Source organism: Nyctibius grandis, chromosome 4 (genome assembly GCF_013368605.1).
Source record: "Nyctibius grandis isolate bNycGra1 chromosome 4, bNycGra1.pri, whole genome shotgun sequence".
Lineage (NCBI taxonomy): Eukaryota > Metazoa > Chordata > Aves > Nyctibiiformes > Nyctibiidae > Nyctibius > Nyctibius grandis.
In genome coordinates, this window is record NC_090661.1 from 2558367 (window position 1) to 3092744 (window position 534378).

At 39.3% G+C, this 534378-nt stretch overlaps 4 protein-coding genes across 9 annotated transcripts; 1 reads left to right on the forward strand and 3 right to left on the reverse strand.

Moving 5' to 3' along the window:
* Positions 1-77076: 77076 nt before the first annotated feature.
* Positions 77077-386103, forward strand: SHANK2 (SH3 and multiple ankyrin repeat domains 2). 2 transcript variants are annotated; one of them, XM_068399004.1, is made up of 23 exons: positions 77077-77280; positions 84138-84341; positions 86083-86154; positions 86750-86858; positions 87126-87277; positions 88072-88239; positions 91593-91709; positions 96760-96837; positions 117447-117513; positions 165020-165329; positions 169824-169993; positions 182191-182304; positions 227795-227870; positions 247068-247150; positions 248761-248885; positions 345797-345932; positions 348597-348677; positions 349031-349039; positions 351806-351826; positions 369088-369218; positions 370496-370628; positions 371718-374130; positions 385530-386103. In XM_068399004.1, the coding sequence occupies exons 1-23, from the start codon at positions 77077-77079 to the stop codon at positions 386101-386103; spliced, it is 5547 nt and encodes a 1848-aa protein (XP_068255105.1). The 2 variants fall into 2 exon arrangements, with proteins under 2 accessions (XP_068255105.1, XP_068255106.1); XM_068399005.1 differs by lacking the exons at positions 77077-77280; positions 84138-84341; positions 86083-86154; ... (4 more) ...; positions 96760-96837; positions 117447-117513 and adding an exon at positions 161493-161529.
* A 20160-nt stretch (positions 386104-406263) lies between these two features.
* CTTN (cortactin) lies at positions 406264-431236 on the reverse strand. 2 transcript variants are annotated; one of them, XM_068398997.1, is made up of 17 exons: positions 431127-431236; positions 427806-427889; positions 427297-427370; positions 425809-425938; positions 423518-423628; positions 422764-422818; positions 422136-422246; positions 421170-421280; positions 420458-420568; positions 419100-419210; positions 417304-417359; positions 416125-416194; positions 415435-415583; positions 408308-408397; positions 408026-408215; positions 407039-407110; positions 406264-406465 (listed from the first exon to the last, which is right to left on the reverse strand). In XM_068398997.1, exons 2-17 carry the CDS (start codon positions 427887-427889, stop codon positions 406329-406331), a joined length of 1662 nt encoding a protein of 553 aa, XP_068255098.1. In that variant the 5' UTR covers positions 431127-431236; the 3' UTR covers positions 406264-406328. The 2 variants fall into 2 exon arrangements, with proteins under 2 accessions (XP_068255098.1, XP_068255099.1); XM_068398998.1 differs by lacking the exon at positions 419100-419210.
* A 1937-nt stretch (positions 431237-433173) lies between these two features.
* On the reverse strand, positions 433174-495184 carry PPFIA1 (PTPRF interacting protein alpha 1). 4 transcript variants are annotated; one of them, XM_068397659.1, is made up of 29 exons: positions 494251-495184; positions 492874-493137; positions 471578-471679; positions 470774-470938; positions 469802-469876; positions 469178-469279; positions 468702-468923; positions 467832-467978; positions 466721-466855; positions 465510-465593; positions 464796-464927; positions 462370-462432; positions 461045-461124; positions 460650-460782; positions 459674-459897; positions 459036-459270; positions 455084-455235; positions 454220-454392; positions 453360-453453; positions 446891-446972; positions 446564-446764; positions 445663-445725; positions 443223-443398; positions 443027-443124; positions 441147-441322; positions 440492-440560; positions 438303-438468; positions 436978-437048; positions 433174-435607 (listed from the first exon to the last, which is right to left on the reverse strand). In XM_068397659.1, exons 2-28 carry the CDS (start codon positions 493135-493137, stop codon positions 436990-436992), a joined length of 3672 nt encoding a protein of 1223 aa, XP_068253760.1. In that variant the 5' UTR covers positions 494251-495184; the 3' UTR covers positions 433174-435607; positions 436978-436989. The 4 variants fall into 4 exon arrangements, with proteins under 4 accessions (XP_068253760.1, XP_068253762.1, XP_068253761.1 ...); XM_068397661.1 differs by lacking the exon at positions 445663-445725; XM_068397660.1 differs by lacking the exon at positions 436978-437048.
* A 17994-nt stretch (positions 495185-513178) lies between these two features.
* FADD (Fas associated via death domain) lies at positions 513179-517028 on the reverse strand. Its single transcript, XM_068399082.1, has 2 exons — positions 516515-517028; positions 513179-516018 (listed from the first exon to the last, which is right to left on the reverse strand). Exons 1-2 carry the CDS (start codon positions 516813-516815, stop codon positions 515732-515734), a joined length of 588 nt encoding a protein of 195 aa, XP_068255183.1. The 5' UTR covers positions 516816-517028; the 3' UTR covers positions 513179-515731.
* Positions 517029-534378: the final 17350 nt, after the last annotated feature.

Here is a 534378-nt window from a genome sequence, read left to right on the forward strand (position 1 = left end):
CTTCCCTGCCTTCCCCAGGTCTCCTTCTCTCATTCTCCACAACAAAATTCTCTTCAGTCCTCGGTTGGCATCTCTAGCTCCTGGCACAGCTGGGGCTGAGACGTGAGCTCTCAATGGCTGGAATATGAATCCTCATCCCACAGCTGACTCCTTTTTCAGTGTGGAAGAGCATGATTATGCTCTGAATACCTCCCTAACAATCTGCATGTGGAATCTTATTCAAAATTAACATGCATTTTGAAAACAGAGTTAATTATGTGCTAAGAGCAAATCCAGATAAAAATAAGTAAAACTGTTAAGCTGTTTTGTGTGATTTGGCAAACCTCTGCTTCTCTGAGAGGAAATTGCCTTAGCCACCGTGCAAGTCCTGCTTTTCTACATGTGGTTGTAGAGAACACTGTAGTGGTTGGAACCGAGAGTAGGGAATACCCATAGCTAAGAAAATAGTTCAGAGTTTTCTCCAAAGACTCACCTGGTGTTCCCAACTACTCCTTGGTTACCATTTTACTTTAAGATCATCTTTAAACCCTTGGAGGTGTTACGTTTATATTCAGTCATACCTGTGCATGCCTTACTCTGTAATCTGATGTGGAAAACTAGTATGGCTGATGATAAGTGTCCTAAATTTGAAAGACCTTCTACAGATCATGTCTGTGTAATATCAACAGTGCCACCAGTGCCAAACATTCAGAAGTCGTCTGGTTCTGGAGAATGGCTTTGCGTTTCAATTTGCTAATTTAGTAGATTTTGTGTGCTTAATATTCACTCAGGTTTTCTTCCCTACAGCCATACAGACTATAAATAACTTCTTTAAAAAACAAACAAAGCGCATTTCTCTCAACTTTAGAAGTTAGGACTCAGAAGATGCCTCCCCACTGAACTAATGAATCTTGAGGTTCGTGATAAATCATGGCTTCACCATATGATACCAAGTAGACTTCATGGGCAGAGATAGTCCAGAAATTTTTTATATTACGAGCAGATGAATTGATAGAGAAAGAAGAAAGATCATCTTCTACAATGAGACTTTTAGGTAAGAGCTATATGTATTTTTAATAGATTCTGTTGTTTCTGTAAATAACATCAGCTTGTGGATGAGATACTCCAAAGGTAGAACACTTATCTTCTCAGAAATGTGAGACAGCAAGTCAAAGGCTACAAATAACTCTTTGTATGTCTGTGGGTGGTCTACTTTATTCAGTCCATGATGGTGATTTAATCACATTTTTCTGAAGAGCAGGTAGACTATTACCAAGCAAATTTGCATCACTATTTTACTTCAAGGTAAGTGTATCAAGATAGTCTTCCTAGATGTTATCTTAAATCATTAAAATATTTGTGTCTTCGGAGCAGAAAGTAAGAGTTACTATGATAAACTAAAGTGAAAGGAAACCAACAGCTTGCTCCATAGGGACCAGGAGTGTGTCGTATCCTCACTACACACAAACTGATACGATGCAAAGGAAGCGTGTTGCATTGGTCAGGGTTTGTGGGTGTCTTGGAAATAGCATCTTGCAAGAGAAATACTGAGGGTAGTGACGGTTCTTTGCCACTTTTTTCTAGTTAGGAAGATGTAAGCTGTTCTGTATCAAGAGTGTGCCTTTTCCTGCTGGCCAGAGCTTTTGGCAGGGGGCTAGAGTGAGCACTCCCCATCTTCAGCCTTTACACAATCCATGGGTGTCTCTTCCCTTCTGAGTTCCCACAGAGCATCCTTTCTAATGGCCAGCTTGTGCTTCCCTTTCTCCTCGATGTGGTATCCCATATCCCATCCTACAATAAGGGATCACGAGGCATTTGTGCTCACAACTCATTGCTACCAAGACTACACAGCAAGCTGAGTGGTCTTGATACAGCCACATGGTTTTTTTAATTAAAAAAAAAGCAATTTGCATTTTTGTTTGCTTGTGACAATAATAAAAATTTAACAAGGAGACCTCCATACTGTCCTGTCTTACCCATTCTTGAAGTTTTTATATCATCTTTATATCAACAGAGTCTCAATTCTCGCAGTTTCGTAAGTACTGTAACAGCTGGGAGTACTTCTGGGGCTGTCCACCTGTATTTTAGGGAATGCCTTAACTCAGGTGGGCATCGGTCCACTTTTCTTACAGATAATTTTTTTTTATAGCAGTCTTTTCCATCTAGGCTGTTAGCAAATAACCTTTCTTAGCCATGAAGTAATATATCGTTTCACTGAAGCTGATGCTGATACTGAGCAGTTTTCTGTAGAACTGTTTGTGATCCGGGTGTGAATTTTGCAGGTTTACTCTCTTAATTGATTTCCCATCTGGCCCAGAGAAAATTATATTCTTACAGGACTTCAAAGCCTCTGATTAAACCAGAGAAGATTTTCAGCCAGTCATAGCCTCCACTGGTCTGTAAAATACCCAAGCTGAAAGATCAACTTGACCAACTGCACCCCATGATTTGACAGTACTACTCAGAGAGCTGGTGGTGACCTTATGCCTTAAGAACTGTCTTTCCCTGGCGGTTTAACCTTGAAAGCATCACTTCTATTTAATTTAAAAAAAAAAAAAAGTGAAGATGGGCTCCAGTCTGCCTAGACTTGCCTCGTTGGTGTTACTCAAGTTCCAGATGACAATCCTGTTTTCCCACTTTCTGCTGTTGCTTTTCTTACCTGTGTTATTGGATAAATCTACCTACTCCTCTGCTCAAAGGTGGAGAAGATGGATGAATTGGGTAGAGCTTTGCTGTATTTTCAAGGTGAAAAAGCATTAAATAAGTGCTGAGGTCTGAGCTTGGATATTTTTTTTGGTAAGATTTTTCTTGTACAACAAAATGTCAAAAATCCTGTTCTGGTTTCTTATATAGACTTATTGTACATAGCAGTCCGAAGGGGATGTATGAAGTTTGTCTTGAGAAAATATCACTACTCTGGGCCTTTTCCTACTCCCATTCCAGTTGCTGAATACTTTGCTGTTGTCCTTGGTAAGTACGAGAGGATGTGGTTCTCGGAATGTGTGTGATTCTCTGAATATGTGCAATTCCCTGCGTAGCTCACCGCTGTCAGGGCTTGTGAGGAAGGTTTCCTTGTGGTAGCTCTTTCACTCTGGTAGTCTTGTAAAGAGCATTTTGCATTGCAGGTTGCACACTAAATCAGTTGCTTGGCGCTCTCACACAGAGTTGCTGAATTAACATGATGTGACCCAGAGATGCAAAGGGATTTCTTTCATTAACGGTGCCGGGATGCTCGGGAGAGCACAAGATGCGTTTCCTAGACGACAGCTGATGTTACTGTGTAACTGGAAGAAAGTACAAAGGCTGAAAAGGGAGTTTATGAAGAGTAGGGATCCATTTAGGAAAAAGCACTGAATAGCAAAATTAAAGTTCTTTTACAAAATTTAACACACATCAAATGTAGAGACCTGCTTATAGAGTCTGTGAAACAGCTGTGATGGTCTCAGAAATAAAAAGCCCCACAAAAAAAAAAGAAAAAAAGCAAAGAAATGCAGTTTAAAACACAAGTACATCATCTCCTTACGTCTGTACGTGCTGCAACCTTAAAGTCACAATCCTTATCTGACTTTTTCCCCAAAATAAAACAATCAAGAACGATAATCCTGATGGAATAAACACAGATGGCAGCTTGCACATGTGGGCTGAAGTTTTACTTCAAATTCTGTGCAGGATAAATGAACGTCAGCTGAAGTACCATCTCTCCTCTGTTCTGGATGCTCACTGCAGGAAAACTGATGCAGATTTTTGGTTAATATTTAAGTGACATTCCTGACAGCGGAATACTGTGCATCAGCCTGAGAAACCAGCTTGTATCTAGCCCTGTGGTTAATTTTTCAAAAATGGGTTAGAAGCTTGGATGCATCATTCATCTGCTTCAGTAGTTAGAAAAGTATGACTTAAATTTCCTTCATCTGACCATTTCTGAATGATTAAAAAGAAGATTATTTTCCTGTGTTTAGACCTATAGCTACTTGGGCTAACCATTGCTCTAGAGAACTGTTTCAGGACCCTAAAGGTGTATGTTTTTTAGGTTGCAGTTTCACAGACATCCAAGCTGATCTGTTGGCTTGCTGCCATCAGAAAGGCATGATCTTTTTCTTCCCCCTCATCTCTTATCCTCTCTTTCCTTTTGTCTGGTTTGCGGTGATTTTTTCATGACCTGATTCACTAACCTGACCAAAAAAAAAACCCAACGGCCTCTCTTGTTTTGTTTTGCCTGGTTAGCTTTCAGATGGGTTAGTGAGTTGAATTGTCTTTTGGATAGTCCTGGCAACCGTCAAGGCTGACACAAAGCTAAGCGACGCAGTGGGAGATGAAGGGGGAGTTGGCTGCCCCTTACATTGGCAGGATGCTATGGCGTTGCCCTCTTGTTTCATGAAACTGCAGCATCAGGGGAGAGAATTTAGTGTTTGCTGAGAAAAGGGAGTTCTCGTCCATGTCCAAAATTCAGTCACACCTCTTTCTATAGGCTTGGACCAGGACCCTTGCATCCTATCATTCATCTGAGGGTTTTATAACCTTTTACAATTAATTCTCGTGAATTAACTAATATGACAGGCAAAAGGCAATGCTACAGCATCTTCAGGGTAGGGAAGGAGGAAGGGAACTAGAGGCCAGTCAGCCTCGCCTCAGTCCTTAGGAAGATTATGGAGCAGTTCCTCATGAAAACTGTTTACTGGCACGTGAAGAACAAAAATTTGAACAGCCAGCATGGATCTACCAAGAGTAAACCATGCTTGACCATCCTGATTGACTTTTATGATGAAAGGACAGGTTTTGTGGATGAAGGGGAAGGAATGAGTCATGTTCACTTTGACTTGAGAAAGGCTTTTTGGTACAGTCTCGCATATTATCTTAGTAGCCACATTAAGGAGATGTGAATTGGATGGGTGGACTAGAAAGTGAGAGAAAAACTGGTTGAAGGGCACTGGTCCATGATTCAAAGTCTGACTGGCATCTGCTTACTGGTGATGTTTCTTAAGGATCAGAGCATCTGCTTACTGGTGATGTTTCTTAAGGATCAGAACTGAAGCTGATCTTTAACGTTTTCTATAATGACCTGGTTCATAGAATCATAGAATGGTTTGGGTTGGAGGGAACCTTTAAAGGCCATCTAGTCCAACCCTTTTGCTAGATCAGGTTGCTCAAAGCCCCATCCAACCTCATCTTGAATGTTTCCAGGGACTGGGGCATCTACAACCTCTCTGGGCAACCCGTGCCAGTGTTTCACTACCCTTAGCTGGATGATGGGCAATAATACACCTCTCTGCAAATTTCCAAATGATGCCAAATTAGGAGGGTGAGTTGATGTGCTGGAAGGCATGTAACATTCAGAAGGGATGATAGATGGGGAGAGGCTGAGGGAACTGGGTTTGTTTAACATGAAGAGGAGGGAGGGAATCCCATTGTCCTTTTCCACTGCCAAAAAGGTGGGGATGGATGGGTAATAGAGAAGGAAACCCTTCTCAGAAGTGCACAGCCGAAGGACAAGCAGCAATGGTCACAGGCTGAAAAAAGGAACTTCCAGTTGGACTTAAGGAGAAAATTGTTAATCCTGAGTGTGGTTAAGCACTGGCATAGGCTGCCTGGAGCAGTGGGGGGATCCTCATCCTTCGAGGTTTTTAAAACTTGACTGGACAATGCCATAAGCAATCTGATTTAATTTACAAGTTAGCTGTGCTTCAAGAAGGGGGTTGGACCAGGTGAACTTCAAAGGTCTCTTCCAATCTAACTTCTTCATCTGTGATTACTTTGTCTCTTTTACAAATGCAGGGTAATTTGTTCACTTGCCCAAGCTCTCAGAAAAAAACCCCAGCAAATCTGAAAACAGACATCAAAACAAACCATGAGAGTTCTGTGTTTTAACCATGACACTGTTTGTGTGTGTGTATGTCTCTTTTTTTTCACACCAGCATCTGGTAGACAATTGTTAAGCCACTACTATTGCTGCAAAACTTTATCTAACCAGTTATGCTTTCAGTTCTCTTTATTAAAAAAGGAGAACTATTGGAGCAATGGTAGTAAACACCTTTGACTTTATTGCTTGCTTTTAATTAATATCTTTTTCTCTCTCAAAAGTATTTACTAGGCAAATATCACTCTATGAGGCTCACATTGGGCAAATAAAGTTGGTATTTGTTGGTAAAATTTGTTGGAATAAGAGGTTACATAAACGTAGAGCTCTGGGACACTGCAGTTTCTTGAGCTGCTTGCTTGATAGGTTTTACTCTCCACTACCTGCCAGTGGATGTTACACAAAAATGGTGTAACTAATGATCCAAATTTCTACTTCTTGCATTAAAAAAAAATGTTCTTGCACTAAATCTTTACAATCTCTTTAGAGAAAGCTTTGGCTTCAGCAGGACTGCAGCCTGAGAAAGAGAACAACACTCAACATAGACTACATATTCAACGAGGATTTATTTTCTGTTTTGTGAATCTAGACTGACGACTTCCTAACAGATGCAAGCAATTTTACTGTGAAGATTTATCAAATTTCTCTGTGAGAAAAGCTTTCTCCCCTGTTTTATCGGTGAACTGTATCTATGCAAGGGAATTCTGTTAGAGCTAAATACATATAGTTCAACCACAGTAACATTTTCATCATTATTTCATTAGCAGAGCAATGCGGTCCCGGCATTTTCTTCTAATTCTTTCCCTTGTGACTTTACGTATTCTATCTTAGTAAAATATCATGGCACAGGTATTGCAAGGCAGTAAAGTACTGCTGCTTCAGGCTTCTGTGCCGTGAAAAAAGCAGTGTCAAGATTATCATGTGAGGTTGTATTTAAATTGCGAAGCATTTAAAAATGAGCACTAGTTCAAATGGTACTCGACTCAGAAATTGAAGTGTACAAAAGTATCTTTTGAAGACCATTCTGGGTACTGGAGAGGTTATTCCCATTCCCAGAGGCACAGGAAACTTAAGAGGCTTTACCAAAAAAATGTGCAGGAGTTCATTGTCAGAATCCTGGTTTCCTGGGCTAGTACCAGAAATGCAAAGCCATTTTTCTTTTTATATTTCATTGCTGAAATCTCAGGGATTAAAAAAAAAAACAACAAAACAACAACAACAAAAAAAAAACAAACAAACAAACAAACAAAAACAAAAACCCCCAAAACCCACAAGACCTCTACAGAATTAGTGGCTAAATATTTTCTATTGACTTCACTGTCCCAAGACATTCACTTTGAAACTGGCTCTTAGAAACTAAAATTAGACTGTTGTCATACTTAGAGCCCTTGGATTTGTCTTGGTTAGTAGAACTGAAACCAGTAAACGGTTGGCAGCAACCTTTGTTTCCTACAGGTGTCCTGTTAAAGTCTACTTAATTATAGACCATCTATCAATCATAATGGCATCATGATTATATTAATTACTATGTTTAGTCAGACTAAACTTTTTAGCTTGCAATAGTTTAGATTATTTAACATGTTTAAAAATATTTTTACAAAGGTTGAATGTGTATAAAAAAGTCTTACAACTGAATCTTATTTGATGGTGAAACTGCTGTCTTTTGCTTTGTAGCTGTGTCTGGGAATCACCCAGAGAGAAAAGCAGTACTGAAAAGAGAGTCATAATTCAGAGATGTCATAACTTGTTTATGCCTAACCCCCGAAGTCACAGGTTGCTTTTGAAACACCACAAAGCATTTCAGGAGGTGCTGTCAGCATGGGTGCAACTTTTACTGTATTCCTTCCTGTTTAAAAAAAAGGGCCCTTTACCTTTGTACATTCCTTACATTTATACTGCAAAACTTCGGCTTTGACTTTCTCCTTTGAGGAGAATATGATGGAGACAAATGTGGTTCCTGCTCTCTGATCTTTTATCTTGCCAAAGATAGACCAGATGGGACACAATTTCTATCTAATGCCTGTATATCAGTGTAATAATTTCAACTGTGGTTCTGTCATTGGTGCCATATTGGTAAGAAAAAGATCCCAGATACAAAATCAGCGGGCTATAGGCAGAAGGTGCAGACAGTTGAGATGCATTGCAACTCAGTTTGCTGTGCATAACTTACAAGTTGAGCTCTTGCTCAGTCTTTTCCCTGTGGCAAGGATCCTTGCATGACAGAGCAGAAGGCTGGATCCAGTCCCCTTGAGCTGAGGGGTGCTACGTGTCCACACGTCCTTCATGTTACTACTGCATGAAACCATGCCGTAGTGTTTATCAGCTGCCTATACATACCAACATTACTGTCCCTGTGATGGAAAGGGGTGGCCTTGGGTGCAACCTGAAGGGAACCTTTTCAGTTAGGCGAGAGGGGAGACCAAGAAATACCTTTGCGTCCCGTGCCGTCTGCTGTCACTGTTAAATATTTCTTCCTGGCCAGAATGATGTCGCCAAAGAAGGACTTCTTCTACGCACCACAATGGCAGAGGTAGAAGGGAGTGTGGACTGTGTTTCTGGAGCCTTCTGCTTTGGAAAGTCAGATATAGCTTCAAAATTGGGAGTGCCATAATACTAAGACTTCTGTTGTTTAGCAGGAGAAAGGATGCTAATTTGTATAGTGGTGCACAGCCGAACTGTGCTGCTTTCTGAGGAGAGCATCAGGTCTCCTACTGACATGATCCTTTGTCAGAAGATGCCAGAAAATCTGTGTTATCAGCTGTTACAAGAATGGTAGCTGAGGTGAAAAAGCCTTTTCTGTCTTGATAATTAGGTGGGGACTTGCCTAGCAGTACAGCCCTACAAAGAGGGGAGTTTGGGAAGCTGAGTTTCACTGCAGGAGGGAGAGAGGAGGACTGTCAGCAACCTGAGTTCAATACCAATTGAAATAAAACAGTTCAAGCCACACTGGCAGTGACGAAGAAAGAGACATTTCCTAGTGCTGGAAACTGCATTGTAACATAAATGACTTTTCTGTTTGCTTCCTTTTTTTTTCAGGGACTTGAAGATGCTTACATTGGTGATCCTGGAGGCAGAAGCTTTGTATTTAGATCAGACTCTGTTCAGACCAGGTACAGGTGGTTGAACAACCACGGGTTAGTTGGGGAGGGAGGGATGGGTAGAGACTGAGCTGTTATATTTTTGTTAGACATATATGTAATATAATAATTCCACTCTAAATGTAAGTGGGTAGCAGTTTGAATTTGTATCGAAAGAGGATACATGCAGCAAGTTGTAGGTACTGTGACATTATAAAGCATCTAATGTAATATAAATATTTTAAATAATATATTTGCACTATAAAGCAATATATAAATTTACAATATAAAGTATCTAGTGAATTCTAGCCATTAATCATGAAAATTGGTTGGCAAAAATATTTTTTATAAGCAATATGCTGAATTTCAGTGACGGAAGGGAAACCACCTGTTTCCAGTTGTTTATTTCACAATCAAAGGAGAAAGAAAAGCAAGTTCCAAATATTTCTTTTAAACTGAGATTCATTTAAAAACAGTCTTCACCCCTCCAGATCAAACAAGCAGACTTTAAGGAGATTATAGCTTCTGTTTGATATAAATCAGCCTCTTGCTTGAAAAATACATCTGCTTCAATAAGCTTTATGATAGTTATCAAGACCCACTAAAACACCTCAGAGACCGCAATGTGTGAGATTGCTCCAGGCGAAAATATCCTAAATTATTTGTTGCATGGTTTTGGGTATTTAAATATATAATATTTTCATAAATTATGTTAATATTTTCCTTATCAATATATCAGGAATTATAGGCAATCTGTTCCAATACGTAATTATCCTCAGAGGGTTTTTTCTGTTATAGAGCTAGAATATGGAATATTTCCTTAGGACCGGTGAGAAGGTAACTCCCTTCTGTAATGAGAGTCTCAAGCCTGAGTTAACTGGAAGATTGTTGCACTTATTTTGAAGGCAGAGATGCAAAAGAACTCTCCAAACAAAAGAACTCTTGCATTATATCAAAAATTTACCCTGGCCCCTTTCCCTCCTCCACTGCCATGCCTGTGTTGTGCCAACCCAGATGCTTCCACAGCCTAGTGATACCTCCCTAGTAATTTTGTTAAACTTCTGCGTTAAAAAGTATAAAGTTGTCTGCTGCTTTTATTTTTCTCATAATACAGCTCAGGAATAATATGCAGTTTTTCATTGTCATTAACTAATACAGGTGTTAATTATTTAATCATGCTTGCATATTCCTCTGTTAAATTGCTAGTCTACTAAAATTTGTCCTTTCTATTCCCTAAAGGGATTTTATATATTGGCGAGGTCTTCTGTTAATCTTCTCTTTTCCACAGCATGTTTAACCTTCTTTCACTTATCATTTAGGGTTATTAAGGCTGATTATCTCAGTTATCCTCTCTTGAACCTTCTGTGTTGTCCTTTTTTTTTTTTTTTCCTTCCTCTAACCAGAACTGTGTAGTTGTCCCAGATTCTCTTCTGATAGAGTTAACCCTGATTCAGCTTTTCCTGACTTTTTACATTTAATTAGAAGCCAGACGGTAGAGTCATTCTCAGGAATTCAGACCTGACTTTTCGGTCCATACCAAGATACAGTGCTATCTGCAATTGCTTTGATTTTTATTTTTTAAAATAAGATTTATCACTGTGTGCTGATTAGGCATTTACTGGTAAATTGTGTCCAGTTTATGTGGACACATGGTGTACATGCTTCAAAGGGAAAATCAGAAATCTGGAAAGAATGGAAAAAAGATTCCCAGAATGATCTGAAGTCTCAAAATCATGATCAATAATGAGAAACTAAAGAAGTTCAAACTATTCCAAGATAAGGTAACTTAGAGTAAAACTGTAGAATCTCCAGGGAGAGGATTACAACGCTGAAATCGAGCAAAGGTCCAACAGAACCTGGAGTTTGAAAACTGGAGACAGACTAATTCAAAGTATATTTAAGATTCACTGAGAGTAATTAACCATCAGAACAATTAACCTATGGACATAGTGAATTTGTTGAAGTATTTAAATTAAGACTTAACTATTTTTCCTAGATACATGCTTGTCCAGCCAGAAATCACCGGGTGAGATTCTTTGGCATTGCATTCTCTATGAAGTCAGAATAATTCATCACAGTCTCTTTCAGCCTTAAAATGTAAGACTCTAAACTACACATGCTGAAAACTTCATTTTTTTTTTTTTTTTTTCTTTCTAAGTGTTTGTGGAAGAGGGTATGGCTTATTCCTGGTTAAACACCAAACATCACCTCTCTTGGGATTCTTGCCCCCACACATTCCCAAGTGTTTTCCTGGTGATAGTGCTTGTCATTCAAGACCCTTTACTCCCTTGGTGTCCTGTAACGTAAGATCTCTTTTAATTTATTCCTGTTCTTTACTATTTCTCTTCTACCACAACATTGCATTGACTGAAGTTTGATTGTTGTGCTTGCTCCCCTATTTGTGTTTAACTTCCAGCTGGTTATTCTGTCAGAAGTGCTTCCTGCAGGCCATGTAATTATACCCACAGATTCTCTCCCTGTAAAATCTTTTCTGTTATTGCTGCTTCTTCAATGAGGCAGGATGAGATTTGTTAGGCAAGCTCTCTGTGGGTAAATGCGTGCTGACTGTCTGCAATTTAGGTATAATTTGCTAAATGTTCCATGCCAACTATTTTCTGCTATTCTTATTGTTCAAATCATGCTTGTAGAGCCTTCTAGTTCTGGGTTTTTTTCCTTTTTTTTTCGTGGTATCTGTAATAAATGTAACATGAATTTCATCCTACTGCTTCTGCCTATTCTGTCTATCCCAAGGAACCTGTTATTGCTGTTAAAGTTATACAGTAGCATTTGGCTGATTTCTGCCGAGTCAGAGATTTGAATTGTCATTTATTTGCCTCTCTTCCCCCTTTGTTTTGTGTATAGTCCCTCCTCACTCTCTTTGTGAAAACCAAGTGAAGGACATGAGGCTTTATACCTCTCACAACGACTTTCTTCCATTTCTGCATCTTTTTCTTATTACCCATTTTTCCAGCTATTTTGTTTCTCCATAAACATGCTTCTCCTGTCTACCTGTTGCTCCTAGGCTGTCAGCACATCCTGTGTCACAGGCATTTGGCCCCCAGCTTTATTGCCAAAACCCCCTTATTTCTCGTGGCTCCTACTGACAGTGGGCATCTGTGGTGAGCAGTGAGTTAATCTCTTCCTCAGCGTTATGTGTTCCAGCTCTTTCGTTTCTCCAAGGATTTACGGAGTTGGAAGCTATCAATATCCTTGCTATAAAAACGTATTTTAGTGCTGCCTGTGAAAACAAACAATACCTACCCACCCACCCATGATATGCTTTTGCATTGAGTAGACGATGGCTTTTCTCTGGATCTCATGTCTATGCTGCAAGTATAACGTGTCTTCAAGGATAGGATATCATAGCCTCTTGCTAATGCATTGATGACCCATTTTTATTTTGTATTGTGCTATTCAAAGACAAAAGAAGGTGAGACAATCTGAGGGAGCTTTCGTGATTAATTGGTCTGTGCTACCTGTCCCAGAATGCAGACTGAAACTGGAACACTCCGGCTCCCAAAGCTAAATTCACAGAAAGCAGCTGGGGTTTTTCTAATCAGCAGCAGAAATGCACACCTGCCACTTAATGTGTGAATGATCTTTAATGTACCGGGTTGTTTCAACCAGATCAACGGCTTTCGATACAGTCATTTAAACCCATCTCCATCCTCTTCCCTGTTGTCTAGCACAGCCGTAGAGAGGCACTTTTAAGAATGATGCATTCCCGCGTGTTATGTTCATGCTTCAGCTTAAAGGCACCGGCAGCAGCTAATTTCCATTCTTTTGACTGTATGAGATCGTCTCTGATAAACTGTTCATTTGGCACATTAATAATAATGGAGAGTCAAGCTAGCTATAGCACTCGTACCATCATTGTGGTACTTAAGAATCTCGCTGTCATGTGGGAATTTGTTTTCCAATACTTCTGCAGTGAGAAAAGTGACATCCCCTTTAGATAAATAGGGAACAGAAGCATACAGATATGCAAACGCTTCGATGTCCACGTAATTAGTAACACTGAAATCAGCAAGCCTCCTCACAGGAGTCAAGTTAAGCGTTCAGATGAATATTTGAAGAAATCAGAGTAGAACAACTACCCTTTCAGCCCAGGAGCATAAAAATGCTTTGAACAGATGGGAAAGGGATCTCCAGAGTCACATGCCAGCACTTATAAAGCTCTGCAGCCAAACGGAAGGACATCTCACTTAGTGATACTTCACGGGAGAAGGGACAATAGGAGGTACAGCCACAGCTAGGGAATAATTAACTGGGCCCTTTAAAATCTTTAAAACCGTGGTTAGTAATTTGGTTGCAAAAGACTTTGGAATCACTTAATCTGCTCTAAAAAAGAGATTGTTTATTGGTCCTTGTTTATTGTGTTTGTTTTTGGGAAGGGTGGGTAATGTAGGGATCTTGCTGGCACTCAAGATTTATAAGACACGTCTTTACTTTATAAGCCTTAAAGCATGTAACTTGTGGTCATGCTCCGCGGGCATCACAAACGTAGCAGAGGTCGGCATTTGCAGCAGATTGATTCAAGGCGCTGGAGGAAATAACTGCATTATGCTTTCTCCCAAAGCCCGTGACTTTATCCTACTTGTGTTGCTCTTATGCCTGGGAGAAACCTCCACCTGAAGTCTCAGTCATCTTTGGCTGTCAAAAATGCTGGGTCACCAGGCTTCATGTTCTTATGAAGTCATGATTTGTATAAGGGAGTTGTGCCTAGCTGAGCGGGCTTTTGTTTCGGGTCAGATTGCCTAACTTTGCTCCATTCTTGCCTGGCGACGGGTACCTGTCTCAACCCTGCTTCAGAGCTACGCGGTTTCCACTATTCAAGTTTCATGGTGCAATGAAGTAACCGATACCCCTATACAACTGCTCTCGCAGCGGACGTGAAAGTGAAGAACCTTAATTATTTAACGTCATAAAGTGTTCCAGGGATCTAACCTGGCAGTACAAAACCTCTTCTTGTTTGTTTTCAAATGGATGTGATATATAGGAGAGCGTAAGGGCTTTCCTAATTATTAACACCTCCAGATAATTCTATTCACAGGCAAATATACCATTTCCATGCACTGCCCAGGCACCCAATATCAATGGCAATATCGTTATGAATAGGCTGTCTGCTTCTGTAAGGATCTTAGGAGGAGGCACAGGCAAAGAGCAGCCAGGTGACGGCTTGTTTCTATTTAGCAGCTGTCACAGGTAGACTCGAGTATCTGTATTAGCTGTCACCCGTTGGACAGGCAGCAAATTTGTTTTCTAAGAAGCACAGAGGTTTTGTTACTCTCTGAGATCTGGTAATTGTTGTGAATGTGAAATGTGGCATATTACATTTCATGTTAATACCCAGGCAGCTTTCTGAGGGGATGACTCCCACAGCTGCCTGCTCGGCTCATGGCAGGTTGTATGTGTGATATGATAAAGGTTGTATGTATGATATGATATATATATATATATATATATATATATATAAAATATATATATATGGTGTTTAAGTAACTGCAGCTAGTTGGAAACTGTGCTGTCGTGTACAGAAGATAGACACTTGAAATAGTGAAAAGGCTATAGCCTAATTTAAAATTATAACATTAAGACAGAAGTGGTAACTACAGAGAACACTGTCATGAACACAGATAATATATAATGATGTACTTGTACATGGGCTCTGGCTGTTGTCAGACCCTGAGGAAATCCAATCTGTTACAGCCGTTGTAGAGACTTCTGTGCCAGTGCACATAAATTCACTTTATCTTTAGTGCTGATGGTTGATATATTTAGCACTCTTGGGGCACTACGAATATCAAAGGTGCAGCAAATATTTTACATACTTTCTTATAGAGCTAACCCAACCCAAACTCTATGTTCTGCCACAGTACTACGACCCAGCTGATACCAGTAGCATGGGTATTACAATCAAGCATAGCGTGTAGCTCCTTATTTCTGGGTTACCATAAAATGATCTGTTATGCCCTGCAATCTACCGACAGACAATCTGGGACAAGGCACATAACATCATTTTGATATTTTGAGAAATGGGGACAAAAGAATTAGAACATTCTGGTTGGCTGCCTTAAAAATTTCTTCATGACAGCAAGTAAAAATTTTACAGTAGGGAAAAACTCCTAACCTTTTCAACTGCAATTTTTTTTTAAAGAACAAAGGCACTTTATTGACATCTCTAACAGTAAATGCAGCTATTTAGAAAAACAAATTGAAAAAAGGTATGATTGCATTTCCCTCACAGTATAACTTACTGCTAAGACAATTTGAGGAAATTTAGGTAAGATTTTAAATTGTCTAGAGCGATAACAGGAATTTAGTGTCTGTTTTAATGGTAATACATATCCCAGCTTTCTAACACAAATTTAACTATAGAATTTGAAATCACTGTTGCTGCATCTAACACATTTGTAAAACTTTGTAAACAAATACAATTCTGCTTGACTTGGTAAATCACTTGGTGTCCTGTGCATCAAATTTTGAACTATAGAAACAAAAAATACTCTTTGGGAAATATTTTTGTTCTGCCGCTTTTGCATTTCGTCCACTTTTCTGTTATTAACTTTTACCAAATGTAAAACCTTATAAGCAGCATGCAAACAAAATATTCCATGCAGACCTAAGTTGTCTTCAAAGTACCATTTAAAAAATAAACCGTTGCTTAAAAATATCCAGAAAACTGGATTAAAAGAACTGAAAACACGTTAAGATAACAATTGTACTGTAATTACTTCAGAGGAGTGCACGGAGCATCCTCTGCCTGGGAAAGTTTATGGAACAGTGTCCCTAAATTCAGGCTTACACTGGGGTGCAAGTTCAAGTGGTGTTTACCTTATTGAGATAGAAGTAAATGGTTGCTTTGTGCTGTCTGGTTGATTAAGATAAGTCCCACATGGAAACCAAACCTCCTTTGTTTGTTCCTAGGCTGTAGTATGAGTTTGTGTTCAATTTATTATATAAATGCTCAGTAAATGAATGGCATGGACGCTGCCTATGGTGAAATGTGGAGTATTCTGTGATGATGATGAAGGAAAACTCTGAGACAGAGATTATAACTAAGATGAGGCTTTCGAACTGAAAGTTAAGTAACCTCGGTGGTGGTATGTGTATGAGGATAGATGTGTCCCCCATTCCTATCAGGCTAGTAACGCTGACTCTCAAAACCACAGCTGGTGTGAACCAGACTCTTTCAGACCCTTGAAGGACCTGTCACCTGTACAAAATGCATGCCATAGCAAATAAAAATGCAATTATACTGCATTTACCTTTCTTGCCACGAACAACTTCACCCTTTCCCCTGTGATATTGTGTAAAGACCTCCACAGAAAAAATCAACTCATCTGCCTTTTGCTATGGGGTTAAGATAAAAACGACCTCCTTTACTGCTGGACCATGGAGGTACAACAGTTGATTCTGAAGGAAGCATACTGGCAAGACAGTCATAAAGGAAAGCCATGAAAATATAAATTCAGTATTTTTAAGTGCTTGTTTATAATTTCGTAATGATAAATGGAATCCCTGTGAAACTGCACTCAGTTGTAGGCAATCCCTAAAGAGTGGAAAGCTTTTAAAAGCTGTGTATGGAGTACTTATAGTATAAATGTATACTTTTATATACTTACATAGTAAGTATCGTTATACTATAAAGATACTGTATGTTATTTTTAGTTAAGGTAGTGATCCCTAGGGCAGGGGACAGGGAAAGAGGGAAACTTCACTTGCTTGGAAACCTGAAGTAAGAAAAAGGGCAATTAGTAGTTAAATTATATTGCAAATACCAAATCAGACTAATGGTACAGTATAGAAAACTGTAACTCTGGAAGTTCTGACAGTGTGATGATTACAGCAGGGCATATGATTTCTTGCTGGTTAATTTTCTTGCTCTTATAATTTACAGAACTACTCTGAAGTATATTCTCTCATTTTTTTCAGCATGAGGATTATTTATGTTACGACTAGCCATGAGTATTCAAAATTTGAGCTATTATTTGAATGCATTTGGCCAGATATACATTGTATGTAATTCTTGCTTCTTGACTGAAGAAAAACAGAGGAATTCTTTGTTCAAATATTTGTATCAACGTGTTTTCCATTTCACAGAATCACAGAATGGTGGGGGTTGGAAGGGACCTCTGGAAATCATCTAGTCCAACCCCCCACCAAAGCAGGCTCACCTAGAGCATGTTGCACAGGGTTGCGTCCAGGCGGGTTTTGGATATCTCCAGAGAAGGAGACTCCCCACCCTCCCTGGGCAGCCTGTTCCAGTGCTCTGTCACCCTCAAAGTAAAGAAGTTCCTCCTCATATTCAGATGGAACTTCCCATGTTTCAGCTTGTGCCCATTGCCCCTTGTCCTGTCACTGGGCACCACTGAGAAGAGTCTGACTCCCTCCTCATGACACCCACCCCTAAGGTATTTGTAAGTGTTGATAAGATCCCCCCTCAGTCTGCTCTTCTCCAGGCTGAACAGACCCAGCTCTCTCAGCCTCTCCTCATAAGAGAGATGCTCCAGTCCTCTGATCATCTTTGTAGCCCTTCGCTGGACTTTCTCCAGTAATTTCTTATCTTTCTTGAACTGGGGAGCCCAGAACTGGACACAGTACTCCAGATGTGGCCTCACCAGGGCCATGTAGAGGGCGATGATAACCTCTCTTGACCTGTTGGCCACACTCTTCCTAATGCACCCCAGGACACCATTGGCCTTCCTGGCCACGAGGGCACATTGCTGGCTCATGGCGAACTTGTCCACCAGAACACCCAGGTCCTTCTCTGCAGAGCTGCTCTCTAGTTGGCAGCAGTGACTAGATTGTTTTTAATCAATATTTATTCATTTGATTTTTAAATGATTTTTTCATGAACATTGGTTTATGAAAAGTTAATCGCTCAGATCTTTCCGCAAAACACCCTCAATAATGACATGACTGTGGCCAGCCTGTCTTAATTTGAAAACGAGTAAGAATATTCAGGATGGATTTTTCTATACTTCATGCCTAACTTTTATGAAATGTATTGCTTTATGCACACATGGCTGTGAACCACTTGACTGTAAAAGCTTCTCAGCAAAATGGTTGTGCTGGTATCTCGATCCTGTTGCTTCTGAAGGCAGCTTGTTGCAGTGTTTACTGGTAATAGCATGACTCATTATTAAATATTCAAGAAATTCTTACTCAAGCACTGCTTTTCAGCTGTGATCATGACATAGTTTGATACCCAGATAGAAATAAAATTCCCGTGAAAGATAACTGAGTGTTGAACTTAGAAAGCAGATTTGCAAATCACACAAATATGGTTGAGAAGTTTGCAGTATCTCGTTTGACTTTAAGCTCATGATTCATGGAATTATTTAGGTTGGAAAAGACCCTTAAGAACATGAAGTCCAACTGTAAACCTAACACTGCCAAGTCCACCACTAAACCACGTCCCTCAGTGCCATGTCTACACGTCTTTTAAATATCTCCAGGGATGGTGACTCCACCACTTCCCTGGGCAGCCTGTTCCAATGCCTGACAACCCTTTTGGTGAAGAAATTCATAACGTCATGCAAGAAGGTAACTGATGCATGCCTAGGTGAAAGGGAAAAACAGAAGTAAGAAGATCAGTGCCCTACAGAGAATCTCGCAGAGAATTTCTGCCCACTTTAGGACTCCCAAAGCAAGGTAAGAAAAACCCTAAAAATGAAGCTTGGGCTCCATGTGTCTATGTATGCGTGTCTAGTGCTGGCTTTGCAGAGGTGGGAGCTGCTACTCTTTTTTTTTTTCTCTTTAATATTGAGGATTCACGGCCACTTTTTATTTCAGTAGCTGTTTTGGGGCTTCATTTTGTTTTTCCCAGCTATTGGGCTGCTCCTTGTAATACGTGTCTTACTGCCACTATGTCAGGTTTCATGCTGAGGTAGGGAAAATCCGATGAGGGTGACAGCCTATTTGTTGCTCCCCAGTTAGGGACAAGGCTGCAGTTTCAGCTTGGATGAGCTGATAAAGAGAAATGTGTGGACTCAAAAGGTGAAATGGCACTGGAAATCACCTGTCTTTTCGTTAGTCATGCTTGGATTAATTCATATCTGTGCCATCTGAATTTCCCATCCTCCCTACAGGGGGGATTTTCCTTGTTTTCCTTCCCTTAATGGCCATTGCCTTCAGGTGGAGGGGAAGCCTTGTAGGTTTTGTGCTATCCCCCAAAATCTCTTTGTGAGCTGATTTACTTCTGCATTTCCTGACATTGGCAGAGAAGAACTTACCCATCAGCACAATTTGCTAGTGACTGCCTATCTCTCTGCTTCCTGCATTCGTACCAGTGAGTGCTGGGAAAATAGAGTCCCATTTTCCCTGTCGCATCAGCAAATAATAAGGCACCCAAATATTACACAGACAGAATGACCTCAGAGCACCAGCAATTTAAATGAAGAGTGCACAGCAGAGGGCAGTTCATAAAATGCATATGTTTTTAGGTACCGTAGCTTGCTCTGTGTTGCACAGAGGAATGCACTGGTCCACCTGTGTCTCCTTGGTCCCTGGAGAGCAGAGTAGGGGTGGTGTACAGCCACTCCAGCTGGTGTTCATCCAGTCCTGTGCTACCCACACACCAGGGAGATCCAGATGTGGGGCTCACGGTCTCCTCTGCACTCAAGGGAAGCTGTCTCCACAGCTCTCCCCTTGGCTGTCTTGCTACAACAGGTCTAGCAGGGGGCTGAGGCACCCCAAAATTTAACTGAGCTATTGGAGTTACAGAGGAAAAAAGACAGACTATTACTATAAGTAGCACATGATCACTGGTGAAATTCAAAGGGCCAAGAGGATAGCAAAGCTGTTAAAAGCTGAAGAACACCGGACGCTGACATGACTTATACGATTTGTTACAAGCCAAGTAAAGACATTGATCTCAAGCAATACGATGGAAAATGATCCCATGCACAAGTCAGGACCATTTTCTTCCCTAGCTGGGGTTTCTTAGGTGACCAAGTGCATTCCTAAAGGGAAAGAAACCAGTCTGCTCCATCCATTGTCAGTTTTGGTATAGCAAATATGTATAATGGGATTATCTTTTTTTTTTTGAGAGCAATAAAAACTGTATGAGATTGCAAAAGGTTTATGTATGTTTTATAGCAGGAGCAACCATTAGAGTAAAACTACATTGGTTTCCTCTTTCATGCTTCCTTTCTGCTTTCAGACCACATTCCCTGTGAAGTCAAGCAGGAGGTTCTTTAATTTCAGCAAATGTCTCAGTGGAAAAAAATTAGCAGTACAATTATGTATTTATGCAATGGCATTAAGCAGTTCGTAAATGTTATAAATCGAACAATATTACCAAACAAGAGGTTATGTATGTTAATGCAGTACGTTTCCCATTTATATCCCCTAATCAAACAGGAAGGTCAGAGTACAATAGTTTTTATGTAATTCACTGAAGTCAAAGGCTGGAGTTTCCCCAAATCTACCTCCACTGGGTGTGTTCCACCACTGATTCCCTCCATCTTAGTTCCAGGACAACTGGATTTTCAGCAATGTAAAATTATGTTCTGAAAATGCTCAATGACAAGCCCATAGATGGTATAAAATGATTTAAATGAAGTTATGCTAGTTACATGTCACGGCCATTGTTTATGAGTGGTAAAAAAGCAAAACGTTTAATCCCTGTGAACATGTTGGTTGTGTGTGTATTTGGTTTTTTTTTTTTTTTTGGAAACATTGCTAGGGAGAATGGGCTTTTTTTTTTTAAAGAAATGGTAAAATGATTTGCAAAATGTTGGGGCCTGCCTATCCTTTGTGCATGGTTTTTCTGTAAGTAGATGTTGGACCAAAATGAACCTTTTTGATAAAATTCAGTGTGTTGCTATTAAGTGTAGACATACTTTGGCAGCAGGTAATTTTCCAGTTCCCAATACTTCTGGAAGACTGGTAGGCTTTTGGTGCCTGGAAATCTTCTTCCAGCTGACATTGCTCTGTTTCCTGAAGCACAGGTTGACTCCTGTCCTCCCTGAAGTTAGGGTCAGTTTATTGCCTTTGAAAGTAATAGGAAAAGAGAACCATTTTGAATTAAGGAAGAGTCAGAAGTGGAGGAATGTGCAATCATGGAAAACATACACTAGTTAAGAGCAAACTGCCTTCTGACTCAAAAAAAAAAAAAGATGGGAATTTGGTAAAACAGGCAAACGAAAAACCACGAAGAATTGGCTGCACCATTGACTCAAAGGATTTATATTATGTAAATCAACTCCCAGAGGAGGCTATAAATGTTACGTTGCTCTAAATTAGCTGAGGTTGACGACGTCCTCTAAATTAGGTGAGGATCAGTTTGTCCTCAGACAGCCTTCTGACTGAAGGAATGTATTTCCTATCATTACAGTAATCTGCCACAGAAAATTAAAAATTAAACTAAACTTGAGGCTTTTCCCTATCCCTGAAACAGTGCAATCGTTTACCTTGCCTCTAACATCCTAGTAGTTACAATTCAGTTTAAATACTAATTAGCATTTAAGTACTAATTAATATTAGCATTTGCTATCAAAGATTTAAAATGAAAAATCTGGAACTAAAAATATCGTAATGGAAAAATGTTTTGATGAAGGAAGGGTGTTTTGCATCAAATGAAGAATACAATTTCCACCACTTTTAACTAAGGAAAAGACATCTTTTCCAGCTCAGAAGTACTGTTTTCACCAGAGTCTTGTTAGAAAAATGCACACTGAAAAAAATTCTTAATGTGCTTGTTATAATGTCACTTTCAAAATCTGAAAATACTTTAAAAGCATGATCCCAGTCCAGCTGGTTATTTTAGACACAGCTTAGATTTCTTCTCTGTTGAGTAAAGCATTTAAAGACATGTCTATCTTCAAGAATTTGCTTAAATGCAGTTGTTATTAGGTATATGCATAAACGCTTTGCTGAATAGGATAGATTGCAGCAGGCTCTAAATGAACTAAGAATCAAGCTGATAAAGGGATGCTTTGGGAAAACTGTGCTGAATTTTAGAGAGGTTGAGATCCCCACTACAGTGAGCACCGTGTGTCCATCTTAATCATGGGAGCTGAAAGTATGATCTTCAGTTTTCTTATCTGGAAATTATAATGCAGGAGGAGGCAGCAATTTGCTCGTGGCTTATATCGTGAGTGCGATGTGATTTTCAGACTACAGCCAAGCGTGGGTAAGCTGGGCTTTTCAGTAGCAATGTCTATTCCAGTCTCATAAAGGGAATATTTTCTTTTTGATTTGAGATTTCCATCTGCTATTAATGAGCGCTGTGAATGGGCCTTGACGAAACAGCACTAGCCAAGGCAGTCTGGTTCTGCAAAGTGGTTACTCCGTAACGAAACTTCCTATATTTCTGAATTAATGGGTCAAACGCCCTCCCACTGACGTCCGTGATGAGCCTGGCCCATTATTCCTAAGTGGTACTGACTGCACATGTTCTTACTTGACTGTTATATGGCTGAAATAGGCTGGTGAGCACGATTATATGGAGTGTGTGCACAGAGGACCATGACAGAGACCAGTGTGGCTCATTATGACTGACTGAGGGTGAAAATGAAAAAGCCTTGCTGTGTAATGGGCTGTTCTAATTGAGATCTTGTTTAAAATGTGTGTGAAAAAAGGACAAATTCTTCAAATTAGCTTTCCAAAGCCATGTTTTGTTTTATTTGGGCTTTTTTTTTTTATTTAACTTCTGCTGAGATGTAGAATGAATCATTTTCTATAATTGACGAGTAGTCCTGAGAAGGCAGGGAAATACTCTATTAACGTGTTCCAAAAACATTTCTAGCTTTTATATTTCCATCATATTAAACTGAAGAGTTGCAAAGGGAAACTGCTAAAACATAATGTTTTTCTGCAAGTCAGTGCTGAATTCTATGAAAGACTCAGACTTTGCAGTGGTTGATCATGATCATCTTCTATGACAAAAGTGAGTAAAAAATAAATCCATCAAATACTAGGATGCCCATTTTTCTTATACTAAGTCCAAGGAGTTGAATGATACTTTGAATATGTGTAGTACTGAATTGGTGTTCTGATGTTTTGGTAATTTCGGGTTCATCTTATGCTGGCTAATTCATAGGTGGAAAATACTTATTATTTTTTCCTCAATAACTTCTCACTCTTCAAAACATTCTCTCCTTTTATGGGCATTTTCTGATAGCTCTAACAGAGTTCAGGACTCAAGGAACTACCCCTAACTCATTCTTATCAAGCAACAGTGAAGTGGGGTACAGAAAATGCAGTCACTGACAGCCTGCCTTGTTATTGTCTATCAGACAGGATCCAAGGAAAAGATGCTGCTCAAGGCAGATCTACTAAAACGGGTTGCAAGCCATGATTTTGCATTTTTTGGTTATTTATTTTTATAAGCTTTATGACTATCAGCAATATTATTAAAACATCCTGGAAGAGTATATACCCAAGAAATATCTAATATATCCAAATATCTGTCATAATTTAAAAAGTTTAGAGAAAGGTAGGACCAAACAGCTGTTTATTGATTTTTTTTTTTTAATAAGGTTATTATAGTAGTAAATCACTCTTTAGAAGTGTAACATAAACATTAAGAGGTCAGTTCATTTATATTTTGCCTTTCTGTAAATATTCTTATACAGCTCCATTGCTTCACTGAATTACAGAGTAAAAGCTATAGCAGTCCCCATCGTAACCTTAGTTTTAGCATCATTTGTCCTTCCAGCCTCCTCTATGACTTTTTTTCCTATGAAAACAAGTACCTAGTGTTAGCATTTTGCATACCATAATTTATCTTAGTAAAATTTCATTTTTTAAATGCCTTTTCTGAAGGCATTTTTATTTATGAGCTTGGTTTTAATTTTAATTTTAATTTTTGAAGAGATGAACAATCGTATAATTTTACTGAAAACTGGCAAAACTTTCATGGACTTCACAGTACCAATATACTATCCAATGCATGTGTGTAGAGAAATATAGACTGCCTGAATTGATCACCTGCTGGGCTGTCTTTCAGATAACAGCTCGGACTTGGAAATATGGATAGGGGAAGAGGAAAGAGCTGTAAGAGCTGAGAAATCTAGTGTTGAATAATCCATTCCCTGTTTTGGAAATGTCACTTTTAATGAGTCCTATGGCAACTATGACTTCTTTCAGGTTTCTGCCTTCTCTTTACCAAAATCCAGCTTTTTCTATAAACAGTGAAATGGATTTAGGACCTAGTGTTGCATTCAAAACTGTTGCTGTGAATCATTATACTCAAAACCACTAAAACTTTGTGCTGTCTCCAAGGGTTCATTCACATATAACACACTGCAGAATAAATTGCAGCCAAAGGTATCCTAGGAAGAGCCTTGGGAGGATGCCTCAGTAAATATTGTGATCAGTTTTTAAAACATATTTGGTTAGCATCCTTGTTATTGCTTTACAGTCCAGGGACTTGTACTTTGAAGTGAAAAACGATAAAATACTCTACACAGAGAACTAAACAAAACCATCGGGTCCATGGAGGAGTCACTGAACTTGATACAAAACCTCACTACAGCCAATCACAGCATCAAACTTTTGCTCGCTATGACTGATGCCTTCAACTTCTGTTAAACTTGGAGAGTTATTTGTCACATTCACAGACAGATGCCAGAGCCTGTGATGTCTGGGTTTCTGTTTCATGGCTCTGAAACCCAGCTGATATTACCAGAAGCAGCAGAAGCAGCACACTGTATGGGGCCTGAAAATTTGTATTTGAATTTTGCTTGTTTGGGGTGAAACTCACTTATAAATAATAAATAAAAGAATTCATTCCACTTTAGTATTTTTACTGTTGAATCTACACAAATAATCAACAAAGTTGGCCTTGCATGTATTTCAGATTTCTCATTTTAATCCATTTAGGATGGTCATAGGAGTCTGAGTGTCATGGAAAAAAAAGTTATTAGCAGTTTCTTGTTTTGGCTTCTCGAATTCCTAAATATTTTAGTTTCTTGCTGTCTACAATTTGGTTTTTGTTTTTCCACTGCGTTCTGGGGCGTTTTCCTGGAAGCATGAATCAAGCTGAAATTTTGTAGCTGTCACACACACTCATGGAGTTCTGCAGTGTAGACCTCTGGTTCTCTTCTGACACCTCCGTATTATCTGCCAGTATTTATATGACTGTTCATGTTATGTACAAGTAACTGTATTTGCAGGAAATGCATAAAATGCCAGTGAAATAGTAATCTTTTTGTTTTCAGTTGTTTCATACACAGAGATTTATTTTGACAGCAAGTGATTTTTCTCTTTCTTTACATTACCTTGGGAATCAAGACCTTCATTGTCTTAAATTGTTGCTGGAGTCAAGAGCTGGAAGAGGTTGTCAAGGTGTCTCCTGGAGATGGTTAGTGACATTTTGAAGTTGGCACTTGTGGGAGCTGAATTTCAGAGAGTAGCGAGCTTTGTGAACAGCTGCAACTTTGCTCTTTTTAACTGCCTTTTACTTGCTTGAATAACTGTACTTTCTATGAAACTAAGTAAAGCAGTGGTGAAGGAAATTAGATGTAATGACTATAAAAATAAGTGAAGGAGAAAGAGGACATACATAACTTTAGTGTAACTTACCTTTGACATGCTAATCTGTTATTTTTCACTGATGCAAAGGTTAAATCCATTAACTGGTGGTCTTCCAGTGAGGACAGAGAGCTGACAAGGCATGAAGGGCTTGGGCCAGCAAAACCACAAAGTACTTGATCTTTGAATGTGTGACTTTTATTGTCAGCAGCAAAAATGACTTGACTTTCATATGTTCCCTCTACGTGTGAGGAAATGAACATAAATTAATAGCTACAGTAATTTCCTCTGGGTAAATCTATCTAAACGATCTTAAGTATTAGAATGCTGAAAGGCTAATGGCTTGAATATCTGACATGATGAACATCTACAGCTGTTTGTGAAGCCAAAGGGAGGTCTGGGTGCTCACTGTCTTTGAAAATCAGGTCACACCACCAACGATGTCTTTATACAGAGAATCTCCTTGATTTCACTAAAATTTACATAACTTGCAGCAGGATAACAGCCTGATGTGCCAATGCTGTATCTGAGTTTCTGAAAATTACCAGGCTTGGAAATGATTGCCTTGTTTACCTTCCAAGAGATGTTAGACTATGGGTGGAGTGTTTTTATCCCCAACTGTGGAATGCATCAGTGTTTTGCATTTATTCTGAAGAGTGAAACATTATGTAGACCTGAAGAGTAAATTGTAGGAAATGAATAGCCAATTTGGGTTTTGCAGTTCACATGTATGAACTCCCCTTGCTAGAATTACCATTCAGTGATAAAACAAACGCAAATGTTCATGTCAAAGTGATTATAATTTTTCTGTGTCACAAGGTATTTGTAAATCTGTTACACAGGATGGCTGTGTTTTTATTTTGTATTTATTGTATTCTTTTGCCTGCAAGGAAAATGATTTCTTTTCAATATTGTCATGTTATTGGATAGTCTTGCCAGAATTGTGGATGCCCCCTCCCTGGAAGTGTTCAAGGCCAGGCTGGATGGGGCTCTGAGCACCCTGGTCTAGTGGAAAGGTGTCCCTGCCCATGGCAGGGGGGTTGGAACTAGATGATCTTTAAGGTCCCTTCCAACCCAAACCATTCTAGGATTCTATGAATATGCATTTAAGGGAAATAATTTTTTTTTAAGGACTTTAAGATTTGCCTACACTGTATTCCTCCATTAGGACTCTGTGCTCGTGTGTTGTAATGGTCCAGACCTGACTCAAAATACAGCTCTTGCATATTTTCCCAGCTTCTCATAGGTTAACTGCACCAATGATTCACTCAAGATACAGTCAGACAAGCAAAGTGACCAAGTTAGCAAATTTTAGGACACTGCTGCCCAGTAATGGTTATGTACATGCATCCAGTCTTTCCGAACAACAAATAAAATAGATTAGCCATGAAGATTCAATTAGCTTATTTTAATACATGGCGATTCACATTTGAGTTTACCTGCCCCCTCAGCTGAGATGTGTAACCGTGTGCAAATTCCTCCACCACTGCAACTAGAAGTAAAACAGGTTCATTTGAACTACTAACTCTTGTACTCAGCAGACAGCACTCTTGCTCAGTGACTTGCTACCATCTACTGTGGTCTGTGTTGACCATTCAAAGGGAGAAGTGATTGTGCCTAGCCAGCAAAGCAACAACAACAACAAAAAAAACGAGAGAAAAAAAATATATATGTTTTCTCTACTTTCTATTTGCCCTGAGTCTCTAATGTGGCAGCCATCAGATATATTCACATATATTCCAGTTTTTAAAACTGAGTTACGTTTGCAAGAGGCTGAGAAGCAGTAAAGTCTAAGCTTACCTAACACCTGGTAGCATTAACTACAGTTCAGAAACTTCAGACTAATATAAGAGGGAACGTAATTTGGATTTAGCAAGAAGCAGGATTAATGACTTCTCCATCCACTGTGACTAACTCATGCCTTTGGGAAAGTTTCTTAATCTCTATTTTACCTTAACAGATCCACAATGAAAATGAACTTTCACAGGAATGCATTGAAGGTATTTATGAACTTTGAAAATTCTATGTAAATAAAAATGAGTAGTCAATGATTGGTAAAAACATTTAAATATTAACCCTAAAGAAAATAATTTATCTGCTTTTCTTTACAAAAGGTTGCTTAGTTTTCCCTGAGGTTCTGGTTGGTGAATGCTGAATAAAAGAGAGTAGTGCTTTGCTTTGTTTCCAAATTGGAGTTTATATACCTGCATAATAAAAGACTGCTTTACCAGCGGGCATCTCTTCCCCTTGTTGAGCAACCACCTCATTTGGCTGAGACAAGCTGGATAAAGATAGAGTGAACGTTTAGCTTGGCAGCAGAAAGCCTTCCTGGTTTTGATGAACTCCATCTTTTACTAACAAACTTCAACACACTCCTGTTTTTAAAGACATGGGGGTCTATGTAGTCCCTAGTTTGAATGACTAAACTCTGTAAAGATCTTCCTGTGTAACTTTCAAGCAAGCACAAACCTTACTAAATGGATATTTATGGCTCTAAGTTGTTAAATGTGGCACATTCCTGATCATGAGGAATAAGTTTTGAGACAGAAAACCATAAGATGAAAAAATGTTAGTAAATATTCCTATGGGCATGAAAAGGAGAACATCTGCTAAAGTCACGAGTGGTTTGTTGCCCGAGTTAGCAGCAGGAAAGCCTACAGCTGATTAGCTGTGGCTTGATAAGAGAACAGGAGTGCAGTGGATAGAAATGTTTGTTATGTGAAGTTGCCTGAAATCGCTCTAAAAGCATTAAAAACATGGTAGTTCACTTTTCTTTTTAATTCTTTCCTTGATATCTTCAGAAACTGCTGTAGTGACTGTTTAACTATTAGTGCATATCCAAACTGAAATATATGTGCATGAAATGTCCTAATTTGATCTTGTCTTCACTAAAGTATTTAAGTAAGAATTTGTCCGTTCCTACCCAGAAAAGCACATAAGCACATGCAAAACAACAAGCACGTCTTCCAAAATAAAGTTTAAACATATATTTAGGGTTTCCCACATATGCTGAGGCAACACCAAGATTAGCCAGAATATAGAATTTGCATTCTTTTAAGTCCATGTTGTGGGTCTGCAAGTGAGCTGCAATGCCAGTCTGAACTTTGGACCACAGGCTCCGAACAGTTCTTGCCTGCTTTTTTCCCTAAATTTACTGTGTGCACCGATATCTCTGATTTAAAACGGATCCAACAATTCAAACACCTTTGAATCTCAAAATATCCTACAGTTAGGTTTGGTGTAAGGGTGAGGTATTATGGATGCCAACATAATTAACCTTGGATGTCTGTTATGTTAACTCTTAAAGACAACTGTGCTAACATGTGGAAATAGGAATAACCTCCAGTATGTGTTTCCCTGTTTTACTTGATTCCCTGCAGTCTAATCCAGAGGAGGAGTTTTGCCTGTGAGAGCTAATGTGATAAATTGACCATTGAGTTAAGGAAGAGATTTTTTGCAATGAAGGTGGTGAAACACTGGCACAGGTTGCCCAGAGAGGTGGTAGATGTCCCATCCCTGGAAACATTCAAGGTCAGGTTGGATGGGCTCTGAGCAACCTGATCTAGTTGAAGATGTCTCTGCTCATTGCAGGGGGGTTGGACTAGATGACCTCTAAAGGTCCCTTCCAACGCAAACCATTCTGTGACCAGTTGTTGTTCCTGTGAGGTCTGTATGAGAGATTTCTCTCCCCTCTGTAAAGAAATCAAGTTTGGGCAATGTCCTGGTTTGGCCTAAACCAGGCCGATTTTCCTTTCAGTGATTTTTACTTTCAGCTAAGTCTCCTCTAAGTAACTGCACTTTCTGAAATGTCTATATACAGGTATATTTAGTAAATACTCATACAGCAGTTTAAGCATTTGGCCGCTGATATAGCATGTTGTTTTAAGGTGACATATGCTATCATCCCAAACGGCATGTCCCCTGACACTGCCTGTCTGAACATTTCTCGGATGGGGAAAGGAGAGGACCTTCTGTTACTACAGGGTGACGTGACGAGCGTCACATTGTGCGGGCTGGGATGACGACTCAAGCCACAACTGAAGGGACCCTTTCTGGCTTTGCTGAAATTGTGTGGGGAGAGGATCTACCTGGATCTATCTAGCTGGAGAACAGGAGCTTTCTCAGCCCGAAGCCCCTTTCCTTCTCTGCCTCCAGGATCCTGGCCTTAACAGGCTATGAAGATTCAGTTGCCTGATATTCTGCAAATGAGCCTATCAAAGGTAATTTTATGCTGGCTAGATAGTAAGAAGAAAGCTTGTTATCCCTGCCTTATGCAGTTTTGGGGTGAATAAGGGTGGGCTTTTTTACTCCGCTACTGTAATTTATATTTTGTGTAAGATGCTTCATTTTGGCATGGTTCTTGTGAGAGTTAAATGCTAAATGCCTCTGAGAGGTATACTTTATTTCTTAAAATTGTACTTATTTTTATATATAGAGAAAATCTATGTAAATAGCATTTAAACAAGGTAAGTAACACTTCCGTTTCCGTAGTATTTGTGACTGACACACAGCTCTGAATCTTCTTAGGTTGTCTGCACTTACCAGAAACTGTGGTAAATTATCTACTTTTCTGATTATTTCTGAAAGTGTATGGATGACTTTCAGTTTTATTAGTACCAAGATACTGTAAAGAACAATGCTAAGTCTTACCTTATCTGCACTACATTTGATAGTGGATAAGGGATCTGTTGTCCAAAAAGCCAAACAGGAATGGAAGAACAGATGCAGAAGAGGACACTGATCCATCCAGTCTGTAAGAAAAAGCACTGTTATGTATATTGACTGAACACAATATTTGTTTCTTTATTCTGCACTAAGATCTGATGGCTCCAACTTAAAAAAAACAAATATATATATATAAGTAGCAAGAATCCAGATATAGATGGCAATTACAGAAAGCATGGAGAGACTTCAAACAAGAAAAAGGTTAAGAGACTGGAATTACTTAGTTTAAAAAGTAGATGTGTGTACAAAATAACAAATTCTATAAAACAGCATAGTTGGTCACAAGAGTTGGGGAAAGTTCAGTGAAAGCAAGAGGTACTATATTTAAATTCCAGTTTTTCTTTGTTGTGTTCTATTTCATTATTCTTATTTATTTCAATTAGTTCAGACAGTAATTCTGATTGATTAAAGACTTTCAGTGAATGAGGGCTCACTGTGAAGCAAAGGCACACAAGTACAATGTCTGCTCACGCCCAACAATAAAAAAGAGGAGATTCTTCATTTAAAAATCACATTTGTAGCTGGAAGAAGCTGTGGGGATGTGGAGGGATGGCTGTGCGGTGGTGCAGCTGCTCTGACGTGTGCTTGGGAGTGAGGAGGAGGAGGGTGACCACCTGTACCTCAGCTCTCGACTAAAACACAGCCTTCCTTCGTGATCAGGAGTCGCCTTTTGCTGGCTCAAGGAACAGAATTGCAGTAGCCCAAAGTGCTGCTGCAGCTTTATGGGCTCCCAGAAGTTTTATGGACAACCATAAGGTTATAGACTGGTTTAGGAAATCAATAGTCAAACATACTCGTGAAAGAAAGTTCCCCAAAGCTGCGAAGTTGTGTAACTTCATATAGAGATTTGCTCTTGCTGTACTTTCTCTCATATGCTTTTGGAAGGATAAAATGTTACAGACAAAAATTCCTAATATCACATCCCAACTTAGCACATTTTTCAGGCAACTGGTTATAGTTGGGAGTAGCTTCTTTGTCACAGTTTTCTTAGCTTTTACTCAGCTAAAGCTCCTGAAGGTCATTGTAATTTTTTTAAAGGAAGAAACCTAAAGATCTAGAAACTAAAAATATATTTAGTTATAGATAAAGGTTTGGCAGGACTTAACTCACCAAGGCGAAGTTTTAGACATCACAGTTAAAAAACTGGGGGACATAAATTTGTGCTCTCTTGTTGTCTCCATCAATATTTATAAAATACTTGAAGGATGCCAAATTTCTCTTGCATCTTAGGCTTGACAAAGAAATACATACGATTCAATTTGATCATACTTCCAGACTTTTCATTTGAAGTTTCATGAAGATAGTATGTGTTAATTACATGCCAGTAAAAACATGGATGCATAATTATGCACTTCATGCAGAGCAACTGTCAGCTATTGCCACTGATGTAAGTAATTTTCGTTTGCACTTTTTGTACGCTGGTCATTGGATGCAATATTGAGTTTTGAATTACAGCATAAAGAGGAATGAAATATTTTGCACCGTTTTTTTTGGTGTTTTTTTTTGTTTTTTTTTTGTTTTTTTTTTTGCTGCTGTTGTTCACTGTTTGCAAGTTCTTAATTGTAAAAGATGCTGTAGATGGAGTTTTTCTTCTTAGCACTGCTGTCCTATTTTCCCATGATATCCCCCGGGGATCTAACATGAGTTTAAGTAAGTCCATTTTTTCTCGACTGACAGAACAAATGTTCAGATGCTTTAAAATTTAAAGAGCAAAATGTAGGAATGGGTACATCAGTTTAGAAGAGGTAGGAAATTCTCATTCAAATCAAATAACTTTCTTTTTGTTTGTTTGCTTGCTTGCTTCTGGGTTGTTTTTGTTTGCTTTTAATTTCCTATAATGATGTTACATTCTGAGAGCGAGGCATTCCCAACATCCTTCCTTGTATCTAAAAGGAACGACCTCCATGTATCACCAAGGACTTGCAACCAGTAGTGAGAATTACGTGTGAACTTTGCCAGCGAATGCACCTACGTGCATAAGACCTTTTGCATGAAAATTATTTTCATTGCACGCAGTTTAATGTTCATTAATATTTATGAGGTAACACAGTTGCTCTGTGTATATTAAAGAATATTCTCCTTTTCAAGGACGTTTCTTGGTTAAAAAGAGCCATTTGAGAGCTACCATAGTAAAAAGTTTTGTAACTATACGAAGCAGTTCAGAAAGTCCAAAAGTGAGTTGCTAAAGACATTTACATGTGTTTTCTGTTCTATTTACTTTGAAATGGCTTATATAGAAAAAATATAGCAAGAGTCGTCATTAAAGTCCAGCGTGGCATTGTGCCTTAAGGGTTGAGTCCTTCAAGTGGTCTAAAGTCCATGTTCTTGTGTGGAGTAACTTGAAATTTGCACTAAGTGGCATTATTGATTCGAAATTGGTGTTGTTTGAGTTTGAGGATAAAAAGAGTCAAAGATACGGCCTTTTTAGGATGACATTTTACTGAGTACTGGTCCTAACTTTGTTGCATCCATCAAGGACTCAAACTATGGTTCTCATGTCTCCAAATCCTTTCAGGGGCTTGGCAGTGATCCTAGTTGGAAATGAGTGTTTACTACAGTGAGCTGTTTAAATGAGTGTTTAGTAAAGTGTTGGAGATTCAGCCCATGCCATGACAAACTGCGGAGCATTTGGGATTACCTGTTGAGCCGTAGCTGCCCCTTGGATGCAGGTGCGTGATGTCTGGGAAGGTGGGGTGAAACAGCTGGAGTGCATGAGATCAGCAAGTCCCATGCATCGCCTGTGTGCTCCCCACTGTGTCCGTATCTCCATCCAAGATTTCCCCTCAGCTTGAGATTTGGGGTCCCTGTGCCCACCCCATGCTTGGGTCTCCTCATGGGTTGAGCCTGACACCTTCCGTTCCTCTAGGAAATCAATGTGGCGGTAAAAGTTTATGACTTCTCACGTCGGCTGTGATATTCATCCCTGCTATCTGCCGAGTTAGCTGTTGTGTGGTTCTGCGACCCGGGTTGCCAGGCAGAGCCCCGCAGCAGGCAGCTGCCCTGTGCCTGGCCCTGCGAGGCGGGCGGCCCCTCGTTGCTCCAAGGAGGACGGTGCTCTGGATGCACCGATCGAGGTGACAGTGTTTGGACCCGTCGCTGCATCCCCTCAGCGCGTGCTGTGCGCTGTCAGGGTCAGACGCGGGGGAGAAGCGGGGGGAGCAAGATTAAAAAAGAAAAGAAAAACCCAAGAAAATGGAGTACGCAGGGACCTGCGGTGGCTGAGCTGCCGGACGGCGCTCCGGGCCACGGGGACTGACCCAGCCCCGCCGAAAATGCAAGTATCCCCTTCCGCCGCCCCCCTCGCCCTGTTGCTTCCGCGGGGCCATAGCGGCAACCGGGGGCGGGCAAGGGGCAGCGCCGGTGCCGCGGGGCCGCCTCTCTCTCGGCCGCGGCACGGCGCGACCCGCCCGGCGGTAGCGGCCCCTCGGCGGGAGCAGCCGGTAAGCGCGGCGGCGGCGGGCACCGACGGCGGATCGGAGCGGAACGGGGGGGGATCGGTCCGGGCAGCGAGGCGGGCGCTGCCTGTGTGAGCGCGGGGGGCGGCTCCCCGGCCCGGCACCCCCCCGCCCGCCCCGGGAAACGCGGCCCCGGCGAGCCCGGGCGGAGGCGGTGGCCAGGAGCGAGGGGAGCGCTGCCCGCGCGCCCCCTCACAGCTTCCCGCCCGCCCCCTCACAGCTTCCCGCCCCGTCGCGCGCCCCGCGACAGGTAGGCACGGCCCGGGGTGGGGGGTGCTGAGGCGGGGGCCGCGGCCGCCGGTCTCGCCCCGCGGAGTGGGGGGGGTATCGCTCTGCCGGCGGCGTTTCGAGGGGACCGGCTCTGCCCCGCACGGGGGGCCGGTGGCTGGTCGCTGGTTGGCCCCCCTTGCACGGAGGCAGGTGAAATGGGGAGTTGGGGCGGGGGCTTCGGCAAGGGAACCCCCTGGGAACCCGCGGAGCTGAGCTGCCTGCGGGCGGGCTCCCCGTCAGGCCCTTGACTTTGGCGGCGGAGTTTCGTTAGCTCGGCGGGGCAGGCGGCGCGGTCCCGCAGCCGGGGATGGCGGTGGGCAGGGGCAGGAGATGCCGCTTGGCTGGCAGGCGCCTTCCTGCCCTCGCTGCCGGCTGGGGATGGGAGCGGTGGAGCGGCGCGTTCGGGGCTGGTGAGGGGGGTGCGTGGCTGTGAGGAGGTGGCGAAGGGGAGGGCGTGGTGTGGGCTGGACAGGCCAGGTACGGGCAGGTGCCCGGGTGGACCCGGCTCAGATAGCGGGGGGGGGGGCTGGTAGACGGTGGGGGGGTACAAGCGCATCCTGACTTTGCACAGAAGAGGGCAGGAAGGCAGAAGTAAGCGAAGAACTAGGGGGTGCTAAATCCTCGCTCGAAGCAGAGCGACCTTCCCGCGCGCTGTCTGTATGACTCTGCGAGCAGCAGGATGAGGCGGGAGAGAGGAAAGGGATCGGAATATGAAGAGCAGGAAAGTGCTTCCTGAGGGCCCCGGGAGTAGTAAAAGCAGTGGGAAGTTCAGTGAGCTGCTGGTGAGCTGTTGGCACGCTTAGTCCAAAACACCTGTGTAAGTGGGCCTCGCTCTTTAACACAGGAGAAGTCACAAACCCTCTCTGCAAGTAACTGACCGCACCAGTGAATTTATCCTTCTCCTGGAAGTTTTTACATCCTTTCCTTTTTTAGGTCTTCCTTTTCTCTCTTCCTGGGGTCTTGGCTCTGTTTAACTCCTCTCAGAATAACCTACCTTGTTGAAGGGAGTCTCTGTCAGGGGGAAAAAAAAAGTCCTCAAAAACAAACGCTATCTTTGTTTGAAGCTATTTGTGGATCAGGGTTGTGACTTAACTGTGAAATAGCATGGCTTTTCTTTACTTGTATTAAAAATGCAAGAACACGTTATAATAATCAAAGTCTTGGGAGGTAACTATGCTGAAATGTAATTCAGCACTGTGAGACTTTGATGTAGGTTTTACAGTACCTCATCTCTCTTGTGAATAAATATATAATTAGTGGTAGGCCTTTTTGCAGCTTTTTGTGTTTTATTTGAAGAAGTACTTCAGAGTAGAGATTATAATTGATAATACTTTTAATCTTTCCCACTTTCTTCCTGAGGTCTGTAGCTGTGTCTTTAGGTGTTTTATGTTTGTTATGATATGCTATGTTACTTTATTGGTACAGAATGTTATTTTAAAACCTGTTGTGTGTTGGTGAGTGAATTAGATTTCCTGTGGACCTGTCTGAATTAGACTTGTGATCGCCTAATTGCCCATGATTGTGAAGAATGAGAATCAATAAACAACATCGTCCTTCTAGTCTCATGTTCCTCTTGTAGTACATTTGTATCACCTAGCACAGCATGGCCTTAATCTGCTTGTCATTGTGGAACAAATGATAGAGAACAGCACATAGCATTGTTGTACCTGAGGGAGTACGTAGACAAAGTGGCAGTGGCTGTTGCCTGGTCTGCCTGGAGTGTGGTCTTCAGGCTCAGTAAGGGGCTGATGAACACCCCACCTCCTGTCTGCAGTGGGAAACGGGGAGCACTTCCATATCCACCAGCTTAGATGTAATAGGAGACAGCAAGAAAATGGGTTAAAGTATGGATCCACCCTTTCCAGATTTCTGTTCTGTTCAAAAGTTGCTGTTACAATTAGTGAACTAGAGTGTCTGCTGTTACATTTTTGCATCCATTGCTGGATATCACCACAAGAGTTTTCAGGCTTGGGTATGGGTGTGAGTGGAAGCTAGCAGGTCCTCAGCATCTCTGAAATGTAGTGAGTTTTAAACAAACACCGATATGCATTTCATAGCTCCAAGACACTGAAGTCATAGCTGTCCTCCTGGGTGTCACAGGATATTAGCTTTGCCCATATCTTCTATATTAAAAATCCAAGTTAGGCCAAATATATTAATCCCCCAGAAATCAAATGAGCGCACAAACCACGAACAGAACATAGGGAGACAGAGATGTCATCAGTGCTCAGTTCCTTGCAGTGGCAGGAGGGGTGAGCAGGTTAGCCGGATCCCAGTTAGGAGAAGCACTCCTGGTCTTGTAGAAAGAGGCAAAATGGCCTCAAAAGGCCCTTGCTGAATAGGGGCAACACTTTTCCCAGTCCCAAATTTGATGGCCCATATGCTCTCACATATATTAGGTACAAGCACCACCTAGATATTTGCAATGATTTTCTGCAGCACCTCCAAACTACAGTGCAGCTTTGGTATTTCTTCTCTAACCATAGTTCGTCTGATGGTTTAGAAGAGTTAAGTTGAAAAAAGTAACAGCAGAATTTAGGTAGCCAGGCTGGAAGACTGGCCAAATGCAGCATTATTCCTGCACACCTTTTCCAGGTGTTTTGCTGTAAACTAGAATTAAAAGCCCATGAAGATACAGCTGAGAGTCAGGGCCATCTGACAAATTCTTTGCATTGATTCTGACTAGGTCTTTTGATAGCCCTTATTTTGTCCCACAGCACTTATGCTTTCCCCTGCTATTAGGTCCAGAAAAAATAATTTTTAATTTCTTCAAGTTGATTATCCCCTGCCTCCGTCCCAACTTTTCTGTTTTTCCCACACTTGTGCTTCTGTGTCTCTCAGCTGAGGTTATTCAAGCTTTCAGTTCTCCTTTTGCTTACAAATTTCACAGATGCTGTAACCCCTGGGTTACTTCTTAGATCCCTCGCTCAGAAATAGCTCTGGCTCTTTCTCACCATGAGCTGCTTGTAGCTGGCAGCCACAACACTTTCTGAGTAGTTTGTGTCTTGGAAATAGTACTTCTCCTTGCACTGTGTTCCTGGAGCAGATGATTCTGCAGCTTTAGCCCTTTAGGATGTGCCTCAGGTAAGGTGTCTGTAGGGTATTTGGGATGCAAGGAAGGTGGAAGGCTGGGAGGCATCGTGCTCCTTCTCCAGATCAGCCAAGAGCAGTCCAAAGAAAAGAAAGTGAATTATGCAAGAGACTCCAATGGCTTGATCAAATTTCTTTCTCAAGTTTCACTGGCAGACGTCAGTTTCAGTGCTTCTGAGGTCAGACTGTTATGTTGGGGAGTTTGGTGAGCGTTCGCCATGTAACGGAACTGTGAGTTTTTAGAGAAGCCCCTTAGAGCCCCAGTGTGACGTAGGTCTTCCCGTCAAACTAGTTTTCCATTAATTAAAAAAGTATGCACCCTAGATAGTGTGAACTCTAAGGATAGCAGAGACAAGTTATTTATCTTCAGCCTTTTAATACTTTTTTTGGACCTTTGCTTATTTCTTCTGTGTTATTCATTCATGTCTTGCATATCTGAAACATCTTTGTGAAACCTACAGGAGGATCATTGCTCTATTTTCTAACTTCTCAATCTTGTCCTAATCAAAAATGTAAATACATGCATAATGATTTGCATGTCATTAACTTCAGAAAAACACTGTCATGCTAAAATCAGTGTTTTTTGGAATCTAATTTTCCTGCCTGCCTGAGAAGTAGCACCTGGAATTCACAAACCTAGAATTCTGAAAATATAAACTACTTTCAACACTGCTGTTTACTTTCTGTGTTTTTCAATTCAGCCAGGGAAGAACAATAATTTAAAAATATGGTGATGGTGATTTTTCTAACCAGTTCCTCTCTTCAGTCTTCATCCTTCAATAAAAAGCTTCATTGCTTTTTTAATTTAAAAATGAACAAGCTTAGCATGGTATATTCTTACACTCAACTTGTCAGTGCTGATCCCATTGGGATCATTTGTGAACGCAGCATCTAACATATCCCAGAGATTTCAGGAAAAGTACCTGCACCTGTGGACGGGCACTTGTAGGTTTTGAGGAATACAGGGAAACCAGGAGAAAATAATGTCTTTGGAGCTAGGGGTAGCAGTGTAGCTGACCCTGGGCTTCAGTTTCCCCAGCACAGATCTTTGTGTATGAACTGAAAGATCAGGCTGTGAGTCCCTGTATGGAGCAATCAGTAGACAAGGATATGACACAGGCGCTTTGCCAGCAGTTTACACAAGCGTTTTTCGTTGATGTCAGAGATGCTGAGAATAAAAATTCTTGGGTTCTTGCTTGGTTGTGGAGATGATCGTCACTGACATCTCAGAGATGCTGAGTATGTGTATTTGACACAGTCGTTCTATCTTTAAGAATAAGCAGATGAGATTTAACTAATGTTAAAGACCTAGGGTCTGAAATGAGCCCTTGATATGCATCGTTTGCCCAGAATTCAGGTCTTGTTTTAATAGTCTGCCTTCAAACCAGTGAGTTTGTAAGCCAGCGTAGGGTTACTTTGGATCAGATGCCATAGTGTGTAAGGGCTATCCCTATCTGAAAGCACTCGCAGTCTTTGAGAACAGGATTATCAGCAGTACTGCAAATACTGCCTGCTGCTGGAGTGAGTAACTGTCGGTTAGAAACACATATTCTGGACCCCTTAGGAGCAAACAGAAAGTGCCACTGTTAGTGATGATGCAATGTAGCAGCTTTAACATGTCTGTCCTTTTGGGAAGGAGGGGAAATCAGTGTACAACATATCTGATGATATAAATAAAGACCTACTTATAAATGGTGAGATAAAACATAAGGCAAACTGTGGATCAGATTGAAGTTCAAATTATATTTGAAAAAGCATTTTGATTTTCTTTGCTATGGTGCATTTAGCATATGGTTCTGTCTGATGTCTAAGATAAGGTAGCTGTGTTTCATGCTCAACATTGTTTCAAATAAATTTCTGTATTAGAAGTAAACAGTATATGATCTCTCGCTTAAAAAAACCCAAGCAAACCCTTTCTTTTTTTTTTTTTAAACCAGCTAAGTTTTTAGAAACCAGCTAGGCTACTGTGTCTTTTTGATGGAAAGAAGCGTGGGAGAGCAGTGCACCCATGTTCACTCTTGAGCATTTATTCTTCCTGTCTGTGGGGGTCTGTTGTAGCATATGGGGAAATGTGCATTGTGCTCAGCAGCGTGAGCGTGCTGCGAGGATCTCGATAGCTATGCATGACTGAGCAATAGGGTGCCTAACGAGGGGATGCTGAACGATGCAGTAAGTATTGTGCCAACACCTTCTTAGAGGCACCAGAGACGATGCCTTTACAATTAAATAAAATCGGCCAGTGGCTGTTCTGCGTCCCCAAGGCCAAATGGCACGGCAGGGCTCCCTCCCGCACACCTGAGCTCGCTTCCTTTCCAGAACAGCGTGGCAGTGACCAGGCTGTCTGTCGGGAATGGGGCCTGGGGTCTCTGAGCGCCCGAGTTGTGCCTGTGCACTCGCTCTCTGGGATCCCAGGGTGAGCGGGCAAAAACCATGCTAGCGAGAGCGCAGGCAATTAAGCAGCATAAACAATCTCTGGCCTGTTTTGGTTACTAGTAAAGCTGTAGCTGTAACGTTCAGGACTTATGGCATCATTCTTCTGAAATTGTTACTGCACTTTCACGTAGAAGGGGTTGTCGTATATAATTGACTTTACTTCATTCCTGCGTTTGGATTCTAAATGTCTCTGATTTAGGTTCTGGTAACACCGTTGTACGTAGCCATGTGCACCAGTTCATTGTTGCAATTTCAGATTCATAGTGCACGTGTGCTTTTTGTTTAATTCAACTTTGCTGACAAAATGTCAGCAGAGCGAGTACTTGACAAAATTTGAGAATTGTAATGAGGGTGCAGTCGTTATGGAAATACAGTTCTGGGACTAACCTCCTTTCAATTACAAACAGGATATTTACTCTGAGTAAATTTTGAAAGTGAACCTCAGAAAAACAGTTAAACGGTATTTTTATGTCCAACACTGAGACTGTGAAGCTATGAAACCAGCAGTTTAAGCTTTAAATTTATTCACCAGAGTATAACAGAGAATATGTTCAACAGTCCTTAATCTGATTATCAAGATACTCCTCCTTTAATTTGTGTTAACACTGCAATTCAAATATTTTTAATCATCCAACCATTCCACCGTCATGATTTTTACTTGGGGATGTGAGAAGAGGCAGCGTATCTTTAATAGTTTGTGACTTCTGCAGATCAGCCTTTCTCGTTTTAAGTCTCGGGTAGGGAGATCTGTTTCTGAGTCATTTATAATAGCCGATGGTCACTGATGGATTATACCAGCTGGAATGAAGCCCAACTAGAGTACTGAGGGGAAAAAAGGGTAGGTGAGAAAAAGGAGCAAAGATGAGAGATATTAAAGGAGGAGAGAAGTGGAGATGGAGAGAAACAACGAGGAGTGAAGCCTATCACAGTTAAGATGTTGCATTAAGTTAATCATAACTGGGGAGAAAGTGTTTGCTGACCTTAATGTGAGATGTGTAGGTAAAAATAATCAGTGGAAAAGGCAACAAGTGTTAGAAAAAGTGCTTAAAATGCCACGTATTTAATCCTGCTGGTAAAAGAATCTCTGTTGCTGGTGAAAACTAATGTTTCTGTTTCCCACCCTGTAAGAAATGTAAAATTCTTTCCCAAATTTAGCTTTACTTCTTACACACCCTTTGGCTTTCTGCATTTCTGATTGAACTGATGTTGTTTCTTCATAAAGCTGTAAAAGTTGCTATTAGTCAGTTTTGCAGCTGAAAGTCTATGATGTTGACTGAGGTGTAAAAGATTCAAAAGTTACTTACCCCTTCTTGGGAAATACTTTAAGTGTCTACTCTCAGAATATTTTTAGTAAGAAATCTGGACCAGTCGTCTTGGTAGCTTAAGGTGTCACTGACAGTGCGTTATACACCGGCTTCAATCTGATTTTTAACCAAAATGTAGGCTATAATTAAACCAGGCATATAATTAAAGCATTTGAAATAAGACTTTTCTGGGTACAAAAAGATGCTTTTGTAATGAGAAAAGCCTGTGCTCAGATCCCATCAACCTATTTTGAAAGGAGGGCTGATTGCAGGAACTCTGATGTGCAGTAGGCTGTTGGTGAATTACGTTGACATTCCTCATACGTATGTTTTGAAAGCAGCTTTTCCAGTGAAAGAGAGTGATGTGAATAGGGTGTGTCACTGGAAACCGTATTGCATTTCGGTTAACAGTCACATTTTGGTTAAAATTGTTGTGTGTTAACGTTTTCCCATTTCCCCACTATTTTCAAATATTTTACTGACCACTGTAACATATGGAGATTTTTTTCAGTTAATCAAAAAGAGTGCACTGAGTTCCTTCACCATATAATGCCCCTTATGAAGTTATGAAACAGGAGGGATTCCCACCCGAGTCATGCCCCGCTGCCACACTGCAGATGGGGAGGAGGAATCAGACCCCTTTCCAGAGAGGGACTTTCGAAAGACCTGATCTGATGAGAAGTGGAGTGCAATAAAACTTGTGCCACTTGCCAGCTCCCAGGACGTGTCCTTACAGCTTTGATGTTAGCAGTAAGAGTAAATTTTAAACTGTCAGGTAACTGACCTGGGGAAATCTTCCACCAGCTCTTTTAGACCAGCTGCTTTCCAATTAGGTTCCCCTTACAGCATGCCATCACTGTAGCAAGCTCAGTAATTTGGCCCATTAATTTAATCTGGCGTGCATACATATCTGTAGCCGTTATTTCTGAAAATAGATTTTTAAGTACACTATAAATGATTATAGCTGTATGAAACATTATGTCGCTCTTAAATGATATCTATCCAATTAGACAATATTCTCATAGGACATGAGTTTGGTGTAGTATATTGTTATTAGTTTTGTTATTATACATTAGTTTAATAAGACTGCAGAATGATCCTGCCATCGGTGCAGTGGACTGTACAATTTCTGTCTTCTCCAGGAAGTATTAAGATAGGATTTTCTGAAGTAAATTATAGCCTGAAAAACATAAGCGAGAAGATGATACCCTTTCCTACTACTGATAGTCACATATCCTTCGTTACCCATTGTCTCTTCCTAGGAATAATAAAAAGAAATGGCCAATTTTGTTTCAACTTTATCCTTGGTTGTTTTATATATTTTTCAATACGGATGTCTTGTATTAACTCCCAGAAGCTGGAGTTGCTGTGTGAGCAACAAAAGTTGATGTGTACCCAAAGACCTAGTTCAGCTTAGTCACTGCCCCTCTCCTATCATGTATTGATACGCTGTTCAGATTAGACCTGAAAAAGTTGGAAAGTTTAAAATGAAATGGCAATGTTTTTTGGTAGACAAGGCTTGTCTACCTGCCTACTGCAGGCATTGCAGTTTATAAGCATGTAATTTGTATTGGGATCAGCAAGATGTGTCAGCTGTGGGCTCCTGAGAGGAGGGATCTAGATGAGGACTCAAGCAGAGAGACACCTTTTTGTTTTTTTCACTGTCTGCTATCATGATGAAGCAGGGCCAGGAACCAAGGCAAAATTGTGGCCTGCTCTGAATGGCTTACAGGGCTTTACTGCTTTAAAATACCTTTAATTAAGGATTGGTTTCATTTTACCTAACTTAAGCGGTTTAAGTGCCTTCAGTGGTGAGTGGAGAATGGTCCTTCTGGAGAGCCCTTCTTTCCTTGTGGCTCAGCCATCTCTGCAAAGGCGAGTTTCTCTCTCCTGCCTGAGCTCTCAGTGGTGGCTGCTTGGCAGGGCTGGCAGACCTGGCTGCTGCATCCCATAAAAGTCTGCATTTGTGGTCCAGTGACTCTCTGGCTTGAGAGGGGAGGATCTGAGGAGCTTCCAGGTAGAAGGCTGGCTGTTCTGCTCGCCCTTGTCTTCTCTCTAAAATGGACGGGAAGCCTGCTTGGGAAGTCAACAGCCCACAGAAATTTAATGCTTTTCCCGTTTCTCACTTTCAGCCCTGTTACATCCACTTTGATCCATCTGCTCCCCGTGGGAAAGCACAAGCCCAGCAGGAGGGAGGAGCGGTCTGTAGGCTCGCCGTCGTGGGCTCCAGCAGCCATATGAACAACTCTGCTCTTGGACTCAAGGTAAGGTCATACAGGGGGGACAGGCTTCTCACGTGAGGGAAGAGCGATCTTGGGGTCAGCATTAAATATCCCTCCTGGCCTTTCACCCCACAGAAGCTGTCTCGCACCTGTTAACACTGTTTTTTTCCCTCTGTTTTCTTTCCCTCTCCTGTAAGTCTGAGATCCCCCCAGTGCTGTCCTCTGTGTAGTTACAACTGTGTGAGGGATAAGAGCTAGTGACAGAGGGGCAGCCATCCCTCTTCTCCTGCAGTCTGACCTTGTTTTTGAGGTTTCCTACAACAACCACTGCTGCTGATAGTCGCTGCATACCATCACTATAGTTTGTCCTCTTATGTCTGCCAGCTTACCAGCCTGTAGTTGAGGTGTTACCTATGCTTTGCAAATACTACTACACCTGCAAAACTGAACTGAACCAACCATTTTTCCATCTGATGAAAAAGCATTACAGAAGAAAAACATGTTTTTTTTTTTCTAAATGCTTCTGCTGTGTGAACCAGAAAAGTGTGCTTCACTTTGCCATCAGCATAGTGTTTACCTGATAGCAAAGATTACCCCTGAACAAATATATGAAAATGCTATCATGAAAGAGCTTAGCTTTTGATGAATTCTGCTTTTTACTCTGGCCTTTGCACTTTTACAGGCAGGTTTGAAAAGTTACGTTTTTGTATCACTGTGAATGCCACTTAGCTTGTCAGTCATCTGTAAAATGAATGTGCAGAATAAAGCAATGTGAAATTTTTAGACTTCAAAACCCGTGAAAAACGTTTGAGGAACAAAGTGTTTATTTCACATACTTTGAGATCCTCAGCTGGTGTTAGCAGCTCTGCTGAAGTCAGTTATTTATGCCACCTCAGAGCCGACTGCTGAATCACAAGCATTAATGCAAAGAGCAGGCACTGTGAAGCAGCCTTTAAATGCCACGTGGAAGAAAACATGTCAAGGTCCCTAAAAGATCCATACTACAAAAAATAGTCCAAGGTAGTATTTCACTTTTTCACACTTCTCCTTTCTCCTGTTCTTCTTCCTACAATATCCCAATAACACAATATTCTTTGGTTTTTCTCCTGAGGAGAGTGATACCTCCCATACAGCTGTTCAGCGGCTTATACCCCACAGAGCTGGATCACAGTGTGTCACTGTTTCTTTGGTTTCCAGTGGATTATATTTCTAATCCCAAACGTCTATATACAACAGCGTTCTTCTGTCTGATGGCTTTTCCGCTTTCCTTACTGTTGAGGACACGATCTTAATTTTTAATGAGTTCCTGAAATAAAAACCTTCCATATGTTTCGAAGACAGAAAAGAGAAAGAGGAGCCTTTTTTAAAGTTAAACTGAAAAGTTGAAATTTCCTTGAAATTTTCTCACCTGTGGTAATCCACCTATTTGGTACGACTTTCTCTTCTGACATCAAAGCTGGACTAAAACTTTGAGGATTACTGTGATACTTTCCTCACATGAGACTTCGGATTGACAAAGGAGGTGTAAAACTCTGTGAAATGAAACTCATCATACTACTTTTTACTTGATAGTACACTTTTAGCAGAAAATGAGTACTGACTTTTTTTGGGCAGTTTGTTCATGCTTGCTATTTTAATTCCAAGTGACAGAATTTTGCATAGTACAACATGACATGTGTAGTAGCATATTCGTTATATTCATATTTATTTATACCTAAGATTCTATAATTTTTAACCTAAACTGAAAATAATATCGTACTGAGGTCCGCAGATATCCGTACTGGTAAGTGTAAAATGGTCCCCTGAAGCATAGTCTAATTAAAGGCCTTTTGTAATTTATATTGCATGTCAGTGTAATTATTAACCCAAGCCTTGCTCCACATTTTTGTTGCAATTGTTGTTCTTATTTTTTTCCCCTTTTAGCATTTGGCTACAGCTGTGTTGTTTATGAAATTACTGTTCAGTATTTCAGCTTCTCTCCAGTTCTGTCAATTCTCACCTTGACTACTTTTAGAATATCTCTCTCTCTCTATGTTTCTTTTTTTTTTTTAAAAAAACCCTGCTTGAACTAGATGGTAGCTTTAGCTTTTCAGTTTGGCAATTTGGCATTTTTTTTTTCTTGTGTGTTTTTTTTTTTTTTTTGTAACCAGTTTATTCTATTGTAATCTCTCAGTAAGTAACTATAAATTATAATATTTTGAAAAGTTTCTAAAGTGAGAAACATCACATATACAAACTTTTAAATATGTCATCTCTGAAAGGCAGGTCACCATTCAACTGGTGACCAGAAGAATGAACAAAATTACTTGTTTTCTAGACCTTTATTTATATGCCACTTGGTTAAGAGATAAGGACTTCAGATTTCCATGTAAATATTACATCTTTCCTTGAGTAATAAAGAAATTCTGTGACTGTAGAATCAGCTTCACAGATGAAAAACAACTAGAAAATAAAGCTCAATATGAAAATGAACAAAAATGAATTTAATTCCTGCTTTAGACTTGCTTTTCACTGAGTGTGTGGAATCACATCAGTGGAAGAACTTGGGTCCCCTTGGTCGCTTCTGGATGATGTGCAAATTCGTGATTTCCTAAACGCCTTACGTTTCAGTGTGCCCTGTGCCTCACCCACAGATTAGTTTTATCAGTTTCTCATGCCATAGCGGGATTGATTGCATACCAATACCTGCTGTGTTATGATATACAAGTTCTAATTTTCAAGAATGCTGTTTTTAATTTTCAGAGGTCTACATTGGGTCCAGAGAAGAGGACTGAGGGCATCGTTTTTCTGCTATGTTAACACTTAGTGTGATGTAATTCTTTAATAATGTATATCTCTGCATCTCATGAAGGATGTAGTGGAGTTGGATGAGATAAAAAGGGAGAATAAAGAAGCTGTGACTTCAGTTTGGAGACGAGAAGGCTGAGTGCGAAAGAACTGAGGTTTTCAAAATCATGAAGGCGGTGGATTAAGTGTACATGGAAGTGTTGTTCATTGAATTCTGCAACATGAGAGCTAAAAATTGAAATTTCTAGTTGAAATTGGTAGATTGATTTAAAACAGATAAAGTACATTTTTACACAGTGGATATTGTACTGTATGGGCTTTGTAGCATGTGACTACCAAGAAGAAGCTTCTAGTAAGGGTAAGAGTCTTCTTGGAACAACGCAAAAAGATTCCACTAATGCTCTCTGAGTAGGACTGGGTTAAACCCAGACCACTATATCTGAATACTCTTGAGCTGGGGAGTGTATCGACCTCAGCCGTGCAGTTCTCTGCTCAGTGTGGTGAGGAAACCTGGTCAGTGCTGGCAACAAAGCATTGCCAGCATGACGGTTGTTGGAAGACGCTTAGGAATTTCACTTTATTTGGGGAGAAGAGAATCTGTTTTTTTTTCCTTCTCTCTCTATGAAACAAAGTCTTAATGGATAGCAGGTTTTCAAAGCATCTAGGAGCTCCAGAAGTAAACCTTAGTGCATTATGGGGCAACTCAGTAACCTCTTAATTGAAAACGTTACATTTCAGGTGGGACTTTTACTGGTAATGTTGTGTTTTAAGCTATTAGAAATATTGCTTGCAAATTGAACAATAAATAATGAGCATAAATATCCAATTTGCTAATTATGATGCTAATAGGCAATTAAAAACTGATTCTGTTAGCACTTAGTGATGATACTTAATTTGGTTTGCTTACTATTGTGTTTGCATTTATTGGTACTAATGAGGCACGCAAGATACTCATGTGATTTGTCCTCTGAAGATTTATCTGAAAAATACTGCTATAAACACAGTCCTTATTGTTTTCCCCTCAATACCTTTTATTCACTTTTCTGTTTCCTACTAATAATCATGTAATTATAATTCCCATGCCTGTGATTTCCATGCAAGTGCCCTGTGAAATTTATGTTCAGAGAATGTTCTCTGTACTCCTTTTCAGTGCCATATGAATTTATTCTGATTTGTCTGTGATTGATAATGTTATAATGTACATAATACCAATAAGAAAGTATAATGATATGACTTGTTGGAGTTGAGATGCTGTGTAGATAGCATCCACTTACATCACACAGCTGGCGAGGAAGGTGAAGTGGAGGTGGGAGGTGGGTAGAGAGACACAGAGAAGACTTGCAGTGCAAGGCATGGCCCAACTGGACCACGGCAGGTGGGCTTGTTGATATGGTACCAAAACAGATTTTGACTAGATAACATTGGATGAGTTAGAGACATAGTTTTGCCATAATGCTCGTGGTATCTCTCCCAGCTGAAGCTGTGGCCCATAATCTCACTGAGACAGTGATGTGGTATCTTTAGAGCCCTTGATGGGTTTTCTCCAGGAACGTGTTTAGCTGCACTTTGAACATAAGCTGAGCTTCAGTGACCGATGGCATCCTGTGGCAATGAGTTCCTCAGGCTTCATGGTGTGTTTTGAGCTTGTGAGATTCACTTGCTGTTTCTTACTCCTTTTATTAGAGGAGGTAGTAAGTACTGTGTTCACTTTCTCCAGGCACTTATAATGGCATATATCTCCCAGTAAACTTTCCCCAGGCTTAAAAAGTTGTAATACATTTTTTTCTTACGTGCATGCTAGCTGTTTTATATATTTCTTTTCTTGGCCAACTTTCTGTATCGTTTCTAGTTTTACCCCAGCCCTTTCAAGACTGGGAGGAAGCCCAGGAAGACAGGGAAAAAATAGGGCCAGGACCTGCATGTCACGTATTTATAATGTATCTTAATATCTTTTATTTTGTTCTTTATTTCTTTCCTAATATTCTAGTTATTCTTGTGAATGCAGCACATAAAACTGACATTGCAAAATACCGTCTGTCTTGAATGGCAGTAATTAGCCCAGTTTCCATTGCTGTATGTGTAGAGCTGTTTTTGCCCATGTCACTTTGTATTTATCAACTTCATATTCAATCTGCCATTTTCTTACCCCGTCATCACTTTCTCCTGCTGCTCCCTGCAGCCCACTTCTTTCCTCCCTTCAGATTTCTCCTCGACCTTGTTGAATATTAAGCTGGAAACACTCTGAGTGTGTTATAAGTTTTGCTATTTGATGTAGCTCCATGGACAGCTAGTGATTCCTTCCCTGTAGGCAAGAGGACCCAGAGCTGTTCTTCAGAGGAAGAGCTCTCTTGGGAATCCCCCAGGATAGCTCAGATCTTACTCTGTGGATTATTGCCAATAGTGGCTTTTACAGCTATTTTGTGCTCCCTGCTTTTATTTATTTATTTTATGTAGCCAGAAAAGCGTACTCGGTCACCTAGAGATTAAAGAATTGCTTAATGGAAGCCATATACATCTTTCAGCAAATGAGTATTTTTGTATTTCACAGGCACAAATGTGCTCTTTGCAGTTACAGATACTTTTTTTTTTTTTACTTTCTTTTTAAGTCTGTGGTGCACCTTGGAATGGTATCTTAGGTCAGGGTGACACCGTGCAGCATTAGCTTTGCTTAATTCCTCACAGACACACACCTTGTATTTTCAGGGTAAGGAAGGGAAGGGTTGTTTCTATCTGAGACTGCATTTGAATCAAAATACTCTGTTTCTCAGGGTAAAGATTCCTCAGATGTTACAACTACCCTGTGTATATGAATATTTGAATTCACTTAACAGGCTACGTGGCCATATACTGCTTTGGGGCATATTAACATTTATTTTTTCTGCATGGAAGGTCAGTTCCCCATATAGCAATTGACATATTTGTAGAGCTGGTTTAGTGATGTGTAGTAGCTGAGTGTCTTTTTATAGGTATATACGACTTTTTCAATACCTTATTTTTCGGGGATACATTTTCTTAGTATTATATTATTTCACAGTATTTATGGGGTTAAACAAACAAATTTGTGGGTAACAAAACTAGGTCACATGGGCAAGACTAATTAACCTGTATATAGGCAGATAAAACCAGGGAGGGAACCAGCTGTGAATAGAAGGAACACTTGACAAAAGGCAGCATGACCCATATTTGAAAGTTAGGGAAAAAAGTGTGTGCTTTCTTTAATTGTATTTACATTTTCTATATTCTAGACAGATCCAAGCTTGTAAAAATTGAAGACTTTAAGCCTTACTGCAGAGAGTAAAACCAGTGCATGGCTGATACACCAGTCTGAAGCTAATGTCTTAGAGCTGGTATCTATAAAGCTGGAACTGTCTCTGCAATGTCCTGTAGGGATATTGATTTTTAACAACATGGTATTGCAGTTTGCTAGCAGAGGTTTTGATCACTTTTCAGCTGTACCATCTGAGATTGGCTCGTATGTAGTTAACGCTACATATAAATAGTAGAAAATGTTTTTTTCAATACTAGTAATTCTGAAGTAGTTTTTTCAGTATGGGTCATAACTAGTTTGTGTGTCCTTCCTCCTCATTGATAACTTTTCTAGGTTTTGGAAATGAGAGGCTGCACTATGTAGTATCAGTAATGACATCCAAACACAGGTAACACTATCACAGAGATGTTGGCAGAGGTGCTGTGTTTTACGAGGGGGGGTCAGCACAGCGCACAACTGGAGACAGCTGGAGTCAAGTGTCCTTTGCGTAAAATGTCCGAGGCTGCCTTCTTAGGGGTTTCCTTTCCTGCTGTAATTCTTTTGTCATGAAAATTTCAGTGTATTTTCAGCAAAAGTAAATAAGCGTTGCATAATTTGGTTGATTGGCGTGGGTTTTATTTGTCTAACTTGAGATCTCCACTGAGATTTGTGTACATCTGTCAATTTTATTCTCCTTTCTCCCATCCCTTTATCAGAGAAGATGTGTTTGCCTGGGAGCCGTGACTTTCCTGGGGATGGTGGGTTGTTAATGAGACTCAAAATTGATACCTGGTTGTTTTGAACTGGGATTGTGATCTTAATACATTGCTTGCATGTGGCTATCCAAAATGTGCAAAGACTTATGAATTCATAAGTTGTGGAAAGCTTTTGAATTCTTCCATTTGTTGTGCTTCCAGTTTCATTGAACCTTGTTTGTTTGCTGTCTGTATTCATAAGGGAAAGAAGAGAATCCTATCCTAGAGTAAAACTATTCATTTAAGACACGATGTATTGTTGGTACAGATGCCTGAGATCTGCTTCTGCTCTACATATCTGCTGTTTTAAAGCACATGAAGATGCGTTGTAATGTAAATGAGTCTAATCTTGTTGAATAATCTCAACATATATGGAGATAATCCCGTTTAGGCAGCTCAGAAAATTCACGGGAATGTTTTGTTACTTGCTATACCTACTTACGCTGTTAAGTCTCATTCATTGCAAACTCTGCTCGTAGCACATTACAAGGCTCGTGTTTTCTTGTGTTTTTATTTCGTCATGTGGTTCCCTTCCAGCTCACCACATTTCACAAGTAAATCCAAGGCTGGGTGAGGAAGCTACGTCCCAGATCCTTTTGAATCGAGCAATTGCATTTAGGGAGGCAGGCTCTCTCCAGGAGTCTGCCTGAAATCTGCTACAAGGAAAGGCTCACACGCTGCTCATTTAAAGGGCATCTTTCCCTGTACCGTGTTAATGCAATGAGAAAAACATATCCATGGTGATCTGGGATAAGATGAATAACTTGTATTTTGACAAACAACATACATAATGTTTAAGTTGTATGTGGTTTTCACTTTTTCTTGTTTGTTTTGCTTGTTATTTTCTCCGCGAAGAGACTGTGCACCCTCAGATTAATTAGGCCTGATGAATTTCTTGAGATCATGCGGCAGCAGCTCTTAACCTTTGTAGCTTGTTATGTGCATGGTGATTTACTTGCTAAACCTTCAAAAAATTTAAATTAGCACAAATGCTTGCTTCATTATTGACATGGCTGTCATAGTATTTTTAATAAGAACACTTTAATTTTCCATGACAGGTTGATCAAATTATTTGAAATATATTGCTGCATTTTATCTTGCATTTCTATTTCCTTTAAATACTGCTAGCATGATATAAAGTAGTTTATTTCTTCTGATAAAGACAAATGTTTTTCTTAACCAAATTTTTAACCCCCTCCCTGCCAAAACTAGCAATCCTGTCTTCTCTTACACCAACCTAAATGTGTTGTCAATAAACTGAACCAAATGGGAATGGATTGACCCCTGTGTTCACACCACTGGAGCTGCAGGCAAGACTTGGCAGTTGAATAATTTACTTCCGAGTAGGTCAGGTCAGCCACAACTCCAGTTTCTCTCCCTTTTATTACTCCATCTTTCATCTGTCTTCACTTACCATAGCCCAGCCAGGCAAGTTAATAAATTCCTGCCTTTCACTAAAATTCCTGTCTTTAAGAGAATGGTAAAGAAACAGAGGCTGCAGCTGCCCTCAGTGATTTGTGATTTATGACTGGGGGGAGTAATCTCCCTCCTGTTGTCAAAACGGTAACAAGTGTTTCCACAACGCAGCAATGATTGTTTAGATGGTAATGTAAATAAAACGGAGCCATCTGGGCTGCTGAAAGCCTGGCAAATACAGTACTCTGCTAGTTTGAGTAGATTAAGACTGTTTCTTCCTTTTAGGTAATCATAATCTGTTTCACTCACTTCTTGAAAATATTTTTTTCTTTTTGGTCAACAGCTGGTATTATTCACAACCCTTTCAGTATGCTGACATCTAAAAAACAAGCAGCCCGCTTCTGTTTGGTAAATACAATTTATAGGTTTTCCTTTGAGTTTAGGCTCAAAACAGGTATAGGTAAAAAATGGGTCTTTGTGAACCTAAGTTTCAAAGTTGTCCACCTTCTCATAGAACAAAAGACTTCGCTGAGTTGGGCAGATCTGATGAGATACATGAAAAATTACATCCAAGGTGAGCACCTTCTGGCTTTTTGAAAAGCCTTTATTATTTATTAGTTATCGTGGATTTTGCAGTATTCGGGAAATGAAATAATCATGAGCCATGAACTGAGGATGACACATTTTTCTTTAATCACTGATTGCTTATAATTTGCAGTAATACTTATTGCTCTAATTATATTGCCATTTTATGTTTAGATAAGCATAGGAAGGAGGTATTTTTTTTCCCATAACTGAACATTTTTTTTAACCTGCTACAAGCAGGCAACAAAAATGCAAGATCTGGTTCCAGTCTTTGTTTCATTATCATAAACTCAGAATTTAAGCTGTTTGGAATTATATTATTCTTTATATGTCATGGCTTTCCTAGTAATATGAGTCTCCTTAAGCTTACATTTTGGAGTGAAAATGTTTCATTTTTAAAATATTGTACATAGGCATCAAATAGGTTTCACATAAACTATTAGCAAGTTATCCAGATATTTTTCTGGGATGGAAAAGGATTTTTGGCAGTGTGCATTTTATTCTTGAGCTTAACTTTAATGTTCAGCCAGAGTATTGGATATACTGCAGTTGTTTTAGTGGCTACAAACTGTCCCTTAATGAAGTGAGAGTCAAAAAAAATTGCTTCATGTGGTCTCCTCTTATTTGAATTCTCCTTATTTCATGACACGCTCAGAGGTCTCAAGAATCCTCATCATATAAGTTAAAACATGTTCTGCTTCAGGTGATTGTCAGGCCAACTGTTTGGAATACAAGCTATTTAAATATCTTGCAAGCTCTTCTGATCCTGACTCTTCAGTGTTTTCCCTAAAGGGACCTTTTTAATGAAGGTTATATTACACAAGTAATCTGTTAGAGAAGCCAGCAGCCATGAGTAGTATGCTCTGAATTTGTGGCTGTCCCACTTTATGAGAGGAGGAGGGAAATCTAGAAAGCTCTTGCCCTAAGGGTTCCTGCTGTAGCTCCTGTACTTGGGAAATCTCTGGTGTAAAGCAGCACAGTGACATGTTGGATTAGCCAAGTTCTGCAAGACTGTTTGGGCAGCAGTACTGCCCAGTAGCATTTGAGTTTGGGAAGGATTTTTGCCTGTTACTGTGCTTGTCCTATTTAAAGCCCCTGACTATTTGTTTTCTACTTAAAAGTGGGGAATGTTTGTACAACAGATGTGAATTCTGCCTAAATCGGATCAGCTGGTTACATTCAGCTTATTTTGAGAGTGTGAAGTTTGAAACTTCTCAGATCCTGATAGATTTTTATTTATATCAGCTCATTTACTTATGAGTTTGCTAACGGGTTACTATACTCCACATTTATTCAGGCTGATCAAGCTTCATACATCAAATATGCAGATTCCTGGGTCTTGCTGTCACAAGAAGGTTTTGCTTCATATGCTCATGCTATAGCATCACACACCCCTTTTGGCTTCCAAATGCAAGCGGTCATGATCTTCTGGCCAGTGGTGCTCAGCTTGTGTGGCCATGGAGCAGAGACAACATGTGTCACTGAGTTTCAGCAAGGGATTTGCATATACTCTTAACTTCACCCATGCACGATTCCTTCTGCATTATGCATGGCCAAGGTGTTAAAGAGGTCTGCAGTGTGCATGTAGATCAAAACTACTAAGTGAGGTCTAACAACTATTTAATTTGCTAAGAACTTTGGAAACAGGCTTAACAGGGGCTCATAACAAGTCAGCTGTAACACACATCCAAGTGGGGTCATGAACATTGCACAAAACTCTAGGAAAAGTAAAAATAGCCCTTGTTTAGTCGTCTGCTGTTGCATGATCCAGAGTCTGTCGTGGAAAAGATCTGGGTCTGCTGAACTGGCCAGTGAGGTGACTCTGAGCACAGCTCAGACTGGTGGGATAATGTCCTGCTCATGACTTTGCACTTTGTCTTCTCTCCTCTTCCAAGTGGAAGAAGAAATGGAAGAAGCCCTCTAGTGCCTGAGTAGGAAGGAGTGGCTGGGGGATCTCTTCTGTACGTCTGCTTTGCACTTACATGGAACATCCCTGGTTTTGTGCTAACTTGTCTTATTTTAACATATTCTTTTGCCCAAATTCTTGATGCTGTCTTTTTCCTGTGTCTGTTAAGTGTCTCTGAAGAGGCAATGTGTGGGACTGTGGAGGTTCTCTGTGTCTTTAGTGTATATGAAATTAACAGTATGTATTTATATTGTCTCTATTTGATCAGGGATTAAATTCTGTTCTTTTGCTGGTAGCATGAACTTGCTGCCATAAGTAGTGAATAATCTGAAGCTGCAAAGCATCTGGCATTTTTGCAGACCATTCTCTGCTACCACACAATATACAAACATTTAAGCCATTATGTTTAGACTGCTGAGGAAAAAAAAGATTGGAGTAGTTGAGCATAGCAAAAACCAAGAGAGTCACAAATATGTGAATTCATTTCAGTAAGTGTTCAAGCAGCTCTAGACTTCATATTTAGTTCTAAAAAGGTCCATGTGGAGTTCTTTCTGTTCTGAATTTTAAATATATGCCCAAATATGGTCTCTCCTGATGAATAAAGTAACTATTTTCCCACTTCCTCCAACTGTTTTCGTGATTCTGTTCACATTTCAACCTTGTGAACAGACTTTCTTTGTTTGCTCTGGCTTTATATAATGGCAGAATTAGATGATAGTAGTGTCTCAAAATCTCAGATAGCTTTTGCCTTGCTAAATTAGTTTTTCAGCTTGTTGCTTTATTCTTTGCTGAGCTAGAATCAAATCAGGTTGTGTATTAAGTATCTCTCAAGCAGCATTTGAATCCATCATGTACATATGTGCCAGGGATGTGACCCTTGGTCCTAGTACTTACCTCAGTATTTGAGCTCTCAATTTAACACGGAGGAAAAAAGGTGCAGAATTCAGTGTGCGTGTTTGGGGTCTATTAGTATTAAAGACGCCTGGGAGTCTCTGAGTATTACTAAATTAATGCACTGCCTGGAGCCTTACAGTGCAAAGTGCCTTTAGCTCTCTATAAATTATATCAGTGTACTCATATAGTACTCATGTAGTACTCATATAGCTCATAAGCAGCAGTGTGTACTTTCATGTAGTGTAACTGGACTGCTTTAGCAGTTTTTTACTAAAGTGGGTTGCGTAAAGTATTCTATAATCTCATGAACTCTTCTGGTCTGCATGTTCTGTAGACATCACATATAAATTATCTTTGATTTCGGAAGCTGCTGGTAATGTAAGCTTACCTGCAAATCAGAGGGTCTTCCAGGTTGATGGCATATTTTTGTACACGTGAAAATAGAGAAGGAACATTTAGGATCCTATGATAGTATTAAGATTGTAAGGGCTGATTGTGTTCAGAAAAGTTAGGGATAAATGAAGGAAATGTGTCGTTTTGAATTGTATTAATTAAAACATGCAAATCCTGTAGTTGAATGCTTCCAAATGCTTCATTTTTGAGTGTTTCAGTATATCCATTTTCTGTGCCATCCTCATAAAATTCCAGAGATGGATATTTCTCTATGGCTGTGCAGACATCTGTGCAGATAAGCTGGCTGGTCTGCTGGGAGCCAGTTCAGAACCAGAAACTGGGGCAACTCTGGCACTGAAATAGTGTTTAGAAGTTATGCAGAAATATTCACTCAAGTTTGCCAATATGGTTCTATGATTTTTGTTGACTTGTGTTTGTGTGAGTCAGAATACAGGCAGAATAAATCCATATTTGTCTGCTGAGGAGCTTGTAGACATGCCTTATCTACTCAGTAGCTGAATTTACTTGAGCTTTGCTCTTATTTGTTAATAACTTTTACTTTCCTAGGTGTGCACCTAAGCATAGAGAAATGCCCACAAACAAGGTTATCTTCTTGTATAAGAAGATTCATTTAACGTATGTATTACCAGGAAAAAAACAAACGTGAAATTTTTGACATTTTCATTCTACTCGTTAAAATTCATACAAATATTGGAACTTTTCTGATTTTTAAACTTGCCGAATCTGGGGGAAGATTTCACCCGTGTCCTTTTTGAGACTGTTTGTTCTGCAGCACGCTGGTGCAGCGGAGCCTTTCCTCCAGCAGCGGAAGCAGCTGTAGCGCGCTGTGTTTGGGAGGCAACGTCCCGGCTAATTCGCCGTGGGGAAAGGAGCAGCACTGAGAAGCTGAGGAGAGAGGACTATAAATACTGCATGGCTGCAGCTATACTGCTCCCCGAACCAAGTTACTGTTGCTACATTGCACACTGCAGAAGTGTCAGATCTCTTCACTGTACAGCACTGAATCACGTGAAAATAACTAACTGTACCGTTCGCCTCTGTTCTGGCTTGGAGTTACGGTTTGGCATTTTTTAGATTGATTTGATAAGGCAAATGGCTTATGTGACCGTGCTGTCAGTCTTTTCTTCCTTCCTTATCCCTCTCCTTCTGCTTTCCAATGGCTTTTGAATTTGCTGCTCAACTTGAGCTAAATTTTTTAAAGGAACAGAAGTCTCTGAAGGTTTATGTTCCTACAAACATGTTAAACGCAGGTGATTAGGTTCAAGAGAGACCCACACTAGAGCTCATGGAGGGAAAGGCATGTTGCTTGTCGTCTTTGGTGTGTCGCCTGAGGGATGAGCCCATGCATGGCCGTGCTGTCTTGCCCAGCCACGCATGAAAGCAACGTCCAGAAGAGAAACTTGTTGCGGTAGCAAGTGCTAGGGATGTGCGAGTAACTTGGGATTTCATGGCACAGCGATTTATTTAGGGGTGTGTTGGAGGCTCTGAGGTGAAGAGGAGCTTCTGCTCTACTGGTCCTGTGCTTGAAGAGAGATAAAAATGGGATCTGGAGGGGACTCAGTAATTTTTGGCTGCATATGGGTGTTAAGAGGATCCTTTTGCAGAAACAGAAGAGAGGACAGTTGCTCACTTTTCTAACGATGGTGCCTTTCTCCGCCGTGTAACCTCACCCAGCCTCAGTAAGAAGCCAGTATTGGCACCATTTAATTTGTTTTCTATGCATTTGCAATATGCAAATACTCTCATTTAAAGAGCTTTTCCGAACTCTTGGCAAACCACTGTTTTTCACATTGATTCTCTTATCCTTAGGGTTAGCACTGGAAAGTACTGTGAAAAATAAGTTAACGTCCAAAATACAAAATGGAGTCACGCCGCTGGATGAATATTGTAAATGGAAGAATTTGGCCTCCAAGCAGAACAAACCGCTGCCATTCTCTTTTCTTCCACAATGAAGTGCAAAAATTCCCTGCAGTGAATTTCTGTAGCTTTTATTGTTGTGGAGTATTTAGTAGCTGAATGCTTAACATGTTGCTTTTGTTATTTATGTTGTTTACCAACAAAGTCCTAAAATATTTGCTTAAGATTCAGGCTTTTGCGGATATACCTTTAGTAAATCTTAGCAATATCTATCCAAAACTGACCAAGTTATAAAACTTTCCTAAAACCAACAAAGCTTGTTTTTGGAATATGTTGAGCAGATGTGTCAGCATTTGAGAGCAATTTTGGAAAGTTTAATCTGTGATGGCGATTTCCAGTCCCAGGTAATTCTTCCTCTGTCTCTGGATCCATTTAGAAACTGAAAGCTGGTGTGTGTAAAAGAGAGTTCAAAAGTGGAAGCAGTTTATTCCGTCTCTCAGGGATTAAGAAACCTGTTAGGTTAGTTAGTTGGTTTTGCTTTGCTTTTAATCTGCTGACTTCTTTCCTTGTATGGATTCTGGTTTTTGCCTTGTGAGAAACAGGTGATGATCTTTCCTTATCTGCCTTTCCTGTGACATTCACGATTGTGGAGATCACATGGATATCTCCTGCTCTAAAAATGCAAAACCTACTAAGTTTAATCTCAAAAGCAGCTTACTTCTACATGGTACAAAATACAGTAGTTCAGTGTGGGAAATGTCCTTACATAGCTATTTTTGTTGTTGCTGTAAGATAGTCATGCAGAATTATGCAGGTGCTGGAGACAGATTTGTGACTATTTTTTTCCTACTCAAAACTTTTTGGACAGGTTTATTTTTAGTAAAATATGTCAAAGTCTATATTTAAAATAAAGAATGGACTTATATACACTGAAAATATACTTAAATATTTGAGTATACGTGTACATATTAGCATTAGCTATTACTTGAATGTGCACAGCAGGAAAGGTCTAATAAAGCATAGAATAAAGAGGGGTGAATTTGAGGTGAATTCAGTTTTTATTTATATTGGAGTAAATGGTGCGGTGCCAATGATGTTCACAGAATTATCCTTGAGCAATTCCAATTTCACTTATGGTCATGTTCTGTATTTTTTCTGGAGGTGCATGACTGGTTTACACTTCTCTTGTGTCTAATAGAGAGTGCCTGTGGTTAGAAGTAACAGATGTGACGTTATCTAGTATTATTTCTTGATGGAGTACTGTACACCAGAGTACACCAAAAAGTAAAAAAGTTTGTCAAACTTGCTTCCTCAGTGGAAATCTCTGGATTTTCCCTTCCGTTTATACCTGGAAAAGGAAGAAATACATGATCACAGAATCACAGAATCAATCAGGTTGGAAGAGACCTCAGGGATCATCGAGTCCAACCGTTGCCCTTACACCACCCTGTCAACTAGACCAGGGCACTAAGTGCCATGCCCAGTCTTTTCTTAAACACATCCAGAGATGGTAACTCCACCACCTCCCTGGGCAGCCCCTTCCAATGTCTAATAACCCTTTCTGAAAAGAAATTCTTCCTAATGTCCAACCTGAACCTCCCCTGGCGAAGCTTGAGGCTGTGTCCTCTTGTCCTATCACTAGTTGCCCGGGAGAAGAGGCCAACTCCCACTTCACTACAACCTCCCTTCAGGTAGTTGTAGACTGCAATAAGGTCACCTCTGAGCCTCCTCTTCTCCAGGCTAAACAACCCCAGCTCCCTCGGCCGTTCCTCGTAGGTCAGACCTTCTTCAGCATGAACTTCTACCCATCAATGAAGGCAATAAAACTTGAACCTAGTCATACGCACTTCAGAGCTTACAGTTAGCTAGCTATAGGCTATCCCTTCCTGTGCCGAGAGCTGGACTGTGGTGCTCAGCACACATCTGCTGATTTGGGGAATCTCTTTGGGGCACTGGGAACAGCAGACCCTAATTTCTGCATCTCAGGTGGACTTGGGGGAAAAACAAGCATCTTGCTGCTCAAGTTTGGGGTGTTCAGCAAATGCACGTGCCCGGGACGCTCAGTGCTTAAATCAAGGAGGATGTCCGTGGGAAACAGCAGAGCAGCTCTTTCACCTTCTGTCAGATGTGGCCTGAAATTATGTCTGTCTTGATAACCAAAAAAGCCTATTTTTGCATTAGTACTGACTTCATGCTGGCAGAAGCACTCTGAAGTGAGTGAAGTTAAATCAGGTTCTGCCTTGCAAAGCTATGCATACTACTGATGTTACAGCATGATGGATATGTTGGAAATTTGCAATGTGATAAACTTCCTCTCTCCCTTGCAGACTAACATATCAAAATCCCCTTTGTGCTGTGAGTGTTTCTGCTTTGTAGAGTTTAAATAGGGTGGCCATTAGGTTACTGGATTTCTTCCTCCACGTGTCAATCTTCTTTATGACTTTCTGTATTTTTTACAGGAATCTGAGATGAGAGCGAGCTAGATTCTGATCATCATCTTGACACCGTTGCTCTCTTCTGTATATTGACAGGTAAGCGTGTCAAACTAATTTTGTAGAGAAATGATTTAAGTTACTCATGTCAGGTGGGAAAACCTACAGTTAACAGCCCAGAACTTCAACCCTGTGTCTTGCTGGATTCTGCTGAGGTGTATTTCAGTAAACAGGTGATCAAAAATTCTTGAAAAACCTGCTTGATCCCCAACAAAGAAAATGTTCCTTGTCCTGCTTTACAGTGTTGGGTGGATTACAAGAATGATCTCAGAGCAGAGGAATTTGCAGCTTAACTGTAGCCTGTAGTGAGGATGGTTGGCAGACCTTCTTAACTTTTACCTTCATGCATAACAGCTCTCTTCCTCCTCCTACCGAATATACTTTAGATATGAACTAGCAGGTGGATGAATGTTATAATACTCCTTGTATTAGACATGTTAAAAACCTTGTTTTTTTTTCTGGGAGCAATTTATTGATCAGTTCATTATAAATTTGCAACTGATATTAGATTTGGATAAAGAATTTCGGGGCTTTTGTACTGTCATGCCCTTGTCATACAGTTAGGTGAGAACTGACGGACTAGTGCATCAGTGTAGAGCCTCTTATGATACAGCACAAACATGTTCCTTCTATCTTTTTTTTACCTTATCTGTATGCTGCATTTTCAGCGTTTTCTATTCAAAAAGGCTTCTAGTCTCTACATATTTCTTTTTGTTTGTTTGTTTTTGAAATCTTATCTTTTCTGTGATTCTTTTAAAACAAAATTTTAAAAGTTTTGGTAGTACTCTGGAGACAGCTTATAACTTTTTATGCATTGCAGTTTCTTAAACTAGAATTATTTTATTAGCTTCCAGTCCAATCATTGCAAAAAAAATAGAAACTTTAAATTCAGAAATCAGAAAACAAACAGAAAAGGATAGTGATTTAAAGTTAGGTTTCCTTTGGTAAAGCTCAGTACTTCTACGTGATCTGAAAAGTAAAAAACTCATTTTCTGTGTGATAAGAGAAACTGAAGGTGCCTTTTCTTGCATTGGCTGCTGCAGGTGTCTGTGTTAATGCACATGATGAACACAGATCAAAGATTGGATGGTGAGTCCTAACGGTGTCTTTGGATGAGCACTGGAAGGAGAGTGAAAATACAAGAATTATGTAAAGTGTGTGGAAGGGATTGCTGTAAATTGTATGGTGACACGAAGTAGTATAATTTGGAGCAGTAGTCTGTAGAAGTGGAAAAAGGAGAGAAAGATTAAAAAAAGATGTGTACCTGAAAGGCCAGTACAACAAAAATTTCTAGCTCATCAGGCATTTAATAACTGACTGTTTGCTTCTGTGGTAGTGTCACTATCAAAGATAAATACTTATGCCAATCAGAAGAGAAAGGTAATAGTATAGAAATGTGCACAAATTTGGATTTTAAGTATTGTATTTGACAGTTTGTTGAGTTGATGTGAATAATTATGTTTTATTGGCTGAAATGCGTGAGTTTGCAGTTGTGGTTAGGAGCTTTTCGAGAGTCAAGCTGGTCTTTAGTCTATGGCATGACCAAAATAATCTATCAGAGCCCACGCTGTCACTCCCTGCTAAGGGATGTATATATTTGAATTGGATACAGAAGTGAGAAAGTATTGTTTGTGAAAGGAAATATGTGAAATAATTCTAAGAACAGGAAAATAAACTTAAGTGGCTCAATTTTTAAATTATTTGCTCAGTGCTGTTTGTGGGAAACAGAAAGACCTCATCGTTGTATGGCTGAACTACCTTTCAAATAAGTCTGAAGCATAAGGAAGAACAGTTACTCATAACTAGCTTTGATGTATAAACACTGAAATATAGTTTAAAATATAGATGTGATGGTGTAAGGCATTTGCTTACCTTTTCAGTCTTGTTTTTTTTTTAATGTCGTTCTTTCCCATTTACATTCATAGCAGTCACAGTCACTGCAGCTGTGAAAAGCAGACATTCATGACTGAGCACGCTGGGCTGTTTCATAGTGAGAGCCAGAAGTGACAGTGATGTTCGATATAGGCTATAAACACTCCTCTGTGCTTTGAGTAGTTACTGAAATGGAACTTTCATCCCAGTTCTGTGATTTTCTTAAAAATATTATTATAGGTCTTTGTTGCACATCAGCCTGGTTTTGAGTCTTAATTTTTTTTTTTTAACATACCTATATATATTTAACAGCCTTTATTACAATATACAAAATATTGTAATTATATATACATATATTTTGTTCTTTTTAATATAGCACAACATTGTTTTGTATGTAGTCTTTCTGACTTGCTATGATCTAATGAGTCTTCCTCAGGCTAGAAGATAGGGGATCCAGCCCTGCACCCTGGGTACCTACATGGATCTGGGCAGCCAAGCCAGCAGCCTGGGTGCTGCTGCACGAAGAAATGGTCTGAGGTCCATCCCACCTTGCCTGGTCCTCCTGCCAAGGCAGTGACAGTGCAGCTCTGGTGCCTAACGTGCCTCCTGTAGATGCAGGGGGAGCCCTGCATGGCAAGAAAAGGCAAGTTATAATGGTAGGAAATGCAGCTGTCAAGTGTATTGATAGCTGCAGGTTTGCGATGGGAGAGGGCAGCCCCTGGTGACATATCTGTTGGGTGGAAAGTTAGGAGACAACCCTAAATCTCATACAAAAACTTGGGGAGGAGCTGGTGGCTCCCTGTGACCTAAGGAAGTGACAGGAGTGGTGTCAAAATTATGAAGTAAAAATGAAGGCATATAAGAAAATCAAACTCTGATATGTTTGCAGTACCACGAAAGGGGCAGAAATGGTCACTCTCCATGTGTAGCTGAAAAACCATGTGGAGAAGAGGAGTTTAGATTTATTAATGCCTGGGGAAAACTTTTGAGGTGAGGCAGCTAAGTGATGGCAAGTGTAAAAAAAACCTGTGAGGCAGACTAAATAAAATCCATGGGAGTACATAAAGCAGACATAAAACCTAATGGCAAATCTCCTTTTAATGCTTCTTTCCTTGAAAAGCGTGAATTGAACAAAATACATTTCTGGTTTTATATTAATGCTGAAAAGAAGGGCTTTTCTTGCGCTGTCTCTGCCTCCTTCGTTCCTGCAAGCAGCAAAGCAGAGGGAGGGTTCAGTAAATCTTGTTAATGGGAATGTCCTGAAGGATTTGGTTCGCATGATGGGCTTAATTATTTCCTTCCCCGCACAGCTGCATTACATGGTAAGCAGAGCTGCCTAGACGTTGTTCTCTTATAATGAGATGCAGGGGTAGGTAGTGCTGACGGCATCAACAGCACTGTTAGGAAATGAGCTTTGCACAGAAATTGTTCAGATTAGCAATACACGTGGAAGTATTTGAGCAGGAAAATAGAAAGAAGTTAAGCAAAGCGAAGGGTGCGTCTCACAGGGTTGCCCCAGCCCCCAGTTTTATAGAAAACTAGGAGTCCTTTCAAGCATGGTATTCCTGGGCATCGCTGCTCTTCATTCCCAGGGAAACGCGGTCCCATGTGGGTGGCCATCACAAAGGTTTCTGACTGTGAAGTCCTGTATCATCAGCTGCTCCATACCTATGGAGCATTTAGTAAAAATTTTTACTAAATACTTTCTTAATGGCAGAAACTGATAGTAGTATGTCTGGAGTTCAAGAGATGCAGGGTTTTTTTTTAGGAGTGTTTTATATCGTGATTCAATCAAGATTTTTTTTCAGTGCTTTTATATTCAGCTTGCATATCTTGATTAGACTGTGATAATTTCCATGGCTGGAATCTCCAAAGTACGCTGTCATAAAATTATAAATGGTAATGAATTCACTTAATCAGGTCTTACAGGAGTACAATCAACAAGAAATCTAGTCAATTAGAAATAAATCAGTTTGAAGTATTTCTGGTTCTCCAGCCTCATTTTAGGACTTACATTACCTGTGACTGAATTGGAGACCTACATGAACAGGTAGAAATTGTAAAGAAATCACTGGAAGTGATATAAACAAATCCAGAACTTTTGGTGATGCTGAAATTTACCTGAATATCGTAAACAATAGATTGGACTGTTCAGAGATAAAACTATAGATGCACTCAATGATAATTTAAAATGTGATGTCCCCTTGAAAAGCACAAGAAAGGAATATATTATCGATGGTAGGTTTAACAGCCAGCATGTATTTGTATGGTTGAAAAAACTTTATACATCATGGAATCATAGAATGGTTTGGGTTGGAAGGGACCTTAAAGATCATCTAGTTCCAACCCCCCTGCCACAGGCAGGGACACCTTCCACTAGACCAGGTTGCTCAAAGCCCCATCCAACCTGGCCTTGAACACTGCCAGGGAGGGGGCAGCCACAGTTTCTCTGGGCAACCTGGGCCAGTGTCTCACCACCCTCACAGGAAAGAATTTCTTCCTAATATCTAATCTAAATCTCCCCTCTTTCAGTTTAAAACCATTCCCCCTTGTCCTGTCACTACTTGCCCTTGTAAAAAGCCCCTCTCCAGCTTTCCTGTAGGCCCCCTTCAGGCACTGGAAGGCTGCTATAAGGTCTCCCCGGAGCTTTCTCTTCTCCAGGCTGAAAAGCCCCAACTCTCTCAGCCTGTCTTCATAGGAGAGGTGCTGCAGCCCTCTGATCATCTTCGTGGCCCTCTTCTGGACTCGTTCCAACAGCTCCATGTCCTGCTTATGTTGGGGGCCCCAGAGCTGAACGCAGCACTGCAGGGGGGGTCTCATGAGAGCTGAGTAAAGGGGCAGAATCCCCTCCCTCGACCTGCTGGCCACGCTGCTGGTGATGCAGCCCAGGATGCGGTTGGCCTTCTGGGCTGCAAGCACACACTGCCAGCTTATGTTGAGCTTCTCGTCAGCCATCACCCCCAAGTCCTTCTCCTCAGGGCTGCTCTCAATCCATTCTCCACCCAGCCTGTATTTGTGCTTGGGATTGCCCCAACCCACATGCAGGACCTTGCACTTGGCCTTGTTGAACCTTAACCCTTACAGCTCTATTTAAAGACAAAATACAGATACAAGTGCTGCATTTTGCGATTGGCCTCAGTAAGACCAAGCTGTCCATACATCCAGCGTGGTTACCTGTGTTGTTTCTGAGCTTAGTCCTCGCCTTGCCCGTTTTCGTAGGGTCAAGTTATTGTAAATGGTTTGGTCCTGGCTTTGTTACATGCATCAGTAGGAGGGCAAAATGACCTTGTCTCTATCTCTGACCTGGAGGAGGCGATGGAGCGTTCTTTCGTCAAGTTTGAGGATGGCACCAAACATGGGGTAGCAGGGGTGCCATCCCGAGGGACCCAGGCAAGCTGGAGAAAAGGGCTGACGTGGAGTTCAACAAGGACAGATACAAAGTCCTGCACCTGCGAAGGCAGAGCCCCTGCAGCAGTGCAGGTGGAGGCTGGCTGGCAGGAGAGCAGCTCTGAGGAGGAGGACTGGAGTGTCCAGGCGGGCAATGAGCTGGGCATGGGCCAGCAGTGTGCCTGGCAGCAAGAGCAGCTAACAGCAGCCTGGGCTGTCCTGCAAGCTGCACAGGCACTGGATCGAGAAAAATGATTATATCACTTGACTTGGCGCTTGGTAGACTGCATCTTGAGTACTGTGTCCAGTTTTGGAACCCCCCAACACAATAGAGGAAAGATGTTGACAAACTGGAGCAGGTTCTGTGGAGGGCCACCGAGAAGGTGGAGGCTGGAGTACTTGTCCTGCAAGGAGAGGCCGAGGGACAGGGGCTTGTTCAGCCTGGAGGAGAGGCGGAATCAGGGAGCATCATCTGGCACAGACAGGGAGGATAGTGAGACGACAGCCAGGCTCTGTGCAGCAGTGCGTGGCAGAAGGGTGAGAGACAGCAGCCAGAAGTTGAAACAAGAGGAGTTCAGACTGGAGGTTGGACTGAAGATCCCTGGAGAACCTTCTGACCCAAATGACTTGATCATTCTGTGACTCTAAGGCACAACAAAGAATCCATGTCACTGTGTTCATGGAAGCTGATATTTGTGTTGATTCTGCACTGAGAGATGGTTACTTCAGAAAAACAGTACTGTTGGCACTCTGAACTCTGTCTCTAAATCAAAAGCACTGTAAGCAGTTATCCCAGGGTGATTTAGCATGCTATTTATTTTTAATATTAAAATCCAAACTACCCCTGGCATTTAAGTAACGAAAGCTCAAAGAGTTTGTTATTAATCTTTCTGTATTTTTAAACATTATTATTCTTTGTATTTTTTGTTTCCCTACTTCTGAATAATAGTCATAAACATGTCTCTCATTCTGTTTTCTTCTTGCCTAAGAAGTGATCTTTTATTTCTTGAGCTGTTCACTGAATGCAACAATCAAGTGTTGGTGGTCAGTGAGGAAAACCGGTTATTTTCATCTGTTTTATTGTGTCTTGATTGCCTAAATTTTGGCTAGATATAATTTGGTAAAAAAAGAGTTTCTCGTCTTTACAATGAGTTGAATCAAAATCTCAAAGGTCAAGAGAATAATTTATTTCTCAGTTCTTCTGCAGAATCACTGTGCTACCTGGGTTTTCTTGGCAGATCACTTAACCTTTCGGAGCCTGCAGATATTTTTCCCCAGTCTACCGTCACCATCATTGTTCACGTACACAATCCTAAAGAATGTCCTTAATTGTGCCATGAGCTCAGACTTGCTTGCACAGGCTGGAGTATAAATTAAAGCCCAAGATATGCTTACCTTGGGTTGGAAACTAAGCAGGCAAGATGCAGATAAGATCAGCCGAGTTCCTTTTTCAAAATTTCCTCTGAAAAAAATCAGGTAAGTTTTTCTGCAATTAGGATAAGAGAAGCCCGGAGACCATCTGTCACTGGGAAGCAGAGATATTTGCTGCAGACATACACAGATGGGCAGAAAGATAGTGAGGGCTCAGCACACAGCTTTGCTTACACTGGAGTTTGGCTAAACCAAGGGCTGCTCACCTGCCCTAGTTCTTCTACAGTGTGTGTGTCCTTTCTGGGTCACCATTTGTTTGTTACTTCCCTCTTGATGAAGAAAATAAATTCAGTATATAAAGGCCAGGTAGTTCCTTCTGCCTTTCTTCCCTCCTCTCTATGCAAGTTGGTGCAGCAGTCCTGAGGCCAGGGCTCTTTCTTGCTCAGCTATTCAGAAATCAAGGCAGGAACTGAACTGTATGTTTCTTCTCCTGCTATATTGCCTTGTGTATTGCCAATATATTTAGTGATGCTGGTGAAAAATAATGGTCACAACTTGACCTATGTTTGTATAACTGTTCCTGATTTGAGGTTTCTGGACCTTCATATTAGTAATTCAAATGAAACCTAACTACAGATGGAGCTGATCAGTGAAACTGGCCTCTGCATTTGACAGCTTGCAAACTGCTCTAGTTAAGCAGATCTACGTGGAGAAAAAAATTCTATTTTGTGGAGGATTTCTGTATTTCAAAACTTGGTTTCTCTGGGCTTTGGAACAGAACTCATGTATTTTGGTGTCCTCCCTAGAGCACTGCTCCGGAGTGGTGTAACTCCAGTGTTGGAAATCTCCAACTACGGGGCACTGATTTGCAGACGTGGACAGTCTGAGATCTGTGCTCCCAAATCCCACCTAGCAGCCTGCTGAACACATTGGGTATGTGGTGTCCTCTGCAAGCATCAAGGTGTGTTTCCTGCTGAGTTGAAATAAAAATGAATTTGTTGAAACTAAACAAGAAAAAAACCCAATGCCCACAACAAGAAAGGGTAAATGATATTTTTTCAACCAGCTCTTGGACAAAGATAAGTCATCATTTTAGAAGAAAAATAGAGCATCAATTTGAAGGTTTACTTTTTTACTGGCATATTATTTCTTTGACTAAAATAATGCAAACAATGAGACTATTTTTGGCAACACAGCAAATAAAATAACAGTAGCCCCCATCAGGATCATATCTGAAGAAAATTCGGGTCAAACTTTATAGCAAACTCTAAATGCTAACCCATATGTAAGGAGAAGAGGGAATCTGCTTCATCTGCTCTCAGGACCTGATCTAATCTACATAACAAGACAGCAACTATGCTTATCTGTTAACATATAATGATTTTATTTGAATTATCACTAAAGTGCTTTCCTTATGGATAAAGGGGGAAAAGGTTGATAAGCATAAAATGCAAATTAACAAGCAGCTAAGCTGCTTTGTCCGCCTGGGAGATGAAGCTGAGGTAAATATGTCCAACAAGCTTTGAAATTTTTTCAAATTCCTGTTGTAAATCTTTGTAAATTCTCATATGTCCTTTCCCTTCCAATATATTATAATCTTTTTGATATTTGCATAGTCAAATGAAAGCAGAGTCTGGGAACAGAAAGGCTGGAAGATAAAATTGCTTTCCCTACATGCTTCTGTTTTGTAAGGAAAATTTCTGGGGAAACCAAAACAAGCATTTTATCCATCTTTTATAAATAGATAATGACTTCTTAAAAATGAAGTGGTGTAATACTGCTACATTATTAAAGAGAACAATTCATAGCTTGTTACTCACGTTGTGTCATTCTCATTTTAGATAACTGAAGGGGAAATTAAAAAAAATTTTTTTTGAGTTGCTGAAGTTTGCAACTTTGAAATCTCCAGTTACTATATGCAAGTATGCTTCATGGCAGGAAATATTTGGAATCATAGAATCGTTTGGGTTGGAAGAGACCTTTAAAGGTCATTGAGTCCAACCCACCTGCAATGAGCAGGGACATATTAAACTAGATCAGGTCACTCAGAACCCCATCCAGCCTGACCTTGAAGGTTTCCAGGGAACCACCAGTAAGTGGTACTTTGGAGTGGGGACAGAGTCAGTGTAACAGCTGAATCTGTAGGATATTTCTTGGTTTGGTAACTGAAAAGCTGTCATATTATGAAGAAATGCCTTATTGGATCCAGAACTGGATGAACTTTTCAGTGTTTCATGTTGGTTTTTCATAGCTTGCCCTGCTTGTTGTTTCGCTCATGAATACAACATGCAGGGGTCAAGTCTTGTTGGAGCTATTCCTGGAGTAATTCTGTTGGCTGCAGTGGGATTACATACACGATTGATACTCCATGCAAGATATGAAATTGCTTAAAAAGGATCTCAGAAGGTTACTCTCTATATTTTTGCTCCTAGCAAGATCAGAAATGTAAAGATCATATGACAGATCCAACCCTTCTTGCTTAGGAAGGGGTATTTATTTGAATTTATGAGTCCAAGAAGACACATCTTGGATTTGGGATGCTGATGGACTTTGGTATCTGGGATAATATGCTTGGTGCATTTTCTTAAAAAGTTTTGTTGTTTTTCATTGTATTTGAATTCGTTATTTAGTTGCTACTTATTTAACTTCTTTTGCTTAACATCTGTTTACAGTATTTTAGAATTCTGGATTAATACATCCTGAACAGATGAATTTTCAAATTGAAAGTTGTTTTTACAAGTAAGTGTATATGATTGTTTTGGGATCCAGTCTCTTATTTAATACTTCAAAGTGCTGTCACTGTTTAAGGCTGGCTGTTAAGTGGACAACAAACTCTCTCTGTTAACTCTTTCCTTCCCCAGAGAGGAAAAGGAAAAGAGAAAAGGGAGAGAGACTTAGCGGGTTGGAAAGTAAAAACAGTTTTAATAATGTGTAAATAATGAACTACAAAGAAAACCAATATTGAGCTCGCCCTGATGATGATCATGTCAGTACAGTAGGAAGTACAGTCACTTAGAAAAAACTTAACTGAAAGGTCTGTCCTAGTCCAAACCAGGACAAGTGCATTATGATTTTGTCCTATAGTATCCATTGCAAGCAGTACGTAAAAAATGATTTATGAGTGCTGCTGTTTGTTAGTCTGTCTGTTGGAAAATGGAAGTTCTAATAAATGTACAAAACTAGAGGCCATATTAAACACAGCTATAGAAATGAACAGAGCCTAGAAGCTACCTGCCTTGGGGCTCATGGGGCTGGCTGTAATGCCTTGTGTGGAAGAATGGCCTTTAAATAAAGGTCAGACAGAATTGCACTGGAAACCTGCGGGTGCTTAAGAGAAGGCACTTAAGATACTATATTGCCAGTGGGAGTTGGCCTTTACTGTAAACTTCACTGTGGTTAACATTTATAAATACTTGCTATGTTTCCCCTAGTAATAGTTTGAATATTTTTTTTTTTTAAAGATTTTTAACCATTTTAACCAACCTGTGTGTCTCTGTGCTAAATCTTTATACCTGGTCCCTCTTTCTTCTAGCATGTTCTGTTTTCTCTTGTCAAACTTCAAATATTTTTCAGGTTTTCTTATGTTGGACTTATATGTCAAATACTTTTAAGCTTTTTCTACATCTGCTTCTCTGCCTGTCTTCCAGCCTTGCTCATTCAGTGCAATAAGTTGTTCGTCTCCTGTATTCTTTGTATCTATCCTTCCCCAAAATCTCTCTTTGCATCTGCCTGATTGAACTTCAGTCTTGCCGTGAATATACCGTGACCAGCTGAATAGTTTACAAGGAAAATAAATACTAAGTAGAACAGACAGAGGACAAAGGAGAATTTTAGCATCCAAAGCTACTTAGAAACTGCAGAAACTTCTAGAAAACTACACTGTATTTGCAGAAATAGGTTGCATGTGTAGATTTTTTTATGTGCACAGGAGTGCTAATGGTGAAGTACATCTGTTTAAAAAAAAATTACATTCTCACAGTCTAATCTTAAGACCCACTTTAATCATATGATGTTGGTATTTAAGACTCTAAATACCAGAAGTTAATGGGGCTTAGCCTCTTCTTGGCAAGTCTGTGCTGTGCAAATATACATGAACAAGGGATAACAAACTGCCTCAGAAATAAGAAGCAGGTTCAACAAGTACTTCACTCAATTTTCTTTTTTTTTTTTTGTTTTTTCTTTTTTCTTTTTTTTTTTGTTTTTTAAAAAAAGGGAAAAAAGTGTCACTTTGAGCCCTTTTGCAAAACAGTTTGTCAGCTGTGCAGGTCACCTAGCAAAGAAATCAAGGACTGCACAAATCTGCCCTTAAACAGGGCAGTAAGAAGAATCTTCTGGTGGTGCTGGTGAGAACAAATGGATATGACCATTGATTTTCAATGCCAATTTCAAATCAATATTTAAGTTTTGAAGTCAGAGATACCACTCTGAGAAACAACAGCTTCGGAGAAAAGTAAAGGAGGAATTTTGCTTGGCATTCTGGTATGTTAATACTTATACCTCAGCACACATCTTCTCAAATATTTATTTGGGTGTTTAAGTTATTTAATAGAGACATCAAAAATGTATTAGCAGACAGTGTAACCAAAGTGAATTTAAGTAAAGGACTGGTGTAGAGGGAATAAAACCATAATTATGGGGGTTGTGAATAGCAAAATATTGTATGATTAAATTTGCTTAGGTAATTACCATAGAGGGGGATTTTTTTGAATAATGCGCAAGTGATTTGGCTTTCTAGCACTTTCTTCCACAAAGTCCAACTGCTTTAGAGAAGACTCAAGAATCACTTGTCCTATTTTACAGAGGCAGATCAAGGGAACTGCAGGATAACAGATTAACTTCTTAGAGCCTTCATATATGTCATTGTTCGTTATTGTTCAGTCTCTGAAACTACATCTGTCCTTCTAAATAAAATCAGACCAGGAGGTGTTCCCTGGCCCTGAGGCCATGTGGCATGAAGTGGACCTTGCCGACCCTTGGATCTTCTGAGCTCCTGAGCCCCAAGAAAGTATTTTTTGTGATTTAGCCTTTCTAAGTCCATGTCTGCAATAGCACAAGGGCTGCGTTGCAGTGCAGCAGGGAGACATTTCAGTAGTGTGAAAGCTTTCAGAGACTGGAGAGCAGCCAGCCTGGTAGCACCTCATCTGTGTGTCCTGTACGCGAGGGGCACTGCCCGGCGCTGACCAAGGGAGCACACCTCGGGGCATGCCAAGGGAACAGTGCTTCATTTTGCTGCCTGGCCACTCTTTTTCCTACCAGGATAAAGATAGCTTTGGAGACTGTGCTGGCCCTTTTGCAGAAGGCCCTCAGGACTGGAGCTTGATCAGCACAGCTTCATATGGTGCATCAATGCCACAGCTACCTCCTCATCTGGCGGGCCTGGGAGAACAGGGGGAGCTCCAAGTGCCTCGTTTCGTCTGAGATTTTGCTATGGGCTGGGTTAGCACTCCTTGTGCACGTTCTGTTTTTCTTCTTGTAGATGCATTCTTTTAGGTTTTGCATTTGCCTGGGTGAATTTTGTATCAGTGGGTTTCAGCAAGCTGTCCTGTTTGGAGTTACGGTATTTCAGTGCTAATAATCAAGAGATTTTCATCGGAGTTAATCAGATGGACATATTTATGTAGATTTCTTTCCTGTCACTTAGGCAGTGGTGTCGCAGATTCACTTTACGCTGGCAAGCATTAATAGTGCCTTTGGGAAAAGTGGTTCTGCCCTTTTCATGCCCTAGCTGTTTGCTTCTGGCCCTCTGCCATCTTCCTCCTGCTGCTTATGCAAACATTTGCATAGTGATCCAGTTCAGAGACGTGATGGATGCTGAAACTAACCTCCCAAAATGAAAAAAAGCTGGTGTTTAACCTGGATCGATGCTTTGTTCTACCTCACTGTTTGTGTTAGTGCAGAGATTAAAGCAGTCTAGGGGCAAGAGTGGAGTGGTCCAGGGAGCGAGGGAAGTGGGATTGCTTCTTCGGGAGGCAACGCCGGTTATTGCCAGCTTTAAAGTAAGAGTGCAAAGTGCAGATTGAACTCATCAAATTGCAAATTGCCCATTGGAGTCAGTTTTTAATTCAGGTTTTCTTTTATGTGACCTTTTCTGCAGAACTGTGGAGAGCTGTGAAATGTGTGGTGCGTTGGGATTGTACCCCCCATCTCCAGTTCTGTCTGAAATGCATTTTTGTTTTAATATTAATATAATTAGAAAAGGCAATGCTTGATCTTCTCCAGCATTTTAATTTAGTAACTTGGCGAGCTGGTTCTTGAGCTGATATATATAATCCTGAATAAAGCCACAGAATCCAAGTGTTAGGAGCTCTGGCAGGTTTTACACAGATGGAAATCCCTTTGCTGAATACTTTTTCTTCAGAGTTAATTATTAAATACCTCTTACTAGCAGTCGTTGTTATTCTAACAGCAAACTTTTCTCACAGTCTGTTTAATGGCATTACTCACCCCGTAACAATGCTGACTCTGTATCTGAGGTATTCCCACAGGTACATTTTTAACTCATCTGACAATAGCAGTCTAGAGGACGTCTCCCTGCAGGCAACAGGACTGTTATTGTGCAAATGAATGTTTATATGAAAATAGATTGTTCTTATCATGACTAGGAGCCAGCGACCCTTGAATTTGAAACCTTGCTCTGAGATCTGGCCTTGTTGGCCTTGGACAAGACATTTGATGCGTGCGCCTCAGCTGTATTTTAGAGAGGGGAGAGCTAATAGCTATTGTGATTAGTCCGAAATGGCCACTTGTGTGAGACCCCAGTCTACGTTCACATGGTACCAAAACCAGAATCTCACAGATGGGGGAAGAAAGGGTTGCATCCTTTAATGTGATTTCCCTACCAAAAGTTAGTCTCGGTGTTAGGGGTGCATTTCCTTCTGTCTCGCCATATGTTAGTCTTGCCCACTGCAGAAACCCGGGGGAGTCTTCGCCGTAGCGGCCGTGTTGTTCTGCAGGCTCTCTGTGCACGTAGCTGTTCGCTTTTGGTGGTTGTCAGATGTATATTGACTGTTGGGTTTGCTCCAGGCAAACTGGACAAACACACCTGCACTCGCCGTATTTGCTGGTGCTGGCATAGGATACAGTAGGGAGGGGACTTTATATGGGACAGGTCTTTTAAAAATAAGTTTGTGTGTGTATATAATCATTACGTTCCATATTTACCAATATGAAACTAGATAAGAGGGTTTGTTACTTTGCAGGATCAAAAAAATTGCATATAGCCATAATTAAGTTAAAGATTTTAAAACACGAGTTTCGTAGCGGGCAAGCGTGTTGTATATCTTATAATACATCTATGTTTAATGAAGATACCCTGTCCAGTGTGTGTCTGTCTCAATGATATTTTAAACCCTTTAGTAAATATCAAGTTTATAATATTTAAGATAGTTAAAAATAAATTTAAACATATATATATTTAATAAATTATTTTCATATGATGTTTAACAACCGTAAGGCTCCAAAAAATCAGTCTGTCGCCACTCTTGCTTTTTTCCCCTGCCTTGTCAGTTTGCCCTCACTGGAGCACACCGTTCAGAGAGCAAGCGAGCTCTGGGAGTTGAATTTCTTGCCTTTGAGAACCTGTGCACTGTTTTAATTCCAGTCTTTTATAATGAGCTCTTAGTCTTTTTTTTTCTTTTTTTTTTTTTTTTAAAGAAAAAGGCAGTTAGATGGTCATGCTACTTGCCCATGGTTTTTTTTTTAATTTATTCATAGGCTGTTTTAAACTTTCCTTAATGGTGGGATGGTAACAAATAGCAGGATAAGAAATTTCTGCAGATTTTGTGGAAGTTGCTGGCTGGATAGAGAAAAAAAAAATCTAAAAATAGCATCTGTGAGGGGAAGGCAGCAATCTGAGCTCAATTTATTTCATCTGGCCTGTTGGCCTGAGAAACATAACCCGGCAATAGTCATAGAGGCAGAGTAAACAGCCCCGTGCTCCCACAGAGCTGAAGGGCAAGGTGCTGAGGGAAAAGTACAATAATAGGGGTAAGCATATAGCCATCCTTTTATTCTTTCATCTTCCAGCTGTTTTACAGCCTTCCTGTGTCAGAAGTGGTGTTTAACCAGGGGGAGCTCGTGCTTGCTTTGTTCAGCCAGCGGTTAGGGGATGCGCAGGGGCCAGGGAAGGAGAGCGCCCGGGGCTGGGACACGCGGGGAGCTCGAGGTACAGGAGTTGGAAATGCGGACAGAGGACGTGAGGTGGAGCAAAGACTGTCGTGGTGGTAGTTTGGATTGTGAGTTTACTTCCAAGATCTTTGGAAATCTGTTTTCATTCATTTACAGAGAAACTTTTCACTCAGCACTTGTCTATACTGAAAGCAGCCACTGATGTATCACACTGCTATCAAATACAATAAGGTTAACTATAGGAAGCAAAGATACGTTGTGTTTTTATGAAAATGAAAGAAGACATCCCAGACAATCATATCAGCAAAAACTCATCTATATTTTAGCTATATAACATCCTTTTGAACCAATGAATTGCCAACTGGGAATTAGGCACCTGGGATGCTATGTTTTCTTCTGCTGTACAAGCCTAGGTAAGCCAGGCAACCTGCCTTTTCCTGAGGCAGTAGTTTTGGTTGTGGAAAAGTCTTTGGAATATCACTGGGACAGAACTGAAACAGTTCCTAAAAAATAACAACTTCTCTGTGGGAGCTGTGGTAGTGAGCATCTCTGGGTAACAAAGGGTGGTATCTTCCATTTCCACTGTTAACAGCCAAACAACTTAACAGCCAAACAACCAAATTGCCCTAAGGTGTCTGTAGATTTGGGGAGACATGCTTGACCTCTGCTCCCTGGCAGGATCTGCCCTACACTGGGACCTGTACTGATTTAGTTTCTCCAGTGGTTAGAGTGTCTTGTCATTTAAATGATCTGCTTCTCCATAGCGCTGGTGAGGCATAGGTTCTGTTCGCTGTAGATACTGTCTTTCATTATCCTTTCCATGCTTACTTATGCTTTTTTTTTAAATCTGTATTCCAGAAAATTAGGTGACTTGTGCCGTGTTGATGCATCTCCAAGGAGTTCTTTGTCCCACTATTTATTAAACTTAAGTCCTTGATACATGGGACTTGGTTCTTCAGCTAGTAATTTCCCTTTGCTGTTCCATAATGAGGTATTTCTGGGTAGTTTTTGCATGAAAATCCACTTGCCAAAACCCTGGGGAGTTTTTTTTCCTAATTCAACTCTTTATTTGTATGCTGTATAATTGCACTTTACTGCTCTCTGTCAGAGGAGTTGAATCCATTGCCCTGGAATATATTGCGCTCTCAAATGGCTTTAGGGAGACGCAAACCATGTGATGGCCTTAACGTGTTTTTCCTCGCACTGACTGGCCTATACCTTTTATGCTTTTAAATACTGTGTATCGACCTACTATATTTTGGCTTCGTGTGATTTAGCATTGGTCGATAAATAAGGAGGCCATTGAAATGTTTATGCTTTTTATTGACTTAAGGTGCTTTGGAGAGCAGCATTAATCTACAGTTCAGTGAAGCAGTAAGAAAATGAAATACTCCCTCAAGAGTTTTCTTTTGTAACTAGAGCCTTGCATTAAGCTGCTGTGAACTGGCATGTTTCAGATTTTTCAATGCACTGTTTTTGTCTTCATTAGTAGTTATAGCTGAGGGTAATAACACTGGAATTGTCCTTCGTCAGAAATAACAATAAGACTTGATGATGGGGGTATGTGATGTGCTTTGGAAATGCTTGCCCTTGACCTCAAGCTTTAGGCCTGCCTTGTCACTGCCTCTCCTCTGGTGTAAGCGCTGGCTCCAACATATGGTCACCTTAAAATGCTAAATTAGAGCCGTAGCCTTTTATGCCTGCTTTGTAATCACTGCAGTATAAATGACCGGACGGCGGAGAGGAATGAGTAATCTGGTTGGCTCAAACTAAATCACGAAACACAGTGGTAAAAAAAGTTCTCTTAGTCCCTGCTGTTGTTTAACTGTTGTTTACTTTGGGGGATCTGACTGTGAGACCCGTATAGAAAAATGTGTGTTTGGTTATCTCAGTCCGGTCACCTGGTGTATGAGTGACCTTGTCACAGTCAGTTGACCCTTCTGTGCTTTACTTTTGCTTTAATGTCTTTTTTTTTAATGTGACTGACGGTGGAATTAGTTGTGTTTTGTTTTTTTTTTCTTTTAACTGAGAAATTTTTTTTATTAAAAATCAGAGAAGTTGTCTTGGAAGGTTTCTCATGGAAAGTGTGAAAAATAATGTTTATGTTTTCCTGGCCTCTGAAAACTGGAAGAGTACGTGGTTACCAAGCACTGCAAAGTTTATGGTGGTGTTTTTAATTTTTTCCAGTATAAATTTTTTCCCTATTTTTCCATAGAATAATAATTTTCATTTTCTGGAGAAGCTTTTAGTTTATGGGACCAAAAGTCTTTTGCTGCTGCTGTTGGAAAAACCCAGAGGAAAATGTTCTGCTGTTCTTACTGTGAGACCTCTGAATACAAATGTCCTTACTTTGGAATAAACATTACTTTCATTTTAGCCTCAATTTTACCACAGATTAAAAATGTTTCTGAAATCTGTGTTGTATGTATACATATTGTATGTATACATTGTATGTATAACAGACAGATTTTGGTAGCGTTGATAGTAAAGGATGTTGTATGAGCCACAAACCACAAAGGAGCATCTGCATCTTTCTGGCTCCCTGTAGTATTTAATTTTTTTGTTGATTCTGCTATTTGAAAATGCTGTATTTAATGAAGTATTATCTGTACAGTTTCTCGATGTACAGGATGATGTTAGTTTAGCACCTATATTAATTTCCTGAAGTGTCTTTTTGCACTGGGAGAAGTAGGCTTCAAAGCCAGATCTAGGTCTAAGTACAGTTTACTACAGTGCTATTTAGCAGAGAACCTGGTAGTTATGCTGTGTTTTTCTGGATCCTTTGGGAGGTTGGGTGTGCCTGGAAAAAAGATCATCTGCCCTTTTATTACTCTTTTTCCTTCTCCTGTCCTTCCTTTTCTGTTGTAAATTGGTAGCCAGATTTATTTCCATTACACTCTGCCTACCCACATAAATTAGAGGAGGAAATAAAAGGATAAAACATATAACTTTGTTGTTAAATGCATGTTACTTCCAAGAAAACAAAACTCGTAGCGGATTCATTTTTAAGACTTTAACTATAACTTATCTTTTTCTCTTTCTCCTTTGTATTGGCAGGATAAAAACTTGAACATGCCTCGTAGCCCAACATCAAGTGAGGATGAAATGGCACAAAGCTTTTCCGACTATTCTGTTGAATCTGAATCAGACAGCTCCAAAGAAGAAACTATTTATGACACAATTAGAGCAACTGCAGAAAAGCCAAGCAGCAGAATGGAAGACAGTCAGAGCAACACATTAGTGATTCGAATTATAATACCTGATCTGCAGCAAACAGTAAGGGATATTGCATTCCAATTTAAAAAAAACAGATTAAAGTTAAATGATTAGCTTTGCTGGCTTCAGTCTGCAGTAGGTCTGTTCTATTTTCTTACAATCTTTTAAAAAATTACAGGCAAAATTTATGTCCTGTTTTCTTTTAACGTCTACATTTTATACCCCAGTGGTATTTCTGACAGATTGCCTAAGCTAAAGGCATCATCTTGTCCAAGAGGGTGTATTTAGTATGTTAACTTGATGAAGGCTGTGATCATGAAGCAAAACACCTGTCTGATCTGCATTCAGAGGCATTTGGGTAGAAGAAAGAGAATTAGGGATCTAAAATCTCATCAGAAGACGAGGGATGAACCCCCAAATCACACGTTATCTCTATGAAAGCCTCCTACATATATAACGCCATTGTCTTCTCTAGTTTCTCTTTTCATGAGATAGTTTGTGATTGACACTAGACTGGGGTCTAGCAGGAAGTCATCAAATTCTCTCTCTTTACCATATTAGTTGCCTTTCTCTGTCATCCTCCCATGAAAAGATATCCTTGTTAGGTAGCTGGTGGCTTTTAGAGAATAAAGATGAGGAAAGAGAAGCACAAATAAATCTTTCCTTCCTCCTTTGTTGCTATGTCTTTACTACACAGTGTTGTTTCTCAGACTTCACCCAGAGAAATCAACCCACTTGGTTTGGAGGAAGAATAAAGCATGTCATCATACTGTTCCACAGTTTTTACAATGACATGAAATCGTTATTTTATTCTCTCCCACCTCCTCACCACTTATACTGCAAACATATCAGAGAGGATAAAATGAACCTTTTCTGATTTTCCTAGAGAAGTCATTTGCAAGCTAACTTGTGGACCTATGGCTATATCTCACATCCCTAAATCTATTGGATGAAAATAGAGACACTTCAACAAAAGATTTAATCTCTCACATCTTACAGAAATAATTGAACAAACGTTTCATTTGTTAAAAAATGTCTGATTAATTGAGTAAATGAGAATAAAAGTTCGTGTATTTTTTTTTAATCTAAAAACAATATCTTGGCTGTTCCTTATTTATTAGAAATCTACAGTCCAAATTGCTCGCTCTTTCTCACAAGGAACTACTAAGTTGTGTTTCTTTTATGGTTGAATGTGTAAAATTCAGTGTCTAGAAAGTAAGGAGCATAAAGTTGGAAAAGTTTGCTGTTGTAAATTTGTAAGTAAAAGAATCATTGTCCTCCACAAGTGCTATAATAGGAATAACAATCTCATCCCAGAGAAGGTCTTGGGAGTTACTTACTGATTCTGTCTAGAACCACAACCTGTCCAAGCTTGTGATTAATTATCTAAATTACCCTGGGCCTCCTTGAATACTGTTATAGGGTTTTTCAAGTGATGGTAGGCATCAGACTTTTTTCATTTCAAAGATGATTAGAAAAACACATTCTTTTTATGAATGTGTGCTACATACATCACTCTGCACTGACATTTAAGATCTACATCATACTGTGCTGTCATTGAAGATCTATCTCAGATGAAATTATTCCTTTCTTTTTAATTAAGTTCATTTTTAGAATGATAGAGATGGCCTGTCTACAGGCTGACAGGGAAGAGCTGTTTTGACAGTGTGGCCTCAGGTGTGGTTGTAAAGCTCTTTTTTTAAAGAGCTGCAGAAACTCAGAGAAATCTGTGTTGGAGTTGGGAGCATTATCTCTTAAATTCTTGTACTTAAAAAATTCTTTTAGATGAGGATTGCTGCTGAAATTACAGTGCCACTCCATTAGTTTATATGGTGTGAGATTGACCTCTATGAAGAAGAAGTGGTGTGGACCGGAGCTGGACAGGAAGGCTTCAGAGGGCAGAGCAGGACTGAGGCTGCTGTGAGCCACACACGGGATTTTTGTTAAATCGTGGCTGAAGCAGTCATCACCTTGGGTCTTTCACTTCAGTATTGATTGAAATACTGAAATCCAGTGTTGAAGATCTTAAATTTAAAAGGATTTTGCCTGTAGTGAAGTCCTCTGTCAAGACAAGCTCTGACTGGACATGGTTAGGATTTTATAGATGATCCTACCAGCTTGCTGTATCTTTGACTGTGTTCAGGGCTCAATTAATAGATCCAGTAAAATCGAAAGATTAACTTGAATTGCTAGGGTTACTCTGCTGTTAAAAACAGAGAGAATGTAGCCTCCTGAAGCCCTCTTATTTCATTACTCTATTTTTTAGACCAATAAGAAGTTATTTATTGACACTATTGAAACAATTATTTTTTTAAGAATTCATTTTGTGCAGGAAATGAAATAAACCAGAAAGTATTTTTGGTTTTGTGTTTCATTTGTTCATTTTTATTGCTTTACTTCTTGCATTTTTTTTCTTTTCAATAAACTCTTATTGAAAACTAACTCAATCGTTTTAAACAGTTCTATAGCAGATGATGTATTTCCGATTCAATTTATCAGCCTACAAGCTCTTGTACAGAAAAGTGAAATCTGGATTCAGGTTTGCAAACCAGAAGACTGTTAGCTTAAATGTAGTGTAGCAAAGTTTGGAGAAGATTGTAGTTCATGAGCTGTGTTATAGCTACAAACCAAATCCAACACACACCCCATTTGCTGTATGATTATAATTAATTTACCATAAGAGGTATTTAAAATTAGTCTGTTTAATCAAAGGAGCATGAAATGACATAATTTAGTTTAATGTTTTTATTCTTTATTGTGTTTTAGAAAGTGTGATCAAGAATATATTTGTTTAAAAGAAGGCAAGTTTAGGGTTTTAGATAGAACTCAACCCACTGAGAAGCTTTAAACCCCTAGCAAAACTCACTAGGAATAAAAGGTTGCTCATCTGCATTGACTGTGGTGTAAATCACCTTTATTTCATTGCATGTATGTGGTAAGCGCCAAGCATCATAAGTAGGATGTGCTGCTATAGGAAAATTTATAAATTATCACCCATTCTAAGAAATCTGTCTTTTTTCCCTTTTGTTCTAATTTGAAACTTTAAAGATAATGTGAACTTTGACAAGTTCATGCGAAGCTCTAATGAAGATTTACTTTTCAGTTCTTATATCAATTCTTTTTTGTCTCCTTTTCAATTCAGATGATAATCCAATGTACTGAAACAATATTTTGTAGAAAGAGTGATTTCTTATTGCTTTTGTGCATCATCTGTATTCAAGTAAGTGTCATCCTTAGCACAGGAGGGTGGAGAATATTTAAATGAGTGAGTGAAAGATTTCCTGAGCTCAGTAAAATTACTGGGGGAATGGAGAGCATAGGAAGACCTCCACATTCACAGACGTGTGCGTAGGGGAGTGAGTAAAAAAGCTGTATTATCTGGCATTTAATTTCCTGATTTAATAAGCTGGGAGGCTCAGCTTTAATAGATCCTTTATGGAGGCAGGACACAGGTGTAATTAGTCTCTTTTGACCAGAAGCTTATTTGCAGTACATCCAGCCCAGAGGGCTCTGGCTTGACGAAGACTACTTGCTGTTGAGGTGGAAATGACAGCAACGGACCAATTCCTCCTCTCTTTGCAATAGTGGTGCAGGGTTTCTTGACGGCTTAGGCAAGATTCATCCCCAGGGTAGTGAAGTTCAGTGTCACGCTGTCAGCAGCACTGATTGGTGACAGATCAGCACCTTTCCTCCTTGGTAAGCAAAGCTGGCAGTCAGCAGCCCCCAGCAGTTTGCTGCCCAAGGCGACTGTCTACCTTGTGCCTAAAGGCAACTGTGTCTGTGCATGGCATTGAATGACTTTTGGATATGGAAAACTGGGTGAACTAACATGTCTGTGCTTTCCTCTGGGTTGCCTGGCATATCTAGCTTTTCCCTGGGCTTTTCTGGTCTGAATCCAGGGTAAGTCTTCTTGTATCCATTTCCTTTGTCAGCCCACGCAGGAACATATCGCAAGTGATTCTGCCTATAACCAGGAGGAGTCTGAGCATTTACTGACTCCTCCCTCCCCTGTTCTTTTTTTTTAAATTGGACTTGCCATGCAAAGTGTTGTTTGGTAAGTGGCAGTTTAGTAAAGCAACAGCTTAAGTTGTAGCTACTTTTTGGTTTTCCGCTTCTGCATTGTTTTTTATACTTTTGTATCCTTTCTTTACTTTTTCCAGTATTCATTGGCCTTTAGGATGAAGAATATTTTCCTTAGTGCTTTTCTTTCTCAGATAAAAAACTTGTTTAGTTTGTGCAAGTTTTATCTTATGAAGGTAGGAACCCAGTTGTCACAGCTGCAGCTCGAGTCACATTTTTTTCCTTAAGATGCCTCAATTTTTACTTGTTTCCAGTCTGTACTGCCATCCGCTGCCTCGGAGCTATTCCAGGTTTTCCTTTTGCAACTTTTCACAAGTATTCTTCTGCATCCCGTTTTGTGGCTGATTGTTCAATGCTGCTTGCATTTAATAGGTTTATAGATGACCTTCCTTATTTTTATCTTGAGTTTGATGATGGAAACATTGTGGGTGCTGCTGACATCTGTTCTTACGCCCTTGATGTGGACAGGTGATCTGACTTGCCAGCTGATGACAGTGTGGCCAAACTGGTGGTTTTGACCTTTCATCTCATGAATTCTGTGTTTTCTGAATGCGTTTTGATGAAGCAGTGCCTCCAAGAATTAAGTTGAACACTGAGCACAAACCAAAATGAGCGACTCTCTCCATTTTCTTTCATGATACCCAACTGTCATTTGCATTTTCTACTTTTTGGTTGTCACATCTTTAATATCAGCATCTCCTATTGAAAGGAATGACTTGTATTTTGAGATTCTGACAATCACATTTTGGAGGCAGCTGTACAAACCGTTTGCCATGGTTCCTCTGTCGCAGCTCAGTTCTTTGTGATTGACATCTTCGTGAGTCTGATGAAAAAGATGTGTTGGTTGGTAGATTTTGAACGGATAAATGTTATTCCTCAGAGATTCTGTATCATGAACGTAATTCCCATTGAATTAATATCTTCCCTTTAGTTGGAGCGGGTGAGCTGTATTTTTCCCTTTCTTCCAGTCTTTCTGTTGTGCTTAGTGACTTTCATCAGTGTGCAGGAGTGCAAGTTTATAATTGACCATGTCTGTCATAATCCAAAGAGCTTTAATATCAAAAGCGCAGTTCTCACATTTCAGCAACTGATGTTGGTGTGCTGTCTTCCTGCTAGACTTGGATTTTGAGTGGCCTAGTGTGGTTTTGACAGTGTTTTTGAGCCACTCAGGGCTTCTTTTCTGGGTCTTATTTGAAAAAATTGTTGCAATTTTTATAGTGTATGTAGCTAGCCTTCAAACTATCACAGTTTATCTGATCTTGGGATGCAACAAAAAGGGTGGAAAGAATAGATCCCACATCTGTCAGTATAAAATGTCTTTATGTTTCACGTGTTTCTGTAGTTCTTTGCCACTAAACTATCCCTATTTTTTTTTTTTTTTTTTTGATAGTAAGTCGTTGAAGATTCAAAAATCTGGACAACTTTTTCTAATCATCTACTGTTCCATTTCCTTGTGGTCACCACACCACGTGCATCATAACTAAAGCAATCTGTGTGTAGGTTCTGCTGTGATTCAGCTGATGTTTTCTCAGGGTAGAAAGTGTGGCAGTAGGTAACAACTCATCTACACGATAGAGATGACGAATGTGCTGGTCTCTGTCCTGGGAGGGCTGCCAGACGGACACAGGGGAGGTGTTCCAGGGGTGGGCTGGATAAATATAGTTCTCAAAGACAAACTGTAGCCATTTTGTTATGGATGGCCTCCGGGCTTAAAAAGATGCCAACAGATACTGCAGAGGTGAGCACTGCAGAAGCAGCTGTGGGTAAAGTTAAAGGAAACACTTCACTCCCTTCATAAAACATCAATCTTATTTTTACTTGTACTTCTGTTCTCTCATCTTTATGTACAATTATAATATGAAGAGTAGCAGAGGTGTTCAGAAAAGGCCTGAAGAACGGTTACTGACATTACTGTAGCCAGAATTAAAGCTACATCCATGGAAGTGTACTGATAAAAAAAGATATATCTGTTAACATTTTCCTTTGGCCCATGTGCAATCCCTGCATCCTGTGTTGAAGCGTGAGGGGACAGGGGTGTCCTCTGAGTGGGCAAAGAGGGGACTTCTGTGCTGTAGTTCTGCCATGACAGCTTGGTACGAGACCTTCTCACGGCCTAGTATGCGGTGAGTCAGCAGCACCGTACGTTCATAATGCACATCAGAGGCAACAAATTGGTTTCTAGGCATTGCCAGCTGCTGGTAGCTCGTAGACGATGACTGTAACGTAAGCTACAATTGCAAAATTTCTAATTTTAAAAAAAATTTTAAATTTAAATTTTAAAATCTAAACTTAAATCTAAATTTTTATTTTTTTAAACTTGGTAAGAAGCAGAGAACTGGAAAGGATTTTCAAGGTTTCCAAGTCCTCTGCTGCTTCACATTGTATAGTTCCTCCCATAAACTTACCCTAAGATAAATATAGGTTAAAATGAATTAGAATTCTTGCCTGAATACTGTTTTTTTGGTGAAATTGTTGCGGATCAGACTGATTCTCAGAACAGCCTAGAATCAAATGGATGGTTAAACATCTTGTAACATCCCTTTCACTTGGCTTTTCAAACAGGTTTAACATGCAGGTGTTCTTTCTCTGAAGGGGGACATGGTCTCTGATGTTTGTGGAAGCACTTGAAATGTCCTGTGCTTCCACGGTGCTTGTGCATTAGTTACTACAGAGGAGTGTACATCTGAAATATAATTCTGTTGATGTATGTTTTGTCATGGAACTTGTAGGTTTGTTGTGTATGTTTGTATATATTCGACATTTGTAAATTTTAGAATGTAAGATACTATTTAAATGTCTTTTCATTAATTAGATTTTAAAATAATTTCTCTTTGCAGAAATGCATTAGATTTAACCCAGAAGCTTCAGTGTGGGTTGCAAAGCAACGAATTTTGTGTACTTTGAATCAGAGTTTGAAAGATGTCCTGAATTATGGACTGTTCCAGCCCGCAAGCAATGGTAGAGATGGGAAGTTTTTGGATGAGGAACGACTTCTTAGGGAATACCCACAGCCGGTGAATAAAGGAGTTCCTTCACTTGAGGTATTTTTAGATCTAATATCTGAAACATTTGTATTCTGATGCAAACTATACAGTAAGCTGTATTTGAGATTTTGACATGCACCTGAATTGCATTTGGGAAATAGTGATCAGCAAGTCTGGACTTGAACCCTTGCTCACAGAAGCGCTGGCATTCAGTTTCTCAGTGGAGCTGTTCCATGTGTTATCCCCAAAAGCCTGCAAAGAACCAGCCCCTCTGGGAGATTTGATTTTGGAGTTTTCCTCTGCTGAGGACATGGGAAATGTATCTTATTCTGTGATTTAGTAAAGAAATGCAAGGTTCTAGATTAAGCTTTTGGGTCTCTGATTAGGTTTGCAATAGCAGGGTAGCAGTTGCTGAATAACCAGCCTTTGCTTTCTCCTAAAGAGAGGGTCTTTCTGTCTCAGTGAAGTCTTTTTCTTTTTTGCCCCATTTAATTCCCTCTGTGCCCTCCTTCAGAGTGCACAAGTTTCCTCTGGCTGTCTCCTGGGAGAGCAGTAAGGGAAGAGAGGGTGTATATGTATGAAGCAGACACATAGACACTGGAATTTCCCCCCTCTCCGTTACTCATGCAGGGGGTGTGCAGGGGGGGGTTAAATTGGGTAGAACTATTATGGCACTGGGCAAACACGGGGCAGAGCCAGATCACACAGAAACACAGTATAGCAGGAAACTGGGGCATGAAACTAGTATTTAATTAATTTTGGTATTGCTTGTATAGTGGTACATCAACCACGAATAATCTGTAGTTCATAGACTTACTCCACTACAACACAAATCCAAGAAAAAAGAACGAGGGTCCAGAGAAGGTTTCAAGTCCTAGCTTTTCTAGCAGTTTATTTCAGAGATTCGCTCACTGATGTTCATATTATAGCCATAAGCAGATTAAATAACCATAGATTAAATAACCACTTTATTTTTTTCCTGTCATATTCTGTTTCATGAGTGTTTATTGTTTGCAAAATTCTTCTCACTGCAGCTAAAAGATTGCAATTCAGGGGTTAAAAGCGGTCTTGTGAAAAGCTGGTATTAAAGCCTCATTCAGTACAGTCTCCTTGTCCAACAGACATGCTGCGTTCTTTGAATGCTGCATGGTGTGATTAGATAATAGTAAATTCTAACTATATAAACGCCATGATTTTTGCTATAGATCTTGCTACTGTAGCCATAAGGTAGCAAACTATTCAGGGTAAAATGTGAGTAGGTTTCAGCCAGAAAGAGAGTCCTGTTAAACATCAGGTGATTATTCCAATGTATAAGTCCTGCCTGTGTTGATTAAGGGATTTTTCAGGAATATTTTTTTTTTTAAATTTCAGAAATGCGAAGCTCATATATTGAAATATCTATTTTTTATTTAACGTGCTTTCTCAGTTCTTCTTTCTGCCTGAGACTGTAAATGAAAGTACACAGATCTCCTTAGGGAAAAGCTCTTTTCACTGTAATTCTTGCTTATTTATGTAGATTCTAGAGGCCGATCTAATTTCCCATACACCTCCACTGATTTCAGTATATTTATACAAGATATGAATTTTGCTTACATTAACTGTAAAACTGTGATGCCACTATGTTAAGCAGAGTGCTGATTATTGGTGAATATTCAAAATGAAATACTAAGCCTTTTTATTAATTTTGCCTAAATCTATATCAACATGGATGATACTTTCTGATAAGGTCAGAAAATTATATTATGAGTTTTTAAGCAAAATAGGACATTTAAAATTTATTTTTTTTTTCCTCCCTCAGTTTCGGTACAAGAAAAGAGTGTACAAACAGTTCAACCTTGATGAAAAACAGCTGGCCAAGCTTCATACGAAGGTATGCCCAATGTACTGGACAAGTTAGGAATTGCCTACTTAGCAAAGTAATGTGTCTGAGAAACTGGAAATAAGTAGGAGTTTGTTACCACCTGGACCAATTGCTGAACAACAAACAGTATGTGTTTCCAGCGACAACACAGATGTGTGAATTTTGTTATCTGGGAATTTATCTCGTAGGAAAATTCCCATGTTTGACTCTTCCATGTGTATACGAGCAATTTTAAATGAACCTTACTTTGTAAATACAACATGCTTTCAGCATGCTGCAAAAATGTCTTTAGACTCATTTGCAGGTCAGAATAATAATAATATTAATGATCACTGTACACCATCCTAATTTCTTACTGAATTAATCTTTCACATTTTTTTCTTAAAACTAAAAAAACCAGAATCTTCTTACTGTGCTTGACTTTTGAACATTATAAACTGTAGGGTTTGTGTTCTCAGTATAAAGTCAGATTCTCCAGGAATTCTCTCAGCTACTGTTCAATGATGTCAGTGGATTTTGACATAAATTGACAGAATATTTAACTTTTAGTCAAAGTTTTCTTTTTAAAATGAGGGGATGATTCATTTGTCACTCTTTGTTTCAGGCTAATTTGAGAAAATTTATGGATCATGTCCACCATCTCTCAGTGGAAAAAATCACAAAGATGTTGGACCGAGGACTGGACCCAAACTATCACGACCTTGAAAGCGGAGGTCAGAACAATAAAACTAGCACCATAAAGTAGTACCTTGGGTTTGTTCAACCTAAATTGATTAGCAGGCTGAATCCCACACATTGTTTCTGTTGCCTTCATAACTCTAGGCTAATGGAACCTGTATGGTTTTGCTGTCCAAAGGAGAAAATTGATAATTTATGATTTTCTTTGAGCAGCATTTTTAACTTAAAATTTTTAAAGCAAATGTTCTTTATTTTATAAATTTGCTCATCTTTTTTCAAGGACATGCTATTCTCTTCTTTAGAAACACCCCTAACTTTGGCAGTTCAGCTTGACAATACAGTAGAAGTGATAAAAGCTCTGAAAAATGGAGGAGCACATTTAGACTTCAGAGCCAAAGATGGAATGACGGCTCTGCACAAAGCAGCCAGAGCCAAGAACCAAGTAACCCTCAAGGTAAATGCTTTCAGTAGCAAATTATACATGATTTTATAGAAAAAAATATATAAAGGAGAATGCTTTCAGTTAGTTACTGTATTGTCCTCAATGGATCTTCAATATGTGCTTGTTCTAGTGCTTTCTTGTGGCTTTGTATTTGCTTTCAATAAAGGGCCTTTTTATTTCTAATATTTTTTGGTAGGAAGAAAAAGTGGTGAAATTTAACCTTATTCATTGATAGATTGGGAAAGATCTGTCTCAGGAAATAGGAATAGAGTTATTGTTGCTTATCTCTTTGAAAGCAAATGCCAGTGGCATGGATTACACATTATATCTTAACACAGTCTCTTCTGTTTTCTTTTGTATTTTAACAGGTATTCTTAAATCACCTTGATATTCTAGATTAAGTCTTATGTTTATGGCTTTTGCTTATTTCCTTTGGACAGATATTCAAATTGCATGACATTTTTGATAAAGCATCTTGTAACTGAAGAGGTGAATATGTTGCAAAGGCGATGCGGCATTTTCAGAACTGAGATATTTGAGCTTAATGAGAGGATGGAAATTGGATGTTGCCACTCATCCTTTCCTTGCTGTCCTCATAGATTCCTTTAGATCCTAATTCTTCCAAGGTCATTCCTTGCTTAACTTACTCTGTGCTGTGGCCCATTCTATCAGCTTATAAAGAAGTAAGCAAAAAATGTATGTTATGGCAAATATCAACCTTGTAAATACTTCTTCAGGTAGGAAAGTCCCTTTAGAGTTAGAATTCCCTCCAAAATATATTTTTCACAGTTTGTGATTGCTTTCAGACCCTTTTAGAGCTTGGAGCATCTCCTAACTACAAAGACAGCTGTGGCCTGACAGCACTGTACCACACTGCTATTGTGGGAGGGGATCCGTACTGCTGTGAACTGTTACTTCACGAACACGCTACAGTCAGTTGCAAAGATGAAAATGGGTGGCAAGAAATTCATCAGGTAGGACAGGTTACTTTTTGTTTGGAGTTGAAGTTGCATGAGGGAATGTGCCATGTATGTTCTATGATCAAAAGGCTCTTTGGATATGTTTAGTCCATGCATGTACAAGTATGGAATTACTTCCTTTTCCTATATGCTTATTACTTTGCATCCTGCTGTGGTGAATTAGAAGTGGAAACTGTTCCAGTGGAGTTCTGCAACTTTGAAGTCCTATTGTTACTGTGGATTTTGCTGCAGAAATTGCACTAGTCATATTTACATAATGGACTCTTGAAAAATTAGCATCCTATTAGTGGCACTTCAGTAAAAAAGTGTAACTCGATCTTTTTGTTAGATGCCAATATTAGTATCCTTGGTAATCCTTCTTGCGCGTTTGTCAGAGGTACTTTCTACTTTCTATCTGGTGAACTTTACTGGAAGATTTAGATTCAGGATCCTGCTGCTAGTGTCCTTCACTATTGCACTGAAGGATGCTAAACTCTTACAAACTCACTGTTTGAGTCAGTTTTCATTCCCTGCATGTGTGGAAACTGGATTCTGGTGATTTTTCTTTTGCTGTTTGTACATGGGTTTTCCTTTCCTCTCTTACATATTAAGTGTGTGTATAAAGGTGGTAGCATGCTTTGTAAAGAAAAATTATTTTTAAAAATTAATCTTTTGAGGTTCATAGCACTCATGATACCTTGAGTCAGCTACGGCACCAGAATTCATCAGGTACTGGCACATCTTGGTCAGCTTCACCATAGCTATTGGGGAAGGCACACCTCCTTCCTCACCAAAGACCTAAATTGTATCTCTTAAAAACACCTATAATGTTTGGTAAGGCATTTTCTGAAAAAATGTTTTCTTTGAACTGTTTTATCTTGTCTTCTCCGGAAATGTCTGAATGTTATGCAGCAGTTGTGTAAGAATGCTGTACTAATTTCTCTTTGCATAGTGATAAACTCGGTAATCTACAAAGTTTAAAGATTCTAGCAGTCCTAATGTCGTTGCAGCTATTTTTTGCCTTTTCTCTGTATGGATGAGTTTGAGCAATCATAAAAAATGGAACTGATATAGTATGATCAGATAAATAAAGATACGAGTAATCAACCTTACAGGCCTGCTTAGGTTATCTAGGCTCACTTTCTTTTCTCTGCGCTAAGCTTTTTAGTACACAACTTCTTTTCTTCTTTGCTTTGAAAGAAATGGGAGATAGCTTTGGTACCCAGATTTGGGCAGGGATCTGAGCTTTTTCACTGTGTAAGTGTGTTGAGGGTGAGATTGTTTGGATCCATCTCTAGTAGGGAAAAAAAGGGATTAATTTACTACCATAGTTTCTGAGGATGTGAAGGAAATGGATTATCTAGATCAAAGTATTACCCCATCTGGACTCCCTGAAAAAACAGAGAAAAATTCCCTATTTTGAAAACCAGCCTTATACACATATGGTTATTATTTCTCATAATGAAACAGAGCTTTCCAAACCCATTGTATCAGATGTAATCCTAAATAAATCAGTGTTTATATCTGGATTATGGGCAATCTGTTTTCAGTAATCAATAATACAAGCATTCCTCAGTGAATTAAGAAAGATGGTGATATGATACAATCCCATATGTTGTCATCTGTGTGAAGGTAGCAAAGTTACTTTGCATGGCAAGGAAATAATTGGTAGCAAGTATATTTTTCATTTTGCTAACACAATCTTAAACTGTAGAAGTTAAACCTCTGGGTAAAGGGGCAAAGGTAAGGCGTCTGGTGGTGGTTCATGCTGTGCTAGGACAGTAATAAAAAGGATATCCTCTGGAGATCCCTGTCTCTCTCCGTTGACCATACTGGGGAGCCCCGATGAATGGTTTGGACAGCTCACCTACCACGCAGACCCCTGTAACGAGGGGAAATGCATCTCCCCTGCGCTGGTTGTCTTCCAGTGTCTCTCCATAAGCTGAGTAAGTTATTGTCAGATTGGCAAAGAGGAGGCAGATTGTGCTCTAGCAAAGGAAGCAAAGCGGAGAAAGGGCCTGGTTTTAGTCCAGTTTATCATAGTAAGGATAGAAAGTTGGGATTAGTTCTTGTCTTTTAGGAGTTATTTTAATAATTACACCTGCACATTCATACCTAGCTGTTGAGTGACTTTTAGAGACTAGGCAGAATGAGTAATTTATAGCTAATTGTGCATTTGCTCTAATCTCCCGCACAGTCAGAAACACAGTTAATGTTTGGTACTTTCTCCCTTTGTTTGTTGTTGGAGACTTGTGTTCTGTTGCCTAGCATTGAAATGTTCCTGTTCTAATAGCAGCTAGCATAATGTCTCCACTATTTTGGCAAATAATTTGTAAATGAATAAACTATTTAATAAACACTGTTTTTTTCCCTTTCTGTGTGTTGAAAATTGAAAATGGAGGATGTAATGGTGAGGATATTAGACTGGGATTTGGGATGTGTCACAGATTTAATTTGTGCATTGAGCAGTGCACTGAATTTTTGTGTATATTGCAAGATGTGTAGGTTTCTAACTCCCCCTGAAGTCAGTAGTAATAAGGTACCTAAGACAGAGTGAATGGCTTTGTATACCTGTGTATCTCAGCTTAAATTCCATGTTATTATGTAGGAGTGATACTGATCTGAGATGATACGAAGTTAAAAACATTACAGATTGGGAGGTGCTCGGTCGGTGTGCTGTAGAGAAGGTAGCCAAGTAAATGAGGCTGATGGATGGAAATACTGTGATCTTTCTCAAACTTATGTGCTGATCAGGAAAGTTTCTAATTTCAGTGGAGTCTTGTTCATGGAGGTTTATTTCCAAATATTCAGAGTCTTAACACTTTGTGTGACTGATAAAGTAACTCTTGAAGATTTTTCCCTCTTTGGATCAGTGCCATGTGTATACTGTGCATCTACCTGACACCACAGAATCAAGAAGATTTTCACTTGAATTTTGGCCAGATATCCCCAAACTTTTCACAGCTGAAAAGCAAGTTTAGAAATCTGATCATCTTCAGTGCCATCTAGTGGGCAACTGCCCGAAGGTTGGCAGAACAAAACTTCTTGTCAGCCTGCTTGTCACATGTGATGGTTATGAATATTAGTGGATAAAAAGTGCCAAACTTTGTATTTTCTCGATCCCTTAAACTGCCATTCCTTAAATAAGCCATGTTTAAACTTATGCACAAACTTGCTTTGCACTGAAGTGCACACATTGGCATTTACGGACAGGTGTGCACATCTGGGTGTTAGTCCTCCCATTCAGTCCAGGGGTGGTCCTAAAAATTAGACCCTCAGTAAAATAGCATCATCTCTGCTAAAAATCTTTACCTGGAGTGCTTGCCTAGGTTGTATACTAACCAAAATATGAATGTATCTCCTTACAGGCTTGCCGATACGGACATGTCCAACATCTGGAGCACCTTCTCTTCTACGGCGCGGATATGTGTGCTCAGAACGCCTCGGGAAACACAGCGCTGCACATCTGTGCCCTGTACAACCAGGTGAGCTGACACACGCCTCCTCTGCCAGCAGACCCAGTCCTGCAGAGTCCTGCCGTCCTCCTTCAGTGACATAAAGGTCCCCGGTGGGAGCTGAGGGGTGCCTGGGGTCCCCTCTGCATGGCTAAGCGGGGAGGGATGTCTTGCTTCAGGAGAAGGTGGGTCCGGGGAGTCCAGTCCCATGGAGACTGGAAACCAGTGCTGTAAGGCAGTGACATGTAGCCAGGAAAAAAAGGCATAATTGAGGTACAAATGCTAAATCTTTCGTGCCCATCCACAGAAACAGAGGCTTGTTGAGTTTTCTGTTGAAGTTTACTGGTTTGGTGTTAGGTTTTCCTGAGATGCAGTTTCCTCTCTTTTAATAAATGCATTTTGGGATAAATTTCCCATTATTATTGATCTATAAAGGCAAGTTACACTGCAGAAGAATGTAGCTCATTATTTTTCATTTGTTTTATTTAATATGCAATGAAGTTTTACAGGCTTTAAACAGTGGTCTTAGAAACTAGAAAGAACCTAATTAAAAACTATATTATTAGTATCTTATTCACTGATTATAAATAGGGCTGTTCATTGTAGGTAGCAAGAGTATACATATTAATTAGAAAATAAAACAACACCGTGTTGTACCAGCTTATATTTTTTTTATATCGTATCTAAACATATTTCCTACTCAGAATTTATTGCTGTTTTGCTAGAATTTAAATCTAAATTAGAATGAAATAAGAAATACTTGGAAAATAGTTGGAAATGTGTCTGTAGATTATACAGAAGATCCTGGATTCTCTTCTGTTTACAACTTCTATAATAATTTACAAATAATAGAACCATTTGATTTGATAACATTTTGTACTCTCTTTGCATGGATGGGATGGGGAGGGAGTGAGTTTTACAACTATGATACAACACAGCACGTATAACGTTACATTCAATTAGGAAAACAGGAATCATGAGATGTGACTGTAACTAGTGAAACATCTGTTTAAGCATCTGCTTCTTAATTAATTACCATCTTAGTTTTTTTCAAAAGTCTTGTCAAGACAGATTTCTCAATTAGATCAAAAATACCCTCAACTTCTTAAAAATAGAATTTTGGGAATAATTTGACATTTTTAAAGACTGTTGACTCATTATGCCTGTCATAATTGATATAAATTCATAAAGAGTTTAGCCATACAAATCTTCCCTGTTAATGCTGATTATTTGAAGTACGGAGCACATGAGTGGGAGCAGTACCTCTATGGACTGCTTCTTGCTCGCTGTCTAGCAAGTGTCTTCAACAGGCTGTCAAGTACCTACATCAACTAGTTTAAGGTTAGCAATAGTTTCTGTGCTGAGCTTGGATGGCTTCTGTGACTGCAGGCACACAAAGCTTTTGCAAGTTGGCACTTGTTAAAATTCCTAGAAAATTTTGCAGAGAAATGAAGTTAACCTTCATCTCAACAAAAATTTTGCATTTAGGCTTCACATCAAGAGCTTAACAGGTGTAACTATAAACACTTCTGTTGAGAAAATGGTTTAAAATATTCACTTTAACCTCATTTACTTCACTTTTCCTGAGTGAGAATTTTGAAGCCTGGACCATAACGCATATATAAACTTAAAAATGTGAACTCATCTCTGTTTTTTTGTAACCATTTTATTGCAGTGCTTTCATGGCTATAGTCATTTACAGGATCATATACTTTTAGCAAAGGTTATGCAGTATGGTGCTGAAATTAGAAGAATCCTGTAGAATGACAGTATTTTTCATGTAGAGATGTGTTTTCCTCCTGACATCAGTGGAAAAAATTATTCTGTAGAAGACTTAGAGACTCTAAATGAAATTGCATCTACAAATTTGCAAATATTTTCATAATCATTAAGCCTGGCTTTGTGAATGGAAGTTTAACATCTTCTGACTACACTGTCATGCTTCTGTTTTTCTTAATGAGGTGTATGTGAAAATAAAAAGTTTTTCTCAGGGTGCTGTGAACCATAACCTATGCGGATGATTTTCAGTGACCCTTTTATTGAAAGTTGTTATTAGCTAATGTGGAAGGAGCAGCGTTGGCCTTTTCTGGATGGAGAGGGTGGGAAGGACAGCAGTATCCTTTTTACCTCCTGATTCCTGTAGATGGAGTAATTACCCATTTGATTTTCCCTTTCAGTCTTCCCTGGGGGATTTTCTTGGAATACTTTCTGAAGTTGGTAGTTCTGTTTTCCTCAGTGTCAGCTACGTGCTGATCTGAATAAATTATTGTTTTTTTAAAGTTATTTTGTGGCCATCCAGTAACTCAGTGAAATCTAGACAGATCTTATGCCTCTGTATTTTGCAAATAACAATGCTGGGATGAAGTGTGCCTTCTTTCAGTCAGTGGATTGGATTCTACCTGAAAACAGTGTAGTATTAAATCAGGTAATTAGCGCTCAGACAACAAATTCAATCTAATCTGCTGACAAGCCCACACTTCTCTGTGAGATTCTTTTTAATCTTATGAAGTCTAAAAAAGCTACTGCATATTCAGTTTATGTATGATATAATGGATGAACAATACTAGCTCTCAATATCAGAAGCTACTAGGTTGTCAGAGCTAAAATATGTGCAAACATGAGTTATGGCATTCATAGGCAGCACCTTAACAACAGAGAGCTCTAAAATGTGGAATTTCCATTGGATTAAGTAATCAAAATCATTGCTGGTGGTGACTTTTTTTGCTTGTTCTTTCTCGTTTGTTCCCCTTAACACTAGAAGGACGAGGAGGAGACAAAAGGGAGAGAGGATGAAGCTAAGAATGCTTCTGTTTGTTTTAAATGATTAAGTAAATAAACAAACAAACACAACACTTCATCCAAAAAGAGTTTTATTGAAAATTTTTATTGTGAACAACTCTGACCACTTTTGGCAAAACTTTTCTCATTAAAACCATTTAATAAATAAAACACTTTGCATGTTTTTTGTTGCACTGCAGACAGCTTGGTTAAATTTGTAAATCATGTAGGTAGTTTTTAAATGTGTAATTCTTTTGATTTTGAAGTGTTGAATTATTCATTCGGATAACTAAATGAATAATCAGGCAATAAATACAGTATATTTCTTAATATTGTTAACTATATACTCAAGTTCTTGATCAAAATTGGGCATTTTAACACTAAAGGGTTCTACTAGCATTTCCAGTATTTTTACTGAGCAGTACCTGGTGGAATAGTTGTTATTATGGGAATATAATATAGTGTGCAAACCTAGAATCATTAAGGAGTCAATCAAAAAGGAATTCTTGGAAAAGTAACCCTGAAAAGGACGACTTTTTTTTTTTTTTTAACCTGGAGGTCTTCATCTAGATTGGAGCACATTTACTTCTTTTGGATGATTTCTAATACAGAACACAGAAAAATGAGAAAAACATTTTGACATTTTACACATTGCTCTTTGTTTTCCTATATTTAGGAAACAGAACACACCTAATGTGCAGATTTCAGTGCAAGCAAATGAGACTATCTCAATTAATTATATATCATTAAAAATGACCATCTATGAGAAGATTGTTAATATACCATCTTGAGATATGATCCATTCTGTTGGTTCAGTCTGTTATGCAGAATGGGAAGTGTGGGAACAAAAAGATCCCTTCTTGGAGTGTTGAATCTTGGGGAAAGGGTAGGATAGCCTCCTCCTCAGATATAGTTAAGACAACCCTGTGATGGTGATGGAGGAGACTTAATGGGATCAAGAATCTGGTGTGATAAATTAGAAAACACAATGATGAAAATTATTTTCAATCATAATTTCTGCACATTCACTTGTGACTCAGAATCTAGTATGTAATAGTAGAGTATATATATATGTGTAATAGTATAATTTATATATATTTTATATATTACTATATATTTATATTTTTATTTTATACTATTTATATTTTATATATTACTATATATGTAATAGTAGAATAATAGTCTAGTAATAAGCTTCATTTCTGTCATTAAAATAGCTAAATTATATGATTGTTTTCTCTGACTGCAAATTTACTGTTAAAAGTGAAAGGTAGCACGTTGAAATGCCTCATTAGGTGGCACTCCATAACACAACATGACCAGAAATCTGGAAAGCTCAACAAAATTAATAGAAATATTTATGATGAGGAAACATAAAAACATTTTGCAATGTGAACTTGTTTGCGTAAGGTCCTGAGATGAACATTAAACATGTCAGGTAGGAAATATAGTCTATAGATGGATCATCAAAAAGTCTAGTATTCTGAGAGCCATGCCAGGACCGCAGAGGATTTCTAGCAGGTTATGGTCAGTCATATTTTACAGCAGTGTAGAAGAGCCACTTAAGCAATACACTGTATTGGTCCAAAAAAATTGGTTTTAAGGGATTTCATTTGCAGATTTCCTCAGTTCAGAGGGTCTGAAGCTATACTTTTCTCTTGTTAGAAGGCCTGTATTGGGTTTGTGCTGTAACTGTTAGTATTTTTTAACGGAAAAAAGAGAAGGTAAGACTGGTCAGTGCAGTGTGTATAGCCACACCAAATAATTCCAGGTATATAAAAAACCATATATTAAATGTTTAAAATTGAAGATAGGTTGAAAAAAAAATGAAGTGCATGCAAGTGGTAAAACTTCGTTGTTTCGTTTTTAGCAGTAGGGGAGGATATCATTCATCCCAGGTACTGTTTGCTGTACTGTGAACAGTACTATTTTCCCTACAAAATAGGCAAAACCCAGATGAGAGTCAAATTTCATTTTGAACTAACATGTTTTCTGCAAAATCTGATTTGTCAAGTATGGAATTGCCACAGTACAGTTTTTAAAAAATGTAATAAGATGTTTACCTCTTGCATTCCTCTACATTTTTTTACATTTGCGTATTGTTTCTACTCTAGCACACTGCAAAAGCACCTAGAGCCTTGTTATATTTAAAGTACTATTTTAATAACTTAATTTCTCAGATTGTTTATTTATTTTGTTTGCGTCTTATCTAAGGAAATATATACCAAACATCTCATAGCCACAGTGTCTCTTTAGTAACTAAGGACCCTTATTAACAAGTTTACTCTTCTACCATTTTCAGGAGAGCTGTGCAAGAGTGCTGCTGTTCCGGGGAGCCAACAAGGAGATTAAGAATTACAACAGCCAGTCTCCATTTCAGGTAAAAGAGAAATACACCTGCCGCCAAAAATATTTGGAATAAAGTCTCACGTGAACTTGATTTCGTGGAGAAGTTACACTGCACAAGGCTGAAAACAGCTGTAGAGTAAGAGAAATATCATTTTGGAAATTGTGGCTTTTGTGTAATGCAATAAGTGAAGATGTCCTGAAATAGTCAGGAATGAGAGAAAAACACACTCACTCTTAGCTGGTCTGGTGGCACTGTCAATGAGTTTGAGAATTATAAGAGCTGTTGATGACAAAACATGAAGTCATTGGTGCCCTGCAGTTGGATGTGTCTTGCTTTGTGATCATCTCCAGTCCCAGGTGAGAGAGATCCCAGAGTCCATCTAAGAGAGATCCAAGGAGTGACTGGGCAGCTAAGCTTTGCTTGGCCCCTATTGACTTAGCCAGACGGAAGCTCTTCCTTGGGTGTGAGGTCAAAGAGCTGGGCTAAATTTCAGGGTTGGGGCTGATTTAATGCACTGTCAGTGATAAAAGGTGAAGCCATCATCTGTGTCTCCGAAAGAAAATGAAGTCTTTCTTTGGATTAGTCAAAATTGACTAGATACTTTTTTGCCTGATTCTTATATTAATGTACTTTCAGAAAGCTTAAATAAAAATCCAAATGGAAGGAAATTGTTTGTCCAAAGGGTTGTCAGGTATGCCTGACAACCTTAAGCCCTTATTTCTGAAGCAGTCTTGATTAGCTCGGATTTCAGAGAAACATCCATAATGCAAACTGACGTGGGAGAAATAGGGATGAAAGCTGTAATGTTTTAAGAAAAAGGAACAGAAATAATTTTTTTCAAGTTACAGAAAATAGAGCTTCTGGAGGAACGATGGCACAGTGCCATTAAAAGGAACTGTCCTGTTGTGAAACGTGAGGGGGCTATTTCCCAAAACCAAGTAGTCTTTCAGCCAAAAGAAATCCTGATTTACCTTTGTGTGTTGTATCTTTCCCATTACATCCTTGACCCACTTTGGATACTGCTGGCATAGAATTCAAGGAAGTCTGCCTTTTCTCTCATGCTTTGAAATAGTTGGAGTATTAACTAGGTCCATGTGGGTCTCTGAGTTGGCTCCTCAAAGTTTATATGTAGATAACACCTTTGAGTTTGAGGCTTTTTAAAAAAACTCAGCAAAGTATTTCTATAGTAGTTTAATTGTCTCTGTATTTTGAAGGTTTTCTGGACATAAGTTGTGTACCTCAAGAGCTTAAGAGTTCTGCCTGCAAATCCCAGCCAGATCATTGCTTACTTTTGGGGGAGGGTAAATGGCAAGTAGAATAGTTTCCATTTGTGTTCCTCTCTGTGCTGACTGCTGCAACATTCTTGTTCTTCCTCTTAGAACAGAAAAATACAGGGGAAAAAGAAAAGAAAATCTTTGTAAAAGCTAGTGCTGATGGTTGTAGGGCTTCAAGAAGAGAAGGATGACTAACCAAAATTAAATAAAATCAAGTGAGCACAGGAGACAGAAGAAATATTTTTAAGAGAAGGGTATAGCTGTGGAAGTGCACTTACTGACCAGTGAACTATCTCCCATCCCTATGGAATAAAATCTGATTTGTTATGATTTATTGTATGTTACACTTCTGACACTTGGACTTTTGACTGGTCGCTCTTCCCCTAGCACAGACAGAAGGGCTGACAATTAGGTTGCCTTTGTTTTATCCTTTCTAAATCCACATACTTAAAAAAAGGGAATTACTTTCCATCTTTTTACTCTATAGTGTCTTACTTTTACGTGTAGGGAATGTAGGAAAAGTTCCAGTTTTTCCAAACGGAGTGAGCAGAGAAAACCCTGACGGCAGCACTGCAATAAAGCAGCATTGGAATGAATTCTGTGCCTGGTCGATGAGACACCACAAGTGGAGCTGTTATAAAATTATGCAGAATCCCCTTGAGTTAATAGGATTTTTGCATACTAAAAATGTTTATTCGTGTAATCAGTAGCAAGGAACATCGAAGCATCTCATGTACATAATGAGAACGGTTGTAGCTGCAGCATCTATTCCTTTGAGTAACCTCCATTAGGTTCTTTTCTCAGAAATCTAAAAGGATGATTCTTTTGAATTGCTGCTTAGAAAATTGATGATACGAAAACTGTGCTGTTCTGTAAAACAGAAGTATCCGGACATGGAGAAATTTGTGTGTTGCTTTCAAGACCTGCCAAAGCTTTATTTATTTTGATGAAAAGAGCAGCAGAGTTTGCATCTAGCGTCAGTGTCCAATGAATGTAGTGTAATTTTACCACCAAAAAGCCCCAGATGTGCATGTGTTCACTTACCAAATCACAGAGCTTATTGAAACAAGCATGGGTTTACCAGATCATACGGAAGGAAAACTAATCTGGGCTGAACTCTATGCGCCTTAATTTAGGTATCCTACACTGTGTACACATCTCTGCCTGGCATCTGGCGATCCTTTTTGCCTTCTCAGTGTCCAGCAGATTTAGTGTTGGAATGGCAGTCAGGTGTTGAGAAAATGAAAAAGCTTGTCTGTATTTCCTAATCAAGCACCTAAGCTTTTATTAGCTGCCTTTGAAGAAACGTGTTTCTTCCTGACTGATCACTGGAGTCCATTAAATTAGTAATCAGTGATGATAGAGTTGATGTCACCCATGGCCAAAAGTCTGTCTGTGACTGGTCAGCCTGAATAGGTTGTGCTGCTGATCGGATGCACTCTGCAATAACACAATATGGGTCAGCAGACATGTCTCTGTATGTTTTTTGTAGGGTCCCCCCCGCTAATAAGTATTAACACTTGTATGGGTGTGGGTGAATCTCCTCCCTCTGTCCTCCCTGTGTATGTTCCAAGAAGATTAGGGGAATTCCTGCATCACCGTCCTCGATCTAAGCGTGAGAATTTTTAGGGTACTCTGCATTTCAGTTAAAGGCTGACTAGCAATTAGATAAGATGAAACCTGTGCCACATCATTACTGTATTGCTAGTTCAGTTTATTAATCACTTATCCATCCTGTCTTGACTGGGTGATCTAAGTTCCTTACACACCAATTATTCTGTGCTAACAGATGGAAAAAAAACATTGGCATTACAGAGCTGGAAGCGCTAGTTAATAATACACTGTTATATATGTTGTGCTCGGCTACTTTTCTTTTGAACTAACTATAATCAGAGAGGGTCTGTGCTTTCATTCGTACTGCTGAACTTGGACGTGCCCTCAGCCATGCCTGCTCTAAGTACTGCTGATGCCTCCACAACCATTCATACCTTATGATAGAGCTTGCCAAAACATGATGTTTGCCACCAACATCCAGTACATCAATTTGGAGCTCTCATATACTGGCTTATGAAATGCTGAACTGTAACTTCTGTTCCAGTTATAGGTTAGCTTTAAAGTTTCCAGTGGTTTTAGGGTTTTTTTGACGTTACAGTTTCTATTATATTAGTAAAACCTCCCAAAATATCCTTTCAGAAAAGCCATGATGTCCTATCAATGTCAATAGCTACTTGGTCTTCCACACATTTTATGTGCTCCTAGATTGATGTAAAATAATTTCTTACCTATCTGGCAAATATTAATCCAGTAACTCAGAAATATGAATTTTGCAGTGTTTACAAGCTGTTGAAATTTGGTTGTGTAAGTTAAAATGAACATGCACCTTGTTTATCATTTTTTTCCTTTTAGTGAGCAGAAGCTTTATATGAATAATTCATATGTTTTCATATGGGCTATAAAGCACTTTCAGGCTTAGAGCTAATAATTAGTGTTTTTGAAGCATATGTGTTCAGATGTAGAGAAGAATAATTCTGGGATGGCATTTAGTGACACTTTTTAATGGCAGAGTTGTACTTGAGAATGATTTCTCTCTCAGGCGTGCCTTATTATTGACCACTGCTGTCCCAAATCAGTGTGGGCTATTAATGCGCTTATGTTACGTAGACGGCAGGAGGAGCAGCAATCTTCCAGGTCCACTGCAGGTAGAATTGTTCCTTTCAGTGTGTTGGCTGTACATCTATTTTCAATTGCTCATATTTTTGCCAGATTTGAATCATTTGAAAGGAAATTTTCCATGCCTGCTATCTCAGGCGGCATTATTCGGACAAACAAAATGATTCAGCTGTTTCCGTGTACGAGTGAGGGAAAACATGTGTTGTTTTGCTCATACTGAAAAACTCTGTTGACCCACCTCTCCTTGCCCCATCTCCCCTGTTGTGTTACGTTGTGTTGTTTTGTTTTGTTTACTTCAATTGCCCTGCGTGCTGTTGGTGATCTCTGTGTTAATAACGTGGCAGTGTAAAGCAGTTTGCAGTCTGACTCAAATACAGGGGCTGCAAAACCAGACCACACATTTGGAAGCTAAGCTGGCTGGGGGGAATATAGACAGGCGTGACTGGAGATGGGTGAGTGAAGTTTGAGCTTGGAGATGGGTGAGAAAGTACGAGACCAGCTGAGACTCGGGCTGAGAGCCCGGACCCGAAAGAGTAGAGTGAATGGAGCAAGACCAAGATTGATAAGGGTCTTGGGGATGCTTTTAATCATCAAGGGCAGAAGAGAAAGAAATCCAGATTAGAGAGAAATTGGGACTGACTGTATAAAAAGGGAGTCTTGCGTGGGTGGTGATGCTGGGGAGGAAGCTCTCTGTCCGGTGCCTCAAAAAGGCATCGTTACAAATATAAAGTAATGTTTTCTCTCTTGATGTTAAAATATGTAACTGTTGTGTTAATGGAGCATATGAATTACACAAGGACTTTGTTTTTGCCAAGTATTTATTTTCGTCCTAATTCCTTTCCTGAAGCACCTGTGTGAAGAATGCATCATTGAATATTGTGTATTATTGGCAAAAAATATAGCTCTTTTCTCATGATGCCTTCTGCCTTTAGTCAGACTTTCAGCTTCTTCAAGCTTTTGTCATGATTTGAGTCAAATAATGGAATTTATTCATACTTACTGTGGTGGTTTATTCTATTTTATGTTAGGCTACTGCTTGCGTTGATCAGTTACATTGTGTTTTGCAGTACAGAAATAATAGGTAAAGGACAATCTGTCATGGAAGAGTGTACAGTCTAATTTGCACTTACTTGTTATTTGTGATATTTAGATATTGATAGGAAAAGATTTAAGGTTTTAATCATGTAAAAACCCCAAAAGTACTAGAAGAAGTATAATAAATTCTACAGAATGGCTTGTTAAGACTGAGAGGTATTAGTAAGAGTTGCATTTAGCATTTTTAAATCTACACAAGTGACTGTACCAGAACAAACTATGGATTTTTCCTTTAAAAATAAAAAAGTGTGTTAGTACATATATTTGTAAGCAAGACAGAATTAAAGTTAAAAAAAAGGATCACTCGTGGTGATATATCCAGATGCAAACAGTGATTAGTTATGATATATTTTCTCATCACTTACCTTGAAGTGCTATTTATACAGAGGAACGCACGTTCTCATTTGAGAAAAAGGCTTTTTGGGTATTTTACACATCGCCTTGGCATATTTATGCCTTTGTGGTGCTGATATGTTATCTGTTAGGGTATTAGGGGAAACGTTGCCAAATGAAAATGTTTCTGAGAATAGTAGAGATACCAGATATTGTTCCAAGGAAAGCGCTTGATGGCAAGGTAGAGGTGACCTCAAGTGACAGCAGATTTCCTGCTATTGTGGATTTTGGAGTATTGACAAACTGTTAGGCAGATACTTCTCCTTACTGGCACATGAAGTACAATTACCAAAGGTCAATATTTGGTTCGTGATACAGCTGGTGACAAGAACGAAGCAGAATGTAGTACTCTTGCTGAAAACACGAGACAACGAAGATGCTTCTGCCTCAACTGCTTCTGAAGATATTGCAGCTGCTTTTGAAAAGCTGGACCTCAGCCTAAGGGGCTTTCATTAATACTCTCACTTGGCTTGACAAGGGCTGGATATAGTAAGAGATACAGGAGCAGAAAAAATACATATGAATCCAGAATGGGGTTAAAATTCATTCACCTTGACCCAGTGATGGTTTGCATAGTGCTGGCTGATCACTCTCAGCATTGTCTTAACCCTTGTCATTTTTCAGAAAAGCAGACAAATGGAAGTAATATAGTAAAGCATAAAGAAATTAAATGATATGATTATCTTTTATTGAGAAGGGCAAAATATTGCCACACTTGGAGATGCTAAAAATACTGACTGCAGAATGTGTCTTTTTTAAAAAAAAAAGCTGTTGTTGCTGCACAGTTGTTACGTGACTGTAAACTTCTGGAGGAGTGTCCATGAGACCATCTTTTGTATTGTGCTCCATGTAAATGATCCGAGACCCTTATTTTTCCCCTTTGCGCCTTCTCTCCCCACTCAGACAGGGGTGTCCAGCTGAAATACCTCAGGTGTTCTCACACGCAGCAGAACTTCCCTGGGAAAAACAGAGTGTCTCTGAGGTAGCTAGGAGGCAATCTGTTTGTTTTTCCACCAAATGGGTAAACTTCCAAAAGCTCAGATGCAACTGAAACTAGGTTATTAAAGGCAACAAATTAAGCAAACTGAATTGTAAGGGTCACTTTGAGTTCTTGCCTCAAAGTAAGAAAGGCTCGTGTGCAATTCGGTCACAATTAGTTGTCACGGGTGAAGTTGCAAGCGGCAATGGAGATGTGTATAATCTTAATTTAATTATTGGATTTTGATAGCAAGATTGAATATTGCTCCTGTGATTTTGTTTGTACTAACTGTACCCTAGCAGAGAAGGCAGCAAGGGTAAGTTCTTCAATATCCTGATCCTAACTGAGCAGTCCCACATGGCATGTCTTACCCTTGTAAAAGGGTCAGCTGTGACAACTGTGTGTGGTTTTTTCCTGTAGCTATAAAGAGCATGGTAAATCTTGGCATTGGAAATGCTTTATTTCATTGTGGTGTCTATTAGAAGTGTTTGTATTTTTATTGGTTTAGAGCAAATTTGGGCTGAATGAATGTTGTTTCTCTAAGACATCAAGAAACTGCATTAGTCCTAAGACAGGAGCTATATGAACAAGATGAACATAAGATGTCCATTTATGTGTATTGCGTTGTTGCCAGGGTTTTACATGTATTGAAATGGAAACGATAGGCACCGTATAAACATCTTGGGAGTGACAGATACCCAATATGTTTTTTCTCTGTGTTCTTGCAGAAAAGTATATTATATCAGGCTCTGCTCCAGATTTAACTGTGGGAGAGATGAGAGATGTTGTTCTTTTATGAATTCTTGATTCCTCTGCCTGTATGTGTGGTATAAGAAGGTTAAACCTTATGGGAAATTTGTTTCACAAACCATAGATAAGCATGCTTGCGGTAGTCTGCTACATTTAATTTGTTCTTATTGTTAAACCGTGTTATTTTGAGATACTGATACAATTCAGTTTCTCATACCTTATTACATTTTGTATGCCACTATTATGTGTGTGTAATAGCTTTAGTTGCACTGATTGAATTAGTCAATAATAAAGAACCATAAATACCAGAGAAACTGAAATCCACCCTTTGTGCTGAGGCTGAGGCTGCTTCTGCACATGATGAGCAGGATGCCTGATGGTGTCCTGCTGTTCTCCTGTGTTCTGTCTGCTTGTATGCAAACGGATTGTCACAACTTCAGACTAGATTTAAGGAAGAAATTTTTTACCATGATGGCGGTGAAACGCTGGCACGGGTTGCCCAGAGAGGTGATAGATGCCCCATCCCTGGAAACATTCAAGGTCAGGTTGGACGAGGCTCTGAGCAACCTGATCTAGTTGAAGATGTCCCTGCTCATTGCAGGGGGGCTGGACTAGATGACTTCTAAAGGTCCCTTCCAACCCAAACCATTCTATAATTCTATGAACTTACACTTGCATTTCTGGGCAACGATGGTATTTTTATTTTGTCTCCATGCAGCGCTGAGCACAACCTGTAAGTGGGACTCATGGGCACATCAGGCCTGCAAGTACAGGTTAACGATCAGTTAGGATGGACGGGTGATGTGGTGGCATGATCTCTTGCTTTTGCATGACTATAAGGCTATTCAGTTGTAATTTCTGGCAATACCTGAGTGAGTTCTTGTTGCTTATAAAAATGGAGGATCTATGCCTCCAGGACAGGCTTAGCATCTTCTCGCATTGCCATTTGGAGAGAACATTTGTGACAAGCAGTTGGCATGTGCTGCTGACCCGTGTCCGTCTTCATCGGAGTATGTTATTGGCATTGACTTTTACTAGACTCCCGTTTCCAAAGGTTTTATTATAGTTAACCCACAGAGTTTGGAACGAACCCGCCAAAGGTATTAGGTAAAAGAATCATAGTATTTTATTAACCCGATGCATTTTATCTTAGGGGCTTTCAAAAAGCATTTCAGCTCTTCAGTTTAGCAGTTTAAGCAACACTGTATTATTAAGTGTTTGCAGAACTGAATCCCATGAACAGTTTTTCCTGTGAAATAGTGGGCAGTATCTACTGCCTGCTGTGAGTAGGAAGACATTTTTCTGAAAGCGTTTGGGGAAGAAGCTGCTAATATAGCACATTTCGGCTTTTCCATGAGGTAGGACTGCCTTCAGAGGTGAAAGCTTTTACCTTACAGCAGCAGAGACCTGTACACACTTGAGCTGAATTTTCTGTGTAACCTGACATTTACTGTAATTTCAAGGGAAGCAAAATCTAGCAAATAGCACTTTCTCAGTCTGTTTCTAAAAGAGTTCAGCTGAAGAAGATTGCATTTCATGGCTTTTTGATTTAGCATATTATTGGGGGGAGGAAGAAAATTAAGTCAATTTTATTACTGGCTGTGTCTTATCTGATTCATCTGATGCTGCAACCTGGCTTTATCTGCTTTTCATAAATACTCCTTTGAAATTGCTGCTCGCCCATGGAGCAGTAATAAGGATTATGTAATAACTGGCTTTTGATGGCTCTTTCCAGCTTCTAGCTTGAGCTAAATTTTCCCATGGAATGTGTCTGTAATTGTAAATGTGTGTGTATCACACTGTTTACTTTTTCTTTTCCATATTAATTATTAAAACACAAGCGTAGAAGAACGCATCTTACTTGAGAACGACTTGCTAGGTGGCATTTTAGCAGAGAAGCAGAAAGAAGATGTATTTTTTTTTCTCTACTTTTAAAATAGATATAAATATTAAATTTCCCAAGACATGCAGTGACCATGGAGGAGGCTTAATACAATCTGCACGGAGTAGGGTAACCTAAAAATCTTACTTTTTCTCATCTAAAGAAACAGGAGGAAATAAAACACCACGAAGCAGCGAAGTTCTGCCTGGGATGAATTTGCCTGCATGTTCCTTTTTTGCTTTCTGACATGTTTCGTGGTAACTTTAATCGACTTGTTGGTGTATTCAGTTCAACACTTTCGGGCAAGCTGGTTCTTGCATAACAGCGGACCCTTTTGTCACAGGAGTTAAGTTTGCATTTCAAAGCCGAGAGAGTGAGATGATCTAGAAGTTATTTGCTGGCATGTTGTGAGGAAAGGACTTAGATTTTTGTATCTTGGTGTCCATGGAGGCTTAGTTTAATCTGAAGGTATTCAGTCATGGCTTATTCATGAGTAAGAGCAGGTGAGTTTCAAGAACACAGTTGTGTATGTTCATGAAAGGACAGTGTAAAATAAAATACAGGTTCTACTTTTTAAATCATAATCAGGTTACTGGAGAATGAACAAGGCTGCCTACAGGCATTTCAAGTGTCTGTCCAGAATAGAGTCCTGCTAAGACAGCGCTGCAGGGCATAGACACTAAAAGGAGGACATTCCCTGGGACAGCCTTCTCTTAATTTTGGCTTGAATTCACTAAGCTGCTCCGCTTTGGCACTGTTTCATGGCTGCCGAGTGCATTTCAGACGACCCGTAGGGGCTGTAAAATCTCTTGTGAGCAAAACCAGCATTTTAGCAGTGAAAATGTGCCAGCGCTGTTATGCTGGCAGTGTTCTTTTCTTGATAATACTGGGCTAAATACATATCATGTATTTGGATGCATGTTGTTATATGTTTGCATATTTTTAAAATATTAATTGCTAAAAATATTTAGGGTAAAATCCTAGTTCCTCTGAAGTGGATAAAATTCTGTTTGATTTCACTGGGGTGGAATTGTGTTCCTCACACTGAAGATTGTTTCAAAGCCATGCTACTAAATCTTTCTGTATAATGTATTCTGCTGAATATGATTATTTTTAATAAACATTTCCTGATTTTAGTACTGTGCTGTTCTTTTAAGTTATACAAAATCGCACAGTGCATTGCAACAAAAAACTTGCGTTACGCAAAGTCTTTAGCTACTAATAGATAATTTGCTGTAGCTGAAAACAAGATGCTTTCTCTTCTGAGTGAAAACTTCGGAAGAGTTTTGGGAGGCAAAAGCAGTGCTTGGGAGGCTAAGGTGGTAATTTTTTTTCCATTCCCTGAACAGAACACGGGACATTGTTACCTTCCCTACAGTAGCTGCTGCTGCAAAAGTCTCTTTGTCGTTGCCCAGCTGAAACATTGACCTTGTCCCAGCCATTGTAGGGCACTTCCCATGAGGTTTAGGCTCCAAGGGTGTGAAAAATGCTTAGATCTTAGTGCTGCACGTAGCAATACTTGAAGTTTAAAAACCTAGTCTTCAATTACTATTAAAAAATAACCAAGGTACCAGCGTGAGGTGGTCCTCACCAGGGAAGCCGTTGAGATTACTTGGAGGGCTTACGTAAGGGACTGCACCCAGCACAGCGGAGCTGCCTACTTGCTCCGCTCTGGAAAGCATGAATCCTTTGACCTTAATACTAAGGCGAAGCGATCGTGGCAAGCCTTTGTTTAAACAGTGCTAAAATGATCAAGGGAATGATGAAGAGCCTCAAAGAAATATTGGCCCTTTCCCATAATTTATATTTTCAGATGCTAAAACTAGTTGTTGAGCAAATGTAAGGTATCTATTTTAAGATGCTGCATGTCAATATCTGACTACAGATGGCTCCGTGAATCATAGTTGGAAGAAGGAAATGTTAGACACTAAGATATTGTTGCTAAGAGATTTTTGTACACAGTATGCTAACATGTGCTGGCAAATTTGGGAACAGTAGCAGCAGCATGCTTTTGGAGAAAAAAAAATCAGTGGTGAAGAAACTGTCTTCAAAGGACTATTTAAAGGATAGTAACATTATTGTGCTTTGTTGTGTCGAGAACTGATGAAGATGAAATTGTCTTTCAAGCAGATAACATACAGAAAACATCCAACAGGTAAAGCTACTCCTGCTATCCAATGGCATAGAAAGTAGAGACTGGGAAGAAAAAGAAAAAAAAATGTACTTTGGGGTTTAAATTAAGCAAGTTTCAAGAAGATTAAAGGTGCTGGTTGCTGATATTTTGCCATCTACTGGACATCAGATATATTAATATACAAAGTTAGTTCCTTTCAAAATGCATAATATTAAGCTTGTATTACACTGTATAATTAAAATTGTTAAGATTTATTTTCTGTCCAGGAAAGAAACGTATGAAAATGCTGAGTATGATTTTTTTACTTATATTCTTTCATAACATTATTATAGAGTAATTTTGGAAAATCACCAGCATTTTATTGTCCTGATAGAGAATGTGGGTTATTTCTGCACTTAGTACAAATCTTTACTGCCTGTTATTTAAAGGAAAAACCTAAATTTTACTGCTTTTCTTTATTCTATGTATATCTTATTCATCTTATTTCAGTGAGTTTTACTGAAACTTGAAAATCTTATACCTGAAATAAAGCTTCAAATTGGTAAAATTAATTTTATCAATTAATTTTATTTTATCAAATAGAATCTTTCAGTTCTGATATCTTTTCAACAAAAACATTCTCTTATTATATGTACAAAATATTACGCAACTATAAACTTCTCAAAATAGTAATTTGCTTCTGACATCTTTCTAATTAGATATTATACATCTCAACTTCAAAACTGATTCCTTTTTTATAAAGTTTTGGAGTGTAAATGTAAATGTGTGTTTCCGTAATGTAAACATATGTATCTTCTTGAGGTCGTGTTTCATGTCATCCATATTATATGTATTCAGGAGCACAGCTAGAAAAAGAGAGTGAATTAGTGATATTAATAGGATATTAATGAAACATTTGGTTTTATATTTTAATGAGGTGAACTAAGAAGCTTCCGCTAGTTTTATTTTACGATGTTGTAACCTCAAAGTCAAAAATCAACTGTAATCAATACAACTACAAAATGTGGGATGATACTTTGCCCTTTGATTTTTGGAAAGTAAAATACAGAATTCATGATTATTCAGCATTTCTCTTGTAGATTATATAGTTATTGTAACTGTATAGCATTTTCCAACTGGTCCAGGAAAAAAAAACCATTTTGTTGAATTTATTGAATTCTTAATATCTTCTCTAATTGAAGATATATACCTAAATAAATACCTAAAGTCTGCGTTGGGATTTGAGCTCAGAACAGTGCTTGCCAAATTGTCACTTTTTGCTAAGGTATTACGAAAGAATGTATTTCCAAAGGAAACTGAGTTCTAGATATGTTCTTGTATTTATTGGCTAAATAAACACACCTTCATGTACAAGCTCTCTGAAATTGCATAAGAAACCAATAGTGTTTGATCAGTACATTTTTCTCCCACACCTATGGAAAAGAAATTTGGAACACAGATTGCTTCTTGCTTTTCCAAACTGAACTCCATCTGTACCACTGAAGAGAGTTTTAAAATCTACGTGCTGCTCATATATGAGAGCAAGGAAGGCATATCAATTTAAGATTTTTTTTCGGAGTCTGCAGAGTGTGCTGCATGATTTTGTGTCAATATTTATCAGGGATGGAACCTCATGGTGCTGTGTGCTGAATGGGCATGCACAGGCATACAGGAGAGTAGGGTCTTTGCACTTAACAACCTAAACTTAACTTTCTGATGTCCTCATGCTGCATACTTGATGGTACACTGTGACAAACTTCAAAGTGGCTTTAGACTCCAAAAAGCCTTTACCTCTTTGTTTTATTTGGGAGAGCTTTTCTTTTGACAGGACACGATAGAAACAGGTTGACCTACGTTGCCTTTTCATTGCCCCACAGTAAGTACCAATTTTCGTATCAAATTAAAGAGGTGCCTGGCTCCAAAGGTTGTCATTATAATTAAATGGTTTAGAGATTGCCTTGCTGTTGGATTATCACCTCTTGATATTGCAGCTATTGGGTGGATTGTTGATATGATTTTTGTCTGGAAACTTATTAAAAATGATAACATTTCTTATATTTTTTAATATTAAGAAAACACATCCTAATTATGACACGTGGAAGCCTTTTCATTAAGGAAGTGATCCCAGCCGTTCCTTCTGAAGTCACTTGGGTTAACTTCTCCCGAGTCTGCTGATTGTGAATCCTATTGCGTAATGGCTGTGACTGCTTGAATGGTGTTCCTTCATTGTTAAAATGATGTAATCCTCAGTAGTACAATAAATGATTTATGATTTTATAAGTCTGTGATTTAAGTGGAAAGCAATTTCTGGAGAGTCTTAGTGGTTACAGTCTCATTCGTAGGGTTGGATCACCTCTTCCTTCCAGCTCCACCTGAAGAAGGGAACACGTAGGGTGGATGTACTTCAGAGTATCCTGTGTGTCCATCTGCATTTCTGCCAATTGGCTGAGACTGAGCAAAGTCAAAGCATTTTGTCCTGGGATAGAGCTATCTCCTTTAATGTATAGTGCCATACCTGAACTCATTGCAATTTCAAGCTTTCTTGAAAGACCATCATTTAGTGAGCACTGCTGGGTAGCAGAGACCATGGAAGGGTGAAACATCAGCCCTGAAGGAAAGAATAATGAAATGTACTTTCATCAGGAAAGTGAAATTGTCTGGAAGAGAAGGGGGAGAAAAAGCAGGTGGGGAGTGCTGACTGCTTTATCGTGAACTGCTTGTTGTGAATTGCAGCTACAACTGTGCAGCCCAAACAGCTTCCTCCGCTCTCCATTTAGGCAGAGCATTTCAAAGCTTTATGTCTCGCCTGGTCTAAAATTTAAGCATGTGCAGAAGGAAGTGCAGCAGCCTTGACTGAGAGTGAAACATGAATGAACTGAGAGATGCTCTCCTTACTTCCATGTGGAAAGTTTGTCAAAGTTCATTGGCTGGGTTTAAGAGGGGTCAACTTCAATTCCTGTCTTTTTTTTTTTGTATTGTGTCTTATTGGGTGGAGCAGTTTTTTCCAAAGAGCGATAATGTAATTTAGTTTTGGTGCCTGCCTTTCAGGGACTAACCTATAAAGCTCTAAAATTGTATTTGCTAACAGGCTACAAAGATCTTGCTCTAATTTAATATAACCTCTACCTGTGATACATTTCAAGAGCAGAAAAAATCAATTGTGAAAGGTTAGTGACAGGTGAAGTGTATATATAATTTCCAATTTCCCGAAAGGAACAAAACACTGCATTAATCACAATCAAAAAAATCTAAATGCTTGAATGTAAGTCATTGATATATTGAGAGCTGCATTTATGAGGCTGAACAGAGAGAGGCTGGTGAGTCAGTGCTGCTACTTATATCTGATCCAGAGTCTGAAGACATTATGAAACTCTGTCACACTGAAACCTGTAACTGGACATCTGGCAGGTTTCACTGTTTACACAAAGTAGTCTTATTTGCCATTATTTAAACTAAATTTCTTTGGGGAGCAAGATTCAGGAAAGCAGAACTAACCAGATGCATCAAATGTTTAATTTCTGAATTGACTTCTGAGAGCCAACTTCAAAACTGCTTGTATCCACAGGGAACATTTCTGACTGTAAATATCAGAAAACCAGAGGATGAGAAAAATGCTGTGCCAGGAGAAAGAAATACCCTTCTAAAGGTGCCTCACCAGTTATGAGGGTTTCATTCCTCATCCAGTGCCCTGTGCTGGACTAGCAATCATGGGGTACCCCCGTCTCCTGCCTGCCCCCCCCGCCCCCAGTCTCTGTGTCACAGCTACTTCATTCATTCAAGTTTCTACTTGACTGAGCTGTCACTTAGTTACCATCCATAGCAACTACCCAAGTGTCAATTAAACTCCTTCCCGTCTTCACTAAATTGGTGGCAGAGCATCTGGTGTTGCCTGGCATGGCAAATAGTAAGGCACTGCAACCAGTTGCATCATTTGAAAGAAACAGCTGTCTGTGAGACAGTGAGATGATGGGGTGACTGTACCAAGCTTTGCTTCTACCAAGGCAGAGCAAATATCCGTATAAACACACAGCTCCTGGTCACGCTCTGCGTTACGTACCCTGACAGTGACAACCAGCTCTCGTCTCCGCTCCGCTGCCCTGCCCAGCGAGTCACTAACCCCGTGGCTTGGTGCTTCGCAGCCCTCTGAGTGTGTCTCAGCTGTGACCTGTTTCAGTGACTCCATTAACTTTTTGTTACGATGACATTATGAAGACAGAGTGTCGTGGAAATAGGAGGTGATGCCGCCAGTCTAGCTGCATGGGTTTATCCTGCTTTCTTTTTATTTTGTGCGAGTTACCTCCTACTAAGATATGTCTTCCCGCTTAGCTTTACTTTCTGCTCACTTCCCTGTTGTAAGCATATGTACTTATTCAGGCCAGTCATGTATGTTATCAAATGTAATTTGAAAATAATTAGTGCCTGTGTCAACAGCCTTAGTGGGGTCAGTGAAACTTGGAGGGGAGGGAGCTGATAAATGATTCACTTTGGTTACTATCATTCATATAAAATTGCCTCTAATGATGATTAAAAAAAACACAGGAGAGTTTCTGTTCTCTGTATTGTACAGTAGAATATATGGCAGAGTTCCCAACCAAATGCCAGCGCAGCAGATAAAGATCCTGGTTTGGGTCTGAAAGCAGTGTACTCAAACTACTTAGTCATGCTTTTCAGCTGGACTTGGATTGACACCGTGCTGTGACACCGCAGGTGCAGCCATGCTGATTCTGGAGCTGATGCAAAGTAAATACACCCTTTAAAATAGGGCAAAATAAATGCAGGTTTTAGTGGAAATTGTAGATGAGTGATTTTTTTTTTTTACAAGATGCATAAACAGGTTTTATCAGGTTTACAGAATAATGTGATTAAGGACATGCAGATTTTTTATATAAGATAAGTGTCTTGTCTGCAGCAAAAGGATGAAATGAGAGGACATTTGCTGCAGGAATGAAAGAACCTGCGTTGTAGTCAGGCTGCTGTATATGCAGTTTTTAAAAAGCTGCAATTTTTGAAGCTTCAGCGTAACAGAGTCTGTAGATAGCCTCTAGTTGTAAAGTGCTACCTCCAGCCTTTCATGGTAATATTTCATGTCTGTAAACATGCATGTGATGCATTTTGATGACTGGAATCCAGTTCCTAACTGGAACAGGAAAAAAGCTTTCCCTGTGGTTTTGCTGGCTGTACTACTTTTTCACTGCCAGGAAGAGATGTCTTGTGATCAAAAAAAACCCAAACAAAACCTTCTTTCCTGCCATAACCTCTCAGTTAGAAATCTAGCACTTCGATACAGAAAACCCTGAAAAGCAAAACATGGATATTTAAAAACATATAAACTATGAAGTGTATTTTCTGCCAAGATACTACATTAGGGGTTTTTTTTTTCTAAAGTACAAAGCAATTTAGTGCAATTATCAAACTTCAGTAAGGTTTTGACGTAGTTTTCATCTTAATCAAGGGGAGACTTTATACCACCTTGATTTGGTTCAAGCCCTGGATCTGGCGAAGACCATTCACTTGCCCTAATGCATTCATGCTTATAGTTTTATTTGAACACACTATAACTTTGGTTCAAGATATGTTTTGATGGAAAAGGGGCTGTGGTTGCTGTGCGTTGTAGTTTGCAACTGTAAAAATTTGAATGAGTATAATTTTATATCTTTCAGATTTTTCTCTGATTTCACTTCTCCCACACTCTTTACCCATCAAATTCAAATGAATTACATTGATGTTATGCCAAGAAATATTTGTACTTTTTAACTTTTCCTTGCTTTCTTTAGATCGTAGCATATTTTTCCTTCATTTTTGCTGTTAGAATTTTATATGCTGTTTTTAGCGAATTGAAGTAAAGAATTGAGAGGAATGATACCTTGAGCTTGCTGAATGTAGTGCTTGATTCAGAAGCTAGAACAGGAACAATTCTCTGTCAAGCTGTCTCTCAGCTATTTGGCAATATCTTTTTTTCAAGTAATAAAATATGTTTATCACTTGAACAGCATGTTTATACTCAAGTTTTAAAATCTACTCTATTAAAATTCCTTTCATTTGAGTGACATGGCTGCTGTCTAACAAGCTGCCTGTCACTGGTGAATTCCCTGTTTGAATTTTACATGCCAATTAGGGGTAATGGTGAAGTGAGGTATTGTTGCTTGCTTATAATGTAGAGAAAACCCCTGATCTACACATGAATGTTGCTTTTATGAACCTGAACCAAGTGAAGGTAAAGAAATAGCATTTGTACAGCTCTGCTGTTACTTCCACAGTGCTATTTGCTGGGGAGAAGCATGAGTTACACTTTAGAAGCTGTACAGAGGAGGCTGGGGCCAGATTCTGATACGTTATCCATGCTGAGAAGCAGTCTATTTCAGGAGTAGTTCCTGCAATAAAGGTGGTCTCCCTAACCTTTAAAATAGTAATTTTCAGATGGATAATTGCCTTTATTGATGATGAGGTGGCAGGGCACCAATCTGCCTCAGTCTCTGACCTCCCTGATCTTTGCAGATATTATGGCACACAGAAGCCTTCTGACGTATCTGAGAAGGAACGCTACTTCTTCAGCTGGGGTCTAAAAGCAGAAGTGGGATTGAGTTGAACCAGTATTATTGTTTCATAGTAATGCATTTTGCTCCCAAGAATCCCTCAACGTTTGACATAATAAAACTGAGAAGTGCCCAAAGCATTTCCTTACTGTTAATGTTGTAATGAGAAAATAATTACATGGTTATCACTGTAAGTATGGTGTTATTAGATGCGTGTTAATTATTTCAAGGACAAAAATGATTATACTGCATGTGCCGTGTTTATGGCTGCCTACTGAAGATCATTTTAAAACACAAGTATGCACGTATTGAGTATAACTGCTAGGTGCTGTACAAATGTGGAATAGAATTTCTGCCGTGAAATAGATACATCTGAAAAGAAAACATAATTACTGTATTTAGCCTTTATGTTGGATAGAAATTTGTGATGAAACAATTTGCCAAGGAAAAGAGACAGAACCTGAAAAGAATTAAAAAACAAAATAATTGGGGCAAAACCTAGATTCAGGGCATAGACGTGATAAATGGTATGTTCAGTTGTTTGTTTTAAACTTTGCTTGATAATCTAAAAAAGTTATTCTGATACTGTATTATACTTAAAATATAGTAATTTCTTTGAAGTCTTGCTTGTACTTTACTATCGAGTAGACTTTACAGAATCACAGAATCAATCAGGTTGGAAGAGACCTCTGGGATCATCGAGTCCAACCATTACACTGACACCACCATGTCAACTAGACCATGGCACTAAGTGCCATGTCCAGTCTTGTCTTAAACCCCTCCAGAGATGGTGACTCCACCACCTCCCTGGGCAGCCCCTTCCAATGTCTAATGACCCTTGCTGAGAAGAAATTCTTCCTGATGTCCAACCTGAACCTCCCCTGGCAAAGCTTGAGGCTGTGTCCTCTTGTCCTATCGCTGGTTGCCTGGGAGAAGAGGCCGACTCCCACTTCACTACAACCTCCCTTCAGGTAGTTGTAGACTGTAGACTTACAACCTAAGCTAAATCAGACTCTCTCTCTTTAGACCAACTTTTGCTTGCTTTGGACCGAAAGATAAATTGGACATTACTTTGCTGTGTTTGAAACCATTTGTTTAAATCTGGGTCCTTCCGCAAGCATTTCCAGGGCTGCATACAGAAAGAATTCATGAGTAATAGCTTGAAGCGTAAGGACTAATTCAATGGCAGTCTCAGGTCTAAAGAAAGGCCTTAAAGTGAAGTCACCAGGAGGACTGTGGAGGGAAGAAGAGAGTGTGATAATCTGACTTTCAACAATCCCATCTGGTTTTATTCAGGAGTATTGCAGTGATTTTTTTTTTCTAAGACAATGCACCCATGCCTGTAGGAAACAGTCATCATAATACTGCATTTCAGTGAGACTTCTTCGAGCGTTGTGGTAGGATATATGGTGACTCCACTCTGAGCCCTATATGAGATGTGCTGGTGGCAGAAGGAGGCATCGTGTAAATAACCGGTGCTGAGTGAAAGTGCAGAAAATATGTATAATTGTTTTATTTTTAGGTGAAATAAATGTAATCGTCATGACTCGTGATTTAAGCCTGCTCTGGGTCTACCATTTGAAGCAGATTTGGAATCTCTTAAATACATCATGTCAAGATTTTCTGTCTGTGGTTTGTTGCTTGTGTGTAAAGTCTGAATTTTTGAGGATTTCCATGTTAGTTTGTTTTAGTTGCTAGTAAATAAAATTGTCTGTTCAATTTCCTGTGGCGAGTGCAGCAAGAAGGTCTTGTGCTTGTTACATGGAGAGATATTACTCACATTAACTGTACTTCATACACCTCCTTAAGACCATTTCAGCACTTCAGTCTTCCTTTGCATTATTCTTCATACCTGAGATTTGTGGAGTGGTACAAAGCAGCAGATAATCTTTCTTGGTCATCAGCTCAGAAGTTTCCCTGAGTTTTCAATAATTTCTCGTGACAGTAGCCCTATATCTAGGGGAGTCCTTAAATAAGATTTTTTTAATACTTTTTTTTGGCCTGCACCCGGTTTATGCTGAAGCTTCTATGAGAAAGATGATCCCAGCTTATCCTTTTTACCTACACCAGGAAAGCCACAGTGCCATTAAGGGAACAGCATCTGTCAGAAAATAAAGCTGCAAAACAGAGCCAGAAAAGGCAATTGCTGAATGTTCAGGGCAAAAATAGGAGAAGAAAAAGGGAGGAGACAGCAATGGCAAATCGCTTTCCTCATACCCAGTGGAGATGTCTCTCTTTTTAAGTGCATTTAGATGAGAATTCGGATTAGGTAGTTACACATCTGTGTTCGACAACCAGGAAATAAACGAAAAAGAGAATTATTATTTTAGAACTATATTTATTAAAACACTTTAAATTCTATGCACATAAACTTTTCCAGTTCCTCTTTTTTAGTCTTTTTTGGTGTCTCAGTGGTACCTGAATACTTGTAGTTCTTGATACTTCTTCCCTGGTTATCCCATGTACATTGAATTGTAGCTCCTGTTTTCATTGTTCAGGTAAGTAGTGAGGCAGGAGCAATTAAAAGGAAAGAATATCTTCAATGTGGCTCTCCGAGCCTGCTCCTGTAGCATTCTCCGCACATCCGTGTAGCTCCCAGAGCTTTGGGGATGGGGTGTTTAAAGTTCACTGCTGGTTTTGACTGCCACAACATGAAAAGCTACAGCTCTTCCAGCGGTCTCCTGGGGCAGCCACGATCACGGCGTTCTTAGTAAACGGGGAACCAGGGGACTGGCAGTGCTGCTTACAAAGAGATTGAGATATCCTTTCTCCACATAGGTTCAGAAATGTATTGCGTGTAGTAGTTGCAAAATAGAAGTAATAAACACTTACTCCACTTTGTGAAATGAGAGTATATTTATATGATGTTTGTCAGTAATGCAACATGCATATTTTTGTACTTAAGAAGTGATGGCAATGTATTAACTGTAATTATTTTACAATTCCTTAGGTGGCTATAATAGCAGGAAATTTTGAACTCGCTGAATATATCAAGAATCACAGGGAAGCTGATATTGGTAAGCAAAATATTTACAGACACTGAAAATAAGTTATACATGTTTAAACCAATATTTTGCAAAGGTGCTAAATCTGATTCTATGTGAGATATGACTGCAGGGCTGATGACAGAATGGCTTCAGGGAGATTTTAAAAGTAACTTTTCTTTAAAAAAATGGAGAAAAAGCTGGAATGTTTTCAAATAAAATTGATAAGTAATGCAAAAGAGTGGTAGGTGCTTTTATAAGTGTAAATTAGTTTGTAACAGATGAAATACACATCCCCATACCTGGAAGAGCCAACTTGGCTCTTGCAGGCTTTTTTGGCATCAACCTAAAGCAGTTCTCAAGTCGGAATAATTGGTCAGAAGATAAAGATGCTTCTCTGCAATTAAATGAATATATGGCAGAAACTGTCTATCCATATCCATAAAACTATTTCCTCTCACTGAGTTTGGTGTGTAGCACTGGATGAAGGCTAGTGACAGGCGTTAAGGGCCCTCGACAAAAAACCTTAAAGCTTTTTAAAGATCTTTTTACATAGAGAGTTTTGCCATTAAAATAAAAAACAGTTTGATAAAAGTCATTTCTAATACAGTTTAATTAAAATGAATTAAAATGCTTTAATTCAAATTAATTAAAGTTCCGCAGGGACATCCTGAAGTTGAACGAAAAAAAGCATTCCTTTTGAAGCAGGAGGGTCTGTCTAGTCGTCTGCACTGATTTAACTCAGTGATGCAAATCTATGACTTGATAGTATCTAATCTATGTGGAAAACTAGGACAGCTCACATGAAACTTAGGCCTCTGAAAGAATTGCTCTGGATTAAGGCCTCCTTTCTGTTTCCCTTCCTGGTTGCATACAATCTGCAGGGATACAGTTAAAAATTCTGCGTGGCAATGTGGATTCTCTGCACTGTGAGAATTCAACTCTTTGCAGTATGCATTGAGAAAACTGAGGACACATTGCATGAAGTTTTGCACAGAAGTCATAACTTTTGCATAAAAGTTTGTAGTGAGTTTGGGAGGTTTTTACCTGAGAGGGTGGAACAGTTCCTTTCCACGTAAGAAGTCTTCATCCTTATGTATTTATAAACAATCTGATGTAAAAAATTAACTAAAAATGAATCAGTTATTCCTAATAGGGTGAGCATCTTATTGTTGGTTATATTTAAATATGGCTAATGGTTTTAGAACTTTGTGAAGATGTTGAAATGAAATGAAGGGAAATGGTCGTTTAGATTCAAATGTTCCCTTTATTTCTGCCATGTTAGTTCTTGATATTTTGGCTTTTGTGTAGAGTCAGTGCAGAACAAGTACCGCACGTAGACGATACACGGTATTACGTTTTATGTTTCTCTAAATGGGTTTTGTTCTCTTAAAAATAGTTGTGTACAATAAAAGAAAAAAAAACCTAGTAAAGGAATGACTTGCTAGTATTAATTATGCATGCACTTACAGTATGAGTAACTGTAAAGTAAAACTAACACAGTACACTTACAAACAATAGCATCTAAGCTGGTTTGCATGAAACCACACTGATGTTAATGTCATCATTTTTTAGACTGACCAATTCTGCACTACTCTTCCTTTCCCCTGACCAGTGCAGGTTCCAAGTTATGTCAATGTGTGGGAGAAATTGGAATGTAGTTATGAAGTAGATGGAGGAGACTCAGTCCAGGCAACAAGTGATAGCCATGTGGCTGAGGCTTTAGGCAGAGCTTATTATTGCTGACTGTAAAAACTTTATGTAGGATTTGGTGATTTCTAGAAAAATGCTTAGAAAATATCTTCTATGGGAAGATTCTCCAAATTTTACTGGTGCCTTCACTTTTCCACTGAAAAATAGAAATATTGATGCTTCCGTGATTCACTTGCATTTTTTTGCAAGATGGTGGTGGATTGCATGTAGCTATTTAAATGAGTAGATTTGTTTTAAAGAATAAGCATTATGTTACGTTGTTTCCTCCCAGCTAATTTAATTTAGCTGGACATTTGTCCCTTAAGATTTATCACTTAAAATAAAAACAGTGAAGTCATCGAAATGTCTATTTCTGGAATGTCTCCCAGTTTTAAAAAAAAATAAAAAATCAAAGAACAATGTCCTGAGCAGGAAACCTGAGAGCTAGTATGATGATGAACATGCAGAATAATGTCAGCATTTAAACTTCAACAAGCTGGCTTTTATTTATCTTACTTGTTTGGTTATCTGCTATATTTACGTAGTTTTGGATGTATTCCAACATATATCATTTGAATAATGTACCTTCTTGGAGCCCAGAGGTAACAGTGTGGGAAGGAACAGCAAAGAGCTTGAGAAGTATCCTCATGAAGATAAGAAGGACAGCTCATACTATGAAGTCTCTTGAAAAACATTTCATCTTTCATCCCTCAGAAAGTGTATTTTTGGGTAGATATTGAAATTTGATATTGAACCAGTTCATTAAACCTTGTTATTATTTTAGGCTCATTTAATAATTGTGATTACTTTGTATTTTGTAATTATTTTAGACTCACTTAATAATTAATAAGTTACAACTGTGGGGAATTCTTTGGCATATGTGCAGCTTCGGGTGGGTCTCTTTTTTTTATGGAGGTTTAAGCTGGTAGATGATGAGCTGTTCGATCATTTAAAAGTAAGCTTGTCAATGATATTCATGATTATTCACAATAGCATTCATTGGAAGGAAGGGTTGGTGATGCATTGGGAAAAACTCCACGTTGCTCTAGATTAGTTAGAAAAAATCCACATTGCTCTTGGAAGATTTCTGACAATCTTTTAACTTTTAGTGATCTTCATGCACAGTATCTTTAGCTATAGATACTTCTAACTGCAGGCCTAATATGCAGCTGAGTAATTAAGTGGCAATACTATTTTTTTCCAAGAAGAATCTACCTACTTTCCTGGGTATGTCGACTTAAGGATGGGAAAGTTTTAATTGGTGGTAGTGATTGGAGGCCGGACCTAACTTAGTAGTTTCAAGAGCAGTTTTTTGTCTGGTGACAGGAACAAGTTTTTATGTTTTTCAAACTGAAGTATCTGAAAAATAAAAAATAATATTTGTTTGAAATCTCTAATCTTACATAGTGAGGAACTACACTATCCATGTCCATCTGTTTTGACATGTGCTAATTAACATTATTCGTAGATAATTTTGTTGTCCCAATCTATTGCAGTAGGAAGTCACTTGTACTTTCAATGCAGAAGGTATTGTGTGGGTGTCTTCCAGTTTGTCAGTAGTCACAAAGCTGTTTCAAGTAACGTTGCCAAAACTGCAATTAGAAGGATCTGAGAGCAGCGATGTAACGCTTGTGATTCCCGGTCCTGTACCATGCAGTGCGGTGGGTGAGCTGCTGTGTTCAGTGGCAGAGATCACAGCTCAGCCTTTCTGCAGGAGGGGGTATCCCTGCCTGAGGAGTGGAGGGATGCGTCTGCAGGGATTGTTCAGTTTAGAAGAGGCTGAATTACAGGTCTTAAAGGGAGGGTTTTCTTTTTCCTTTTCTTTTTTTTTTCCTTGGCCTGGATCTGTGCCAGCTGGTAATGGTAAGCCTGTCCCTATTGTTGAAGATGATGGAGAAGCAGCTCGGGTGGAAAATGACCAGGGTATCCTCTAGCAGCAGAAAATTCCAATTTACAGCAGAACTACTAAGTCTTTGTTCTACAAATCAAATCCCACAGAGATTGTTCTTCCTTTTTATTTAATTGTAAAGCACTTATATTGGACCAATGTGTTGAAATGCTGAAAAACTAGGCATATATAAAATAAGCTTCTTTGCAATAATCATAAGACTTCACACAGTTCTGTAAAAAGAAGAAAACAAAAATATCTTTTAGAGCCAAAAAAGGCAAAAATAATGACCTGTGTTACTGGAGTAATGTGACATCTGACTGTAAGAGAGGGATGTTCGTCTCAGGTGTGTAGTGTCTGGGTATCTCACTCAGATCTTGCCAGATAAAGGCATCTACATAGAGCCAATGTGAGCACACACGTTTAGTCCGAGAGACAAAGTCTGTCTGTTTCCCTTTTATAGAAGCCAAATGGATTAAAGTTTTTACCCAAGACAGAAGATGTAGGTGCCAATGGCAACCTGATTAATCTGAGGAGTCCCTATCTACTTATCTGAAAAAAAAAAAGAGGAGATTTTGCCAGGAAGGTTTCTCAGCTACATAAAACTGTGCTATAGAGGCCATTCAGTTGGCTAAGCTGAGTGTGTTTCAAGATAGATAAGGTCATTTAGGGTTTCAAAACCATCAGGAGGGGTCAGAGCTGGTAAATGTACTCTGAGACAGCTCTGAGCAGCAGCTCTTTGGTTGAAGAGCGTGTACCACAACGGTCCATCCTACCTACCTCCACGTTGTTTCTTCAGCCTGGAGAAAGCCTTATTTCTCTCACATCCTCATTCTGATGGGTCCAGCTCTCTGTCTCTTGGATAATTTCACGGAGGAAGGTGATGATGAAATGAGGGGTGATCCATGGAAGGGGGAGACCTGGAATCCAAACCTCATGACTCTGATCTACAGCGTGTAAACGTTGAGGCAAGGTTGTGCTTAAAGCAGTTATGTTGCTTTTTGGCTGTAAGCCCTTGTGTCTGCCAGCAAACTGGAGTTTTGTAGAACCTGCTTCTGCTTAACCACGATACCAGCATAAAAATCTGTTAGTTTTCCCGTCCTATTAAAAAAATTTGACCTTTTCCTCTGAAAGTTCAGAACTCACACATGCTCTCCCTTCTTCTATCAACTAGTAGCTTCTCCCTTACCTTGCTCCTTTTCCCACCATCAATTTCCAACTGATCTTTCCATCTCAGGTGGTACATTAAGTGTCTGGGTGACCAGTTTGTTGAAACCATGACATGAAAAGTATTTACCACAGATAACTCTTTTTTTTTTTGATCTGGTGCTGCTGTTTTCACAAACAAACTGAGGCAGAGCCTTGCAAATGATCCCTGTGGCTTAGTACAATAAAAGGCACCTTGCTATCATTAAGAGAGGAAGTTCTCGTTAGTCTTATTTCAGACAGGGATCATGCAGTTTTGCAAGAATAAATCATACATGAATGATAAAGGACTCAGAGGAGAGGAAAAAAGGATATCAGTAAAGGATTAAAAACGAGATCCAGTTTTCATTGTATTTATTTATCCCATTTGTTTTCTTGACAGATGTTTGAAAGGTGAATGAAAATCGCTGTATCATTTAAAAAGTAATCCTATTTGAAACAAATTGAAATAATATTTTTCATAAAGCAAGAAAACCTATTACCATAAGGTACTTAGAAACTTGTTTCACAAGCAATATGAAATACTTAGTATAGCTTCTCAGATTATTTCAATTCATCATGCCCCCAAATTATTTTTTTGAGGAATAATAACCACATTAAAGCAGCTTATTTTAATTATCACTTATTTTGAAAGTCTTTGGAACCCAGAAGTATCTTGCAGCTCAGTGATATTCTTCCATCCTTTCTGCTTTGAGGAAGACATTATATATACTCCTGATGTATAGCACAGCAGTTACACATCATTAAAATAATAATAATTATAATAATAATGTCCCTTTTTAAACTTTTTTTAACTAGCTGTAGCACATTTATAATGTATTTAACTTTACGCATTTATTTATTGCAAACTAAGAGAAAGTAATGGATTAAAAGATGTGATGAATAGAAAAGTTAATCCCTGATTGTTTTCATCCTGCCTGCAGCTGTCTGTGAGTAAATGAGCACAGCAGATTTAGGAAGCATTTGCTGTACAGCATTTACTATGGCTTCTATAGGATGGAGGTACAAAACCCAATAATATATGTAAGAATATTGAAGCTTTCTTTTGATACAGATATGCAGATATTAAGTGTTGCAAGCTGATAATCCTGTGACTTGGATAACCTATTTTTAAATCTCTCTTTTGCCTTGGTTCTTTGTGATGAGATGAATTTTCAGATGGATTAAATGACATGGGTTGTTCTTCTTCAAGTGAACAAGGTTTGTTTTATATTGTACATCTTGTCCTTCAGCAGCTCTGAAGCTAGGAGCAATAGGATTCCTTTGTTTTATTTTTGTTTGCTTTTTGCTTTAGAAAAATGAAACACATTGAGCTGGTGTGTGAGTTTTTGGTAGTTGATTAGCAGACTAACTAATACTTGGATACTGTTGCTAGGCTTCAAGTCAGAGTTCCTGTATTCCTCTATAATTATGCAGAGATATGTGTATGTGATGGTTTGTCTGTGCTTTCACATGGATGGTTGTTTTTTTTTTAAATATTGAAAATCTGCTAATATGGTAGGCTTATCCTTTAAAATATACACATTCCACAGTGGGCAATTGCTTTTAAATAAAACAAGCATGAGTAAAAGTAATTATTTTTATTGGAATTGTGACTGTAAACATCTTAAGAAACATGCATTTTATTGTAGAATAAGCAGAACAGGTCTTTCAAAACACAAGGATATTAGTTGGTTTGTGATAAAATTGCTTTTCTAACCCATTTTCTTCAATTAGATCAGAGTGATTGAGGTCAGCAATCTTGGTTTTTCAGCTGCAAGTGTTTCCATCAAATGCTACCCAGCCCAATGAATATTCTGTTTGTTTACTTATTTATTTTGGTTTGGGGAACCGTTTAGTAATTTTGATTTTCATCAATCAAATGCCTGCAGAATACTTCTCAAGTCAGGGGAAATCACATTTAGAGAGATAAAAGCAGAAACAAGAAAAGGCAGCAAATCAAAAGAGTTAAAAAATCTACAAAACTGTCAGCAGCATGTGATGACATGTTCTATTTTTATCACATATTACTTAATAGAAGCAAAAGGGACACAAGCATGTATTATAGCCCTATGTATTTGTCATTTGAATATGGATAATGTTAACCTGTTTCATATGCTAGCGGGCATTTTAACGTGGAAAAAGGATGATATTTGTGTAATCAGGATGGCAAAGACATCGAGATCTTCTTTACCCACATTTTAAATACATATTGTTTGATAGATTGTCGTAATCCTGTGTTGCAATTTCTTTCAAATACCTCTGCTAAATTAATAATTATTTCTCATGTCCGTAGAAAAAAAAACCCTTTACATTAATGACTTTTAAGCTGAGCTATACTCGGGGTCTGTTGTTAAATGACTTTTAACAACTATTGATTGGCGTGAAATAAATTTGTTGCTATTATTTATCTGTTTTTCTCCAAAAGCTTGCGAGGAATAGAATGTCATATGCTCAGTCTTGCTATGTGGTAGCAAACAAGTTGGAAAACTGGGAATTGTGATCTGTTAATGTAATTACATACCGAAATGTAGGACAGAGCTTGAAAAAACTACAGTAATTTTCTTTTTCCCTTTGATCACAAGTAATTTTTTTCTGTGTGTGTATTAGTACAAAATGGTACAGTAACTAGTTTTATTTCAAAGTTTAAACTTTATTTTCAGAATTCAATTATTCTTGTTGGCCTTTGAAGTTCAGTATATTCTGTGTATATAATGTGGAGCTGCATGCAGAGTAGCGCAAATTATGTAGTGCATGGTCATTGCCTGTGATTTCTTAGGCTTACTCTAAATTTTTGAGCAGGAAAGTAAGGAGAGAACTGAGGACATACGTAACTGCTGCTATAAGTACAGTAGATTGCAGAATGATTTAGCCTGGTTTTGTAATCAGTCTGTAGTGTCCTTGCCACCTGCCAGGTAGGTAATGATTGCCACAGCTACTCCTGTTAGAGTTTATTTCCTAGACTGAACAAGAAGAACCTTGTAATTGAGCCGAAAATAAACTACTGGAGGAATCCCAGGCCATCTTCAGTGCCCTTGAGCTAGTTTTGGTCTCAGGCAAGAACTCTGTGGTCTGAGCAGGGGGTGCAGGTCATGCAGGGCTCGCTGGCTTATCCACATCTTCTTCCTAGAGATGTTTGGGAGGATGGCAGAGGAAGGGGGAGAATTGGTAGGTATTTGGGTCTTGCCCTGATCTTCATGCTCAGCCCCAAATGTTTGGAAGTGTTTCCAGGGCCCAAATCTGGCTTCTAGCTAGCTCCTCATCAGGAGAAAAGCTTCTCACCTTCTCTGCTCCTTCTAGGCTGGGATCATTATATCCAGTGGTTGGGAACTGTGCTTTTTTTTGGTAATGCCCCTATCATCAGTGTGCTGTTTCATCAAGGGGTGGGTTCAAGTTACCTTTCCCAAGTCCTTAAAGGATATGCATGCCATAAGGCATGGTCCTTTCACTGGTATTGGCTTTTTTTTGCTTTTGTTTTTTTTAATAGCTTTCACTGGCTTGACACCACTGAGGTAGTGTACAGGGGAGTAAAATCAAAGGCCATGTACAGAACTAGTGCGAGTTGCTGAATTAAAAAAAGAAAGCAAGCCGTAAAGCATAATCAGTGGGAAAAGTGATCTGAGTATACCAGGGATAGTTGCTCTGGCTGGGGACAAAAATGGAATGTATTTTTGTGTATCAAACAGGTTATCAAATGAATAAGATTAATTTAATGCTTTACAAAAAATAAAGTAATCGAGTGGATTGTACTATCCTCAAAAATTCTGGTGAAATACATAAAAGGATAATGCCATTGGGCTAAATAGGCAGATCAAGGGTCATGTTATGAGCAGACAGCAATGCAAGTACCCCGGAACTCTCAAATGCTGAAATTTTGAACGAGTATTTCAGCCAAACTGGAACTTACGATAAAGATTTTCGATTACTCCCCGTGAGTGAAATTCAAGGTGGTGGCCGGATCCTTCTAAGCCCCATAGCTCCCCTTGGAGTCGCTGGAAGTGGTCAACAGATGACCCGTCCCTCGGGAGCCTGCTTTCCAATTCAGTCTTCCAGACAAGGTGCCTGATTCTGCACCAGGGTGTCTTTGGGGGACAAGGGCAGGTACTAGAATAAGTTAAGGAGTTGAATTAGGCTGAGGGGATGTAAAAAGTAAGTAGTACTTTTGAGTTTATATGGGACCTGAAATTGGTTCAGTGATCTGCAATTCAATTTTATAGGTCATAGATCATAAACCTGGAAGAGGTTTATGTGCTCGTGCTGTCTGACCTTCTCCATAGTGCAGATTACGGAATTTATATTAACTAATTCCTGCTTGAACTGGATTATACCTAGAAAAAACATTTTGTCTTTGTTAAAGACCTGCAATAACATAAATGGGATTTAGAAAATTGTATCCCAGTCTTGCAATCTGATCTTTTTGGATCCATTTGTTACTTGTTCTAGAGTTGATTACCCCTTCTCTAAACAGACGTATCTTGTTTCTAATATCAGCTTGTCTGGCTGTAGCGACTGGACCCCGAATATAGCTCAGTCTTCTCGACTCTACTGCATCTGTGCCCACATTATTTCTCTTCTGAAGTCACTCCTTTCTTAGCGACGAGGAGCTGATCTCAGCTATTAGAGAGGAAAAGCTCTGAATAGGAGATGTAAAACTGGAATGGAGGTCTAAATTGGATATAAGAAACTACCATGGACTTCATGGGTTTTATTTCTATTGGTGTTCGATCAGTATTATCTTATATGCCTGTCTGCTAACGTTTTCTCACTATAATCTGTATCCCTAGACTTTTGATAATTGTGCTTTTTTTAGAAGGGTACACCCTTTGGAAGTATGTGATCAGTGCATTTCAATCATGATATATAGAGGTCTCTATGTAACAAAACAGGAGGGTTGGGATGGCAATACCAAATTTAGGATCTTAGAGGGCCCATGCGTAGTATGATAAGCCAGGGAGCCTTCAGTGCAGGTGTGAGGTATAAGGCAACCCAACAAGGGATAGCACTGAAGAAAAATTGTTTGAAGTGTCTCACAGAGAATTCCAGTATGCCTGAAAACTTGATATATTTTCTTCAAATTGTTTTTCAACATGAGCCTCGAGAGCTCTTTAAGATTGTGTCAAACGCTACGTGGGATTTCAAACAGTGAAGCCAGGTCAAAAATAGATGTAGGACAAATGGAGAAATGGATATGTGCAGAATCCCATGGCTTTCTGTTTCTCCCATTTACAATGGTGAGAACACAGGAAAAAGAGATGAAAGAATAGAAAATAAATGCTAGGAGTTTAAAAAAAAAAAAAGGCAAAATAGAGATTGATACGAATAGTCAGGAATGCTTCCTGAAGAAAATTCCTGTGTTTCCCAAAGTAAATAGAGAGATGGAGTAAAAAAACAAAAACAAAAAAAAAGAGGGAAGAAAACAAAAGAAACTCTCAATGTAATGTAGGTCCTTATGCTGAGCACTTCGTCACAAGCCTTTTTATTCACACAATAATTTCCTTCATATAATTAGGCTACCAGTAGACTACAAAGTTAAGATTGATGGCACAAGGGTGGATTTGGAACTTCTGAATATGTGGATTTTTATGTGCTAGTTTATATCTTAATCGTTGCGTTATTGAAAATAATTAGGTTCAATATAACTCCTGTTTTGGGAGAGGAACATCTTCCATGGACTGATGGGATTTGGATGGGAATAACCTTCCAAATACAGAAGTAACTTGGTTACATTGCCAATCATATAAAACAAGTATTTGTATGAATAAAAAACATTGTATGAATATAAAATTAAGTATTTGTATGGGTTAGTGATTACAAGGATAATATTTTTTTTTTAGATCCGTTCAAATAACCTTTTTAAGTTGTGCTTTTCAGTAATAGCTAATTTCCTCCATGTTGAACAGATTTATTACACTTCAGTGACTCCCTTCCATGGAACTCCTTTTTCTATTATGCTAGATTTATGTTTATATCATTTTTAACAGCTAAACATACTGGTTTTCTTCCAAAGTAGTTTATTTATCAAAATGAAGCTATGTGTTCCACTCAATATACAATGGTTTGGCAATTTACCCTAAGAACCGAGGCTTCACTCAAAAAAATTGTTTTAATATCTTATGAATAATCTGATTTTCATAACAAGGTATTAATGTCAGAATTTTCGTGAAAATTGGTCTTATAATATGCAGTCTCTTTAAAAGGAAATAGTATCCTCGTGGAAGAGCATTAGTTGTCAAATTATAGATGAGGCTTGATAAAGGGATAGGCTTGGAAGCATACTGCTTTGTAATGAGTGTAATATTTCACACTGTATTTCACACTGTTCACAATATTTCATGCTGTTGCTGTTACTCCATTTATATCTCAGTCTCCTGGGCTGTGTCTGAGTTGACAGCCTTTCCCCTGGAGTTCAGCAGAAGCTGTATCTTACAGTCAAGGTTTTGTCAAGCTGTGAAAGGTATCTTCAGAGTAAACACTTTCCGAGTGTTTAAATCAGATCTCCGTAGGATATTGGACAGAGTTCCCGGGAAGTCCAAGGCCATTGAAACTACTTGACCCTTTTCTGTCATTCCCTCTCTATTTTAATGAGCTGGTGTTTGGAGATTTTTTTAATATTTTTTACCTCCTTTGTTTCATTGCCAGATGTCCACTTCATTGGCAAAAAAAATGGTTTAGATGATTTTTCTGTACTTTGCAGTTCTAAGGGCAGCTGAATCAGAAGGGTGTCTTGTTTGCTGGTTTCCACGGTTCTCTCCAGTCGCAAGTGGCAGTGCTAAAGGGTGTAAATGTTGGTTGTTGAATGAGCCTATTGTTTTGCACCTCCTTCTCTGGAGCATCTCTCCCTTCTCGTTCCCTCATACACGACGGACATCTTCCACCTGGACAGTTGCAAGTACCAGACTGGGCTGTGCACTCCAGCACTCCAGTCTCCTACAGTCTCCCCAGGGCAGTGTAGTTTACGTGCCCTGCATAGCCTGGGAATCCTCCTGGTGTGCCACAAGATTGTTTTCTCAGTGAACCTCCATTCTGTTTTGAATTTTTTTTTTCCTTATCCTTTCTATGTGTGTCTTGATAATTTCAGCTGCAGGTTTTGAAGTCAAAAGACTATTTTCTGCTCCATTTTCTGTGTAATATTGCTGGAATAATTGCTCAGAATTTTTCATAAAAACTGAATTATGATACCATCTTGATTCAGAAGAGGCTGCAGAGTAAATATTATCTAGCAGGGTGGCTATAATTGGGTGAAATCCATGCTGAATGAAAACAACAAAAGATTTCTTGAATTGAAGAGGCAGGAAGATTTACAGCATTAAGATTGTATTATTTGTATGTGTGTGGGAGTATCTCTGGTTTTCTGTTAATTATATATTTCTACTAACTCCAGTAGACTACGACTTCAGTACCCTAGTAAAGATACCATCTTAAAACTGTCATCCTAGCTGTTTGGCTTTCAGAAATAAGGAAACCATGAGAATAAAATTCCTCCTCCTAAAGTATTCTCTTACAAAACAAAAAAAACAACGTTATTTGATAAATTTCCATTCTCTATATATAATCTTTTGTATTATAGCATTTCCTAGTTAGGGAACTGCCTCTGACATCTCTTTGGAACATCTGAAATAGCAAAATCTAACATAAATTCTGTGATGTGTTTTCAGTTTTAAATGTGCCTTATCAAATATATAATTTAACACAAATCATTTATTTATCCTGAATACATTATTTGTTGCTCCTGAAAAATGCCTTCCAAGTGCAGACTGTCAGCTTGCTGCTTTGTCCCTTGAGTCTCTCCATTTTTTTTTGTTTTTGAACTAACACCCAGCCGCTAGTACTTCTAGTATTTCTGGGACTGCAGGAACCAAGGTGCATGTGTATCTTGACCTCAGGGATTTTAGCAGACTAAAATGAATGTTTTCATGTGTGTTACTTGTCCTCTTCCTGCATGTCCCACCTGTGTGGGTGGTCGTGCAGAGACGAGAGCCGCCCATCCCACAGAGCCACGCTGTATCTCGTGCCGTACAGCCTGATCCCGGCTCACTGTCTTTGCCTTCAAAAGGAAACCCAGTCCCTCCTGCTTGTCCACGTAGCCCTTGTCCATGTGTCTGAGGTCACACCTTACAAGAAACCAAAAGAGGCCGTGAGTCCATTTTTGTGTTAGTTCAAATTTATCTTTACCCTTCTTTTGAGGGCTAAGCTTTTTATTTTGGGTCAAAGCATGGCTTATCTTGCCGGCTTCATTAACACTCTTGAGCATGCCAGGTGCTAAAGAGCTCTATTTTTGCTGCACAGATCAAATGTGTCTAGTCTCTTGTGCCCTATTTTTATATATTTCTTCATTCTATGACTAGGAAAAGCTGTGAAGGGAACAAAGAGATAGTGAATAGCCAGAGAAAACTGCTATGATATTATTACAGGAAAATAAAGGGGAGGATATATCTGTGAGATTCCATTTCTGAGAGGGCAAGGGATTAAAATTAAAGGCAGGAAATGATGCATATAAAACCAAATAAAATAAAAAATGGAATGCTACATTTTGTTCACTATATTTCATCAGTCAATTGACTATTTCCAGATAATTCTATGAAAAATGCTTTTAGGTTTTTGAATAACAGATTCTCAAGTACCAGTGGCTCAGAAATTTTCTCTTTTATCCATGGGTAATCCAGAGCATTCTTATTTACCATTCAGTGTAAGCAGTTATCTGTGGAAAGTGAGGAGATGCTGAGGAACCTGATGACTCTTTCTCCCCAGAGGAGAAGGCATATGATCTGCTGTGTGCTTGAACCCAGTGGTCCCATGTCTTAAAAATGGACAACTGACTGGGCTGTAGGGAGCTTGGAGGGAGGAAGGGAGATGCTCTGTTCCTTTGTGCAGAAGCACCAGCCAACACAGGGACTTTGACACTGGCCTGGCTGCAGAGGACAAGGACTGGGATCTTGCTCTGCAATAGTTGATGTACAGTTGATATTCATGGGATGAAACCCAAAAAAATAACAGAGAATCACTTGTGATGACTTGAAGTGTAGCAGGAAGGCAAGAAAAAGTTCCTGAGACTAAGCTAACCAAATAATTTCAGTCCTCCCCATAAATCCTTTGGACTTTCAGACACTCTTGTCCCCTAAACCCTATATATGCAATACTGTGGTTGAGTACCAGGACCTGAGTGCCTAGACTGTGCTCTCTATGCATCTTAGTGTTGCATTTGCTTTTTTCTATAGCACTGTGACTCCAGGTATATCTATGTCTTTTGAAGGCAATCCCAGAAGTTTTCTGCATGTGCTCAGAGCCAGCACCTGGGAAACCACTTAAACTGAAAGGCGGAGAGCTAAGCGTTGTGTTGAACCGTGTTTAACATCAGAAAGCCTCCGAGCAAGCGGGTTGTTAGCGTAGCTTGGTGCTGTACTAACGTGTTGATACAGCGTCAGTCTGGCTTGAGGAATGGTCAGAATGAGCTCGTTTGTCTGCCCCAGCGATACACAGTCAGTTTGTGATCTACTGTAACATTCAGAGCCTTTTCTTCAGCATCGGATTTGTCTAACTACTAATTCTACCCAAAATAAGGATTTTATAGTGGTTTTTTTTCAGCTGATTGCATCTTGCCTGTTTCAGATCACTTTTCCATTTAATCACGACTGCTTTCCTGTTTCTTTCCTCCATTGTCACCTGTCCTCTTTTTTTCCTTTTGCTTTTGTCAGTGCCAGCTTTTCTGTTCTGTGTTGTAACTCTGTGCTCTCCCACTTCTTTTCCTTGGTTGTTCAACTTCTATTCCTTTACAAGATACAACTTCTATTCCCTTTCCTGTGTCTGAGGAAGTTGCTAAGATTTCTGCATGTTGACTTGTCCTTTCCCTCAGCAATATTGTATGAAAGTGTAAGATTATTGGGATAAAGAAAATACCTTATTTGCCTCATCCTAAATGAGGGCAAGGCTGAATTTCAGCCCTGTGCAGGATAATCTTCTGCACCTTTTCGGAGCCTGACTGATACAAAGCTAAAACTCTCTTTGTTTATTGTGTCACTGTATGTGCAACAGTTGGCGTTGAACAGCAGTAAATTCTGGAAGTGATCTATGAGATAAGTGAGCTTCAAGTATAGTGAGTCCCGTGATATCTTCCATACTGCTGTGTCGCAGCTACTGGCAGATCTGGCCTTGGTTTGTGAGAGCGTTGGGCTGCTAGCAATGGATTAATAGCTTAACCTACCTCCAAGAAAAGATTACATTAGGACAAATAAGAAATTACGAGCACTTGGAAAATATGTTCTTTGTCTTAGCTTGGATCCTTGAACTTCCATGTTTTACAAGTTCTGCAAGATTTGGTTTGGAGTTTAGGAATTAAAAACAGCCAAAAGCGACCCCAAGAGTTGCTGCCGTTCTTCCTTTCTAATCTGGATTTAGGACAGAGGATTTTTTTTTCTTTTGACCCATTAGCATAACAGTGTTTATTCAGACATCTTCATCAGCAACAGATGCACATTCTTACATGTGAAATTAACCAAAAGAAACAAAAAATATAAGAACTAATCTGACATTGTTTATTTCAACTAAATGAGAGCAAACTTACCTAGATTGCTAATCAAGCAAATGCTTTGGATTTTTAACACAGGACTGTGTTTTCCTCCTTGCGGTAAATAATGCAGTAATCATTTTGGTTTTGTTGTTTCATTGCTAGCTTGGTTGTGCATAGTGGGAGAACAAACATTTTCTTACGTTGGGTGGATGGAGAAGGGTTTCCCTGTCCTCATCTTTATTGACAAAAGCTAAAGCTTGGAGCCAGTCTGCCTCCAGGGCTGGTGGAAGTTTCTTTCCATATGCCTGCGCTAAAGGATTTTTTGTTTGTTTGTTTGTTTAAATAAGAGAAGATCTAGCTTTGTTTTGAGCACTGTGGCACAGCATCCTGCAGGCTGGAAGTGACCCCCGCGCCTGCTGTAGGTACCCAGGAATTACTACGCCCTGCGTACGTTCCTCTGTGCAAAACAGTTGGTGTTTCTGTTTTCCACCCGTGGCTGCATCTAAATAATTCGTTGCAGTTTATTCTGTGCCAGCTGATGAGGGAAATAGTTCAATTGATGGGGGAAGTTTTTCTGGTGTCTAAACTCCGTTATGCAAGTGACAAATCGTGTTCTGCATTAAAGAAGTGTAAATCTGGGTAAAATCCACATAAATTATTACGGATTTAGGCTAGTGCCTTAGCTTAGGGTGTGTTCGGGCTTCCTCTTGGAGAAGAAAAAAGACAAAATCTATTAAGTGTTTCTGGCAGCTGGTGGACTGTGCCCTATGCAATCTGAAAAATATCTATGCAGATTAAAAAAAAATCTGCATCTCTTCTGATTTGCATCTTCTCGCTAAGTGAAAAAATGGAGTAAGTTGGGAGTAAAGAGGAGTTTAAAACCAAAGATTCCCCGTTTAGTTATATTATTTGGTAACTGCATGTTCTTGACATGCAAAGATAAAACTGTAGTGTACTTCTGATATCCAAATGTTTGTACTGATCCAGTGCTATATGCAAATTAAAATCTAAAATTATTTGATTAATACTGGGTTCATGTACAATAGCAGTTATGCTGGTTTCTGAAACAGTTACAATGACATAAGCTTTGTATCTAGCTTTTATAGATTACACCACCATATGGCTTAGACACTTTGTTACCATCCCTACCACAACAGGCTCTAATTTTAGAATGTCCTTTACTGGTTACAGTTAAATTGGTTTTGCATATACTTCTTTATTTTGAGAAAAGTAAAGGGTTTTTTTTTGTTTGCAGTGTTTTAATAATCATGCTCAAGTCCATTAAGCTTTGTGGAAACTAGAAAGGAATAGGAAAACAGTTAGTCATTAAAATACATGTTGTGGAGGATTAAATTCTCTATCCTGGTTGAATTGCTGTCAGGCAATAAGGAAAAGTCAGCCAAGTATCATATCATGTTAAAGAAGTCTCAGGATTTTGGCAAATTTTTCTGTGGGGTTTTTTTTTTTTCCTTGGTAAATACTCCTAAAATTGGACTTTGGGAATACCAAAGTCATCTCTGCTCCATGAAAGGTGCCTGTAAGGGATGGGGTGAGCAGGGTGTGATGATATTGGGTGGCACTGGTGTAGTATCAAGTCATTTGACCACCACTGAGCATCAGTGGTGGAATAAGGTATGTTTCTTAACTCATATGTGAGTCCTTGTCATGCAAGATCAGCGTTTTACCGAGTTGTTACAGTGCACAGAGCTATTGAAAGAGATGAAATGTTCAGGTCCAGAATTCGTTCCATGGGATGTCAGGCTGCTACACAGACAGACTCATTAGAGATCATTATCAAATAAAGAGCAGCCTATAACTTAACTTCCTTATACAGATCTCTGGATGTAGAATTACAAGAAATGAGTTTTAGTCATGACACTTCACCTATATGCTCTGACCATTTTTGTTTCATGATAGAGCCATTACATTTATATTAATTTCATGAAAGCTTTTCAAATAGCTTTCATATTTCCGTGTTAAATAACATTTTATAGGTTGCTTACTTCTGAGGTGGCATGACGTGAATAGATGTGCTTAAAACAATAAAATCCAGATCAGTAGTTGAACTTGTTATCATCAGATAAAGAATATTTTGTGCAAAGCTGAACACCTTTTAATTGCATAAAACTGAACACAGACAGTCAAGATTTACACATGTATAAAATAAAGCCATTAGGGCTTACCTTTTTTTTTTTCCCTGCAGACATGTAGAAAAATCGGTGCAATTAGCACTGACCCAAAAGAACCTTGAAATCAAAATCATATCTTTATGTTTAATGATACTTAAGATTTTCTCTTTTAACACATATGGATTTGGGATAAGGTCAGTATAGTTTATATGTAAAGAGATGCCAGTTCTGAAGTTTTTGGCAAAATATTTGTGTACATATTTCATCTCCTTTTTCTAAAATGCTACTGCTTTGTATCTCGAATCAGCAATATGAGCATAGGAGATCTCAATTATTCAACCTAAATGAATAATCGGTTTAATTAAGGACCTTGAGTATGTGTTTATGATGTGTAGTGATATAAATATAACTTATTGTAAAGGATGTTTTAAAATTTCAGTTGATCTTAAATTTAGGGGTTATTTTTGGCAAAGAAAAGTTTCCAAACAGTCTGTGGAAAATTTAATATAGATTTATAGTGAAAGCATCGTGTTTGAAGTACCTAGGATCCTGAGAATCAGAGGTTAACATCCTCTGAGGATGTGTTTGTGCTTGGTCTTTGTAGGGAAAAGTATAGATCTCTCTAGAAATCTTCAAGAAGGCACCATGAAAATAGAGTTTTGGTCTGAATTAAGTGAATATTAAAACTGTCTTGGTAATTTCCGTGAAGTGAGAGCCTAACCCTGTTCTTCCTGACTTGGGGTCCTGTTGCCCTTGACTAAGTGGTGTGTTGTCACTACAGAGTCACTATGATACGGTGTAGTGTCACACTCCAGATGTTACTCCAGCAGATCTAAAAGAGTCAATTTAACTGAAAATCCATGAAGAGAAATAAAATTGAACTAGAGGAAAATGAGCTGCTAGTATAGTGGTTTATGTCAGTAGTGTTTCCAACCATGTAAAAATTATGTGAATATCCTAAGACACTAGACAAATTCTTACTGAAACAATATTTCATCTTGAATTTTAGGTGGAAGTGGTTATTGGTCTGATTTTCTTCTTTGTCAACAACATGTTTTTCTCATTGTACCTGGAATATCTGACATTTCAGATATTTGTTTTTGTCTTAGGCTTTCTGACAGTCAAATATATATCTGAAAGGACCACAAAAATATATGACGTTAACGGAAGTTTTTTGCCACCTAGAGTGAGGCATATTTGATTTTTTTTTTTCATTATTTTACACTTTCTAATTTTAAAATGCTTTCCATTGTAATGCGTCATTCTGCAATTTTATGAGATCAGGTCTAGGGTTGCCCACAGAATTTTTGAGTTTCAACCAATTGTTGAAATAAATAACTAGTTGATTAAATCTAGCTTTTTTTTTACCTTGAAAATGTCCTGTCTGAAAAATAAACATCAGTTTCTATTGGATTGAAAACTATTTTGCTGTGTATAGTCTGTGGGGAAAAACTCCGCTGCCTAAATATAAACAGTGTAATGATTGTCCTTAAAACCAGAAGGGTTAAAGCTATTAAATTCTGATAAAGAACATTAATGCATGGAGGTTACACCCGCCTGAGTATGCATTGATGGTAATAAATTCAGACACATAGAAATGCTTCATAATATAAGGTTTATGTAGATTTCATGGAAAATTTGTCCAGGGTAATTTGTATAAACGTACAAAAATTCTGCATGCTGCTACTGTTCACGTTAGCTTGTAAGTAATGGTGTGTAACTTCTTAACGGCTAACTGGGCTTTTCATTTCTCAGTGTGATTTAAAAATTCATTTATTGGTTCTGATCTTAATGTTTCCTGTTGTATACTCCGAAAGATAATAAAATAATTGTTATAAATCATGGTGTAAGGTAATTGCCATTGAATCTTACCATTCAAAGTGAAGATGGTGACAGCAATAATTTCTTCTTTCATTGGAAATTTTTTAACGTAACTTTAAATTTGCTTCTGTGCTTGACTATTGTATGTCTGAAGTTTCATAGTCAGACAAAGAATGAATATAATTGTAGTCAGTGCTGCAGTAAACACAGGCTTCTAATAAGTTTTTAAAAAGTCAGATTTTCTCAGGTGTGTGCCAAAGAACCCACCTTTATTGACAGGGAGTGAGAATCTACTTGAATACAAATAAAGCAAATTCCTTTTCAAAACATGGGCACAGGGCAGTGCTTTTGCCATCGCTGCAGAACCAGATTTGCAGGCTAAGTTGTACCAAGGACCTGTAGAGATTGTGGCTCCTGCGGGAGGTCTCCAGGCTTGAGGTGTGGAGGAGTGTGAGGAGTGTCAGGAGTTCGGAGCAGGTTGTGAGTGATCCTCGTTTTTAACTGCTTTCCCTTGATTTGCATTTGCTTCTGAGCTGCTTAACCACCGGTAGCTTATTTCGATTTTCCTGGTGAATAATGCATGAAGGTGTATAAGTGGATGTTCCTTGGCTGAGTGGGCTGCAGATGAAATGTGTCAGCTCCTTTGCAGCGTTAACGTGCATTTTTTACCCAGGTTAAAGCTGTGGAGAACATAGATATGCTTTTTTTTTTTTTGATAACTCCTACAAATGCCAAAATATTGGCAATGTTTGCTTTTTTCTCTTCTTTTCTGTTTGAATACGTGTTATTACAATGAAAAAGTCAGTTGCCAGTTTTCCATTACGAGCTTATTTTCCTTGGGACTCCCCTTCAAGATTTCAGTTGTACATTGTTGTACCTGCTGCTTCAGCTTCCTGAAAACTATCAGGAACAAGGTTTTTTTGTGTTTTTTTTTTTATTTTCTGCCACTGAAGTTAATTTATTTTACTGACTCAGAACACTGATTCGTTCTTGCACCTCCTTCTTACTCTTTAGTACATCCCAAAGGGATGATTGGAGTATCCTTTCTTGCACAAGCAACCTTGAGGCACTGATAACATGCAATTCTTGTGGATAATATGTGCAATGTTTCATATAGGTAGATCTAAACACAATGAATGCTGTAATAATTGCAGCAACACTTAAACCCACCCATGATCCACTTAGTAGGAAAACATCTTCAAATTTTTCCCTTATTAATTTACTAAGGAGAATTTGAGTATCTTAATCACAGAATCACAGAATCAACCAGGTTGGAAGAGACCTCAGGGATCATCGAGTCCAATGTTGCCCTGACACCACCATGGCAACTAGACCATGGCACTAAGTGCCATGTCCAGGCTTTTCTTAAACACCTCCAGAGATGGTGACTCCACCACCTCCCTGGGCAGCCCATTCCAGTGTCTAATAACCCCTTCTGAAAAGCAATTCTTCCTAATGTCCAACCTGAACCTCCCCTGGCGAAGCTTGAGGCTGTGTCCTCTTGTCCTATCACTAATTGCCCGGGAGAAGAGGCCAACTCCCACTTCACTACAACCTCCCTTAATGTACACTTGTTTCAGTCCCTGGGGTAGGCAGATCTTTCCCCCTTTTTCAGCTTATTAGAAAATATCCTTTTCTATTCCAGAATGCCAGAAAATTAAAGCACAACCATTGTTCTTGTTTGCTTGTGGTTAGGCTTATAATTATGGGGCATCTCTTCAAGATCATAATTTGATCCCTAAAATATCAAAACTCTGGAACTTACGTCATAGGCCGTTCTAAACAAAACATTTAACTGGAGTGGTTGAATGTGAAAACTTCCAGGGATGTATCTGACATATCAAATACTTTGGCAAATGGTGTTTGATATGAGTCCTGTGGGAGTGTGGTTAGAAAGAACTTCCTAAAATATGGAATCATGCTACTGAACAAAAGTGTCTCATAAAATACAACTCTCCCAGACTCCCTGAATGTAACAGTATCTCTTGAATTTACAGACATCTAGACGTGAACTGTAGACAAGTGTATTGTAAAATAAGCTTTTAAACTCACCTTAGTCTGACATTTCGTAAGATAAAAGTTAGAAAGCGTGTGAAATTGTAGGGGTTGTATAGTAAAAAAGGCATAAAGTTGTGCAAATGTGCAAAAGCAGATATAGTTTAATAGCTATGATAACAGAACTCTGTAAGTATTCAAAAACAATCCTATGAGTATTTTGTGGACTTTTTATAGTATTTGATGTAGAGATGCTCAAAATTGCAGAGAAAATATTTGGCAGAAATACACAATCTTAGTAGCAGTTATTTACTACTCTCAGGTTGTACAGTATGCATTCTCAAACTATAACTAAAGAGTAATAGAGAGGAAGAAAAAGAGAAAATTATTTTGAGAAGATGTGATTTCAGTTTGAAATAATTACAAAACATGCTCTGAAAGCCATTTTCCAGAAAGAGAAGTGATGTTTTTGTGACAGTGATTCTGCAATTCCAGTGCTACCGGGGCAGGGAGGGGGGTGTTGGTGTCTTGTCCACCACTACAGAAGGTGATCCCTGACTTTCCCACGTGTAATTCCAAACACTGCAGTTAAAGCAGTCTTCCTCATTGTTCCAGGTGTATCGCTGAGATATTCCAGTCTTCCAAACCTTCCTCTGCCATCCTTAATCATGTTTAACATTCTTCATTACCTTCCATTACCTCCTTTTCATTTCCTCATTTCACATGCAAAGTGGCAGGGACAGCAGAGTAGGAGAAACTGAGAGAAACTACAGTTTGCTTCCTCATCTCCTCTGAATGTTTATTTTGCTCGCTTTTCCATTTTCAATCATGCCATCAGAAGAGCTTTGCTTAGATAAACTTCTGCTTTCAATTTTTCTCCTTAAAATCTAATTCTGACGCCTAACTTCTTTTTGATGTTGCCTTCATTCCTTGCACTTCTTAAAGGTTCCTGCTTCCCATATCCAAGTGGAAGTCCCTGGAATCTGTTGGTGGCAGGTAAGGGTTAATCCATGGTCATTTTTCTGTTTGGGGGCAATAGTAGAAAGGTCTGATTTTGGTGCTTTTATTCCTGGTGGAGGAAAATTCGTGAAACACAGAGCTATTTTAGGAGCATAGCTTTCCCATAAGGAAAGGCTTCACAGACCCATATTGTGCTGCCTTGAGCTTGTTTAAGTTGGCGGTAGATAAAGAGGGTCTCTGTGAAAGATTTTCGGCTCCGGATGACTCTCAACTCCACACGTGGACCTCAGAACATTGAAAAGATGGATGGAATAGAGAAAGTGTTTTTAGAGTAAGATGTTATTCATTGTGACTAATAGAATAATCGTTTCTTAATATGTTTTATACTATGTCCATATATGTGAAATCATACATCTAAGTAGTGAGTAAGCGCTATATTATCCCAGTCAGTGTGTCAAACAGAATGCTGGGGGGCTGTATTTTTTTGAGGTGTTTAAGAGTAGCACTCTCAAAATGAGAGCGGTGTTACTGTAAGGAGTAATGGGCATTTATTTGTCAAGGAAGAATAATGCAGTTCTGCACCTCATCTCACAGCCTTCTTGCGGATGACATTTCAGCAAGGATTCTGTATACAGGTAGCCTACTCTACCTTTGTGCAGCAGAAAAAGGGCAGCTTTCGTTAGAAAACTTCTGCATAAAAAAGAAATGTTTTATGGTATGGACCAAATTAGCAATTTCACAATGTAAGCTGTCAGAACAATAGATTGAAAGAGAGACTAATATGCGTTAAGATTTCCTTTTTAAGCTATGTAACTACAGATTAAGATGTTCATTGCCATAAACGGGGTAGTCCCCATGAATACTTCTCAGCATACCTGTCTTCCATCCACTATAAAGTGTCTTTCATTTAATTTTGATGCACTGTTTTTTGTGCAAACCTTAAAGCACATTTATTGTAATATTTTTCATGTGTGATAAATGGGATACTCATTATGTATAAATATTTCTATGAATACAGATAGGGCTTTTTTTTTCAGGTTCTTTTAAGAGAATGATTATTGCTTAATGTATACTGATGTGTTACTTTGTGTTACTATATTGGTATTTTAATGTGGTTTACAATTCAGTTGTTAATAGGAAGACTCCAAATTTCATCGAATAATGTAGACTGGAATTTTTTTAAGTATTAAAAAAAATCTGCCTAATTTTTATTCAAAGCCAACAGAATTTGGGCATAAAGGTCCTTTTCAACATCCCAACTTTGGAGTTTAATTGAGACAACGGCCTTGATGCTGCCCTGAGATTTGCAAGGTGTCTGCACGAGCCATGCAGAATTCCAGGGACTCTGCAAAGTAGGAGAATGGTTGTAGAATATACGAGCTAAAATTTACCATATTTATTAATGGAAAACGTTTATCAAGAACAGTTTAGTCAACGAAAGCTTGCATAAAGAGTTCTTGTAGTATACCTCGAGCAAGCCCACTTGCCTGTGGATGTGTGTACGTACATCTGGATATATGCATATCCCTTTTTTTATAGTGCAGTGAGTGATGGAAGCTGTTTTAGAGTAATTAAGTTCTCAAAACTTGAAGTAAGATGCTTCAAATACTTTACCAAAAGAACAACAAATCTTAGATTTTTCAGTGTCCTTAGTATTATCGGAAGTATAAAGGAAATGTTAAACATACTTCATTGTTATTTTAGGTGTATTTGCCTGTACTCTTCTGTCACTTTAACGGCACTTTATCTCTTTGTGGATCTGAGTTTCAGAAATGAGTGTGACTGATAGTTTCATGCTGGATCACAAGAAGTATTTTCGGAACTTAAATACATGTTGGAGCAACAAAAGCCACGTTCACAGTTTGCTAAAAATCAAATAAATTTCTTTTAAAATCAGTAGGGATGGATTAACCAATACTTTTTCCATCATGAATGTAAAACGTAATTTAGATTGCTTATTTTCTTAAATGGTTGCACGGTACATTTTGAAGAAATAAATCACATGGGATAGCCTTTGTGTTATAGTAGAATTTGCCTCCATATTGTGGAGAAAGTTTGAGGATAAGTCAGTTAAAGTGGTGAGAGACATTCAGTTAGAATAAATTTCATTACTATCAGTTATCACTGTTATGTCTCAAAGGAAAAAAAAAATACTAAGTGTGTAGTTACAAATTACTGTCAGAAATTGTCCGGATGTTAGATTGGTATTTACGAAGACAGTGCCTGGTAACTGCAATATTGATAGACTTGACAGCTTTTCAGTTTGCCTACACAGCATTGACCCACTTAGAGCTGTTTAGAAATTTCCAGTAACACCTTTTTGGTTTTGGAGGAGACTTCAATATCAGTGAAGTCAAATTTTTAATGAAAATGTCTCATTTTGGTGAACGTCTGAAATATTGTGCGGTGGCTACCCTACTCTTTGTCCAATGTAGGAAGTTGTTATCTGTGCCTGGAGACTTGACAGTGAATCTCCAGTCTCCTACAATCATTTGCTCATAGCTCCCCTTAGTACTCTCTTCTCCAGTCAGAGCTCTTTTCAAGTGCATTTTGTCTTAGTTCAACCAGAGTGGTGGTGTGCTGTGCTGTAATGCGAATGTTTTAAGCCTTTCCCCCCGAGCCTTAGCTAAAGTATAGGAAGTTTTCAATGCAATTTTGTTTTTCTTCGTTTAAAGTTATAACGTAGTGGCTTTGGAGACTCTTTAAAAATTTTTATTTTTATTCAAACTGTGGTACAACTAGGATTACAGGTTGTCAGAATGAAATCGTGCTGCGTTTTCTACCATGGTTACAGCCTTTGTCATGAAATGTATAGGTGTACCGTGTTCTGTTTTTATTAGAAGTTGGAAATTATCTTGAGGACTGCTTAGTTCTGCTTAGTTTTGTGACATTTTCTGTTCTTGTCAGAATCTGCCATGACAATTGCTTAACAAGGAATTAAAATCTCATGGGTTCCTAATTCTGCTCCATCTTTACTTGATAAAATGTTCATAAACACACAGTATGGGGCATAATCTTATGTCTATAAAAAAAAGGCACTGAGAGCTGATCTAATTATTAAAACTATGAACGTGCAACTGAAGAGGAATTTGTATGAAGTATTTTTGGACTTTGTACAACGTATTGAAAACCAAAATGCCCAAAGGGCTTATAAAACCAATAAGCAAAACTACTAGTCCTGCTTCTGCTGCTTTATACCTCTTTAGCAGCTTTGAGCTGATCCAGACTCGACTTAACTGATGGTTTAGCAGTTCCCTAAGCCCAGCAAGCTCTTACGTCAGTCCTCCCTGTTTCAGGAGGCACAGTGAGAGCGAAAGTGTGACTGATCTGTCCCCATCATCCAGGCATCCCTGGCTGATGGAATGAGAAGGCCCTTTGGGGAGCTCTGGTTTAATTAATGCAGCTTTGAGTCAGCCCCCAAATGCAGGAGCACAAAACTTGCCTTAAGTCAATTTTGTGTAGTTCTTTTCAGTGCTCATATGACAAAAATCTTAATAAATTAAAGAAGAAAGATGAGCCTTTCAGAAGCTGATGAATAGCTTCGTAACTAAGCATTTGGGCAACTTGGACCACTAAGGCCAGATAATCACAAAACAAGTGACAACTTCCCAGTGATGGCTTCAAAGCTGTTAGCTGCCTTCTGGATCTGCAGAAGCTTCTCACTATGTCTAAGGAAGGTTACACCAGGACACGTCTTTTGATATCATATGACATTATGCAGTGCACCCATCACATTGCATCATCATTGAAATAGATCCTGCTCTGATCGTGTCTTTTCCTTACATCAAAGCTTAATGACACAACATTGGAATTGTACAATGAGAACAAATGGATTCCCACGAGTTTTCGTTCTGTGTTTGGTTTCAAAAGCTGGGGTAAATAGAGGTGGAAACATTTCGTCTTTGCTGAAATCAGCAACCCTAACGAACAGTTAGGAAAACTCAAAGCTTCACCCTTTGTAACCTCCTCGCTGTTTTATTTTTCAAAATTTAGCTGGAGAAATTGGATTTGCTCAAGATCTGATGTAGTACAACAGCTAGTCGAATCTTATTTTTCCAGCTTACTATCTTCCCGCAGCATTTTGTGTGGGTGTTTGCAACCTGCTTAGCCTTCCATATCACAAGTATTTCCAGTTTCCCCTGGGAGAGTTTTTCACATTCCAGTGCCCCTTGTTGTCAAAATTTAAATCAGGAACATTTTGATGTCATGAAGAGACATGATAGGATTACCAAAGTAAAAAAAAAAATAAAATTGCATTCTCTTTCATGATAGTCCTTTTGTGCTTGAATGGAGACGACATTCAGGTCAGCACCCGAGCTCTCAGATGATTACAGTAAGTCACAGCGTAGTACGAGGTCTGCTTCTATGGCTTTATTTTTTTGCCATTATTTTGATGGCGTAGTACTACACTGTGTACTTCACTCTTCACATTTGCTTCTGTGTAATGCGTGTAGGGAGCTTTAGCAGTGACTTGCACAGTAAAATAGCATCAGTAAATTATTTAAAATAGGTATAGTCACTTTAGTGTGATTTAATAATTAAAAAACCCTTTTAAGAAAAAGCCAGCTCCACAGAGACCTTTGGTGAAGTACTGAGAACCCTCGTTTGAGAACTGGTGGCTCTGGCCAACACCCCTGAAGTTTCTGGATTACGATGAAATTGTCAGCTGTGACAGTTACAGGAAGATCCTCTCCAGCTGCCTATAGTCTTATTTACTTTGTTATCACTTAACAATTTCAGATCTAAATTATCATTGCACATTCAGCCGTTAAAACATTACCTTTCTCTTCCCCTCTTTTAGATAATTGTTTAATATTGTAAATGAATCTAATAACTTGAATTTCTTACTTTAAATAAGAATATTTTATTAACAAATCCAGACTTTTTAGATAAAATGTGAAATGCTCCCTCTTGCTGTGTGCATGCACATGCACACATATATGCAGTTAGAAAAGCCTATGGCTAGCAGTTTATTTTCTACATAAATAGCTATAAATCTCCGTGAAGCCCAGTGTAAATTGTGATGTTACCTTTAGATTGCAAACAGCTTCATTTAGGAAACCACGCAGAGAAAGGTATTGCCTAAGGATGTTAAAATATTTTATTTCCCTGAGAAAACAAAGTGGTTGCTATGGGACAGAAAATGATCTAATGATGGCTTTTCGCAGATACATGCTACTGGACAGAATTAGAATATTCAAACCACAGTGGGAAAAAATGTTGATTTTTCTAGGATATATTTTTGAAAGATTTTTCTTAGTAGAGATCTAGATACTGTCAAGAAAAACAAAGCAGCAGGTATTTTTCCGTAAGGTACCATTTAATTGTTTTTTCTTTCCAGTCTTCCTAGAACACTGTGCAAATGAAACATATTTGTTTAGTCGAGCTAGCTTTTAAGTACCTATGAAGAGAAGTGCAGTCCTTTTGAACACTGAATGATGATTTCTTAAGTTATCACCTGGTACAAATAATGTTTGTTTGTGTAGCAGTATAATTAAAAATCTAAGCAATAAGTGAAAGTTACTCCGTAAGTTTAATAATAACCCTCTTCAATGGTATTTTTGGTATCTACCCGGTGGATAGATGATGGTAAAGCTGTGGATGTGGTCTATCTCGATTTCAGTAAAGCGTTTGACACGGTCTCCCACAGCATCCTCGCAGCTAAACTGGGGAAGTGTGGTCTGGATGATCGGGTAGTGAGGTGGATTGTGAACTGGCTGAAGGAAAGAAGCCAGAGAGTAGTGGTCAGTGGGACAGAGTCCAGTTGGAGGTCTGTGTCTAGCGGAGTCCCGCAAGGGTCGGTTCTGGGACCAGTTCTATTCGATATATTCATTAATGACTTGGATGAGGGATTAGAGTGCGCTGTCAGCAAGTTCGCTGATGACACAAAACTGGGAGGAGTGGCTGATGTGCCGGAAGGCTGCGCAGCCATTCAGAGAGACCTGGACAGGCTGGAGAGTTGGGCGGGGAGAAATTTAATGAAATATAACAAGGGCAAGTGTAGAGTCCTGCATCTGGGCAAGAACAACCCCATGTACCAGTACAAGTTGGGGACAGAGCTGTTGGAGAGCAGCGTAGGGGAAAGGGACCTGGGGGTCCTAGTGGACAGCAGGATGACCATGAGCCAGCAGTGTGCCCTTGTGGCCAAGAAGGCCAATGGCATCCTGGGGTGTATTAGAAGGGGTGTGGTCAGCAGGTCGAGAGAGGTTCTCCTCCCCCTCTACTCTGCCCTGGTGAGGCCGCATCTGGAGTATTGTGTCCAGTTCTGGGCCCCTCAGTTCAAGAAGGACAGGGAACTGCTAGAGAGAGTCCAGCGCAGAGCCACGAAGATGATTAAGGGAGTGGAACATCTCCCTTATGAGGAGAGGCTGAGGGAGCTGGGTCTCTTTAGCTTAGAGAAGAGGAGACTGAGGGGTGACCTCATTAATGTTTATAAATATGTAAAGGGCAAGTGTCAAGAGGATGGAGCCAGGCTCTTCTCAGTGACATCCCTTGACAGGACAAGGGGCAATGGGTGCAAGCTGGAGCACAGGAGGTTCCACTTAAATTTGAGGAAAAACTTCTTTACTGTAAGGGTGACTGAACACTGGAACAGGCTGCCCAGAGAGGTTGTGGAGTCTCCTTCTCTGGAGACATTCAAAACCCTCCTGGACGCGTTCCTGTGTGATATGGTCTAGGCAATCCTGCCCCGGCAGGAGATTGGACTAGATGATCTTTCGAGGTCCCTTCCAATCCCTAACATTCTGTGATTCTGTGATTCTGTATTTTTAAATGAGGAAAACATTTAAATACCATGTTTGAAATGCTACCGCACCAGTTCTAGAAGCGCCCTCAGCATCATCCTTTAACTAACCAAACAGAATCATTGACTCAGATGCAGTTGGGCTGTCTGGGGGTTGTCTGGCTGCGTGAAACGCGTTATGATCCATCGCAAAACTTCTAATTAATTATCTTACCCCATCCTGCACGTATAAAAGCTGTGGTTCTGTCTTTTCTCTTTTCCCATGAGATGTCCTATGAGACGGCAGTTTTTAACAGCTTCTGATCCTCCCCATATGGAGGGGCCACAGTGCCACTCCAATTGTACCTACGTGGAGGCTGGTAAAACTAATTAACTACAATTAAACGCCATGTGACTAGGGGCATAAAACGCTAGATCTTTACAGGTATTTGATGCCTAATGGTGTAGAAAGGTACATTTTAGGATGCTTTTATTAAATTGGTTGTATGCTTGTGCCCCATTGAAGTATATCTTTCAGAATTCAATTAAATGGACCTAGAAAAGATGCTTAGTTGTAAATCCACCATCCCTTAGCACCATTTGTGGTAACCTTTGGCTAGCCAGAGCAATGACAACCTGGCATACCCAGCAATTGTGTAGAGCTTCTCAGGTGGATCTGCATGGAGTAGTTTGAGTAAAGGATGGCTTGTTAGCTCTAGCGTCATGCTTGCCTTGCCAGACCCTCCTTACTCTTCAAAAATCACACGTGAACCATGTTCCCTTTTGCTCTTTGGGCTGGAATATGCTGCAGAAATGCCCAAGTCCAACCGTGCCAGCTGGATTTTGCTCTGTGCTTGCTGCACTCAAGTGCTTCTGTTAGTTACATGAATTACTTAATGCTTGTACTCTTTTTAAAAAATTATTGTGATGTCCTTCCTAGCTCATTATGAACACTAATTTTTAATGCCCGTAGATTAGTAATCAGTAAGTTCCTTCCTAAGCTTGAGAAAAATTGGTCTGTTCTTGAATGAGACAAAAATTAAAGTTGTTTTATAATATTTGTTTTCACTCCTCTCATAACTGTATTCCCCTAACAAGCTTGAGGACCTTAGAGGTCTTGGTTCTCCAAAGAAGCTTCTGCTGTGATCATGCTTGAAATTCCCACTAGCTGTGTGTGGCTTGCATGAATGCATGCAAAAATTGCTGCTTTAGATCATCCTGCTTTTGGCATGAATAGCTAAGAATATGATCTTGCAATATGATTAGCATTCACTTGTACTATTTAAAAACTTTTTTCTGAATGTAAAGTATTTTGAGAAGTTACTAAATCAACAGACCATTGGGAGAGACCATTTGCCATTGGGAGCAGTCATGATTTCTGCCCTTAGTGTGTGCTTGTACTGTCTGTGATTATGGCCATTAATATTAAATTTCTGCTTTGTTTCGGTTTCCTATCTCCTTTTCCATATTTTTTTCATGCTGCTTAAAACTATTCCCTAAATTTTCTCTCATAGTAATCCTTATATTCCTGTTTAACAACTTCAGCCATCTTTCCCAGTCTCCTTACTCCAGTTCATTCATTGCAGGCATTTCTGGAGCTGCAATGTTGTTTTCTGCCAGCCAGTTTCCTGAACTGCCCATTCTTACTCTACCTTTACATGCTGTTATGTGCTTATGGGGTCTGTTCATCACTGCTAATCCAGTCTCTAGACCTTGTTTTTTTTCTCTCCTCTTTTTTCTTTATGTGTTTGCATGTCTTTTCTTTACAGTGCTCCCTATTAGTGAAGATGTGTTCCCTATCTGGCGTTAGCAGTTGTGTACTGGGGGGTTTTCTATCACTGACTCTAGGCACCACCTGCCCTAGGTAGGTATTGAAAATGCAGAATATTGATAGATGTAAAGTAGTAATGTAAAAGCCAAGAAAATGATCATCAGCCACAGAACTTTAGTTAGGAAACAGCTGCTTTCCCCTCACCCCCTCTTCCTGTAAGGGAGAGTGACAGAATAGATAAGAAAGATCAATTGAATTTACGGACAAAGGTTTTCCCAGCCGTAATGGTGCATAGCAACAATAGCCCTCTCAGTTCAGCCCTTTAAGGAACACAGATGAAGGTTAAAATCGGTTAGTAAGGCTTAATTAGTGAGATTCTAAAATAAAATGCACATTGAGAGAGATTAAGGTGATGCTAAGGATTCGTTTATGATGTTATTTACCCCTAGCAATACATTTTCGGAAGAGGCTATCCATTCCTGTCAGTTCATGATCAGAAATTCGCATATAGTCTCTTCTAAAAAAAAGGTAACAAACTTCAAATGCCGAAGTGTCTTGATCATGTAAGCTGAAACAAGTACTAAGAAAACCCTGCCCATTTTAGCTAATGGACCAGTGGAGCACTAGTTAAAAATGAGTTTCCTAGTTAATGTTTTGAACCTCGTCTGTTGAAATATTGACGGTGTTTGACTAACGAAACGGAAGGCTTACTGGGTTGTTCTCCTGTTGGAGTTGTGCTCTGGGGAGTACAATTCACAGAGATTTCTGTCTACAGTTGTGAAATTTTTCACTTTTCCTCTGCAGATTATTCCACTCCTTTGATGGGTCAAAGAAGCAAGCTGGTTTTCTCCATGTATTTTGCAAAGTCTAGGCTGCGCTAGAATACAGGGCAACAGCAGAGGTAGGGATAAACTGCACTGCTCTGTACATCTTTCAGATTGGAATGTGGCCTGTGATCGCGCTGGACTGTGGAGAGCTACCTTCCAGCTTATCGGACTGGTGTGACCCAAACTCTGCTCTTCCCAGTTATGTGCTTAGAAAAATCCATGAGCTATGATTGCTCAAAGGAATGGCCTGGGGAGAGGAGAAATACTTTTGAATACCTTCTATGCTTTTATACTGTGCTGTTCTTCTAGTTATCCCACACAGATCCATTTCTATTGCTCTGTTAGAGTCCACTATCTTGCATCATTCAAATGTTCCCTTGACTGAAATTCTGGTCCCAGTAGAGTCCATAGCAAAGGATATATCACCTTTTCTGGGACTAGGGTTTAAACGGGTGTGTCTTGCCGTTCATTCATTACTTAACCTGTAGAATAAGAGGTGCATCTCTTCCAAGTTTAGGCAATGTCAAAACTCTGTGAATGGTATAGGAGCTTGCTCAGAGCATTTACTTTTTGTAATCTTTCATACATAAATTTAAATCACTAATTAGTCACTCCTGCATCTTAATTATTTACTGTGTTGCTTTTGGTTGCTATGTGGTTTGATAAATCTTTATGTTAAACTGGTGTCTGGTATTCAGAATGAATAGAATGAACTCAGAAGATCTGAGAAGAGGCTGTAGGAACTGTACCTTACTCCTTCGTGCAATGTGCAGCATCCAAATGTACACTGCTTTCTTGTTTGTGTACTACATGACATACACTTTCTTGACTCATTGAGTGCTGTGATTCCTAAGCATCTCAAAGCAGTAATCCACTTTCATTTTCTCCATTGAAAATCTCTTTCAGATTTTTTCTCCCAGCTTCACTGGGAATCACTGGAATTTCACTGTATTTTCTTCCTATCTTCAGTCCTTCCACTTCCATTTATACTTTATTTCTTGACCTCAGATGTGTCCTGTGAGTCTTATTTATTTCTCCTCCTTCTTTCCTGCTGATAATGCCTTTGATGTTCCTTGCAGCTTCCCAACATAAAGGAAAGCATGGTCCTAGCCAGGGGGACTTAGGGTGAGTCATTTCTGAATTTCTTACCAAATTCTAGACCAGGAAAAAGATATTAAGACTTTATGGAAGATTTACTTTTGCAGTGATTCTTTAAAAGTTGTCTCCAACTGCATAAATTTCCATTTATTCTTGTTCTGTTCCACCACCCTTCCACCAGTCATCAGCCAGCTGAGGGAATGGTCCTAGGCTTTCCTGACCTCCACTGGGAACATGGCAGGGGGGGCCTGAATAATCTTTGACTGTGTTTCTGTCCCCCATTGCAACAGAGGTGTCCTGGGGACTGTGGTGACCTGTATGTTGACTAGAAGCGGTGGTTCCTCAGAAACCAAAGCTGCTGGGGCTTGCAGGATTGCTACACCACGAGTTCCCGGTGACACTGGGTCTGGCGTCCACTGGTAGAGCTGAGGGCTGGATCCTTCCTTCATTTTAAGTCTCTATTACAAATGTTAGTAAACAAAAAAACATTGCAAGTAATTTGAATTCACTTCTCAACTGAAGCTTCCTAATGTAATATCTGAAATACATATTTTATGTTACCCTGTTTTATCTGTTCTGTCTTATGTACTTTTTTCTTTTGATACATAATGTGTTCTTCATGCACTTTTTTTTTGCTTATAAAGACCTACTATTTATTGCTTAAAATTCTCATACCTGAAGTTGTGCCTTTGAATATATCAGTACAATTTTCATTAACTTAGTTTAGATCTGTTTCTGTAGATGACGACAGGCTAGATCCTAGGTGGTTAGTGCCAAACAATCTTCCCTCTAATGAAGGTGCTGGTGGACACATATAGTAATATATAGGTAATACTAACATGAGAATGATTTCTCTCTTAAACACACGGTCTGCAATTATTCTGAAACATCAATAATCTGCACCTGAAATGCCATGACTTAGTAGAGAACAACATATGTAATTTCCTTATTTATACAATTACTGTCTTTTCTCTAATCCCATTCTTTTTTAGGGATGTACATTGCCATTTTCTGCTAGCTTTATTTGCATCACTTCTTGTCCAGAAAAAAACAGAGTTATTTTGAAACTTGAACAGAGGAGTCAAATTTTATTGTAGTACTCATGATGTCTGGGGGTGTGACTGCCAAATAATATCCAGAACACTTCTGTTTTCATAGTAATGTCCTGAATTAATGAATATCATGTAGTTATATCTACCACTGCTGCCAGAAACATAAGAATAAATGGTATTATTTCTGAAAAAGTATGTACATAAGATTACTTTTTGATAATGGGTTTTAAGTTTGCACCTTCTTTATTCTTTCAGTTGATCTTATTTACCTGCTCTGATTTACTAATCTACATAAACAAGAGAGTCCTTTTTTGTATTCTTGTTACATAAAATCTAAACTCAGCTGTCAGTGCACCATCTCAAAACTTATTCTATAGGCAACATCAAGAAACGGGCTACACTGGGGGGGAAAAAAAGTCTTCCCTCAACATTTTCAAACATTGTAAAATGCAAGTGATAGTGTCTTGAAGCAGAAGTAGGCATAGTACTGCTAATGTTACTTTAATTCTTAATCCACCTCAAAAACTCTTCATTGAGCAAGCCTTCCTTTCTCAATGGGATTAACCACTGAGAACATTACGAATGCTGCGAACACCTACATATTTGTACAAAGATAACCCCCTGTTACAGCGGATACGTTCTTTTTTTATCCTTTCTTATTTATACCAGCATGATTCATTAAGAGTTATTTTTAAGATGAAGAAATGTAGGCTACTAATATAATTTAAAATGCTGTTATTTTACTGAATAAGTCAGCAGTGGTTTAGCTTCCTTTTAACACCAAATGTCTAAATGGAACTAAGGATAGTGAGACAATTATCAGCTTAAATTATTGTGTTTTATCTTTTAAAGATCCTGCTTGATAACATGACTTTAGAGAGAGCTTGCTTTCCTCTATTTAGAAGGGAAGATATTTTGAGGGTTGAATGGTTGCATTGATTTCTACTATCTGTAGCATAAGAGACGAGTGGAAATTCGCAGAGAGAGATTCTCTACTCAGGTAACCCAAATGTGCATCGTCTCAAAAGTGTAAGTATAACTTACTTGGTGCTCACAGTACTAGGTCCACTTTGGAATTGAGATGATGAGAATAAGAGCAAATGAGGAATTCTTGAAGATCACTTATGCCAGATAAGAGGAAAAAAACAACGTGCAGAGGATAACGTGGGGTGCAATAATGATGGTTCTCACTAACTCCACATTTGAGAAGCTACATCTACAATTATGTAAATGCTCTTTGCTTTCCAGGTGGCTGTGGAAGTCTATGGGATAGTCTTACTGGCTTCTTCTACACTTACAACCCCCAACAGCATTCTCTCCTTAAATTCTCCTCTCACTAAGTGCACATTCATGGGCTTCAGGGAGGCTGCAGAGTCCACGATTTAGTTCTCTTGGCACTTAGTTTATAGTTTTGTTGATAATACCTCTGCCAGACTAAAAGTGGGCTCCTTTTGCTGCTCTACTGTAAAATAAGAATGAAAGTGGTAATGCGCATTTTTGTCATTAAATACATCATAAAGTAGTGTGCACCTGTGGGAAGCCAACCAGTAGAGTGAAAAGCTTTCACAGTTCTGTAGTTCCTTTACTGACAGTTCAAGCCCAGCTATGCCTCCTCAGTAAAATAACATATTCTTCTGTCAATGCAAATATTACTCTTAAAGTGCAACAAGGTATTAAAAAGATATAGCAATCACAGAATCACAGAACGTTAGGGATTGGAAGGGACCTCGCAAGATCATCTAGTCCAATCCCCCTGCCGGAGCAGGATTACCTAGACCATATCACACAGGAACGCGTCCAGGCGGGTTTTGAATGTCTCCAGAGAAGGAGACTCCACAACCTCTCTGGGCAGCCTGTTCCAGTGTTCGGTCACCCTCACCGTAAAGAAGTTTTTCCTCATATTTATGTGGAACCTCCTGTGTTCCAGCTTGCACCCATTGCCCCTTGTCCTGTTAATGTCATATTGCCTACTTGATTGTTCGCTCCTCTCTTCACAATTAACTTCGGCATATGAAGACTGGGTGATTTTTTTCCACTGTTGTTAGACATTTATGTGATGTGACCTCCTATAAATCTTCCTCTTCTAGATGAGCTACCTCATATACGGTTTTCTTGCTCCCTCACTACTATTCTATCCCTATCTGTTTGTCTTCATCGCTAATTTTATGTAACTTTGCCATGATGGGATGTGTTCTAGAAATTCTCTCTCCTGATGCACTCTTACGTGCATTTATTTGCCGTTGGCTCTGGGTGGCAGGCAGATTATCCTTAGACAACTGGTGATGGAAGCAGTGAAAGAAAACTGGAGCCATGAGAAGAAGGGAAAACAAGGTTGAAAAATGGCAGTGAAGGACACCAAGTTTTGAGTTGAAGAAGAGGGAGGAGCTGGAGCTAAAAGAAGATATTGTGGATTAGTTTCTTTGCTCTTCTCTTATAATTCCTGCCTTGGGCTAACTCACAGTCATGCATGAACTTTAACACATGACTTGGTTTGCCCTGCAGTAAATCAGAAGTAGCTGTATGTTTGAGAGATACTTGAGCTGGAGATGGGCGGTAAAGCTGACATTCATAGTAGGTGTACTTCTCCGTCCTTGAGCACCTTGAGTTATCATTTAGACTTCTGTACAGGTACTGTAAAATGTTGTCAGAGCAGAGTGGATGCATTTCATATCTGATGTGCTGGGGGAATTGTGCCGAAACATAAGAAGCCTGGAGAATTGGATCCAACTGGCTGACACCTAAAATAGTACAAATAAATTTACCCAACACCCCCCACCTTCCCAGTAATTAGTTGTCTATATAAATTGTACTAGCATAATGCACGTGGCTGTGGCCCACCATTTGACCACTTTGGCTAGTTATATATTTTGTAACTTATATGAGAGACAAATTTTTTTTTTCCCCCCATTGAGAGCAATATACGCTTTTCAGTTATGAAAATGGTGTTCTAAATAAAACTGACATGATCCACCAACACTTTTGGAAGCACAGATGCTTTGTCCCACTATTTACTAAAGAGGTTCACGCTTAGATTAAAGCAGTGAAATCAAATCACTGAATAAAGCCTGGAACAACATAATGATTTAAGGAATTTGTTGAGAGCTTTTGGTAGGAGGAAAGTTAGGCAAAAATAGAGTGTTGTCTGTACAACACCAGAACACAGAAACAGCATGAAATCCAATATTGGTACATTTGTTTTTCTAAGCATTTTGTGTAGTTTCATTTGTCTTTGTTCTCCTCTGCGACATCAGACTGCAACCCACAAGTCTGTGTACTGCATCCAAGGCCCATCAGCGTCAGCCATTAAAAGAAGAATCAGGCATCTCTGTTTGCAGGAACTCCCAGCCGTGAAATTCTCCTCTCTCTGACTGACACTACTTTTTCATTATTCTTTTTTTCAGCATAAACTATGTGGGTTGGGATATGCACAGCCCCCTGATCTTAAACGATATTTTTCCCAACTCAATGTATACATAATGCAAAGAATGAAATTAATTTGTTGTGTAATTCAGTGCTTCTGAGTGGTGCTGCACCAGGACTAGATTTCGCGGTGTATTATTAGTGGAGAAAATTGCACTATGCTTCCACCAGCTTGTTTAAAGAGGATAAGAATTTGTAGTGGGATATAATTATATTTGATTTGTATTTTCTATGTTAGTCTTGGAGGTAAAAGAATGCAGCTTCAGGGGTTCACACTTGAATGTTTTGAGTTCAAGCTGATAGTCTGGGCTAAACAGATCTTTCTGTCCAGATACTGTAAAAGTTTTTAATCTCTTGCTTCAATGACACTTCTACGTAGCTGGTTACCGATGGTCTGCTGCTGTATAAAGCTGAACAATTCTGGATGAGTTCTGCTTGCTGATCAAAGCACACCTTGAAATCAGCCCAGTCCACATTTAAAGAAATCAATTAAAACAAGTAGTTTCATGTTTTATCTACTGCAAATCACCCATTGCCTTTTTTGAAAGGGTTCACAATAACTATTTACTTTTTGAAAGATTTTCTTTCTCCTTGTCTTCACCACGAGCAAAGGGGGAGCAACATCTCCCTTATGAGGAGAGTCTGAGGGAGCTGGGTCTCTTTAGCTTAGAGAAGTGGAGACTGAGGGGTGACCTCATTAATGTTTATAAATATGTAAAGGGCAAGTGTCATGAGGATGGAGCCAGGCTCTTCTCAGTGACATCCCTTGACAGGACAAGGGGCAATGGGTGCAAGCTGGAACACAGGAGGTTCCACATAAATATGAGGAAAAACTTCTTTACAGTGAGGGTGACCGAACACTGGAACAGGCTGCCCAGAGAGGTTGTGGAGTCTCCTTCTCTGGAGACATTCAAAACCCTCCTGGACGCGTTCCTGTGTGATATGGTCTAGGTAATCCTGCTCCGGCAGGGGGATTGGACTAGGTGATCTTTCAAGGTCCCTTCCAATCCCTAACATTCTGTGATTCTGTGTTATCTGGGTGCACAAATGTGTAGAAGAGAGATGCAAATATTTATTGTAGTTATTTGTATTATTCAGAGGAAGGTTTGTTGTTACTCTCAAACCAAACACACATAATAGAAATGAGGGGCTATGGGTGCTCCGGGAGTAGAAAAATTTGAGAAACCCTTGTCAGAGCTGGCCTTCCCGTCCCCCACCTCTGGCTGGGGAGAATACTCCGCAGAAACAGAACTACATGGAATACAGGTTCTTATTTGGATAAGTCACTTTTTCTTTATAGCAGTATACCTGTTAGAATGAAAGCGAGCCGTACATATTTTATTCAAATCGGCTGCTTTCTTCGGCGTTGCTGATAGATTTCAATCATGTTTTAAAATTCTGCTTCAGCTATTGTAGCTTTCCCTCATTGCATTTGCTTTTCTCTCTCTTCAAGCTGCTCCTTACAAGACGTCTCCCTCATTATTGGCCATTGTTTCCTCCCCACTTCCAGGCTTTCACACGAAATCGGAGGGTTTCATTTTCCCACCTTTTAACCTTCCATTGTTCTGCCTCTATCTGCACCCCTGACCCAGATTCCTCACACAATTGCAGGCTACAAAGCAGCCTCTCATTCTTGGGGATGGAGGTTTTATTTCAGTTCTCAGGTAAATTCTGATCTGTGTATCTGTATCACCGCAGTCAGAGCTTCAGATATTTGCCAGTATTGCCATATTGAGCCTGGTAATTTATATTATTTATTTTTAAAAAGGGAAACCCCATGATATTCAAGCTCTTTTGGATCATAATTTCTAAACCTATTATCTTCTAATCTATCAAAGAGATTTCAGACATTTGTTCTGACATGTAACAAGTTTTAAGCGATTCTTAGAGATTTTTAAATGTAATCTAAAGAGGAGATTCTCTGTATCTTCTTGATGTTGTGTAAGCACCTGAAAGTGAAGCCTTAAGGTGAACACGTCTCCCTTCTGCAGAAGCATGCAGCTCTTTGAAGGTTATTCTGGCATTACTGCTGTAATCCTCATGAAGGCTCATTTATAATCACGTGGGTATGGTAAGAAAGAGGGATTGATTTTCATTTCCCATGATTTTAAGCTCATTTATGCGGCAACTGTATATTCATCAACTTTTAAATTCTTTTGAAATGTACCCAGAAACACATACACCTCACATGCTTAGTTATTAAAATACAGGAATTGGGTAAAATGTTTTCTGTAGGATTGGAGAGCCCAGCAGTGGCCGTTCACCCCACCACACAAAGAATTGCCTCTGATCAAGCCCTTCCACACAGCCATGGCTGAGAGCCTTTCCAACTACATGTTGTTGTTTTTAAAGCAAATTCTGTGAACGTGGTAGGTTCCTCGTGAGAGCAGAGGGAGACTGGCCCTTGTCACATAGAGCAAAGTTTGGGGACGGCGATGTAACAGAAATGCCAGGTGACGGAAGGGCTGTCTGGCACGCGGCTGTGGGACTTGCACTGCTAATTTTTGTTTTTCTTTCTAATTGGTAACTCTTGCCATCTGTTCCTGAGCCATCCCTCTGCTGTCCTTTCCTATACGCAGTCTCCTGCCCCCATTCTACCCTTCAAACTTGGACTGACTGCCTGCAGGCTACTAACAGGAGCTGATTGATACCAGTAGTAGCTGGGTGGTAAGAAGATGCTAACGGTGACATGGCAAGAGAGATACTAATGGTAGGTCAGGTAAGGCTGGGCTCTTCAAGCAGCATTTGAGTGGGCTCAGATGCTTCTCTCTCAGTGCTGGTTTAACCGCAGTTTCCTGAGCAAATTCCCCAAATTTTTTTTCAGAAAAATTTAAAAAAACTCCTTTGCTTTATAAAACAGATTTAGTTGTTCCTCTGAGGTGGATTCCTTCTGAATCGATCACCGCTGCCTGTGTTCCTGACCACCTTGTGCCTTTGTGCAATAAGTGAGTAATCTAGAAGCACTGTACCAACCTAGGAGGTTTGGTTTTTTTTAGGAGTCTTTTTGTACTTTACAGTCTATATTTGAATCTGTCTTTTCTTGTCTAACTCTCCATTTGGCGGCTTAGCATACAGGAAGCCTATTTTATAGTGGAGAGAAATGCATTTATACATGCCAAGAGCTGTATTTTTAACAAAGCCCTAGATGTGTGTACAAGTTAAAGAGATTTCTCTTACAAGAACTCCAAAATGGACAAAAATAAAAAAAGAATAAAGCGTGGCAATCGTTTACTGTGTTCTACCATTATCTGAGAAGCCCTTGCTCTTAGAGGTCTATTGGTGGGGCGATTAAGCAAGAGTGTAGATTTGGTCAGACAGATAATTTTTTGCTTTTTCTAAAGGCATTTAAGTGCCTAAAAATAGATCCTCAAGGATATGTAAGTCACTGATTTCCACAGATTTCTAATGGGAGCTATGGACTGAAATACGTATAAAAATTTGGGAACCTGATGTTGCAAACACACAGAAAAATGGTAATGAAAATTAACTCTAGAGCCCACGTTTTGATTTCTGTTTAAGGTGGCCTTTTCTTCTCAGAGACATCCCCATGCAGAGCTCACAGATATTATCCTGAGCACCTACAGGAGAAGCAGGGAAATTAGGGCTTATTCACCTGTATTTGGAAGGTTCTTCATGATTTTTAGATTATGGATGCTAATGGCTTGTGGGTTATATTATTGTTGTGTGTTCGCATAGTCAAATTATTACGTTTTTGTCCTGAGCTAATAATACCAGACTACCATTGTGAGGCAGAAAATCTTTCAGGAAAAGGTGGAAGCTGCTGGAATCTTTTCTTTTTTAACTTCCCAACACCACAGATTTTAGGACTTCAGTCAAAATAAACAAATTTTAATAAGCTATTAGTGAAAATTAGAAAAAAATCAAAAACTGCAGCTGCAGATAGTTCACTGACTTCCTTGCTTGTCATATTTTCCAAGTGTACAGTAGCGTTTATCGCAGTGGGCTCTGCCATGTGGGAAGAAGTTGTATTTCCTGCGTTGGGGAAAAGATAGTTAAATGGAGTAAAATGATCACTCATCAGGTGATATATCTGATGGTGTAGATCGGAAAGAGTTCCCACAATTTCCATGAAACTCAATAATTTCAAGTGACTTTAATATTTTTTTTTTTGTTTTTATAACACTGATTAGAAACCTCTAGATGATGAAATGCTACAGCTCTGGCAAGAATCTAATAAAAATACCCCCTGGGATTGATTTTGATTGACTCAGTTACCTGTTTTTATTTTACTGTATATGAACAGACATGAATGAGCACAATTGACTTAACCCTTTCCTCACCTAACTGCTGTGATTAGGTACTTGGGCTATCATTACTTTGAAGCACTGACACCCACGCAAAGGAAAAGGCAGTTTGAGGATTCAACTCCCAGGTTTCTACAACTCCCAGGTTTCTGCACCACTGTCACCTTCTCAGTAAAATGCCCGGGATGTCCTACTTAGAGGAACATGAGGGACGCTGAGATCCCATCCCTTTGGAGATAGTTAACGCTTAGCCTGTAGGTGATTTTCTGTGCCTGGTGTTCTGGTTATTAAAGCACAGAACTGAGCATAGGGAGGCAGTGATTGTCTTCTTTTCCTGTGGGCACAACAGGTAATTCTCCTCTCGAAGTATATGGGGATCAATCCATGCTCTGTATCGTCAATGAAGGCGATTGCCCTACGCTGTGTAGAATTAAGATGTGCTCCCTAGGAAACCTGTGCCCACGGGCATTACAGCAACGCCTGGAGCTAAGGACACTGTGCAGCGGCACAGCCCTTACCATGTGGTTACTACAAGTGAGGATCACCAGCAAGCGCTTGCCTAACTTTTACAAAGGACTATCTGAGCCCTGTCAGTAGACAACAATTAAATTTCGGTCTCTTTTCTGAGCATTTCAGGAACTACCACCGTAAAAATTGCTTCCGTTGGTCTCCATTTGGCTTTTGAAACAGGAGTACTACCAGATATCGGAGGTTTTGAATTTTAAATTTTAAAATTCATGAGCCCTCACATGCTATTGGCTAAGCGTGGTTAGAAAGCACTATGTACATGTAAATGTTATTAATAATTATAGCTCCTTTGTCATTTGTAGCTCCAAATATAATCAGGGGGATTGAATGAAGATATTAGAAAAAGTAAAGCACAGAAGCTTTTAATTCAAATTAGTGACACGGTTGTTCTGGTGTAGCAGTTCTTGTTCTGGAAATGAGATTGATTCTTCTGGGGAGCTAATTAATGCACATGTACGTTAGCAAATAACAGTTGAAAGTTATTCTTTAGAAAGCTTTGCATCTTATCAAAGTTAAGAAGAAAATTCTTCCTGTCAAATAAAGACATTTAGTGGTGTATATATGCTGTGTCCAACATTTCCTCTGGTAAGATTTCCACCTATTAAGAGTAATTGCTTTTAAAGATAAATTGAACCAAAGCAGAGAATGGTATTAATTTAGAGAAATATTCCTTTCTTTATAAACTAATAACTATGTAAGCACTGGAATGTTAAATTAAGTTTAAACTATTCAATTTATTTATGCTTACTAATTATACTCAGTGTTATGTTAAATATGAGATCATTATGCATACAGAGGTTAAGTCCATTTAAGTCATTTATTTTCTATCTTTCTTGAAGCAGTTTTCTCAGCAAGAAAAAGACCTAATTTTCAAAATAGATGCATTAGCGATCCGCAGAGATGTCTGAAATTGAATAAATATTTATTAACTGTTGTATAGTTTATACTATTTGAAGACAATTTTTTAATGTAGGTTACTCTTTTTTTTTAAAAAAAACCAACAGTGAATTTCCTATTCTTTGGAATCTTTATATCTTACATTTAACTAGTTATGCTTATAATTTTATGATTGTTCTGCTTCCTATCTGCCCATTTCCCTCAGTTGCTCTTCTTCTGGGAGCATGTTTGCACTGGCTCACGTAGATATCTATAGATTTTTTTTTCAGAGTTACTACTTTAAAAACTGCATTTAGTTTCTGGCATTTAGCGAAATGGCTTGGTCAAATTTTCATATTTTTACCCTGTGCAAAAAGAAATTCTGTTTCATTCCAGTGCAACGGAAGGGGAGTGGAAGGTAATTGTGCTTGTATCTCGGAGTGGAATATAGGCCATGCTGAGCTGTTCTGTTTAGAGGCAGTTTTGTCTCCGTTCTTAACGTAGTCGTTGTGTGAAGCTTGGTGTGACTCCTGCTTTTCCTCACATTGGCTCTTTGGGGCATTGCAGTAAGCAAGCAAAGAAACAGCAAAAAGCAAATAAACAGCAAAAAGCAAATAAATAACAAAAAGGAAATACATAGAAAAAAGGCAATAAATAGAAAAAAAGGAAGTAAATAGCAAAAAAGCAAATAAACAGCAAAAAGCCTCCGAGCACCGAGCGTGAGCTGTGCAAGTTTCAGAGCTCCGTGCACTCTCTCCTCTCTGGCGAGGTTTCCCTGCCCCGGTCGCAGCCCGCGGAGCGCCGCTGCCAAGCGCCTTCTCACGCCTCGCTCCCGCTGCCCTTCGCAAATCGGAATTTTTGGCCCCTCGGAGCTGGGGCCGCCTGCACCTCCCTCAGCCCAGCACAAATGCAAGGAGGAAGAGTATCTCCTGCAAGGCTGTGGCGGTGGTGTTCACATGACTAATGCTGTGAAAGATAGCAAGGTTTTTTTTTTTTGAGCAGCTCCAGTCTATGCACAGTTGGCTCCCAGCTGACAGACAGAATGTGGGGTGGGCTTTGTCACCAGAGCGCCGGGTACTGCATGCCCGGTGATGCTCGCAATTACACAGTGCCCAGAAACCTGCTGCTTATGTCAGGGTACAGGCAGCCTGAACACGTAGAAATTGGGTAGCTTGAATTTTTTTTTTTATTATTATTATTTTTTTTGTTGTTGTTGCTGCCTCTTTCTTCCCAGCAAAGGTTATATAATGAGGGGATTGCTGCAAAAGTAAAAAGGGAAAATGAAGTCTTTGTTAAATGCCTTCACAAAGAAAGAAGGTAAGCAATGAAAGCAGAACACTTTGCTGTTTCAGACTGGTGTTTTCTTGTGTACATTTAATATAATCGGCTTAGTGACTCTATAATTAATAAATTCCTGCATTTTCTTTTTCAAAATTATTTTGTGTTAGACAGTCCATTTAGGCGACTGAGTATTAAGGCTGGATGTGACTTTATTCATTTTAGGTTTTTCTCTGAAGAGTCAAGTAGTTATAAAGATGTTTTTGTTCCCTAAGAAATGCATTTGAAGACACGGAAGGAATTTCCTTGGTGAATTTTGTCAGTGAATGGTGCTGAATTGCCCCTTCAGATGTATGAAATGCCAGGAATAGAATTCTGAGAGCAGGAGGAAGGATTAACTGGTACTTTCAGGGGTGCTTTTAGGGATGATAATTTTAAACTTTAGGGGCGTGAAATTAGTTCAGACATTTTCATGTCATTTTGTATCAAGTGTTTTTCCCAAACAAGTTTTGCAACAGTTATTCTTACAGTTCTGAACATAGTGAAATATTAGGGGAGAACAGTGTCCAGCAGGGGTTAAAGCATGGACATTTGCATTTCCTCATGTTGTGTTGTTATTTTGTTATTGTGAAAATAATATAAATAATGTCTATAAGAAGGAGCTAAAAAAATATCCACCCACTTACAGTTTGCAGATTGCTGGGGAAAAGGAACAGTTGGGTGGAATATTAATCACTTTAGGCACGGAAATGCTTATTTTTAACTCTTTCTATAAAAGACTTGTGTTAGACACACGTCAATTGGTGTAATTAGTTGTCCCCTTTCCTGTTTATTTTCTGTAGTAAAGGTTAATTTTGCTTGTTGTTCTCTCTTTAAGAACAGAGCATTAATAGCAAAGCAAAAGCTAACTCCTCAATGGTCGTGTAAAATCCTTCTAAGGTATGTAAGGGAAAAAAGAATTCATTGATTCTGGTACCTGGAGACTCTGTATACATACAAAACATACCCTATTTTTCAATAGGAATGAGCGCTCCAGTTTTGTGTTTTCTAAAATCTGTCGGTATAAACGTGCCCAGCAATTCGCTGTCCATCCTGTTGCTGTACCTGAGCACCGTGCCCCTCGTGCTCCCTCCCACTCCCGCCAGGAGATATCCCACCAACCTCTCCAAAGTCACAGGAAACATCCCCAAAATGTTGGCAATATTTGGTTTTATCAGGCTATGGCTGGCAGGCTCAGCAGTCTGCTCGGAGTGTTACCTGTTTAAGTTCATGAAAAATTAAAACCTAAGGGTCAGATCGAATTTTGACCGAAGTCCAAGACAAACTTTGGTGACCCTAAGGGAACAGGGTTAGACCTTCGGGTAGCAAACCTGAACGTGCAAAACATCCCCTGTATTCAGTTTTGTGTGCTTTCTCCTTGACTGGAATTATTACAGGAGCTATTCTGCTTTATTGCACCTGGGGAAGATCCCTGTCTTCAGTGAAATAATTTCTAGAGCTGTATTCTGAATGTCAAAAATACAGGAGTGCGCAAATGGCACGTCTAGGTCATGTACACCGACCTAGAGGATCTGTATGTGTCAATTATGGAAATAAGTGCTGTGAGTTTTCTCGAAGTTAGTACTAACTGGGGCTTTCACCGTGACATTTGAAGCACCAAGGTGCTTTCAGTGACACACTCTGCAGCTTTGGAAGCTTAAAAAAAAAAAGAAATATGAAAAACTTGGAATATTCTGAAAATTAGACAGAGTTACTGCCAGTTTCTAGCATAAATATTGGACTTCTGTGCTTTATCCCCTTTAACAGCTTTTAAAGACTACTTCCCTTATTTCAGCCTTGTTTCAAATGAAATATTATGGAAATGAATTTAAAGCCCTTTCTCTCTCTGCCCACTGTTCTCTTGTTTGGTTGTTCTGATGTTGTTGAGCTATTTACCAGAAAAAGTTTCAGCTCATTAGAAATACGAAGGATGTTATTTTAAAAGATTCAGGATCACTGTTAATCATAAACCAATTCTGGTGGAAATTATATAAACCACTCTTCTACTTGCAGTTCCATCTTTATTTTATGTTATAAATATGCTTTCAATTCTGCTCTGAAACCTTAAATTTCGCTGTGTTCTCTCAATTAAAGGCTGTATTTCAAGGCAGGACAGATTGATTCCTATGTATATTCATATTTATGTGAATTTATTTACTTGCACAGTATGACAGACATTCTTATTCTGGTTTTTGTGTGGTTTTGAAGGGTATTGAACGCATAGACATTTCTGGCACTTTATAAATGGCACTTCAGACATGTAGGATGGTATTTTATGGGGCTTCTTTCCCGACTAAAATACAAGTTTTTGAAAATTACAACAGCTCAATAAAGCCCTCAGAATAATGCCTGGCTGCCTTCTGTTAGTTATACTACTGCGACTTTTCAGATGTAAATATATGCACTTTGGATCAAATCCTGCGACCTCATGAGTTCCACCGAAATAGATTAATGGGAGTAGTTGCATGAATAGGGACAGAGGCAAGCAGGAGTTTTGAGGGTCAGATCCCTTATTACCATATAATATGAGTGGGAAATGCCATCGCATCTGGTGATAGCTGGGTGCCTTTTATTAGGAAATTTGCCCTTTTAAGTTGAGCTTGGAACTAACCGACCCACTACAGTGAGAAAAGGTGATCTGGAAAATGTGGTGTCTGCTTCTACAGATTTTCCTATGACTGCAGCACTGTACCAATAACACTGATGAAAGGATGGACCCTCTAGTATGTGTTAAGTTTTTATTGCCCTTGCTTTTGTTTTCCATTGTGACTATTTCATTAAGTAGTATATCACAGCCTTTGGATGCAGTCGTGTTCTCTTTGGGACGCAGCACGTGACAAAGTGAGTGTATTACCCTCGGGTAATACGTTCTATATACAATAGTAATAGATGCAGGAGAAATGCCTAGATTAGAAAGAGAGGAATACCTGGGGATTACAGCACTGTAATAGAGTTCTGCCAGGAGAAAAAGCTCTGTCCTCAATTTTTAACCTGGAAGATGGGGATAAGGTGACTGTTAACACTACAGACTTCAGGTTAGGCCTGAACTTGTGTTGGAACAAAGTCTTCCAGTTTAGGTGCCCATGGGAGAAGGAAGTTAGAAGATCACACATCAAAAATTCTGCTGATCAGCCCTGTTCTGTGGCTTTCTGATGGAATATGACAACATAGCACAAATGTGAACCTTTTGAGACTCAAACTTGGCAATAACGAGGTGTTTCCCATTTCCTAGGCCATAGTTCAGACTGTCCAGCAGACTCATGCTGCTGTTGTTGCCTAACTATTTATTAAAGCCAGTAAACAGGTTAACGTTGCCCGGTTTTAATGATGTTTTAAAGATAATGAATTCGATTAGTTATACAGGCAAGGTAGAGTTTCTGTCTCCGCAGAAGAAACAATGCCATATGTTGCTAAATCTTTTTATGAGATGGTAAATCCATATAAATGGTGAAATCATCTGAGATTACCCTGGATGTCTTTCTTTACACAGTGCCCTTTAGAGAGGCTCCCACCTATTCAAACAGAAGGCGGAGACCCCCAAGCACCTTGGCAGCACCTCGGATCTTGCTTCGTTCCAACAGCGACAACAATCTGAACATCAACAACCTCCCAGAGTGGTCAGCCGCCTCCTCCGCTTCTTCACACCGCAGCCTTTCACCTCATCTACTTCAACAGATGCAGAATAATCCTAATGGAACTGTAAAAACTGTGGGGAGTTACACTTCGTCCTCCCGGAGCCGGTCGCCGTCCCTGAACAGGCTGGGAGAGGATGTCAAACGGCAGCAGCACAGGCACATCAGGTGACTTTTTGACTGTTTGCACAGCATGAGATATCCCTAATGTCATCATGCTGGACTGCCATGTTCCTTTATGTTATTTATATGCCCATTTTGCACTTTATATAATATATAGGTAATAAAATCTCAGCACAGTGGAACATGTCCAAGTGTGAATATTTCAACTGGAAGCTCCAGTCAAAGCCAGCTGTTTCCTCACAGAGCTCCAGCAGCCAGGCAGACTTTAAAGTTCAGCAAAACTCAGCAGTGACTTATCACTGAGTTTGCACCTCCAAAGCAAGGTGCTAGTTCTCAAGATCTTTTAATAGTTGAAATAATGATTGTATTTAATAGCAAAGTAAAATGTTTCTGAGATATGTGGTCGCTTCATGAAACTATTGGTCATGCCTGAAACCTATGTTGGAGCTGCTCATGGGTGATGAAGCAGAGAATGTTTAAGTTCTCCCTTCTGTAGACGTGTGCTGAACCAAAGAGTAAAATAGGGGGAATAACTAGGGGGGAATAAATGGGGCTGTGTAGGAGGCTGGCCGAGAGCAAAGGGGACTTCTTGACATGGTGGTGATAGATGTCATGGGCTTCCTTCATGATTATCCTTGCTGCAGGGTTTTGTATTCCCTATGACTTTGCTGCTTTTTCTTCCTCTTGAATTATAAATGTGATTTAGCAGGCACTCTCTGCAAATATCCTGCAGCTATGTCCCACTGGAGAGTAAATCCTGACTAATTAGAGTGATGTAGGGATTGTAAGTAATGTAATAAACCAGAGGTTTGTGTCTAAGTTTTGATCACAAATGGGGGCTTCAGCTTTACAAAGCCACTGCCCTGTGAATGGGCAATTACAGCTTCACTTTGAGGAGGACTCAGGAACTGCATCTGTCAAGTGTGCGAGCGATGGGGCTGCACCAGGACGAGGGGTTAAAGCGCAGGGCTGCAAAACTGAAGGGAGGAAGAGCTGAGTACTGACGGAGAGAATTACAGCTTAAATGTTTTGACCAAACACATTTAATTCAAGGGTCATTTCAGATATCAGGCTTTGTCTGTCCTGTTTCCTAATATCAAAAAAGATCCACTGTTCAGAGTAGAAAAGGACGTGAGTGTTCTTAAGAAATGCAGCTGTTGGTTTCTCTTTGGCGTTTGTAGGTGCAATGGATCTTTACTTGAGTTTTCAAGTCAGTAAAACAAAACGTAGTGTAGTTGAAGCTGTCACCCGTTACCTTGCACATTCTTCTTCTCTCCTTGGCTGTAGGCACCCAAACTGACAAGCACTATTTGTGACAGTAACAAATAGTTACTGCTAGAGAGTGGAAATACGGTTCATTGTAAAAAAAAAAAAGTTGTCTGAAATGTAAGAATCACTTACATTTGAAGGAACAGGATGCAAATTTCTTATGCCGGTGGTTTCGCGCAGTAGAGCAAACTCATCTTACCTTGTTTTACGTTACAATAATGGCAAAAACTCATTTGATTATAATTTGGGTCACACTTCCTCACAGAGACCCATATAACTTAAAAACAGGTTGTCTGTAATGAGGCTTCGCTTAGGTGGGGAGGTGGCTGCGAGGTGCTTTTCAGAGAGAGTGCCCTCGTGTTCCGCTGGATACTGCTCATGCCACCTCAGTGGGAGGTTTTATCTTAGAGTCAATGGTGATTTTAACTGGAAGGGATAAAAAGTGCCTTTTCATCAGTATTCCTGGGATAATGCACTTCCAAATTCTTGAAATATAAACAATCCTCTGAGGCAGGGGGAACAATTAAAATTTTTTTTCAATAAGCAGACTTAATAAGCTTTGACTTTATTCAGCCACTTTCCTCTTCCCTTTCTGAAAGCAAGTGATTTTGGAAGCTAGCACAAGTGGTAGTGGAAACCAGTTTCATTCCTAAAATTTTGTGGAAATAAAATTTTGGTCTTTCTCTTAGTGCATCAGTATCGCAGCTACTTAAACTGTTACCCAGCTGCAGAGTTTCACATGTACCATCCAGACTTGTTTCAGAGATGTCCAGAGTATGTGCAAGTACTGAGAAGAGAGCTGGAGGCTCTCCAACTTTAAAGACAACTAAAAGGATTTTATATAAAATTTTTCCTGCAAGCAATGCCTTTTCTTGCCACAGGCCCATTTTGCAGTCATGAATGGCACCTTACATGACACTTGCCTCACAGATTTTGTTTAACTGTATGGCCACCTACTTACTGTGTGGGAATTGTTGCTGTCTCTGCTTATTATTTGCAAATAATACATTCACCACGAAGCTGTTGTTCCCCTTAGATGAAAAAGCCCTTTTTGACATAGCAGTAGATTGAGTTCTGAGCAGAAGCAGCCAGAAGGGGTAGGTTAATTAATGGAGAAGGTTAGAGAATGACGAAGGGTTAATGAGGTTTGTGGGGTTTGCATTGTGGAAAGGAGAGGGCTGGAAATTGATGCTGGAAGGGGTTCATGTGATCGTTACAGCCTACGTGGCTCAGGTGTTCATCTTTTCATGAGGCTGCTGCTTTGCTGCTTTTCCTACCAAACTGGTTTTGGGGGAGGGAGCTGGGGGAGCCAGGGGAACTGGCACCCTTCCTGTGGAATTTGTCCCACAGTGCTTAGTGAAAGGAGGTGCCAGCACATCCTCAGTCAGGGCTGAGCCATCAAGGATGGCCACCTTCTTCTGGGTGAGAGAGAAGCACCTCCACACATCTGAAATCTCCGCATGCTCCTCCTGGTCTTTCATGGCATGAGACTTTCTGGGCTGGGAGCCCAAGCTGGGGACAAGCGGGGAGACTTCTTTTTTTAAGAAGTCATCTATCTCATGTTGCAGCCCTGGTTTCCATTAGTAAGCCTGTCTCATGAGAAATGATACAGTCAGTGTGAAGGTTAAATGTGCCATTTCCCCCTCCTCTTTCGGTAAGAGAAAATGAATTAATCTTCTGGGCTAGGAGTTAAAGGTGGTGGCACATAACGTTGTGAATAGCTGCTACCTGGCTGCTACCAGACTAGGCAGAAGATACAGCTTGGTACAAGTGAAAATTGGAGCATCCAGTGTGTAGATCTGGATTTTTTTTTATGCTGACGACTCTTTCTTTGCTTATAAGGAAAAAGAAATGGAGCAAAAGAACTGAAACCGGAATGTCATCTTTTCCTGTCTTCCTTTCAACAACTGCGAGAGTTGGCTGAGGTTTCTGTTGCAAACTCCATCACAGACATGCAACCAGAGCTCACTTTTAAACCCTTAAGTACGGCTTATCTTTAGTAGTGCCTTTTCACAGTAATAGGAGAAGAGAACAACGAGGTGAAAGGGTATTCCAAGTGGTAGAGAAGTTCCTGCAGGAAATGGAAGTGTTCCCAATATGAAAGATCCACTATGTATGTGTTTTTTTTTAACCAGACAACTTCTTCTTTACCTGTATGGAGAGCCTTACTGACTCCTGCTTTGGTCGGAGATTGGTTAAAAAAAAAAGGGGTGAAGAAACAGTAAACTCCAGCCCTTGTATTTAATTCTGCTTATAGCAGTTTGAGATCTTTTCTTTCTCCTTACAAGAAAGCAAGCGGAGTGTTGCAATGCTAGACCACCATTAAATTCTCTTCTTCCTTTGGTACTCTCTCTTTTCCCTATAAATCTTTATGAATATTCTTTCTCATTAATGTTTTCTGTTACTAGACTTTGTGTGTAAGACCTCAAGTTTTTATGTTTTGTTTTTTTTTTTATAGTGTATTGCAAGTTTGTTACGATATCTCCTATAGCTTTTCCACCCTCTTCAATATTTGCCTCTTTCTCTTTTCATATAGTTTTGACAGTTTACTTGACTTTCCAGAGGTTTAGTAATGATCTTATGTGTTGTTCACTGGCTTTCTATAATTTCTTCTTTATAGACCCTAAGTAGATTGTGTGTTGTTTGATGACCTGTGGCTTATCTGGGCACACCGTTCTGAAGTCATTGGGAGAGCTGTTGATTGCCATCAATAAAAAGTGATCTTTTGGAGAATGTTAGCCTTAAGAACCATGCTTTGTGCAGATCTAAAATTTAGCACCAGGCCTTGGAGTGGTGAAGTCACTTGAATATTCAGTCCATTCAGTTAATAATTCAGTTGTCTTGATTGTTCAGTTAACATTACAAAGATATCCATTCCCAACAATAATTGTAAACACCGATGGTTTAAAGTCTTTCTGACAAATTGTGATGCTTGTAATGTATGATTTGCATATAAATTTTAAAATTCATCAGGGTCTGTGAATGTGCAAGTTTAATTTGCAGAAAAACTAAAAACTTTAGTGTTATGTGTTTTCTTTTCTAGGCCTTTGTGGTCAGATGAATATTGATCATGTTTCACATGGAAAGATTTCAACCGTTAGAAGCATGTGTTTAGGATGAAAAATGTGTCTCTTTTCTGCAGGGTTAGCTATCTTACTGGAAGACAATTATGTTATTCACTGCTTAATTTAATCCTGCTAATGTGATGGTAAATGATTAACTTTGCCCATTTTAAATAACCAGTTAATGTTTTTTGATTTCAATTTCCAGTGCCGTTTACAATCCTAGTGCCAACAAGGATACTCTGTCTGCCTTGGATTATCAGGGTCCAAAACGCAAGCTTTACAGTGCTGTACCTGGAAGACTTTTTATTGTCGTAAAGCCATATCAACCTCAAGGAGAAGGGGAAATTCATCTGCACAAAGGAGACAGAGTCAAAGGTGAGTACGTAATTAATTTTGAACAAACATTTTCTTCTGCTAGATGAAAATTTTATTTTAAAATTCTCTTCTATTTTAGGGAAAAAAAAAATCTGTTCAGTAGAAGTGCTTTTATGCCTTTGTTTCTTTACGAGGTATTTTACTCCTAGTTCTATTTTGTAACCAATGCGTATTCAGCTTTAACTGCAAGTTACTCTTCCATTTTAACTGCAAGTGACTTCAAAGTACTACTAAAATTCAGAAATATGTGCAGTAGTAGCAGCATTGGCTTTTACACAGAGCACGTAATTTGCTTCTGTAGTCATTATAGAAAGACAACTCCAGGGCTTTAAAAGGTTGTAAACATGTCAGCTATCGAAGCAGCTCAGGAAGGAAACAGGGATAAGGTCAAGTCTGTTTCAAGCCTTTTCCTCAAGGAACAATTTGTTGGTTAAGTAGCAGAAGTCCCCCTCGTGAGACCTACGGTAAGTAAGCAGGTAGAGCCTACTGTAAATATTTTGGGGAGGAACTGTGGTGGTGCATGTATAATTTGTGTCCACTGGTGCGCTTCCCAACTAAGAATACGTTAAAATCAAGGCCAAACTTTGTGTTACTATTTTGAAGACAATAAGTACATCCAGGTACGGCTGAGAAAGTGGGCACTGTGGCTTGCAGGATTGACCTTCCTCAGGGTGCATTGTTACGGAGTTTCAGCTGTGGTTTTGCACATCCAGGTAAAACTGGTCATGGAGTAAATGCAAACCAAATACCAGTTATGCAAATCAAATAAAAGGGAATACATTCAGTGTCCTAAATACAAGTGTTAAGCAGATGAAAATTTCCTTGCAACTGAAACTACTTATCTCACAAAGGAAAACTTCAAATAGCTCCTCCCTTGAGCCTGCAAACAGTAGTTGGAAAAAAATGGGGAGCCGTTAGAAGGTCTTTTTGTAGTTTTTTTTTTTGATGTGGCTGATTCTGAAGCGTTTGTGGGTTTAATAATTTTTGTTAACTCAAGCCTTCAGAGGTGTAGGACAGAAATCTGAAGAGTGCTGCACTTAAAGATAAAAAATATGCAAGATTCATTTTAAATGCAAGGATGAAGGAGGAAGGTTAAACTTAGGAGAGCTGGTGATGTCTGTAGGGCTGAAAAGATAATTTTGCAGTTCTGGGAGATTGTGCCCCAGTCAGGTAGGAAGCAATAAGGTTGTGATCTAACGAAAATAGTGCACAAGAACTTTTGAAAGAGCCCATATGAACACTTAATAAAACATTATACAAGTTCCCAATTAATGAAAGTTATCTAGGCCAGAGTAAAATTAACAGAAGGCAGGCAAAGCTCTGAGGTTTTAGAATTTCTTGGGAATGCCCAATATCAAATGAAATTCAAGTCATAAAAAAAGAGAAGTCATCTTCAAATTCAAACAAAACTGACAGACCTTTCCATGGTTTGGGAACCATCTTTGCAAGCAGCCAGTATATGAGAATAACTGCCAGACAAGTAATGCATAATAGCACTTCGTAAAAGCCTTCAAGTGTCCAAAGCATGGGTACAATCTAGAGAGAGGTAAAGCTATGTTATGAGTAACTGTCATGCAAAAATGTAAAGCCAATTAAAAGCAAATGTGATCTTTTCATACCTTTACAAAAGAATACTGGCTCTTGGGTTAAAATGCGAAGGCCTGGGGTCTTCTGTATGGAGTGTGGAGTTCTCACTCCATACAGGAGGAGCAAAACAGTTGAGAAAGATGTTTCTTGGTCAATTACAAGGAAATGAAAAAAATATTGGATATAGCGGGGAAAAAAAAAAAAAGATTAAAAAAGCAAGACTTAAGCACACCCCAGAACTCTGCTTTTTCATAATCTCAGAAAATTTAACACCACCAGAAAGGATTGCCGATACTGACAAAGGATGAAATTTTGGGGGTCATGAGTGGTACTAAATAACTTTCTACACTGAGTGCGTTTACAGAGATCTAGTTGGTGCCAACAGCGAAAGAATGAGTGTGGTTGAACACCATCATCTGTTCTTTGGGGGATGTTGTACGCAGTTGTGTTCAGTTGACTTGTTGGATTTAAAGATGTGGCAATGTTTTTGTTTATGTAGAGGATGTAAGATCGGCATAGATTCTTGTCACCAGAATAAACCAATAGAGATTCCAGGCACTTCTGGAGAAAGACAAGACAGAAAATGTGTTTCCTGGCAAAAGAGAAAACAGTGCAACAGGTTGCTTGGGTTGCTGAATTTTGTAGAGGCATTTGTTATCTGGCTGCTTGTTTACGTTAGAATTTGAGACTATTATATGCAAAAATATCCCAAGAATAAGGGATTTAAATTTCAATGAAAAAAAAAAATAGTTCAGGAGCCCTTGGTTCCGAGTTATTATGACAGTAACTGGAAAACAATACAAGACAAAATTAGTCCATTTTTCAAATCTTAGAGTAGTATGATCTAAACTTGAGACCAATGATTTTTGTGGGGGACACTAACCAATGAATGTCAAAATGCTGAAACAGAAAATGAGATTGTGTCTGGTCTGTGAGTTTTGAATCTTTATTTATGGGGAAAATGTGTGTTTACTGAAACTGACTGTAAATTAATGATTACTGTTAGAAAAAGGGGGACATGCCCATCCAACGTCAAATCATCCCTGCAGGGATTATTTTTTCAGCTTCAAATGTATGACTTGCACATTGAATTAAAATCTGGCAGAGGTCTAGCATTTGCAGGCACACTTGTTTTGGTGTTTTATGGAACTTTGATGCAGCAAAGTCTAGTGAGATTTCTATACTTGTCGATCTGCTTTTAGAAAAAGTTGGGAAAAAGAAAAAGTGTACATAGGGATTGTCAGTGTTACTACTTAGGATGAGATCTTGTGAAGTGTAATTTAAGGCTGTTTGCACAGCAAGGCTGGAACACCATATGACAGACTCCCATTGCTAATCAAAGGGAAAACTTCCAGAACAAGATCAAATCCTATTTCGTGTTACCATGTCAATAGTTCCTCCGTTGACACAAAAAATATGTCAGAATGAACACAACAAGGTCATGTAGAGAGCAGAGAGTCCAGGTAAAAAGACAGTGATGCTTTAAAAAGGTCTCAGTTGTGTAACAGTGTTGAGGAAGCCATTCAAACTTAGCACATGTGACAAAAACCCAGGTTCAATTAAATCTGGATTCATGTCCCTGTTCCAGTCAAAGTGTAATTATTTATAGAGGATAAAAAAAAGTTACTCCAATGTGAGAGATTGATAGGCTCCCTCTCCTTCACCCAGAAGCACAGGCAGGAGAGCTCTTACAATCCTCAGTACTTGTGTGCTGTGTGAGTGCTAGAACCATTTGCTGTGAGGAGGTCCTGCTTTTTTTCTTTTTCTGAGCAGAAATCCTGAGCAGGATTTCTGAGTATTTGCTATGGGATTCTGACCAGTGTTCAAGTCTGACCCTGGGGAGATGCTCATCACGTGTAAATCCCATGAGACTAATCACAGTAAAGATGTAGCAAGGCGTTTATTACAGGGATAAAAACCCAGAACAACATATTAGAGAAAGGGATTAGTTGGGAAATGTTTTTTTTTATTTTCTTTTTTAACTAGATAGAATTAGAAGGGTCACAGAGAGGGACGAATTCCTAAACTCTTGATGAAAAGTGCTTTCATCAGATGAAGATGAGGCAGATATTTTTTTTTCTTTCTAAAACCACTAGAAGTGGATGGGTGACAATAGTTCACAGTATATGATACAAGGAACCTTTTCAGAGAAAGCAGTGAATGGGTAAGGTCCAAAGAAAATGTAAACTAAACAAAATGGTCTTGTATTAATAGGATATTACGTAGCCTGTACAAAAATATCTGCTTTATTTTTGGTTGTTAGTCACACATACTGACATCATTTGTGTGTCTGCCACTCATGAGAGAAGGGCCATGCCTGTTGTAAAAATAAATCTGATATCTTTATTTGCACAAGAAGAACCCTAATCTTTTGTTTTCACATGAATGAAGAAGAGCTAGCTCCATTCCTCACTGAAACACTTTTAACATATTTTACTTCTTTCTTCATTTTATATCTAAAAGTCCACAGCAATAAATCTGCCAGAATCCAAACACACACATATATATAAAGTATCCGTAAAATGTATTTTAATCAGCTTTTGCATTGCTAAGTTTAATTCTTAGCTGGAAATCAAGTGTCCCCTTTTATAAGAAAACTCAGGTGTATGAAGAGAATGCAGTGCTCCAAAATTCTTTGGGAGCAAAGAATTAGCAGTTTTCTGTGTCATGAAGATAACGCAATACAGAAGTATCTGGGCATCCTCGAGAAGGTAACCTGTGATTCAAATCTCTGCTAGCACACCTTGTTGGAAAGGTAACAGATGTGAGTTCCAGGTACCAATCAACACGGTGCAGACAATCTCTGGTCACTTAGAAACAAAACAATCAAAATTGTTTTCAGAATCTATGTTATATTAAAACATACCTGAGATGCATATGAATTATCTCTCACCGACCTGGAAGGAAAAAACCCACATGGTTGCCTGATTCAAATGCTTCGAGAACTTTTGAAATCTCACCCTGCTCACAGTTTTTTCTTGTCTTTCCATACATTTTTATTACAGCATTTCCATTTGCCATGTGATTTCTAATTATTTCTTCCAATTTTCAGGTCCCAGGTCATAGTGTAGTTTGTCCATGGGTGGCTTCCAACTGTAAATTTTTACTTTCCTCTCTTATTTTTGTTGCCTGCCCTGATATTACCATCTCCTCTCTTTCACCTGGAAGGCAAACAGAATACAGTGCTAGTTTTGGAGAATGCTCAAGTTTCTTTAACTCTTACTGTGATTATACAAATTTTCTAGTGCTTAAATGGAGAAAAAATGGAGAGTTATTTCAGTAACTCAAATATGCTCCAACAGACTTTTCCGTGAACCTTCTGAGATGCCTCCTGCTCAGGCACAGTCTGCACATCTGAGAAGGGTTTACCACAACCGAGGTTTGTTCTCAACTACGTTCTCTGGGGTCAGAGAAACGGTAGTAATTCAGTAGTAGCGATTCAAGCATCTGTTCTAGGCAGAAAGTCACTAGTTCTCAGCATTAGAAATACTGACCCTTGCAACACTACTTTTATTTCAGTGTAATCTCAGCCATAGGGCAATCCAAATATATCGTTAACATTTTCATTTCTTGTGGAATCTACTTGTAAGTCAGTTTGAAAAAGTAAGATTATTAAACCCCTGCTGTGCTTGAAGATACTGCCAACAGACAGTGCTTGTGGGCAGAGGGAAAGTTGGTCTTCCAGGCTTTTGCACTTGTTAGATTAGTAAATAAAATACTGGAAAGGGAAGAGCCCCAGAAATGCTGTTTTGTTTCTTCAAGAGCATTTTATACCTTGTGTGAATAAGTATGGCATCAAAATTTAACCTAAGAGGTTTGCATAAGCATTGTTTTGCTACTCTTCTGTATGAAGGATGAAATTAATGTAAAATGGAATATTAATCTTACCCAGATTCATTGGTCTATGTTCCTTCCTTATTCTCTCCTGACTTGATTGGTTTGGTTTAAATTCCTAACATAAATAATTATGGTTCATCACAGATAATAACCCAACTCGTTTCTTCCAGTTGCTTCTATCTGAAGAGCAGGAGAGTTGTGCTTCGAACTCATATATCAACATGTTGTAACAAAGACACGGCCTTGCTCCCACTCCAGCAGGAGAGCTCTTGCTGTCAAGGCTGTGAGAAGGTGATTAGGTCATAAGAGCATCCACAAACCCCCATCGTCTTGATTACTTAAAGCCAGCCTTCCGTCAGTAGTCCGTAACTGGCCCGAAATATTCAGTAGTCAGGGAGTACCAGAAAACCGAGAGGAGCTATGAATGGCATATAAGCACACTAGCATAGTCCAGCACAGTAGTATAGGCTCCCGATCTAAGTTGGTTTGGGACCTCTTCTCAGATTAATGCTCTCTACTTTGCATTCCCCTGACCTGTAGTTTGGGCATCACTATGGAGAAAAGCAAACTTGACTCTGTCCGCACCTTCCTCGACAGAGATGGTGATAAATGTACAAATGGATGGATTTTTCCAATGCTTGATTTGAATTTCTGTCCAAAATTCAAATGATTGAAGAAGATTTTTTTCTTATGCTGTTTTTCTCTCTCCTTCACTTTCCCCAAACTATTTAAGAGACATCCAAGTAACAGGAAAAAGATGATCTTCTTAGAAAGTTGTTGACAAAGATAAAAAGGAAGAAAAAAAATATATAGGGTGAAATCTTAAACAGCACAGCTCATTCAGTTCTGTTTCAGTTGAGCCCTATTTCCTCAAATTTAGAGGATTATGTGCAGATTATTATATTTGTAGATTTTGATGTAGTGAGTGGTTGCTCTGTTAAGAGGCACTGTCGTATTCTCATCCCAAGGTCCTTTTCCTGAACATTGCTTTTTTGCACTGTTTCTTTCTTGAGAAAGTAGAGGTGATAAAAGATAAGAAGGTGGTTTAAGTCAGGCTCTAGCATGACGTTGATTGTGACCGTGGTGGTTCGGGCTATGACATGCACCCAAAACCTGAAGCTAAGGCTCCTTAGTCTTACCATCTGCTTGCAGTGTGGGTGGCTATAGAGACTGATGGGACACAACCAGGTGTGCAGTAAGCGCTGGGTATGGCAATTAGACTATTAGAAGTCAGACAATTAAATACTGAACTACAGGTGGGTAAAGTTGCTTTTCAGATAAACCAGCAGTGTCACTGGGATTACAGAAAGACAAATTCCTGCGGCCACAATTGGATCACACTTTTGTTTTGAAGGCAAAACTGGAAGTTAAATGTAAGTTTAAAAAGTGAGGAATATTTTCTGTCCATGTTATTTCCCAAATTTGATTTCTCTGTGAGGTCCCACAGACTAAGATGGGGAAGAGGTGCTGAATTTGCTTCTCCACTAGAAGAAATGTCAGTGGAGCCACAGTCGAATCTGACTGCTCAGGTCAATTACACAAAATTGTTAATTGCAGATACACAAGGCTTTCCTTCCAGATTGTACGTGGACTGCACAAGAACATTTTCTACGTGGCAGCTGGGGCACAATCACTTGTTTGCATGCTGGAGGCCTTAACGTGGTTGTCATCAGGGCGATAGGCAACGACTTCCTTTCCAGTCATGCTGCGCTGATCTCAAGTTATGTCAGTCTCTCTTGATTAAGTATTTGAAAGCCAGGAACGGTCTGCCCATAAGGCAGAGCAGACAGATCCTGTTCATTAATCGCAGGAAGGGAGGGATATCTATTAGGAACAAGGAGGTGTAGATAAAGAAATAGAGTAAAATTTAAACTAAACCCAGATTTTAAGGATAATATCTCTCTTTAAGAGAGAGAAAGATTTAGCAGTAGCTTGTGCTGACCTTCATTTATGTTGTGTGTAAAGTCTGAGTCAAGTTGTGCTTCAGATGCAGAGAACTGTCACTCTGCACAGTATTTGTCTCTCAATATTGTTTTCTGTTTACCTGGTTGTATGCAAAAATAGATTAAACATTGAATTTTTGTTTATATTGATATGTATACTTAGGAAATCAGTTGTCATTACAACTCCAGTTTAGGAACATACATTTTAAAGTTGTAAACATTTTAGGGGCTGTGTTAACCAAATTTCTTTTCATCATTGAAGCAAGCTCTCCCTCCAAAAGGCAAATAATTCTGAAAATTTACATCAGACACCAGATGTTTCAACAAGAGAAAAGCCTAAGTTATAATATTAAGTATTTCTGAGGAAAAGAAGTTAGATCTCTACCACTGGAAATTAAATATCTACTTTATTTTTAAAAAGTGAATCTAGAAGATTGTTACATCAAGACAAAAAAACAGAGTTCAAATTTGCACTGAACCTTGCTTAGCTAAAATTCAGATGAAAACTGTTTGCATTTCATTATACAATATTTCAATTATTCAATAATAGAACAATGGAATCAAGGTACATAACGTATTCATGCTGCGGTTTGAGTGGAAGGGACACTGTCACCATCCCTTTCAGATTAAGAATGAAATGGTGAAATTTTCTGCTTTCTACTGAGTGTTCTAGAGGGCTTTCAGCTTATGTAATTCCACATCTCACTACAAGTATCGAGGTCTTCAGCTGCTCTCGATTAGCAGATATAACTCTTACTTTTAGCTCTGATAGTTCTTACATCAGCGTAGGCTAGTTCAGTTGCTAGATTTTTCAATGGATTTTCAACTTGACTTTTTACTCTGTTGCCATTCTGTTTGTTTTTCTTTTTTCTCCTAGTTGTAGAAATGTTCTTCTTTTTCCAGAAGATGATCTGTCATTCCCAATCCATATAATTATTTCTTTTTCCAGGAAAGAAGAGTGCAGTTTATACAGCACCAAAAATTGGTGGTAGATATTACAAAGACATTTCAGATATATCCTGTAGCAGCTATAAAGACAATGGCCTGAATTTGGCTGTAAATCCTATGCTCGATTGGCACTGTATATAATTTTCTTGTGTTTTTTTCTGGACTTTGGCAAAGCAGAATCTGGCTGATATTACGTATAATACTTTAAAGACATTAAAATATAAGATCCCGATAGGCACCTGCTTTTACATGTTTTCCTGTTATTCAGTTGTTTGGCATTTGTCCAATTTTGATTTGCAGTTTTGTTCATATAATTGAATATAATTCTTGTTTTAAACCATACTTTTGTTGTGAAAAGTCATATCAGGATTCGTGATGTTACTAGAACTTTAATTTTACCCTTTTAACATCAGATTCTTTTTGTAATTCGTGTTGTGTGTAAAGAGACTCTGGCCTGCTCTTCCCATAGCAACCACATCTTTTGTTTTTACTAAAAGCGAAAGGAAAAAAATACTTGAAATGGTAAAGCTTAATTATTAATTTTGGGAAAGTTATCCTTTGATTTACCATTGTTACGTCCTTCAGAAGGGAAAACGTTGATTAGAAAATCTCTTGCTGGTACCAAATTATCTGTCACAACGTGTCTCTTAAGCACTGCTGTGAGAGGGAAAAGACAGAAATTAAGGCCTCATTCTAAAAAAGCATTCATGGGTACAAAAGATAAATTATATTTTTTGATATATCATTTGAGTTCCCAGTTATCCACGTTGGAATACATGAAGTGTTGCCAGTTTTTATAGATATGTGGTTTATTATGGCTTTGGTTCCTGCTGCAGAATTTCTTATTAATGGTACTGCCTGAGATATATTGAAAAAGATTATTTCAATTTTTTTGGTAGCACAGAACCATCCAGATCTCAACTTCTACATTTTGAGTATTAGGCCATATGTGCTTCTCCTCCATCTCAGCAACAATTTGTCTCTGTCTCTGCACATCAGCTGTATCCCTGGCTACCCCACATTTGCCTCTTGGGTTTTCTTTGTGCCTCTTGCGGTTCCACCAGCCTTTCCCTTCCTTTCTTGGCACCCATTATGATGTTTACAAAGCAAATTTCTTTCCCCATCGTGATTTGGATGTCTTATCAGCTGCTACGGCCATAAACACATGAAATTCCTTGATGGGTGTGAAATACCCAACTTCCTTCTTAGAATGCAAATCCTTTTTGGAGAGGGAAATATCCATGTAATTTGGAGCATCAAAATAGCAGATTTGACAGATAAATAAAATACTGAATTAGGGAAGTCTTTCGCAATCTCTAAGTGGTTTTTGTTCTCCCTATCTATCTTGCCAGTTTGTGGAGTGAAATCAGGACTGTGATTCAGTGCTGAAAACTCTCCTCAAAAAAACCTCATTACTTGGGATAGGAATCTTTCACTGTCTCTCATTTTGAAATTTATTTTGGCTGGAGTCCTACATTCACTTTTGTGTTTTGAAGTTAAATCCATGTACAGCAGGATCCTACAATAGCTCTAATATCTATAGATGTTATTAATTAAGTTTTCCTACTTCTTTATCTCGTATATAACAAATGCACTCTATTCTTATGTGAACAGAGGGTTACATTGTTAAAAATATATCGGAAGCTGATGAATACCCAATGTATATATTGGATCAATGAATAGCCTTCTGTTTTATGTGACATTGAATTATCAAATTGACTTTGTGTGTTAATGTGCATAGGCTTTAAACATTTTCAAGAACAACTAGAATTTGTCAATATATTTTTCATTATTTATGCCTCAAATTTATATTTATAATTTGTATTTTGATTTATTTTGTTAATACAATTAAAGCACAGATCTGGTTTCTTAATTTTTGCTCGCATTTAAATGTAGAGATGAAATATTTTCTGCTTACGGTAACAATATAAATAGGTGTTAGGGAACTAAAAGAAAAAACATGCTAAGAATTTTTTATTCAGCTTAAGTGTCACTGTAGAGTTGTTGGTGTCTTCCAAGGTCAGTGCCCTCCCCCATTATCCCATAACTACCTCCGCAGGTATCGGTTTCCTCATATATGTCAGAAAGGTGCTTGATAAATTGTGTGTTTGGGATGCATCCAGGTGCAGGATTTTGCCTTAATGGATTTTCTGGTACTTCTTAGTGACAGTGAAGTGTAAATATGCAGTTCACGGAATGTGTATCTCTGAATTTACTACATTAATGGACTTAAAATTGACACATTTAAGAACATTTTTCTGTCAAATATCTATGTTAATAAATATCCATGCTCTGTAAGTAATACCACAAATAGCTTAGGATTGCATTAGTGAGGAACTAGGTAAACATTTCATTTCAAATGCAGTTTTACAGATCCTGATGTGTCAAACCAGACTTCTTGCTACCTCCTTAGTATTACCAAGATTTTTTAATTCATTTTTTTTTTTAACCTGTCATGAATTTAGTTTTCATCTTACTCTATAGTAGTGCAAATCAAGTTCAAATTCAATGCCATTGAGTCACAGCAGTTCCACTGATACAGAATTCAATGAATGATTTTAAAGCCTGATAAGGTATGTTTTAACAGCGCAAAGAACGCTTTTGTTGGAGATCATCACAATAACTCTGAGCAAGTTAATATCTCTACCATACTGAAATACACAGCAGAGATATTATTCCAGGTCTTGAAAACCATATGCATGTGTTAGCAAAGAGATGTGCTTGGGCTAATTAGCCTTGATTTTCAGCAGGGCCAGTTACCTTGGCTGGCTTAGCTAGCACGCAGCTAATGGAGCTGTGCTGCTTCCACTTCCACGGGCTTATTTTTGGTAGCTCAGGGACCTCTCCACCGAACATTGTGTTTTGTACAGATGTACTCTGGGGACCTGTGTTGTATGACTGAGCTACATTCCCAATCAACCTATTTAGAAGAGCTAACAGTGTTTTTGTTAATCTATAATATTGCCTTTATTCCAATATTAATATATAGTATGTTTTTAATAGTACATTTATGTTCTTTTAATATATATTAAACATACACTGATTTTGTAGGAACTTCTACAAAATTAATTTAAACATAATACTTAGCAAGTATTTAGGATCCTTTCATTATTGTAATTCTTCTCCAATTGATTACTAGTAAAAACATACGTTGTTGTTCTGAAGTTTTTTGTCACACTCTTTGTTGAGTCCTAAGATTCATATCAAGATAATTAGAACTACAAGATAAAGCTTTTTCTCCTATTGGTAAATCATTCTCCTCCCTATCGTCGCTATCTTCTACCGTGAAAAATCATTGAAATGTTTCAAAAGGCATCTACATTGTATATCGCACCTGTGGGATATCCGAGTGTTTGCTGTGTACTCAAACTGCTAAATCATATTACTCGACCTACATTACAAATCTCTGGAGCTACCCACTAAATAAAATAGCTTGTTTCCTTAGGAAGTAGAAAACATAGGAGATATCAAAATATGTATTATTAAAACCCAATTTCAGTGTGGGTTCAGTTTTACAGTGGGTTCAGCACTTCAGCTTAATTTGAACAGGTAAGACAAATTTTTTTGGTCTTAGTATGACCATGCATTTGTGCTTGATAAAAGCAGCAATGAGAAAAGTGAAAATGGAAAGAACTCCATGAGAGCCAAGGAAACTAGTGACAAAAATAAATTTGGGAAGAGGTTCCAAAGACTGACCAGTGAGGATTGCATTTAAAGGTTACTCTGTGGCCATTTTTGGGGTACCAGCATTTGAGTTATTGTACAATGTTTGCTTTTACCAACAAGATATTCAGTTATTACTGAGCGTGTTATATAACTAATCTTGGTATTTACATGAGAAGAGAAAAAAGTGTAATGCTTCCTATGTCTCTTTGTATTTAGTTTTAAGCATTGGTGAAGGTGGATTCTGGGAAGGCAGCACCCGGGGACATATTGGATGGTTTCCTGCAGAATGCGTTGAAGAAGTTCAGTGTAAACCAAATGAAAGCAAACCAGGTAATCAGATCAAGTTCCTGTTGAATCCTAACAATCACAAATGCAATGTGTCTGTCCAAGCAGAGAGGCAGCCTAGACGGTAAAGTGTTATACAGCAGTGAGTGTGTACAGTACTAGAAACTGGAGAATTAAATAAGGCTGAGCTGCTGGATTAAAAAATAAAGATGGGTTTATTGATCAGATTTTACTGGATGCTGTCCAAGCAAATGGTCTTTCTCATGAGGGACTATGCTGTGAATACTGCAAAACCGTTTACACAGAACTATATGCAGACATTTTGTAAAGCGTTATGCTGCGTTTGATTTTCTTACCGTATGGGAGAATGGCTAATTAGACAATTAAATGATGGAAGAAAACTGGTCAGTCATCTTCCAGTCTGAGGTACTCATACAATGTATTTAGCTCTTGGTCATAGCAATAAAGTTCCCTCTCTTGACCTTCTACTAAATTTTAGAGGAGGCATCCATTAGTGGGATGTCCCACATACATCCTTACTGATGACAAAGGAAATAGAATCCTCCTTTATCATACACTTGTGCTGCCACAAGTAAGTAAAACACAAGTGACTTTGAGCAAGGAGTCTTTACAGTTCTGGTACAGTAAAAGAAAAAGAAATGTATGTTGAAGCATGTTATTTTAAGAATTACCTAGCATCTCATAATGTCTCTGCTTTTAAGGATTAAGATATGAGGACATCCTCTCTAATTAAAAGCTCATTATAAATGAGATCTGAGAATATAATTAATGTTCTCCAGGAGTGTATGCAGTTTAAAATTAACTCTTGATGTGTTTTGGATCTCTGATGTATTGATCAAGAGCTATAGGCATTGCACAGACAATACACTAAAATTTATGCATTGTATCATTCATTCACAAGTGTTATTCTTTTATGTATGTCATTATGAACTGCAGAGGATACTTTTATTTTTTTATGTATACCTGCTGTATAAATATGATAGAATGGAATAGAATGCACTGGACAAGATAATAGTTCTAAACCAGTAAGGATTTGGAAATATTTATAAGATTTGATGATTATTTTAATTTCATCAGTTATAATGGAAGCTGTGGTAAAATGAAATAGAGTTTAAGGGATGAGCCGAAGAGGAGGCAAACAGTTGGCTTTTGTAATATGAAAACTTTGAAAGAATGAGGTAATGAGGCATCAGGGACACTGCTCTAGATAACTAAACACTATGAAAAGGTTGTACTTCCTTTTCTGTTTCCCTTTTGAGAATGAAAAAGAAAAGGAGGCAAAAACATATTTGGAGAGAATGGATTTAGGCTCTGAGAATAGAGAGAGAATAGTTGTGTAGCTCAGAATTTGAAGATGGAGGAATATTAAGCAAGAAGAACATTTAGGTTTGAATTGGCAAATCTAGGAGCAGTGCAGTTCTCAAATACTAGATGTAAAAAGAGAATAATAAGTTGCAATTCTAGTGTGATTTCATTTGTTGGGAACACTATGGAAGATGTATAAATTCAGCCAGTGTGGAACAGGAGCTGGTGAAGAGCCATGTGTGAACTGTTCTGAAGATCCTTCAATAAAACCTTGTGGTCACTTGATTGAAAGACTTCAGAAGGATGTAGTCTATGTAAGTCATCAATAACACCTTTATTGGGTCTATCATGGCAACTCTGCATTAAATTTGAGCTGTGTGTTTGTCTCTAAATCTGACGAAAACTCTGGGGAGGGGCGTTAAGTGAAGTTCTAAAATATGAAAGAAGTTTTGCAACTTCTTTAGATATACAGTGGTTTTGAAGAGAAGGTAACCAAACCTGTTTGTCACAAATCCTTAAAGATCTTTTCAAGAAATACTGTAGGAAGTAAATTCAGTATATGACGTGATTGCTTTAATATATGAGAAGATTGTTTTCAAGCAAAAATTTATTTGATCCTTCAAAGAAAAATGAAAATTACGAAAAAAATTTTCACAAGAACAGCAAAAAGATTACCAAAGCTGGAAGTGTTAAAAGACTATCAACAGAAACATCTCACAATTTTTCTTACATGAAATTATGAATTTACACTGTGTGTGTGCCAAAACATCAGAGCATTCACTTTAATTTATACCTATTGTGTACTATTGTCTTTCTGATTGTTCTCCTATTTGCTTATAGTATAGTGTGAATAATAATGTCAAAATAGCTAAAGACTTTAAATATACCATTCTTCTACTCAAAAAAAAAAGAGATGAAAATATAATTAAATAAGCACAAAAAGGGCTTCTATACCTTTGAACTTGGTCACTCACGTATTTTGCTGGGCTGTCTTGAAAAATGTCCTGCACCCAGAAGGCACAAATGAGGTACAGTGCTTCTCTGTGTAATGTGATAGAGGTTGGAGCTATGAGTATGAAATATATGAAATCCACAGTATGTGCCATGTTCTTATTGAAATAAGGTGTGGACTGAAAGCAGCTGATCACTGAATTGCTCTATGCAGTTCGCTTCGTTCCCTTTGCATAGGAAACAATGGAAAGAGGAGAGCTTTATAAGCAAAAAATCAGTCAGTACTCTGAGTACAAATGCAAAAGTAACTTAGAAAAACATGTTAAGCATGGTGAAATGATTAGAAATGAAATTAGGTCTGCTGGGATCGCTGGAAAGAACATCAGCTGAGAAACATCACAAACTTGTGCAAGTTGCAAGAATTTGCATCATGGACTTTGCAAAGCAGCAGAACTTCTTATGATAATGATTTAGAAAGTAGATCATCTTAATGTGTAGGAAATGAATCTCAAACTCAGCCTCTTTCAGACCAGCACCACAGTAACAGTTCTTTCCTATAAATGAGATTTAGGAACATTTCTTCAAACAGCTTCCCGTTGCTATTAAGTTTGAATAATTGTGTTTAATAGTAGCTTGTCATTTGCATGCCATGTATGAAAGAAAGAGAAATAGTTCTTGGAAAAAACAAACCACAATTAAACACTACATGCCCAGTAAAACTGGCGGGCAGGTGTTTCATGTCATGCTGATGTATAATCTCACTTCTAAGACAAGTTCAATTTTCAGGGAACTTCATTGCCATCCAGACTGTTCAGTGGAGGTAGGCAGTACAGAACAGCACCTGGTTCCTGTGATCCCTTCAAAGATACCATGCTAGCTTGGCAAGTTCTGTTTTCCAAAAAAAAATCAAGTTGACTGGCATTAATTCTATATCCCTTCTTTAATCCTTCGTTAATTGAGACTTGTAGGAATTATTCCATTATTTTGCTAGGACTGACACCAGGCTTATAGTCTTTTAGTTATCCAGGTTGTCTCATTTGCCCTTTAATAGCACTGGCACATGACCCGCTGCCTTTCAGTCTTAAGAAGTTTCCTTGATATTTCAAGTTCTAATGAAAAAATAATGACAAAGAAAATTATCAGTGGTCTGCTAAGTTCTTTTGCGTACTTTTAAAAAATTCTTAGACACAAAACCTTCGTACCATCTCATTTTAAGAAGTGTCACCTTAATAGCCAGTTTTTAACATTCTCCAGAATTGTTCTTAGAGTGAGAGTGTTCCTTCAGATGAGGTTCATACAACATCTTGCTTTTTCCCTGTACAAACACAGAATACAAATGTTATGTATTTCTTCTTTCTACATTGACAGTTTTCCTCTGTTATTCAGTAATTGACCAATTCCATTCTTAAATTTCTTTGTATTCCTAAATATGTGAAAATATACTTTTTTTTTTTTTTTGGTACTAAAATGTTCTGGGTAGATTGAAGAGTGTTCTGTGCAGGAGAAGCTTGATTCGTATAAAACACAAGTTAACTGAAATCGATGCAAATGTGAGGGTCTGCCTTGGATTAATACACATCTTAACAGGATTTATTAGCGAAGTGCTGCTGGTGCTGCAGAGAATCACAGGTCGCCTTGGATCTCTGGCAGCAGTAGTTTGCATCCACTGAGAATACACTGTGTGACATAGCTTTGTTTAATTCTTCTACCTATAAAAAAAAAAAAGCAAGGCTTTTCATTTTACCAGTTTATTTGCCCCTTAAAATTCATTATCCTTTTTAAAATAGTAAGAATTCCTACCTAATACCTTCTAATGGGAAATGAAGCACAGAAGAATCTGTTGTCCATAAAATCGGCAGCCCCACCAATGGAAGACAGAGTTTTCTTCCTCCTGCTTAAGTTTAGATATCTCCGTTTGCTTTTCTTCCATCACAGGGTATTACTCTGACTTCAGAGATTCACTACAAAAGTGCTTTCTGTTAGACTTGTGATTTTATACTCCATGTCCTTCAGAATTCAGAGGTTATAGATTATCTGATTGCTCATAACTGAGGTGAAGTATTAATTTCGTTTTCAAGCTAGAAGTTATCTTTAATTACATTTTGTCTTTACCGTTTATTAATCCTTCCTCCCTACTGATGTGCCTGAAGAACTCTTACATTTTACAAACGATATTGAAATGAAGGCAGACTCAGCAGACTCAGTGCACTTGGCCTCCTCAGTGCACTTTTCCTTGAGTTCCATGCTCATCTTTAATATCCTCGTTGGGGTGATTTTTCATTCAGTAGCATCCTCTGTGCATTTTTCTATTCTGTGGCCTTGGAGTACACCTTATTACTAGTTGTAGTTGCCGTACAAGTCCTGGGAGTTTATTTCAAACTAGATCTAATCCAGGCGTGTGGCTTGAACGACCAATAGGAGTTGTTCAAGAGCTCATTTTTCGATGAAAGAATCCAATCTGGAAACTTTGAGGTCTGCTCAGTCCTGGGGGCTGCAGCAGGGTAGGCAGCACTTACAAAGCACATTGCTGGCCCACACTGAAATGCTAATGTAGATGTGCCCATGCTGACCTCTAGTGTCATGGGTGCTCTGAGCAGACACCACCTAGCATCTAAGCTGGGATTTCTCTCTCAAAATGTCTGTACTTAAACGTTTGGTATAGCTTACTCCTGAGTTTCCAGCAACTTGAAAATATAATGACAGATTATCCAGTATAGTATGTTTCCCCTGCCCATTTTTTTAACCTATGTAATCATACACAGATGTTATAAGCAGAAATTGCAGCATTCCTTATCCAACATTCCCTTTAGATTTCAGAAGTTACCAAACTAGCCAAAGCTGTGTTAATAAAATAAATACTTTGCTACACAGACTGCTATTTCTGAAGTACAGAACTTTCTGTGTTCCGCATTCTTAGTTTTTAACACCTTGTGCATTCAATAAAAACATATTTGTTCCTCATTTCCACCATCCCTTTTTATAATTAGCACAACGCCTTCCCAGACAATCTAGTCAGCCAGGCTGCTAGAAAATTGATTTGCCTTCTTGCAAAAAAGGAAGTTGCTTTGCTGTGAATTGAGGAGCTACATCAGTACTAGTAGCTGGGAGCTGTTCTGTCCTCTGCAGGCAAGTGCCTTGGCACATACTGTATCTGAAAGTTTTCTTCCCCTTGCCTGCCACATCAAGGTTGCTTTCTCCGTGCTGTCTTTCGCAACAGTTACCAAGACTTTTGTCCCCTGAAATATATCTGGATACTGTTTGGAAGAATAATAGTTGGCATAAGTGGAAGTTTGCCAGGAACCCACTAACAGTGAAACAGGATGGATGGTTACACAGCAGAGCACAAGTTGCAGCCTTGACTGTGTCCTGTGTGGATATATGCAGGCTGCCTGAAGTTCTAAAAAACTGAATTTCCCCAGTTTATGCTCTTATGTAGCTTATAGTTAATTTCAAACATGTCCTGTTTAACCTTTCATGAGAAGGATGGCTGCTAGAAAATTAAATTTTGGCATTCTTTTTTTCTACCTTTTTAAGCATCTCAGAGTAGTGATGTGGTAAGTATATTACAAAGCAGGTCATTGCTGGGTGTACTCCATGAGGCAGATGAACACTAAAGCATACCACAGAAATTTGGTCTGTGTGTGTGTGCGCACGCCGCCTTGCATCCCAGTGTGGAACAGAAATGTAATGTGCTGAGCCTGGAAGTCCCCATCCCCAAATCATCAAGCCCAGAGGACATGATGGAGCATGTGAACACATACATGGATTTCTTTCCTGAGTAGAAAAGGAAAACATGTGCGCCCATCTCACCCTGACATCCAAGCGGAGGACAGCTTGCTTGTGCATCCAAGGTCTCCGATGGTGGACTTGCTGTGGAATAGGCCTGTCCCTCAGCTAGGTACACTGGGCTTGGAGCACTTGGATAAAGCCATCACCCTTCTCCTTCCTGTAAGTTATGGGTCACCTGATTTTGGCAGTCAGGGGCTACATTTACACAGATGGGCAGTTTAAAATGTGTTTAAAGTCTCTGATGAGGCTTTGCTCAGTTTGCATCCAGATATTAGTTCTTGAGCTCATGTAAACCTGGAATTTGTGGGTTGTAGCTCTGGTCCTTCTAGAAGAAGGACAGGAGTCTTGATTTACCAAATTTGCTGTTTGGACGTAATAGATAGCCAGAACATAAGCAGCTGTAAAAGCGCTCCCTAATCGCATATAATTATGCATGTAAAGGTCAGCACTGGAACTAAAAAAAAAACCAGAAAGGAAAAAATCTTTTCATCCAGCCTCTTTGTTTAATTGCCCACCTTTTCTAAATTGTCAAAATTAACAAAATCTTTCTTAAACAGCTTTTTCTTGTTTTGCTAGGATCAGTTCTGGGTAGTTATTTAACTAGGACTGTGAGAATAGATGGAAACATTTTAGAGATTATTAGAACTCTGAAAAATTCTATAAACTAAATAACTTTGAAAACCACTGGAAGAAAGAGGGTTTCAACAAGACAGAAGAACCTGCAAATAAGAGATGCTATCTGACCAGATGAGCACCTCGAGGTTTTTGATAATGAGCTTTGATAAATGCTCCTTTCATATGATTTTACCTTGAATAGAAGGCACCCATGTATCTGTGACAAAATTATTGTGCAACTTACTTAAACTGTTTGGCATGAACAGCAGCAGATGAGGACAAAACATTACTGCAGCTGGAAGGACTAAATGGAGGCAGTATAGAAATAATTTATATATATAAGAAGGGAAAGATACATTTTTGTTAGGAAAGTTAATCACAAACATTCTCATGTCAGTTGTGTAAAGAGCTATGTCCGATAGCCTGGAAATGTATTCTGACTCACCCGTGCAGGCAATGGCTGGACCTAATATGGCACAGAGAATATAAACCAAATTAAAAAAAAAAAGGAAAGTGCAAGATTGCCTCACATGTAAGTGGGCTTATCACTGTAAAAAGTGGTATGACGTGGATAAAAATTCAGCCATTTGAAAATGGATAGAAAGCTCAAGAGATTAATATCATGTCTCTGTAATCCCAAACAGGGTCCTAAATGTGGGACATGCGGTCAAACAGGTGTGTTTATTGAAGTTTATCCATGCCTGTTGAGGAACATTGTCCAGCTATCAAACCCTGGTACCCAGAGCTCAAACTGGCAGGTCAAACGCTATTCAATAAGTCCCCCTGCCTTGAAGGATACATCCCAAAGCTCTGACCTCTGAAATACTCTTTTCTGCCTTGCTCCTATATTTTGCACAACAAACCACGTGGCTCACATGATTCTGAGAAGTTCAGTCTTTTGATAAGTGATTTTCTGCCACAAAATGTTTCCCATGTACATGTTTGTAATTAAAAAAAAACCTGAATAGGTGACAAAACTGAGCACAGTGATCATCTGTAAAGGTCCCTTCCAACCCTCCCAGTGATCATCCATGAGGTCCCTTCCAACCCTTAACCATTCTGTGATTCTGTGATACTATGTTGTGTTTTATGGTTTAGAAAGATCCAGGAATATGCTACACACCATATTTTTGCATAAACTGCATTCCCTTCCATCAAACAGTGGGAAAAATATACTGGAACAAAAAAGTCAATGCAAAGAACTAGATCTGAGGTGCTGGCAAGCCAGTCCACAAAACCCAGCTGGCACAGGAGCTTGGTGCAGTAATATTCAACTAATTCTGACAACTCTCTGTAGCTGAGGATGTAAATCAACTCCACTTTTTGACTCAAGTAATGGAAGTTTAAAGAAGGAACCTCAGCAAGTTTCTGCACTTTAGCTTTGCTGAGCAAAGCATTTGTGTTCTCAGTAATGATAAACAGCAGTTTGGGAAAAGACTTCTAAATGAATCATCACTCAATAATAATGCTAATTTGGAAGCAGAGGTAACTTGAGAGCTGGTTTTGTCCACAAGCCCGCTATGGGATGGAGTCACATGCTTCCCACACAACCTGGTAATGTGTGTTCTCTCTGACCAAGGGTGCCTTGGAAGACCTTGCATTCTTTCAGTCTCAGTTTTCTGACCAAGAAGCAATAGAAGTTTTTTACTATAAATAGTAGTATTTGTTAGAAATGCTTTGGAAGACTGAGTCTACCAACTCATTTCGCTGGACAGCTACACTCTCTCAAATTACAGTGGTTTTCCTTTGCTAATGATATGACTTTTGTTTCAAGAAAGAGTAAAATAAAGTATTCCATGATAATAATTTCATAATTTATCCAGTTTTTGAGAACAGCATAAAGCAAATCATGAAAAAATAATTCAAAAGAAATAAAATAGAAGCCTAGGTCTAGAACTTATAAAGGACGTAAGCCTGTTGGCATCTTGTCTCTGAATAAGTAATTTTTAATTCATAATATTTTACTGTCTTGGCTCCTCAGCTGACATGCACTTCATCCCTTTCACTCTGATTTTCATGCTTGCTAAGAGCCACTTAGGAATAACTCTAATCAGCTGCAAAGAAGCAACACAATTCTCTAAAGCATTGAAATAGGCTAAAAATAAATTGCACAGCAATATAAAATTAAACTTACATGTTAGGAAACTCAACATTTCAAATGCATCTGGGATTGCTGATGTGTGAAATCGGACATACAAGTGTAAAGTTTTTCCTTTTCTGATTCTTTCTGCATTTTTTCCTCAAAAAAATGTCTATCGAACCATACAGGATAAAAAAGTGCAAACTTTGAGGAGTATCTCCAAAAGAATGGAGTTACCATTATTCCTTTTACTTCCAGTGATGCGTTCACATTTTCTGCTCAAAATCACAGTCCATCTAACATTAAGAAGCAACTTTTAAAGCCTGAGAGCATATATAGTTACCAAAAATATCTAATGTTACAAATTACTTTAGGAGTATGAAAAAAGATAAAGGTATAAAGTGACTGATTTATAGAGTGGTACAGCCTCCTGAGGAATTATTGGTTTAAGACAGAACACTTCAGCCTGTGGCAGAATTTGAGCAGCCCTGTTATGCAATGTGCTAAAAATCTAGAAATAATACTTAATTTTTTGATTCCTAGTTGTGCTTGCGGAAACTATGCGTACAACACATTTTTTTTCAACCCATCAAAGTCTGCAGTCAAGTTATTTGAGTTTTAACTGATTTGGCATATCTCAATGATTGCTAGTAGGCAAAAATCCTTAGCTTTCACCTTCCGGAATTTTGAAGCATTTCAAATTTCATAAAGAATATATATTTTGGTAGTAACATCTCTTCCCTGTACTAATAGTTATTTTTTTTTTTTGATTGGAGGTACTTCTTAATATCTTGTGATCCTATGATCAAATATACTTGATCTTTGCTCTTTCTATAAATATCTTAAATTATAGTAGCAATAGGTTTTAGCTTTTATTTTTATTTTACATCCTTTTTTTTTGAAATTCTGCTTAATCAGGATTCTCTGGTGCACCTGTGCAAATATTATTTATATCAGACCACAACTTCTGTTAAAGTCATTCTTGGTATCTATTAGGATTAATTAAGGTGCCATATTTCATTTAACTCATTTCATTTAGCACAACCTAACACTTTTTAAAACCATTTACTTTAAATGGCTGAGATAAGGCAAGTCTTAGATCTATGCATATTCTGAAAGTGTTGATAAGTCATCTTTTTCTTCTGTATTCTTCTATTAAATGACACATTTGGGTTTTTTCCCCTCTTATTTTTAATGGTTCAGATAAAAGGCTTGACAACAGAGGCTGAAAACTCTTTGAAACGCTCCCCTGTTATTTCAGATCAGATTCATATTAATTTAAGGAAGATGATAGAGCATCTACTTAGAGTAATGGGAATGCTGGAGGTGATCAGGAAAATGATACCTAAATAGCAGAAGCTGTTAGATAATCCATATTCTGATCTAAAATGATGTCACTGCTTTTTGCTTCTGTACCTGCCTGCAAAAAAAGAGAATGGAAAGGGCTTTTTCCAGCTTGCTAAAAGATCCGCCAATGCCTGATGGTGGCAAAATGAATTGATGACATGGTACTTGATGACAGGAACTGATGATGGTAGAAGCAGCATGAAAACAAGCATATGATTTTGATTCATTTAAAAACCCGATCAGTTATTACATTACATAGCACTTGCTGATTTTGTACTGTAGTGTGAACCATGTAAGTGGAATACCTGCCTTGCTAGAAAGCTCTGCTAATTTTATTATTGGATCAGTATCAAAGGGAATCTCTGGGCTCTCACCTTGCCTTGTGAGCTGTTAACCCAGACTAGTGAGGCAAGGTTTTTAAACTGTAATTTTTTCAAATGAAGATCATTTTCTCTCTGACATTTCATTTTGGGCTCAATCAGCTCTAGGTAGGAAGCCCCAGACCTGACTGGTGTCTCAGGTGGCCTTCAATATGGTCACAGAGCTTGCAGATAGAAGTTTTTCTGTTAGGGGCCTCACACCCTCTCCTTCCCCCCACTTCTTGTGCTTTTTGTCTCCAGATGTCTTGTTCTTAGGTATCTGTCCCAGTCCATTTTGTGCCTGCAGGGCAGAATCAGAAGGGACTGGTCAGCATCGTTGCAGCAGATTCTCTGTGGCAGTGGTTTTAAAGGTTATGCCTCCAGTGTTGGGCTTTGAAAGTCTCTGTGCCAGGGCTGTGCTTACTCAGACTATTGATATCCCAGAGTGAGTTTATTTAGCTAAGTGAAAGAACATCACAGCAATATTGATAGTCTTATTTTTCAAACCAAGAATAGGTTATTTGTCTTCAGGTATAACAGACAAACCTGAGTAAATGTTTCTACTTCTGAACTCACAAAATGTATTGAATTTTAAATGGTGATGGAGCTTGGCTACATTATTTATAAAAGCATGTTTGTATTTGGAACCAAGTTTGGAAATTTGGCTCTGCTTTCTGATCTGAAGTGAAAGATGCCCGGTGACTTTCTTAACCCTCAATTCAGGCTACAATTCACAAATATCAAAAATGGCTGCAAAAGTCAATATAATTTTCTGGATGATTTACAAACAAAAAGGACTTCAGTGTATTGTTTGGAGGCTTTTTTTGTAGCCAAAAGTTCAACTATAATTATACAAAAATTACAGGAAGCTATAGAGTCTTTACTTCATGTTTACGGATATGTTACACACGTATCAAGCACTAGTTTAATGTTACCCAGAGAGACATTTAAAGTAGTTACATATTTTGGCTGCTCTCCTGGAAATAGTAAAAGGAATTATATTGAATTCCCTGTACAAGGTATTAGTAGTTTAAGGAAATTAAATATAATGTATCCGTGTCTCATCTATCTAAAAATTCCTTACATTTAAAAAATTACAGTTTGTGGAGTAAAGGTTAACAAGAAACCTCTAGAAGCTCTAACATTATCTTTTGGCTGAATTCTACTCTGTTGACACGTTTGTGTGCAATAATACACTGCAGGAGATGGGAAACTGGAGCGAGGCAGCAAGAGCAGAAGTCTTTGCAACCACATTATAATGAAAGATTGAGAGTATTGGTGTTTCAGTATGTGCTGGAAATGTTCATACGTGCTTATGAAAGCTATGCATGGTCAAAACAAAAATGGATTGGCAAAAACAATCCAGTCAGATACCAGCACCATCGATAATAGACAGGGCTTGAAAAAATCTTGGCAGTGGAAAGGAGGAAGATATGTTGAAAAATGATCCGTGCCATGAGTCTGTCATTGCCAAAATATATCTGCAGGAAGGAAGGGAAAATATGGGGTTTCAGGCTTTTAGCACATCTGCGCTTTGGAAGTTGTCAGTTGGGAAGTACCTAAGCACAAGAATAATCCAACATTTCCATAAAGTGTTAAATTAACTTAAAATTAGTGCAGACGTGCTTACAGATGCTTTTATATGGCTATGTAAAAGACAGAGACTTATCACTGTATCAGTTGCTAAGTGAACTAAAATGTTTATAGTAATATCTTAATCTTGTACAATGTTGTCTGCATAATCACATCCTTTTTGGGTGCAAATTTTGTGCAACAGTATTTTCTTTGTCAATTACAGGTTTTTTTCTGTTCCCTGTTTCTGCTCCACAGTTGTACTGGCACAAAGCTTTGCGTGGCTGCACTTCGGACCGAAAGGGAAAAACATAGTGCTTTTTTTTTAAAAAAAGTTATTTGTTAGTTTTTAAGGCTGTCCTGTAAGCAGACTCACTTGGAAAAATGATCAATGATTAATGGAAAGGACAGGAGTCCCATCAGTTGATACTGCATAGAGCTACAGCTGTCCGATAACACAGCAATTATCGAAGAGCAGGAGCTAGTAAGCACCCTCTACTTTGCAGTAATAAGCTGGTGGCAATTATAAGGTACTTAAAAACAACTAATCCTTTCCATGATGCTTTTGCAGTATGAATGCAGTGTACCTGATTGAATGTAGGCAGCAAAGCTGCAGTGGGGAAGGATTCAGATCACCTAACTATGTAAATTTCTATGGTATTAGCATTTCCACCTGAGCTCGTCACCTTCAGATACCTTTCTACCTTTTTAGTATGTCTGTGTGCTTCAAACATTTAGCTTACCCCATAAATTTAGGGATGTAAGCCAATCCTTTGCTATTCAAATTTAACAAATCAAAAAGAGGAAGCAGGAGGAAGGATGGGAATCTTCGTGATGTTATTTGTTTGCCATCAGAATTAAACTCCATGATAAAAGATTTCTAAAGGAAAAATTAAGAAAAAAACTTTTTTGAGTTGCAGCTACTATTTCCATTCTAAATGTTTTGTCTCTCAGGTGAGTTAGAAAACTAATTTTTTAATGTTATATTAGCATTTGTTAGTCAACACTTAAAAAAGAAAAGAAACAGTTATATTCATGACTGTAAATCCCTATAGTTTATACTTTTCCTTTCATTTGCCAGGATAAAACCTATACTTTGGTTTGGTATCATATAAGACTTTGAGAAGGCTTCTGGTTGAGAGGAAATGCATATATATACACACACAGGAATTGTCCAAGGCACTTTCACAAAAATCACAAATCTATCTTGCTAAGATTTTATCATCCAAGGACAGGATACAGTTACAGGCAGGGAACAAAAGACTACGAGAAAAAAACAGTGCCAGGATTTATTTATTTTTAAGAACCAGAAGATGCTTAAAATGGAATAGAAAGAATGGTGATTTTTGCTAAGTGCTTGCCCCAGAAAACAGAAGGGCAAACTTTAGAGTGCACTGATTAGTGCCGCAGGAAAATAGATAGAATAGATAAAATCTGAGGAGAGGTACAAGGCAAAGTTGGAATAGAAATGTAATCCTTCAGATTTTTCTGTTTACTGGTAAGTACTGTTATGATCCTAGATGTAGGCTGTTAGCTGCTGATAAAATAATGCTCACAGACAGAAGGAAAATCTGGCTAACAAGTGAAACGGTGAGTCCTGAGGAACGCCTTCGGCTGGGAAAGGGACTTGCAGTGATTTTAAACACTTAAAACTCTATCTTCAGACATTTCTGTTCAACAGTATAAGGCTGTGAAATAAAGATTAGGGATTTTTTTTTTCAAAATGATTAAGGCTTCTGTAGCTCTGGGGCAGTTCTGGGCCTTCCTCCCTCCGTTGCTGTGATCACCACACAGCTCAGCTTTCTTCAGTTCTTTCTCCTGAGCTTTTCTCTTTCCTCAGGAAAACAGCAGAGAACTGAGGCTCCTTCTTTGCTCCCATCCTCTTAACTAGCTCACGAGTGGCACTTAACCTCTGACACAACACACCTAAGCTTTATAATTATTCACCCATTTTTAACTAGTTACCAAACACCCAGACATCTTCATTACAGGTAAGAGGACACAAAATCCTGTATTCTTTCTAGTGGGCTTTTTTGGTTTTATTTGCATAGTCAAATAAGAAAATAAGGTGAAAAATCTTCTAGAAATATAGCAGTGCCCAAAGCTGAGTTACTGGGAGGAGTTTTGACAGGGCATACTTTATTTCAAGTGTGCACTGCAAAGCAATTTCATGGCAATCGAAATTCCTAATTGCTAATTAGTTAGGAAAACAGGTAAATCAGGTGAACATTTTTTTGTTCTCTCATTCTTGCTTCATTTTTAAAAAACAAGTTTTAAGGGTGTAGTTTGTTTTCCTATGAACATTTAAAATCTTTCTATTATTCTTACTCATTTAGTTTAATTCTTTCATCATAAATGAATGCAATTTTCACGGTGTATGCTGCTGACATGGTGAGGTATTACCTGTTTCCTGGGCAGCAGATGGACAGATGACAGAGGAAGATTTTTATTTTCTTGCAAATATCTTGCTTAATGGGGACAATGGTAGAGTCTGTAGAAAAACAGGAAGGTGGAAATGATGGTCAGCAGGACCATGCATGCTTGCTCTGCAATTAAAAGTAGGTAATGCCCAGTTTTTGTCTTTTCTAATTTATGTCTCTGAGGTAGTCTAACAGAGTGGGAAAATACTATGCCTGCTGAGCAGCCTAGTGCTCATTTGCTCTGTGTATCATATCTCACCTCCTGAGGATGCCTTCTATGCTGCAGTATAGAAGATGCTATTCTTAGGAATGGATGTTCTCAAGTCTCCACTCCCCCAAAACATATTGCAATATTGTTGAAAAGTACAGATGCTTGGTAGTACATGTAGACACAGTCCCAGACCTTGACACAAGGGCTTAATGACTCTAAGTAGCTTGGGGTGGGAAGTGTTTATAAGACTGATAAGTAGGGAAAAACATACACCTGAGAAGCAAAATAGCTGACATGGTTGCAAGTGCTGTTAGTTCTATATATTTCGGTGCACCACTACCTCCAGCTTCCCTTCTGTTTTGTGTGTGTATTTAATCGTAAGTTTAGTAGTGGCACTAACCCGTGAAATAGATGTATATTGTTTTTATGTTAGGTTCTGTGTAAAACTCCATGTAAATAGTTCCTAAAATAATGACTGATGTGCCTAAAGTTTAAGTAATCTTGAGATTGAGTTTGTGCTTAGTCATGCTTCTATTTTTATGGGAAGCAAACTATCTAATGTTACTGAATTTCTTTTCCTCATTACACAGGAGTTGAGTTTATTAGCATATATCTTATTAGCTAATAAGTGCACGTAATACTGATTATTTAATTAGAAGCTTCACAATATGTTTTTAAGTATTACTTTTGATAGATATTTTAGGGTTCAGTTCTGAAAATATAAAATACTTAAACCTAAAGGTGAACTATAGTAATTTATAAGTAGTTGCTGGATTTTGGGGTTCAGTGAGACTTCACCATGTAGATAGAGTTGGAAGACTGAAATGTATTATAAATATTCTTCTTCAAAAGTAAGTCTTTAGAGTTTCTTGAAGTCCTGACCTTACTTTGTAGGATCTTGCACCTCTTACGTCATGTTTGAAAGTTAATTAGAAGTGCTTAAGTTAATGCACCACCCAAATATTTAAGAAAGTTCTTGCAAAGCTGTTTTGATCAGTTAAGTAAGAAATTTATCATATATGGGATTTTTGTTTTAAACCACACTGAACTTGACTGTTTTCTGTAAAATGGAGGCCTACTATAGGTATGTCTCATGCATATTTCTAACATAATCACAAATTGCTGTTTTGCACTATGAAGTTAATTTAGTTTCTGATCCCAGTTGACTGAGGACATTGGCAATAGACTTGAAGTCTTACATAGCTATGTTCTTAAATCATAACAGTACACAGGTTTATGGCTGCCATACCTGTTATATATCTTACATATCTAAGTAGCTACTTTTTGTATATTACTTGAAAATTAATAGACTTATAAAAAATAATCTAAAAAAATATTTTAAAAAGCCGCTTACTAACCAGTGACTCCAGTGTGAGAATCTTCCTGCTGCTTGGGTCTGATTTGTTACTGAATCTTTTAAAAGTAAAGAATCAGTAAATAGTTGATTATCCTTCTTCTAGATTGATCAGAATAGCAAATAGGAGTGTAAAAACTACATCAGATCCACTTAGAATCAAAATAGATTAAGAATTTTCCTTTAAAAACAGTATCCAGTTGCTTAGATTGTACTACATGAAAACAATATTGAAGTACTAGTTAGAGTGTCATTAAGCACAAATACTTTTGGGATTCTCTGTGTTTTTGAATACGACTGTAAGCATGGATACATTTCAAGTTGTTATTTATGAGAGAGAAACTTGAAGAAGCATTCAGTAGGTATTCTTACAAATACTGTGTAATTGTAAAGGTGCGTGTAGACATTTCCTTATATTTTTAGTCTTTGATTCGTGGTACTCTTTTTATTTTAAAAAGCAATGTTTGTGTTCTGGCTTTTCTAGTTGTTTTGTTGAAGCTTTGCGAGCACACAAAAGCTGAATATGGAAAAGTATAGTTTCTCTTCATCTGCTGCCACTTTTTACTCTTTTTTTTTTAATATAGGAAATAGTCACATCTCTGGAATGTGTGATGTGCAGATTTTTTTTTTTTTAATGATGATCTGTTTGGACTCAAAACTGATGTTTCAAAAGGAGAAAAAAAAATTCAAATCACACTTGATATTGTAGGCCTTTGCACTGCTTTTAGTAGCAATCTACCTATAGGTTATACCGATGTGAGAAAGCCCACAGGTTTTTCCTGAGGAAGCGTATTTTCACATTTGGGAATGGACTCTAGTACTTGATAAATAAACTGGAAAGCTGAGGTGTGATAAAAGGGTTGACGGATCCCTTGGCGCGGCGTGAGGGCCTGTGCTGGTGGGAAGGTGTGTGAGGGTGGAGGCTGGCCTGTCAGCAGCCACTTGGCGGGAAACCAGGCTGCTGCTCCGGCCTCCCTCTTCCCAGGCAGGGTGTCTGGGGGAATGGTTGGACGAAAATAGCTTGAGGAACGTGTGGGCTGAGGGTTGCTTCTGCCTTGTGAAGAGGGGAGTTAGGGTGATGGGAGAAGAGGAGGTGCAGCTGGTGGCCTGGAGCAGCGGTGCAGCGTAGGCGGGATGTGTGAGGGGTTGGAGGCCGTGGGCCTCGTCTGGCGGTGAGGCAGCTCTCCAAAGCCCACATCTGACAGAAGAGAAGCTGTCGAAGACTCCATGGGGAGGAAGCGGGGAAGTAAAGGAAGAAATGTACCCTCGTCCTGGTTTTGGCAGTGTCTGAGGCTGTTTGTACAGAACTAAAAGCGCGAGTGAAGCTTGGACGGGGAGGCGAGTAAGAAGGGACTCCGGTCCCTGTCACTTGTAGTAACCAGGCACTTTGTTGTTAATTCTGGGGAGAAGGATGTTTATCAACACACCAAATGCTGCATCTGCGGCTCCACGCCAAGACGTTGCACCCAAAATACTGCATCCAAAGATAATGACTGTAGACGTGATATACTGAAGAAATAATGTGAATGAGCAAATGCGCAATATTCTCCTAAAGCAAACAAGGAAGCAGAATATTTTAAAGAGGTAATTAAATAATAAAATATGCAGAGCAGCAAGTAAAGTCAGCTTGAGAGTGTGCATGCTGTAAGCTCATGTGAATGATGAGCTAATGCAACTATTGAGTGACAGTCCTGATAAATGTTGCTCAAGCCAACATAAATGCAGCTGAGAACAGGTAATTATCCTGTGATGACACCACCCTAGTTTGAAAACAGGATGTGAGGGAATACGGAGATTTTGCTCTAGAAGTATCTCTCTGGAAGGTATTTTCCTGATTTAGTGGTCAGGTCAATTTGCATTACTATTGAATCCACTGCCTTTGCTGTCCAATGCACACAGTAAATGGCTGGGACTAACACCTTTCTAGGCTAAGCGAAGCTGAGTACCCTCCTCTCCTGCCAGAGGCTCTGTGTCCAGGTCTGCTCCTTTCTGTGCCACTGTCACCTGGCTTTGTAGCAGGCAACGGAGGAAACTTGTATTCACTGAAATTCCTGTCAGTTCTGTATATTCAAGGTAAGAATATACAAGAGGAATGGGGGAGCCACATGCAAAAAGCTAATTTCTAGTAGAGTAATCGGAGTCATCCCTGATACGTTACACAGTTCTGGGGGTCAGCTCTGAGGAACTCTACCAGCAGTACTGATTTGGTTCACACATTTACTCCAGCCTTGCACAATGCACAAGATATATTAAAAGTAGTGCAAGATTAACCACCAGCTCAGCAAACTGTGTTTTTCATACAGTCACAGCAACTGTGCCAATAAGTAATTTTTATGAAAAGCCACATACAGATTTTTTTTTTTTTTACCTTTTTTGTGCTACCACTATTTGCTTTGAGTTCATTCAGTGAAATATATTTCCCTTACATAAGGCAGACTATTTGAATTCCAGTTTAAAACTCACTAATGAGTTATGTCTCAGACTCCTATGTGCAGTAGGCTACTACCATCCATTCTTTGGCCGAGATGATGGTAGAATAGAAAAGAAATAGTTGCTAGCAGTATCACAGGTAGTCTCCTGTACACAGGGAAGAGGATCTGGGCTTTCTATTAAGATTCACCCTTGACAAGGATTTTTCCCTTAATCCTCATGTTTCAGATAGCTCAAAATGAGATGGATAGGCTTAAAAAAACATTTGTCTCTGATTGCTGGAATCTCATTCTGGGAAGCATTTGGGAGGACAGTGGTTGTTTTGTTTTTTAAACCAGAACTTTCAGGTTAACTAATTGTTTTTAATGAAAATAAATAAGCTTGAAATGGTTATTGTCTGAATATTACTTAATTCGCAGTCTGGGATGTCCACATTCACAGCATGTGATAGCAGCCCTATCATCAACCCAGATTTGGACTCATCTTGGGAGGCACAGACTAGGATAACAAAGACTATTTGGGCCACAAAGAGATTATGGGTATCATGAAAAGTAGTCTGAACTGCAGGTGTGAATTTAAATTGCCATAAATCCCTGCCATTCTGATTTAAAATTGTTTTAATCCATTCTAACTTTATATCTTTAGATTAAATTAATTTTGCCCAAGTAGTCTCTTATCATCAAGCTTTAAAGTAAAGGTTGTAAATATGTCACTTAAAGGAGCATGAAAATAAAAATCCCAGTTCACTCCACCCCCTGAAACATGAAAGAGTAGCTTTAATGTTTTCACAAACATGGATGCATAGTTATGAATTAACATTAATGCTATTCATAAATGTAGGAGAGCAATGATTTCCGGGGAACCATATTTTCTAGAGCTAAACAGCATCTTGCTTGAAATATGACTGATGCTAAGCATTAGGACACTTAAAGATTATATCATTGCTAATAAAAGATATTTTTAAAGCTTTAATTTTAAAAGTATACTATTGATAAAGTCTTTTTTTTTTTTTTTTTTTTTTTTTAGGAAAGGCTTTATCTTACAAAGATACTTTTTAAATGTTTTTTTTTTCTAAAACTTGCACAATATAACATTGTGATTTCCCCTCCTGTGAAACCTATGATTCTATTATTTAAGTCAAGGCTTCTTGAAGTTCAAATCATGTATTACACCAATCAGCTAACTTCATTTGTATATTAAAATCTCAGGCATCTATTTAGAAACTTATTTCTCAATAAATCTGACTGTTCTGGTATCTTTGTCTGGAATATCAATATTCAAAAGCCTTCCTACATTCTTAACTTGCTGATTGCATCTTGTCCTTACAGAAAATCAATTACTCTTACCTACAGTAGCAGAATTTTAAAAAGATACAATCAAAGCTTGAATTTGATTCTCCAATATAACTTGTGGATGCTGTGTGTGTACATCTCTTCTGTGTCCCTTGGTTAAATTCCCTTTGGGCTTCAGATAAGGTCACCAGCGTGCTGTCTTATTCCAAAAAGGCAGGCACCAGGAGGTGCTTCTTTCTCTGAGACGTCTCATATCAACCCGTACAACTGTTATCCAGAGTACTTCAGCTGTTTGTGTTCGGTTTGCTCTATTGATTAGCTTACAAAGCAGTAAAACCACAGTATTGAGGGTATCTATGAATGGAGAGATATTAGCAAAATGAATGAATGCAAAGTGTTTGGTACATTTTTTTTTTTCTGGTGGTTTATAACGTATCTGTGTGGAGGAAGGTAAATCCCTGTGTAGATTGTTGTATTTTGTGTGAGGGGTTTATCTTAATCCACTACTTGGTAATGAAAAAGGATGGTAACAACACTACTCCTTAAATCTCTCTGGTATTGTAATTTTGTCTGTACATGTTCTGGTGGATCTATCTAACTTTAATGTGGTGCTTTTAATGGTAATTATTAATTATAAATTGGCATAACTTCCAGTTTTCCACCTAATATTGTGCAAAAGCCTTTTCCTTTTCATCAATTTAATCAAGAATATGAGGGCTTTTAAAGAGTTTGTCTTTGCTATCAAACTATGTCTAGAACATGACCTTACTCAAGTTCTTTAATGAGATGTCCCTAGTGAGGTTAGATTTTCCTGTGAGCAACTGAATGTGACTTAATTCTACATTTATTGCTTACAAAGTTTGTTATCAGCATCATAGTAACCCAGCCTGTATTCTGAGTGCTGCTGAAGGTAAAGGAAGCAGTTGCTCATCTCTGCTCGTGTTACCTGCCATCCAAAGATTACTTTTTTTCAAGTAAAGGCAAAATTAATCTGAAAAAGAGTTACGTAAGAGTAAGTCTGTTAATCAAAGGCAAAATCAGTTATCCAATATCGGTAGAAAAACAGTGGCAAAAAATAGGAATATTTTTGAAATAGGAAACATCTATTATATTATTCAGATGCAGCTATTCTGTTTTTCTGAACTACTTATTTTATTTATCAGCATGCTGCCCTATTTTGTATATTACACTTTATGGTATTATTCTGAGAATTAGCCACGCAGCAGGACATAGTTCCAGTCTTCTAAAGGAGGGAAGTAAAGATTAGCAAGGGAAGTGTCAAACTGCTGAAATATTAGACTTCAGTAACGTCACAAACAATGCCCTTATCAGACAGCAAGTGACTGGGATGCTAATATGTTTCTTTCAGCTTAGTGTGTGAGACTAAGGCTTGTTTTGGGAGAGCAAAACATTTTATAATATTTATTACATGGTGTGAGGGCTTGTTGAAAAGTCTTGCCTTTAGGATTTTTGTAAAATACAGTTTGTGTTCAACTGTGTTGCAAGTTTTAGTGCAGGTGAGACATCATATAATCTGTCTTTTCTAATAAAATGTGCTGTGTAAGAGGTATTGTCACAACACAAAATAGCTTAGATAAAGAAAGTGCTGTATTTCTTTTTTTTTTTTAACCAATATGGAAGTAATCTTGATATTTCTTGTAAAGGAGAAAAAGAGAAGCTGGGTAGCAAGAGGAAATGGGATCTTTCCTGTCTAGAAAATGCTGGGAAACCGTAAGTGCCTCAGTGTTTATCTGTTCGTAGGACAATTATCCTAAAAGTGTTCTGTAAGACAGAAGCCACCTTCCGGATGGAGGAGTTGAAGCGCAGAGGAAGGGACAAATTTGCCAAGGGATGTTAGATGCCCTTGAATAAAAATACTCTGGTTAAGAACTTATCCTTTCTGTTCCTCATACACACACAAAAAGAGTAACAAAATGAACGTGCACATCGTAGTTAATGTGTAATATGTTATCTTAACAGTTGACGTGAGAGGCATTATTGATGCCAATCCCTGTGTTCAGCAGATGGTCACTAGATGGCATTCTTTGGGTACAGAATTTAAGGGGAAAATAATCTGTAGTGTTTAATTTGTATTCAGCCACATTTCAGTCCACTGGTATTTCTGCCTGAATATAAAAACTTAAGAAAGGACATGTTAGGGCAGTAGGAGAGAGCGGTAAGGAAGCATTTTACTGTATCTTGTTATTTCAGAGGCTGCACTTTCTATGCAGTGTAGTTTGTCTTGAACTCTAATAATGTTAGGTGAACATTTTTTAATACTTTTCTAGTTAGCATATATGAAATTATGTTTTTAGATTATAGACTAATGCAGATCTATGAATCTGTTATGTTTTGCTCACACTCCTTAGAGATGATAATCAATCACTATGAAATGTTCTAGATAAGATCACATCTTCAAAGCACTTACAACTCAACACAACAACAACACCAGCTCTCTGTGGAGTAGAACTGCAGGAAAGCTCTGGTAATCAGAGGATGAGTGCAGATACCTGCTCATATTGGCTCTTTTAGGGCTGGGACAAGGCATGTGTGTAATACTATGATAACCTGCCTCTCAGAAGCCGATCACAAATTCTGTTTAGACCTGAGAACCGTTTCTTGATAAAAACTGTGGCAAAACTATCACAGTACTGCAGAACATATGGAGTAATTAGGAGTATATTGTTCTAGTAAAAGCTCTGAGTGCTACCTGGCTACATGGCAAGCGCCTTTCCTCAGTCAGTGTCATATATTAGGATGAATAAAAGCAGTCATCATTGATTTCTTAGCTGTGTTTCAGATCTGACTCATCTATTTTGTTCTAATTCAAAATGAGAAGTGAAGTATCTCAAGTGGCTATAAACACTGTTCTGTGAGTGCCATTGAGTAACAGCAGTTTATTGCAAACAGCGTTCTCTGGGCTTGTTTGCTGGTTGGTTTTATTGCCTCAGCGGCACAGAGGAAAGGGCTCGCTCAGGTAGAACACTCTGGTTTTCATGTTGTTTGTGCTACCTGAATTTTTCAGTATAACTGGTGAGATTTTGGGTATCCAGCTTGTTTCAGATATAAGATTATTAATTAGCTGGCTTTCTCTGTGCCAATCTCTAACATGCCCTCATCACAACCTAGGAACCTTATAGTTTTGAACTAGTTACTAGCAAGAATTTCGAGTTTAATATCAAACCAGCTTCTGCAGCAAAGAAAAATTATGTTTAGCACTCTAAACCTTACAAATTTAGACACCTTTTTGTGTCTTTACGTATAAATAAGAAAAAGTAAAAGCTGTTATCAAAATTCTCATTATGTGAAGGTAATGTTAAACTCTTTCCTAATAACATATAAAGGTGAGGGTAACTCAGTAGGTGGCAGTCCTCTTAAGCCAAAGAAGAAACAGTGTGACCATAAGGGACTGGGATTTGAATGGAGTAAACTGTTTATTGAATATTTCCCTGTCATCTAAAGTCAGTATAGCTTGCATCTTTTATTTAGATTCCTCCTGCTATTGACAGTTTCTTTTTTGTATCTTGAGCTGTTCTGTAGAATTGTGATAATAATCCTCTAAATGTACTTGAGAAGCTATGCTGTACAAAATGGGAAAAAAATTAGCTGAGTTTCCATATTTTTCTTCCTAATTTGTCAGTATTTGAGCTTAATTCCTGAGTACTGTTTTATACCCTTCTCTGAAGACAAGTTCTTCCTAGAAATAACTGTAGCCATTCTAATACATCAGTGCTTGGCATTGTTCTGACTAAGCAGTGTATTTCCTGTAGCTCTTCTCATATCTGGTTATCACTTCATCTGGCCCAAAGGCACTTATGCCTTACTGGTTTCCAGTAGCAGCTGCCTTTCCTGGGTCCTACTGTCTGTCTTGCTTACTTTATGCTCTTCTCGCAGACTCATTCTCCGAAAAACTTGTCTGTGTAGCTATAACTTGTATTTTTTTTTTTCTTTTCTTGCTTCACACACAAAAAGGAAGCTCTGTCATTCCCACGTTACCCACTGTTTTCATCTGAGTTTTTATAGGATAATCCTTAGAACAGGAATCAGTGTTCTTCTCTCCCAAGTAAACGGCCTGTGCTGCTAAACAGCATCTCCTCTTGCACATTTCCCAGCCCCTAAATCCTTTGTGAACGGTCTCAGCTCAATAGCAGAAATGAATGCTTCTGCCTGTTTCGCTTTCAGCCTGTGGCAAAGGTGGTCTGTCATGGGTTTGTATTGATGACGCTGTAGTATCTATCAAACAAATGATTTCTTTCAGGCTAGTCCTCGTCATCAACCATGTGAGGGACCTCTCTTTGATTCGGTCCCCTTCGTTGCTAAGGGAGAGACTGGATACTTTTTTTTATCTTACCTACGTGATAGATTTGTGTCCCCAGCAGTATGCAAACTGTTTGAAAACTAATAACACAAAAATATACTCATTTAAAAAAAAATAAGCAAAAGCTTTACTGGTATAAACCAGCATGTGTTCTAAACATGTTAAATATAATTCATATTGCCTTCATCGCACTGTGTGCTTGCTTCACTCCCAGTCCTTTTCAAGTAGCCGACAATCACTCCTCCTCTGCATGAAAGGAGTACACTCATAAAATAGATATCTTAAAATAAAGCCAAAGGAGTTGCTTATTTTCATGTAACACAGAAGATGTGGGTGTTAGAGGCAAGAAACTCTGATAACTTGCTTAAGCTGCTTAAACAGTATTGGTGGAGACATGGAAAGATCAGGTATGAGCAGGTTGAAGGGAGGTTTTAATAATATTTGGGAAAGTTTGGTAGTGAACCAGTCTTGTCCTCCTCCTACGTGTTTGGCCAGATGTAGGGCATGGGGAAAAATGTGGCAAAAATACAAATATTGCCTGGATGTCACTGAAAACAAGACCAAGAGGTCACTGGATGATGTCTGAGGGAAATGAATAAATGTTAAAGGGAGACCACGGGTGTGGTATAGAAGTGAACATTCACATAAACTTTGGGTTCTGATCTGCAGTCTGCCTGCATGTTTCTGCAGTTGTTTTCAATAGTTTATGGGGGGGTGGAGGGTGAGGGGGATTTTTTGTTTTTACCCTGGTATAGATGGTACATGTGTGATGAATCATGGAGGAGATAATCAGATAAAACTATTGTGTCCTATGAAGCACTCAAATAGGAGTAAATGAACAATGAGTTGTTAAGTAGGATCCTTCCTACTCCTCCATAGATTGCTATACTGTTTATTTGTGTGCATATTTCCATGTGTTTTTTTTAATATGGACGATATTGCATAATTGTGAGCCTTTCTCTTGGGAGCAGGGAAGCAGGGAAAAATACTGAACTATAAACCTGAAATGTTTCCTTGCCAAGATTTGGATAGATCTTGGAGTGACTGTTGTCTGATCATCAGGCTACAGCTCCTGTATTGTTGGTTCTGCATCAGTGGGGTCTGAATTCCTGCATTCCATCTTCTGGAATGAAATAATTTTTTTTTCATTAATTTAAGTTCTGATTTTTTGAACTCTGTGGGTAGAATCTACTGTTTCCTATTTTCTTCAGTGACAAGCAGTCACCTAGGAAAGGAATACGTGGTTTCTCACTTGAAAAATGCTGCAACTGTTGTGATATTGCAAGTTTAACATGATTAAGGTATACAGGAAATAGGGAAGGGAAAAATGTGTATGTTAAGGGAATATTTAGTTGTGCTCCTTAAACTTGTGATGGATACCTGTGTATATTTGTTTTACCTGAGAAAGTTCCCTTTAAAAAAAAAAAAATCATGTCATACAAAAGGCCCTCTTCAGGCTGGGTCTCTTGTGCCTTTTAATCCATCATATAGGATCAGAGGTTGTTTTTGTGTGGCAAAGATACTGCCTGTGTTGTAGTTGTCTAACATAAATAATTATATGTTATTTTTGACAGTCTTGTCGAGTAGTAATAAATATGCTTTTTATAAAGAATAACATTTTATCACTTTGCATAATTTACTGGAAATCCAGTTAGTGAATTAGAAATAATTAAATGAAAAGAGAGTGGTTGCTGGTTCTTTAATCTTTTTATATGCAACATAAATGCCAAAGTAAAATATGCAATACTAATAGCTACTTAGTGAGCGTGCAAGATATTGTGCAGTGGGAAAATAAATCTGCAAATTAATAACTGGTACAGAAAACTTTAAAAAAACCTGTAAGAGCAACATAAGTTTTTACTGTATGAAACTATAAAATAGCTTGGAGTGTGATATAATCTTATCACTACTTTGCTCAACTGAGCAGAAGTAAGTCACCTACTAGTATCCTGATGAACGTCTTTGAAATCTTTGGTGATCAAAGGCATAGTTTTGGGCTTCCCAATGTCCATAGCCTTGCTTTTGATAAGTGAAGAAATCAGGTTCTGGGGTTCTTTGTTCCTAGCTGCAGCTACAAATTGCATAACTGAATAAATCTTTAGATAAATTCTATTTCCAAATAGTTGCATGCATACGACAGTAAATGAAAATTTGAGCATTTATTCAGACTGTGCAAGAAAACTATGCCCATTAGCTTAATAATAGTCAAACCTCAAAAGTATGAAGAGTATAAAAAGGAAACTTCTTTTATACAAGGATAGATCCTCAGAGGGAAATAAAGGTGATTTTTTTCCATCTATGACATTGGAGTTTAGGTATTAGCAATGTAAGAAGGAATTTTAATTGCCTGCTGCAATTATTCTCATTTCTGAGTTGACTTACTGCTACATATCTACAGCAAAACAACAAAATAAACCCCAAACCCTGAAAACTGCTGTACACAGCAAAATGAAAAAATCTTATCTAGTTGTCCTTGTTCCTCTCATACAATACTTGCAGCACTGAGACATACGTGAAGCCTAGTGAGTAGGTTTCAAAAGGTGGTTTATGTCTTATTAGTATACCCAGGGCTAACACTTGCAAGAAACCTCTGAATCCTGAGCAGGAATAATGGCTTCAGGGCACTCCGCAGGATGGTGCGTCGAAAGACTCTCTTACCTGACAGCTCTTTGCTTTTCACCCTTCTTGTGAGGGAGAAAAAATACTGTCTGATAGTTCTTATTAGCCTCAACGAGCCTTGAAAACAACAGGAGACTATTGGGCCAGGAAAATCCTGAATCCTGGCCCTCCTGTCAGTTGAAAAGCAGCCCAGATGTAAAGAAAATCCTTCTCTCACACGGTATAAACTGTGGCTGTGGGAAGGGGAAGACTTTTTTTTTTTCCATCACAGATTCAGATGTAATAATATGCATTCATGAATTTTTGCAAGTAATTAGAATCTGTCCTGGTATCAATGTATTTTAACTGCTAATATGCAAATTAACTAAGAAAATCTCCTTCATTTTTCTTTAAAAAAACGATTTGTGGAGATGGTTTATAAAGCTTAAAGTCAAATGCTATGGCTAATGCCTCTGCAACAGCGTGTGCGTAGTTCTACACGCTTGGTTTATTGATTTTCCATTTGTAAGAGCTCTTCAGGGTTTGAGAGGGTTTATTTGTGGGTTTTGTGGGTTTTTTTGTTGTTCTTTTTCACTAAGTGTTAATGTTTTGATCCTAATGTCACTCTTGGGTTTGTTCCTGTGAAGACATCCAAAAAATTCGCTTTAGCAACATTATGTGAGTATTTGAAGCATTTCTTTATAAAGCAAAAGAGTCTTGAGTGGAAATGCTTTTCTTAAAATCAACCCCCTAAATTTCATTTCTTTGTTGACTGTTACAATGTTATTACCGCTGTTACGTACTGTGACTTGGAGTAAATCCCTGCCTGTACTGGAGCACTCTGTAGGCCCCAGTGTGGCAATCCATTTCATGCTGGCAGACTTTGTTCAGAGCTGAAAAGCAAGGAAATGTCTTGCACTTAGTGCAGTGTTAGGCTCATCCTGAGGAGTGTGGCCACTGTGTGCAGAAGGCATTTTCTTTGGCTTCTGTGAGTTGTCAAAGGTAGATATTGGATACTACTCCTGGAATAAAGTAGTACAGGGGAAGTTGTGTAGCTGCACCTCAGTAATGCCAGCTGTGAGCACAATATGAGCTTTGAAATGTGTTGGTATTTATAAGAAAAACATTGTATTAATACGGTCTGCATTGAGTACCTACATACAGTCTACTTTGTGGCTGTGGCTGTAGTATAGCATCTGCATCTGTGAAGTCAGTTCCTCAAACTGTCAGTTGTGTAAGTAATCTTGGCCAACACTGGAGGCAAGTGACTGTCTCATGTTTACACTACTCTTGGTATTTGGCACGTGTATCAAAAGTATATGGCCAGTCAGTTCACAGCTCTGGCAAGGGAAAACTAGCAAGCCCTTAAGTAACATATCTGCAATTAAGATAGATAGCTTCTAATTGTGCTTTTCCAGACAAAGATGCCTCATCTTCTTTAATTGCTGTTGTTTATTCCAAGTGGTTCTTGTTGCTTCTGGATGCTGAAAATGCCAAAAGTGATGTCTACCCATTAGTTATCTAAAATGTCTTTAACATCTGCCACTTCCAGAGGAGGACAGCTCAAACTGTTGATTTGCATTCGTGGAGTACTTCCTCCTTTTACAAACTAGAAATGATAACACACTGTTAAAATTCCAGTAAGCAAAATTTCAACCAAAGTTTAGTTTGGAAATTTGCTTATTAGCTGTGATAACAGAGGGAAAGAAAATAAATTCATAAGTGTAGTTTTTAAAATAGAACCAAAGTAAAACAGGAAAAACTTTGTCCTACTAAGCCACCTCCAGATTCCTGGCTATTCCAAATATCCATAGAAAATACACATTTCAATTGTACTTGATTTATAAAATCTAGAGGATCTTTCTCCTCTCTATAATTTCTACTTTCCACAAAGCTGACGAGACCTTTCCTTTCCTCCCACTAATTTCTACTCTTCTGACTTTTTGGGTAAAGAAGTCCAGTTCATTAGATCTTTAATTACGTATTCGGGAAACTACTCATTCCCTTTTTGGCTAAATAATGACCATTCTGCTTCCCTTTATCCGAGAGCAAAATGTATGACGGCTTCTGTTACTTCAGGAATAAAACAGATGGCCTTCAACACAACATCTGGGGGGAAGAAATCAGATCTCTGAAGCTTATTTAGGAAAGTAAACACTGCTGACATGAAATGATAGATTACTGGCCTTACTAAGAATATCCCTGGATTGAAGGCAGGTTGTTTTAGTTGCTACCTATTTTGACTGTTTTATATCTACAGATCGGATTAGAAATAGTTATGTATAACTAGTGTTTCAGTTTATGACATTTTGTTGATAAAAAGCTCTGGAAAATGAGTGTTATTACTACTTTAGTTCTGGGAGGAACACCCTGCTGATCAGTCTTGAAAGCACCTCAGTGGAGTTGGGCTATTGCTGTCAACATTTAACATCTCTCGATTGATTTTTGTGATTGCAAGTCAAGATGAATAAGGAATTCAGGTTTTAAAAAACAAATCACTCTGAATCTGTGGGAGCTTCCACAAGAATCCTACAGAGGTCTGAGCATTTGAGGAAATATACGGGGTCTTGTTAATAATCTGAATTATTAAACAGATAATTTTCTGATAACAAAATGCACTTAAAGCTGACAGAACTACATTTAACTATAAATAATACGCTGTGAATAGCAAGTCTACCTTTAGCCACCTTATTCCTGTTACCCATTTCTAGACTAGACTTTTTCTTTCAAACAGTGTCATCTTAAAATTTTGACATCATAATGTTATTGAGGTGACAAGTTGTCAACTACAGGCTATGTGATGGGGAAGAAGATTATTTAAAAGCATTTATATGTCCTTTCTTTCCTAAAATGATTGTGATGCTATATATATGCCAATAACTTGTAGTGCCCTAGCAGTCCTGTAAGGAGTAATTAGACAGTGATGTACTAAAGCATAATTGTTTAACCAGTTAGATAATTTTGAGTGTCAAAAGAACTCTTCAAGCTGTGCAAATCATTATCACTGTTAGGTGGTTATTTCTTGTACTGTCTGTGTGCAGGATTATGGTAAATAGAATGAAATGGGATTTTTAAATGATATATTTGGAGGATTAGATTTGCATGGTTTCTTTGAGGATTAAGTTTGAGTATGCTGAGATGCAATTTATATGTGAGAGAGAGATAAAGGAGAGAGGGAGCACTGTGAGAAGGAGGGAGTGATTATCAGGTACAGAGAGATGGCTAATCCAGGTTGGCTTAATATACTCAATTACATTTTTAGACAGGAATAAACCTACTAAGTACATATCTCAATTAAGTGCATCCTGTGTTTGAGACACCATTACAAAACAAAAATTCACTGATTCAAAATCTCTTCACTTCTCTCCCCTCCCCCCCTCAAATTTTAAATGTCACAAAATCCACAATTTAAAAGTTTCTATTAAGTCAAGGCTGCATTTTTCAGGAAGCAGATAGTATTCTGAAACCTACAGTTTTTCTTTATGTCTGAAATGATAAGGGCGTATGTGTAAAAGCTGAAACATCGCTGAGGTTGTTAGTCTTCTTCTTGTTATCAATTTTATAAAACAAGGATTGTGCCTGGAGATGCGCTGTTGCTGGGCAGAGTTAATGGTGCTCTCTACTTAAGTATGACTGATACATAAAAGAGTCATTCGTAACTGTTGACTATGTGTAATGCATCTGAATTCTGTCTTTCTTCTGTCTCTATCCCTTCTTGTCAGTCAGCCTCTGGGATTTTTTTTCACATGAGCAATATACCCGGAGTATTTGATTTCTTCAGTTATAACATTTTACAAATCTCATAACTAAAAATCTCCTAAGTGCCAAGATGCAACATAATTAGTTTTTTCTTATTAGTTTATAGACATTAAGCATGATACGTAATGGAGTTTCAGGAATATATCAGTCTTAAGAGAATTCATTTCCATATTGCTACTTGCTTCCAAGAATTATTCATTTAGACTTACAGAAAACATCTGGAAATGATAATTTTTTTTTGCCATTCCTGCTGTTTTAGCCTTTGGTTGTCTTAGAAAATATGTTTTGATATTTTTGTGACAATTCACAAATGTACATTTTTATCTTATAAGCTTAAAGCTCAAATGCTTTTTCAGCTGAACTACTTTAAAACAGGTTTGTTGCCTTGCCTTTGTCTTTTGCTGGAGTCTTTGGCATGCTGTTTACACTCCCTGTGCCTCAGTTACCCAATTCTCTAAATTGCAATGCTATTCTGAGGAGAAATACCCTGAAGATTTCAATAGTCGTACTGACTTTATGAATGTTGATCTACAGTAATAAGCTTGTCTTTTACTGTTCACAGTGATCATTTCAGTGATGATTTTCACTTAAATTTGGACAATTTCATCTGAATGGCATTATTTGAGGTATAAGAGTTTTAATTTTTGTAATATATGTATATTCCTACATTTCCATGTTCAGATATTATTTCACATTTGTGGATCATCATATGCTCTTTGCTTTAATCTTCACTGAAGTGAGACTGGATTTTGATCAATAACTGGACAAGTCACTATTCAATTTAATCAGTGTACAATTTAAAGCCATGTAATTTTCTAGTGGTCTGTTTGTGGCATTGTGTTTCCTAAGGCTTTCAAAGTGTGTTATAAATAAAACTTTTTAAGTGTCTATCATAGTAGAGGTCTAAAATTTAACTTTAAAAAGCATTTTACTGTCACTTTTAAAATAAATTCTTAATCTAGATTGGACTAAATGTTTCTGTAGTCCCGTTCTCCTATGCAGTTTCTGCTGCTGCTCCTGTCTTGTTTCACACTGCTTTCTCTACTAGCCTTAGTCTAAGCTATCTTTCATCTCTCTCATTATGGCTTTTACACCCTATGAATTAGAATATAACTAATTAGACTTTAATCCCAGTTGTACATTGATGTCAGCAAGGAGAACCCTAAGCGTGTGAGAAAAAACAGTTCTCTACCTCCTGAGTACTTGCTTCACTAGATCTACCCAGTACTTCAGGGCAGACGGAGAGTGCTTAGCTGTGATCTGGAAATAGCGCTCACGCAGAATAGAGATTTGAGTCCAATTAAAAATTTAAGAGGTCTTTTCCTCTAGAAGTGTGTTTCCTCCTTCTCACATCCTACTGCTTGTGGTTTAATTGCAATGTTTATTCGCTGAAATCAGAGTAACTTCAAGTAGACTTGTCAAGGGGGCTACGGCTAGCATGTTCCTGGCATACATACGTGTCACATACATAGATGCTAGATCTCAAATCTGTGCTCCAGACTTTGGAACAGCACTTTCTATTCAGTAACCTCACTCTTTTATAGAATTACAATCATTTGGGAGATGTTTTCTGTAAAACCTGATATAGACAATCAGAACTTGACAAAATTGTCGTTAGAATCCTAAAACTGGATCTTTTCAAGGCTGCCCAGTGTTTCCTCTTATCAGTTGTACTACAATAGTTCATTCTTCAAAAGTGAGAGAGGGGGAAAAATAACTCGCTTTATGGCAAAACATTTGTTCAAGTGCAACAGCTCAGTCCCTGCTCCAGATCATTCAATATTTTCCTGTATGACAAGAGGTAGGAACAGGTTAAGTGCAAACCAAGAGGAGGACGAGAAAGCTAGGTGACATATATCCCAAACTGCTCGTGTGCCTGCTAAGTGAACCAGATGAGAAGTGTACAGTATATGAGAGAGGTGAAACTTCAGCAGGGGGTCTCTGGAGATCAGTATGTGCCACGTAGTAGAGCTGTAAGCACTTGTGCACAAATAGAGAAGAATGGGTGCCCCTACTGCTCTATCCTATATATACATGCTACATACACAAAGCTAGTATGGGTGCTGAACTGCAATTATCTTTGTGAGTAGAGACCCACCTATGCCTGACAGGTACGCTGTGGTTACAAATACACGTTTAGTAACACAATAGTCAGATATTATATTTACCTCAATTTTTTTAAGGCCCTTTAATGCAGATCAAAGTATTCATTTTTTTTCTATTGCTCATCAAAATGACTAAAGTGAAGTATCTTTGACCAGTAATGGAAAGACAAGTTTTTATATACAAAGGATTTTCATGGCAAAGCAAATGAGTGTTAGTAACTAAATTTGTGTTTTGCAACTGATATGACTTCATTGTGTGCTTGTTACGTGAGAGGTATTTTTAATGCTTTTTCTTTTTTTCCCCCCCCTCTTATCGGCAGTAAAAGAATGGGTTTTAAAAGAATAGAGAAGCAGTTTTGGGTTTAGAATGCTACAATAATATATAGAAGTGATAGCCGTGCCACATTTCTAATAGCTGAGTTGAATCATATTCCTTTCCTCTAATGGCATGCGTAATTGCTCTAGGTTTTCAGGCATCCTTCACCCGCACTTATTTAGATTAGTGACTGATGCATTTCCATGGAAACCTGCAGCAGGGAAAAAAAAATCTCTCGGTACAGTGTGGAACTGAAACGATGTGGGCTTTGAGTCTCAGCCTATAACGTGTGTAAAATAAGACTTCTTGTTTGTGGTCCTCCTGAGTTGGGATTTTGGTTGTTGCTGGTTCTCTAAAAAGTAAGAATTGTTTTCAGCAGCGTTTTGTATAAAAATTTAGAACACTTGTCGTATCCTACATTTCTTGAGAAGCTTCAAGTTTTTTTTATGTAGTTAAAATAGTACATTTTGAAATTAAATGTCTGGGGTGTTTTTTTTCATGAGCATGCAGAAGCACACAAAACTCAAATAAGCTGATTAGAAACTACAGCTGAAAAGTTAAGATCCAAGAAAACAGTTCATTTTGGAGATATTTTGTATAGCTTTAATGAAGAATGACTTTTTTGAAGTGGTGATGGGGGAATGAAAAGGTTTTATGGAAAGAGAGTGTGACCTCAGTCAGTAAAATGCTTGGAAAATATGGGTACTTCTAAAAACTTTTTACATTATTATATTGCTTTTCTCAATATCTGGTACATTCTTACTATACACTGCCTAACGTATAATATCTCTTTAATGATCTTATTTTTAATGCTTTCTTAGGAAAACTTTATTCTTGGCATTCCCAGCAATTTTATTCTAATTTCCAGGAGTGTTTAAGGTTGCAACAGATCATAGATTTTCAAACATGTTCTTTTAAAGTAATTGCTCTTATCTGTCTTTGTGATGCTGAAAGGACAAGCACATTTTATACTTTTTAAAAAAGTAGAACTATTTTCAAATTTTGCTGCTTTCAAACTGCAGTCATCCTAACTATTTTGAATACCAGCGTAGGTTTTCTAGCCATAGGCTTTCAAACCAATGGTCAAATTACAATTTCAGATGTGGTAGTTGTTTGCTGTTTGAAAGTTAATTAGCCTGTGGCCTGACTCTGAAATTTCTGTTCCTTAACAGCCATCAATATGAAGTGTCTCTAACCATATCTATATATTATTTTTTATATTTTATATATTATATAAGGTATACTATATTATTTGTATTATTAAAATATCTACATATAGCTGTATCTATGTATTCTGGTAAAGCATCACAAGTTCAGTAGATAAAGTTTTGTATGGCAGTTTTTTTCAAAGTGATGTGGTGTTCCTAAGTCATTTTGCTGTTGCGATCGCTTTGTGTTGCAGACACGCTCAGTAGTGTGGCAGGGAGGGAGTTCTGGTTGAGTTGGGAACCGTAATCAGCTGCATCTCCTTGCTCCACCCATATCTTCCCCTCCCTGGTCCTGTGTAAACTCCAGTACAACATTGCTTAGCAACATTCTGCTCTGCTAATCTGAGCTATTTGTTCGCTCTGACTGAAATAATAATATTAAATTATAAGTGATTCGGAGGCCCTTATAGTAGAAGTTGCAGAGTATTCCTCTGTATGTCTGTTGAGTTTTGGTAACGGTATTATTTTATTCACAGTGAAATTCAGACTGTAAAGCCCATGTGCACAATCAAAGCAGAGGAAGAAAAAGATATTGAGTGAAGACTTAAACTTCTGCCTTTTGCTTGATTTGTATTTAGTGTTATCTTGTTGGTATTTCGTGCTATCTTGTTGTTAGAAATCTTCATTTTATTATCTTTTAAATAGATGTCACACTATACTTACATGATGTTAGGATGGCTAACGTTGGCAAGATTTGGGAAGAGCGTTAAGAAAAACTGCTATCTATGTATGCAGGACAGAGCGAGACAGTTGTTTTTTGAGACATTTTTACTAATGTCTGAAATATTCCAAGAGAACTGAGCACTCCAGCTCACTGATTTCAGTGGCCCTTGGTAAAGGAAAGGGGAATCAGTATGTCCTGCACAGGGTAAATGACTTCTCCCTGTGGCTGATCCAGCAGAAAGTATTAAAAATGCTCTCCCGGCATCCCCGTTGACCTCCCAGGGCAGTTGGAGGCCTGTTCGACGGCAGAAGGAGGAGAACTACATGTAGTTTGACTTGACAGCTAACTGCAAACCTGGCAAAAAGATGTTTGAAACCACTGTGCATGTCAGGAGGGAGTGTTATGGTGAAAAAGATGGGGAGGTTCCTTGAACTTCTCACGTATCTCCTGTGCACCGCAGATGTCGGCTTCTTATGTATTCAAAATTTAATCTATTATTGAAGTGAGAGAATTTGACAGATCATTGATCCTGAATATAGCTGGCAAAGACTTAGACTTGAATGAGGCTTCCGTAAGGGAGGAAATTGAGGGGAAACATTTGTATCACCATCGATGATAAAAGCCCTTAATAACTCTTGTTGAAACTTGCTGTACATGAAAATGAATGATTTTTGAAATTGAATAGAAGAATGGCTTCTCAGGGCCTGTTTCTCCTAACCCAGCCCAAAATAGTTCTCCATCCGTTCTTTCCACCTTAGGGTACAGAATGACCTTCTTCAAAGCAGTTGGTTGTCTTTGTGTGATTGTAAATATGTCTCAGGTAGGAATAATCTGTGTTATGCAGACTAGACCACAGCTCCTGCCACACAAGCAAATGTGGAGTTCTTTCACAAACTTCTAATGGAATTTCCCTAAATTTAAGGCAAAGTCAGTGAAAATTGTTACCTGTTACTCTGTGATAATATTGAAATGAATATTTCTATTAAATTGCAAGTCAGGTTCTTGTGGCAGATTTATAACCACGTGTCACGGTTTAAAGCTGGGCTGGCGATTAAACCTGCGGCAGATGCCCTCTGTTATCCCCCCCCCCCCTCCCCAGAGGGAAAGGGAAAGGGAAAAGGGAGAGAGACTTCTGGGTTGGAAAATTAAAACAGTTTTAATAAACTATAATAATGAAAAAAAAGTATAATAATAATAATAGAAATAATCAAATATATACAAATATATATACAAAACCAAGATTGAGCTCCCCTGAAGTCAGCCACGTCACCACTGGCACTGCAGGGCAGGCTCCGGGAAGGCCCAGCCTGGGCCTAGCGATGGTCGAGAGCTGGATTCAGGAACGCACGGATCGGGATCGGGGGCAGCAGGAAAACAGACAGAGTCCTCCTTGGACACCGGCCATAGCAGAAAGAGAGCGAGACCCTCGTGATCCCCCCACTTTATACCGAGAATGACGTGTATGGGATGGAATACCCTCGTTGGTCAATTTTGGGTCACCTGCCCTGTCTGCTTCCCACTGCAGCTGCGACCCCCCTTCGGCTCTTCACTCGTAAGCAGTGAGGAATTCATCAGTGACCTTGGTTTCTCTCAAGAATAAGTACAGCAAGAGCCTTTCTGCACAACATCCCTACCGGTGCCTCAGTGATAACTACAAACTTCGAGCGTTATCAGTCCTGGAAGCAGACACTGTCTGCAAAAACATGCAGTTAGTTAGAGGAGACTTAGCTGAAAGTAAAAATCACTGAAAGGAAAATCGGCCTGGTTTAGGCCAAACCAGGACACCACGTGAAAATGATTGATTAAAATGGTTTCTGTTGTGCCATTTCTCATCAGAAAATAAATACCAAAGCTGGCACTCTAATAACTAGAACTGACTGAAGTTAGAAGGCTGTTCTAATGTTTTGGTTTGGTTCTGTGACATCTGAGGATACCTGCAATAGGGAAAGTGGCACCTATTGTCACTTCTTGAATGCTTGCAGGAGGCTTTCCATGGAGATGCATCTGGCACCTTCGTGATGGTTGTCTGTACTGATCCAGTTTCACGTGTCTTTGTGTCAGTTTACAGCTGCAGAACTTCATCTCTTTAGCAGGAGTAAACAAATTCTGCTAGCAGTTTAGAGAGTAGTGGTGACTCTAAGAAAAATAGTATTTAATTAATGAATGAGACAGTTGTCAAGTTATAAATATTACTTGGATTTTCTTTGTTTTTTTTTTCTTTTTAAGTATTTTTTCCTTGGGTTTTTAGGTTGGGTGTGGAGTGAAAGTAGGCTTCTTCCCTGTGGGTGGTTGATTTTTGTTTGCCTTTTTTTTTTTTTTAGGGCCATAAGTAGAAATACAGATAAACTGACCATTGTGTTAGCATACCAATAACAAATCCTGTGAAGTCTCAACTATGCTCCCACCTGTAAGCATGTTGTCATGTCAGTTTTAATGCCCATATAACTTTGCTTCTTCATAAGACACAAATACAAGCAGGTGAAGTTGTTTCCAGTCAGATTTGAACTTTAGCAACAGAATTGTGTACATAACTGGTGAACTTGTTAAAAGAATACTGATCTCCTATTCAGCTCTGTAAGCCTTTTTTAGTGTTAGACAGTAAGAAGCAAATGTTTCAACAACTGCTTGCTCTTTTTTTTCAGGTACAAGTGAGCTTTTTGATAAACTAAAGGGAAAACTAATGACATGGGAAACCACTGTTCTTCTATAACTGCTTCTCCAGTAGCTCTAACTTGTGTTTTTTGGTTATTAAGGTTTCTCTTGCAAACAAACTTGCTGATTCGCTGCATTGATCAGCCATTTCAGTATCCTTTGTGAGTAAGCTAATTCACTGTATTCCAGCTAATCTTTCTCTAAGGATGCAGGAGGGAATCAGCATCAGTCTTGCTTTCTTTTTTAAAAATGGGAGTTAGTAGGGGAAAAAAAAGGAAAGGCAGGATAACATCCAAGGGTTTGCTATTCTAGTCAAGGAGTTGTCCTTGAGACATTTTTATGCCTATTCTCAAATCTGAAAAACTTCAAAAACCACATACGGTTTGCTATTTCTCAGCTTCAACTGAAAGAAAAATTGGCTGAGAGCACCACATCAACCGAACACTGGGATTTTAAAAAATCATCTACAGGCTTAAAAAGAAGAAAAGTGAATTATGAATTAAAGGTTTTCATTAGTTTACAATTTATAATGCTTTCATCGTATATTTCTTTTTTCTTGATCCTCATAGTTTATCCCTTCTAATGAAGTGATAATGTTATTACTTCAGATTCACAGAGATATGAAAAAGATAATTGTCGTTTCTTCCGAATTCTTGGGTGGTACATACCTGCAGATTTCAGTTTTATCAGTTTTAATACCCCTTTAACAGAAGCAGGCTGTACTTGCATGTATTGCCTATAAATCATACGAATTCCTTATTCATTCCAGCTTCAAAATTATACATACTAATGTTCAGGAGGGAGGGAAATCCTGGTCCAGATTTTCAAGACAGCACATATGAGGAACTAATGCTCTGATCCCTTCAATGCAACAACTTCTGTTCTTAAGAAACAAGGATCCTATGATCAAATAGTTAGAGACAAATTCCATTTATATTTCTTGATCACATTTTAACATTTTTTGGACAGATGTTTGTAATACAAGATCCTACTCTGCTTGATTTGGAGGAGAATCCCTGAACTTAATCTTTTCTATGGCTCGAAAGACTGCTCAAAGAAAGAAATATGAAATATTATGTTAAACAATTGTATCATAGGCCTGAAAAACCTTCTCACTTATCAAAATTTTAGTGTACCGTATTTCATGGAAAATGCCAGTTTTGATGAATCTCCATTTTCTAAGGAGGAAAGGCAATAAGGAAAAGAGAGGTTTTACTGAAAAGCTTATTGAGACTTCACAGTACGTACTATGAAGAAGATCCTTTTTCCTTTTAACTTGTTTGTTTTCTGGAGCAAAGTTCATAGTGTGTCTGTTATCAAGAAAATCACTTGTTACTTGAAAGCAAAATGCATACTGAACTGGTAATGGGTTAAATCACTAACAACATGAAAGTTTTGCTTAGAGCACATAGAAAGGAAGGGATAGGTTGATTCTTCAGTGACAAAATGCTTCTGGCTTGCTAAATGTGACGTTTATTTCCTTACTACATTGTTTCACACATACTGTATATTACATTATCATCTAAATCAAAGCTTTACAAAGCTTTAGTTATGCTGTGGTTTGATAGTAACACTGTGGGGTCAATTGTAGTCTATGGCTTTTGTGTGAAGCAAGCGGGTCCTTCAGTTACGTCTGTCTTTCATTAACCTGGTCACATAAAATGGCACTTTTTTTGACATGTACATAATGTAGTTTTGGTTACCCCACAGCAGCATGGACCTGTGATGCAATGATGTGCTTAGTTTATTTAATAGATAGGAAAAACAGGTGCCAAACAAGTTTTAGGTTAAGAACAGCCACTTTAAGTTAGTTTTTTCGGAGACATGGTTTTGCTAACAAACCTGCTACGTCGTTTTGCTTGTTGCTTCCTCTATAATAGAGATATTTTATAACAAGGGCAAGTGTAGAGTCCTGCATCTGGGCAAGAACAACCCCATGTACCAGTACAAGTTGGGGACAGACCTGTTGGAGAGCAGCGTAGGGGAAAGGGACCTGGGGGTCCTAATGGACAACAGGATGACCATGAGCCAGCAGTGTGCCCTTGTGACCAAGAAGGCCAATGGCATCCTGGGGTGTATTAGAAGGGGTGTGGTCAGCAGGTCAAGAGAGGTTCTCCTCCCCCTCTACTCTGCCCTGGTGAGGCCGCATCTGGAATATTGTGTCCAGTTCTGGGCCCCTCAGTTCAAGAAGGACAGGGAACTGCTAGAGAGAGTCCAGCGCAGAGCCACGAAGATGATTAAGGGAGTGGAACATCTCCCTTATGAGGAGAGGCTGAGGGAGCTGGGTCTCTTTAGCTTGAAAAAGAGGAGACTGAGGGGTGACCTCATTAATGTTTATAAATATGTAAAGGGCAAGTGTCATGAGGATGGAGCCAGGCTCTTCTCAGTGACATCCGTTGACAGGACAAGGGGCAATGGGTGCAAGCTGGAACACAGGAGGTTCCACATATATATGAGGAAAAAACTTCTTTACAGTGAGGGTGACCGAACACTGGCACAGGCTGCCCAGAGAGGTTGTGGAGTCTCCTTCTCTGGAGACATTCAAAACCCTCCTGGACGCGTTCCTGTGTGATATGGTCTAGGCAATCCTGCTCCAGCAGGGGGATTGGACTAGATGATCTTTCGAGGTCCCTTCCAATCCCTAACATTCTGTGATTCTGTGATTTTGGCATCATTTAGTATGGCAAATATTTTGAATGTGCACGCACTTGGGACAGAAAAATAAATGCTGTTCTTAGTGATGTTTTCAATCCCATATACTTTTTCTCCACTTTTTGGGGTTTTTTTTTGTTGTTGTTTTTTTTTTTGTAGGGTCGAATTTTTTTCTGATACTATTGGATCAATTTTAGGAAAGGCTCATAAGATAGGTGCACTGTCTTGTTGCAAAATAAGTATTAGATAATGGCTAGCACAAGTGCACTTGAATTGTGAACTTGTATTAACTTTTTATGTATTATCTGTGTACCTGGTAGTAACAAAGAATTTTAGACTGCTTTCCTCAGCTTTGAATAACTTCTGATCTAACCCTCAACATGAATAGTTGGAAAATCATGTTTTCCACAGGAAGAAGGTGCACAGTGAAAGCCTTAGCCTCCGACACTGTTGGGTGTCGCTTTCCATCAGACACATGCAGAGTGCTGTACCTGAGCCTCTTTTAGCAGTGGACATCTGTAAATATCTATTGCATTAGTGAAACATCTCTCAGAGATGTCAGTGGGGAACAGGGAAGAAAGAAAAGCTTCATGTTTTGGGATGGTGCTAATTTGTTGAATTTGCTGTGACCAGCTGAAGAGCAAAGGGAAGGACTCTGCTTCTGACTTTTTGATATTTCTTTTATTTTTTTTTTAATGTTTGGGTTGAAAAAACATTTCCTAGTGTGCAGAGTTACTTCTTCGTGCTGGAAATTGGCTTAGAACAGAATGAAACCATTCCTTAAATTCTGCTAGCATAGTGAGTGCGATGACTAGGTTGGAGCAGCAGTATAACCTGCCTTTACCTTTAACGATCAGTGATATTTGGAGAGTATCTGCTGCTCTGTGTTGTCTCTCCAATATCACACATAAATTAGACTGTAACACTTTTATTTCCTTTGTTCATCCTATGGATGTGTCGATCACTCCAAACCCTTCCCAGAGTGCTGGCAAGCAGTCTGACAACATACCCGCTGGCAGAGCAAACCCTCGCAGTTTCCTAGGAAACACGGCCCCCGAAATGCCCTGCGAAGAGCAGCAGGAAGAATAAAAGGAATGAAGACAGTTGCTTTGGGATTTTTCCCCCCTAGTTCTTTACTCTTCCAAACAATATCAAATGTGTAAGCAATCTACTACAAATAATAGTGTCAGTGTGGTAATCGGGTTGTCTGTTGTAACATGCCTACAATAGTTACGTGCTAATCACTGAAGAAACAGAGCAAGAATGGAGTTATCTGTCTGTGGATTAGAGTCCAAATTTTATTTCTTGCTTTTCATGTCAGTGATTTTCCAGCTTTTGATACTGTCTGCAGGCGCTGTTGGAGTCCTGTGGTCAGTTATGAGGCTAACACAACGCAGCTACAGGGAAGTTCATATACATATGAGCCATCACTCCTCCTAAGGTGGAAGAAGAAAAGGAGAAAATGTTTTTCCCCTGCATCTTCTCGGTGTTCATCTTTCTTGTAGGGTTCTTCAAACCCTATAAATTACATTCAGGAATGGCAGGGTTTGAGTCTGTTGCTTCCTGAAATGTCTGAAAGAATAAGTGATTCTAATAAAGAAAAAGCTAGGGCTTTGTTATTTATATTACCACTATTGCACAGTGCAAATAGCTTATTTCTACTGCAACTCCATTGGCTTCAGTGGAGAACGGACCAGGAAAAAACTTGCCAAATTATTTATAGAATCACAGAATGGTTTGGGTTGGAAGGGACCGTAAAGATCATTTAGTTCCAGCCCCCCTGCCACAGGCAGGGACACCTTTCCTCTAGACCAGGTTGCTCAAAGCTTCATCCAGTCTGGCCTTAAACACTGCCAGGGAGGGGGCAGCCACAACTTCTCTGGACAACCTGTTCCAGTGCCTCACTACCCTCACAGTAAAGAATTTCTTCCTAATATCTAACCTAAATTTTGTTCCTTGCAGACTCTTCTATGGCTCTCATCATACTAGGACTCACGTTGCTCCTAGATGGCATATTAATTGATGTGAATAAAACCTCTTAGGTGGTTTTGGGTTGTTTTTTTTTTATGTTTTCTTTTTTTAGGAGAAAGTGGGGAGCTTTATGGTGATGTTGTAGAGAGAAAGTCTTCTAACCAAGTATAGATATTAGGAAAAATTACAATGGAGTAACTCTAGTAAAATATGGGCTTCTCAAGAAATCTAGAAATCTCAAATGTATACCAATGGTCCTTTTTTCTGTCAATGTAGAGGAAACTATACCATTTTTGCAAACACTGGTGTTTTGTTCTGCCCCCTGGAGTAGCCTTTGAACTGATCCAATTTGATGCAATGACTTTTCATCTGCAGTGACAGATGTTCTCAGTAATAATGCAGTAATATATATACTGCTAAATAGTGTTTTTCTAGACATTCTCATCCGTATCGTCTTGGTAGTCTTTCTAATCTGTCTGCAACCAAGTTTAAAAAGAAATCCTCAAAGGATTCCACAAGTAAAGACTCCATGAATGATTAGTCTTAGGTGGTCCTAACTTGCTTCAAAGCACTCTGATTAGAAGTGCTGGTCTTCAGAAAACCTGGGGACATAAAAATGAGTAAAAATCCACTGAAACCTGGAACTAACCCCTTGGTGCTATTGTACCTATAACAGTGCTATTATGCTATATATGGCTTGAATTCAGAAAAGCATTTGTTAAAACAATTGCCTGTAGGTTCTTTGTATACTTTAGTCAAATTGGAGAACAGAACCTTTAAGTGGGGCTTTTTTCTTTTTTTTTTTTTCAGTATCCAGTCAATCCGATGGCAGATTCCCCATCCTTCCCCCCACTTTTGGATGTTTGTACTTATGCTGTGTAATAGGACAGACTGGAATCTGAGAGGTTAGGGGAAGAGGGTAATTAAAGAATTTATACAGCAACCTGGGAAACGTACCACTTAGCCTTGAGTTTAGGGATTTGTAAGGCTAATAGTTTCCCAAATAATCCCTGTGAATACAATTGCACACAAAGAAGTGGGGGAAAGTAGAGGGGTGGGAGAGACAGGGAGCAGATAGAAGCTGCAGCTGAAGAATGCTGGCTTTGCAATACTGAGGAGCTGAACAAAGCTATCTGTCTTACTGTGCCTTTCCGTTCCTCCCGCCCACTCTGTATTCGTTAATAGCACTGAACTATCATGCTATAGAAAACAGTTTCTGCAGAAGGAACATCTGGCTCCTTAAGGCTCAAGCAGTGGCTTTAAGATTTCCAAAATATTCTTCATCATTCTTTGTCCTTTTAATTATTTATAACTGACTTCTGAAAACAAGCCAGTGGTAAACTGTAAGTGGAATCCAGGTTTATGTTTTTCTGTGTTTCTTCTGATTATGTATCTTGATATTAATCTGATTTTTAGGATGGTGTGAAAAAGAATGCTGCTTGATGGGGAATAGGCTGCAATTCATGCAGGTCACTTTATGCCACATCACAGCAGGGTATTGGATTTTGAAGCTAAACTTGTAAACTTAGCAACAAAGGCATGACCCATGAAATTCACTGTACCCCTTACAGCACATTAAGAGGTACAGTCATACAGTGAGCTGCTTCAGAGCCAAATCTCTTTGAGCAGCTGTCATGTAGCCTTGGGTACCATTGCTGCTCGATACACTTACAGCTCTTATTCTGTGAAAGGCAACGTGTTGTCCTCCAGCCCTACAGCTAATGTGCTGGCTGGCTGAGCTTTGGTTGTGTCTAGGTAGGTGCTAGGTGAGTCCTGGAACAAGCTATGTCCTTTTTGGGTGTTCCAGAAAGGCAGGGGGGTAAGGGCAGTAGGAGCTAGAGCCTGGGGTAAAGGTAAAGCCTCTTTGGCAGAAAATATACGTTGTAGGTGAACAACAAAGGGACAAAATAAGCCTATACAAAACCACCCAGTAGGATTCGCTTTATAATAGAGATTTTCTCCCTCTTTGGCCATCCTGTAGGAAGGAGGCTGGCTGGTCTCCACAAAAGTTTATATAATTTTATATATTTCTGATTTTTCCTTAGTACTGCTTTTCTTGTATCTTGCAAATTGGTGCACCACTATGAAGAAATAACTTGCTTACTCTTTTAGCCAGCTGCAACCTGCACATATATTTGCAGCCATAATTCCTCTGTATTACGTATGTATTTGTATTTATGTGTCCAGCTGGGGGCACGATCCAGTTACGTGTCAGCTGTACCAGTTAAAGCAAGGAAAGATGCATTTTGTCAACCCTTCCTCCCCAAAGTCTGCCTCCCAGTACTTGCTCCTGCAGTGTGCTCCTTGGCCATGTTTAAAGCCTGTCATCCTGCACTGATGTATTTTTTCTCTCTGCAGACTAGCACTTGGTCATCTGACAGCACTACCTCTCACAGTAATTTTTAACATCCTTGAAAGCTGTGATATGGAGATGGTGTACCTTGAGGGCTCTGTCTGGCTTGGAGAACTAATAAAATCTGGATGGAGTCAGGCTGTCCTTAAATGAAAAATTCCTCAGCCATGCAGATGAGAATTTCATGGTCACAAGCTAAACCAGAAACTTTTCAATTTGAGTTTTGATGTCTGTTAGCCTAACTTAAAGTGATTGCATTTGAGGACAAAGCTGTATCTAGGCAAGACCTTTTCCTGTCTCAAAAACTACAGTTTCTGCATAAGTATCTTCCCTTGAAAGAAGAAGCCATAGAAAAAGGGGCTGCACTAAAGGTGCTAATCTGAGGAAAAATGAATAAACTAAAATATTATTGTGGTAAAGGCTGAGTAAGACTCAGAAAATTGATGCATTTAAACAACAATTATTATAATACATAAAGCTACCAAAGAAGGTTCCTTACTCTCTTTTTTTGTTAAAGTTTTACTTTATTTGAAGGCCTCTTTGGAAGTAAGCTTGTGTGTGTTTCCTGTCATTCTGAAGAATGTGACAATGAATTACCTACCTTCTTTGCAATTGTTTTGTCCTTTCTTTCTTGTATTTTGCCTCTTAGTCCAAGCTATAAAAGAACCAAAGATTGGACTTGAAAGGTTTTGCCCCTGAGAATGCGGGTGGAACTTTAAAACTTGTTAATGATATGATGCATGATGTAGGAGGAGTTCTCCATATTCACTTGTTTTGTATGGTACGATAAAAAAAAGTCTCAACTGCAAAGTCAAATTTTTTTCAAAATGCCTTGAAACCATGTTAATTCACTGTAAGAGAACATAAGGAAACACTTTTTTTATTGTGAGGGTGACTGAGCACTGAAATAGGTCGCCCAGGGAGATTCTGGAGTCTCCCTCCTTAGGGATGTTCAAAAGCCATCTGGACGTGGTCCTGGGCAACTGGCTGTAGGTGGCCCTGCTTGAATAGGGGGGTTCGACATGATGACCTCCAGAGATCCCTTCTGACCTCAACCATTTTGATTCTATGAAGTACTTTAAGTTTTCTTCTATTGATGTATAGCAGAAAATCTGCTTTGAAATTGCAAATTACAACAGCATTTAATCAAGAAATACAGGAGTATTATTAAAAGTTCTCTTTTCTTTGTGCAGAAACACGAACAGATAGAACAAAGAAACTGTTTAGACACTACACAGTCGGATCCTATGACAGCTTTGATGCTTCAAGGTAAGATTTTTTCTTTTTGGTTGCAATCTGTTTACAAAATCTTTCTGGCTTTTATTTAATCGTTACTCCTGGCTTAGACTTTTGAGGGGAAGAGGGAAGCAGATTACTCAACAGAGCTTCTCTAGATACCATTCTACATCTAAACCGGTTTTTATCACAGCTTACTTTTTTTCATATGGGATGGGTCTACATAAATAGTGAGTAATGAATGAGTATCACTATTTTGTTTTCATAAGTGGTGAAAGAGATCAGCATTTCACCGAAGCAGTATGTTCCAGCTGCTTCTACAGTCAAGAACCACTTAAGTTGTTGGATACTTCACAAGATCAGGCCTTCTATATCTGTTCACAGAATCATACTTGTTGACAAGAAAACCAAAATAAAATTCTGTGATTTGTTGTTCTGAACATATCTTTAGATCCTAAATAGAGATGAGGCTGTTAGAAATGAGGAATTTAGAGATGAGATTATTTATTTGCAGTTTCTGCTGAGTATTCATGATTTTTAAGCAGGTTCTTCTCCCACATGGGTATAGATTGGACATACAGCCAACTTCTGGTAGAAAGGATGATTTTTAAAGTGCAGAACCTCAGTTAGCTGTTGGTGTCTTCTTGAGAAAATTGTGGTGGCGTACTGGAATCTTTATGCTTTTCTCCTGACTGTCTAATTACAGCTTGGGGTTTTTTTAGTTTCCAAGAAAAATACCTTTTTTGTAGAATTCTGAAATGTGTAAAGCAATGATGACAGAGTTTCATGTAGCACACAATTTTATAAAAAGGAAAGCAAATGTGGTAACTGTTGTTTCTATTATGTGATCTTAACCCTTGTTCTGAGGGTCACGCATAGCTTCTGTACCAGTTAAACAACTTGGGGAGGGAGGATGGAGTTCAAGTCAGCTGAAGTAGTTTGGGTACCTGAGATGTCCTCCTGTGTTCCTGACAGTTGGTGTGTGGAGCTCTGAAAGGTGGGGGCCCTGCTGGTTGTCTGCTGCGTACAGCCTATAAATATTTGAAAAATATGTGAATCTGCAGTCCCTTGAGTTGTGTTTTGAAAGAGTGTTTCAATGTTGGATGAAGAGGGAAGGTTTGGTGACACGGTGGGAGGAAGCACAGGCTTGTGGGTTGGCTACAATCCTGTCTTGGAGGCTCTGATCTTCCTGTTGCTGTATGCAGTGTGCTGTAGGGCATCAACTCTTGCTGCTGTGTCTTAGGAACAGAGAAACCCCATTTCGATATCTTGCATATTCCCCTGCCCTGATCAGCCAAGTTACCAGAGCTTTGCACTGTTGGACAAGAGTGTGATTGACTGGGTAGTCAAATAATGATAAAGTTGTCAAGAGAAGCTGTCAGTCTGTACTGTGAAACGCAGACCTGTTCTGCAGAGCAAGCTAACTGGTTACTAGTTACATTTCCAGTGAGCAGAACTGGCTTTTCGCAACGTTCTTTGAGTGATCGTTATTCTATAAAATACATAGCCTTGTCTCTGTATTTCAGTGTTAATGAATAGGGTTGTTGCTGTAAAATGAGAAGCTGTGGCCACAGCGTGTTGCCTCAGAGGTACCAAATAGTCCCACTTAAAAACCTATTGCTACTTTCTAACACAAGGTTTTTTCATTTGAAAATGTCACTTCTATCAAAATCTTTTTTTTTTTTGGAGGTGGGGAGCTATTGATTCTAAAGCATTTGGATTTTTTGTTGTCCTTTTCCCCAGGAAATTCAGGTCCATTCTTGGGAGAGAGCAATGCCACCTGCCTTCCTGAAATAGGCAGCACTGTTGTTTAGAGAGGTTATTTCAAAAGCAGGAGGCCAAAAGCCATATTCAGACCAAGGGCTTGAACCTCATCTCAGTGGTGCTCAGGTGTGTCTTTTAACCAGTGAGCTGTTGGGAATGAATGGTTGTACTCTCTGCTTTTGGAAAGCCACAGAAAGTGTGTGAGATGTTTTGGGGGGAAGGAGTGGAGGTTGGTGGTTTATTTTTAGAGTGGTTTTTTTTCTCCTCTTAAGGTATTGGGCTTGTGCAGTGCAACAGCAAAGCTCTCAAAAAATTTGCATTACCTGATTCAAGACTACAGCTGAGGAGGAGAGTTTATCAGAGAAAATGATAGTTTTTGTACAGCCTCATTATTGAGCAATCGGGTACGAAGTATGCCTGCAATTGTTCCTGATTCTGGCATTGATATCTATTAGTTGTCTGAGTGGTAAGAGGGAAAGCAACAGAGTTCTGGCAGCTTCTGAGTAAAGCAAAGTTTTGAAGAAAACTCAAGGATAATTTCCACAGAGAATCTGCAACCCAGTGGACCCTTTTTGAAGAGTAATAATGGCAGTCCAGCAGTACAAGTGGAAATTGCAAAGGAAGGGTAGGAGAAGGTAGAATTAATGGGAAATTCCAAGAAATACAGTGGAAAGGTAGACTTGCTTAACACACTTTTAAGTAGAGAAAAGTATGGTAGTTTCAGAATTTTTGTAAAATAATACTAGGAAAACTGAAAAAATGTTTTTGGTGTCCAAGTTTCCAAACCTAGTTTGCTGCTGGAAAAGAAAAAACTTGTTTCTCTGAGGCGCATATAAAAACTTACTGTAATGATCTATTTATAGCAAACATATACCACGATGAAAGGTGAACTTCCTTTTTCATCCTTTACAAACAAGACATGTAGCAAAACACTGTTCTGATACTTTTTTCCTAAACAAAATAGAGTTTGAGGACTTACTGTCCTAAAACTGCAATAGCACACAAAGCTGGGTTTCAGATATTGATTGAGGCTGCAAATCAGCTTTTTGTGCATCTGAATAAAAAGAATTTGCATTTAAGAATCTGACTGGAGATTAGCGTGCCTTGTTAGTACGTACAGATTTAATTCCTAGCATGGGCTTCTTCAGGGAGGGGAATTGTTCAACGAGGCAAACAAGATGTCAAACTAACGCAGTTCTGATATTTCCAAATTTGTGCTGCTTTGATTGCTTTCTCTGTTATCTTTTCCTGTCAAAGTGAGGGAAGAATATAGTAAAAGAGATTTAACTGCTTGCAGCTAAGTTTTAATAAACATTTGTTAGAAGGCAATTGTGCCTATGTATTAGAGCTTTGAAAGCAAAGTATTCACAAAGCGGATCCAGTTCCTTTCTGGAGATGATGTGGGGGAGTCAGGGGAAGTGTCTGCTCCCTTCTCTTTTTCCTTCCCCCTTCCAAAGGGCAAAAATTGCTGAGTAGAAACACTCTGTTCAGAAATCTATATTAATGGGCTTATTCACATGCAGGAAAACACATTGTACGTGGCATTTTTCATCTTTAGGAAAATGTGCAGCTTGAGTAATGGAGGTTCATTAAATCCTATTTCAGCTTTGCATAAGAGATCAGTTATCCATACATTAATACTTCAGGAAAATGGGTAGTATACTTACTAATATGTAGAAAGGCAGTGAAGCTTGCTTGCCAGTATAAATAGTCATTAAATATCATACAAATATAATATTTGAAACTACCAGGTCTAATGTATTATTTGCTTTAAATGTTGATGGGATACATTAGTTCTGTTATGCAAAAATGATGTTGTCTCTTACAGCTGTCACACGCTGCTACTGCTGACACTCCTTTACATGGATTCCTTTACTATTTTATTAAAACCTTTTAAGAACTAATTACTTTCAATCATTTTTTCTTTAATCTGATGCAGATGGACAAATGTTGAAGGGAAGGATAGGCTTTATTGAAATGGCATATGTGTAGGAGAGGGTAAAGTTTCTTACACTAGCAGGAGCTCTTATTGGACAAACAGAAGTAAATAGAGTTTCATAATGTAAGTTAATGCTAAGGCATAGAATGGATGTTGAAATCTGAAAAAAAAATTGCTATTTTTTTTAAATTAAAAATAAGGCAAACCTTTAGAAATGATAAATTTTTATCTGCTTTTTAACTGAAGTGAGGGAATTGATTAATTCTCTCAAGATAGGACAGTCAATTCTTCAGTCAGGAAAATCAGAGAGAAGACAAAATGAAGTTAACATATGTGAAATAATTAGTTGTTTAATTTCAAACGTAAAATGTTAGCACCTTTTTAAATGTTATGTGACTGATGATAAATTGGTAACTAACTTTTCATGCTTTGGAGACATAAATAATATTAGCAATTTTGGTAGTCTGTAAAGATTATAAACTTCATTTGGTGGCAAACATGATCAAGTTGCCTTCATGGATCTGAAAACTTTAGAACACGACTGTGGAAACTTCTACTACTGCATTAATTGCATCATCTCCCTCCCACCCCCAGCAGAATAGTGGAAAAGCAGAAGTCAATAGCATAACTGAATGCCAACTTCAATGCAATTATGAAGTATGTGATATAAATGTAAGGTTTCCTGCCTCTTCTGTGTCTTCACTTTCTTCACAGTGCAATCAACTTTCATATCTTTTTCTTTTTTTTTTCTAACCACTTTCACTGGTACTAACCCCTGTGTGAAAGAAGCTTTCTTGGTGCCTTTTCTTGACATCCTATGGCTACAGCGGTATTAAGCAGCTCACGGGAGAGGATGTAAAAATAAATAACCTTTTTCAAAGGCTTGTTGCCACAAAGTTAATGATGGGACCAAATTGATTTGCCTTCTGGTTTTAGTTCTGTTTTTCTGGATGAGGGAAAAGAGGAAAATTGGATTGTGTAGTCTGGGAGGTATGTGTAAGAAAGCTTAATTAAAGGCTTAATTCATTAACCCTCATGTCCCTACTTGGAGTCAGGTGGCAGCATCCACGTCTCCTGAGTGTAGAAGCTGACAGAAGCAACTCTTCAAAAGCCAATTTACATACAAACACATAACAAAAATGAGAGATCCTACTCAGCTGCATGTCCCAGCAATTCTCTGTTGATGTTGTCATCTGCGCTGTCAGATAGAGCAGCATAAGCTTTAATCCTAGAGAGCTCAGAGAGACTCTTTGTCCCAGCTGAAGCTGTCTGCCCGTGTAATTCAGCATGCTGTGTAGTGCTTTATATTTATTTCTTAACCTGCAGAATCTACCTGTTGAATACCTCAGTCTTTGTCCCAAAGTTTTGATGTAAATTATGCTGTCTTGATAGTTTAAGCATTAGGTGTGTTACACAGTAATTACAACTTTTTTTAGTGGAAGCTCTCAGCTGATGCAGAAATACTTTCATCTAATTTGTTATATGGTTTTATGTGGATATTTTACATAAATATATTGTCTTCCTTCTGGAAAAATGCCATTATTCATCACTTTAAATATATATTTAAAAAGGATGGAAACCTTTTGAAGAATTCTGGGCATTGCAAGTCATGAGGTGTGTAATGCCAGACAGGGAGCTGAGGACCTTTTCCTGGTTATGGCTTAGCAGTGGTCCTGTTTCCGTGTTGCGGTGGATCGAGCACATGTACTTGCTGAGTGCGGCGTGCTTGTGTGCAGCCATCAGCAGCAATCTGTTAAATCCTGGCAAATGATTCTTTACAAAAAATGAAGGAATGTATAAGAGCTGTTGTTATTTTTTATATCCTGCTTGCCATATTTTCATGTTGGTTCTCCCTAGGCGTGCAGAACAGTGAGGGAGACACTGAGAGAAGTATCGTTACACAGAGCATAGGTCTTTCTGCGTTGACATAACTGACTTTTTTGGTTTTTCTGTTGGATGGCACCAGTTCCACTGTACAAATGTTTTCTGTGAAGTTTGTACTGTTCAGTTGATCTCTTGCAGGAACTGGAGTAAGGATATTAAAATGGGTGCTGTTCATTCTTAGCAATAAATTCATGATTTCTGTTACTTTATTCTGGGATTGATCTACTGATAATAAGTTCTTCTTAGCTGCAGGCATAGGTTCTAAACATAATTCTTGGTTTCCTTTTCTCTGGTGGAAAGAAGTAAAAACAGTAGTATTTTAACTTTTTTACATATATACACAGCTCAATTTTTGTCCAGGAGATAGTACCAAAATATCTGAGCATGCTCACAGTTGTAATGTATATATGATTTAATGTATACAAAATAGATATATAGATATAATCACGTGATATAGTGATGTGGTTACATCTGAATGCTTGTTGAGATTTTAATGATTTAAGAACTCTGCATATGTGATACTCTTGGTTCTCTTAGGCATAAAGAACAATCAGCACCAAGGAAATAATGGAAAACAAAGTGTATAAAATGTTTTGTGTGCATGTATTGTTACTTTATTTCTCAAGATATTTTGTTGGGCTTTCCTGATGCCTGTTCTGAATTAATTCATTTAGTGTGAGTATAATAGTCTCATAGCGCTGAACTGCTCTTAATGTGTGAGGCAGAAAGATGAGGGTAGCTCATTTTTAATACCTTGTGCCTCATTAACTTGAAGAATATAATTTAATACAATTTGGAAAACTACATATATGTTTAAGCAATAATTAAGGCGTTGTAGATTTTGTGGAACAGGTGGAGATGTAAAATGTGAAGTTTTTCATTTACAGTTATTTAATTTCTAATGAAAATTATCTTACTTGCTAATAAACAACTTTGCACTTTGCCTCCCCTACTGTTATGTGCTTGACTGAGCTTTTTATGTTGACGACTGCAGAAAATATTTAATCACTAAAATAGGAGGTAAAAAAGGTGTGTGTGTGTATATATCTGAACTGTAGTATCTCTTCCTTGGAATCTGTAGTATAATTGCATGAAGATGCAATATTAAAGTCTAATACAATTACAGTAACATGCAAAATTATACAGTGAATGGTAAGTTTCCATGAACCTATAAGTGAATTTTTAAGTTGTTTACTGCCTTACTACTGAAGTTTGCTTAAAGCACGTCAGTGAGATTGTGCTTTTAGCAACTAATGGTTTTGCATCTAATGATTAAAATTTCTCGGACATTTTGTGTTTGCCTAAATTTTTAGAGGTAAAGAGTTAGCAAAGAGAGACCAACAGTTTCCAAGACCAAAGTTAAAAAAAATATGTAGCCCTTACGGAATTTAAAATTAAAATGATCTCTCTTAAAAACTTTAAGGATCCACCTCTAGTGCTAGTGAAATTCTAACTGTAACTATGGGTACAGAAGATCCTGACTGCAAGGGCCATGATTTGGTGGATCTGCCTTTTCCTGCGCAGCAACTGTTACTCTCAAGTTCAACAGTATTTTCTCTGCGACTCCTCCAGCCGAATGCTGGAGGACAGGATGGATTTAAATGTCAGAACTGAAAGTGGCAGCCTGTGTCCTGTGCATGGGGAGGAATAAACTTTTCTAAATCAGCATAGAGAAAATTACAAAGAAATATAGAAAAAAAGGAGTGGAAATGACAGAAGGTGAGGACAGCAAGAAAAGACTGTGAGGGTGTGATACCAGGTTAGTTAGAAACAGGAGCCACATAATTGGATGCAAGGATAAAGCAGAGGAAAACAGGAGATTAAAATGTTTGGTTTTCGGGGAAGAGGAGAATGATTAAGTTTCTAACAATTAGTGTTTTACATTCCTGTCTCCTAGCCTCCACTGCGATGACTTAGCTTCCTCTATGTGACCTTTAATTCCCTGCCCCACTACACCTTTGGCTGCCTTCCTCTCACCTAATCACTAGATGAGCAAAAGCCGACATATGGTGCCTCTGATTGTAAGTGATACATTTTTAAGTTTTGGCAAGCCAAAAGGAACAAATAACTGTTGAGCTCGCACTGTGGGCTTTCCTCCAGTGGGAGCAATGATTTAAACCACTTTTTTTCTTTTTCCTCTTTCCAGCCAGATTTTCACAAATATTTGTTGCATTTGCAGAATTTAATCTGCAAGGCAAATTCTAAGGTTGACTGGCAGGCAACATATGTCTCTTTTTCCTCTTAAAATAATAAACTGTTGAGAAGTCAGAAAGGGATTGATTTTCCTGCTCTAAGTAAAACTGGTCACTAGAAAGCTCTTCCATTGTGCAAAACGTAAGATTGATGGGAGGAGGATGTCTTGTTTTGTCTTAGGACAAATAGATGTGCTGGAGTTGTGTTTCTTTGTCAACTGGGTGGGGTCAAACTGTGCAAAGAGGGACCTGCTAAAAAGCAAGCAATAGCTGGTGTCAGGGTGTTCACCTGGAATAAAGAAATCCTGGACTTGAGTCCCATGTGTGTTAGACTGCTTTGATTTAAACCCATGCCTTGTGTTGCTGATGAATGCCAAGAACCTGGAGGTAGAGCGATTCTTTATCCAAGTATTTGAAACTATTTCGCTGAGCCAAGAGACAGATGCTAGCTCTATCCTCAGAGGTTGTGGCATGCAGGTGGGGATGCTAGGTTTGAATGATTGGCAGATATACCAATTGAATAGCTGGTGATACTGCTGGGGGTGCCTGCTCTCTCTGACATAAAATTTCATCCCATATCCTGGAGAAAGAATGTCTAACGAAGGCTTAATTTAGACTAAAATGTATCAACAAAAGATTTGCTTTAATGGATAAGCATTTCACTAAAACTGGTTTCATGGCAAAATTCTGAACAGAAGAATAGAGGATTAAACTCTATGAATAAGTTAAATCTGTGCACTAGGAAATAGTGGTAACTGCATATTTAGAAAAAAGACTGTAACTCATGTGTCTTATAATTTCTCTAATTTTAAATTAAAAAAAATGTTGGGCACAGATAACAGGTCTCAGAACTGAGTTTAATGCTAGAGCTGAAAACTAGGGCTGATACGGAGTAGATTGTGTGACCCTTTAAACCAGCATTTCCAAGGACTGATAGTGTAGCACTGTCAGATTTGTAGAACAGTTGTAGCTATAGCAGAGGTGGCTTATACCTCTTCTGTGAACACTTCAGATATAATAAATTCTGAAATACACTTTAAACTCTATGCATCTTAAGTTAGTCACTCAACTGAGTTGAAATGATAAACCAAAATTTTTTACCCTGTTTCCAGTACTTACAAAGTAGAAGCATCATATTTCCAGAAATTATGCATCAATGCAACCAGTGAGCTGTAGCTGAACATCGAAGGAAAGGGGGCAATAAGGAGAGATTCCAGTTCAACGTTCACCTAATTAAGAAAAGTAACTGCCAATTTAAATAAAGCAGAGTTTTCTGATTCATCATCTGGTATCTGTAGAGTCAGTGTATTTCACTGCTACCAAAGTTGTGGGCTAAACTAGCCGTGCTTTGACAAAATTGCTGAAAATTATGATACTGTTAGGCAGGAAAGCTGTTAAGCTGGACATTTCTCAGTCTGTTTTACAGATAAGTAAACAAAAGTTGGAGTAGGCTAAAAATAACTCTAGGGTTTGTTGTACTTAGAGAAATGGAGAAAAGGGAGAATATATTTGAGAAAAAAAGGTAGAGATACCACATCCTTTTTGATGTTAATGAGGTTGTAAAATAGTATGGTGATTAGTCAGGATTTTTTAAAGGGATATGTGAAAATTAAACTAATTGAAACCACCTCTTAATGTCTTTTCAGTAAAATCCTAGAAAATCAAAGTTTCTCACTCTATGCTGTATTTTTAAAGCTCTTGGAGAAGAAAAAAAGTGGGAAAATGTTTTTGTAAAAACTTTCCTCTATGCCTTTGTTAATACCTCATTTGTTTTGAGGCATAACTTGAAACTTACTTGTAACATGCCTTATACTAAAGTGTCATAAAATTTTACAGGCCTTTTTACACTGATGATTAAAGCACTATACACTTCTGCACAACGTAGAATTTTAAATTAAATACTTAATGTCTGTAAAGCTGAAATGAACAGTCAGGGTTACTCAGACTTCCTGTGGTTAGAGCTGTAGTTGGTTTCCAAGGAATGCAGGACAGGAGGATGATAATTCCTCCTTCTCATCATAGCAAACAGGGTGTAATGGAAACCCTGAGGGATCCCTTAAAACTAATCTGAAACTCCTGGTTATCATCAGTCCTGAAATCACCTGTCTTTTTCCCCTATTTCAGAATTTATTTATGTTTAGCCTTTAGTATGTTTAGACACTCTGAATGGCTAAATGAGCAAATCGAGTTACGATACTGAAATGTATTGTGAGTTTAATAATTGTTATAAAGACTGCAATGTCAGACTGCTACCTTAGAGGGCTTGTAACACGTTTCAAAAGTGTTAATGAAACATTTGCCTTTTTATTTAAACTGGAAGTGTGACTGAAGTGCATTATAGAAACACCAAATGAGATCCTGAGGAAGAAGGATATAATCCCCTGTATTGCCATGGAATGTGCATGTGCCAAAGTGTGATGACAAAACTGTACAAGAAGGGAATATGGTGTATGGTGTTTTGCAGTAAGACAAGGAGCAAGTAGCGCAGCTCGGTTGGGGGCTGGTGGAGTGCTCTGGGGAAGCACCAAATGTGCTTGTCCACGTCTTACACCCTTCTCTGCTTTTGGCCTTTGACAGAGACAGGGTGTTGGGCTCCAAGAACTGACACATGTCCAACCCAGCATGACTGTGCATATGTGGCTAAAAAGGGAAGGAAAAGATTCAAAGTCCTATCTGATGTATGCCAACTCTGGGATAAGCATAGAGATTGATTAGCAAGCTTTATGAACTAGTTCAGATGCTGCATCAGCTGAAGAAAATCTTTATTGTTATATATATTTATGTTTTTGTACACATACCATTGTCTTAGATCTGCATCTACTTCCCCGGTTCTACCTTTGTTACTTGCCCTATTTGGTAACCTTGAACACATTCTTTTCCTTGTTACTGTGGTTGTCTGTGATAATACTGACCACCTTTAGCAAAAATATTTGGAAAGTTATTGATTGAAAAAACCTATATAGAAAAGCGGTGTTGTTATTAATAGCTATTATTGTTATTCCTTTTGTGTAAATACTTTATATGTTAAGATGCTTAGGGAGAAAAATCCTATTTCTGTGTGGTTTGGTGACAACAGCAGGGGCTGGAACTGCTGCTGGTTTGGGGTAGAAAAATACAACCCTAAAAAGTAAGGTGGATAAATATTCTAGTTACCTAAACATATGTATGTGTTTGTATAGTCTGTTTGTTGAAGGCTCATAGTATGAGCAAGGAATATTAATATTTTCATAGTGCAGGCTTAGATTACTCAAATGCCTGATAATTACAACTGAAAATTGCTACTAAGTATCAGGTATAAGTGGAGTGTGCTGTAGCCCAAAATACTAATGTGATTGATGGAACATCTGTATGAAATGGTTTGAAGGATTCTGCATTATCAAACCTTCATGTTCTATACTAGAAGGACACCTGCCTGAATGTTTCATGTTTAGTTTTTACTTTGTCATGCATGCTACTTGAATTGACTGCTTATTTTTAAAATACAAATGAAATTAATTAAGATAGAGGAATGAAGCTTTTCTTTTTTTCATCTCACTTCGCCACTCTCCTCACCCCACCATGCAAGAGAATAATAACATTTCTCTTAAAAAAGACTATATATACTCATTGTATTGTGTATATATATAGTGTATATATTCATATATGGATATCCATATCTCCATACATATGGATACATAAGTATCCTAATATAAAATTTAATGTTTCTCTTTTAAAACCTGTTTCTTTGTGATGTTTTATAGCATAAATTTATTGAAGTATATAGCACTGTTACTTTCTTTAACATAGGTTGCTTCTCTATAATTATGGTCAATCACACGGCTGGAAAAAGTAGCACAATCTTTCTGACTTCCTAATTCTTATCAAATCACTTCATGACTGATTTATTTTTTTTAGTAACTTAGTGAAGAACTGTTCATTTTTTACCAAGGGTATCAAGTACTCAAAATCCAATAAAGACAGCTTGATTACTTGTTTAAACGTGTGAATGAAACACCTTCTTAAGTGAAAGAAGTTATATGCCCTGTCAGATTTTACTGTAGTCTGTAATGTCCTCACAATGCACTACAGGAATTAAGGAATATCTAAAGTCTTACAGTTTGGCACGTACCTCTTTCATCAACAAATGACTTGCAATGGAAAATGTGCAGCCTTGCTTTTCTCATGATCAAAGATCTCTACCTGATGTTTACTGAACTCTGTAGAAAAAACACTGACAGAGGAGATCTGAAATACAAATATTTGAATATAGGGAGTATATAGGAGTATTGCTGAAGCATCCTCCCTTCCCATTCTTTTACTTGGCCTGAACGTAGCCAGTTGAGGCTATGCCGAGTCAACCATTCAGCCATGGAGGGAATGTAAAGTTGGCTGAGGAGAAATTAGAATATATCCTTTCTATTGCTGTTTGAAGTTATTTGCCACAAATTATAAAGCCGGAAAGAACAATAGTGCAAGGGTGGTGCTGTTGTTTTTTTTTTCCTTCTCTTTATTTTTTTTTCACTTGAGTGCCAGCTGTGCCAGTAAGGCACTGACACACAAACAACTGTTGGAAGTGCTAGTAAAGATACTGTCATTGGATGCTGCAATTCCCTTGAGAGCATCTGTGAAGCTGGAATCCATAGGTAGTATTAAGCATTTTATTCTATGCTGCGTGTCCGTATGCAGCCCTGATTTTGTAATTGTTTTTTAGTGAAATAACAAAATGACTTGGAGTCCCTGTCATTGTGAATGCCTGATGAAATAATGCTTGTTCTCCAGTGTAACTATTTTGAAGACTCTAAAGAGTATTTTGAGAACTATATTAGCTTTTATGTATGGGCAGCTTTGTTATCTCCAAATATAACCTCTAATCCATCTAATTAAGTTTTAACAGTAAATGTTGTACTGGTGTGAGAATTCGGGGACACGATAATGAAAACATTATTTTGTGAAACAGCTCAACTTCAGCCCAACTCCACTTTATGTACAGTACCTTCATGGAAGAAAATGTAGGCCTGTGCCCCAATAGCCTGTCTGAAGAAACAAGAAACAAATACATCTGTGAGTTCCTACGAACAACTCTGATGCTTGTTGGGGTAAGGAGAAGAAAAGGGAAAGACAAACACTGCAAAGAAGGAGAACAATGTTTTTACTTTACCCTATTGTGAGAATCTCTTGGCCTCAGATATTGAAGAGCAGAAAGGATGACCTTGTGTTTTCAGTTCTTCTGTGTGATTCTGTTCATCCCTTTTCTGTCATATTTTATTTATTGTACCACCATCATACTACTTGGACTTCTATCTTCAGCTACTTAATGAGGAGTTTATCAACTTAAAGTTAAATGTTCTCCAAGATTTCTATTCTAATGACAGGCTGTGTCTTCCTTGAGTATAATGTTGAGGTACTTATCAACCACCTATTCAAAAATGTTTTCTTACTGCTCTCCTCTTAAACACATCTTGCTATAAACTTCCAGATAAATATACATTCTAAAGGGAAATAATTTAGACTCATCTTATATGACTGAAAGTATATTGGCAGGTTTGATCAGTTGTACAGAGTAAGCGCTGTGCATGTGTTTTTGGCACAAGGCAGGACAAAATATGTAGTTGTATTTTTACTGAATGTCTCCTGTAAGAGTACGTTGTGCTTACAGAAAGCATCGCTAGAAGGTGAGAATAAGTTGAAAAAAGCAAAATTTAGAAAATAAACAGCCATTCTGAAAAATGGTAAAACGTGTTTCACGAAAATAGCTGGAAATTGTTATTGGTTATTTAAGATGTTATCATGAGAAACTACAAAAAGATTCTATCAAAGGCAGTAGCACCGGGTTGGGAATTATTTGTTAGCATAATAACCTGTTATTGTTCAAAGTTGTATCATACATTTAGCAAACAAGAAGATTCTTGCAGTGAAAGACATCATCATGTGAGGTAATCTCTCCATGTGATGGCAACATATTGCAGAGAGGTTACTATGAGTTTGAATATACATTTGACTATCTTGCTGTTTCTGTTCAGGTTGTAAGTGGGTTAGGTAGAGACCATCTGTGTATTTTCCTATTTGCTGTGCAGAGAGCCGCGCTCACTGGTGTAGCTAATACCTCTTGAACAAGTGATTGCTGTTACGCATGTTACCCAGGAGTAGTTAAAGCTCTTCTGTGAGACCTACGGCTGGATGATCAATGCCTGGGAAACTTGAGCAATCACATACAGAGTCTTCATTAATCTTGAAGGCCTTAATTACTAGGATTAGCCAATTTTCCTGATGTCATTACAGTAGATGACTATAAATAGTAAGGTTGACCCCTTCCAGCAATGACAGCAAAATTTTTTCAACTGGAAGTCTGTTATATCTTACAATAAGATTTGCTGTAGACATAATTTCCATTTTATATGGTATCAGGACAGGTAACTTCCCAAAAAAGGGAAATATTTGGAGAGAACAGTCTTTATGTGCTTTTAACAGGGATTGACTGTCAGAACGTGCAGTAAAGAGCTCCTCTTGAATAGATTTCCCGAATGCCCTTCTATGGGCTTGAATGTAACCACCATAAATTGACTATCTTAGCCTGAAAGGAATTATTGCAACTGCTTTCAGACATTGTAAATGAATTTATGGAATGGTTTAGATATTGTTTTATTGCATCTGGCAAAGTATAAAGAAGGCATTTCCTTTATTGTTGGGCTGTGGTTTGATCCTTCTAACGTGTAGCTAGCTGTGAATTCAGGAGATCTTTCAAAAAGATTGAAATTGCAAGAGTGCTGTGGAGAGGGCATTAAAAAAGGTCTAATGAAGAGATTTGGATTTACTTGGCCAACTGAAAGAAGTGAACTTGGAGAGAGTAACTTCTCACTCAAGGATAGAGTAAGCCATTTGACTGAAGGGTTTGTGGGCTGAGAAGGCTACTCATTTAGTTGTAACTCTGGTTGTTTGAATCTCATATGTGGTCTGTTCAGTAACTTTTCTGCCTTGGCAGGTTGTAGTCCCGTTTGTTAAATCTGAAAAGGTTAGACTTAGGTTATGTTCCTAGGGGATGCCGGATTGGAGAGAATCAGGAAAATAATTCCTATTTAAATTAATTTTTTCTCTGCCTTAGGGATAGATTGACAAAATTCCAAATAGTCATTTTTGTTTCCAGATAATGATGATCATTTCCAATGGAGTGTACTCTACGTGCTGCTTTTCAGATTGAAACCAGCAATGATACATGCGATACAAACTTGCCTAAACATATTCTATGGTCCTGATAGTTTCCATCCTCTGTAATTTAGTATTTTAACTTCTGGAGTAAGTCATGCTTTAAGATAGGGTGTAGTTATTCTAGTTGTGAAATGAAAGCTAGGTTTCATGGTTTTGCCTCCGTTAGGAACCTGTGCTTCATACCTTATTTTCTTCATAAAGGTCTTTATGAAGGATTTGCAGTTCTTCCTTCCTCAAGTATTGTCTTAATGGGCTATTAGCGAAGTAGAAATTCTTGCTGTCTTGAAAAGTCTACACAAATTATGGTTGTTATGTTGAACGTAACAGTGCTGAGTTCAAATCTACAGTGTGTGTCTGACCATGGGTAAATCTCTTTATTTCCTTTCTCCATTGATAAGTCTGTAAAATTACGGAAATTCTAACAGCTCTGCACAATTCTTGAGCCTTAAAGTGTTAGAGAAGTTACATGAGCCGATGAACAAGTATGTTTTCTAATATTTAGTGTTTGGATAAAGCAAAAGTGATTTTAGATTGACTTTTTTTTTGGCCTGAAGTTTTTATATTTAAGATTGCACTTCATGCAGAAATATTCTGCACTTGATGGCATGTATTTTGCATTTAACTTTGTAGGCAATGGATCTTGGACTTGTACAGCCTAAAGTCAAAGTAATGCGTGCCCTATTTAAGTAATGAGCTATTGATTTTAAAATTACTCATTTTATTACCATATTATGGAACTAGTAATGTTCTGAGAACTCGTCTCTGAAATAGACACTGTTTAATTTCAGTTTGAGATGGGACAGAAATGGACTTTAAGGATTTTACCTATTGAAATTTGGCATATTGCAGATAGCAGGGACTGTTCGGCCTCATGTAGAGCTGTACACTGTGTTCAAAGCTTCTGTGAAGAAATGCCTCTTCCACTTGCTTGAGCTCAGACCTCTGAACAGGCTTGTAATGTTACGTTGCCTTTATTTGTCACTGGTAGCTATACCCTATATGCATTCTGTTGCTAAGTATTTACAACACCTTCAGGAACAAAGAAACGCTGCCAAGAAGGCTCATTGTGAGAAATTTTGACCTACTTTTACATTTGGCACCGCTTTGCCTGCCAAGACCAGGTAGACTGTGAACAGACCTTCAGCATGTCTCCAGTGAAGAGGTCCAGCCTGACAGTGAGATAAGAGAACGCTGTCATGGCAAAGCACACAAAAAGCAATGTTGCAAGTAGTCAGGGGTTACACTTCTTTTCCCCTCCTTCTGCCCCCTTCTCTTGGGGATGCAAAGTGAGTTTGCTGGGAGAAAGGGTGTGGAGGTTGCAAGGTTGGCCCATTTGTGTGTGCATGTTTATTTTCCATCCTTTTCCTGCTGCTAGTTCTTAGCTCTGCAGCACTGGGGTGTGTGTAGAGAATGAATTTGCTTTCTGTGATTGCTTTAAACAACTTTAAACTTCTCATGCCAGAAGATTATTGCAGGTCCCCTTCTCCTAGCATGTAAATGAGAAGAAATGGCTACACATCTGATTTTTTCAAACCTGCATTTTTGCTTTACATGCTGTGATGGAGTTTTCCTTACGTAGTACATGACTGAAACAGTATATTAGTAAGCTGTATTTGTCAAGTAATATAGATCAGTTTGTATATTTTGTTACCAAAAATTCATGTTGTGCTTCTCCTTCCCTTCCCTTTCCCCTCCTCCTTGCATGTAAAACACAAAACTTTGTAAAATTTTGGCAATTTAGTATTGCCACTTTCAGTCTCTGAATTGAAGTATAAAACTGGGTAGTTTATGCAATAAATGTGCTGTACACGAAAAGACAATCCTATGTGGTTTTCATACTTTTAATCTCAACAGTCGTAGACCTTTACGTTAGGATGAAGAGAGCATAACTTGAAAATGCCTGTTCATTGCATTAGCTGACTGTGAAAGGACCCTAGATGCTTTTTTTTCAGGTGTATATGCCTAACGTTGATCAGGTGAATTGATCCCAAGTTTTCCCAGCACTGCTTTTGGAACTTCAGCTTTTTAAGGAATGATGTTATGAATTTCTTTAGTTTTGTCAACAAAAATGAAAGAATTGGAGCAAGGTTTGATGAGGTGCCTAGCTAATAGGCTTCTGAATTCTTTACATTAATGAATTGAGAGTGAGATTTGGGTAGGGGAGAAGGGGCGTTTCCTTTGAACAAAACACTTTCTGTGATTAGGTTCTCAACAGTAGCCTTCTAATTTCTATTAAGCTATTGTTTGTTTGCAAGGAAACTTGAAGGAAATGGGTTTTATTAATTTGACTGTGTATTAAGAAAAATGCTGGAGACAGCTTTACTGTTGACTCTTCAGTGGATAAGTATGGAGCCCCACCTTGAAAATCTGAGTGGCGAGATGAAAATAATAAGCCAGTACGCTTGTATGTTCAGTCAGTTTCTGTAACATCAGGACATTGATGGAGGGCTTCAATGCTACAGTGTGGGCTCTGAGGGTTGCATATTCCATCCCTTCCCAATATCCCTGAACAGGAGTGTATTTGGCTTTCTTGAGAAATACACTTTTTCCTTATTATATCCTTTCCATAGCAGGGGTATTAATTGTAAGAGAAGGTAATGTCTGAATTATATAGTAAATAATAGTAAGTTGAGAGATGGTATTCAAAAACTGTTGATACTTATGGAGATCATCTGTTTCTCAGAAAGACACCACTGTGGTAGTTTTAATTCGTGTGTGGTGTTTAAATACTCTGTAGTTTGGAACACATAATTACATCATCACTTTAGCAGTAATATGAAGTTGCATCCCTCAGTTGGAAAGTCACCAAAAGGGTAGCCTGTGACACATGAAAAATCTGGAGTTTGGAGGCTGTCCATTGGCGTCCTGATATCATCATCCTTGTCTTTGTTCAGAGCTTTAAATAAAAAGGTCACACCAATTGTTCGTTAATTAGTTTCCTCCTCCCCTTCTGGATTATTAATGGTACTGAAGCAGATCTGGTCTCATATTGAATGCTTTAGTGACTCGATTCTGTACAAGACCAGCGATAACAGTAGCTGGCTAGCAAAAAATTAAGAAAAGAAAAGAAAACTTGCTCATACTTCCTTCTATCCTAAACAGTTTTGTAGGTATTTTAAAGGCAACCTATCAGAGTGTTTTGCAATGCTTACAATTCATGAATACTTAACCCCTGACACTGTCTTTACTCAGAAGAATGTCTTGCAACTTGTGCTGTGTAATGGCTTTATACTTAAAAGAGCATTCAAAATCTTTTTTTCTTTTTTTTTTTTTACTTTGAGCTTATTTTTAGTAACCTAATGTTTAATGAAAGCCACTAAACAACGTAAGGCTTTTACAGATTGTTCCCTGTATATGAAAGGTCCCATTTTAATGTGGATTTTGTGCATTTTCTTCATCCACCGTCTACTTTTTTCTTAGCCAATGACAGTAAGATTCCTAAGGCTTCTTTCTCTTTAAGGACATAGTGCTTACATAAATAGTCCTTTACACTGTCTCCTTGTTTTGTAATATTAATTGTTTATCAGAAGACGGGATATATTCCTTAGAAATGTGTTTGCCTGATTGTGCATGCCTTGTTACTATTCCAATTATGCAGATTCTTGATGCTGTGGAAATTTGTGCTTGATGACGCCAAGGCAGCTGCACGTTGTTAGCATTGTAGGCTGTCAGATGATCATGTGGGATTCTTGCAGCATGCAACATTCAATAGGATTGAAAAAGGGCTTTTGATGCAAGGCATAGCTTTCAGAATATATTTGTGCCTTTTAGTTAGCTAATATAAAATCATAATTTATTATCTTTAAATTTAAAATGCTGCCTCATTTTTCTTCTGGTTGGTTTCATTTTGGCTTCACTAGAAGATGCATCTGGTACATCCACGATTGAGGAGTTTATTAATGATGCTGTCGTTCAGTTCACTTTTTTTCCTTTTAGAGTCCTAGCTAGCCCACAGATTACATGATCACATGTTCGTTCAGTCATTCATATAGAACACAAACCACCATGCATGATTTCTTCTTCTTTCTTTTTCCTCTCTGCCTTTTTTATTCCTTTTAAGTTGCTTTGTCATGTTCTCTTTTATCATTAAGCTTAGTCTTTGTCTTCCCCTCGCTACTATTTGTTCTATATTTTCCCATGCTTGGTTACTGCAATATTATTTGATTAACGGGCTGTGATGATGATGAACCTGCACACTGGAGGAGCAGCTACTACAGTGGTGATGAAGGGATGTAATAATGGTCGCTATCCTCGGAATTCTCTCTACAGTGACTGCATAATAGAAGAAAAGGCAGTGGTCCTGCAGAAAAAAGACAATGAAGGATTTGGATTTGTGCTCAGAGGGGCAAAAGGTATGTGCTTCTGTGTGTGTGTGTGTGTGATGTGCACTGGCATGAAGAAATTTATACATCTCTGAATATAAGCAGGAATTATTCTTGGTGCACTTGGTTGCTAGACAACAGGATTCTCTGTATGCTGTACTACTCAGACGGATTTTAGTGGCTTCTGTCTGAAGCAGTTTGCATTTTTACATAGGAGAAGCACTGTATAATCGTTTTGGGGGGAGAAAGTTTTGTCTGTATTTTTATTGTGTTGGTATATGTAATATTTTGTCATTAATCTGTTTTGTTATGCAGTTTACCTAACTATGGGAAACCTGCTTTCCTTATAAAACCTGCTTCTTTATTTCAAATGTCAGTCTATTTAAATAGGTCTACGAATAGAAATAGACAAGAGAGTGATGTTTTGTTTAAAATAGGTGTGGATCTTCTGCAAGGTGACATTGGTGCAGTTTTAGTATGAAAATATGTTCTTTTTTTATATCTTCAGAAGCTGCACGTATGTTGCATGGCCTGTAGTGTGCTCATTTTAAAAGCTGTTCACATGTTAAACTGCATGTTACTTTTCTGTAGACTAAAATCTATAATAATGGCATTCTGAAGAGTTAAAAAAAGCATTCTATTTAATGCTTTGCTTTTTAACTTTCAGTCCAATTTGCTCCTTTTGTATTTAAAAAAAAATATATGATGGTATGTCCCATCTCTTGCTCCCCCTCATTTTACATGGGTTGTCCCTTGCCTTGCTTGAGCATGAAAATTATACCATATCTTCATTCTTGGGACATCATTTTTGCTCTCCCTGTTCCCCCACCCCCAAACCAGTGCCACCATAGATTTTCAGTGTTGTAAAAGCTTTTCTAATTTTAGCTAAATAAAAATGTTTGGAGTGTACTAGGAAAGGCAATAGCGCTACCTTTTAGCTGACCCATTGGCATGAGTTGTCTGTGCATCGAGCAGAGGTCACTCCCTCTGTATAAGCCCAACAATAGTCCCCAGATCTCCTCTGTAACAGTGAGGGCACCTCAGGTGAAAGACCCAAGGACTTTTCTGCTTGTATGTATACGTGCCAGAGAGAGAGAGGGCTGGTACAAGGCCTGCTGTACCTCCTTTCCTAAAAAGTGATTTCTTCTGTTATCTTCTTTGTAATATACTATTAAATCTAGAAGAAAAATTCAGTTTGATCTCTTTCATCCTTTCCCACCCACCCCATCCCCCCAGTTTGGCCAGATGCTCCCTCTGGCTGCAGTACAGAATTCATCTTTAGTTGGATGTTGCCAGAGTTACAAGCATTTTGCTAGGCATACAGAAGAGTTACTTGAACTAATACTGAATATCCTGGAATACTCAGAATCCAGCTATTGCCTCATACAGCTTGATTTGGTTTGTGTCAGTAAAGAAGCATGTATTTTTCTCTCTGAATTGAAGACCTGTGGATTGCTATTGCAGAGAGATTGCACTCTGTTCCCAGCATCTTGATATCCTCTGAGGCAGCGTCCTCTTACTTTTAGCACCCACCATTTTTTACCCATCAATTTGAATGGCCAATAATAGGCCTTTAGTCAAGTGGTATTTGCAAGCACTCCATAACTTTCTTTTTTTTAATGTGGTATTTATTTTTAAAGCTGACACACCAATTGAAGAATTCACCCCAACTCCAGCCTTTCCTGCTTTGCAGTACTTGGAATCTGTGGATGAAGGGGGAGTAGCATGGCAAGCTGGCCTGAGAACTGGAGACTTTTTGATCGAGGTAGGAGATCCTGACATTTGATTCTCGGTGCTCCTTTAGGGAAATAGTGATGTTCCCTTTGCAGAATTCACTTTGGAAAAAGTGTGTGTTGCTTCTGAAGAGCAAGTTAGTGGACTAACACCTATAATGTACTTCACTTTATCTATTTTAAAATCTCATGCAGCATTTAGGAAAGCAGTTAAAAATAACAATGTTCAGTTTGGCTGGGAACGTTGTATTTGCTCTTTTTGCTTTTTGGGAATACACTATCAGAGAAATTTGGGGAGTTTTTATTCTTCTTTGCATTATTGAATTGAAATTTAGATTCACTTCAATATTTATTGTAGACTAACAATTTTGTGGGCTTCTAAATATTTTTAGAGTCACCAAAATGAATTACTTTTTATGCAACTATTTCTGCAATCAGAAATATCAGTGGTCTAGAGCTGTTTAGAAACCATGCAGAATAAAGCAAATTACTTTGACTTGAAATCAAATATTTCCAACAGTGCACTGTAAATGCAGTCATACAAAAAATAAGCAATGGTTGTTATCGCAATATAAATTACTTTATTAAAAGGTTATATTTAAATACTCTCTTCATTCATACCAAAAATATCTTCACATTTTATATTTTGGAGGATTTGGGGTTGGTATTTTAGGTTTTGTTGAAATAGTTGTTACTCCTTTTTAGTGTTACTGGGCAGTTTGCAACAAAATAATGATTTGGAATTTTCTTCCTCTTCCCCCCTGCCCCAACCTTTTCATGACCAACAAAGCAATGCTGTGATCCTGTGAAACTAGGTATTTGAAAATAGGTCTTTCAGGATGGATTGACCAATTCTTGTCTGCAAGATCTATTGATTTCATTATATTTTTTCTTCTTCAGGCACATATGTGTTTTGTTAAAGTACTTCCTGGTGCTACAACATTTATTTCCGCAGAGCTGGCCTTTACATTTAGGAGAGGATATAATATGCAGCTTTTACTTGTTGTGTGCATTGAGCTCCCATGGTGATTGAATTTAAATAGTTGCACCGCTTCTTCACGTTGTAACAATGAAAGAACAGGCTCTCCAGACTTCTGAAGTAAATAGATGTGCATTTTTATCTGTGCCTTCAAAGTACATTTTTCCTACTGTTTGGTTACTTAAGAATAAGCATTGAGCAAACTGTTAACAGTAGCTTACAGACTGTACGGAGACGTGCGCTGTGCAAGGACGCTTTCAAAACTCTGATTATTGATGTTAGGTTGGTTTTTTTTTTAAACAATACTTTATTTTTAGAAGTTGATTTCTTGTGAGGCTTTTAATCTGTAGGAAGTATGAACAGTCTGTACTGGCTGATTTCACACGTAGATTTAATGGTGAATAATGTGTAATTTAATGGAGAGGATTACAGAATGATAACTATGCATATGGAATTTTTTTTAAGATCTCTGAAGGGATGCAAGAAGTCTGGGTAACTGATTCTGCACAAAGCTTTACTGGTTTTCTGGCAAATGAAAGAAGAATTATAATTAATTGTCCAGACAATTTACTCCTAGCCTTAGCTTAGAAGAGCAGTTAAATATGCACATACATTGCTGAATCAGGACATTAATCCATACTCTACACAGTCCAGCGTATTTTTAATTAGTTCTGAAAGAAGCAGTTGTTACATGCAAATCAAATCTATTTCTGTGTCATTTATGTTCATCGGGGTTATTCTGAGGTTTGCAACTTAATTAAGAGGATATGGTTATCCTGAGAAATCACAACTTTGCTGTTGTTGAAGACTTTTATGTTGGAGAAAGGCAGGGTGCTTTTTTTTCTGTTTTATGGACTACATGTGCAGTGCACAATACTCTCTAGCTGTAGAAAGCCATCTTTGAAGATAGTTACACTGATGCAAAAGATACTATTGTTGAAATATAAATGACTGGTCTGACTGCATTTCTAGGGATGCCAAGCTACTTTATTTCTTGTGTTGAACTGACAAGAGTTACATGTACTATACATTGCAGCGAGTGCTTATCATAACTGGTGTAGTTAGTCTGTCTTATCGTTAAATGATTTCTCCCATGACTCTAAAGTTTATGCTCCTGTGTGTAACTGCCACCTCAACCATTTGTAAGTAATATAATGCATCTATCATAAATGTCACATGAATAATAAAAGAGTTAATGGGCAACTAGGATCCTAATTAGTCCCATTTATAATACTTGTGGCAAGCGTCAGGCTTTAGGGCAGTGAGAGTCCAGTTTGGCAGAGAGCAAAATGCAAGGGAGAGCAGATGTTTCACTCTTGCTCGAGGAGGTTTGGTGGGTTGGGGTCATGGAGAATAAGGGGAACCTTTCCCCTTACTCTTCACTATGGAAAGACAGGTTTGACAAGTCGATAGATCCATTTTCCTGGCAGCAGGAGAGATCATGAGCATAGGGGAAGAGGAGGCATCATTTCTTCATGTATAATTATGGTCTCTGCATCTTCTGAAGGGAGACCAAAACTTCAACAACAGCTACTAAGCATACTAAAGTAGTTCAACGTTGAAGGTGATTGTGTGTTGAGCAGAATAAATAAAAGATCTGTACAGAAAAGGAAGAAAAGGTGTTGTCTTGCTTCAGCAGGTAAACAGAATAGATATTAGCTGGAACAGGACTGGTATAGTTGCATTTGACTCAGTTTTTATCAGGTTTGCAGTTTTTCTGAAAAGCCATGAGATACTGATTTGTCCAACCTGTACAATTAATTTTAACATGAGACTTCAGAGATTAATCTTAAACTTGCCTGTGGAAGTAGTGCTCACAGACTCTTCACTGAAATTTCTAACAATGTATTTTCTCCTTGCTTGAAACTCAGTCATATTTTTTTGTGATAAAAATTGTAATGTTTGCAGTGGCTTTTCTGGATAGAGCACAAATAAATGTATTGCAAAAGCGCGTGAGTAGTTTTAGAGCTGAAACAGTTAGCTAGAGACAGCTGTCATTATATGTGGATTTTCATAAGCAATTTCACAGTTGCCGATTCACGTGATTTTTCTTAGCTTTGATAAACAATCAGAAATGGAGTATGTTTACGACTTGGTTGTTATAACTGAGAAGTATTGTATAGCTTATCCTATTTGCTATTTTTCACATTTTTGTTTGATGTTTTCTTGGATCTTGGTATCTGCCCAATTTGAAAGACAAATAAAAGTAAAGCAACATATTAGTGCAAGTGCTATCCAACCTAAAAAATTATGGTTTCCTTTAGAAGGGGGTTTAAAAAACTACAACCATCATTACTGCATACACCAATTCTAAAGCCATTGTAGGGCATCGCTAATTCATCAGCGTGAATGGATTTCTGTAGTACACCTGCTCGAGTTTGTAAATGCTTGATCAGAAAAAATCGAACCATAAGCTGACTTTATTTGTTACTTGAAATATTTGCAAGAAAGAAACGTATTAACTCTGATTCTAAATCTCTTATTTGTGAATAATCTTTATGTGCCTAAGCCTTTGTTACCTTTGCTTCGTGTAGTGGTCAAACTAAGCGTAAATAGAGGAACCGTTGAATACTACTGTTCAGAGAGTACTGCCTTACAACATGGCTTAAAGAACTCTTGGGGGTTTGGGTTGTGTTATCTTTTGAGAAGTGCTTTGATGATGTATACAAGCATAGCCATCTTTAAATGAAGAGATCCATTAAAGTGGAAGAGGTTTTTGAACTTAGAATAGTCTTTTGGTTTGTTTAGTATAGTAGAATATAGACTGGCTTACAAAATTAAACCCCAGTGGATTATTACTATTTGTTATTATTGTACCCATAAGTGTGCAGCTGTTTTGCAGGTGTTGCATGATGTGCTCTGTGGGGATTTTTCATCTGCCACAGAGCATATCTCATATCAAACAATAATGTTGTAATACCAATACTTAGAAAGTGAAACTAATTCTGCAATACTTTACCAGAATAATGCATTTATTCTCTAAATGAGGCATTGCAGTTTACATTACTGTGCCATAAAATCACTTATTTTTCCAGATAAATTGAACTGTTATTGTCTTCAGAATAGGATGGCTGCTTATTTACATTCCAGTTAAAATGTAAACTAGATAAAACCAGTGTATTATTCATTAAAAAAAAAGAAAAAGAAAAAAAAAGGCAAAATTCAACGTTTGTTTGAGGATCAAAACCAGAGATGGTAACAGAAGAAATCTGGTCATTTTGCTGCAGAACAGTTCAGATGCTACTTGTACTAAAGATGCAAAATGGTCTGTAGTATAACTGCCTGTAACTCTTTATCCTCAAGAGCTTATAGAATTTACTAGTACAAACTTTAAGTAGTGATAGGTGGAAAATAGATATCATTTTATTACAGACAGCATTATTTTATCATTGTATTAGATGAAGATATCTGTCCTCTGACTGTATGTAGGAAGTAGCAATAAGCATTCAGGGAGACATTTAAAATAGCTGGAATTTTGTTTCTTAAAAATACACAGATACAGACAAGAATAACTTTTGATTCATATTTAGCAATAAGTTAGGTTTTTGTTTTATTCCAGTAAACACTTTATACAAACTTCAAAACTGGTCTGGAGAGCAAGCTTTTAACTTTGTTGTTGTAACTTAGACTATATTCCTGAATATTTTTGGCAAGCAGAGCAATGTTATGTCTTACATTTGTATTCAATGGCTGGATGAATTAGTGGTTTTACGAAGCCATCTGTTACTGATTTAAATCCTGTTAGCAATAGAGAAACCTTCCCATCCTTAGGTAATCTTCATTAATTACCCTGTGATTGAGTTTTCTCCTATTTCTAGTGTGAACCTCGCTAGCTTCTGCCACAAGATATAAATCTAAACTTTTTTTTTTTCAGTCAGCTACTTGGGGACCATGATATTTTTTCTCTCAAAAATAAACTGAGGCTTTGTTAATGTCTTTGTAATAACATATATTATCAAATCCAATTTTTTGCAGTTGTTTTCTGAAAGTTTGTTCATATCCTCCCAAAAGTGTGGATGCCAGGCTGATGAAGTATTTACTCACGCTTAGGCCTTTTGGTGGACCAAAAGAGTAAGGTCCGCTCTAGTTCACTGTCTTGCAGTAGGGTCTTTTTGCTGCCAATTTGGCTGCTCCTCCTGCCCATGCACTGAGCCTCCCCTTTTGCATCATGAGCAGGAGAACGGCCAGGCTCATCGCGGTGCACACTGAGCTCTTCTGTTCCTAGACAGCATCTACTTGGGGTTTTGGTTCAACTGTACAAACAATATTTTTGCATCTTGTTAGTGACAAGAGATTTACCAAAGCTGCAACAGTACTGCAATGTTTCAGCACATATATATAGATATATGTAATGTATATATGTAATATATACTGGAAGTTTGTGTGTGTGTATGTACATGGTTATTGTAAGGGTAGCAGGGCTCTCACCAACTTACAAGTCTGAGGTACAGCAGATCTTGCACATCTAGACTGGGCACCAGTATTTTTAAGTCTCTGTATTTAATTGATACTTAGTTTGATTCAACCAACTGTTAGAGGAAAAATGTAATTTCTGTTTACCAGTTAGTCATCAACCTCTCGGTGACATCTGTAAATGATATCTATTGAGCACAAGCGTACCCCTGACACTTCTTAAAATGGAAGTTGTCAGAGTCCAAAGGAAACTTTCTGCCTCGTACAAGTTGGGGACAGACCTGTTGGAGAGCAGCGTAGGGGAAAGGGACCTGGGGGTCCTAGTGGACAACAGGATGACCATGAGCCAGCAGTGTGCCCTTGTGGCCAAGAAGGCCAATGGCATCCTGAGGTGTATTAGAAGGGGTGTGGTTAGCAGGTCAAGAGAGGTTCTCCTCCCCCTCTACTCTGCCCTGGTGAGGCCGCATCTGGAATATTGTGTCCAGTTCTGGGCCCCTCAGTTCAAGAAGGACAGGGAACTGCTAGAGAGAGTCCAGCGCAGAGCCACGAAGATGATTAAGGGAGTGGAACATCTCCCTTATGAGGAGAGGCTGAGAGAGCTGGGTCTCTTTAGCTTGGAAAAGAGGAGACTGAGGGGTGACCTCATTAATGTTTATAAATATGTAAAGGGCAAGTGTCATGAGGATGGAGCCAGGCTCTTCTCAGTGACATCCGTTGACAGGACAAGGGGCAATGGGTGCAAGCTGGAACACAGAAGGTTCCACATAAATATGAGGAAAAACTTCTTTACGGTGAGGGTGACCGAACACTGGCACAGGCTGCCCAGAGAGGTTGTGGAGTCTCCTTCTCTGGAGACATTCAAAACCCACCTGGACGCGTTCCTGTGTGATATGATCTAGGTAATCCTACTCCGGCAGGGGATTGGACTAGATGATCTTTCGAGGTCCCTTCCAATCCCTAACATTCTGTGATTCTGTGATTCTGTGGTTTGGTTTTGAAATTCTGCTTAAGCGTAGCTATAGATGTATTGGAGAAGTGGGACAATGGGGTCTGGGAAAACGAGCAGCTCTGGTACAAGTGTTGAACAGTCTGGTGTATCTGCGCAGTCTCTGACCAAGCGGATTGATTTTTCACTTGATGGAAAAGTATTTCACTTTCTTTCCACTTAAACTCAGTGAGTGAAGGTTTGGGTGGTTTTTTTTTTTCTTAATTTATGTTTTTAGTGAGTGATGGCAGCTGAATTAAATTATTGTGCCTTCAAAGTGCTTTGGATCTGCACAAAAGCACTGTAGAAAAATGACAGCTATTTTGGATTGTTCTTTTTAATCTGTTTAAATGCAACCTCTAACTTGTAGGAAGTGATGGTATTCCAAACGTGCTCAGTGTGATCATAAAAATTGGGCCAATCTTGTTTAATTCTAAAAATATATTAATAAGACTGTTACCTTTTTGGCATAGATGGAAATGGGCAGACAGAAAAGAATTTGGTTCTAACAAGAGCTCAGTTATTCACGCCTAAGCAAATAATATGCTTTAAAATGAGACTGAAAAGCAGATTACAATGGAATCGCTTTGCTGTTGTCAGACATACAAAACCAGTCTGTGAGCAAAACTGGGAAGCATTTTTATTTAGCCTTGATTCTACATGAGGTGTATACTGGGCTTGTAAACCCAAGGGGCGAGAGAAAATGGTGGTATTTATCTGATTTCACAGAAATGTAACAAGCACCTATTTGATACTGAGAACTGATTTTTATGCTTCTTTGAGAGGAGGATTTGAAAGGAATTTTGGTGGTAATGGCAGCAACAGTCAGAATTAGCTCTGTGTCCATTCAGTTCTCCATTATCAGTTTTAAGGCATTTTGACTTAGATGCCACAGGATTTTTAAGAGAAGTTTGCTAACGTTTCTGTTCTGAGGGATTCTGCCGAAGCTCATGGGACTGTGTGTGGAGCGTGGAGCTATCCGTAGGGAGCTTTATGACTTCTTGTGAATATGAAAACCAATATTTCCCTGACTTCCTATTACAAAATCCTCTAAAAATAGCAAATTTGTTTAAAGATAAGCTGCTTATTATAAATAGCCAGTTCTTGGCCACCTAGAACCCATCCAGTGGCATCCAGCCACCTTGGCCATCCAGCGTTTCACATAAAGCCCAGCTATAGACAGTCTTCACCCTTGCAGACATCTGTCTATCCTCAATTCAAATAATACAACAGTAATGCAACTCTTCCATTTCTAGCTCTTAGGTGTTGAGGTTAGGTATTAAGACTAATAATACCATGTAGATAAATGCCATTTTTAAGGTATAGTTTGGAGATTTCCAGAAGACATTATATTAAAATTAATTTCTGTGAAGCCTGTTGGCTTTTTTTAGTCTCTTGATACTATGGAAACCTGGTTGCCGGAACGGAGCTATATGAAAAACTGTACTTGTGCCTGGTATTTTAGGGGAGAAAATACAATTCCTTTTTATTGCGGGATGTTGCTAAAAACCTGAAAAATTACAAGTGAAGGAAAACAGATGAGTTGTTTTAAATAGTGGAGAATCAACTGACGAATTCCTGTTGTTGAGTGCTGCAGTAGAACTAATCTAATGCCTAGAATTCTTCTTTTTCCTTTCTTTTTTTCTTTTTCCTTTTTTTTTGTGAGGTATAAGCATCTTACAAGCAGGAGAAATACTGTAATGTGGAGTTACATGTGTGTGTACATGGTTTGTTTATTTATTTATTTAATTATTAGCTTTCTTTTTGTTATTCTGAGACTTGCAATCAATGTGTGTGATGCTGAAATGCTAAGTTCACCTGCTGGTTGTGTTTCATGAACCATAAGTCTGTCCAGAGGTTAAAAGAAAGTTGCTTGATATCTGATAATCACATACGTCATGAGCAGTAACCTTACCCTCCCTTCCTACCCGCTCCTCCTCCCCACCCAAAATTTCTAGATTTCTGAAGAAATAACTTCATTCGCAGTCCCAAACTGTGCAAATAGATCTTTGCTGTCATCTCTGAATCTGAAAAAGTAAATGAAAACTCTAGAACTTGGCATGTGTTCTATTCGTTTAGTTTTCTTGGTAGGTTTTCCTGTAAATCATAATCTTTTAACCTATACTGCGGAATGGGGTTCCTAAACTGTTTTAGATGTTTTAGAGGGGTTAGATAGATCACTTCATGTTGATATGCAGAACAGGCTCCCCACTGCTTTTGTGTGGGTGCTTGTAACTGCGGAAACACTCTTGGTTTAGGGACATTTCGAACTTTTGAATCGGATCTAGCAGAAGCTCTGCATTCCTTTAATTTTTATTTCTTTTGCATTCAATTTCTAGTATGTGTACTCTGTAGAAAGAGTGGCCATGGGTTCAGATTTAATCAGTTGCTTAAAAAAGCAGGAGAAGGCTTCCTTCCTTATTTCTTTTCTCATCCTGCTATGGCTGTAGATATAAGAAAAAATCACAAACTTCTAACCTACTTCTCGGCCTAATTTGGGTCCTTACACAGTATCAGAGTATGTATGAACAGTATAGGGCTCTATCTTTTATAACAGAAAATAGAAGTGATCAAAACCAGGACACACAAGACAACGTAGTTTGACAAATGATCTAGTGAAAAGCTTGCTGATTTTAATAGATGGGAGCATTCGGTGTTGGAGGTATGCTAAGCTTGGTCACAGTAAATGGGTGGTCATCCCTCTCAGAGAGCTGCTGTGTTCCTCTGAAGTTATTCTACAACTATGCAAGAGACCAGTGAGAGAGAAGGTAATGACAGAAGATGGCTTTCTGAGGAATCCCTGCCTAGTGTTCTGCTACATTCAAAGCATTTCCTACGGCTTGCGACTGTGGGACTCGGCAAATTTATCTAATAAGGAAATTGAAATATAATTTAAATCAATCAGATTGGAAATAACATTTTATATCCTATTGTAATACTGATATGAATCTTTTCAGAGACTCGTATAAAACAATAGAGAATAATAATCCTTTATCTCTACTACTTCAATTCTGCTTCATATACTCTGGCAGTAATTTGGGGAGATGGATTTTTAGTTCTCCTCACCTTGTGGTACAAAGTTTTCACTTGTTACAAAAACATTATTTCTCCGTGGTGAGAGTTTTGCCTGTCAGTTTTCAAAATAGGAACTCCTGGATAGTCTTCATGGCAAGTGGCAACTTTTCTGTTATGGAGTGCTGGATGTGATTGGACTTGAAGGTCTCTGAAGGCTTTGCTGATCAGAGCACTGAAAATTTTCCTGGCAAATACATCAAAGATTTAATGGACTTTTTCAAGAATGGGCAAATAGGGTGATAGGATAAAAGTAGGTAGCTAAATATATCTTTAGTTGCTGATGAAGACAAAATTTAAAAGCATGTATGTACATAATGAAGTAGTGGAAGAGTTTATTTACAGCCTGGAACAAAAAGGGTTGATTCTGGACAAACACCATGGTTGTTTAGATACTCACTGGAATAAAGAGATTTAAGAGAGAATCAAGACAATCCTGGGCAGACTAAGGCATTGCAGAGAGAAACTTCACCACGAAATACCCATGATTTACTAGTTTAATAGTTGCTAAAGAATTGGCATTAAAGACAGCAGAAAAGCCTTTTTATAAAGACTCTGCTTGAACTTGCACTGGTGTAACATAGAAAAATGTTGTAACCTTGCATATGTTTGATGCCAGCCTACATGCTAGAATAGGTGAGGAAATGTGTGAGGCTCTTGCTTTGTACTCCCAAAAGCAGGTCTACAAGGCAGATACCAAAGTCATGCGTTAACTATGTTGTATTTTCTTCTAAAGAAACCTGAGCTGCAAAATCAAAGCATGCTTTTTCTTTTTTAATTCACAATATAAATCTCTCTAGTATTTTTATTGCTGTTCTTTCTTTTAGAATTTTTCTTCTAACAGGCTTCAAACAACTGCTATTGCTTTTAATGGAATCAACCTGTGGCTTGGCTTTACAGTGCCAGATAGATTTTGTGAGGCAGTAGTCATTGTTGACAGACTTGGAAGTTGTTAACAGTGCATTTGGTATATTTATTTACACTGAGGGTTATTATGACTCACTTTAACTGCTAAATTAAAGAGAGAACTGTTTTTAAATGACCAGCAAAACATTTATTGTAGGCATTTGCTTAAAGTTTGTTGTTAGTTTTTAATATCTAAATAGGCTTTATTGACTGTGCCTATTGTGGAACTGGCTTTTACAAATAACGTACAGATTGGGAATTGAATTTAACATGTGTTTTGTCTGTGAGTAGATATTTGGTTCCCATAATTCCCTGTGCAGTTTCAGAATCTGTTTGAGATATTTTAATAGAAATTAAGTGGACACCTAACAAACTGGTTGTTCGTCAGAGTTGGAAATGATGTAGAAACCTATTGTCCAAGAATCAAAGACTAGGTTTATTCATCCCCAAGTCTCATTTTTCTGCAGCTTTTTTTCCATTTTTCCTCCCTAGCCCATGCAAACCTCTGCAGAAGTGCTGTTTAGTTCTTCAGTCCTTTTGCTTCTTTCTTGTGGTGTGGGCCCAGATCTGTGTGCTTGAACTTGTCTCATTGCATCTCCTGAAGGTGTCCTGCTGTGTTCTGTTGTGCTCACACAGCATATTGACCAAGGTAGTTTTCTCTAGATAAGTCTTGTTCCACCCGTAAAGGTGTTAGAACCTCAGTATTGAGACAAGATGCTTCTCTTTGGCAGCTCTGAAGTGAAGGAAACTGCCCGTGTCTCGCCTGGTAGCCAATAATGTAAAATGGGCTACAGCTGCCATTTTAAGACCTGCAACATGATATCCTTACAAAGTAGTTCGGATAACTTGCAGCATTTTAGACTTCTGTGCTTTGTGTGTTAATTGTAATTGCCTTATCCAGGTGTCCAGATTTCAGCTGGTTTACTGGAAGTGAAAACATGCAATTCAAAACTTTCCCATTATGAATACATACTCTGATGGCTACGTGTGGTGGCTGGACCCTGTATGAACTGTTCAAATGCACCTAATCTAGCTACGTTAAGTCTTGTAATTTAGGCACTGACTTTTTTTTTCCTTCTTCAAGGGAGATGGAAATGAAAGGTGGATTCATTTCATATAGATTAGGATGTATTAATGTTAATGTCGTCTATCACTGGAACAGAAAGGCTGTTCAGATAGGTTTTTCCATCTCTGAAGGGGTTATGCAGTTGGTAAGTTCTTGTGTTTAGCAGTAGAAAACAGGAAGGGTTTGGAACATAAAGAATGTGAACTGGTACAATATGTTACAGTGCTGTAAAACTCATCAAGAAAACCTTTTGTAAACAGTAATATTGTCAGCTTTCTAACATTACAGAGGAATTTTTAATAAGTGAAATTATTCCTTCATTTGCGTACTAACCCATATCTAATTGCCAGATTACTATTTAAATATCAGCTTGCCTCTCTGTTTATTAAAAAATATTTAATATTTTAAGTAGCTTTAGATACTCTGTTTTGCTCCTTTTATTGTACAAATGAATGTCATTAATGCAATTTAAATTTTTAATAGTTTTTTCTAAAGACTTTTTGATGTAGTGAGGTGTAAAAGTTGTTTAATTTTTATTTTTTTTAGTGATGATCTTATATGTAAAAATGATGCTCCTAGGCAATTATCCACCTAGAGAGATTTCAACACAGTTACTCATAATAAACACCAGATCAGTGGCGTGATGACAGATGCATGATCCCATTCTAAGTATTGACTTTCAAATTGGCATGACTGTGCAAATCCATGTTTTAGAAAATCCTGTTTATTTACAAGAGAGAAATATATAAAACTAGATGAAGGAAGATATTAGAATCAAGGTGAACCCACTCGCAGGGTTACCACTTGTGTGGCTCAGTCAGCAGAACAGAATCGGAGGGTGTTTTTTTCTCACTTGCTCACACTAAAAGGTTATATACTTGAGTTTAAACTGTTGCAGAAGCTAGCCTGAGTTTAAACAGCTGATGAATAAGCAGGTGAAGGGAATTTGTGCTATCATTCAACCAGCATGATGCATATTGACACGTGGCTCTGCTTTGGAAAATTGTGATTGGAAAAGAGAGGTGGTAAACTTTTACCCTTAGCAGCCACTTCCTCAGTTAATATAGTCTTACTTAGGAAAGGTATGTAACTGCAGTTGAACTACCCGGGGTAACTGAGATTTAGGTTGTTTAAGCATTTGCTAATACAGGGTAAGGTTTGGGGGTTGATTTTTTTTTTTAATTATTTTTTCACTAAAATACAGAGCGGATGCATCTCACAGTCACTTTGCTCCATTTTTGTCTTGCTTAGATTACCTTTTAAGGTACATAGATTACATTAACGTGCAGGAGCAGCTTTGTTTCAAATGTCTGGCCTATAGCTCAAGGGAAAAGAACAGAGCCAGAATTTTCTTTCCAAAATGATGAATACAGTTTGGATCTTACGCACTTCTCCAATACCCTAGGTGGGACTATTTTTCACACTTTTGGCAAGTACTGGGTTTTTAAACAGGCATGTTCAGTTGTCATGAATCACTTTCTGGTCCTTCCCAGTGCTACCAGCTTTTAGACTTAATTCTTGCATTTTTGTACTTCCAGTGTTCATGATTTTTTCATTATTTTTAAATCCCCAGATTTTTTTCTGTCATTATGTTATAAAAATAATACTATTTTAAAAAGAAAACTTCTAGTTTTCATCTTTAAATATTTTTGTTATAAATCTGTAAAGTGAGGAGGAATACATAGATCTCTGGTTCTCAACCCTTTATTGAAATCGCATGATTGTCTTGTTAAATCTTGGTTTTGTTGGGCTCTGGCAATAGGGAGCAATATATATAGTACTTAACCTGATGCCAAACTGTGTTCATGTTTTGAGTTGGCACTGTGAAATGGCTCAGTAGTATGCTTCATTTTTTTTCAGATTTGTTGAGTCTGTTAGTACTATTGGCTAATTTCTCATATTGGCTGGTTTGACAGTTGTCTGGCATTTCTGTCCTCAAAAGGTCTTCATGGAAAAATACCAATGGTTTGTTGGTTTTTTCCTTTGGGTATTTTTTTTTCCTTCTAATATTTAAAGTTCATCATTTTCTATAGATTGGAAACAGTTTCTTGCCCCATTCTGATTTTGATTTCCAGTCCATAGGGTTCTGGATAGAGAAACACTGCCTTCAATAAAATGTGCCATGTTTGCTCAACAACTTCTTTTATTGTTCTGTAATAATATCTTTGGAAGAAGTGTCTCTTTTGAATTATTATTTTAATTAGTTTTGATTCACTTTGGTTATCGTTCTCTCCTGTGCATACAGAGAAGTGTCTTGAACAAAGTTTACTCTGAAAACTGCCCCATTACAATTATAGACATTAAAAAATTACCTATCAGATCCTCCTGATGCTGCTCGTTGCAAACAGAGTAAGATGCTTTGAAGGTTTATCTTGTCTCAGACACGCTGTTACAAAGCGTCGCCCCACTGGGCTCTCCTACAGTGCATGCTGTAGACTGGATCTTGGAGGAACTGAGTTCAAACCCCAGCTTTCTCTGTAGTTACGGCAAGGTTCCTGCCTGTCTGGTCTTTCATATCCTAAATATAAAATGGGTTATTTAGTCTGCACAACCTACAAAGTTGAGCGTTTGCTTTATGAGGAATTTGCGTGTGTCAGCAGGGGTGACTAAAACTTAAGGTAGGCTCAGTAAACCTATTACCAAAGGATCCTCCTGGACTCTGCAAGCCCCATCTGTTTCTAGCACAAGAAGGGTTTGATTTTATTAGATGCTTTCAATATATACAGTCTGTATTTACGAAGTTTTGTAAGATCCAGCGATGTCTTACTGCGCTCTACTCATCTTCGATAAGTTAAACTTTGAGTGTTGTACTCTGATTTCGAGTAAGACCCACCAAGTAGTGGATGAACTGCTATCAGAAAGGCAGAGAGACCAAAAAATAGCTAAGATGTTATCCCAGCATACTTCTTTTCTTTTGTCAGTCTTTTTGCTAAAGAGAAAAAAAAAAAAATCAGGAAAAAAACCCATATAAATGTAATCCCAAAAGTTGAAAGAACTGGAGATGATAAAACAAAAAAACTGGGAAAAAGTGATTACAATTGTTTTTTCCATCAGTGTACTGAGCCATTTTGATCCGATGGTTTAACAGACTGTGATACATTTTGTGGTGCAGAATAAAGCTTCAAGACATCAATCTGAGGATCAGCTCTGTGTTTTCAAATGATCGTCTTGACTGAACGGCTCTGTTGGGTCTTTAGGATATTAGGGGTGGGTGAAGAAAGAAGAGTATACTTAGATCGGGAATTACAGAAACTAATTTGAAATATGGCATTTACTAAACCTGCTATGTAATGTAGAAAATGCATACCAGTTTGTTTTAAGAAAAAATAAACACCAAAGAAAGGCTGCTTGGGATGTTGCTTTAAGAAGTTTTCAGTAGCTGAAGTTTTTTGAATCAGCCTGCATTGTTTAGAGCTATCCCAAGTCAAAGTAAAATAGTGAATTTTTCTTCAAAAGATAAAACTATGGTTTCGTAGACAAGATTTCTTTCTTAAGGACTCCAAACTGCCGCTGGGCTTTAAGCAAGGGCTCAGTTGTCCCAGGTTAGGGACAAAAATGCTCAGAAGACACTTCAGGCAAGCACATGAGTTGGGCTGGATAAATCCAGTCCATGCGTTCCTGCATAAATACTAGTAAGAAGCCAATGGCATTACATGTTTTGAAAAATTAAACATTTGAAAATTGTCAGATTTGTGGCTGCATATCAAGGCACTGAATCACTCAAGGATCTATCAACAGTAAAATCTGTAAGTAAGGCTTGTAACAGAGTGTTTATATGTGGAAAACAGGATAAATCCAGCACTTCCTAATATCAGGGAATTCTGACCAATCTTTAAAAAGAAATTATGTAAATTCCTCATTTTTGAAGGATTTCTTAAAAAGGTAAAACCATTGATTGTATTTGTAGAATCATACTCTCCTTTCGTCCTCCCATGTCTTGTCATCTTAATGTTAATGCCAACTGTACCATCTGATTCTTTTATCAGTTACCGTAGATAACCCTGTATTTCAAGCAGAGATATCCAAATCGGTGCACCTTAGCTCATCGTCAGAATTAGGCTTGAGAACTCAATAGTATTCAGAGCTGGTACTGAAAAGTGAGAGTCCAGCTATGCAGTCCAGCTATCTGTGAGGAAGAATTTCTTCTCAGCAAGGGTCATTAGCCTTTGGAAGGGGCTGCCCAGGGAGGTGGTGGAGTCACCATCTCTGGAGGTGTTTAAGAAAAGCCTGGACATGGCACTTAGTGCCATGGTCTAGTTGCCATGGTGGTGTCAGGGCAATAGTTGGACTCGATGATCCCAGAGGGCTCTTCCAACCTGATTGATTCTGTGATTCTGTGAAGTGCTGTCACGTTTCTCAGGTGTTCGGGGTTTCTGAAGGCATGCAGTGCCGATAGATCCCTTTTCTCTCAGCATTACTAATACCAGTGGTAGCATGAGCTGGATGTAGCTGCTTCAGCTACCGTATGTATCCATCTCTTCAGGCTGTTCATGTTATATGGCAGTTTTGGCAATCTGCCGGGATTTTTCTGAGTAATGCGAGCGGTGGGGAATAATAATATTAACCCGTTTGTATCTTAGCCAACCATGGGTAGGATTTTGTGCAGCAAAGAGTGCTTTATAAGCTCCCCTGCTCACCCTTTCTCCTCCCCTGTGCCCCCCACATTATACAGATCATAGAATATCTCAAGTTAGAAGGGACCCAAAGGATCATCGAGTCCAACTCCCTGCTCCTCGCAGCACTACCTAAAACTAAACCATATGACTAAGAGTGTCGCTCAGATGCTCCTTGAACTCTGACAGCCTTGGTGGCATGACCACTTCCCTGGGAAGCCTGTTCCAGTGACTGACCACCCTCTCGGTGAAGAAGTATGCGTGAGGTAGCCTATTCAGGCTACAGCCTGTTTAGGCTACCCACCTATTTAGAGAGGTGGGTATGGGTTACCTTTTTAAGGAGGTGATAGTGTAAAAAAGGAAGATGATATGATTCTCCTTCTACATTTTTTTCCAGCAATTTGAAAAGATAATGTGTGATTCTTTGTTTTCCCGTGTTCTACTTCACTGCCAAGGTCAAATATAAATGGCAACCATGGTGGTTAATGCTGACAATCTTTCTCCATCTTTGTCTCTCTTCTAGAAGTGAAAGATTTGCAGTAGCAATATAATACAGTACTGCAGGCTTTTTCTGGGGTGAACCAAAGGCTAATGCTTCCTAACTTCTCCATGGAGTGATTTCCAGATCATCAGAGGACACTTAATTCTATGCTGAGAGCTGGTGGCTAGGGATGGTTGAGTTATGGTAACGTTATTAAAATATTGACAGCACACCACTGCCTTAAGGATAAGGCAACTGTATTTTGATAAAGGCAGGACAGAAAAAACATGAATAAACTGTTGTTTTCTAATACAGGAAATGAACACAGAAAAAGATGCTTATGGACTTGAATTTCCTGGGAAAAAAAAAAAAAACAGAAGACTGCAAACACATTTATTTTACTAACACTGCTGATACACTAATCAGCTCTATCACATTACGAAATTCGTCTTCAAAGATTTTTTGAGGTCTCTACATAGGCCGAGACAACTTTGCCAGATATCCTTGGCTGCTTTTCTCTGCTTAGGTCAGTGCCACTTCATTACATCCAACAGCCTTCCTCCTCTTCTGCCTTCCTTCCTCACCCTTCTACTGGAAGTTGTAAATTTTATGCTTAACTGCTGTTAACTGTATTCAGTGTGGGAAAGGAAGGTACATATTGGTGACATGCTGCGACCTCACATCGCATGTTGCGTATCAGCCCAGTAGACCCGCATGTCCCCAGACTTGTTTGTGAGCTTCCCCAGGCTTCCTGCCTAGGAGCAAACAATACCACTTAACTAGCTCTCGAGTCGCCACTAATTGAAGCAGCATAATTATCAAATACTTGGACTCATTCCACATCTGAAATAAAACAGCTGTGTTATAATGTTATAATCAAATTCTTTCACTGTTATATGACCTAATAAATTAACGGTTGGGAATCATGCATCTGTGACTCACAGTCTGTCACTAAAATATCCTAATTCCATCAATGGTCTTTTGGATAAATTTCTCTGAATGGGTACTGGTTTACTTAGTCTGAAAATAAACGTGGCTGTTTCATGCCATCAGTTCTAAGAGGACTGAGTTAGTGGTCTCTGGTCTACAGAAGAGTAATGAAGAAACTAGAAAATAACGAAATATTTCTGTAAAGAATTGGCTTCATGGGGAACTGATGTCCTCATCAATTTAGTGAGAGATGTAGGCTAGCTCCTGAGAGCTCTCAAAATTGTCCTGGGTTGCTGCCCAAGGAGCTGCCTGGATACACTTTATGTAGATTGATCGGTCTGGAGGCAGAGTAATACAGCGTGTTGCAGACTAACCCTTGCTACAACAAGCTTAAAGGTGAAAAATTAAACAATTCCATTCTTGCTAAACAAAAGAGTTAATATCTTTTTTTTTCAAAATTATAATTAGTTTAGACTACAAGTGGTAAAACATCCTTCTGAATTCAACTAAACATGACTTCTCTTCAGCTTTTCAAGTATTTCCATTTGCTTGGGAACTGCAAATTTAGCATCCTTCTCTACAGGTTGGCCTGCCTTGGACACCTTTCAAAACAAAAGATATCTGCCCTCTTTTTCCTTTCTTTCTTGTGTTTTATCTAGTAGGAATGCAGGCACCAGAAAAGGCAGCATAGGTAAATGGTTCTAAACAATGTCATTTAGAATTAGGAAGTCTTATTTCAAAATTGGAAATGTGAACAAAGAAGAGAGAAAAGTATTTAAATCCTGCAGAGTTAAAACTGTAGTACGGCTTGCCAAAATAGATCTCGAGGAAGAACTAGCTAAAGGTATAAAATTTCATGATAGGTTTTTTTCTTTCAAATGTACCAGAAATAGGAAGGTCTGCCAGAGGTCAGCAGACCTGAAAAATGAAGGACCTGTAAAAGGGAGCACTTTTGAAAGAGAATGTGTAGATGAAAACCTCAGTGACTTCTTAGCGGTAGTGTTAACTATGGAGGAACCTGGGATACGGCTGCTTCCTCAGGACACTGAAAATAAAGACCCGTGGTGCAATTTTGCATTTTGCTTAGGTCAGCTGCGGTCTGGCCTGTAGGTCCTTTACCATACCTGTGTCCTGAGGAGCAGGCTCCCGCCTTTCCCCTTGGGTTAGTGCTGCCATCCACAAGTGATAATTTGCAGGGCTACCTGAAAAGTGAAAGAAATAAAAGCTGTAAGGTCAGCGATCAGCTTAACCATCAAGAACCACCTAGAAAACCTCTGGACTGCAAGCACTATCACAGGAATAGCAGTTTACTGTTAGATCAATTTAAGCATAAGCCTACCCTGAGGAGCAATGTCTGGTTTCATAGACACCATAGAAAGGTTTCATAACTGACTGACAAAATGAACAGTAACAAATCATCAGGACAAGGTGATATTCTGAGGGTAACTCAGATATGAAATTTCTGAACAGAAGCAATATCTGTTGCTCTGCCTTGGTAGCAGTAGAATGGGAGGTAACAAATGCATCACTGCTCTTAGAGTTGCAGAAATGACCCTGAGAACTGAACTAGGAAGCTTGTTTCCACTGCTGGAGAGCTGGTACTAATGTCGCAAAGATTAGAATCACTGGAAATGTGGTTAAAAAAAAAATGATGAACCTCCAAGAGTCAAAGTGGCATTTCTAAAAGGAAATCATGTGTTTTGAAGGAGACGGTGGTTATATGGATAATTACCTTGACTCTTACAGCTTTGATTTGGATATTCAGAAAGACGTGCTTAAAAAATAGGCTATTGCTAGTAAGAGAAAATGACCTCTAACGTAATGGATAAGAAATAAAGGGTAGAAATAAATGGACAGCTTTCAAAATACAGGGAAAAGGAGTGAAGTTTTAGAGGGCTCTCAAGCCTTTTTCTAAGATGAGGGAAATGAAGCAGCTCATATTATCTCACCAAACGCATCTTGTCTTTGCAGAAAAAAATGAGAAAGGGCGCCTTCTGAAAAAAACTTTCTGTGTTTCGACAAAAATCTCTTAGGAAGTTGTGTAGATACCTTACACCATTTATCAATAGGTCAGGTACCGATCATTAAGCACTCAGAAGGTATCTAAATCCATGTCTGATTGCATGAAAATTATCAGTTTTATTCAGGAAAGAATACGTTCTCACTGGTGTCAGCGTTCAGTTGCATAGTTATACCTACAGTCTGCTTTCCTGCTTTATGTCTTCCAAACAGGCGATGTAGAGTCCAGTCCTCATGTGTAGGTGGAAGCTCCAGTCTCATTTCATACTGGGTGTGAAGACAGTAATTTTAGTAGGAGTGGTTTACAGATGGGCTTCAACAGCATTGTATGTCTGCTTCGAAGTGGACAGGCAGCTGCCCTAGTTGCTGGTGGTACTATTCAGTTGTCTAGAGGCAGGTGTCTAGCACCGTTTTAGATGCCCTAGGGTATCCTGGTTAGCTTCTGTCTTTTACTCCAGAAGGCTTTAGGTATCCTGGCAGTCCTATGTCTTATCTACCAGTCATGATCTGATCTCTGTGATAACCATGGGTAACTAAAATAGCCTTAGATACCTATGTTGAGTCTGTCAAAGGGAAGTGTATCTGGAGAGGAATAACCCCAGGCACCAGCACATGCTGGGGGCTGACCACCTGAAAAGCAGCTTTGCAGAAAAGGGCTTGGGAGTCCTGGTGGACACCAAATTGAACATGAGCCAGCCATGTGCCCTTGCTGCAAAGGCGGCAAATGGTATCCTGGGCTGCATTAGGCAAAGTACTGCCAGCAGGTCAAGGGAGTCTCCATCCTTGGGGATATTCAAAAGCTGGTTTTAGATGACCTTGCTTCAGCAGGGAGTTGGACCGGGTACCTCCAGAGGTTCTTCCAGCCTCAGCCTTTCTGTGAGTCTAAGGCAACCGGGGTGTGAACCATGGGTGTGAAATTTGAATGGTCAGCCACATAAGATCCATAAGAAAAAGTATTTTCAAACTTTTTGTACAAAAATGAAGGCTGGTCACTTTTAATTTTATTTCTATTTTCTGTTCTTTAAATGTATTTGTGGCTATATTTCATGGTTGACTTAAAATACATGCCTGCAAACTGCAAAAAATGTCAGAAATGTGACCAAAGATCCTAGCTATTAGGGGACAGAAAGAGTGAAAGTAAATTAAGTTCTTCATGTTTTACATCAGGTAGCTCTGACACATGCTGTAGATTCATATTCATGAGAGAGAAAAATAGTTTTTATATTCTAATATTGAGCAAGAACAAAATGCAACTACTGATTTGTAAAATATGTCTTTTATTTATTGAGCAAGGGTATTAAATATTTCTCGTTACCTGTATAATGACAACTTCCACATTGTTTTCTATAACCACTAGAAAAATACAGTGGACAAAATTCAAGAAGAGTGAGGAAGGAAAGCCCTGAGCAGTCAATAAGTACAAGCTCTCATCTTGACAGAGTAGAACAAATCTGTGCCTGTAGCACTATTTTACAGCACTAGTTGACTTGTAACGCAGCAACTGTCTCCAAGCAACTGTGCCACCGACCGGGAGGTACAACCAGGGTGTGCAAACCCCGCGCAGAGGCAGCGGGAGAGCAAGGCAGCTCTGCCGGTGTGCACCCCTTGCCACCAAGCCTTCAGGTCATGCCTCATGCTGGAAAAAGACAGGCTCCAACTGCGTTTGAGATGGCCCTTTTCAGCAAGAGGCAGCTATTCCTGCAGGTGGAAAATCAGATTGGGTCATCAGTTGCCCACGTCAGTCTTTCTGCCGGAATAACTCTAACGTATTAATCAATTCAGCTCTCTCGTCTGTACAGACGTTATTTTTGCAGCTAACTGAATCTAAACAAGCTCTCAAAACCAAAACAATGCCTTTGCAGGCCCAGCTCAAAATAGCTGTTCGTGTAGATTTAATCTAATTAACTACAATCAACATACATCGTAGAAAGAAAATCTATATGTTTAATATAATTTCTCCCCAGCTGCTTTATCTAAATGCAAAACTAGCAATATATTTATGAAACTTCTTTTAAAAGGTAATAATGTACATTTGTTGTCCTTGTCTTTCTGATAAAACTCATCATTTTGTTATTTCTTGTATTGTGTTTCATTTAGGACCCACTCCAACCATTGTATAAGCAGCAGAAATGCAGCAGGCCACATTTTGAATCCCTTATGGAAGGGAATTGTGATCTATGAAATAATTTGCTACAAAAGCCAGTAACTAAAGATGATTTTTCCTTTTTTTCTGGTATAATTTGTGTAATCATTCACATAAGTGTTGATTTGAGGGCTTATAATTTTGCAAAACGGTTTTGAGACAAAACCCTGGTGGCAGTTCAGAAGATTAAAAGCTTTATCCTTTACTTAGGGGGATGAAGAGATGGAAAGAGGGAAAAGGAAATGAAAGAACTATTCCCAGAATGGGAGCAAACACAAGGGTGTTTCAACAGTACTTGCAGTTCAAGCTGCAGCAGCATATTCCTGCTTGTATGGGCTTGTGGGTGATGCTGGGGAATATGTTGTAAGGTTTGCCTCACTTTTCCCAATTTATTCCCTGTTCTCTCTTCTTTCAAAATTCTAAAAAGTCCACAGTGAATGAGTTCTGTTAATGACCATACATTAATAGCAGATAACGATACACTCATTTTATAGGTACTTTCTGTATTGTTTTGACGTTCATTAATGCTGTTCAATCCAGAGGTACTATTTTACTGATCTTAATAGCTGAATCCAAAAAACCTGCTTAAACATTTTTATATCACAAATTAAATGCCTTCTTCAGCTGTAATTACTTAAAAGAAAGGAAAAGCTTCTAGGTAAGAGAAAGTGGCATATTATGCTGCAGAAACACATCAATGTGCTGACAGTCCTTCACGAGTACTAGCTTCTGTGATTAGTCTCTTTCAGACCATAATTATTATTATTATTCAGTAAAAATTAAGTGGTATCTGAACTTGAAGGTTAGACAATGGATTTACACTTCTTAAACAGGAATGGACTTAAGCGTAATGGCCTGACACTGCAGTCCTCGAGACTGTAAGGAGTTTGGGGTTAGGTGTGGGTGCCACAGGACAGACTGGTTGGCAGGTAAATGAGCTGTGAAGGTGCACATTATGTTCACACTGTTCTGCTTCAGCTGGAGCAGAAACTTCGGTGCAGGGATAGTAAATGACTGCACACAGGATGGGATGCTGTGGGATCATCTGAATGTGCTAGGCCTAGGCTTTCTCCCAAACTCTTTCTGGTTTGCAATATCTATAGGTTTCATTGCTGAACACTGTTAACATTTTTTTAATTATTATTTGCATATGGTTCCTTTTTATTGGTAACGTAAGTGATGCACCGTCAGCATTCGGTGCACACTCAGTATGTTACAACTATCCATGTTCTCAAGATGGTACCAACAAATTTCTTCTTTTCCCTTTACAACAGTCATGCAGTAGCTGCATAGAGCCAGTTACAAGTCAGATATCTTTTGCAGGCTGCACTTTGGTTGCAGTCTTTGGAAAGGTTTTATCTGAGTTGGAAATGTTGACGTGAACTTGATAATAAGGGTAAGATGTTTCTGCCAATAGGACTTCAGGATGTTGTTACCCTCTATTAACCTTTGAAAGATGGATTGTTATCAATATATATATATATATATATATATATATATATATATATATGTTGCTTTCTGCTTGACAAAGAAATTAGAGCTGCATCCCACCCATTCCATTATTAGATTTCCATCCTGAGAATAAGAGAGATAGAGTTATATTATCTTTCTGTGAATATAGCTTAAGCCACTGTTTTTCTCCTTTTCTTCATCTAGAATATTTTCCTGCGTTTTCAAGGGAAAAGAGGCAGTTCATTTTCATTAGATCAAGGTAGCAGCAGGAGAGGGAAAGCTGCTGGCTCCTGAGAAAGTCTGAGGGTGCCCTGAAGTGCCCCAGACCTTTCCGTGAGGTTGCCAAGGGATCGGGAGAGCTTTGAGGGGCACGCCAGGCTCGGAGCCAGCACTCGAGCATGCTCCTCTCCTGCCCTTCTCCTTCCCGCAGAGAGAACTGTAAAATATGCTGGCAATCTGTAACGCCCTGGCCCACTCCTTTCCTTCTTCTCCAGCTCCCACTCCACCCCCACATTGGGACTTTTAATAAATCTGTCAACAAATAAATGAATGTCCTAGAAGTGAAAATGGCTTAGCATCTTGGGCTAGACCTCTAAATCTGAAGGGAGCAAATGGAAACACCACCTCTGTGTCACTCGTGGACCTAAGGAGGACAAAAGAAGCAGTGAAGCTGACTGCAGGGGGTTGTGTTCTCCTTCTTGGGAGATCCACAGGGAACAGCAGAAAAAATCCAACTCTTAAACCTTTCCAGTGATCCTGGGTTTGTCCTTCCTTCTTCGTGCATGTGTTTTGCATAGCTTTAATTATCTCCTATCTTGAAAGTATTTATTATATTCTCTCAATTGATATACAAGTGTAGGTTCTCAGCATTTTATACCAATTTTGTAGAAAACATTAGTTTTTCCATACAGATGTCTTATTTTAGTGGTATTTGATGTAGTCAAATTCTGATTATTTTACTGTTCCATTAATTGATTTTCTATTTATTAACACAAATTTCTGTGCTCTTCAGAGATAGGATTTTTGCTTTCAATGTGTTTCTCGAATGTCTCCTCCTTTTATCATTTATGAAATTAAATTTTACCCTTCAAAAAAAAAAAACCAAACCCAAAACTAATGTCTTAAAAAGTATGCTTATCTGATAACATCAGACACCTATAATTATTTCCATGTATTTTTTCACAAAACAGAACTAGTTTAATGCCAAGTCCAGCTTCCTGCTATAATCTAAATTTTCCTGACCATAAAGACCATAATAGACAGACACCTTTTGTTGGAAGAGTACCAGTTTTGTGATTAGCTAAAAATGTGAAATGCAGAGAGAACTGTTATTACTGAGGTCATGTTAACTACGAAGATCTTATTTCTCTTTGGAGGCATTTAAAGTAATGCTTTTGAGAAATACTGTTTTGTCTGAATAAAAAAGTTGTGTATAAAAATGAGTAAACTTACTATATATATATAAGCAATATCCTAACTCATTAATGATAATAGCAAGACACCTCTTGACTTCTGTGGATGACAAGGATACGTTATTAGAAGTATAAATAACTGTTAAAATCACACTTTATCCAGATTTTTAAAGCTCAATAACATATTTATTTTCTTCCATTGATAAAAGCCCCACCCAGTGGTAGCTCTTTCCATCTTAGATTTTATGCCACTCCTTAGATACATATTGCATAGAAAAGCTTTGAGGAAAAGCTTTTTCTCTTTTTTTTTTTTTCCTGGGTCTCTTTAGCTCGGAGAAGAGGAGACTGAGGGGTGACCTCATTAATGTTTATAAATATGTAAAGGGCAAGTGTCATGAGGATGGAGCCAGGCTCTTCTCAGTGACATCCCTTGACAGGACAAGGGGCAATGGGTACAAGCTGGAACACAGGAGGTTCCACATAAATATGAGGAAAAACTTCTTTACGGTGAGGGTGACCGAACACTGGCACAGGCTGCCCAGAGAGGTTGTGGAGTCTCCTTCTCTGGAGACATTCAAAACCCGCCTGGACGCGTTCCTGTGTGATATGATCTAGGTAATCCTGCTCCGGCAGGGGGTTGGACTAGATGATCTTTCGAGGTCGCTTCCAATCCCTGACATTCTGTGATTCTGTGATTCTGTGAAAAGTAGCCTTACTTTCTATCCTAGTCCTAGGCTGAGTGGGCTCTGTCCCCAGTGAGGAAAATAGTTTCCAGGAGGCATCCCTACTTGTTTGTGGGGAAAAGATGGGTTAAACTGGCATAAATCGTAAATCATTGTGGCATTCATCCTTAGTTTCAAGTCCACACTGAATGGATAAAGTGTAATTGTTACGGAAGTAAATCAGACAGATCATCCCACAGTTTTCTGCTCTGTGCACGGGATCAGTGTGGACCACAATAAAACTGAAATAGCTGGTTTTGTGACTACGTTACACATTTCAGTGAGTCAGGGCAACCCACCGAATAGTCCTCAGAACATGTGAACATTTACAAATGTTTCCAAGCCTAGAAAAACAGGTTTGCATTTACCTGTTGTTCCACTTTCACTTAAGATTTTCTTTGTTCTGTTTGTCAAGTGGGTTTTTTTGTCAGAGCGCATTTGTTTTCTAGCTTTAGTACAATTCATTGGTGGTACTGTGTTTGTCTCCTTTTTGTTTCTCATAGGTACTAGCGACTAGAAATAATCTGGAAATGTTTTTCCCAGTTCTCTACACTAAGCTTTTAAGATACAGGTTCTGTTTCAACATTAGAAATTCAAAAAACAAAGTTGTCCCATTAATTCAATTAAGCCTCCTCACTGTACAAAATTTAATGTTAAGTAACTCATTTTGAAGCTTACTTGCATGTGCACACTTAGTCTGCTTATGTCTTTTCAGGAAAAAAATATTAAAATTAGATACATCTTGGATTTATTATGAGGCTTTTCTTGTGTGGTTTCCACCTAAAAGAAATTGGGGAACGAAAAAAGATTATGCCATTCACTTCATGTTTAGCTTGGTAAAGTTGCCAATATTATTATTAGAGAGCTCTGAGGTTTGTTGCTTGCTTTTGACCTATGACATTAATAGGGTTTGGCATAAAAAGATACATATTTCTGTTTGTATATGTGGTTATCAGCAGGACTTGGTAGTTGAATAAGCATTTTTTAGATGAACCAGACAAAGAGGTAGTACTAATGGCATGCGTTGGAGTAATGACTTCTGTATTTCACCTGTGTTTTACCTTGTATACCACTTCTTGCGAGATAAAGTAGAAGTTAATTAATAGAAGCTACATTTTTGTATATGCACGTCTGAGGAGGCAAAGTTCACGAAAGTTTAATGTTGTTTATATATTTTGAAAGCTTTCCTTTATCAAAATGCATCTAGACATTTTTAATGTCTCAGTGAACAGCAATTGAAGTGGAAACTGCTAAAAAGAAGATCACGGGAGGGCCAGAGCCATCAAAGAGTTGAGAAGAGGATTACGGTGTAGTGAGTGTGGTATCTTTGACCAAAACGTAGTTGTAGCCTGAAGTGAAAGACAAACTACCCTAAGGCACATGAAAAATGGTGATAGCCAAACACAGCTAAAGAAATCAATCTGAAGTCCTTTATAAGCTCTTACAGATAAGACTTATACATAAGTCCCTTATAAGCTCTAAAATAAGTTTGTACTTAATGAACAACTGGGATTTATTCATAGTTTTATATGTGCAGAGTGTTACTTCGTATCTAGCATCTTAGTTTTAAGAAAATTCACCTCCTGCTCTTGTAACATCTCTGTGAATGTTGCACCTTTGGCTTTGTGTTTCAGCTTGGCATTATATAAATGTGACAGGAACAACATTGTTTGTCTTCTCCCTTCCATCTCCCCACCACCACCACCCCAAAATCCTGTCAGCTGGCTTGGTGAGGGTGCCCAAGACCTTGGTGAGGGTGCCCAAGACCTTGCCCTATGTCTTTTCTAGAAGTCCCTCATGAACATGGTGCTTGGTCGTATTGACTGTTAAGAGAGTGAAGATGCCATGTTTTGTAAGACACTTATTCCATAATTTGAATGTCTCATAGTGCAAAGCAGTTGTTAGATATTATTGTGTATTAAATCTTATGTAAAGTTTGTATTTATATTAGCTATGCCTGATAGATGAGATTTGCTTTTTCCATGCTCATAAACATTTTTATTTTTATTTCTTCCCTCAGACTGAATGCAGTCCAGAAGCTCATTGATACAGACTTTATTCCTAAGCCTTGTCCATACTCCTTTGCCTCTGCTTCTCTTGCTTATTCAGTCAACATCCATCATAGTAGGATGAAGTAAACTCAGATAAATATTATTTAGGTGAGCTTTGGCTTTCTTTTGGTTCTGCTAATCTGATCAAATGACTGTATTTTTAAATATCTAGAGGTTTAACTTCAATCTCCTGATTGGTAATGCTAGTAATCATTTTAGTTGTATCATATTACTGACTATTTTAGTCAAAAGGCCTCCATGTGATTATCACATTATGTAGAGTTATTAGTGAGATGAAGAAAAATGGCTGAGTTAAATGAAAGTCTGATTTGAATGAATTTTTTCCTCATAGGTATAAAGTCATTTTTGTTAGAGTTGAAAATGCATGAGAAAAAAATCCTTTAAAGAGAGATAGGTTTTGGGAAGATCAGATGAAGCAGCTAGAAGTCTCAAACAATGAACTTCTGTCTCTTATTTAGGTAATTATTGGGAATACTGTAAGGTCCTATTTTTAATATGTGATCAATACATACAGCTGACATGGACTGCGATTATTCCAAATTCTACATGACTTGTTTTTTTCCCCAAAGAAATGTATAGCTGAGATTTACACTCCTGTAATTCTCAGTTTCTGATTGTGCTGGGTTACATTTCCCTGTTTAGAGACACAAGTTCCAGCCTCCTTGTTGTACTAACCCATTTTTTGAAACAGTGAAAAAATATTTTTGTACTGCTTACCTCTGTTTGTCTTAGCCTGTAGCTCCTGTATTAAGCTTTTTTTATAGAGCAGATGTGCCCTTTTAAAAGGCACATCAAAACTCTTCTACCAATGGATCTCAGGTTTTGAATTAACTGTTTCCTTTCTTTCTTAATGGCAATAAGGTGGGCAAATAATCTACTTTCAGAGCTCCCAGTAACAAATTGAAACTGCTACATCAAGGTGACACAAAGCATTGATCCAGCACAAAGTTAATTCTGTGACTCAAATATTTCAGAACATTTTTCGGTGACCTAACTGGTGCTGGCAGTGTGTGTGCTGGGCCAGCTGGCACAAAGTTCAGAGAGAGGCATAAAGCTGACAAAACCTCAAATCATGTGTGCTGGATGAGCGGGCATGAGTGCAGCCATGTGTCCTTCATGACCATGGTCATGGTCCTGCTGTGTGGCGACCACTACACGTACCAGTGGCAGGGACCTTTGAACCACACGGCCTTTGGTGTCAAGGGCTATGGCTATAGATAACTTGGGTGCATAAATCATACCTGATGCTTGCGTTAGCTGGTTATGTTCACTTCTACGTGCTTCAAACTTCATTCAACTGCCACCTAATCAGTGGGTATTTGGAGTTTCCCAGCTATCACATTCCACCTCCAAACAGTCACAGAATCACAGAATCAACCAGGTTGGAAGAGACCTCTGGGAACGTATATGATCGCCAAACCTTGCAGTCTGAGAAGTCAGGGACATAATCCATTCCTGACCCTCATCTGGGTCAACAAACCAGTATTCTGCTTGGGTTGCCTCGGGAATTTGATTTTCTATAAGAACCTACAGTGCAGAACCATGCCATTGTATTTTATTTCCAAAACAAACCACCATCTTACCCAGTAGGTTTTCTGTTTGGTTGTAAGGATGTCTGTGATCCCACGCCTGCTCTTTTTTAACGCATTTTGTGTTACGATTCACTGATACTGAGGCAGAGAGCAAAAGAGGCTCTCTTCAGAATGTGATTCAAGTCATATTCTGAATTGGATTAAAGTGAAAATCTTGCTTTTCTTGAAGAATACTCTGACTTGTTTCTGTGCCAAGAGCTAATGCTCACGCATCCACAGTGCTCAAGCATAAATCCCCATAAGTGGAAGAAGGTACCTCTGCTTGGCCAAGTGTGGGGTGTTAGACACGCTCTTCTCTTGAGCCTTTCCTGTTATCTTCGTTCAGCGTGCTGGAGCATGGATGTCATTTTGAGGAGTCTAATTTTTCCGGGGTGTGTATTGCTTAAAATACGTATGTGGTAGGTTTTCCTGGGAGTGCTAAGAGGAAAAACCCAAAAATGTTCAGTGAGGCTTAACATTGCAGTGCCTAATCTGTTTGTGGGTGTTGGCTAGGAATTGTGAAGCATGGCAGGCTGTTGTTTCTTGTTCATACACAGAGGTACTATTCTGCTCTGTTAAAGCAAGGAGGGGAAGAAAGGTAAACAGTGCAGTGATGTGTCTGTCAGGTCCTTCTCACACTAGAAGTCCAAGTGTCAGGAGAGATCTGGGTCCCTGTTCTTGCCCTTGGAGGCATGTAGGCAGATTGGAGCATTTCCCTCGTGGCTGTTCCCCAGCCCCATCCCTCCCCAGCCCTCGTACCTGAGCTCTTTTTGCTTTGCTCAGTGATGTTTGCCAGTAGGTTGTCCAGTGTTTGCTGTCCTTCACAGCTGTAATTACTTTTTGGTTATTCTTGTGCATTTTTTTTTAATTTTTGCCTAACTGTATTGACAACCCAGATGTTCTGGCTGTTTTCCACATTAGCTTACTGATAATACTTGAAATGCAATAATGCAAAAATTCTCTCTAGTTCTCTCTGTTGTCATTCAACAAGACAGTTCTTTTTAGTCATTAAATGTGCTGAAGTGATGGTTATGTATTTAAATCTGTTGCCAAAGTAATTAACCCTGGATTGTAATTCCCCCACCAAATCAAATAATTTTTTTCCTGGAATTATTTTTGAAAGACAGTAATTCCTGCCAGTATAGCAAGAGTCTTTAAGAGAACTCCAAAAGAAAGTTTAGAGGTGTGCCAATTTCTTTCTTTCAGGCTCAGTGGAAGAAGCAATTCATTCTCTTTACTCAGTAAAGATGTCTACAGGCAGTCGTGGTAGTAGACTGTGTAACAACAAAGGTGTAGTGTGGCGACATAGCTCTTGTTTGATAGAAATTTGAGGTGGTCCCACTCCACAGCTCAGCAGGGCACTGATCTAGTATTTTTTAAAATAAAAAATAAATATGAAGTAATAAATACAGATGAGTATGATTTTTTCCCCCAGAAGGCTCATAGCTCAGCTCTGAAGTCAAAACAACATAGGGCTGGCACACAGAGCAGGAAACAAAGGGGGCAAGACAGAGAGGCAGGAGGTCAGTGGGGCCAGAATATCTTGAGACAGCAATATGTTGTGTCCTGTTTAGGTTTTTCTCTGGTTATATGGATTAAAATATCATTTTGCAGAATTGTGGCACAGTCGGGGATTTCTGAGTAAGGAAACTACCTGCTGTTTGTTTCTACTGTGTTCCCAGGAAATACAGCTTAACTCATTATTTTTGTAAATAAGCAAGATCATAGCAAATAATTATTCCAAATAGCATAGCTGATGAATCACTGATATCTTAACATAAATATCCCTCGAAGGCCCTAAGTACTGGCTAACCACTTTAGCGGAAGGAGACGGTGCTTAGGCAGTCCATGGCACTAATGGGAAGATGTCATGAGAATTCAAAACAGTGTTGATGGCCTCAGCAGGCACAAGTTTTTCTGTAGTCCTGAAGTGTAGGTAGTTCACACCTGGTCCAGGAACGTTATAAAAATTTTAACACTAGGACTATGTTTTTTCATACTTAAGAAAACTCCAAACCACAAACAATTGTGTTTCCCTAGGATACAAATGCTGAGTGCTGCTGACTAATTGCAAGAATTTTCTCTAAACTCATTATTTTGTCTTTTTTTAATTAATATTTTTTAAACCATAGCAGTCGAGTAATGCATTACAATCCACAAGAGTTTTCAGACCTTTACATTTTTATGGAACTTAGAAAAAAAAATGTTGGTCTTCTCTAGTTTTCTTTTTTTTCTCTTCTCAGAAGATAATACTTTTACACAGGAGCAAGCTGGCATTCCAAAGTGACTTTTGTGCTTACATTGCAACATGCAGCAAAACTGCTAAAGGTGTAATGTTTTTAGTCATGTGCACCTTTGGAAGGACACCAACACTGCATCAGTGTCCTCCAAAAGAGGAAAAAAGGGAGAAATAATATGCAATTGCTCAGTTCCCTTTTTGCTGCTCTTTTTGCTCTTGCTCAGCAAAAGAATTTTTAGTCTCTCTGACTGTATGTGGCTTGAGACCACTTAAAGAATAAGTAGCTGAAATGTCAGCTCATGCTGACATTTGCACTTACAAGAAGTCTCATGCATCCATCCGATGTTGTTCTTACTCATAGCAACTAAGGAAAGTAAAATCTTCAGGTTCAGTTCAGGTTCTCAGACTAGTCCTGAATTCTCTTTCTGGTTCTAATATTGCAAAGGGTTTGATCCATGTTGAACTTTAATCATGTATGTTCTCAAACGGCTTAAGTTAAAGATTTGGAGTCAAGAGTCTTTGCTTCTTTTTTTCTGGACATTCTTTGTCCAAGGGTGAAAAAAATAAAAGTCACTGGGGTCATCGTTGTACAGGTAGCACAGGTTGGGACCTTGTTAGAAGTAGCATGGGTTTAGGTGAACAGGTGGCAGGACAGCACTGAGATGTACTGGCTCTGGAATCTGGAAACAATATGGTTGTCAAGACTAATACTCTACAGGCTACAGTTTTGTTGTTGATGTTTTTAAATTACAGAATCACAGAATGGTTGGGGTTGGAAGGGACCTCTGGAGATGATCTAGTCCAACCCCCTGCTAAAACAGGTTCACCCAGAGCACGTTGCACAGGGTCACGTCCAGGCAGGTTTTGAATATCTCCAGAGAAGGAGACTCCACAGTCTCTCTGGGCAGCCTGTTCCAGTGCTCTGTCACCCTCAAAGTAAAGCAGTTTTTTCTCGTATTTAGATGGAACTTCCCGTGTTTCAGTTAATCAGATCCGCTCATCCACATCATACAAGGCTTCAGATCACTAGAGAGACCAGAAGTACAAACAAACTTGAAAGAAGTAAAAGGGGACAGGTCCACTGGTGCGTCTTAAGACCTGGTTTAAATGCGACTTCTGGATCACTAAGCCGCTCCAGACTCAGAGCGCTGGCAGAGTGCACAAGCAGAAGACCAGCCTACGTGTGCTGATTCTTGGATTCTTTGATGTAAGATACTGTGTGAATGAGTTACTGGATATTATTCAAAAGAGAAGGCTAGGTGAGATGGACTGGTGGTTTGGCTCTTTATGCTGATTCTTATAAATCTTGCTAACTCATTTCTAGCTCAAATAGGTAGACCACAGTCTACAGAGTCGTTGACTTACCTTCAGGTTTTCAAACACTCATTTTTTCTAACCCTGAACTGGAGTACTTTGTTATTTTTGCAGATGTTTTTACTTATTCTATTAATTTATGTAACATGACAGCTAATTAGATCTGTTATTGCTAAATTAAGCTTTTTAGGTCAATTTCAGAGGGATGCCAATGGCTTTCCAGAATACTGAATCAATCAGTAAGGCATTGACCCAAACCTAAACAGAGGATTTCAGCATTTTATGTGGCTGCAATTGCTATTCCATACAAAAATGTACAAAACTAACACTTCATTCTTTCTGATGCTTCTTGTTCTCCCAGTTTATCAGCCCTGCCTGTAACATCTTTGTGATTATGGATCTACAGAGCAAAAGCATGTAAAAATAAAGTTGTTAAAATAATACAAGGCTACCCTTTCCTGCATACAAAGAACGTAATTAAGGAGATGGTTAAGGAAATCTCATTTGTAACTTGTTTCTATAAATATTACTGTGAGCTGCCATCTATTCCTTGAATAAGATTTATTCTTAAAGATCTTGACTTCTTTCAAATGACTTATACTGGCCTAAAAGCACATTATTTAACTTTGGGGTTTACTGTGACTTTCTCTATCCACGTCCAATACATAACATAAAGAATAACTTCCCACATTTAGTGTGAATCAAGTTCTTTTACTGGGTATTGACATTGACCTTATGCTAATCTACTGAGAAATTAAAAGAAGGAGAAATGAAAGGTGTCACCCTTAGAAAATTACAAGTGTAAAAGCAGTTTTAACTTGTGATTTTCACAGTTGTTAGCCCCTGATTTTGACATTAGTTCAGATTGTCTTTATTTAAGGAATAACAGCCCTTCAAAATATGTCACATTTAAAACCTGGGTGACAAAAGAGTTTCTATTTCCAGGAAAAAAAAAAAAAGGTATGTATTTTAGGTTTCTCTGCAACAAAAAATAATCATATAATGTTAAATCTTGTATGTCACATGCTGTGATTTGGGGGTAGCTCATTTGTTTTCACTGGCTTGTTTGGCAGAAGAAGGGAAAATCTTCTGAATTCTATTTTTAACATTAGAATGATATTGTAATTCTTGCATTTAATTCACTACCTGCTGGAAGAACACTGAATTATTCCCCTGTCATTGTAGTATACCAAGCTTTTAAATACATTTCTTCTGTGCTTTCATGCCCAGATATGTTTTGTAAAATGTGGATGGGTTTATAGATGAATGGATAGATAGATTGACTGATTGATTGATTTGGGTGTATACATATATTTATACAGATATATCGATACACTCATATCATGGAATGACAGAATCACAGAATGGTTAAGGGTTGGAAGGGACCTCTGGAGATCATCTAGTCCAACCCCCTGCTAAAGCAGGTTCACCTAGAACACGTGTCACAGGGTCTCGTCTAGGTGGGTTTTGAATATCTCCAGAGAAGGAGGCTCTACCGCCTCTCTGGGCAGCCTGTTCTAGTGCTCTGTCACCCTCAAAATCAAGATTTTTTTTCTCATATTGAGATGAAACTTCCCATGTCTCAGTTTGTGCCCACTGGAAAGAGTCTGGTGCCATCCTCTTGACATCCACCCTTAAGGTATTTGTAAGTATTGATAAGATCCCCCCTTAGTCTTCTCTTCTCCAGGCTGAACAGCCCCAGCTCTCTCAGCCTTTCCTTATAAGAGATGCTCCAGTCCTCTAATCATCTTCGCAGCACTTCGTTGGACTCTCTCCAGTAGTTCCTTGTCTTTCTTGAATGGGGGAGCCCAGAACTGGACACTGTACCCTAGGAGTGGCCTCACTAGGGCAGTGTAGAGGGAGAGGATGACCTCCCTCGACCTGCTGACCACCTCTTCCTAATGCACCCCAGGATACCATTGACCTTCCTGGCCACAAGGGCACACTGCTGGCTCATGGTGAACTTGTCCATCAGAACTCCCAGGTCCTTCTCCAGAGAGCTGCTTTTCACCAGGTCAACCCCTAACCTGTACTGGTGCATGGGGTTGTTTCTCCCTAGGTGCAGAACCTTAACACTTGCCTTTGTTGAACTTCATTAGGTTCCTCTCCACCCAGGAGAGGATCCATCTCCATACATATATGTACATATATGCATACATATATAGCAGACAAAGCAACAAATTTTATAGACAATGGAAGTTGCAGGGTTTATATTCTTCTAGCACTATAGGAAGGCATTTATGCTTTTTGATTACGGCATGACAGCATCCCTATCTTCAGGATGTCAAGTTATCACGAGAGAATGTACATGTTTTTTGAGAAAGTTGGTAGAATCTAATAATGTTTGAGGACTAAAAAATTGAGTCTATTTAACTGTGTTCTCAGTTTGTTTCCAGTACCATTTACAGGATGTAAATGGCTTTTAAGCATTCTGATATTGGTGATAATTTGTGCTCATATTACTATTTTACAGTTAAAAAGGTGATTATTATGTTTTTCTGCTCTCTAGTTTTAGCTGTGACTGGGACTATTCTAAGCAGAAATGTTGTTGAGTGCTTTATTTTTTCAGTGCTTTATAGAGATCATGGTGTTTAAAAGTATGGCCTCAGTTGCATTTCTAAACTAACCATATGTCCATTGAAGAGTTGCATATGTTTAGCAAGCTCAGTTGACTTGATTCTTAAACAAGTCTTAACAGCAATTCAGAGTAGAGTTTTAAATGTATTAAATGTGAGGAGATACGGACAACAACTAAAATTATTGATAGTAACTAGCTAGGGATGAAAAGAACTGACCATATGAACCTGCCTGTTAAATTTTGCTGGAGATTCGAATGTGCAGCTCCACAAAGTGGGAAGACACTTAGAATATTACCCGTTTGGAGGAGTAGGAAGATACCTAGTGGAGGTGGTTGTAGACCGCACATATTTTAGCTATAGCAACAGAGATTTGTCTTCCTTTACACCTACTTCTAGCATTTTCTAAGTACTCTCTAAATAAATGTCTATGCAGCAGCAGTGAACCTTTATTAAATAACTGAACATAAATGAAGAAATTAATAGTTGCTTCGTATACAAATGCGTAACCCAAAGCTGAAGTTAACAGTAAATAAAAAAAAACAAGTGTTTTCTGTAAAGTCAGTAAAAATTGTTATAGAATCATAAATATGATAGCATATTTGTGTATTACAATCATGCCTTATCTGTGTTATGAACTGGGTATATTGAAATAAATGGCGTTTCTAGCTGAGAAATGAAACCACTGCAATCGTGTTTCAAAAGTGTAGTTTTTCTTTTAAGTCTGGTATGCAGTAGTGATAATGGATGTGGACATGTAGAGGGGACAACTTCTATTTGCCACATATCTTTATCAAACTTGCTGAAAGGGAAAGTTGTCTTCAAAGCTAGTAGGCTTTATTACGACTATATGTGACCTCACGCTTGCTAGAATTACATAGGCTGGATGATGGGATTCATTTCCTAACAGTCCTGCTCTCTGGTGTTTGATGAACAGATTGGTCACTGATCTTTATTCTTTCTCATCTACTTCTTAAATATCTAGGTAGACTCTCCAAAGTTGTCCTCCTCTTGGTGTGGTCACATTTCCAGTACTAGCTAGTACAGCCAGCAGCAGAGGAACAGGACTTCTTTACTGGTCGTAGAAATTTGAAGTTGCTCACTACATTTTAACACTAATTTTATAAGTATTGTGCTTCCTACTAAGAGCTACTGGAGCAAAAATGCTTTTCTAAAAAGCTAAACTTTTCCATAGTTATAAGTAATTGAATAACAGAATTTCAAAAAAGAGATTGCACTGTAATTGTATTGTGATGTGTTATTTGCAGGGAAGGTTTTATGTTCTGTTGATGCACAGAGTATTTTGGATGTGGAGGTATTAGAATGTTCATTTTGTCATTCCTTATAAAAAACTTGTTTTCCAAATGGAATGTAGAAAGGCCTTAATTTAGACTAGTAAATACAAAAGCCTCTATCTTGAACATGAATAAATAACTCCAGCAGCATCTACTCTTACCTCACCTGCATTGCTAGGTGATTGTCTTGATACCTGCTTTATATTCTGACTTAAATGTCTCAACAGACTACAGACTATCTAGATTTATATTTCTTGTAATATATGCTGTGCAGGTCTAGGAGGTTCTGTAGAGGCTATAAAATGATTTTGGTTTGGGGAAATTTTATTTTACTCTTGGCTTAGCAACATCTCTTTTAATAGGTGGGAAGACCAGCCTTTACTTTTTAAGGAAACAAAAATTTAAGCAAGAGCAGTATTGATCAGGAAATACTGCAAAATATACATGGTATATACATCTCTGAGTGTGTAGGTATTACAAACATAATATAATGCATACAAAATGTAATTCAGTGTAATTTTTGGTATAAAGGTGCTACCCAATTGGCATCTTTAGATTTCATGCATCACCTTACATAGCAGCAACAGGGAATGTCAAGATATTTGTCTCTAGTTGGTGTTTGGGGCATTGTTCATTTAATTGCTGTGTTAAAGTTGTGGAGGTTTGTTTCATTACAGCTTTTGAGTCTCGTATTTTTCTGTAGTGAAAGGAAAGAGAAAATTCTGTATTAGAATCTGAATTTGGCAGCCTTTACTTTCAGAAGCCTCAGGCAGGTTTGAATTTTACTGTTGGATTTTTTTGTTTGGTTTAAATGTTCCCTGAGGCAGGTGTGGTCTGTGGCCAGTGCTCTGCTCTTTTCTCACGTTTTGCCACGTATGTGGAGACAACAACATGTGTCTGTGTCCTGGAGTGAGATATTTGATTCTGCAAAAAGGGAATGATGGAAGAAATTGAGGCATCTGTGACAAGTTTCTTTTCTTGACAAGTTTTTTTTCTCTTTCTTTGGAGGATTCAGTAATTTTCTCATCTGTACTACAGCATACTTGTGATGTGGTCACATCAGCTTGATGTGAAAAATTCTGCCCCTTGGTTGACATTGATACAGTGGTAAAATTGGCAGTGTTACTACAGCTTTGCTGATGTGAGAAAGCTTTTGTTTGCTTAGCTAGTTTATGCTGTTTGCGCAAAGAGATGATGCTCTGATGCCAGCAGAAAAGCTCCTCTTGTCAGCATTTACTATCTGTCTGCTAAGAGGACTCTGCTGACACAGCACTGGTGCTGTATACCCTGCAATATAATACATGCAAAATTAAACTGAAAATTAGAGAATAATGAAAGAAGTTTTGGGGAAAGTACAGCTCAACGGTAAATAAGTTGTCCTTTCAAGTCTGCTTTGTGCTGCTGTTCCAGTAGGTCTTAACAGAGACTCAAGTTTCTACCTCTGTGAAAGAAGTAATAGAGCGTGAACTAGAGATTACAGTCAGGAAACCCTCCTCGGAACTTGTAATGCTTTTGTGTAGAAAGGAGGAGGGAAGGAAAAGCTTAGAAGTGTAAGAATCAAATGGGAAATCTGAAGATATCATATGAAGCAGTCTGTATTTTCATATCATTGAGTTTATATATAAATTAATAAAAGAATTATCTCAAACTCTGCTCATGTCTGAACAACGTTCGTAGACGTGTTTAAAATAAGGAAATGGCTTATATCTGAATTACTGATATCTAAGAACATGTAAAGTTCTCTGGTGATTTATTGGTCATCTGGAACTTCTTGGTGTATTTTCAGAAGGAAAAGCGGCAATAGAGATCACTTACTTCAAGATTTAAGATGAAAGGAAAACAGGGATTTCACTGTAAAAGCTAAATTGCCAGTCCCAGTGGATGGCAAAACCCATGATTCATACTGAATTGAACTCAGCGTGTGTGCTGGTTCTTTTCTGCTTATGTGACATAATCAAGGGTATTTTGAATACACGTCAGGTGTGATCTGACTTATTAGAGGATGTTTCAGATCATGCTACTTTTTACAAAGCGTATTTGCTTTGTATGAAATATTGCTGCATCGTTCTACACAAAGATTTGTTAGTAATATATAATGCAAAATGTTGAGTCTTTGGCTATATGAACATCTTCCATTTTAGCTAGCAGTGGGCTTGCTAATTTAGATATTTTAATGAATGAGTCATAAGCTTTGTATAATTGCACCAAAATTATAATTGTTATTTTATTATATCCACTGGTGTATTTTTAGTAAAAAACCCTGGGTTTAGGACAGGGAGAAGCTGTTTGCACACTTACATACAAAACAGCAAAAAAAAAAAAAAAAATCTAAACTCTTAGTAGATTGTGTTAAATACTTGGTATAGTGTTAAACATGAACAATTTTGCAGGATTGGGAGATCAACTATATAGATTTTTATATTACCTTTTACACTTCTCCTTTCAATTATCAGTTTTAGGTATTCGACATAGTTTCATGTAATAGCCGGTTTGTAAACTAGTGGAATTCACTTTAATACATGTGTAGGCCAGATGTATTATACCCTACTACTGTATTTTCTTCAAAAATATTTAATGTTCTACTTAACATTTGAACTTTGGATGGATTTGCAAATTGCTGATTGGTGAGGTTTAAAATACTTCAGATGTAGATCCCAGACTGAGAATGGCTTTTTATTCAGAGAACATTTCTCCCTCTGTCACACACAGGAGTCAAGGCAAATCTGTTATTTCCAAACCCAACAATCATGCTTCTCAGTCTTCTGAATCTCAAAGGTGGCACCAGAAAAATTGCTGTGCTTGAAGATCGGTACAGTGAAGCCTTCACTATGACAAGCATGGGTTCAACTGAAATATATTTTTACAATTCTCTTTTTTTTTTAGGACTAATGGTATAAGAAAAAATATTTGTCACAGTCATTATCTTACAACTGAACACCAGCAAAACAAATAAGCAGCACCTAGAGGTCAGCAAATATTTTAGAAAGTGACTTGCATTTTGGACAGTCAGGTTTTGCTAGCTTGAGCTGCATTATATGCCATGGCATCTCAAAGATTTTTCCAAAGAATTGTTGGACTAATTTGTGTTGTACAAATATGGAAGAAGTTGATTGTCTGGAAACATCAGGGATTTTTTCTGAAGGATGCTTGCTGCTTAATTGGTTTCCTTATATTCTGATGCGTAATTATTCCCTCATACCCAGATAGGTTTTGATGTCTCTCTCACTTTAATTGTGAAGTACCACAGGCACTGTCTAAATAAAAATAAATATCCAAAGGAAATCTATAAATACATCTCTACCCTTAGATGTCTGCACAAGATCTAGGTGTCTTGGAATTCTCAGGCAAGATATTAGAAATCCTGGTCTCAACAAAACAGTCAGTCTGTTTTATGATATAATGATTCTGTGAATCAAAAAATATTATGTTGTTGCAATAAAAACCTATGCAATAGTGAGAAATACAGCTAAGACTTTTTTCTGACTATTTTTTTCAATGGGCAGACAAGTACAGCAATTACTCCGTTTAGAGCAATAAGCATGATAATTCCTCCTTTGGAGACACATGTCTAGTAGGGACATCGGACCTCAAGAAAAATGTGCATCGTGTAAAGAAAGCCCAGAGGAGACCAAGAACAAAATTAACCTAATGTTATTTATTTTTTTTAATGGAAATTGCTGTCTGCTGATGGCATTATCTAGTTTCCCCCTATCAAAGCCACATACCACTCTGGCTACAAGCCTGAAACACCTACATTTCCAGTCAGACTAGAGCAGCCAGTCTTTCAGGGACTGACTTCTTGGGGAATGGCTGGGGAGGAACTCAAACAGACTTGAGAAATATTTTTTATCTGCATTCCAGCCCTCAGACTAGTCTGTTTTAACATAGAAGCTTTTTTTTTTAATATACTAATATCTGTTGAGAAAGGCAAATACTGAAGAGTGACAACTTTTTGAAAATTTTTCACATTTTTTATTTTATGAAGAAAATTATTTGTTGATTGAAAGATACTTAAGGTGCTAGAGCATTCTGCTAGCATAAATAGAATCTTCATTACTAGAGACTGGTGAGATAAACCTCTGCCATATATGATTTAGGTAGAATTGATCTTATTGCAACAGGAAGCAGATTGCAAGACCTCTCTAGGTTTCTTTCAGGCATTTTTCTGCTTCTCTTATCAAAAATTCTCTGCAACTCATCACATCGTACACTTTCCTTTGTTCAGAAAATTGCTAGAAATTTATTTACTTATTATTCAAATTGGTTTTACCATGCGGTAGCAGGCTTGACAATTACAGGGTATATGTGTTCTGGAAGGCAAGTTTAATTAGTTTCTGAAATGATGTTCCCTTCATAGCTACTTTCTTTATTTCTGATGCGAGGTGAAGAAAGATTCTGTCCTTGGTGCCCACCAAAGAATACCAGCAGTCCATAGGGCATTGCTTTAACAGCCTGAGATCTAAATTGAAGCAGGAAAAGATAAGATTTTTATTAGCAAATGTTTTTTCTGGAAACGAACTCACTCAGACTCCTGACATCTGCTAGAGAGAAAAAGTGAAGAGGGGTTCATGTACTGTGACTAGTTCCACCATTTCTGGAAGAAAGGTTTGCAAACCCTCATGAATTTTGCATTGCAGTAGGTTGCTGTGTTAGTATTTTAAGGGAGGGAAAATGACTGTTTGTATTTGATGAGTAGGAAAGGACCCTTCAGAGGAAGATGGCTGGATGGTAGCCTTTGCATACTTACTGCTTCCTCCTCTGTTTCCCTGCCTGACCTGTTTTGTTTTGGGGGGTAGGGGGTTTGTTGGTTTGTTTTTTGTTTAATGTGGGGCTCATTTCTGCAAGAACCTGAAAAAGTTCGTGATGAAAAACTGCCCAAAGTAGTCGAAGAGTGCGTGCACTGGATCTTGCTTGCAATTAAATGCACCCAGTAGTGAGACTGAGACACTGTACGTGTCTCTGAATCCTTTATGATCCTTGTCTGTTACTTAATATGAAATTTTAGTTGAGGTCCCATTTGTCCCTATTCTTTAAAGAATTGCTTAGTCACATCTGAGGGCTTAACCATTTATAATGACCAAACTCACTAAATTTTTATGTTCGTGAAGTGATTTTTTATTACAGGACATATTATTATAGGAAATATACTGTGCTTGGGTCTCATCATAGATATTCATAATTTGAATCTTAAGGTTGAAGATTTTGTGAGAGTGATGGTTAGTAAATGAGAGAATTATTATTAGCCTTGCAGGTTAATTTAGCTTTATAAAGTCTCTGACCAGCGGCTTCACTGAGTTTCCTCCTATGCAGGTCTGTGTTGTACATCTCATTTTAAAGGTGATTTTTCTGCCATCTGTATTTACATCCATTCATCAGGAAGAGATATGAGGTAAGAATTTCACTGGGCAGGGACAGTTTGTGACATGGTACTGAACACGTGTGTGAGGTATGTGAGAGTGTGGCATTCCTCCTCCTGTTCACGTACACACTTTTTGCAGCCTAGAATTTGTAAATCAGCAGAGGAAATTGCTGTCCAGTGTGATTTTTGCTTCATATACTTACATGAGTAAAATCAAAGGATGAGAAAGAAGAGGCTAAAAATTTAAACTACATCCTATTTGCTTGAAGATGGAGTTAGAATGAGAGGGAGGAAGGGGGGGGAAGTAAACCCTTAAGTTCATATTTTAAGTTATGTCTTCTTGCCACTCCTACATGGGTTTCTATGGAGACAGAAGCAGAAACTGGGCCATCGGCAGCCAAGAATCCATTTACACTTTAAATTTACTGCTTGAGCAGCCATGCAGTTTTCTTGTCCAAATTAAATCATGATGGAGTAACACATGCTAAGTAAATTGGGGGTAAGATTGAAAACACCAAATATTAAATATCCTTCCGTTTAAGATCTATCGATACGCCAAAAAAAAACCACCTTTTTTTCTGAAAGACCTTAAAATGACAAGTTGGATTATGTTTTAAAAAGAAGGTACTTACTTACGGCTCTACAGATACAAATTGAAAGTATATTAAATAACACTGTTATATTCTTCAGGTAATTATGTTATCCACTTTAATTAGGAATATAGCTAACTCTTAGGCAGCTTAGCTGTTTTGGTGCTCTGAATGCAGAAAAGAAACAAGCTGCACTTCCCATACTGCTCATCTTCTAATAAATTTCATGGTGAAATTCTCATGCACTAACACAGCTCGTGGATATTGTATAATCACTTCTGACACTTATTTGTGTCTTATTAGAAGATAAGATTGCTTATACTTTGTGACAAAATGTGATCAGATACTTGCCACTGTTAGAAACTTTATACTACAGTAAATTGAACTGTAATTGTTTAATTAACTCAATTGTTTGAGTTGATGTTTTCTATTTTAGGTGGTGGTCTGCTTTTTCGGGTTTTTTTTTAATAATTTTTGTTTAATTCTGGTGAGCTTTGATTAGAAAAATGATAGTGCTTTTATGCTTTTGAATAAGTTTTCTTCTGAAAATATACCCCAATTATATGCTGTATTTGTTGGTGTTTGTCAGTTCTTTAATTACGCTTGTTTCCTCAGCTGACCTTTCAAAATCTGGTGGAAATCTCAGACTTTTTTTTCTCCAGTGCTAGTAAAGCTGAACTGTGGGTACACCTGGTTAGAAGACTGTGAGTGAGGGAGCAGTCTTGACTGAACAATGAGTTTCTAAACAGCTACAGAAAAGAAGCAGGAACTAGAGAGAAGCAGTGATAACCTAGGAACCGTATGTGTATGGAGGGAAGAAGTTACGGGAAGGAGGGAGGACAAACTAGGGAAAGAAAAAAAGAATGGATAAAGAGAAAATGGGATAGATCGTGGGGTGTAGAGGAGGTGAAAAGCCTAAACAATGAAGAAAAAGCAAGTGGGGATGAGTCTATAAAGCAAGTGGGACTGGGGTTAGACTGGAAAGACCAGGACTGGCAGAAGATGGAGGCTAAGCCTGTGCTAAGAAGTTTGAGGAATGGAGAACTGGCAAGGAATATGATGCTGGGTTAAGAAACTGTTGTGGGATAAAGATAGGACAAGGCCTCTTCAGAGCCTGAAATGACAGCCAAGAGAAATGCTGGAGAGTATGTAGTCTGTATTTGGGAACTCTCTTAGCCTATTGCTGTATTTTCCCTGGGTGCTGGACCAAGCAAGAGCTGGACTCCCAGCATGTGGCAGGTGTCTGTACAGGGCTCTGAAAGGGAGACCAATGCCATGGGTTACCGCATGGCTCTCAACGTTATGGCAAAATACAAGAATTTGTTTTGTCTTTGTGAACTTTGTTTTAATTCATACTTAAGTTACTTTTTTCAAGCAGTTGGTGGCTTTGGGTATTGCTGACACCAGCTGAATATGCCAGTCATGAAGGTAGTGAGTGCTGGCAGTCAGAGCAACTGTTTTGACAGACCATGAGATGTGCAAAGAAAGTGTTCCTCCATTTTTTCCTTCCTCCTGGTCAGGGATAAACACTTGTGTGAACGCTGTATGGCACAGAGAAGTTCCTCTGTGTAGGAATTCAAGAGCTGCTGCTGCATGCTTTTGGTAGTGGTACATGGAGCATATTTTTGCCCAAAAGATGACACTAGTTGATAGCAATTGGTAGTTTGTGTTGTCTTGTGGGATGTTTCATGAGTAAAGCCTCACAGACTTCTTACAACTATGAAGGTTAGGGTCTGGTCCCTGCACCTAATTAAGAAACAGAGATGACTGATGCAGTAAGTTTTAAAAAGCTAAGCAGCAAGTAAGTAATAGTCAGTGAACAGGGTAGCAAACAGGAGGTTTTACATGAAATTTGTAAAGGAACTGGTAGGGTTTGGTTTTTGTTATCCATGTCCCTTAGAAGGAAAATGTGAAAAGTAATGCACGAAGTGCCAAAATGTGCAACCAATAGAGAAACATAGGGCAAGCTGTGGAGTGTTCGTCGTTCTTGAATCATTTCCAGTGCAAGTCATTTACATGTGACATGGCGACTAGTGTAGCTATTGGATGAGAAGATCCATGAACCAGAAGTGTAACTGAAGATAATGGTTGTTTTGGGTTTATGTGGCAACGTTTTGGTAGCAGAGGGGTGGAGGAGCCTGCATGGGTGGTCTCTGTTCCAGTCAGCTCCAAAATGGACCCACTGCTGACCAAAGTTGAGCCCATCAACGATGCCGGCAGCGCCTCTGTCAAAAGGGAGAAAAATACTGCACAGCAGTGGTGTGAGTGAGGAGTGAGAAAAAAGGTGAGAGAAACAGTCTTGCAGACACACAGGTCAGAGAAGGAGGGGGAGGAGGTGGTTCAGGCACCGCAGCAGGGATTCCCCTGCAGCCTGCGGAGAAGACCATGGAGAAGCAGGTTGTCCCTCTGCAGGCCATGAAGGATCACACCAGAGCAGATGTCCACACTGCAGCCAATGGAGGACCCTACGCTGGAGCAGGTGGATATGCCCTGATGGAAGCTGCAGCCCATGGAGACACTATGCTGGACCAGGCTCCTGCCAGGAGCTGCCACCTGTGGAGAGGAACCTGTCATGCAGGAGCAGGTTTTCTGGCAGTAATTGCAGCCTGTGGAGGACCCAGGCTGGAGCAGGTTTTTTCTGAAGTACTATAGGCCATGGAGAGAACGCACACTGGAGCAGTTCTTGAAGGACTGTGGGAGGGACCCATGCTGGAGCAGGGGAAAAATGTGAGGAAGAAGGAGTGGCAGAGGTGAACTGTTACAAAATGACTGCAGCCCCCATTTTCTATCACCCATGTGCCACTCAGGAGGGGAGGTTGAGGAGTCAGGAGTGAAGCTGAGCCTGGGAAGAAAGGAGGAGTGGGGAGAAGGTGTGTTTGGTTTTTCCTTTGTTTCTCACCATCCTACTCTATTTTTGATTGGCAATAAATTAAGTTAATTTCCCTAAGTCAAGTCTGTTTTTCCTGTGACAGTAATTGGTATGTGATCTCCCTGTCCTTCTCTTGACCCACAAGCTTTTCCATCTTACTTTCTCTCCCTGTTGTGTATGACCAGTGCAAATAAGGCAGAGAAGTAGAGCTGTAGAATAGTTACGCTCTTACAGAAAATGAGAGGGAAAAGCCAGAAGCACCTGCTGTGTGGAAGAAAGACCAATTCACAGAGATCAGAAAAAAAACGAAATCATTAAATGTGTCCAGTGTCAGAGGCACAATAAGTTAGAAGTGTTTTGAGAGATGAAATATGAGGAGGACTTTACAGACTGTTATAGCCACCTGAAATGCACCACTTATAAGAGATCTTTGTCAGTGGGGGCTCATGAAAAGAGTAGATAGATCTGTTAGGAGAAAATCCAGATAACAATGTTGACAGCAAAGGGAAGCAATACAAACTTGTGTTTGAGGGATAGAAAAGAGGCAATTTATTGTTATTACTGCTGGAACAAACAGTACAGCCAGATTCTTGCTGAAACAGGTATGCCAGGGTGTGAAAATGCTCTAAGTCATTGCAGCTTAGGTGAACTTTAGTGGGATTCCTCTAGAGAAATAATTCAGAATCATGAAATGTTTTTGAAAATAGTCTTAAGGGAATGGTATTACCAAGAGAGACTTGGGATGTTTGATTTTCTTGAGATACAGATGGCAGCTTTTTTGGGGGGGACTGAATATCACGTAGGTAGCTGCAAGACTATCAGACATCAAGACTAAACATGCAAAGCACAGTTAGAAAGTTAGCAAAGAGGGCTGGAAGAAGCTTACAAATGTACAGAGACACTGAAATCAGGTGCATGAGAATGCAGCAAAACAAGGGTTTTGTGTCATGAAAAGGATGTAGCAGTAAATATCTATTTTGATAGGTAGAGAATATGTTTAGATAGAGGAAAGTGCAATGGTTTTTTCTATATTCTCTATTGTAATGGAGGAATTGAGACACCTGATTTGGGAAACCAAACTGAGCATTGCAGAAATAAAGCTGAATGGTCACAATGGGCAGGAAAATGGGTTGACCGTGGCTGGCTGCCAGGTGCCCACCCAGCCGCTCTCTCACTCCCCCTCATCAACAGGAGAAGGTGGGAAAATAAGATGAAAAAGTCTGTGGGTAAAGGTAAAGACAGGGAGATCACTTACCAATTATCATCACAGGCAAAACAGACTCAACTGGGAGAAAATTAATTTAATTATTGCCTATTAAAATAGACTTTGCATGGTAAGAAACAAAGATTAAACCACCTTCCCCTCCCCTTTGTTCTTCCAAGGCTCAACTTCATTCCTTTGTTCCTGACTCCTCTAAGCCTCTCCCCCTCCCAAGTGGCACAGGGGGATTGGGAAAGTGGGGTTGGGGTCGGTCCATGACAGTGCATCTCTGCCGCTTCTTCCTCCTCACACCTACTCCAGTGTGGGTTCTCCACGGGCTACAGATCAACCTGCTCTAGCATGGGCTGTCCACGGGCTGCAGTTCCTTCAGGAAATATCCACTTGCTCTGGTGTAGGGTCCTCTGCGGGCTGCACTGTGGAAATCTGCTCCAGCATGGTCCTCTCCACAGGTCCCTGCTCTGCCTGGAGCACCTCCTCCCCTCCTCCTTCTCTGACCTTGCTGTTCGCAGGGCTGTTATTCTCACATTTTTTCCTCACTCCTCATATACCTGTGTAGCATTTTGCCCTTTCTTAAATACATTTTCACAGAAGCACCACCAGCTTCACAGGTGGGCTCAGCTGTGTCCTGCGGTGGGTCCATTTGGGAACCAGCTGGAACCAGCCATGTCCTGGCACAGGGCAGCCTTGACCTCCTCCCACAGAGACCCCCCTGCAGCCCCCGCTGCCAGCGCCTGGCCAGGGCCAGCCCGTACAGCAACCCTGAGCAGAGAACCGAGGACCGAAAGGTAGAATCTCTTTAAGAAAAAGGGAAATAAGCCCTGAGTGAGGCCACAGTTTAAATTAGCCAAATTTTTCCTCTTAAAAAAAAGAAATGGGCATGGTATTGATGGTTGGAATGATTTAAGCTGCTTTCACGAAGAGCAAAAGAACTGAAGTAAAATAGTGTTGATATGACTGTTACTGACCTCTGCATGTGTCAAAATACATATACTGATGTCAAATATATGTGGATTTCTGTAAGATTAGGGAGGAAATAAAAATCCATGGGAAATGAGTGATTATAGAAGACTTCTAAATCCAAAAGTTATGGAGTTTGTGTGGTGAGTGAGAGGCTGAGGGAAAGGCTGGTCCCATAGAGCAGTCTGCGAGCTGCACCGGTTTACGTCGGATTGCAAAGCAGATACAAACAAGGTTTTTTTTTAAAAAAAAACCCAAACAATTCTGATGTGGTTAAAGCCTGGGATTGTAGAAGGACAAGCTTTGAAAAATTAAGATAATGAAATAGTGCAGTTAACTGGTCTGAAGAGCTTTGAAGGCAGAGGAGACAGGCCTGTGTCAAAAGCTTGTAGAAGAGACTGCAGCTTTACTTGCATGAATAAGCTCTTTAAGTAGGACACAAGAGGAAGCAGAGAATCTACAAAGATTTGAAAGAGGATTGAAAAGTAAGAAAAAATAAAAGTAAAAAGAATGCTAAACAGTCAGAAACCGCTATGATTTGCGCTTTGTAAGAAATATTTAAACAAATAACAAAAAAAAATTGTTCATTATTATTAACATTTGGGACGTAAATGGCATGTTCACACCTCTCTCAACATGTAGTATTACCTCTTCTTTAGGTCTGGAAACAAAAAAGTGTGCTTTGCATCAGCTTTCAGTAAGGTTCATGTTGTGCATGTGGGTGATTAGGTACCTACTGAAATGAGCCTGACAAGCAACTACAGACCTGGTAAACAGGATTTATGTTGCTTGGATTTTTCAGGAGTTCAAGTATAGTCCAGCATGAAACATGAATAGCAAATGTTCAAAAAGATAAAATGTGAGACAACTATAGGGCAACAGATTTTCTGATGGTCAGTTCTGTATGAAGTTTTAAACCTGAATTTTAAGAAGAATAGGTAGGTAACTGAAAGCAAATGGGAAGTAAATGGGAAGTGGTATAAATGGTAGTGTGTTTTTTTCAAGCTAGTTTGTGAAGACCAGTGAGAGAGAGATTAGCTGGTTTCTTAAGCAATATTAATGCAGGAGAGTCAATCTGTTTGGATTTAAACAAAGCATTACTTTAGCAGTCCACAGGAAATTACTATTGAAGGTGGAAAAAGTTGGATAGGAAGATGGCTACAGGGTCAGCCACAAGAAGCTGTGAACAAAATGCAGTTTTCAGGATGGCTAGAGATTATTAATGATTTTGTACCATGATTAGAAGATATTCTTAGATGTTTGCTCATTAAATTTTGGCTAATGTGAAATAAATTGAGAGGGCTTGCTCAGACAGAGGAAAACTCATCATGAAGGGCAGATGCAAAGAAGTTATCAACTGTTTGGTGAATATGAAAAAGTAGTAGGGCAACGGTCAAAGCTGTGCACTAGTGCTAGGAACTGTAAACTGGGGGCGATGAGGAGGTGCAAGACCAGAGATACCGGTCTGTGAAGGATGACTGCAGTGCAGAAGTTGTGTAGCACGGAAAGGTAAATGCAGTTCTGAGCAGCGCTGTGTGAGAGACGTTCAGTGAAACTGGGAAGCAGCAACTTCATATAATAACAGCTTGGCATCTGCCCTGCCTGATGCCCTCTTTTGCTCAGTCTGAATTCTGTGAAAAGGCATATGAGTTGCCTTGGTTTGTCCTGTAAAAGAACGATTTTAATTTTTTTTCTGGAACATACACTTTCTCAATTTAAGCAACACTGATACCACAAGTTTTCAGAGCACTGCTGCGCTTTCGAAAGAGCTTTTAGGTTCATCCTGGTGACAACGGGGGTGTCCAGACAATCTAGAACTCAGTAATAGACATATTTAGCTTTTGTTATCATCTATTTACCTATCAGCAATAAATGTGTGGACTTTCGGGTATGTTTCCTTCTCATTTAGGAGGAAGTTCATTTCTCATGTAATGTAGAATGTGAAGGAAGTACCTGTGCAATAAAGCACAGGTCTCTTGTCAGTGCTGAATGTCCTCTGTTCCCATAGATTAAATTTTCTCTGGTATTAGACTTCCCATTTACTTTCTCCTGCTAGCTTCATTTGGAAATGTCAGTAAGCTCCAAGTCTGACTAGGAACGGTTGTCTCCTATGGTGGTTTGCCTTTTTGCTACTCAGGCTCTTTTTTGTTTCCATGGTGGAAGTGTGGGACATTACACTTTCTTTCAAGGCACTAAAAGGCATGACTCATTCCTTCTCCTTTGTCTGTTTCTTAACCAGGTTCTACTTCATGGCTTTAGCTCGTGCTTTAATAGTCTTTTACACAGAGCTTGTCAAAAGGACTTTGGAAATCTGAGTAAACTGTCAGGGAGTTTCAGCTATCTACATTTCATTCTCCTTGCATGCTCCGGAACGAGCGGACACATGCCAGGGTTTTCTTTACAGCTTTCCTTTCCTAGTATGTGGTGGTTTTATAGGTTTATCCTTAATGATTTTAATCAGTTTTCCTGTCACAAGTGAACTGAAGTGGACTGTATGCTTAGGGTTGCCACAAATACTTCAAATTAGAAACAACATTGGCTTCCTCCTTCTGGAGTGGTGCTAGATTTTAATAGGTGCATATCTTTATTAGTCATTCTTGCACATTTCAAAAGATATGTAAATACTATCACAGCACAGCTAACTTGTTGGTCTCCTAGCTAGAAATGTTCTACACTGCATATATTATAATTGAGGAAATACAGATCACACAAATTTGTTCCTTGAGTTCAAGGCAACTTTTGGTGCTCATATTTGCAGCTCAACAGGAAAAAAAAATTATATCTGTTTTTAGATTTGGAGCTGGCTTAGTTTTTTTGTAAGCAAAAATAAACACAATTATATGAACATGAGACACAGGAACACATTAAGTGGATTCCATCTGCTAAATAATTTTTGTGAATTTAATTGCACCCCAGTTCTTCTAAACACATTAAGACATATGTTCATAAACTAATTGAATGTAGCTTCTAGTCTTGGCAGTATTCCAATACACTGTTAAATCAACAACAGTATTCTTACGAATTATTTCAGTTGTAGTATGTTTAATGTTCTCTTCACCATTTTCCATTTTGAAACTCCTGTGACAACATGAAATATAGGCTTATAAAAAGCTAGCTCAATATCCCAAATTAAATACTAATTGGCAATAAGCTTTCTGATTGGAATTTTATTGTTTTGCCATTTGTGTGTTTTGGCTGTAAATTTAATATTGTAGCTCCTTTCAGGTGTTTTTGTTGGGTTGCTGTATGTGGCTGCTGTAGCCTCAAAGAAATTCTTCCTTCCATTTCTCGTTTAAAAATATTTAAACATCATAAGATTTCTTATTCGTTAGATTATAGAGCTGGTTATCAAGACATGTTGAAAATCTGCTTCTAAACCCAGATCTTGTTGCTGTTATGAATGTTGATAAATTTTACCAGATCAATGAATTAGGATATCTCTATAAAAGAGAGAAGACTTTTTTTTTCTTTTTCTTCCCCCACTGTTCACCTCCTTACTACTCCAAGTGATCTGCTGGATTTTGTGGCAGTTGACTCTTCCAGGAGCTGCGCAGTCTGTTAAGATTGACAGCAGTCTGAATAGCCTGTAGTAAAAGAGAAAGATGGCAGATATTTGCATGTAGAGTGGGAATTAAAGATTTGTGATATTTCCCAGCAGGTTAATTACAGAACCTTTTCTTTCTCTGCAATTAGAATGTAGAATCAAGAGGAGACACTAAGCCCAAAGTAGCCTGGATGCTTCCTGTGTCAGAAAATTTAAATAATCTATCATATAACTGTATTATGCAGATGCAAGTGTGTTATTGAAGGAGAAGAAACAGAAGTAATTGCTTCCTGGTTTTGAGAGGGGATGCACATTTGAATGTCAAGGCACATGTTCTGGCTTGTGCAGTGAAGTTGCAGTGATCTTCATACACTCAATGTCATTGCCTTCTCTAAGTTGTAAGTTGTAGAAGTGCAACTGGGTATTTTGCATATAATGACATTAAACAACCATGTAAATTCCCTTGGAATGTTTTACTGTGTACTGAGTAGGTCTCAGCCCAGTATTAAGTTAGCTTGAATAAACATATAAACAAATGTTATTAAATGTTCTTGGAATTTAAAGGCCAGGAGTTGCTTATAGTATTTGGTCACTTAAACAAGTTGGTAAAGATACAAAAATGTTGTATGTTATATTTATCTGCCTAAATACTTATGGATTGGGTTATTTTCAGAATTTCGGAATAGTTTTAAATAATTCATCAGGTATATCTTTTGACCTTACGAGTTACGTTTTGAGTTAATAATCCTTTCTCGCACAGAATCACAATACATGTTAGGAAATTTCCTTCTCAATGCAGGAAAAATGCCTTAAAGGATGCAGTACCCCTGATAGGGCACACTGTAACTCGTCTCTCTATCTTTTTTACCTGTAGTTAATAGATACAGAATTAAACCTACTTCTGCTAGGAACTGATTTAATTACCTTAGTTGAAGAGTAGAGCAAATATTACTAATTCCATGATGACAGTTTCTAACCCAAAAGGTAAGAAAGAATTACGGAATAATTTCAAACTCTTGCGGAGGTGTGTGTCAAGGAGGTATCCAGTCGTACTCTCTTGCCCCAAGGAAGGATGAAACTATACCTAATGATATGTGAAACACTAGGCATGAAATTGAACTGAAAGCCTTGAAGAAGGATTTGAAGATCAGGCTCTTAAGTATGTTCATGTGTTAATATACTAGAAATAATATAGCAGAACTTCAAAGTAGCATTTCTGAGGGAAGAGAGAGGAAGGAAGAGTGTAATAGACTAATAATGCTCCTTATTTGAAAGTTAAAAAGGCACTGAAACAGCAATTGCACAGTTCATTGTATGCTGTTAAATGACAAATAATCTCTTCTATGTCCCAGTTTTTCCTTAATAACTAACTTTCCTTTCTCTTCCTGTTAGGAGTGTGTATGTAATTCACATATTACGTGAGTAGAAGCAAAAGTATATGCTGTTTGCTACAGGCAAAATATTGATTCCAGAGTCCCCTTTTTAACATAGTTTCAGGTTTATGGAAGTTTGCACTAATTTTCATTTTTCCTGAAGTCTGAGCAAGAGGAAGATTCAGAAGAAGGAGATGTAAGCACACTGTTATCCTCTGCACTTTAGAATAAGCCTTAAAGGTATCCTCTCTTCTGCGTTATTGTGCCTCTGTGGTACATTAGCAAAGCCCCCATTAGCTGAGTTATCAGACTGCAGTAAGGGATGCTAACAGGGCGTTTCTGTGTAGTCATCAAATCTCATAAAAAATAAGACTTCAAGGTGCGTAACTGCTGTACCTGGGATAAGGTTGGGGAGGGAAGGCTGGGAATGGAGCCTTTCATTTGTTGTTGCTATGGGTGTAAGCCTAGCAATTGTAGTAAAACTTATTGCTGTGGGTTTTGATACTCTGCCTCAAAACAGATAGTTTTTAAACCAGAACATTTCAGGGATTCATTTTAAAGATCCATTTTGCAGGCCGTTGTGTCAACAGCACAGCCAAGCGGTTGTGTTAACAGGATGAAGTTAGCATGAACGTTGTCTGCATACAGATGCAGTTCCTGAGTGCTTTGAGCCAAGATCATTTCCAAATTAAAAGAAAATTTTAGAATTTTAGCTAAAACGCGTCTGCATGCTGTTCCTTGAATCAGCAGCAGCTGTAATCTCTTTATGCTGTTTCACTGAATCTGTCCTGTCCCAGTGCTGCTTTACATGCTGATTCATTTACTCACTTATAATAACAAAAAATAATGTACATTTGCAGAGTTATATGCATATACTTCATTCCTGTCTGAAGAAATGTGACCTTTCTCTACCACATTGATGCCACCTATTTCTCTTGTCACGTTCTATGTTAACTGTCTACTGTTGTGATTTAGAAATGCTTTAAACTAATTTTGCAGAGGTTGAAAAACTGTGCAAGTTGTATAACAGAAGTGTTAAACCCAGAGATGGATGGATGTATTTTTATTAAATATGGGATAAAAACCTATCTGACTCCAAAAGGTAGATGATAGTGAGCTTGTAGAGATCACTCTGATATTTTTCTCTATTTGTGAATTTTTAAATGTTAACATGTTTTCTCAAAGCAGTCTAATTATTCTGAACAAAAGAGCATTGAGAATACAACAGCTCTCCTTTGAAAGTCGTGATGCTGCCAAGCTGGAGTGGAAGTTCCAGGCTCAGATTCTGCGTGTTTGCTTTCAAAGCAGTATCTGCTACCTGATAATCCGTGGGGCAAAGTTTGCTGACAGTATTTGTTTTGACTTATCTCGTGCCTTGAGCTTATTGATTTTAAATCATGGTACTTTTAATAGATTTGTAGATTGATGTATCTTTAATACACAAAAGAAAGATAGTCATGTGATTTTTTTTTTTCAGGTTGACTAGATATATGAGAATTAGATAAATACAACAAGAGGCCATTATTACTATGCCATGGCTACTATACTACATATAACCTACTTATTTTTGCTTTGCATTAAAGAAAAGTAATATTTAAAATCTTGTTCATATGTAGAATGTTTATTAAGCATCTACAGATTTCTGCATTGAATATGCATTAATAAGTCATAAGAATTAATAATTTACAATAGACTATAGATAAAACATGATTTGGCTTCTACTCAGCTGCATATTTCAGCACTTTTGTGTTGCATAACATCCATCTTTACCCAGAAAATTTAACTTAATTCATCAGCACAAGCAAAACAGAAATGAAAGAAGCTGAAAGAAAAATCTAAGAACTACACCCAGATTGGCTCCATCAGTCTTTGTACTTTGTGGTTCCTAATGAATAGCAAAGAGTTAAATGGGAAAAGCCACTGGGAAAAAATACGAAACTTGCTTGATTTTTGTGAAACAATGACATGACTTTTCTAGAAAACAACATTTTTAAATAAATAATACTCTTAGTTACAGAGTACAGAGCGCATAATTGCCTGGGTAAATTTTCTGTGCCAGGAAGTTAATGCAATTAAATACATAACTAGATTTTGAACTGAACTGGATTTAATTTATGACCATTAATATTAGAAAATTTAACTGCGCTAAAATGGCAACCTGAAAATATAATCCTTTGAAGTGTAAATTCAATTTTGAAGAGACCAGTTAATGGAAGGTCTACATAGATAGAGCCAAGTGCTTAATACCATCTACAAATATGCTATTTTTGGCCGCTATTCTGTAGGTACCTTTTGAATTTCTGGCTTCAAAACACTACTTCAATCCCTTTTCCTTGCTAAGAATAGACCATTTTACGATTCTCTTTCTCAGTCATAGGTAATCGGCAAGTCTCATAATGTATGTTTTGCTTTAGAGTCACTGAGCCAAGCTTTCCATCTGTAAGAATTATATCCTGAAGGCTTCAGAGGGCCAGGAGCAAGAGTGTCTCCAAACGCTTTCTCTCTCTCTCCCTTACTCCCAGGTATTTTCCATTTTCCAGCACGGACCTGCCTTCTCCAGTGCGGGTGCCTCTCGGTTAGGGGCACACTTCACATGCAGCTGTAGCTGGCCAAAGGGGCGTGTAATTTGCCGATAGCTGTGTTGAGCCCTGCAGGTGTAGGAGTGGGTCTCCTCTGGGTCCTGGGTGCTCCTGAAGGTCACTGCCTCCTCCTGCTGCTGTATGGTCTCCCCTGGTACTTCCATCTGACCCACTGCGCAGCCTCTTGGGGTTTGCAGGCTGGGAATTTTGTGTACACCTGGAAGCATGTTAGGCACCCTTCTGTGAACTCACTGCCTGCGTGTGACTTGATTTCTTCAGTTATTTGTGATAAAGACCCTTCATACTTTGAATGTGTTTTATAATTGCACATCCACATTTTAACCACACGTCTAACCATGGGGTAGAACAGCAACAAAAAAATCTCCTTCATAGGATCACTCGTCCACCTGAAATTACTCCTTGACTTAACTTGAAGATTCAGTTTTTGTAAGCATTTCTTAAGTGTTTTGGTTAAGAGTGAACACCATTTAGTTACTCACCATGCAGCAGACCATAGTCTAATTAAGTTTGGTTTGAACAGAAAAATTCGGTAGCAACTCCTTCCTTCCTTCACCCAACCGACCTGAATGAATGTAAATTTTATGACCTAGTTTTGGGGAGATGTCTCTTTAATTTGGTGACTCCCCTTTTAAATTGTGGGTGAAATAGCTGCCTAAGCATTCTTTGGTGTTCAGAATTCCCAGCTGAGAAATGTTTTCTTCTCGAAAAGGAAGTGTGGGGTTTAATAGTAATAATAATAAAGAAGTAATTAACACTTCAGTTACGTAATCCAAAAACCATTTTCAAACTAATTTCAGATATGTACTGATAGGTCCCAGTTGTTTGTTTTACCAGCCACATCCCATCTTATCCTATGGGAGAGATTCAGAAAAAAAATTGTGTTTCTGGGTGATGGCAAAATCTGGCAGATTACAGCATATTGTGTATTTATATCACGGCATTTTGTTAAAAAAATTCCATTTAGACAAATTGCGTCTCCGAGATTCAGAAAAGTCTAACCAGATCTTCATCTAGTTACTACTTCCAGCAAGTAATCTTTTAATGCCTTATCTCCTATGGGGGAAATGCTCATTAAAACTCCATTTAATTTGGTGTTAACAATGTCATTAGCTCCTCCACATGTTTCATACGAGTCCTCCCCCACATCTGCATTCTTTTTCCCAGTTTTCCTCCATTCACTTGCTTCCCCAGTTTGTCTGTCCCCGAAGTCTCTCCTGTTGTGTTAATAAATGCCAGGCAAGACTATGGAGCACGTTTTACAGATTCAGAAGAGGCAGTAAAACGTGTGCATTGAAAAGGGTTTTCTTTGTGAATGTTTTGTTGCATTTGTCACATGTGTCTGTGTCGGTGTAGGAAAACAACCTGACATTACAGGAGTGCATTTGGTTAACAAATCAGCTGTCAGCTAGGAGAAACAGTTACATTCCAACTTTCAGGTCTCTGCAGAAAGTGTCTTGCTGTGCCTCCCATCTAAATTTTGGCTGGTCTCTAATGCCTTAGGTTCTTCATGCAAAAAGAGAATCTGCTTTTTATTGTATCTAGCTAAAGATGCCTACTGAGTATTTTTTTAATCTATATGCTTTCGCTACTGTGTTTTGCTTTTATTTAAGCATCTACGTTGGAATTGACTTAGTTTAGATCAAATTTGAGTTGAATTTTATATTGTAGAGACTCAGAGAAGCTAAATAAATAAAATGCAATAAGAGGAGTAAAATATGTAATTATTCTACTTCTGCTTGTTTAAGAAAATGTATAGCCAGAGCTTGCTGGTAAGTGGAAAATATTTTATCATAATCTTACCGTGAAGTTGATGTTCTATTTTTTTGTTTTCTCATGGATTTAAAAGCACAGCTAATCTGGTTTAGCTGTTTGTAAACATTGAAGAGATTTTACCAGCTAACTGCATTGCATGTTTTTGTGCTGATGGGAAGGGGATGTTGATGGAGCTGTTTAGTAACCAGTTTTCTTATGCAGAAGATCTTATTTTCCACACCCAGTACTATAATGTAGTGGCTGCCATTGCTAGGAAGACTTTTAGCAAAGGGTGGTTGCTGCCTTCCTGTAGCAGCCCGGTGCCGGGGCGCCCAGGCTTGATTTGCTTTGACAGCTGCTAAGTGTAGCGGCTTTGGCAACCAGTGTCAGGGAGCTGGGAGTGTTACTCCTGCACCAGCCTGTGTACTTACACGATCTTTTCTTCCTTACAAGTCCTGTGCCCTGCATCCCAAATGCATTTTTCCACTGAAGAACCCCTCTTCAAACCTCAGACAATCTTCACCTGCTCTCCCAAGCACAATTTAACTATAGCATTTTCTTCAACAAGATACACATTTTCTATTTCCATCTTTGTTCTATTTCACTGGAGAAAAGATTTCGAATAGACAGTATAATATGCTCCCTTCAATGAGAAAAGGTGGAAAGGTTCATTAATAGTAGGTTGGCTTAATTCCTGCTGATATGAATCCGTTTTAAATTGAACCTTGTTTGCCAGCACACTGTGACTGTGGAGTTGACTCCTCTTCTGAAGAGAAACGGTTGTCAAAGAAATTTAAAATAAATTGATTGATCTCTTAGATATTTTTTTAATTATTATTTTTAGACTGTCTTCCTAAGGGACAAATTTTGCAGTCTCCATGTCTGCCTGTTCAGCCATTTATCACTACCCAACCTCCTCCCTATTTTTCAACACAATGCTTAATTTCATGCAAATTTGACAGAGCCAGAAGTCATTAGATGTAATCATTAGTCATAAGATCTAGTCATTAGATTTCAGTCATTAGTCATAAGATCATTGTTTCTACAAATTCAATAAAAACTGGTGATTGATACGATGATAGAGATCCAAAGTAGTCCTTTCACTTTCGGGGTAAGATAGGCAGAGCCTCAGCTTGGCAGCAACCGCTTCGCATCCTTGCGTACATCCTTGTTGGGGCTGACGCGTTGTAAGTGCAAAGGAGAGAGCAGTTCGTCCTCCAGCCACGGAATATTTTGCTTCTTGCACAGCCACCTTGTTAAAACAAATATGCATTATAAAGAAAGTATTACAGTGGTAGAAGTGCCTTAGTGGACAGATGCATGAAAACTTTGAGATTCGGTTTGTTAAAAAAAAAAATTATATTTCATTGAATGTTGTTTCCTTGGACAGCCAAGATCCTTATTTTTCTTAATCTTCTTATTGGTAAGAAGAATATCAAGTTTTCCAACTCCCTTTTGATAGTCATCTTCAGTGTTTCATAATTACTGTTCCTAATAGACTCCTCAGAGAATAAATTAAGCCAAATTTACCAAGAAGTCCTTATAAGATTTCAGCAGCAGCAAGTGGTCTTTGACTAAAATTTTCTTTCTAGGTGGGTCTGCTTTTGGTTGTTTGGTTGGGATTTTTTTCTTCCCCTGGCAAAAAAATGATAATTAAGTGATTATAGTTATGAAAAGAAAGCAAAATAAGATGGTATTGTCAAATAAAAAATTGACAAATGGGGTCAAATATTGTTTTTCCTAATACAGTATAACCAGATGTTTCCAGTCAGATCTAACAGTGAGGCTCATCACTGGCCTAATTATCTTTTTACCTGTTCACATCTCCAACAGCTTTTGCTGGATCCAACTATAGATACTCTAAGGTAATCTATGCAGTTTATTTTTGCACTTCTGTGCTGTGATGGTCTGTGATAAACCACGATGAGTGTATAAATTTAGCTAGCTGAAGCACCACCCTAGCAAAAGAGAGAAAAGGTGTTTCTGATGATTTGGACTGTTTTGTTGTGTGTTGGCATACACACAAAAAGTATTTTGGATCATTAAAGGTTAAATTGCTTATTTAGCTTCTTAGAAGAAAGTTCAGGAAAAAAAATCTTTTTTTCAGGCCAAGTCCCTAAGTCTATGTAACTCCTTTTAGTATATATGGTGCTTTACTTCAAAAAATGCCCAGTGGCTACTCCCAATTAATCAGAAGTGGCCTCTTCGTAGACTGCTTTCTGTCCAAATGATTTTTTCCTGACTGTCTTCGTCTCTCTTCTGATTGTTACAGCACAGTGGATAAGTCTGTGGGCTGATTTTCACTGCTTCACAACCATGTGCTCCTGTACGTAAATCCTAGCCCATTTTTGTTGTGCACCTTTTTTTAAAGCCACTGGTTTTATCCCAGAGGACAGATAATACAATCAGTGACGCCTTTAAAGAAGTTGTCATCAAAATTCCTTTTTGCTTCTTCCTTCATGCTTTTAGTGAATGTGTCCTAATTGCGTAGAGTTGATTACAAGCATAGAGGAAATTTGTGCTAAAAATCAGTTACTTAAAATTTTGCATTCCTGTCAGGGAGTATATGTTAATAAGTGACAAGACAAACTGTCTTTCTCCTTACCTGCTGAGCTTAGTTCATCACTTTTAACAGTTCTTTGCCTAATTAAATCCATGTATCCTTGATTAACACCTGTCACTGAAAATGTAAAGGTAGGATCCTGGCTTCAGTGAAGTCAGAATGTGGTAGACGGAGTGAATTCACATGTTTATTAATTTTTCCATTTAATATATTAGATTTTTTTGCTTGTTCTCAGATATTTGTATGGTTGTATTTAGATAAACAAAGTAAAGTAACAGCTTGGTTATAATACAGTGACCCCTTTATGCTATTCCTTTGTCACAAATCCATACAGAAAATCAAAGCATTAGATTACGTTGAAGGAACTGAGATTGCTCTATGCATAGATTGGCCATGTCTTTCAGAGACTCCAGGGAGCCCAATTTGTTATTTGATTTATGTAATGAATACTGATATGTTCCTCCAAATTCCTAAAACAAATTGCGATTAAAAGTTCACACATGAAAAGTTTAAATATGCTGCAGTTATTTATATTGAAAGGAGGAAAATGAACTTTTGACTTCTCTCTCCTGCTGGTTCAGCTTTTAGAAGCCCATCTTTTGGGGTAAGCCACACAGCTATCTGGGGCACCCAGCTGGCTGGCCACGGTATGCATAGGAAAAGAGGAATACGCAGTGTGGTCGACATGCTGGAGGGAAGGGATGCCATCCAGAGGGACCTTGACAGGCTTGAGAGCTGGGCCTGTGCAAACCCCATGAAGTTTAATAAGGCCAAGTGCAAGGTCCTGCATGTGGGTCGGGGCAATCCCAAGCACAAATACAGGCTGGGCAGAGAATGGATTGAGAGCAGCCCTGAGGAGAAGGACTTGGGGGTGAAGGTTGACGAGAAGCTCAACATAAGCTGGCAATGTGCGCTTGCAGCCCAGAAGGCCAGCTGATCCTGGGCTGCATCACAAGAAGTGTGGCCAGCAGGTCGAGGGAGGCGATTCTGCCCCTTTACTCCGCTCTCATGAGACCCCACCTGGAGTGCTGCGTTCAGCTCTGGGACCCCCAACATAAGCAGGACATGGAGCTGTTGGAACGAGTCCAGAGGAGGGCCATGAAGATGATCAGAAGGCTGGAGCACCTCTCCTATGAAGAGAGGCTGAGAGAGTTGTGCCTTTTCAGCCTGGAGAAGAGAAGGCTCTGGGGAGACCTTCTAGCAGCCTTCCAGTACCTGAAGGGAGCCTACAGGAAAGCGGGAGAGGGACTTCTTACAAGGACATGTAGTGATAGGATGAGGGGGAATGGTTTTAAACTGAAAGAGGGGAGATTTAGATGAGATAGTAGGAAGAAATTCTTTCCTGTGAGGGTGGTGAGACACTGGAACTGGTTGCCCAGAGAAGTTGTGGCTGCCGCCTCCCTGGCAGTGTTTAAGGCCAGGTTGGATGAGGCTTTGAGCAACCTGGTCTAGAGGAAAGGTGTCCCTGCCTGTGGCAGGGGGGTTGGAACTAGATGATCTTAAAGGTCCCTTCCAACCCAAACCATTCTATGATTCTATGATAATATTCCCCTGGCTCTTCATTAATGTAATTTCCACGAAGTTTAGGAAGTAATTGTGTCCTATTACTCTCTGATCAAGAAGCACACTTACAATAACAAGGGATTTTTTTCTTTTGTTAATAATTCTTTTTTTTTTTCTGTCTGATTATCCTGTACATGAAAGAAAGAATCTTAGTGCCCTCAAAATGGTACTATCGGACTGACTCTCTTATAATGGATTTTGCCTGTTACAAATACAGCTTTGACGGGGAAGAAGTACCACCATCAATAAGGGAACTACATATGGAGAAATTAAGGCCCGGATTCTGTGAAGCAGCACTTTGCCCTCAAAGCTGCGGGGCTGCTCTCTGGGGCACCTCGCTGCGGGCATGGCACATACCCTGCCACATCCTTGGAGTGCTGGAAGTGCCACGGGGAGAGCGAGTCCTGCCGCTGCCAGCTCTGCCGCACGGCGGCCGCAGCCGTTGCCCAAACCGTTGAATCGACCTCCTTCTCTGAAGGCTATTCTGTTACAAGGCTCCTTCTGGAATATGAGCTAGAAAAGATTTGTTGAGACTACCAGCTGTGTTAAACAATGAAATAAATGTGACTGATTTAATTAGCTGTTGGTGTATATCATATAGCAACAGTGTCAGACATATGTCCTGTTTTTAGCGCAAAATAAGGCTTTTTAAAAATATAAATTGCCTTCTGGAAGACAGTATTTTGTTATATAATACAAACAAACTTCATAAATCCTATAAAATGTATGCTTTGGGACCTAGGTGATACCATTTTCAGTGTTGATCTTACATATCTGTGAAAGAAAGCTGTATCCACTTAACGTGGGGTTAAGCTTTGGCAATAAGATGTGAGAAAGCATAATATTTGCAGTTTCTGTGAGCGTGGAAGGCGTAATGGAATAGAAAACTGCAATTCTCTTATTTTGAATCTTTTAGAGATAAATGAGCTGATAAATGAACTAACAGAATGTTTTGGCTTTTTCTGTAAATAACAAAAATACAGTTTATACATTGATTTTTTTCTTTCTGAGAGAAGAGTAACCCTTTTGAAATTGTTGTGGGTTTCAGTGGATTTCAGTAAATTTTCAGATTAAATAGTAGTTTTGTGAGAGGAGTTTGAATTAATCAGACTGTGCTATTTATAGCATGATGTGTTTTCCATGTAGGCATGGTCAAATAATGAGACAATCAAAGGTGGTTTGTTTATACTGAAATTCAGTTTTAAGCTCGCATTATTTCTTAAATGAACAGTGATGATGCTAATGCTGGTTTTTGTTTATGCTCATGTTTGGAGGTCTTGACTAAGCCAGCCACAGGGTATTTTATCTTTCTGTGAAGGTGAGCCATTTGATACAAAATGTGGTCCCAAGCTTAAAAGAAATCTTAGTGTCAGTGTGAAAGCCAGACAACCTATTCAGTGACAGATGACATGTTGGTATTTGAAAGGAATCTGAGGAACAACTTAAATCTTTTCATTTAAACAGAAAATAGAAAAAAAGCTGAATTCAAGCAAAAGCTAGACTGATTTTTCTGGTGGTTGAAGTTTTCCATCTACTGCATGGGATTTTTTGAATGGGGGAGAGAGATTTCCCTACTGTAAGAGCAATACAGACTGAAAAAGAATAGCAGGGGTTTTTAATAGGGCTAACTGTACAGCTAGTCATCAGGTGTATAGTCAGCTTGGTTGGAGATTCAACAGATGCAAGTGAAGCAGCTGACAGATATCTGAAATTTCATAAATGCAGTGTACTGTGTGGAAGACTGTGACATGATTCACTGCTAACTTACGTTTTTATGGGGAGATCAAGGGTATTAAGACTGTTTCTTTGATCGCATTAAAAGATTTGTAGCTTAATAGGCACAGAAATGAAGATCCCAACCTGTTTGTCCAAGTCATTAAAGGGACAGTGGAAACTAGTGTTGAGACTCAAGGGATAAAATTAATTATTCATATTCACTTATCAGAATCTCAAAGCAAGAATGACTGCCGTTTTCATAAGTGGGTATGATTGAGACAACAGGGATAAATTGTTAACTGCCTGTGTGGGCTGCAGAATGATGTAGTTTGTATAATGATTGTCATAGAGATGTAAGGCTGAGGTGGAGAAATAGAAAGCAGCAAAAGAGACGAAACAGAACATAAAATATTTTCTTGCTCTTGATCAACATTCAATTGTTTGTCTTTGCTACAGCTGTAAATGAACAGGTTTATTATTGTAATCTGGTTTTGCATCAGATTTTGGAGAACAAAATTGTGAGAAGATCTTAAGTGAAATTATAGTACTACATAAACTTGTTAGAATCATGAAATTGTAATTTTTTTTCCAGGTGGTGAGTACTTAGGTTTGAGGACTCACAGTTCATATTTGGAGAAGGCTAGTTGAGATGTACAATAGGGAGAAGAAAAAGAAACCAGGATTCAAGTCAGTATTCTGTAGTGAGCATTTAGCTCTTCCTTTGAATACTTGCATTATTCAATAGCTTTTAGAAGGGACTAATAATTTGCCCACATTGGTTTAGGGCATTTCAGAGACCTCTGTATTAGCGTACCCCACGCTCTTTATACAGTTGGATGTAAAAGATTAACTTCAACTTGAAATTCCAACCTTGGTTTGCAATGCTGACTTTGTATACTTGTTAAAAAATTCAAACATATTTTGATGAAGTCATCTCCATGGTGTTTGAGATACTATGCCTTAACTGCCCTTTTAAAGCATTAAAGCATTAACAGTAGCACACAAAAATAGAAACCTTTTTGGTACTAGTTTTCCTTTGAGTCTTTATATATTTATAAAAATCTAATGCCAGTGTCTTAGCATGGATGCTAGCAGGTTAGATTTAATGGACCTGAAATATATTTTGAGCCTGTAAACAGGAGGTGCAGTCTAATGAGTTTAATCACAATCATTAGCTGCCTCTCCAAACTTGTTCCTAATTGAGCCACTGATAATGGTAGGTGCTTGATTGGCTCCTCTGACTTTGTTCATACAAAAGTCCTGCAACAGATGAGTAATCCCTGGATATGCCTGTTCTGCAGTCAGAGCAGTAGTTGAAGTGTGATGTAGCAGTACTTGTGCTGGAAAAAATGAGCAAGGCTGCGTACTGGATGCAGTCTCACCATGGCGTCCTGGCTAAACTTCTCTTCCTGGAGGTCCGTGCTGTTGCAGGTGTTGCTGTCTCTTCTGCATCTAGACATCCTAATTAAGATATTAGCAATCAATCAAGCTTGTTTGGAAATCATAAAATGATACCAAATATGTGTAACAGCATCAAGATTTAGAAATTACAGCCATGGAGAGCGTCGTACAATACAAGCGGATCACGCAGTGATTAGTATCCTCCTAGACGCGTTGTTGAGGGAATTGTTTCAGGAGCTCTAGAGCACTTCTCTGCTCTGTCAGACACAAACTATGTGGGGAAAACTACTGAATCACAGAATCACAGAATCAATCAGTTTGGAAGAGCACTCTGGGATCATCGAGTCCAACCGTTGCCCTGACACCACCACGTCAACTAGACCATGGCACTAAGTGCCATGTCCAGTCTTTTCTTAAACCCCTCCAGAGATGGTGACTCCACCACCTCCCTGGGCAGCCCATTCCACTGTCTAATAACCCTTTCTGCTCCCGGGCTGGCTTGCTGCTCTCAGCAGATTCTTAAGCAAAAGCCCTCAAGAACTATGCATAAACAAGTGACCTCAGGGTATATTTTAAGTGGATTATGCATATTCATAAAAATAATGTTTATAAAATTCTTGGTGTATAAATAAATAGACTACAACATTAATTTTAATCAATAAATAATGGAGGTGGAGGAGTACTTGTATTGAATACTTCTAGAAAAGAAAGTTTATTTTCTGGTAGTGATAGGAATCATAAGGCTAAGTGTTCCCCACTGTTAAGAAAATCTCTCTGGCTGGGACAAATAGTGGGGCGTTTTCCATTTCTGTAGCAGACTAATTCACAGCTTCATTTTTATAGGTGTTTTTTTTATGGCTTGTATCTCAATGACTTTTTTTTTTAAAGCAATATAAAAATTATTTTACTACAAATAGTTAAGTAAGCCAATTAATAGTCTGAAATTTATGTTGTGCTTTAAGAATTTGCGTTTTCTGAGGTGAGAATTAATTCTAAAAAAGACCACATGCCATTGCCATCTTTTGCCATAAGAAAGTGATTATTATTACTTACTCTTAAATTATATTTAAAGGGATCTTCAGTTTAGTGATTTCAGGAGTAATAAGATAATGAAATTTATTTGAACTGTTTCATGATTACAGCAGATGATTTTAAATGCTTACTGATGTTCCAACATGCTGCCTGTGGCATGTTTCTCACTAATTTTAAAGAAGTCACCATGATTTGCTCCTAATGACCAAACAATTCTGAATGAGAGCAAGCTATGGAGATAAGCAGCTTTGAGAACAAGAAGGATATGTTTAACCTGTCGATGCTGTTGCTAGAGAGCAGCACAGTGTGGTGCGAGGATCTGTTGCCATCTCTAAAGTTCATTGCTTTGCAGGAAATGAGACCAGGATATTTTTGATTTGTTCCAAACATCAGATGGTTTTTTAAGCATTTGACATAGTCTGGTGGGTTACAGAATCTTCAGTTATCAGACACAGAAATGTCAACATGAAAGAAAATACTTCAATTCCTATTTTACGTAGATCATGATATCAGCAAAAGGAATATTAATTAATTTTCTATAGAGGTAATTTGGAAAGGAAAATAGGACCCCAAGTATATTATTGCACTATCTTTGGCGTGGTGATTTCCAGCTCAAGCGGGGCAGAGGACTCCATAAACTGTACTTACTTCTGTAGCAGTATAGTGGTGGTCTGCTATTCTGAGTCTGCATACACCTGAAATGCTGTGCCACTTTAAAGGTTTTCTAGGTCTACGTACACTTTCTGCTTTGTTCTCTAAGCAACCTTCAGCTTTTATCAGTTCTTTTTGTTTTTTTCTCTAGTGTTCATCTGCATTTTTGCATGCTTTTATGCTGGCCTTTCCCTTGCTCTGAACGACCTCTGTTTTCTCTTTCAAAACTGCTACTTTCAGCATTTCTTTTTTAAAAGTGTGTTGACAGCTTAACTGCAACAATGTCAAATGGGACTCCTCCATGGATTAGTTTTATTATCTCAGAAGTCTTTTTATAACACTTCTTGGATAATGGCCATTTTTTAAAGTATGTGTTATCAAACAAACGTACTAGCATACGTATGGAGTAATTTCAAAAGCTACGCATAGGTGTAGCGAGGTTTATCCCATTAACTACTTATGCATTTGAAAGGAAGCTTAGATGTCTTTATTTCTGTGGACATGGGTCATAGCTTCGCTAGAGATGGTGGGAATCATTGTGCTTTAGGGAATCAGCTGCTGGATATGGCTGCTTTGGCCTGTCCAGCATTAAAGGTCTTCCTGGAAAATGATAAATGGTGAGGAGTTTCAGCATCATTCCCTTCTGACCCAGATTCCATTACTAAAGGAAACCTTCGCATGTTGTAACAAAGGAGAGCCCTTCTGTTTTCATGTCTGTTTTTCTTCTTGATATGTTTGTTCTAACTTAAAATCAAAAAAGATTCTGCAGGGGATTATTTTGCTGATAGCATTAACTAATAAGTAGTTGCTTAAGGCTTCGTTCATCCAGTTAGCATTAGTTTTCAGTATTAGTTTTAACTTCTTGCTGACTGCTAACAGGATTGACAAAACAATAATTAATAAATATTGCTGCCATCATCTTGGAATGCTAATAGGTATTATATATACACATGAATTCCATCTTTACATCATATAAGAATTGGTAAAGTTTTGGTTTTATTTTAACAGAGATATAGGTATATAGTTATGGAAGAAATTTTGAGCAAGCAAAGTGTGTGTTTTCTGCCTAAGGAAGAGAGAGTCTGGGATGAAAATTCATGATCAAAGTACACCAGCTGGATTATTTCCTCTGCTGAAGTACAATCAGCCTACAAGGTACCATGCTGAAAGTGAACGTAGTGCTGTTTGTAGTGGGCAAATTATGCTCATACTGTTTTAGTTACTGACCCACAAAAATTCTTGCTTTATTAATTATTTTTCCATATACCTACATCAACATACAGATAAATAAGTCATTGTTTGACTGTGTTTTTACTGTTAGATTATATTTAGCTATTATTGACTATTTCTCACCTTCGTTCATTAATTCTCGATTAGTTAAGGAAAGAGCATTAACAAAGTTTAGCTCATAAGAGACTGATCGGCTTCTAATGACAGCCTAACATATTGTTGACTTAGCCGCATGCCACACCATTTTTGCCATGGTAATTGAGGGCCAGGATATTAAATGTCTTACTCTGATTTTAAAGTCTGCAGGCAGGTAACCATTAAAACACACTAGAAATAATAAAGAAACAAACACCAGTATTTTAAGATTACTTTCCTTCTGTCACATTTTTGCATTCGATTCCTACTGTACTGTGCAGTTTTCATTTCAAAAGGGCCAATATAAGAGTCATGAAAGAAAACAGTATTCTAGCCCTCTAAATAGAGCTTTGCAAGTGATTTCAAGTCTTTGAAAGAAAATCTATATCTATGTGAGTTTTCTTATTTTAAAAGGAATCATAATTCAGGTGTGTATGCTGAAATTATTGTGTAGTCGGTAAGCTTAAAATTCACATTTTGGTACGTGTGCAGGAGGGCTCCTTTAGTGCAAATCCTGCTGTTACTTGCATTTCTGTCAATTTATTCAACAGAATATCTCTAACTTTATTTATTATCGTGGGAAACTTCCAATTTTTGATTCCTTCCCCAGAGGAGTTTAAGAAACGCAACATTACTGTGCTACTTTAGGCCAAGTAAATCTAGCTAGACTAGCTCATTTTGTTGCTTTTGTTTTTAAGAATTCTTTATCTGCAAAAAAAAAAATCTTTTGATTATCATTTCATTATAATTCTAAAGTTAGTAATCATTTCAAACAAATTATAAATTATTTACTTGGTATACTGCAAGAAATTATGTAATAAGTTCATTCTTTTTTCCTGATTTTTTCTGACCCTGCTCCTTCCATTGTACACGTCCCATCTGTCCACCTTGCATTTTTTCATTGTTTGCCCTCTGAGTCAGCTTCTGAGGCGCTCTTGTCCAGTTATGCAAAATTCTACTGCCCTAAGTGTCAGTTCAGGGTGGAAGTCTCTGGCTTCCACAGCTTAATATCAAGCAAAGCTTTTTCCCAAGTAAAATAAACTAGTACTGATGACCTGGTTTTAGATTTTACATTTTACAAACATATTTTTGCAGATCTTGATCTTCTTGCTTTCCAACAGTAGATTCCAAAGCACTTTAAAAGGGGAATAAGTCCTTTCTCACTTTACAGGTAGCTGAGGAAGATGAGGATTTGCCATGCAGTGCTGCCTTAAGGAGGGAGGCAGTGTCTGGGTTTGGACTGTCTGGTTGCCTGTCTGTCAGCCTGATGATGCTGCTGCTCCCCATTCCACTCTGTGCAAAAGATATTTCCTGTTAGTTGACACGTAGATTGGTGTTTTTTTAAACCTGTAATGCAAAAAAAATGGTCTTATCTTCACATTTACTGAAAAGATTATTTCCCAGAAACTCTCATCTGGGAAGAGAGGAAATATTTCTTCTCTCTCTTAAAATACATTATATAACATAATCCTCTTTGGTCTGCTAAAAGGCTTTTCTTTCTCTCTTTCTCTCTTTCTCTCTTTCTCTCTTTCTCTCTTTCTCTCTTTCTCTCTTTCTCTCTTTCTCTCTTTCTCTCTTTCTCTCTTTCTCTCTTTCTCTCTTTCTCTCTTTCTCTCTTTCTTTCTCTCTTTCTTCCTTTCTTTCTTCTTTCTCTCTTCTATTTTGGAGAAAGCAAATCTTCAGAGTTTGGTCATTTTGAGATAGTTCTTTAGGGAAGAGACATACACACACACATATATATAAGTATGTGTATATTGTAATTTCCAGTACTTGACAGTATCAACATCTGTCTTTGAAACAGATGTTTCCTTTATTTAAATAATAAAAATAGTAATCCACTTACTGTTTTGAATATTGAACTTACAACTAAACTGAATTAGTTAGCAGATTTTTGAGCTCACATTTGCAAATGCTCATGCCTATAAGTATCCATTTACATAGATTAGCTTTCCTCCCATCAAAAAAAGTTCTCACCTCTGCATTTTATGGATTTCCATGAAAGTCTGGTCTTGCTCATGCCTTTTTAAAAATCAAAGCTATCATGGACCAAGGCACATTTTTTATAATGTTGGTCTTCAGTATCCATCTCAAAATTCTTGTGCTTTGTAAATGGAGAATTATCTGTGAAGCAGATTAGGTAATATGCTGAAAGAAGATGAAGCAAAGCTGGAAATTATTTCAGTTACTTCCTAATTAATACCACAGGGACTTCAGTCAGTCGTCTTTTAATCTATTGTAAATGACAGCTCTGCTTTCCTGTGGTGAAAGTTTAGATAGCCAAATGGACGCTACATGCTTTGCTGTAGTTGTTGTTATTCATTTCTTATTAAAGAGTTATTAAACAAACATTCTATCCTGTGGAAAACAAATACTCATCTGTAATACTATTTAATATATAGGGTAAAAAAATAAATAAATGTTATTTTATAATTTGTGGACTTGCTTCAACGGTGTTAGTTCTGTAGATGACTGTGCAGCAGTTGATCCCAAAGAGATTCCAGCATCTCCACTCCCACACTCTTCCGTACAGCAATAGCATTTGCTCACAGACACACCTAAACAGTGACATATTTTCCTGTTCGTATTTCCTCTTAATGTGATAGCAGTCAAGATCAAATGAGTCTCATACACTTTTAGAGAACCTGTTTTTCTCCACAGTTGCTTGTGTTAATGCACAGAAACTTCTATACTTTCATTCATTACTCTAATAGGATTAACAGGTTTTAGTTTTGATTGAGGCATGATGATGCGAATATGCTGGACAGGCTTTGTCCCTGAAAACTTTTCATTACTCCTGTAGGCAGAGATTGCTGTACTTCTGCTCTGCTTTTCTGTATTGAGAAATAACTTGGGTTTTATCCCCACAATGTACAGGAAGGCCAGATGATATATATCTTAAGGGCCAGATTTTCAAAAGTACCCAGATTCTTGAAATTCAAAATCAGTGATACTTTAGATATGCCCTCTAGCCACTTGCACGTCAAAGTCTGGGGAACTGAAAATCCCCACAGAAATAACTTCAAAAAATTTTCAACATTTTGCAGAAAATTACTTGTTTTTTTCCAAACAAAAGGAGGGGGGGCACATTTAGAAGAAAAGTCAGATCACAAGGGTCTGAAAAAATAGATGAAATGACATAAGCAGACGGAATATAGGGATGATGTTATCACCTAGTTATTCATTAAGTTATCTCAAGACTTCAGATGAAAGGAGTATCAGCATTTACATTACTAGGGCAGAGAGGATCACAAATTAAAATTAGGTCAGAAATAGCTAAAGGTTGTGATAAGATGATTACATGCGAGGCAGAATGAGAAGTACAAGCAAAGTCTGTAGATATGAAATGTTAATACATCCCTCTGGATCCACAGCTATCTCAGCAGTATCATACACCAGTAGTGGCCCAGTGTCCCTTGCTAGCTGCAGCGGCATGAGAAGCTGTTGTCATCCCCTTTAATTTATCCTCTCACGTATTTTTCATCTTTCAGAGCCACAGACTCAAAATTCCAAATAGATACTTCAACAGGTAGATTTCTTTATTATTTTTTCATGGATGGCGTATATTCTGTTAGCTCTTCAGCTACAAAGGCTTCTGATATGGATAGTAATTGTCTAGATGCTGCAGAGATGGATGTTAAAAATTGATTGTAGATGATCTGTGCCTTCCTCAAAAGCCACTGTAAAATGTCAGAGCCTTTTATTATTGGGTCAGTGATAAGAAAAAAAAAAACTTAAAGGAATTTAGGAACGTTTAGTGATGAAAGCCACCTTCTTCGGTTTATCAGTTAGACTGTGGAGAAAAAGGGGTGCATTTGAGGAAACTTCTAGTAAAAAGTCATTGAGCTAAGAAGAGAAAAATTTATCTATTTCTACAGCTTGTTTGTTGTTCTCAGAGAGGCATAGGACTTTACTATTCCTTTCCATGTTATTCACTTGACTTCCACCTGTTCTTACATATAAGAGCTGAAAAAGAGGTCAAGTAGCACCAGTGAAATTTTAAATGACAATAGAAGGAGGCATAAATCTGCATTACAAATTTTACTGTCTTTTTCTGCTGTCTACCAATCAAATTTTATGTATGTTCCAAATAATCTCTATTTTAGCATGTTTTTTCTGAAGTGCAACACTCAATTAATATGCATGAGAAAGACTATAGGTTCTTATGAGGTTCATGTGATGATGTGTATCAGTGGAAGCTCTTAGCTTTATGAGCACTGCTTTTGTGGCAAGTAGAGATATATTTTTACCTGTTGTTACTGGGTGATGCTGTATTGAAGAATGACAGATGCCCAGAGGAGAGGTTAATACAATTGCAAAACATTTTTGTATCTCTGGTAACTTTTTTCTTTCAGCCTGTGCAATAGTTGACTTTAGTTAATGTTTTGCTCTGAAGCAGGACTGTGAGGTGATACCATGAAGAAAATTATTTATTGTTTTGGGGTACTATGTGGCCTCAATAGTCATGCTGCCTACTACAGATTTTCCTTTTCTCCTTATGAATCTGTCTCTTCTTCACACCTTTCTGTTCTCTAACCCTTCTGTTTTCCTCCTTCCATTCTTCTCTCAGTGTTTCCCCTGTCTCTTCTGCTCACCATTTCTGGATCTTCTGCATACTAGTGTCTCTACGTCTTCCCTCGACTTTCTACTCCAGAAATGCTGCGTATTCCTTCTAGATTTTTCAGATCTGGCTAGGATACTCTGTTGGATGACTTGCATCTTGATCTTTTCAAGCTCCATCTTCAAATGCAGTAGGATTTGATCACACTTCCTAAAGCAAGTGTTTTCAGGATCCCATTCAACTCTCATTTTAACCCCCCAAAACATGATCAGATTTTTTTCACTATATTGTGACATCTGAGATTTACGTACTTCTCCTTTTTCCCATTTTGCTGTGAATCGAGTGAACTGTATTTTACATCAGCTGAAGTTCATAAGCTTGTATATGCAGCCTTAATCTGACCCAATACATAGGGAGTGAATGAATGAATATTATTCATTACAGTAACCTGAAATATAGAACCTGTATATTTCCATTTGCTAATCTACCATAAAGACAATGAATTATGCTTCCAATTCTGTCCATCTCAGGACTAGGGAAATATCGTGGATGTTTGTGCATGTTACTGAGGAAAAGTTCAGAGATATTGTCAGAGCTAGTGCTGTCCTTCACCAATCAAACCATTTCTGCATCTGTGTTTCTAATACCTAGAAAGTGGACTGGTGTTTGTCACATATTTCATCTGTTTCTAGTGTGCTTGTGGGGAGAAGGACTAGCACAGTCTGCTGGCAGTTTCTGTAGTAAACTGCTGGCAGAGGTAGAGTTTGGACTGGTGTCGAGTCACACCCCATAACTCACCTACCCTTCTGGAGGGAGAAAGTTTGTTGCTTTACAAACAACCAGTTTTCAGTGATAGAGACGAAACAATTAGGAACCTTCCCAAGTGTCCCACTATGTTTTGTTAATTGAACTATGCTCTGTCTAGCAAAGATGGGGGAAGGGATTGTATACACACTAAATAGCTGAGAATTTTGTTCATATTAGCTATTTTTCTCTTGCTACTGCAGTTAGAAAGGGCCATCTTTTATTATTGCACTTTCTTCTGGAGCTTTGTGATTTGTTTTTTGTTAATCTAAAACAAAACCATGTGAGTTAACATTCCAAAATGTATTATTACCATCCTGTGGTTGACACTCCTGCGATTACTTGTGTCTTGGCAGTGGCAAAGTGCTTAGGATGGCAAAGCAGACAGTGGTAGAGCAAGAGAATAAAGCAAAGATAGTAAAGATGAGAGACACTGATGGATTGTTCTGGCTGTTAAGAGTGTTATGAAGGTTTTCCTCTAAAAATGTTAGTGGGCCACGTATTCGCTCCTTTAAAGGTTAAGGATCATTGTAACTAATGTTATGACTAATAGAAGCTGCAGTTCTTAGAAAAACTAAAACTACAAAGTTTTACCTGATGTCATAAAAGAGAAACTGTATTTAAAATGTAATTTGTGGACTATTTCAATTGAATTAGACAATTCTTGAACATTTGATCCAAAGGAAGGAAGGCAGATCTGTTGCTGGCTCCTAATGCTTATTAGCATCCCTGCACACACATCTTAAATTAACTCCCTTTCCCCCAACTTTTTCTGCCTCTTACTTCTCCCTTCCTATTTTACAAAGGTCTGAGTTGCACAGATCCTCAGAAGTCTGGGTCTGGGGAATTAATGAACCCTTTAAGCATCCATCTGGGATATTCTGTGTGAAAAATATGGTGTGCTGGGTGAGACATTTGGGAAGGCAGAGACAGGAGGACAATCTCTACTCCATTCTGCCGTGCAGGTGCTTCCTGCCAGTAGACCTGTAGACGTCCCTAAGAGTGGACCTGTTAGTGGTCTGTGGGAATATAACCATTCTGATCTTCATCCTTCATTCTGCTTCAAGTTTAAATGTGAGAAAGTTTCTAAAAGCCTATTAACTTAGTTCATTGACTTAGTTCATTAATTTAGGAGAATATTTCAATTAGTATCTAATATGAATACTCAGGGCAGCTCTCTTCCTTCTTGGATGCTGATGGGGAGGAGATTCTGGAAGTTTGTATTAGACACTGTGTAAGAAGTTGTTGCCATCCCCTTTGATTTAGACCGTGCAATCCGTCTTTTTGTCACTAGACCAGTATAATCAATTCTGCAGGTATCTTTGACTTCTCTTCAGACTCGTAGAAAGCAAATCTGTACAAACATGGTAGTTATCTACTCCCTGCAGTGGTTTCTTCATCCTTTCTGGTAGTATTTAAAGTGTACAGAGTTTTCCAAAGTGTGGATGATCAGGACTCGTTGGTACTGCAAAGAGTATCATGCTCTACTTTGTCGTGTGCCAGGTAGGTCAAGGCGGTGTATTCATAGCCCCTTGTCATGTCTGTTGAATTAGCAGCTGATCTATATGTGCTGCAGCTGATTGTGCTGCTGGCAGCTGGTGTACTTACATATATATATAAAAATACATGTGTATGTATGTATATACATAGAATCACACAGGTGAGGTTCCATAAAGATTATGTGATAGATAGTTGAGGAAGATTCTGAAGTTTATATTAGACACTGCTGCTGGGTCCTTTTAGTTAGTAAGGAAATTCTCCTTTCACTCTTGTTGTAATCCACTGAAATATTTTGCTTTTATGAGGAAAAATATGTCAAGTCATCTTTTCTAATTCACTGAGTGGATGACTGTTTTAGAAGAAACTTGTATAACACAGTTTGTTAAAACCAAGGAAAAAGAATTTGACAACCATGCTTAATCTTAAACTTTCTGTGAAACAAAAGAAACGTAACTGTAAAGATACAAATCAAGTTTTGCAGGTATGTGGGATGCACAATTCTTCCACTACTGAAAGGTGTGTACTGTCTCCCTTCTTTCACTGCATGATCAGCAATCTGAGATTTACTACATCTGTATGGACAAGGCACGCTGCGTAAAAACAATGTGCCTGATACTTCCTAGATTGTGGTTGTTGCTTGTGTAACACAATGAGTGTGGGTGGAAAGTATTCCAAGTTTTCCTATATATATATACCTTTATATATATGTATTTTTAAATTTTTTTTAAAGCCTAGGAAGAAACTGCACTTGCTGCCAGGACAATGAATTTTCTATTCTCAAGACCTCTCTTTGCCAGAAATAATTCAGAAGTGCACAAGAAAAAAGATGAAATTATTTTGGTGTCTCTGATAAAACACAAATGGCATATGCTTATGATGTGATAGGGACTGTGAGAGCCATGAAAGACTCTATTGGTGCTTCACTTTTCCAAGTTTGGCTACATAGTTAAAAGATCTCCACAGAGGAAATTAAAAGCTAAATGGGGTTTTTAAATCCTAGAGAAAGCCATTGACAATGTTTTTCTAACAACAGCCAGTCTTGGTTGTCAGTTTTGAAGGACAAAATCCAGTGACCTGACAGCAATCCTATTTGAGGCTTGTAATGAAAGATCAGTTGTGTTGAACCTGCAGGGTATTTTCTTGTTTTTCTACCAAATGGTTTTCCCCTCTGAACAATTATAAAATGTGTTTAAAAAATATTATTATTCTGACTATGTTTAAATAAAATAACTCAGATGGAGAGGTAGGTTCTAACTAGGATGTCTCTCCACTGTACAGAACGCTGATCAAACCCAGAAAAAGTGATTGATTCTTGATGGGGTAATGGAAAGGCTGTCTTGAGGATGAGCGCCAATATATCAAGTCAATTGTTTAGCTGTTGTGTTAACTGCTCAGACGAAGGAACAGGAGGTGATTGTTGTTATGGAGAGGATGGAGAGCTTGACAGCATCTGAAAACTATCTGTTTAAATCCAGAGAAACATAAATCCAATACAGTTGTCCGATGCACACTCAAGCAGGAAGAGCTTGTCTGTTGGGATAAGCATGAATAGTTTTTCATGGTCTGGTTGTAACTCAGGCAAGTCTTCCTTTCATTTTGTTTGTTGAGCTTTGCTGTGCTCTGAAAGGTTTTATCCTTAGATAACATTACTTGTGTACTAGTCTGCACTCTGCATACATCTAATATTTGAATTTGCTGTATAAAACACACTGGAGATGGTTATACTCCTTACCCAATGACACATGAAAGATATTTAATGATTTAATAGTTTTCTCAAAGTGTCAAAATACAATTAATGTGTTTGTTATGGGATGCATATGTTGAAAATGGAACAGATGAGGGAGCTGGGGTTGTTTAGCCTGGAGAAGAGGAGGCTCAGAGGTGACCTTATTGCAGTCTACAACTACCTGAAGGGAGGTTGTAGCGGGGTGGGAGTCGGCCTCTTCTCCCAGGCAACTATCAATAGGACAAGAGGACACAGCCTCAAGCTTGGCCAGGGGAGGTTCAGGTTGGACATTAGGAAGCATTTCTTCTCAGCAAGGGTCATTAGCCATTGGAAGGGGCTGCCCAGGGAGGTGGTGGAGTCACCATCTCTGGAGGGGTTTAAAAAAAGCCTGGACATGGCACTTAGTGCCCTGGTCTAGTTGGCATGGTGGTGTCAGGGCAACGGTTGGACTCGATGATCCCAGAGGGCTCTTCTAATCTCATTGATTCTGTGATTCTGTGTGAAAATATCCTCTCTTTGTATAGAACAGTTCACAGACATGATTTGTGTTTTAGGAATAGGTACTATTCCTGTTTCCTAGGTTAGTATTGCAGTCAGAAATCTAGCTTCCTTTTGGTATCACTGTCAGGCAGGATTAATGGATGTATAAATGTTTCTGTGATAGCACATTTCTAAAATTGCTGTGCCCCACCGTCTAGTGTGAATTATCAGTTTTGATATCAACATGAAAACAAATCACTAAGGTAAATTCAGCTGTGAGTGTACTGTGGTCCATACTACTGTTTTAGTAATAGAATAGTTCCAAGTGGGGAAGACTCTGTAAAGACGTAGCAGCTATTATTAGCAAGACTGCTTCTAAAAAGCTGTTTATTTTAGTCTTGCATGACTCATCCTTATTCTTACATAAAAGACAAGACAAAGTGCAGTTCACTGACTTTGGCCACTAATCAAAATACTGGTAAAACCTCAAAGCTTTTTCTTTGTCTGTCTTTTAATCTGTGTTTTGCTGCACGACAATGGGAAAGAAAATAAGTAACCACTGTTGGTTATTTCTGTGACTAAGTATGATCTGGGAAGCTTTTAACTAATACAGCATCTGCAGTGGAAACAGTTCTGAATCTATATAATGTTCAGTGAGGTTTTTGTCATTTGCTGCTTTTTACTAGCTGTTATCATACTGTATTAAATCATCACTTTCAGCCACATTACATCTCCTACAACCTTCCAGATGGGCTACAGTTATGTCAAACAAAATTTTTCATCTCTTCTTGATAAATTATGGGATAACCCTGGGGTGAGACAAAAAAAAAAAGAAACAAATCCAGTTGCAAGTAGTTAAGTGAGGGTGTTCTTTATTAACCTGAGGGCCAGCGGTGGGAATGCTGGATAGGGAGGCAGCTCAGAGATGCTTCAGTAACAAGCAGCCTAGTACTCTAAGTGAGAGGTGGCCCATGTAGCTTTGTAAACAGACTGTGCTCATTTAAAAAGGCATGAAGAGGAAGAAACTAAAAGTAGCACAATTGCTTCAAGCCAAAATGATTGTAACTCTTCCAGTGAAAACAAAAAAGCAAAAACAGGAGCAAAGAAGGTAATTGATAAGTCAGGTCCCAACTGGTAATTATGAATTAATGATGTAAAGATTTAATAGGACTTCGGTAATGTTTCAGTTGGAGCCGTGATGAATGCAGTATATAAGTATATAAATAAAAATTATACAACTGCATTTACTGCTTAGAAGGCAAAGCAAGAAGTAAAAAAATAAAGTAAATGACTTTCCCTATACTGGTTTGAAAAGTGAAAGATTGCTTTGTCTTTTCCAGATGGAGAAACTAACCTTCATTTTTTATCACAACCTGCAATCTATCCTTCCTTTCTGTATTTGGCTTTTAAAAATTCTTCATTTCACCCTCTTGTTTGGGAATATATCTTTCTGGCTGAAGACAACAGACTCTGCCCTACTTATCAGTTATGCTTTTTTAGCTAGTGACTTAACTCCTCAATGTTATGAGAAACTTTGTGATGAGAGGACAAAGTTTGATCCTAATTCTTACTTCACTCCTGTTTCCCTGATTTTTTAGTTGATGTTACTGAAGTGAGCGGGATAAAGATGGTGGAAAATGTTTTGTATTTGCAATATTCCTGCCTGGTAAGAAGGATCTGTTTTTTGTAAAGTCCCTCACTGCAGTGCAGAGAGCTGAGCCATCCCCAATGGTAATAGACTTTAATGGCACCAGAATAAGGCCTTAATGAAATACTCTTAGAGGTCAAAATTCAGCCAGACTCATTTGAGTTTGTTGTCAAACATGATTATATTTCCCATGCATAGCAGGAGTCACATTATCAAAATAGGGTAGAGTTTTAGTTGATTGATTTGTAACTAATAACATTACAATTACGCTGTCATGATGGAAAACTTTAAGTTATAATTCATCAGAAAAAGTTACCCTACTCTTAGGCCTCCTCCAGGTTCTGAAAGAGAAGTTTCAATCACTAAGCAGCTAACCCCAAGATCCCCCCTATTGCAGAGCGATTATCAGTTTAATCTTGGTGTAGATAAGCAATGATAAAGTTCTAATCTGGGCTTGGTTTCTCAAGTTTCAACGTACTTGCTTTATTTTATATGCAACAAGGACATATGTCTCTATCCCAAGGTAAATTTACGGGAAGGAACCTGCCCGTGGCAGGGGGTTGGACTAAGTGATCTCTAAAGGTCTCTTCCAACCCAAACCATTCTATGATGCTGTGATGCTATGATAAGAATTATTTGTTTTGGAGCAATGTTGGAAACACATTAGAAGGTAAATTGAGAATCCGATGCTTTGAGGAGGCTGCATCACATTTTCTAGGTCTTTGATCTATAACTAAAGGGACAGAATGTCTGTTTTTAGTTCTTGCATCCACACAACTTCCTACATATGGAAGTTCTGTCTATTCCATAGACACGGGACAACTTTCCAGAGAGTTTTTGCTGTTTTCTTACATATCCTCAGTTTCTGAGTAATACTCTGTGATACACTCTCTTCTTTGCTCTTTGAAAATGAAGCTAGCCAGGAAAGTATTTATTCAAGATCTTTCTCTTACGAACACAATACCTCAGCTCGTTAAGACAGCTCAGCAGTCTCTTTCTCCTTACAGTGACCCCTTAACCTGAAAGTCATCTTTAAGAATGATTGGAAATCCCTGGCCTTTAAAGTGGGGGTTGTTGTTGTTGTTGCAGTAAAGAATTACTCTGTAATCCAAGTATGACTTCTTAAAAATTATTTGCTAATGCTGGTATGGGAAACTGACTGTATGTGCTGTAGACCTGATACAGTCATACCACTTAAAACAACAACAAAAAAAGTGACCACTCTAAATAATGAGCAATGTAAGAAGCAAATAAATTCAAATTCTTAGTCTTCCACGCAGAAAATTATCACTTAGCAAGGACATATGTCTAAAACATTATAACAGTCTAAAGAACACTGAGAAAACAGAAGAATACTAAGCTCAGATGAAGTAGACACTGTGTACGTAAAATGATATTATAATGGCCCATCTGTATTACAGTTTATTGTAGAAAAAAAAATTCACTGCTTATATACCAGAAAACAGCTAAGTATGCATTTGCTAGCTAAATTAGACTGGTCTGGGATGTCTCTTTGCAGATTTACAATCTTACTTAAAGTCTCTTTTAACTCTAAAATGGAGATTACATGGGGGAAAAAAGTAATTTTACCCCATTAATGACTAGGAACTGCATGTCCAGTGATATCTTGGACCTCATTTCTGAAAATGTGAGTATACTGGGAAAGAGTGAGAGATAATTTTGTGAGCTTTCTCTCTTTCTGAGCAGTTTGAGATGCAAGGAATAGTGAGGACTCAGTGTCTAGACTCTTTAGAGTATCGATAGTATAAATATTTTTCTCAAAAGTCAAGGAAAAATCTGGTCACAAAATGACAGGGTTAACTGTTCTTCCTCTTGCTGCAAAATCAGAATTCTGAGCAAGTAAGAGGTGAATTCTTTAGTCACATAATCACATTTGTCTGTATTTTTCAGCTGCTGAGGGATAACTACTGAATGCCCTAGCTAATTAATCCCTTATGTTCTGAGAATACTGTAGTCATTAGTGTACAAAATCATATTGATTTTGATTAAATTTTGAAAACTGCACTTAGCACCTTCAACAGCGATCTCCATATGTCATCCCTGACCGTTGTCCCTGTAAATTTAATGTTACCAGTGTGGGTGCCACACATTAACACCGTGCATGGCCTGTGGTAGAGAGCGCCTTGAGCTGGCATTGAATGCACTAGCTCCGAAAGCAGAAGTGACAAAAACGTGTTGATGTGGTGCTAATTAGCCTGAGGGCAGCACCATGCTGCTATGACTGCATTTCTTCCAGGATCCAAGCTCATGTCTCTGCATGGTGTCACGCCGCATCATTGAGGTACGCCAGATTGCTCCATGCTAGCTCAGGTGCCTCTAATGCAGTATCCTCTCACCTCGGGAATCATTCTCTCTCTCTGTCCTAGACGTGTCCTCAGAATAAATTGTAATGAAGTAGAGGGTGAAGTGCCTTTCAGTGTTTTAAGATCAAAAGGAGAGGAATGGGGACATTCAGTGTGGATAGATTGGTACATGGGAAGGATGCACAGGAGCATTGCCACATTAAACAGGGATTGCAGGATTGCAGCCATCAAGCCCAGAGAGATAGCACAGGAATTCAGGAAACCCTAAATATTAGCCCTGTCCTTGACAAACAAAATCACTGAATTTTACAACTTAGTTTTTCCAGATTTGATAATTAAATAATGAGATTCAGTCTCTCCAGGAGCATAAAATTTCCAACTCTTTCTGAGCAAGAACACTGAGAAAGAACTGCCATGCAAACGTGAGCAAAATTGCTGTAAAGCTTTCGGTTGAGACGACGCTAAAATTGGAGTCAATATGTTGTTGAGAAGACTGAATTGTTTTCCCAATCCATTGTCCTTTTGTGCTATTTTTGTGTAACCCTTGCCTGTTGTACCAAGATTAGCCGTTTGATGGAGTAAGTAAAGCCTGTATCAGGTTATAGCTGCTCTTCCCCACTTAGAAAACATTAAGGATTAATTCATGGCATATTTTGTCTGATTTTTTTTTTTTAAATTGCTGTCTCAGAACATTACAGTTTTTACTGTTCCCATGCCTATTAACGGAGTTATTTCTGGTAGATCTATACATTGTCAAATGCACACCTACATTTTTCTCCATTCCTCTGGACAAAATTGTGCTTCTTCAGCAAGAAATGTATTCTTGCTGATAGCATATATTATATATGCGTGTGAAAGGAACTATATATTGTTAACAATCGATCACTTAACTATTTCAGACAACTTATATTTAGAATGTCTAAAAATATTTTTAATTTCAGAAGCTCTCAGGAGCTTTGGTTATGGATCAGGAATCCCTTGCATTCTGCAGGAGGACGCTATGCAAACTGACAACCAAGCGACAATGAAACCCAATGGCAGAAGACATTCTGCCTCAGACTGGGGCAATTCCATCAGTGCTGCCTGTGCAGGATTTGGGGTGCACATTAGTATGAGTGAGTGGTGCATATTAAAGTTACTTTTTACAGCAAGTTTCCTAGAACTGAAGCTTTCATGTTACCATAGTCAGACTTAAGGTGCTAAATCCCATCTTTCATGGCTGTCTTCCTTGCAGTCTAAAAAAACCCACCTGGAAATCAATAAAAAGAGTATTAGGATACACTGAAATTGTCCCTCTACCACTGCTAGACTGACTTGTCAATGTCAGTAACTGGGACAAAACTGATTCAGGTCAAGTTATTTGGAGGGAAATCAGTTGTGATCCTACTGCAATAGGGGCAATTAAGCATAGAGCTGAGAGGCTGGGATAAAAAAAAAGGTGGCATTCAAAGAGAATCAATTACTGCCTTAAAGTCATCTAAAATTTATGCATTAGGTTTGTGACTGTACCTCTATCTCCATGTGAGTGTATCACACTGCAAAGCCATGTGAGCAACATGTCATTAAAATTGTTATTGCTAGCTATGAAATGAAACCAGTACCTACTAGTGGGATTACTTGATGTGTGTTGGGCAGAAATGCAAAGTTCTTTTTCCCAGATATATCTCTAGCATGTAAAATTCACATACACTAGTAAATTAAAGTATTAGAAGTTTGCTGGCATGGAACAATGCATTATCATACGATTAGAATCAGCCTCCAAAGCAAGACAGCTGCATCTGTCCTGTCTCCTGGAAATGGCCCTCAGCCCACGCTGATTCCCCCATCATTCGGTGGCTCTGGCGGGAGTGCCCTTGCAGGTACTGGCCAAACAGGATTTAGTAGCCCAGCGGGGAGTTCAGCACTCAGGAAGGCGGCCAGGTTGTGGTGCGTAACTTGCCATCTGTATTGCTGTCAGGAGCGAGCATTTGACTGGTCCTCACTGATGATGATGATTTAGAATTAAGCTTTGGCACATCAGGTGTTCACAGGAGTCATCCTAACACCTTGGGTAGCTGTATCTCCTTTGCAGGGGGATGCAGGTTGCCAAGTACTTCAGGAATTTGAGCTCCTAAGTCTCATTGAAGGCATCCATCTCACTTTCAAGAGGAGTGTACAAGTCACCTAGGCACAGCTTTTGACAATCATAATTTTGTGGAAAATACTGGCTCTTTCCACAGTGCCTTTAAGTTTTAAACTTTTGCATATAAACTTGGTTGACATTTAAATTCCATTCTGCAACACTTAGTTACAGCAATTTAATTTAAATAATAAGGAATTTGCATAATATTTGATGCTTAAATCCAAGCTTCTCTTCCTTACTTTTGGAAGCACCTTGCGTTTCTGCCCTTCAGTGTATGGCAGCATCATCCCTTTCTATTCTTCCTTTGGTGTACCTTCTAAGTTCCTTTTCTGATCTTTCCTTGCTTGCTTTAAACTTAATTCACATTCCAAAATATTTAACATAGAATTGAGCTTACTGGAGTTTTGCTCTCTGTCAGTGTTTTGGGTTTGAGGGTTTTTTTTAGTGTAATGCACAGAAAATAAAAGCAGCAGGATAACAAGAATGCAAAATTACTGTTGTTACGAATGAGGCTGCCGTTTTCTAATTGAAAAACCTGTTATGTTGTCTTCACTTGCGCTTCATTTGTCTCTCCTCAGTGTCTGTGTTCGGTTTTGTGGCATGTTTATTTCAATAATCTGCTTCTGATGAGTTGCTACGTTTTTATACGGTCGTGTAACTATTCAGTGTGTTCCTAAAATGTCAGCACATAACAGCACTGATTCATCCGATGCATCGCACAGCTGACTTCTGTTTGCGAAGCAGGCAGTTTTGTTGCTAACTTTAGGTGTTGAAAGAAAGAGGAGGGCAGGTTTGGCTTCCTTTTGGCCACCAGAAGGAAAGAAGCATTTCCAAAGAAGCGTTTCCAGCTTGTTTTGATATCGAATTTGACTGTGGAGCAAATGTTTCCAAAGGACAGGCTGCATCATCTTACTGCCGCTGCAGGCACCCACAGACTTGGAGCAATGCATAAGGCAAAACATTGTTCAACTGGTTTTGCCTTTTGCTTGCAAGGATATTGCCTCAGGACTGGGGTTCTGTGTAGGCTAGGTGGAGCCGCTTGAAAGGCCAGAAAATTTCCTCGTGCTCCGTGAGTCATCAGATCATACAAAAATAGATTTTTACTTCTATTTACAAATAAAATCAAACTTAATAAAATGTTTGCTGGTGATTCTTATTCACTATGACAAAATTCTTTGAGGAGTCTGCTGTTATACTTCTTATGATGCTTGTTCACTAACCAAAAGAAATCATTCCTTCTTAACAGAGAAGCTTTTTGCACTTACACTCTTGCTTGAGATGATAAAAAGTCGTTGTGTGTGGAGAGTAAGTGGATTAGCATATTGCTTCTTTGAAGTGGTAACAGAAAGACTCATGAATTAATGAAGTTGCTCTTATAAACAAGTTTGTTTTCTTTAGAGAGCTGCAAAAGTTCTCTTTTGTTGCTTTTGAGGCTTTGTTCAGTTGATGTTGTGTAACACTCATTGTGGGTAGTGTCTATTTTACATTACAATTACAGATATACATTCTGATATTCTTTTACAAAGTAGAACGAGTAGGATTTTTATTGTCCTTGTGGATGTGTCTGGTGAATTCTGACACTCCTCAGCAAAAGTAGATACTAGAGGATTGTCCATTATTGGTTTTTATAATGTGTTGTGCTTCCTAATCAAATCTGTTAGAGCTTTTCACCTCCATTGGCCGGGCCTTAGTGGCTGACGGTTCATTAGGTATGTTACGGTGGATTACTTATTTTCCCCTTTTCAAGGCTGTTGAACCGAAGCACAGGTTTACAGGTCACAGGGTGAGTCTCAGGCTGAGTTGGGATTGTAGTGCAATTCTGATGCAGTATTAAAGGAAGAATAACTTTGAAACAAAGTAATGGGATTCTAGCTAGTCTTCTTAAACAAAGAACCAAAATTATCAAGACTAGATTGAATATAAATAGTTGGGAAGCAGTTAGAACAAACTGTATCTGCCATGTAAGTAATACATTCTAAGCAAGCAAATTTTGGTAATCAAGTTTTACACCGCATGGTTAGAGTTCCAGGAGCTGTTAATCTGAGATGGAGGACCACCTCTTTCTGCAAACAAGCTGCTACAACTGGAGTGGACACTTCTTTTTGCCTTAGTAATTCCAATTCTTTGCTTATAGATAGTTTAAAATGTATGTGTAATTTAGTTTGGTTGGTTATTTTAAACTAAACATTTCCATGTTTGTAACTACGGTGTGCGATGACTGGATGATTGATAGCTCTTTTGGTTTTTATTTTCCATTTCGGAAGTCTTGCATAAACCACGCACATTCTTTTGGCAATTAATAGAAAACTGCAGTATGGTTAGTGCAATTAGTAATTTTCTAAATTAGGGTGGGACACTCTTAACATCACTGAATTCATGACTCAACTGACTGATGCTTATTTCTTACCTCTAAACTAATTCAGAAAACATTTTTTTATGTGAATTTGATTATTCTGTACGTGCTTAAGCATTTCTTAAGCCCAAACTTCAGTCTTCATTCACTCCTGTTCTCAGGCAGAGCTGTGGCAAAATGGTCTGCAGGCATAAACTGCTATCAGCTCTTCAGTCAGTAGTGCTATTGAAGTCAATGAGCTTAAAGTTAATCAAATCAGGACTTTGTGGAATCAAAGGATGCCTTTCTGGAGTACAGGTCACTGCCCAGCTCTACTGGGCAAACACCAGCCAAATGATCCAGTGATCTTAGAACAGCAAACGGTGCAAACCTTGGGCCTGCCCGCAGGCGTGATGGGCCTGGTGGGTGAGAAGTTAAAACACCTGGCCATACAGGTAGTAATGTATTAATAGGTATTAACACACAAACCCACATTCCTTCCCAACATTAATCACTGAAGACAGACATCAAGTAAAATGTGCTTTACAACAAGGCACAGTCTATGATGGGGTTGAAAAATCAAGCTGGAGCTGTTCCTGTTGAGGTTTCTGTTACTGGAAGCAGTCCTGTTTGTGCTCTGCCATAAAGACAGGGAGTGTGTTGCATCCCTGAATAAGGACTATTGGCTTACATTTGTTTTACCTATTTAAAGCTCTCTTACGTAGCTCTTATTTCCTTGCAGCACGTATCTCTGAAGAACACACTAATTGCCTACAAGTCTCGCTCTAAAGACACCAATGTTTTACTACATTTTCTTCTAGGTTTGTGTAGCAAATGCCAGCACGTACCTCCTAACCTATTCTGTGAGTTTTAACAACATGATAATTGGCCTCCAAAAAAACCTTATAAGTGATTCCAAGTTTAAGGCAGCATAGTTTAAACTAACATGACTTTAAGAATTATCTCTATATGCTGTGAGATTAAGCTTTCCTACATGAAGAGAAATACATGAGCACTATTTTTTTAATTGCTCCTAGTGCGAATGCATTTTCTGGAAAGTGACTATATGTGGCAGGAGGAAATATAGATTACCTGTTCTTGATGACAGCACACTCTGTCGATATATCTGCAATCTCTGTGAAGGTTTTAACTGAAAATCACTGAAACGTACAGAACTGGTCAGTTTATATTACATGTATAACGTTTAATTTTAAATTGTGTTGCCTGACTAATGTGTGCTTACCTAATGAAAGAGGATATTGGGCTGCATTATTAGTACTCATAAAGAGATCTATATTTTGATACATATTTTAGAATTCTCTGCCTAATGGCCTTTAATGTAGGTATGCACAGTTTTAAAAATAGAAGGGCTCAGCCTGCTATCTTCTGCCTATTGTAAATACTTATCAAGTGGTTCATTCAGAATTCAGATAAAGATCTATTGTCTTCTCAGTGCTTGCATAATACCACTGTACTCCTGATTTTAAAAGGATATATTTTTAGGGTTGAACATAGCCTCATGTTTTTATAAAGTGTTAAGTTGGGAATTGTTTAATAGAGGTCTGGAGCATTTAATCACTTCAAAGGTCAGATGAGTGCTGTTACCAGGGCATAACTGCGTGAGCACTTGTAGCAGAAGTGCTGGTCTCAGCTTCCCCTGCTCTTCATTCCTGTCCCCACGCACCCACTCAGCTGCACAGGTGAAGCTGCTTGTGAAGCTGCTCGGTGAGCTAGCTCCAGGAATAGGCCTGGCTTAGAAATGCCGTCTGTCCGAAATGGATCCTGTTCTTCATGCTGCCCTGCAAAGGGTTGTCCCAGAAGAGCTGGGGGGTGCAACAGGGCTATATGGTAGCACAGAACTGCTGAAAGGATGCTTGTCCACAGCTGGTCAACCAAACGGCCCACCGTTCCGCCCGCTGTGCTGCCCATCGCGGCCCCGGAGGTCAGATCACAATAATCATTTGTGAAACCATGCAGTGTTAACCATGCACTGAAATGATCCAGATTAAAATTATCCTCTTTTTTTTTTTGTTTTTAACCTGGAGTCACCTTATCAGAAGGGCCTCACAAAGCATGAGTGACTCTGCCGAGGGAGTGGCAAACCTGGTAGGGGGTGGGTGGTCAGCAGAACAGAGTAGAGGGATAAGAGTCTGTTAAACTTGCTTTTCCACTGCAGAACCACTGCTTGAATGTGCAGCTTGGGTTGCAATTATTTTCTTTACATGAAAAAAAACAGTTTGCTCAGAACAAACCCCAGCAGAGGTGGGTGACTATGGATGTCAGAGAAATGAGGTGAAAGCAGCTCCGCTTGCAATGGTTAAGCAGTTCTAGATTTTCATGCATGCTTTCATCTGTGAAGGACAGATATGCTAGAGATGTTTCATTAGTATATGGGTGACCTCTAGTTTGCTATTTTTGGTACCCTATTTTTGGTGCTGGCTGTGTATCATGATTTATAGGCTATAGCATCGGAGAACAAATTAAATGTGAGAGGCATGTTCATGAAATGAATGTTAAGGTAATCTCTGTTGCACTTCAAACTTCATTTTAATTTTACTGAGTTTTAAATTAGAACATATTTTTTTAAAGCATTGTAGTTTGGAAAAAAAAATCAGCTTATCTTCACAGGGTTTATTTTAAGGCAAAAAGAAGCCAACATATCAGAAAGTAGACCAACTATTGGGTACTGATGGAACTCAGATATACAGAATAAGTACATGCTGAAAAGATGAAAGGAGTAGCAAATAAATACAACGCCAACAAAACTAGGGCAAGGGGCGAGGTGAATATCAAATCCAGCCTCTGTGATTAAATTAGGCCACCCCCTCCTAAGGATCATTGTGAACCAGCCAGATGACATATTTGGCTCTTGCATGCTCCTGAGTTATCAGGACAGGGGAAGGGAAGAGGAGAAAGATTTGGTAGAGAAAGGAGATGAAATCTTAAGCTATGCTGACTCTCTTCCTAACTATGGACCAAACTGTGCCCGGACTCTGTGGCCCTCTAAAGCTTGTTCCCAGGTGCAAATCTCCTGTCTGATAACTGAAGTGTGCAGAAATTGAGAGCTGGTCGGAGACCTGCCCAGACAACTGCTGCACATCTTTTATTCATCTTTGACATTCCCAGACCATTAAATATTCAGTGAATATAAGTCACATTCTTTAAAGCAGGTTAAAATATCAAGTGTAGGTCACAAGCTCATACCACCTTATATCAATATATACCAGTTAGGTGTAACACTATTTTGAAGGTTCCTCAGAAATGCAAAGCTTTTCACCTGTGTGGATTAGAGAGCAAAACAGATGTGCACAATTCACTTGATTTTTTCCTAAGACAAGTTAGGACATGAAAAACTGCCAGCTCTTGCACCTGAAAGCCATTGGACAAATTCATCCTAAGTGTAATTTAATTGATTGCAGTACACTGCAGTTCAATCAACTGCAATAAAGTTAATTGAACCTCTCCTAAGAAATGTGGCTTAAACCAAATGATTCAAAATAGTAACAGGTACTGATTAATGGAGACAATTATTTTTAACAGGAATGGGTCCAAGTAATTGAGTGATGTTTAAATGTTCTGTATAAGATAGTCTCATGAGGACGGTAGTTACTTACTTTCAACAGCTTTCAGATTAGATATGAGTAAGCAAAATGCAAAATTTTAGATTAAAATGCTAGTTTAACATAGTTCCACCTTTTAAACCATGACATGGGTAAGAGACAAACAGCAACCTTCAACTCTCCTGCTTTTCTTACAGTGTATGCTCTCAACTTTGCCGTAAACATAACCATTGAGTTCTGTACAGAAACAATACTGTTGTTTGTGTTACTTGGCAATGTTTTTAATGGGGCAAAATCAGATGCTATTGAGGAACTATTTTGATATATTATTCCATTGCTTATTTTTTCTAGTAAGGCTGGATTATTATTGAACGCCATTAATTAAAGTAAGCTGGGGATAAGGGAAGTTCCATTAAAATACCCAGTTGTGTTTTCTTGTTATGCTATGTGTGCATATATATGTACGTGGTCAATGAGCAAAATTCACGACTTGACTCTTGTGTAAAATAGTCAGGGCTTTTGCAGTTTTTAACCAACGTTAGGATCAAATATTTTGTTGCTGAACTTAAAGTTCCAAACATTTTCCACTGGCCATGTGTAAGTCAGTCTCTCTGATACTCAAAAATGTCTATGCTCCAGGTCAACGACTACGAGGAAGGGGGTAGTGCAGGCATCCCACACTTGCATCTAGCAGGTTACTAGAAGAAAATGAGTTGTGCGTTTCTCTTGAGGGAGGTCGGACATTTGCATGGATGCAGTGTAAGTTAGGTGGAATACAGGTGAACATATGACCAACTTCATAAGCTAGTTTGACTGAAGTTAAGACACATTTAAAAAAAAAAAAGCTTTCTTTGACATGCTGGACAGCTGTTGTGCTCCATTTGGGTTTTAGACTCTTTGTCATAACAGATCATTAAAATGCGTGTTTAACTGAGACAGGACATTACTCCCACCTGACCTGTTAGTAGAATGCACGGAGAGTAGGGGCAAAAAAGCTATTTAGGCTATTGGCAGTTTGTTCCAGGAAAAAGGATTAGTATAAACTAGTCACACCTAGGATGGAAATTAGGAAAAAAGGTCCTTTTCAGATGTTCTGGGCCTAACAGGAATAAAAGGGACAAGAAATCTAAGAAGTTCGAAGATGGAGCTTGGCTAAATGTTAAGAAACAAATTATGTGATGCAGTTGCCATGACAACAAAGGAGTCTGGAATTTTTGATCTGAGGTGCCTCTTCATTCCAATGCTTCTATCAGAAATAGATGTTCCTAAGTGCAGCTAAAGATCTGCAGTAGTGGTGCTACTCAAGGAGATGCAGAGATGCAGGCTAAAGCCTTCCTCAACAGCATGGCTCAGCTATCTCTAGGCAGAGACCAGATTCATGCTGCAGTTCAGAAGACATCAGTTTTGCCACTGCTAAATCTATTGAAGGAAAAATCTGCCGCCTGGCTGAAGCAGCCCTGCAGATCCTAGGTTTCACCAGGGAGACTGCGCTTCAGCCTGTCCTACTAGCCTTGCTGGGAGCAAGCGCCAGGCAGTACACCTTTCCTTGCCGTGGGAGCTGCAAGAGGAAAGGCACAATATTCCCTTTATGCAAAGAGGAGGGAGTGTGGTGACAGGATGAAATCTAAAACCTCAAGACATAGTGTCTCCACTGGGTGTTTTCCTTTAGATATCTTATATCTTGTTTGTTTACCATAATATTTGAACTTATGCAAAGACTTTTGTACTGTGGCAAGGCTACTGATGATTTTGATACTTTTCCTGTAATTCATGAGTACCTTTTTTTCTGGAAGGCTGTAGGTACTTCCTTATGACACTTTTTCTTTTGAAGAAACCCGATAGAATCACAGAATTGTTGAGGTGGGAAGTCATCTCTGGAGATCACCTAATACAGTTCCCTGCTCACCGGCTTCATCTTCTTTACAGCCTCCCATGCCTTAAGGCCACCAATCCAGGCAAATCTATGAGAAAGTGGATTACTGTTAAAAGTTTACTAATGCAAGATTTCACCTGGAGTTCCCATGTGGTTGTATCCCTGGTTCTGTGAAGCTTTTTTTTAATAGTCACCAGAATGCATGAAGTCTCTGAAGCATCTTTTACACTAAATTAGATAAATGGGATATGATCAAATACTAATAACAATCAGATATGTTTGTGTTGGAGATCAGAATGTAAACTACCTTCCTATTTGTATCAGGTATTTACAGGAATTTTCCAGAGACTATTCAAGGCCTGTTTCAGGACCTGTTCAAATAAATTAATAGTTGAGACAGTGGTCTGAAGCCATTTGCTTTTGTCTGTTTAAGCTTCTATGGTATGATGTGAATAATTGGGTTAACAGATACAAATTCATAAATTAATTTCCACTATGGGACTCATTTATATATTATATTATTACTTTCTATTTTAACCTAAGACACAGATTAAACTCGTGTGCCAGCTTTTTGAGACAAGGAATCTTGAAATTTTCTACGGTTAAATGCATTTTATAAGTACATAAAATACCATATAAATCCAAAACGTTTTGGATTTGGAGCTTTTTGACCTGCCTCCTCATTTGGATCTCCAAACTCTATCAACAAATGTGTTCATTCAGTCCTTTTGTGTAATACTCAGGGAAAAGTATGTTGCCAACAGAATTTGTTAAAATTTGCTTTGCAGAGAAACCTTTCTAGGTGGACTATCTACCTTCATGCTGTTCATGTGCCTGTTGATGATGCTGGATTACAATCCCGACACCAGAAGGCAAGCACTGGTAAAAGCATGCAGCATTTAGAATGAATTTAGGGGTTTTAACATCATAATAGGATTTTTGACACTAAATATACTTGTAGAGTGCAAATTTTGGACATGGTCTAAGTTTGTGCTAAATACTGCTTCAGCCCATCGCAAAGAGTTTAAGGCCAGCACAACCATAGACACCACGACCAATTGCTGGTCTTCAGCGAGGAGGAGAGTCTTGAAGCTGACCCCTGGATTAGTGCTGCAGATATAATGAGCGCACAAATATTTTCCCAAAGATTGGCTAGGTCACTGTGTCTTTCTTCGTCTCACATTTTAGTCTACAGAATAGAATACCTCACAGATGGGAAATTCATACTGGTTTGTGACATGCGTAGACAGTGTTATGTGCACAATTGTGGAGTTACTTGGAATGCAAAAGTATAATTTGAGCCTACAAATTTACTTGTGTGGTATTTATTTTGCTGGTACAAATTGTAATAGGGTTAGCGTGTGTTAAGTATTTACAAGAAATGGTGGATTTTTAAAAAGCATGTAGACAGGGGTTTGTAAGCGTGTGTAACAGGTTTGGCTTTTTGTTGTTTTCACAAGCAGTTCAATGGACAGGAAGAGCTGAGAAGCTTCTGTTGACAGAACGTGTGTTCACAACTGCAAGGTGAATTTATTCACCATTGCACCAACGCAGTGCTCATTCTGAGCAGAATGATTTGAGTTTTGTCTACTTAATTACTGTTGAAAATTATTGACTACATTTTCCACTGAGAGAATGTTTAGGTAATGGAAAGATTAGGATGACGCATTGAAGAAATTAAGATTTTTTTTTATTAATAGAACAAACTCCGCAAAGGTCTCTTTCTCTGGTAGTGTTTTTTCTTTTGCACCTTCCTACGGGAAGGCTGCTCTGGTGAATATGTTCCAGATCATGCATCTGCTATCCTACAATGTGCAGATTATTTTATTTTACTTTATTTTATTTTATTTTACATTTTATTTTTCAACCCATTGCATAGTTACACATTTCAGAAAAAAATACTTTTATGCAGCCTGTCCCAATATCCATAAAATCTACCCCAGTGTCTCTAGGACACTCATTAATGTACTCTTTTCCAAGAAATCCACATATTTAAATAGAAGCATTTGTTCTTTCCTGTCCTAAATCTGCCCATGTAAGTAAACTAAATGCATGTATTTACACAGTGAAGAGTCTGTTTGCAATCAAATATTGCCTGGTGGTGGGGTGTAGCAAAAGAATGGAGACCCACCCAACTGTAGCTTCTGTGGGGAATAAGTACTATAAAGTATAATACACTCTCATTTTCTTTAAGGTATGGAAGTACATGTTTATTTGGGGGGTGGTGGGGTAAGTTTAATATTCAGGAAACAAACTTCAAGGTAATTCTATCTCTAACCTTGCTTCTAAGGTAAACACCAGCTGCCCTGTAGGCAGTATAATGTTCATTTAGTGGTGTGTGAATGTAATTATACATGAAACAACCAATTTACAATTTTCTATACCGCTCAGCATCATCTGTGTGGCTACACTGACTTGCATCTTGCTGTAGTCCTCTCTCTTACTGCCTCATATTTAAGCTCTTTGCTGCCTTTGAGATTACCTGAAATGTCTTTGTAAAAATAGACCAGGAGGGAAGATACGTGTTTCTCCTTTTTGCTCTTAGCAATCATCTCACATTAAATACTGCTTCTGCCTTCCTCCTTTGCTCCTGGCTTCATGCCTTCTGTTATGGTACCCTTTCCAGCTAGAGTATATCTCTTGAAATCACCCGTCAGATGACTTTACTGCCTTCCATTCATATGCACTGTAAACCAATTTCTACCGTATCCTATCCTTTTCTAAACTCCTTCCATTCCATAAGCTGTTGTCGTTCTCAGTCCTGTGCACTTGTCTCTGATGTTACCAGGGTTATAAGGTTGCCTGAGCAGGAGCAGCTTTTTCTTTGTAAAGCTCAAGAGAAATTTATTGATGTCACGGGTGTTCATATATCATCTTTTTGTACGGCGGGCTCTTTCATGTAGGGAATATTTCACACAGAAAAAAAATTGATTACCTGATTGATATTTTGCTCTTGGAGACCACATCGTTATTTATTCTTGAATAAAGTTTCATTATTTTTATTGGGTTTTGTGGGGTTTAGATGTTGCTATGTATAAATGCTTAGTAAGATAAAGTCAGAGTGGTGGACCTGGATGTTAAAGATAGTGAGATTTATGACTGTTAGTTGTCTTTGTTACTGGTTTACTCCATATTTTTGAATCATCTTTTGAGAGAATGGCCATGTTGGAGAGAGAATTCTTCATCGCTGGTATTCAAAGCTCATTGTGTAAGAGAAACGTCATTGTTGATCACAGTCTCTGGTTTGGAGTTTTAAGCAGGTGTGAGTCCCAGCTGTGAAGCACATTGAATGTAAGCTCCAAAGGGCTTTCAGTTTTCCAAGAGGGTGTTGGAGGGAGCAGCAATGTGTCTGCTGTGGTCACAGTGGTGGGGGGTGGAGAGGACACAGAGCACACTGCTTTTTGTCTTGGAGAACTGAATGTTTCATGCTTGAGTATATTGCATTGCTGTAGGAAGCCGTGAAATGACAACTCTGTGAACAACTGATTCCACGAGCTAGGAGAAAGAAATGAAACCTCTTAACTGTGCGGAGGCTATGGCAGGTATTGTTTACTGCCATGTATGAATATTTAGTGTCTTAAATGTATCCAGAAGTGCCTGGATTAATCAGCTGCGTGTACCTCCAATTGTAGCTGCAAACTGGTCCATCCATATCTCCTCTAAATCCTGACCAACGCAGGAGCGTTGCTTTGCCTGCATTTCTTCTCTATTAGCTACCTTTAGCTCTAAGCTAACTAGCAATGGTGCAGTCGCTGGGGTCGAAGGCTGGGTAGCACGTCTCTCACCTGCTGGCCTTGACTCTGTTCAGTGTCATTTGATCCTTTTCACGAGCGGTTCACACAGGGTTATGTTACACGAGGTACATGACAAACGGTGGTATAAGCCATGTGGCTGATAATCCTTCAAGACATCGAAATACAATGCATTACATGCTACTAGCAAATTATTTTATCTGAAAAAATTGTCTAGTATGAATTTTTCTGATTTCTATCTCCAGCTTGCTCTTAAGTCATGATTTTCCTGTCTTGTAACTTCATACTGCTCTAAAAAAACTTATGTACGTTGATTATACAAGGTGGAAAAAGCACTGAGACATATAGTTGAAAAATCTAGATATTCACAAAAGTGTTCTTCCTTTTAAACACTTCAAGAATGTTTCATACACACCCAAAACGTAAGTTCAGCTTAAGATAGCTCAGGCTTCCAGTTTAGGCTATTTTTTAAAGACATTGGGTCTATGACATTGTCTTATTTTGTGAATTGTTTCGCAAATTCTCTCAAAGTGCTCAAAGTCACTTCCATCCCACTGCCCAGTTTTAACCAAATGATAATAAAGTAGGAATTTCAAGAATATAAAGTTCTGAGGCTTTTCCTGAGGGTCGGGAATGGCTAGAGGAGAGTTGTTGTAATTTTTGGCTGTCCCAAGTAACAGTTTTCCTTGCTTTTGGCTTGTTGGATGACCAGTTGCCATTGATGTAGCAGGGAAGCAGCCACAGCACGTATCTGTTTCTGTAATCTGTTTTCACCTGTTTATGAAGGACATGGGAAAGAAAGTCCTGTGCAGAAAAGTTTTTGGGAAGAGTTAAAGGAAAAACAAAGAACTTAAGGTTTTGCAGTGAAAGATCACAGAAAATATGCTGAAAGATTGGGTTGAAGAAGAGAGAGGACACAAATTTGTGCCTGCAAACCAGCTCGACTAGTTTGACCATTTATAGAACATCCTTCTAAACACTTTGCCACTAAAGGCAAAAAGATTTGTTTAATGTTCCAAAGAATGGGATCACATTTAATACCAAGTACACATGCAGTTATTAAATGAATTGGCACCGGTGAAATAAATATCTGTCTTACTGATTATAAAAAAAACAGAGAATCTGTCGCTGAAATCCTGGTTCCTTATAAGCTATTGACAATTATGATGTTATTGCTTTGTAATCACGCTACAGTTCTACCCACTGAGGTGCTAAAGATAGTGAAGATGAGGTCCTGCTCTGCTGATTTCATGATTCTTTTGTTATCAAGTATTTCTGTAAACTCTTTGAGTTAAATAATCTTCAGGTCTCCTATCAATATTTTTATTTTGGCAATATAAATCCTTTTGGTACCAGCTTTTGTAACTGTGCCTTTTAAACAAAGCTGCTATAAACAGTCATTTAAAGGTTCTGTTTCTGAGACAGCTTTAAAAAATGTGTCGTATATATTTGCTCTTGCTCTAAATGTTAAATATCATTGCACGCAGTGATGTGAACAGATGGTATGCTGCATAAGCTGTTTATCATTTTACACATTTATCACTTTACACTAGTGAAGTGTACATGTGTTTGATTAATATTAACTTTTGATTTATTTGGAGGTCTCTATTTTTTGACAGCATTAGGAGATATATTCTAATCCATACTGGCTTCCAACCTTAAAATTTAATTCCAGTAAAGATGGAGTAGATGAATTCTGTAGTTCTTAATTGCGTGAACTTCTTTGCTGTGGAAAATAATTACCTGGTTAAGGTTTTAATACTGGAAGGAATTTCAAAGTAAATGGGTAACTCTGCTAAAATGTTTTAGATTACATTTAGATGCCATTGGTCCAGTTAAATAAATACCATCTCTTGAAATTAAATACCAGGTGCTAAAAAGGTGTGAAATAAAACAAAACAGCAACAGTCCTACCCAAATCGATATTCTTTTATACCCTCCACCTACAGAATGAGAGAACTTCATATTTGCCTGCTCAACAGGTCTGGATGTTCAGCATGTGTTACACCTACATCACTGAATATGAAACTAAAATAGCATCTCAAAAAGCATCTCAGCCTTATAGACATAACACACGGACCATACTTTGAGACTTCTGATTGCAGCATTGTATTAAAAATACGTTTGCCAAGATGTTATTCCATCATAATGCATTTTGTCTCAGCTAAAGCCTGAAAAAAGGCAAGATTTTTCGTTGATACCATGGATGGAAAAATGATTTCAAGCTGGAGTGGATCTGGTTGTGCTTGTTGTTCTGCTAAATGGCAATAATATTTAATGAGAGATTGTGCTCTAAACTGTAAATTCTTTAGAGTGTGAGATGCCCAGCCTGTCAGAATAAATAGAGGAGGCTAAAAACACTTACTTTGGAAATGACTGTTCATTTTGGAAGGCACTGAGTGATCTCAGTGAAATATAACTGAGTCAGTTGGATTTTGGATAGAGATCAAATTCTCAGCACGTATTCTGGCAGCAACTCTTCTTCACTGATTCCATTCCTCAGTATCTTTTATGTTCAAATAGCACATGCAGCACTTCAGTCTTATATGCTGCTATCATGCAGATTTCAGATAACTTTCAGTGACTTCTTATAGATTGAATTAATAAATAAATAAATAAATTTTATCCATGCTTATTTACAGGTTTTATGCCTATGCTTTCTTCTATGTCTATTAATTAATGTTATGGAAAGACATATACAGCAAAAATGATGATGTAGCACTAGGAACTACCCAGAGAGTATGCATTTTAAAGCTTAATGTTGCAGTGCAGTTTAATTGGCATGACCATAATAGCTGGCCAGGGTTTCCTATAGTTAACTCCTCTTTTTTCCATGAAGACTCTTTTGGACTGCTATGGCCCTGTTGCCTTTGCATCCAGGACATCAGATCAGATGCTGGGAAACGAGGAGAGTGCATATAATAAAAAAATGTTTCTTGAACATGAGAATTTACTTCAGGAGTGAAAATCTGTTCCTGGGTGATCTGAAAAGAAAAGCTTCTTCATATCATCATATCTCATTGGTTATGTTAGAGAGCATAAAATGCATATAGACGTTTGTGAATAATGCAGTCATGAAAAATTACCATCATTTAAGAAATTATTTTTAGTGTATGAAATGCAGAGTTGAAGCACACTAATTGTTGGAAATAAAATACATTAAGGAAAAGATTTGGTTGAACTAGCTTTTTTTTTTTAAACTGGTAATTATAAGGAAATTAGTTGTGTATTTCATTAAGAGCTAGCTTTGTTTTCCTGTTATCATGTCAGCTATATGCTGTTTCTTAAATATGTATTTTTATTAAAAGACAGTAATTCTGTCCTTAATTCTTTCTTTGAAAGACAGAAATTCTGCATCTTCCTGTTCTTTCCACCTTCTGTTTTTAAAACTGAAATAGAAGAAGTTTTCTGCATTTTGATCTAAAAGACTATTTTCTTTCTTTGCAGGTTAATAATGAGAATGTAGTGAAAGTTGGCCACAGGCAGGTGGTGAATATGATTCGACAAGGGGGCAACCACCTAGTTCTTAAGGTTGTCACAGTAACCAGGAATCTTGATCCCGATGACACAGCTAGAAAGAAAGGTACATTTTTCTCTTTTCCTAATGGAGTCCTTTTGGTCTTGCTCCACAGAAAGTAGAGTGTGGATGTGAAATTACTGTTTCAGAAGTTCTGATTTATAGATTTCACTTTTAAAATTTGAAATACCCTTCTCTTATTTAATTTAGAGTAATTTAATTGTGTTGATTTATACATTAATATGTGACAAAAAGGGTACTGTTCTCTTGTCATGCTTCCCATGAAATTTCATCTTTATGGATCTTTATACTTTTATATGTTTGAAGATCTTGTAGTAAAACTTCTTGCAGCAGTGAGAGAGAAAAAGCACAAAGAACAGATTATGTTTTATTAATTAATTCCAAATGTACTTCAGGTGAGTTAGTTTGATTCCTCCTGAAATCGTTAAGAACTTTGCAAACCAGGTATTTTATAAAGGACCTCTGTAAGAATAAGAAACGTAAGCAATATGTTTAGACTGAAGTTCTGTTGGAAAAAAAAGTACATTTTAATGGCTAAATTCCTCTAGATGAATTCAAAGTGTAGAGATGTTGTTCCAGCCAGGGAAAATCCCTCCCTCTCCCATAAGCAGAAAACATGCACAGCTGCTTTTTCTGCCAGTTGGCTGCTAGCAAGAAAGCAGCTGCTCCAAGAGAGGTTAGTATAGCATCAGGTGCCACAAAGATGTTGGGAAAGAGTTGTCTGGGTACAAACAGGAAAATGTTTTTTTTCCAGTTTAAAAGCCTGGGGTGTGTGGAGGGGTTATATTAACTTTAATGGAGATTATGGGTTATATCATAACCCATATCATAAGATTGGGCTACTCCCTTAAAAATTTCAATGTGTTTCCCACCCACTTACCCAAAAAAACCCACCAAAAAAAAAAAAAAAAGATGGAAAAAAAATGGATTTTGCACTATTTCCTTCACCTTAGATACCCCTGAGTTTGCTCAGCTAAAAGCTTCTCTGGGAAGTCATTAGGCCCTCAAAATTACCATTAAGCAGAAAAGATTGCTGCTGCTAACTAGTGTTCAATACAGCAACATCACATTTTTGAAAATTCCTGTTCCTCCCACCAGTTTCTTGAATTGTCACTCACAGCCGCCCGGCTCTTCGACACAAGAGCGGGCTGGAAGCTGGCACCTGAGGGCCCCCTCTTTGTCCAGGAGGAAAACTTTCTGTCTACACTGGGAGTGTTCCTGACATCTACTGCTTTTTCAAAAAAAAAGATAAAGCACCTTGGGGGGAGAAAAAGGCTGTATTAAAGTAAATGATGTCCAAACATGATACTGCATTATGTTTAGCTTGATAGAATTACTATTCACACATTTTAAACGAACCTTTCACCTCGGTCTTTTGGGATGTGTCATATTGGCCTTAAATAGAAGTGCTGTTGTATACAACCCAAAGGGAAGTTACTTCTATAAAAACAAACCCAGTTCTTTGTCATCTTCCCAGAGCCTTCTATTATTATCGTGTCGTTTGCCAAAAACATTAACTTTTTCATCTTGTCCCTTTTTGGTGCAAGTTGGTAGCCTTTCTTGTCACCTGGCAGTTGCCGTTGTACCTTAGGAACTGTGTGGGAGGGTTTTCTTGCCGTCAGTGTCCTTTGTGGTGAGGCCAACGTCAGATATGTTGCCTCATTTACCAGTCCAGTGGTTTGTGTGGTTCGCCTCACAGATTTGTTGTCACTTCTCTTGTTGGGCAAGGGCAGGCCTCTGACTGAAGTAACACATGCAGTACTTACACAGCCTCATACCTGGCACTGAACCTGAGCTATCCTTTTGCTTTCTTGTGACGCGCTGTCATTCAAGCCTCTGTAAGAAGATGAAGCTTAGCAGGGAAAGGATGACGCTGACATAGTGGATATAGGTGATACGGGAAGAACATCGTCTGCTTCCTTCCTCCATCACTCTTTCTTGCCCTCAAACTGCCTTGCCACCTTTTCTCAAAGTGGTGTAGGCTGATGTATAGTGTTGACCAAAACACTTAAGGATCCTTAATTTTTCCTGGTGTCCCAGAGCCATTTCTGTTTAGTGAAAATCTCCAACTTTCCTGCCAACGTTGGCATAATCTTTTCTGATGTTACGCTCCTTCCTGACCACCAGAAACATTGGTTATCAGGATACTAAAACACCCGCTGGATTTTAGTTTCTGTGCTAGATGATTGCCTTGATATTTTCAGATCTTATTTATTCTGAGGGTCACCTGTTTTCCCTGGACTCACTGTAACTATTAAGATAAATTTGAATGTTCTTTCTTGTATTTCTCAGATTGAACAGTTTCTTCAAAGATGAAATTAATCTGGCAGAGATTGGCTGGTCTCCAGGAGATTTTTAGCTATGTACATTTCTTAGAAAGAAGGGCACAACTGCTGTGAGGCACTTTCTCTAGAAAGGCTCTTTTTCTACTGAAAAACGGGAGTGCACAATTATTTAGCTTTACATGTTTCTGTGTATCCTCTTACATAAAAGCTTGCTGATGGGTCAAACAACCTACGCTAAAAGTAGGAACAGGATAGAAATTCAGTACATGAAAAGCATCTCAGGGTTTTTTCCTCTGCATGTATGTGTTATTACCTTGTTTAATGTAGCGTATTCTTTTAAATAAATATGAAATTGTGTATGTGAATATAGTGTTTTGGAGATGTGTATTTACTTACACTGTATATCCTTCTGTTTAATGCAAAGCCCCACCACCTCCTAAGCGAGCTCCAACTACTGCACTGACCTTGCGCTCTAAGTCAATGACCTCAGAGCTTGAAGAGCTTGGTAAGAAAGTGTTTTTTGACAAGCATGCTGGCATAATAGAAATGTAAAAAAAAATATATATATATGTTAAATTGACTAAAAGGAACTGCACTGTGTACAGTACATAGAACAGAAAAGGTTTTAAGAATGCTGCATCTTTGGATAGTTCAAATATGCATGATTTGCATGAATAATTTTTGTTTAAACTTGTGCCTTTACTGCTACGCAAGAGAATGTTGATACATTTTATGCATCATCAAAGTTTGGCACACCTACTAAAAAGTAATGCCGTATCATATTCTGTTAGCTTTGCTTTCTAAATTTTCAGTTCATCTAATATTGTTTTATTTTAAATTTCTGTGGCCTCTCATTAGTGGATAAAGGTAAGCTGCCAGAAGCTGTTGTTAAAAAGCTGACAGTGTTAAAGCAGCTTCAACTTCAACTTGTTTTCATTAGACTCTGATCTGAAAAAGTGCATATTATGATATCACTTTGACTTCTGTGCATGTTATAAACTTAATTCTTCTCACTATTGGTAATAAAAAAGTATTGAGCATTCAGTCTTTTATTTGCTAATATTAAGAAATGTGATTGTAGATTCCTTTGCTTGATCATCCACATTCTAGATATGTATAATTCTTTGGGAATTTTGGTTTATTTTCTAGAAGTGAGGAAGGTAATAGTTCTTTTCTTCCTGGTTTTAATCTGTTAGGTCATTAAACAGTAGAATTTCTGCAGCTAGACTAATAATATGTTATGGATGGACCACATATGCAAAGAGAAAAGCCCAGTGCATATTTATAGATGGCTATTACACTGGAACAGTGTGTTTAGCAAGTGATAATTGGGTATAAAAGCAAACCACATCCCTCATTGCAGACTAGTAGAGTCTATCATATAATAAAACCATTTTCCATGTAATCCTACATTGATTTAAATACTTACATTTTATAATTTTTTTTTTTTCCTGGCATGGACTCATACGAAGGCCAGCTGGAAGGAATCAAAGCCTTGTGGCCACTTTTTTTCCCCTGGAAGTCAATGTTTTCTGGGGCAGATGGACCCCATCCATCCTTTAGTGAGTCAGCTCACGTAGCTTCAGTGGGAGTTCTTACCAACAAAGGAGTACTGAAGTGGTTACTGTCTTCTGTATGGTATAACAACCAAATGAAGACCAAAATGAAACAGTCTGATGATTTAGCTCTAACAGATCTCAGAAATTTTTATTTTTCTGTGCCAGGAAGTTTAGGAGCCTGAGTAAAGCTTTCAACGGTTTGTGAATGCTCCATAATTTTTCTTCCAGGATTAAAATGTAAAATGTTGTTTCTGGAGCCACTTTTTGGGTTTGGGTGTTTTGATTTGTTTTCCTTTCATGGAGTGCTGAGAGGCTGTAAGACTTCACTGGCTTATGAACAAACTTCCCAAGGGGACAGTAATACATAGGCACCATTTTCCCCCTTCATTATCCCCTTCTGCAAATCACTCAAACTGAGCGTATTCTTCTATTTCTCTTACTTTTCAATCTTACATAGTAGATACTGTTCTCAAAGCAGAAAGAAGCAGCACTCTTTTCTAGAGGAATATAGCTTATTATTAGTAAAGTCACCTCTGCAATGAAGACCATCATATTTTAGCTTTCTCGCCCCTCTGTTCAGGTTATAGTACTTGATCTATTTGTTCTCATCAGCTGGCAGAAAACACTGCAACTCCTGTGACTAACAGCCGTGGGACATACTTGAATCTTTAAGCACATTTCCCACCTGTATCTTTATCCAGATGGGGCAAATATTACAGTGGCAAGACTTTACTATTCTGAAGAGTAGTCCTGAAGCATGTTCCAGAAGTGTACGTCCCCTAATACCTAATAGTAGAGCATGGCAGAAATTTGTTTTCTTCCTAAACAAGACTGTAAATACCAGTTCCATAATACTTTGAACATTTGCCACCCTAGCAAGCAATATGACTGCTCTTATAAATAACATCTGTGGTCTACCTGTTGTAATATTTGTCCCGTAAAAGGGCTACTATCAGAAGGAACAAGAATTCCTAAATTGCACAACAACCGAACAAGCTTCCAAAAAGAAAATGTTCTCACTATTATCAGTTAAAAGTTGTCTTCTGACATAAAACACAGATTGTATGTGTGTATTTATATATAATTTATATATCTTTATATGTATATGTGTATATATTGGACATCTGTATGAACTATGAGAACACCCACATTTTTATATCCATTAAACTATCTAATGAAGAAGCATTTGGTTTGTAACATATCTGTCCAAACTAAATAGGAAGTATGTATAGGTGAACACTGTGGATGTTCTCATTAACATGTATGTGTAATCTTTTTTCTGAACTAAAGAAGCTCATGGTCTCAATAATGTCTCGTGGCAAAGAATTCCACAGGCTAATTACGTGCTGTGTACAAATGTATTTCCTTTTTATTGGCTTTAAATGTGATGCCTTTAATTTTATTGAATGTCCCTTGTTATGTAATAGAAGAAAAAGATAAGTAGAAATTCCCATTTGTTTTCCCTTAGAGTATGTATCTTTGTAATTTCTCCTAGCTAAGCTAAACAACATCATTTAAAAAAAAAAAATATATATATATCTTGCAGTCTTTACTGTCACTACCTTTGCCTGGCTCTGAACTCTACTTATGGTTTTATTGACATGTTTTTAGCTACTCCATTCTCCATAATACTGAGCAGACCATCTCAGTTGTTCTCTTTCAAATGAGTTAATCCAAAATATGGCAGATAATGTGTGCTAATGATTCCTTTCCACTTCAATCTGCAAAGATGTGAAAATGCCCTGTTATTGTAGTTTGAAAGCCCTGGTATCAATAAGTTGCCCCAATTACTGCTTTTAAAAAAGAATTTAGAAAAAAAAATTGTGTTTGTATCCCTAATATCTGCAGGGGAGCAATTTCTTATAGTTAACATAGAAACCCTGATAAACTGTGCTTTTGCCAAGCTGTTTATCTGCTGTGGTTTGATAGATATTTGCATAGTAGAGGCTAGCATGGAGAGACTAACTTCTTAGATGGAAGAAAAATGTTTATGCTCAAAATGACAGACAAGGATTTAGCATATAAAAATTACCTTCAGAATTCATTCACAGTTCATTCCCTTTCTATTTCCAAGCTTCAGTACGGAAGAAGAAGGGTAAGGGGAAGCATTTTGTCTCTTGTTTAACCTGTTTCTCACCTTTCCATAGTGAAGGATAATAACATAATGTAAATGTTGGCATATGGTCCAGTTTATTTTATGGTGTCAAATGTACATTAATTATTGTATATGTTTTTTAGTTATTTAGTTAATAAATTACAAACACACTAAGAACTCAAACAGAAGACTACATTTGAAAATATTCCCCACATTTCTTCCTTTTGTCTCCTTTCCTTCATCTTGCCTTTTTTTCCTTCTTTGTATCCAACTCTTTTCCAAACCCTTCCATGTCATCTCCTCACAGTTACCGTGCTAACTGGCAGCCACAGAGAACATGTGGCCAATAACACATCCTCAGTGTAGTCCTACGTTAGTGATTTCGCTTGTCTTTTCAATGGCCTCCCATAACCACACTGTCTCTGTCTCAGGAAATAGGGATCTTGCACACAACACTTGAACTTTTGACCTGGAGAAATGCTGCTCTGCACAATTTTAAGTTTTCAATAGAACATCTTCCACGCTGTCCCGTATGCATGGAGTGCCCTCCCTGAACTGATTCATAAGGCCACTACCTTCTCCTTCAAATCTCTCCTAAAGACCCACTTCCCCTATGATCCCTACTAAGCAATCATCTAAGCAATGATGGCTAGGCAGAGGGGCAGGTAGAAATAGTGGTGCTATTTTAATAGTTTTTATAACTGTATATATATGTATACAAAGCTTGTTTGTGTTTAGCTGTATTTTTCCATACTCCTGTATGTCATTTTGCTTTCTTAGATTGTAAGCTCTCCTGAGCAGGGACTGTGTCATTTACACGTTTTCATGGCGTCTAGCCCAAGGAAGAGTCTCAAACCTCCCTGAGCCCCTGGGTGATAGCTGGTAAAACAGTCTACGTCCTGCTCTTCGACAAAGTTCAGTGTCACGGAAAGGAAAGCTAGGCTGTAGGCAGTGTCTTCTCTCAACAGGGAAGCTTTTGCTTTTTAACATTAAACAGGACAAAATTGGGTTATTTTCCACTCTTTATTTTTCTGCTCTTTCCTGACCTCCTTTCAGGTCGCTAACAGAGGTTCCAGCTAGTGATATTTTCTATTCTCCATTCAGAGAATATGACAGCATAAACCCCATTGCTACTGGTATTTTTTCTGAAAATTAAGTTTTGGCAGCATATAAAGCATCTTTACATTGTTATTGTAGAGTCTTCTGTCAAAAGAAAATTCAGTTTTCTGGGTCATAGATGAGGGAGGCATTAAGATGAAAATAATGGCTTTTGTGGTTCTGTTTGGCTGGTTTTGTTGGTTGTCTTTTGAGAGGGGTTCTGGTTCATCAGGAGGATAGGAGAAGGGAAGGACATAGGCTGTATTTTTTGTGTTCAGGATAGAAGATATGACGTTTGCATCTGAAGAGATAGGTAATAAAATCTTTAGGTCACAAGAAGTTCACAGCAGTATGGCATGGGCGGTATCATTTTACGGCAGTTACACACAAATTACTACAACGTAAACTGTACTTCATCTGTGCCGCTGACTGTCTGCTTACAGTAGTTGCCTGACTCAGAGAGATAGCATCCGACTTCAAAATGTGTGTGTCGCGGGGATGTGTTTGCAATAGTAAAACTACTTTCTGGATTGTGTGGGATATCGGGGAGGGGGAAGACGCCTTCTTTTTCCTTTTGTGGCTTGTAGGTTTTCAAGAATTGTTGAATGAGTAGGTTATGGCAACATGTAAACTAACAGTTTTAGCAGCAATTTAGCCCATTAATACTAAAGGATAATCAAAATATTCATGCAGCAAATTAAAATGAAGATTTAAAAGTACTCTAAAAATAAAACAACAGGAAATTTATGAAACTTCAGTTCATTTTTTTTTATCATAATTTTCATCATCACTACAGAAAATAGGTATCATTAGAGTTTCAAAATTAGTATTTTAAAATAATAAATTTAGCTCTGTTCATAAAAGGTTTATGTGGCTCATGAAAAGCTTGTTTTTAAAGCATTTTTCCTTCAGTTTTTCTTTCTACTTTTTTATTGATAACTTCTTGTGGATGGAGAATTTTAAAATTATACGATACTTAAGGAACACATCCATAAACTAAGATCCGTAAATGTCTACACACATGATTTAAAAGCTTCGTGCTCCTAAGCTTTTTTTACTGCCAGGAAATGGGTTTAATTTAGTGAGTAATTTGGGATTTTTAGTGAAAGCTAAAGTGGACAATGTTTAATTTTAAAAACCTAATGTAAAAATCCTCTAAGAGAAAGTACAAAATTAAGAATAGAGCAGGCTAAATTTTCATAGTGAAATGAGAAGGACAAGATAAATAATTCTTCTGCATTAATAAATATTACTTTGACAGTGTCACACAAGTGTCAGTTGTGAGCTAGAGGAGTGGCTGGTTTGTTCTTAGATTTTAATACGGTAATCAATATAAAATAATCCCTCTATATGTGTTGATACTGATCTTTGGATTTTGATGCGGGCTACCAAATACAAATGTAGGATTTTCCTCCTTTGAACAGTTCAGACGCTAGTACCACCCCTCAGATACAGAATAACTGTGATATCATCAACACGGAATATTGTTACCTGGCATCAAGTCTTGGCAGCATTTGAATAGAAAAATATCAGTTGATGGCATTCAAAAGAAATATTATTAGCTCTGTCTGCAATAAGCATTCACACTTCATCCCATTCCTGTTGTCCATTGTTTCAAAGGTGGCACATTCTAATGGCATCTGAAACAATGAAATTGCAGAGCAAATATATATAAATGAATGCCAAACAGCGGATTAGCTTACGGTGTTCTGTTATGTTTGAAGAAACCACTCACAAAGACGTCTGGGTTCAAAAATCATTTTTTTATTTTACTGTGGTGGAGTTGATGATGGAGATTTGTCTGCAGGAAACAATGGAAACACCATCAAAGCAACTTTTACAGCACTCACAGCGTCGACTCCTTTGATAGTTTCCAGCATCTGCAGTGCTTCTATGTAGGAAGAAGGTTTTCTGATCTTCACCAGACACTGTATTTTAGAAGACGAGCGCAAAAGGCATCAGGCTTAATGAAGAATTCTTGAAGGGTATCCTTGTAAGTAATTGATTTGCATTACATGTTTGAAATTCTAATGAGATAGCAATATAATAATAAGATTAAGGTTGTCATCAGGTTGTCATTTTTCACAAGCATAAAGCATAGTGACTCTGGGTGGAATTTGTGAAGTATATGCGTGAAAAAATATGGGCCCCATCTTTTTGTTGATGTAGCAGGGTTACAGTTTTTATGACTTGTAGTCTAACTTGTGGGGAGTCCACAGCAGTGTAAGAAGGTATAGGATTAGGACCATGCCTATGACATATGTGCTTTTAAAACACTTTGTAAGAGAAAAGTATTGAAAGTTGGCATGTTTCAAGGAGAACAATGCTAACTCTATGTTTTCCATTGAAAAAATATTTGGCACCTAGCTGGCAATGTGCTGATTAGGAATTTTTGGCACAGAATCTTAAATTAACAGGTAACTCTCAGTACTGAACACTTCTTCAAACCAGAGTTTATGTTGGTTGAGGCTGGCAGCTTTACGTAACGTTTTGAAAACACTGGGAATCCTGAGCAGAGGTCAGTTGAGTCTCTGTGTGGTTGTTCTCCTCATTTATGCTAGTATTATTTTGAGTTTATCAGCTTATTCTTGAGTATGTAGCGCCCTTTCATGATACTTGTTTTTCTTTACTACAGGACAGTAGTTGAAAAGCTTTTCAAAACCTTTCTGCGTCGGCCAAACACAACAATGGTATAAAAGAAGTTGGAAAAGGAATTGTAAGTGTTAAAGAAAATGTGGGGTTTTAGCATTTGGAAACAGACAAATTAAATACGTTGGCATATGTGAGTGTCACTTGCTATACTCAGATATTATTAACTGAATATCTAACCACATATTCCAAATCATGAGTTCTTGAGGAACAGTAAAAATTGCATGTGTTTCCCAGCATGGTACAGTTTAGGGCAGTGGAAGACTTTTTCAACACTTTTAATGTGTTCTCTCTCTTTTTCAGGAGCCAGGGAGATGAAGGACTTATCTCCCTCATCTCAAAACTCCCTTTGCTGCTATTTCTCTTTTTTTTTTTCTTCAAATGTTCATATACCCATGTTAATTAATTTCTAACATAATTATAAATAAAAGGTTTTAGATAATTCATCATAGTTTGTTTGGTTTTTCACCTCGGTGTGGAAGCATGAGAGTAAGTGTAAGAATAGAGAAGGCTCCAAGTGTCTTAGGTCCTCCACCTTTCTTTTTGGTTTCTTTTGGTTGATTGTCTTTCTTTTATGACTAGACCAAATTTTCAAATGCTGTCTCTTAAACAGAGCATCAAATTGCCACTTAAATTCCACCTGGCTTGCAGGGTAGGAGTGGGTATTGACTATATTCTCTGCTTTGTTTTTGTTCTTAAACAGAAACCACTGTTAGACAATGACCATTCCTCTTTCAAGGTAGGCTGAATTGTAAGGCTTCAGATTGCAGGTGCATTTTAAATGCCTGTATAATTATTTCATTAATTGAATATACTGTTAAAGAGCTGGTACTTGAAAATTGTATCTATAGAAAGAATTTGAACATATCAGTTTTCTGCCTTCCTTAAAATTACTTTGATGATGTGATTATAATATGTAAATGTGACTTATATGTACTAATGCGAAGATATTTTCAGCCCTAGAAACACAAATAAGACTTTCTTTCAAGAAAGTTTTGGTAGTTCTTTTTTGTGAATACATACAAATCATTTTAATAAATCATGTGGTGGTATTTACACATCCTCAATGTTAAATGATTAGTCACTAAACAGTTTCTCTGTTTTACTGATTTATTTTCCATAATTTTCCCTTTTTTGGATTTTAGTGTACTTTGTAGAGTTTAAAGTATCCCAGAGAACATACAAGGATTTTACTCAATTTTCATAGAAGGAAAGTGTTTCCAATGGCTTATGTTTTTGACTGTATTGCAAAGCACTTTTGTTATTTCCTCTTTATGCTAACTGCTAAAGTAATATTCTCTGCCTGTTGTTTGCAGTATGGTAAATACGTGATTTTGGCATTGTGATTTAAGCACAATCCTGCAAATTGTTCATTTGGGGTGGGGCTGCAAGAAGTTAATTCCAGATTAAATTGTGCTTGTGGTGGCAGATTCATGAGGATTAGCCTAATTGTCTAAATGAAAACACAAATCATTCCATTTCAGTATATTTTTTAACTATACATTTACATGACATAACTGTGGGCTGAACTTGTTTCTTTCCTCTAAATACGTTCATAAACAAAAAATTGGGATTTAAATCTTAACTTTTAATATTCTTACTCTGAAACCATGCTTTAGCTAAGGTTAGTCTTTAAATTCTTAGCAGTATGTCGAAGGCCTAGTTATACTTTATCTACTGTTGGTCTTTGACGAATTTTTATACATCTGTTACTATTTGAATAGCTAAAAAGACAGACATTAGTTCCCAGTGGACATACCTAACGTAACGGCGATCCTTTTTTAACCATCCACAAACAGGAGTCACCTGGTTTTCCCCAGAGGCACTAGAGATCTATTCATCAAGCACAGTTGCTTTTACAACACGCAACATTATCATATGAACTTCTTTAGTCTGAGCAAGCTTTCTTTTGGAATCAGTAGGTTCTCATCTTTCTGCTACCACCTCATTAGTATTGCAAAGCTGTTCTAGAGTTTTGTTCATCTGCTTCTTTGAAAGCGTTGTCTAGATTCCCATATGTACTCTTTGCCCAAATTGTCCTTTACATAGTTCCCCCCCACCCACAGACATTCACCTTGAAGTATTTATCAAGTTACTTCCCAGCTATTCTTTTACAAACTAAGCAGGTCAAGGTCTTTTGAATATATATGGGAAGTGACAAAAATCTCAAAGGAATACAATGTAAATAAGTGCACCTACTTCTTTTAGATGGTTATTTTTTTTCAGACATGCAAACTTATAATTATATGCATAATCACTCCTGGTCTTTATGCTAAAACAAGCTACTTAAGGTTAAAAAATTAAAAAAAAAATAAAAACTAATCCATAAGATAAAAGCAACACCACAGCCGTATTTTTATGTAGTTTAAACGAATCTTTATGCATTTTTAATGGGCACATGTAAAGACTACCCCTTTAGATTTAGTACTGCTTATATAACTGATTTGTGCAGAGTATTGACGAGGAAACAAATTTTATCGGCTACTGAAAGAAATTAAACTAAACTTGCAAACTCATATTTAGGGAAGGCGATGGAACAAAATACATGCATATGCAGTACCTGACATTAAGGGCTATGTGCCTAGACCTGTTGACACCAAGGAAGAACGAATGTCCTGTGTTCCCATCACTTTTCAAAAGGAAAAATACATGTGCCAAATATTTGACTGTGGTTGACTGCAGATGCTAGAAAAGGTGGGTGATACTACAGCATATAGGTGCAATTGGCATTGTATGAAGTTTTGCATAACTGATGGCGCCTGGTACAGTTTCTGTCTGTATCTATCTTAGGTATTTACAAGGCATCTGTCACCTTGGTACCTAAGCAGTTTGAAAAATGCACCCAGCCCAGGAGGCATGATGCAGATACAGGCAGAGGCCCAGGTCCAGAGCAGCAGAGGCAGGTCCCAGGAAGCTCCCCAACTGTGTTACCGCTGTTGTTGAGCTCCTGGCCCACTTGTTGTGGCCAAGGAACATCTCCACCTACCTGTCAGCAGGAAGACGGTACCCCACCCCTCACGTCCAGCTCCACTGGTGGGGAATCTGAAAAGGAAAGATAATGGAAAAGGCAACGATCCAGTAGCAGAGGTGAAACAGAAATGGTGGGATTTCAAAAGGAGGGATTCTTAAAGAGCAGCACATCTCAGGGGAGGGATCAACTGCCAGTCCAAGTGGCAGGTAAGGCACAACACAGGCATAATTCTCAAATGTTCTTCAGTGAACAAAAGTTAAAGAAATACCTCTGATATCTCTAAAGTTTGTCTATATCCAAAGCCCTGCTCTGTTCTTGGCCTCTGTCTCAGTCCTCTATCCCTACAGCTGAATCGACTGTTCAGTTCTCTGTATATCTCGACCCAATAATTGCTACAATCCTAAATATGTCTAATAACAAACTTAAAGAACTCACTGGTAATGAATGTTGTGGTGCAAAGAGACAGCATGGTATAGCAGTGCTCCAAAATGATGGACATATTCATGAACCTAAAGGCTGGAATAATCCTGGCTTCTAATCACCATGTTCAGAACAGGATCGGGCAAACCACCAGTCACCCCTGCAGGCACAAAAGATGGAGCAGTTCTCCTGTGGCCACCAGGAGCAATTGCTGATCTACCACATCAGACCAAGCTCTGTATCAGCCCAGTGCAAACACCCGTACAGGCAGCCAGCTACGGGCTTCGCTGCAGAAACAGAGCACCTGCCTAACAGGAAAGAAAGGAAGATAGCCAGGACTTTGATGAAGGTTCACTAGTTACTGATGGACCACATTAAATAACAAATCTCTTTTTTTTTTTTCCTTAAACACAACAGAATCAGCAAGGTAAAGCAAAAAACAGTCTTAAGAAACCTATGAGTCCTATGTGACTTTTGGAAAAAACTGCGTAGTACTCACAGTGATCAAACACTAAAGTTACGAGTGCAGTGGGCACTGACTTCCAGATGTTTGTATTTCCTTTAGCCCATACGCATGCTCCTTTCTGATTCCCTTTCTTGGTCGTTTAAGGATCAAAATGGGAGTCATGCCCTGTCAGACCAAGAGACGTGAGGTTAGGAACATGAAGCAAGTCACAACTTTGGAGACTGCCAGTTTGTTGGCTGGTATCACTAGGTATAAATACAAAGATATCTATAAAAGACATAAATGACCTATTTTGCCTGTAAGTTGTATACATCACTGTGAGCAAAATGCTGTGTGTAGGAATGGTGTGTAAGGTGGAAACAAGTAGAAAGATCAGAGAATCTGACTTGTTCCCTTTGCTTCACACCTAAGGAAGCTAGCAGTGCTTCTTCGTACCCACTGTATTTAAAGCTTGGTTTTAAAAGACAGAGATTTTTTTAAAGCCAATTAACCAAGTAAGATCAACCATATTGATACATAGTTTGGTCCGTAGCCAATTCTGACTTGACAGTCTTAGTGCCCTTTCTATTTTTGGTTTTTTTTTTGGAAGTCAGCCCTTTGCCAAGGAAATGAGGTAAAGGCAGTTGAGATAACTTTCAGCCATCTTTAATCCTACTGTCAGCAGCTGTTCGAAGCAGTCAGCCTCTTCTCTGGCCGATAAGGACAGTTTCTGGCCAAACCAGGTTTTCCAGTGCCCCTACTGTAACTGGCACACCTTTTCCACAGCACCAACCTAGCCACTGGTGCAGTCACCTTACCAAGATCCGGTCTGAATTTAGGGCGACCTTTGGTCATCAAGGAATGGATTTATTGGGCAGAGACTGACACGTTCATCAAGGGGTGTCAGACGTTGACCTTCAGGCAGTTTTCCCATGATTGCTCTATAGCGAACGAAAGCTTGTGTAAGGCCATGCCTGTAACGCACCCTCGGTTTCCCCATGCCCAATGCCAACGCTTCACAAAGCTTCCAGAAACCAGAGCTGCTAGAGTTGTTGAACACTTTGTTACGAATAATAAGAGTTATGAATATTCCTCCTTTCTATTGCTAGTCAAGTTAACCAACCTATCCTAAAGCCTGTGAATGTATTCATTATTCATAAGTATTCGCCAATAGCTTCCACAATTAACTTTCTGCCCGTGGGTTTTCACAGACTGTTTGCATGTACTCTTTGTCATTTGTGTTATCGGTCACCTATGCCAGATGCTGTTCTTTCAGCTCCGAAAGGCTGAAAATACTGATTAGGAGGATAGCAAGTGGTAAATTTTCATAGAGAATTAGCAACTTTGCAAAAATGTATTATTCTTTTTCTTTGCAAGCCTCTGGCAAATGTGTAAACATGCACAAATAACAAAAGTGTTAGGATCCCCCTGAATCTGAGCAAACTAAACTCAGTGATACTAGTTACAGAAATATTCATAAATTAATGTGGGGTTTGGAGTTTTTTATTTTGTTTTGCTTCAGTTTTTGACTTTTAATTTATTTTGGTTCTATTACTTACCAGTTGCTAGGTGGGCTCTGTTTAGAATACTTGTCAGGAAAATGGAGTTTCTAAATATGGGGAATTTTCTGATGTCATGTCAAAAGAAATACAAAGACATTTTGTATGACCAATGGCTCTACCAGAATGAATACATACGATCCCTTATCTTTCTCCGATTCCATAGAATTTAACTGAAATGTGTGTTTGCTATGTGTGGTAAGAATAGGTCCCCTGTTTTTTTGTTCTTTTTTTCATGTGTACTCAAATAGGAAAATGCTGAGAAATCATTTCATGGTCCTACACTATAGTTGTTAACAGAGATTTGTTAATGAAGGATTGCAGCTACGGCTGTATTAGGCAAAGGGGGAGAAGAATTGCAAAGGAAGAAGCAGTTATTGCTGTTAGGCTGATATACAGTCCCTTTCAAATCTCCATGGAGTGGAAGAGCCAATGATTGCATGATAGTTTGTCCCTAAAATTCATTTTCATAAGGAGCTCATGCCTTTTTGCAAATACAATCTCATCCTCACTTTCCATAAAACATGCAACTGGACAGTCCAGCCAGACACAGAGAGAATGTGAATACTTTGAATGTGAATACTTTGACGTAGTGAATATGCTAAATGCACAAATAATATCCATTATTTTAGCATTTAAAAATCATAATTATATTAAGAAACATGGAATCTCTTTCAGAGCAGTATAATATCGGAGGCACTTGAGTGTAGAAATAATGAGTGCCACATTAGGGTAGACAGCGACTGATACATAGGAGGAGGGATCCTTGGGTCTGTCAGAAGGAGCTTTTGTTTAAAACCATATAAAATAAAAAAATAAAAGTAAAAGATCAAACAAAACCCCCCTGATTCATAAACAGAACCAGAAGTATCATTTAACATGACCTCAGCAACACCTTCCAGATGTAAGCGTACAGCTTCAAATTGAGGTCTGAAGAGCAGCACATAAAGTATTTCAAAGAGCAGAAATTAATCCTTAAAGGATAACATTTTTCAGGACTGGGATGCCAGCGGGTAGGCATGACCCTGATCTGGCATTCAGACCGCTGTAGCGTGAGCAGCACAGCCGGCCAGCTAGCAACAGTCAGCCACTGCTGGTCAGGTCACAGTCGTACCATCAACAGCGCTTCTCTCACGTGTCCCTTGCCTGAGCGTAAGGAACGCAGGGTACTACTGCGACATTTTAGCCAGACCGCCCCAGAGTAATTTCTGATGACCAAATTGTCCCCCTCAAAAAAAACCCAAAGTGGACTAATTTTTTAATCTGGGGCATGGAAAGGGTGAGAGTTACGGCCACTGACTCATGTAATCAAGAATGGTGCCGGGCAGATCGCGCTCTACTATGAGCCAGTGATCGCTGTGGGTGCAAAAAGCTTAGCCGTGTCTAGCCTTTGGGAGTGCATTTTATGTAGGGGAGGATTTAGAGTAAGCACATACATAATATCCTCCTCGTTAACATCTGTAACAATGCCTCTTTGCATACTAAGATGCCACAGGGAAGCACTTGCACCCAGATTTCCACCATGTGCCCTCAGGCAAGGGAAGAGCTAGCCAGGGGAGGGGAAAACTCAGTTTATTTTCGGAAGACGATGAGATCCTGGCGAGCAATGCCCTCAGATAGCGATACCTACTGTTTGGAGAAAAGAACAAGAAAAATCCGGCAAATGTTGGGGAGGGCATTGCTCGCGGGATAAACGCTGTGGACGGCCACCCTCGTGCTGCAGCAGTGATTTGGGAGAGAGCTCACTGGGGGTGGGGGTGACATGAGACGTCGGACAAAAGCGAAGATAGCCAGCAGTGCCTCAGAACAACAAAGGGCTGCCCTCAGCCAGTGGTGGAGCACATCTGGCACCCCAGGAAGCTCAATTGGACACTTGGCCCTGAGCTCGTCCCAGGGATTTCTGACTGACACCACTGCAGTGCATAGGTGAGCTTTTTGATAGGTTCACTGACATTTCCTGTCACAGTCACGATGAGGTGAATTGGTAGTTCCTGCCTTGGGATGCAGCAGGGCTGTGTGTGTTATGGGTACAGGACAGTGTGCATTTATACCAAAAGTGGTTAATAACGTCAAATGCCACGTGCCCAATGCAGTCACTAAACTTTAGTCCGCCCTTCCGTTTGCCCAAACACATACACTCTGGCTTCCCAACTGGCTTCTTTCTATGTGTTGTCCAATGCATGTAGATACCTCCATCTGCCTGGCCTCAGATACAGTGGTTGTTGCTCCTCTATTTGATTGCCAGATGTCACTGGGGAACAAGATGGGGAGGTTCCTGGATCCTCGGGGCAAGCTGGCCGTCACCGAGGGAGCTCGCCGTCCACGCCGGCCGAAGAACAGGAATCTTCGGTGCCTGCCTCTGATGAAGACTCACCGGCCAGGACCACAGAGAGCTGGCAGTGGCCCTTGTCCTCATCTGAAACGCACAGCAACGTTGGGGAGGATTTTGAGGGATTTCAAACGCCAGCGCGGACTCCGGAGTGTACCATGGACATACAGTCTCCCGGGGATCAGTCACTCAGTAGGACTCCTCAGTTTGAAAGTGACTCTCCTGAGGAGGAGGAGGGAAATGATGAAATGAATGAAGAGCACCGCGGTGTTGAGCCTGTCCCTAGGGATCGGGGTTGGAGAGGGCAGCCCCAGCTAACAGAGGGAGAGAAGCTGTTGATGGAAACCAACAGCAGGATTGTGCAGCTGCTGGAAAATATCAAGAGGGAGCATGCACAGTCCATGGGTCTCATGTCACAGTCCATGGGCCGTATGGAGCTGCAGCTGGGCATTGTGGCTACCTCCACAAGAGCCATCCATAACTACCTGTCAGAGATTTTAGCTTTCCTCAAGCAGCCAAGGACACAGGTCCTTGAAACGCGCATCTCCCAAAGAGCCACCCCTCATGTCGAGTTGACCTGTGCCTCGACATGGACTGGTGAGGACGCAGTGGCATCCTCCACTGTGTGCTTACCAGGGGCCGAAGGGACGAGCGACTCTCGAGAACCACCGCAGGCCACGCTGCCTTGTCGCAGTGGCCGGCTGCAGAGAGCCATAACCGAGAGGGCCTCGTTGCCCATGCCTCCACGCCAGGCAAAAGGGGGAGGGAAGAAAAAATAACCACACTATAGGGTTTTTAGGGTTTTTTTTTTTAATGTGCCTGTCCTTTTAATTCTTAGCCATAAGGCCATCAGTGGCAGAATTCAACCATTTCCTACATTGGCTAACATTGTATTCTGGCTGACTAGATTAGTCTAACATTTTGTAGTTTATATTTGCACTGTTAACGATGTGTGCTGCTGGTATTTGAAGAACATTTGCCTCTGTTCTTTCACTTTAACTTCATACGAGCATTTTTTTACTCTGTGCCAGGCATTCATTGCTTTTCTTACAAATACAAGTCATTTCTTGAGGCAGCTGTTTTTTGAGTTTTCTTTCTCCATTGTCCCATCCCCTCTGAGCAAGCATTCTGGACTTGGTGGTAAGTATACAGGTCTTGGCAATACTCGCCTCCAAAACTGTGTTCGATCAGTCTTTGCCTGGTGTTTCTGGCATGCCAGCCTGAGGTGTCGGGGTTAGCCTGTACCGGATCATGATCATTCTTATCCTCTGTGGGTCTGACAAGCTCACTTTCTAAGACCCTCGGTGGAGCTAATCCACATGTCTTGGCTATGTCGTACAATAAGTAATGTTGCCAGGATCATACCTCATATTTATCTTTTGGGGCCTGTATAGTGATGTGCCACCAGATCTATCTAGGCACCTGACTCTCATTTTCAAAGTTCCTTTTATGATGGATCTGGTGGTTTGATGGGCAGCATTATAATTTTTCCTCTGAGAGAGTCTCGGGATTTGAAACAGGAGTCACTAAGCAATGTGTTCTATGGGGATAAGAGCCATCTCCTGCCACAAACCTGTTAGGAGGAGACTGTCCCCTGTAATTATCACAGATATTAATTATTTAAGAAAAAGAAAAAAAAAAAAAACAACTTGCCTAGCAGCCAGACCTCTTGAGAATGTAAAAGTCATGACATGCTGTTGGGTACTGTGCTACTATGTCTGTGATTAAGAGCTTTTCATCAGAGATGACCTACGTGTTGATAAAATGCAACGACTTTCTGTGCCTTTAGGCCATCTAATTTCCTGAGGGCTGGCACCCTGAGCAGAGCATGGGTGCAATTGGTAACCCACAGGGCAGATGGAAACGCACTTTGCAATAAATTACTTTATATCTCTTGGTGCTGCCTCTCTCGGGGGAATTTAATATAGTGGCACTCAAATTGCTATATGCATGCAGAGGCATCAGACTGGCTTATACATGTGATAGCCCTGACAGTTCTCCGAAAGGATGCTGTGAGCAGGAGCCCCTTGAGCAGTGGTAACTAATTATCACAGGTGTAGCATGGCTCCTGTGTTTGACTCTCAACATACCGTTGTAACTTCTCGTAAAAGTTCAGAAGAGCTTATATGGCAAAGCAGTGATGAATTCCTCCTCTGGCAAATACTAGAGAATAATTGTAGGCCTAAAAATCCTCTTCTATGATTACAGCTGAGCTGCGCTCTCTGTCTAGTGAGCCATAGACGACTCTTCCCTCTCTTTCTGCGAGACTGAAGTTATATAGCAGATAGTATTTTGTTATTCTACCAAATAAAGCAGATAGTATTTTGTTATTCTACCAGTCAGCCACAAATTACTCCCTTACCAGTGTGTGTGCGTGCGTGCTTGTGGCTGTACTTTGGGTTTAACGACGAAATGCAGCTGCCATGGCCAACCTCCAGTGTAGGCTTTTTCCACTACAGAATATTTCTTCCCTTCCCCCTACGTCCAGCTGCGTTCCTTTTAAGAATATCATTGGAGGCGTGCTTCTTTGGCCACACTGTGGATGCACCTCACACCTGGTGCAAATTTTTGCACCCATTCTGTGGCTTTTTTATATCTCTTTTGTTAAAACTGTTTGTAAAGGTATCCTCAGAGAATTTCCAACACAATCTTGTAAGTTTCCCCTCTCGTTGGTACGAGAAATGCATGCTGCAGAGTATTTAAGATCACAAGGAGACTGGGAGAGAAGCCGATTAGTAAGCCTGACAAATTGTTCCAGTGTGTGCGGCCTTTTGAACGTGTGTTTCTGGTGCATACATGGTTTGCACACTGGCACTGTGGACATGAACAGCCTAGTTAAAGGCAAAGGCAAGTGAAAGTTTGTCCCAATATGCTTACGTCTTATTTCTTTGGGATGAGTTTGAATGAAGCTAAATACGACTCAGCCAGTTAATTTTCTTGGCCTGATTAGCACGTTTGATAATACAGTGAGAATGTTTTTTATTTTACATAGTGCTTTCACTTCAGAAGTGTGGTGCAGTTGCGGCCAGATGTGCAGATCTTGACGTTTTCTGCAGGACCCGCCATGTAGCTGCTGCCATTTAGAATAAACCTCGTTCCACACGCTGGCTGCTTCTGTAGCTTCAAATTTTTTGTTGTAGTTTTAAAATGACAACCTCCACTCTGCCTTTGCTTTCTGATCAAGGGCAGTAGAGCAAAAGAAGAAGCTGCGCAGATGTAGCAGTGCTGCCATTGGAAATACTATGTGAGGAACCCCTAAAGGGTTCCTCGCAAAGCAGCTTAAGCTTTACCTGCTCGCCTCTCCCCTTTCTAAGTGCTTTAGCTAGACTTGGCAAGGCACAAAGCACCACTTGAATGGGAGCAGCTATAGGGTGAGAAGGACTGAGAACCTGTCTGCAGACAAGAAACCTGCAATAAACTTACACAAACCAAAGTTTTTTCCAACTGGAAATAGTAGATGGTGTTAAGAATTGGTACCAACTGATATTTTGCTCAGATCTGAAATTAGGATCTGACTTCTCGTACTGTCTAGCAAAATCAGTGCAGTTGGAGGGTATGTATGTTTCATCCCCAAACAAATATTTTCATGCTTTTCAAGTGTCTGTCATAGCCTCATCACTCTTTCCCTGTAGCTTTTTGTTGTCTGAATGGGTATATGGTTACATGTGTCTGTTAAAAATAAAGGGGATCAGTTCTTACATGGTATATTTATATTTCTTATTTACAGATTTTGAGTACCTAGTGCTTCAGTTTCCAAAGCTTCCTTCTTTCTGTATCCCAAAGACCAGCTGTTTGGCTTCTGGGATGATAAAAAGGGTGGGAGAGACTTAACAGGAAATCTCTGCCCAGTTGAAGCTCTTGGTGATAGATCCCCTGAGTACGAGTCTACAGTCTAGCCATATTTTTGCTGTATAGGTCGAATGTTCACGGTTACACCATTGCTTTCTGATGCCTTTTGCTGAGCAGAAGTGCAGATGTTTTTCTTTCAGAAGTTCACAGTTTGTATTATAAAGTCTTATGAAATGTGACTTGAAGTTTGTTTTATTTTTGAATACTTGTGATGATTTTAAGAATTTTTTTCCTTTTCTCCTTTCACTGGATGATTTAAAACACACAAAAATAAAGCAGACCAATGAAAAGAATTGAATGCTAACTTCAATTGAAAAGAAACAGCAACACTACTCTTGTGAGACAGTTTTCAACAGCGTTCAGCTTACTGATTCTGCTCAACCTTTCCTTTCCTGCCTGCTCCCTGACCCTCTGTGACACTGAAATATCCACTTCTAGGACAAACTTCTTCCTAACCAGAAGGCTAAAAGTTCTTCCCTCTCTTCTTCTCCCATTTAAAATACCATCCTTGCATCAGCCAGATCTACTGTTTAGAGGGATCAAAAGCTCTTTTCCTCCTGCCTTATTCCCATCCATATCCATATCCAGGGCCCTGAGTGCGCTGCTCTCCAGTGAGAGGTAAAACTTAAATCCCTAAATCTGATACTTGGCATAGCAACACGATCTCTAGGCCGCAAAAAAACCTGTTTTTTTAAGTCTGTAGTATCCTAATGAAGCAGCTATCCTTGTTTGCTGAAGCAAATAATCATTTGGGAGATGGATCTAATTGCTGAAAAGTAACATTGCTCTGACGCACATTGTGGAAGCCTAGGAGCCAGGCTAAGGTATTTCGCTCACATAAATACCACAGGCTGTGTAACTAATCCTTTCTTTGGTGAAACTTCAAAGGAAAAGACACTAAATTAACATGATACAGTGCAGTCTGTGCTTTCTTAGAAAAGCAAATGCAATGGAAGGAGTAGTAAGGAAACCTGTTGGCGTGATTCAAGTTTGGATTCTAGTACAGCTTCAAAAATTGAACTATTCTGCTGGCTTAGGCTAGTCATTTAATTTCTCCATGCCTTAGTTTCATAGTAGTAGAAGTGGCAATAAAGGAGCTGTCAGGCTATAATTAGTTGATTATATGGTACTCTGAGGTCTTCAGTCTGAGGGAGTAACATTACATATTAAATACTGATGAACCTTGTTTGTGACCAAAGTTGGAGACGGGGCTAAAACCAACACTCTAAACTTCGGAAGATCTTGATTAAAGTTTTCCCTATATTTTATGATCACATCATATGGTAGATCAGAATCCCAAATCCAGATGTTGAAGTTCTTGTTCAGATTTGGACTTTGCCTATTCGGTCTGTTTCTGACCGCAACTAAATCCATTCCCAGACTGTGCAGTTATTAAAATATAAAATACATAGAAAAGTTTCATTTAAACAAATGATGCAGTTACTAATGCTAATCCACGAGTGTGAATAAATTAGGATGTGATTACTTAAAGAGAATAGGCATAAAAGAGCACTTCTGGAGTACTTGTTATTGTCCAAAATATCACTGAAATTCTGATGACTAAGTACAGTCTGCTTATCTCTATTTGAAACAGTGCTGTACAGATTCGTTATTTCTAAAGGTCTTCTTTCCATTTCTATATAGATATTCTCCCTTCACATTTTGAAGGTTTGAAGAAGAGGATTGTTTTTCGAGTCACACTAAGTAAACATTAAATGCATGCAGGCTTAAAACTAAAGCATGCATGTTATGTAGCAGCAATAAAAAGTGCTCGGCTTGCACGCCTTATGATGCTCAAGCATTGCCTTGTTAAAATGCCAAAAAAAAACTTTTTCTTTGCATTTTTTTGAAAAGTAAATCTCTTCCTTTGACCTTGCAATATTTAAATTTTCAGTTTTTGGACAAACGATACTTATTTTACTGAATACTTTTATATTACAGATAAGGTGGATGAAATAGTACCAGTTTCCAAGCCATCAAGAATTGCAGACAATGCAACTGTGGACTCAAGAGTGGCAACTATTAAACAGCGGCCTTCTAGTAGATGTTTTCCCTCAGCTACAGACATGAATGTGAGTGGTGGCTTTCACTTCTGAAACTGGTTGGAGGGGGGTCTTTCGGCAGCGTGCAGGGCATACAACAGAAACAAATTTACAAACGTTGCTTTATGTACTGATTTTACTTTTATTATCTTGTAACCTTAAGGCATGATCTACTCTGTATTTCTAATCGTAGTTTTTTAACAGAGTCTACGTACCCCTATAAAACTTTTCACATTATATCCTTATATTTATTCTGAGATGTCACATCAACAACATTGCAACCTCAGTGTTACTCAAACAGATGAGAACTTGAGCTGGTGAGATGCCAGTAAGTTCTCAGCTTGAAGGTGGCAGCACAACACTAAACCCAAGCTAAAAAACTTTTCTGGAAGTCAAGGTATGCTCTTTCAGTTTCAGCACCAGAGTTAGTGCAGCCACGCAATTTCCACTAATGTGAAGGTTTCTCTTACTGCAGGTTTTTTATTATTCCTAATGGCCTATATAATATCTTGATTAAATAATACATGACGATTTGTAAGGGAATAATTGCATTAATACTATAGCATGTATTAAAAATTTAAACGCCAGGACTCTGAAATTAGATTACTCAATTGCAGAATTTGCTCTTATAGAACTTTGCATGTGAAAAAATAATTGGGGTTATTGCATTTTAGATGTATTTTTCCATTACCTACCCCTCCAAAAGAGCATCAGTCCTGATACAACAAGCACTTTGCTGCTCTCAGCAGCTTGGGATGGAAGGAAATTAAGGCTATTCTAAGAGGCAGAAAACAGTTTTGTGATGACCTACAAGGAGGACAGTTGGGTGCACTGGGATTCAGGCAGTGTTCCTCAGTTCCTAGCTGAGATGCTGACTGCCAGTGTAACCTTGCACGAGACACCCTGAGTCAGAAGTGAAGAGAGCGTACAGCTCGGTGCAGAGTGAACATTAATACCCGTGCAGTGTGGGGCTGGTTTTTTGGAAGGGAATGAAACAAAATGCAATTGCTCGTGCTTCGTTTTTCGTACAGCGCACTAAATGTGCTGGAAACTTAACATATTGCCTTGTAAATAATTTCAGCTAACTCCACTCACGGCTGTTGTCATTTTAATAACATGTAAGTAAAGCCCAGCCTTCCCTTTCTCTTCACCTCCTCCCCAAAATAATACCAAAGTTGTTATTTCCCATAAGAATTCTAAGTAAAAGGGGTAGTGGATTAGCAGATATGACAGAAGAGTTATTTACATGTGAGAGAAAGACTTGCATGCTTTAATGCTTGTGGGGTTTTTTGTTTGCTTTTTTGTAGTCCATGTATGAGAGACAGGGTATTGCTGTGATGACGCCCACTGTACCAGGGAGTCCTCAAGGTCCTTTTCTGGGTATACCTCGGGGTACAATGAGAAGACAAAAATCTATAGGTAAAATGCTTCTCATGTATAGTTTGCTTGTGCCTTAATCACGTACTTATAGTAACTTTGCTTCTTTCTTAAAGCATATTTCTCCAACATCTTTACCTCAGTGAATGACTGTTTAATTTTTATACAAAGTTCATGAGAAAAGAAGTTTGTGTGTAAGATGATATAATTTCAATATTCTGCTCTGATGGCAGTAGGCGAGTATAATTTAATTCCTTTCCTTAGAATGTTCCCTCTAGCAAACAAAGGCAATGAGAAGGAAAAAAAAGATCAGTACCTGCCCTTTGCAATGCATTACCTAGGGCACAATGTTATTCCTTTTTTCTTTGTTATTGAGGCAAAAGCGTTGTAATGCTGCATAGTTTACAAAGAAATCCCTATTGATCAAATGGAATAAAATTCACCTCTTTTTCATTCCAAATGATGACAATAGATGATTTTACAAAAGAGGAAAAAAAAGAGCAGACCAAATTTGTGCTTGCTTTGCTCTTGGTAGTAGTCTTAGTAGTGATATTTATCAATTTAGAAGCGCATTATGCTGATGTAAAATTAGCATCTAAATGATCCAAATATTATCCAGTTTATTTATGTTAAAAGCCTTATTTGTAATAATATAATGTCATATTTTGAAATGAAACATTATGATTTTTTCCCCAATAGAATATTCACAGTCCCTTTGCTAAGTTTCAAATGCATCTTAAAAATTCATTAGGTTTCTAAGTTGCATTATTATATGCATTTATAGAGTGCTAGAGCAAGGCATAAGCTACTCTTCTGCATGGAATGTCTTCCCTATTCGATAATTTTCAAAGAAAATGTGCTTCTCTACAGCTACCTTGATGATACATAAAACCAAAACATTTGCCTACACATCAATGATCAGTTTAATTAAAATTCTGTAGCACCCTTTTTAATTCTGGCATCTGGGTCTCTTGGAAGTTCAATCAGAAAGATGCTTATGGTAGGAGTCAACCAAAAGACCTCTTTCATCATTTTGCGTATGCCTCATGTCATGTGAAATGCACCCTGGCATTTTAGATTGGATACAGAAATAATACAATAAGAGGGATCCCAGTGGAAGAGAGTGTTTTAAATATACTTTCTGATTTTCAGGAATAACAGAGGAAGAACGGCAGTTTTTGGCTCCTCCTATGCTGAAGTTTACCAGAAGTCTTTCAATGCCTGACACCTCTGAAGATATCCCACCACCACCACAGTCCTTACCTCCTTCACCACCACCTCCTTCTCCTTCTCTGTACAACTCTCCCAAATCCCCCACATCAAGGAGCTATGGAACTATTAAACCTCCGTTTAATCAGAATTCAGGTTCAAAAATTACTTTGGTTAGGCCTGAGAATGTGGGAACAATGATAAGGGACAAAGGGATCTATTACAGACGAGAACTGGACCGATACTCTCTGGACTCTGAAGACCTCTACAGTCGGAGTGCCGCATCTCAGGCAAATTTCAGGAGCAAGAGGGGTCAGATGCCAGAAAACCCATATTCTGAGGTTGGGAAGATTGCAAGCAAAGCAGTTTACGTGCCAGCCAAACCAGCGAGGCGGAAGGGGATGCTGGTGAAACAATCCAATGTCGAAGACAGTCCGGAAAAGACCTGCTCTATTCCAATCCCAACAATTATTGTGAAGGAGCCATCCACCAGCAGCAGCGGGAAAAGCAGCCAAGGGAGCAGCATGGAAATTGATCCTCAGTCTTCAGAGCAACCTGGGCAACTCCGACCCGATGATAGCTTAGGTGTCAGCGGTCCATTTGCAGCAGCCATTGCTGGAGCAGTGAGGGACAGGGAAAAGAGGCTGGAAGCAAGGCGTAATTCTCCAGCCTTCCTTTCCACAGACCTAGGAGATGAGGATGTTGGACTAACACCACCAACACCACGTACGAGGCAATCTAAATTTACTGATGAAGCAATGTTTAGTAGTGAAGATGGTTTTAGACAGCTTATGTCACCATCTCCGATTCCCGCACCTAGAGAGCCTGAAAATCTTTTTAATAGCGGTGAACCCAGCAATCAAAGTGATGCAAGGACATTAAACGCTTCGTCCAAAACGAAAGGTACTGAAAACAGTACAGTGGCAGCTAAGTCCCCGAATGCATCCAGCTCAGATAATTACGTTCACCCAGTCACAGGAAAGCTATTAGATCCAAACTCACCGCTAGCCCTCGCTCTCTCTGCCAGGGACAGAGCCATGAAAGAGCAAACACAGCAGATTCCAGGCAAAGGAGATGCTGTTAAAGCTGACCTTAATAAACCGCTTTACATCGATACAAAGCTGAGACCCAATATTGAAACGACTTTTCCTGTTACTGCTCCTGTCACTAGGCAAAATACTCGTGGCCCGTTGAGACGGCAGGAGACCGAGAACAAGTATGAAACAGATGCAGGGAAAGAAAAGAAAGCTGAGGAGAAGAAAAACATGTTGATAAACATTGTGGATACTTCGCAGCAAAAGTCAGCTGGCTTGTTAATGGTTCACACTGTGGACACAGCAAAGTCAGATGATACGCCTGAAGATGAAGAGGAAAAGACAGCTGAAATGGAACCAAACCCTGAAAACTCCCCGCCAGAGAGGCCAGAGGGGAGCGAGGAAGCGGAAAGTGAGCTGAACATGCCTGCTGCGCCTGAGCCACCGGCATCTCCCTGCAAAACCATCGTAGCAGCGAGCTCTGTTGACGACCCTGTCATCTTGCCGTTCCGCATCCCCCCGCCGCCCTTAGCATCAGTTGATATTGATGAAGAGTTTATGTTCACTGAGCCACTACCACCCCCCTTGGAGTTTGCCAACAGCTTTGATATCCCCGATGACCGCGCAGTTCCCGGTTCAGCTCTGACAGACTTGGTTAAGCAAAGACAAAATGGCACGCCTTCACCCGCGCCATTTGCCCCCAGCCAGTCAACAAATTCCTTAGACAGTAAAAAGCAAGTGGGTCTTTCAAACTGTTTGCCTGCCTCCTTTCTGCCACCCCCTGACAGCTTTGATAACGTCACTGACTCTGGGATAGAGGAGGTAGACAGTCGAAGTAGTAGTGACCATCACTTAGAGACAACCAGCACTATCTCAACAGTGTCCAGCATCTCTACCTTATCCTCGGAAGGAGGTGAGAACGTGGATACTTGTACAGTCTATGCAGATGGGCAAACATTTCTGGTGGACAAACCCCCAGTACCTCCTAAGCCAAAAATGAAGCCCATAATCAACAAAAGCAATGCACTTTACAAGGACACGCTAATTGAAGAAACTGTAGACAGCTTTGTTATTCCTCCTCCCGCTCCGCCCCCACCCCCGATCAGTGCACAGCCCAATATGGCTAAAGTTGTTCCCCAAAGGACATCTAAGCTATGGGGTGATGTGACGGAGGTGAAAAGCCCAATTCTCTCAGGCCCAAAGGCTAATGTTATTAGTGAATTGAACTCAATACTCCAGCAAATGAACAGAGAGAAATCCTCAAAGCCAGGGGAAGGATTGGAGTCACCTACTGGAACAAAAACTGCAAGTCTCAGTACAAGGTAAATGTAATTAACCGAATAATTTTCTAATAAAGACTTGATTTTTTTCCATCCCTTCACTAACTTCCCCTGTAAATCACATAGATTAAAGAACGTACTCTCTATTGTACATGTTTGCTTAATGAATAGTCTATTACAAACAATTTTACAGAGAGGAAGAATTTCCAACATTGTCAATGTTTCTGTAGTCTACACCACAGGATAGGAGCGTTCTCAGTCTTCTCCACCTTCAGAGACTGTTTCCACAAACCTTTCAGTTGTTTTGATGTGAGTTACTTAGATTTGGGTTTAAGTAGTACTTTTCTCTTTAAAAATTTTTCTTTAAAATGTGGCATTAATTTAATTTTTCTTCAGTCTCATAACTTATTTTGGCTTCAAACAGGTAAAAAAGCGGTTTTGTCTAGGCTTCATTCACATTCACTGTGTGATGTCATTTGATTCCTGCTGATCACAGAATCACAGAATCGATCAGGTTGGAAGAGACCTCAGGGATCATCGAGTCCAACCGTTGCCCTTACACCACCCTGTCAACTAGACCATGGCACTAAGTGCCATGTCCAGTCTTTTCTTAAACACATCCAGAGATGGTGACTCCACCACCTCCCTGGGCAGCCCATTCCAATGTCTAATAACATTTCTTCTTTCTGAGAAGAAATTCTTCCTGATGTCCAACCTGAACCTCCCCTGGTACCTCTGAACCTCCCCTGAACCTTCCCTGATACCTCTGATAATCCACTTTATCATAGAGCATAAACCTATCCTAGAAAAATCACTCATTGAAATCACTTTGCACTATTCATGTTATTACTAAAAAGTTAATTTAGCTTCTCTACCACTTAGTATTATGGGTTTTAAGTTCTTTCTGTTGTACACACTTGTTGGTGAATAGTCTCTGATGTTTACAGGTTCAAGGATATGGCTCATTTCTCCCAACAGCACCATCCCTGGTAGTGCAGTGCGATACGTTTGCGTATAAGTGGTGTGCGAAAGGTCCTTAAGTGATAAGTAACTTACAGTAACCAGACACCATCAGGTAAATGTACAAGTAATTGCGTAATCACATTGGTGTGGAATATAGCTATAATAACATGAAATCCAGGCTTATGAAAAAAAACAAAGGTGATTTTGTTAGTTTTATTGAGAGCCTGAGGTATTTCTTTTTGTGGTGTGGCATGGTTTGGCCTTACATACAGCAGTTAAATGTAACTTTTACTCAAGTATTGCATATTGTTTGGCCCAGACTGCTCCACAGAAATGCATTTTTTGCAGAAATGCAGTGCTGACTTTGTTTTTTTAAAAAAAGATACCATGTAAGTAAATTTTATTGGAATTATTCTGCTGGATGATAACTAACTCAGCCTTTGACAAGCTACCGTTCTCTGCATGCATAAAGATAATGTGGTTTTAGGGAAAAGGTGGCTCTGTTAACTGCAAATGATGGCTCATTCAGAAAACAGTGTGATCAAAAGGCTCAGAGGCAGGGAGTTATATTATTTCCTGCAAGATGGAAGTTGTCAAACTGGTGACAGGAAGGTGGAGAGGTTGTACAATTTTTAGAATGAAGACATGGAAGCAAAACACTGAAATGCTGGAATTCCTGTAGTGGCACTTGACTAAACGGAGTAGAAATTGAGTTGTCTGTACACGAAAAGCCTTAATACACAAAAAAAAAAAAAAACAAAACAATGAAAACTGTACAAGAGAAACAATATATACTGTCTGCCTGATGAAGACAATCTTTAAACAAATTAGCAGAGCAACTGAACACTATCCATTTGAGAATACCTCAGGCAAGCATAAAATCACTACTTGTGCACTAAGCTTGAGCTTACATAAGTCTTGTCTTGCAGATGACTCTGGCAATTTCATTTCATATTATTTTTCTTATGTCTTCAAGAATACTATTTTTGCTAGAGCTTGATAGTCTGTCTTGTTAAGCCATATGAACATGTTGCCTCTAGCTTCATATGTATAATATTATTTATCATTTTTTCTATTTAAACTGATAGTTACTTCCAGGTGACAGTAGAGATCTTTAGCATCCCTATTTTATTAGAAAATAACTGAGGCTAGCAACTACAATGTACTGTAAATATGTCAAAGTATTATCATTATCGAGAGGAAAGTGAAAAGTAGAAGCAAATAGAGATACATCTTTTTTTGTGAGAAGATATTTAAACAGGTATGAAGGCTGGAAAAAAAATTGAAAAACTACTATATCGCTTCATTGGAGAAAAGCAAACTATCGTGTAAGCAAGAATAGTCCCCTATATGTTACATTTTAGAGAAAGATCTGACTTGGACAGTGTTAGAAAGTTATGTTGCTTTTCTGTCCTTTAGCTTTTTTAATTCTTATAACTCTGCTTTGGCAAATGACATAGTCTTCATTATGGAATGCAGAGACTCAATTTGGAAACACCACCACACACAGCATTATTTCAATGATATGGCTGAAATCCTACTTCTTTCCTGAAAAGTAAACCCAAATGGGTGCCTTTGCAAACTAGAGAGAGGATCTTGGGCTGTAACAATACTGAAAGACCTATGAGGTAGTAAATACAAAAGGGTGACAGTGGTGTGGAGCAGCAAAGCTCTTGGCTGCCATTTGTCTGTGGTAGAAAATGACGCCTCCACAGAATTCCCAGTGGGAGCAGAGGGTGAGGGATCTATTTTGTGTCCTTCTGTTTTCAAAACTGATGTGATTACATTATTTTTTAACTGAGCTCCAGAAAATTAGGTGACTTGAAGATACTAAAAATGATCAGAAAAGCTTACTCAGGATTTCTTTTTTAAGCTAAGTAATAAATCAGAGACAGCAGAAAAGATCCAACTAGCTAACGAAGTGTGTTTTGAAAGGTGCTGCAGGCAAATCCTTTTTATCTTAACACGAGTGAGGTAGAGAGACTCTACCTCTCTGAGCTTAACCGGCTCTGCGTTCTGGGGACGGATGGGAGGGGATTGATTTCTGAGCTCGGTAAAGAGTGTGAAAGAGGGAGCAAAAGGCTAATAGCAAAATTTATCACAGTGGAGAAAACGCTCTGATTTCTTTTTGTTGTGCTGTGTATGTTTATGCCCCGAACTGTCTGCATTACATTTCAATTCTGTTCTCAAAGGCGCCTGCATAAAAGCGGTGGATGCATGGTAAATGCTTCCCAGACAAAGGCATTTTTTTTTTTTACTGCTTTTACTCCTGCCTTATCTTTGAAAAAGTTAAATAAATTACAGCCTTTCTAGCCCAATTGCACGACTGACACAATTTTTTACAAAGCTGTCAAATATTATGACCAAGGAATACCATCTTGCCAAAATGCCAAGTATTAAAGCTAATATTTAAATTTTAAGGCTAAAATTCTTAGGGTTTTTTGCTTTTTTTCCTAATACTGTAAAGCCTAGGACAACCAGTGGTAGAGCTTGTAGCCTTTTTCTGTGAGGTAGCATTAGAAAGGGAACAAGGGAGTTTAGCTCACGGAAAGCAGGGTTTCTGCTGAATTAAAGAACAACTCGTTAGTTCTGCTAAAGGAAAAGTGATAAAAAATGAGTACGCCTGTTCATATCCTTCAGCCAAAGAGAAGCATTGGGAAGTGTTATAAATAGGAACATTGTTCACAGGCTCGCTTGGGTTACGTTCACAGCACTAGCAGCCTGATGAAATTAAAAATATATATTTGCTCATTGGGACATATATGAAGCTATAGCCCAGATAGTGATTCTAAATATCACTAGGAGTTACTTTGCACAGCCAGCAGACGTACAGTTGTAGTTCACTCACAGCAATTGCCCTGTTAGGGTAGCATAGAGGTGACTTAAATGGTAGACAGTTGGGTAATGGCTTGCTACAGAAACCCATAAAAATATCTTCTTTCTATGTTTTTATAAATGAGAAATAGGAAGAGATTGTTCTACAGCACTAAGCAGCATTTCTCTCTCAAATATTATGTTAAAAAATGACCCTAGACTTGCTGTTTTTTCTCTGCACATTGGTTTAGCAATAATTTTACACGGTGTATTTATAGTTTTCTGTGGTTCTTATGGAGACACCGAGTTTCAGGATTTTTAAATAGAGCATGGAAACGTTTGGCTGGAAACCATCTGCTTCTCAGCGGCAGTGACCAGCCGTGGGATAGGAAAAAGGAGGCTGGTAGGGGAAGGAAAAAGAGGAGAAGAGAAAGGATGTGCTTGTGTACTTTGTACTAATAAAAGCATAATTGAAGGGTTTGATCAGAAGGCTCTAGAGCAGAGCTAATCCCACTGCCAATTTTGGCCATCAGAGAAATTTTAAAAATTTAAATTTTAAGACTTTAAGACATTTTGGAGATCAGTCCTGGTGATAGAGGTTTTTATCTGGTCTCTCCATGTAGTCAGGCCACGACATCCGACTGTCACTTCCTCCATTTTTGCCCATCCTTCCTTACAGAAAAGCTTGAGAGTGTTTGGATACAGGGCTCCGTGTGACCCCAATACTCAGCACTAAAGCCCCGGTGATGAGCTCTGGCCTCAATTCCCATTTCCCACTTTGGCTACGTGCAGGTACAGAGATGGGAAACCCCAGCCCGGGGGAGCCCCGCGGCGTGGCCGGTGATGCTCTGCTGTCAGCGAGCGGGGCGGGAGGACGGGACGCGGAACGGCAGCGTCGACCATGATGCTATAAATATAGCGGTGCTATAAATTCACTTGAGAAGCTACTGACTTTTATATGGAGCTGATAAAAGAAAGGGGAGAAGACTACTGCAGGGGTTTTTATCAGGTTAAGGGAGGAGCGCTCGCTCTGTCTGTGAACCCAGCAGTCGCTTAGCAACGTAATGATCAAGTGCAAGGCTGTGAGATCCACTGAATAATGTCGGCATGATTAACGCAGATTAGACCCAGTGGCTGCAAAGGAGAAAAACCCACAGCCCCCAGTGAAAACAGCAGCCTCCCACCACGACTCCAGTGTCCTCATAAGGAGCAAGGAACAGCGACGGCTGCTGCTCTCTACCATCACCGCACCAAAATGATCGATAGCTTTGCCATGGGGAGAAACAATTTCTATTTCAAACGGTGCTTATGTTTCTCTGGCTGGGCTTGCACAATGTCCCCGTGGCCTCTGGGGCAGGTTGGGCGTCACTCCTGGTACCGGGAAATGCTCATTAGAAATGTGGGAGTTATGGAGGATGCTTACCAATGCAGGATCAAGTCCTCTAGGAAAAATACCCTCTATTGTGTTGGCACAGCAAGTTTTAAAAGTGAAACTGCCTATGGCCAGGGGTTTTGTCCATCTCTGAAATTTTTTTATGACTAGCTGGAAAAGTTCCTATTTTTTCACAACCAGGTAAGGCAGAACTGAACTTAGTAGTGAGTCCTGCATAGGGACTGATCCTGCATTTGGTTTGTTGTGAAGTGTGTCTGGATTTTGCAGATGATGAAATATGTATCTTGTGGGATAATTGTCAAGCCTTGATTTTTCAGTTTACTGCTGTCCCATTAGATTCATTTCATTTCGTTAACTGTTTGTCAGCCGATTTCACAGGATTGCTTTCTTTGTCAGTAATTTTTTGCAGTGTTTCAGTCATTCCATTTTGTCATTTTTATTTGCTCTCATGACTGCTGTTGTCAGAAGAGGGTCATGCTGAAGTGCCATGAAGTAAGTGACGATACCATAAAGCATAGAGTATTCTATGTTGTACATTCCGCTGCTTTTTAATGCTCACTCATTGTTATTGCATTTTAGTGATTTTGGTGTTGACTTTGTCACAAAGTGCAACGTGGATTAGCTCATCCTAATCCAGAAATGGTAGCCATTCTAAAACCGGAGATAGGATGTCATCTTAAGCTGAAATAAAAGCCACTTTCATCAGAGAAGTATTCAGCAAATGTTTTTATAACATGAGCACATAAGACCAGATTCCTGACCTTCTCTTTGAGCACCTAAATAAGGGACATGATTTTTCAAATATGCCCCAATTCTGCCGGATTTTTGGAGGGTGTTTTGGCATGGGTGGAGGCGTGGGGAGGGAGGATTAGTGCATTTTTACATACCTATGTGAGGTTCAAAGTAAAGACAAACTAGCCCTCGAAATAATCAAGATCTGCTGCAGTCATCACTGTCAAGTCTTTCATCCTTGGAAACTGTGGGATTTCCCCCTTTCTCCTTCCAGCTTCCCTTGACCTTTTTTCCTGCAGCTCTCCGAGGAGAGAGGGCTGAGGCCGACTGCTGGTCCCCTGCCCCTCGTCGGCACTGTTCCCTCACCACCGGTTTCCAGACGCTTGTGCCATTCACGTGGAAACTGTTGTTCTTGAACAGACTCGCACAGACCTTCATGACTATTGTTCACTCCAACTGGACGGTTACTGCCATTTCTTCTCACTAAAATAACACCATTATAAGAAGCTCTGTATCCTGCCAGCCATCACATCAGCCCTTGTTCTTAATCTTCCCCCAAAACAGACAATTATTGTCTTACTTTCCTACCATATAATTTTCCTTTGACAATCCAAAAATAAAGTAAAAATATTAAGAGAGATGAAGGCAAAGTTTTAGGCTTGCGTGTTCTCAAAAAAAACGTGTAAAAAGTCCATTTCTTGCAGTACCTCTGCACAGGGACTCATTTCACTCATTGGTTCTCTTGGTTGTTAAGATTTTTTTCTCTGACACAGTGGAAGAGCTTTGTCAGCAAGTTTTTGTCCAGTTGAAGGATAAAACAGGTCCCATGAGAGCATAATGGTTTTTTTGGTTTTTCACGTGGGTGGCTCCTCGGAGCTGTTGCAGAGTTCCATCTTTCACTGATTTGCTTCTGATATTAACAGTAAATTTGAATCCTGCAAATCTAATTTAAAATTTGAAACAATTTCTTGCCTGCAATCTGTGTTGATGGCTTTTATACTTGGAGGCTGCATCATTGTGACAAAGGAATTATATATTGTGATTTTTAATGTGAGGCAACATAATGGGCATTGCAGGCAGTGCAGTCTTAGAGCAGCAAATGTTTATAAATTACTACCATATGCTGATTCTAATGGAGCAAATTTTATTTAAAATAATTATCAGACTTTTCACCTTTTTAAAATGAAATTTGGGTTTAGGCAGGTTTAATATGGGTTTAATATGTTTAGTATAACAGATGATCAAATAAGGCATAAGAAATTGCTCTTATTAAAAAATCTGGAAAAGCCACAACCCACCCAAAACATGCCTGCCTTCCAGCTGGAATGGGCTTGCTCCTTATTGACCAGGATACCAATCAACCGAAAAATACAAGACAGCTGATGGTTTCAAGGCTGGATCTGCCTCACAGATTGTATTGGAGATGTCAGAAATTACAATTTAGGATGCACAGGAGTTACACAAATATGTGGGGTTTTTCCATGGATTACAATTACAGTACAGCAGTCTCTATAACATCCTCGAGCTGATATGGCAGTGAAAGAAGGGAAAAAGAAAGGGAAAAAAATTACTCTTGGGATTAAAGATTTGGAACTGAAAGCCTGGAAATGCAACTGGGCTTTAGCAACATTGCACGACCTTCACGAGGGCAGTGTCTGTGCCGTGGAGGCTGCGGAGCTCATAGCAGAGCCGGCTGGAGCTCAGCAGCTGGGGACCGAGCACAAACTGAGCCCTGCAAGTTGCTGGATAATTTTGCAGGCAGCAGTGACTTCAAGTTGCTGTGGCTAAAACTCGGCCTAAACAGGACTGCTGTTGCAGCAGTGAGGATGTGGACGGAGTCACGGACTTGTCTGTGTTCCCAAGTGTGCAGTAGAACAGTAACTTTCTTGAAGAAGGTGTGTTGCTGTAGGATTAAGTCTGTTAATGTTAACAAAGAATCACAGAATCAATCAGGTTGGAAGAGACCTCTGGGAACATCGAGTTCAACCATTGCCCTGACACCACCATGTCAACTAGACCATGGCACTAAGTGCCATGTCCAGTCTTTTCTTAAACCCCTCCAGAGACGGTGACTCCACCACCTCCCTGGGCAGCCCCTTCCAATGTCTAATAACCCTTGCTGAGAAGAAATGCTTCCTAATGTCCAACCTGAACCTCCCCTGGCCAAGCCTGAGGCTGTGTCCTCTTGTCCTATCTCTAGTTGCCTGGAAGAAGAGGCCGACTCCCACTTCACTACAACCTCCCTTCAGGTAGTTGTAGACTGCACTAAGGTCACCTCTGAGCCTCCTCTTCTCCAGGCTAAACACCCCCAGCTCCCTCAGCCGTTCCTCGGAGGTCAGACCCTCCAGACCCTTCACCAGCTTGGTCGCCCTCCTCTGGACTCGCTCCAACACCTCAACATCTTTCTTGAAGTGCTTTCTCATAAAAGGGTTAATATTCACAAAAGCTTGAGTACTGATGTGGCTTTAAACTGAGCTGGTATTGAAACCTCATTAATCAGCTAAAATAAAAAAAAATTCTTATCATTATTCCAGCGATGTATTTTAATAGTCAGCAGTCCTGAACCTATGGCTTGAAAAAAAAGCAAGATGCCCACAGATCTTTTAATATTGCTTGTAGCCATGTGCAGCCATTACTTTGATCCAGGCTGACAAGAAAGCCAAGTACGACGTTGCCTGTATTGCTTTGCTCACCCAGTGTTACCGCCCGAGGGGCTGAGCAGGTTAGGTAACACTGGTCTAGGGAATACTTAAAATAAGAGCACACAGTTTACTTTTGGGGATATTGTTTTAGTGGCTTAATATACCTTCTTTAAAGGGACAGTGACAATGATTTCCTGAACAAGGATGGGCAGGGGGGTCTGTGAATGGCCCAATACAGAGAAGATGCAGCAAAAGTGAGTTACAAAGCAGAAGGCGTACACTGAGCCTGGCGCGGTCAGTCGGGCAACAGAGGTGATCTTGCAGCATCTAGCATAATAGAACATATATTTTTATCATCCATTTGATATTGCCATAATGGATGTGACTACATAACCATAATTTCTAGTATTTGCAAGACAGAATAGTAAAGTAAAAGGGTAATTGCAGGTACAGAGCTAGACAGAGATTTCCACATTTATACAAAACTCATCCTGCTCCTCTTGCAGGCACTGGGACAGCATTATCCCAGCCTTTTTCCAAGCAGTTTTTTTTGTTGATTTAAAATTATATCATGCCTTATTAAAGTGTGTGAGACTCCTAATGCTAAGTCAAAGTAAGTAGAAATAACTTGCTCCCCTCGGTAAGTAGAATTTAATAGTTTCTTGCCATAGACTTTTTATTTACAAGAATGCTTAGTTCCAGTCGTGGAGGACAGCGAGAGCCATTAAGCTTCAAAAAAAAATCACAGGAAATACTCAGAACCTTGCCAAGTGTTTCCTTTCTTTGTCAAATTACAAAGACAGCAGTGCTAAAAGTATTGTTCCTACTGTGTTTTAAGTGAAGTACCGATCTTTCAGCTCTCAAAAAGATCCCCCTGTTCCCATTGAAATATATGGAACAATCTGTGGGAAATCAGTGGGATTGCTCATGTGAATAACATGCACGGTCTCCAAAAGGTTATTTTTAGTGCTTTTCTAATAACATGGTATTGGAGCTTTATTTGAATGAGACTCGCTGTGATAGGAGCGTGCTCTGAATCTCGGTGTAGTGGTGCTGTAGGTTACCTGGTGTCTAGGTTTGTTAATTATGTGCCAAAGCCCCAGGCGTGATGTGGGGAGTGTGTAGCTAACAGGGTGACCAAAGTCAAGTCAGGTGGGCATTCATGATTGCACTGCACTGGGGAGCAGATCCAGTGAGACAGGATAACCCTACACGCTACATCCTCCTGCCCAGCAGTCGCAGCACTCTGCAGGAAGGAGCAAAGCCGACATGATTACCAGGGCAGAGGAGCAGGAGAGGGCCTCTCCTTTATCGAGCGGATCTAGTGGTGAGGGACATACCTCAGAGAGAACAAATGTGGGGTTTGACCCATTGGAGATGTCACAAATTATAATTTAGGATGCATAGGAGTTAATGGGATTTGACATCATTTTTGGTACTTCATTTGGTACCAATTAACACAAAATCTTTAAGCAGTGACTTAGGAAGAGGCTGCAGTTTCTTCCCTGACAGCACTTTAAATATGGGGGCTCCAGAACCACGCCCTTTTTTTGGCTCTGTAAGATCTTTTCTGCACAGTGGTGAATCTGCAGTATTAATGAAAGCGTTTGTATCTGACATCGTGCACCCAAGGCACCTTCAATTCTGCCCGGGCGTGATGGGTCAGTCCTGGGGGCAATCTGGCACTCGGATACAGAGGGCTTCAGTCAGGGTCTGGGTTGGAAATCTAACTACGGCACCCTCCAGATCGTCCTCTGGAGTCTGTGGCATCGCTTCCAGGATAAACAAATCCTTCCTTTGGTCTGGAAGTGCCTGAAATTAGTTGTCTGAAGGTTTTCCTAGTTGGCAGGATATTTTAAAAGTGGAAAAACTCTGAAGCTTCAAGCACCCAAGGGTTCAGTGGAAGATCCTGGCAGAGTTATCTCATGGGAAGTAAGGGCTGTGGAGTTAAGTGTTCTGTGATATGAGCAGACCCGAACCTGGATCTTCTGCTTGGAAGTTTGTTCTATAGCCAACAGACAAAAGCAGACTCATCTGGCCTTCACCCACCCGTCAGCCTCTCGGCAAGTTTCATGCCTGCTTCGTTTGTAATCTGAAATTTCCTTTAGGCAAGAGATAGATGCCAGTGACTTGATTGCAACTACATCACCTCCGGGCATGCACAGTAACAAGAATTTTGTCTGCTGAAGTTTTGTAGTGAAACTGCCAAAGTGTAATTTCAGTGTAGAAGGAAATGGACACAGAAGTCCTTTTATGAACCTTAGAAGGACTGTTTCATTTCTAAAGAACAAAAAGGCCAGCTGAACAGAAAGGGAAATAAGAGGAGCTTGTGGAGCATGTTCTGTGAATGGATGGGAATACAAACGTACCCTAAAATTCACTGAGTAGATGTAGAAAGATCCAAAATCCAAGTTAATAATATGCTTCCAATACTTGCCATAACTATTATTATTAGCTATGTATTCTAACAGTGTGTAAAACCAGTAGGTTAAAAGTGAAATGAAGGCTCCCACCCCTCCATACGATGAAGGGAAGATCAACTCCTGATTGCACTTCACGGGAAGCAGAAAGTGCCCATGTGCTTATTCCACTCGGTGTTTCTCATTTAACCATGAGTTAATTTGGTGTGGCCTTAGAAAGGAAGAACGTGCTCTGGAAGGTGTTTTTTCTGAAATGCTCATAAGCAAAGGTTTTGTTTTTAACTATGGCTTACCATTGGTGATTGTTTTATGGGAAAGATTTTAATGATACCGTCTTAGTACTTTTAACCTGATATTGCTCATTAAAAAATGAAAACATTCAAGCATTCCAAAACCATATTTATCACATGTTGATGTGGAGAACCTTTCAGCTGGTGGCTGATATCTCTAACTTTCCATGTCTGTTTACCATTTCAGGAGCACGGAAGTCATGAGTACTGTCTCAGGTACCCGAAGTACAACAATCACTTTTACTGTCCGACCCGGAACCAGCCAGCCGATCACACTGCAGAGCAGGTCCCCAGACTATGACAGTAGGACCTCAGGAGCAAGACATGCTCCAAGCCCTGTGGTTTCACCAACAGAGATTAATAAAGACATCATGCCTGCTCCTCTGACTGCTTCTGCTTCAGCTTCATCTCCTTCTCCAACTTTGTCCGATGTATTTAGCCTACCCAGCCAGCCCCCTTCTGGGGACTTATTTGGCTTGACCACAGGGCGCAGCAGGTCTCCTTCTCCCTCAATATTACAACAGCCAATCTCAAATAAGCCTTTTACAACTAAGCCTGTCCACCTGTGGACTAAACCAGATGTGGCAGATTGGTTGGAAAGTCTAAACTTAGGTGAACATAAAGAAACATTTATGGACAATGAAATAGATGGCACTCATTTACCAAATCTACAAAAGGAAGATCTGATAGACCTTGGAGTGACTAGAGTTGGGCACAGAATGAACATAGAAAGAGCTTTGAAACAGCTGCTGGACAGATAAGAATAGCTATTTTTGCCTCACAAACTTCTGTTGATAACTAGAGATGGGCTGGTACTGAAATACCCCAAATGCCTTGTCTGTCTGCGAGTGCCAGCAAAATTGGGGGAGGGAGGGGGAAAACAGTTTAATCCTGGTACTCAGGTAATGCAGACTGTATGCTACATGCCCAAACGTAAATCTAAATATGTTACACGAGTGGGGCCATTTTATTTCAAAAGTTGTGGGGAGATGAGAGAGAGAAAATTGTTAACTTCAAAAATATTATCTCTTGATAATGCCCTTCTGCTGGAACCGTTACATACCACTTTTCTTTCAATTTAAAATTGCAAGCATTTCATTCTTTTATCGAAAAGCACTATATTTTCTTCTCGACATCCAGTCTCTGAGCAGGCTTCCTTCCCCAACCCTTAGTTCATGTTAAGAGGACAGATTGCTTCATTACCATTCAAACCCATTTTATTAGTAGCAGAGGCACAATATTAAGACAGGAACAGGAGTTCATATTACTGGGTTTTTTTTTTACTAGTTTAGCTCTCTGATTTGTTGGCAGTGAAGCTGGTTGTTCTGCTGGAATTAGTTCAAAGGTAACCTTGCTCTGTTTTACCTGGTATTTCTTTATTTCTGCAGTTATACTTAGCACTCTTCCAAGGTGGCAGAACAAGTTCAATACGTGCTCCATTGACTTGACCTGTAAGACGATGCAGATGTTGCATAAAAACCGAGGAGGAATGCACACTTAGAGGTACAACAAAATGAAGCTAGTTTGAACCTGAGACCCCCAGTTTTCAACCAGCTGAACTACTGCTAAGTCGCAATATGAACTCTACAAACCAGAAAAAAATTGGGGTTATGTACAGATGCATCTTTTGGACTTCACAGACAGATACTCAAATATGCTGAACCCTGAGAGATGCTGTTTAATTCAGGGAGTGGTAAGTGCTTAGTGATTTTGAAACTCAGGCCAAGAAAGAAGAAAAAGGAAGATGAATATTCCCATTGAAGTCAGCAGGAAGGTTGCCAGTGTTTTAAGTGAGAGAGGGATTTCAGCCTGATAGCAGGAATGGAAATGTTTCAGCTTGTTTAAAAAAAAACAACAAAAAGGGTAAAAAGGTGACGCCAAGATGGAAAGAGGGATCTAGTGCCTCAGAACATGTGTCCCAAGGGCCAGGAGAGCTGGGCAGGTGTCCAGTTTCTCATTTTTATCCCTGGTAACAGGTATTGGTTCCGGGGATTTCTTTGCGCGGCCGTTAGTGAGGGCGCAGGAGAGGTGCGTGCACCCTGCGAGAAACCCGGTGGCTGTGGCTGAGCGGGGACTGGCCGGGGGGTAACAGAGCTCACGAGCCTTCCAGGAGACGTCAGGCAGCAGGAGGAAACACACAGATTTGGTCAATCTGACTTTTTGGGTTTTGTTTTTGTTTTTTTTTTTTTAAAGTTAACAAGTCTCTCTCCGCATGTTTGAACTCCCCTTGTAATTAACACCTCTTAATATCTGTGAGTTTTGTAGGTCTTTATTAACATAATATTCAAGATGTTCAAGGTGGGTAAATTGTGCGTGGATGGCTAGCCTGCCTGCCTACCTACCATACTTTCAGGTTCTCTTACATTTTGCGAGGCACCTGAACTTTCTTTCCTTGATATGGTCCTTGATATGGTCCAGCCTATCTCTAATTTTTTTATTGTGATTATTTTTTTGCTCACAAGTGTCTAATTAGGTCTGCAACAGCCCTAGTATGAGTACATAAAGTTTAGCATTTTAAATATCTTTCTTTACTGCAAGTTTAAATAGTTGTACAGATAGTTTATAAGCACAATATTTTAAGAAAAATAAGTGGCTGGTCTACTGGGCAGCCTTTGTGCCACTTCAGTGCTAGAAAGTAAAAACAAAAAGAAAAAAAAAACTTTTGTGGTTTACTACTATTTCTGTGGAATAATTATAAAGTCTTGACCTTTTTAAAATCAACCTCATTTGGATGCATCTGAACCAGCAGAGCTGTGTTATATTTTCTATCTTTGCTAGAACTTCTACAAAGGAGGATGAATATTTCTTCAAAAGTGGTTATAGTTACCAACGCATTGGATACTCATAAAAAAGCAACTTATATAGCCTCCTGCCCCCTTTACGGAACAACAAATCTTTTGACTTAACATCTGTTACTACGCTATATTTGTATTTGAAAGTTCCAAGTAACCTTGTAATAAAAATCAAGTACTAAGGCATTTTACTTTCAAGAGTACTGAATTTTTCCATAGGTGGTGTAGAAAAAACAGCAGTTTCATTCAGATAGTCGATACAGGCAACTTGAGGCCATCAAATACTTTAAGAAGTGTAAAAATGGTAATTTAGCCATCATTGTCTTCCATTTGGTGACACGGCAGAATTCAGTAAATAAACCACTAATGCCATGCTCTTTTTTTTTTTTATTATTTCTTTGGGTACAGTTGATATTACCTCTATAATACGTGCCAGAAAATACACTAGAAAATACGGTAGTAAAAGAAAAATGTAGAAGTTGACTTTTAAGCTGCTTTTTAATCACAACCTTCTTGTTGAATTTATGTTGAACAAGTGCTGAAATACACGGTAAATTCCAGTCGACGGGAATCCCTTTCTTACCCAGGTGCGTTTCTTGCTCGTGTATCTTTTCAGGTACTGAAAGAATAGGTACAACACAATGAGTAGAAAAGAGGTTTAACACGTTCAAGAGCTAACGAACTAGTTTATTTTTACATTGTGTCTTACAAAGTAAAGGTAAGGAGACCTGAGAGGACCCACTTTCACCAATAACCCCCGCCTCTGCCCAGCTGAGTTGGTCTCTAGCTCTGTGGGATGGTTGTGCTGCAGAAAGCAATAGTAACAGAGAACGACGTTGCCTCCGAGTATTTTCATCAGTCTGGAAATGTTGGGGGGGGGAGGAGAGAAGACCCATTTATTTCACGCTACTATGATAGTGAAAAACAAGTTGTTAGAGATCTATGAAATAAGTTATGATATTCTGGGTTTTAGGATCAACTTTTGTTTATATACTGTAATTTAAATAAATTGCATTTACATGCCTAGTTTCTGTAATATTTGTGTATACAATACCAAAATCTTACAAGATGTAAATTGTGTATAACTGCACAGACTCCTTTCCCTAGGTGTCTGAGAACATTTTAAGTTTAATTCATATATTATAAAATGACTAGATGTGACTGTTGATTTACAGAATTTACATATCACAAAAGTTAATTATTTGTGGTACTTAAGTTAATAAAAAAAATAGTGATTTTTTTTTTTTTTTCTCAGTTCTTAAAAAGCATTACCCAGTTGATCTGGCGATGATTATGTGTATGAGCCACAAATATTGATAATTTTTCCATTACATTTTTTCTTTTCTTTTCTGGATATTAATATGTTTCTCGCTATAGTTTGTGTAACAACTTGTGTTCACGTTATCTATGTTGCTGTAATTTTTGTGCTTTAATTCCTCTTATTTCGACTGATTAAAAAAAATCAAGCTCCTGTAACTTGCACTTTTCCCCAATCCTTAAGACTCTTGTATGGCAACCAAAATTACTGTAAGAAATAAATATAATATTGCACTAAGGTTGTGGTTCTGATTGCAAACAGAGAACACTGTCTGAATTTTTATTAAAAAAAAAAAAAAAAGTTGCCAAAAAACTTGCAATCTGATGTTATTGAAAGCGCATAAAATGCTTTAACAAAATGTAGATAGAAATAAGGCAAAAGAATTGATTTATTGATGGGAAAAATATTTTCTTTTTACTTCTTTTTGGTTAAAGCATTCTTTATGCCGAACATTAGTTCATTTATTGAATTTCAGATTCACGTTTGAAATGTAAAAATTTTCAGTAAGATGTAGAAAATACGTATCTATTTGCCTTAAGGTGGATTTCAAATAATCATGGAATATATTTTCTTGGCTGAGCGTGTGTGTGGGAATGCATGCTCTCGACTGAGTACTACTGGTTGTAGAAGGTACTCAATCCTGGAGCTGTTCTGCAAGTTAATAAGGCGCTGAAAAGTTTGGGGCGGGGAGGAGGGAGGGTGGAGTTTTAGTAGGGCAGAGCAGCTTTACAGAGGAGAAAAGGACCCAGTGCTACTTATCAGACTTTGTGCATCTTGTGACTAAAAAAAATATCCCAGTGGGGTGTATTTATACTGTGAATAAACAAGGTTTAAAATGGGGAAAAAAAGGAAAAAAAAAAAAAAGAAGGAAACAATTCACATCTTCTTTTGGCTTAACCTAAAAATTTGTTTTTCTGTCTTGAAATGGTGATGCAATGAAGAATATTTTTTTTATTTTTATTTTCTAAGATATTGGAATAAATGCCTAGAACTGTTGCCATTTGGTTTCATATGTTCCTTAACTGTTATTCTCTTCTCAGCTGTTGCTCTCGTTCACCATTTTTGTAGTTACCTATTATTTCTCTCATATTTTTCCAACAACAATTACTTGGCAGCTTTGTTTTGTTAAAAAAGATAGAAGAAAAAAAAAAGCAGCCTCTTTTTTTTTTTATTTCAGGTATTGTGGCAATCCAGTGATAAACATCTGTGTATCTAAATAAAGTCAGGTATTTCCAGTGCAAAACAAAGAATGCTTCGCAATTGTCAATGCTTTGCTGGTCACAGAAATGAGACGATTTGATCATTGTTGTAGTGTGTATTGTATCAATGTGTCATGTTTTGTTTCATTCTTGGTTTTCTGTATTTTTCTGTATTTTTTCTGTATTTTTGTGGTCTTTCATTCCTTGTGTCCAAAACCATGAAAAACCAATAGCTATGATGGGCCATCCAGAATAGCACAATTGTAACGATACTTCAGAACACGTGGTTTTAAAAAAACATGTATGTGCCTTATAGTTTTCAACCTGGATCAACTACACTGTATTTAACGTAAAGAGCTTTATCTTCAAGGTATTCTAGTACCTGACAAAAAGAGCTCGTAGTGCTGGGTTTTTGAAGTGAGAAGTCCGTGTCACTGCGTTAGGAAAAATGGTTAGAAATTATTTACATCTTATTTAGAAACATTTTTGGCATTGTGAGACTGATTTGAAGTCCTCTATTCAAATCAAGTAAATAAGAGGGGGGGGAAAAGTGAAACAAGACTGTTAATTTGGGTTCGGTTTACTACCAGAAATCCGTGCTTGGTTATTCATGTAGTTGATGTGCAGTATTTCACAGACAAGGTAACACTAATAAATAAACCAAGTGGCCCTAATGCTTTTAAGTCTGAAAGCAACTGGTTCTATAGTGCTGACATCTAGTGGCATTGGGTGGACGTGGGCTCAGAGCAATATATGATCTTTTAAAATATGTATTTATTTTAAACAATTGTCATTCTTTCTACAAGAAGTCATTTTAGCAAATTTTTTTTATTATTCTAAGTTGGCCTAAATATTTAACTCAGAAAAAAAAAGGCTGACTCTGTAATTACACAAATTATACACTGAATGAGAAATCTTTAAAGAACTGTGATGTGTTTTCTAGTTTATATGTGCTTATGTTTTATCAATCAATTTTATGTGTTGAATGTTAGCATCTCCATATGACCCTTCACCTGCATCAAGCATGGTTTTTAATGAGAATATCATTTTTTGTCTCCAGTGCTGCAAATCTTGGGACTGTTTTGAACGATTTCAAACATCACAATCCGAGGAACAGCAGATAGTGCAGATCCAAACTGTAACAGAGTGCAAGGTATTTAGGTTGGGAATTCGTTCAGAAGAGCTGGTGGGTTATTTCCCAGATGTACGTGCAGAACTGACGTGGTTTCTCAAGTAAAATTTAAGGGTTTTTTCCTCAGGACTAATGCTAGAAGGAATACGTGCACGTGTGTGTGTGAGTTCTCGTATGCTCTTAATGTAAAGGTTCTTGGACAGCATTAGAAATTCATGTACCAGTAGGACACCAGTGTTGCATGTGCTTAAAAATGTATTGGAATAAATGTTGCGGTGTACCTGTTTGCTTTGAAAATCTGAAGAGAATACAATATACAGAAATCTCAAACAGTAATTCATGTTTTAATGGGTTATTTTCCACTGATATTTTTGCATTATCTAATTCCTGATATACTTAAAAGCCATTTAAAGCAATTTCTTGTAGCTTCTGAAAAAAAAGCCTTGGAATAGCTGAAAGTGAGGTTTGGGGGGAGGAGCTAACCCCCGTGCTGCACAGCCTTCTGAAACCTTTGATTCGTTTTCCTTAAGGTTGTTCTTCTTCAAAACAAGTCCTGAGGGACGTGTTGCCTCATTAGTCAACGTAAAGACTTCCCAGCTCCCTAAACGGGCGCTCAGCTGTCGATAATGAAGTTTGAGCACTCCCTACCGCACCTGCCCCGAGAAAATACTCAGTGAGAAACTGTTGTGACCATGTCATTCATTTCTCATTTTGTTCTGACCTTGTTGGTCTCATTTGAAGCTGGTATCAGACCTGTTAGGATGTGCAGTAGTGAAATCAAGGTGAGAGCTCTAAATATCTCATTAGAGAACAGACAGGAAGGCGGCTGAAACAATTTGAAGTGTCGTTTACTTGCTAGTGCACACGCAGTGTTGGAAAAAAGAACAAAAATAACTTCTTTTATATCTGAACATCGTCAAATTTGAGCTGTGTCCAACTGTGCATAAAATAATATTGTGCTTAGAATTTTATTTTTTACCTCAAGCCATGCTGTATTCCCTATTCTCCATTTGCTCTCTCAGCAAGTTTTTTTCTTTACAAAGCAGTGGATGTTAGTTTTTACATGTGCAACATTCTGTAGGGCTATTTAATTTACCTGTAAGACTTTACAGTGACCCTGTAACAGGTTACATGCTGTACCTTTTACCTGAGGTTATTTGAAATCTCTCATAGTGTTAATTTTCTGCATTACAGAGAAGACCTGAAACAAGGGTAGGTGATTTCCAGAAGATACTGTACAATTTTTAGAGAAGACGTTTTTCTCTCAGAGAAAAATTCTCCACATGCTGTGTGCATTCAAAGCAGGTCATTTATGCCCCTTGCCTTTTATCATTTCTGCACGTGTCCTCACTCAAACGGGTGCTCTCGTACTGCCTTCGTACTGTTAGGCAACCTTCAACCCTTTAAAGAACAGTCACTACTCCTAGACCTAATACTGTGTGTATTAACTCTTCGTGCTGGTGACGAGGCCGGTTTATTCACAGGGAAGAGCGATAGAGCATAGAATATACTTGAAAGACCAGTGCAATGGAAACGGGGAAAATTTGCTCGTACAAAATGCACCAAGTGGAAGATGTCACCATGAATCCAAGGGACTAATCTGTTGGAGGTGACAGAAAGGAAGAGAAAATGTTGTCTTGATAAAGACACGCGCAATCCATAGCCATGAAAAAGGCAAGGCATGTTCCACAAGAACTAAGGACGATTAATCTGAGTGGGCTGAAGGGCGTTCACAGGAGCTCATCTGCGACGGGGACAGCTGGGATCGGTGTGGGAAACGCTGCCAGTGAGATACTGTCAGTGGGGGCTTACAGCGGGTTTTACAATGACTCGGTCTATTTAACCAAGCAAATAGAAGGCTGAAATGAGATGTCTGCCTTTCCCACTCACATGAGTGGGCGAAGAGCCAGGAGAGGCATTTTAACTAAAAGGAACGTCAGCGCTAGAAGAACATGCTACCAATTGGCGGTGAATAAATTCAGACTGGAAACCAGGAGAAAGCCCTAACTGTGAGCAGAGTGGGGCTGCGGTCTGGTCTGCTACAGGGAGTAGCGTGGGAGTTCACAACCCCAGGCACTGAAACATCATCAGTGGAGGAGCATCCTGTGTTTATTTCTCACGGCATGCAGTTTAACCCAGGGCACCTTCTGTGCAAAGCTACGGGCTGGGGAAAAGAGGGTGGTGGGAGCCCAGCCTACCCTGGGGCAAGCCCCCTTAGGTGGGAAGGTGGATGGAGGCCCTAAACGAGTTTCCCCGCTGGACTGAGGCATTTGTGCTGCGCGATGAGGGGTGGCACCTCCCACATGAAGCCCTTGTTTTGTAGGACTTCAAATCGTTCAGCCCAGCATGGCACAGGAGAGGCTGCAGAGGCTCACAGGACGAGTGTCACTCATCGGAGGGAGAGTGGGACACGAGGGGCTGGCCACTGGGAAGCCCAGCTGTCACAGACCACTACACCTGCTACAGTTTTACATTAAAAATAATAATTACATTAATACTGAAGCATTAGATGAAGCACCGGAGCAGCGAAACAAAACCTAGGATACGCATCTAAGAGATGCAAAACCTAACATTAGGCTGCAGCGTTAATAAATTCCAGGGGAGAGAGGCCGGGTACTGGCAATGGTTTGTTCAGGAAAGATAAAATCCTGCCACCTCTGCGCCGCAGCGCATCCCCTTGTTAACATAAAAGCAGATGTTTGAGCTGCAACTCATTAGGGATCAAATTCAAAATTATGCAGCTCAGGGACTCAGCATCTAGCCCTGATGTGGCTGTTGGTAAGTGCCGTGCCAGTTATTCCTCACCTTCGGGTTTTCTTTGTTTTCATGTGGTGTTTTGTTCTTTTTTTAAAAGGAATAAACCAGCTAAAGACCATTGGATTGATGCTGGCATCACTCACACCCTGTCCAATGTAGCTGGGAGTGTTCATGTGTATTCCATCACAGCTGACATCATACCCTAGAGCTCTGTAAGAAATAAAAGCCAGGAAAGCAAACACCAGGTTTTGTACCACCTCAATTAAAGAGAAACAAATTATTTTTGACAGATTATGTTAGATGGCTCCGTGGACATGACCCTGTTCTCACACGCCCCTGTGTAACAGGGTGCCCTTGCATTACTGGGACAGACTGAGGGTGCACCAACCTCCTCACCCAGGGAAGGGAAGGGGACACCCCGGGAGGCTGCACTGGGGTGCATTGGCATAGCTGCACCCAGGTAGACATGGCACCGTGATGCACCAACTGCTTTATTATGTCAAAGCACCCGAGCAAGCCAGGCTTTCCACAAGATGTATTTCTTGTTAGGCGGAGGTTACCGCAATTCAAAGTGGTGGACATCACCAGGCACCTGGTGAGGCCTGATCCACCACAAATTCCTTTACCAGCATCCTGCTAATGAGACCATAATTTATGACAAACGGAGGCACCTGAATACCATTTAGAGGCATTTCAGCCTCTCTCCTATTTATTGACTGTTTATTGCCCCATCACGTGGTTTAGTCATGGGGCTTATAAAAGAGAAAGACCAGGAGGTGGGATGGATTTTACCTCTCTGTTGGGAAGAGCTAGAGTCTGGAGCTTTCATTCCTTTCCTCACGCTGTTTAAGGGTAAGGATTTTTAATTTCAGCCTATTTTGCTTGAACGCTTTTGTTTGTTTGTTTTCTTCTCCTTCTCCAAGCTCTCTTGTGCTAGGTCGTGTCATTCCTCTTCCTCCTTCACCTTAAAATAGAAGTTATCAGGGCAAATACCAGGGTTAGGTTTTTAGTTCAGCTTGTGTGCAAGGACGCCAGAAAACTTGTAGCAATTTCTATAAAGCCTGAAAGCTTAATTTTTAGCAAAACACATTAACTTTCTTAATTTTTTAACCATTAAATAACAGATGAAGGAAGCTTTCTAACCAGAGGATGTCCCGTCTGATTGGAAAAATCCTGTCTAGTTAACCACAATAACAAATCCTCTGAAGAATGGTTTTCAGGATTTGAAAGGCAAAACCAATATTCAGAAACAAACAGAAACCAAGAAGTGATTATGGATGATTCACTGTCCCCTGAAGGGCAACGGAGTAACCTGTTAGTAAGGTATCAGTGTTACCATCCAGTTGGATAGTGGCAATATTTCATTGTATTTGCTCCCTTACTTAGATAAAACTTGTGCTTTTTTTTTTTAACACTCAGGACAGTTTCTTTTTTCTGACTAATCTCTCGTTCTTCCTGGATATATGATATTCCTTATTTTTCTTCTAGTGCTTTCTACTTCACATTAAATATTTTTCCATGATTGCTTCCCAACAAAACCTAAAAAAACCCACCAAAACCCCACATTTGATCTGCCTAACTGAATAATTCTGGGCACAGATCAAAATCATTTTATATTCAGGCAAAGTATATGCATTCTAGGTGGTAAGACACAGTGGAATGCTATTACTAGCAGATTATCTGACCTATTAAATGGAGCAAACAAAAGCCACACAGATCCATGTACTAAGTGATTTTAATAATGCATATAAGTGACTAGAGAACTCCCCTGAGCCAAGTTAACCTGCTGCGGAACCCCTGAGTAAGTTACACCACAGCTACAGAGCTAAAGCCTGAGCACACAGTCCCTCCTCCTGCTTTTCTGCCCAACACTTACAGAGGAAACAGGGGAACTGCTCCAAGGAGCAGGAGAAAACGATGGCAAGTGTGTGGAGATAGATGCTACGCACGGAGTAGATGTTGTGTAGAGTGATGGCTAAAGGAGTTGTCTAGACCCAGAGTGCTGGAGCTATAGCCAGGCTCTGTTAGGTGTAAAACCCTGCTGCTGCTGCTTTTTTTTCATGAGTGCATGTACATTGCTGAAATCCCAACTTCAATTATGATTTATCTTTTTTAATTACTACCTAGGCTAGCAGGTACTGCTCCAGCCTTTACTTTGGTGATGTTAATTTGGTAAGGGTTGGGTATTTGTACTGTCATATACACCTAACTATTAAAATCAGAGACAAATGTTAGAATAACAATGTCTATGCAATAGGGCTAATAAAGGGCAGGATTTAATCAACCATTTCTAATATGTTTAGAGCCCTTCAATATAAATAGCATTGTCATTATAATATGGATACTTACAACTTCATGTAAGAACATTTGCATTTGGATCTGTTTGTAGTTTTCAGCTAGAAAGGCCAAAACATTTAAGATTTACAGAAGGAAAAGGTCATTCAAGTGCAAATTAGCAGCAATGCCATTTTAAAAGCTGTAGACTCAGGTAGAAGGAGCTCACTGGAGAATGTGCTTCCAGATTGCAATGGAAATAACACTGAATATTTAGTAGAGAAATGTTGTTATAAACTTGGAATACTCCCAGACTGTAGTGGAGTTCTTATATTGCTACATTAAAGATTTTGATTGCCTTTATTTTTATCAGTGCTTTGTTGACCGCGTTACGGTTTCTTGCACTGTTGTGCAAACACGAGGGAGCCAGAGCCCTGAGAGGCTGAGTTAGTTAATTAGGATTTTTTTCTAGCTGGCACAAATAGATGAATTCAGGGTAAGATGATACATGTAGTAGTTTATATTTTGCCAGAAATGGTAATAGCGCTCTGTGTGCCTGGGAATAATAACTGATCTTGAACTTGAGCATAAAGCTACTAACTCTTACTAGGCTGGGATGTGTGTAGGCCAATGTCCAGGGCTGTCTGACACAGATAAACATGTACATTTGACTAACAGTATCAATAATAATGTTAGAAGTAGTACAAATGTAAATGAGCACATAATTATCTAGTACCACGTGGGTTAAATGAACATACATTGCTGAGGGAAATTACTAAGCAGGTGAGCTAGGGCATGGAACGGCATGCTTAAGGAGAAGATGGCCACAGGCCTGAGAAATGTCACCTGGGGACAGAACTACTTTCTCCTGCTGTTTCTCAGTACAGCAGGCAAGGGAACATTAGCTGATCTTGCATATAAAAGCACTTACCTTTGGTTCAGCAAGAGAGGGCAACTTGGCTCTTCTTGGTTTCTACTGTGAAATATGAGATCTCTGCTAATGGTTGTTGAGAGGATGAACCTACCCATGAAACAAAGAGCTGCTCCTTGGCTTTAGATCCAGCAGTTAGCAGCTCCCTTTCTTCCCAAGTTTCAGAGATTCCTGTCCAAGATTCAACAAAACACCTAACACTGTTCTAAGAATGTCTTTGTAGTTGTGCTGACCTACCTGAAGTTTAGTTTGTCATATGTTTTGCTTTCAAAGAAAGGCCACTAATTCCTGATATTAGGCACATGCACTGTAGGCTTTATTCTAGACCCCCAGACCTTTAATATCTTTTACATTAAATGCTAGACTGTGTGGACCTTCCTTACAAAAATCAACGTGACAGCACTTTCACTTACAGCAACTACTTGTCATGGATCACTGTAGATCTAAATATGATCCAAAATATTCTCTAACAGAGATAGCAACTATGAGGTTGGCCAAAAGTGCTCATGAAAAATCAAAACTATTTGAACAATTGCAGGTAGAACTGGCTCACGTGACTCTTCTCTCACAGGGATATTATCCAGTAATGGTCTACCCATCCTGAAACAGGGACATCTCTAGCTGTCACAGTGCCACCCAGGGATTTTGTATCAGCCCCTGCTAGGTCCCAGCATCTAAATCATACTCACATGTGGTCTTGTCTTGCCAAGGAAGGACACTCCAGCACAGAAAGGATGGCAATGCTTGAGCACAGCACATGCTGGGCAAACAAAGCTCAGGTGTTCTACCACTCTTGCCATCGCTCTCCTTTATTGTACCAAAAGTAGGAGATGTGAAATCAGAAACTACAGATACTGCAAGAGGACACCAGCATGCAGAGGGATGCACAGAGGACTGTGTTTATCAACTGGAGCTTTCTTCAGATCACAGTGTGAAAACTGGGAGGACAACTGGCAAAAGAAATGCAGTTTAAAGTAGTCACCCAAATGGCTGTAACAGCACCTGCATTTACCAGGAGCATTTTCAACACAAAAGCACCCCACGTGAGCAGCTATAACTGAGCTCCTGGAGAAGCCCAACTATTTGAAGAGGGAAATGGGTCGAACAAGTTAGTAAATGCTGTACTTTGAGTTAACTGCCTAGCCACGCCAGCAGTGCCAGGAGCTGAGATGGTAACTCCCTGATAGCGAAGGAGGGCCAGAGCTATGGCACACACTGACACAGGGGCACACGTAGCACCCGCAGCAGCAGCCAGACGAGGTGATCGCATGCTGGGGCAAGGGAGGAGGCACCAAATAGTGGTGTCATGCACAACCTCACTGGCAAAAAATGTCACGTCAAAGGACACCGGGCACACAGAAACAGGCAGCACCTATAAGGAAAAGACAAGCCTCAGTGTGACAAGAGTTGGCCTCTTCTCCCAGGCAACTAGCGATAGGACAAGAGGACACAGCCTCCTGCTTTGCCAGGGGAGGGTCAGGTTGGACATTAGGAAGAATTTCTTCTCAGAAAGGGTTATTAGACATTGGAAGGGGCTGCCCAGGGAGGTGGGGGAGTCACCATCTCTGGAGGGGTTTAAGAAAAGACTGGACATGGCACTTAGTGCCCTGGTCTAGTTGACAGGGTGGTGTCAGGGCAATGGTTGGACTCGATGAGCCCAGAGGGCTCTTCCAACCTGATTGATTCTGTGATTCTGTGAAGTTTGCTCTAAGGCAAAAAAAACTGCTTTTGATGCAATTCAGGTGCTGTCTTATGCTGTTGCACCCAAGCAAATTTTTCTGCACAGCCCAAGAGCTATATTGTTTTCTGAGTTTGACCATCTGAAGGCTGTTAACATGAGAAACCATTCTGCGACTGTAGCAAATACTGCTGCCTGTACTCTTATGGGGTAAGGCAGCGTGGCCACAAGTTATGAAGCACAGTCTGTGGGGAGGACGGCACAGTAGCTCTGGTGCCACTGAATAAGCCAGCAGCTGTGCAGTAATCCGTGCATGCAGTAATTCATGCTGAACTTGAACACTAATCAATTATCCATAGGGCTAGAAAATCACCAGGGATTCCTTTTAGGCTAGTGTCACCCTGTGAGCTTAAGATTTTGAGCACTAATTCACCAAAGAATGTAACTTTTAAAATTTTTCCACACAGAGGAATGATGCGGGCGCAGGGTAGATGCTGGCACCATACTTGCTGCTGCCTCCGTGCCTCCAGTGTGAGCTCCTACATTTGGGTGCTTCCTGGCCTGGTCTCTAATCACAGATGCTATGGAAGCAAAACATTTCTTTATCCAGTTAAAAAGTTCTAATAATTCTTCAATGACAACTTTACTAGGCTCAAAACAGTGAGGAAAATTGCTATTAATAAAAATGATAAAGCTTTTTATCTGACATTTTCACAACTAGTCTGAGCAAAGGTAATATTATTTACCCTCTTTGGCCTCATTGCCAAAATGGGCAAGAAAGCAAATTGCGTAACTTCTCCAAAGCTTTTGTAGGCATCAGCCTTACAAACCCTTTGAAAGAAAATCAATTAAATAAGATCCTCAGAGATGCCCCAGATCCTGACTTGGCCTTAGCCTGAAGCTTATTCTTCACTTAGGACTCCTTGGAGCTTGCCATCTAGATAATTCATTAACCTTGTTTAGCTTTTCATTTTCAGTATCTCTGACATCTTGTATTTTTGCACTGCATTGCAGTACACTGCACTGCCTCAAACATCTAGAACCCAAAACTGGAATTCAACACTGAAAACGCTGCCCTGGGAAGTCGTGTGAGCCCAGCTCTGAGGATCAGCACCCTTTTTTATGGTGGGAATTCTGCTAGAAGTTTATGGTCAGCCAAAATGGGTGTAGCCATCCCCTGAGCTTTGGGCTGAGCAGCATCTGGCACAGCTTGGAGGAGGACAGGGACACCCAAAGCCACCCTTTGGCTTTTTGACTGCGATTTGGCCATCTCCCTTCGCCTGGAGAAAGAGATGAGGGGCAGGTATCTAACTGCACAGCTGTGAGATCTTCTGCCTTTCAGAGCCCCTGCTTCTCATTTTCATTGGGCTTAAATAATGGAAACCACTGAAACAGCTAGATTTTTTGGCTACTTAACTAATTGTTAAATTACTTTTTCCTGACTCCATGTGGCCTTTAGAAAACGGCCATTAAACTCTGATTTTGAGGCAAGCTGTACTAGACCACCGTGCACCTCTTTTTAAGGTTCCCTTGCTGTGTACAAGGCACTTTCCATGCAGTCGAAGATGCATCGCCCCTTTTCTGTCTGAGCTTCCCAGATTCTGGGACAAATATGTCAAGTCAAGCTATTCTGATCAATTCAAATTCCCTTTTTGGAAGCCACCCAAGGCAGTACTCCCTACACTTAGTGTAGCACAGTTGAGATCGATTTTTGTTCTTTTCCTCTTTCTATGGACTTATACATCAATTTCCCTTTTGCCAGCTAACTTACAGCAGCATCTGTAAATCACGGTGGAAGTGGTGTGCTCAACGTGAGGAGAATTTGAGGAAGCTTCTTCAAATTTAGTAAAAATTAAGCACCATGTCTTTAGCATCCTGTTGATACTTAGATATGGACAAGCACGCTTGAATCAGGCAAGATTCAAGCCTGAATCTTGAAGGCTCTACATCCCTGTATAATGTAGAAAGCCTGCAGCATGGTCAATACTAACTACATGAGATGGCAGCAGTTCTTGAACCTCACACCATGAGGAATGGACTTGCTGGTTGGGTATTAACCATCTGTGGGCTGCACTTTGAAAGCTCCTATTGCAGGCTGAAGTCTCAGAAAATCATAGGTGGCTTCAAGTCTGCATTTGCAAAAGCACTCATCTAAAAGCAGGTGCTTTAGATAAATATCCTCGGTAACTGGCATTTGCTCTACTCAATAGAAAAGGGACTTAAAAATGAGAATTTGCTGAGGTGATTGTGACTGTCTACCTTCCAGGTTCAGGAAAAACAGCAGAGGACACATGGACCACATGCAATACAAAATTTTGCTGGTATGCATTTTATCTAAGGCAAACCACCTCTTCAGAGGAACTTCCCGTGCTTTGTTTTGTAATTCCCCCTGCCTCCCGCTCCCCTTCCTTGGTTACAAGTCAAAAACCAGTTAGGTTGATTCTTGCTGTTGAAAATCTAGGCAAAATTGACAAGTTGGTAATGGCCCATTGCACATAAAAACCTAGCAAAACACTCCTCAGCTTCAAGACTTTCTATAAAATAAATTGGATGCAGGCGCATTCTTTACCATCCTCTTAAGCCTGCCATCTGTGCAGCCTAAAAATAAAGCAGCAGCTTAAGGAGAGGTTTGATAAAACGCATCTGAGAAATGCATTGGTAAAGCTCTGCCAAGCTCTTGAAATGACTTTGAGACACTAACCCTGCATGCTGCAGAGGGGCTCTTCATCACCCTCGTTACTCAGCCAGCCTCTACAAGACCTGCTCCATGGGTAGGGGAAGCCCAGCACAGCAAGATGCTGGCTGGTGACATTGTATTAGCCAAGAGCGCGCTCTTTTTTTTTTTCCATGAGAGCAAAGTTGCTGCCAAACTGGCAGGAAAGGCAGATCTAATTCAGACAATTTATTCACAGTGAGTAAAAAGAAGGCAATTAGCTACCTACAATTAACACGAGAAGATCCTCAGGCACAGAGTGGGACTAAGGTATGCATGTAGGGAAATACCATCAGTTTGTCTGACGTGAAACTTTCCATAGGCTCTATCAACAGCCCCCAGTGCCCTGCAGCGGGGGATTTAAGCCAGGGGGATTTAAGGTAGCTGTGGTTTCTGCCGCACCAGTGTGGCAATGCAGGAGAAGAGTCAGGGATATCTCGTGTCTGCGAGAATTTCTCCACCTCCCACGTAACCGCTTTTCAAACTGTGTCCTTCTCTCGGTATTGTTGCTAGCAATTATTACAGAAATAGGCAAACAAATTACTATAAAATACCATGAAACATTTACATACAAAAATATTGAGCATTCTTACTATGTGCTTAATTATAATTAATTTACAAGACTGACACTCAGAAATGTAAAATCATCAATTGATTAGACAGCGAATAAAATCGGTGCCCCTGCTGCCTTCTGTCAGCTGAAGGCCCAGCACACTTAGGAGCGACAATGGGATAACATTAAGCAGCAACATGATGAATTCAAGGTGCCAGGAAAGTAGATGGCTCACCCAAAGTCAGACAGCGAATCAGTAAGCCATCCATTAACAGAAATTAAGGGGCTTGCTTGCTGCTCGCATTAGTTACCCACGAGAAGGGCTGAGCCAGCCCTTCTTCTGGTACATGCAGATAGTTTGGGGTGTTTTTTTTCCAGCAAGTGTTTGGATAACGTGAGCAATTACTGCTGATGAATAAGAGTGATCTTAAAACTTCAAGACTTGACTACATCTAATCTCATCGCAGCAATAGGACAGTCATAACACTGCTACCTAAATATACTTGACAAGGTATTAAATCAAGCTGCTATAGAACATCTTGCCACACTGATAGTGAGATTAATAGTTTAAATTAGAGACAAAACTTTCTCCATGAGGTGAGGCAATCCATAAGCTCCCAAGAGTTAATACCCATAATGTAGCTGATAGCATCACCTCATTTGTTCTTCCATTAACTCAATTCCTCCCCATCTTTCTCTCTGACACAGGAGGTGGACACAGGGCTGTGGTATTTTCCCCACGATGCTGTTTATGAAGAACACCCACAGTGAGTTCACGCACGGTGGCATATCTTCTTTCCCTTTGAGCTTTTCCCTCCCTGCTAGAAGCTCATTCCTGGCCAGGCAGGGAGTTGTGGCAGCCTCCTCAGGGCCTGTTTTCCTTTCAGTGGCTCTGGCAGCAGCAGCCCCTGTACCCAGACCTCGCAGCTATACCGCACATGCCTTCATCCAAAAAAAAACATCGAAACGCCTTAGTGGAGCAGCCACTCTTTGCACAGCACTGTCCTACCTCCTCATGCTCCCCTGCCAGCCCCATACTGACACTGGGTCAAGCCCAGGGAGGGCTCAGGAGCTGCTGCCTCCTGCCAAAGGGCTCACCCACACCGGCTCCCTCAAATCTGCCTTCAGCAGCATAAAGCTTTAATAACCCCACCCTCCACCCCCTCTAGTGCAGAAAGCCTACCTGTACATGCGTCTTTTTCTTCTCAAGTCGTGTGGTTTTATCTGCTAAAGCAACAGCTCTCACTCACTGTGTTTTAGGACTCATGGCAGTGAGCTCTGAAGCTCTGGATTTCCTGTCAATATAGTAGCGTGAAAGAATAATTAGAAAAAGGGTGTCAGGATTTTCTTTCTTAGCATTTCCAGCAGCGCATCATCAAGTATCACATCCTCAGAAAAGTTCAGGATTAGAAACTGTACAACATGGGCTGTCTTAGACAGCCAGGCAGGAGCAAAGCTTTGGGAAGCACCTGACTTAAGGATCCCTGTCATGAACAGGAGCAGAACAGCTTTAAAGTGATGTAAAACTTTATTTGACTGTAACTAATGGCTGTGTTTCCAAGAGCACTCAGTGTTCTGCAGCCATCAGTATCTCCAAAAGCCAGGAGCAACCCTTCTCACCAAAACCACAGCTCACCTGTATTTTCAGCAGAAGTAACAGGCACATAAAAACCCAAACAGATCCTGATGCCAAGATGTTTAAAAAAAATTTTTTTAAAAAGCATCTCTCCTTTAAGTTCACCCGAAGTCTAACTTTGATCTAAATATTTCCACATGGGAGTAGGAGTAAAAGACAAAGCAAGTGGGTTTCTGAGGAAGGGAAGTACATGGAAGGCAGCAGCAACCTTACAAGAATGTAGATGCCCTTCACGACAGCACCAAGCATCACGCAGCGGCTCTCCGTAGGAAGCAGGATTTGTTGTATGCAAGCTGGTCCCAGATAAGCTTGAGACAAGATGAACTAGCTGTAACAGACTGACAAAGCAATTTAAAAATTCAAAAATATTCCATGCAAATGGTTCAAAAAGTTTATTGAATATTTAATTTACAAAAATCATATCCCTATGAGGTGTTCTATGCAAAATTGGATAAAATAAACTGCATATAAAACCCAGCCCTAGTAATGCAAATACAACACAGAAATGAGACCAGGGAAAGGAAAAAAAAAATATATAATCATGACACACATATAACATTCATTAAGGATTGTCCCAACCATCCAAGAATTGGTTCAACATAATGCCTTCTTCCTAGATACGTTATACATTTTACCATTTTATACAGGTCTTCTATATTCCATTGGTCCAAATTTACAGTTTATAAAAATTCTTTGCATTCTTTCTTGGCTACTACACCAGTTCCGCCGTTCCCATTTTGATCAGAAGGTGATCAGACAGTACATACATTGAACATGTGCACTATTAGATGCAACTTGCTATCTTTGGTAGGGACCCTAAATCTGCAGTGAAGTCAAGCTTTCTAGAACGACAAGAGTTTCAGTTTTGGCAAAGAACAGGTTTAATTTGGTTGTTTAGTAGAACGTTACTGGCAGTTTCTGTTGAACATACAAAAACTATAGTTGTCTCTTGTGTGGTTTAAAAATGGAGATCATTTATATGGGTTTTAAATCTAATTACCTGTACTAACATTCCTTGACTCAACTATGGTTACATAAAGTGTCATGACTGCACAGCAGGCCATTCCTTGTAGGAACAAAGGATCTATCGCACACTGAACACAACTGCAATTCCATCCTGCCTTTTTTTCCTCCTGTTTAAAGCACGGAGACTATTCCTGCAAGTAGTCACACAGAGTTGGATGCTAGTTTTCCTTTGAACAAGTAGGAATCTCACTGAATGACTCAACATTTGTATAGTAACTTTTCCAAGTTTTCCTGGGAAAGAGGAGGGTGAAACAAAATCAAAAAGTAAAGAAATTCAGGACAATCAGTGCTACAGTGTTCACAGCCCTCCTCTGGGATAATGTTCCTACAGGATCAGGAAAAAGAAAAAAATCAACGCAAAAGCCAAGGAACTTCACTTTCAGAGAGAAGGAAAAAGTAACCAGACTGTTTCCTTCATAACATTAATATTCCATAAATATTGGACAGTATTTGATTAACTGCCATAGTTGCACCTTTCAAGCATTCTCTTTGCTTTTTCACACACTATCTGGAAAAGAAAAGAAAAAATTATGCACCTCCCCATCCCCCCCCACTCCCGCTTAGTGGAAATGCAAATAACCTGCACAGCCATGATTTTCTTAGCTGAAAACATTTAGTGGAAGACTAACTAGACTTAAACACTAAGTAAATCTGCTCACTTATGAGTAAAACATGCACTATTACAACAGACAGCTAATTGTCCTTGAAAAGGCTTTTTATGACAATTGCTAATTTGGCAGAGAAGAAATGTTTCCAAATGCACAAAAATCATTTTAAGAGCCTTAGTGAAGAACATAGGAGTTACAATATATTAGCGATTTCTGTGGCATAAACATTTTAAAAAGCATCAGCAAAGTATTAAATATAAAAGCAATATGTATATACCCCTCCATCCTCAGAAAAGCATCATGATTTGTAGTGTATTAAGTCAGATTTATTGACTGGGGAATTAAGGCATAACCAGTAGACAATAGTCTTTATTGTCTCAGCTCCACATAATTCGCAGGGAACAACCCGTATCGGCCTTTGCAGACACCCCTCCACCAGCCGTCATCAATCATCTCTATGTTTGTGATGATGTCGTCTGGGTCAAAGGAAATCTCGTCATCACCCGCTGGAGAGAGAGTTGAAGAGGCTCAGTATTCGCACAGGAGCAGTCCACACTACCACCTCCCCTATCAACCCACCATCACTAAAAATACCACAGCCACCCACCACCTTCCTCTCACCCCTCAGGGTGTTTGAAACAGGGCACCGGGCAATGGCAATCTGTAAGGACGGACACCCTCATCCTCTGGAGCGATAAGGTAGCCGGTTCTTACCTACTGCATTTTGGGTGCATTTCTGACTTAGAGCAGCATTTGCTACCTAAGACACTGAGAACCACTTCACTTTCTTGATCGCTCCTCAACCAGTCAAGATTTTAAACAATGACATATGCCAAGGGTTTAACAAGAGTGTTAACACTTGGTTAAAAAAGATTCTGAAAACTCCAACCATTTCCAGAAACAGTGGCTTCAAAAGTGTCTCGATGCTATTACTAAATCACTAAATTCCGAATTCTTCATATTTTCATTTCATATATTACTACAAGAGACTACAAGGTGAAAGGCAAAGGAAAAATCCAGACTTTTCTGTGCAGAACAGAGTTTTCAAAGACAGAGTTAAAAACAAGAGCTTTGCTTACCAGCTTGATAATCATAAAGGGCTATGGCTGTAATTCCAAGTTCATTTTCATATTCATCATAAGCATTTTCTTCTAGAGAGAGAGAGAGAGAGAAACAAATTAAAAGCATGAAGCACACTACCTATCACCCTGAGTTCTCTTCTGTGGTGCTCCTCCTTTAATTCTACTGCTAACCCACACGGGAAGCAGGGAACCAACTATGCAAGTTTTTTGCAGTGCTGACGTACCTTCTGAATTTGACTTTTTCCCCTAAATCTCACACAATTAAAGCCTGAAAGGAAGCATTCACAACTAGGCATTTAATACTGTATAAAATAAAAATGATCAGCCTTATAACGCTTTTGTACAGTGTGACAGAACAACAACTGAGCCCAAGATCAGTGTGTAAGAGGCTATTTAATACCTTGTTAAGGGTAAATGTTGGGGGGGAGGGAGGGGCCTGTTTAAAATTTCCACATTTTCATACCAGAGCAAGCAGGTTCATCCTTCACCCCTCATTTAGTAACCAAAAGAGATGAGAAAAATGGGAACTCAAAAGAACTGTATTCTTTCAGTTTCATTAGTTTCAGACATCCTTACTCCACTCCCTCACAGGCACAGAACACATCACATCAATTTCCAAGTCAAAGAACTGTTGACAGAATTTTTTGCTTGGTAGGCCAGCACACATTTAATCTCCATCTCTGTGCTTCCTTCTCAAGTTGAGCTGCATGACACAGGCTGGAAATGGTTACCCCTACATTTCTTTTTCAACTGACACTCTAGACAGCACTGAAATTATTCCAACATCATCTCACAAAAGTTAAGTAATGTCAACCTTGCTCTAGCCATATCTTAACTTCCTAATTAAAGAATATAAAAAGTCTAACCAGACTAAGACTTTAGAAAACTAGGACAGTGTGCTATCAGCACAACTACTCATTAAGTCATTGCCCAAGGAAATAATCTTTATCTTAAAGGGGTTCATATCAGAAACAAACACTCCACCTGCTTGGTAATGGTCTCCTGCCCCTGCCACTTCATAGACAGTCTCTGGTACGTATTCTGCCTCTCGCTGACTCACTGCTTCTTGGTAGTCCGACTCTGCAGCTTTGTAGCCAGACTCTGGCTCACTTGCAGCTGAATACGTTGTGCTGGATTTCTTGTAGGCAGACTCTGCTTCATAGGAAACTGCATCCTGCAGAAATACAAGTGAGGTTTGTAGGGTTTTGTAAAAAGGTTCCCACGCTTAGAATCAAAAACCAGGTACTGAAAGTGATTCTAACAAACCTGGTAGACTGGGCTCGAGGGTGCCTTCTGCTCAGCTGGCTGTGTGGTAGGAGATGGCGGTGGAGTTTGTTTTTTGGCTTTAGCTTGTTCCTAAATTGAAGAGAAAGAAAAACTTCAGTGCAGTTTAATCACTGATGTCATGACACTGAACAAGAAATGACCCTCCAGTCAGAAAGACAGACAGCTATTCTGCAATAAACTGATGTGAGCGGGGAGCAGAAGAGGACTGGACTGGCTGGATTGTTAGACCTACCTGAAGGTTTAGACTGGCTGTAGAGTAAAGCCTCAGAAATACAGCAAAGCAGAAGAGAAAAAAGTGAAGAAACAGAAACTGCACAGTAGGTATGTATACACGTGTTTAAAAACAGAGTACCCAATGTTCTTTGGCACGTTTCCATTGGAGTTGCAGGGTTTCTGTGTTCAATACACTCATTCTGTTCATTAGCTGGCTGGGCCTCGTGTAAGTTTGGAGAACCTGAAGCCTGCATGTACTAATTATACAACTGATCTATTATCTTTGATGAGAAATGATCCTGCAAGCTCTTGCTGGTCTGCAAAACACCTTCCAAGGCTAAAGACTGAATAGCTCGGACAAAATTGAATCCTATATACTGACAATGAGGGGATTCAAAGGTTCAGAAGAGTTTATGTGGTAGAAATAAAAGCAGTATTGCTATTGTATTCTGCTACACAAAGAACGTGGATCTGAATCAAGTGTTCTGGCACTCAAGCACTTCACACTGTGCCATCCCACCTGTGAATCAGAGGGCAAATCCACAATCAACATTAGAAAGCCATTCATTAGGAAGCCAGGATACCATAGCACAAAAATTGCTATGTTGCTTGCACAACTTAAAAAAAAAAAAAACACAAAGGACTGTACACTAGCTATTTCATTTTGCCTCTCTTTACCATAGGGAAAAAGAAAACTGTGGACCTAGGGCCAAACTTTCTTCTTTATTGTACAAAAGAAGAGAGAACACATGTTATGGGAGACTGTGCACTCCAGTTGTTTAGGTCCATCAAGCCGTAACTCCCCAAAGGATGCTCAGGAGAAACTGTAGTCCAGAGATGAAGTGATAGGACTTTGTTACAAAAAAATTCTTCCTTTCCTTTGTTTGTCACAGCTCAGAAAAAATACATCTAACAAAGCAAGCAAAGTGTGTCTTGAGAATGAAGACAATTCAAAGCTTAGTGCTGTGCTTTCTAGAAAAAATCTGTCCTGATGCAAACAGTCCTCCCCCACTTTTAACTCCTGTGCTACAGATAAAAAAGCACTAGCAAAGGGTTTATTAGAAGTCAAATCTAACTTTGGGGACACATTTAGTAGTATCAATCCATTAACAATGTCAAATGTGGCAACAGTTTGAATAATTTGTCCTAGGAAACGGGTCTCTGCAATCTGGACTACGGTTTAGAATAGCCACAGCATAATTGCCATAAAACACTTAAATTTTTAAAATTTAAAACACTGGGGCTGGGTTTCTTCCACACTGAAACGCTCCATGTGAAAGAGCATCCTGCCTTGTTCTCTAAGGTAGCAGAGGCTAGGTAATCATGATGCACTCATTGATTCAAACCAGCAGCTGAAGGATTGCTCCCTGAACACCATTTGACTATGTGACATGTGTGAAAAGCAAAACAGAAAAAGGATTACCAGCAAACAGGGTTCTTGAAGGAATGCAGCCCATATGTACATTCCCATTGTGGGAGTATGTATGCCCACGTACTTACTTAAAGTGAGAGAAGTTTCTGTCTGTGCAAGGAAGTTCACTTAAAGAAACAAAGTTCACTTAAGTCAAAGTCCGTCCCCACCCTTTACAGTATCTGCGGATGGTGTGCTTACATCCCTCCCCTTTCCATGCTCCAGGGGCAGTGCAGTCAGTGCCTTTTCAGTTTCCCCTTAACCTCGTCCTCCCTCCCTCAGTGTCTGCAGAATCACACAATTAACCATGGAGATGTTCAGTCTAGAAGAACATTAATCATTTGGTTACAGTGAAATTTAAATACCAGCTTTGGAAAAAAAAACTTCAAATGTGTCCAGGCAACAGAATCTTTGATGAAGCACAAGAAAAATCAAGCATAACGGCTTGAATTTAACCCACACTTACAGCGAAAATAACATTAAAGAGAGTAATTTTTGAGATAGAAAGGGGGGAAAAAAAAAAAAAAAGACATTAACAGTTCAATGACTCATGAGAACTTGTGTTACTACATTTAAACCCTTCTGGAGAAGTGTTTCCTCAGCAGGAAGAAACCTCAATGAAAAGCTGAAATGGGTAACAAAAGCCTCTATTCACCACCCTCCATCCACAGATCTTCTGAGCATATGATCACCCAAAATGAATGGCAGGAGAGCTAATGGAGAACCTGAACTTCATCCCCCACTCAGCCCAGATGACAAACCCACGAAATGTAAGGGGAGACAGACTGATGGGAATACTAAGCAGAAAGCCTGACTACTTTGGCAAGGCACATATGACCAGTCATCCCCTCCTTACTGGTTAAAAAAAATGGCTCCAGCTGGGTTGGAATAGGAACAGTCTAATGGAGAGCTGTTCAACATCCATAGCATGAAGTCTATTGTTTCAAGATTGAGATGAGCGAGACAGACAAACTGTTCTAGAGGTCAGACTGAGAGAACTGAATAAGTCACTGAAAGGCAAAAGCAGCCAGTACCAAAATGCAGAGGGACAATGAGAGCCAACAGGATGTCATCCTGCCTTACCCTAAAATGAACACACCAGTCCACTTGGCCAGTCTCAGGGTGGAACCCAAGACCAAGCCTGGACACAAACCTTCCCTCAAAAAGAAGTAACAATACTTTCTGTGTCAGCTGTTCAAACTTTCAAAAAAACTCACACAGCCACCAGAGCAGATTTCCCACTTCTTGCTGAGGACTGCAAGACAGCTCACCTATCAGAGCTGAAGGACTGACGTGTGTGAGCTTCAGAGAGTCCTGTCCCTGACAAAGCTTATCACTTCGGGCAACTGCTGCTTCGAGGGAACCGAGGATCTCTCCTAAACCATATTATACTGTCATCACTCACCAGCAAAGCAGAAAGCTCTGTCCTGCAAACGGACCAAATCTTTAGAGCACTGGCACATAGCTGCTGCTCCTTGGGAAAATGCAACTGGGGTGCAATGAAATCACATGGTATTTGAGAAAATACTAATATCCCTACTTGTCAAGACAGAGGGAACACAAAGGGCATGCCCCTGGAGACACAGATGCTACCACATGAAGTACCTCCTTTCATCTTGAGGAACATCAACCTGCATCTAGCAAAGGTGCAGAGCAAAAAACATACATAAAGTACAGAAAAGATCAGTATGAGATATCAGAGTTGCCACATGCCCTAGCAGAGACACTTTCATGAGGTAGTTGCCTAAGAGGTGAAGCACCGAGTTAAGGATCAGCATCTTGAAAACAACCTAAGAAGCTTCAGGCAGGCTAACTGAGAAGGTCCTAAAACCACCACACACCTTGTCTGAGAACAAAGCAGAAGTAGTGATGATGGAATGGAGTTAGTGTCAGATAAAAATACACACCTCAGAGAAAGAAATGAAAGAGCAGGATGAATGCTGAGAAAGTCCATTTTCCTTTGGGACTGATACTTCTTAGCAATTCTCAGAGGTAACTGAAAGCAAGGGTTGTTCAAAGTGATCTCATGGGTGCAGAATGGCCTTATTAATGATGCAACACTTCTGATATCCATCAACCTGTATCATAGTTCTTCCTTATTTGGAGAACTGTAAAAGTATCTACTAAATTAAATGCTGCAAAGATAACGATGCTGCTTGCTATAAGTCACCATTCCTAATGCTATCCTGATCCAATGTGCTGACAGAGGAAAACAAGTGCCAAGAAAAGGAGCTGTCTTGGAGAAGGAGAGAAGCTGCACTTCCAAGAACAATGTGCACCTCAAGGCTGTCTCCAGGTTGTGTCCAAAAAGAGCATTCATTGTCCAAAAAGAGTATTCGTTCCCATTCTTCATCACCCCATGGAATAGATGCCATAGCTGAGGGACTACAGCTCTTTGACTAGAGTTGCAGTGTTGGTGGCAAGGACAAGGACTGGGGAGGATGAGAAGTGAAAAATCACTTTGTTAGGGAAACAACTAGGTGCTAGAGCTAGATCCTGGTGATGCGTAAGCTTAGACACACTGAAACGTGCTGGGAACAGTGGACAGTAGTTCAGGAGCAGAGACAGCCTGGCAATAGCTAGAGGAGCTATGGGGCTACCAGCTGAACAGCTACACCAGAAGAAGGTGGTGACACATGCTGAGAGCATTTTGCTGTGGCTCTGAGTGAGCAAGTGCTGAGGCATTCAACTTTTCTCACCTGAAGAGCTCCCAGAGCAACTGCACTGACTGGATGCATTTCAGCTTTACAGCTCTGAGGAAAGGGGAACCAAGTGACTCTCCTCAAGGCAAATGTTCAACTTTTCTCTGTGTGGCTCAGTGCTGGAGGCTGGTGCCAATGCTGAGAACGACACAGAGCAGCCCAAGTTGACTAACACACAGAGTAGCACCCTGGAGCAGGCTCACTGACCTTATCAAATAGAAAAGACTGAATTCTCAACTTCAGCTCTTTCTCTCTTCCTCTCCCAGCTTTAAGAGAGTGGCAGATGCTGTGTTAAAGGCGTAACATATTTTTCGCAAGGACAGTAAAGAAACACAAACAGTGGTTGGGGGAAGGTATTAAAAGTCCACAGGGATGAAAGGCAGCATTAGAAGAAATCACTGATACACAAAGATGAACTCTCATTCATCTTGTGATACGTGTATGCATTGAACACATGCTCACACTGTACTTCTTGAAGCCATACAGCAAAAGAGGTGATAAGCTGAAAGAAAAAAAAAAAAAAAAGCAGCAATTACTTTAGATGGAGAGACTTGATTTACCCTATAAAGCTAGAATTTCCCAAATTTCAAACAGAACTCAAAGGGAAGTTAGCAGTTTTCAGAAATCAAACTATACACAAGATAGACGTGAGCCATGCAGCTTCAGCACAGCAAAACTACAGAGCTGTTCCAGAAGCAGCCCTGGCCTGCACACCTGTGAACAGCAGAGCTGAGAAGCCAACCAATGAACTGGGCAGGGGAACTGATTTGGTTAACTAGATGTTTTATTTGTTGGGGTTAATTTTCCACTTTCGTGCGACTGTAGAGATGCTTTGCTGGCATACGAAATAAGGTGGCTTGAGAGTGCTGCTGTCAGCAGCCATGCTGGTTTAGGCTAGCTTAGTTAATGGGAAGTAATGTGCAGTTTCACTGCAGTGTATTTCTCTTAATTTAGGAAGACTGGAGCTAGGCTACCGTAAGGCTACCATGCATTTAGTTTTTCATACTCGTAAACCAAATTATTTACATCAGTTCTAAATTTGTGATGAATTAGACCATACTGATGGTATGGGATGAATACCACACCCTGACATCCTGTAGCAGCATCCTGCTAATGGGAAGTATCTACCACATCTGAGAAACCAGTCACTGGGTGTGCCCCAGTTGTTGTTAGGCAAAGGACCGAGCAGATCTGAGAAGCCATCTGTCACTTTCCTGGATTCCAGATGTCTCACAGACCATGTTGAGACAAGTTCATATGCAAGAAGATTTATTAGTGGGATCTGCAGGTGGTGGCATACATTGGCTTTAACAATGAAAGACACTTTTGGTGGAAAATAAAAACAAAAGAGGAGAAAGAGAGAGAGAAGAAAGAAGGAAATAGGAAAACTCCCCCACAGCCAGCCAGGAAGAACAGTGATGAGGGTCCCAGACAAGCATTCTCCTCTGGGAGGGTCTCTGCAGCATAGCAAGTGGCTATGATGAAGATGACGACCATTCTTCCTGTGGATCTCCTTGAGTACTAGGTACTTTTCACCAGGAGCTGCTCAGTCTCCCTACTGGCTATTCCTGCATGGGACACTATTAGCACTAGTTGGAGCATGCTATTCCAGCATCAGTGTTGCACACTGGTTGGCTGTTCAGTCTCAGTGCACATGTACGGCTAAGTAGCATTTACTCAGAATTTAAAAGACTCTTTTTGTGTCCTATGCCTTGTCTTCTCTAGTATAAACTAGTCTCTGTAAAACAGGAAGTGAAGGAGAAGGGGAAAAGAGGAACTATTCTTACGCTAGCATCAATTGCTTCCCACTTCCTGCCATAATATCAGGGTTTACAAGTATGAGGCCATGAAATCAGAACAACAGCATGGGACCACAAGGGGAACTGCCACAGAGGCTCTGGACAAACACTGCTACAGCAGCTTGCATGAAGGGTTACAGAGCTGCAGAGAGCAGGCCCTCAGGATTACTGATGATAAGGCATCAGGCATTGTGTAACAAAGCAAATGAACAAGACACGAATGACAAGTTACAATTAACGCACTAGTCCTTCCATCTCAGCAGCAGAGTTTCACCAAATATGCAAATTCTATAAAGCAGAGAAGATGTAGTTTCTGACTAAACATTTCCTGGAAATTATTTTGCTTATGAATAACACAAAAATCACGAAGCTTCTAACCATGCCAATATGAAATTAATTTTCTTAATTCCAAAACTAAGATTCAGTTAACATTTGGAAGATTATTTCCCCTAATCTCACGGGCACGTGCTATACCAATGGGTGATACCACCTCCATCTTCCACAATACCAATTCCAAAAACCAGCACCACCAACTATCACCCTGGTATTAAACTTCTTGAACAAGCATTCATATAGGGCCTTTCACGGACCACACGTCTCTCCCCTTATGAGCTCCTCTGTGCCCAAGGGAATCTGGTATTACCAAAACACAGAAGGCAGAAGTACAGTAGGAAAAGGTCAGGCTGCAAAGATTAGTGGTCAAGACTAGCATACATATTTTGGGATAGGCTAAATAAAAAAATGATATGCTATTAAGTGTCACCCTGTCTGATGGCTGATATACATATGGTGCATGCTGATACGTCGCTGGAGTTGCAAACAGGTAAAGAACAGGTACAAACACAGGCAAAGACACGAAGAGCTTTAAAGCCTTAGCTGGAAAGAAGGAAGGTATCTTTTCTTAAAAGATTCTCTTTTCTCCCAGCATTGCACTGAAACAGACTAGACGTGCTGCTCAAATGGGATTTGAATCTTACTGACCTCCAGTTTCCTTCGAGCCTCCTCCTGTTCTTGTTTCTCCCTGGCCATTCTTTGTGCTCTCTCAGCTTCTGCCTTCCTTCGGTCTTCCTGCTCTTTTTCCTTGGCTAGGTTTTCAAAGTTAGCTCGGATGCTGCTTGTTTTATTAGCAACTGTAACGTTTAAAAAAATTGAAGTCAAATGTTGTTGATTAAGGTTCTGTATAAAGGTAGTGGAATGAGTTTTTGGTACAAATTTCTGCTAGGATTGAACACGTTTCTGCCTTTTCTTTCTCTCTGAGTTCACAGATCATTCAGGAAAGTCCTTCTATCCCTCTTTCTCCCTCTCCCCTTCCAAGTCCAACCTTCCTGTGCACCACATTTCTCTTATATAAAAACCTCTGCAACACTTCTCCCTCCTCTCCTTCATGGTACAGTCTCTACCACCATGCTTCCCTACTCAGTCTGTTCTCCACTCTGATGCTTTTTATTCTCCCTTCCCTTTCTCAACTCTGATGACCCTCAAGGAAAAATAAAAACAAAACAAAAACAACCTCTAAAGGGAGGAGGAGAGAGTAGCTGAGGTTGCCAGAGACCTGCAAACACAGTAGTTCCCTCTAGATGATTCTTACTCAGCACTACTACGTCATCAGTAATATCCTGGGCTTTCAAACATTATCAACTCCAAAGAAAGGATTTGGGGCCAATGCCTTACCAGCTTCTATTGGCTTGGTCTTCTGGTAAGTTGATGCTGGTTTCTCAATATCTTCAAAAGTTGCTGCATTCTATCAGTAAGAAGAAAAAGAGTAAGTTTAAGAAACGCATATTCATGAAGACATTCAAACAGCTTCAATCGGTGACAGTTTATTGTGATATTGCCCCTATGGCTTTTTTCAGAACACCAAAACAAAATAAGGAAGAATCAAAACTTGACAAATGGAATAATGCTTTCTGTAAAGCAAACTACATAAGAATTAATTTTCAGGGACAGGTTTAAACACATTAAAATCCTATTAATTAAAAAAATGTAGTTTATGAACAGATGACTCATCAGAACTAAAAATAAGGCAATATTCTAAACATTTATTGTGTAGCTGTTGCTGTTCTAATCCACATAGTGCAGGATTTCTAGCCAGGTAAAAGCATCCAGTTCCCTTAAAGAAGCAGATATTGTTAAAACAGAGTATTTTGACAACACTATTCAAAATATGAGTGTTTTTTTTTAAATGAATGGTCTTGAGTCCTGAAGCCACAAGTAAAAAAATCCTACAGCTTTCAAACTCTGCTAGTTTCTCACTTTTAAATGTCCTACATAAAGCTGAGAGTAAATTTATTCAGTAGATAAATCTCAATGAGGACTTTTTCATCTTCTAGCTTTTTAAATTTAAAAATGGAGAAGTAGAAAGGGGGCATCAGGTGCCCTATCTTTCACTGTTACAGAATTCTAAAACAAATTTTCCTGAAGAGAAGGTCCCTGATAATCAAAGTGGGCAAAATTGGTAGACATCAGGCACCTGTTTTAAGCAGTCCACTAAAAGGACGTCCTCCAGATATAAGGCATTAGCTAGTTGTTAGAAGACATGACTGAAATTGTGGAATTAACAGATTTTCTCATCCTTTTGTAAAAATTTTGCTATTCTTTCATTTCCATGCTTCAGTTTTCACTACTTAAATATATATATCCACTACAAATAATGTACACACATACATGTGTATATAAACTGGCATCAGCTCTGTGTGTATAAACTTGCTTTTTAAAGATTTAGAAAAGCACAGAACTCTGCTGTTAGACTGGAGAAGTACCCAGAAACAAAGAGCTGAACACTACAGATCTAACCAGACTGTTTTGTATCCCTACAGACTATTTAAGTCATGGCTCTTTTAAGCAACTTACCTTATCCATACGATCTTTCTGTACACCATACTTCCCACCAAATCCTTTCGAATAATCTAGAAGCAGGATAAAAAGGTTAGAGCAGAGAGTTTGTTGTTCCTCCCATCTTTCTGCCAAATGCAAATAGCCATTTCCAATGCAAATAGCCATTTCAGCTGCATGCAGAGATACAGTGACAGCCGCCAAAGAAAATGCAACTTGGTTTTTGATGCAGAAAGGATACATAACTGCAAGAGCCTTCAGGTACACCAGCAGATGACAGATTGTGGGCCACATGCATTCTCTGAGTAAACATTAAGATGAGGACTGGTAAGGTATCAAGCAAGGAATAAGGGATGAGCCCGTCTAATGCATCACTTCTGTAACACAGCCTTTCACAGCACCAATTCTTAGCCCTCTGCAGTAATCATAAAACCTAAGCCATTTTGCTTTGCTCAAAGGAGTGATATCCAGTCTTCGGTGACCACAGAGGTGTTTTTTTCTCTTTAACTTGGTAAATTCTATGAATGGCAGGAAAATACAACAGATTTCTCATCCCAGTGGATTTGGTCGTGATACATAACTGACAAACATTAAAGTCATTGGTAACAACTCCTGCTCTACATATGGAAAGGGGCTATTCCACAAGACAGCATGAGCCTGCAACATCTCACCACCACAGAAATGGGGTGGCCATGCTATTCCGTGCCACCCCTGAGCTGCACACTCTTACCCTCACCTGATGCTGACTCTAGCACTTGTTATACTCCAAAATCAGTTTAACTCACTAGTGGCATTAACAAGAAAAACAACAAACCAATCCTAACAAGAGCAGCTTTCTGCACTTTCTAGTGAGCTGTACTCAGAGAAATGTCTGACGAGCACCAGAGCCAGCGCAACAGATGCAGCAAGAGTGTGTGGCTGGAAAAAACACCTCTTTCTGGTGGCAGTGAGCTGTAGGAACGTGCCTTTAGACTCTGTAGATGGACAGGCTTTCCTATACATCCCTGGAATACCATTACAATTATTCCTTCCCCTCAGCCCCAAAACCACTTGGGTCCCCTAGCCAGCTATTTTAGTGTTTGTACTTGGGCTCTGCTAAGGCACATCTGATGCTCTAAAAGTTTGAATTTGTGTCACTGTAGCACAGAAAAATATTGACTATCAGAATGAACAACCTCATTTTCTTCAGCTTTGTACGTATTTTCAGCCAGAATAAATATACTACACTTACATTTTCCTGATCCAGACTTCTCACTTTAAGATAACGGAAAACCAGGAATTCATGGTTTGTACCCCAACTATTTCACAATGAATAAAGAGAGCATTATAACAGTATTTGCTCACCCAAGAACCACAAACATTCCCTACTTCTTCTTTTAAAGACTACAATAATTTTTAAATGATCTTGCCACAGCCCATTGCTTCTTAATGATTACATGCATAGTCCCTATCTGAATATTTTTCCACCAATTTGTCCAGGCAAAACTTCACATTTAGACTCTACAACTGGTAAGCACGACATCATTAACATCATACTACTAATAATGTTGTTGTTATCACACTGTATGTATAGCTATTAACTAAACGCATCATGTTGTAGGGCTGTTAACTAAACATTGGATATCTGTTTCCAGAATACAGGCTTGCTTTATGTAACATTTTAAGAATAAAATGGAAGAACGTTGCTAGTTCATGTAGGAATAGAAGCGCAAGAAAGTGTCTGCACATTACTAGCATCGATCTACTCAGACAACTATTTAAGACTGTGTGAGAAGTGGCTGCACTGTTAAGAAAGTAACAAGTGAAAACGGTGCCTTGTTGAGATTCATGCTTGGCTAGTTTCTCCTTGTAATCAAACCCCACAGCAGATGGGTCCTGCCTTTCTGTCTGTACACCAAATTTCCCTCCGAAACCACTCTTATAGTCTGAAAAAGCCACATGTAATAAAACGAAGGGAGGAAAATAAAGAAGTTTAGTCAGAGACACTCAAAATATTTTTTGCAATATTTTCAATTACCAATAATTTTGGATGGTGAAAAAAAAACTCAATACACTTTTGTTAAAGAGTAAATTCAAAAGAAGTTTCCACTTAAGATTAGGAAGAGGACAACATGATTTATCAGACATAAGAACACCATTCTGAAGTCACAGAAAAAAGCACTTCTCACCATTTTCATACATACTGCATAATGCACTTGCATTTGATCAACATTATGAACACAAACATAGTACGTTCAACAAAACAACACAACATACAAAAGGATACAAGAGAGTAAAATGAGCTTCCTTCTTCAGCGTGGTTAACATTTGTACACTAGAGATGTGACTTTTAAAGAGGTGTTAAGATAGGGTCCACAGAGATTGTCCTCCAGATACTCCTACATAGCATTGTTCAAAGGAAGAAGGAATATTTCAGCTGCCACACAGCTTGAGGAAAAAAAGCTCTCAGCTAAGAGCTATGACCATTCCCTACTGCTGCCTTAGAACAGCCATTTTAATATATGACATAAAATGAGGGCACAAAAAAAAAAAAGGGCTTCAGGTAATCCTCTCACAACAAATCTGCTAGAGCATCCAACAGAACAATATTCTGAGGATCACTTTTAATTTCTTTAATTTAAGAAAATAATAATTAATTTAATTTCTTTAAGTTAAGAGTGGTGACAGGCGCAGGGGTGGGGAGCGATCGTTACTTTGCAACTTTTCTTCTGGGTACCAGTATTTCATAGAACTAGGTACCTCACAGGCAATGAGAAAGGACAGCATCAGATATTAGACTTCCCCTGCATGAAAATAGGGGCATACATAACAGAAACCAGAAAAGGGAGATTATTTGTGGAAAGCACAAAGAAATTGCTAATTTGTGGTTTGCACAACTCAACTGAAAAAGGAAAAAAATAATCCAGGCTACCTGCACTCATAAAGTTTCTCCAGTGAGAACTTATCACTAAGTCTGAACTTTCAGGGACTCAGTATCAGATGTGTTAAACTGGCTTTGCAGACACCAGTACAACCAATACACAGCAACCATTCAAACACAGAAAAAGGAGACTCACGTCAGCTATTGTAAGGCTGTGGCCAATCATACTGGGGAGGAGGGTTCACACAGGGAAGAGAAAACTCAAACTGAGGGAAGTCAGAAAGAATGGCAGAGAGTAGTGAACTGATATACCTTTCTGGGACTCGTGCAGCTGCACTTTCTCCTGGTGATCCCAGCCAAGCGCACATTTGTCTTGTCTGTCTGTCTGCACTCCAAACTTGCCTCCAAACCCCTTTACGTAATCTGTATGCATGAAGTTTCAGACAACATTATTGCAGTTTATGACTGTGAACAGTATATAATAAAAAAAAACAGTAGCACATTATGGGATAAGCTGACCTGCCATTAATGATACTACCTTTCGCTCTTTTTCCACCTGCTACACTGCCTCAACAGAGGGAAAGGATACCCAGTAACTCTAGGATCACGATGCAAGGAAGCACCACAAATCCAGTGAAGTACATCATAGAGAGTCAATAATATTCTGAGATTTGAAGAATCTGATGTACTTTCCACCTACAGCCATATAACACACATATATATATGTGCAACATAGATAGATAAATAATGAGGGATTTGATACTGCCTCTGAATACCACAGACCTGTGCAATTACACGTCTATTTCAATAACATCCATAGGGACAGAAGGTCCCTTGGAAATCAGATTGTGAAACTCGGGGACAGCTTACAATGTTTTCCTTTTCATTTAAGGGAAACAAAAATCTGCATAGACAAAGGGCAAACACACATTTACCACAAAAAAACAAACAAACAAAATATTTTTTCTCAGGTTTAAAAGGCTGATTGATTTAAACTAGTATTTTTAAATAAGATAATAAAAACCTTTCTGTGATTCATGTTTTTCCGTTTTGCCTTGATATTCAAAGCCAACAGCACTTTTGTCCACTTTGTCCTTGTCGACACCATATTTACCACCAAAGCCCTTGGAATAATCTAGAGATAAGAGTGAAAAATATTGTTTCTAAGTGTTCAATAACAAAATATTACCTTGAAAAATTGTTATAATGAGACCTGCAAACTTTACATTATGTATTAAAAGAAGCACTGACATTCCCAGTTAATCTTAATTCCAGACAAGTCATAAATTCTTCAGAATACATTATCTCAAGATGGAAAATAAAATAGCATCATATATAGTTCAACTGCTGGGTGACATCAGCAATTCTGCTACTTGACTCCTTTCTTAAGATGCTTATAGCAAAGTGAACTTCAAAAACCATGTCAGCAACAGCCTGGATGCTTTTAAACAAACACCCTCTTCTTCTCATCCACACTTCTAGAGCGCAAACATTTCTTTGAGATAAAGAGAAAACAGATGGCAAACATGTCAAAATTTTTCAATAAAATGGTAAATTTTTGATCAGATATGCCTGGAAACCTGATTAGCAACACAATATTAACTCTAACCACTACTAACTCTGATAAATGTGTTAATCTACAAACAGCTGATTCTTTCAGAAACGCTTCTCTGTTGTGGTTAAACTGCTTACAGTCTCAGTACTTTAATCTACAGCTTTTCAAAAGAAGTTGCTAAAAACCTCAAGACAAGCCTGTATGTCCTGCCTCCAAAGTGATGGCAGATGGATCATCGCTTAAAACCAGTCAGAACCTATGTTTTAGGTTCCTTTTTCAGAAGTCAAAGTTTTCAGCAACATAGATTTTATTCAGTGTTAACTTTCAGCAGGTTAGAAGTGCAACAGATGTAAAAAATTAGTATTTTACAACACTGCCTATCATAAATGCCTACTACATCAGAGTATGAACCCACCAACACGTGTGTCTACTCACCCTTCTGTGACTCGTGTTTCTCAGTTTTACCCTGGTAATCAAACCCCACTGCACTCTTGTCCACTCTGTCAGCTTGTACTCCGTATTTTCCACCAAAACCACTTGAGTAGTCTGCATTGAGAGTAAAGCACATGAAAAATGAAATGAAGCAGCTTCTAACAGAAACATCATATCATACAACGGAGGGGGGGAAAAGTTATTTCCAAACTGAAATATTACTCTTTAGCACACAAAATTAAGCTTAATTTTAAACACAGAAAATACGATGGGCAACAGTCCCATAGTTTATGATGGTTCCTCTTAAATCTACTCCCTATTTCCAATAGGGTGCAATACAACAAAGAACAACTCCAATCTTTCTAAAATGTCCTTGAACCTCACTTCTAAAAGAAAAGTAAGACACACGATGACAGGCTATTTCCTTGTCTTAAAACCTCATCAACTCATGAAATAGCTTTGAAATTCATTTTTTCATCTTCTACCCAAACCCCTCAACATTTGATTCACTGAGAACATCATGTGGAGGCCTCGCTAAAAGAGGTCTTTTACAAACAGTAAGAGAATAGAGATTTAGTCTATTATTTATAAAAAATGTGAATCAACAGAGGCAACCACCTCACCACTTTACCTTTTTGGGAGGCATGCTTCTCAGTTTTCCCCTGATATTCAAACCCAACAGCTGACTGGAAGAGAAATAAAATTGCATGTGTGACAAAGAGTTAGATATTAGTAGAAAAACTGCATGTACTTCAGTGGACAAACAGCACGAGAAGTTCCTGTGTCTTTCCATACTGCTCTGACCTTCTTGATCGGGAGCATAAAATACCTACTTAATTTATAGGCCATCTTCACTCACATGATATTTTAGTACATGTATTCATGGCAAGGGTTTTTGTCATCCCTTGCCAAAGCAAACTGTACTAGTCACATACTCCAGTCTCGCCAGGTTCAGCAATTCAGTACAACAGGAATTCAGCATTTCCATGCAGGGGTTGTTACACAGTCTTGGAACAGGATGCCAATTATCCTGCCTAGTAGCTCAGTTGCAATACAGGACAAACCATCCCCAAAATCCTTCCTTCTGTAGCATTCACACTGATTTTATCCTCAAAGAACACAGCCTGGCTAAAGGGCGTATTTTAACATCTCTTCTCAGTTTTCTTTTCAACTCATCTCCATTTCCCATAAGGGCTTTTTTCTGTTTTGCTTTAAACAGAAATTTATCTCCGTAACAGTCAGTGTTAGTTTACTGCTAAATTTCAAATACAGCAGGAACAGCAGATCACACCAGCATTTTAAGATACTGGAATTTTTCACCTGTATGTATAAAATGATAAGCTGAACTACACTGAGCAGCTGCACTACGAGATGAAATTGCTTACCTGGTCAACTCTATCGGTTTGTACTCCAAACTTGCCACCAAACCCTTTCACCGAATCCACTTGGGAGCAATGCTTAGAAAGCTTGGATTGATATTCATGTCCAACAGCTGACTAAAAGAAATTGGAAAATTCAGAAACAGGCAGCAGTTCTATACAGTTCTGTATGTAAGTGAAAACACTGCACCAAGTAACTTGAGGGTAAGCTTCACTACAAACATGCATCACTGCCACTTTACCTGTTGAAACTAACTTCCCTGGAAACTGCTACTCACTTGAGAAGTCTTTACAAGACTGTCACCATGCTACCAATATATCCTAGGCAAGGGAAGTGCCAAGAAAGAGTCTGACAGCAATGACTTATGAAGACTGTTTTATGCTCTGGATTTTTACTTCAAAACCACAGGAATGAAAACAAGAAAGATACAGACAGGATCTTGACGGCGTCCATGCGGGACATAAAATAAGGATTATTTCCAGATAAAATACACAGCTTTGTATTCAGGCACATAGCTACAGATCTGTTTTAGCTGATATTAGATTGCAACCAAATACAACTACAGATAGGTTTTCCATTGACATTCTTATAGGGAGGCACCCTAATCTTCTGCATAAATCTAAATTAGGCTGTTTCTCTCTATTCTTTCTCCTCACTTGCAAAATGGCATTGCAACATGAAGCGGTGCGTCCACACCAAGACAGAGCTCTCCGTGCTAAAGGCATCCCAGCCCTGTGGTTTCCCGTTTGAGGCTGTCACTGGAACTCGAGCTACACACAGCAAGCCGAGGCGTAGTTACATCGCACTGTGACCGGCTTCAGGTAAGACACAAGGATATGTAATTACACACCTGAAAGTACATCCAGATAGCGTTTGCTAGTGTTACACTAACCTAGTGCTAGGAGACCCTTCTAGATCCTGGAATCGATGCTAGAGCCTAGCACCTTGATGGGTGCTACGTAACATAGCCAAAAATGTTTTTTTCTTGTCCAGTGCCAAAACCGAGCGCTGGCCAGAGCAACTTGCAATTTGCCACTTGAACGTTTGAGTGTGTTGCTCAAATGCACACACTTCCCGTCAGAGGCAGGAAGAGAAGACCCTATAACCTCAATGAGAAACTGCTTATCTCGTGTCAGTGCTCGCTTTTGTTTCTTTCTTTTTCCCCATGGACACAGGTGAGGGATAAACTGCTGACACTAGAGAGCCATGCAGCTGCAGAACAGGCCTAATGGTTGAATCTGCTCAGCAATTCCTTTCCCAGATTCAAAGGTTAGGTTAGTCTATTTCAAAGGCCCACTGAGAATTATACAGCAATTTACTCTGGAACATGGGAATTCAGCAAAAATTTAAGGCTGTCAAATTACCAGAAATCCAGAAAGTAAATAAAGAAAATAAAATCATTCTTATTCAGGAAAGTTTGGCGCTTATTTTAACAGAGTACATGAAAGAAACTAGCCAGAAGTTGATATGACTGCCTAATTATCATATGGCTAATGGAATTACCTTAAGAATTATCACTACTTTTGTTAATAGAATGTAACTTAAACAGCCATCAAGTCCTTATGTAAAACATTAGCATCTGACTGAAGTACAATGATTTTTTAAATACTTGGATTACTTGTCACTGTTCACAGTTTACCACTGTTTAAGAGAGCTGCCCTCTAATTTAAAAGAAATAGCACACCCTTTTCTTCATTCTTTGGCAACCTCTATATGCAAGGAAGAGCTGGCACAGCATCGAAATAAAGAAAAATACTGGATTTATTCATGCATGAGGTGCTTCCTTCATTTACAAATATACTTTTAGAAACTTGAATCTTGACTCCAGGGGAATCCACCCAGGACATAAGCAAGCAGACTTGCTCTAAAGACAGAGCAAGGATCAAACAAAACATGTGGGGCCATTGCACATCCCAGTACTTCTCGTTATCATTCACAGATTCCTAATTTGCCACTTGAAATACTGGTTCCTGACACTTTGAGTGCTTTATTTCAGCTCTTTCTGTAAGAGCATCTTGATTTAATTAGGGAACAGAGCATGATGGCCTGACAGATTTGGGTAATAGTGGTTACAAGTGTTCTTGTTAGAGCACTGTAAGAGTGACGCTTCTGCCCTCAAAATGAGCCACCAGGGTATATAACTTATGCCATGATCTGAGCTTCTATGCCTCTGAACCTAGCAAAGTTGTTCCAACTTTGCACCTTCAACAAGCTTAACTCACACATATAGTTGTGCTGGCCACAGGCAAGGCAAGGTAAGGCTCTATGATCACCCCAGGGAAGCATTCATACTTACTTTATCCATGCGATCTTGTTCAACGCCAAATTTCCCTCCATAGCCATGGGAAGCTTTTGGTCCTGTTTCAAGCTCCTTCTCTTTGAGGTTCTGGTGTTCTTGGAATACGTTCTCTCTCAGCTGATGAATACTTTAAAGACAGATAATTATGCAGCAAGTTTTACTAAGAAAGTTTCAGAAGATAACTTCAAAAAGATGCAAAATAAAAAGACGATAAAAATAACATCTTAATTAAAAGTTGGACAACTTGTATTTTTTGAGCCCTTTCCAGTGCACAAAGCACTTCATCATATTCTGAGAAACCGAATTTATTCCACTGCAAAATATTGTCTGGAAAAAAAAACTACACCACCTCAAAATTAAAGTGTTGGTTTTAAGACTAACATGGAAGGGTATTTTGCTATTTGAACAATCAATTACCTAGCATTTATATGTACATGAAACATATTTTCTTCTCATGTCCTAATTTCTTTCCAACGCTTTTTATTTAGATGGCAACTTTTCAGAATAGGGATCATCTCTTATCATACAGTCCCTATGGTAACGGGACTCTAATTCTAACTGAGCATTTTGGACACAACTGTAACGCAAAATAAGGATGCAAGGAGACGTGTTCTCTTGCAATATGTAGGAATTGAACTTACAGTAGTGCAGGCTACATACAAGAAGGACAAACCAAGATGGTAATCTGTACCTCAGAACACTTCCCACCTGAGTTTAAAGCTTCCTCAGGCGTAATTCAGCCAGAAGGCATCCCCACTGCACTCCAAATAGGACAAAGTAAAATTGATCCCTGAAGCAAGCCACATAGTTCAGCCTCTCTCTGTTTGCAGCACTGATGACATTTATTCATAGCTTTATACCACAAGGGTTGATGCCCCAGAAATACACAAGCAAAACCAAAATAAGCATCACAATCCCAGATTTCCTCAAACTGCTTTAAAGTTAAGTCTTAGACGCTTTTTATAAGAAGTACGAGATTCATAAGATGGATCATTTCTGTCTCACGTAGCCCTCCATGACGCATTCATTTGCTTTTCTGCCAGAGGGCTCAATTTGCGCTTTGCCAGAACTTGCATGAGTTTGGTAGCAGTTTTCTAAACAAAGTCTAAGAATTAGGGGACCAAATGTATCATCATTGAAGTATCAAACTGAAGCTGTTCAGATAACCCAACACAAACTTCTCTCCTGGCAGTACTGGCTCTTGCACCAAAACAGAACAAAGAAACTTTCCAGATACAAAGAGGCAGGGAAAAAAAACCATTGCCAGTTACAAAGAAAGATTTAAGAGTCCCTACACCATAGTTCTGATCTTAATTTCAGATCTGAGGATACTGACATATTTGAAAGATCAGCAATCTAGCAAATAATCAATCTTCTACAGAGACTCTTGTTTTAATTATGAAGATATAAGTAACCAAGAACATGAGTTGATTAAGTCGCCTGGGATTGTGACTATTAATAAATTTAAAAAGAGAGCTGCTTTACTTGATGTGCTCTTGATGGCCGGATCCTTTCACAGTTTTAGCTCCCCAGCGCTGTTCTTTCTCACTCACATCATTCTGCGAAGGACACACATGAAAAGAGTTAAAAACCCAGAGATGTTTCTAGTTATCCACACTTAAAGAGCTGACAGCAAAAGCCTTCAGCTGTCGGTGAGATCAGAAGTTAGAAAATCAGTTAAGACCACCTTCACTGCTGTTCTGCTGTGAGCCTTGGGCTTTTTCTCCTGCTGAAATGCATGGAGCGCACACAGCCCCAAGAAGCTGCTGCTTCGTGACACAAACCTCTTCCATACGGACTTCCCTGCAGTACCCAGCCCAGACAAGGTAGTTTTGTTAAATAACTCACAGGCACAAACCCCTAATTCTCCCTCCTTCCAGGAACATGCTCCTATCAGTTTATTTTGCTGAGACGTAGCCCCCGCCCTGAAGAATTACTCTTTAACACGTTATGTAACGCACTTCCACTGAGTTGGTTAAATTCAAAAACCATACCACAAAATCAGGATCTGTCTCCCAGTCATCGGCTCCATCATCCTGAGTGACAGAAATGGTGTGGCCTGCAGTAGCCTTCCACATCTGCAACACCAGCAGAAGAAGCACTGTCACACTCCAGTTACATGTCAACTCATTGCATATGATGCATAAGCTGATGGACACGCAATCCAAAATTCCCAATAAAGGATGTTATTTAACCACATAAACAGAAGCCATATTTGCAGTGAAAGCAGATTTGACCACTGGCTCTCAGGCTGCCTTCTCAAGCTGGTTTGAAAACCCCTTTCAGTTTTCCTATGGGCATCGCAAAAAGGTTAGGAGCAATCACTGCCGTGATTTCAAAGAAAACAAGGAAGTCTTTCCTTGCCCAAATTAATATGTGTCTTTTCTTCATTCACTGCACTGAAAGACTTATCTTCAAACCAACATCCACTTCCGAAGACGGCTGTTAATTCTAGATCTCGTGTATATATTTAAAGCATAGCTATAGTTGGGTTTTTTTCCCAGCCATAAGTAACGATGAGCATACATATAATGATGAGCATATATATATATACACTGAATTAGGCAGTATAACCCGACAGGTTTCCTCTGTTGTGTAATGAGTTTCAGCATTATGAAAGAAATCCAAACACCTGTAGGAATTTGCATGCAATCCAGACATTAGTCCACCTGCCTGCAACGACAGAGTAACATTACTGCGTTCCTCAGATAATCCCTCGTGAAACACGTACACAAACTCAGCATCTTGTCTGACTTCCAAGAGGAACAGAGGGCAAGTGCTGGAGTATCGACAGCAGGAAGCAAAACTCATAAAAAGGCAAGCAATAAAATCTAGAAACAACATTCAACACTTAAGTAGCTAAAGATTTTGGGCATCTCACTTTCTGGAAACCTTATCCCCTGTGGAGTATCAAGTAGGACACTTTTAATTAACACTTTTGAATGTGACTAGCAAATAGAATACCTAACCTGCCTGGTGCTAGTAGCTGTATTTTATACAATTTATTGTAGGCAAATCAAAACAAATAAATTCTATAAAGCAAAACAAAAGCAACAAAAAAAGCTTGCTGTTCTCCTAGCTTTTTCAGGTACTTGAGTCAGAGAAAGGATTTTTCTTCATCACTGTTCCACTAGAGTTCACTTCTTTAACATATCATTGTTCTGTCCACTTACCTTTATAATCTATCCTTAATTAGAAAGGTAAAGATGATAATCATGGACTATTTCATTCACAAGCATAATCCAGAAGGTGGAATGAGAGCTTCCTTTTAAATGCATAACTAATAATCCATAAAGTGCACAGAGGGAAAAACCACCTCCTGCTCTACAGCCTGACAGAATAAACCGATGAGCCAGTTCTGTGGAGCATTTCAGAAATTTCCAGACTGGTAACAAGAACAAAAGCAACTGAAAACACTGATTGTCAAACACCAAGGTAGCACATGACAGAGTGGCCAGGAAGGAAGGTGTAAGAGCAGAGCAGATGACATCCTGACAAAGCAGTAGTACATTTCCCCTTCTGCTTCTTCAGGCCTCCCATCTCCTAATTTCTATGGCAATTAAGGAACTAGCACTTATTACGTTACTAATACCCAGAAAACTGATGAGACTGAACATTCATAATAAAACCTGTTGGAAAGAGGAACTGAACCAGTTCAATAACTAAACTCAACATGGGGTCCAAGTTCTAACTTTGTAACCAAACACAAACCTAGGTCACTCCTAAGAGGGACGGCCTGTATCCCTCCCTCCGTGCTCCACCATGCTGGACGCTGTGCAAGTTGTTTAGAAATGGAATTCAGGTGACAAGAGCTGAAGTACAGGTACATATGCGCATGGTTACTCTATAGATTTCATGCAATACACAACTTTTTTCCCCAAGTACTTGGTTCACGCATTCCCTTGGTGGTTTTTTTTGCTTTGTGCAGTCAGCTGTGCTTGGGCATTTAAAAGAAAAAAAGCTGGATTCTTAAGTCTAGATTTCTTTGCTTTCTCCTCAAACTCTCACAAGCAATAATGAAAGAAGGATTTCACATGCACATCCTTACAAAATCCAGAACCTACCACATTTCTTCCTAAATTATGCACATAAATGCCAACATTTTTCCACACCTCGAGCCTGCGTACTACAAACTGAATTACAAAAGGGACCAAACCAGCCTAGTAACAAGGGATCTCAGGCAAGACCTCCGATTGCCAGTGGGGAGCTAACAGGAATAAGCCCGGTTTCCGCAGCAGCTTGCTATTCTAGCATCACTTCCAAAGTAGAATGGGGAGAAATATGATCTATTTATGAGTCATTTACTCACATGGTCAAATTTCTGAAGGAAAAAGAAAACGTTACGGTTCAAACACAAACTAGGGCTAAATATATGCTTTGAATTTAGCTGGCCAGCTCTGCTCTTCACCGCTGTTATGACTAATCAGCGGTCACAGCATCCTACTCAGCACCTTTAGTGGCACCCTCGGGAACTCCCCTCTTCCCCAGGGCCTACGGACAAACTCCTGGAACGAACAAAGGGAGATGCCAACCCTTTGAGCCCAGACGTAGCACTGCAGGCAAAGGAAACCAAGCAGCAGCTCTAGGCCTACGCCAAGGCTCCATGGGGGCACCGTGCACTCATCCTGGCCTGGCGACCTGCTGGGGACCCTCAGTCTGCCCGGCCGCTTGCTGTTCCCCCCGGCAGCACCGTCAGGACACCAGAGAAAAAGGACATCGCAGGAAGACTCCTCTCTTTGCCGAGTGCATGATGATAATCTCGGGCCCGACCTTCGCAGGCCCTGGCGCGGCTCACCCCGTTTACCCTCATCGCCACTGCCTTCTCCAAGCCCCCTGAGAGTCCCACAGCAGACACCTTTTCTTCTTCCAAGTTATCAGCTCCGGGGCCTTTCCGCTACAGGCAGCTTTACAGAGTGTAAAAAAAAAATCAGAGTCACGTAACCCGGGCTCGGCCCTTCCCCAGCAGAGCCACCGGCTGCCCGGGGGCAGCGCCCTCCGGTCCCCTCACGGAGCTCCGCGGGCAGCGGGCCGGGCAGAAGCCCTTCACGCCCCGCACGACGGCCGGGCCTGCGGCTGGAGGCCGCGCCGCGCCGCCCCTGCCCGGCAAAACCCCGGGGAATGGTCGGGCCGCCCCAGCCCTCCCCCGCGGGGCGCGCCCGCCGCCGCCCCGGCCCAACAAAGCCATCCGCCCGGGCTGCCCCGCCGCTCCGCACCGCCGGCAAGGGGGAGGCGGGGTGTCGCCCGGGGCCGCCCCGCTCCACCGGCGGGGGAAGCGGGACGGGGAAGCCCCCGCGCCCCCTCCCCGCCGCGCTTACGCTGCCGCCCGCCGGCTCCCGCCGCTCCTCCTGCGGCCGCCGCTGCCCTGGCTCCCCGCCGGTGCTTCCCGGGCTGGCGGCGGCTCCTGCTGCTGCTGCAATTTCCGCCTCTCCCGAGCTCCCACTTCCTCTTCCCGCCCGGCGGGGCGGCTCCAGGTGGGAAGAGGGGCCCGCCCCGCCGGGCGGTGCTGCCCCGCTGGCCCCGGCCACCCGCGTCCCCCCCAGGGACACGGCTGCGGGTACAGCCGGGGTGGGGGAGGCTCAATATACAGCCCTACTCTAAGTCATTTAAAAAAAAAAAACCCAAACAAAAAAACAAACCCAAAAAAACCCAAACAACCAAAAAACCAAAGGGGAAGGGAGAATATATCTATGTTTTAAATCTATACTGTAGCTGCTCCTTCCCCCGTTTCTTAAAATCGCTGGGGAGAATTACATGACCAAGCACTACTACTTCAAAAACGCACCATCAGGGTTTTAAAAAGGCCTACAACAGATTTGAGAGAGCTTTGAACATTTTGTTTTTTTTTTTTTTAAATCTTAATACTCACTTTTGTACCATCGTGTTTTGACAATTGGAAAGACATTGTCTGGAGAGGTTTCCATCTCTCTATCATTGGGCAAAAGGTGTGCGTGTGATTGTTCAGAGGGTATCTGAATTAAACATGCCAAAAGGAAAACAATCGGGTTTTTATAACAGAGCCTGAACACTTTAAGAGTTACTTGTTTGCCCAAGATTAGCTTCTGTGTTTTAGAGGGGAAACAGACTCTGAAGAATGACATTTCTAGCTAAAACCATTACAAATAAATATACAAATTCAAACTGTAATAAAGGGCAAGATCAAAAAATCGAGGTGAACAGTTTCACAAGTTTTGGAGGGAGAAACACAACTTACTAATTTCCAGTCTTAGTGGGACAGCTACCTCCAAGTGACCCAAAGCCAAATGTAACCAGTTCACAGCATAAACAGGCTCAATTAGTTTTTTCTGTATTACACATAGGGTAAATTACCCTATAATCTGAATACAGCATATTTAAAAAATTGGGCTAAACTTACTCTTAAAAAGATGTCTGCTAGAGGAGAAAGCAGGCTGAGAACCTCGATCCGTTTGGCATTACTTCTGGCTCTGCTGCTGTGCCCTTCTGGAGTCTTCACCTGCCCCTCTGTTCACAGGTAGGAATACCAATCACATTTAGATATCACTTTTCATCCATCCATTCCCCCATGCCATAAAAAAACACAAGGTGCTGCTACCTAAATTAGACTACAATTGCCTCTTTTCTTCTTGCAAAAATTACTATTAACAAAAAATGAAATTAATAAAATTGAGAATAACTTGAGTTTAAGCAGTGCACGAAAACTACAACCCTGAAAATGGAATTATCAAGAAGTGAAAAAAAACCCCACACTTTCCTTTTAAAGGCAAAGCAACTCCTTAGTTTCAACAAAAATACCACCCCTCAAATAACTCTTCAAACATAACATTGTGTCAATTTTTATTTACCTTAAGATTAATTTTGCTGGCACCCCACCCCCCTTCTTTAGTCTTACCTAATTCCAATAATAAATTCTGCTTTGAACTACTTCACACGTGCTCTGCTCCGATTTTTGGCACAATAAATCACTACTGTCCACAGGACACTGCAAAAGCACCTTCTCATCTTTTAATTCTACATGTTTGAAAGGAGAAAGATGAAGTAAGTTATAACATCTGTTTTGAGATTCCCTGCTCTATAAACATGCAAAAATTGGAAGCTTAAAGTTCTCTCAGATAATTCTACCATCTCCTTATTGCAAATAAAACACGTACTTGAATTTTTACAGCACTCTTTTCAACTAAAGCCTTTAAAGACATTTGGCAAATTACAAAGTTATATTTAACCAAGCTTTATTTAGAGATTACTGTATCATACCCATATGCCTTTTACACATGCACTTGCATGTTTTTCTTTCTGGGGGGGTTTTTTACAATTGAGTGAGAAGTGTTTTTCTCAATTCCTCTGAGATAGCTTTGCTGTATAATTCAGAAGGAAGCCAACACACAGTTTTGCCAGTTCGTGAAAGCTTTTTCTATTTCACTCATTTATTCTAGCTCTCATGTCAATTCCATTGTTCCATAACAGTTAAGGTTTTACAGCCTTAAAATAATAAACATATTTTCCTTTCACATTTTACAAGTCTATTCCACGTTGTTTTCACTTTTGAGAAACAACAATACATGACTTTGAACACCTACTATCACATCAGTGACCAGAAACGTCTATGCAATTTTTTTCTAAACAGTGAAGTTCAGCTGAACGGTGAGTCAGGAGTTTCCTGCAGTTTCATTTTAGCTTTTTCTAGAAAGATAGATTCTCTGAAAATATAAAAGACTGCAAATGATGAGATAGCAACCCATACAGACAAGCAAGACAAACAGAGATGCATTATTGAACAATGTTTGAAGCATCAATCACAATATTTCTCCATTCCATGCATTCCACATCCTGCTGTTGATCTAGAGGACATGATGAAATGTACTTCACTACTGCTTCGATTATTCTGTAATTTTATCCTTCTGTCTTCTCTTCTACACAAGAAATGGTTTACAAATATATTAAAATGGACATAAACAGCCCTATTGTGACCCAATTTTGTATTGGTTCCCTCGACCTCTACGTTTCTCCTCAAACATCACTATGGTCATCATCTCATTTTATTAAAAAAAACAACTGTTGCTGCTATACAGAACAGCACTTCAATCTTCATTACGTGGATCAGAATACACTGAAGCTGTATGATAGTTTTTGTTACTTTTTTGAAAAGTAAATCATAGCTCTAACTACGAGTAGAAGTAGGTAATAAAGCAGTTTTCTTCTAAAAACTGGTTTTCAAAAACTGATCAACGCATGTGAACTTGAACAATTCCAAAGAAAATGTCACAACTAACGGAACATTCTTCTACTGGAGAAAAGTCCTCATTTGAAACAAGATCTACAGGGCAGCAAACAATGATTAAGATGCTTTATTGACAATATCCACTCACCGCAAAAGTATCTGCCTGCATACAATTAGCTCTTAGCTTTTCAATAGTGTTTTATTGGCAGTGGAAAATGCATCAGTACTTTATTGAAAGAAAGCAATAAATAATACTGTGATAAAAATAGTTCAAAAGTAGACTGTACATATTGTTACATAATTTGAAAATACACAAAAGATTAATAGAAAAACAGAACAGTAACAATGAATTTCAGTTTTACAAGCAAGTTAAAAGTGGAAAACAAAATAAGAAAAAAAGACATGCTATATATACTGTTGCATAATAAATAATGCACCATCTGAACAGGTTCTTGCTGGCTTTTTAATATGCCATTTACAAGTGTTGGATACATTTTCTACTCATACAGTCCAAGATGGCTACAACCATCAAAATTAAAGTCCAGACAACTCTTTAGAACAAGTTTACAAAACACAAAAGATGACTTACGTAAGAAAAGTAAGGCCTTTATTAGATAAAGTTGCACTGCTTTAGTTTTCAGCCCATTGTACCTTCATCTGTCACTACTCATTTGACGTGAGACTGCAGTGCTTCATGATTGGTCCATTAAAACTAGTTTCACCAGCATCTTTCCACAAGTGTTTTCAATCAAAAAGGTCTAGGACAAAAAAAACTCTCTGTGGCCTGTGGATTACGACCAGGAATTATTATGAAGTCTATCTTCCTCAGTTAAGGAAAAAAAAATAAAAACAGTTCTGGGTTTATGGCTTGTTTTCAGTCACTGTGAAGATACGCTACACAAATACAGCAGAGAGTGTTATGACCGAGTCAATCACGTCTAAAACGTGTTCCGTAGTGTTATAGTTCCTCCCAGCTTTTAAAACAAGTTATATTTTAAATAAAGACAAGTTCCCACTACTTGACAAATCCTCTTTGTGGAAAGGTACAGTTCTGAAAAGAAGAACAATCATGTACCACACCTTCGACAACAACATATGCTTACCTGAAAAAAAGCTGGACTTGTTTTCAGATCTAAGGTAACATTTCCAAAAGACAAAATATATACTGCTTGGTGTCATGACACTTTTACAAAGGTATTAAAATCCTTTTCACCTTCAGTTTCATTATTAAAAAACAATGATAATTACAGTAACTGCATAATTTACAAAACCCCTATATTACTTATAGGGACATATACATACAAGCATTACAGTACATTCAGTTGGAAAGACTAAAATTAGAATAAAAAAAAATCAGCAATGATTTGATTTGTAGACTGAATAGAAACAGAAAAAGTAAGTAACTATATAAATGAGAAGTCACATAAATATAAGAAACATTTAGATTCTAAAATATTTTCTCTATAGTACTCATGAATTTATTTGCTAATTAAAAACTCTGTAATAAAATATCTCAAAGTGTCCATTTAACAAGTATTAACAGGTTAAGGGTTCCAAATGTTCAAAATGCTGCATATCACCGGTAGAAATAGTGTGGGTAAACTGTAAAAACAACAACAAAACAAATAAAAAACACACAAAAAAATCCATTAGCAATTTTTTTAAAACCATTTCTAAGTTTCTCACAAACAGCTCAGTAGCGTAGCAGTCATGCATCGAATTATTGCCATGCCACGATGTACACAATTTTATTGCCTTCCGTAATCTTCCTTTGCAATGCAAAGTAAAGCACATGAGGTCAAATATTTCTGCTTCCTAGATTTTTATCCTAGTCATCTGATTATAGATAATCCTGAAACAGCGGGGAGAATTTGGGGGAGGGAAAGGTGTAAAACTTCAATGTCTTAAAACTAAAAAAATTTTAAGATAGCCCCTGAGGTTATAAACTGACAGATCCCCATGATCCGAGTTGCTATGTGCAAGAGTGTCCCTTCTCAACATTTCATACATAAGAAACTTTTAGAACTAAACTCGTATATGGCCAAAAGGTTCAGAATTTGAAGAAAAGGCAGCTGATACATGAGTTAGTAGGGATGTCACCGGTGAGAAGAAAGGAAAGAAGCTGTAAGCAGAAGAGATGGGCAATTTATAGCCCAGGGAAGATACCAGCTAGTGAGAGAAGGAGTCACTGGATTTTTACTTTTTTAAAAATCCAATATAGTAGAAAAATTTAGTTTCCAGACTTGTTTGCCAAACAAGAGAAATACTGTTCCACGAAAAAATACAGCAGAAGCTGCTGAAGAAAAATAATTCCAAATCCTGGAGTAAGACAGGACTATGGATCTTTATCATAAACCAGAATACATGTATTGTGTTAAACACCCTTGTGTTATGACGCTGCCTTTTATTATCAGCACTGCTCACAGCTACCCAAATTTAGGTTGCAGGTAGCTAAATCCAACGAGACAGCCTAAGCAATCACAGTGGCATGAAGTATCCAAGAAGTGGAAAACTATGCCATTACCCCTATAACAATTCAATACTGAAGTATGTTGTGGTGGGATAACTTTGACCAAGCAAAGAATCTGAAAGATCAATAATCTCAACTGCAGTGTCACACACTAAATTATTTTCTTTCCTTTATATGACTAACTTAGTTCCCTTCCCTCCTCCCCACTTTCACTAGCTGTTTCATCCAAACTTTGACTTCAACACTTCCTACAAAGCTATTTAGCATCAGTCCTTTTTGAGGCTGTTTAAGAAAACCCTCAAAAGAATACAATATTTACAAAAGTAAATATTTAAATGCTTATAGTCTTCATTGTGGCAAATCAGCTCTGGATTTTCAATATAACAATCTACCTTGAAAACCTGAAACTGTTTTCTAAGTGTGTAAATTCACTGTATTAAAATACCTGATGTTTTATGCCATAAATAGCTGCTTTACTATTGTACCTATCAACTTTACTCACCAGGAGAAGGCTTTAACAGGAGTAGGTCCTTACTGTAGCAGAATCCAATCTTTGTGTTCCTGATACACTGCCTATTTCAAGAAGCACGGGAAGACATGCAGAACACAGCATGCATGTTAGTTTTCAAAAAAACCCCATCTCACAGCAATTTGATTACAGCTACTGTACTCACCCAAATCTAAGGTTACAAGCTAGAAAAGCAGAATTAATTTCACAGTTTATATATTAACCACTTCTAGTTTCAGTGGCTAACAAAAAGAAATCTAAAAAAGTCTGCATGCCAACTAGCACATAGAAATTGGCAAAGGTAATTTCATAAGTAATTTATTCTCTATTTTATATAGTTTATATATTTTCATTTCCTGGAGGTTTTTTATATTGTGAAAAGAAAGGCGTTTTACGTGGTAAAAACTTCACTTTCTTAGTTTACAGAATTTTCCACATGAATTCTGGAAAATATTTTGTGCTAGTGACAATATTTAGAATTTAAAACAGCTCACATTTTAGAGGGTAACATCACATGCAAAGGTTGCTTCTTTGAGCTTTACTCCTAAATACAGTTTTCAGAACTTGAGACAACTCTGACAGATTATGCTGAAGTTCTCATCCTGTCTGTTCCAACTAAATACATTTTCCATTTATTTTTACTTGTGTTTTATAAAACAAATTCAAGTTTAAAAATAGTCTCTTTACTACCATGAGAATAAACAGACAAGATACCTCATGTGACAAGTGATCAACTTCCACTTCCAGCTGGGTTTTTTGTGTTTGTTTTGGTTTTTTAAATACATATCTGTGTGTGCACACATGCACACATATACATATAGATCATTAAGTACACAGCAATGAATGAAGTAGTGATTTCAAGCATGATCAATACTTAGGTGACCACTGCAGGGGAGGTAATGAACCTTCTACTTAAGTTTTAATAATCTCAGAATTATCCAAGGGACCTTACTCACATCATTTTTGAATGCATTTTAATGCATTTCAGAAGTGGGATTTACATTTGTCTAGTTGCTGCCGATTAGAAATTATGCATCATATGATTTAAAGACTCCTACTAAAATGTAATTTTACTAATTTAAAATAAATTTATTTCTAAGTATAATTCTCATTTTGTTATTCCAATGAAATAAAAAGAAACTCCACATCTATTACAGCTTCCTGGTATTATAAAGCACCCTATGGTTAAACACAGTGTTATATATAAAACCATGCAAAAGGCAGATGCTTTTATGCAGCAAAAAGGTAATTTGAACTTAATTCCCCTGTAATCTCAAGCAAAAAAGTGTATCATGCTTAAAATAATACAAAATCAATACCATCAATCTGCATCTTCTTTGGCTGCATAGAGGGTGAAGACATTGAGGTTGTAACTCTGAAATTTGCAGGAAGAGTCTCTGCTGATCCAGCAGCTAAACCTCTTATGTCCTTTGGTCTAAACTTCTTTCTCCATGAAGGTGCTCTCCTAAAGCTCTTATCATCATCCTGTTATATTGATAAACATCATTAGCAATTCAAAACATGTAGGATTGTTACTGACATTAAAAGGATTACTGACAACCTTAAGTAAATGTATCATCACCAAATGAGTTAATTTTGAGAACAGTTCAGATGCAACAGCAGCAGAGGTCTTCATTTGCAACAATCCGTGTTCATTCGCTAGACTGAAGGCTCTTCTGCTCCGTAACTATGGAAATTCACACGCTCAGCACATTTAGGAAAACATTTTGTTCTTCGAACGTTTGTACTTCATGATTTGCAGCAATTTTAAGTGTCACATCACTCATTCTTAGGGGATATGAGGAGTGGAGCAGATCATAAAAGCTGCTTTGGGAACACTGACAAACAGAGGCTTAATTTAAACAATTGTTTTTAATCTTCAATTCTGTCTTACAGGAATGATGATACAGCTATCGGGCTTCCTCATGCTGCAAGTTACAGGAAGTGATAGTGAGGAAAAAAAAAATCAGGTGTAGTAAATACTATATTGTCATGCAGTGTTTTGCTTAAGCACTTGGGTAAATTTAACTTGTAATTACCCAGGTGCATTTCCCCCCATTAACACACCTGCATCTTTGAAGTAATATTCGACTTCAGAAATATAGACTATTGTATTTAGTAAATGCACTATTAAGTCCCACCTCCAAAAATGACTTTTGCAGTGAAGGTTTTATGTCAATGCAAATATATCCGTTGTGCATCTCCATTTGCCAACTTCACCTTTAGAAACAGTTCAATCACTTGAACGCTATTTTACCTAAAATTTATCCCCTTTTAGAATTAGGAGAAAAGTATCTGCGTCATTTGAAGAGATCTTCATGATCAAACTGCCCTGTGCTGCTAGAACAGAGCAAACATCTCTTCCCTCAAAGTTCCTTCTCTTGAAGTTTGAAATCACTAAGGAAAAATACCTTAGAAAACTATCAAGCTGCTTTCTGATGACGTTATTACAACCTTAGCAGAGATGCATACTGAGAACAGAGCTGTCAGGATGTGCCACAAAAGGGCTGCAACAAGTCCATTAGGCAAAAGATGAACACAAAACCAAAGAGGCTGGCGTCATAGCAGCCTCCTTCCTCAACATACTGGTGTATGCTTCACCTCACTGATCCAAAAGCAGGTTTAAGTCAGTATTTTCATGCTTTCCCTGTTCGCTTCCTCATACTAGCACACGTTTCCGAGATATCATGGACTGGTTCCCTGACCTGGTTAACCACATCAGGGTTGTGCCACCTTAGTCTTAACCTGAACCACTTTCACCTACACGTGCTACCACAAACTCCCATTAGCACCAACAAAGAGCTGGCACAGAGTTAGGAGTCTCTTGGAGAAGTAACACCAGCTTGAAACTGTTCACTGAGTTACAGCATAGAGCAACTTAAAAGGTTATCTGTGTAACACTGTCCTTTATGCTGTGGGTTCACAGAGTCTACAAAAAAGTCTCACACTTGGTTTGTTAGTTTTGTAGTCATTATACTTGAATGAAGTTTATATACCATAAGATCATAGACTGCCTGATAGAAATTACTTTTATGTGCAAACATACCTGGTGGTCATCTATACAAGTATTCACAGGTATTAACAGCACAAGCTTTCTTGAAAAAAACTCAAAATTATTTGAAATACTGCTCATTAGGATGAAGGTTTGAAATGTGCTATACAGTGCCTTTCTCTATTATAGCTTGTTCATCTGCAACACTGGTCACTAGTTTTCCCACATTTTAGATAGAAGATTCAGCCCAAGGTGCTGCTATTAGACATTAACCATGCAAGCTACAAAAACCAAACTTGCAAATCATCTAAATACTGTCATATTCAAAAATATCTTACCTAAATACACAAAAAACTGCCATATTCAGAAACTCTCAAAGAAAAAAGAATTTCAAGTTAAGAATTCTGTCACTATTCTGTCAATGGCTTAAAAAGGTTCAAGCTAAATTCTTTCAACTTAACAGTTCTGATGAAGTTCCCAGGACCATAAAATGGGTCAACAGCTCAAGTAACTTACTTCATCAAGTCTTCTGTCAGTGCCCATAGCAAGAAGGTTATTAAATTCCCTCTCCAGAACTGCACGAGCCTAAAGTTTATGGTACGAAGAAATGGAAATTAATTCCAAAAGATTAGTAATTAGTAATCTATAGTAATTTTTAAAACTTAATATAACCCAAATTGTTTAATATCATCTTATTGATTAATAAACATACTTAGTACTTGAAAACTTGAAAAGTTACAATTTAAGTTGTAACATATTAAAAATTTTAGGAAGACTTAACAGCTCCCCCTTCCCTTTGTTGTGATATGAAAATTCATGATTTCTGGCTCAAACTAAATTATTTCAGAATAAAAACTAGCAAACAACAAAAAATGATGAGTTTTACACTAATGTTGTGAAGACGGGCTATGAGGAAAATATTCAAACAATATTTTTTGTTCAAGAAAATTTATCAACCAGAATTGTTATTACCAATTAGAAAACAGTAAAAAAAAGCATAGTTCTATGTTTTTCTCTTACAGGATAATGGACAACTTTTCATTTCTAAAGTTTCTAGAACTGGGAATAGAAAGACATGCACTTCCCTAAGAAAAAAACCTAGTCAGTTCCATTTTTAACCTTCCTAGAGGGGAGAAAAATCCTATCGGCCATAAAGTAACTACTTGCTTACTTGCGTGTTTTGCGTGGGTATTTGTAATAAGAGAGCTAATGCATTGTAATCAAATGATTCATCTAAGGCCACAAGTGCACCATGAACTCCGCTCTCTATAAGGTTATTTGCGTATTCTTTAAGACCAATGGACACCACCCAATGGATCATCCTTTCATTGCTCCAGACAAGGACATCTATGGAGAAAAAACAAAGTTGCCTGATTTATAACAATACAACTTTTCTGAACAAAAACCCCACAGTCCCTTCTTGATCTGTATGCTCGTGTCAGGATTGATTTTCATGTATACACAATTCATCATCAACGCTGTTAAGTAGTAGCCCTCAAGGAATTTTGTTATTTAACATTTAGGTTGCAATCTAATCTGCCCCTGCCTGTTTGGTGTGCACGAAATTGCCAACAAAACTTCATGCTTAGACTCCAATGCCTGGATCCTTTCCATGCACCCAGAAGGAATAGCCCTCACTCAATCTCCTTTCCCTGCCTACAAGGGAGATGGAGAAGACAGGATCTTCTATTTTACACAGCTACTTAGGGGCTCGTACCTCACCCGAGGCAGACTAAGTATTTTCGAAAAAAAATTTTACTACTCAAAAGAAAAATCGTATAGCTGTTTCTCATGCACTTACTACTGAATTTGAACAGAAAGCTTTAGTATTGTTTAAAGCTTTATTATTTAGTAGCTTTATAATCTTATCTAACTTCCAGGTTCTGAAGGTGTTCAATTTAGTAATGCAGACTTCAGCTTGTGTATCCATACTACTACACTTTTCCACCATCATAAATTTAAAGTGGAAAGTAAACATATTTGAAGTTTGCTGGAAGGCATTTCATACTGTAACTGCTCAATGATCAATATACTCTCATCTTAGGAATTTTTCATGGAAAACCATTATAAAGCAGCATTTACATGTTCAGCCCAAACATCAAAATAAAAACTATGTTCTTACACGTAGATTTTTCTACACTACTCGGGAATGTCTGTACCAATTGAACTGTTATAATGATCCACAGCATGTTTCTGGCCTGTGTCAACTCGTGCTCTTCCCAAACAATTCCCAGGAGGAATTAAAGAGTTGTATGTTTCAAGGAGCAATTCCCTACAGGCAATAGATGCAGCCATACCACTTAGGAGGCTACAAAAGGCTTACCAGCCACAACACAGGCTTGCTTCATGCCAGTTAGTTGCAACTCCTGGGAACGTTCTCAGGAACAAATAAGTAGAAAAACCACCAAAAGGTATCAACAGGATACATTTAAAAGACAAGGGCAAGAGCAGGCACAGAGCCTTCTAAGCAAATTGCGTACAAGGTAACCCTAAAATTTTAGTCTAAGATATCAGAAAAGACATCTGATACTAGGCAGGGGACACAATTTCTATGGGAAGTCTTGGAAAATACTGTGAATTCTTAACTCAGCTTTTTCTTCTTTTTCTCCTCTCTTATTCAATAATCACCATGAATCTGGAAGATATAAACACCTAAGTCATCTGGATATTTTTTCATAAAGTGCTGGGTAATAAAAATTACCAGCCACAAGCTACAAAAAAAAAATCACATAGATGCAAAGTTATTATGTCAGAACAGAAATAAAAAAACAAAACTTTTTCAAAACCCCCATCCTCCTAAAACATTTAGTTTTGTTTCAAACATCAGAGCAGTAAGAGTTTCAAAAATGCCTGCATTTGTAGCATATCTCTGCACAAGTGAATGATTTAATGATGTGTTTCATGATTCGCTGTTCAGGGTCTGCATCCAGACACATCTCCTGTATTTAACACTTGATATTTTATAGATAATTCCTCCTTCTAATGCCTTTTTTTTTTCCTAGAATATATTTTTGAGACAGACAGTGACCAAGGTCAAGACAATGCACTAACCCTTAATTTCATTCTGGCTTTCCTCTCTTTTTCTTTCAAGTTCTTTTCGATCGTAATTCAGTCTTCGGAGGCACATAATTCCACACTGAAAACTGTTTCTGTTTAGAAAAGAAAAAAAAAAATTAGAAAAAAAGAAACATTTAGAGATAATGGAAATATTTACTGTAAGTTAGGTCTCCAACTTAAATCTATTTACCTGTGAAAGCTGTCCACCATTTTAAGTTGCCCACGCAGATCTTTTTTAGTTAAATGATCCAACATTCGAGCATCAACGAGACATTCCATGAAATAGCTGCGATACTGAGGGAGCCCCAGACTAGGGAGCCATTCATTGCCAATCCACTCATGGTTCATATCACCATATGCTAACGTCTGTTTTTAAAAGATTAAGGAATAAGCTTATTAAAATGAGAAATAAAAAAGCTTTTTTAGAGAAAATATTTTAAAGAAAAAAGTAAAACAATGTTTACTTCTTAGCCTGTAAAAATAAGTGCATAAAAATATTGAATACTACATGTATGTTTTCTGAAGAAGTCAACCTCGTGAAGAAAAGCAAGTTTAGATATTCAGATCAGCAAGTAAAACTGCCTTAATTTATTTCATGTTGAAGAGTATAAAAATATGCAAAAACTGATTAAAAAAAAAAAGACTAATCTATACGGTTTTGATAGCCATAGAACTTCATTTTGTTAAGATGCTGAAAATACTCTGTCTCTCTTGAAAATTGGGGGGGAAGCTTATTTTTCACGTGACCATATAAATACAAGATATCAAAAAAATAACTGCAGGGGTTTTTCTAATACTTTTGATCGGGATCAGTTTCTGAAACCAGTTAAGTAGACAAAAAATGATAAAACCCCACTACTAAAGAAGAAGCAATTCTAAATGCTAGTCATCCTAAAAAAGAACTTCCCTCACTGCATTTTTGATGTGCAAATCACCGGCATTTTTTGGAGAAAACTTCACAGTTTATAACTGTGCATCTAATCATTCCTTGAGCAACAAAAACCAGCAGTTCCTTTTTTTTCAAAAGTCAAGGGTAATTATTAATTTTTACTGCGCAATTAAAAGTTAAAAGCTTTATTTCTCCTCCAGAGGAAGCATCTTCTAGAAAGGAGCACGGCCACTAGAAATGCATTTCTTCAAGCCATCGCTAGGTAGCAGACTGAAAGAGCATGTCACTCGTGTAACAGGGACGCAAGCTATGATTGTTATCCTTGACAATTTGCAAGTAAGTATCTGAGACTTAGTTAATGGATGTAAACAGGTTTAAGCTGGAGGGCAGACGAGCAAGAAGAGACTTTACCGTCTCTCAGGCAAATCCTGAGTTTTGTTTATATCCCTGTATAAAATATTCAACCGTATCGATGCCTGAAAATACAATTAGGATTTGTCACCACTTTAAGGGAAAACAATTAATCAAGGAGGATTACAGAATTAGTGCACAGAAATCTAATTAACTACCTAGGTTTGCTATGTCTTGTAGCACACCTGTGACAGTGGCCAGGTTGAACAGGGACTTTCTGCACAGAGCAGACATTCTTGTTGGACTTCTGGCTTCCCAGAGAGCCATCCCTCACCAAAATACGCCACGCTTTATATCATGAAGTTATTTTAAGATTTGATCTATTATGTTCAATGCATAGAATAACAACAGCACTTATTAAGAAAGAGTAACTGCATTTTGGTGATTTGTAAGCTAGAGTATAAATATTTTGGAAAGCTAATGACAAAAGAGTTCTGAATATTCTTCCCCCTAACAGCCCTATTATTAAAAATCCTTGTGCATAGCTTTTTCTGTGATGTACTATGTAACAAAGTATTTTACAAATTTTCAATGATGAATGACCAAATCTTGGAAGGTCTAGAAAATATTAAAATTTTTAAATCACCTAAATATAAAAGTGTATCTTCCAAGCATGTATTACACAGAGATAAGCTTGTAGTCTCCCCCTCTCCCAATCCCCAAGCCACACCAAGAGTTACTAAAAGAAACTTCTATAAAGGAAAAACGGGTTCTTTCATGCTTTAATTATTGTGACATATAGTCTATAATATTACATAAAGTTTCCAACCTGAGCCCAGCTTCCCTCCTCATCTTCCTGTTAGGTGGTTAGGAAAGCAAAAGAACACACACGTATTAGTATTTAAGTTTAGTAAGGAGATCAAAGTTAAAGATGCACTGCAAGACTAAGTCTACTGCATACCAAAGCAGTCTAGATAAAGCAAGCATCATGCATTGTAAAAAAATACACAAGGCACTCATTTTCAAATGAGAGGTTGCAAAACCCATCTACTGATTAAGTTTTCTGGGGAGAAGTCATTTCCGCACAAATAATTTAATTTGTTTATCAGTTAATCAAATCAGAGCTCCATTTTACAGATTAGAAAGTTTTGTTTACAATCTTATCAGTGTTGAGTTTTTTTTCCAGAAAGGGGGAAAAAATATCAAGATGCAGGTTACGAGGTTAATAATTAGAAAAAGCAATGATCCAGAATTTTAATACATTAATTTGGGGGGGAAAAAAAAAAAAAAAAAGAAAAAGAAAAAAAAAGACCAAAAGGCACTTGATTCAAATGTTCAAAAAGTGGGAAAAGCACTCTAAGGAACAGAAGTGGCAACACTATAAACTAACCGTTTGTTGTGTGGCTGTAAGATTTTCCATTTCTTCATGTGTTACCCAGACATTTCCCGTGGTCTAATATGACCCCCACAGGGAACCAATCCCATCCAGTGAAAGGAAAGCAGTAACAAAGAGGAGAGGTTGCAGAACATATAAGCAATCGGTACACGTAAGGAGCAGGCATGGGCAAAAGCAATGGTTTCTAAAGTCTTAACTATAGCTATATCTATTGAAAATAATGGCATGGAATAAAAGCCTATTAACATGGATCACTTTTCTTCAAAGATATTAACAAAACTGAATGTGATAAATAGCTTACACTGATGTAATTAATAGGCAAACACTTGACTCTGCTCTAATGTGAAAAAGGCATTTGTAGTCTAGTACGTAATCCCAGGAATCTCAGAAATAACTTCTGATTGCAGGGCAGACAGACTCCTGAGAGGGAATTCACACTAACTTTAAGTGTCTAAATTCACTATAGTATAGAGAGACAGGTGGACTCCTAGTTTATGGAGGCTGAATCATTATTTGGCGTTAATGGCCTTACATATGGATTAAAAGAGCGTCCAACTATTTCACAAATTTCTGTATGCACATGTATACTTCATCTGTATTATAAATTCTTCTGAGGCCAAAAGATGAGGCAAATAACATGTACTCGAAATATTTTGGATTATATACTTACACTGATAAAAACTTCTCTTTCCCTTAAGAAAATGTAGTTATTCCTTCATTTAATTTCCACAAAAGGAAGAAATATCCTGTATATAATTAATGTGTTCCTCTACAATTTAATGTTTCCAGAAACTCTTATTTGAAGCTCAAATCCTTTCAGTTACATGTTTACAGTAGATTTTTTGGAAATTCTAATTGTTCTAAAAGATGTTTAATGCTGGATCCCTTTCCTTACCGTCCTTGAGGTGGGAGGGGCAGACGGACTTGTTAGTGACATGATTTCTTGAATGGCCAGCCTCAGCTTCAGTCTGTGCAGAGGATTACTAATTCCAATTTCACGCTGTATCTCTGTATCAGACAAGGCTGACATGATAGCACCGCTTTTCACATTTGCTCGGCAAGCAGCCACATACCAGGCTGGCATCCCAACCCACAGCTGAAACACAAAAAAAGGAAGTAAGCAGGATCTGGAAAACATCCCTGGCTCCAAAATCTGAAATTCTTTAGAAGTCTGTACAATGAGGGGTTTATTTTATTTATTTATTTTGGAGGGACCACTTACCTCCAACCACACAACCACAGTAGGGCCATCCCACTGTGCAAAAGGCAAACCTTGTCTTCTGGCTTCCTCTAGCAACTCATGCCTACAATTACAGAAATAGTTGTTAATAACAAAAAGAAACTAGTCGTAACTAGGTGTTACAATTTGAACACTGCATTCAATTTCCTATCTTCTTTCCACTAGTTAGCTTTCTTCCTTTCTCAAACTTATATGATATACCCACCAAGGCAGCCACAGCACACACGTACAAGGACTACATAGTGACATAAGCTGAACTGGAAAGGAAATTTCAGAGTGGCAGAGATGCTGGATCTTGCCTTTTGGAAATTTGTGCCTGAAACTCCTACTGACACTCTAACACACACTACCAACACAAAGTGGAGATGTCAGGCTTATTTGTCAGTCAGATTCTCAACTGCTGCAATTTTCTGTTCAGCAAATTAGACCAAACCAAAGTAGTCATTTTTCCTCAACATGCAGATTTGAAACCTGTGGAAATGTATGAGTACATCAGACATCCATGCCATGGAAATGGTACTGTCCATCACGCTGTTGAGGCTGAAAACTGGGACAGTAACCACTTAATGGGTAAATTTCAGTCTGCAACAGTGAGCTTGTCAGAATTTCAGGCACAGCTTCAGACAACCATTACATTCAGACAGCCACACTTTGGCAATTATATTCTGAAAGGCTGTGTGCTGAAACTCAGCTTTCATCTCCTATGATGACACCATTTCCTTTGTTATTCTGAAGCAGAAGAGACTGAAGTTTAATATTGACAATTCAGCTTACAGAAACAATGGAAGCTCACAGGATCTCTATAAATAGCTGCCAAAAACATTTGATAAACCAAGACAAAAAAACTAGTGTTGTGGGTATAAGCATGTAATGTTGCTTGGATAAGTCTGTCTGAAAAAAATGGATAAAGTCTCAAAAAAGCATATTTAAGCTGCCTTTGAAAGCTGGTTGTACATGGTTAAGTCTCCACTCACTCTCCTCTGAAGTTTAGAAAATACAGCTTCACCTAATTGGATAGTTTTTACTGTTTTATGCTTTTTATTCATGCCTGCAAGTGTAGAATTAAGATAAGCAGCAATACTACAGATTCATGATCCTACATTATGTATTTATAATCTTCTCACAAGAGAAAACAAACAAAATCTCCTTGCCTTCAGAACTGTATCATTGAATACATCTAAGATAAAATATTTACAAGTTATAGATATTAAAAAGCTACCACACAAGACATCTTGAAAAGGGGTTACTGACAGACTAGTAGCTTTCTTTGCTACCAGTGCAGAACAGATATGCAGTATTCAGCTCTTTTATACATGCCGGCATACATAGGATCCTCATGTTATATTGGTAGATAACAATATAAAAAATAATCAATGAAGTAATAAATATACTAGCAACTGTTTATCAATAGATACTACTTCTCCACCTGCATGTCAATAAATTCCTGTTACTCTAGAAGAGCTTCCCAATACTTTATCCTAATTAAATGTGCTGCCCAGGAGTGAAAAAAGGGGAGGAAGGAAGGAACTGCCAGATAACTGGTTACAAATCACCACGCTAACGTACCCATTTCAAGACTCAACAATTAAGGCAGAAATAGTGTTCAGCAGTTAGCAGCTCAAGAGCCAGATTTCACTAACAAAGAAGTGAAGACTGTAGAAGTTAATACATATTTGTACACTTCAAAAAGATAAGATATATTTCTGAATTAGCAATAAAGGATCAGCTATTCTCCTGCTACCATGGAACACATGACATTAATCCCACTAATCACCAGCCCTGAACACATTCAGTTTTGCTTCACTTTGTTGTTTAAAGATTTAAAAATAAGAAAAATAAATTAGTAAGATATTATAAAATACTGCTTGGTAAGAACAGATTAAAAAGCGTAATACTGTATTTGCCAGAAAGGAATACAATGTTTTTTCCAAGTAGTTTAACTTCAAAATTAGAGTCTTTGTCTTTGGTAGTTGTGGTAATGTGACCGTGCAATGAGGGAGGCGCACTAGTGATGAAAGAGCACAGACATGCCCCAAGTACCCTCCAGTTTGACTAGGATAACCCCACGAGAGCATGTAATCACTGCCTCCCCCCGCAGCTTACAAAGCTGCTTTGGGTACTGGATGTAATTCAGAGAATTGCAGTGCAATTTCTGCTAGCTTTGTAAGTCTCCTTGCGTACTTCAGGTTAACCATGAAACACCAAATCATTTGGAGATGAGCACTACAGGGAAGGTACCAAAGCATAAGGAGAGGTTATGATGCAAACTTTAAAGTCACAGTGATATTGTATGCAGAAAACAATTGTGTGGCTGGGAGAAAGTGTTATGTGATAGAGGCAAACATGTAGAAATAGAAACAAACGCACCAAAAATGTTTATGAGATAACTTTATGCAGAAATTATTCAATGGATCCAAAAATGGAATGCATCCATGAAGTAGAAAATGAATTGTGGAATTTGTTCATATGCAAGAAGAGGTAGAAACTTGCTTGCATGGGAAATCATTAAACTGAAAGCTCAAGACAGCACAGGCACAAAATATCTCATGGGAAGAATTCAAAGGCAACTGCTGTTATAGCTGCAAATGATGCATCAATGTTTTTTTCCTATAGCAGGGAACTTCACTTTTCCAACAATTCCCTTCCAACTTCACCAAGGAACTCGCTGCGTTCCAGCAACACGTGATCAGATTACGTAAAGATCTCAACTGACACGTCAGTTTAGTTTCACAGGCCATCCTATTACACCATTGAAGAAGAGGGTGCAAAATCCAGCCTCATACCTTTGTGAGGAAAAAAACCACTGCAGCAGTGTTAACAGACGGTCTAAGGCCAGCACTGTGAATGATAAAAGAACATCAAAGGAGTACCTGGCTACTGGAATAACTCTTAGGTGACAGAACCAAGGGACAGATGTCTACAGACTTAATAAAAAATTGGCTGAACATCACTTGGAATGGGAGACCAAATGTGCTGCTGCAAGAGGGGAACACTTGTTGTTAGACACATTCAAAAGGCATCTAACGCCAGCTGTGGAGAACAAAGAAATTGTGGTCATATGGGATGAGAAATGATGTCAAAACTGCAGGTGCTTGATGCAGTAGTGAACACACCAGGCCCTTTAAAGACCATGTGAAGTATTTGTATTTAGAATGGCTCTTGGCAGGCAAGCATATGCTAACCCACCAAGGAAAAAGCAGCCCGGAGCAACATCACTTTGTCACTGGATTAGGACAGCATGGGAATGGATAAATCCAGAACTTGTAGCCAGAAGGCAATGCTGTATTCCAGATTTCTTGGATGGAACTGAAGATAACTGATTTGGAAGGAGCTAGGAATAGAGAAAACACTGTAAGGAAGGTGGCGAAGAGAGTGATACTGATGAAAATGACAGGGTTGCAAGGTGTAAAAAACCTGAAAGGCAACAGCAGTAAAACATGAGATGAAAACAGACTAATTTCAGGCAGAGCATTAGTGGAAAGTTAATATAATATCCTTATTATATATTGATTTCGGGTATGTAATAAACTTTCTGTGTGTAACCTTTTTTAAAGAGAGTTATCTTAAATTTAGGCTTGCCTTCCTTTTTGATTAATACAGCATTAAGTTGGTTCTGTTGTACACAGAAAAGCACAAATACAGTTGTGGCAAACACTGTCAATAGTACAGCTCACAAAGAAGATGAACAGCATGAACAAAACACTAAAAACAACTTGAATTTAGTAAATAAAGAGCAACAGTTCTACAGAAATATATCTACCTTGGCAATGAATCGCCACAAATATCTGCTATTGCTAAACAACTTTCAAAACCCAAATTACTAAACTAATTCCATCTAAGTAGGGTTTCGTATTTCCATTATAAAAATTCACACCATGCAAATTAATGCAAGACACTGAACTAGCATTCGCACCAAACTAGATGACACTGGATTTATTTCAGCAACACATTGTCACAATACTTTTGAACCTAGTATCTCCTCTCATAATTGGACTTCTTTGAAAAAAAGTTAGAGCTTTTAATATATCGCTATAAAATCCAAATGATTTATCATAATTTCCCAACAATCCTAATAAAATAAATATAAACTTACCCTGATTTTGTACTACCACCACATCAAATGGTAAACAAAAGGAAAATAAAACAGTGAAGGAAAAATATAAAACTAGGATTAAACTGAACTCAAAGGCATATAAAAACAGACAGATAATGTATACTGTAATTTAATTCTGTAACTATAAATAGGTTTTTGTTAGTAAAGACATTGAATACTGCCCTCAGCCTGTTTGTGTGCATGCATGCAGAAATTGGAAAGATAAGCAAGCAAATAGGGATTAGAGACAACTATAAATAGAAATAGCTGTTATTGTTCCAACCATTCAGGTAACTGGAATTCTTTTTGCTGAATACAGGATTTTATAAGTGAACAGTCAGCCTTAAGAATTTGTTTTATCCCCACCCTCCTCCAATATCAAAGTGAAAAGCACCTCAGAGCAGCTTTACCACTTTCTCTTTTTGATGACGAGCATCTCAAGAAGGCAGCAAGGGATCTTTGACATTTTGGGATAATATTGCTTCCTATGTTCAGAACATCTGTCAGGATTCTGAAAGGGCTGCACTGAAGTACCTTGCTGGGATTTTTAAAATGGGAAGATTTGTTTCTCATGGAAGTTCAAAGGGCGCTGCTGCTGCTCTCAGCAGTAAGACTAATAAAACCAAACATTATGATACATATCTTCATCAACACAGTCTTGTTCCATACCCACTTTTACTGAAATACCTGAATCACACATACCTTCCTGTGAGTAAGCACGTACTCATGTTTAATAGCTAGGCAAGGAGATTTCAAACTAAAAGTTTCCATTTGTCTAACATAGACACTTGCCTTTTAAGCAACCAACAACATGCAGCCATGAGGTATGCTTTAAGTAACACCAGTAAATTTTTGAAAGGCAGAATGTTTACAAAGAAAAGTCATGATTATCTGCAACTGCATTTTTTGCATTTATTAAAGCAAGACCATATAGATTGTTTTATTCTAGAATGAAATTTGTTGCTGGTATTGAGAAAGATCTATATTGTTCAAAGAACAGGCCTACCACTATTTAGATATGACCAGAATAAAACTGTTTATTCAACCAAGATGTGGTATGACTTTAAAACTCTGTAGAAAAGGGAAAATACCAGATCATAATAATGTGTGATTGCCTTCAGTGTAACAGTCTGAAGAAAAACAGCTGAGTGCTCTGTTATACAAACAAAACCACATTCCATTCTGACTTTTCAAACCAACACACTGCTGGTTTTCATTAGCAGTCACCAGGCATTACTCTTTATTTGTTAATAGAACTTAGGTACTGCAAGAAATCTCTCTCGCAAAGAGAAAATTAGCACACTTTCTTGTCAACACAGTCTTCTGTTTTCAGAAGGCAAGTAAAAAAGCAAGACATGTCTGATCTTGGTCAATGGTTTTGATACAGAGTAAATACAGCTGAACAGAACAGAAGCAACAGAAGTGCAAGGTATATGGCCCAGATCTGGGTGGAAAAATGCAAAGAATGCCTGATCCTACTTAGATAAATTTGAGTGTTTCCTGTATTACCATATAAGCATCAAGTCAAGATTTCTACTAGTAGCAATATCTATTTTTCACCTATGATTATAGTCTTTGCTTCATCTCTTCTAAGTCTGGGAACAACAAAGCATGCAATAGATACTCAAAAGGTGAACATGAAACTAAAGATTTTCTTGGACACACACTTAAATTCTCATGACTAGGAAAGGGTAATTGCATATCTAAAAGGTGCCACAAAAACAGGAAATAGTCACAATTTATAAAAAAAAAAAAACACAAAATCAGGGGTATATGATGCAAGGAAAAAATATTTTGGCCATTAAAATATATGAGAGAATGTCAAGACAAGCTTAAACAGAAGTAAAAGAAATCGGTGAACACAGCAGCAGTTAACAACCACAACACAGAAGAAAACACTTTCAGAGTTACCTGCTAGAGAGGAACCAACAAATGTGTAACGGAAGGGTATCTGTATGAAAGCATCTCATGCTTTCACTGTCAACTCTTTCACACTCTGGAGCAGTAGCAGCCAAAGACAACTTTGGGAAATCTTCCAAATGAATTAAACCCAAAGCAGGTATTAAACATAACAAATTCAGGGGAGGGTTTGGTGAGAGTCCACTTTTATATGCAAGTTTCTTTACTACAGCATTTCAACAATAAGCTTTCAGCACTGAAATTTGTTTCAAACTTACCATGACCTACACTACTATCAATGTTCTGGAAAAAATAGTAAAAAAAAAAAATTCTATAGAGGCTTATTAGCCATAGCACCATATTAGGCAAAAATACCTGAAAACAGAACAAAAAAGAAAACAAAACATTTTTAAGCAAAGCAATATAACAACAGAGGATTAAAAATATTCAGTAACTTACTTTTTCTGCATTTTCCTGTTTTTTTCTGCCTGACCTCCAAGCTTGCTGAGTCCTAATGCATCCTGAGAGGAACTATCTGCTTCTGCCATGCCAACTACAAAACAACCAAAACAAAGCCCAGTCTTGTTATCTTCTCAATTTTGGCCATTTTTAACTCAAAAATCACTACTGCTTTCAGAGCAGAAGTATTTAATCCTTTGTATTATTACTGATCAGAAATGTACAAAGCCAAACCTCCAAGCCCATCTATCACTCCATTTCCTCGTTGAATACATACCCATCAAAATGGCATAAAAAAATCTGGTGGAAAACCAGATTGGTATGGACTCAAATAGGTGCTGTCTAAAACCAGCTGGAGTCACACAGAGAACCTCACGTTTCAACCACCTGTAAGACAAATTCTCAGTGTTCCCGTATCACTTATGATTGGTGTCAACATCAAGGGCACTGCTTTATGCAAAGAATTACACAAGATTGAAAGGTAACTGAAGCATTTACTAAGCCAGGTGGGTTCATTTCAAGGGAGTTCCTTTGGGTCCAAAGTGGAGACGTAACTGTTGATGTCAATACTAAAAGCCACTTTCACTTCTGAGATACAGCTGAACCTTTTGCTTCACAAAACAAGCCACAGCAGTTCAATAAGGTTCAATAACCTGGTTACATAAGACTAAATAAAAGACAGCAACACCTGACTAGCTGAATTTGCATCCTACACTCATAAAAGGACCTACCAGAAGACTGTGTCACTAATTCCAAGAAATGCTGTACATCAGCATCAAAATAATCAGTCTTAAATATGCACATCCTAAAATTCAGTCTTTCACTCTGTCTTACTGTGCAAAAAAAAAAAGCAAACCAACCTTGTCCTAATGTCTCCTTGCTTGTTTGTCCAGGTCGTCCCTTTTCTTTCTTGCCAAACAAGCGGCCAATAGAGGATTTGATCCCCTTCTTTTTGGGGGCTTTATGAAGGGAATCTTGGCTACTATTGCTGCTACTAGGATTACTCGTTTGCCCATCTTGCGAGCCTGTTGAACTTTACAAAAAAAAAAAAAAAGGAGTCATAAAGGAGCACAGGTATAACAAATCCACTAGCATAACATAGTGAGAGACAAGGTCAGGTTTATCCATTAGCATAACACAGTGAGAGACAAGGTCAGGTTTCTGTGCAAGTTAACAAAAGCTCAGTAACTCACTAATGACATCTAATTTCAGCTTTTAATGAGTCAGGAAAAGAAACGTATCTACTAAAATACATGTCATTAAATAGAAAAAACTGGAGACAACTAAATCATGTAAGAAAGGAAGGTATATGATATTTACATACTATAGCATGGAACTACAAGTCAATTCTTACTTTAAGAAACATTGTTTGAAGTGCAATTCACAGGCCAAAGTTGACAACAAAAGTTCCTGACAAATTGAGGCAGACAATGGAAGTTTGAAATACTTAAGTGGAGTCCAACCCTGATACTTAGGCACTTTGAAAATACATCTGTCAATCAAAAAATGATGGTAATTTTGCACTTATTTCTAAATCTATAGCTAAATTCCAACCTATGAAGGACGACTGGAATTGTACATCTTTCATTTTCTAAACATGAAGCAAACTTAATGCAGACCAGAATTCTTCACATAAGCTGAATAGCTTTGCAGCTTTAGGTTTTTATTCTGATGATCTGGAATACTAAGCTACTGGTAGGTCTGACTTATTCACAGCTACTTACTTTCTAATGTCCCTGATATCTTCATGGCTCACTGTATGCAAAGCTCCTTTTTGGACTCTGTCCAAACGCAAAGATCGAGGTGAAGAAGGTGGTGATGTCTCACATTTTATTGTGGTTTTATCATCTCGTACCTCTTCTCTAGAAGCTGGAGACTAACGGAAAATGAATGAAAACTTGAAGGGCTAGTTGGAAATGCCAAAACATGAACGCAATATCAACGCTACGCAAAATACAGAAAGGAAAAATCAATTATTTCAGTGTTAAAGGATTACTCTTGCCCTTACCACTCTGCAGTTGCCTATTTTTTGACTTCTTTCTGGATTTTCAGTCACCTTCAGTGACAAACTACTAAATTTCAGTCTTAGCTAGTGAAATGAGCAAGTAGCACTCATCTTTTATTCATTCATAGAGCTAAGAACTAAAGTAATGTCTTCAGCACCATAAAACTAATATACCTGACTTCAGTTTAAGCAAGTGCAAAGACAGAAAACCAGAGAGTCCTGTGAAAAGGCATCTCGATTCTCACTGTTATGCGTTTAGACGATCATTAGCAAGATCACCAGTTCTATGAAGTCAGTTTGTACATACCTGTGGCTATGGCTTATCTCAAAGTTTGAATAACAGAAATCAAGACTTATTTGTGTGTGCACTAACAGGTCTTTAAATATTGTTTCATGAAGATTGCAAAACAGTGGTTACAAAAAGAAAGCAACACAACAGTCCCCTACACCAGCAAAAAAAAGCCAAACAAAAAAAAACACCACAAAACAAAACAAACCCACACTCACGTTAAGATGATAAACCATTTTACATTCAGTATCAAAGAGCATATAATCTTGCTTTATTATAGGGTTACCCTGAAAATGCTTTCTTTCATGTTCCTGTTATCCATTAACAAGTTTGGGGTCAGGGAAAGAGATGAAGGGGCACACCAGTAAATAAACTAAAGATTTTTACCTTTCTACGGTGTTTCCTTAAATCACTAGGCTGATAGTTGCATGCAAAGAAAAGACATGTGGAAAAGCCATATTTATTGTAAACTGTAACACAGACTGAAACAACTACTACAGACAAAACAAATTAGGGAGAATATAAATAACAATTACAGCAATGGTACAGAGAAAGATATAGAGTATGAAGTACTCTTCAAATCACAGATTACTTAAATGTAACCCTGAAGAGGGGAAATAGAAGACAAAAAAAATAATCAACACTTATAGCTGGTTATCTATGAAAGTACCATAGATATTTCAATGTATTGGTACCATAGGCAAATTAGCACACAAAATGTGCATTATCTTCAGCAAGAAAAACTATAAAGTACATGGGGGTGTATGGTGCTGCTTTTAAAAAGTGACAGGATTTCCAGTCATGTCAAGGACTTGCCTTGAACTATCTAACCTCCACGGTAGCCATAGCAGGCTTAATAGGTTGTCTGCACTAGTCCCTTCTCACATCTTAGAGACTTCCTCAGTTGTTTCCTACATAGCATAAAAAGCAGCCGTGCTTTAACAACTGTGAAAGACAGTGCCAACAATAGCCGATTTCTATACAGTAAGAGTATTCTGTTCTTACTAAGTTTAAAGTGCTAGAATGCTTGAGCAAGAGTCTAACACTAGTTTTAGTTTATCCTCCCATCCACTCCAGAAGCCACTGTAGCTCACTTCCTAAGTACTCCTCACCTCTGCCAGTGCACAGAGCAAGGCAGCAACCTTTAGTTACATAAACAAGTTCTCAAGTTATCCAGACTGATGCTGACAAAAGTCCAATTGAGATGATTCGTTTAATAATTATCATTGTATTTAGCCACAAATTATTTCAAAAGACTGTAAGCAAAAATAAAGTCAGTCCCCTTAGAAGCTGGGGAATTGTGTGCTGCTTCCCCCCCTGCAAACGACAACATTTAATCATTTTTTATTTGGAATAAATGCAAACTATGCAGCATTAATATGTAAAGTTTTGTTCAATCTGACCGTGGAGTACTACGTTACTAAATCATAAATTCACAGAATCATAGAAGGGCTTGGGTTGGAAGGGACCTTTAAAGATCATCTAGTCCCTCCCCAAGTTCTTAGACAAAGCACAGAAGACTCATTTGAACCTTGGTGGATCTTTACCTACTAAACCTGATAACCCATAAAAATGAAAATGTTTACCATATCACAGAATCACAGAATGTTAGGGATTGGAAGGGACCTTGAAAGATCATCTAGTCCAATCCCCTGCCAGAGCAGGATTGCCTAGATCATATCACACAGGAACGCGTCCAGGCGGGTTTTGAATGTCTCCAGAGAAGGAGACTCCACAACCTCTCTGGGCAGCCTGTTCCAGTGTTCGGTCACCCTCACCGTAAAGAAGTTTTTCCTCATATTTATGCGGAACCTCCTGTGCTCCAGCTTGCACCCATTGCCCCTTGTCCTGTCAAGGGATGTCACTGAGAAGAGCCTGGCTCCATCCTCATGACACTTGCCCTTTACATATTTATAAACATTAATGAGGTTACCCCTCAGTCTCCTCTTCTCTAAGCTAAAGAGACCCAGCTCCCTCAGCCTCTCCTCATAAGGGAGATGTTCCACCCCCTTCATCATCCTCGTGGCTCTGCGCTGGACTCTCTCTACCAGTTCCCTGTCCTTCTTGAACTGAGGGGCCCAGAACTGGACACAATATTCCAGATGCGGCCTCACCAGGGCAGAGTAGAGGGGGAGGAGAACCTCTCTCGACCTGCTGACCCCACCCCTTCTAATACACCCCAGGATGCCACTGGCCTTCTTGGCCACAAGGGCACACTGCTGGCTCATGGTCATCCTGCTGTCCACTAGGACCCCCAGGTCCCTTTCCCCTACGCTGGTCTCCAACAGCTCTGTCCCCAACTTGTACTGGTACATGGGGTTGTTCTTGCCCAGATGCAGGACTCTACACTTGCCCTTGTTATATTTCATTAAATTTCTCCCCGCCCAACTCTCCAGCCTGTCCAGGTCCCTCTGAATGGCTGCGCAGCCTTCCGGCACATCAGCCACTCCTCCCAGTTTTGTGTCATCAGCGAACTTGCTACAAGTGTAGTAATCCAAGACAATAAAGTATAGTAAGTATGGTGTTGCAGGTACAACTAGTACGTACAGTTTCCAAATGCATATGCAAATCTGGAGACAAAGTAATGTATATAGAGCTAAGTTAGAGAAGGAGCTTCTCCTGGAGAGTGCTTGCAAATAAATACCTGTATCCAAGATGTTCCTTAGTGAAAGGTATTCCAAATACAAGAAACTGTTAGGTTCGCTTAACATTTATGTAAAAACAAAAAAGTGGAAAACTTGTATCTTGTTTTTACAGATACACACATAAAGCAGCTCCTAGAAGGATTAATTTTTCTAAGCAGTCATAGGAACATGAAAAGAATGGATCCATCTTTCTCTCCTTGCTGAACTGCTAAGCCCAAGCTACTACTCCATCAGCTACTAGGTCTAACAGATACTTCTTTTACCTGCCAGTCTTAATAGACTAAAACAAGACACTAGTGCTCATTAAGACAGCTGCGATACCTCCACAATCTTCAAGATTAATGCAATATATGCAAATCACTTTTTAGTTTTTAGTGGAATAGTGGACTGCTAAAAATAAAGTTTAAAGCAGAGGGAGAAACATTGCTATACCAGAGGTTGAAAAGAAAACATTACTTCTTCTACCAAGAGGGGTCAGACAGAATAAAGACCATAACAACAGAAGGAATACTTAGGCATGAGATGTTGACCAAATAATAGACTTGAGTTCTGAACGTTTTTCCTAATCATTATGACTGTATCTTACACTTTTTATAGAAGTTGAAAGGAAGCAGTAGAAAAACCTAGAGAAAGGAAAAATACAGCTGAGTAAGAAGGAGAGGAAGGGGAAATCAAACAACCCATTTCCTAGAGAAAAGGAATACTCTTCTGAAAAATTACAGTTAACAGATACTTACCAGTGTCATGATACCTAGTCTGTCCACTTCCCGAGCTGGACTATGTGGAATCCGCCTTGGGGTGGAGCGGCCACTGCCAGGCGGGGAAGAACCAGCAAGCGAACCACTTGCATAGGGAGGAGGAATGGAGCTCATGGACCGGAATCGGCCATGGGCATCCAAACTTCCACTACCCACTCTGCTTTCAATCTCCTCTGCACGCTGCTCGGTGTTTTCCTTTTCCTCTTGTATAAGTCTAAAAGAAAAGAATTTCAAAGGAACATGGCATTCAAACAAGTACCACAGAAACAGAAAGGCTGACTCATGCATTAGAAAGAAGCAGCACTTGGCAGACAAATCAGCTACACTGAAAAATCTTCTAATCCAATCTGAAAAACATGGTAAACACTACTGTTATCGCCATCATGCATGGGTTTCTGTCAAACTAGTAATACACAATCCCTTCCGTAAATGGGACTGAAGACAAAGAACCTGAAAAGAGTACTTAGGCATAAGCAAACTAGTTACTTCTGTCAACCCCACCATGCTGCCGCCCCAAAAACTGGACAACCACCATTTTCTGAATAACCACACAAAAAGGATTTCTAGTGTCACAGAAATTCATTTTTATCAAAACTTTAGCAGCAGATAGACCATACCTAATCTCTTTGTTGATTGCATCCAACTGTTCTTGAAGCATCATGGCCAAAGTCTGAGCATCAGCCTGACCACTTGGTGACAGCAGATCAACCGAATTGAATATAGTCTCCCTATCATCCTCAACATCAGAGACATCAACATCACTTTCAAATGCTTGTGCCACGTTTGCCAATACACTTGCTTGCTGGGCTCGCTCCCAGTCCTGCTCATTCAGAGTTTGAACCTAAGAGAATTAATAAAAAAAAAAAAAAAAATCCAAACTCAAATGGGAAGAACATGACATCTCTACTGTTTTTCAAGATCACAGAATCACAGAATGTTAGGGATTGGAAGGGACCTCGAAAGATCATCTAGTCCAATCCCCCTGCTGGAGCAGGATTACCTAGATCATATCACACAGGATGTTTAAAATAATTTTTAAAAATCCGACTTACATGCTGAATGCATCCATCAAGACAGCAATGTTTAGAGAAATGTAAAAAAAAAAAGCTATAATGTAGAAAACTTTGCATCTTGCAGTTAAGTGAAATTTAAAAATGGACAGACCCATTGAATAAATTAAAACGTCACATATCTTGGCTATACACGCTCTAAATTATGGCAGAATTTAGCTACCAAATCCAATGAGAATTTTGGATTCAGCTGTATGTAATGAGAACTTACGTGTCCTGAAAGGGACTCCAAATTGCTTGCGTAACAGTAACATGAGTTACTAGTGTATAGGCACAAAAGTAGGACTGTTTCAAATTATATTTTACAGGCTTATCATACACAATATAAATTAGACTTCAAAATAATATTTTTGCAATTATTTGTTAACAATTATAAAGGGTGCATTAGTTAGTAAAACAGGATATATATAGCAGTTTATTGCTATGTACTCCTATCCTAAAATCTCCTTGCAATAGATAAGCCTCATCTAATCTATTTTGTTGCCAAAGTTTTCTTTTTGTTTTAATTTCAGAGTTCTACTACCTTTGAAGGTTCATCTCTGAGAGCTGCCAAACGTCCTTTCTGGGGACGCCTTAACACTGAGGAGGTGCCATAGGAGTCTGCATGACTGTCAGCCACAGGCGAAGATGTCATAGGGTATCTGAAATCTGGTCGGCTAGAACACAAAGAAACATTTTATCCTTGCCAAGGTAGGGAGAAAGGGGAAACAAACCAAAAAACCCATCCAAATAATTCCTATTGTCCCACCAGTGCGATTTTTTTTTAAAGCAGTATAAAAACCTGCTTTATATGCTCTATAAAGAATACATTTGATAGTTATGACTAAAGTATTTTCAGTTATAATAGACAAAAATTACATTTAGCAAAGTGACTTTAAAGAAATTAAAAAAAAATGAACTACAATTAAGTGCTGGTACCTATGGTGAAGTGATGTGGCTCTGAGTCTCACTTGGTCATTTTCAGCCCTTAATGCTTCAACATTTAATACAAGTTGATCCTGTAAAAATAAATAGATAAAATACATAACATGCTTTTAAAAAAAGAAGCGTTAAATATGATTTATCAACTAACATTTAGGGTTTTGATCTCATTTCTACAAAACTCAGAAATAACAGACTTTAAAACATACCCTTCAATGATGTAAAACGTAAAAATGATTTTTGCTACACACAATACAGCACCATCACAAAAGGGCATTCAAGAATAATTCTGTTGCCTTTCTACACTGTGACTCTAGGTAATGACAATGTATATTTTAAGAACAGCTACTAAATAAAATTCACATATTTAACTTTACTATAATTAAGTGAGCATATTTAATAAGAAACAAGAAGACTTTTCAAGCTCTGTGCACAAAAGGTTCTAAGTGCATTCCCTTTTAACTTGGATATTTCTACATGCTTTAGAAACCCAGTTTAACAACAGAGAAATACAATGAATGAGAAAACAATGAAAGACTAATAAGAAGTGGCTGATGATGAACATCTGTGCCTTGCGTGAAAACTGCTGGCCTACACATATGAAAATTCAAAGCACATTCTGCAAAATATTCTGAATGTGTTCTTCGTTTTATTACAGAAGCACAGCCTCTACAGTTTGGTCCAGCTACTTACTAGAATGATTTGGGGAGATGCAGTACACCTGGGATTTAATAAGCAATAACAAGTATTATTTGCCGCTGCTTAAGGATGCAAAGAAATGGCAGGCCCCACCACTATTATTCAAGAAAGGAACTTGTCAGTTCCAGGACAAGCGAAATACCAGACAGTTGCAATTGCAAAGGAGCAGCCAAGTCTAATAAATATTTCTTTCCCTGCCCCCCAACTCTTAAAACTTTAAAAATTTTTTATGAGTCGAACAAGCGTATCATGATATCCAATGCTTTAAGAAAAAACTTATGGGGAAATACTCAACATTAAAAGTATTCAGCTTTTCTTTCTACTGTTCAAGGTCGTATGTACAACAGTATAGAAATTCTACACAAACTTTGGCAAATTGCCAATATATCCAGCCACTTTACATATTCAGAAGTGTGTTAAGTCTTTGAGTAAAAAGCTATGTATTACCTATAAAATTATAATAAAACTGATGCACACAATACCATAAAAAGAGCAGTAACAGCCGCCTACTTTTAAACAGACCAGGTAATGTTAAGTTTTATGGGGGAGTTCAAATCTGGTCCTGCTACATAACAATGCAGCAATTATTTTCCAATATAGCACTTCAGAAATGTGTATTATACCTTTTCATGCTGAAGTTCCTCTATTTGCTTTTTTGCATTTTCAATTTCTCGAAGAAGTGAATTCTGAAATAAAATGTATCACAAATTAAGTTACTTATAGAAGCTTTTGACTCTTAAACCATAACCAAGATAAGTCTCAAAAAATTTCAGTCAACATTAGAGAGATGCATCTTAAGTTACAGATGCTTTATTGCTTACATCATTTCACTTTGATTATAGTTGAAAGTTTATCCTTTCAGGTGTACAGCCCTCTAACATATATACTAATAGTACAAGTTCCATACAAATTTAATGCCAATACCAGCCTTTTAAGCTGTTTGACAAAACTGGTAAAAAAAAAAAAAAAAAGGAATAATTAGGCAGCTAAAATAATTCAAACTAATCCACTGAGAGGTTAACTAAGGCATTACTGGCTGTTATCATCAGGTTTTAATTTTATTTTCACTTGCCTGACCTCCAAAATTACTATACAGTAATTTCATGGATTACTGTACCTCCAGAACTGCAACACTCACTGACTCACGGGCCTTCATTAACATCAGAGCTGTCGTCTTTACACTCATGCCATGACTTCTAAACAACTCCAGTAGATACAAATTCTTAGGACTACTACAGTCTCTTTACTCAAAGCAGCTTCCAAATTCAGTCTAAGAATCAACTGAGAATTAAGAAACATTTGAGAGCTACAACAATCAAAAGAATTTCAACTGTTGTATTTGTAGTATGTGATACCAAGAAAAAAAAAAATCAGAGACTCCCCCTTCTAATAGCAAACTTATAACTGGGCCACTTCCTTTTCCTTTTCCATCATTGCCAAAAAGTTCTGCTAACACATTTCCTCGAGGTAAGTAATACCATTATTTGCATCTTAAACGTGTAACAAAGTTTCATACATGAACAATCAAGTCATGCCAGGAAAAAAGCCCAAGTGATCAGAAGAAAGTCTTACAATTTTACCTGCATCTTTCTTCCCAGCTTATAAAAGAATGAGTTGGAAGCCACAGCAAGAATACTATTCTAGAAGCTGTAACTCACGGTGAAGGACAACTAGATTTTCCTCATTATTCATGAACGTAATTAGGGTTTGGAGGATAAAGGCGGGTTAGGGTTAAAAATAATATTCCAGCATTTAAAAAAAAAAAAAAAAAGATATGCAGTCAGCTGTTTCTCAGAAATTGAATTTATAAAGACTGTTAGAGCAACCTTGTTGATGTCGTAACAAGGCCCATAACAAGAATTTCTGAAGTATTAGGAGCAGCTGGTGATCTTTAAAATTGTCACGTTAACTAAAAACCACAAGACAAAGTTTGCAGCCTTAGATGCCAGATGACAAGAACCTTTATCACTAACTGAAAGGATGAGAATCAGTAGGACCTATATTTGTTCTGCACTACCTGATTCCTCTCAGCTCCGAGAGCGTGAAAGCAGGGAAAAGAATGCACTAAATCTTTGTAATGATTGAGGGGAGCACAGTCCTGGAATTCTGGAAAGACATGTCCAGATACCTGACTGATGGTTTAGGGATGAGAACTGAGTTGACATGAATGCAAGGGAAAGTAAACATTTATTAAAGTCTGAATACATCGTTATATATTGCAACTGAAGCATTTTATTGCCATGACTTTAAAACAAAAGCCACTCAGCTTTTATTGAAACATTTCCCCAGACAGTCAATTCAGCCTCCAGTAAAAGAAACTAAGTATTTTTTTAATCCAAGACAAAGCAATTCAAAGTCAGCATCAAGCAAAGTACTACTACAGAAGACACTGCTTTGTTTGATGAAGAATAAGGGAATCCTTAAAGACATGTATGGAAGAAAAATCCATAAGGACCTAGATCCAAAAGCAGAAGGGAAAGAAACAAAGAGTTAAATTATGTCACAAGTTAGAAGATTAACTGAACAGGGGGGAAGCTCTGAGGTGTGCATTGCCAACACAGGGAACAGCCCACTGACCTTCATACAACCTGTCTCAAAATTATCTACCTGGGAAGAAAATGCAAGATTGTTTCAACCCACAATGACTCAGAGTAACTGGTACAGGCAAAAGCAGTGGGAAACAAAACAAACTGAACTGAAAAGGTCGAAGTTCTATCCCTAATTCTTTAGGCTTCCTGTATTACACTGGATGAGCCTATTTATGCAGTCCACACCAGTGAACTAAGAAAGGATAAAGGCTTTTAAAAGATGCCTTCTCAACACTGTAGTACAATGCCCAGTGACAATCTCAAAAAAAAAAAAAAAAAAAAAAAAGAATTTTAAGAACTTGTTTTCAAAATCCACAGTAGAAAACAGCCTTAACAGAAACTATTTATTAATCAGAATTTAATATTTATTTACTGAAGTTGCAGACACATTGCAAAATACACAAATCACTACAGAATGCTGCACATCTAATTAATGTATATGCTGGAATGTGACTTGTTACCTTATCTTCCAAGGCAGCCATCCTTTCCTTGAGATGAAGCTGAAGCCTTTCATTAGATTCAGACAGAAGCTTATCAACAGTTTCTGACAAACGTTTATTATGCTCTTCGTTCATCTTCTCTCTCTGTCTAGCCTAAGATACATAAAAGCTACTGAAATAACTTCAAATTTACAATGTCTATAACAATTTTCAGGTTCTAAAACCAGTAAGCTTTCTTTAATCCAAATGCGTTTTCTTCAATAGAAACATTTTTCCAAAGGAATAAGGAATACTGCATGTACCCCCCAACTCTGTAAGAGAGTATAAGGGACACTTAAGACTAATAACTGTTCAAGATCAGAAGCTTGAAAATCTGAGCTTACCTTTCAAGAAAAAGCAATTTCAGAACCTATTCCATTATTTATAACCTAGGAACCTATTTTTCCATAGTCACTTAATTCAGCAAGTTTTTGATCTGTCTACTCATCAGAAAGTACAACTAGCAATTAGGTACTTCCAAAGACATTTCAAATTTTGATTGGAGACTTCCAGCTTTTTCTTGAGATTAAAGGTTAGCCACAGTACAGTGGCTCAAATCTTCCAGCTAGCAGCCAGCCTAAACTCTGGTTTTATTTTAGAGATGAAAAATAAAACCAGCTTTGCTGAATGGTAAGCAGCCATAAAGGGGATTAGATTCTTTCAGCTTTGTATCTTTGCCAAAAATATGTACGGTACCCTTTGCAGTTCTTGATTCTTTTCTTCTAGCTGTGCTTCCATCTGTCTCAGTCGTTCTTCTATATTGCCATGTCTTTCCTCAGCCTGTCAATTTGAAAACAAAATTAGAATTTGTTTTGTTTTTTTTTTAAAAAAGAGGTTTCAAAAGCATAAAACATTGAAGCAAATAATATATCTAACATGCTTTGCGCAACTGCCACGTATGGTAATACACAATGCAGAACAGATGCCTTTCTGTCACTGAAAGAACGTAGTAAGAGTTCATATGGTAACAAAATGATGAAGCCTCTCACCCCTAAGTACCATGAATCAACTACTATTTGCAAATGAGCTTGCAGCACAAGTTCATTCAAATCCCCAAGAACTCAAAAAAATAATTAAAAAAAAAATATCAAAACTAAATGCATTTTCAGCTTTTCCTCACTAGCCTGGACAGTATGACCCTTTGTTAGTAATCATGACAAAGCAGAAAGCAGCAAGCAGAAACAAGGACTAATATACAAATTCTACCTTCCTAAGCTTGGTGGTAAGTTCCAATACTTTAGCATCTTTAGCAGCAGAGCTCCCAGGAGACAAAAGGTCAGACTACAGAGCCAGTTAGGGACAGGAAAGATAACAGGGAAAGAAGTGAAACTGAGACTTGAAAAGAAAACACACACACACACACACACTTGAAAAGGCTCATTTGTAGTTACTACATATAGTTCTTCAGACTTCATTACTCCATTTGCAGCCTTCTAAAAATCTTAATGAGTACCAGTACTTCTCTCTCTCCCCACATTCCTCACATGGTTAACACTGGAAGAAATCTGGGTTTCCCCTTCAGAAACAGTTCTTGTTTTAGAAGACTTTATGCCTATTATTGAATGAATTTTAGCAAAAAACAACAAAGTAATAACTCAGAGAGACATTTTCGTAATGGAACAGAGTTAAGGGAAAACCTGCTCAAGTTCCAAAGAGCAGAAATTTTAAAAAAAAAAACAAAAAACAAAAAAAAACCCCCAAAAAAACCAAACAAAAAAAAAACCAAAACCAAAAAAGACTAAATCAGAGTGTGTTCAGAGAGATGAACAGAAACAAGGACAAACTTTCTGAATTAGTTGGAGGAAAAACAGAAACACAATGTAACAAAACCAACACTAAGACCAGATTTCTTGTAGCAGGACACCAATGCAGAAGAGAGTCTTGAGGACGCTGTCTAATTGACTCACCTTTGAAAGTGCTGCGACTCTCTGCGCCAGCTCAGCTTCCACCTCCGGCAAAGTTTCAGCTTTTCTCAAAGTCTGCTGCAGCTTTTGCTCCGCTAGTTCCAGTCGTTCTTGCAATTGCCTATTCTTGTCTTCAGTCTACACAGGATTATGATCAGCAAATGTTTAGTGTTAAAATGGTAACGAATTTTCAGCAGAGAGGAAGGTAAGGATACAGATTACTGCCTGTACTAGACCTATGAAGAACAAACTGTCCAAAGCTTGTTTCATAACCAAAGATGTGGCATCCACCTCTTCATTACATGAGAGGACTTTTTTCTCTAGATTTTTTTTCTGTAGAAAATTTTGTGTATTCTGAAAGCAACTATATCACCAAAAAACACAGTTACGGTACGGGAAGCAGCATAGAGCAAGCTGTGGATTTTCAACGTCAAGGCTGTGCTAAGACTTTGAGTTACACCAAGGAAAAAATTCCTTCATATTTTAAATAACACTATGCATATTACGGCAAAATTTATTTTTATTTGAAGTGTGTACAACTTCTTTTAAAAATTATACTAAAAGGGACTTCTCTTGTTGACTAAGAGTTGCCTGGCTTCATCTAGTTAGAAAGTGATGGCTAAGCAACCATTTTTGGTTGTAAGTTGGACTACTTCATGTCAAGAATATGTCAAATTTCCTCCCACAGTAAGGCAATGTTTACTTCTATTATAGGCTATAAAAAAAAATCATTACACACCACACAAATTTTAAAATTGTTTTTAGCTTAGAATGAGTCATTCTCACACATGAAACTAAAGATGCTTGGATACACATGTAATAACTTAAAATTCCACAATTAATAGGGACAACAGCCCTGCTGCTCCGTGATCAAGCGCACCAAAATGCTCAAAACCCCTTCCCCAGCCCAGTAAACTGTCTCATCTTCATTTCCAGGGCAAAACTCTGTACAATGCACTCCTACAGTTACTGAAAAACAATTGCTAATAACAGCACATTACAGATGATATTTATCTTCCTAAAAGCAAAGCACTTTAGTACAGCATGAACATTAATTATTTCCATTAGTTTTACGCGGAGCAAAATTGTACTTTACGTTCTTTTAAATTACAACCTGTCGATGCATGGAGTCTTTAGTGGCAATTTCATTTTCAAGTTTATCATTGAGGTCATGCACAGATGTAGCTTCACGTTGTGCTGCGAGGTAGCGTTTCTCAAGAGTTGTAATTCTCTCTTCCATGTCTTCTTTTTGGGCCATAGTCTATGCAAGACACAAGACAGAATCTAGTCTTTAATACAGGGGATAATTATTTTAGTGAATAAATGGGGGAGAAAAACCCATAAACCAAAAATAACAATAATTTTTAGAAGTCAGATATACTCTGTTATTTCTCTCAGTAAAAAAATGAAGTGGAAGAATAGTCTCACTTAGGCTTACAAGTTCAATAACTTTTTTTTTTTTAAAACACTGAATGTTCAAAAAGAGTGGGGATGGTCGAAGAGTGTTCTTGGATTTAACTAAGCTCCCTTTCTATTTAATAAGGATACAGTACACAGCAATACATAGAACCTTGGGGATTAGTGACCAATCAGTAACAGGAACTGTCAATCACATCATTAAAATTGAAGTGATTCCTCAACCATGCAGATCTTCAAAATAAGAAATTTAAACTTCATGAATAAGCTTAGCATTTATGACAAGATCAAGCATCTTTTCAAGAACATGTTAGAGTTTGCAAACCTAAATCTCTAATTTAATACATTCATGAAGTATCTAGTTAGTCATAAATTCATTCTGAAGACAATTTTCTTAAGTGACTGGTCTTTTAAACAACAAATAGCACCATTATGCTCTAAACAATTTTCTTCTCATCAAACCAAAGACAATCAAAAGCATAAAGGCATAACTGAGCACAGGTGACAGTGACATTTTATAAAGCCGTTGCATTTGTGACCACCCAAATTCTGACTGTTTATTCCTCACCTCTCGTACATCTCTTTGTAACTTTGTATTCATTTCTTCAGATTTTATTAAGTCTTTTCTAGCTGTGTCGAGATCTTCTTCCAGCTCTGTTACTCTGCTAGACAAAGCAGTAAGACGTTCTTTCATTTGTGTCTGCTCTTTGTTTTGCTTATCTATGACGTCTTGGAGTTCAATCACTTTAGCAAGGTTTTCATCGTGGCATAAAGAACCATCAGACGATCGCTATAAAACAGGGAAAAAAAAAAAAAGTATTTGCATGTTACACAGAAGTTTGAAAAACAAACTGTTGCTTATCTGTAAACACCCCTCCCCCAAGATAATTTTATTATTGGATAGACTGCAAAAACTGAAATTGTAGTAACTGAGACTTTTTAATTAAATCATCACTCAAAATTTTTTATTATAGTTTAAAATTAAAATATTATAGTTAATGATTAAAAATCACCCATTAGCTAAAAACCAGTAAAGAGCTGTACCTTCCCATTTGTAGTTGGTGTGTTTTCTTGTTCATGATTTATATCCAGCATCCCATCTGGAACTGTTTTCTTCTGATTATTTTGCTCTTTCAGAATCATTAACTAAAAGAAAAGAGAAGTTTACATACATGTGTTTCAAGTCAATTCCCTTCTCACTAATAATATAAGGAACAGCTGCAAAAGCAAAGGAGCAAAACAACAATTACTGATTCTACTGCAAGGTACATATTAATAAAATATGGCACAGGCACTCAAAAACTTATGCCATTGCAACCCAAAAATTCTTATTTTAAAGCCATAGGAACTCTGTTTGTCAGGATTTTTTGGGGGGGGGGGAAGGGAGACAGGTAGGGGGACTAGGGGTTTTTTAGTTTTCCTTTCCTGCTCTTTCGAAGCGACCAAGTTAAAAATTATAGTTATCCCAATTGGTTAAAAAAAAAAATAAATCAAAAACAAGATGTGAAAGTGAACCTCAATAACTGAATAAATTACTGGGTACAAATATTGACTAATCAAAAACAAGATGTGAAAGTGAACCTCAATAACTGAATAAATTACTGGGTACAAATATTGACTAAACACCCACAATACACATGAAGACTTCTTATTTTAAAAGAAACCTACCTCTTTATGCGTAGTACCTAGTTCTTCTTCCAATAAGCTACATCTTTCAAGTGCTACTCGTAACCTCTCCCTTACCTGAAAGGGTAATTTCAAATAATTTGAAATCATTCAAATTAAAAAGAAATCAATTTCACTTATTGCCACACTGCCATGCCCTTTCAGATCATAAATGACACTATTTCCATTACACTTAGAGACATGTTCCAACTTGAGTCAGTACTAATTACAACATATGCTACAAAAAACCTTCTAGAGAAAAAAAAGGCGTATCTTAAAATCTAGCTTATCCTTTTTTATCATAAACAAATCATATCTCAACATGACCTGCACATTTAGGCAAGAATTAAATCTATCCAGAATCTGCCTACCCTTTCTTAAGGCACAGAGTGTGTATGCTTTTGCTTATTAACAACAAGGAAGAAGAGACAGAATTCTACTTAAAATAATTTGTCAGACTTTATATACAAGGGTCACGATCAGGCAAACTATGAGTTGGCAGCAAAATTCACAGTAAACTTTACTATTTGCATATCCTGCTGCCAACATCAGGCACAACTAAAGGGCAGAGCTCTTTTAATTCAGCTTTATTTTATACCACAGTGGAAGCAGATTCCTCTCCTCCTGTTCTCTCTAGTCCATTTCTTGTATTACATCATAGAAAGGCTAAACCCTGATATAATACAGGTAAGCAAATGTATGCATGCCTACAACAGACATATTGCCCCTGAACCACGCTTAGTTTACATTAGCACAGTTGGTGAAGTACTAGAATAAACTACAGCACCTTGCTTTAGTGCAACATACTGATTTAGGAGGGCAGTTACTAATGCAGTTATAGCAAAGCCGCTGTCTTAATACAGAGAAAAGCTCAGAGAACCTGACTTCTACAACTTTAGTACAAGCAACTCCATGGTTCACACAAAAGAAAAGAGGGCACAGGATGAGATGATGTTAGCTACCATATTTCATTACCTTTTCATCAAGGGCTTTGTGGTGTTCAAATAAAGATTTTAGTGCTTTGAGAACTTCTACTTCACTAGAAACTCCTGCTGGAGATTGAGCTTGTCTCTTTACTACAGTCATTCTGAGAGATCGCTCGTGCCTGGAGACGAGACACTCCAAATGTTCCAGTAATAGCTAGAACAAAAAAAAAGGAACAACGTTTATTCCTGTTTGGCATAGCTGCAGAAAACTTTGCCTCCTAAAACATTTGAATTTTGAGTTCTAAAATTCAAATCTGAGAGCCAATGACTACTGCATCAAGGATAAGGACCTGTTTTTAAACATTTCATCTGTGTTAGAAGTGATGTCAGAGCTAATGCATTTCCTACCTCTCTCTTTCAGTCTAGCTTTTAAATGAGGTTTCTATTTAGCCAGATCTTTTCAGTTCTGCCACCAATCTGAGGAACGGCATGCTTGTCAGAAGGATACACATAGGAAATGCTCTAAATTAAGAGAGCAACTGTTCTGCTGGCAGCAGTGTAAGCTGCTGGAACAGATCACTACAACTATTTCACTGATCTCGGGTGTTGTATGATTACAAAACTTCAACAACAAGAAGGTGAATGACAGATAGCAGTGCAGTCTTACAAGCTTTTCCTGATTCTGCACAGCAGTATTTGGAGCTGTGCATAAGCTTCCATACTTTCTTAATCAACACACATACACACTTCCAGGGGGATTCATGTGCAAATATCAGGAAAAAACATTCAGTGTTTTTCTCCATGTAGTTCGATGCTTTAACAATGCTCATCTTGGAGAAGACAAGGAACTAACCCTCGTATTATTTCTTTCTGCTTTCAGTTCAGCGATTTCTTCTTCCCTTTCAAGCAGCTGCTCCCTGCATACATTTAGCTCTTTCGTAAGCGCTGCAAATTCCTGAAATAAACCAAATATAAACACATCAAATATCAGGATACAGTGAGAGTATATTCATATGAACATTTGACATGATTTCTTGAAGTATTCATTTCAGATGTCTAAAGCCAATACAGTTGCATTAGTCATGCTAAGCAGGCTTAAGTTCAAACACGTAGAACAGTTACACTGTCAACTGTAAAGACAAAAGATGTTTGACCAGTACTTTTGAGAACTCGTTTGTCTCTCAAAGCAATTATCTGAGTTGGGGTATTCCTGGTAAGCAAAGGGAAAAACCTATTTGTAATGCATTTTGTTATTGTTTCAAAAAGTTGTTGTTTGCTTTTTTGTTTAAATTACTGCTGAGGGAGACATGAAAAAACAGAGCACTAAGCAAAAAAAAAAAAAAACCAAAAACCAAAAACCAAAACCAACCAGAACCCAACAAAACATGACAAATTTCAACTCAGTACTTAATTGTGAGAGACAATGTATAACCCTGGCATCTACCAGAACACACAGGTTACTTCTTCATAGGAATAGAGAATCTTTGAAGCTTTGCCACTGGAGCACTCAGACCTTTACTGTTATTTGTCTACTTAAGCTACGTACAGGGATTTCATTTATACCTACTTTTAAATCTTAGAATGGAACTGAAACAGCCCTTTCCCTACAGTCCTGCCAGAAATCTCTGAGGATTAGAATAAGAATTTTCTAAAAGCCAAGCCCTTGGGCTCAAAGCCCTCAAAAGGCCTTCCCTTCAAATTCAGTAAAGCTTTCACCAAACAAAACTCAACCAAAGTGAAATAGTACATCGAGGGAAAAGTCATCAGGGAACAGGAATTAAGCTAACTCACAGCAGTTACTTCATGTTTATTACTATTGTGAACACTGAGACTAGTCAATACTAAAGAATATATTTCTACACTTTTGTGTTTCTGTCAGAAAGATACTGTTGTACTGAATATCTGAAAGAGCCGCTACATCCTAAACCATTTCCACTCTACCAACAGCCTCACTAAAAATACTCAACAAAAAAGGCATTTAAATGTTCTATCAACTCAGTGAGTGTACTCTGAATAGAATAAAAGATACAACTATACACATTTACAAGCAAATACTGAGCATAACCTTAGCTACCTACTTACTCTGGCAAAATTTAAGTTGTGATCTGAACCACAGTAGAAATTATTACTAACAGTAAGCATGAATGTGAACAAGTCCATGCTTTAGAAGAGAGCTTTGTAGGAAAGGGGGGAAAAAAAACCTCATGTCATCAATGTAACTTAGGTTGTGAAAATAAATACACATCGGTCACTCTAATGGCTGGTGAACACTTCAGAAGCACTTGTACAAGAAAACATTGAAATGCTAGTAAACAAATTAGTCTTCTCTGTTGTCTAAAATAAGGAAAACACTCTAATAAACAAGAGCCATGTCTAATTAACAGCAGATTAGTACAGCTGAACTGGTGATGGTCAAGATAAGATGAACAAGACAAATGGCCAACTAAGAAGAACATACTGTGGAAACACACTATGTGCACAAACGCTGCTTCTCCAAATTTTCCAAACTCTGCAAGATATATTGCTTAACAGACAGTAGCTGCATATCAAACAGAAGTTTAAGATTGAATTTTACTGCAAAACAGCTCTAAGTGACAGAAAATACATACTTTAAAACAAAAGGACACATCAACTGATTATACTAGCACATCTGCAAATTCTAACATGCAGCTAAAATAAGCAGTCAAAAGACACTGTCTGAAAATTACAAGATTAATTTAGTAAATTTTATTCTAAAACATACATGAGACTGAAAACACAAAAAATACTGTTGCACAAGATATACCTACAGTGAACTCCTTTGGAATTACTCATGTATTAGGCTTTTAAAAGTTGCTGTGACAAAGATAGTAATACCACCATCACAGATGCAGAATCTATCTCCATAATCCCTCTTCCTAAATAAAAATCTGCTCATGGGGAAAAAAGACTCAGTATAGTTCTCCTAGTTAATCAGCAAATGACTGCAAAAAAGCCTTAATTTCTTCTCCTTTTTTAATGGCTAAAAAAAATTGATTTCTGCAACATACTTAATTTCACTCACATAAATATTTCACTGCAGTGTTTCATTTGCGTCCTTAAAAAAACCCAAACCTGGCCTATTATTTTCAAGTACAAATCCCTGGAAATATGCTTATTAAAGTAAGCTGGTCTGTAAATACAGCTACTGGAACTTTTAAACACACAAAACAAACTACAAAAGGTTCCTAAGCGTAAGCTAAACCAAGAAAGGGAAAACCTACTTTAAGCTTCACAGAAGCGGACAGAAAAATCGACTCTATCACGAGCATTCCCTGCAGAACACTCCGTTGTGTCCGAACTTTCCCTGTACCTTCACCATCCCACCCGTGGGAGCTTCCAAGGCTCCCAGACAATTGACAACACACATCCTCTTCACTCTCATACAAGCTTAGGTAAACCAGAACGCGGTTCCAGAGCTGCAGTTCTTCACAGGCCTTCCCTACTTATCTTTAAGTACTTGATAATTAAGTATTACTGAAACTACTGGAAGTACTAATAAGACTCAAAGTATTCACAAAAGAGCTTGATATGAACTTATTTCCTTGGTGGTGTTTTTGCCCTTTTCAAAGTAAGTTAAAACACCCTCAAAATGCCAACATCAAAGTTTACAAGCATCGACATTACATAATGCTCCAAAGGACACTGGACTGACATGGAACATTCTAGACTTTTTCAGTCTCTAGCTCATGTCTTCACAACAGGATAAAGAAAGCAGTAAAGACTACCAGACACTGTTTCATTATCCCTTCTCAACTTAAAATCACTGTATAGCATTAACATACATTTTCTTATCCAAGACATGTATTAGCTTCACCTTCTGAAAAACAGCTGTATATTTGAAAGGACGTCTAGTCACTCTTCAATGATTATAGTACATACAGTTCTATTCCATTGCACACTTCTGTGCAAATATATCATATTTATGACACAAACCATCACACTCTCAGATGACCCAAAAAAGAAGAACGCACACAGGAATTTATACTGCTGCTGCATAAGCAGACTGACACGTATTTCTGGCATTGCGTAATACCTCCATTGCTGTTTGTTTTGACAAAATATAGTTGCTTTGAGTCCCATAAGCTGCCTAATAAAGAACAATTAAATGTCCTCAGTTTCAGTTGACAGTGCCAGAAGACATGTCCTTTCCAGTTTTAATACTTACCTTCAACAGTAGACAATCTGTGATTTCCTCAAGCAGTTCAAAAGGAGATAAACTATGTGCAACTTTATCATCCCAAAAAAGTTTGGGTTGTCTCACAATTTCTTCCTTGGCATTAGATGAATGTGCAGAAAGAATTAAAGGAAAAAGAAAAATCCTGAGAAACTTTTCTACTTATCCACAAAGCTGTATTACTTTTCTGTAATTAAGGAGAAGACTAAGAACATCAGAACAAAGTTCTGCTCTGCTTCTGGTTGCCATCAAAATAATAAATATCCAACTCTGAGAGCTGATGAGAATGGGACTCAGAATAAGCACTTTAGGGCACTTAACAGAATCAGTTGGAGAGTGCCAAATATACTAGGTAAATATCCCCTGTTGATTAGAACATACTGACAAACACCCCTATTCCTTCCTAAACTGAAATGCTGACTGAAGAAAGTAACTTTCTGAACCAACTGAATCATTCCAAATATGACACTCTTGCTGCCAGAAAAAATAATATTCTCAACAAAAAGCTAAATTGAGCAAGTAAGTTCGTTTTTGTTCAGTAATACATTTTCTGGGGTTTTTTTTTTTTTGTCCACAAATTCCGTGATTTTTAAAGCAATAGCACTTCTTCTACATCAACCTTCAGAACTGACCTTCAACCTTGGGTATTTTAGAGGCCACAACACACACATACTTCCAAAAGTTGGATCAACTAGTGTTCAGCTGCCCAGCCCGTACACTTCTGTGTCTGAGCTGACAGCCATTTGGTTACTTGTGAGATTTCGGTCCAGGAACATTAGAGCTTTCAGGGAACAGGCTCTCTTCATGTTTATTACAGCATAATTTACAGGTTCCACAGATAGTACATCACAAACCAATAAATGCTACACGACAGGAAAGACAGTATTTAACTTAGGGAAAAACTTGAAAGAATCAGAGGTAACCCTTGAAAGTCTACTAACATAAGCCGCGTATTAGGGATGCTCTACAGATGAAGAGCTCTAAGTTGGCTTGGAATTTGCTTAAGCAAAAAAATTTATTCTCAATAAAACACAACACCACTCTTGAGGGCATAAGGAATCAGGGATTACAGGCAACAACATGACCAGAAAGCTTATTTGAAGGATTAAAAGATATAAAAAAAGAAACACATTTTAAGTTCATCGAAGAAAATATTATTAAATACAATTCAAGTAGTATCTTCTGGCAATACAAGGATGAAGATACAACTGTTGCATCTTTAGCAACATCTCTGCCAGAAGTATGAGTGTGGAATTTATCTGTTTAATCTCCAAGTAATATTTTGGTTTACTGTTAACATTCTGTGCTGTAGCCTGCATATCAAACAACCCACTCAAAAACCTGAGGAGCTGAAGAGAGCACGAGAAGAACAACTGGGGGAAGTGCAGGCCATCAGGGATGAGAAACCAAGGAAATTCGAGAGAATCACAGAATCACAGAATCACAGAATGTTAGGGATTGGAAGGGACCTCGAAAGATCATCTAGTCCAATCCCCCTGCCGGGGCAGGATTGCCTAGACCATATCACACAGGAACACGTCCAGGCGGGTTTTGAATGTCTCCAGAGAAGGAGACTCCACAACCTCTCTGGGCAGCCTGTTCCAGTGTTCAGTCACCCTTACAGTAAAGAAGTTTTTCCTCAAATTTAAGTGGAACCTCCTGTGCTCCAGCTTGCACCCATTGCCCCTTGTCCTGTCAAGGGATGTCACTGAGAAGAGCCTGGCTCCATCCTCATGACACTTGCCCTTTACATATTTATAAACATTAATGAGGTCACCCCTCAGTCTCCTCTTCTCTAAGCTAAAGAGACCCAGCTCCCTCAGCCTCTCCTCATAAGGGAGATGTTCCACCCCCTTAATCATCTTCGTGGCTCTGCGCTGGACTCTCTCTAGCAGTTCCCTGTCCTTCTTGAACTGAGGGGCCCAGAACTGGACACAATATTCCAGATGCGGCCTCACCAGGGCAGAGTAGAGGGGGAGGAGAACCTCTCTCGACCTGCTGACCACACCCCTTCTAATACACCCCAGGATGCCATTGGCCTTCTTGGCCACAAGGGCACACTGCTGGCTCATGGTCATCCTGTTGTCCACTAGGACCCCCAGGTCCCTTTCCCCTACACTGCTCTCCAACAGCTCTGCCCCCAGCTTGTACTGGTACATGGGGTTGTTCTTGCCCATATGCAGGACTCTACACTTGCCCTTGTTATATTTCATTAAATTTCTCCCCGCCCAACTCTCCAGCCTGTCCAGGTCTCTCTGAATGGCTGCGCAGCCTTCCGTTGTGTCAGCCACTCCTCCCAGTTTTGTGTCATCAGCGAACTTGCTGACAGCGCACTCTAATCCCTCATCCAAGTCATTAATGAATATATTGAATAGAACTGGTCCCAGAACCGACCCTTGCGGAACTCCGCTAGACACAGACCTCCAACTGGACTCTGTCCCGCTGACCACTACTCTCTGGCTTCTTTCCTTCAGCCAGTTCACAATCCACCTCACTACCCGATCATCCAGACCACACTTCCTCAGTTTAGCTGTGAGGATGCTGTGGGAGACAGTGTCAAACGCTTTACTGAAATCGAGATAGACCACATCCACAGCTTTACCATCATCTATCCACCGGGTAACATCCTCATAAAAGGCTATCAAGTTGGTTGAGCAAGACTTCCCGTTGGTGAAGCCATGTTGACTGCCCCTAATGATCCCCCTATCCTTGATGTGCCTAGAGACAGCACCAAGAACAAGTTGCTCCATCACCTTTCCGGGGATGGAGGTGAGGCTGACCGGTCTATAGTTACCCGGGTCCTCCTTCTTGCCCTTTTTCAAGACTGGAGTGACATTCGCTTTCCTCCAGTCCTCAGGCACCTCTCCTGTTGCCCATGACTTAGCAAAGATGATGGAGAGTGGCCTAGCAATGACTTCCGCCAGCTCCCTCAGCACCCGCGGATGCATCCCATCAGGGCCCATGGATTTATGGACATCCAGGTTGCTTAATTGGTCCCATGGTTTCCATCATGTTAGTTACACTACATATAAACCACAACTATTCCAAATGATACATGCATGAAAATTACAAATACACAGTCTTAAACAAAACAATCAAAGAAATCCTAAATATCTAAGCTTAACAGGGTATTTTGTAGCCACTTCATTTTAAACCTAAGGGGTTTAGGTAGCACAGAGTGATCAATAGCCCCAATATATTTGGAAGTTCCTAGCAAGCAAATTTTTGTACCTATTAAGTCACACCAGTTTCAGGGTTGTTTTTTAAGCTAAAAGTCAGAATTATGAAATAGTTCAAGTGTATTTAGAGTTAAAACTGGAAAGAACTGGCATGCTTTAATCATTAAATCCAGCCTTCTAAGAAAACAGTTACACACACAACAAATCCAGAAGAAACAACCACCAACACAAATTGTGCTTTGACTGTTCCACGTAGTAAATCAGATTGCTTTCAACCTTTCCATATCTCTGGTGTGTGCTAATGGGAAAGAGAAAAATCAGCCTAGAGTGTGTAAAGAAAAATATTTTGCTTTTCATCTAGTGAAATTTATTTCCAGTAAGTATCAAGGAGCCTGGGCTTTCTAACCTGGAAACATAAAAATTATTTCAAGCATTAAGAGAATCAGTTCTATGAAGTAAGTTTATCTTTTGTTCTCAAAAACCCCAACAACTTAAACGGGAATGTAAGAAAACACTTAAAGTAATATTAAAATATGGTTATGACAAACTCTTGCGTTTCAGAGCACTGAAAGGTTTTTCACACTCGAAGTAGCTGTTTTTCCACCTAGAGCTAACTACTGGCCAGAGTGAGAACACACTGTAGCTTATATTATAATTAATGTATCAACCTCCTTTCCTATTTCTCCTTATGCATAAGATGTTTTGTAACTCAAAAAAACCACTACCAAAACACAGGTGCAGATTTATTTACTATTAAAAAAAATTCTCACATTCCAACTAGTAGCATTGAGATATCTTAAAACATTTGATATCACCTTTGGTCAACTCTCAGAAGTTAATATTTTTTCCTTGACTCAAAAAAAAAAAACCAAAAAAAACCAAAAAACAAACAAAAAAAACAACCTTTGTTTTCTCTAGCAAAAACTGTAATGCTTCATGAAAACACTCAAATGAATATTGCTGCCAGCTGACAGCCAGTGACTAATACTAAACCTCAGTAACTTTTTATCAATGCAGCTCTTTTTTAGTACAGTATTCTTCAAGCTTACTTCTTGAATTGACCTACCTAGGCTTTGCCATTAACACTGCTCAATCCTAAACAGGCAATTAAGTTTTAAAGTATTTACAGTTGCATAATGTTATTGCTCTGGAATGAAACTCGCTGTTCCCAGTCCGCTTTGGAGCTGAAAGCAGAATCAACTGCCTAGAGTCTGACAAACAACAAGCAAAAGAACTCTTACACTCACAGCCAGTAGGTACCAAACATATGCCCAAGAGCAAAATGGAAAAAGCTTATAGTAAGACCAAGTCTCCATGGTAATAAATAGGTTTCCTGTTACCATCCTGAGTGAGTTGCTTAAATTTATGTGCAGTGTTCACTGAGCCTGAACTACAAAGCACTAAATCTGGACTTCATTGCTAGGAGCCTTCAGGAAACGCTGCATGTTGAAGTGCAAGAAAACATAAATGAAGGAGGGTGGTATTTGGCAGCTTTGCAAGAGGAATGCAGAAGTAACAGGAAAAGAGAGGCAGAAACACATCAGTTCCATGTTCTCCCTCCTCTAGCTCCCCCTCCCTGATCTAACACATTTCTGATAGACATTTCCTATTTGGGGTGTGGGGGATAAAAGTACCAGAACCCAAACATGGCTGGATGTTGCCTCTCACTCCTTGAAGGATCAGGTCTTCCTTCCACCACACTAATCAATGCTCAAACTTTATACACGCTACAGAACAGGTTGGAAAGTGAGCTTATAAACCCGAGTACACAGAGCAAAGCATAGGCTGAAGACAGGCAAACAGGAGCCACCTACGCTCAAATCATTAACTACAGCCTGTATAAACCACCCAGACTAGCAAAATCGTTACCGCCTATACACTTGCATTTAGTTTTCTCTAAACCCAGCAAAACAGTGCTGTTATGTATACAAGACTAGGGGCAAAGCCTCATGCAAATACATGTCTTTGTGCATCACTGGAGAACCAGCACTCACTGCTTATATATGGTACTTCTCACTGCAAGGTACACATGCCAATCTCTGATCATCTCCCAAGCTCCACCATTAATTAGACCTATGTACAACACAGTGAATGTAATAGTCACATACGATACCTACACGACTGCTGGTAGTGTGCTGGAAGTCAAAACTAAGCCACAGCTGCACCCTATTTTCTTCAGTGCTAGACCAACCTCTTTGTAGGTTTGTGAAATTCAGGAAAGAACATGAAGTTGTTTAAATAAGTCAGAAAATTTCATCTTGTTACTTCTCTTTAGGTCTAACAACTTGCAGTTCGCTAAGCACCTTCCCGTAGGGCAACCAGCCTTGAGATCATTGAAAGATTAAGAATCCATAATTTCTCCAGGTAGCTTGTTAATCGTTTCATCAACCTTAACAAATCCTTGCCAGCATCTGAGACTTGTTCAAAGGATGGCAGATCACACAGGGTATAATTTCAGATAACCCAGAGTGGACACAACCCATTTTTACCATAGCCTTTTTAGCATACACTTCTAAACTACTTTTAAAGCTACAGACGTGTATCAAAGATTACTTATCAAACCAGTGAACAACTATACCAAAGTACTTATTTTTTCCCCAAAGGCTTTCTCCAAATACTCAGTCGGGGGCAGGGGGCGAACCCTGCAACTTAACAGCACGGACAGAGGATTAACAAGAAATGAACAAACTGAACACTAACTAGAAACACTAGTTCTAGTTTTAAGCTATTTTCTTCTCTTGTCTTTGTAAAACGCTTTTAAAATGTTGTCCCTACTCCAGCAACATTGTAAATCATCTGAGTAAGGAAGTCCAAAAGTAGAATCATTACAAGAGCTGTAAGGTAACAGCTACTTAGCAGCAAGCATAGGAAATACAGAGGTACTCTTCAGACTTGCGTCTATTCATCTGCAATGGTGGCTGAAAACCTTCTTCCCTCACATGGCTGGAATCTTTCCATTGTGGTAGTTCAAAGAGTTCCACCTTAGCTGCTCTCTTGGATGTACATGAATACGTCCCCTGAAAGGGCAGATACAGCACAAAAGTATTCAAAACCATACCAAGCTTGTTTAACTTGGAAAAATGTACAAGATCAGCTAAAATATGTATCAGGAAAACTTTAGTCATCATTGAAAAACAGGCTTTTCAACTTGGGATGTGTCTGGCTACTTTGTGCAGAACTGTAACTGTTGGGACTAGTCAATAACAGAGTAATCCCTTCCAACACTGTACCAGTCCAAGTACCCATACTCCAGAATAGTTTACCTTAAGATAGAAATACGTTTGCTATACTTGGGGGGTGTTAGAAAGACAAATGCCTCTCAGTTACACCCTGCATCAGTGAATTCTAAGGGTTTCACAAGATGAATTACCACATTCCTGAACCCCTAGCCTAGTCTATTTTGATTAGTAACTAATACAGTAAGTAGTAGCACAACTTCTTAGTTGTAGCTTTAGGCATCTCCATTTTTGGAGTCCATGTCAGTGAAGAAACCTACCCACACCCATACCCACTATGGCAAAAGGAGAATACAGTTGTACTTAATTAAAGAGGAAGAATCTTGCATTACCAGTTTGACAAGGTATGGGACAAAACCAGTCTCCATCTTTAATATGACACTATAGAGATTTCATTGAAGTTTTTCCTCTCCATATAAAGTTGGTCAAGATTTCCTGGGATCCCATACAGGATTTCACAGCATACAATGCTCCTCAAAAATGCCAAATCTTAAAACAACTGCAAGATATGCTGAGAAAATTTAACAAGTTCACTATTTTTCCTGGGATCCCCCATTACGGAGGCTAAGCAGCTACTACAAAACCTACAGCAAGGTATCTTTACAGCTTAAGAACATTGAGCTGTCAGTTTCCTTGAACAAGAAAAAAAAAAATATGTATTTTTCTGTATATCAACTCTAAACACACTGCACTCAAAAGAAATAGCACAATTCTGGCTCAGCTGACATTTAATATTAAATTCCTATCACTTTTATGAATTAAAAATTATTTAATCCTAAATACTACGTTCTAGCGTGTATAAAAAATTAATCCTCACATGACTAATACTTCACTATTTTTTAGAAATAAGACCCAGGACAAGATCCATCATGCACGATTATTTCAGTGACAAGATAGTTCTGCTTGCAAAAAGTGCAAGCAGCAGCTGAGGCACTGCCCTGCCCTATTCTAATCGTTCATCTTGGCCTCTTGTTGTCAGGTTTAGTTCTGTGGCTAGTAGTTGTAAAGTACATTTTTCACACTATGTTAAAAGGGAGTTCTTGGGAATATCTGAATAAGGCTGGCCAAGCCACCCTCATTAAACAAGCATCAACACGTACCTCCCCCTCAGTGCTCACCTATTATATATATATTTATTTTTTTTGCCAAGTGATGAACACTTCAGTCTTATAATTTCAAACTTGTTTAAGCAAGTAATACTCAATGAGGACAGACACATGCCTTCAGCAGGAAATTCAACTCACAGGCTCTTGACATTTTATTTTTCTATTTCTTTATACTCTATCACCCCAGTACATGCTAAGTGAATTTACTGGGCTAACTGAAGGTAAATATATCCAAATCTGCAGTATTTGGAATAAATACAACTGGACCATTTCATGGAAAAGCTGCTGAATTTTTAAAAATAAAGGCAACTCTAAAGCCCGTGCAAAGAGTAGAGTCTCAGGTCTTACAGCAGACAAGTCTGATATTTAAACACAAAAAAACTTAGCTCAGCAACAGAGATTAAGTGTCAAAGAGTTGTTTTATGGGAGTTTCTGAAGCTTTTCTTAATGTTCAAAGTAATTTTTTGTCTGCCACAAAAGATATCCATAATCAACAGTTCCAAACTCCATAACTACCTGAACCCAAGAACCACGTTACATCACAGAACAAAACCAGGGATATGAATAACACTAAAAGTCAGGGAAGGAAAAAAAGAGACAAGGACAGTGCATTAATATGCTGTTACCAGTAACAAATGCTGAAGGGAAAGATGGACTGGTGAGGAAGCTGGTCTGAGGAGAGGGAGAAGCTCCTGTTCCACACTGGGCTACAAGCAAGGGAAAGATGATGCAACCAGAAAACCCTGCAGCCTCCTGCTCAGCGGAGAGAATGCATGCTTGGCCCATTTCTCCTCTGCTACCTCCCTGGACTCGATGTTTTATAACCATTGCACAAAACACAGAAGTGTTACGCAGTCTCTAAAGGCTACAGTTCCAACAGGGGATCAGAGTTACACCAGTGTAAGTATCAGCATAAATAAGATTACAGGAGGGGAAAAAGACAGCTTCTTTCCTGCATGGACCAGCGGTGAAAGGTAAAATCCTAAAAAGCTTTTTAATTTCCACTTTACATGAAGTAAAGTAATTCCAGATTTCTTAAAACAAAGGCTCAGCTTTTGGAAGATAATGTTGTTGAACCACACCCTCCAAAGACATTCTGAAAACTCAAGCTGCATGTTCTAAAAGAAATAAATTACTAGATGCACCTGCCTTGTGTTCTTCAACAGAACCCTAAGAGAATGCTATGACCTTCCAAGCCTTTTCCCCATGAACTACAAAAAGGGGAGAATACTGTCTGAAAAATATATTACTCAGGAATAAAATAAAAAAAAAGATTCACAGTGGTATCCCAAGGCATCCCTGAAATTATCTAAACTTTTAGTCATTCCCTCAAACGTAATATGGCAAACAGAAAGAGCTTTGAAGAGATATTCTGAAATTAGAAATTTATCTAAGACACGCATAAACATGTAAAAACCCCAACCAGATTCACCCATACATCCAAGACTGCCCTCCATACATGCTCTGCTGTTCCAACCTTGGTCTCTCAGGTGTAGAGAGTCATCCTTTACACCCATAATTAGATTATCTGAAGAACTTCTAGTACAACAGGTAACTCTTTCAACAAGAGAATCCCATTTAAATTTTTAAATGGTCTTTGATTTGGGTCAAAAGTTTCTTTTATTTCTGGGTTTCCAAATTAAACCACAAAAGGTAGCCCATGTCTTAAATCCTACCAGAAGCAAGAGATTCAAGTGTGAGATGTCAGTCAGGACTTTAAATATGATACACAACAGAACCTTAAAGAATATAAAATTACACAGAGTTCAGGTTCCCATTGGGAACAATAAATCCACAAGTCTTACTCAAGCACAAACTACAGTGACAAGCACAGCCAGTAACAGAATTTAGGTCCAGTATTACTCATTCAGCAAGGTTAATGGAGACCCATGAACCCCACCCTCTTACAGAGCATCATTTCAGCTAGCAGATTTCCCATTTATGGATAGGAATGCAAAGAAAAGGAGAGGTTTGACCATGACATTCTATTGGCAAAAGTATATATTGCTAAATTAATTTTATGGCAGGCTCACATAAGACCTTTGAGAATCCACAACTCAAACCCACAAATCCCCAATTTAAACCCTGCCATTGATCAAGATGGAAGTCCTTTCAGATGCATACAGCAGAATTCCCTTTTTCCCCACTTTTTTTTTTTTTAAACAATTTTGATTTACACAGTGAGAAAACTTTCATATCAGGCTTTCTGTGAAGCGCACAATAAAATAAACAAGTAAATCCACTTTCAGATCTCTCTCTCCCTTTTCAGTGGCTTGTTTCATGATTGCACTTGAAAATTCAGAAATAGTACTAAAACAGCTTAATAAAACTGGTTACTATTTACTGCGATAACCATGGATCCAGTACCATTAAAATAACAGGAATTTACGATCTTCTTTATTGAGTGAGCCCTCTCCACATTAAAGAAAGTTTCAGCTTTTACACTAAGGATTTGGGCAGGCAAAATTCCTTTTCAAGTAATTCAAAATAAACACAATTTCTCATTACAGGAAATTGTCAATGTTGAGAACAAAATGATTAATAAACTTCACCAACTGCAAGGTAGTTTCTTTACATAAACATTCACAGTTAGATCTTTCAACTATACATCGAGTCAGTCTAAACTTTGTATAAGTCTACACAAAAATTCTTTGTTTAAACTGCACATCTTAAGGCGGGTTTGTTTTGGGTTTTTTTTAAATTATGCAGATTATTCAGCTACCTAAGCTTATATAATTACATCCTTATACTATGCGTTGTTCTGTATATTTGAGGTGGGAAAAAAAAATCTCACTTCTTTCAACAGTAAAGAGCTTATTAACCCGTGGTCCACATTCTTTACTCATTTTTACCAGATATTCTACCCTGCAATTCTTTATAAAAGGTAAATATGCATTTAAAAACAGTGTTTCCCTACACATAATTTAAACTGAACAGAATAAAATTCAATATATATTTATATGGGAGGTAGGACTTAAAAAAGCAAGCACTGTGCTTCAGAATATTTCTAGACAATTAGATGTGGAACGGAATCAGGTACCAAACTCTACGATGTACTAGCAATAGGAGTAAGGCACAACACAGCATGGCGCAGAGCATACCCAAATAGACACTACTGTTCTACGGGGAGTGTGGGGAGGAAAAAAAAGAAAAAAAAAAAAATCAAAGGCTGCCCATTTTCCTCTCTCAACAAATAGAAAATACTTGCTTATTTTCTAAGGGGAAGTTCTTTTTTATCCTCAGCAAAACTAGAAGGACATGCATATCAAATTTTTCAAGCTTTTCTCCACATGGCCCTTTAAACAACTGATGGTCCTTGTTTAAGATCTGTCCTGAAGACACCTGATTATGCCTAATACCGGTAGCATAAGGACCTTTTCATCAAGGAATCTTGGAGCACTACATAGAAGTTCTAAAACAAAATACTATTTCTAAACATTTGTATTTCTGAAAACATAACCATAAAACAGATGAACTACAGGAAAAGATATGTTGACTGTTCTTATTCATATGTACCCATCAAAAGTCATAGTATATTTCAGATGCAACCAAAATTATATTCCCGTTACGACTTTCACTACCATCCTCAAAACCCATATCCTGAGTAGACACGAACATAAACACACGAGCAAAGTTCAGGGCTAGCCACTGCGGAACAGCAGAAGGGAAGATTAAGCAACAAAGCTGCTCCTCTTAAAAACGTTACAGCTCTAGCCGCTGCAGGAACAGGCCACAGAGCCTTGTCACGCCAATCAGAAGAAAAGCAGCTGATTTTCAGTAAGGCTTGCATGAAACCCAAGGTGAAGTCTGAAACAGATAAAGGTCATAGGCAAAAACCAAGTTAACCAACTATTCACATCAATTTACAGAGGACCTAAAGGAAAACAACACATCAGAATGAAACTGAGCATTCGCTTCCACAAGTGTTGTAATCACAGTACTCCTCCAATTCTGTATCGATGAACCAGGAGGCACCTCCTCAAGCGACCTACAGATACATGTTCAGCTCCCTACACAATTATCTGGAGGTTACAAAATGCAGAAACAGTATTTCCATGCACTCCTGCGAAAAAGCCAAGCTGAATAAAAAACTCACTCCACTCAAGAGCAAAATAATAATCCTTCTCTCAGCCTGGAGAATGTGAAAACATTTTTCCTGGCAAGAATTGCCACACATTTCCCCATTTACACTTGGGAGAATCCACAGGCAGGCTTACAAAAAAAATACACTTGGAAAGTTATGAACACCCAGATTACCTGACACGCACAATGCAAATTTATCCCTTCTCAGTATTTGTAGCTTGAGATCCATATGCACAAGAGATTATCGTATTTTCTAATATATGTCAACAGATACCAGTCAGCCTTACAGACTTAAAGTGACTTAAGCTGCCTAAATTGCTAAAAGCAGCTTACATGAAGACCTCTATCACATTCCTTTAAAGCAGGAAAACTAAAAAAAAAAGCAAAATTAAAGTGTGATGTATACTAATTGAGTTTTGGATGCAGTCCTAACTTAGGAAGAGCAAAACCAAAAATTACTAATAAGCAGCTAAAATGTTCTCTCCAAAGATTCAAGTTCTCTGACAACATTGTTAGCTATAGGGGATCTACACATACCAAAACACAAATACGTACTCTTAATTCTAAGATCAAATCCTATAGTATGTAAAATCAACACCCACCTCTCCTAAATAAATACCAGAAAGGAGAAGCCAAAGTCACAGGCCAGTGGATGTTAAAACACTAAGACTTCATAACAGGGGGGGGGGGGAGGATTGTATTTTTAATGCATATTTATCTTAAAAATAAAAAATCCAAGAGGTTTTTTTTCTTTTTTTTAAACATCTAACTGGAAATTGCAACTATGTAGCCACGCTGAACCTTTAAGTCTTGCTAACAAACATCTTTAAAGTAGTTTTTAGTTATACTCTTAAAAAGAACAAACAGAAAGGCTTGCATATGAAGAATTCTCAGAATACCAAAATAAACACTACCTGTTGTCCAAGAGGCTACAGGCAAGTTAGCATAGATGAGTATGTATGTGAAGTTCACCTGGTTCTAAATATACCATATATTTCTAAAATAGCTTGTTTTGATTGTAGCTCTTTTCACCTGAGCTTACGCACAGCCTGTTTGTTAGACTGCAAGTTAGACTACAGCACACCAAACATTAATAAACCCATTATCAGACATTTGTACATAGTAACAGAAGAGTAGGAGAAAGTAATCACTAGCTCATCTTTCAGGGCTACATCCACTATTAAAAACAAACAAAAAAAGGATTTCTGTGGAGTCACCAAAACATTCTTCTTACAAATAAACTACGGAAAATAAAAACAATAGTTTTAGACTTCATAAAATCTTTTTATTAAAGGGATTGATGGGACATCATAACCGCACTAAAGTTAATCCTCAAATACAAGAAAACTTAAAACTAATTCTAAATTTAATCTAGCTAAAAGGTGTATTTATAATCAAGATACCCTAAATTAAAAGCACAGTACAAACAGCAAGTTGCTAACAACAGGCAAGCAGATGTCTGCTGGGTAGGGGTGGGATGTTTCAATAAGCAAACTCACCCAAACATATTTAAATGAGAAACTAAGAAGTCAGAACAACTGCTAGAGACTTGGTCCTCAATATACTCCACTATATTATTTAAGTGTAGCTGCTCCTCTTTTTGCCCAATCATAGAGCATACTTTCAGATAACTTCATATTCTGAAGGTTTTGGACAAAAGTTGTCCATTTCTGTGCCTTGCAAAGGAAGAAGTGTTCGGGAAGTTGACATTTCTTGATACAGTCAGTGAAGAATTCTGAACACTAACTCCCAGCTCCATCTGATCTAAACTAGCGTAGATAAAGAAAAATCTATCAAGTAATTTACAAACAGTAAGAGCCAGGTAAGATTTAGCAACTGAAACTCAACATAGGCAAGACTAAAATTACAGTCGTCTGAAAATGCAACGGGAAGAGGCATGTTCATCTTTGCTGTCAGAATGGGGTGAGAGAAATAGAGGACATGTCTGCTCCTACAGACATTTGCACATCTGAAATCCTTTTGGATCTCTATCATTTCTGGACACACAGGCTCACTGCTGAGTCTAATGGCTTTTATTTAGAAGCCAGTACCACATCTTGCTAGGGTAAGAAGTACAAGCTATGTCACCTCAAGGCTGAAGAGTTGTGAATACAGTAGATGGAGCTGCACTTAAAATGCTAAGGAAATTTCAGCTGCTGCAAAGCTTGGCAAGGCCTTTACTTAATGTACTTTCTGCAACTGTGTTCTCATATTGTGTACAATTAAAAACCTCATTTCTACATCTATGACATCCTGTATTATTTAGAACTTGTCTGGAGGAATTCCAAATAACACCATTATTAAAATGAGAACTAAATCCTTAAGTTCATCATTATAAAACAATACCAGGGCAGTCTTCGGACCAAATGTTTAGGTATTTCTTATATGCGAGACATTGAACAGTATTTCTGAGATTGTCTAAGGAAGATCAATCTATAGAGACATACCTGAATTTAACTGAATACAAATACAAACAGACATACACTATTTTTAACTGAAGTGTGCAGCAGTTGTAAAATATTTACTATAGATAGAAAGCAACTAAAGATGGCCTGCTATGGACTCACTTTAAATTAAGATACAATGGGCAACCTAGTAAAGCCAAAGCCAAACCAAAATTATAGGCAGCTTTTTTTTTTTTTCCACATTTAACTCCACATTACAGTAAAGTGCTCTTATTTACACACAGACACACACAGCCTCTGACAGAAAGTTCTCATCTGCCCCTATACAGATGCTGCTGAATACAGAAATTCTGAACAGGACCATCACAAAGGCAGAAAAAACTTCTTTTATTTTACTTACCTTGCATAGAAATGAAAGTAAAGTATGATAAATTTAAGATCAAAAGATTAGAAGTGCAAGATTAAGATGGATCTTAATAATAGTGTTGCTGTATTACAGAAGCATAGTGTTTCTATATGAGCTTATAAAATTCTTAATATACATATTAAAATTGTCATCCTGATTAAGAGCTGCTGTGAATTCATCAACTTTGCTTTTATTTGTGCTAGGCCCCAGAGTCTCTGTAAATTAAACTCCAGTCTCCATACAAAACAAGCATCTTGTTGTCATTTGCAGAAACGTTTACAGAAATTCTACGAGCAAATTGAACCTTAGCCTGCAACACCTTAATAGCAAGAACTGGTAGTCAATCGGACCTCATCTAGCTTAAGTTCAAACTTTTAAATGTAGTAGCATCCTGTACGTTTCACAGATTAACTCCCAAATTTTAAGCACACACACCCTGAATTTTGTAGAATACACTCTAGAAGGCACACAAAGGGCATAATTAAACCCACTAAGACCATAATTAAATCATAACTGAATGTGTTTACATTAAAAATAGAAGCGCTCTAAGCTCTCAAAGTAAAAAGTTCATTTTCATTTTTTCTGTGAAAAATTCTAGGAAGAATAAAATTAAGTTCTTGCACAGCAATTTGATTTCATCAAGTTCATCTTCCAAGGTCAGAGTACAGTTTGACTAGGGTAATGTGTAATAGAAGGTAACTCCCAGAAAACAAAAAGCGTTGCCAAGAATCCAGTTATTTTATCAAGACAATGTTGATGTATTTCATTTCCAGCTGTCCATACAAGAAAAGCTTGCCAGTTCTACTCTGTGTAACTGTAACAGATAAAGCACATCTATACAAGACTAGAATGCTCTTTTCTCTGTGAATTAGACATCCATAACAAAAGTCATCTTACTCTAAATAGCTGTTTCAGGTTTATGTGAGCTAGAACGGATGCTTTTACATTACTAGCTGACCACCACACTACAAGCATACTAGAAAAGTCTACTTCTCTGACACTTGAGAGAAGATGCATCACTTCTGTAGAATAAATTGCATTTACTTTTATAATCTACAAGATGTGCAAATACACAAGTACCGATTTGCCATTTTGTAACTATACACACACTGCTAACAGCCTCTTCCTTATACACAGAAGCTCAGTGACTGTAAGGAATTAAGTACAGGGATGCCACTAGAAATTGAGTGTCTTCACACTAAAATAAAGAAGTAGTTTTGCTATAGAAGCAATCAGTCTGGCATTCCTTTTATACAAGGAGTTTCCATCAGTCATCAGAACGGTCTAACTGGCTGATTCAGCTAAATATATAACACAGGAAAAGCGTACATACAAACAACACAATTCAGTACTCCTTAAGATAAAGCACTCCAAAATCAACTACAAAGACGTGTTACAAGCTACTTGTCAAGTCTGAGGGAGAAATAATACCTTGGGTTTTTTGGTACAATACTAGTATTTGTACAACTAGTTAAACTGATTTTCACATCTCTTTCTACTAAATTGAAAACTACTATGATAAAAACTTTAAAAAACGTACAATACTAAACCCCTTCATTCCTGAAAAAAACATAACACAGTTTTCAGTAAATTTAAAGTTATCCTGCTTCGACCCCTCCTTGAAATCCACAGCTAAACAATGGGTCATTTGAGGCAGCAGTTCAAAAGAATGCTCAGCTTGAAATAATTAACAAAAAAGTCTGAATAGTTTCAAATATTACAGTCACCACAAAGGTTTCCTAGTGAACACTTATTAGAATTAAAAAAAAAAAAAAAATCTTTTCACCTCATCAGAAATTTACACCTATGAAGTAACTGACTCTTTACTATAACCACAACAAAAAACTCGTCAAATACAGAAACTATTTCTGATTGTAGCAAGAATAATAAAATGCTTTAGACTTTTGAGAGCACCATCAGTTGTCACCTTCCACAATCATTTGAGCTTAAGCACCACTGGGGACAAAAGTGGCATCGTTTTCACACCACCACAACAGTATTTTTCAACAGCAATCTACAAAAATCCAGACACTGCTGTACATTTGTACAAAAGTGCAGTAAAATTTCTCTCAACTGAACTATGAGACTTGCTTTTCTACAGATTTCACATGAAACCATACAATTACGACATTCTTGAAAACAGGAGATGTTTTTTCAACTGCATTAATCTTTCAGAAATGTCTAGAAAGAAATGTAAGTAGCTTACTAGATTTAGGAAGGAAAGCTGAGAACTGAAAAGGGAAAAGAGGAACAGTACAGTTTAGAGCTTGGGTCATTCTACTCAGACACAAATTCAAGTGTAACAGTTTACAGGTCATACAATTGGTTAATGGCATCCATTAATATAGCAGACCTGAAATAGCGGCTGAAGAGAAGCCACAATTATTACAACGAAAAACCAAAGAATGATTTTTGCCTGCAGCACATGATTTAACACAGGGAGCAGCAAAGGTTGGAAACTTCTCCCTTCTGACTTCCATCACACCGCTGTAACACACCTAGATTAACATGTATTAGTTTTTAGTTTCTATCCCTGAGTAACTGCCAGTAGCAATTACCATACCAGAGTCATACAGTGATTACATTATAATGAGACCAGTGGAAACAGAAGAGTTTAAAGCTACTGTTTTAAAGGGTATAAACAGTAAGTACAACATTTAAGGATATGTAAACATTTGTAAAAATAATAAGTATTCTTGGAATAATGTATGCAAGTATAACATCATCATGACACACTTGGGACAGCCATGCCAGAAAGTGTAAGTATCAACAGTTAACTGACACCTGAAAGCAGCCTCTGATTTGCCCACAACCAAATGCTTTTCAACGTGTTCAGAGTTCAGTTGTATTCTTTTTAACTGTAACAAGATAAAACTCGAGAAGTTCTGTACACACCAATCACCTTTCCTCACTACACACTACTGCCCTACGTAACACATTTAGCACTACAGGCTGTATGTTGGTAAACTGCATCCTCCAGAAGTCAATAATTAGTAACTCCTAACAAGACCAAAAAAAAAAAAAATACCCACCAAATCCAAACTCTCCAAAAGTAAATAAATGATTTAAACAACACACTCGGCCTTCTACACTGCCAGGAGAACTCAGCACGTATTCACAAGGTAGCAGTCTTAAATTTTTGAAGTTTTTAAATCAGTCTGTAACGGTATCAGAGTGGCCTGTTTTCTTTCCCAGAACGGCCTGTATGTAATTCTCAAGCACATGAATGAATCAGGCAGTGAGAAACAACACTGAAAAAATACTAGTGACAGAAGAAAGTCCACCAAGTTCTGTTAAACAAAAGGATGTAGATAAGGCTTCACACTCAAGCTAAGCCAAAGGAATGCCAGAAACTGGGAAAGCATACTGGAGAGAAAGGGCTGATGTTCCCCGCTTCAGAAAAGTACTAAGCTCAACTGATCTTCCCCTAACATAACCTGACTCTTCAGTAAATTAAAGATACAAAAAGCCAACAAAAAAAACCCCACAAAGAATACAAAATTTATCAAAAGTTAATGTTCCTTTCAAAACATCCATACCTGTGGAAGTGCAGTATTGAGCTGTCTCTGCAAGGAATCTCTCTCATGACCAACTTCATGTAGCTTGCCCTGGGTCAATGCTAGCGTCTCCTGAGTTTCTCTTAGTGTTTCCAGAAGGCGATCCCTTTCTTCCAACATAGATACCATTAATTGCTCAAAATGGGAATCAGCATCTGACTGTAACGGGGAACCTGAACCGTGGCCTCCATTTCCCCCAGAGGGAATCTCTGCCTCACTGATGGTTGGCATCACCTCACACATCATCTTGAAACAAAATAAGACAAAACAAAGACCATAAATTTAAGTCAAACAAATCTAAACAGGATAAGCGAAGGAACTTTGGACACTACCCATCATACCAATTTAGCTTTCCCAATGATAGCATCAGCAAAGGCTGCCAACACCTTAGTGTTTGCCACTATTTCATTAAGACTGCAGCAGAAAAGGTATACAATCAATTTAATCAAGGCATCACTTCATAATGAGAATCTTGTGACTTCTTGCAAAACCAGATTTTTACAGCTACGTTTCAAACTGTGATCTCATTTTAATGGATTTATATTTTTGTTACGAGTAAACTGCTGCTGAGGTCTTTAAAACAACAGATAAGCATGCAGCATGCCACCAAAAATTATACACTTAAACCAGTAACTGATTATGCTGCAAATTTTGAGAATCATTATCTGCTTCTTCCAGCACTTGAAACATATATAAGATACTATCTAAAACAGTACTTTGAGCTTATGCTTGCTGTAGAAAGTCTATGGTAAAAGTGATGCATGTAAATTAGTGGTAAATCCACATAGTCCAATTCAGGAGATACACATGTAAAGGAAGATAAAAAGCAAAAAATTCATTATGAAGTGGTAGCAGCTGTCACTGTGGATAACAACAGTAAAGGTAAGCAAAAATAATTCAAGGCAGAGTATGAATACAATTAACAATGCAAATGGAATACTGTTCTGCTGTTAAATTGGAAAGACTTTTAAGAGACCCTAACAGATCCTTACAAGTGGCTAAGGCATCAAGTTTTTTAAAAAGCACGGGGAAAAAAAAAAAACAGTAATATAGTAACTGCACGCTCTCACTGAACGACTAAGACTTCTTAAGTTCTTCAGACAGCCTCTCTCAACATCACAAACCTAAGGCAAATCAGAAAAAACAGTTCTCTCAGCCTCTTGAGTAACAAAGTTTGTTCTCAGCCTTAAATCTTACACTCTCATCCGAGCATTTTAAAGAACAATTAAACTGAATTCTGAGCCTTACAGTGGGACCTCTCAATCCCTTGGAAGCCTTGGAACAGCCTGCAGTGCTCTGTAACATTTTCATGCACGATTACCAAAAGCCCTGTATTTTCAACACCACTATGTTATTTACCTTGCTCAATAAAATAAAAAGGCTTGGAAAACGGGCCCCAGGTTTCCTGCAGTACCAGTTCTTCTCTGTTTTTAGTAGATTTTTGTTACCCCCAAAAACCTTTCGGATTGCAAAACATCCATTCAGCTCTAGTCCAATGTCTATTTAATTGAAACACCCCGTGCACATGAAAACAAATAAACCTGCCGAGTAAAGAGCAGATCCTGTAAAAAGCAGCAGCAGCAGCTTCAGCTAACTAGCCAAGTCCCCAGAACAGAAGAATGTGAAAATAAACTCTCTCAGCTTCCCATCCCTCTATTACTGGCCCATAGGTCCTGCAACAGCCGAGACGGCGGAATCATGTGCTGAGAAAAAAAAAAAAATGCAAGTCTAATGCAGTGGTGCAACAAGCTTCAATAGTTCATCGCTCATAAATTCCACTCAGGTCACAATCGCATTATTAAAGAGAGCATGGACAGCATGGGAAAACGGCACGAGCTTTCTCGTAATGGATTTAGAAAAGCCTCCCTTCTTTTCTCTTCTGTTAATTCCAACGGGAGGCTCTCCTTCCAGTTCCCTGGGCCTTAGTTCAAACATTTATAATCCCAAGAGCAAGGCGCTGGTATCGCTTTGGAAGGCGAGGAAAAGGGAGACCTGTTGTTTCCTCTGCGCTAGTCCTCCTCCCGTGCTCGGCCCGGCCGGTCCCACCGACGAATGCTCCGGAACCGAGATATCCAGCCGAGAAGGGTAAAAGAAACCCGCCGAGAACGGAGGCAGCGCCCGGGAAGCACAGGCGGGGGCGGGGAAGGCCCCGAAGAGAGTCGGGGGCACCGGTAGCTCGCCGCCCGGGTCTCGCTGCTCCTCTTCCCCACGGCAGGGCCCGACAAACAAAGATGCTGGCCGAGAAGATGGGGCTTTTCTGCTCCTCCCGCTTCACGGGGAGCGCCGGGCCGGGCCTCCCTCCCCGCCGGAGGCCCCAGCGGCGCCGGCAGCCCGCGCACGGCCGGCTCGGGCTCAGCGCAGCCCCTCAGGAGCGAGCCTGGCCCCGGAGGCCCCGGCGCCGCGAGGGCCGAGCGAGCCCTCCCTCCGGCCCCTACCGAGCAGCGGGGCAAGCTCCCCCGCAGCGGGAGGACTCGCGTCCCTCCGGGCCGGGCCCGGCTCCGCCCGCCGTCGCCTCCGAGTCCGTGGTGGCCGGCGACGGGCCGGCTGAGGCCGGGTAGGTGCCGCTGCGTCCCGCGGCGGCGGCGACCCGGGCCCAGCGGTGCCGCCGCGGCCTCAGGGGGCGGCAAAGGCCCTACGCGCTCGGAGAGCCCCGATCGCCGCCGCCGGCCCCCGACCTGTCTGCCCCCGACCTGCCGCCCGCCGCGCCAGCACCGAGCGCCGCCGCCTCCCGCTTCTCCCAGCGCCCTCTGCGGCTCCTGCCTAAATCAGTGCGGGGGCCCACAATGCACCGCGCGGGAAGGCTCGGGCGCTCCTGCCCTCCTTCCCCACCGCCCCGGTCCGCGGGTTCGAGACCCGCTCCCCCGCGGAGGCCGGGCTGCAGCTCCGGTGAGCGCCCTTTCCCTTCCCCGACAAGCGATACTCCCGCCGCCCACGGGTGTCCGCCCGCAAGGAGGGCTGCCACGTCTCTGGTGCAGAGCCCCAGGGTAGGAGGCGTGCGCGCTGAGGGCTGAGCAACAGGGCAGAACCGGAGTCATCACCGCTGTGTGTGCCAGAGTCACCCCGCAATCGCAGTCCTTCCCGGGGCCTGCGTGTCACGGCACGGCCCTACCAGGCGGGTCTGCCGGCTCCTGCCAACAGTGTGCTGCGGGCATCGCCCACTGAGCAGGAGCTGGGCCCTGCCCCAATCCTCGGCCTGCTGCCATCGCCTCAGCCCGCTGCCATCGCCTCGGCCTGCCCTCTCGTCCTTGACCTGCTCCCCTGGCCTCAGCCCGCCGCCTGTGCCCTCCATCTGCACCCTTGCAGCGTACATTCAAAAATATTTGAAGGGTGGCAAGCCGTGTGTTCAAGCCTTACGGCTCGCAGAGCTGTGAGCTGGTGGTTTTAACCAATAAAACGGTGTAACGAACAGCTCTGCGGTGAGTAGAGCGGCTGGAGGAGCCAACGCCTGCGTGGGTCTGCGGGCCACAGAGAACAACAGTTGAAGCGGTGTAATGAGCTGCCTGCTGCCATAATTCACAGGATGTCCGTGTGCTGCCCAAGGGCTTGGTGTGGGTGACGAAGGCTTCTCCCGCCTCGCCCTGTGAAGAAGCAATGCCACCGTGGCCTCAGCACAGCTCCAGCAAGGGGTGACTTCGCTGGTGTAGCTTATTCTCTGCAAGAAACAGGCTTTGGCTACACTGACAAAAGAACTTTTTTTTTTTTTCCTGTGTAAGCTGTTTCCAAAACAGCATTTAAACATTTTCCACTTGCTTTTACTCTGTTCCTGGATTATCCTGTTCCTAAAACTTTTCCCATGCACCTGGGTAAGGTTGGAGTCTGTAGGCAAAGTTTAGAAAAATCTCTTTTCTCTCTTCCATTTGTGTTAGCACTATGAATAAAGCATTTGCATTTTGGATCCTATTCTTGCTTTTGTAGTGGAAAGCTCTGAGAAGCATCACAGGACCAGTTACGCAGACAGAGGCACGCAGTCCTGCCACTGAAGGTTGTGCAGTTTTGTGACTGGATTATGTGACACTTAATTTGTAAACACAACATATTGACACCTAGCACTGCATAGAAAGGATCGTTAATGAGTCACTCTTCCTTCCCTCAAACACAAAGATCTTTACAATTACCAATTTACTACGTTGTGCTCTTTCCCTTTGGTATTTGAGCCTTCAGGGTGAATTCAGGTCACATTTTTAAGCTTTTCCTCTACAGCTATGAGGTCTGGATTTTTTTTTTTCCTCTTAAAGTTTCTGATGTAATCACATGGCTCTGGGAGCTGAAACTTTAAGGAAAAAGCCAAATATTACGAGGCACATTCAAATCACGAGTTCTGCCAAATACAGGTTAGCACAGGTTTAATGCTGAGTAATACACCATTGAAGTGTAATTGTATAAATACTGAGATCTGACTTTTCATAGTGTAGCAAAAAAAAATCCAAAAATCAATTGTGCTCTTCCTGAGGAAACCTCTCAGTGTTATGAATTAACCTGTGCTGTCAAATAGTCTCAGTATAGCTCAATGCTATTATTTATAGGCTTTGATATATTTATATTGATATATTTGGAAACTTATAAGCTTCGATTTTAACATAAACTACATAAAATGATCATGGGAGGGGAGGAAGAAAGGCATCATTCACCTGGCCCTCTCCTCCAACCTGCTACTGAGGGTTTATCCCCCACTGAGGGTTTCTTTCACATAATTCGCATTAATGTAGAACTATCAGCAGAATCTGGGCCATGCTTATGAAGCACAGCAACATATTTCTGGGGTCAAACAAAGGCAGTTACTTAATGCTTAAAACTAGGTCCTGAAGATTACCTTGAACGTAATCAGCTCTTTATTTCTAAGCATATTTCTACAGAAATTTCATTGCCTCAAACTGTCTCTTTGTCTTTACCTGCATCAACAAAATTGTCTCCCGTAACTTGCATGCAATTCATTGATGTATTCCTTATCCACCTCAGGTGCTGATTTTGTCCGATTCTTTAAAGAAAACAAAAATACTCTGCCAGCTTGACCAGCTTGTTGAAAAGTTAAGCAAATCACTAGTAAAAATATTTAAACTCTTCATGTGTACATGAAAAACAAACCCAGTTTTCTAAGCTTGGTCACAAATACATAGGATGAAAATGTATTAGTAGAAGAAGAGAGATGGTATTTCCTTACCTCTCAGACTAGGATTTCAGAGAGTTCTTTCCTTCCTCTACGATGCAATATTCAGGAGGGTAATATAAAAATATAAATAAGTCAAATTGATACCAGTCTAGTAAAGTGAGACTTTAAAAACTGAAAAGCGTTTAAAAAAAAAATCAAAGAAATTCCTCTTGCTCATTATTTTAAAAAAATTTACAGTAACCAGCCAAAATTTCCATGCTGCAGTTGCCTCAGCGAATTCAGAAATTTATTTCAGAATTTTATTCAGAAGGGAACAATTTGTAGGATTGGGACCATAACTACTTTTGGAAAAGAAATTGAAAAATTACAAAAAATACACATTTCAAAATATTTTCAAGAATTTAAGGGAATTATCTTCTTGCCATTAATAGACAAGCAACGAACAGTTCCAGCATAGCGGCAGACATCTGAATATGAGAGCCAGCGTAGGCAATTGGTTCCCAATGCTGAGGTTTTCCCTGTGGTCGGGTCACTGCCAAGCACTAAGTCTTCACTGCAGACCTTATAGATTGTGCCTTGCCCCTTCCTAAGCTGAGGTCTGAATTTTTGTTCCCTGTGAATGTTTCTCAGGTGCGTCAGCTATGGTGGTGAGGGCAATGGAGTCATGAGATACCTTTGCTGATAGGACAGTGCTCATTATTTTGTCCTCATCCTTTGGGAGTCAGAGTTCAAATGTGCTGAAACAGTTTGACCTGGCTCTGCCTAACCAATGTTGCAAGTCAAGGGGGTCTTTCCAGGTCAGAATTCAGGTGGACAGTGCATGCCAGGAAAGGCAAGATCCTCACCTTTCATCTTCATTACTTTTGCTGTACAACTTCTGTGGATGAAGAGGACTTCAGTCTAAGGAGCTGTCAAAGTAGCAGCTTCAAAATAATGTGTTCCAGCAAAACAAAAGCAAGGCTGAAAAATAAAGTGGAATTAACAGCTGCATGAAGAAACACAATTTCACTTCAACTCATCACACATAAGAAATGAAAACGAATAGTGTTACTAGAAAGAATCTGGCCTGATTTGATTTTCGTTTAACATATGAGTCAAATGGAGACTTTGTGAATGTAAGGGCAAAACGTTAAACACCGTAATAGGCTCAGAATTGATAATCTTTATAAAATTGGACACTGCAATACATCCAGATTAACTGATCCCAGACCCTGGTTATGTAGAAAAAATTCGTAAGTGAACCTCGGTATTCACATAGATCCTAAAAGATAACATTACCTTTTCTCTCAGTTTGGGATGACTTGGAATGTGGTTGTTTTTTCTTTTGAAACTAAGTTTTGGGTTGTCCTTAAATGGTTAAACCCGAAAATAATCAGTCGTACCAACTACCAACTATAATCATGCCTCATTATGAAAACAAAGAACCTTCTACACTATTCTGAAATGGAGAATACATATGAATGAACTCCATATATTAATCTTCACTTCAGCCACTTTGTTAACAAGGCACAGGCTCTCGCATTAAGCTTTCCCAGCTCCTCTCATCTGTGGTTGGACTTCCCACCTAAGAGGCTTTAGCTGTAAACCCTCCTCAGCCTCAAGGGGTTGTCACCTTTATCTTTGTTGCCTTCAAATCATGTATCACTCTATACCCAAGTTTCAGAGGAGAGATGGAAATGTAACCGGTTAGGCACTTTCTTGAGAAATGGGTTTCAGCCTCAGGTGGGAACAGAGCTCCAATGGCATATAAATGTCTGCCATATAAAAGGGAGGCACTATCTCCTCATGTATAGAGAGCTAGGTATTTATTCATGCCCAAAAGGATGACTTAATCCAAGAGGGAACTTCAATCCAGAATATCCTAGTTAAGGAATATGCCTCCCACATGACATACTGCAAATACCTTCGTTAGGCACCTCGCTTTGTGAATGCTCCGCTCAAAGCCCAGACTGTGGATACAGCAGAATTTCTGAGGTGCCTCAAAAATATCTGAAAGGCCTGATTTTGAAGCCATGTTGCTATCCCCGTGGGCAGTCCACCGTAGCCCAGAGCGGATCAGCATAGGGTCAGGGCTTCAAATACCACAAACACGACTGAATAATCAGATCTTTGCATAATGTTCTGTGTTACGTATAATACACATGAAATAATAGTTAGGAGAATTCCCAGGTATTTACTGCAAAATACCAAAATATTTCTCAGCATTCCTATTTACTTTGTAGTAGAAGAAAAATGGTTTCCTTTTTGCTTCCTCCTGGGCATGTAAGGTATACCAACGTACACCAAGATATACCATACAACATCAAGAGCACTAGCAGCTCAGATCTTTTACACTAAATGAGTATGATATCTCTTTTATAAGTTCAGCAAGAGGTCTGGCTCCCTGTCCATGTTGTTCAGTGAGACATAACGCTTGCAGACGTGTCCAGAAAGAGCCATGTTCTACATCAGCTGACAGCAGAGTAATCAGTTCAGAGACCCAGGTTAAATATCTCTTTGCACCTCAAAACCACATGATGAAATTCAAACAAAAGCTGTTAAAAACAAGGAGGAGGGGGGAAAAAAAGCTTTCCTTTCCTGTCACATGATAAATTAGATCCTAATGTTTATCCAAGCTCAGCAAAACAGCAAACTCTTCCTGCCCGTGAGTTTTGCGTAGCGAGGTGTCAGGGTCTGGCCGTGCTGGCAGCACAGCTCTGAGGACAAACACCTGGTGCCACCCGCTCGCCATGGAGAAGAGCTCCTCAGCAGAACGCGAAGGAGCAAAGCGCGGGGTTGCATCCACGGCTTTCTCTGCCCACAGGGTGCTTTGTGGTCCATTTGTACTGAAATTTCCTTTGTGAGCCTCCAAGCCACCCTTCACTAGGCACAAAACCTGGCTGAAAATAGTCCAATATTGCCTACACTTTCTTTTTTTCCTTCTGAGTCGAGCCAATAGTACCTTATTTACTCCTTGTCCTTTATAGATGACTAATGACTTATTGGCAAAATGCATTTTGAAGACATTTCAGGCATTTCATACCAAAATGAACACATGAAAGAACAGGATTTTTGCCAACAGCGCTGATTATTCTTTTGTCAGTAGATAGACGTGACCTGAACTATTCTGTTGCCGTAACAAATGTCTCCAGAGGTTGCTAGACAGAAGAGACTCTTTGCCTGAGGGAGAAGGAACAAGAGGGGAAGAGGCTGGAAGGTGGCCTATAGAGAAGAGGACGGAGGTAATTAATGGTTATGCCCATGTGTAAAGATAAGTGCACTAGTAAATGTGTCAGCCCTTCGGCAACAGAAGCCATGGCTTCTAGAAACCATGCCTTGACACAGTTCTTTACATCCACATTGTATTTATATAATATGGGTCTACATGGGTCTATGTCGGATTTAGGCAGGTGTAAATCAAATCAGAATTGGCTGCTCTGAAATTTCAGAGGGTTTTGAGTTGGACTTACTGTATCTAAACAGGAAGAAAAGTCTCTAGAAAACACACAGGAAACTGGAGACATAGAGAAAATTAAGAGTCCAGATGAACTTACACTATTTATTTTAATGGGAACCATACCTATGTCAAGACCATAAATATTTTCCAATATAGCTGCTGTTCCTGCAACCAAAAACACATATGCCCACTCAAGTACAAACCCACTGAACTCAAAAAGGTTTTCAGCTTAGTTTCAGCTTCAGTTGTGCCATTTGCAGTTCAGAATTATTGCAGCTGTTGTCTTTTTTGTATGGATTTATAGTGGCAGAAATCCCCTTGAGCTAGAAAGAATTTCTAAAGCAAAGTATCATTTATTTCAATCTGGAATGAAATATGCCCCTAATATCTAATGCAAACGTAGTCTACACTGAGTGAATGCACTGATTTCAGCACATCTTCAAATGGTTTTTTTGAGACTATAATGAAAGATATCTACCTAAAAGTACATTCAGTTATAATTTCAGGGCAATAGGGTTGCGCATTATTTAGCTACACATTTTTTTTAAAAAGAATACTTTTAGGAAAGGCCAGATTCATGTGACATAGTTGTGAATTATATTGGAAGAAGCAGCAGTCTGGAGTCAAGAATTCAGAACCAGCTGTGATAACACAGCTCCTGACTAACTAGAACAGGTTTGGATACATTCCACCTGGCTGACCACCTACACCATGAACCCATTTACCCTGGGTTGCCTCTGTAATCAGTGGAGCAAGAGAGCCACTCCATGGGAGTGATTCAGATCTTTGGTGTGGTCCATGAATCACCTGCTCAAGATGCTTGTCTCTTCTCATTGACTACAGAGGGAGCCTAGGGCAGCCGGACTCCTGCCGTGGGAGCCACAGTCAAGGTGTCTAAACCTGCGTGAGATGAATCTGGGCTGGGATGCTGGATGCGTGTGAGAAACAGCACAGCTTGTTTGTAGGAAAGCAAGAAAAATGAATGTTAATGTCCACAGAAATAAGCAGTGCTGTTATTGGCTTCATTGCTTTGGATTTAGCCACCCAGGGTTTGTCTGTCATGTTAATTTTAACTGGTCTGGAATTAAATTACTATATTTACAAGACTGAAGCCTACAGCTTCAAAGCCATGGCAATGTCTCAAGAGATGTAAAAAATCAATTACCAAAAAAAAAAGAATTATGTTATTTTTATTCCAAAACACCTTGTATACACATAGACTGATCCCAGAGTGAGCTCTGTACACATTTACCCCTTCACCTTTTGATTTTGCAAGACCCCAAAAGAGAATGGGAGTTGGTTTCTATGTGGATCATTTCAAAATTGAGGCTTCAGCTTTTAGAATGTTTTGAGACCTGTTAAGAGAGAAAAAAAAATAATAAAAGATTGTTATTTTAATAATATATGCAATGAGCTATAAACAGACTGGCTAGAGTAAAAAGGATTTGCATGTGAAGTAACACTTCTGTTCCTGTACATCAGCATTTGAAGGAAAAAAAATAAGTTTCTTTTCACTTTGTCTGCTATGCAAAGGCTCCTACTGTTTCAAGTGGCTTTGGAGTAGGCGCTAAGCAAACTGGACCATGATTTCTATGTACTCGGGATCCTCTATTATTAGTCCTTCACACTGTAGTAAAGTAGATAAAAGCATTTTAAAAATAAAGAGATCTCATATAGCACTTACACCTATTTATAATCCTTAACTGACTAGATTTCAAGTGATAGCATACCTTTCATTACACACACATTGCCTGCATGAAACTCTATGCAGCAATCACTATCTTTATTATTCAGATACATGCTGAGTTGAAATATTAACCTGTGTATGTAAAGATAATAACGTTGGTAAGGTATTAGTCCCAAATTGTATGTGTGTAAACAAGGTAAAACGACTTTTCTGTGCAACCAGCTTCAGCTTATAGGCAAATAAAAATGTAAATAATGCTTTCAGTGAATCACTGGTTTATGTGCATGAGTTAAATGTTTATTTTCGCCATTTTAGAGCTCCCCACTGTCTTCACAGTATTTACTAAAAATATTCATTTGCTAAAATGAATTGGCTGAGATGGTGACTAAAAAACAACACAGCCTCAAAATGAAGTCATAAAGAAAACTGCAACAGATAAAAATTCTAAAAACCATGGGAACTCACAATGGCAGCAATGTGTTTTGCCAAAAAACATCCCCAGTTTCAAGGTGATCCTAAAGCTCAGATGAAATTGTCTGCCAATATATATGGTGTATTAAACTGCTATCAAAGAAAGTTCATTTCCCAATGTTATTTTCCTGTTCCGATTAATAGAAATTCTGCCTAGGCAACCAAGTCATTTAAAACTAAATTTCACCTTCAGCATTTTGAGAAGAAGGTGGTTACTAGGTCAGCATCTGACATGGAAAATAAGTATAGGTATAAGCCATATAATAGTAAACATTCAGCTCAGACCACCTACTAGTAGCCTCAAGCAGCAGAGTGACATTTAAAAGCAATCTGAGTCAAAGAAAACCTTCAGGGAAAACAGACAATACGTTAGAAAAAGCAGCTCTGCTTTTGCTAGAAGAAAAAAACAAGACCTTTGGGAACAGTGCTCAAGTCAACTTGAAACAAATTTTAAGAAAAATAATGGAAATACAGTAAGTGGTGCTTCTCCTCTTTTGCAAAATTATCATAGTGTCTTTTTAAGTAAATTCCTTCCCTGCTTGCTTCTGTATTGTCTGTCCTCACCCTTCAGTGGTATACCTGCACCATAAAGTGTACTCTAGTCTGATGTTCAACTATCAAATACACGAAAGATAGCACATGCCTGTCAACATATCAGCCAAGAGACCTGCAAGTGGGCTCATCCTTAGCTTTTGAAGAAACACCATGACTTTGAGCAAAATTCCCTGCAAATCCATAAACCGAGAGTGCAGGTTGTCCCTACCGCTGGATTCACTTTTCCTTTAAAGAAAGACAGTTTCAGGGTTCCTGTCTGAAATTGTCATTCTAGTGCTGCTAGGATATGCTGGCATTGAGATGTATGTGTTAAGGACACATAAGTCCTTGTCGGAGCATCTTAGTTAACATTTTTTAACAATGAATAATAATAAATAAATAATAACAAATAACAATTAATAAAAACACAACGAGGCCTCACGTCCCTTCTTGGCTTGCCATCGACAGCATGTCTGTTTAGCCTGGCCAAATTTACCTTTCCCTTACACAGGAATCTCCTTTATAAAACTTACGGTCAAGGAGCATGTGAGGGGTTTAAAAACTAAGGAATGCTTTCTGCAGCCCTTGGAATTAGAAGTTTAGGGGATCCAGTACAATCAGTATGCATATTCAGAGATTCTAAATACCACTAATTCTCCTCTCAACTATAAAGGCTGTGTACTTTAGTAAAATCTCCTCCATCGATGTTATTAATCGTCATGTACAATACTTATGTCTTCCAGAGAGAACACCTAATTCTCCTGACTTCAATAGCAATTTCTCAATTATACAACTGAAGCTCAACTGAAGTGGCCAATTTCTGCATCCCCTTCTAGAAAAAAAGAAAAACCTGTTGTTAAGAACAGAGCAAGACACATCAGCTTCAGATAGCTACTACTGAGCAGCACTTAGATTGGAGTAATGCTAATGCTGCTGTAAGTAATTATATTAACCTCCTGTTTGATATTGGCATAACACGGTTTTCTGTCTGTCCCAAAGACACAAGTGCCAAGTCCCAGATGAGGCTTGGCTTTGTGCATACAGCAGCACCCACACCACAGTGGTGTGTACGGAAACTCCTGCAGAGACGGCAGCAGCGACAGCGGGGATAACAGTGAAAATGGACTCTTGCCACGCACACCCTCATACGAACGTTTATGAGCACGAACACCACAGTTCACATTGCCTGCTCTAACTGGAGTCAGACGTTATATAGAGGTTGTGCTTCTTGACTGATCCCTGTGGGTCACTCCTCTGAGCTCAAGCATCTCACAGGAGTGTGTTTATCTTCACCTGAGGCTTGATCCAACGTGTCCCCAGCTGCCATCAAGGTCTTCATGTGCAGGCTTTTGACTATTCTTAGCTACCAACAAAAGATTTGTCCCTATGTTGTGCCAGAGAATACTCTTAGTCACTTGAGTTTTCTTTTTGCCTTTTTCCGTTTGCCCGAATGCTTTGTTCCTTTGTATGGAGGTATTTACATAGCTTTTATCAAATTACCATTAATTAATGCTGGCAGTTATTAAATAAAACGCCATTTACAATCTAGCTGCTGAAAGTAAGATTACATGGCGTGTAGCTTGCAAGAGAAAAACAAGAGAAAAAGATATGAAAGGTAGACCTCTCCCTGCTCTTGGTTAAGAAATCATTATTTCTAGGAAGGTTGACAAAAGCTGAAAAAGCCTTGTCGTTGTCTTAAGTTAATCCTTAAATGAAGTGAGAATACAAAAAACCATTTAGGAAATGGCTGGAAGCCACGTGTAAGATACAAAGGGGAATAACTCGTAATAGAAGAAACAGCAGACCTGACATTGTTCATCTGTGCCGTAACAAGCAGGGCAAATGATTTATTTCAAAGCTGAATTCCTTGTTCTCCTGAACACAGTTCATATTAAAGATCCTTTGACCATACCATCTGTTTGCATTGTAATTCACATTTAAAAGAGTCAACATAAATATTGACTCACGAACAGGTTCTAGCTGCAGCCTGCAAGTTAAGCTGCCACAATACACTTAAGCTTTTGCGCAAAGAGCTAGAGGAATATTGGTCACTTTTTCCTTTCGTGTTACGCACGATCAGTCAATCAGAACTCCAAATACAGGTCAGATCCTCTCGCAAATCCAAATAAACTTGTAACTTCTCTTTGTCCCTTAAACACTTTCAAATGCTGATGCGTAAAACTTCCAGGAACCATTAACATTTCTTCATATACGAATGTGAAATATTAAGTCTAGCCAACGTGAGATTAATTTGGCAGTTCCAGCCTAGTGAACTGTTGCCCTTGCCACAAAAGCCATCGAGGAACTTGGCACCAACTTGTTCTTTGTAGTTTTTACCTGTGAAGCCAAAGACTGAAATAGCAGGGACTCACCTGTCTTCTGCCCTAATCATTTAGGGCCACCATGAAAGTGCACGCAGAGCAAGAAGGAAGGATTCTTCCATTCACTTCGGTCAGGTAATCGTTTCTAAACTGCACTGTGCCTGTTAAACCATTTCTTTGGTGTCTACAGCTGCTGCCTGCAAGAGCAGAAGTAACAGGGAAGAGAACAGCATCACAGATTTTGTATTGACCCAAAATATTAGACTGAAGGAAAATGCTGAAAATTATAGTAACCAATGACTGCTCTAACGTACACTAGGAATTAAGCCAACTCTAGCATTTAAATCTGTGAGATTAAAACAATGGCTTAAAAATCACTTTTGCTCTGCCTCTTGAAGATGCAGCAGCTGGCCCTGAATTTTTACTTAATATTTAGTGTTGGCCCAGAAATACAACACGGTTGTTTCTAGCAAAACTAGGGCTGCTCCTGGAGATTGTCAGAGGGATATATTTCTTTACAGAGATAGTATACAGTTTATAAGTGATAGACGTAAGTTTGAGAAGCAGTATTGAGAAATAGCCCTGTCAGGCAAGTCTTGTTTTCAGATTCTATCAAATAACTTTACTTAAGGGTGTGTGGAGGTATGCGTATGTATACACAGGCTATAGACACACACAGCAAGAGATATGTGTATATACGCATACACAAGCATATCAGGATTTGGGAGGCACGTCGTTTTCATGTCCAACACTTTCTTTGTCTCTCATAATAAACTGTACAGTCTCCTTTCACCAACATAACACGGCACAAGTTTGATTCCAATGTACCTTTAAGCAGTGTACAAACAGTAATGTTCCTTGCATAAGTATTCAGCATTTACCTGCTACATGTCCATGGATATTCAGCTAATCAGGGGAATATTCAGTATAAGCGATACAGTGAACATAAGTTCTGCAGTACCAGACTTTTGCTGTAAATAGAATAATCAAATTTTATGCCAGTCGAAATCTACAGTGACAATTTAAAGTTTTAGGTACCAAATCCAGCAATGTTTTGCTGGATTGGGTTGCTTTATCACACATTCTGCAGAAAGGTCAGGATGTCCAGTAGTAGCAATGGGGAAGGTTCTTGACTCCCAATTTTAAGGGCTTATAGAGAGCATCTATTACCTGTCTCAGTTTGCAGCCAAAATGCTGCAGCAAAGCCTGCGTATATGGACACCAGTTAGTTCTTAGCAAGGTTTATGAGTGCACAAAGGAAGGGTTTCTCAGCTCCTAGGGTTCAGTTTGGTTGCATGATTAGAGGCTTTTTTGCCTGCCTTGAGTAATGCCACCTTTGTAGTACCAAAATACGCTACAGAAAGAAGCCGGCAGCGTTCTTCAGCCAGCAGCTCCCCATCACTTCTCTTTGCATGGAAAAAACAGGAAGCTGCCTGACATGATAACGTTTCAAAAACAGGATATTCCCTGACCTGCTTACAGGTACCGGGCAATTCCATCTGTGCCCATTTTTCCCTAGTGGAGGTTGTCGTATCCTATTTGAATACATTAAAAACCACTGGAAGAGGCTGTCTGAATAACTAAGGATGATTCAAGAAATGTCAAAGTCCTCTTCAAACCACCAAGAAAATGACTGTTTGTCCTCCCTCGGGCTTGTGTGTTATAATTATTTAACATTTAATGATGTGGGGGGGCATGAGTTTGTGGGAGGGAGATAAGGGATAAAAGTAACCTTTTAAAGGAGAAAATGGGACGAGCCCATGGGGCACTTCAGGTACCATTTAAATAAAATAAACTGATCTAATTTCTCCATAATTCTTTCTCTAATTCCTCTGAATTAGCCTGTGGGAACTTCTCAGATCTCGCAAAACAAATTGAGCTCCCCACAACTCGGACCTGAGCAACAGACATCAGACTTTGCTGGTGAGGCCTCTTCTGGCAGAAGACATGGCACAACCCTATTTGAGTCACTGATTATTAAAACAGTCACCCTTAAAAAATTCAGTTCAACCTAAATGCAAGTATCCCTAATAATAATACTCTACAGAACAATAAGATTGCTAACCTAGGAAATGCACAAGCGATGGCAATTTGTTTCACACAAATTACAGTATGTGCAAAAGCAAACTCAGGATTTTCAAAGATGTGGATTGATATTAAAATTGGTTAAGTAATCCCGCTGTTTTTGCTGGAGGCTGTTGATCTGCAAACCTTAATTCACAGAAGTAAAGACAGGTGAAATCTGTCTTTGGCTTTCAGGCTGCAAAATGATCTGGTCCTTTCACGCTGGTCAGTAGCTTATCCAGTAGAAATGATTACTGGAGAATCAGGAATTTCTAGGGCTGAGGATTTCTCATGCTGATGAGGATTCCCATATCCATTCCCACTTTAAGCAACATGAGTAGAAAGGAGGAGATATTCCTAGAGAGAAAATCATGATCGGAGTATCTTATGCCGTGCTGCAGCTGCTTTTAGTTATGCAGAGAGGCTGTAGGGAGCACAAGCATCAGTTATGTACGCTGAGGAGCTCAAGGACTGTTTGGGATCTTGGCTAAGCACCAAAGCACCTTGGACACCTTCCTTCCGCAGCACTTTATTCTCGTACTGAATGCAGGAGGGAAAATGAGGGTCCCATCCACAGAGTTACTCTTGCAATCAACATCCACGGTTTGTGTGTGCCTCTTGCTCACATTAAGGTACTTACTCACGTTACTGTTTTATTATGTTAGTCTAACATGAAACTAAGGGGTTTCAATTCTTCACTCATTCGGTCTCGCGAATAAAAGTTCGCGGTGAGTCAGGGCTGGAGTGCTGGTAACTATGAAGTTCCAGGAAATGAAAGTAAAAAACACTGCACAGACTAAAGGACCTTATAAATACAGTCATCTAAGATATACCATAACATTTAATATCCCTTAAAATTCACATGCCAGATGTGGAATTTCACCTTTTGATTTAAAGACTCACACGTACTGAACAGAGATATGAAGTTCTTTAGCATCAAAGTGCTATTTTTTTGTAAAAAGTAGAATATTTACAGAAATTTGTAGTTTTACAGTTTTACAGAAAATTGTATGAGCAGGTCCACAGTGAACAACTTATTTAGGTGGTATATAACAGAGCTGCAAGTAGCCGTTAGCTAGAAATGTACACTTGGTTGGTTTTAGCCCTAATTAGTTTTAAAGCATCTGCATATATATTAGCTACTTCATGCACAAACATGCAGTTAGACACACAAGTTTGAATTTTACCATTCAAGCTGGATACAGAAATGGAAGCGCCATGTGCTAAACTGGTGGTTAGAAAAATGCTGAAAGGAAATGTCTTAATGTCTAGCCCTGTGCTCTGTCGTGCGCCCTGTGCCAAGGGGGCAGCGGAACCGAAAGGAGAGAATTCGGTCAAGAAATTTCATTTTACAGTCCTCCACTCGGAGCTTGGATTTTTGACATGGTCACCGACCGGAGCCTGCAGCAAATCTCACAACTAGTAACAGCTTCCAGACATTATTCAGCTGGCTGGGATAGCCAGAAGGTAGCGTGCCCCATGTGCTGCCGCGCACAGCGGCTGCCGTGCGAATAACGGCTTTGGGGGTAATTCAGGCTAACCAGGGTTTCCCACATTAGGGACTTTACAGCTGGGAAGCTGTGACTAAATTCTGCTCACATTGAGCATAAAATAAAGAAAAAAAATATAGGATTTTGATCCCAGAAATCCTGGGCCCAGACCCACCAGGTGCTGCACCCTTTTCATTCTCGTTTTCTTTGCAACTTTTTTCAAAATTTGGCAATGTGCCTAGAAGCGACAGGAAGCACCTCTCAGGGAGACCACGGCTTGGGAAAAAAAGATAAGCGTTTAGCTCGATTGTTCACATATTTAGTTCTTTTTTTATTTAATAGATGTGGGAACCTATTTCTTAAAAAAATGTTTTTTTTAAAACAAATATTACAAATTCTGAAAAAGAATGGGAAAAAGATGAGCTAATTTTGAGTAGAACTCTGAAATGAAAAGCCTGTAAATACTCAAAACCTCAAAACACTAATGAAAGAAAAGCTTTGCAGCTTAATTTTTATACCAAACCTTTCTCATGGTTTATATGCTCACTGGGTATAAAATCAGGTACCAGGTTTGCATACAAAAATCACTTACTTTTGAACAGAAATGTAGTCTTCATACATCCCTGTGGACAAATCTTTGCCACAGGTAGTGTGTACACTTTCAGAACAGCTGTTAAAACCCTTTTAAAAGTTAGACCACAATAAGAAGTGCTCACTGATTAAATTCTGCAAATTATTTTTTGAAGTTAATAGTCGTGCTGAGATCAGTGGGAATAATGGAATTAATAAGTGGAAAAGGAAACAACATTATAAAAATTGTCAACATTTTTAATTGCATGGTTATTGCTTTACGTAGAAGTTCTATAAAATCAGGCTCACCTGTAAATAAAATGCCTACCACAAAAAATCCCAGCTGGGTGTTTTTTACATCTCTGATGACAATGGTCCAATTTTATCTCTGTGTAACTTCACACAGCACAAGAGCCTGGTCTGAAGGCTATGAAGTAAATGAACTCTATGAAGTAAATAAAAATGCCAGTTTGATAACTTTTTGAAGCATTAGACATACAAAGTTGACATTAAGCTGCTTTCCTCAGCAAAGGTACTTACTACATTGTATTGGAGATGTAATCCTCAAAACCTGTTTTACAGATGTTATTTTTATATACCAATCTCTTCAGAGTCTTAGAGAATACATACCAAAACCTTACCTTTTGCTACAATAGCTGGTTACTTTGAAAGCTGTCTTAAGTACTGTGTCCTGCCAGAAACACAGTATTACCCTTTTCTTTGACAAAGAAAGGGAAGCTGCGTTACCATCAAGAGAAGAACTGCACACATAGCGTAGCTGGAAAACCACAAAAAAGTTTTCAACTTCCAACACAGATCAAATCACAGGAATTGCTGAATTTAAACCCAACCAGTATTACCAACTTAACATATTTTAATAATGTACATTACGTACAATTTTACAAGAACAAACCTGCGTTATTTGATTTTTAGTCTGGTTTAAGAAATGAATGTGTAATGCTCTCAAGAATGAGACAGTAGCAGAAATAGCTCTGTGGATGAAACCAATGCCTATTTCGTCATTAAGAGTGCCTGTAAGTTTATTCCTGGCAGATTCCCACACAGAAGCCTGCATTAATCTGCACCTCCCTGGCAGCTGAGTAAAGCTGTGCTTCCTTTTCTCTAAACCTACAATTCCCAGAACCCATTGCAACACACCCTCTTCACGTTAAGTAATCCTCAGCTATGGAAATTTTTATGAAGACAAAGATAAATTCTTTAGAAGTTCTTGAACGTTCACTCGAAATGCCTTCCCCTACCACTGATCTCACCCCACAATTGCTATTTTTATGGTATACAGTTGAAACAGTGAACTAGTTTCTGTAATTCTACCAGTGCACCCTTGCAATAAAAACACTGGCAGAGAAAAGAAGTAATAAATCAAAGAGGAAAAACAACTTAGAAAAATATTTTCCATGCTAGAACACATTTTAAGGACAGAGGTGATCCATGCAGGGAATGGGAAGAATAGCACAAACCACCTTTTGATAATTGTGAAAGAAACAAAGACAGTGATTAGAAATAAATTTAAATTGAAAAATGCTAAACCAAAAAGCCTGAATTACGAACGTGCTGAGTGCCAGAGAGAGCTCGGAGATACACACAAAGCATTGCATTTGAAATATTCATGACAACCAATTTGTATAAGGGGAATTTTAATTAAGTCTAGAAAACTTCTTTTAACTCAGTAATGAAAATAACACAATTTAAAAAAAAATCTTAATATGCAATATATAATTGATATCTTCAAAAATCATAGGAAACGGCAAGCAAGTACTGAAAGCGGCTGTGAAGTGACATGGAAAAACAATCCTCCAAAATGAGAATTCTCCTGAGATGACACTTTTACTCTCAGCGTTTTGATGTGTTGTTTTCTCAAGGCTGTAAGGAAACAAGACTCTCAAGAGACCAAAAGGAAAAGGTTTTAGTAATTCCTCACAGGCAGATACTCTTGCAGAGTATCGTAGAGAATTTGGTAAAATGGGTAATTAAGTTATTTGTCTTGCGTGTTCAAAGCTTTAAGTGTGCACTAACACTTCAGTGCCAGTATATACTTCAGAGAACACCGAAGCCTCTATCAATTTAACTTCTGAACACATCCTCTAAAAGCCTGAACAGGTTCAGAATAAGCTATGTTTTTAATTAATTATAAAACAAATACAACATCCTTACCACAGCGTGACTAGCAGAGGAAAAATAAGGAAAATTATTCTAAGGCACTTACTCACAGGCAGCCTGCCTCCCATGCACACACTGCACTGCAACTCAATTTTAGGTTCCTGAGGGCTGGCAGAGAATTTTTTTTCTTACGCTTCCCTGAGTGACAGCATTCAAATGCTACTCCTGCTAGGAAAACTATAGCCTCTTTAGCACTTCTGAGAAATTAAGTGACAAAGCTCAAAGCTTTTTGCCTTTTTTTTTTTTTTTTAACGTTCCAAGGACATTGGTAACATAACATCTGTTTAGCACCACTCCTTGTTTTAAGTGACCTTAACATTTATCTTCTCCCAATTAGAGATCTAATCATAGACAGCAATCCCATAATACAAAAAAAACCAGTTCAATTTCTTTTGTTTTTAAGGAAGTATTTTTTAATGAAATGTGCACAAAATTATACAATATAAAACTTTCATTCAAGTTATAAAAATATGTATATGAGTCCAAAATGCTCCATTTGAAAATAAGATTACTAACTGGATCACAATACAAATCCTTACAAGTTGTACCCCTTTTCCTTACCCCTCCTTCCAATAAAAAATTTTTGTTCCCTTTGTTCCATTTTGTTCCATTTGATTTTGTTCTCCCATCATCAACTTTTTAATCTCTAATAAAACCAGTTCTTAATTGGCCCTGAGGTACTGCACAGATTGATACAGCCTAGGTCATTGCTTTCATATGCAGTGAAGCATCCACTATGTACAAATCCTTAAAGACTGAATATTTCTTGTAGCTGAGGAGAGCTTGGCTACAACTAGCAAGTTATTCCCACTGATTCTTAAAATATCCTAGTTACATGCAGTAGGCAGTATACTTCTTTCCATATTCCTGATAAATTCATCTTCTGTGAACCAGAAGACTTATTACAAACAGATAAGAAAAACATGTTACCAGACAGATTGAACTTGGAACTGTTGCAGAGCTGTTTCAGCACAAACGTAATTCATCTCACTAACTTCACTTCTACTCCACTCTGCTCACAAAGATTGCTTAGTGGCATGAAGGAAAAAAGTCTGAAGCAATCATTTTCTTTAAATACTGTAGAATGAAGACTGTATCTATGAAACAAAAGCCTTCAAAACATTCAAGCTAGGCATTCAGCTGCAGTGCAGCACTGTATCTCCTACTGGAAGACTAGAATTGACAATCGATACTGACAAGTATTGGAGCAAGTACTTAAGAGAACGGTACCTGCCCAAAAGGCTGACAAGTGGGAACTTCTGTATTACCCACTGCTCCTTTGCTTGGATACAATCACCGATATTTAATATACTATGATTAGAAAAATACTTGTGAGAATCAGTTAAGAAAAAACCTTAATGAAAAGGTAAGTTCACATTACAGCAGTTTCCATTAACTACAATCAAGTATTCAAGTGTCATCGTCTAGAGGCACCAACTGCAACAAAAACTTGAAAATTATCAATGTCACAACGTTTATGCAGAGTAGTGGTATATTATATGCTGACACCCAGCCTGCACAGTAATGGCATCATGTAAAAAGAACTTGGAAGGAGCTAAAAGTCATGCAGGTATGGTAGCAAAAAGAAGCCTCTCCTCTTCAAGTGTCTATTTATGTAGTTAGAAGGATGTTGCAGTAACAATCCATCCTACTCATTCAAGCAATAATGATTTCAGAGCACTTTCCCCCCTGACACAGGGGATAGTCCCCAGAGGCCTCTACAGCCCTGCATGACTTGAAGCTTGTGCAATTTTTCCAGTCTCAGGTTAGGTGTGAAGGCCATTTTTTGAAGTCTGTTCCAAAATAAATCTGAAAACTGAATCCAGTCTCATTCATAAACTCTCTTTCCTCTGCAAGCTGCTTACAACCACTTCCAAAAAATGTCAAGGACCAGGAATGAACTAAAAAATTGCAGAGGACTTGGAAGAACTATTGGATCTGGAGCAACCTTTGAAGAGGACAAACTGTAGTGAAAGACAGCTGATCTTCACTGGTATCTCTAGAGGAAAGTCACTACTATGTCTTTGCCCTCAGTAGGCTTTCACACCCCTCCACTAAAAAGAAAGCAGTTTGTTTTCTAGGTTTTTGTTACAGTACACACTTCTGTTACCAAGAGCACAGATAACTGCAGCTTACTTGTGAGGTGAGCTGCAACTTCAAGCAGACATGACCAGACTCTGTGATACAGGTTATGAAAGAATTCCTAGTAAAGAATCTTAAAACATCATAGCAGTAAAAAGAGGCTGCTGTAAACATCTGAGAGACACACACACAATTTGTTTCAGAACATTTCCTTCAGGATGATGAAGGCACTTGATACAGACATTTGATTTCAACTAGTTCATTTTCAACCCAGGCACATTTTCTGCCAAGAAAAAAGCCACCACAGTAGTTACTAGCCCTCTTGCACTGTAGTCTTGGGGCCTGAGGTTACAGTCGTCTTAGTATCCTTTTATGCAAATGTATTTGACAAATTATGGAACGTATTATCTTACACTACTCAAAAAGAAAACCCAGTACATAGCTAAGAGGTCTACTACTTCCCCTTTCACACTACAGTTATAATAGGCCACAAAAAAAAAAAATCCAGCCTCCCCGTGAAATTTTAAATTACAGTTGCCTCAGAAGTGTCCCATGGATGTATTTCCTGAGAATATATATCTGAAAAGCACCTGCAGTAAAGCAAATCTTGCTTTCTGGTGAGTGATAGAACAAAAGTTTGAGAATTTCTACAAAATGGAGTTTGGGTCTTCTAAAAGTTAAAATCTCTTACAGGAAGCATCAAACTACAAAGCATTACCTGAAAGGAATTTGGGTTTATGTTAATCGTTATCTGACCACAAATCAACCTATTAAAGCGCATAAATTAATGGCAGAATAAGTAACAGAACCAACGATACTGATTTTGGTTCAGAAGAGTAGAAGGCACTTCCACTTTTTTCATCCATATCTGTGGGAGATGGAAGTGTTTTTATATCGATTTCACCTGGTTCCAGTGTTCAGTGGCAAGATCTCCTGTTCAACTCTGTCTGCCACCAAATTCATATGACAGCTCCGAAGAGCTTTTATTAAGTCAGTCACCTTTGCATCTTTTCCCTTCCATTTCTGCCACTCTCGAAGTGACTGAGCCAACTGTTCACGCAAGTTAAATGGATTGGCTGCCACTATTCTGTCCATTTTCACTTCAGAAATGCCAAGTTTTCGTATCAGCATTTTCCAGTCTCTCCCGACATTTTCACATATGACTTCAATAGCTGCCTCCTGAAGACCTGAAACAGCAGAAATGTATCAAGCTAGTGATGGATTTACTAAGAAATACGAGAAAATTGTTAAAGGTTGGCTGTTTTTTTTGGTTTTTTTGGTTTCTTTTTTAGCAAAATGCTATTACTCTAGCTGCATTGCACATACCAAAAGTCACACCGTGTTCTGAAAAGCTGCTGGATAGACTTGGAATCCCAAGTACATAGCACGATTTCCAAGTGACCATTCGATAAAAAAAGGGAAGACATTTCCACCCCGGGAAGCTGTCTGCAGCACAGGCTGCCCTCACGGTATGTTTCCAGGGCACAATACAGCCCCGTGCAGCAGTTAGCAGGGGAAGCACCCTTAGCAGTGGGCTCAGCTGCAGCAGGCAACTGAGGAAACTCAGGGCTGCCGTGCTCCGTGTTTGCTCTAAGCACACCCACAGCTAGCAGACGTATACTGGTTTACTGGGGTTGTTTGGGGTGTGTGTGGGGGAGGAAATTAGAAAAATAATCCACCTACGTTTTTCATGTACATCTGGTTGATCATCAGATGCGTTAACTTCTCCTTCCTCTACGAACTGCTTCAGCTGTGAGAGCAGATCTTCCCTTTTAATGCTCTTAAGCAAGCCTTCAAGAAAGTATAGCTTGTCGCTTGCAATCAGCTGCTGCTCGAGAAGGATAAGGAAGAGCTCCCCGCCGCTTCCGACAGACTCAAGCTTCCTTTTCCCAATCTTCCCCCGGCAGAGAAACTTCAGGGAAGAAAGCTCGCTGTCCGACAAGCTCGAGGAGACGGAGTGCAGCAGAGTCAGAAAGGGATCCATGGCGCCGAGGCCTACACCGCAACCACCACCAGGCCCGGGGCGAGACACAGGCCGCGCGGACAGGCTGGCGGAGCCCCGTCCCCGCCCTCCGGGGGCGGACTGCGTTCCTGTTGTCACAGAGCGACTTCCCGGGAGGCCAGAGAGGCCGGCGAGGAGCGGGGACACCCGACCCAGCCCATCCCCGGCGCCGCCGCGACGGCGGAGCGCTGGCCCCGGCCCCCCGCGCGCGCCGGCCGTGCCCGGAAGTCACGTGACACCCCCCTCCGCGCCCCAAGATGGCGGACGCGCAGGGGGGTCAGTGGCGGCAGGCCCCTGCCGTCGCCGCACGTTGGCCTATCTTTAGGAACCGCGCAGTGCTCAAAAGCCCTCGGAGGCGAACGGGCTTGTTTTGTGATGCCGAATACAAAACGTGTGTTGGAGGCGAGCTCGGCACGGCCGGTCTCCTGCTGTAGGAGGAGCAGGGCTGGGCCCCTGTACCTCAGCCTTGGCCGAGTCCTCAGTTGGGGGAATTGTAGGCACCCCCGTTTAATACAAAATTATTGGACTTCTTGTGAGGCACCTAAACCTAAACGGGTTACTCTTCATTTTGTATTTTTTGGATGTACGAGGATGAAAGGACTTGCTTGACAGAGCAAGAAAGGCTGCATCAGAGCCCTGGTCTAGAATAGACACTGCTATTCACTCCGTGTGCCCCCCGGCAGCAGCCTGGGAAAGCAGCCTCTGCCCTCCCTGCGTGGCCTCAGCCACCCCCAGAGACACCCCCGCCACCTTTGCCTGGAAACACAGGGCTTGCAGCCTGTTTGTTCCTCACAAAGATTAACTGTGACATGAAATAACTCCTGACCTTTAAAAGGGAAGAAGTAGGGCAAATGTTAAGTCCCTGTATTTTAAAGGCAATTTTTATACAGGGTGAAAGGTTGTGAACTTCTCTTAAATGGGAAGGTTCAAGTTCATCGCATTGTTTTGTAGGTCCCCAAAGTTCAGAAAAACTGTAATGTTTTTTCTTCAGAGCACGTGTAGGTAGTTCAGATATTTCCTTGTTCCTTCTGTGAACACTGGTATGTTGATTCCCCAAGCTACCCCATTACTAAATTATTTCCTGTACTGACTTTAATTTAATTATTGTTGCAACACACCAATAGACCTATGCTTGTCATAAGAAGATCGCTGTCTCAGATACACGAGTGTAAGCATTATCATTTTCCGCATCTCCTTCTTCAGTCTCACATTCCAACGTGAGGAACAACAACTACTCCCAAAACATTTCTAAAACTCCCACAGGCGCAAGCCCTCCTTAGATAAAACCGCTAGATTTTCAGCATCCTGTTTCAATCTGTTACGCAGAGCTAGTCTTACACATGATCAAGAAAGCCAATATAGGGAACCGTCTACACGCATGGAGCCCATCTGTGCATCCACAGCAGTGAGCACAATGATATAAGAAAATACATATTTCATACTGAATACAGGATTTGTTTCCCATATAATCCTCCCAGGCTATATGAACACTGGGCAGCCTCATCTCCATGTAAGCATTCCCTTAAAATAATTTCCTTTGCTATAGCATTAGCAATATTTTCCTTGATTTTTAACCAGATAAATAAATAAATTTGGGACTTCCCCCCTTATGTTCCTCACCCAGGAAAGATGACAGAGCATCTAATCATGCCACCCTTAAATAGCAGCTGATGTGCATGTTACTCCTAGTCTCTCAGGTAAAATATTAACCCTCTTTGGAAGAGAGATTTTTTGTTTAGTCCCTAAATGCTGCAAGTAGGAGGGAATTAACCTGTTGCACGGTCTCATAGTAAACTAAATAGCAAGAGGAACTGGCACTACGAATTCTAGCTGGGATGAGATGTGCCTGAGATGTATTGAGAGATGTATTTTCTTTCTGCTGTCCTGAATATACTTTAAACTGAACGAAAGAACATAAATAAAAAGGGTAGTGTGATGCCAAGGAGAAATAAATTTGCAGTGTGTGGATTAATTTAGAAGGCAGATATAAGCCCTAGTAGCAATATAAGTATAAAATCCAGTGAAATAAAATCTCATTTTAATTTTGCCAAGGAAGATAACTCTACAAGAGGAACCAGATCACATGGGGCATAGCTTGTGCCTGGTGATGGCAACCAGCCGAAGTCAGAAGCAAATCTATGTGAAGGAAGTCTAATTCAGTGTAATTTATACCTTTATTCTCCATCCTTTGACATGCAATTGAAGGCAACATCAACTGAGATTTTAATAGGTTCATAGGAACGTAGTGGCCAGATTCAGTACTGAAGTACAAGGAGGTGTGAAAGCAACTCCATACATCAGTGTAATTCTAAGGGAGTCTAAATTAGTAACAAACATGGAACTAAAAGATACAAATCATCATTTAATTAAGATATAAATCATCACTTAAATGCTTTTAAACTCGCTCCTAATGCCTGGCATAGTGATTTAGTAGTCCCTTTTACTATGTCTGAATCTGACCCGTTAACTCTATTTTGACACATTCACATTCAAAGTACCCAAGCAACTTGCTTTCCTCCAGTTATTTCCTTTGAAAGCAGTTCATGGCGCTTTAGCAAAGAATTTATTTGCCAAGGTCAACAGATCATCACTGCTCCACATCAGAATAAAACTTAATAGAAATGATTTATTAGACCAGCTCAGATTTCAGTGGAAGTTTCCCAGAAATTTAAGTGCTGTGAATGATCTGGTTCCTAACCAAATAATTAAGAGGTTTCTTGAGGCAAGACGATTCCTTGCAAAATACTGCAGAGGGAGCTCGAAGCCTGGGAGTGTTTCAGACTGAGCCTTTTGACTTCATGGTCTTTCCTGGAGGAGCAGGGCAAAGAGAGCAAAAAAAAAAAGATTCATTTCTGCCGAGCCTTCAGCGAGGTGTCGGTCACCAGGACATTCAGGCAACAAACACCCATTTCGAGATTGTGGACACGAAGCAGAGAAGCGTGTGGCTGCCCTTTGCGGGGTCTGTGCACTGTCATGTTGCATGAATGAATGTGCGGTGGCTAAAGGTTGCTTGGGAGGGCTCATGACTTAATTAACAGCTGCTTTTAAAAGCGATGTATTAATCCACGTGCCCTGAATAATAAACGTTTTGGTAAAATCTATGCAGCTGTGCTGAACCACAGGTGACTGAGATGAGTTTGCATGGGAACTTCAGAAGATGCTTTGTATTTTCCAGCCAAGGCAACCTACATTTCTGGCTGGCCCTTCTTTGATCTAGCATCATACTCAGATCTACTCTGGGACTGTGGAAATGTCTGATGGTTTCTGCAGGCACTGCAATCCCTCTGATGTAATTGGATTTGCTATTAGTGCTCATTAACAAGTACACATGTTGCTGAGTCCACCTTTGATGATTGTTTTCTCTATTACTGTCAAGCAACTTACTCTTGGTATGACAAATAGCTTCCTGTAAATAGTAATAGTTTGCCTTCTCTTTTCAGCCAGCTCCTCTTCCCTACCAAAGCATGTGCTTGCAGCCTGATGTTGACACACCAGAACTCATTCTAATCTAGAGATTTCAGATGCTGGTTGCAAAATAGCTACTTCAGCACAGTGCATGGCATGCTCCAGTCAGAGATGGTATTGCAGATATTCAAAGAAATATCTCTCCTTGCTGAGGCCCTCTCATCTTACAAGAGCTGTATTAAAAAAAAAAAATACAACCCTCTCCCTAATAGCTGAATTGGGCAATAACAGGTGGGGCTTTTTTTTGTTTGATTGCTTGCTTGCTTTTTTACTCCCACAGTGAATAAACCAATTTCCATAAAATTTCTTAATATACTTATTCAATGCCTCTCATCCATTGTTTGCAAGATCATAAAATGCACGTTTTCAGCAAAGACAGTTTCTGCATTTTCTTTTGTGAACGAATCGATTTCATCCATGTTTCTTTTGTCAGATATTACCTCTCTGTTGCTGTAACATCTAGTGTAGAAAGAAGCGCTCTAGTAAAGAAACTATTTGTGAAGAGACTTGGGATGCTAAGAGAAAACTGCCCGTGACAAAAGGGCCTATAAAACATGTCAAATTGTTGTGGGTTGAAAGAGAGAAAATTAGAAGCAGAGTGTGGGAAAAGCAAATAAGTAATGAAAAGTAAGTGAACTCTGGCAGGAATAGGTTGTATACAGATAAAAGATCTGGCCAAGTAACAACAACAACAAGCAATAAGTTGTTAACAGATGCTTGAACTTAATATTGAAACAGAAGAAGTGTTGATTTAATTCTGTTGATATAGTTCTGTTGTGTTATTGTTGGCAGAAGAAGTTAGTTTAACTTTAGGGGAAGGGTAAATTGTAGACTTGTTTATTTTCTCCAGCTAAAAACCTCTGACTTGACTTTTTACCTATTTTTGTAGTGAATTTTCATCATACCATGTCAGAATGAAATCATTTGGACAAACTTTTCACATGTCAATAAAGCTATGTGTATATATTAGACCAGCACATTTCATTCCTCTAAACTGTATTTATTACTTAAGCTCTGCAAACATCAATTTTGCACTTGGAAAAACAGACAGAGAAAACAGAAAACGAGGGTTATCTGCACAGGAATGTCATTGTGAAATAAGCCAGGGAGGAAATAAAAGCCTCCCCAAACTGTAGGGAATGATCATTAGATCTCTTTTGGGGCCCTTTCTATTTCTATTCTATTCAGTCCCTGCTGGAACTAGACTAAGCTGACCTGTAGAGCATTGGAAGTGTCTGTTCTCCGAGGGTTACCTTAGAATCGCCATGTGAGGCAGCTATTCTGAGCAACTTCCTCCTGAGGAGAAACCTATGGCAGAATATGATACAGAGATGCCAAATCTCCTGTTAATTTATCCTGAGGCATATCCACACGCCTGTCTTCTGCAGTGCCGCACAGAGATACCAGCGTGGGTCTGAAGGCAAAATATCTCCCTTAGCGTGGTGAAGAGCCACTGGACTTCCATCATTTGTGAGTCCAACACTCACTCTGACCCACTAACTCTCAAACCCATACTGGGAACCGTGCCCCACTGCGCAGCGGTGGACTCTGTGACTGGTTGAAAAGGAAGCGAAGTTAAGATACGAACTGGAAGTTACTATTCATTCAGGGGAAATAATCCAGCAGTTCTAATTGCCAGGCTGCAAAGCTAATACTAATTAATTTCTGAAGAGTATATGCATTTGATCTTTGTTTTCCTGAGCTGCTGTACTGGCAGTTCCCAAGCCCAATAAAAACATGGAAACATGAATACTTACCACATTAAGATTTATTTTCTTCCATAGAAAATACATGGAAGTTTTTTCTTCAGTCTCCTCCTTTGCATTGGAAAATACTGTATTCTGAGCCATTATAAAGTTTAGGATAACATAAAATTAATTATTTTTCAGAAGATTGATCAATTTTGCACTAGTTTGCACCACTTGGCAGTATTTCTTACAAGCATGCAAATAGTCCTATACCACAGGACTTCATCCTCCCACTTAAGGAAAGGGTTTTTTCCCCTTTCTTTACAGAGCGCAGCAGCAGTCCATTGCCTGCTACACAGCATTGCAGTTGAAAAAAAAAAATTCCCTGCTGCTACTTTTGTCTGTGAATGTTCCAGCTCTAATCTCTTCTGCATTAACAGACTCTGCTTTTGGCCTGGTCATTGTCATGAAAGTGGTGTGAAAAATGTAACCTTTTTCCCAGCTACGTCTCTGCATCCAGCCTGCAGAACCACCTCTTCACAGACCAGAAAATATCTCGGCCTCTACATGTCTGCCAGAGTTAATAAAATTTTGCTTTAAGAAATATAAATGAATGAGCCTGGCCACACTTGCTTGATTTCTGAGTTAAACTCAGGTGTTGTGAGCTCACTATAGTGACTGGAGATAATAACAAACCAAGAGGGGGAGGATACATTTCCTAAAAACAAGCATTACCTTAGGTATCTGAGATTGGCAGTGGAATTACCCATTAGAGGAAAGATCACTAGATTTTTGTTCTTCCCTTCAAGAATGTGCAGATACAGTATTTTCCATCTGAGTCATTATCTCACCGTCATTGAAGTTGGAAGGTGTAAGGTTTTTTTCAAATCCGATTAGAGAGGGAGTGCCTTTTCTACTCAAACACAGTACAGTTATTATCCAGAGCACTCATTTCCTTTAAAAACATGAATAGTTTTATGCAGCCATTAAGTGACACAGGATATGACTAGGTTATTTATTATATCTAAGTCTCCAAGTAACTAAGAAAGCAAATCTGGTTTCATCATCCCCCGGCCCTTGATTCTTGAGAGGAGAGAGAAAGTGTTATTTTCTGCTCTCTAAAGAAACACTTTAATTTGAGCTAGTCTGCAGTGTTGTAGTCAGACCCAGATACAAGTTAGTCTTAAGCCACAATTTACAGTTCATTTTCATACACAAACATAATGGAAGCTTGTTGCATTTGTTCCCAGGGATGAAAAGTCTATGAAGCGTGACTTACTGAGAGAAGAATGGTTTAATACAATAGATAGCATTTATATATTTTCCTTACAGTCTGTATACTTCAGAAGAAATAAGGAAGTTACACACACCACAGCTTTGTCTGCCTACCCTCAAAAAGTTCACATACTGCGTTTTCTTTTTTCTTGAGAAGCTCTTGTTCAGAGACACAAATGAAATTAAATGACTTGCAACATAAGATCAGACCCAAGCTCACCCTCTCTTGTCTCTCAAATATACATATAAACATATGGCTTTGCTGTTATTCACCAATTTTGGAGTGAGGCTTTTTAAAGCAGAAGCAGCCTGTTACCTCTTTGCCAAGTACCTGAACCTGAAAGTGATTAACTGACATTTCTTATCCACAAGAAGACCCAGAGATGATTACCAGCTTAGCTCTACAGCTCTCTTTGTTCAGAGCTAAAAGACAAGCATCGTAAGGATGCAAAGAAATTTGGTTTCAGAAGTAAAATTGAAAAAGACAAAAGTGAAGAGGTTTAGCAGAGTCTCAGAACTGACTCTTCTTTTACTTATTTCACTTTTTGAAACCAGAAAGAAGATGTAGCTGAAATTCATGTTAATTTACTTTCAGGGCTTTCACTGTTCCTTCCCTGCTCCCAACTCCCACTCTCAACAGTGCCTGAGTAGAGTAAAATACCTAAATAACTCTAGGGGTGTGGCCCAGAATCCACCAGATTACAGAGCCGTTGCATTACGCACACCATCTGCAAGCTGCCGTCGCTCATGGTGCAGAGTCCACGGCCACACTGGGGGCTGTGGGACGGTGGCACGTGTCTTCTGCTGATGCTGCTCTGAGGTCACAAACCTGTGGGTGGGGACACCTCTGTGACATCACAGCCCCGCATCACACCAGTGCTCACCCCTGCTGCAGGTACCACCCGGCAGTGCAGGCACCCAGCGCAGGGACCCCAGGGCTTTGGGCATCCTGCTGCTGCGCACTGGCAGCTTCCCATCGCCGTGAGCGGGTCGGGAATCCCAGTCCCAGAATCACAGCGTGGCTGAGATGGGCCAGAACCAACCTGGTCCAACCCACCCTGCTCAAGGCAGGGCCACCTGCAGCCCAGGGCTGCAGCCAGGCGGCTTCCGACAGCGGGACCTGCCGCAGACCCCCAGCCCCACACCTCCTCCTTCCCCTCCATCGCTCTGGGGAAGCAGATGGGCAAGAGGGTGAAGGGCCCATGGGCACCCACTGCACCTGCAAGGATGAGGAACCATGGAAGTGGCTCTAGGAGGGATGAGGGTGAGAAGATGAGAAGGAAGAAGCAGGGCCTGACAGTTGCTCCTGGAGTGCCATTAAATCCTGTTTCTAACCCCGCTGCGTGAGTCGCTCCATGTCTGAGCAGCGCCAGCAAACTCAGAGCGGGATGTGCCTGCAGGCTGGAGGGGAGAGCCAGGGCAGGGGTGTCCCTGGGGCAGGGTGGTGCTGGCTGCTGCAGGTGACACAGGCCACTGCCCGTGTCTGTGCCCTCCTGCCTGCGGTCTCCATGCCCTCCTCAGCTTGGCACCTCAGCATGAGTAGGTGCCTTTGTTTAGCCCGCACTCGGGGCTAAAAGATTTCTCTCACCCAATGTCCCTTCCCTGGCTGAGGAAAGGAATTGGGAAAAAGAGGGAGACTCGTGGGTTTGTAATTAAACAGATTTAATAAAATAAAGAAACTAATATCAATAACAGCACAAAACACACAAAATCATACTTATCTACAGAGTACTGGCAAGTTGCTCCAAGCAGAGCAATCATTGGGAATGAGGAATAGGGAGGCTAGAACAGAGGAGAGCAAAAAGAGCCCCACCTCTCTCCAAAAGCCCTCCCGTTTGTAGCGAACTTGATGTTGATGATCTAGAATACACCTGTGAGCTAGCCAGGGTCAGCTGCCCTGAATTTAACTGCTAAGGGCCTTGATCACCATGGCTGGCCACAAACTGAAACCAAATCCCAATGAAACCAGCACAGTAGGGCATCCTTGCTGCTCCGAGTCCTTCCCTATGCCTTGAAGACACAGCCAAACATCCTGGCCCTGTCTGTAACGGAGGCTGCACAAGTCCGTAACTCCCAGGCAGATTCGGCCTTTCCTCAGGCGTGTGCTGGGCGCGGGGTGAGGACGGCCTTGGGTTTTGGCACATCAGGAGGAGGGAGTGGAGCTGCTGCTCCAGGTCTGAAGCTCTAGAGAGCTGGCGCGGGTTGCTGAAAAGCTGTGGCCTCCGCTGCACTTCTCTTTCTGCCTGGATGGGGGGACTCACGCAGGCGGATTTTTATGAGCCGTAATGGCAGAGTTTGCTGCCCACGTCCTGGCTCAGCTCCAGCCCTGGGATGGTGACAGGCACTGCAGCACAGGGCCAGCTCCTGTCCTCGAGCAGCAGGCTTGGGCTGGGCGATCTCCAGAGGCCCCTTCCCATCTTCCTGAGTCCCTGATTAGCCACGGGAGCAGACGACAGGGCGGCTTTCTGGCCTGGATTTCATCCCGTAGCAGGAGCGTGGGGCCGGCTTGGCCCTGCTTGCTGCCACTGCCAGGGCTGGAGACAACCCGCATTGCCACTGTCCCGCTGCCACTGTCCAGGTGCCCCTCAGCAGCAGCACAGCCACCACCTCGGGGGCCTCCTGTGTCCCTGGACTCGTTGCCCTGCCCCGGCAGGCGTTGGGCAGGGGCCGAGCGTTGCGTTTCCCTTCTCGGCAGGGTGTGCTGCCAGGCCCTGGGCCCGGCCGGGCTGCGGCACCTCTGCTGGGGTCGGCTCCTGGCTGCGTGCCGGCCCGGGAGGAATCCCGGCCTGCCCGCCGATGGAGCTCGCTGCTCCCCGAGGAGGCCGGGACGCCCCTTTTGGGCCTTGGAGCTCGGCCCTCGTTGCGAGCAGCGTCCCGAGCCCCTCTCCGCTGCTGCCTCCGGCTTCTCGGGGAGTCGTAGCCTCAGGCTACGTGCTGAGCCCTGCTGTGGCCATCTTGGTGCTGCCTCAGGGACCTGCTTGGATTCTGCCAAATGTCATTCTTTGGACCTTTCTGAGCCACCTGCCCTGAGACAAGATCAGTGAGTGATTTCTAACAAGGGCCAGTTTCCCTGCAGGGATTCTGAACGAAGGTGTCGGAGACAGGTCTCTGCAGCGGTCGTCCCCACAGTGACATGTGTTTGGTGACACAAATGCGAGCCAGGCTGTGTGGTCTGGATGTCACTCTCACCCAGTCAGCGAGCCCGTGTCTCGAGCAAACCTCTGAGAGGTGGCTACAGGCACACAGAAAGCCCTCCGGTCCCTAAAGGTGCCTGGGAAGCTCTGCTAGCCCTGGGATGGGGCTGTGACTTACCCGTCCCCCTGGGCTGGCACCTGAAGGACACTGCCATGCTGGGTCTGCAGGGAGCCACTCTGAGAGAAGGCTTGGACCACAGGTCGAGTTGAGCCAAAGGACCTGCCCTGCTGGGTGTAAAAGCTGCCTGGCTGCAGCCTTTGGGCTGAGGCTGAGCCCCTGCCACAGCCAGGCCAGGGCTGAGGAGGAGCTCCAGAAGAAGCAGCCATCTTGCCCAGGCTTATCCTCATGGCCTCGTCCTCCTGCTGGGACAGCACATCTTCCCCAGTGCCCCTGAGCCCACCTTCCCTTTCCCGTCCCCAACACCACCTCACACAGCTGTGGGAACAAACCAACATGTTTATTTACAAAATGAAATTTACGCCCTGCTGGCGTAGGAGTGTCTCGTGCACCATGTTCCACAGGGCTGATGGTTGGAGGGATGGCTCCTCCTCCGGTGCCTGGATGTCTGGCTCCTCCTCAGAGCCGTGCCAGTCCTCTGGTTCTTCGATGGCTCTCTCTTCTTCAGAACCATACCAGTCCTTTTGTGCGTGGATGGCTGGCTCCTCGTCAGAGCTGTGCCGGTCCTCTGGTCCTTCAATGGCTGGCCCTTCCTCTTGTGCGTGGATGGTTGGCTCCTCCTCAGAACCATACCAGTCCTCTGATGCGTGGATGGCTGGCTCCTCCTCAGAGCCGAGCCAGTCCTCTGGTTCTTCAATGGCTCTCTCCTCTTCAGAGCCGTACCAGTCCTCCGGTGCTTGGGAGGCTGCCTCCTCCTCCACTGCTTGCATTGCTCGCTCCTCCTCAGGGTGGCATGTTTATTTACAAAATGACCAATGTTTGGAAGAGCTGGAGCTGCAGGAAGCCTGGCCCTGGCACTCCATGGCATGTCAGAAGTAGCTGTTGGAAGAGCTCTCTGAGGATGAGGACGCCCTTCACCACTGAAGGATCTTGTTCAGGACCGTGCGTTGGGTGTTGCCAGTCGGCACCGCTGCAGTGTCCTGGGCGTCCTGGGCTGGACACAGGTCAGGGTCACTGCGGTGCTGCTGCCAGGATGGGCTGTCCTGTCCGGGGGTCTCCTCTGGGCTGGAGATTGTTATGCTGGGCACAGGCACTTGGTGGGAGCGTGGTGTCGTGGGGGCCACTGGGCAGGCGAGGGACGCCCCAGGGTGTTGCGGCGTGTCCTGATCTGGCTGGACGAGGTTCTTCGGATGCAGCACGGGGGGAGAGGCTCTGCGTGGCTCCAGGGGCCCAGCCCCAGCCCCCCCCAGTTTGGGCAGGGACCGATGCAGCATTTCCATGGACTGCAGCACTACCACGGGGAACCACTGCATCTTTATCTCCAGGCATTTTCTTGCCATGTGCATCCAGAGTTTGCTGCGCACCTCCTGGCTCAGCCTCAGCCTTGAGATGACCAGAGGCGCTGCAGCACAGGGCCAGATCCTGTCCTCAATGTCGGCCTGGCCCTCGCCCTCGGTGGTGGAGTTGCTCTGAGGGTCGACATCTTCCTTTGGCAGGATGGAAGCTGATCCTGCCGCCAGTCCTGCTGCTGGTCCTGCTGCCCCATTGTCCAGGCTGGGAAGGGCTTGCCTGCCTGGCTCCTCCTCAGAGCCATGCCAGTCCTCTGGTTCTACAATGGCTGGCCCTTCCTCTTGTGCGTGGATGGTTGGCTCCTCCTCAGAACCGTACCAGTCCTCTGGTTCTACGATGGCTGGCCCTTCCTCTTGTGCGTGGATGGTTGGCTCCTCCTCAGAACCGTACCAGTCCTCTGGTTCTACGATGGCTGGCCCTTCCTCTTGTGCATGGATGGTTGGCTCCTCCTCAGAACCGTACCAGTCCTCCGGTTCTACGATGGCTGGCCCTTCCTCTTGTGCATGGATGGTTGGCTCCTCCTCAGAACCGTACCAGTCCTCCGATGCATGGATAGCTGGTTCCTCCTCAGAGCCATGCCAGTTACCTACTGCCCGGAGGGCTGCCTCCAGCTCCGCCGCCTCCTCCTCTGCCACCCGGAGGGCTGCTGCCGCCGCCTCCTCCTCCACCGCCCGGAGGGCTGCCTTCTCCTCAGAGCCATGCCAGTCCTCTGCCGCCTGGAGGGCTGCCCCCTCCTTCTCCTCCGCCTGGAGGGTTGCCTCCTCCTCAGAGCCGTGCCAGCTGTGTGGCTCCTGCTGTTCCTCTCTGGGGTGCCCCACTGCGCTGGCTGGTCCCAGGGCCCTGGGCCTCCTCATGCTGTAGTCTTCGGGGAGTTTCAGGTCCTGGGTAGGGAGCAGCGGTTGTGGGATTGGCATCTGCATGGCCACTGACTCCTCAGTGGGGTTGGTGTCCCCCCACAGCCTCCACACTTCCTTCTCGTTGGTGTCCACACTGGCTTTCGCCTTCACCTGCAGCGAGGGGCACAGCCCGTGCTGTGGCAAGGGCTGGCTCTGCCCCGGTCGGATGAGTTTTGGTAGGTCATTGCGGCCCTGCTGCTGTGCCACTTGCTGCTGGGACAGCTGCGCTGGCACGGGCAGGGTCCCCCGCTGTATTTCTAGTCCTTTCCCGGCAATATCCATCTTCAAGGCTGAAGAGGCTCTGCCCACACGCGCGGTTCTGAGGGAGTGGTCAGAAGTCTTCTCCACGTGGGCTCCTCCATCTTGAGTCAGGCCCATCTCTCTTGGGTTCTCGGAGGGTTGGAGGCTCTTAGGGGAGCCAGAGGTGCTGCAGCCACGGCAGGGCAGGCTGCCCCTCTCCGCCAGTTCCTCCAGGTCCTGCCACGCCGCCTGCCAGGTCACAGCATCCAGCGTGGCTGAGGCCCCGGTCCCATCCGATGCCAACAGCACCAGCTGCTGCAGCTTCTGGTCGGCCTTGATGCAACAGGTACAGCCGGGTCTGCAGCGCCAGCGCCCACACGCAGGGCCCACGGGAACACCTGCAAACCAAGGGGGATTTCCTGAGCCATGGGGAGCCGGGGACACTGGGACCACCCAGGGACCTTCCACTCGGGCTGCTCCGCACCAGGGCTAGGCTGCTCTGAGAGGCCCTGTCCTGGCCTGAGGACACACCTGGGCAGCCCCAGGGGAACTCGTAGGGGACTTACATGGCTCTGGTGCCACCACTCGCCGCCTCTGTCTCCAGCATTGCTGTCTCCGTCCATCACACTGTGGGAACAGGAGTGTGGCACAGTCATCCACCTGGGGCCAGCCCTGCCAGCTCTGGTCCCAAGTGGCCCCCCTGGCCCCCAGCCACCCCGTACCTCTAGGCCATAGCCGATGGCGAACAGGATGGCCTCAACAGCCAAGAACAGGATGCTGACGCCGAGAAGAAAGCTGCCAATGCTCATGGTGCAGGTCCACGGCCACACTGGGGGCTGTGGGACGGTGGCACTTGGTACTGATGCAGCTCTGAGGTCACAAACCTGTGGGTGGGGACACCTCTGTGACATCACAACCCCGCATCACACCAGTGCTCACCCCTGCTGCAGGTACCACCCGGCAGTGCAGGCACCCAGTGCAGGGGGCCCGGGGCTTTGGGCATCCTGCTGCTGCGCACTGGCAGCTTCCCATCGCCGTGAGCGGGTCGGGAATCCCAGTCCCAGAATCACAGCGTGGCTGAGATGGGCCAGGACCAACCTGATCCAACCCACCCTGCTCAAGGCAGGGCCACCTGCAGCCCAGGGCCGCAGCCAGGTGGCGTCTGACAGCGGGACCTGCCACAGACCCCCAGCCCCGCGCCTCCTCCTTCCCCTCCATCGCTCTGGGGAAGCGGATGGGCAAGAGGGCGAAGGGCCCATGGGTGCCCACCTCACCTGCAAGGATGAGGAGCCACGGAAGTGGCTCTAGGAGGGATGAGGGTGAGAAGATGAGAGAGAAGGAGCAGGGCCAGACAGATCACTGCTGGAATGCCATTAAATCCTGTTTGTAGCCCCACTGCATGAGTGGGCTTGGCCCTTCTCGCTGCCACTGCCAGGGCTGGAGACAACCCGCATTGCCACTGTCCCGCTGCCACCATCCAGGTGCCCCTCAGCAGCAGCACAGCCACCACCTCGGGGGCCTCCTGTGTCCCTGGGCTCGTTGCCCTGCCCCGGCAGGCATTGGGCAGGGGCCGAGCGTTGCGTTTCCCTTCTCCGCAGGGTGTGCTGCCAGGCCCTGGGCCCAGCCGGGCTGCGGCACCTCTGCTGGGGTCGGCTCCTGGCTGCGCGCCGGCCCGGGAGGAATCCCGGCCTGCCCACCGACGGAGCTCGCTGCTCCCTGAGGAGGCCGGGACGCCCCTTTTGGGCCTTGGAGCTCGTTCCTCGTTGCGAGCAGCGTCCCAAGCCCCTCTCCGCTGCTGCCTCCGGCTTCTCAGGGTGTCATAGCCTCAGGCTACATGCTGAGCCCTGCTGTGGCCATCTTGGTGCTGCCTCAGGGACCTGCTTGGACTCTGCCAAATGTCATTCTTTGGACCTTTCTGAGCCACCTGCCCTGAGACAAGATCAGTGAGTGATTTCTAACAAGGGCCAGTTTCCCTGCAGGGATTCTGAACGAAGGTGTCGGAGATGGGTCTCTGCAGCGGTCGTCCCCACAGTGACATGTGTTTGGTGACACAAATGCGAGCCAGGCTGTGTGGTCTGGATGTCACTCTCACCCAGTCAGCGAGCCCGTGTCTCGAGCAAACCTCTGAGAGGTGGCTACAGGCACACAGAAAGCTCTCCGGTCCCTAAAGGTGCCTGGGAAGCTCTGCTAGCCCTGGGATGGGGCTGTGACTTACCCGTCCCCCTGGGCTGGCACCTGAAGGACACTGCCGTGCTGGGTCTGCAAGGAGCCACTCTGAGAGAAGGCTTGGACCACAGGTCGAGTTGAGCCAAAGGACCTGCCCTGCTGGGTGTAAAAGCTGCCTGGCTGCAGCCTTTGGGCTGAGGCTGAGCCCCTGCCACAGCCAGGCCAGGGCTGAGGAGGAGCTCCAGAAGAAGCAGCCATCTTGCCCAGGCTTATCCTCATGGCCTCATCCTCCTGCCAGGACAGCACATCTTCCCCAGTGCCCCTGAGCCCACCTTCCCTTTCCCATTCTCACCACCATCTCACACAGCTGTGGGAACAAAACAACATGTTTATTTACAAAAAGACCAATGTTTGGAAGAGCTGGAGCTGCAGGAGGTCTGGCCCTGCCACTCCACAGCATGTCAGAAGTAGCCGTCGGAAGAGCTCTCTGACGATGAGGACGCCTTTCGCCGCTGGAAGACCTTGTCCAGGACCGTGCGGAGGGTGTTGCCGGTCGGCACCGCTGCAGTGTCCTGGGCTGGGCGCAGGTGGAACGAGCGCCCGGTGAGGGTCACTGCTGTGCTGCTGCCAGGATGGGCTGTCCTGGCCTGGGCTCTCCTCTGGGCTGGAGATTGGTATGCTGGGGACAGCTGGGAACTATACCAAAATGTAACAGAAAATTTATTCTATGATTCTGTTCCAGCGAAACCAGGACACCTACCTTCTTTACCTACAGATGTATTTTGAAGATTAATACATTAAGAAATGAGAGTTGCTCATCTAATTACATGCTTCTACCAGGACAGATGGGAATTCCGTGCTTGTGAGCACCGTGCTGCGATGATGCAATGCTGCTGTCTCGGTCCAAGGCAGGAAGCACAGGCAGATCAGCCACTTACCTGCACATCACCTTTGGGGCTTGAGAGACTTACCTACTACAGAATCAAAGGGCTTGTACCAGCTGGGGCCCGACTTCAGTGTTGGAAGCTGTGTGAGCGTTTATAGATCATTCTGATCAACAAAAATAAGCGTGTTCCTAGAGGAACTGTTTATTTTTGATTGCCGAGGATCGTGGTATTATTTGCAATGCAGTACATCAGTGGAGAAGGCATAGTCACCAAGCCCTCACTGATGCCGGAGAGGTTTTCTCTTTCTTACTCTGTTTTCATACATTTCCTTCCAAAGCATCAAAGCTTTCCAGCTGTCATCCAAACACAAGACCAGCAGTTCCGCACCCTTTGGCAGGATGAGATTGCACATCGCTGAACAAACATTGGCAAACGCTACCTGATAACCTACCTACAGGAAGCGATTCTTTTCCCAGAAAAACAACTTCTGTGGCTGATCTGCCAGCTAACTTGGATCTGAGAACCTCAGCCTTTTCTTCCTCCCTTCCCTATTTGCACCTATTCCCTAGCCTCTGTCTCTTATATTTAAACTCAAGGAGAAGGCCACTCTTCTTTCATTTAGAAGTAAAAATAGTAAATAACCTTTTCTTCTGCTCTAAGAAAGATTGCTTAACTACCTGCATTTAACTCTTGCTCTGAAAATCGGACTTTGTTATGCTTTTACGTTTGCTCAGCACAAGCACTCTGCTAAATATTTTGTGCTTTGATTCTTTTTCTCATGAGCATCAGGATGGATATGTTTCTGCATGAATTTTCTCACACAGGTGGTACTACGCAAGATGAAAGCTATGACCTCAAAACCTTCAAATTTCTGTATAAGTTCACATGACTGTCATGCCTTTGATTTTCTGAGTCCTTTACCTCGTGGAAACTAGCACAACAGCTTGCACAACTACCTGCATCAATGTATTTTGGCTTTAGCTGACACTCGGGGTTATAAAAGTACTACACAGTAAACATCACAAATTTTTATTATAAGTGGAACCAATCATTCAATAAGCAATGCTTAGTCTCATGCATAGTATGCTGCAGACAAAGGGGCTCAAAGGAAATATTTTCTTTGGCTTTAGGTGGCCTCAAATCAAACGGCATGCATGGTATTAAAAATTAAGGAAAGAGATTAAAATTAAAAAGAAGCCACATTAATAGTTAGTTTCTTCTTCAGAAAGGCCTGTTGGGCTAAAAAAGGAGGTTAAAAAAAGAACTTTGTTTTTTCTCTGCTGTGCTAAAAATGGCATATTGTGTTTGGTCATGGAATAAATAGTACCCAAACGTGCAAAGAATTGAACCAGAGTTTGAATGGAATCCATAGAAATTTTAAGATACGGTTTCTTCAGTGGCAAAAGGAAAATGAGTTGTTTACTCTGAAAATTTCATAGGAAAATATAAATACACTCAAGTGATCTATGAAACTTCAGGACAGTTCAGACTCCTGAGGTAACAAGATGAAAAGTAAGTTGTTTTATTATTGCTTATTGGAAATTACAACAGCCAAAAAGATCCTGAACAGCTCAGGACTAGAGAGCACGGAGGGTTTAAAAATAGAAATGTATCTGTGCCTTGACTTGAGACTTACTCACCCTTTAAGCTATTTAAGACTGCAAAATATTTGTAAGACTGTATCTTAGAAACACAATGCCATGGAAATCCAGAAGATTCAGACTCGTACTGTCCACACAACAGGGTACATGAAAAGTACCACAAGCACCGTGCAAATCTCTTTCTCGAAGGCATTGTCTTATATCTAATGAGCTACTATTTTGTCTTTAAGAGCTGACAAAAACAAACCAGTTACCAACTAGGCAGTGATTTTACCTGCTTCTGGTTTTCATATCCATTATCTTGGAACAGAATTCCCACCTTCTAACTAAATTTCAGTATTTTTTGGTTAGAAAGGGAGAACTGGTATGAAGCCTCGTGCTTTGCCTTCTCACAGAACAGTTAAATGGGAGCAAGAGAAAAAACTGGAAATGGCAAGTCAGGTTCTGTGCCCAGCTTTGCTTGTAGAGGTCCCATAAGGCAATGAAAATGTGATATACACAGTGTAGCTTCTCTGCTTCCTGAGTTACTTCCCTTCAGAGCTGCATCCAGCTAGACACAGTGGAAGGAATCCCCGAGTTTCATTCCTTTGGTTTTACCATTTCATTTTTTTCTTAATAATGCCTACATTTTTCAATTTAAATGAACAAACCAAACAGGATTCTTC

Coding starts and splice junctions, on each gene's coding strand:
- PPFIA1 (XM_068397659.1), bottom strand. CDS start 493,137: ATGATGTGTGAGGTGATGCCAACCATCAGTGAGGCAGAGATTCCCTCT. Junction 455,236..459,035: donor GACTAGGTATCATGACACTG/GTAAGTATCTGT, acceptor ATTTTCCGTTAG/TCTCCAGCTTCTAGAGAAGA. Junction 437,049..438,302: donor AAAGAAGATGCAGATTGATG/GTATTGATTTTG, acceptor TTCTTGAAATAG/GCAGTGTATCAGGAACACAA.
- SHANK2 (XM_068399004.1), top strand. CDS start 77,077: ATGCCTCGTAGCCCAACATCAAGTGAGGATGAAATGGCACAAAGCTTT. Junction 86,859..87,125: donor TCACGACCTTGAAAGCGGAG/GTCAGAACAATA, acceptor TCTCTTCTTTAG/AAACACCCCTAACTTTGGCA. Junction 88,240..91,592: donor GGTGGCAAGAAATTCATCAG/GTAGGACAGGTT, acceptor ATCTCCTTACAG/GCTTGCCGATACGGACATGT.
- CTTN (XM_068398997.1), bottom strand. CDS start 427,889: ATGTGGAAGGCTACTGCAGGCCACACCATTTCTGTCACTCAGGATGAT. Junction 417,360..419,099: donor CAAGCATGAATCTCAACAAG/GCACCGTTTTCA, acceptor TCCTGCTTCTAG/ATTATTCGAAAGGATTTGGT. Junction 415,584..416,124: donor GACCAAGCCAATAGAAGCTG/GTAAGGCATTGG, acceptor TAAACGTTACAG/TTGCTAATAAAACAAGCAGC.
- FADD (XM_068399082.1), bottom strand. CDS start 516,815: ATGGATCCCTTTCTGACTCTGCTGCACTCCGTCTCCTCGAGCTTGTCG. Junction 516,019..516,514: donor ACCAGATGTACATGAAAAAC/GTAGGTGGATTA, acceptor CTGCTGTTTCAG/GTCTTCAGGAGGCAGCTATT.